General features: G+C 44.8%; 7 protein-coding genes, 2 long non-coding RNA genes, 1 other non-coding gene and 1 pseudogene across 41 annotated transcripts; 4 read left to right on the forward strand and 7 right to left on the reverse strand.

The window, feature by feature from the left end:
* Positions 1-525: 525 nt before the first annotated feature.
* LOC129046210 (uncharacterized) lies at positions 526-8,096 on the reverse strand. Its single transcript, XR_008507096.2, has 3 exons — positions 7,962-8,096; positions 2,876-3,019; positions 526-870 (listed from the first exon to the last, which is right to left on the reverse strand). It is a non-coding gene; the product is annotated as an uncharacterized LOC129046210 (long non-coding RNA).
* A 67-nt stretch (positions 8,097-8,163) lies between these two features.
* KDM2B (lysine demethylase 2B) lies at positions 8,164-126,299 on the forward strand. 10 transcript variants are annotated; one of them, XM_064578318.1, is made up of 23 exons: positions 8,164-8,267; positions 10,274-10,418; positions 13,361-13,439; positions 14,705-14,751; positions 37,231-37,409; positions 37,590-37,696; positions 48,698-48,791; positions 49,792-49,945; positions 57,848-57,963; positions 63,708-63,834; positions 65,942-66,420; positions 80,136-80,222; positions 107,680-107,904; positions 113,235-113,378; positions 114,582-114,668; positions 114,832-115,101; positions 115,307-115,420; positions 116,058-116,096; positions 116,242-116,921; positions 117,615-117,778; positions 117,860-118,021; positions 118,712-118,930; positions 124,996-126,299. In XM_064578318.1, exons 1-23 carry the CDS (start codon positions 8,253-8,255, stop codon positions 125,175-125,177), a joined length of 3,915 nt encoding a protein of 1,304 aa, XP_064434388.1. In that variant the 5' UTR covers positions 8,164-8,252; the 3' UTR covers positions 125,178-126,299. The 10 variants fall into 10 exon arrangements, with proteins under 10 accessions (XP_064434388.1, XP_064434392.1, XP_064434387.1 ...); XM_064578322.1 differs by lacking the exon at positions 8,164-8,267 and adding an exon at positions 8,699-9,025; XM_064578317.1 differs by lacking the exon at positions 8,164-8,267 and adding an exon at positions 8,848-9,207.
* Positions 126,300-129,119: 2,820 nt separating this feature from the next.
* Positions 129,120-150,915, reverse strand: RNF34 (ring finger protein 34). Of its 3 annotated transcripts, XR_010407398.1 has the most exons (7): positions 150,780-150,915; positions 138,036-138,254; positions 135,439-135,846; positions 133,640-133,741; positions 133,167-133,368; positions 129,806-129,961; positions 129,120-129,443 (listed from the first exon to the last, which is right to left on the reverse strand). XR_010407398.1 is itself a non-coding variant. In XM_064578327.1 (6 exons), exons 1-6 carry the CDS (start codon positions 150,783-150,785, stop codon positions 129,951-129,953), a joined length of 948 nt encoding a protein of 315 aa, XP_064434397.1. In that variant the 5' UTR covers positions 150,786-150,915; the 3' UTR covers positions 129,120-129,950. The 3 variants fall into 3 exon arrangements, 2 of the variants coding, with proteins under 2 accessions (XP_064434397.1, XP_045743661.1); XM_064578327.1 differs by having other exon boundaries at positions 129,120-129,961; XM_045887705.2 differs by lacking the exons at positions 129,120-129,443; positions 129,806-129,961 and adding an exon at positions 129,983-130,922.
* Positions 150,916-159,316: 8,401 nt separating this feature from the next.
* LOC129046171 (uncharacterized) lies at positions 159,317-171,144 on the reverse strand. The gene is made up of 3 exons (XR_008506975.1): positions 171,130-171,144; positions 161,758-161,900; positions 159,317-159,389 (listed from the first exon to the last, which is right to left on the reverse strand). It is a non-coding gene; the product is annotated as an uncharacterized LOC129046171 (long non-coding RNA).
* A 7,168-nt stretch (positions 171,145-178,312) lies between these two features.
* On the forward strand, positions 178,313-220,568 carry ANAPC5 (anaphase promoting complex subunit 5). 2 transcript variants are annotated; one of them, XM_045887703.3, is made up of 17 exons: positions 178,313-178,581; positions 182,532-182,611; positions 183,082-183,191; positions 184,021-184,213; positions 192,164-192,230; positions 195,343-195,444; positions 196,612-196,802; positions 200,251-200,332; positions 200,975-201,064; positions 203,451-203,632; positions 204,695-204,830; positions 208,686-208,760; positions 211,080-211,201; positions 211,645-211,752; positions 211,836-211,983; positions 219,671-219,833; positions 220,241-220,568. In XM_045887703.3, exons 1-17 carry the CDS (start codon positions 178,375-178,377, stop codon positions 220,450-220,452), a joined length of 2,268 nt encoding a protein of 755 aa, XP_045743659.1. In that variant the 5' UTR covers positions 178,313-178,374; the 3' UTR covers positions 220,453-220,568. The 2 variants fall into 2 exon arrangements, with proteins under 2 accessions (XP_045743659.1, XP_045743660.1); XM_045887704.3 differs by lacking the exon at positions 208,686-208,760.
* Positions 220,569-228,157: 7,589 nt separating this feature from the next.
* CAMKK2 (calcium/calmodulin dependent protein kinase kinase 2) lies at positions 228,158-295,740 on the forward strand. 8 transcript variants are annotated; one of them, XM_064578340.1, is made up of 18 exons: positions 228,158-228,301; positions 244,445-244,932; positions 248,850-248,897; positions 249,575-249,628; positions 250,362-250,413; positions 250,766-250,899; positions 254,235-254,271; positions 258,533-258,554; positions 258,688-258,776; positions 260,387-260,586; positions 261,005-261,058; positions 263,597-263,670; positions 263,767-263,854; positions 264,987-265,115; positions 269,676-269,776; positions 270,296-270,338; positions 281,538-295,037; positions 295,652-295,740. In XM_064578340.1, exons 2-17 carry the CDS (start codon positions 244,486-244,488, stop codon positions 281,592-281,594), a joined length of 1,629 nt encoding a protein of 542 aa, XP_064434410.1. In that variant the 5' UTR covers positions 228,158-228,301; positions 244,445-244,485; the 3' UTR covers positions 281,595-295,037; positions 295,652-295,740. The 8 variants fall into 8 exon arrangements, with proteins under 8 accessions (XP_064434410.1, XP_064434408.1, XP_054366506.1 ...); XM_064578338.1 differs by lacking the exons at positions 281,538-295,037; positions 295,652-295,740 and adding an exon at positions 273,162-276,260; XM_054510531.2 differs by lacking the exons at positions 281,538-295,037; positions 295,652-295,740 and adding an exon at positions 270,881-271,188.
* P2RX4 (purinergic receptor P2X 4) lies at positions 278,207-294,854 on the reverse strand. 4 transcript variants are annotated; one of them, XM_045887702.3, is made up of 12 exons: positions 294,721-294,854; positions 290,969-291,116; positions 288,282-288,353; positions 288,114-288,186; positions 287,576-287,672; positions 283,008-283,088; positions 282,764-282,905; positions 282,528-282,664; positions 280,307-280,400; positions 280,100-280,165; positions 279,665-279,760; positions 278,207-278,700 (listed from the first exon to the last, which is right to left on the reverse strand). In XM_045887702.3, exons 1-12 carry the CDS (start codon positions 294,852-294,854, stop codon positions 278,674-278,676), a joined length of 1,167 nt encoding a protein of 388 aa, XP_045743658.1. In that variant the 3' UTR covers positions 278,207-278,673. The 4 variants fall into 4 exon arrangements, with proteins under 4 accessions (XP_045743658.1, XP_064434415.1, XP_045743657.1 ...); XM_064578345.1 differs by lacking the exon at positions 279,665-279,760; XM_045887701.3 differs by having other exon boundaries at positions 280,100-280,400.
* IFT81 (intraflagellar transport 81) lies at positions 295,666-477,778 on the forward strand. 10 transcript variants are annotated; one of them, XM_064578332.1, is made up of 20 exons: positions 395,490-395,664; positions 398,250-398,406; positions 398,911-399,014; positions 399,768-399,948; positions 402,559-402,648; positions 406,439-406,504; positions 406,813-406,923; positions 408,071-408,155; positions 413,977-414,140; positions 415,462-415,557; positions 422,567-422,713; positions 442,304-442,453; positions 452,340-452,468; positions 453,941-454,030; positions 464,447-464,533; positions 465,571-465,642; positions 465,727-465,816; positions 470,538-470,579; positions 474,546-474,667; positions 477,036-477,174. In XM_064578332.1, coding segments are annotated over exons 2-20 (1,971 nt in total). In that variant the 5' UTR covers positions 395,490-395,664; positions 398,250-398,262; the 3' UTR covers positions 477,037-477,174. The 10 variants fall into 10 exon arrangements, 9 of the variants coding, with proteins under 9 accessions (XP_064434399.1, XP_064434402.1, XP_064434398.1 ...); XM_064578329.1 differs by lacking the exons at positions 395,490-395,664; positions 474,546-474,667 and adding an exon at positions 295,666-295,740 and having other exon boundaries at positions 477,036-477,777; XM_064578328.1 differs by lacking the exon at positions 474,546-474,667 and having other exon boundaries at positions 477,036-477,777.
* Positions 318,063-362,011, reverse strand: P2RX7 (purinergic receptor P2X 7). Its single transcript, XM_045887695.3, has 13 exons — positions 361,791-362,011; positions 346,726-346,894; positions 345,501-345,569; positions 344,468-344,540; positions 343,309-343,405; positions 339,881-339,961; positions 339,122-339,251; positions 334,734-334,870; positions 326,686-326,776; positions 325,326-325,391; positions 325,089-325,238; positions 323,277-323,378; positions 318,063-320,607 (listed from the first exon to the last, which is right to left on the reverse strand). The coding sequence occupies exons 1-13, from the start codon at positions 361,913-361,915 to the stop codon at positions 320,122-320,124; spliced, it is 1,776 nt and encodes a 591-aa protein (XP_045743651.1). The 5' UTR covers positions 361,916-362,011; the 3' UTR covers positions 318,063-320,121.
* Positions 463,040-463,145, reverse strand: LOC123853297 (U6 spliceosomal RNA). Its single transcript, XR_006793081.1, has one exon. It is a non-coding gene; the product is annotated as a U6 spliceosomal RNA (small nuclear RNA).
* Positions 477,779-495,449: 17,671 nt separating the features above from the next.
* Positions 495,450-495,549, reverse strand: LOC123853322 (U6 spliceosomal RNA; annotated as a pseudogene).
* Between the last annotated feature and the right edge of the window lie 23,274 nt (positions 495,550-518,823).

Here is a 518,823-nt window from a genome sequence, read left to right on the forward strand (position 1 = left end):
GGGGCGCCTGGGTCCCTTAAGCAGCTGCCTTCGGCTCAGGTCGTGATCCTGGGGTCTTGGGGTGGAGCCCCACATCTGGCTCCCTGCTCAGCGGAGAGCCTGCTTCTCCCTCTCCATCTGCCTGCCACTCTCTCTACTTGTGCTCTCTCTCTGTCAAATAAATAAATAAAATCTTTTATTTATTTATTTGAGACAGAGAGAATGAGAGGGAGGAGGGTCAGAGGGAGAAGCAGACTCCCCACCGAGCAGGGAGCCCGATGTGGGACTCGATCCCGGGACTCCAGGATCATGACCTGAGCCGAAGGCAGCCGCTTAACCAACTGAGCCACCCAGGCGCCCCTAAATAAATAAAATCTTTAAAAAAACAAAACAAAACAAACAAAAAAAATAGAGCCAGACAATAGACTGCTAACACTTGAGTATTTTGTTATAATTGCGAGAAGTGTTCTGAATGAGAAAGAGGTTTTTTTAAAAAAATATTTTATTTATTTATTTGACAGAGTGAGACACAGCGAGAGAGGGAACATAAGCAGGGGGAGTGGTAGTGGGAGAAGCAGGCTTCCCGCTGAGCAGGGAGCCTGATGGAGAGCTCTGGGCTTGATCCCAGGACCCTGGGATGATGACCTGAGCCGAAGGCAGACACTTAACGACTGAGCCACCCAGGCGCCCCCTGAATGAGAAAGTTTTGTGCTAGGGTAAACTGGGCAAACTCACCTGCTCTCAGTTTGCAAGGGGTGGTCTCAAGATTTCTCTCCTTGGGCTGGGGTGAGGGCCAACCGTCCATCCAGCTTCAGAACATCCTGGCCTCACCAGGGAGAAATGCCTGCTCTCTGCCATGAACAGATGTTGTGGGGTGAAGAGGAGGCTTTCCTACAAAGGATGGGCTGTGTATGAATCTAGGAGGTACTCAATAAGCAATTGGTGAATTAATGAAGGTCATTTCAAGGTTTAAAAAGCCACTGATTCCATCTGCAGAGGATGTTATAATGGCTAGCTAGGAAAAGAGAAAAATCTCAGTACTGTTACTCCTAGATCTCTGGAAGGGTGAGGAATTTGGGGATTAAGGGAGGCACAGTAGGGATGCAGGACTTTCATTAGACAGGTACTTTTTTTTTTTTTAAAGTAGGCTCCACACCCAATGTAGGGCTTGAACTCCCCACCCTGAGATCAAGCGTCACTCACTCTACCCACTGAGCCAGCCAGGTACCATTAGACATGTACTTTTAAACTGGGTGCTGGCCCTGTTCTATAGGTAGGAGATACATCCATGAAGCACACAGGGTCCCTACCCTCCCAGGGCTTCCAGTCAGCTGAGAGCATAGGCAACAATAAGATAATGTGATAAGCATTATGAGGGGGGGCAGGAAAGAAAAGACATCGAAGCTTGTTCCAAGAGGGTGAGAGCTATGGGAGGAGAGCTGAAAGGACAGACTCCTCCTGGTGGAAGGATCAGCATATGCAAAGGTCTGAGGAGAGAAAGCAGGTTTATTCAAAGAACTCAAAATAGTTGAGCTTGGTCAGACTTCCAAGGCTTGTTGGGGAGAGAACAGATGTCGGAGAGAAAAGCAGGGATATTCCACCCACGTTGGGCAGCCTTTCCCTTGGAGGAAAATATTTCCCTGATCCAGAACTAGTTAGGGTTATGAAGTCCAGAAGGTCGACTTCATTTTAACGAAGACACAGCATTTACTGACCACCTGGTTATAGAACACTGGCTCCTTCAATCCTCATAGAACTCTTAGATGTTTGACATGACTACCCCCATTTTACAGATGGGATAACGGAGGCTCAGTTTGGGCACCTTGTCCAAGCTCACCAGATCTGGGAATTTAGAATGTTCCTTCATGTAGATGCTTTTATTCTAGCAGTTCCTTTTTACCTGAGGTAATGCAGGTGAAAGCTTTTTTGTAATAAAGCCACGTCCCCATGAGGCATTCTTGTTAACTCTGGCAGGGCTACTGGCCCCATCCCGTTCAGCCTGTAGCACTCAGGGAGCCCAGGAAGGGTCAGTAATGAAAGCCAAAAGGCCCAATGGTCTCTCTTAAAATTCCCTCATGTCTATTCTGGTTCCCTCTCTGGGGGTACTTCCAGATATTATCTTCCGCTAAATAGAGAGTTTGATTCTCAGAAGTTGCAAGACGTGGGAGGTTAAAAAAAAAAAAAAAATCGACAGCATCAACAACGACAAAAAGGCCTGCAGCAGCCTGAACACAAAGAGTTTGAATTTTGAACAAAGGGCAGGGTGAGACCCGAAAGTAAATGCTGACACATCCTCTCTCCAGCTGTGAACTGGGGGTCTGAGGGCTGCGGCAAAGGTCATCGGTCTCTACATCTTTGGGGCAGGAAATGCAATTCAATCCTCTCAGTGACTGATTGCTCTGCAAGATTAATGGAATCGTCCACAACACTGGTCTCTGTTCTGACAGCACAAAAAGTGAATCAGACTTCTCCCCTCCCCTCTCCTCCTCAAGGTCAGCTGATTCCCCATTTTAAAAGTTCAAAACTTTGTCTCCAGGAAATGTGTTCCCCTGGGGGTGTTCCTTTGTGGGGCGAAACTCTACCTGCTGGAGTGAGATCCAAAGGTGATGCCTGAAGGGTCTGAGGACCTTTCTAGGCTTTCATCTGTTCCTACTTCATCTTTCAAAATAAAATTAATGTTAAGGGCAAAATTGTCCCCGAAAGGGTTAACTGCCAGCCCTGCTGTCCGGCCCTCAGGGATTGGCAGCCAATGACAACTTAGCATGATGAAGTAATGCCTGGGTTTTTGATTTCCATTGGTTAATACACTTGTCCATCAATCGAAAGATGCAAGTTTTGAAAGTATCTTTGAACTTTTATGACTCGCCTCCTGGAGTTAACCCCTTAATTAACTCACCTGTTATTTCCAACTTTCCTTCGGATCCTAGCACGGGAAGATGCAGAACTTTAGACACGAAGTCTTCCCCAAATGCCCAAAGCCAGACACTCAGGCTATATGTAAGCTGGTCTTTCTAACTTTGATACTTCCATCTACACAGGACTAGTGAAAAAATTAAAAAAAAAAAAAAAAAAAAGGAAAGAAAGAAAACAGAATACTTTAACAGAAAAAGTATGGTCTGTTGTTCCCCAAAATATTTTTCAAATTTTACAATACAAAATATGACAAAAATCTAGGATTTGGCAAAGCTCAGAGGTGAATATACAAGTCCTTGGTATATTTGGTATATTTACTTTCGATGCCTTTCTTTATGCTTGAAATATCTGATAAATTTAAAAGGGCAAATAATACATAAGATGGTCTCTATATAACCCCCTCAAAATTTTCTCCCTCCTCAGAAGTGATCTTCTTCTTCTCTTTTAACTTAAATGGGATCACAACATATATGTTATTCTGACTTTTTTTGTTTCTTAACCAATCTTGAACTTTTTCTGAATCATGACATTCAGATTTATCTCATCCTTACCTAATATTTTAGAATGATGCAGTTCTACAGATAGTATATGGAAAAATCTCCAAGATCATATTAAGTGAAAAAGGAAAGGAAAGGACAGTGGGTATATCTGTATGACATAATCTTAATAGAAAATATATAGATGTGTGTAAATGCATAAACTATTTCTGATAGATACCCAAGAGACATGCTAACAAGTTTTCTGGGGATGGGAGTGTGAAGGAGAGAAACTCGGTGGGTGGGCAGGGATGGGGGAGAAAGACTTAAAGCAATTTTTTTTTTTAAGATTTTATTTTTAAGTCATCTCTACACCAGTGTGGGGTTCCAATAACCCAGAGATCAAGAGTCACATGCCCGACGGAGCCAGCCAGGAGCCCCGAGACCTGAAGCAATTTTAAAACAATTTTTAAGTTGTGGAATATTTCATAAGTACAATAGAATTTGTAAAATTTTAAAGCACATTTTATTATTTTTTTTATTATTATTATTTTTAAAGATTTTATTTATTTATCTGAGAGAGAATGAGAGAGACAGAGAGCACATGAGAGGGGGGAGGGTCAGAGGGAGGAGCAGGCTCCCCACCGAGCAGGGAGCCCGACGTGGGACTCGATCCCGGGACTCCAGGATCATGACCTGAGCCGAAGGCAGTCGCCCAACCAACTGAGCCACCCAGGCGCCCTTAAAGTACATTTTAAAGAATTACACTCAGGTGCCCATCATCTAGATTAAGAGACAGAACATCACCAGCACCTTTCTCTGTTCACATTCCCTGCCCCTGAGTGGAGTCTCTTCTGCATTTGGTGTTAATCACTCTTTTGCTTTTATTTATGCCTTACTGCTTATGTATATATCTAAACAATATTTAGTTGGTTTAGATTTGCCTGATTTTGAACTTTATTGTCTTAAAAAGGATGAATCAAATGAAATTCCTGTTTGAGTAGGGTAATACAGGTACATAGTACAAAATTCAAAAGGTACTACGCCTTAGAAAATGAAATTAAGTCTGTAAGGTTCCAAGCCAGGCAACTCTAATGCATACGTGTGTTAAAAATGTCACCCTGTACCAAAGAATACATTTGCTTCTCTTTTCCCGGTTCTTTTCCCCATTTTTTGATTCTATATCTTTCCAAAGAAAATCTTGTGCATACAAAAGAATAAATGTAGGTATAAATTTGTCCCCTTTGGTTGATGTAAGTGGTCAGCACAATTTCGTATAAGTATTCTACACCTTGTTCTGTTTTGTGTTAATCTTTTTCTCTTTTTTTAGATTTTATTTATTTATTTGGGAGAGAGGGAGCAAGCAAGCATGAACAGGAGGAGGCACAGAAGGAGAAGCAGACTCCTGCTGAACAGGGAGCCCAATGCGGGGCTCAATCCCAGGACCCCGAGATCATGACTGGAACCAAAGGCAGACGTTTAACCCACTGAGCCACCCAGGTACCCCTGTTTTGTGTGAATTTAAGGATATCATGAAATCACCCTGCATCAGTATATACAGAACTACCTTATTCTTCTTGATGATTTGATAACATTTCAATGGACAGACAAATAGTCCAAGAATTATTTAATCAGTTCCCCAACTTTTGGATCATTTTCAGTCTGTTTCTGCTGCAAACAGGGCTACAGGGGATTGCATCTTTGTTTCTGTGTCTATCAGCAGGATATATATCAGGAAGTGGTTACCCATTTCTAAGGCTTCCTGCCCCATCACCAATTATCTGTCCTTGAGAAGTAGATTTGTCAAATCTGGGCAGGTGGGACGATCTTAAATCTAACTGGTATCCCCAGGTGCCCACAGTGCTACGCTTTTGGCAGGCACTCTGAGTGAGTGGTTTAAGGAATAACACTCCAAACATTCACATTGCACCAGATGGCCCCTTCGAGGAAACCTTTGCAGACATCCCTGTCCCCTCCCCCCACCCATCATTCCAATACTTCATTTTCTCAGGGTCCCTTCGTTCATTCCACAGATATTTCCAGAAGGCTGATTATAGAGACACAGTGCCAAATCAGACTCTGAGATATATCTAGTCTGGTAGGTGAGTTAAGACAAATTCTGGAAAACACTGTAAGGTTGCACTGTCCAATAACACAGACACCAGCTACATACAGCTATTTAAATTTTAATTAAAATTAAATAAAATTTAACATTCATTTCCTTAATCTCACTACCCACATTTCAAGTGCTCAGTAGCCACATGTGGCTAGGGGCTGCTTGCTGGACAGCGCAGCCACAGAATATTTCCATGACCATGTCCTAGGGGAGAGCCAGGCAGGGAGGCACAGTAAGCGGTAAAGCCTGTGAGCTCTGGATTCCTACAAGCCCTGGGTGCAGATCCTATCTCTGTTATTCTACAGCTGTAAAATCTGGGCAAGTAACTTGACCTCTCTTTGAGCCTCAGCCATAGAGGTGGGGAATTATAGACCCTCCCTCATTAGGGCTTTGGGGAAGATTCAAGGAAATAACAAACCTGAGTGGCTTTGCTCAAAGATCGGGTAAGCACTCAAAAATCAGGAGCTCTTATAATTATGTATGAGTATGAGAACGGCTTCAGTTTCTAACAGCTTTTAAAATCTTGGGGATTCCTAACTCCCTTGGGAGCTGTCTGTCCACTCCCTGTCCAGGCTGGAGTATGTCTACAATCAGAGCTGGTTCGTCTGTATCCCCTGCTGTCTTAAAGCACAGAGCTGCTCAACCTTTCATGAATGAAGAAATGAATGAATGGGGCCAACCCGGCCAGGATTTGACTGGGTCTTTTGTAAGAATGAGAAGGAGGGTCCTGGAAGTCATTATTACTAAGTTTCAAATACAACCGGCCTGTTTTTTTTTTTTTTCCCCAACAAGAAATAGTACCTCTCTTGGAGAAGCACCTTAATCCTCCCTCCCCTCTCTCACCTACTGCCCACGCCTCTGGGACAATTAGCCAGCACTGGGAGCTCAAGGGTCTTGGCCCTTCCCCCTTTGGCCCAAAATAACCTCCTCCCCCACTTTGAGCAAATGCCTGGAATTCTTTCAACAGGAGGACAAAGCCTTTCATCTGCCAATTACTGATAAAGGGAAAATGCAAATATCTCTGGGGAAGGTGATCCATCAAGGGCCCAACATTTACTGAGTGACCACTTAGGACCAGGCGGTAGGGTAGGCATTCTGGGGGAGTCCGAGGGAACAAGCCCCCCGGTTGGCCCATTCTTCTCTTTGGTCTGTAGTTTCCTCATGGTTTGTAAAGGGAAGGGATTAAATTAGGTGATGACTCAACCCCTTCCCACTCTGACAGGCCAGGAACTCCCCATTGGGGTGATATATGGACTTAACTGTTTTTGCACTGAGGTGCTTGCCATCGGATCTTTTCCTGACACCTGCCTTTGGGGACCCCTCTGAGGCCACATGGAGAGAGAAGGGTCCCTGGGAGGAAAGGAGAATTAGGATCAAGCAGTCTATTTTGGTTTTGCCTTATTGCACTTTACTTCCTTTTCATGACCCTCCAGCCCTGACGCCCTCCTTTGAACATGTTCATTTCATTATGTGGGAACAAGGAGGGTGGTCAGTATCCAAAAAGCCTGTGAGGGCAGAACCAGGCTCCAGTTTGAGCCCTGGTAACTACACTTAACAAGCTTGTGGCCTTGGGTGAGTGGCTTTGCCTTTCTGAGACTCAGTTTCTTCATTTGTAACATGAGGAATAACAAGACTATTATCCTTTGAGGGGTCTTCTGTGAGAGAGAAGCAAATAAGATGGTCCCTGGTTCTTGACAGAGACCCCTTCTCATTACCACTAAGCTAACCTGGGCTATTTCAGTTTGGAAATAAATTTTGGTATTTGCCATCTAGTGGACTGGGATTAAAACAAACTTCAAAGAACAGTTTTTAGGGGTGGGTGGAAAAGAATATAGAATAGACAGGACAGGAAACTTTAAGGTGAGTGAGGGGGAAGCTGTCTCTTAGGGTGACCAATACAGAGCTGATGGTTCAGTTCATATCCAATCTCTGATGGGGAAGCCACTTCCTCTCCACACATCTGAGTGTTGACTAGGGAGGATATTGGCTTGGCGCACAGGAATCACCCTGACTGATCATGTCTGTGAGCCTCAGTTTCTCTTTCTGCAAAATGACCTGCTCCAACTATCCTACAGGCTTAATGGCAGTAATAAAAATATATTGTTTTTTTGGCAAAGTCTGCTATGAGCATCCATGTTCTTTATTGGAGCTGCGCCCTGTTGTCAATTCCTCCTGATTGTTATCCCAAAGAGCAGGCCCAGTTGGACTGGAGGAATGTTTAGGGCCAGCTTTGCCCATAATCCAAGTCGACCTGACTTGTGCATAATGGAATTACAGGAAGGCACCTTTAGGATTCCACTTCTGGGGGCGGTCACAGCCAACCAGGTACACTGAGGGAAAGCAAGAGAGAGCCAGGACCTCTGCCAGGAATTCCTACAGGATTCATCAAGGGGCGCCCAAAGTTCCGGCACCCCATCCCAGAGCGCCTTGCACCTTTCCACCTAGTTTCCTCCTATAAACGGCCAATAAGGGCTTACCCTTCGCCTGCTTGCCCGCTGCGTTAGGAGGCGCCAGATCCGATTCTCTCCGTATTTCACTCCTGAGCATCTATTTCCTTCTCTTGGCGAGCGCAGAGACCTTTAAAAACTGTCCAACTTCTGTTCCAGGGCTCGTCGCCTAGTAAAGGACTCCACAGACGCGGGCAGGATGAATGAATGAAAGGCAACGTCTTCCGGTCAGCTCGGGTCTGAAAAGGCTCTGGTCTGGCTGTATTTCCTGTACCTGCGTGTGTGTGGGTCCATATCTTTGAGTCCGGGAGTTTAAAAGTTATGCAGTCCGTACAGGTATGGAGCTGCGCTAATTTCTTCCTGAGCCCCCAAATGCCTCCTCCATATGGCAGGTCCTCATATGGGGGTCTGGAGAGGATCGTCCCCCCACCCCAAGCAAGACATGCAGCAGGAAAGAAAAAAACAATTATATATACAAAGCGCTTTGAATTTGGGTCGGCCACGTAGGTAATGGGGTGGGGTGGATGAAGGAAGAGGAAGAGGGGTGGCCCGTGGGGGCCGTGGGCAATGGGGGCAGGGATTGAGGTGGGGGGTCTTTTTTGGGGGTGCCAGGCCTCGGGGGCTTTCTAGCCAGCAAGCTCGGCTTGCATTTCCGCGCCTCCCGCTGAGACCAGCCGTGCAAATCTGCACCTCCCTCCCCACCCCCTCCTCCTTCCCTCCCTCCCTGCCCCGCCATCTCCGGGATGCGCCCGCCGCCTGCAACTCAGCCCTCCAAAAGTCAGCTCTGCACACAACTCCCGGGCGGCGGCGGCGCCTGCGTGCAAGGCGCACTCGTGACCCAACAACAAAACAGCGATGCCAGGGCGCTAACGGCGCCCGGTGCCTCCCGGGCGCCCTCCCCGCCCCACACCTCTTCGGGCAGCCGCCCCCGCCCCCCCCATCCCGGGCCGAGTGCCCCCTCCACTAGCCCGGCCGCGGGCTCAGAGCGCGATCGGCAACAATGTTTACGTTCCGGGGATTATGACGTCGACGCCTCCCCCCCCACAACTGCTGAAAATGGTTTCCTAGGACTTTGCAAACGGATCTGCTTAAGTGTTGGTGCAAAACTTTGTAGATCTCGGCTGTGGCTTGCTTTATTTATTTATTTTTTGGTTTGTTTTCTTTGGTCTTCCCTCCTTCCCCCCTCCGCCAAAATGCAGGGGGCAGGAGTGTTGACAATTAATTGGTGAACTCTCCTAAAAAAATGGAGGCAGAGAAAGACTCTGGAAGAAGATTGGTGTGTAGCTTTTTTTTTTTTTTTTCCAAATCTGTATCTGGTAATGATAGATCTATTTTTTTTGTTGTTGTTGTTTCTTGCTGCCTTTTCTTTCCTTTTCTGTATTTTGCAAGAGGACCGGAAAAAATATAATAAATTGCATGCAAAAGGAAGCAAGCAGCTTACTCCTCCAGTCCCTTGTGAGGCGCAGAGTCTCAGACATTTAAGTGGGGAGGTGGAAGCGGGGAAAGGCGTGGAGAGAGGCTGAGCGGGCTCGGGGTTCGCCCGGAATCTGGGGGGCTGCAGGGCCCGGCGCTGGGCGGTTGAGGGAGGAGGCAGGGGATGCGGGGAGTGGTGGGGGAGTCTCCTTAGGAAGTGAGTGTGCGCGCGCGCTTGTGGGGAGATGAGGCAGCTGCTGGTGCGTTTTGGGGTCTCCGATGGGAGCTTTGTGGCGGGCCGTCTGCCTCCCCCCCTCCCAAGCCCCGACCTCCCCCTCCACCTCTTCTTCTAGCACTGGAGGGCGGTCGGCGGGGGCGGCTGGGGTCTCAGCCCTTCCATTTCAGCTTTCCAGCTTCCCGAGTAGCTCGGGGGCGGCTCCAGCCTTAGAAATGCCGCCGGCCCCCGGTTCCGGCTTCCCGGCTCTGCCGCGGCGGCCGCCCGGGCTGCTGTTAGCGCCGAGCCGGGCGCTGCGGTGGCTCCTCCCGGGGCCTACAAATGCCCCGCCAGCCCGTGCGCGGAGCCCCCTTCGCGGGTTACATAACCAGGCTCCTGGCCGAGTGGGCAAAACTCAACACCTATCGGGGGTGGGGGGCAAGGGAGAGCCCCAGATGTCCTTTCCACGGCCTCCAAAGATGCAGGAGGGGAGTGTCCTGTGTGGGGCACAGCCGGACCCCGGGGGTGCGGGCCCCTCTCGTTATCCTGGTTTTCAGCATCTTTGGCATTTGCGCAAAGTTGCTCGGGTCGCAGTGGTGGGGTGCGGGGGGGGGGGCGCGCAACTCCTGCACCTGCTTGAGCTGGGCCTAGGGTAAGAGGCGACCCCCCAGTTCCCCCAGTAATGCCTCGGGCTCTCTGGTTTGGGTCCCCGCAGCGTCCGATTGACCGCCAGAGATACGACGAGAACGAGGACTTGTCGGACGTGGAGGAGATCGTCAGCGTCCGCGGCTTCAGCCTGGAGGAGAAGCTGCGCAGTCAGCTGTACCAGGGGGACTTCGTGCACGCCATGGAGGGCAAAGGTGAGGCGCCCCCTCCTCGGGCCGCCCTCCGAGCCGCGGCCCGAGCGCACGTGGGGAGGGAGCTGCCGGTGGCTGGGTTCGTATTTCGCGCCCGCGTCCCCCATTCCAGGGGATCCGGTGACGAAACAAGGCCGAGCACTGGGGGGGAGGGGGGGGGGTGGCGAAGGAGGAGGGCAGGCGGGAACGGGGGCCGGGCGTGGGCCTAGACCCGGCCCGCGCCCACAGCCGGCCCCAAGGTGGGCAGAGCCAGGGGACCGGCGGTCCGAGGGACCTGGGGACTGACGGGTGGACGGAGGGAGGGCGGGTGCGCGGCATTCTACCCCTCCCAGAGCTAGCCCAGCTCCTTGTGCTGAATGAGGTGCGGCTGCCTGACTGGGAGAGGGGCTGGGGTGCCCCTGGGGCATTGGGATGAGGACCCCACTAGGCCTGAAGCTTCCCAAACCCTGTCCCATTTCGGGCCCTGCCAGTTAGGAGCTGGTGCTGGGGATGCTCGGGTCACCGAATGATGCTTCCTCAGCTCCCGGGGTCTGCGGAACCCTGCAACCTTCTGGTCTCTGCCAGATTTGAGCAGGGGCTGGATGAGTTCAGAGCTGTTGGTCGGAGCCCCCACTTACGCCTGAGGCCTCTGGCCCTTCAGTCTTGACAGTTTGAAGTTGGGACTGGGGGTAAGAGAGTTTTACTCCCTCAGGCTTCAGGCTGAGGTCCCTGACCCCTATAGTTTGAAGTGAGAATGTGGGGTACCCCTCTGGGGAACAAAGTTTCTTCTCAGCCTGAGACCTTGAGAGCTCTGTCCCTGGTAGGCCCTGCCAGTTTAGAGAAGTTGGGGAAGCCTCTGGGGTTTTGGGGTGTCTCCCCAGCCTGAGACCTTCAGGGCCTGAGTTTCTCCCTGACCCTAGTATTAGGAAGGTGTCTGGTGGGTCGTGCCAACGCTGGGGTGATGCTCTGGCTTGGGTATGAGACCTCCAGAGGCCCCGTGTGACCTGTGGTTCTGCCTGTGGAGTTGGGGTTTTGGAGATGCCCCTGCCTATCTAGGTATTTCCCTGGGCTCTCTGGGGTTTCTAAGTTGTTTTTTTCCCCTCTTAGATATTCAAGTTTCCGTTACAATACACCGTTTTCATTTTTTGACCCCCCCCCCCCACCGTCCCCCTTGGAAAACCTTCCATCCCTCAGTGAGCTGATGACAGGGGCAGTGCCTTCCCCTTCAGGTTCTGGTTGAGTGGCTGGGGCTGTAGGTTAGCCCCCAGAAGAGACAGCCCTGGCTTTGCATTTTTGAAGTTTCTCTTTTGTGCCCACTGCTTCCGGGGGTGCTGGGCTTCAGTGGTAGGGGGTAGTTGTTGGGGGGAGGGAAGAAGACATTTCTTTCAGCCTGCCAGGTCTTTGCACCCTGAGGGTAGACCGTCTGGGGGGCTAGTCTCAACTACAATTAAATTTCCTTAGCATAAATGGGATTTTAATTCCTTTCGTTTCTTTCCCATTTTACTGAGTTTGGTGGATCCTATGAGAAAACAACATGCAAACTCTTCCTAGTCATTTGTGAGGAATTCTCAGCCCAAGATCTGAGTGTTTTCTCAAGCTCATTTGAGGAAGTTGAAGCTGAGGAGAGAGGGGGTGGGGGGCGGGCTTTGGGTGTGGGTGTGTAGGGGGTAGATTCCAGCTAGGGAGAGCCCTTAAATCTTCTGTCCAGGCTCTTTTCAAAGGAGAGGGCCCTAGCGATTTGGTAGTTAATTCAGATCTGGCCCCAAAACTTCGAGGGAGGAGCTGAGAAACAGAAGGAGCCCTTAGCCTGGATTCAAAATAGAAGCTTCTTAAACTTCTCTGCCTTTAAATCCTTAGGAATCCCCATTCACTGTGAGCCCCTGGGGATCTGAGCTGCTAAGGTCAGGGCTTTCCCCAGCTCTGGTTTTGTTCTCTTCCTCTGCTCTGAGCAGAGTTGCCTTGGCCTCCTCCCCCACCAAGCTGCCCTGGTGAACTGTTTGCCTGGGGCAGGGGCTCCCGAGGCCTGTGGTCTCTCCTATCTCTCCTCCAACTGGCCAGGGAGGGCATGTGGCTTTGTGGCCTTGTGGATTGCTTTGGTTCACCTCAGGATTTGGGGATGTGATGGTTTATCTCAGCCTCCTTTGACTCCATATTTAGGGGTAAGGTTGGGTCAGATCCGCTGGTTTTGGAACTCGAGGAACGTAAAAACGAAGGCCTCCTTCATTCTCCAGGGCTTTTGATAAGGGATTTGGGGGTCTACATTAGACAAAGCCGAGACGCAGCACTACCTTGTGAATTGGCTTTGGGCCTCACTGTGCCCTCTTCAAACTGCCTTCACCTGGGGGGAGCGTCCTGGTGGAAACAAGGATGGCAGTAGCTGGAGCAGAATTACACTATTAAGACAACAAAGCTGTGCCCAGTTCTCTAGTAATTTTGGCACCAAATACACAGTTTCCAGGGAAACCAGCTTCCCCCCCCCTCCCCTTCACTATGCAGGATATTACAATAAGATCTTCCCCGATGCTCAGCTACAATGAGAACCCTCCTCCCAGCCTCCTCTCTGGGGCTTCAGATCCTCCCAGGTGGTATTCTTCAATTTTGCACTGCCTTTACTTTCTGAGCTCAGCTTGGGGTGCATTTCTGTGTCCCTCTTTCTCAGCGATGGCTGGGGCCTTTTCTGTGCGGGGCTCTTTCATGAGTCTCCCTCCCCACCCTCCCTGGCCTTGGGCTGTTCATTGACAAGTTCTGACCCATGGGGCATGCAGGGAATGACTGAGTAGGCAGAGGAGCTGATAGTTGGCATGGGCTTTGCCTGCTCCATTTCCTTGCCATTTGACAGGGATCTCTTGCCCTAGAACTGGAGCCTGCATCTGCTATAACCGTGTTCTTTCCTCTGACCGATTGATTGTGGCTCATCTGCTCCTTCATGACTTAACCAACCTGTTTTAATTCCAATATCCAAACAGATTTCAACTATGAATACGTGCAGAGAGAAGCTCTCAGGGTTCCCCTGATATTTCGAGAAAAGGATGGACTGGGGATTAAGTAAGTTGCCTAAACAAATTACTTCTTCCCATGTCTCTCTCCCTAATGTAGTTGGTGGTTTGGAATAGATTTCTTCTGCCCTTTTCCCACCTCTCATCACAGAGAAGGATCTTTCTTCGTTATCTGGGGAGACTATCTCTTTGTTCAAGGCCTGACAAAGGGGAAAAACTCTCCAAAGATTGGTCTTTTTCAGAGAATTTGGGCAGAGAGGACAGAGGGTACTTAAACAGTGTTGACTTCTTTCCCTGACCCACCCCAGTTATGTGCAGGGACTTCTTAAGGAGAATTGTGCCCCCCTCCCAAGTTAGGAAACTGAGGCAGGGCCTGAGCTCTGAAGGGATTGGCCAGTCTCTAAGCCCAGAGGCAGGGCACCTAGAGACGTATTTTTCTACTCAGACTCCCACTATGTGGGAAATTGGTTCTTTTCTGTGGAGGGCATGTTCCCTAGGATGCTAGGCTCCAAGTCTCCTCTTTCTCTGCCTGCCCCAGCACCTGCCTCCGCCACTGTGTCTTGTTTGGTTTACATTGTCTTAGAGATCTGTCAGAGCTCCAGGTGGGGTGGGGGAGAGATCCAGGAGGAAGGCTGGAAGAACAGGTTTCCGCCCCTTGGGCAGGGGTGGAGAGGAGGCTGCTGGTATCATCCCAGCTTGCCTCCTCTCCAGCCTCTACTACCAGGCTTGCTCAAGAGTCCCGGTCCTAGGGTAGAAATCAAACCTTTGACATCACTGTTAATTAATAGCGAAGGTCACCTCAGTCATTGGAGCCGGGGTTACCAAATCCCTGGAATTGGAATGATGTGTGTCTTTTTTTTCCCTTTGAACTTAAAGGATCCCTGCAACTCCTTTTATGGAGGGTATTTGCTAGAGGAAGAGACACAGAGAGAGCTGCCCACCTTAAAAGAGAGTGGGTGTTTGAATGCCCAGCTCTGGGACTTACCCTTGACACCACGGTTCAGTCTTCCCCTGAAAAGTGGGGTGGACGGTGGATGTCCCATCTTTTCTACGGCAGTGCTGAGTTCATATTGGGGAGAGTGAGGGAATTGGTTTGCCTACTGGGGTGAGGAAAGGGCTCAGTGGTTGGAGAGGGACCCTCCCTTGGGGCATTGACTGGTCTATCACTCTCCCTCTGGAGTATCTCATTTTGGGTTCCCAAACTGAGAGCAAGGGAACCCTCTTGGAAAAATTGCCTTTCCCCTGCCTCCAGAGTTGGGCTGAACTCTCTTGTTTCTGGCCTCTCAGCAAATGCCTATACTCCTCTTTTTCCAGGATGCCTGACCCTGATTTCACAGTCCGAGATGTCAAACTCCTCGTGGGTAAGTTGCTTGCTGTATGTGCAGCTCAGAGATGCCAAAAGTAGGGAGGACAGGGGGCAGGAGGTCTTCACGACCCGCCTATTTAGATTTCTAACTGCCTCAGGAAAGAAAGTCCCCGTGGGAAGAGGCAGGAGCAGGTGTGAGCTGCAACCGTCTCATTCTGGAGAACAGGTCAGATTGCAAAGTCATAAGAAGCCGTACATAAGAGTGTTTGCCAGTGCGCAGTTTTATGAGGCCGATTTGGACCCTAGCCTCCATCAGCAACACGGTCTTAGATCTCTCCTTTGCGTTTGTTTGTGGGTTGCTGGGTAAACACAGAGTGCTTTGTGACCCCTGAAAGACTTTCAGACTTTCGAGGGGAGGGATCATTCTTCCTGCTTCCTCAGGGTTCTAGACAGTCTAGGGTGGGGTTTGCCACCCTAGCCAGCAAATGCTTATTAACTCCCCGAGCACCTGCAGAGTGTAGCTGATCACTTAGTGCTCCGGACACCTGACCAGGTAGCAGGTGCCATTTCAGATGTTACAGAAGTCCTTCAATAAATCCATTCTTTCCAGAGGTGTTTCTCAGTTAGCTCCTACATGGTGGGCAAGTTCAGAGCTGTGAACATGACAGACAAGATCCCTCTCCTCATGCTTGGAATGACACGCAACAAGGAAGTAAACAGTTTATAATAATCTGTATCTTTTTGGAGGGTGATTAGGCCTATGAAGAAATAAAGCAGGATATTGGGATGGAGCGTGATGGGAGCTGTATTTATTTTATTTTTTAGCTTTTATTTGTTTATTTTTTTTAGAGAGAGAGAGAGAGGGAGTGCGTGTGTGCACGCACACACGATGGTGGGGGAGGAGCAGAGGGAGAGGGAGAGAGAGACTCTTAAGCAGGCTCCACGCCCAGCGCAGAGCCCTACTTGGGGCTCTATCTCATTACCCTGAGATCATAACCTGAGCCAAAATCAGGAGTCGTTGCATAATAGGATACCAGCGAAGGCACCCAGGCACCCCTGGGAGCTGTATTTTATTTTATTTTATTTTATTTAAAGATTTTTTTTATTTATTTGAGAGAGAGAATGAGATAGAGAGAGAGCATGAGAGGGGGAGGGTCAGAGGGAGAAGCAGACTCCCTGCCGAGCAGGGAGCCCGATGCGGGACTCGATCCCGGGACTCCAGGACCATGACCCGAGCCGAAGGCAGCCGCCTAACCAACTGAGCCACCCAGGCGCCCCTGGGAGCTGTATTTTAGATGGGGTGGTCAGAGAGGGCTTTGTGTGTGTGTGTGCGTGTGTGTGTGTGTGTGTACATTTGGACAGAGACTTGACGATGAGAAGCCAGCTGTGGGAAAGAACATGCCAGATTGAGGGACAGGCCAGGTCAAAGGCCAGGAGGTGGGGGAAGAGTAGAAGGAGAGGGGAGAGGTCACAGGGCCAGGGCCATGGGGGCCCTTATAGGCCCTGGCAGGGAATTTGGGTTTGACTCCTGGTGTGACTGGGAAGCCACTGGGGAGTTTAAAAGTAGGGCAAAGGGAGTAGTTATGCTATCTGGTCATTTTCTTTGGGAGAGGGTGAAAAACATTTTTTTAAACTGACATAAAATTCATACACCGTAAAACTCACTATTTAACCATTTTAGAGTGCACAATTCAGCGCTCTGAGTACATTCACAATGTTGTGCGGCCATCACCACGATGCCGTTTCGGCATGTGGATCCCCTACAAAGTCAGCCCCCAACAACCAGGGATGTGCTTCTTGCCTCTGTGGGTTTGTCTACCCTGGACGTTTTGTGTAAGTAGAATCGTACACTATGTGGCTTTTGTGACTGGCTGCTTTCACTCAGCATCCTGTTTTTGAGGTTCATCCACATTATAGCAGGTGCCCATGCTTCATTCTCATTTATGGATGAATAAGATTCCACTGGATATGCGTGCATAGACCACATCTTGATTCGTCAGGTGATGGACATTTTGGTTGTTTCTATTCCTCGTCTGTTATAAATAATGCTACTCTGAATACTTGCGTATGAGTTTTTGTGTGAACATACGTTTTCATTTCTTTTGGGTCTATTCCTAGGTAACTGGGTCATATGGTAACTATATTTAACCGAGGACCTGCCAGACTTTTTTCAAAGCACTTGGCCATTTTGTATTCCCATTAGCAATGTACGAGGACTCCAGTTTCTCCACATCCTCGCCAAAACTCGTTGGTTGCCTGTCTTTTTGATGGTCGCCGTCCTTGTGGGCCTGAAGTGGTGTGATACGATTTAAGTTTCATAAAAGCCGACTCTGGTGGCTGTGTGGGTTGGAAACAGCTAGGCAGTGGTTGTGTCAGATATTCCAGCTAGAATAATTGACCCCAAAGTGTGTTGACAGCTACTCGGAAGGGAGGACCTATCGTCTATAAGGAGATGGTGCTGATGATGGGTAGAAGAATCTCAGTTAATTGGCAAGGACTTGCTCAGGGGATACATTTTTTTAAGCTGGATTCTAGAAATGCTGAAGGAGGTGAACATCAGAGCAGAAGGGGCAGACTTTCCAACACTGTGCAGAAGATGGGACAATGGACCCCCAAAATTAAGTCTTGGCACTGACAACCCACTCTGGTGCCTCAGCCCTACCCAGGGTCTTTGCTGTTGGACAACCTTAGTTTGAAGTCCAGCTCTGCCAAGTTGACTGATTTGGGGCAAGCTGCTCAATCAAAGCCTCAGTTTTCACATCTGCAAAATGGAGCTAGTAGCAGAATCTGCCTCAAAAGAGGATCCTATAAGAGAATGAATGAAGGCTTAGCATTATGTTGTCTGACGGGTGTTTGGTGAATGGTCCCTGATGTTATTTATTATAATGGCAGGATGTGAATCTGATGAGATTTTCTTTATGAGTAAGGATGAAAGCCAGATTCTCAAGTCTGAGGTTCAGACAACATCAGAGTCTTCATAATGATGCTCTTGGCCCTTTTTAGGAACTTAAAAGCCCTTTGCAGTTTTCATTATACTCTAGTCATATGCCAGGTGCTCCTTCTTTCTTTGTGCCTCATTCTTTTGCTTGTCAAAGCAAGAGGACTCAATAAGATGGTTCCGACATCCTTGCCAGCTCTTGAAAAGTCTAGGATGGCAAAGAAAGTGAGGATAGTAATACCTGCACCTATCTCTCTTGGCATTTCTGTGAATATCAAATGGATTGTTGGGTATTGAAGTGGTTTGTGAAGGTATAGCGTGTTCCGACATCGGGAGGGGTGCAGTCAGCATGGTGCATTATTATGCCCATTTTATTTTATTTTTAAAAAATTATTTATTTGAGAGAGAGAGCATGCACGAGCATGAGCAGGGGGAGGGGCAGAAGGAGACAGAGAGGGAGAAGCAGACTCCCCGCTGAGCAGGGAGCCTGACGCGGGGACTCAATCCCAGGACCTTGGATCATGACCTGAGCTGAAGGCGGATGCTTAACCGATTGAGCCACCCAGGCGCCCCTATTATGCCCATTTTAGTCTCTGAGAGTGCACACAGGCTTCTGGTGAGCAGCGAAAGGGCACATACTTCATAGTGACATAAATGGCAGATGTAACTCAAGCTGGCCTAAGCAAAACACTGGCTTACATAGTAAGTTTAGGGTGTGACCTTCAGGCACCTCTTGATCTAGGTGTTCCAAGATCTCGAGAAGTTGACTCTTACTTTTCTATTCTGCTTCCCTCTTTTGCTTCCTCTTTCTGCTTCATTCTTTTTTTTTTTTTTTTTTATCTGAGAGAGAGAATGGGAGACAGAGAGCATGAGAGGCGGAGGATCAGAGGGAGAAGCAGACTCCCCGCCGAGCAGGGAGCCCGATGCGGGACTCGATCCCGGGACTCCAGGATCATGACCCGAGCTGAAGGCAGTCGCTTAACCAACTGAGCCACCCAGGCGCCCTTTCTGCTTCATTCTTGAGAAAGCTTCTCCCCATGGGGTGGCAAAGATGGGGAGCCAGCAGCTCCCCACTTCTGTCCGGCCAGCTCAGGTCCTTACTCGCCACCCACCAGTGATTCCATCAAGTGTCTCTGGATTGGCTCTGGTAGGTTTAGCACAACCCCAGTCCGCTGCAGCACAAGCAAGTGATCTGGGAGTGGGGAAGGGGTGACGCTGCATCCCCTGTGATGACATAAACATATGGATGACATAAACATGCCCCTAATGGAAATGGGGGTTCTACCTTGGAGGGCAGCGTATGGGGCAGTCATTGTGGGATCTCAGCTTCTGTCTTCCAGGCCTCCCTCCCCAGGCCTCGAATCTTGGGAGGCAGCTTTTTGAGAGGGGGCCAACTATTGAGGCCACAAGTTGGGGCTATAGATTCTTCTCTGATGCCCTGAAACCGGCCTTTCTCTATCAGCCCTGTTTATATGCCTTCTGGGAATTCAGGCACCTGGTCTCCGTTCTTAGCTCCTTGCCTTTAAAAACAAAAAAAGGCACTTTCCATTTTTAGGACACTGTACACTTAAAAGCTTTTTACTGAAGTATAATTTACATATAGAAAAGTACACATATGGTAACTATACAGCTTGATTAATTTTAACAAATTGAACATATTATGGTACCTGGTACCCCAGAATCCTTCCGGTGTTCCAATGCTGTCCCTGCCCTCCACTGTCGCCCTGACTTCTAACAGTGTGGATGAATTTTGCACGCATTCATACTTCATGGAATAGTGGAATCAGGCAGGTGTCCTCTTGTCGTTTCTGCTTATTTCACTCAACTTGGTGTTTATAAGACATCCAGATTGTTGTGTGTAGTTGTAGATGGTTTATTTTCATTGCTATGGTTTTCTGTTACGTGACTATTTCACAACGTGTTTATGCATTCTGTTATTAATGGGCTCATGGGGAGCTGCTGGTTTAAGGCTCTATGTCTCGTGCTGCTATAAACACTCTAGAACGTGACTTTTGGGGAACAGAGGGATGCATTTCTGTGGGGCACATACCAGAGAGTGAAATTGCTTGGGTCACAGGGGATGCGTATATGTTCAGTTTTAGTAGACACCGTCAAGTCATTGCCCACAGGGGTTGGTCTGGTTCTGACTGTGCCACATCCTCACCAAGAGTTTGTGTTTCCATCATTTTCATTTTAGTCCCGTTGCTGTGTTGGTTTATTACATGGTGGTTTTAGTTTGCCTTTCTTTCCTAATGAAATTGAGCTCCGTTGTTCATATGTTTGTTGCTAGTTGGATATAATCTTTTGTGAACTGTCTGATCAAGTCTTTTCTCCATTATTTTGAAGGGTTGTCTCCTGTTGAGTGTAAGATGCATTATTTGCTAGGGCCGCCACCACGAAGTACAACAGACTGGATGATTTAAACAACAGAAATTTATTGGCTCACAATTCTGGAGCTAGAAGTCCAAGATCGAGGTCTTGTAGGGTTGGTTTCTCCAAAGGCCTCTCTCTTTGGTTTGTAGATGGCTGTAGAAGGCTTCTCCTTATGTCTTCACGTGGTCTTCCCTCTCATGCTGTATAACCTAATCTCTTCTTATAAGGACGTCAGTCTTGTCAGATTAGGGCCTACCCTTATTTTAGACCTTATTTTAACTTAATTACCTCTTTAAAGACTGTTCTCGAATATAATTACATTTTGAGGTCCTGGGGGGTTAGGACCTCAACATAGAAATTTTAGGGGATACAATTCAGCCCATAACATAAAGTTTCTTGATATATTCAGGATATGATTATGCATTCCAAAAATCACCTCTTACTTTGTGGGTTGGTTGCCTTTTCACACTCTCAAAGGTATCTTTGAATGAACAGACATTCTTTATTTTAACACAGACCATTTAGGTCTTTTTTTTTGTACTTGTTTTGTATCTTGTTTAAGAAATGTTTGCACACTCCAGGGTTGGAAGATGTTCATATGTTTTTCTCAAAAAAGCTTTATTGTTCGAACTTTCACATTGAGATCTATAGTTTATTTGGAATAGACTTTTGTGTTTGGTATGAGATAGGGGTTGAAATTCCTTTTCTCCTATAGGGATATCCAGTTGATCCCAGTACCATTATTGAAAAAAAATACCTTCTCCCCACGGCACTGAAATATTGTCTTTGTCATAAATCAGGTGACTGCATTTGTGTGGGTCTGTTTCTGGATGCTCTAGTGTGTGTGTCCCCCCGGACAGCTCCCTGCATCCCACGACCAATACTCTCAATCCCAGATAGTTCATTTAAGAAGACTGGGATATTTTCACATTTGTGTGCCAGGAATTGGGGGGATAGGGAGACTGGGAAAGAACTCTAGCTGCCTCTGAAGATGCTTTAAACCTTCCGAGAAGACACATTCATAAAGTGCTGGGTCCCTACTCACTCTCCACCATTATGTCACTGAGGGATGCCTCACGGCCATGGGGTCCTGCATATTATCTCTTTACTGTATTTTTTTTTTAAAGATTTTATTTATTTATTTGAGAGAGAGCATGAGCTGTGGGGAGGGGCAGAGGGAGAGGGAGAAGCAAACTTCCTGCTAAGCAGGGAGCCCGATGTGGGGCTTGATCCCAGGACCCCGAGATCATGACCTGAGCTGAAGGCAGACGCTTCACCGACTGAGCCACCCAGGCGCCCCTCTTTATTGTGTTTCTCTCTAACGAGGATACCCAAGCTAACAGGTTTTCTTTGGCCCCTTTTCTTGAAAAAATCTTCACGACAAACCGCCTCATTCACTATTCATTTATTCATCCAATTATAGTAATCATCACCTATCTTTTACTGTATGTTTACCATGTGACCTCATTTTGTCCTCACCAATAATCATATAAATGAAGTGTTACTGTTCCCTTTCCTGATGAGGGATCCGAGGCTCAGAGGGAACAACCCACACGGCCTTTGGATGGGCAGTCAAGTTCGGATCTGAACCCAGCTCTGGGCGTTTCCTCACGCTTCTGCTTCTTGACTTTCTCCTCCTCCATGTCTGTGTTGTGTCTCGTGAAGGAGACTCACCAGACATGCACGCGTGCCCTTGATGGGCTGTTCTTAGTAAATTCTCAATCCTTACAAATCAACCATAGCTGACTTGCTTCCAGACCTTTTTTTAAAGTTGGCTTAAAATCATAGACATTTTACATGGTAAACCCTGGAAAAGTTCTTAGAATTCCCCTAGTCTTGCTTTCCCCTTTCACAGGTGGGAAAGACTGAGGCCTGGAGAGAAGTGACTTTTGAGTTGCCCAGACAGCAGATGGCACCTCAGATTCAAACGTGGGTTGGAATTTCAGCAGTTGGGAGAAGATGATGCTCATAATGCAAACCCAGAGGAAAAGTAGACTTGCGTGGGATGGGTGTGGTTGGCCTCTGTTCTGGCCACACTGAATGGAGCTGGGGAGAGACAGGCGGTCCGGGAGGCATCCGCCTCGCAGAACAGAGATGCACGCAGGGGGAGGTGCAGGAAGTCAGGAGAGCCATGGCTCCTGAGTCTCAAGGAAGGAGGGTTTCAGAGGGGTTCAGCTGTGTTTCCTTTTTTTTTCTCTTTAAGATGAACACGCAGCTCACTTGTTTTTTTGTCGCTATTTCCCTTTTCCTGCAAAGCCAGTGGTTTTTTTTTTTTAAGCAGAGAGAGAGACACAGTGAGAGAAGGAACACAAGCAGGGGCACTGGGAGAGGGAGAAGCAGGCTTCCCGCCCATCAGGGAGCCCGACTCGGGGCTCGATCCCAGAACCCCAGGATCATGACCTGAGCCAAAGGCAGATGCTTAATGACTGAGCCACCCAGGCGCCCCCAAAGCCTGTGTTCTGAAATCAAAATCTTGACTGTGTTTGGGCCTTGGGGAACTAAAGATGCTTCTGCCCCCTGTTTACCTAATAGGAATCACTCCGCTGTGGGGTAGCTCCTTGGACTGGAGCTACTACATTAGCTACTGCTTCCTGAGATCTTATTATAAGCCAGGGACCTCTCCTGTGTTACTTTGTCAGATCCATGTAAAACTGGATTTCCCACTATCCCCCATTCCATCGATGTCAAATTGAGGCTCAGAGTGACTTGTCCACAGTCTGAAAGCTAGTGTGTGGAATTGCTGAGATTTATGCCCATATCCGTTTGACCAAGGAGCTGTTCTCTTAACTTCTGCACAGAACCATGGCTGGCTCTCAGTGTCCTGTAATCCAAAGCTCTTTATTGTTTTTGGCTCAGGTGTCTTTTGGGTTTTCTTGGCTGATCGCTTTGTTAGTCTGGGTTTGTATCTTCTTCCGCTCCTCTGTCTGTGAGGGTCAGGCAGGGTCTAGAACCCAGGGCACAGAGGACGTCCCGGCACTGGATGTGTCCTGGACGTCCCGGCACTGGATGTGTCCTGGGGATAATTTTTGAAGGTTCAACAGTGAGGCACCAGAAGGTAACAGTGCTTAGGGAGAACCCGGAAACCTTTGCAGGCATCTTATTTCACTGCGAGGAAACTGAGGCCTAGACCTGGGAAAAGGTTTGTCCCAAGTGGTGTGGACACTCTCCGCCCCAGGCCCTCCCCTTTCCCTTGTACCTTCAGTTCGGCACAACGTCCTCGATAGGACTCCTGCTTTTAAGTTTACAAGGTACTTTCAGTCGTTGTGTGGGCAGGCCCTATTATGTCCACCTTACAGATGAGGAAACGGAGGCCCAGAGAACTTTAGGGCCATACATACCCAAGGCCTCACTGCTAGGAGGTAGCTAGGTGGGCTTTGAACTGTGGCCAGTGCTTTTTTTTTTTTTTTTAATGTTTTATTTATTTATTCATGAGAGTCAGAGAGAGCGAGAGAGAGCGAGAGAGAGAGAGGCGAGGCAGAAGGAGAAGCAGGCTCCCCTCCTAGCAGGGAGCCCAATGCGGGACTCGATCCCAGGACCCTAGGATCGTGACCTGAGCCGAAGGCAGACGCTTAACCATCTGAGCCACCCAGGCGCCCCTGTGGCCAGTGCTTTTGCGAATACACACTAACTACCTCTATGTGAAATGGATGAGGAGATATTTTCAAGGAGCGGAATAAAAAGCCAATCCAGAAACTTGAGGAAGATAGAGAGGGACAGTGGTGGGCACTCCCCGAAGAGCAGGCTCAGGAGTTTGGGGTCAGAGCCCGTGTATGCTTTATATTAGCGTTCAAGGTGACTTTCAGCAGCCTCTTCCCGGCTCCGAGCCCATGGTTCTTGGAGCTGACAGATGGGGCCTTCAAAGCAAGGGCCATGGGGCCATGGATTAATTTCTGCAGCTGGAATTTGTTGGATGTGTATGTAGCCTGTGAGCCCAGAGAACCAGTGAGATGGGGGGAGGAGAGAGAAAGGGAGAGGGGCTGAGCTGCTGGCCTACTTAGGAATGCCAGGCACTGCTCAATGTGGAAAATTTCTCCTGTAACCCATTGACTTCAGGAGCCCGAGAGTTCCAGGGCTCTGGGTCCCTTGCAGGATCCAAAGGGCAGCTTGTCCCTGTCGCCTGCTCCAGGGATGGCTGCTCCCCAGAGCGTGGAGGGCCACATTCCATTCTTAGCACTGATCTGTCCCTTCTGTCCCTTGAGGCACATGCCTCCTCCCAGAGCTTCCTGCTCAGATACCTGGCACTTATGCTCAGCTCCCCTTTGCCATCAGCTGCAGACCAGACTGGGAGCCTGCAAAGATGGATGCTAATTCTTAAACTCCCAGCTCAGACTGAAAAGGACTGGCAGGCCCCAGAGTCCCCAGTGACCCCTGGAGCAAGCCTCTGGGTCTCCTCCCCTGCCAACTTCTTCCCAGTTCACGTTTAAGGGATCTGATCTGAGTATATGAGAACTAGGCTAAACATCAGCATGTCAGTCCTGGAAGAGGACCTAAAAAAGACCTAACCCAGTGGTTTTCAAAGGGAAATCCCTGGAAACTGGATTTGGGTTCTGAGCATCATCATCCCCCACCCCCGCCACCGCTTCAACCTGAGCTGCCTGTTTTTATTTATGCCTTTGGCTCTTGTCAAAGCTTCTGTTTGGGGCGCCTGGGTGGCTCAGTTGGTTGAGCGACTGCCTTCAGCTCAGGTCATGGTCCCGGAGTCCCTGGATCGAGTCCCGCATCGGGCTCCCTGCTCGGCGGGGAGTCTGCTTCTCCCTCTCACCCTCCCCCCTCTCATGTGCTCTCTCTCATTCTCTCTCTCACAAATGGATAAGTAAGGTCTTTAAAAAAAAAAAAAAAAAAGCTTCTGTTTGAAGAAAGAGTTCTATGGTGGTGAAAACAGAAGTATAAAGGTTAGTTCTTCCTGGCTTTGCACATGAGACAACTGAGGCCTGGAGGGAGGTCAGTGAGGGTTACTGGGACTGGAACTCAGTCCAGGGCTCTTGGCACTGTCCCGGGTGCCCCTGAGGCACCCACTGCTCATTGCGTGGCCTCCCGTGGGCCGTCGCTGACCGAGGAACAAACAAGCCAGGCACCCGTGCCTCCAGAGTGGTTCTTCCAGAGAAAATAAAAGACCCTGTTGGGGGGCTGTGTCTTCAGGGTTAAACTCAAAGTGCCTGAGAAGTCCATGTACGGGGCAGGCGAAAGAGCTCCCTTTCCCTGTCTGGCTGGTCGGGACACCTCGTTTCCCAGACCAGCTCAGTGGCTGGTGGCCAAGTGTGTTGCAGGCCCTACCATGTGCCAGACATTGTGTTGGGCTCTCATGCACCAGCGGGCCCCTTTTGCAAATAAACACCCTCCAAGTCTAGAAAGGGTAAATGAGGCCCCTGAAGCCACGGAGCTAGTAACAGAGCTGGGATTTATAAAAGTACTTTTTGCTAGAGAGAATTTTAAGAAGTATTTAGTAGGGGCGCCTGGGTGGCTCAGTTGGTTAAGCGACTGCCTTCGGCTCAGGTCATGATCCTGGAGTCCCTGGATCGAGTCCCGCATCGGGCTCCCTGCTCGGCGGGGAGTCTGCTTCTCCCTCTGACCCTCCCCCCTCTCATGTGCTTGCTCTCTCTCATTCTCTCTCTCTCAAATAAATAAATAAAATCTTTAAAAAAAAAAAAAAAAGAAGTATCTAGTAGACAGAAAGTAATAATGAATTCCCATGGCCCCAACACCTGGCCCCAACAGCTGCCACTTCCATACCTCCATCCACTTCCTATCCTCCTGCAATGTTTTGGGCATATCTAGGCATCATACCGTTTCATCGGTAAAGTTTCCAGGATATAGTTCTAAACAAGAAGGGATTTTTAAAACCATAGGCCCAATAGTGTTATCATACCTAATCTTTTATTTATTTATTTTTTTAAAGATTTTATTTATAGAGAGAGAGACAGCGAGAGAGGGAATACAAGCAGTGGGAGTGGGAGAGGGAGAAGCAGGCTTCCCGCCGAGCAGGGAGCCCGATGCGGGGCTCAATCCCAGGACCCTGGGAACATGACCTGAGCCAAAGGCAGACGCTTAACGACTGAGCCACCCAGGCACCCCCATACCTAATCTTTTAAAAACAGTAATTCCTTGGGGTGCCTGGGTGGCTCAGTCGGTTAAGCGGCTGCCTTCGGCTCAGGTCATGATCCTCGGGACCTGGGATTGAGCCCCACATCCGGTTCCCTGCTCAGCGGAGAGCCTGCTTCTCCCTCTCCCTCTGCCGCCACTCTGCCTACTTGTGCTCTCTCTCTGTCAAATAAATAAATAAAATCTTTAAACAAAACAAAACAAACAAACAAACAAACAAAACCAGTAATTCCTTAAAATGAGTAAATATCAGGGGCACCTGGCTGGCTCAGTCAGTAGATCATGCAACTCTTGATCTTGGGGTTGTGAGTTCAAGCCCCATGTTGGGCATTTACTTAAAAAAGGAAAAAAAAAAAAAAAGAAAAGAATTTAAAAAATAAAGTGAGTAAATATCCATATTTATTGTGCAGATGTCCAGTTTCATATTAGCATACGTTACTTCTTTTTTCTTTTCTTTTGCGGGTTCTGTGAGTCAGAATGTAAATATGGTCCTTATTCTTTGATTGGTTATGATGTCTTTTAAGTCTCTTACAATCTCTGGGCCCTCCCACCATCTCCAGCCAATCTGAAGTTGGATTGTTTGACCTGTAGGGTTTTTCCATTGTCTGGATTTTGCCAATAGCATTCCCTTGGAGTGGTTTGTGTTCCTCTGTCCTCTGTACTTTCTGTAAGTTGGCAGTTGGATGTAGATGCTTGATCAGATTCAGAGTCTGTCTTTCTCTCCATATAAAAATGCACTCACTCATTCATTCATTCATTCATTCATTCATTCTTCCTAGCAGGACTACTTCATAGATGATGTTCTGATCTTCCATCAGGAGACACATAATGTCAGGTCATCTCTCTCTCTCTGTCTGTGTGTTGTTAGCAGGCATCAATGTTTGATGTGTAGCTTCATTATTGTGTTAGAGGCTGCAAAGTGGCGATGGTCTTAATTCAATCGTCCTTTGTCATTTGTTGGCTGGAATACACCTGGAGAGACACTCCCCCTCATCTGCTGTTTGTTTCAGGGCTGGCCCTTATCTCAGATTCCTAAGCCAGTGGTTGCTTCGACCATCATTCTGCCTCCCTAGGAAGTGCGTTATCAATTCTCCACCTCTCGCTGCCACCTGGGGGCTGGAACCCAGCAGAGTTTAATTTTACGGGTACTGGTACATTTGTGTTTTCCTGGGGGTTTATGTTTATGGAGTCCAGGCACCTTCCCGCTCCCTTTCTTCCCATTACCACCCCTCCCATAGATTGTGGCTTCCAGGACACCTGGAGAGCTAGATGGAGCTCCCTGCGCACCAAGAAAGCTATTCTTAGAACCAAGTGTCTCGACCTTCCGCTCCAGATATAGTCAGTCTCTCCCACCCTTGGGCCTCTTCCCTGCACACCCTTACTCCCCCGTCAGTCCCAGCTGCTCCTCACCGCTCTGACCACTCCAGGCCTTGACTTCCCTTTTCATCTGAGGACAGGGAGGCCGAGGTGGGGTCAGCTGGGGACATGCACCTGGCTAAGAGCAGAGGGAAGCGAGGGTGCATCGAGAGCCCTGGGGATTGTGATGGGGGTGCTGGAAGCCTGGTTTGTGTTCAAAAAAGAAAGAACAGGCCTCTCTCACCCACATCCTTCTGTGTTCAGCAACGGTTGTCCCACCGGTGGGGCTCCTGCCTGCTCAGGATTTCCAGATGCTTTCTTTCCAGGTTAGGGGGCTTTATCTTCTCTAGCGTGGAGAGGGTTACACATACCCACCTCCAGGCACCTCCAGGTCATTTCTCCAGTTCCACTGTCATTTATATGTGAGGTCATGTCACATGCTAGGAAGAACATATGATGGAAAAACACTCAATGTGATTTATTCATTCCACAAATATTTATTGAGCTCCTGCTATGTGCCAGGCTCTCTGTTCTAGATCCGTGGGTTAGAGTAGTGAGCAAGACAGACAAGACTCTTGCCCTCACGATGCTTATAGTGTCAGGGGGGAGAGACAAGAAACAAGCTGACAAAGATCTAGGATAAAGTGGCATGATGTCACCCATGGATGACATTTTCTCCTTGCGAAGCTTCTTGCCAACTGCACAGTTTAGTTATACAGCGTGTCTGTCCTGTTGACACCTTGAACTGGGCCCCGGGGGGAGGCCAGGGGTGGGTTAGCCCTTCTCTGCCTTCAGGGATATTTATGGAGCCCTGTGGGGTTACCCAGTCATTTTCTGGTCAGCCTTCCTTCTTGTTTGCTGGGGCTGCCATATCACCACAACCCACGTGGCTCAAAACCACAAAAATGTATTCTCTCACCGTCCTGGAGGCCAGAAGTCTGAAATCAAGGTGTTGACAGGGCTGGGCTCCGTCGGAAGGCTCTAGGTGAGAATTCTTCAGAGCCTCCTCCAGCTTCTGGTAGCTGCTGGCTTCTCTGATGTTTGTTGGCCTGTGGCTACATGGTTCCATTGTCTGCCACCATCTTCACGTGGCTGTGTTCCCTATGTGTGTCTCTGTCCAAGTTTCCGTTGTCTTATAAGGACACCGGAATTGGCTGAGGGTCCACCTTCATCCACTCTGACCCCATTTTAGCTTGATCACAACTGCGAAGACCCTATGGCCAGAGAGGGCCTGTTCATAGGTGTCTGGGGTTAGGACTTGAACATCTCTTTTGGGGGACACGGTTCAACCACAAGAGCCCTCGAGGTAAGCCTGTTAGTGGGATAGAGGGAAGTAAAGTTAGGCCCGGCTGGGGTGGGTGGGGGCCAACGCTGAGCTGTGCCGTCTGTGCCTCCAGCGTTTTATATGGGTCACCTCAGTTGACCCCATACTTTTGGGTTTTTTGTTTCTTTGCTTTTGTTTTTATCTTTTTTTTAAAGATTTATTTATTTTAGAGAAAGAGCGAGCATGAGCAGGAGGGGCAGAGGGAGAGGAAGAGAGAGACTCTCCAGCAGACTCCAGGCTGAGCAAGGGGCCTGAGGCAGGGCTCGATCTCATGACCCTGAGATCATGACCTGAGCCGAAATCAAGAGTCGGGTGCTTAACCCAACTGAGCCACCCAGATACCCCCATATTTTGTTTTTTTTTTAATTATTTAAAAAATATATTATTAAAATTTTTTCTAAGACTAGTTTTTTTTTTTTCCTAAATTTTTAAAAAAGTAATCTCTACACCCAATGTGGGGCTCAAACTTATAACCCCAATATCAAGAGTTGCACACTCTACCAATTGAGCCAGCCAGGCACCCCTCCCAAGACACTTTTTTTTTTTTAAAGATTTTATTTATTTATTTGACAGAGAGAGACACAGCCAGAGAGGGAACACAAGCAGGGGGAGTGGGAGAGGGAGAAGCAGGCTTCCCGTGGAGCAGGGAGCCCAATGCGGGGCTCGATCCCAGGACCCTGGGATCATGACCTGAGCCAAAGGCAGATGCTTAACGACTGAGCAACCCAAGCACCCTTATTGAACTAGATTTTTAAAAAAAAATTTTTTTTAAAGATTTTATTTATTTATCTGAGAGAGAGAGAGAGCACGAGTGGAGGGGGAGGGGCAGAGGGAGAAGCAGGCTCCCCACTGAGCAGGGAGCCCAACATGGGGCTCAATCCCAGGACCCTGGGATCATGCTTAACCGACTAAGCCACCCAGGTGCCCCAAATTTACCCAGTTTTAAGGGGATTTTTTTAGAACTAGATTGGGGTTGTTGGTTGTTTTTTTTTTTTTTTAATTTTTTTATTATAGTCTTCGATTTGAGTTGTATATAGGTTGGCATCATACATAAAACCAACTTTATGGAATAGTATTGATGTGATGACCTACCATTTTAGGGTTGTCAAAATTGTACATTTACTTATTTATTTATTTATTTTAAAAATATTTTGTTTATTATGTGAGAGTGAGAGTGAGAGTGAGAGAGATCACAGAGAGGGAGAAGCTGACTCACTGCTGAGCGGGGAGCCTGATGCAGGGCTCCATCCTAGCACCCTGGGACCATGACCTGAGCTGAAGGCAGACGCTTAACCAACCAACAACCCAGGTGCCCCTACAATCTTGTCATTTTAGATTGGTAGGGCCAGGGAGCTGTGGCTTGCATGCAAATTTTTAACTTCTGTGCAGTGAGATGCCACGGCATGTTTGGTTCCTTAAAAAGCCTCTCATTTGCCTCTAGCATCAGTTATCTGAATATTGAAATCAATTTTTAAATGAAAAGCAATAGTTTTTTTCACAACTGTTTTTTTGAGGGAGGTGGTTTTATCTCCGTGTTGCCGGTGAGGACGTTGGGGTACTTTGCCTAAAGATCTTGTGCGATGGGAGAAAGACTGGAACCTGAAACATCTGAGGACTTTGATCCATTTTTGTGTGTGGAATGTACTTATATGCTGAGAAGTTTAAAGAAAAATGGTAAGATGAGTGCCTCCCACCCAGGTTCCCATGTGACCCTCTGGCCCCAGAGGTGGCCATTGTCTTGTGTTGGGCCCTAACAAGGTACCACAAACTGAGTGGCTTAAAACTACAGAAACTTATTCTCTCAGTTTCAGAAGACAAAGTCCAAAATCGAGGTAGTGGCTGCATTGGTTCTTCCTTCTGGAGGCTCTGAAGGAAACTCCGGCCTTGCCTCTTCCAGCTTTTGGTGACTCCAGGCATTCCAGCTGCTTATAGGCACATTACTCTTTGCTTCTGGCTTTCACTTGACCTTGACCTTCTTCTAAGGACACTAGTGATTGGATTTAGGGCCTACCCTTCCTCCAGGATGATCTCCTCTTGAGATCCTTACATTAATTACCTCTCTAAAGACCCTTTTTCCAAATAAGGTCCTATTTAAAGGTTCTGGGTAAATCTTTTGGAGGGTCACCATCCCACTACCATCCTGATTTGTGTTTATCATTTCCTGGGCTCTCTTTAGTGTTTCCCACCTGTGCCTGCATCCCTAAGCCCTAACTAACTTGTGAAGAACTGAGCCCATGCACACACCAAGCACCCAACACCTCCCTATGGGGAGGGAAGGGTACTGTGAGCAGTTTGTGAAGGCTCTGTGGAGACAGGAGCTGGAACAGTCCACAGCCCAAGCTCCTGATCCACAAGGAAGGGAGAGACTCAAACAAGAAACAATTAGGTAAAAGGAGAGTGAGAGAGTTTGCAAGAAATGAAGTTCTTGTTCTGGTCAGATTGGAGGAAGTATATGAGATTTAAAGTACTGTCTTACATGGCTTTGAAAAATAATTTCTTTTTTATTTTTTTAAAGATTTATTTAGGGGCGCCTGGGTGGCTCAGTTGGTTAAGCCTTTGGCTGAGGTCATGATCCTGGAGTCCTGGGATCGAGTCCCACATCGGGCTCCCTACTCAGCAGGGAGTCTGCTTTTCCCTTTGACCCTCCCCCGTCTCGTGCTCGCTCTCTCATTCTCTCTCTGTCTTTCAAATAAATAATCTTAAAAAATATTTATTTGAGAGAGAGAGAGAGCATGCACAGGGCAGGGGGAGGGAGAGAAAGAATCTCCAGCGGACTCCCTGTTAAGCTTGGAGCCTGACGTGAGATCATGACCTGAGCCGAAATTAAGAGTTGGATGCTTGGGTGCCTGGGTGGCTCAGTCGGTTAAGCGACTGCCTTCAGCTCAGGTCATGATCCTGGAGTCCGGGGATCGAGTCCCACATCGGGCTCCCTGCTCAGCGGGGAGTCTGCTTCTCCCTCTGACTCTCCTCCCTCTCGTGCTCTCTGTCTCTCATTCTCTCTTGCAAATAAATAAATAAAATCTTTAAAAAAAAAAAAAAAGAGTTGGATGCTTAATTGACTGAGCCACCCAGGCACCCCAGAAAAATAATTTATTGAGGTGAAATTCACATAACATAAAACTAATCATTTTAAGGTATATGATTCAGTGGCATTTAGTGCCTTCATAGTGTTGGGCAACCATTACTTCTCTATTGGTTCTAAAACATTCTTACCTGAAACGAAACTCCTACCCCTTAGCACTCCTCTTTCCTGTCCCCCAGCCCCTGGCACCCACTAATCTACTTCCAGTCTCTATGGATTTACCTATTCCAGACATGGTATGTAAATGGCTTCATGCAACATGTGATCATTGGTGACTGGCTTCTTTCACTCAGCATCATGTTTTTGAGCTTCATCCGTGTTGTAGCATGGATTGGTACTACGTTCCTTTTTATGGCTGAATACTTTACGTTTATTTATTTATTTTGTAACATTTTATTTATTTGTCAGAGAGAGAGCACAAGCAGGGGGAGTGGCGGCAGAGGGAGAGGGAGAAGCGGGCTCCCCGCTGGGCAGAGAACCCGAAGCCGGGCTCGATCCCAGGACCTTGGGATCATGACCTGAGCTGAAGGCAGATGCTTTACGGACTGAGCCATCCAGGTGTCCCAATGTATATTTTTTTAAAGTTACTATTTTAATTCCAGTTAACATGCAGTGTTATATTAGCTTCAGGTGTACAATACAGTAATTCATTATAATTTACATTTCTTAATATTTGTTTTTTAAGTTGATGGGGAACTTTTTTTTTTTACATAATCTCTACACCCAAGGTGGGGCTCGGACTCTAGACCCCAAGATCAAGAGTTGCACTCTCTGCTGCCTGAGCCAGCCAGGCGCCCCCAGTTGAGACTTTTGAAAGAAGTTACTTTTAGAAAAACCAACTTTGTTGGTCATTTTGTTGGCCTGAGTTTTTGTGTTTAATAACATCTTTATTGAGACATAATTCCTATACCGTATAATTCAAGTATTTAAAATGTATGATTCAGTGGTTTTTCATCTGACCACAGAGTTGGGCAAACACTGCCACAGTCAATTTTAGGACATTTTTATCACCCTACCCATAAAACATCCATACCCATTTAGCCATCCTTATCATGTTTTAGGATCTTAAGTAGTCAGTCCATTGGACTGGCCGGCAGAGATTTAAGTGGCTCTGACTTTCTTTCTACTGCTTCACTTTCTCCACCTGTAATTATGGATGAAATCGGCCAATTCGGTAACACTAGCTGCCTGTAAGTGCTTCATGGAAGTGGTTCATGTGCATGATCTCATTTAAGGCTTAGATCAACCCCATGGGCTAGCTACTGTTTTTGTCCCCAGGTCACCGATGGGGAGACTGATACTCAGAGAAGCTAAGAGGCCTGAGGCCCAGCTGGGATTTGAACCATAAAGTCGTACCTTAACTTTGTTGTGTTGATAGGGGCGACCGAGCTCCAGTTTTCAATGCTGACTTGCATGAGCCTCTAGGGCTGTGATTCCCACATCTACCTGTCCAGCAGTCCTTCCACAGGGGGCTTCACAAATGTGACCTTGTGCAGGGTTAGGGAGGAGAGGCAGGGGAGGTGGGAGGCTGGTCAGAGAGGGACGAGGGTTTGGGTGCCTGTTCTCCTCTCACCTCCCCCACTCTAATAGCAGGTTCTCTGCCAATTGGGCTTCCCAGAAAAGCTGAGCAGAGCCCACCTATTCCAGGAGCCCTGGTTAGGAAGGAGCCAGTGCTGTCCAGAGCAGGCCAGAATTTCCAACAAAGTTCAGGGATGCCCCCTGGTGGATCTGCACTCCCGACGCAAAAACCAAAGCTGTTCTCCCTGTCTTCCCAAGATCTGTGTGGTCAGGAGCCAGTCAGTGAGCGCGGGGATCTTTTTTTCCACCGGAGCAGTGATCTAGAGTCAGTATTGCATTGGGCAGGGGTAGGAGTTGGGGGGATAGGAACCTGGGCTGTGGATTAGATTGAATTGGCTTCAAATTCTAGTTCTGTTACTCATTCACTGGGCATTTTGGGTCTAGTTAGTTGTCTAAGCCTCAGTTTCTCATCCATCAAATGGGTATAAGTGAAGTTCTACCTCACAGAACCAAAATTAGCTTAAGATAACCTGTGTAGAGAGCTTGCCTGTGCTCTGTAAACATTAGCCCTTCTAATTGGTAGAGTATGTTCTGGAGGACTTGAGCCAATCCCATCATCTCTAGGGCATTGTTTTCCCCATTTATTAAGACGGGGACAGTCCTACCTTGCTTCTGGGGTGGCTGTAAAAATTAGGTATTTAGTCCAAAAGATAGTAACAGCCAAGGTCTCATACGTGCATAAAGGGTTACTTTTATTATTCAATTCCTGTGACGTGAAAGGCACTGTGTATTTATTCAACAAATATTGACCCAGGGCCTATTACAGGGCAGGCTCTGTGCACAGAGCTGGGTATGGAGCACTGAACCAGATGGGAATATTATTCACATCAGCATGTAAGTTCCATGAGGATTTTGTCTAGTTCAAGGATTGGCAAACTTTCTCTGTAAAGATCTAGAGAATAAGTATTTCGGGCGTTGCCGGCCGTTCAGTCTCCTGTTGGCTACACGGCTCAGCTGGTGTAACGTGGAAGCAGCCAGAGACATGTAAACCAGCGTGTGGCTGGGTGCTAATAAAACTTTATATGTGGGCCCAGGGATTTGAGTTTTGTATCATTTTCATATCACAAAGTAGTCTTCTTTTGATTTTTTTCCCCCATCCTCCACCACTTAAAAATGTAAAAACTAGGGCGCCTGGGTGGCTCAGTCGGTGAAGCGTCTGCCTTCAGCTTAATGATGTCAGGGTCCTGGGATCGAGCCCCATGTTGGGCTGTCTGCTCAGCGGGGACCCTGCTTCTTCCTTTCCCTCTCCTGCTCCCCCTGCTTGTGCTCTCTTGCTCTCCCTGTCAAGTAAAAATAAAACAAAACAACACGTAAAAACCATCTGAAGCTCATGGGCAGGGGGTGGGCAGATTTGCCCACGGGGCCGTCATTTGCTGGCCCTGTTTGCCTAGTTTGCTCTTGGTTCTTGGAGTACCTTTGAACAAGGTTCTAGTTCTTCTCTTTCTTTCCTCTGGTTTACACATTTCTTCTACTTTTTTCTTTTTTTTTTTTTTAAGGATTTTATTTATTTATTTGACAGAGAGAGACACAGCCAGAGAGGGAACACAAGCAGGGGGAGTGGGAGAGGGAGAAGCAGGCTTCCCGTGGAGCAAGGAGCCCGATGTGGGGCTCGATCCCAGGACCCTGGGATGATGACCTGAGCCGAAGGCAGACGCTTAAGGACTGAGCCACGAAGGCGCCCCTTTTCTTTTTTTTCTTTTTTTTTTTTTTAAAGATTTTATTTATTTATTTGACAGAGAAAGACACAGCGAGAGAGGGAACACAAACGGGGAGTGGGAGAGGGAGAAGCAGACTCTCTGCCGAGCAGGGAGCCCGATGCGGGACTCGATCCCGGGACTCCAGGATCATGATCTGAGCCGAAGGCAGTCGCTTAACCAACTGAGCCACCTAGGCGCCCTCTTTTTTTTTTTAAGTAGGCTTCATGCCCAGCATGGAGGCCCACGCGGGACTTGAACTCATGACCCTGAGACCAAGACCTGAGCTGAGATCAAGAGTCGGATGCTTACCCGACTGAGCCACCCAGGCACCCCTGGTTTACACATTTCTAAGTTTCCATGGACCATATATTTGTCATTGAGCTAATGGGAATTGAGGTCTTTCCTTACCAGATGGCAGGCTTCTCATCCCAGTCATGATGCTTATTTTGTGTCCTGACAGACAGGAGGTGGCAGCTTTCATCATAAATCACCATGAATTTGGCAGTCTGCTCTGCGCCTGTCTTCTCCCCTTTCACAGCCCTTCCGCTGAACTTTGGTTGTTCCTTCTACATTGGCTGAAGTTCTAGAGCTATTATTCCCATCTTATAGATGGGGAAGAAGAGTCCCGGGAAGGGTTATGATTTCCTTGAAGCCTGGGTTTTTTTTTTTTTTTTTTTAAAGATTTTTTATTTATTTGACAGAGAGAGACACAGCGAGAGAGGGAACACAAGCAGGGGGAGTGGGGGAGGGAGAAGCAGGCTTCCCGCGGAGCAGGAAGCCCGATGCGGGGCTCGATCCCAGGACCCTGGGACCATGACCTGAGCCGAAGGCAGATGCTTAACGACTCAGCCACCCAGGCGCCCCTTGTTTTGTTTTGTTTTTGTTTTTGAGAGAGAGAAAGAGAGTGAGGTGTGGGGGAAGGGGCAGAGGGAGAGGGAGAGAGAGAATCTTAAGCAGGCTCCATGCCCAGCATAGAGCCTGAAGTGGGGCTCGATCTCATGACCCTGAGATCATGACCGAGCCGAAAACAAGAGTCTGACGCCCAACCAACTGAGCCACCCAGGCGCTCCACCTTGAAGCTTCGTTAGTTGCTGGTGGTCCCAGGACTAGCACTGAACATTCCTGTCTCCCAGTCCCGAGGTGGTTTCCTTCTCTCTGGGAAGCAGTGGGGGCACGCAGAGCTCTCCTTTTAGTTCAGTGGTCATTCATGTGAGAAGTCCTATGTCACATACTGTGCAGGACAGCCAACATTCATCATTTATTTGTTCTGTAAATAGGTACTGAGCTCCCACTCTGTGGCAGGCTCTGTGTAGATACTTGGGGCGAAACAGCGAGCAAGACAGACAGGACTTCTGCCCTGGTGACAGTTACAGAATAGTAGGGAAGAAAGATAACAAAACAGACAAACATATTTAGGAATTGTGATTAATGCCAAGGAATAATGGGGGGACCCATGCATTTATGCACCAGACACTGGGCCATGGAGTTCTGTGAGCATCATCTGATTTAATCTGTGAGCATCATCTGATTTAATCCTCACAACTAGCCTCTGAAAAGAGGTGGGTGGATGAAGACACAGGTTCAGAGAAGCCCAAGCAATTTTCCTGGCCTCGCAGACTAGGGAGGGAGACGACCAAACAGCTAATTTTCTGTGGAAATAAGGACTATCTTAGTGCTGTGAATAAACAGAAAGGCCTTGAGGGCCATGCTAAGAGACTCTTTGGTAGGCAGTGGGGGGCACTGAAGGTTTGAAGCAGGGAGAGGAGTGTCCGTGGTCAGGTCTCTGTTTTAGAAAGCTCACACAGGCAGCTCCGTGGAGGATGGATAGGAGGGGGGAGCCTGGGGACCCTGTAGGAAGTTCTGAAGGTTGTCTTGGAGAGTAGTAAGGGGGGACTGGACCAGCGTGGAGGCCACAGTGGTGGAGGGAAACAGATAGATTGGAGAGAGAGTCAGTAAGGAAAACCGACAGGACCAGGTAATAGAGCAGACGTGGCATACGGGTGGGGCGGGTTTTGTTGATGGGGATCCCAAGTGGCGTCTGGCTCCTGAGCCACCAGGAGCCACCAGCGTGTGGATTCTGCCCCTAGGTAGCCGGCGGCTGGTGGATGTGATGGATGTGAACACCCAGAAGGGCACGGAGATGAGCATGTCCCAGTTTGTGCGGTACTACGAGACGCCCGAGGCCCAGCGGGACAAGCTGTACAACGTCATCAGCCTTGAGTTCAGCCACACCAAGCTGGAGCACCTGGTCAAGCGTCCGACTGTGGTAGGGCCCCCCCGGCCGCGGTCCCCTCCCCGACACCTGCCCTCTCCCCTCCTCGCCTGGCTTCTGCTGCCCAGGCTCGAGGCCAGCCCGTGCCAGCCCCAGGGAAGGGCAGGTGGTGAGGGGGGCCTGGCAGAAGGGCACCCCCCAGACAGGAAGTGCTGACGGTGGTCTGGCTTTCAGGTAGATCTGGTGGATTGGGTGGACAACATGTGGCCCCAGCATCTGAAGGAGAAGCAGACGGAAGCCACGAATGCCATTGCCGAGATGAAATACCCGAAAGTGAAGAAGTAAGACTGGCTGTTAGTGGTGAGAGCTGGGCGGGCAGGGGCGCGGGGCGGGGGGTGTCTCACAGCCCTGTGGGCACTGCTGGCATGTGAGGGATATGGGGGTCCTTGGCATGGGCAGCCTGGCATCTTGTTGCCTTCGAACGCCAGGGCTCTGCCTTCCCCATCCAGATGGGCCTTCGGCCTCCCTGCTGGCTCTACCCAGGGGATGTGATCGGAGGGGGGAGGAAGAATAATGGGGCCATCTCTGTGTGCGTGTGCATGCTTGTCATACCTTTATCTCCTCCCGCCAAGGGATAGCACGTCCTGGGAGCGGGCATCTTCAGAAAGACCAGCTCACCGTGAACACTTTGCTTTTGCCGGGGGCTGGGGAGGGGGGTCTGGAGTTCTTTTGTTCCTTGCTGTGGAGACCCAGAGCTTTTCCCAAACAAAGTGCAAGGGCTACTTACTCATCAAACACTCCTTAGATGGTGTCTCCGCACGGCTGGTGGGCTCTGGGCTGGGAAGGTGGCCGCGTCTAATCGCAGGGACATCACTACATGTGGACCAGTAAGTCCTGAGACCCGTTGTTTAACTTGGGCAGAGGCACCAAGGATCCCCTCCACTTTCTAGAATTTCAGTAACGGACCCTTGGGACCCTTGGGGCTACCTTAGGGCTCTCACATCGCAGGCCATCTGTGTTTCCATCTCCGAAACGGGAAGGAGATGCTGGTTGTCCCAGGCAGGACTGCTGCTTTGGGCTTCCTAGAAGAGTTGGCCCTGCCGGCTCCGAATCCATTAGCATCTCTCTGCTCAGCCCTGCTGCCAGGAGTGCCCCCAGGAGCTTGAGGGCTGTGAGCTTTTCATTCGCTCCACCCTTCATTCAGGGTGGAGTGAATGCAGACTCGGTGCCAGGCTGTGTAAGGGAGGCCAGCGTGCTGGCCCTGAGCTTCTCAAGGCTTTGCTTTCAAGCTCTCTCTTTCTTTAATTATTTCTCAGGCATTTTTTCCTCCCCTTGAAGCTGAAGCTCCTTACATCCGCTGGATCTGGGCTACATCAAACACAAAGAGTGGGCTTAAGGTGGGGAGGGTGGGAGGGTTTTCAGTTCTGTTCCTTTCCCATTAGATCACAGCAAAATTTCTGGAGCCCTTGGGATGGGGAAGTAAAAGATGAACAAGACTAGGAGCCCTTACTTTCTAGAGAATGTGTCCTAAAACACATGGGATGAGGTGCAACTCTCATCCCAGGTAGAGGGAGACAGGCTCCTGGGAGGGGAACAGGGAGAGGAGGAATCCTTTCTGGCTGGTGGCATTGGGAAGTCCTCTTGGAGGGGACATTGGACGTGGGCTTTAAAGGATAGAGGAGATAGGAGGGATGTGCGGAGGGATGGGGTTAGTGAAGTGCCAAGGGCCTTGAAGGACTCATGAGGGGAGAGTTGAAGGAAAGAGTGTGGGACTCAGAGATTAGTTAGGGGCAGATCATAGCTCTCATTGGTTGATTGGGCGATTGATTCATTCATTCAGCATGAGTATTAAACATCTGATTGGTGCTGGGCACCGGACATACGGTGAGGAGAAATCCAGATCAGAGCTTACAGTCTCTCAGGAGACAGACATTCATCCAACAACCAGAGAAACAAATGGAAATTTGCAGCCGTGTTAAGGCCACAAGGCAGAGATCCACGGTGCTAGAGAAGCATGTACCAGGGTACTCGTGGTCACGGAAGGCAGGGCAGGTGTCCCCAAGATGGGGTCTGAAGAGAGAGGAGTTACTTAGGAGAAGAGGCCTGGGAAGAGCTTTCCTGGCTGCGTGCGGAGAGCCTGGTGGGATGGTTAGGCAGGGTGGGGAGAGGGGCGACAGGTAGACCTGCCGAAGGAAGGTTAGTGAGGCTGGAATAGAGCAAGGGAAGGGGGCAGTGGGTGCAGGATGGTGGGCGGGCCAGGCTGATCAGGGCCCGATGTGCCATAGTGAAGGGTCTGTGTTTCTTCTAAGAGCAATCAGAAACCTCTGTGAGTTTTTTTTTTTTAAGATTTTATTTATTTGACAGAGAAAGCAAGGGATGGAGAGAGCACAAGTAGGGGGAGTAGGAGAGGGACAGGGAGAAGCCGGATCCTCGCTGAGCAGGGAGCCCGATGTGGGACTCAATCCCAGGACCCCGGGATCATGACCTGAGCTGAGCAGATGCTCAACTGAATGAGCCACCCAGGCGCCCTGAGATTTTTTTTTTTAAGATTTATTTATTTATTTGAGAGAGAGAATGAGAACGCTTGAGTGGGGGGAGGAGGGGCAGAGGGAGAGGGAGAGAGACAGTCTCAAGTAGACTTCCTGCTGAGCACTGAGCCTAATGCCGGGCTTGATCGCATGGCCCTGAAATCACCACCGGAGCGAAATCAAAAGTTGGTCGCTCAACGGACTGAGCCACCCAGGAGCCTGTCTCTATGAGATTTTAAGCAGAAAGGGATGTGTTCAGATTTGCTTTCTGCAAGTTCTGCTGCTGTGTGGATTGTAAAAGCTGGGAGTGGAGTGGTGCATCATCTCTATGAGGGCAAATGATGAGGCAGGAGGGAACAGGGGACAAATGGGACATGTATCTAGGAAGGTAAAATAGCGCTGGAGGACATCTATTTCAATTACTTTGCCTCCTTCAGATGTTTGGTATATTCTTTGCTTTATTGGAAAATTCCTCTAAATAGTTTAATTCTATTAATACATTGAGAATCTTATCTAACTAGGAAATAAAGGTTCACATACAATTTTCTAGAACCACATGCTTCAACACATTGGTTGGATTGTGTGGCAAATACATTTACAACCCCGTCAGTGCCGTGGGAACTTGTTATAGGATTTGAACCTTGTTAGGAAGGAAGTTGTCACCTTGGAAATAGTCCGTTGGTTTGGCTGAAAAGAATGCTGATTTCAGTTAATCAGCAAGGTAAAAATCCCACAATGATGAAGTCCTCTGGGACCGTAGAGTGGTTCTGTGGAATTTAATTAAAATGACACCGTTTCTAGAAGTCAGAGCTTCCATGCTGATGGGCCACCTGAATTGAGGTTCCAGGAGGGAAGAGAGGAGTGTTACAGACCCATTATTGCCTTCTCTCTGGCTCCAGGATTTGTGCAGTTTGATCATGGCGAGGGGTTCAGAATTTTAATGGGTTTTGGTTGAGATACTTAAGGCTAGGGGTGCTAACATTTGTCAAGGGGGTAGCTGTAACTTCGTGGGAGACAAAAGATGTAAAGGTTACATTAGTTATCTGTTGCTGCCTTTACTAAGTGCCCATAAATGCAAGACCCTATTCTGAGTAGTTGGTAGGCTACAGTGACTAAAGCAAAGTCCCCATGCTCAGGGGGCTTATGTTCACGTGGGGAAAAGAGATGGGCAAGCAAACAAGTGAATCATAATTAAGGAGGTGATAAGTGTTGGGAGGAAACATGAAGCAAGATAGAGGGGGGCGGCGCCTGGCTGACTCAGTTGGGGAAACATGCAACTCTTGATCTTGGGGTTGTGAGTTTGAGCCCCGTGTTGGGTGTAGAGATTACTTAAAAAAAAAAAAAAGATAAAGGAAAAAGAGGCTGACTCAAGATAAAGGGAAAAGAGAATGAATATCAGCTGCCCTGGGCACTTCTGCTGTTGCCTTCTCTCCATCTCTATCCTGCAGGAATGTTTTGGCTGTCCAGAATTATTTGTCTTGGAAAATTCCTTATAATCGGATAAACAGTGACAACTATTTGGGAGTACTCCTGTATTAGTTGTTTATTGATGCATAACATTACCCTAAAACTTTATAGCTTAAAAGAAAAACAAAAAACGAAACCTTGGCAGCTTACAGCAACAAAATTGCCTCCCAGTTTCTGTAGGTCAGGAATCTGGGAGTGGCTTACCTGGCTACTTCTGGCTCAGAGTCGCTCAGAAGCTTGTCTCAAGACTTAGGCCTGGGCTGCAGTTACATGAAAGTTTGACTGGGGCTGGAGGGCCCACTTCCAAGATGGTGTGCTCTCTGTTCTTCACCACGTAGGCCTCTGCATAGGGTTGCTTGAATGTCCTTGTGGCATGGCAGCTGGTTCTCCCCGCTCCCCCACCCCGCAAATGGTTAGAGAGAGAGCAAGGGAGAAGCCACAGTGCCTATGATGACCCAGTTTTGAAAGTCACATGCTGTTTCCTTTGCCATATTCTTTTAATTAAAAGTGAGGCACTTGGTTCAGTGCACACTCAAGAGGAGGGGAGTTTGGCTTTATCTCTGAAAGGAGGGGAGTCTCAAAGGCTTCCATGGACATGTTTTAAAGCCTCCATAATCTCCTAGGTCTATGACATGGGCATACCTTTCTCACTTAGCACGCTGGGTATTATAATGCATTCCAGAAGGAAATTAGCAAGTCTTTTCTGTCCTCACGTGTTGCTTGCAGAAATGAGGCTTGCGGCTTAATGGAGACAAGCTGTGAACTGACAGGCAGGGAAAGGAAGGCATAAAGCCTATGTTTGGCCCCCAGATAATTGGGAGTCAACTGCATTTTTCTCCCTGTACTTTCTGGGGGTGGCAGGAAGAACTGGGAAAAAATTGGGGGGTGCAAAGCTGAAACCCAGACAGGATGAAAATGGGTGCTGGGATGAGCAAGTTTCAAGGCTGCCCCGGGTGGTCTCTGGTGGCCATGGGAAGTCTTTCATCTCCTCTTAGGGACTCAGTTTCCCCTTCTACAGAGTGGGGATCCTGTCATCCCTCCCCCACCTCCCAACCATGCTGTAGGGAAATGGAGTCTTATAGTGGATGTGAGATGTGGGTGGGATGCTTGTCTGTGTGGCCTCATGTAGACACAAGGTCTCCAAGTGCCATTGGCTTTTCAGTCTATTCTTCCTCACATTTGCATTGGGCTTTTTTTTTTTTTTTTTTTTTTGAGAGAGGGAGAACACAAGTGGTGGGGAGGAAAGGGGAAGAGGGAGAGGGAGAAGCAGGCTCCCCGCCAAGCTCGGAGCCCTATGAGGGGCTCAATCCCAGGACCCTGGGATCATGACCTGAGCCAAAGGCAGACGCTTAACCGACTGAGCCATCCAGGCGCCCCTGCATTGGGCTTTTATCTTGACAACACTTACTTACTTTCAGCTCTCCCCAACCATGTTTGCTGGTGCTAGAAATGATCATGCCTGTGTGATATATCACATTGGGACACAGACCTAGAGAAGCTGCTGACGTCACACAGGGACGATGCTGTGGGCCAGGCAGCACACCCCAGGCCTCTGGATTCCTGGCTTTTCCTCTCTACCTCTCTACCTTTACAAGAGGAACAAAGAAACCCAGTCTTTTCTGTGCTGCCGTGTATAGACAGACACTGGGCTAGACACCTAACACACACATCTCAGCAGTCTTGGAAGTAGGTGTTACTATCCTCATTTTACAGACAAGGAAACTGCAGTCAATGCGGGTAACAGGTGTAGCAGTTGAGCGTAAGACAGCAAGGGCTGTTGTGGCTGTGGATAATTTAAAAAATTCTTCTTTTAAAAAAAGAAAAAAAAGAAAAAAAACAACCCAGTGCTGGCCGAACCAAGCACATCTAGGGCCTGGTTTGACCCCCGAGGGCCACCAGTTAGAGGCCCCTGACTAGCTCACCAAATGGGGATGCTGAGTTCCAGGAGGGGGAATGTCATCCAATGTCACACAGTTGATCCGAATAATTATAGGGCTGTATGGCTGGGTGCTATACTTTACACAGCTGAATCTGATCCCTGCTGGGGCTGGAGCTGAGGCATTTGTGACCAAAAAAGTAATAATTTTCCCATGTGGACAGCCCGGTCCAGCTGTCAGGGCCTTCTCTTAGCTCATTTAACTCCATCTATATTTTGTGTGTCAGGAACCTTGCTCAAGGGGCACCTGGGTGGCTCAGTCAGTTAAGCATCCGACTATTGATTTCAGCTCAGGTCATGATCTCAGGGTCGTGAGATCGAGCCTTGCATTGGCTCAGTGCTGGGCATGGAGCCTGCTTGGGATTCCCTCTCTCCCTCTGCCCCTCCCACTCTCCAAAAAAAAAATGCTTAAAAAACTTTGCTCAGGAACACCCACCAAATGACTGGTGCTCAAATCCAAGATGGGAGATGTTTCTGTAATTATAATTTTTTCTTGTAAATAGGCAGAACTTATATACAGTGAAAAAAATCAGCCAGTTCCAAAAAGTTCACAGTGTAATCTCATAGCAGGTCGTTAGAGAGGTATTAATGGGGCCGTCCTATAAATGACACGGGGAAGCAGCACTCTGACCCAGGGCACTGACCACTTTGAAATGGCTTCAATGTTCACTTCCCTAAAATGGGGATTATAGTGTTGTTTTAAAGGTGAAATGATATCATGCATAGAAACAGCTATTATTATTAGCACTTGATAATTAGAACCTATTAGTTAATATTGGTGGATAGCCCCAGTGGATGGGGTTTGGCAAAGAATGGAGAAGCCTGATCTCTGCCCCTACAGAGGCTATACCACTGCCTCCTGCCCCCTTGCGGTTTAGGGGAAGGGTGTGGGGACAGAATGGGAGGAGGGCTGTGGCCCTGGTGAGCATGCCCTGGAGGGTGGGACTTCTGATTTGAGCTGGACCATCTCCTGCCCCCGGAAGTCGGAGGTTGAGTTTGGCTGCAACCTGCAGACATTGCTTCTCTGAGAGTCTTGGGATTTGCCAGGTAGACCTGGAAGAACGGCTGAGAAACTCTAAGCCAGGCTGCTTGGGTAAGCACCATCACTGACTAAAGTAGTGAACTGGGTGAGTCACGACCTCCGAGCCTCTGCTTTCTCATCTGTAAAAGGGGGACAATCCTGGGAAGTGACCTCAGGGGGTTGTGAAAATTGGATTAAACACAGTCTCATAGTTCCAGGTACTGTGTTAACATGTATGTATCTCAGTGAACTCCCACAGTAATTCTATGATGTAGGGTTGCACAGCTAGTAAGGGGGCAGGTAGGGGAAGGGGCAGCGAAGGAGCATCTGAGAATGCAGAGTTGAACTTCAGGTCACCTCCCTGCCATCAGGATGAGAAAACCGGCTCAGGGAGGGGAAGTAAGTTGCCCAAGGTCACACAGATAGTCTGTATTAGGGCCAGAGCAGCATCCCTTGTCTCCGAGCTGCCATACCTGGGATCTGACACTCCCTCCAAACCCTAGCCGTGCCCCGATGGACACATTAAAGGACGGTGGCTTTGCTGGGCCGTCACCTCCAGTAGCAGGACGGCGCCCACACTCCCCGAAAACGGGGGCGCGGGTGTTCCTGAGCGTCCGCCTGTAGAGCTGCCCTCGTGCCCCCACCCAGCCGGGGCGAGGGGGCGGCCGTGGGCGGCGGCGGCGTCCCCTGGCGCTGGCCGGCAAGCTTCCCTGTCGCCGCCGCGGCCTCCCTCCTCCTTCCTGGCGGCCGCCGCGCCGCGCGGGTGTTCAGTTTCAGCGCGGGGATGAGCGCAGGCTGCGCCTGGCTCCCCGAGGAAGGAAGGAAGAGAGAGAGGGCTGCAGGGTCCTCGGCCGGGGCCTGGCAGCGCCGTGGAGGGGGCTCGGCTCCGGTCGCCGGGGCTGGGCGCGCGTCGATCCTGCGCTGCCGAAGGGGACGCCCGGGAGCCGCGCCGCGGCCGCCGCCGCCGCCGAGGGTAACCGCGGGCGCGCCGGGCGGGGCCGGGCGGTTGTCCCTGCGCTGCGCCCCGCGGGCCCGGGGCTGCCCGGCAGCCCCCGCTCCTACGGGGCGCGCCCGGGCGGGGTGTGGGTCGCCTCCCGCCCTCGGGCTGCGCAGCCGGCGTCGCGGAGCAGCTCTTTGTGTCTCCCGGGGCTGCGTGTAAGTGTGTATAGTGTGTGTGCGCGCGCGCTCGGTGCCTTCAGCCCCGTCACCGGGTGCCAGCTCTCCCCAGGTTACCCTCCCGCCAAGACCTTTGCCCCAGGGGATGCTGCCTGAGCTGCCGGGGGGAGTTTCCCTAAGTTGGAGGGAAAAGGGAGGGGTGGGGTCGCCCCGCTTCCCCAGATCCCAGGCAGCGCCCCAAAGTTGGTGCTGCAGGTGCAGCGCCCCCTCCTACCACGCTCCTCCCCAGCCAGCCCGGGCCTTGGGAGGCGGGAACCCCCCAAAGGCTTAGTTCGGGGGCTCCTGATTCTCATCCCCCAACTTGGAGGGTGCACTCCTGCACGGAAGTCACCGGGCGGTGGGTGGGGGGTGTCGAGGGGCGCGGCTTTCCGGGCAAGGGGCAGCCGAGGCGGAAGCCAGGCTGGCTGGCCGGTGGGGAGAGCTTAGCGGCCGTGGCACCGAGCCGGGGTGCCCATGTGACTGCGGTGTGCTTTGGAAGAGGAAGCTGTAGAGGTCAGTGCAAAGGCGTCACGCCAGAGCGAGCGGGAGCAGGAGTGAGGGGGGAGACCCGGAATGAGCGCGGGGCGGGCGGGAGGGCGGGGGTGGCGGCTGCAGGGGCCCGGACAAAGCCGCCCTGTCACAGCCATCCTGGCCGCCCCGACGCATGCAATTGCCCGGCGGGAGGGGCGGCCGGGCCTGGCGGCCAGGAAATGAGGGACATGGGAGGAGGGGCCTCTCTAGCAGAGGCGGGGCTGGAAGTGGCGCCCCCAAGCTCCGAAGGGCCTCAGAGGATGCTGGAGGGTGACTGGGAGGGCAGATCAGACGCAAGCACAACTTGGAGAACTTTCCTTGCACATAGCTGCCGCAGCTCCTAGGATCACGTCCACCCGTCCTGGGGAGGTTGGGGCTGGGGGCAGGAGGTTGGGGGGTGGTGACCAGTGTGGCCAGGCCAGCCTGGGGCCTGGTGCCCAAGAACCAAGCTCCTCTCCTCTCCGCTGCGGGCACCTGGGTGGTTACCCAGCTGCAGACTGAAGGAAGCACATCTCCTCGCTCCACCCCACAGACACTTAAACTGTTTTCTCTAGGCTGTTTTCTGCTGAGGCCTGAAGGGGGTGGAAACCAAGGTTAGATTAAAAAAAGAAAAGAAAAAAAAAATCCAGACGAAGAGGTGGATTTAGGAAAAATGAGGACTAATATTTTGAAGTGGTGCTTCCACAGGAGGCCGGTGTGGTCCGTGGGGGTGGGGTGGGTCAGGGCTTCACCCCCACTCCTCACCCCTGTTCCTTCTAGAGAAGAGGGTCACTCGGGTCTTCAGAGTAGGGACCTGGCTGGGCGTGCGGGGCGGAGGCGGGAGGGTGCAGAGCCCGAGCCCGAGCTGGGACTTTAACAACCCCAGCGTCAGCCCCGCAGCCCGCGCCTGTCTTCGTGACAGGGCTGCGTCCTGTGCTGTCAACTACACCCCTCCGATGGGGTTGCTAGGCAGCGGGGCTCTGATGTGGGGGAAGGCCTTCTGATTTGTCAGCCTCCTGCAGACACATGGTTAAGGCTCCTTCCAGCCTATCCGGAGGAGGGACGCGGGGCACGCTGCCTGCATACTGCCGAGCCCCGGGTCCACCTGAATGTGAGGTGCAAAAGGCAGCTAGAGGGAGGGGGCACCTGGAGCCCACCAGCCTCCTAACCAGCTCAGCCCCACGCCCCCCATTATCTCCACTGGGGCTTGCTGCTGGCTCCTCCCTGTCTGTCCCTGCCCCATTCCTCCCCTCTTCCCCAAACCATGGAAAAGCAAAGTGCAGCGGGGAAAAGAGGTCAGTGGGGTAAGCATGTGTGCGTGGGCCTCTGGAGGTGCCAAGGTGCATGAGCATGAGCCGTGGGGAGGCTGCCCCATCCGTGCTGCCGGTGGCTCTTGTGGGAAGAGGTGGGAGGGAAAGAGGGGGCCCTGGCATCGCTGTCTGCCAGGCCTGGACTTGGAAGCCTGCTCTATCGGGCCCCCCCCCCCCGCCCCCCTTAAGCTCTGCCCACCCGTAGGACGGCAGCATGTCAAGGGAGGAGGGAGGAGACTGGTGAGTTCCTGTAGGGAAGGGTGGGTTATCTGACTGCTGCGAGAGCTCAGAAGGGGGGCTGCTGGTGGCTTCCTTCTCCTGAATGCACCTCCTCCCCCCAAGCCTTTGAGGCCCAGGTTCTCCCCTCTGCCTGTTCACCACCCCACCCCCAGCATTCCCTCTTAATCCCTTTACTTTTTTTTTTAGCAGTTATATGGAGATGGAATTCGCATACCATTCATTCATTTAAAGTGTACAATTCAGTGGTTCTGTATGTTTACAGAGTTGTGCATTCACAGTCAAATTCAGAACATTTTTATCACCCCAAAATGAAACCCTGTCCCCATTAGCAGTCACTCCACATCCCTGCCCCCCACCCCCACCCTCAGGCCGCCCCTCATCTATCTCTGTCTGTGTAGGTTTGCCTACTCGGGCCATTCCATATCCGTGGAATCCTACACGGTGATCTTTTGTGGCTGGTACCCCTGTACTTGGAGCTGCATTGCTCACTTCTCAGTTAGTGGCAGTTTGTCTTGCTGTTTCACTTTTCCTGTGCACTGCTCCGTTAAGAACGTCCCATCCTGAAGGGCAGGGGGCTGATGCATTCTGACACATTTCTCTAAGTGCCTGCCTAGCTCCGGGCTGGACCGTCGGTTGGCTCTCCGTAAACGCTTGTTGAGCGAATGAAGAGATGAATGGGGAGTGGTAATTGGCAAGCTTTGCAGGTGGCTTACAGTGGAATTCCAGGGGCCCAGCTGCTGCAGAGGGGACTGGCATCTTGGGAGAACTGCAGGGACAGGCGCTGGGAGGGAGCAGAAAGGAAGCCTGTCCTCCCTGGGGTGGGAGTGGGGGTGGGGCAAGAGCAGAAGCCGTCTGTGAGGAAGGAACCAAGTGGACTGTGGGTTGCCAGCTCTCTCCTGGGGACCTGAAAACCCAGATGCCTCCCCCAGCCTTGGGAGCAGGTGGCCAATGCTTGAGATTCGTCATCTGATCACAGGGGCTTCCCCCAGGGGGAACTCCGATTAGAATTGGGTTTGAAAAGAAAAGAAAAGAAAAGAAAATTCCCCAGTGTTAGCATTTCTAAAAGGGCAGCAGGTCAGGCACCTCTGAGGCTGTTGGCCCACCTCCTGTGATTCAGGCACTGAACGATATTTTTTTTTTGTTCTTTTTCCTTCTCCCCTGCTTCTATGCCACAGGTATTGTCTGATGAGCGTGAAAGGCTGTTTCACTGACTTCCACATCGACTTCGGAGGCACTTCCGTTTGGTACCATGTTTTCCGGGGTGGGAAGGTGAGTTGAGCCGAGTCCTGGCTGTTTCTTAACAACTGAGCCACCCAGGTGCCCCTTGTCCTGGCTGTTTCTTAATGGAGGGACTCGCTCGCCCTCCCGCCTGTCCTCCCTGCCCCGCGCCCAGCCAGCTCCCGCCCTGTGAGCACTTTCAGGGCCACCTCCCCACTCTCTGTCATCTGGAGGGAAGGATCCAGGTCAGCTCTTCCGCATCACATCTGGTTATCTGTTCGCACCTGCTCACCCAGTCCAGTGTTCTCTGCACCTCAGGCCAGATCAGAGCTCCAGCCTTGGTTGCCAAGAACTCCCGGCATTCACTTTGCCCGCTGTCCCAGCACTGAGACCGTTTAACGTAAAAGTCTAGTTGCCGGCACCACTTGCCTCCAAGAACATTTTATCTGAGGGACAGACGTCACCCAGAGAGAGGAGGTGGTGCGTGCGTTCGGGATGCTGCTGCCGCGTTTGCTTCCGCGTGCGCCCCACACGGATGTGGGTGCTCCTCGAGCGGTCGCGCATCGCCCTGCTCGTCTGCGTCTGTGTGTGCGTTTGTTTGAACCAAACGTGTTGGAAGGAATTCTGGGTAGGAAGTCATCCTGCTTGGTTCCAGATGTTTTTCCTCCCTCTCCAGAGTGAGCGCAGGCTGGGTTTATTTATTGGACCGTTTTATCGTACAACTTAGGAAATCCCCTTCCTCTCCTTCCCTTACCTCCCCAGCAAGCCTGTGGCCCAGGAGAAAGAATGTTCCACCCAGTCCAGGAACTCTATCCACCCTGGTGTTTCAGTGGGAATGGAGATTCCCTAAAGGCAGGCAAGGGGTGTCCCAGAAGGGCGGCAGAGCCTCCCTGCCACCCCAGAGACCCTTTGGGCCTGGGGTCTGGAGGCGGTCCCCTGTCCTCCCCGCTCCCGGGCAGGTGGGGCTGTCTCCTTGGGTTGTGGCACAGCCTGGAAGGAATCCAGGACTTTGGCCCGGATCTTCAGCTGATTGCCTCCTTTTCCTCCCAAGATCTTTTGGCTGATTCCTCCAACCCTGCACAACTTGGCACTGTACGAGGAGTGGGTGCTGTCAGGCAAACAAAGTGACATCTTTCTGGGAGACCGCGTGGAGCGATGCCAAAGAATTGAGCTGAAACAGGGCTACACGTTTTTCATCCCTTCCGGTAGGTTCCGGCAAGGCTGGCGCCGGGCTCTCCCTTGGCCCCACCTCTCCCAGCCCTGGGAGAAGACTCTAGCCTCAGCCAGGGTTTTGGGCCCAGTGACGGGGTTCTGTGGGCCGCATGGCCATTGGCAGTCCCTGAGAGAGGCAGGCCTCGGGCTGCAGGAAGAAGCAGCCCCCTGTCCCTCTCGCATCTAACCTGTGTCTCCCTGCCGGTGGGCTAGAATTCACTCTTGGGGAAAAAGCCTAGCACCCTCCCTCAGGGGAAGTGCAAATGGCTTCCCTCAGGACGTCCTGTGGAGATTTCTGTGTGAGGGGATGACAGTGGTACTGTGGGGAGGCGGCTGGGTTCGCCCCCTTGAAGGAGGAATTGGGTTGTTTTACCCAAGGAAGCAGCGTATGGTAATGGCAGTCCCACGCAGGTTCTGGGCAAGGGCGGACCCCAGGGTGGGGGGTCTTACAGGGGTGTCTGAAAGCCTAGGGAATGGGCAGAGGGGAATGTAGCTTTGGTGAAGGACCCCATGTGGCTGCCTCCTTCCTGCAGAACAAAGTGAAATATAGTCAAGGTCAATGTCAGCTCTTGCACTTGGACTCCACCCCCCCCCCCCGCCAAAAAAAAAGAAGAAGAAGAAGAAAAGAGAAAAAGAAATTAAGGCTGCAAGTAGAGTAGAGGGCAGTAATTAAGAGCGCCGGCCCCGGAGTCAGCACGGCCTTAGTTTGAATTTCACCTCTGGTGCTTATGATTTCACAGGAGTGAGTTAAGCTCTCTGTGCCTCGGTGTTCGTGTCTGTAAAATGGGAGTGAGACTTCCCAGGCCACCCTGGGAACTGAGGACTGAGTGAGCTGAGACCTACATGCCTACAGCTCTTTGGTGATGGACTGAGGGCTTTTGGGCGGTTACAGGCTGAGGCGCCAGTGAGTTTGACAGATGCTCTAGGGGTCAGGGAGTGCAGTCTTTGGCTGCATTAATGGTAACATTTTATCCAGGATGAGGGAGGTGACAGTCCCACTGTATAAAGTAAGGGGGTCAGGTCACATATAGGAAGTTGTGCTCCTTTTGGTCACTATACTTTGGAGAGTAAGTAAGTCGTCCTGGAGATAAGAGTCTGGATGTCACATCAGGTGAGATGAATTTGGAGGAGGAATTGGGTGGTTTTACCCAGGGAAGTAAAGGTGTATCGGATCAGCAGTCAGTCAGCTTAGTTGAAAGATTGTCTCCTGGGGCTCCTGGGTGGCTCAGTTGGTTAAGCGACTGCCTTCGGCTCAGGTCATGATCCTGGAGTCCCGGGATCGAGTCCCGCATCGGGCTCCCTGCTTGGCAGGGAGTCTGCTTCTCCCTCTGACCCTCCTCCCTCTCATGCTCTCTGTCTGTCATTCTCTCTCTCTCAAATAAATAAAATCTTTAAAAAAAAAAAAAAAGAAAAGAAAGATTGTCTCCTGGAAGAAGAGGTACAGCCAAGTGGTGTTGGAATGACTTGCTCTGCTAGATAGTGAGCTCCCTGTCACTGGGTGTATATAAGTAGAGGCTATGTATATGGCTGTGCTAAGGAGCTTGCAGGGAATTTGCCACTGAGTGGGCAGTATCCTTTGAAGAAACTAAGGAGTATCCTTTGAACCTTAGGAGTATCCTTTGAAGAAACTAAGGAGTATCCTTTGAACCTTAGGAGTATCCTTTGAAGAAACTAAGATCCATTGGATGGAGAAGTTGGTCACACTTAGGTTTCTGGGAGTTGGGTTGGAAGCTGGCCTTGGGTCTGGACATGGAGCAGTAGTGTCAGATGAAGAGGGGGCTGTGATGGTGGCATCTCCCACCGAGGGGATGGGGCCTGCACACTTGGGCTCTTCTAGAAAGTTGGGTGGAAAGTAGAGATTTTCACTATTAGGGAAATTGGGGATTTGGAAGTGGCAGGGTTTAGTGGGGGTGACTTTGTTACCATGGCCCCAGGTCCATCCTCAGACTTGGGGAGGGGAGGGACCCCTCTTGGGACAGGAATGGGTTACAGTCAGTGGACAGAGTTTATGGTACATACCTTGGCAGATGTGGCACAGAGACCTCTCAAGGGTGTTCAAGCCACTCTTTAAGTGTTGGAGGATTGGCCATGGTGGATACAAGGGAACTCTATAATGCTCTTGACCTTGCTGCTGACTCTCGTTGTGACCTTGGGCTGGTCTCTTCCCTTCTCTGTACCTCAGCTATCCCATCTCCAATGGGAGTGGGGTGGGGCTGAACTGTGGAACCCTCCAGGTCCCTCCCAGCCTGGTCCCACTGAGTGCTGGCCTCCTAACCTCCCTGGGAGGACAGATCTTCTTTTCTCAGGGCCTTTTGCAGAGCTGGGAGGTGGCTCATTGCTTCCCCTCAGTCTGGGATGGGAGGGGTGTTCATTTTGGTGATTTAGCAAGTTGTAAAAAGCCTTGAGAAGCGGCATCTGAGCCCCAGCAGGGGTGTGACTGTCTGTGGAAGGCAAGAGGAGGATTTGAACTGCAGCTAGCAGTTAGACCCCAGTAAAGACTCCTGGCCCTGAGGGTTGTGAGTGAGACACCAGGATGTTCGAAAGTGAAAAAAGGACAGTTAGAATTTGTCACCTTCTCAGAGGCAGGGGGTATATGTGGTTCCCAAGCCTTGATTTCTGCAGGGACCAATGAAATTTAAAAAGTTCGGAGCTTGTAGTTACAAATTTGTAGTTTTGCTAAAGATAGGCGTTAATTAAAACAACAACAACAACAACAACCTGGCATCTACTATTGCTGATTTTCACAAATGGAAGATGATCCTGACACTAAAAAAGTTGGAAATCTGTAATTTCGGAATAAAGGACAGTTCCTTTTTTTTTTTTAAAGATTTTATTTATTTATTTACTTGAGAGAGAGAAACAGCATGAGAGGGGATAGGGTCAGAGGGAGAAGCAGGCTCCCCGCCGAGCCGGGAGCCCGATGTGGGACTCGATCCCAGGACTCCGGGATCATGACCTGAGCCGAAGGCAGACGCTTAACCATCTGAGCCACCCAGGCGCCCAAGGACAGTTCTTTAAATTTGATAGTTTTGAGTTTATGACAGTCTGTGTCGTCGTCATTTTTCTCATTTTGTTGCTAACCAGTGAAAACTGAAGGACCAGAATTTTGCAGTTACAGAAGTAGTTGGGCACCTGGGGATTCTTTCCGTCGTCCACACCGCTAAGCTGTGGGCAAACACACAGCTGAGGGTCGGGGGAGTTGGAGTGTGGCTTTGGGTGGAGAATGGAGAGCCAGCCTTGGGCAACAAGGCCTCTCTGCATGTGGGTTTTTCCTGTATAGGAGTAGAGCATCTAATTTTGGCATTTCTCACTTCTGACATGGATTTTTGTCCCCACCGTGCGACCTTAGACACGTATCCTCCTGTCTCATGCTGGCCTCACGTCTCCCTGGGGGTCATTCAGCAGGTCTTCAACTCTGAGGGCTACCCGGGAGGCTGCCAGGTTGGGAGGGTTTTAAATGTTCCCGTGTCTTTGCAAGATGTGGTTTAACTCTTTCTTCTTGTTTCTGGGATGAAGGGGCTGGGTCATGGTGTGCTTTAGGGGTGGTGGTTCTCAGGCCTCATTCTTGGGTGGTCTGGGAAAGCTGCCTGGAAGAGGAAGACTTGAAGGTGGCCGAGGCAGTGGGAATACAATGGCCTCACCAGGGCACACAGTCAGGTTCCGGAGTGCCTGGCAGGTTACCCAGATTCAGCCTGATCGTGAGGTGGATGGAAAGCTGGAGGTGGAAATCATCCCCAAGGAATCGGAAGTCAGATGGACCCAGTGACATCTTTTTCCTTCATATGATGCCTGTGGCCAATGCCCTGACCATGTGGATGGGCTCAGCCTCCTCCTCTGGCTGCACCAGCTGAGGGGAACTATGGTTAATGGTAATAATAACTCGCATTACTGAGCAACAAACATTTTACATACATTACTTACCTTCTTCATAAGCATATGGGGAGAAACTTATTTCTCCCCTGCCTTTTCTTTAAATAAAGAAGGTTTGTGGGGGCGTCTGGCTGGCTCAGTTGGTAGAGCACATGACTCTTGATCTTGGGGTCGTGAGTTCAAGCCCCATAGTGGGTGTAGAGATTACTTTAAAAAATTAAAAAAAAAAAAATCTCAAATAAAGAAGGTCCCTGAGGCCCAGAGAGGTGAACAAACTAGTCCAAGGTCACACAGTTAATAAGCAACAGAGCAGGGCAAGAGCCCAGGTGTGTCTAGTTTCAGAGTTGACCTGGTTCCCCATTAGCCTGGGAGTCAGCAGACTGATGATCCGGTCTTACTTCTCAGCCATATGACTTTGGGAGAATTATTTGCTCATTTAACAAACTTCCTTAAGGGCCCATTTGGCAGTGTGGAAGGTCATAGGGAGGCTATACGATAGATTCTCTCTGTCCTGAATGTGTGTCCAGCCAGGTAGCAGCCAGGATGGGGAGCCCAGTATAGGAACCTAGGAAAGACCCTGAGGTCAGTGGCTTGAACTGGCCTGAAAGTATTTCCCATCCTTGCTTTGTAGTAAGAATCACCCATGACCCAAGGGCGCCTGGGTGGCTCAGAATCCGACTCTTGATTTTGGCTCAGGTCATGATATTTGGGCCATGGGATTGAGCCCCACATTGAGTGCCACATCGGGCTCTGGGCTCAGTGGCTTCTCTTCCTCTCCTTTTCACTCTGCTCCCCTTGCTCCCCCTGTTCTCTCTCTGCCTCTAAAATAAATAAATAAATCTTAAAAAAAAAAAAATCACTCATGACCCCAAATTCACGGGTAGCCCTAGGTGTTTCTTAGACTGGGGCCAGTCTGAGAAAAAGTAACCTGAAGCTACTTAATAGTGTAATGTGGCTTGGGCCTCAGATGACCCACCTGTAAAATGGGTACAGACCAGGGAGAGGGTGGCAGTGAAGCTGGCTGGATGGGAGGCAGAGGGTGGGTGGGCTCCAGGAAACCGGACAGTTGCTACGCGTCTCAAGTCAGTTAAAGCTGGAGGAGAATGGCCTGGTGGGCCCATCTTCCTGCTTTTCTAGAGGAGGAAGCAATTCAGATTGTCTTGTCAAATTTCCCCATCGTGAGTCTGCCGCAGCCTGTGGCCTGCCAGTTTGGGTCCCTGGTAGCAGCTAGGAGGTCCTAGAGAGGAGAGGCTACACGTTGGCAGCTGGCCTGCCCAGCCCAGGGCCTGACCCAGCTCAGGGAGTTCATGAAGGAAGCAGGTCGTGGCCCTTTGTGAGGTGCCCCCGAGTTCTGTGGGGTTTACCCATAGACTTTTGGGTTTACCCCTTCAGCAGCCACAAAGACAGACAAATGTGGATGGCAGGGTGGGGGGGAAGGGGGACTTTCGTTTCTGAATCCTGAGTGTCTGGGTTGAGGGCAAGAGAGACTCCCTGGGCTCCACTGCCCCTCAGGTCCCAGAGAACACCTGTTGGTAGGTTTTGTGGGTTGCCTGCTTTCCCTCCATGATTGCATCTGTCCCTTGTCGCTTGGCCTGAATCGCCCGTTACTGCCTTGATGTTGTTGGCGACTCTGGCCCAGAAGCAAGAGGCAGATGCCATGCTCCCCAGCCCAGTCACCAGCCTGGGACACCTGCTCTCTCATGCTTCCTGGGGTGCAGCCAAGGAGACACCATCAGGAGGGTGGGGATGGATGGAGCCTATGAGCACTGTTGTTTCCCCTCCCTGGTTCTTCCTGAGGGAGTGTTTAAGTCATGGAGCAGATCTGAGGAAGGGTAGGGGGAGGAACTTGGCAGTGACTAATCCATTTGAGGCTGCCTGACCCACCTGTGAGGCCCTGGCTTGGGGACTAGAGGAGAGTGGGTAGAAGCTTCTAGAACCCCTTGAAATGCCTGGGGATATAGATTCCCTGCCACTCCACTTGAAACAGAACCTCTCTTCCGTTTCCCTCTTTGCTCACCCAGTAGGGTAATAGGTGTAAGTCAGGTGTGTCTGTGTTTCCACCTGAGAGGACAGAAGGGAGAGTCCTTAAATGCAGATTTACGTGGGCACCACTCTTTGCAAAGCCTTCAAGATGGACGAGACAACCATGAATATCAGTGGCAGTTGCTTACGTGGACTGAGTTCTTGCTCACCAGGTTCCCCACAAGGGAGACAGTGATCTCCCTCGTTTCACATGGGCAGATGGAGGCCAGGAGAAGGGGTGGTCAAGTGCCCCATATCACATGGTGAGTCGGCCATGGGACAGTTTCCAACCCAGGTCCGAGGGGCTAGGGCTTTCTGTAGGGCCCTGGCTGGGCATGTGAGGAGCATAGGAACAAGACCCAGGAATCTTTGCCCCATTCAGGCTTCACCCCACCATGTGCATCTGCTTGACCCTGGCAGTCCTGGGTCCCAGTTTAGGAAATGTTGCTTAAGTCACGTTGATGGTGGTAATAAGAACAGTAATAGACAGCTTAGCTCTGCCCAGCAAAAATATAAAAACGTGCCGCCGAGAAAATCAGCCGGCACACAGCTGAGATGGAGAGGCTGAAGCAGGTGGGGAAGCCAAGGCGGCAGCCATGCTTGTCCTGCACGAGGTGCCCAGGTAACACGACAAGAGCCCACCTGCACAGCATAGCCGGTGTGGGGAGCTAACGGCAGAACCAGCTTGCATAGAGCCTTCGTTCATGTGCTCTGCGCTGGTGCTTTTCCCCCCGCCCTCCCCCAGGACCGCTGTGCCCCAGGACCGCCAGCTCAGCCCACTCCCCTCCCCGCAGGGCAGGACCAGCGCCCCGAGTGTCCCATAGAGGGCAGCAGTGGCCTCGAACCTCTGCTCCTGGCAGCCGCGGCCAGCTGTGGCTGCCTGGGACCCAGGGCGGGCATGTTTTGGGTCGGGGTGGGGGCTCTGTAGTCATCCTCCACGCAAACACGTTTATGCACACAGCTCGGAGAAGAGGGGTCAGAGGAGACGTGGACACCTGGGCTTGGGGTCTCGGGGTCTCGAGGTTTGGTTTGCCCTGTCTGTCCCCTTTCTCCTCTGCCGATCCTGTCTTTCCCTGTGAGTCTCTCTGCCTCTGTCTGTCTTTGTCCTACCTCTGTCTCTCTTGTTTCTCTCTGCATGTCTCTTTTTGCCTCCCTGGCTGGTTCCTGGGACCTGCAGGCCTGGTGTGCTGAGCCTGTGATAGAGGGGCCATGAAGCGTAGGGGTTCAGAACGGAGACGCTGTGACTTCATTCAGCAAGTGACTTACCTTCTCTTAGCCTTGGTTTCAGCATCCGTAAATGGGAGTGGATTATAATATTGCCTGTCCCCTAGCTCAGCGCTGTTACTGTAGGCGGGAGCACATGTGGGTCTGTTGAGCCCTGGAAACATGTGTTAGTTACTTGGCGAAGGAATTGGGTGGCTTGATTTGTCTAGCCTTCATGGACCAAGTGAGGCCGACGCCCTGGGTTCCAGTCCTTATAGATGACTTCGCTGTTCTGTGCCTCAGGCAGGAACGTGTCTGGGTCCTGCAGTTTTGGCAGGCATCACTCGTTAGCTGTGGCCCCAAGCAATCCTTTGTGACGCCTCCTGAGATGGGTGTTCTCAGGGATGCCGGGGAAGAGGCTCAGGGATGGATGAGCAGCCTGAATGAGAGGTGTCCAGCTCCCTGGCCAGCATGGGACGGGGACAGGGCCTGCCTCTGCTGGCAGCTGCAGCCTGGCCTGCAGCAACATGAGGCAGCCTTTGTCGAGGCCCTTCCGCTGCCCACCACCGTCTCGAGCCAGCCAGGGGTCAGTACCTGCAGTAGTCCATCGGGGCTGTGTGTCTGAGTCCTGTCAGGCAGCCCGGAATCTTGCCTTTTGCGTCAGGCAGCCCGGGCATCCTCAATTCTGGCCCCGGGTCCTCCCCTAGGCCTCTTGTGCCCTTCTGCGTGCTTCTGTCAGTGACCCTCCCCAGTGGTCCAGGGGCCAGTGGCTGACCCTCTCTGTGCCCTCCCCACCCCAGGTTGGATCCATGCAGTCTACACCCCTGTAGACTCTCTGGTATTTGGCGGAAACATCCTGCACAGCTTTAACGTGCCCATGCAGCTGCGGATCTACGAGATCGAGGACAGAACACGGGTAAGGTGGCTTCCTTCTCTCCTTGTGGGATTGCCTGGCCCCTGAGCTCTGCCTGGTGCTCGGGGTGTGTGGGACGAGTCATTCCAAAGTCCTCTGTGGTCCCCCCTCCCTCCTGTCCCCTGCCTCAAGCCAGGCCTTGGTCCCTCCGGGGGGCTGTCTCCAAGAGCCCCACCCAGAGTCCCTGGAGTTTCTGTTCATCTCCAGGCCAGTGGCAGCCAAAACCCCCTCATCAAAGAGGAAGTATCTATTGAGAAAGCACTGCAAGATGTCAGGAACCCTCCCTCTTTCTTCTTCTCATGTGTAGAGAGGGATGCACGGGAGTTGGGGGGGATTTTGTGGTGGTTATTGCTGTGGTTCGGAGGGGGGCCTTGGAAAGGTCAGCTCTTGGCCATGTGTCTCCTCCACCCAGGGACCCCGAATGTGATATAGCGCCTTGAGAAAGCCAGTATCTGGGAGGCCCTCGGTATTGTCTCTGAGCTGTGTGTCAGTGTCTGCTTGCAGGTGTGGGTGGGATGGGGGGGGGGCTTTTCCTCTTGACTGTGACAGTAACCGTTTCTCAGACATAGGGTCTCCCCCACCCCCACCCCCCAGGACCGGGGCCGAGGCTTGGACACCTGATGTGTGCCCTGTGTGCCCTCGGCATCACTCCACTGCACGAGCTTCCTCAGGGGAACGCTGGCTGCTTGCATCTGCACCCTCTTTCCCATTGTGGGGCTTGGCCAAGTGTCCCAAGGCAATTGAGAGAGAGGTCTGAGGGTGGGAAACTGGGGCCAAGAGGGCCCCTTCTTTCTTCTTTTTTCTTACAGTTGTTCAAATACTTACCTCTTTTTTCTATTGAGCTATAATCCGCGTACCATACGAGTGACCAGTTACGGGGCATGACTCAGTGGCATGTAGGGTATTCACAGTGTTGTGCAGTCACCAGCTCTAATTCAAGGACATTTTCATCACCCCAGAAAGAAATCCCCTACTCATTAGCAGTCACCTTCCATAAACCCACTCCCCACCTTCCAAGCCTGTGACAACCAACAATCTGCTTTCTGACTGTACGGATTTGCCTGTTACCGGACATTTCATAGAAATGGAATCTTATATCGTGTCCTTTTGTGAACAACTTCTGTCACGTCTCATGATGTCTTCAGGGTTCATCCACGGTGTAGCAGGTATCATTGCTTCCTTCCTTTTTATGGCTGAGTCATATTCCATTGTATGGTTGGACCACACCACATCTTCTTGGGTTTTGCCTCAGAGGTGACTTTTTTGCCCCAGAGAGGTATTGTCATGCTGGGACTCTACAGAAGCATCCCATCGAGGCAGATGCCCTGGGCCCAGGGTCCCCGTCTTTCCTGGTCTTGTTTCTAGGCCCTGAGCTGTGCAGAATCACATATATGAACCAAAAATCTTAGCTACTGTGTGTGTATCGGACTTCTTGAATAGTCCCGACGTTGAGGGATTGTGTCCGGGGGTTTCCTGGGAACAACTTTGAGCTACATTCAGCAGTCAGGTGTGTTTCCAAGAGCACCTGTGTATCTTCAGATTGATGGGTTTGCTGCTGGGATGCCCGGATCTGCAGAGCCTGGGTCTTTATTTTGTGGATTTTCGCGCCTCTTTTCTCTGTTGCCTGACCACCACCCCTTTCCCGGTCTGGGGGAGGCCGGCCCCAGCCCTGGTCTGGGGGAGGCCACCCCGTGGCATCCTGGAGAAAGGCACCATGTGGGTGTGAGTGGTCATCTCATAGTCTGGGTCAAGTGCTGTCCGGGGTTCCGGCCAACTGTTCCTTGGCCAGCCCTGAAGAATGGGCCAGTTTGCGTGCGAACAGACTAGGGAGGTGCGGGATAAAAAAGGAGAAATCTAGAAGTGAGGCCTATGACTTCCCAGCCAATTCTTGAAAGCCAGAATCAGGCTGGGATTTCTAAAGGCTTTGGCAACTTGCTTGGCAGCTGTCCCCCCTCCCCCAGGGAATCCGGATTGTACGTCTCAGCGCATTTGGGCCCCATCCTTCCATCAGGAGTCCAGCTCCCCTCCCCTGTGGGAGGCGGGTGGGAGGGTAACAGTGTAGAACCCTCGGCGTCACAGTGAGCACCCAGAGACTATCAGGCCCACGTTGAGATGAGCGTGGCAGGGTCCCCTCCCCCAAGGCCCACTGTCCCTGTCGTCTGAATGGGTGCCCCATCTGGTTTCCCTGAAGCAGGTTGATGGGCGGGGGGCTGGCGGGCGGGCTGGGCCGGAAGCAGAGGCAGGCTGTTTAATCTGCTTTGATTTCTGGTCTTTGGAGAGGGCTTGGCTACAAGGCCCAATTGTTTATGTCTTAGGAGCCAAGGCAGACAAAAGATGCTGGGGAGAGAGCACTAGAAGCCAGATAAAATACCAGGGCTCCTTGTCAGCTCGCTACGGCTTAATTCCTTACATCCCTACGAGCTTTCTTAAGAAGGTTATGGCCATTTAAAAATAGTTTTTCAAGAGTCCCTAAAACAGGGCTGTGCTTGGAAACCAGAGGCAGGGGGTGGGACAGGAAACTGTCAGTCTTTAAGCCCCATGGTGTGGATTTGTCTTAGAAAAAGAATTTGCCTTTGTGGCCCAAGGTGGGGAACCCCCCTCCCATCCAGACCAGGGGAACCCCAATGGTCTCCTATGTTTAGTAAGCCGCGTCTCACTTTGATATTGGGGGGTTGGGTAATAGGGGTGTTTACCCTGCTGCCGCTGAGGCCCTGCCCTGCCAGGGCCTGGTGGTTTCCAATGTGTAGAAACCCACACGTGTCCCCCCTCCCTGTGCAGAGTAAATCCTCTCATTGTAAAGATGCAAGGTGGGGAGGAACTATACCAAGGACCGGATGTGTTGCATGTTTATTATGTGAAGATAACGTCTCAACAAACATCACTACATATTTTTAACTCCAGTTAGCTTGATAAGGGACAGGATGGTCCAGTTGATCATTCATTAAACTGCCGTCTCTCTTATGTTTATCTTTTTTTTTTTTTTTTCCTCCTTAATGGCTCTAGTGAAGGCAGCTTTCTCAGGAAAGGTAACGCCGCACGCTCCATTCCCTCTCAGCCAGTGAATCTATTTGGAAATTGCAAATAATTTTCCCTTCCTCTCCTCTTTTCCTCTGCCATTGGATTTTTTTTTTTCCCATTGACTTTTTTTTTTTTCCAGGAGAAAAACAAATTTTAAGATACTTCCACCCACCCTCATATTTTAGTTTTTCAAGTTCCTTGAGACCTGGGAGTAATAGATGCACCAAAACACCTTTGGTTCTGATCTCCTGAGGTCACTCAGCTGTAAGAGGAAGGGCTAAGGCCAATGCTACTCTTATGGGCCTTTGGGAACTCAAAGCTACCCCTTGAGATCCGCTGACAGACTGATTACCCCCCAGGCTGGGAGCGCTGCATGCTTTCTGACTGCCTTGCCTTTCGGTGAACAACTCAATTTGGTGAGGCTCCGAATTTGTCAACAAATAATGTTGAGCAATCGTGTGTTTAATGTTCCCAGGCATGTGGCTGAAACCTTTTGAAGGCGAAGGGTGGAAGGCGACAACCCGTTTGTAAGTCAATTCTTTGCAAATTTTGTTTCCTGCCGTGCTCTCTTGGAAAAAAAAAAATAAAAATAAAATGAAAAAATTTGAATTCCTTCATCAGCATTTGTTTTCACCCAGCTGGTTTCCCTTGGGTTCAGCAACAATGAGGGGAGACTTCTCTTCCTCTCCTGACATACAGCCAAAATATATATTTTTTTCCTGATCTAGAAAGATTCTGAGGCGCCATGGTGCCCTTGAGTGCAGAGCGGCTTGCACGGTTTCCCAAAATTTGAAAGGTCAAAAGCAACTTCAGAGTCTTACCAATTGAATCTGAAGTCAGGAGATGTGAGTGAGGGTCCGAGAAGAGGCGGGCCTGCCTGTCCTCAGCCTGCTCTGTAGGCATCAGCAATTGGTTTCAAAGTCGCTTGGTCCTTGCTCTGGAGCGGGGGTAGGGCTGAGGCTCCCGGACCCCTCTTTACAGGAGGTCAGGGTCTGTCTCAGTCTGAAGTGCCCCTCTCCTTTTTAAACTCCGAAGGGCACTGATCCAGTGACAGTGAAAAAGTATTACTACTATCCCAGCATTAAAACCAGGGTTCTCAGGAGAGTAGCTGGAGCCAAGGAAACCGCTAGATGTTCCCAACTCCATGCATCCCCCTGGAGGAGCTCAAAAGCATGCGGCGGCCAGGATCTCATTCCAACACATAACATCCACCAGAGGTGGGGAGGTCAAGTGGACCCAATAAGCAGATGGGAGAAGTGAGACCCCCCACGTGGGAAAAGGGCCTCACGGTTGAACACTGAGTCAGCGGGGCCTGGGGTGGCCAGGGGACTGAGCTGGGACTCTCAGAGAGGGCAGAGTGGGGAGCCTTTTCCAGGTGGGCACTGTGAGAGAGGCAGGAAAGTGGTATTTTAGGGCAAATGGAGGACCGAGGTCTGCTTGTCTTTGCCTTCATCCCACACGTAGAGTGTTGCCTGTAGAGTGTCGCAGAGAAAGGTGGGACAGTGTCCTTGCTTAACATTCAACTCCCTGGGTTTCTGGAAGATAGGAGAGGTGAAGAGGGGTCTCTGGCACCCGCAGAGGTCCCTGGAAGCAGACACCCCCTTGGCGAGAGGGCAAGAGAGCAGGTCCGGGGTGAGTGTGGACCTGCAAGATCTACGCATAGCCTTGGAAAAGAGGGCTCAGTCCCTGGGGGAGACAGGGACCACCCACTCACCGCCCTCATTCCTCACTTACCCGCTCAGGATGAAGTTTCCGGAAGGTTCATCTGTGCAAGGCCGTCAGTGGAATTGCTTCCTTGCCATCTTTCTCTGCCATCTCGTCCATATAGACCCCGCGCTCCCACCCATGAGAATCCTCCTGAAGCCCAGGCCTTTTCACAGTTCTGCTACACAAAGCTATCTGCACCTACACTTCCTCCCCTCTAAGAAACGGCCCAAAGGGGAGCCCCATCTGGATTCCTGCTCTGGACCTGGGCGTGTGTCTCCTGGTGTTAGAGCCGCCCCAGGTCACCCTGGGGACTTGTGTCCGAGAGAATCCTCTGGGAATGCACGCTGGGCAGTGCCAGGTGGTTGTGGGGAGGAGCAGGAGGTGCAGGAGGTGCAAGAGGTGGGACTCTCTGAGGCCCCACCCCTGGAGGTAGGCGAGGCCACACCCCCTCCCTCCTCATTGGTCCACCCGGTGTTGTCTCCCTCCCAGAGTGCAGGAGATGCTTGATAGCCCGTCTGCGAGTGGGGAAGGTTTGGGGGTCGTTTTCTGTCTTTCAAGGGGCAGGGAGGGATAGCAGAGTGTGTGCAAGAATTTTTTGAGAACGAGGAGGAGCCCGTGTTTGTTGTAGCTGGAATCAGGCTCACATCCGCAGGTACCCGCACCCTCCGTCAGCAGGTCAGGGGACAACTCTGTTTCTCTGCATCTAACAGAAGCACAAAGCGGACCCCATCGGCCTTCTCCTGGCAGCCTGCCGCTCAGGGAGCTTTGAAATGATGCTCTCACATAGGCCTCTTTCTCCCTTCTTCCTCCTCATATGTGCATGCTACTGGTATCTTGCCCCTTCCAGCGCCTCTCTCCTGCCTTCCAGCCCGCCTCCCCCATTTTTCCCTCACACCATTTGTGCTCTTGTTAAGATGGTGAAAATAACTCCCACCCGCAGAAACTCCCTCCCCCCAGTTTTCTCCCTTGGTTCTCCTTTGCCCTCCAGAAACTGACTTCCACCCCTGGGTCTTTGCTTTCAGGTGCAGCCCAAATTTCGTTACCCCTTCTACTATGAGATGTGCTGGTATGTCTTGGAAAGATACGTGTACTGTGTGACCCAGAGGTCCTACCTCACTCAGGAATACCAGAGAGAATCAATGCTTATTGGTGAGTGAAATGTGGGCCCAGCCACCTCCACTGCTCAGCTGGGCAGGAAGAATGTTTTCAGTGTGGCCCTAGGGAGTCCCTGGGTTTCTGGAGTCCTTTTAAACCAAAGTGTCGGGCAGACTCCTAGAGACCCCTTAGGAGGGGAAGCCATCCTTGTCAACTTCCCATCTGGAATACAGAGTCCAAGAAAATGAAATTGTGACCCCAACAGAGTCACCTTGGTGGCCTCCAGGTCTCGCTGAGGAACGAGTCCCAGGGGTGGTTGCTGAAACAGGATCCCTACGGAGGGAAGAATCCTGGTGGTTTTAGTCCTCCGGGGCCACCAGCTGATCCCCCATCCTTAGCCCTCCCCTGCACCTTGGGGTTGGGTTTTTGTCTATATCTGAGCAGGCCCACGAGGTGCAGCCGGTCTCCAAGTTCTGAGGCCAGCTTTGAGCCAGCGGGAGGGGTGACCAGGGCTGAAGACACAAGCTTGGCAGAGCAGTGGGTGGTTCTGACAGATGCAGGAGAGAGCGTTTAGAGCCACAGCTGCGGAGTCCTGCCTTCCTGCCTTTACTTAAAGGGACATCGCCCCCAAATGACTCATTCCTGCCTTTACTTAAAGGGACATCACCCCCCAAATGGCTCAATCCTTGAATCTTGACTCCTAGACGCCCGCCTGAGGTTGCCTCTAGCTGTGACAGTGAGCCCTGAGGAGCAATCTGGAAGAACACGGCTCTTCCCCCCTGCCTCTGAGCTCTTACTGCTGAGGGGTTTCCTGGAGGCAGAGTGTGCTGAGACTCATTCACTGCTTCTTTCTCATCACGGGTTAGAAAAACGTGATCGGTCTGTCTCCTTTAGGGTCTGCACGGTTTCTCCTGCAATCCCCAGGATTTTTAGATTCTTTATTTTTTTTTCACTGTAAAAAGCCTCCTTCCCTCCTTCCCTTGACTCTCATCCTTAGTGACTTTTAGGGGTTTCAGACTGGGCAGATGATGGAGAACAAATGTTTCTGCAGAAGTCTTTATTGGGAAGTGCTTATTTACCTCCCAGAAATTCAGTTTTGCCTGGGGAGTCTCTTGTGAGTCTCCTACGTGTCAGATGATGCAATATTCGGGTGTTGAGAAGTCCTGAAATCCCACAACCTGCTCTCCGGAAGCTCCCAGCCTGGTAGGAAATGGGAAATTAGTCTGAAATAATGGGGTAACCCCTGTGGTTGTAGGAGCTTATAAGTTCCTGTGGGGACCAGAGTCTTGATTTTGTGGCAGTCTTCAGGACCAGGAAACGGAGAGTCACTTCTCTCATTCGGATATTTAGGGCTGTAGAAGAACGTTCCCAATTCCGTTTGCAGGCACAAGAAGAAAGCTTGAGACAGCATTTGGGTCACTGAAATTTCTTGCTTCTGTTTCCCCCCTGCCTCACTGCTCCTCCCGCCAAAGTAAAGAGGAGACATCAGGGATGCCTCATGTACCAAATGCTGGTTGTCTGCCAGGACCCATGCTCAGTGATGCCTTGGGGGATCCTCACCGCAAGTGTTCAGAGGAAGCATTTTTTTGCCTTATATTTTTAAAAACACATTAATGGGATATCGTCCCCATATCATACAATTTAATATGTATAACTCAGTGGTTTCTCGCATATTCCCAGAGCTGTGCAACCATCACCAGTCGATTTGGGGTTGTTTTCTTTACCCCAGAAAGAAACCTGTACCCTGTGTTATCTCCTTATCTCCCTCCCACCCAGCCTAGGCACCCCACTAATCTACTTTCTGTCTCTATAGATTTCCCCCTGTTCTGGACATTTCATATGAATGGAATAGTTATATAACATATGCGTTTTGGGCCTTATTTTTATATGTTGAGAAATAAAATGCCAGGTGTATTCAGAGGGGTGAAGCAACCTGTCTGGGTACACACAGCTGGGAAGAAACAGAGCTGGGATTTGATCCTATGTCTGACTGACCCCAGCCTTTCTAGAGGTGGAGGGAGGCATAGACCATTAGAATTGTCAAAAGAAGCTGGATGTCCAGAGTAAAGGGGAGGTGTAGTGAGTGGAGTTCCAGGGACATCTAGCAGGGAGTTTGAGGCCTTCATCTCAGTCTTTCTTGTGACCCTCTTGCTCCCTGTAGATGCCCCTAGAAAGCCCAGCGTAGACGGCTTCTCATCTGATTCCTGGCTGGAGATGGAGGAGGAGTCCTGTGACCAGCAGCCTCAAGAGGAGAAGGAAGAGGAAGAGGAGGAGGAGGAGGAGGGTGCAGATAAGGTGCCCAAGCCACCCGCCGATGGCCCTCCGTCGCCCACCAGCACCCCGTCAGAGGACCAGGAGGCCCCCGGGAAGAAGCCCAAAGCACCTGCCATGCGGTTCCTCCAAAGGACTTTGTCTAACGAGTCGGAGGAAAGTGTGAAGTCCACGACAGTGCCCACAGACTACCCCAAGACGCCCACTGGCTCCCCTGCCACGGGGGTCTCCGCCAAGTGGACCCACCTCACTGAGTTTGAGCTGAAGGGCCTGAAAGCGCTGGTGGAGAAACTGGAATCCCTCCCAGAGAACAAGAAGTGTGTCCCTGAGGGCATCGAGGACCCCCAGGCACTCCTGGAGGGCGTGAAGGTGGGCAGGGCATCGCATCTGGGCCTGGGCAGCTGAGAAGGGCCGGACAGGTTCCCAGGGGCAGCTCAGCTCAGGGCAGCTCAGTGCAAACTGTCCCAGGGATGTGTCTATGCATAGAGAGGGGCTTCTGGTCCAAGCAAGCCTGCCTAAGACTTCTGAGCCGAGGCCACCATTGACAGCTAAAGGGGAAGCTGTGTGGTTGACAAGGAGTTCTTTCTCTGTGCTTGTTGAAAATCCGAGGCTTTGCTGGCAGTCGGCATTATGGGTGTGCCCATAGTGCTGTTGTTAGATCTGGGGACAGACCCCTCCATCCTGGTCAGGAAGACTTGCTCTTCTGGGCTGGCTTCCCCTGGAGCATGCACCTGCTTCATAGGACCAGGTTGTACCTCTGGGTGGTCCTCTAGGTGGCCAGCTAAGGTGGGCCACATATCCACCTGGGGTTCAGAGGTCTCTAAGTAGAGCCTAATTATTGAGCAAATGTTCATTGAGCACCATCTGGGATGGCCATTGGGGGAACAGAAAGTAGGAAGGCATAGTTACTGCCCTCAGGCAGCTCACCGGTTAGCGGGGTGAAGGATTCTCCTCAGCCATACCAGGTGCCAGGGCTCTGGGACAGTTATGCAGTGGGCATTTGGTTTGGGCTTTAGAGGCTGCGTAGGAGTTCTCTGGATGGGGAAGGCTGTTATAGGCAGAGTGGCCTTCCCCTCTAGTAATCATCATCATAACACTTGTTGAAAATTCACTACCAGTCAAGTACCAGCACTAGGCGAAGTACCCGAGTTATCTGCACTTAACAGATGTGAAAGTAGATTCAGAGAGGGTAAAGGATATGCCTGAAGTGACAGAGCAGGTAGATGCGGGGAGCTGGGATGAGGACCTGGGGCCCCTGTCAGGCAGCCTGACAGGTGCCACAAACGGAGCTGGCGTACAAAATCATCAGTCCAGAGATATTTCACTTCATATAGAAGGTGTGCCCCTCCAGGTGCTGGGAAATGCAAATCTTGTAACTGGGGAAGATTGCCAGGTAAAAGAACTCTGTGATGACCATCCCTGTAAAGCGAAGCATTCCTTGCTTTGGGTCCTTTTCACTGACTCTTGACTTTTTTGGAGGTTGCTGACCTCTCTTGAGGGTTTTATGAAACGTGCTTATACCCACCAAATTTAGCATGCTCTGTCAAGAGGTCTTGACTCCCGAGCCTGTTGCTGGACTCCAGGTTAAGAGTCCCTAATCTCGTGGCATGGAGTTTTGTATGTTAGGTTTCCTAAAGCAAACCTTAGAATTCTCTCATGAGGCTCCTTTTTTCTTCTGAGGTCCTTTAAAGTAAAAACAAGGAATTTTAATCAATAATAAAACCATTAATAGTACTGGGGCCCCAGAATGTTGTAAATGAGTTAAAAACACATTCATCTTAGGAGGAAAGGTTGTTCTGTGCTGTGGAAAGCTCTTTTTTCCTTTAAAATATCTTTGTGTCTCTGATCTGTTTGTGTGTAGTGTTCTTGGTTCCTCGTTGGTCAGATTTCTTTTTTTTCTTTTTTGGTCAGATCTCTTTCTGGGGATAGGACTCGGCCCCTCCTGTCTCTCACCTGTACCCACCTGATGGGCCTCTGAGATTGGATTCAGGCTGGGCCTGTTGATGGTGTGGAGGAGGGCTGGGGTCAAGGAGCCCAGCCTCCTCCCTCCTGTCTTCACCATGGGTTTCAACAGCAGTTTGTGATAATGCATCTCAATTGCTATGTGCTCTTACAGGTGTTTACTATATATAAACTCATTTAAACCTCCCAACAACCCTTGGTAGTACTTTTATTATCCTCATTTTGTAGATGAGAAGATTGAGGTACAGATAGGTTAAGTGATTTGCCCAAGGCCACTCCTGCTGCCCAGTGGGGGTGTCCTTGTGCTCACCCCCTAACTCCGTACTGCCTTGTTTGGCTGTTGTAGAGACATTTTCTCCCTTTTCAGAGGCCATCCTACATTTAGGGAGAAGGTAGTAAGGGGGTTGCTTTGGTTTTCTTTATAGAACAGGCAATGGATCTGGCCCTGGAACATAGATTATAAATTGGCAGTCCCTGGCCAAATCCAGCCTCTAGGCATTATGTTTGGCCTGCACAGTATTAAACATATTTTTGTAATTACTTGCCAACATTAAAATATCAGAAGAGTCATAAAAGAAAATATCCTAGCTATCCTGGCCCGTGTTCCTGACTGGCTACAAGCAGCAGGAAATGAGTAGTGGCTGACCTTATACACCCCAGGCCCCACCACTCCCTACTGCCTCCCTGAGTGTGTATTTATTAGACTCACACATCTCTTTTTCATACCAGCTAGCCACTTAAGCTCACTTATTGATCTTACCTTTTTTTTTTTTCTAAGACACCAGAATAGATGATTTATTGATACTCAGCCACAAAAGAAAACAGAATTAGTCCCGAAAGTCACAGGTCCAGGGCAAAGGGCCAGAAGGGGCTATTTTTTGGTATGAGCAAGGTGGGTCTTTCAGCGGTGGTCGTTGGGATCAGATGGCGGTTGGATGTTCTAGATCCATTGAATCAAGTTCTAGAAAGTAGGCATGCAGTCCAATAGTTTGTACCACATCCCTGGCCTCTGGCTTTCTTTGTTTCTGCTCCTCTGGCTTCTGTGGGTGCACAAGCTGGTGCTTTACTTGGACCTCTCTGTCTCATTTTTTTCGCGGCAGCCTGCGCATTCCCTTCTTCCTCCACTTAGCTGTCATGGTGCGGAGGTTTCCAGAAGATGGAGCTAAGGCCACGAGAGCTCCAATTTGCCTATTTTTGGAGATATTTATGTTCTTGAGCCTTGTCCGGGGAGGTCTTTTGTGGCTTAAAGAGCTTGTAAATTGGGTAGACAGGTCTCCTTAGAGCCCCAGGAGAACTGGAGTGTCTGCTCGTGTCTCTAAAGGCTGTGTGGCCAGGAGTCTGTATGGGGGAAGTGGCCAAACGTCTCTTCTGGAACAGGAGGGTTCTTGGCTCTCCAGCCTGGCCATCAGCCCCTCATAGTCCCTGAAGACCCAGAAAAGAGTTTGAACCCAAGACTGACCTTCAGAAGGAGAGTGTTTTCACAGAGGATGAGCAGCTTCTTCCTGGCTGCACCTCGGTGCCTTGGCTCTCTCTCCTCAGATACTGGGGTTTTGTTTGCACTGTCTGAGAAATAAAACACAGCTCAGGAATGTGGGTCCAGAGCGGAGATCTTAGCCAGTGCCTCGTGCTATCACTACCATTGTGTGATTCCTATTTCTGGCCAGTGGTGGGTCCCCCTTGGTGACTGACCAGTTATGATCTTTGGTCTGCTGTTTATGAGGTAGCTCATGGTAACCAAAGCCCCTGCTACTGGAGATGGTCACCAAAACAGTCTCCAGATGACTAGATTTGGCTTTTATCAAAACCCATTTTTTCTCTCATTTGTAGTGTATTTTTTTAAATGTGGTAAAATGCACATAACACCATTTTGCCTTAAAATTTTTTTTTTACTTACTAGATCACCACTTTAGAATCTTTAAGAGTCTTCAAGAATTTACCATTTTAGGGGCGCCTGGGTGGCTCAGTCGTTAAGCGTCTGCCTTCGGCTCAGGTCATGATCCCAGGGTCCTGGGATCGAGCCCCACATCGGGCTCCCTGCTCGGCGGGAAGCCTGCTTCTCCCTCTCCCACTCCCCCTGCTTGTGTTCCTGCTCTCACTGTCTCTCTCTGTCAAATAAATAAAATCTAAAAAAAAAATAAATAAAAATAAAATCTTAAAAAAAAGAAAAGAAAGAATGCCATTTCCTTTCCCTGTCTTTGTGAAACTCTTGGGATTTGGGACTGAGATACCTTAAGTGACTTCCTTCTTTCAAGACACTTCTTGTGCTGGCGGTGCAGGATACTGGCCTGTACCTATGGAAAGAATAAGAAAGCAGGACATGAGACCCTTGAATTCAGTTTCTGGTTTCCATTCTTTGCTGCTTGCTGTGTGGTCAAGTCACTGTACTTTTCTGTTTACCTGCAGGTGAAACAGGGGTATTGGACTAGCTGTGCTTTATCTTTCTGGGGACCAGATTCTATAGTCCCTTGGCCGTTCTGAAGTGCTTAACCCATCGAAACCTGAGTGTCTTCCTGGTAAAATGGGGATAATAACAGGGATCTGCGTCATTGGATTATTTTGAGGGACAGTGAGGTAATGAACACCTAGCACTCCTAGTAAACCCTTGGAGAAAAATTAGATATTCTTAGGTAGACAGTCAAAGGAGAGCCAGGCTGGCTTTGCCCGGCTTCCCACCCTTCCCAAGCTCTGTCCCCACCTCTCAGCTCCCCCCAGCCCTCCTCCAGGTTAATGATCACCATCTGTGTAAGTTTCTTAGGGCTGCCATAACAAAGAGCCACAGACTGGCTTAAAACAACAGAAACTTATTTTCTCACTGTTCTAGAGGCCAGAGGTCTGAAATCAAGGCCATGCTTGCTCTGAAGGCTCTAGGGGAGGAAGGATCCTTCCTTGTCTTTTCCAGCTTCTTGCAGTTGCCAGCAGTCTTTGGCATTCCTTGGCTTGTAGCTCCATCACTTCAATCTCTGCCTCCACGTTCACATGGTTGTTCGCCTTCTGTGTGTGTTATCTTCTCATAAGGACAGCCGTCACTGGAGTAGGGCCCACCCTAATGCACTATGACCGGGTCCTAACATGGTCACATCTGCAAAGACCTCATTTCCCAATAAGGTCACATTCTGAGGTTTCACCCATGAATTTTTAGGGGCACACTATTCCACCCAGTGCATCATCATCTTTTTTCCTTCTTGGATTGGCAACAGTAAGATGGGAGTAGCCCTGCATGCTGTTCCTTCTAGAAGAATCTGTGCCTTCTATTAGAACTCAAGGAGAGAGTTGTGGCTCCTGATGGGAGGAAAGGAGGCGGGTGGCTCCGGGGGGGCAGGCCTACTCCTCATATCGACGGTAGACGACTTGAAAATGCCTGGCAAGGTTGTGAAGGGTTTGGGTCTAAGTGGGTCGTGACCACTGAGGTTGTCGGTAGGAGAGTCTTTGTCGGATACCCTACAAGGTGATTCTGCAGTGGTCATTGTTAATTAAAATAATGCCAGGCTCTCTTTCCCACGAGGCCATGCCCTCCTGGTTGCCAGAGTGTCAGCTTGGGATGAGCATGCCGGCTCACAGCAGACAGCCACTTTTCTTATTGCACAGAACTGTGGGACTCTCTGGAATTAGGGGCTGGAAGAGGCAGCGAGGGGCGATTGTTTTCAGGTGTTTTATATGTATATTTGACATTAGAATTTTTTTTAAGAGTTTATTTATTTATTTATTTATTTGACACAGAGAGAGACAGCTAGAGAGGGAACACAAGCAGGGGGAGTGGGAGAGGGAGAAGCAGGCTTCCCACGGAGCAGGGAGCCTGACTCGGGGCTCGATCCCGGGATCCTGGGATCATGACCTGAGCTGAAGGCAGACGCTTAAACGACTGAGCCACCCGGGCGCCCCTATATTTGACACTAAAGAAAGAAATCAGTTGTATTGTTCTTTCATGAAAACCCAAATATAAGAGCAAAGAAAATAATCCTAAATGAAGAGTACATTATCCAAACAGGTATTATCTTTTAAGACCAAAGTTTCTGGAGTCAGGCTGACTCCCAGGAGCCATCCATTAAGCAGCCGAATGCTCTTGGGGAAAGTGATAAAATGGAGAAAGAACACGTGCCTCATCAAATTCAGTGAGGCAACATGCATAAAGCCTTACTTAGCATGGGGCCTTGAAGTGCTCGTAACCTAGAACTGATTTATTATTATTATTATTATTATCATTATTATTATTATTTCAGACACCAAGCAATGAACACAGGCCCATTTAAGGTCAAGTGTGAAAGTCGGTGAAACCCAACACCGTGGAAGGTGTCTGTACAGCTTTACTCTCTTGGGATCATCAGTCCCGACCCCAGAACACACCGGCTTGTTTAATAAGCACTGGCGCCTTGCTGGTTTTGCAAAATAGTCAGGTGTAGGGCCCAGGCCTCTGGCACTGATGACTCTAATTCACTCCTCCCCTCTCCCCTCCCCACCTGCTTCAGAGGAGCCAAGAAGCAGGAAGCTTGGCTTGCTCCCACCTGAAAGATGACCCAGGGCCCAGAGAATGGCATAATCAGATTCAGCTGGGCTTGGGGGCTGGCCTTCAGTAGTTGCTCAGGCTCTCTTGCTAGGGGCTGGGTGTCATACTGAGCCCTGTGTCTGGTATTTTGGTTGGGCAGTGAGGGGATAGAGAGTTGATAAGAAGGATGGATGAGACAGGCCTCTCACCTAACGAGCTCCCGGCGTGATAATAAAACAAGCCACGGGTGCTCCCAGTTCTCTGCCTCTACCACCTCAGGGATCGAAGGAGAACAGCAAAGGGCCAGATACCCGCGTTCCAGACATCTGGGCAAACCCTGGACCTGAAAAATGGGTACGTCGATCCGTGTCCCTTGGGACTTTTTTTGGCCTAAAATTAAGTTGTGGGCTCCTGAATCACCTTATTTTCCCTTCTCGTTATGTAGCTAAGTCAGCGTTTAGACCGCCCTTCCAACTAAATAAACTTTTCAATTTCCCTAAGCTTAGAACTTCTGAAGTGGTTGAGTTCTGCAAACAGAGGACAGGGGCAAGGTATTCCAGCAGGAAATATGACAGAAGCCAATTAAGAGATTGGCCAACAGTCGTTGAGCATTTACCACAGACCAAGTACCTTCCGTGTGTTATGATTCTCGCCACAAGCTGGCGTGGTGGGGGACTCTTATCATCCCATTTCCTAGATGGAGAAACTGAGACTTAGAGAGGCGTGGTGACTTGTAGCTAATAGGCTTCTAACCACGGTGCGCTTTGGCTTGTGTAGGCTGTTGGTTGCCACAGACCATGACAAATGACTACAAACTCTGTGGCCTGAAACAACAGAAACTTACTCTCTCCCAGTCCGGTGTGCCCTCTGGGAAGGCTCCAGCGGGGGTTCTTCCTTATCCTTCCAGCTTCTAGTGATTCCTGGTGTTTCTTGGCTTGTGGCTGCATCACTACACTCTCTGCCTCTGCCCTCTCAGGGCCTTCTTCCTGATGTCTCTGTTCAAATCCCCCTCTTCTTTCTCTTAGAAAGACACCAGTCATGGGGCATCTGAGTGGTGCAGTCAGTTAAGCATCTGACTCTTGGTTTCGGCTCAGGTCATGATCTCAGGGTTGTGAGACTGAGTCCCGCCTTGGGTTCCGAGCTGAGTTCGGAATCTGCTTGGGACTCTCTCCCTCTCCCTCCTCCTCGGTGTTCCCCCTCCTCCCCTCTAGCTCCGTGCAAGCGCGCGTGTGCTCTCTCTGTCCAATAAATAAATCAATCTTAAAAAAAAAAAAAAAAGACACCAGTCACTGGATTTGGGGTGCACCCTAAATCCAGGATAATTTCATCTGGATATCCTTAACGAATTACATCTGCAAAGAACCTTTTCCCAAGTAAGGTCACATTCATAGGTACCAGGGATTTGGATTTGAACATACCTACTTGAGAGATACAGTTCAATCCAGTGCAGATGGGTTTTTACAGGTGGGCACAAGATGGTTGGGCTGGGGCAGAGGCAGGGATCTTGGGAGGCCCAAGGGGCATTGATGCCCAGTTGCCTGTGGCAAGGGGAGGACCCCTCAGTCTGCTGGGTTCCCCAGAGCAGTGGTCTGGGCTGTTCTGACCCTTGTTACCCTCCTTTACCTTTGGTTTGGTTGATGGTTAGGGATTCTTGATGCCTGCCTCTGCTTTATTATCATCAATTAACACCCCACCCTACGGAGCAGTGAGGCCTGAATCCATTGTTGGCTGGTTAAGCCCACTAAGAGAGTTGGCCTAACAGAGGCCCAGCACATTCGTTGTCTGTGGTGATCTTGTCGGGTCAGAAGCAAGGCAGGTCCCAGCAGAAAGGGCCTGGTGGCCCCAATCTTTCCCTTTTAGAAAGCTTGCCCTGGGCTCTCCTACTCAGAAGGTTTATAGGGTGTAACCTATGATGGGCTGAGGGGCTGGTCCTGACACCCAGGCTTCCTAGTCTCTGCTTCCAAGAGCCCCAGGAAGGGTATAAATTCTGGCAGAGCCTAGGGATGCCAGTGACGTGGTGCTCTTCAGCACAGTTTATTTCTCAGAGACAATCCCCAATTAGAATAATCTCTTCCTGTAACCTGTCACAAACAAATGAAAATACTTCCCTGAGGGTCAGAACCCCGAGCACCTCCTGGTGGCCACCGAGGGCCGTGGAGGGGAACTGTTTCCCGCCGGGAGTGTGGGAGACGTGCACTCCAGGGTCCTTGGGGAGGTCTCTCTTGATTTTCATTTTTATTTAGTTATTTTTAAATGACTTTTTTTTTTTTAAGATTTTATTTATTTATTCATGAGAGAGAGAGAGAGAGGCAGAGGGAGAAGCAGGCTCCCAAGGAGCACGGAGCCCGATGCGGGACTCGATCCCAGGACCCTGGGGTCATGACCTGAGCCAAAGGCAGACGCTTAACCATCTGAGCCACCCAGGCGCCCTAAATGACTTTTTTTTTAAGTAGGCTCCACGCCCAGCTTGGAGCGAGGCTTGAACTCATGACCCTGAGATCATGACCTGAACTGAGATCAAGAGTTGGACTCTTATCCGACGGAGCCACCCAGGCGCCCCCTCTATTAATTTTTAATTATTATTTATCATTACTAATGTGTTTATTATTGATAATACTACACCTTCAGTAATAGCTTTTTGTAACCAGACATTCCTCCACAGCACCTCACCTTGCTTGTGAGTTACGGACTCCAGCTTTGATATTGAAATGACAGGAAATTTTGAGACAGTTCAGAAACTCCAGGAAAACCAAGGCGAGTGGACATTATTTTCAATCTTACGCAGAGTAGTGTTTATATACTGGCGGCCCGTGGCCCAGACTGACCTCTGTACTGGTTGGCTCACCAGTCGTTTTTTCGGTTTTGTTTTTTTTAATTTTTCAATCAGTTGCCAGCATTTAAGCAATTTCAAATAAAACTCTGGATCTTTGATTTCTTCTGAAAAAATCAGAGATCAGGTGGGGCTTTTATTTCCACAAGAGGTTAGTGGTTTGGTACTGAGTAACATTTGCCCTCTCTAAACCGGCCCGTGGCGTCCAGTGTGCCTTAGGCCACACCAGGGCTAAGGGCTCTCTAGGGCTCTACTCTGTCAATATCTTGCATTTTATCTGCTCGGTTCCTAGCAGCATTTGAGTTTGTCACCCCAACCTGGAGTTTGAGATTGGGTAAGAGGGCAGGAAGTCCCATGGAAGTGATGGGCTCCCCTGCTCCCATCATATGGTAAGATAGATCTATCTATATTCATATAAGATATCTAGATACAGATATATGTGAATTGAAAGGTTTTGCCTAAACACAGAGCATCTTCCTCGAAAAAAAATATATATATTTTATATATAAAATATACATATTTATATATATTTTATATATAAAAATATATATAAAATATATATATGTATTTTTAATGCTGTTTTTGGGGGTAGGGAAACATTATTTAAAAAAAACAACAACAGAAAACCCTGCTGTACTGTAGAAGAGGGTGTGAAATTCATATGGATTGTTAAGAACCATGAAACATCAACAAAATTTTGTGCTTGTGCAGGCCCACATTGGGCACATGTGTGTCTTCCTTCCGTGACTGGGGCAAAGTTTGAAAAATGCTTTGTAGAGAAGTTAGTGGCTGAATGAGTTCTCTGTCTTGCAAGGAAGAGGTGAGCATGACTCATTTCTGTATTTGTTAATCAGATGGTGAATGTGAGCCCAGATTGTCTCCTAGGTGTTATATTTTTTTAATAATGGGGTGTAGGTCAGCTCCAGAGGTTGCTGGAATGGTTTCCTGAGGCTTTATCACCCAGTGTTACTCCCTGGGCTTGTAGTTAGAGGGACCTGGTCAGTGTCAGGTTCGGTCATCTCCCTGCTGTGTGACCTTGGGCAAGTCACTTAGCCCCTCTGAACTTTAGTTTCTGCTTCTGGGGAGAAAGGAGGAGAATCAGCCCTATTCCTCAGAGAGGATTAGTCTAGAGCAAGCATTCAACAAATGCTCCTAAGAATGGTAGTAAAATCACATCTCACTTCATGGAAAGTCAAGGGTAGATATACTGTTCTAAGCTGTGGCTTCCTCAAGGTCATACAGTCTGCAAGTTGTAGAACTTGAACCCAGGTCTTCTGACTCTAGAACCAGTGTTGTCACAGGCATAACAGTAATAGCTTAACTAGTGAGGTCTCCTGTGTGTACCTTCTAGAACCTCTGATTCCAGTCCTTAGGGAGGGACTGCTTTGCCCCACTCTCTCCTCCCTTTTTAAAAAATTGTGGAGGGGAGGGGGGTGGGAGGATGGGTTAGCCTGGTGGTGGGTATTGAGGAGGGCACATTCTGCATGGAGCACTGGGTGTTATGCACAAACAATGAATCATGGAACACTTCATCTAAAACTAATGATGTAATGTATGGGGATTAACATAAGAATTAAAAAAAAAAAAAAATTGTGGTGGGGCAGGGCACCTGGCCAGCTCAGTCGGAAGAGCACACGACTCTTGATCTCAGGTTCATGAGTTCGAGCCCCATGTTGGGTGTAGAGACTACTTAAATAAAAATAAAACACTAAAAAAAAAAAATTAAAAATTGTGGTAGATCATACATCACATAAAATTTATCATTTTAACCTTTTTTTTTAAGTATCCCGTTCAGTGGCCTTAGGTGTGTTCACACGGTGTGCGGCCATCAGCACCGTGCATTAAACAGCTCCCTGCTTCTCCCTCCCTGGCAGCCAGCACTCTGTTTTATGCTTGTATGAATCTGACTACTTTAGGCATCTCATGTTTCATCCATATTACAGCAGTGTCACGATTTCCTTCCTTTTCCGGGCTGAATAATATTCTCTTGTGTGGCTAGACCACATATTATTTATCCATCCACCCACTGATGGACACTTGGGTTGTTTCCAAGTATCCTTTGGCTGCTGTGAGTCATGCTGCTAGGAATGTGGCCCCCTGTCTTCTTGAAGGATAGGTTGAATATTACCGTGGTTAGAGCACAGGTTGTGGAGTGGAAGGGTCTCTACCCCTTCCTGGCTGAGTGGTCTTGGACAGTTCCCTTACCCCCTAAGCTCTGGTATTCTCATCTGGAAATGATGGTGGTCCTTCTCACAGTGTGGTCAAGAGTGTTGGATGAGAGAGTGGATATGGCGTATTTATTACGATGCCCAGCCCAGAGCAAACACTCAATACATCCTACTCTTGTACATTCATTCAACAAAATATGTGGTGCCTGTCTCCTGATGGTTCCATTTCACCTCTCACCTATCCAGTCCTATCCACCCTGGGTGGTGGACCAAGTGGGAATGACCCACTAATGGGTGTAATGTCTGGGGTCCATTTAATTCAAAACCAAAACTGATAAAAAAAAAAATTGGTCTACTTTTTATCATCATTGGGAACTGGCAGTTCTAAACAATGTCAGTGATGAAACACTCCTCCCCCAGGCACGGATCATTGCCACTGCCCCCAACCTTCGATAGCCTCTTTCATGCCCCATGTGAAGTCCACACCGGAGCTGAATCATGCTTGTATTCTTGGTCCCCTTCTGTTATATTTCTTGTTAAATATGCTGCATATGTGTTAGAAAAATTGGCAGCCTAATAATCCCGTTTTCCTTTATGGTAGCTGTTACTGCTGTCTGATTGGCATTTTAGGGGACGCCTGGGTGGCTCAGTCGGTTGAGCATCTGACTCTTGATCTCAGCTCAGTTCTTGATCTTGGGATTGTGAGTTCAAGCCCCACATTGAGCTTCACGCTGGGCGTGGAGCCTACTTAAGAAAAATTGCTTTTTATGATAGGACTTTATGTTTCAGAATGGTGTTAGATTGACAGAAAAATTCAGCAGATACTACAGTTTCCACGTACACACGCCCCCCTTTCCCCTAGGATTAACATGGTATATTAGTGGAGTACATTGGTTACAATTAAACCAACATTGATACGTTATTACTAACTAAAGTCTAGAGTTTATTCACATTTCCTTAGTTTTTTCCAAGTGTCTTAGATGTATTTCAGGATCCCACCCAGGATAGCACTATTTATGTATTTGTCATGTCTCCTTGGGCTCCTCTTGGCTGTGACAGTTTCTCAGACTTTTTTTTTTTTTTTTTTTTGGTTTTGTTGACCTTGACAGATTTGAGGAGTACTAGTCAGGGATTTTGTAGAAAGTCCCTCTTTGGGGATTTGTGGCTTTATTTATTTTTTTAAAGTTATTTACTGGAGGCTTACTGTAGGTTAGTCATTGTGCGAGGGATATAGCAGTGAACCAAGATATTTATAAACAGCAGTTATAAATCAGTGACATTGATGCTGGACTTGGACAGAGCTGTATGGGCTGAGAATTGAAGCCAGACAGCCCCGAGTTTGACCCTTGATCACTGTCCTGTTTGCCACCTCCCATGGGCAGAATAGAGTTCCACAGGTGGATTTGGCGTAATAGGCACATCTTGAAAAATCTGGCAATCACAGGATGATGAGAAAACTGAGACAATAGAACAAATTAGAAGTGAGTTGGATTCATTTCTGGTGAATAGATTAGGGAAAGGGAGTTAAAATAATCTTTACCTATATTTCTGTTTTGAGCTCTTTTGCTCTTCCTGTTAAGTTCTACTGTGTAGCTTTCTCTGTTTTTAAATGTCCCTGCAGGAATGTTTTTGTACAATCCAAAAATTAACGGTCAGGGTCAGAATAGGCCAGTGACAGATCTGTCCCTAAATGCTTTTTCATGGCATGCTGTGGATGCAACCAAAAAACCCACGTGTGAAGTGGTCATGGGGTGGGAAGTCTGGTGCTGAAGAGTGGGGTTCGGGGGCTCTGCCCTCCTGGTCTGGGGCAGTACCCAAGTCCTCTTGAGTCTTTCTGAGCCTTGATTGCCTCACCTCTAATTCAGGGATAATTCAGTGGAGTAGCATCTTACACCTGGTTGAGGTTCTAAAATGAGCCTCCACATAAGGCCAAAATCTGGTAGAGTCAGAATTACCCTTGAAAAGCCTTCAGACCACCCACAGAGATGTGAACACAGTGCGCCATGCGGGAGACCCTTGCCCAGCCCGGGAGTACGTCTATCACAGCCCACTTTTCTGCTAGCATTTGGTCAGATGATTCCATCCTTGGTCAAACCAGATTAAGAATCTACTTGTGTTTATGGCCCATGTTGTAATAAACAATGACATGTCTTTACACACCAAGATTAGAATACACATAGCTTGCTGGCTGATGGAAGAAAAGAGGTCTCACAGGTGTCAAGACCTCGTGGTTGATTTGTTTTTGTTTCTCTGCATACGTAGTTGAGTTTATGTACGTTAGAGCATCTTAGTACACTGGCCAGCCCACTCCCGGGGTACTTGGTAAGGACTGAATGAGATTGTGTGCATGAGAGTCCATAGCACTCTAGACCAATGTTTGGATTCATAAATATGATCAGTGAGCGATACATTCATGGAAGTCATAGGGAGGTGTGTGATTTGCTTTTTAAAAATATTTTTGGAAAGGGGAATATTGCATGTCTTGTGGCCTCTAAGGAACCCTGGTGACTTGGTTTCTACTGAGTGTGTGGGTGGTGGTCGACTTAGTAGAGGGCTGACTTTTATTGGGTTAGATCCAGTCTTAGCCCCCTTCAGGGGCCTCCCCTCTACTCTGGGCTAATATGGCTCCTTTGTTTGGCCACAGAATGTCCTGAAGGAGCATGCGGATGATGACCCCAGTCTGGCCATCACTGGGGTCCCTGTAGTCACTTGGCCAAAGAAGACTCCAAAGGTAAGACGTGGATCGCCCGCAGCTGGGAGACCATTCCCACTGCCTTTCACATCTCCTGTAAGATGAATGTTGGCAGCTTTTCAGTGGGGACTCCTGGCAGAGGGCACCCCAGTTAAGAGGAATGATTTTGGTGATTTGTCTATTGCAAATTTTTGGGTTTTTTTGAAAGGGATCATTTTCCCTAGCTGTGGAAACTGCAGGCAGTGCCCCCTGGTGGTCACTCAGAAAACTGTGGGGGGAGTGATGCCTCACCTTTCCCTATCCTTAGGTGACTTCATTCCCTTCTTCCTTCTCTCCTTTCTTTTCTTCTTTCCTTCTCTTTTTCCTCCAGATGCTTCAAGGGCTGTTTTCTCTCTCTTTTTTCTCTTTTTTTTAAAGATTTTATTCATTTATTAGAGAGCATGTGATAGAGAGCATGAGCAGGGGAGAGGGGCAGAGGGAGAGGGAGAAGCAGACTCCCCGCCAAGCAGGGAGCCCGATGTGGGGCTCGATCCCAGGACCCTGGGACCACGACCTGAGCTGAAGGCAGACACCCAACGACTGAGCCACCCAGGCATCCTGGTTTTCTCTCTTTTGAAAGTAACTTTTCGGGGCGCCTGGGTGGCTCAGTCGTTAAGCGTCTGCCTTCGGCTCAGGTCATGATCCCAGGGTCCTGGGATCGAGCCCCGCGTCGGGCTCCCTGCTCCGTGGGAAGCCTGCTTCTCCCTCTCCCACTCCCCCTGCTTGTGTTCCCTCTCTCACTGTGTCTCTCTCTGTCAAATAAATAAAATCTTTAAAAAAAAAAAAGTAACTTTTCTCTCTCTCTTTTTTTTAACTGATTGATGCTCACCTTGGAAAAGTCTAATCAAATAGGAAATAGGAAAGGACAAAGACCCTAGGGAGAATGATAGTAACGTCCGCTGAGGACTTACCAGGAGCATGTTGCTTTGCCTCGTTGTCCACATCCCTTATCTTCTTTAGACTCCAACAACCCTGTGGGGCAGATACTCGGGACTCTCATTTTACAGATGAGGAAACTGAGGCTTACAAAGGTCAAAACACTTGTGAGGGCACTTGGCAGAGCCGAGGGTGGGATGATCAGTCTGTGTGGCAGCAGAGACCAAACTGTTAACCAGTGTCCACCTCAAAGTCCAGAGAAAACCAGTGATGTTTTGGTGAGTCTTCTTCCAAAGTCCATGCTAGGGTGGGACATGTATGTGTCAACCTGTCTGTCCACACTCAGCCTCACCACTTTCTTGAGCAAGTTCTAGAAACTCTATGAACCTTGCTTTCCTCGTCTGTATAAAGGGGCTATACCAGCACCTACTTCGATTGGATGTTGGGACTACTAGATGAGATAATGCATTGTTGAATTTGTTTCTGGTTAACTAAAAAGAAAAAAAAAATAGAGCAATGCATGCAAAGTTCTTAGGACAAGGACTGACCAGTAGTTAGTGCTCTTTAAACATTAGTTGTGACTTAAGCAGCCTCTTCATTGATGGGTATTTTTTTCTGTTTTTTTTTTTTTGTTGTTGTTGTTGTTGTTATAAGAGACATTTATTTATTTTTATTTTTTTAAAGATTTTGTTTATTTATTTGACAGAGAAAGACACAGTGAGAGAGGGAACACAAGCAGGGGGAGTGGGAGAAGGAGAAGCAGGCTTCCCGCTGAGCAGGGAGCCTGATGTGGGGCTCGATCCCAGGACCACGGGATCATGACCTGAGCTGAAGGCAGATGCTTAATGGCTGAGCCACGCAGGCGCCCCTATAAGAGACATTTAGAGGAACATTCTAGCTCTGTGCTGTCCAGAATGGTAGCTGCTAGCTCTATGGCTATTGAGCACTTGAAATACGGCGAGCCCAAATTGAGCTGTGCTAGAAGTATAAAATACACAACAGATTTCAAAGACAGTGCAAAGAGGAACACTGTAAAATTACTCATTAATTTATTTTTTATATTGATTGCATGTTGAAATTAGGGTTGCCAGATTTAAAAAGGATGTCCATTTAAATGTGAATTTTCAGGTAAACAACAAGTAGAACTTTAAGTATAGCCCACATATCACATGGGATATACTTACGCTGGAAAAGATAATTCATTGTTCATCTAAATTTAACTGAGTGTCCTGTATTTTTATTTGCCACATCTGACAACTCTAGTGGAAATGATAATATTTTGGATCTACTGGTTAGACAGATGGATTATTAGTATTAACTTCACCTTTTTCTTTTTGCCTCTTTAAATGTGGCTACAAAAAAAATGTAAAAAGTACATGCGTGGCCGACTTTATATTTCTGTTGGGCAGTGATGTTCTTTGTTTGATTGAATCCACCTTTGTTTGATTATCTTCTTAGGGTATATTCCTAAATGTGGAACTGCTAGGGAAGAGGGTCCCTGTTACTTGTGGGTAAATTCTAATTCTCTTTGAAGCTTAGGAGGAATTTAGGTGATGGGAGAAATGAAGAAGGATTCGCTTTCATAGCTCCTGCCTTTAGTTTCCCGATCCGTGGAAGCGGGTAGCGTTTTAACGTTCACTTTCCCCTCCATGGGCAGTAAATGTAACTGCCATTTCTGAGACCACAAACTACTCGCAGAGGTAGTACCTCGCAGCAGCCCAGCCAGGCCCCACGGCTGCTCTGAACCCAAAGAGGAAACCGTGGCTTTGCCTCATTGCCCGCCTCCCTCCCAGCTGAGGAATTGCTCTGGGGGAGGGATTAGGGTTTGCAGAACATGGGCTTTTCAGAAAACAAACTTGCCACTACCCAGTGTAATCCCAGAATTGATGGAGGGGTCCAAACGAGCTTCTCTGGGGGAAATCACTTCAGGACTACGAATATGTCCTGTCCTCTGTGCCCGGGACCCTCCAGTTTACTCCTGAGAGGCTTATGGGCATTAAAAAAACAAAAAACATCATGCCTCTGCCCCTTTCCTCCAAAGGGCTGGAAATGGGAAGCAGGCTCCTTCCTGGGGGGAGTAGCCCTTACCTCAGATTTTTGTGGAGGATTGGTGTATGAGGGCTGGTCTATACACAAGGTCATGTGGCTGATATCATCAAATCTGGAAGGTGGGGGAGAGACTGGAGCCCTTAGGCTGGTGAAGGGTGAAGAGGAACATTTGCTATTTGACAGTACTTTGGGGGTACCAGTGTGGGTTTTTTAAACACTTTATAATAAAACAAATATAATGTGCTTACCGTACAGTTCTCCCGCTTAAAGTGTACAACTCACACACAAAAAAATGTACAACTCACTTGTTAGTTAGTATATTCAACATATTCAAAGAGTTATGCAACTATCCCACAATCTAATTTTAGAACATTTTCATACCCTCTGAAAGAAATCCCATCAGCTGTCAATCCCCCCCACCCCCAATCCCTAAATCTTCCCTTCCCCCAGCCCCTGGCAACCACTAATCTCTCTCTCTCTCTATGGATTTGCTTGCTCTGGACATTTCATGTAAATGGAATTATCCAATACTTGAGCTTTTGTGACTGGCTTCTTTCACTTGGTATAGTATTTTTAAGCTTCATCCACATTGTCGCAGCTGTCAGGACTTCATTCCTTTTCATGGCTGCATAATATTCCACTGTGTGTCTATACGGCACTTTGTTTAGCCATTCGCCAGTTGAGGGGCATTTGGGCTGTTTCCTACCTCTTGGCTGTCGTGAATAAAGATGTTGTGAACATGCGTGCACACGTTTTTACATGGACACATGTTTTCATGTCTCCTGGGCAGGCGCCGAGGAGTGGAATTGACTGGTCCCACGGTAACACTGTGTGTAACTTTTTGAGGAACCGTCAGACCGTTTTCCAGAGCGGCTGCAGCCTTTTTCGTTCCCGCCAGCAATGTGTGCGACTTTCAATTTACCCACAGCTTCGCCAACGCATATTATCCGTCTTTTTGATTAGAGCCATACTAGCCCCGTCTTTTTCCTTTTCATTTACTTTATGTTTTCTCGAACTCATTTGAAGTTTCTCGTAGGAGTTTGCAAGAGCTGCCGTAAGAAAGTACCACATACTGTGTGCGTGGCTCAAAGGACAGAAGTTCATTTTCTCACAGTTCTGGAGGCCGGAAGGCTGAGAACAAGATGTCCGTTGGCAGGATATATGTCTCCTGGGCTTGTCGATAGCCGTTTGTCTCTCTGTATCATCACATGGTCTGACCTCTTGTGTGTTTGTGCCCTAATCTCTTAGAAGACACCGGTCATACTGCATTAGGACCCACCCTAAGTTTAACTTCGTTACTTCTTTTTCTTTTTTTTTTTTTAGTTTTCTTTTATATTTATTTATTTTTATTCTTATGTTAATCCCCATACATTACATCATTAGTTCTAGATGAAGTGTTCCATGATTCATTGTTTGTGCATAACACCCTGTGCTCCATGCAGAATGTGCCCTCCTCAATACCCACCACCAGGCCAACCCATCCTCCCACCCCCCTCCCTTCTAGAACCCTCAGTTTGTTTTTCAGAGTCCATCGTCTCTCATGGTTCGTCTACCCCTCCGATTTCCCCCGCTTCATTCTTCCCCTCCCGCTACCTTCTTCTTCTTCTTCTTCTTTTTTTCTTAACATATATTGCATTATTTGTTTTAGAGTAACTTCGTTACTTCTTGAAAGACTATCTCCAGGTACTCACATTCTGAGGTCTTGGGGGTTAGGGCTTCCACATAAGAATTTGGTAGTGGTCCGGTGGGTCGGGGGGGTGGGGGGGGTCTCTGGGGAACACCATTCAACGCACAGCATTTATCCTACATTATTTCAGAGCCACGAAAAGATGTCAATAATATAATAATGAATACCCTGGCCACCCACGCAGCCCTGGAAATAAATTATCGCCAGATGTATGCCCCCATCTTTAGATGTCTTTTTTATATCATATTTGATCCTCACAGTGAGGCTGGGAGGTGTGGAGAGTGTTACCTCCGTGGGTGCAGCTGAGACTGGGGACTCAGAGAGGGACGCCTTGGGTCACACAGCTTGTGAATCAGGAGGTATTAGTCCCCAGATCTGAGGAACTCAGTGAAATGTGGCAGAGGGAAGGGGGAGGGAGGGTGCGCCACTCTATGTCTGCATTTCCTGGCTGGTGGGGTTAAAAAGTTAACAGGAAAAGGAGAAGTAAGTGAAGGACTGACTGCCTGGGCCGCCGGGGGTCTCTCTGTTCCCAGGTTTGCAGTCGGCTTGCTCCCAATTTGATGCAGGTTGGGTTGAAAGATCAAGGGTGCTCGTTGAGGCTGTCGAGGCTGTCAGGATGCGAGGTAGGGAGCGGTATTGGGTCTGGGTCAGGTTACTTAACAAGTAATTAATGTTAAATGATGATTAGCAAGAAATGCTTTGATCTCCCACCTTGCCTCCCAGAGAACAAAGTCCTTTTCTGGAACTGATTAGGTGCCGGGAGGTCATTTCTGATGCCGCGTCTCTCAAATCAAAGATGCTACTGAACCACCATCCGTCATCATTCACCCGACTGGCTGTTTCCACCAGCGGTGATGGATTTGTTTTGATCCGTCTACACTTCTTTTATGACCAGGTGGCAGGATTTGGGGGGCCTGTCTGTGACCTTAGAACCAAGCCAAGGGAACTGAGCTTATTTGAGGCCCGACCTCTGACCTCAGCCTTATTAGCAAGTTGACCTTCTGCTCACCAGCCAGACAATTCTACCCAGCTAGCTTGCTGGGTCATTCTCAGAGAGGGAAACTGAGGAAGGAGGGGAGACAGAGCCACAGGGGCCTCTGGAGAGGGCGCTTGTTGATGCATCCTGCTTCTTAATCAGTTATCTCGAGTGGCCAGACTGGGCTGCCACTTGAATTTCAATTATTGGCAAGTTTTCTGGAGTGTAGGAGCAGAGACTGGAGTAGGTATGAACAAGTACCCTGATAGGGGAAATGGGAGAGCCCTTTTCAGTTAAGGGATCGGCTTCCTTACGGGGATATTATGGGGCCACACAGGAACCACGGCAGGAAGTGAGAGAGAGAGAGAGACACACACACACACACCTGATGTCTGTGTTACCCTTGGTTCTACTTTGTTTCTTTTCCCCTTTCTCTGTAGTTGGTCACTTAGATGTGGGAGGCCTGAGAAGTATGGGGTCCCTCTGGAGTGACACGCAGACTTTACCTGAAGGAGGGGCACATAATTCAGTTTTAAAAAGGGGCCCTGTGTACTTCCTGTTCTTTCTCTGCCCTGCTCTCAATTCCTGTCACCCCTGGAGTAATTAAGTTGAGGAGGAGGAGGAAGAGGAGGAGGATGACGATAATGAAGGCCTTTTATTGTTGCCTCCTCAGGGTCAGGTAGTTTCCCAGAAAGGCATTGTGGTCTAGTGAGAGCCAGTCCTCAGGCTAGTGGCATCAGCTTTACTGGGGGAACTTGTTAAAAACAAAAAACAAACAAAAAAATACAGTTTCCTGGGCCTGGGCTGGGACACTGAGATTTAGTAGGTTTGGGTTGGGGCCTGGGAATCTACACTTTCTTGACACTCTGCAGGTAATTCTCATGCATGACTAGGGTGGGTTCTGGGGTCAGATGCATCTGGGGATTAAACCCTGGCTTTGCCACAAACTAGCTGTGTGGTTGTGGACAAGTCTGAGCCTCAGTTTACTTGTCTGTAAAAATGGCTAGTGGTGCCTTTCGCAGAATTGCTGTGAGATGCTGTCTGTAGGTCATCAGGTGGTGATAGCTATTGTCATTTTTGTAATTATGACTTAGAAGTAAACGACGACCCTACATCTGCCCTCCCAGAAGACTGGCGATGCTCTCTGTAGAAACAGGGGACACGGGAGGAAGGGCCTGGAGCAGGGAAGGGGGTGAGTAGTTTAGAGACATTTCCCATCCTTCAGTGACTATTGGCTGTTGGAGAAACTTCATCTCAAGCAAAGACCCTTGTGGTTTCATCTCCCCGTAGGAGTGATGGCTGGTTTGAAAAAGTACATCTCCTTCTGTGTCCCTTCCTCACTGCCCTGCAGGGAGAAGTCCTAGGCGCTGTGGGTGACCATTGCCTTAGACTATGCCCCCAAGGGTTTGAAGCTGCTGAGGCCCCAGGCTCAGGGTAGGAGGAGGGGGTGCCCAGTCCTTCCAGCTTCCTGAGAGCAGGAAAGGTCCAGGGGAGAGCAGCCTCCGAGAGTGGGCATGTGTGATGCTCACGGGCAGGAGGGGGCCGGCAGTGGGAGCCCTGGGGCCAGCAGAACAAAAGGAAGGCAAGAGAAGCAAGTGGATGGCAGGGAGGATACAGTGAGGGGAACCAAGTGAAAAACAATCTGGGGCCCTCATCTGGAATCCCCAGGGTTTTCCGCAGTGACAGCTGAGTCATCGGTGGAGTCCAGCACATTCCCAGGAGGGCAGCAAAAACCTGTGATCGAAGAATACCCACGAACATGGCCTGCTCATTCTGAAGAGTGTTGTATACAACATGAAAACAAGCAGAAAAATCCAACTGGAAGAAAGCCATGGTGGTGAAGGGGGAAGCTGGGACCCAGGTCTCTGGAGTGGTTTTTGTGAGCTCCAGTTCGATTGGTTAGTGGCTGAGCCCATGTGATGTGGTCCCTGCCGGTGAGCCGGATGACAAGGATCCCATCAGAGTCCTCCCTTTTTGGTGGAGTGAACCCAAGCCAGACGGTAGAAGTTTCTAGAGTCATGCCGCACATGAGGTGTAGGCAGGACAGAACTGTGGCTCTACCTGCTGGCTTTTTGTAGAGTTCTGTCTTTTTGTAGAGTTCTGTCTTCTCCCTGTGTCTTCACGTTGTTTCTCCACCATATACGTGTCTGTGTCCAAATTTCCTCTTTCTGTAAGGACACCAGTCATACTGAATTAGGGCCCTAATAGCCCGATTTTAACGAAATCACTTCTGTAAAGACCCTGTGTCACATTCTGAGGTCCTGTGGGTGGGACCTTACCATGTGGATTTTAGGGTGGGTACGATTCAGCCTATAAACTTGGTAAGCCTTCAGTGAGTCTCCATCTTTAAATCATGTCCCAAGTCCTTCACCTGGCCTGGAGTGCCCAAGTCCTCAGTTGTGGTTCTGCCGTAGAATCTTGAGATTTTCTCTTGTCTGCTCAACTTTGCCGGGGAACTGAATTACTCCATATTTTCCATTTACTTGGTCTTTGCTCATGCTATTCCCCTTCTGGAAATGCCCTTCTTATTTCCCCACGTACAATATTTTCACCTGTAAGCCCAACCGAACCCCTTCTTCACCAGGAAGCTTCCTGGGCTGGATGTTTTCTGGTTGTATCTCCAGAGCCCGCCTCCCCAGCCTTCTTTTGCCTTCTCCAGCCTGCATCAAAGGGCTTTCTTGCCTCTCTGGCTTCTGGTTGGGCTCAGCCAATGGGAGGTACCAGCAGGAGATGGGAATATGGGAGGAGAAAGAGGTTGAGGTATTTATTCTCCCAGCTTCCTCCCCATGGGATCACGGCAGGTTGGCTTTTTCCTTCTTCTGAAGGCCACAATTCCTATTTTGTGGACTCCTCCAGCTTTTCTTTCTGTGTTTCCAGTAACTCGTCCCCCCTGTAGTCCATCAGCCAAAGGGAGGTAATGGCTCGTGGCTGTCGCATTTTGTGGCCTCCACTAGCTTCTTGAGACTGGAGCTCATCTTATTAATCCCGGCGAGTAGGGAGCCCGATGCGGCGCTCGATCCCAGGACCCTGAGATGACCTGACCTGAAGGCAGACGCTTAACGACTGAGCCATCCAGGTGCCCCTTCCTTTGTATCCCGTCATGCATGCTTGCTCCCAGATAGCAAGGGCCCAGGAACTGTTTGTTGAATGAATGAACTCGATTGCAAGGTTTTCCCAGAACTTCTAAAAGATGAAATTGGACTCCATCCGTTTCAGGCTCTTGGCTGTCTTTCTTCCACTTGTGTCTCTTTGGTGAGAATGTGGATCTCTCCTTACTGTTACTTTTATGTCCCAGTCCCAGCCAACTGTTGAAAGAATGCTAAGTGGAATGGTCAGTGCTCCTTGGTACTCTTGGACCCTTTCCTCCCTCAGATTTAAGCATCCTCCTTTATCCCACCGGACTTAGAAATCACCTGGAATTTCTCAGCCAACATCTGTGTCATTTTAGAACCGCTCTATTGGAACTTTAAGTCAGTGTTCAGCTGAAATAACCTGTAATTAAAGTCTGCAGCCAAGGATTTCTTTCTTAGTCTGATAACCTGCTCAGCTGCCTGTGTTAATAATGCCAAAGAGAAATTCTTGGAAAGCAATTGAAATATTGCGGGCTCCTGCCTTTGGTGGGGTAATTAGAAAGCCAGGCAAGCACTGTAAATGATTGGCTGCCATTATCATGGTTTTATTTCTGGAACAATGGCCTATCCTTCAGACTTTTCTTTTTGTTGAATGTCATCGTATATTTCCCGTTTTTAAAGGAGGATATTGGATCATTGACATGGGGAATACGTTGTCATGTCCTTTAATTCCCCCCCCCCCGCCAATGCCCCCCAGTCTATAATTTGGCTTTGTTAGAAGGATGGATGGGTGTGCTACCACATGATGATGTTATCAGCTAATGTGTTCTCCAAATTCAGGTGATCCAGAGAAAACCAGGGCACGATTAGGTGAATACAGGTGAAATATTTGCATTGTTTAACTTGGCTTCTTGTTCTAAAGGTGACAAGGGCAAGTGCCTGTGTTGGGATGAGGGGAACTTTAATTATATATGAGGAAGGTAGGTGAGAAGTGAAAGCTATAGTAAAACCTCTCTAAACCACTGACCTTCTCCACCAATGCACGTAAATAACGAAACAGCAAAACACTTTGAAGGGAGTTGAGATCATTTAGATTCATTTCTGTCTTGGTTAATGTTTACAGGACGGGATGGTACCACCGAGCGGCTTGTGGGTTTGAGTGTTCCCTATTGATTGATCTGTTCTTCTGGGGGAGGGTGTTCTTTATTTCTTTTTCTTTGATTTTTATCATTTTTTTTAAAGATTTATTTATTTATTTGAGAGAGCGAGAATGAGAGAGAGAGAGAGTACATGAGAGGGGGGAGGGTTAGAGGGAGAAGCAGGCTCCTCGCCGAGCAGGGAGCCCGATGCGGGACTTGATCCAGGGACTCCAGGATCATGACCTGAGCCGAAGGCAGTCGCTTAACCAACTGAGCCACCCAGGCGCCCCTATCATATATTTTTTTAAGATTTATTTATTTATTTATTTATTTGAGACAGAGAGAATGAGAGAGACAGAGAGCACACGAGACAGGGGAGGGTCAGAGGGAGAAGCAGGCTCCCCGCCGAGCAGGGAGCCCGATGCGGGACTCGATCCCGGGACTCCAGGATCATGACCTGAGCTGAAGGCAGTCGTTTAACCAACTGAGCCACCCAGGCACCCTATCATATTTTTTTTAATTGTAGGAAAAATATATAACATAAAATTGACCGTTTGAACCTTTTCTTGGGTGTACAGCTCAGTGGCATTAAGTACATTCGTGTGGTTGTGCAACCATCATTCTCGTCCATTGATGGAGCTTATTTTTGGTCATCTGCAAGTAAAGCTCTAGACCCCTTGAACACTAAGGCCCCGTTCCTCCTCCCTCAGCCCCTGGCAACTCCCTTTCTACTTACTGTTTCTATGAATTCTAGGTACCTCGTGTTAGTGGAATGATACATATTAGCCCTTTTGTGACTGGCTCATTTCACTCAGCGTAATGTCCTTGAGGTTCATCCAGGTCGTAGCAGGTGTCAGAGTTCCCCTTTCAAGCCGAACAGTATTCCAATGTCTGGATAGACCACATTGTGTTTATTTATTCACCCACCCGTGGACACTTGGGTTGTTCCCACCTTCGGCTACTGTGAATAATGCTGCTGTGAACATGGGTGTATACACATCCTTTTGAGTCCTTACTTTCAATTCTTTGAGATGTACACCCAGAACTGGAATTGCTGGATCATACGGTAATTGTACGTTTCATTTTTTGAGGAACTGCCGTGCCATTTTCCATAGTGGTTGCATCATTTTATATGCTCACCAAGAGTACACAAGGTCTCCCGTGTCTCCACATCCTTGAGGACACTTGTGACTTTCTGGTTTTGATAATAGCCATCCTAATGGGTGTGAAGTGGTGGGTGTTACTTCTTTTGAACTCACTTTATATTTTTATGGTGAAATATTCTTTAGAAAGTTATGGGCATCATGACATTCTGCCCCTACGTACTTAATACTTAGTTTGCATCTCTGCAAAAGACTAATATTTTTCTACACAGCTAAAATCGTGTGATTACGTGTACCAAAATTTACAATTCCTTAATGCCACCTAATGCCCGGTCATATTGAGATTTCCCAAATTATCCTTTGCAGATGCTTTATCCAGACCAGGCTCCCATCCAGGACCGTACATTGAATCTGTTTGCAATTCTCTTTCGATCCAGACCTTTCTCAGGACACTAATTTGTAGAGAAGACAGAACCATGTGTCCTGCAGAATATCCCACTATATGCATTTGTCTGATTGCTTCCTTTTGTCATGTGACTTCCCCCCTATCTCTTGTAATTTCTGTAAACTGGAAAGTAGATCTGAAGGCTTGGTTAAAGTTCAGTATCATAGGTTGTGGATTAAGGTGATAGTGATCTGATACCCCATTATTCAGTTAGATTTGTCCTTTCCTCCAGAGAATAATCTGGAAGGGGAAACATTGGCCCCCTGCTTCTCTCCATCATTCACCAATGGTTTCAGTACCAGATGATCATTCTTTCCTGTATCGATAATTTTATCAGGAGATGAAAATAAAACTTCAAAGTCTATCATCCCTCCCTTGTGAATTAGCTAGCATTCCCCTCCCCCCACCCCGGTATGATTGAGAAATAATTGGCTTACATCACTGAGTTGGATTTTGGGGGGGGGGGGGCAGGGTTTTCCCTCATCAGTTGCAGCTACCCTTAAACACAGTTCCTCCTGAAAAGACAGTATGCATGCTCAATTCTTTCCCTTTTAAAGACTAATTTTCAAAGTAAGAAGTTGGTGTCGTGGCCACCTCAAATGGTGACAGATGAGTTTGTCAGGCTTTTTCTACAGTGAATGCCATGATAAACTCATGGCTTTTCATAGATCCAGGGGGCTTTTCCAGGCAAATTGGCCTGCTGGAGATGAGCCATTTTTCAAGGAAAGCAAGAATGGTAAAGGAAGAGAGGCCTGTGGCTCTAAGTCAGTGTGTGTGTGAGAGAGAGAGAGAGAGAGAGAGAGAGTTCCCCCATCCCTACTCTCAGCCCCACCAGCCACTGTGCATTTGCATTTCTCAGGCTTCCCTAAATGACAGGCATCAGAGCCCATCAGACCACCACCCTGCCTGTTAGCAGCTCATTTAAGAGGTGATTCAACTCTCTGGTTTGGTGAGTTTCAACACACCGCAGGGTTTAGGACCTACATTTCCTAACCAGGTTACCTTTCAGGAATAGGAACTTAAGATCACTCTTAAGTGGTGGCGGATGAAAAACATATGTATGTGTGCCATTGTATGGATTGTATGGATCTGCTGCATTTTGTTCACCCATTCATTGATGGATGGAATTTGGGTTGTTTCCACAGTTTGGCTGTCAGGAACAGAGCTGCTAGTCAATGATGAACACAGTTTTACTCCTGTTCTGCCTCTTGTCTGTCTACTTTATCATCCTGTCTTGAGTGATCTTTGGATTCAGTCTTTTCCTTTGAAAACTTTGAAAACACAGAACTTTTTATCCAGATTCTCTGAGGTGCTTCTCTGGAGGATGGTGAGACAGATAATGGGATGGGTGTCTGGTTGGGAAGGAAATCAAGGTGGGGGGGTGGGGGGTGGAGATTTGGTCTTGTTAAAAAAAAGTACTTTTAAGTTATAGAAGTCTTGGTTGTAGGCCAGAATTATGCTGGCATTTTATGTATTTTTAGCCCCTCTTATTCCCCCCCGGAGCCCCAGGGGAGAGGGGTTTATAAAGTGAACTCATTTATTTCGTCCAAATTGAGTGCTCAGCCTTAGCCTGGATTTTTGTAGGGCAATGAGTAGAGAAGGGAAGTAACTTCCTAAGGTCAGCGAATGAACTGGAAATGGGGTGGATGGCGGGAAAACATTTCTCAGATCAATGCCGGTCACCTGTTAAATTAGTTAATCTTTAAAAAAAAAAAAAAAATCCTGTGCCCCGTCACAAATCTTCCAGTGAATGTAAATATTTGTTGGTTGATTTTGGTAACGTAAAGAGACATTATTAGGAGAGGAACCCCATTTAACAGAAAGCTCAGTCTGTTTAAAGGACCCATATGACAAATATGTGTGGTTTTTAAATGCTTGTGGAATGACTCTCCAGGGGGAAAATAGAAAGCAATTAAATAACATTAGTAATTTCCTCAACAGAAATCACTGCAGCCCTTGGTCTGTCATACATACACTCTTTGAACCATAATCTAGACAACCCTGGAATCAGTCCTAAGTTGCTATGTGACACAATATAAAAATTCCTCTTATTTACATTTTATTAGAAAAATAACTCTCCAAGAGACCTCCTTTCGCCATTAAGGGGGAAAAACTATTGAAAGAGAGACAAATGGCAAAATATAGTAAAATAACTGAAGCATGCATTCTCTGTTGCTTGTTAAGTATAAATTATTACTTGCACTAGGAAGCTCCCCTTTGCGCGCCTGTTCTGTCATTTCTGCTCCCTCCTTAGGGGCATGTTTACAAATGGGGTCCATTGGCTTAGGGGAATGCCAGCCAGTTACTGGTGTGGACACAGAGAATCCATTCTCTTTCCCTGCCCTGATCCTCTGGGGAATAATGTTCCCAAGCTTTAGTTAGCCATGCCCTCTTCAACATGGGCCCAAGGAAAGGGGCCACATGCAGGAGAGACCCTTGTCCTAGGGAAGTCCAGAGTCCGGGGGGCAGCTTGTCCCTTGTCCCCGGAAATGGGGATGGAGAGGATGGCTTCCCTCCTTTAACGTAAGCTCACCACCTGTGTCTGCACTGGAGACAGCGTGGCTATTTCTGGGCACAATCTCTCGGCAAACTGGGGTTGTTCCTGGTGTCTCATGATCTGATAGGCAGACCAGAAAATTAAATGACACTTGGAGAGAAAATGGGGAAGTGGGTGCCCACTGTGACCAGGGCTGATTCGGCTCCCATCTGTTTTTGTTTATTTCCTGACCACTTGTGAAAGTTCTGGATCCTCCTGGCTCAGGGCAAGCACCAACTGCCCGGGTGGCATCAGCTTTGGGAAGCTCTTTCTAAGAAGATAAGCCTTGGCTAAGTGGAGCCGGGAGAGTGTTCAGTTCTTAGGGTCACTCAAAGATGAGGTCAAGAGGGAGAAAGGACAAGCCTAAAGCACAATGTAAACACTAAATTTTCAGATGGCAATCCTACTGGGCCAGGGCTAGCATAATGTATTTTATATAAAGTCCAGCATACTATTAATACAAAACAAATGTTGGGTAATTGTGTGTGCCAGTTAACTAAAGGAAACTTGATCGAGGGAAGCAGAGGAGTAAGAAGTTCTTTGCAAGTGTCAGAAGAGGAGTTTGTAAGAGGTGTTAGGATAGTGGTTGGCAGGAGCCTTCTTAATGTTTGGAGAGAACCCACTGCATTATCATGTCTTAATCCTGGTTTCCTACTTCCAGAGTTGGCCCCTGACAGATGATCAGACAGCAGTTTGGTTACCAAAGGTTACCAAAACCATACCTATCTGCCTTGAAATTGAATTTGAACTAAGAATACAGAATTTGCAAAATTTAATAAGGGACAGTTAATTTAATTTTACATTAAGTCTGAGTTTTTCACTTGGATTCTTAACATCAGTCTCATTTGGCATCCTCTTCTTTTGTCTCTGGCACAAGGCATTGGAGTGGTATGATTAACAGCCCCGGCTCCAGGCTGCAGGCTCCAGCTGCCTGCGGGTTCAGATCCATGTCCTTTCATTTCCGAGCAGCAATATGCCTCAGTTTCCTCTTCTATAAAATGGGTGAACAGTGGTACATACCTGATGGGACTGCTTAAAGGGATAAATGAGATAATGTCTACAAAACACTCAGCACTGACTCTAGCCCTTCAACCATGGTTAGTAAATATTAGCTGCTATTACTGCCCGGACCCCTGGAAGGTGGGGGGGGGGGGTGTCGTTTCTGGGTGGTGTTATTATATAAGGGACCCTGGGCTTGAGAGCTACTTCCTAATTTTCACTGCACCACCATTTCCTCACTTGTGAAGTGAGGGGGTCTGGTTGAGGCCCCTTCTAGTTCAGAAATGACATGGTAGAAGGAAGTTTGTGTTAGTTACAGCTTCTGTTTATCAGCATTTTCCCTTTCTCTTTCTTTGCACCATGATAAATGAGAACCGTGCCTTTTTACTTCCTTAAATACAGAAAAGAGCTTTGGAACATTCAAAAGAAATCGGCCCAAAGACAAGTCTAAGTAATCTCGCACTCCTGATAAGCAATGGCATGGACCTTCAAGAAAAAGTCCCACTTCCTTACCTCTCTCTCGATGTATCATGGTATTTGGGTATCTTTTTACCTTTGCAGTTCTGACCACAGTGAATGACAATGAAGTGAAAGCATGATTAGCATTTTATCAGCCCCTCCTCTTTATTTTAAGGGGCTTCCTACAGGGTAGAATGGCTCCTAAGAGGTCATCAGATACAGACTGGTCCATCGCGATAGCTTTTTTAAAAGCTGAGATCTTTGGGGATGGAGTGAGGTGGAGGAGGGGGATATTCTTTTGCTTTGTGTTTTTGTTAACCTGGAGTGGATTGTGAAAACCGTAAGAGAGGAAGGAAACTCAGAATAGATATGTTTCAGTAAAGAGCGAGTCTCCTGGGATTTCTTCCCATAGTGTCAGTGGGTGTATAAATTTCATACAGACTTCAGAATCCACTCAGTAAAACTGACATCCCTGTTTCCTCACTCCTGCCGACTCCCTACTAGAAGCCTCCTGAATTTTACTTACAAGGTCTCTGCCACACACATTCTGCCTTCCTTGAAAGCCCAGGCCATGACCTGCCTGTGGGTCCCTTCTGTTCTCACAGTGGATTTCATGGCCAGTGGCCTGGGCATGAATAACGGTTGGACAGCTCTGCAGAGTTGATCACCAGATTTCACAGCTAATGAGCTTTTTCTTGGGAAAGCCTTTGATCTCTTTGCAGAAGGATGCTCATCTTTCGGTTGGGCAAACCTTCCCATTTTATCTTCATCTGTAAAATGATGAAGAAACTGAGCAGGTACAGGTATGCATGTTTAGTGTCATATTGAACATTCCTAGTTAGATGATACGTGTGCCCGCTACCCAGCTAAGTAATCCCACTCCTTGTCTTGAGTTTAGCTGGGGTTTTGATGGTCGTATTGATCACTCTAGCTAATGGTCAGATCTCCTCCTTCAGAATAAGGGCTGTGGCATAAGTCCCCATAGACTTTTTTTTTTTTTTTTAAATAATGAATCTCAATCTGGATTTCCAGTAACAGTTTTCTGCAGGAGTGGGCTGCTTTTGGATTAAGGATTAAGAGGAACCTTTACAGTTTAAAGAATTTAGAAACCCACACCTTCTGGGCCAGCCTCGGGGCGCTGCCAATCTCCTAGGAGAACTGGGTTCAGGCCTGTAGCTCTCTACCCCTTCTGAGATCGCCTCCAGCGCACATCGCCTCCACCGCACCACCGGAAGGAGGGTTCCTGTCCAAGAGGGTGGGGCACCCACCCCGGGGCAGAGTGCATTCTCTCAGGTAACCTCCAAGTCAGGCAGCTCTATGGGAACTCCCACCAGCACCACCGCACGTTTCATGCTGACTCCCTCTCGATCTGCTAAGACAAACCTGAGGGCAGAGAGGGCAGCGTCAGGGGACCTGCCCAGCCCAACTGCCCGCTTCCGGGGGAACTGGGCCCCCCGACCTTAGCCAGGCGGCGGGCCTGCAAGCTCCGGGTACAGGACTCCCGGGTTCGCAGGCATCAGGTCCTGGTGCCAGAGCATGTGCAAACCCGGGAGCCCGTGTGCCCGCTGCCGGGTGCACAGGGACTCTTGCCTGGCGTCGCGTGCAGGCCGCCCCCCGTGGCCTGTGCGCCCCGGGGCTCCCATGAGACGCCCCGCAGGACCACACAAAAGACCCCACCCCAGGTCGGGCGTGCATTTCCTGTTAGAGCGGCGGCGGCGTGCAGCCACCCCATGTGCATCCCGCGGCGCGCGGGCCGGGCGGGCCGGGCGGGCCGTGGAGCACGCCCCCACGCAGTCCCGGTCCCCGCGCCCCGGCTGCGAGGGGCCGCCCTCAGCGGGCCCGCCCCCATGTCACCGCAGGCCGGGCTCCCTTTGTGTGCGGCCCGAGCGCCGCGGCCGCGCCATTGGCCCGCCGGCCCGGGGGGCCAGCCCCTTCCTGGCTCGCTTCATGCATATGCATGAGCGCCCCGGCCCTCCCCCCGCCGGCCCCTCCCCGCCCCCTCCCGCGCGGGCGTGCGAGGCGCGCGGCGCGGCTCCCTCCTCGCGGCAGCAGGCGCCCGAGCCCGAGCCCGAGCCCGAGCCCGAGCCAGGGCGAGCCGAGCCTGCTCCGGGCGGGCGGCGGCGGCGGCGCCGCTCCAGCCATGTCAGCGCGCGCGAGCCTGGGCCCACCATGAGCCATGGCCATGTCCGTGAGCGCCGAGGACGACGACTATGAATCGGAGCCGGACCAGGTCGGCGGCCCGGGGTGGGGCTGAGGGAGGGACCCGCCGCCCACCCGCCCGCCGACCTCCCGACCGGCCGACCGACGCTCCCGGGGCGGCCGCGACGCCGCCGCCGCCGCCGCGATGAGGAGAAAGTTTTGCAGCCGCCGCCGGCGGGGCCGCCAGGGCCGGGCCCGAGTGGGGCGTGGAGGAGCGCGGCAGGCCCCGCAGCCGGCCCGGGCAGGGGGCGTGTGCGAGCGGCGGTGCGCGAGGGTGGCCGGCGGTGCCGCGGGGACAATGTGGGCCTCGCCGTCGGGCGGGCCCTGCCGGGCGCGGGCCATGGCCCGCGGGCAAGTTGCGGGCGCCACCGCTGGCGGCCAGGGCGCGCCGCGCCCTCCCCTCGCGCCCTCGCCCGCGGCCCACGCGCGTGCCGGCCGCCCCGGGCGCACCCGGACCTGCGGCCGCCGGCGCCTCCCTCCTTTCTGTTTGCAAAGTTGCAGCGGGACCCTCGGCCTCTAGGCTGGAGGACGCCGCGGCCCGGGGCCCGTGGGCCCGACGGCCCGAGCTTTTGTCTGGGCGCCGCGCGCCCGCCGCCTGCCGTGGGCAGACGGAGACAGGAAGGGGTGCGAGCCTCGGGCCGGCGCGGGGAATCCGGAACCCGGCGAGTGCGCTCCGCCGCGGCGGGGCGGGAGGAAGCCGTGACCCCAGATGGCAGTATTTGGCCTCAGTTGGATTTAGAAGGGAAAGCAACCTCTCTTGGGACCTGGGGGGAGAAATCTGTGTATAAAACAAAGCCCGGGGTGTGTTTACGGCGTGAATTTACTCCGGGAAGATTCGTGTTTAGGAAGCGGGGGAAGAAAGTTGAGGATTTACGGAGTATAATGTGCACAATATTTGCAACAGGACACGGGCTAGGTTGACTTGTCCGAGGAATTAAGCATGGGGTGGGTTGAGTTATCATGTGGGCATGGGACCAGGTGAATACGATGCTTATTTATAATCCTGGGTGCATTTTCTCAGTGGAATAAAGATGTTTGGGAATGTTCGGGCCGAGATGTAGGAACGTTTGTCCCTTCCATTAGGGGTGATCGAGGAAGCGCTGTATATGCTGCACTTAAGTTGTATCACCCATACCATTAGGTGGTTTTATCGAACGAGTTAAATTTTATTGTTTAGTTACATTTTATTTTCTGAGTTTTGCTGGATATTTTTCGGGCACATGCACCTTACGGTGTTCCTGAATCTCGCTGGTTTTACCGATTGGATTAACCCAGAGACAGACAACCCAGGTGGTTTTGTCTTGGAACTTTTATCAAGTCGGTAGCACAGTGTGGGAATGGTTCTCAGTTCTTGCTTCTTGGCTCATGCCAAATCTTGGTTTGAAAAATTTTCAGTTGAGTTTGGATCTACCTAATCCCTACCAACAGTTTAGCCTTTCTGCATCTGCTCATTCATAAGATGACACTTGTATTCAGCATTGACTCTGCTTTGGTGTTTCAGGATAGAGGTTCCTGTTACCTGCTTTGTTTTGGTTTTTTAATTTGGCCACACCCTGTGGCCTATGGTAGATACAATCTTTGACAGTGTATGAGACAAGACTTCATATGTCTCTGGGCTAAAAAACACTTTTCAGGTCTGCCACTCCTGAGAGAGACTTCCATCAAGAGAGGACCTGTACTCCCAGTAGCCAGATTACTTTCCTCCTCCACACATCAGTCAGCCCTGTGTGGCTCTTCTGGAGCTGTCAGCAGAGTTCTCAAGGTTCACTTTAAGATGATTTGTTCCACTCAGGTGTATTGAGGTGACCCCTAAGCCAGGTCAATGGGCAGCAGGTTTTCCCCATATTCCCAGCAGAGAGCATGGTTGTCAGCGAAGGACCCTGCAGTTGCGGAAGCTCCAGGCTGTGGCTCAGGGCTCCTCGCCTCGCCTTCCTCACTAGTTTTCCCAGCCTCGGGATTTCTTGGGCCTGAGAACAGTGGCTTCCTCTAAGGATCTCAAAAGCTTTTGTGTCTTCTACAGGAGAGTGAGTCTCTGGGCTCTAGACCCCACTCTTCTGTAAAATGTCCTTCAGGGAAGGGTGGAAGTCCTGGAGTATGGGCACGCTGGCATACTCACCACCTGCCGTGTGAAGAGACCAGTGGAGGCCCTGTTGGGAAGTTACTATTGCCCAGTTACCCCCAGCAGCTGTGCCTAGCCCCTCACTACCACCCCTCATCATCAGAATTTTGCCTGTTCCATCTTGAAATTCTGTGCATGTCTCTTGTCCCCACCTGGGTGGCATCAGGCTTCCTTAGGCCTGTCTGCCCCACTCGTTCCCATAGCAGCCTACGTTTCCCCTGCTCCCAGTGTGGGACAGGAGCGAGGGGGTGATGGTGGGTGGGAGGACACCGCTTGCATGCCCTTTGCCAGTGGTCACTCTTGGCTGGGCCTTCTCCCACGGACTGCATTTGCTTCTCCAGTGCAGAATGTGTCAGAAAATTCTTTAGCTGTTTTCAGTTTGAGGAGATGCCCCTTAAAGAAAGGCTGTTAATGAGAATTCTTGTTCCATCTTGTTGTTTTGTTTTGTTTTGTTTTTGACCCTTGAAGTGAAAAAAGCTTTGTTCCTTATTTTAAACTAAAAGTGATTGTTGGAACACCTGGGTGGCTTAGTTGGTTAAGCATCTGACTCTCGATAATCAGCTCAGCCCTGTGTTGGGCTCCATGCTGGGTGTGGAGCCTTCTTAAAAAAAATAAATAAATAAAAGTGATTGTTATCTTTAAAAAAAAAATAACAGAAAATTATGAAGAGGAAAATCTCTCAGAAGTTTATGCAGCCATAAATAATGTGTTACTCATTATAGCTTCTTAGTGAAATTTTAAGAACGGGATCTCTGAACCTCCCTGAAATTTTATGCAGAGGTTTGTGACTTTGTGTGCATTTTTCTAGGAAAAAATCCTTAGCTTTCCTCAAATTCTCCAGAGGTCCTCTCATCCCCTGGGTTTCTGGTAGCTCTTGTGTTTTTATTCTCTTGCTCCTTACCCTTAGTATATAAAGAAACCGGAGTCCTCCGTGGAGTCTACAGGTGTGTGTTAAGGGACCCCCACAATGCTGCTAAAATCGAGCTTTTCCTGGAATGTCCATTATAGACGAAGATTTGGGAACAGACGAAGATTTGGGAACAGACGTATGTTGAGATGAATCTGTTATGCAGAAGAATACAACATTAGCGTGACAAACGAATTCCGTACTGTTTGGGGGGCTGTCGCTACACCTGGTGGGGCTAAGTGTCAGTATGCTGCTGTTGGGAAGAGCTTGCTGGGAAGCACAGAACTGTCCTAACTGTAAAAACACACAGCCACGTTTCACTTTTTCTCCCTGACTCCTCTTGACAGTCATCCCTTCTTGGAACTTTTCCCTGGTTCAGTGATGACACAGCCGCCTTTCTGGCTGTTCCTCCACAGGTTGGTCTTTCACACTGGCCCTTGCATGTTTGTAGTCTTGAATGCAGTGTCCAGGACCCTCTTTTCACTCTGTCTTTTCTCCCTGGACAACCTGTGGACTTAACTAGTTTAACAATATGTGATGCTGACTCCAGTTGTGTATCGACTCTGATCCCCCCTGCCTGCTGGCCACCTTCCTCGAGTGTCCCGTTGGCCCCTCAGAGTCTGCGTGTCCATGATGGAGTCCCTCATCTCTCCTCCCTTCCTAAGCCCCTTGTTCTCCTGTTGCTCAAGCCAGAAACCTCAGAGCTTTTCAGGACTCTTCCTGCCTGCTTACTCCATGTTTAGGCAGCCTCATGGGTCTGCTTCTAAAACATCTCCTGAATCGTCCCCTCTTTGTCAACCCGTGTGTGGCTTCTGTTCATGCCTTCCTCATCTTCAGCCTGGGCTACTGTAGTATCCTAATCTCTTCTCCCTGCCTTTCATCTTGCTTACCACCCAAAAAAATATTCATGCACTTGCCACGATGTGATGGTGTTGCTCCTGAATGTAAAGTCCTTTAGCGGCTCTTATAGGGGACACCATTTCTCTGTGGCCTATGAGGCCCTGCAGGATTAGGCTCCTGCCATCTCAAGGCTGTTTTCCAGTAGCCATATCAGGCTACTGAATGTGCCGTGTAGTTTCACATCTCTATCTTATTACTTTTCCTTCTCTGCCTAGAATATCTACTCTCTCCCCCACCTCTATCCCAATGCAGAGGCCTGTTCTCCCTGAGTCACCACCTCCTGTGTCTGTGACCCTCTTCCCAACCTCCCTTCCTAGTGAGATGAGGCATTTCTTCTGGGTCAGCACTTCAGGATCCAGACTTTAGAGCTCCTGCCCGGACTCCTCCTAGCGCGGCTTCTCGTTCATTGGCCATATGACGTTAGGCAGATGACTTAACTCTGCTGTGCCTCAGTTTCCTCACTTCTGAATGGAGATGATAATTTCTATCTCATAGATTACTGATGGCAAATATTGAAAAGAGTGATTAGTTACTTTTAATATTATCATCATCACTGTCACATTGCGTTGTATTTACATGGTTGTCTTTCTTTCTCCCTGCCCTGGACTGTAATGCCTTTGAGAGTGTGGAACACAACTTACTCATCTCTAGTCCCAGCACCTAGCACTGAATCTGGTAATAGTTCTCAGCCAAAAAACACTTGGGTAGGCAGGTGGGTGAATGTGTGACTCATTAATGAATGAGTCTCCAGTGCAGATTACGTGCTCTGTTGGCTAGTGATGTTGAACATGTTTTCATGTGCTTATTCCCCATTTGTATATATGGGTTTTTTAGGTTTTCTTTTGTTTTCGAGAGAGAGCATGGTGGGGGGAGGGCAGAGGAAGAGAGGGAATCTTAAGCAGGCTCCATGCCCAGCCTGAAGCCTGCCCCAAGGCTCAGTCTCACAACCCTGAGATCAAGACCTGAGCTGAAATCAAGAGTCGGAAGCTTAACCGACTAAGCCACCCAGGCTTCCCTATATATGTGTTTTTGAAGAAATTCCTATTTAAATTCTTGGCCCATTTTCAAATTGGGATGTTTGTCTTTTTATTGTTGACCTGTTAGAATACTTTATGTGTTCTAGGTACTAGTCCCTTACTAGAGGTATTGTTTGCAATATGTTCTCCCATTCTCTGGGCTTTTTCACCTGATTGTGGCTCAATAAGCACAAAAGTTTTTAGTTTTGAAGTCGTTTATCTGTTTTGTTGTTGTTGTTGCTGCCTGTGCTTTTGGTGTCATATCCAAGACATCATTGCCTAATTCAAGGTCATGAAGATTTACCCTTCAGTTTTCTTCTAAGAGTTTTACAGCTTTAGCTCTTACATATAGGGCTTTGATCCATGTTTGAGGTAATTTTTGCAGATAGTGTGAGGTAGGGGTCCAACTTCATTCTTTTTGCATGTCCCTCCACCATTTGTTGAAAAGACTATTCTTCCCCCCACTAAACTGTCCTGACACACTTGTTGAAAATCACTTGGTCATTGAAAATTGTTCGGTCATAAGTATTATAAGGTTTTATTTCTGGACTCTCAGTTCCATTGATCCGTATGTCTTTATGCCAGCACCACGTGGTCTTGTTTACTGTAGCTTTGTAGTTAAGCTTTGAAATCAGGAAGTATTAATCCTCCAACTTTATTCTTCATTTTCAAGATCATTGTGGCCTTTCCAGGTCCCTGGCATTTCCACATGAATTTTAGGATCAACCGGCTGGGGCTTGGATAAGGATTGCTTTGAATCTGTTGATCACTTTGGGGAGTATTGCCATCCTGACAATATTGTCTTTGAATCCATGAACATGGGATGTCTTTTCATTAATTTAGGTTACTCCAAGTAATTTTAATCCCAGAGTTTTAGTGATGAGGGATTGAAGAGGTTCTGCCCATGAATATTCAGGAAGACAGGATCTGATGGATAGGAGGGGCTCCGTAAATATTTGTGGAACAAATGAAAGAACTGCTGTACTGATGTTCCCTTTAAGGAAGATGCTTAGGAGTAGCTGGTGGAGAAGAGGTGTTGGAATGCTATGATTTGTGTGTGGGGGCATGGGGGCTGCAGATTTCCTTAGGAGCTGGGCTGATAAAATCAACAAGAGGCCTTGGGATTGAGAAGACTGGTTTGTAAGGGAAAGTCAGTGGATGCCATCATTGCCTTTTGCTGAGAAGACCAGTTCGTGCTGAAATTAACAAAGATGCATTCTGGGTTACTTGAACAAATAGAGGCAAAGGTAGGATAGAGTGGAATTTAGAATTGGGCGATGAACCTTTAGATATCACACAGAAGAGATTAGGACAGAAGCTTCACGCCAGAATGACAGGGCTTTGGCTTGTTTACCTTCCTTCATGGAGACCCTCCAATGTCTTTCTCACCTGTTGATTTTCTGGGTGGTCTGTCTTAGGCTCCAGCATTTCAAGTGTTGCTCGACTGACTCCTGACAAGCCAGCTGGCGCCCACTTCCCACAGAAGCTGGTCATGAGGCTGTAGGCAGCAGCAGCTTTGCTGGCTTGACTTGGCAGCCGGCTGAGACCGCCTAAGTCGAGGTCTTCGGAAAACAGGGCCTCCTCACACCTCTTCCAGGACATTGTCTGTCATTTGCTCTGTCATTTTCCAGGATGTCTCAGCTGCCATCAGGATCCAGGAGGATTTGTTTTTTCCATGGGTTGGAAAAGTGCTTCTCTGGATGGGAATGTGCTTTGGAAAGCACTGGAAGGTAGGCTTGTTTCACAGTCACATTTGAGCTCTGTGACACTGGCTGGATCGGCCCAGCGTGTCACTTCAGAGAGACGCTGTCCTCGCGGCCAGTAACGCCAGAGGCGCCCAGTGGCTGTTTATACCTGACGTTCCTGAGTGGGAGGAGAGAGCCATGTTTGGACTCTGGGAATTTTTTTTCAGTCCTTCACCAAAGCAGCTAGTCCTTAGACTCTCCTGCTCTGGGGGTCAGAGTTTGAGCCCTTCACCCCATTTGTCCTTGGATGTTGGACTGCACTGTCCTCTCTGTGCCCGACTTGAGGCTCAGAATCCTCCACCTTGTTGACTGTGTTTCGGGGCTTAGAGGAGTGAGCTGCTTCCAGGACATGCATTCTTTATAGGGGTGGGACCTCTGATTCTTGCGTGCTGTGAAGAGAGGGAAAAGCCTTCTTGGTGTCGGTTTCTCTGGAAGTGGATGTGCTTCTCCGTACGTCTTTTCGGCACCTGCCCTACTGTGGGTGTGAAGGCACTAGCCGTGGGCCCATTCCAGGGGTGTGTGCTCCCCTCCAGTGGACTCACCCTGCTCGTCGGCTCTGGTTTATGGTGTTCAGTTTGGGTGTGTACTCATCCTCTGCTGCCTCCGTCACCATGGGCAAGTTACTTTGCCTCTCCCTCCAGTCTCCTCGTCTGAGAAGTGGCATCTGTCATGGGCTTCTTGTTGGGAAAATAAGGTCTTATCATACGTAAAATGATCACAGTAGCAGGCATTCAGCAAATATCCGCTGTCACTGCTGTCACCATCCTTATGGCTGCTTCCGCCTGGCACACTTGCTGCTCTTTGGTCAGCTGCTTAGTGTTCAGGTCCGTGGCCCCTGTGTATCATTCTCTAACTCCAAAGGCTCTGAAACCTCTTTTTTTTTTTTTTTTAAACTACTCCTCTGGCAGCAGTACCTGACTTGAATGGACGCGTGTGATGTGTAGGCCGATTTGTCCCTCTTCCGGTGTTAGGGCTGCTGAGCTCCTCCCGTGTGTGACAAGGGGGGCCGCAGGACCTTCACTGCTGGAAGACAGAGCAGCGTGCATGGGAGCTGCCCCTTCCCCGACGCAGCTGGTGGCGTATAGGCCCAGTGGTGACAGGGCCGCTGGCCGGGCTAGCTGAGGGGGGCCTGACTGAGTGTGGAGTGGCTCTGTGGGAGCAGGCTGGGGTCGGTGAGGACGGATGGGCCACTGGAGCCATGTCTCGTGTCTCCCTTTCCTCTGGAGTTCAGTACAAGTTGAGTGGGATAAAGATCCAGAGTAGCAGGGCTCCCTTGAATGTTGCAGGCTGCTAGGAAAATAAATTGGAGGGAAGGATCCAAGGTGTCAGTACCAAAGGGGGTTAAGGGGGGAGTGTGAGATTTTCAGCTCTCTTCAGGGACCACTGCTCTGCGGAAGAAATGGATGATGGTGAGGCTTTATTCACAGAGAAAGGTGGACTGAGTTTCTTCCTGATGTGGTTATAGGTTTCTAGATAGCCCCTGTGGTGTTGTGGGGAGGGGTCTCTGGAAGGAGGACCCTTTGCACTGTTGTGATACATAGTAACCACACTTCTGGGCCCGGGAGCTGACAAGAGGAGGGGCTTTTGTTAGGGATCCAGGTGTGGCAAGCAAGTAAAATTAAAAGGCTAGGACTGGACTTGAGATTAATTGGTCGCGAAGGGGCTCTTGTAAGCATTAGATGCCAATTCGATCAGATAGTTTTGGGGTAAGGAGTTGTCTCCCTGACTGATGAACCATTTTTCAGCAGACTCCTGCTATTTGGAAAGGTGCTTCAGACAGCGCACACTACCGTCCCAGCCCCTCCCACTTCCGGTGCCAGGTGTGCAGGGGACCCTCAGCAGACGGTGTCCTCTGGCAGCTGGCCTGGGAGCTCCCCGACGGATCCTGGTTGGCAAGGGGCTCTGAGGCTGCCCTCCCGGACAGCAGGACTCTGAGCAGGCCCTGTGGCTGGCTGGTTCACTGTTCAGCATTTCTGTACCGCTCTTCTGTTCATCTCTGTTTCTCTCTTTTCTTTTGTTTCACTAGCTTTTGGAGATGTATCTTGAAAGAAGTTGCTGTGGGCTGTTTCTCTGTTTTCTTCTGAGTCGCAGGGAGCCCGTTTAGAGAAGAACTCAGAAGTCAAGCCTCCTTAGGGTTACTGTCTCATTCTACCAGGCTTTGTTCGGTTTACTGAGCACATCCTTGTGTGCTAGGCCATCTTGTCAAAGGACAGTGGTGACAAGACACTCGTGATAACTGCCTTCCTGAGCTCTGTGTCTCAAAGGGAAGGTCCCTGAGAACACAGGCCGTAGAAGGCGCCCCGAACACAGGACAGGGAGGGCTGTCAGAAGAAAGCAGTGTGTAGACTGGGACCTGCAGAATGAGTAGGTCTTAGCCAACTGGAGTAGGGAGGGGATTTGTGTTTCTGGCCGAGGGGACAGAGGCCTTCCCTGTGGCCGTGTGCGGCCTCTCGGGGGAAGCAGAACCTGGCCGGAGGCAGGCAGGGGCCTGTGCTTGAGATGCAGTGGCCACGGAAGGGTCTTGAACCAGGACGTGCTCTCAGAAGCAGGGTGGCCTCTGTTCACTTTCTGTAGCTGCCATAACGAAGTACCCAAAACGGGAGCGCTTAAAACAACATAAACTTATTCTCTCTCAGTTCGGAAGCCAGAAGTCTGAAATCAAGGTGCTGACAGGACCATGCTCGCTCTGAAGACTCTAGGGGAGGATCCTGCCTTGTCTCTTCTAGCCTCTGGGGGCTGCCGGCTTCCTTGGCTTATAGACACTTCCAGTCACATGGCCATCTCCTTCCTGTGTCTCCACACGCACTCCCTCTGTGCCTGTGTCCAAACCGCCCCTTTCCTAAGGACGCCAGCCCTATTGGATTAGGGCCCACCCTAATGACCTTATTTTAATTGGATCACCTCTGTAAAGGCCCGGTTTCTTTTTTTTTTTTTTTTTAAGATTTTTTATTTATTTGGCAGAGAGAAGCCCAAGTAGGCAGAGAGGCAGGGAGAGGGAGAAGCAGGCTCCCCGCTGAGCGGGGAGCCCGATATGGGACTCGATCCCAGGACCCCAGGATCATGACCTGAGCCGGAGGCAGCCGCTTAACTGACTGAGCCACCCAGGCGCCCCAAGGCCCTGTTTCTAAATAAGGTCCGCCATCCGAGGTCCTGAGGTTGGGACCGGAACACATCAGCCCCAGACACCCGGCCCTGTGGCCCATCTCACCGGTCCTGTGTGCTCTCCTGCAGAACCGGGCGGTAGGTCGGCCCAAGGGGAAGCTGGGCCCGGCCGCGGCCGTGAAGTTGGCCGCCAACCGGACGACGGCGGGAGCTCGCCGGCGCCGGACGCGATGCCGCAAGTGCGAGGCCTGCCTGCGGACCGAGTGTGGAGAGTGCCACTTCTGCAAGGACATGAAGAAGTTCGGGGGCCCCGGGCGGATGAAGCAGAGCTGCATCATGAGGCAGTGCATCGCGGTGAGTGCGGCGCAGTCTCTCCAGGGATGCCCCTGGGGGCGGAGCCGCGGGCGCAGCCCCGCCTCCCCCCGGGAGCACCCTGGCCCTCCTCTGCATCCAGACCCCACCTCCCTGGCCTGTTCTGCTCCTTGGTGTGGTCTCTCCCTTAAAGAGAATGTTCCAGTTGCGGAAACCCCTAAAAGGTGCTCCCTGTGGGAAGAAAGGGGGCTCAGACCACTGCTGTTTCAGATTCCACATTGCAGGACTGGGGGGCGGACTTAACCGTGCTAGGCTCCTTTTTCTTCATAGGCTGCTGGTCTTAGAACTTCCTTCCCTAGATGACGGAGTACTTTGAAGTCTCTGCCATTAAAGATGTCAGCCTGTCCTGTCTGTGACCCCATTGCCAACATTTATGGTCCGGTTCATGACGGTTCTAGGCCCTCCCTTCCTTCCTGTCCTGCCTTCAAAGTCAGAGGTCTAGGCGAAAGGTCAGTGCCCCTCCTGAGGGGGCTGCCCCAGATAAAGAGGACTGATTTATGGTGCCTAGGAGCTGGGCTGCTGCAGAGCTTGGCCCCTCCAGCAGACTGTCCCACTGCCCCCAGCCTTGCTCCAGGACAGGGCAGTGGACACAGACTCTGGCAACTTGGCATGGTCCCGGGGTCTGTCCGTGCATCCAGGACCTCCAGCACATACACACGCTCTGCCTTCCGCAGGGTGCTGCTCCCCGGGCCTCCATGATCTCTCTGCTCCTGTGGGAAAGCAGGCTCAGCAGGAGGGACAGGATTCCTGGGTGAGCTCCGAAGGCCCAGCCTGGCATCGGGTACGCCTTTCTCTCTGGCTGTGGCTGTCCCTCCGAGCCCAGGGGCACCTTCCCCTTCTCCCTCCACACGTACTGTGCGTGTTTTTTAGTTTTATGGTTTTTTTGTTTTCTTTTTTACTATGGTCAAAAACACAGAACAGAATTTACCATTTTAACCATTTTTAAGTATCCAGTGCAGTCATATTACCTATATTCTCAATTGTTGTGCAAGCTGATCTCTGGAACCTTTTCATCTTGCCAAATGGAAACCCTATATCCATCGAACAACTCCGTTTCCCCTCCCCCAGTCCCTGGCAGCCACCTTCCTACTTTCTGAGTGTGACTGCTTTAGATACCTCATATAAGTGGTGTTTCTCCTTCTGCGACCGGCTTACTTCACTGAGCATAATGTTCTCAAGGTTCATCTGTATTGTAGCATGGATCAGGATTTCCTTTTTTTTTTTTTTTTTTTTAAATACGTGAACTCTGTGCCCAACATGGGGCTTGAACTCACGATCCCAAGATCAAGATTGCATCCTCTACCAACTGTACCAGTCAGGATTTCCTTCTTTTTAAAGACTGAATAATACTCCACCGTTTGTATATGCTGCATTTTCTTTACTTGTTCCTCTGTTGATGGACGTTTAAGTAGCTTCCACCTCTTGGCTCTTGTGAATAATGCTGCTGTGAACAGTATCTCATTGAGATCCTGTTTTGAATTCTTTCGGATATATACCCAGAAGTAGGGTTGTTCAAACATACGGCAGCTTTTTTTTTTTTTTTAAGATTTTATTTATTTATTTGAGCGAGACAGAATGCACGTGCATATGCGCGCATGAGTGGGGGGACGGGCAGAGGGGAAGGGAGAGAGAGAGAATCTCAAGCATGCTCCATGATAAGCATGGAGCCCATCCTGGGGCTTGATCTCATGATTCTGAGATCATGACCCGAGCCAAAATCAAGAGTCAGATGCTTAACCCAACTGAACCTCCCCCCCCCGGCGCCCTAGTAGCTCTATTTTTAATTGTTTTGGGGACCACTATATTGTTCTCCATAGAGGCTGCTCCACCTTACATTCCCCCCCAGCAGCGCTCAAGGGTTCCGTTTTCTCTACATCCTCACCAACACTTGGGATTTACTGTTGTTCTGGTCATGGTTACCCGAATGGTTTTGACCTGCATTTCCCTGATGATTGGGGATGTTGAGCATCTTTTCATGTGTGTGTTGGCCGTGGCTTCTTTGGAGAAATGTCTGTTTAAGTCCTTTGTCCATTTTTAAATTGGATTGTTTGTGTTTTTGTTGTTGAGTTGGGGTTCTTCATGTATTCTGCATATTAACCCCTCATCACATACAGGGTTTCTGAATATTGGCTCCCATTCCATAGGTTGCCTTTTCACTCTGTGGATCGTTTCCTTTGCCGTAGAGTTTTTGTTTCATTTCTTGTGTTTTTGTTACCTGTACCCAGGTCATTTCAGTGGATTTCAGGAAATTTGGGAGTCCCCTTGAAATTAAATACAGCTTTTTGTCTCTGTGCATGCCTATATATACATTTTTCTGGAGTGAGGGTCCATGTGACCTGTTGCATTCTGTCAGGATTTAAGAGAGGTTATCTGTAGGGACTATTGGTTTTGAGAACAGTGTCGCCTAAAACTCGGCATGTGGGCCGTGACCCAGCACTGTCTCTTCAGCCTTGCCCCGCCCGTGTTCGAGGCCCAGTTACGGGACCTGTCTCCGCTCTGGTGCCTAGCCCAGTGCCTGGCACAGTGAGTGTTGAAGGAAACCTTACTTTTGTGTCTTTCTCCAACCTGACGGGTCTTCTGGAACTAATAGTAAATGTAGTCTTGGCCTGACTCTTGGCATCCTTCTTACTCTTCTTCCAACCTTTCCACTTTGTTGGGGCTCTTCCTGCCGTGCTTTACCCACCTCTGACACTTGCAAGCCACCTCTCTTCCCTTTCCAGGCCCTTCTCTCTTGATGTGCCAGAGTCTCTCCCCATGACCAGCCTTCCCTTTGCTCCTCCTTGCGAGGTTTCATCCCTTCACACTGTCCAGCTCCATCTCCCTGCTGGCTTGGGCCTGGGGTCCCCTCCCAAGTCTCTGTGGTGGCTTTGCCTGTGTTCTACCTGCTGATTCCAGAATCAGTCCCCTAGCCTTGCCCACCCCATCACACACCATCTTCTGGCCACCAGGTGTTCCCCACCCAGTACCTCCAGCTTTGGGCTCGCTGCATCCCCCGCCCCGGCTGGCCAGGCCTGCCCCCCTGTTGCCGAATGCTCTTGCTCTTTCTTCTCTGTCCCCTTTCATGTGGGTTGGAGGTCTCTTTTGCTTTTCCTGCTCCCCACTTCTCTACCTGTAGGAGCCCAAATTCCCCGTCCTGGGAGTCCTGAAATCAGCCGCTTGCTGCTTCCCATGGCATTTTCCCATGTTTTCCTAGGATTTCAGCGTGTTCTGTCTCCCAGACAGCTCGAGGAAGCAGCTGCCTTCCTCGTTACTGTTCCCCTTTTGGTTGCTCGCTTCAGGCTTTAGCAGATGTTTATTAAGTATTTGTTGAACAAATGATGGCTCTTTTGCCTTCAATGTTCTATTTATTTGAACTCAAATGTTTGTGCCATCTTATAGACTTTTCATTTAGTGGAGCATATATCCCGGCTTATTTGAAGCTCTTCTAATTCAGTGTAATAAAAATTGACTGTGTGTTTCCTCTAGATCCCAGGTACTGGGACGTGGGTGTGTATAAGGGGAGAGTCTATGTGCTGACCCTCCCGCAGTACCTCAATGTTTGTAGCCCAGTACCTCAACGTTGTGGTCTTGGGAACTCTTGAAAATTATGAGGACCCCGAAGAGCTTTGTTGATGTGGGTTATTATTATTACTGTATTCAGGATTAAAACGGAGAAGTTTAAAAAAAACTTTGAATTTATTTGAAAAGAACAGACTTAACTACATGTTAACATAAATAACATTTTTTACAAAAATGATTAGGAAGAATGGCATTGTTTTATGTTTTTGTATATCTCTTCTTTTATGTTTGGTTCATTAGACAAGACCTGCATTTTCACATATGTGTCTGTGTTCATTCTGTCGTAATACATTGTTTTGGAGGAACTATGTGAGGAAAATGTGGCCTCACACAGATCTGTAGTTGCAAAGGGGAGGCGGGTATTTTCATAGTCTTTTCAGGTGGTGGTGGGTAGTGGTGGATATCTCTGATACTCTGCTGGAACTCAACAGGTGGTAGTTTCTTAAAGGTTAGTTGCAATGTGGAATCTGAAACTGTATCAGTGAAGTTTTCATACTGTTACATTAAAATTCATTAGTCTTTCTTGCCCCCGGAACAGCTCATTTGCTCATGCATGATGTTACAACATCGTCCATTGGTTATTTGGGAAACACTGGCTCACTGAGTTATACAGATTTTCCAAATATGGGCACACAGTGTTATACAATGTAAAAGAAAAAAAAAAGTAATCACATTTGTTAACACCACCACCAGTCTCCTTAGAACTAAGTCTGTCCAGTTCATGGTGGCTGATGTAAGTTTTCCAAAATTCTAATTTTTGTTTTAAAATGTGAATTTTATCCTTTGTAACAAATGCTATGAATTTGTTTTTCTGGAAGTGACCAGCTCATTTCATCTTTGAGAAATCGGCCAGTACTCTTTTTTTTTTTTTCATCAGTCATTCTGTCAAGTAGAATGATGTTCTGTGGAGAAAATGGCCAAGTGCAGTCACAGCGTGGTCACGAGTGCCTTTCCTAGAGATAAGCGCCGGCCCCCAGCGCACCGCATTAGTGCTCTGTGCGTGTCCCGCCTGTTCTGTCGTGCACAGCCCTACAAAGATACGTACTCCAATAACAGTAAATACTTTCCTAGAAGAGGTTACGTACTCAGGGGTCGAGGAGCTTTCTCTGCCCCGTCAGAGCCCTTCTTCCGTGAAACCTGGCCATCTTTGTAGTAAGTGTGTGGCGGTGACTAACTCCATGCGTCCTGGCGAGAGCCAGAGTTTCCCTCACCAGAGCAAATGTCAACATAGTTGGAAAGGGCAGATAACATCTTAGTGTTCCTCTGACGATGGTTTTGACCCCGCGGACCTCCCTGGAAAGGTGGCGGGGACGGTGCGGTGATCGCGCCGGTGACGTGTGGCCTCGGCCCCCCCTCGGGCCTGGGCGCAGGTCACGCCCCGCCCCGTCCTCCAGGTGACGCTGGCCCTGGCCTCCGTGTTTCCAGGGAGCCCCCCTGCCCCCCTCACCCCTGGGCCGCCTCGCTGTATTTTTCTCCATGTCCCTTGTCACAACACATGCTGCTGTTCTCCGTTTGTCTGCCTCCCTCCGCTGACATGTAGGCTCAGGGTGGCAGAGATTTCCGTTTGTCTTGTTCGGGGCTGTGCCGGGCACTGAGTACCTGGCCCGCAGAGACGGGAGCGGCCGAATACGGGAATGAGCGCGTGGATGAGCGGCGGGCAGGGCTTGGGCCGGGTCTCTGCTGCCCGCGGGCCTGGACTGCTCCCCGCCGTCCCGGCCCCTGCTGACGCGGCTGTGCTCTCTCCGGCCCTTCAGCCAGTGCTGCCCCACACCGCCGTGTGCCTGGTGTGTGGCGAGGCAGGGAAGGAAGACACGGTGGAAGAGGAAGAGGGAAAGTTTAACCTCATGCTCATGGAGTGCTCCATCTGCAATGAAATCATCCACCCTGGATGCCTTAAGGTGAGCAGTCCCGGGGGCTCCGGCCGGGCGCCTCCGCACGCCCACGGAGGGCCTCCGGTGGTGCTGATGCTGGGGGGCCCGGTGAGCTTCCTTCCCCGGACGACCTCCACGTCTGCGGGGCTGTGTGTGTCAGATGATGAGCTGAGGCCAAGAAGAGTCTGGAGGAGTTCAGACCTCCCCCCGTGTCTTCGAGGGAATGAACACACACCCCCCACCTCCCGATACCTCAGAACCACAGACAGTTCCCAGAGTCTTGCACCCAGACCAGAGGGAGAGACTGGGTGGTTGTGCGGCTTGCTGGAATCCTGGCTCCGGGCTTCTGGGAGAACAAGGCCTGGGCCAGGGGAGGGCGGGGCCTGTGACAACAGGTGGTTTCGTCAAGAGTTGCTGTGTGCCAAGCACCTGCTCCCTTGCTGCGCCCGGGCAGGGCTGCCTTCTCGCGGGGACCGCCGTGCTGTGCCCGCCTGTCTTAGGCAACAGGTTCCACCGCTGAAGGGAAGAGACTGCTCTGGGCTGTCCCCAGAGAATGTCATCATGCCTGGCACCTCCCCATCGTCCCAGGTGTCAGCCTGTGTGTATCTGTGTGTTCAGCAAGCTTGAGGTCGGCCTGCCCCAGATGTTAACTCCGCTCTGGAATGTCTCCGTTCCTCCGTGGTGGTAGTGGGGGTTTGTCTGGAGGCTCGTCCTCCTGCACACACCTCCCACTCTGAAGGGGCACTGTGATTTCTCCCTGCCTTTGGAAGTCAGACCTTCATGGTTTATTTGCCTGGTGACTTCAGTCTCCCAGATCAGATACAGCGCCTCGGAGCTGCTCACACTTAGCACCCAGGACAGTGTTGCTCCATGACTGAACAGTTGGTGGGGTCCTTTCTGGGTGCCAGGCCTTGAGCCAGTCGCTTTACCTAGGTTATCTCCCTGACCTGTTGCAGAACGGTGGTGAGACAGGTACATTCCGTTTCATGATCGAGGGCACCGGCCCACGGCAATGGAGCGATTTGCCCACCACGGTCACTGAACTAGTAAGAGGCGAAGTTAGGATTTGACCCCTGGCCAGAATCAAGAGCCACCCGTCTGAGCCACCTTTGTTTTCTTTCGGTCAGGGATGGGCTGGAAATGACATTTGGGAGGGGGCTGTTGATGTTCTCGCAGGTGTGGCATCTTCTGCCCCCTCCCTGCTTGCTGACTGGCGTGTGTCCTTTGCAGATTAAGGAGTCAGAGGGCGTGGTCAACGATGAGCTTCCAAACTGCTGGGAGTGTCCAAAGTGTAACCACGCCGGCAAGACCGGGAAAGTGAGTGCCGGCCTCCAAGTCCCAGGGGTCAGCCTGGGAGGGGCGGACCTTGGCCTTGCCAGATGCAGCCTGTCCCTGCGCTGTTGGCCAGTGGGGTGCTGCGGGTTCCGGGAGGGGGGCAAGTCCAAAGATATACAGTTGGTTTGTTCCTTCTCTCTTTTTGGCCTACAAGCAAAAGCGTGGCCCTGGCTTTAAGTATGCCTCCAACCTGCCCGGCTCCCTGCTCAAGGAGCAGAAGATGAACCGGGACAACAAGGAAGGGCAGGAGCCTGCCAAGCGAAGGAGTGAGTGTGAGGAGGCGCCTCGGCGCAGGTCAGACGAACACCCCAAGAAGGTGCCCCCGGACGGCATCCTGCGCCGAAAGACGGACGACGTGCACCTGAGGAGGAAGCGGAAATACGAGAAGCCCCAAGAGCTGAGTGGACGCAAGCGAGTACGGACTGGGAGGAGCTGGGCAGCGAGGGGTGGCCTGGCTGGTCCTGTGTGCGGGGCGCACGGGCGGGGGCGGGGATGGGCAGCGGGGAGAACTCGGGGTCGTGGCCTCTGGCTGCCCTGAGCAGGTCACATAAGTCCTGAGAGCCCGGCCCAAAAGAAAGGAGGGGAAAACCAGCAAGTCACTCCTCTTCCCACCCCTTTAGGCCTCGACGCTGCAAACGTCCCCCGGTTCCTCCTCTCACCTCTCGCCGAGGCCCCCTCTAGGCAGCAGCCTCAGCCCCTGGTGGAGATCCAGTCTCACTTACTTCCAGCAGCAGGTGCTCCCACGTCGCCCCGCCCTCCCGAGGCCCTGGGGACTCGCGAGTTCCCGGGCCGCCCCCGCGCCCCCCTTCCCCCCGGGTCCTCCAGCCCATTGCCGCAGCCGCCGCAGCTTCCCAGGCCCCAGTCCCGGATCGCTGGCTCGTGGTTCTGGCGAGGAGCCTGGGAAGCTGAAGCTGCTGCGGGGAAGCCCTGTGGATCTGGGAACCTCGGAGGATCCTGGCGGCCCCGCTCCGCCCACCGGCCTTTCCCGCGTCGGCCACGAGGGGGCGCCTGGTTGTCTTCCCAGCTCCAGCCATTAAGGCTCTGCTGGGAACCCCGCAGGCCCTGCCTCCAGGACTGGCTCCCAGGGCCAGGTCTGACCTCAGTGGGCCAGTGCACATCTCAGGGTTTGTCCAAGGGTGGGAGGTCGGTTGGGTGGGAACAGTTCGACCACATTTCTCCCTTCCAACTTCTCTTAAAAGCAGCAGGGAGGGCCCACTGTCTATCAGTCACAGTAGAGATGGGATTTGGGGGAAAGGTGATCCTCCAGCCCCTACTCCAGAGACTGTGGTTTCGTGGTGGGGTGGGGGGTAGAGGGGACCAAATCCCATGAACCCTGGGAGCAAGCTCTGCATGCTTTTATTCCTGTGACAGCTAAAACCTGGCAAAGAAGATAAGCTTTTCAGGAAAAAGGTACCGTCTTCCATTCTCCTGTCTTCCCCTCCCCCCCACACCTGCCCCTGGGTCAGTGGGTCCCACATGGGAGGGTGGAGAGGCCTGGGTGGGTGCAGCCCTGAGCCTAGGGGCTTAGCTGCCCTCGCTCCCCCTCCTCCCTCAGCGGCGGTCTTGGAAGAACGCCGAGGACCGGATGGCTCTTGCCAACAAGCCTCTCCGGCGCTTCAAGCAGGAGCCGGAGGATGACCTGCCCGAGGCGCCCCCCAAGGCCCGGGAAAGCGACCACTCCCGCTCCAGTTCCCCTACCGCTGGGCCCAGCACGGAGGGGGCAGAGGGCCCCGAGGAGAAGAAAAAGGTAAAGATACGCAGGAAAAGGCGGCTTCCCACCAAGGAGCTGAGCAAGGAGCTGAGCAAGGAGCTGAACCAAGAGATCCAGAAGACGGAGAACAGCCTGGCCAACGAGAACCACCAGCCCATCAAGTCAGAGCCTGAGAGTGAGAGCGAGGAGCCCAAGCGGCCTCTGGGCCTCTGCGAGCGCCCCCACCGCTTCAGCAAGGGGCTCACCGGCACCCCTCGGGAGCTGCGGCACCAGCTGGGGCCCGGCCTGCGCAGCCCACCCCGTGTCATCTCCCGGCCCCCTCCCTCCGTGTCCCCGCCCAAGTGCATCCAGATGGAGCGACACGTGATTCGGCCACCCCCCATCAGCCCCCCGCCTGACTCGCTGCCCCTGGATGATGGGGCGGCCCATGTGATGCACAGGGAGGTGTGGATGGCCGTCTTCAGCTACCTCAGCCACCAAGACTTGTGTGTCTGCATGCGGGTCTGCAGGACCTGGAACCGCTGGTGAGGGGCGCTGGCTGAGCTTGGATGGGGAGGCAGCGAGGGACTGGCCCGGTGTCGGGCTCCAGGCTCAGGCTTAGACTAGCCCGGGAATGGCACATGCGGGGTATGTGTCCCCACCTTAGTCATCGTGGTGATCTTTCTTTCCTTCTAAGCTCAGTCCAGCTTAATTCTCAAAGAGTTCCGGGTGGCTACAGCAATTTGGTCACGCTGGTCTTGTCAGAAGAGGTGAACCCTAGTTGATTGCCTGATTCAGCCCTTGGAAGCTGAGCTAAGGACCAGGTGGAGTCCTTGTCCTTAAAGAGGTAGCCCAGGTTCAAAGCAAGGGTTCCAGTTACTGATCTTAACTTCAGCTTTGGTATTTCCTAGCTTTCTGGCCTTTGCCAGGTTACTTACCTTCACCTGTAAAAGAGTATAATACGATGTCTGCCTAGAGCACTGTTGTGAGAAGTGGCCTGTAGGGGGTGTAGTAAAGCCCCCAGTAAATACTTAATGCAGAGCAGGTACTTGCTTCTCCCATGGGGGCCCGTGGCAGTCAGAGCAAAGGTGCCCAGGTGTGGGCAGGACAGGCGTTAAACGAAGGATCCAGAGGGTGGAGTTAGGGAGTCCCCCACCCCCGAACTTGGTAGTGGGGAAGTTGCCACAGCCAGAGCCCCCAAGTTTGATGATGCCCCCTCTGCTGGGCCTGGCCCCCAGGTGCTGCGATAAGCGGTTATGGACCCGCATCGATCTGAACCACTGCAAGTCCATCACACCCCTGATGCTGAGTGGCATCATCCGGCGGCAGCCTGTCTCCCTGGACCTCAGCTGGACCAATATCTCCAAGAAACAGCTGAGCTGGCTCATCAACCGGTTGCCTGGTGAGCACTGGGCCAGGGACCCCAGAGGTGCAGTGGTGGGGGCTAGGGTGCATCTCCTGACCTGCCACCTCTGTCCCCCAGGGCTCCGAGATTTGGTGCTGTCAGGCTGCTCATGGATCGCGGTCTCAGCTCTCTGTAGCTCTAGCTGTCCGTTGCTCCGGACCCTGGATGTCCAGTGGGTAGAAGGACTAAAGGATGCCCAGATGCGGGATCTCCTGTCCCCACCCACAGATAACAGGCCAGGTGAGTGGCCAGGCCCAGGGCGTGCCCAAGGGGGTCAGCTTAGAGGCGGTGTGACCAGGCTGTGCCATTGGATCTGGTTTTCATCACAGGCCCCACCTGGTGCATGTGTTCTCAAGCCTCCTCTGGTCTCAGCCCTTTCCCAGAAGGTGCAGAGATTGTCCCGGCTGACATGTTCTCGGGCACTTGCAGGAGTAGAAGCGATGCGTGAGAGCAAAGGCTTCTTTGCACGCCAAGACTCCACTGGGGGGTCTTCGCGTGCATCTGACTGCTTCTCTGTTCATCTATCTTTCGTTGGCTTTAAGCCCCCATAAGCACGGGGGTCAGTGTAGTTAGAGATGGGGTCCCAAGAGGGAGCCTTCCTGGGCCGGGTTGCGAGTCATTGCTCCCCACCTGTCACTTACACAAGAGAAGCGTGGTGATCCAGAGATGCCGTGCTGTCCTGCCCCAACTGGCTGAGTACTGCTGGGTAGAGTGAGGGCTGTGTTTCGGATTTTTCAAGACTCCAGAAGTGTGAGATTTGATGTGGAATCTTTAGATTTTTAAATGTAGGAACTAATGTGGGGAAATACTCAATGGCCAAGTGAAACCCCAGTGTGACACGTGGCTGGTCGGCCTTCTAGTGTTAGGTTAGTGGGGCCACATCTCCCCAGTCAGGTCGACATGCTGCCTCCCTCCTTCCTGCCCCCTCAGGTCAGATGGACAATCGGAGCAAGCTCCGGAACATTGTGGAGCTGCGTCTAGCAGGCCTGGACATCACGGACGCCTCCCTGCGGCTCATCATACGCCACATGCCCCTGCTCTCCAAGCTCCACCTTAGTTACTGTAACCATGTTACTGACCAGTCCATCAACCTGCTCACTGCTGTGGGCACCACCACCCGAGACTCCTTAACCGAAATCAACCTATCAGGTCAGTCGGGGGCACCCAGCAGGGTCTTTCTGGGACCCTGGGGGACAGGCTGGGACCTTCACATTCGTGGGGAAATAGTTTGTGTGCCTGCTCTCAGAGGGTCCTGGTGTTAGGGTGACGACAGATCTGTAACAACACAGACAGACGGCCTAGGCCGGAGGAGAAACATGAAACGCAGCAGTTACTGCTGGATTGCTAATACTCGCTGCCAAGAAACGGTGCTGGTAGCAGCCAGAGCACAGAGCCGTGGTTCCTGACCCAAAATACCGACTTGAGGAGCTTCTCCCGGGTGGTGCAGACCGACTGGCTCGCGCTGCACAGAGGGGAGCAGGGCAGCGGCAGGCGGTGAGGCCGGGCAGGCTGGACCGATGAAGTAGCTTGGTTTCTGTTGCTATTGTCCGCACTTATGTGCAGCCCCTGACCCCGCTATCAGGGGCCTGTCGGAGGGGAGAAAACTCTGCAGCTGGCACCGGGGTTCTGCGTCTGCAGGATCCTCACTCTACTTGCTGATGGGCTGGAGTCGGTTTGCGAGGCCTGGGCCGTGACTGATGGCAAGCTGGACAGAGAGCGCGGCCCCCCTCCGCCCAGCTCAGCCAGATCTGGTCTCATTGCTTAGGATGTCAGATTGTGTAAGTAAGATGTACACAAGACCTATAAAAACACTTTTTTCCTCCAGAAATTAGCAACTAATAAAAGACACCTTCACTTCATACTTGGTAGATACACACGTTCCTGTCAACTGTGCCACACTTGAGGAGGAATGGGGAGGTTTGGCGGTACGAGACCGTTCTCTACCTAGGAAGCCATTCCTCCTCCTCCTTGGGGAGTTTTGGTGGCAAGGGTTGTCCCTCCCTGTGGAGGCGGAGAAGAGAGCTCTCCTGGCTCCCCGCGTGGTCTTGCACGGATGCTCCCCCCTGGGGAGAAGGGCCTGGGCGGGGTTGGGCATTGCGGTGACTCTACTAGGAGTCCCCCGGCCGTGGGGCAGAGATCCCAGGATCAGTCCTCCTCCCCTGCAGTGCCGACCATGCCGTGCCTGCGCGTGTGGAAACCCGCTTCTGCATTTGTTTTTCCACGAAGGCCCTCCCTTCGTCTCCGTACAGGGAGCTCTGCGTCCCGGTGAAGGGCTCTGCCGTCCATGGCGGCAGACCTCTATACCCAGTCTCTTTGAGAGTCGTCTCTTTTTACAAAGTTTTCCCTTGCCATCATTATAACTAATGATAAAAGTTAAGTCTGTGGCACAAAATAGAGGACAGTGGACATGCTTCAGGATCCATGAACTTGCGGATCTGCTGTAGTAACAGAGTGAAGTCACAGTTGTCCAGCTTTTGTTATTCAGGCTGAATTTCACCGCAGAATATTTATTTGGGTGCACAAGGCAGGCCCTTCCCTTCTCTTCCCCTGATCCCCCCCACCCCATACACACATAACTGCCTTAAAGTCTTTCTTCCAGTGTCTGTACTCCACACAGCAAGCCTATGTTGCTATTTCTTGATTTTCTTTTTCCACTCGGGCATGCTGTATTTACCAGCTTGCTGTGTAGAACACAAGGATTACTATTCTTACATCTTCTCCCTGCCTTATCTTTCTAATTCACAGTTAAGTCTCTATCTTTTTATGGCCACGTAAGTACTGTCCACTGTTGAGCTAAATAGTGTACTGTAAGTACATTTCCCTTCTCGCACAAATTTTTTTTTCCTGGAGTTAATAATAATTGCCTTTTATTATATTAATCACCATACATTACATCATTAGTTTTAGATGTAGTGATCCATGATTCATTGTTTGCGCATAACACCCAGTGCTCCATGCAGAACGTGCCCTCCTTAATACCCATCACCAGGCTAACCCATCCTCCTACCCCCCGATAATTGCCTCTTTTTTGCTTAGTCTCTAAGCGGACTCTGCACCAGACTCGAGCACTGTTCTGCCCCCACACAAATCCCTCTGGCCCCGACCAGTTTCTGCAGGAGCCCTCCTTTCTGGACTTTCTCCCAGACTCCTGCCTTCTGTTCAGCCTGGGACTGTCTCCCACTACCATCCTAGAAATTTTCTTGGTCTGTGTGTTGTGTAGGGTCCCCACTTTCCTTGATCCCACATTTTTGTCCAAAATGTTATTCCCTCACATTTAATTGATAGCTTAGCTGGATCTAGGAACCATGTTGTTTCAGAAAGTGGAAGGCAGGGGCGCCTGGGTGGCTCAGATGGTTAAGCGTCTGCCTTCCGCTCAGGTCATGATCCCAGGGCTCTGGGATCGAGCCCCACATCAGGCTCCTGGCTCAGCAGGGAGCCTGCTTCTCCCTCTGCCTCTCTCCCTGCTCATGCTCTCTCTCTATCTCTGTGTCTCAAATGAATAAATAAAAACGTAAAAAAAAAAAAATTCACGGCTTAAAAAAAAAAAAGTGGAAGGCATTGCTCCTTTTTCTTTGCCTTCCAGAGTCTAATCCAGAACCACTTGATACTTCATCCTTCGGTGAATATTTTCTCTACTCGGAAGTTTGTTAGGATATTTTCGTTGTTTCTATTTTTCTGTAATTTTTTTTAAAAGGTTTTGTTTATTTTGAGAGCGAAGGAGCAGGGGTAGGGGCAGAGGGAGAGGGAGAAAAACAGACTCCTCACTGAGTAGGTAGCCCAATGTGGGGCTCCATCCAGGGACTCTGGGATCATGACCTAGGGCAGAGGCTTAACCCACTGAGTCACCTAGGTGCCCCTAGTTTTCTGTAATTTTTGATGATGAGCCTTGGTTTGAATCTTTTCATGCAGCACACTCGGGAGCCCTTTTCGATCTAGAAACAAATGTCCTTCAGTTCTGGGAAATTTCCTTGAATTATTTCTTAATTTCCTTTTCTTCTGTTTTCTCTGTATTAACTAGTGCTCTGATACCCTTTTTTTTTCCTCCTGTTTTCCACCATCGTGTCTTTTTTCTTGCTTTTTTGGGAATTTTCTTCTACTTTATCACACAATTCATACAGTGTTTTGTTTTTTTAAGATTTTTTTTATTTAAGAGAGCAAGTGGGGGGAGGAGCAGAGGGAGAGGGACAAGCAGACTCCCCACTGAGTGTGAGCCCAATGCAGGGCTCGATCCCACGACCCTGAGATCATGACCTGAGCCAAAACCAAGAGTCGGACACCTAATCGACTGAGCCACCCAGGTGCCCCGGTTTTTATTGCTGTTGTTTATGTAGGTCAAAAACAGTCAAAACATGGGCAGTTTCATGTGGTTCAACCTATATTTTTAATTTTCCAGCTTTATTTTATTCACTGAACTCACACCCTCCCCCTACATCCCCCCATCCTCTCCCCTCACCTGTTCTTTGTACTTTTGTAAAGAGGCCTATTCTTGTTTCTTAGATCCATCCTGAGGATATTGATAGTTTTATTTTCTTCTCCCTGCATATACTTTTTCCTTCAGACGTAGTCAGTGGCCCTCATGGGAGATCCTCCTCGGATTTAGTGTCAGTGTGTGGTTGTCCGCTTTGGGGTGACCGGAGGCTGTGGACATCAGTCAGTGTGTGGTCAGCATGGGTTGTTTCTTTGGGGAAACTCAGATGTGAGATCTTTCAGATTTCTCTTGAGCTGGTGAGGGCTGCCAAAAGGATTCTCTTTGACCTCCCAACTGGAGGGGGCAAGCTAGGCTGCCCGCCTGGTGTCCTAGGGCCTGGCAAGGGAAGGAGGCTGGGGGATCTCAACAATCAGCAGGGAAGTTTCCCCATAGACCCTGATTTTGGCTGGGTGCCCCAGCCTGCTGTGCCAGATGGTGCCCAGACCAGAGACTTTCTCTCTTACCATCAGAGACTGAAACTCCACTCTTCTGCAGAGAGAAGAGCACATGCACAAGCCAGGGGTGGGCAGAAACAGAGAGAGTATCCGAAGCAGGCTCCATGCTCAGTACAGAGCCCAATGCAGGGCTCCATCTCACAACCATGAGATCATGACCTGAACTGAAATCAAGAGTCGGAACTGAGCCACCCCAGTGCCCCAAGTTGTAGTTCTTTATATATATACTCTGGATATTAATCTCTTATCAGATACATGATTTGCAAATACTTCTGCGCATTTTTTGTGTTGTCTTTTCACTCACTTGTAGTGCCGTTTGCATAAATGTTTTTAACTTTGGTTTAGTTCAGTCTCTTTTTGTGTTTTTGGTGTGGTGTTAAGAAACCATTGAGAAATTCAGGGGCGCCCGGGTGGCTCAGTCAGTTAAGTGTTTGCCTTCAGCTCCAGTCATGATTCCAGGGTCCTGAGATTAAGCCCTGGCTTAGTGGGGAGACTGCTTCTCCCTCTGCCCCTCCCGCCACTCCCCTGCTCATGCTCTGTCTCTCAAAATCTTTAAAAAAAGGAAAACGAAAGAAACCGTTGACTAATTCAAAGTCATACAGTTTTTAGCTCCTGTGTTTAGGTCTAAATAATTTTGAGTTAATTTTGTGTATGGTATGAGGTAGAAGGTCCAGCTTCATTCATTTGTATATGGATATCCAATTTTCCCAGCACCATTTGTTGAAAACTTTGTCTTTTACCCACTAAGTGGTTGTGGCACCTTGCCAAAAATCTTCGAAGATGCAAGGGTTTAATTTCTGGGCTGTCAGTTCTGGTCTCTTCGTCTGTATGACCTTAATGCCGGTAATACATGCTGTGGCTTTGTAGTGAGTTTGGAAGTCAGGGAAATTGGAAACAATTTTGTTTTCTAGACTGCTTTGGCAATTCAGGATCCCTTACATTTCTACATGAATCTTAGGATGGATTTTGTATTTCTGCAAAAAAAATGCTGTTGGTGTTTTATAGCAACTTCACTGAATCTGTAGATTGCTTTGAGTAGTGTTGGCATTTTGACATTTTAACACTATTAAGTCTTCCCATGAATATGGGGTAGCTCTCCATTTGTATCTTTAAATTCTTGCAGCACTTTTTCAGTTTTCAGTGTAAAAAGTCATTCACTTCATTGGTTAAACTTATTCCTAAGTATTTTATTCTTTTTGATGCTACTGTAAGTGGAATTGTTCATTTTCGGATTGTTCATTGCTAGTGTATAAAAATGCAACTGATTTTTGCGTGTTCATTTTGTATCCTGCAACTTGGCTGAACTTGTTTACTTCTTTATGCCACCTCCAACCCTGGGACGTGGATAATCATGAGGCCTACACTAGGGCTGTATTATTTTGATAGTTTGCCTGCACTGTTTTCATTCCTACTCCCCTGAATGGAAAAAGGAAAGTGCAGATGCTAGTGATGAGAAAGTGAGGCCTCCATCTGAACACCAGAGATGAAGGAATTTATCTGGCCCAGAGGGGGAGCTCTGAGCCCCAGTTGGATGCTAACTGGCATTGAAGCCAGTTGACTATGGATTCAGTTCTAAAACCAAAGAGGGTGGTAAAAGCAAAATATAAATTAATAGAGTATGGGTAGAAGAGCGTGTCTCTAAGTGAGGGCATGACGAAGGATTCCAAATTCTGGGTTTACTCGCCGTCAACAGAATCTCGCCAGCCCCTTTTAGCACCCAGGTCTTCTGCATGGGTTTCCAGTAAACATTTAGTAAGGGGGCTCACAAGCACGCTGTGCCTCGCTTGAAAGCCCTGGTGCCCATATCAGGAAAAAGGATCCCAAGATGACCATACAGATGTTCTCACTCTCACCCTTTGCTCCCTACCTTCCCCCAGAACTGATCTGAAGGGAATAAGCCGATAAGTGCACAATAGCGTCACAGGGAGGACTTACCGACAATAAATTAGATAGGAAAAGCAAGCTATTTAATATATCGTGTGATCCTGTCTTTGTTAAACAGCATAGACAGGAGACCTATTTATGTGAGAATATATACATATAAAGAGGCAATGATTTAAGCTTGGAAGTCTGAATACTTTTCAAGCATACATGAACCTTTATAATTGGTAGTTGGAACAATTCCCCATTTAATGAGAGTTTTCCCTAGGGCACTAGGGACTGGACTATGCTCAAGGGCTCTGTCCTGTTTCTTCATTGCTCGGTGCTGGGGTTTGGGGTGGGGGGGCGGTAGGGGCCTGTGGCCTCTGTCTGCAGTCCCTCCACCTCATGTTGTCTCCTCTTCCCTGCAGACTGCAATAAGGTTACTGACCAGTGCCTGTCCTTCTTCAAACGCTGTGGAAATATCTGTCATATTGACCTAAGGTACTGCAAGCAGGTGACCAAGGAAGGCTGTGAGCAGTTCATAGCGGAGATGTCTGTGAGTGTCCAGTTTGGGCAAGTGGAAGAAAAACTCCTGCAGAAACTGAGTTAGTCCAAGGACAAGTATGTAAATAAGGGGTGGGTGGGGGGAGGGGACACAGCCGGGGAGGGGAAAAAACTTTACAGAAACTAGGGCTTTTATTTTCAATTCGGAACTTGAAACAACAGACCACACGATTCCATTTGGCAAGTCTTGCTGAGGGAGAAGCCGTTCCACCACCTGTTTGGGGGATGAGTGAACCGGACACTTCGCTTTGGGCTCTCTGAATTATAACTGCACTGCTTTCTGGACCATTTCTAAAGGCAGCCTTTATCAAGAAGACATTCCCACGGGAGAGGAGGATGGATGTTGAAGAAATTTACTGAAGCATGAGCTTAGGAGTTTGGATGGTGGTGGTGGTTTGGTTTTGGACGCCTCAGTCCTTGCAACTCCGGGGGGCGCTGTCAACATCAAGTGGACCACACACCACATCTGCTGCCGTTGTGACACTTTTTGTTTGTTTGGTTTTGTTACATCTTACATTATGCAGAACTATTTTTGTACAAATTGTTTAAAAGTTATTTATGCAAGGTTTGAATGCATACCTGTGTTTTTATTGTTTTGAGATTGCCAACTTTCCTGGTTTCCTTAAGGTAGGAGAGAACTTAACCTGTACTTCATCGATACAAATAATCGTCTCCACACGTGCCCAGATCTGGCAAAGCAGGTGAAGACCTTCCAATTAAAAGCATGTTTAACTGGAAGTTGAGAGCCTGCTTTGCACGTCAAGAATTACATAAGCATGTGGATATATGTTAATTATAGTCGAAGTAAGACACTTTGCCAACTTTCCTCTGTATAGAATTCACCCATTTCTCAAAATTTTAAAATTCCGACTTCAGCCTTTGCACTCAGGAGGGTTTTGCGCCGGCATGAGCTCTTGTACTCTACACAGATCTAATTTATACAGTGGGTCAAGAAGTAGAATAAATGATCCAACATAGCCTTTCTCTTCCTTTTTTTCTCTCCCTTGAAGTGAGTTGAGTTCTCGTTCAAAGTTGAGAACGTGGCTGTTTCCGCGCCGTCAAGTTACGCCTTCATCGGTGCCATTGTTGTAAGGTGGTGTTTTCCTAGACCTTCCCCGATGCGGTTTTACCTTTGTTGAATTTGTATAAACAATTGTACAAAAAAGCACTCTTGGCCTTGGAGAGTTTCTGTTCGAGTGGCCTCGGAATTGGATTGAGAAGTCCAGAGGCAGCGGGCTCAACACCGGTATGAACACTCTAGCTCCGTCCGCAGAGAAGCGCGGCCTGTGTGCGCCGGCCCGACGGCAGGTGGCTTACCTGCAGGGCTGCCGGAAAGAACTGCCACGGCCCCAGGGGCGCGGGGGGGAGGGGGGCTGTCCTCTCCTCAGCCTCTCCCTGGAGGCCACTGACGCACTGGGGCCAGCGGGCGAGGGAGAAGCCGACTCTTGGGCCAGGGCGGCAGGAGGCACGGGGTTGTGAGGGGCCGTCTCCAACTGGAGACACACAAACCAGGGAGAAGGCCTTTCACATCACAGAATTTTTTTAGGAGGGTCTTACAACCTTCTCCCCTTTGGAAAGGACTGCTCTAGTGAATCTGAAAATGGAGAAGATAACCCACCTTCCTTCCTCCGTAATTTGTTGCCCCCCCCGCCTTTTTTTTGCCACAAAATGGTTTTAGATCCCACCCAGTCTCATGCCGCCTGTCAGTTTAAACCCAGAGATCCTTTGATGCAAACTGGAGACCTCTGCAGCTGTTACACCCCAAAACTGAACTCGGGAGATGCACTTTAAAGAGGTAAGATTCGTTGAACACTATGTTTTGTTTGTTTTTTAAGATTTTATTTATTAGAGCACCAGCCAGGCGTGGGGGTAGGAGAAGCAGACTCCCCACTGAGCAGGGAGCCCAACGTGGGACTAGCCATCCAGGACCCTGGGATCATGACCTGAGCCGAAGGCAGACACTTCACCAACTGAGCCAACCAGGGGCCCAACACTATGGTTTATTTATAAAAGTGTGGCTTACTTTTGCAAGCCTGTTCATTCATCATGGAGCAACCCTCCCGCCCAGAGGCCAGCCTGAGTTCTCTGAACTTCCAAATAAGTGTTACCCTGATGTCCAGTAAGCGCCTCCTCTTCTCTGGGAATTGCTTTAAGGATAACCGTGTTCTCCAGGTGAACAGTCACTGGGGCTGGAGAGCCCTGTTTGTCCTGTAATGTTTCCAGGAGTCCACAGGTCTGCCAAGAAGAGGCAGAGAGGGCTGCCAGGGCTGGGGAGCCAAATCTACCAGAGGGACATGCCTCAGAACCAAGACACTGGTCTCTCCAGGCTTGAGGCAGGCCACCATCCTGTAGTGGTCGCATATGAGCTCCCCTGGGTGTCCTGAACAAACCAGTCAAAGATACCCCATTACAGTTTCGGTACAGACCTGTTATTTTTAAAAATGAGCTTTAGGGGTACCTGGGTGGCTCAGTCAGTCATGATCCCAGGGTCCCGGGATGGAGCCTCAGGTCAGGCTCTCTGTTCAGCCGGGAGCCTGCTTCTCCCTCTCCTTGCCGCTCCCTCTGCTTGGCTCTCTCTCCCACTCTCTCTCTGTCAAATAAAATCTTTAAAGAAAATAAAAATACAAATAACAGTAAAGGGAACCCGGGTGGCTCAGTCGGTTAAGCGTCTGCCTTCGGCTTAGGTCACGATCCCAGGGTCCTGGGATCAAGCCCCACCTTGGGCTCCCTCCACGGGGACCCTGCTTCTGCCTCTGCCTCTTTGTCTCTCACAAATAAAATCTTTAAAAAAAAAAACAACACAAAAAAACAATGAGCTTTAGATGAGGCCAGCCTGAGCTAAATGCTTGCAAATAGTTGCTCTGAGTGCATAGACCATAACTGATGAAGCCAAAAAAGGACCATAAGCCAGAGGCAGTGCTTCATGGATTAGATCGCAGCCTCCTAATCCAGAAAAGAGGCTCCGCTCCGTCCCTCCTTCCTCTAGGGAACCTGAGGTTTACAAAGGATGAAATACCATGGCACGTCCAAAGCATCAAATGCTATCCTATACTGTGAGGATGGGAGCAAGGGAACAGCACTGTATTCCACTGTAGACCTTCAGACTTTTATCCATATATTACCTGTTCAAAAAATTAAAGAGACAGCTTGCCAGCTAGAAAACGTACATTGCAGGGAGACATGTTTGCCCTCTGCCAAACAAGTCAGTCAGTATTGTGAGTTGTCAAGCCTGTTAGGCTAAAAGTTTCTGTTGGCTACTCACTAAACCAAGATTAATTCAAAACACTACCTTAAAAAAATCCACCATTAAGGGGCGCCTGGATGGCTCAGTCGGTTGGGTGTCTGCCTTCCGCTCAGTACGTGATCCCGGGGTCCCAAGATCGAGTCCTGCATCGGGCTCCCTGCTCAGTGGGGAGTCCGCTCCTCCGTCTCCCTGCCGCTCCCCCTGCTTGTGTGCTCTCTCTGACAAATAAAATTTTAAAAGACACCATTAAGAGTTTTTTGTTCCCTTGCTAACAACAAGTACCTGAGACAACTTCTATAAATCCAAGAGGAAACACCAAACAGGCTGTTTGAAGCTGAGGCCATGTACAAATGAATCTCAATTTTCTAATTTAAGACAATCCAGCACCTGCTGCTCAGCTTCTACTCTAGTGTGTTTATCACCTGCTGGCCAGGCTTTGAAGACGACTTTCCACCAAATCAGCGATTTGTGGGCAAGGTTGAATTTCTGGCGTTCCCACTCTCACGAGAGGTATAGATTGGGTAAGTGCTCCTAAAGCTTCGGCAGGGGGTGAGTTTTATTGCTTCCGTGGTGAGGTAATGATCTGCTCAGGCTGCTTACCATGAACTGTGGCCAACACCCACCCTGGGCTCTGTAGGCAAACAGGAGAGAAGGTTCTTTGAAATATCCACGAGGCCTGGGTTTGCACGCTTTGACCCTCAAAACCAGGAGACATGGGAAGGCATGCTTTTTTTCACAACTAGGCAAACTTTCCCCCCTACACCCAGGGGCAGACTATCTGCCTCCCTTGCTATAATCTTCAGATTTGTTGACTGACTTGTGGATCCTGAGCACTTAAAGGCATGTGCGCTATTCACTGCAGAGTCAAAAAATAAAACCCAATAGGCCTCAGCTGAGATGTTAGGCATTTCTTAAAAACATACCTGCCCACTACCAGTGGGAATGAGTCCGCAGTTGGTTTCAACCAAACACCACCCTGGCTGGAGTAAAATGTGAAAGTAAAGCAATTTCAGATCATTCATGTCCTAGGAACCGTTCTCCATAAGCCCATGTCCGGTTTCTCATTTGCTGGGTGGTAGTGGAAGAGTTAAGAAAACATTAGCATCAGAGCCAGGTTCACATCCTGACATTAGCCACTTCCTTTTTAAAGTATCAAATATTTTATTACCACTTTTTTTGGTAACAGCGCTATTAAGAGACAGTCACATACCAAATAATTCACCCACTTTTTAAGTAATCTCTATTCCCAACTCAGGACTCGAACTCATGACCTGAGATCAAGAGTCGTATGCTCTTTGACTGAGCCAGCCAAGTGTCCCAGCGACTTTCTAAGATTTTAGACAAGTTCTTTCTCAGAAGTTCCCCATCTGCAAAGCAAGGCAACCGATTTCAGAATGCTGGAGAGAACTAGAAAGCACCCAGCACAATACCTGGTCACAGGAAACAGCAAGTCCGTAGTTAAGCTTACTGGTACGTCAGCAGCAAAGACTGCACATCTTTGAAGGTGCTCCCGCCTCTTGCGAAGAAGGGTGCCAGACCGGACGCAGACCCCCATTCGTGCTGTACCCAAGTGAATTAGGAACTGACTAGGACAATGTAAGCAAAAACATTTCTTAAAATCTAATTTTATTCCTAAAGTTCAAATTAGCTAGCGGTAGCACTGAAAATACACTTTGACTATACAAAACGGTGTAAACTGATTACACATTAAAAAAAAAAGAATTTCACACACACACTTCTCTAACGAAAGAAGCTAGATGCAGCCCTTGCTCTAAAAAGCTGTACCTGAACAGAAATGGACATGTTGAGTCTAAGGCCCTGGCAAGTTGACTACAGAATGTCGGTTGTTCCCAATTACGTTTAAACGCAGAAATAGCAACAATGTGGAAACTTACATTCATCAAATAGTAGCATTTAAAATCTACATGACTCATAAAGTGACCATTCAGAGGGGCCGCTGCTCAGTGTGTACCCTGTCGGCCACTTGTGGACGTGATCTCATCCAAAGAGAACGGAAGTTTCAAACATCTGAGTAGTTTAAGTTAAAAAGAGGATGAAGGAGAAATAAGAGAACAGGATAAACGTTCTCCAAAGAGAGCAGGAGCTGATGCTGTAAGCAGTCTGACTTCGTCAGCGATTAGTGATCATGGACATGGGATGGAGCCCCGCGCAACCTGGGAATCGGCCTGGCCACAGGCTGGCGGGCGTATGGTGCAGACCAACGTCACCACCACGTAGCAGGAATCTTTCTGTCCCCAGTTAGTAGTGAAAATCATTTTTTAAAATCGTTTCAGCCTTTGAACACTCAGCTTCCAGTCGCTTCTGTACATTGAAATGCCTGGGATGGAGCCTGGCTTCAGGACTTGAACACGTGCACAGCGCGCACCACGTACTGCCGACAGATGGGACACTCGCTCATGCGCTTGCCACACTTGGTGCAGGTGACCATGTGCCCGCACTCGAGCAGGACACAGTCGATGACTGCGTCCATGCAGATACGGCACAGGCGGTCGTCTTCCTCATCCTGCAGCTGCAGCCGCTCGCCATCTGAAAGGCAACAGAGAGCGGGGGCTGCAGGCACAGCGCTGCCTGACGGGGGCCGAGCCCCGGGTGAGCCGTGTTGTAAGAGAAACAATCCAGCTTCTCTGCACTTCGGTTCCCTCCAGTAGAAATGGCAGTAATAATGCCCATACTTCATAGAGTTTTGCGAAGAAGAAATGAGAAATGCTTAGCTTAGGGCCAGGTAGGAAGGGCCCAACAAATGTTAGCTACTTATTTCTATTTTATAGCTGTAATTCAAAGTTTATGTGATAAGGATAGATTACTTCTGTAAGTGAAAATGAAGAAACCCAAGGCTGTCCTATACACGGGCCTCAGAGCACATGACTGGAAATTTCCAACCCAACTATGTGGCCTCGGGAAAAGTCAGTCTCCAGAGCTTCATCTCGGTAGGAAGAGCTTTATTTCCACACTGATAGGAAAGTTATGAAGAGTCATATGTACATCAAGTAGTCTGTACTTGGGGGAAAGTTTAGAAGTATCTCAAAAACCAGTTGGAGTCTAACTGTAAACAGGCCATTCTGGTTCTGTGGCCCAGATTTAGGTTCTGAGAGGATCCAAGCTCTGAATAAGAAAGGTGCTGGATGAGTTTAAAAAGTTCACCTCAGCCTGAGATTTGGTCCTAGAGCTATAGACACCGAGGCTTCCCTTTTTACAGGTCGTAGAGGGGACTGATGGGAATATATCATGAAATACAACAGTCAGAAAGAACAGGAATTCAACCCTAAAGGGCCAATAGTCTCTGGATTTAAGAGAAATAACAATGCCATGTCAAGAGATTCTTGTAAACCAGGGACTGGGGAGAAAGGATTCATGGGATAAAACAACGGATGAGCCAGCGGAGAAGACACTAGAGGGCTCCTGAGTAAACCAGAGTCTAGGCTGTGGTCCCCTCTCCTGCATGGAAGTTTCCTTCCAACTCTTTTAAGTTCTGAGCATAAAGCAGAGGAGCCAGGGTCTGTCAAGGCTATTAGGTAAGGCCACTGGGGTGAATCTCAACGTAAGTGACTGAAGCCAGTCAAACTAGGGAAGATTCCAGCTGTGCTCAAAACAAAACGAGTTTTCCACAGGCCTAGAGATTGGACCAGGGATAGAGTAAGCAGTGAGTTAACTGAAAAAGGCACTTTGGCAAACGTGCATGTCTTGGCCTCCTCCACCATAAACCCCTGGAGGCGGGGGATGGCCATGCACGACCAGGGTGCGCTCTGCACAGTTGTACACACGTTCCACTAAGCAAACGGACCCCTCCCCTCACTGCCAGAATACCACTTCCCAGCCACAGCCTGGGACCTCTGAAGGCTCTGAGGATCGATTCCTGTGTTTACCCTTGTGGCATCATCTTAGAAATAGGTATGTCAAAATACTTCCTGCATATTCTGGACACAAAGCTGTTTATCAGTAATTGCTGTATTATAAGCAGATTTAAAGAAAAAAAAAATCCAAGGTGATAAAAGTGAATAATGGGAGGACCATTTAGATAGGAACATAATAGGGCACCTGGGTGGCTAAGTCGGTTGAGTGTCTGCCTTTGGCTCAGGTCGTGATCCTGGGGTTCTGGGATCAACCTGCATGGGGCTTCCTGTTCAGTGGGGAGTCTACTTTTCCCTCTCCCTTTACCCCTCCCCCTGCTCGCTCGCTCTCTCAAAACAAAAAAAAAATAGATAGGAACATAATATTTGTCAGTCTAAACACCACTGACATCTTTTTTCTTGCCCATAAATGCTCTATGGCTTGGCCCTGCTACTAAGGATTTCTGCTCCATGCCTCATCAATAAATAGATCAGGAATTCTTAACCTCAGCTTTTCCCAACTTACACAGAAACCTAATCCTGATGCTAAGAACTACTTAACTTCTTGGCTCTAGGGAATTTTTTTTCCAGTGAGGATTTAAAAGCTACAACTGAGATAACCAAAGTACTGGCCTGCCAGAAGGGTTAGTGAGAAAGCATGCATTTCTATAGAGACAAAGAATTTAATTAGCGTTCTAACAAATTATGGCAAAGAAAACCAGACTGAACAGACGATGACCTAACTCACCTGGCAATGGCAGTCTCAGAGCCAACATCACATAATAAACCTACTTCTTAATAGATCGACAGATTCATACATCTAATTTGTTCAATAAAAGGATAATTTTCTCAAAAAATCTAACTTCATTGTGATAGAAACAGCCCAATTTTTAAAAGCCTAAAGAAGGACAGTATAGGGGGAAGAAAGAAAAAGGAAACCTACATGACTTTTGGTTTTCTTCATTCTCTTTGTATAACCGGTTTACTTTCTCTACCAGCTCCCATTTTTCACAACAGCCAGAATAGTTGACAAAATTCCGAGCCAGGATTTCCTTCAGCTGTCGCACGCTCATTCCTTCCACATCTTCAACGCTTGACAGGTCAGACAGCGAAGCTCGTACTCGCTTCTTAGAGAGGCCAGGCGTCTGCGATCACAGAGGGCTCCCATTAGCTCTGCTCCTGCAAAGGCAGACCTCCCACAGCAAGGACAACTGCACGCTCCCCTCACCCTCCAGTCACCACTGGCCCTGGCTACTCTTCCCAGGCTTCTCATCAGTTCTTGAAGTGTTGTCTATATTATGCTACATTCAAACCAGAAGAAACATCCCGTGCTAATCTAGCAAAAGTCCACATAGGCACTTTCCCTGCCTGCCAGGTTGGCATGTCAAGGAAAGCAAATTTTATAGGAGCACTCACCCGCTCCTCTAAGTTTTCTTCATCGTCATCATCCTCATCATCTTCGTCATCATCTTCCTCATCCTCCTCTTCTGTGTTTGCTGAAGCTATTTCACTTTGTACCTACACATATCAATCTGATTAGGTCAGGAATCCTATTTTCCTAAGTATCAACCCTGTTTGTCAATATCTGACACTGGAGAAAACCCTTCCATAGATCCTTCCCAAGAGTGACCCCAGCACCTGGCATACTCCACAATGACCTTGGATCTGCAGTGGTGCTGCCTCTCCCAAAGAGCTGGGCCCTACATGATTTCATAAATAACTTACCTTCCATTAAGTTATCTCAAAAGCCGAATTCCTATGTGCGTGTGAAATCGTACAACCTAACCAGAGAAACCCAACTCCCTGAGAAAGGTGCCACCACGAGATGCCAGAGCCGTCAGCATATGCAACTGCACTGCTGCGTCATCAAAGGACCCGCATGAGGCTGGTCTAGCTGGAGCCTCAAAGATGACGGATAGAAGCTAAAGCGCTAAGTTCAGGCCGATCGATTTGGAAGACGCCAGTCCTCCATCATACCTAGACATTCTTTTTTTTTTTAAGATTTATTTATTTATTTATTTAACAGATAGAGAGCACAAGTAGGCAGAGCGGCAGACAGAGGGAGAAGGAGAAGCAGGCTCTCCGCCGAGCAGGGAGCCTAACGCGGGGCTCGATCCCAGGACCCTGTGATCATGACCCGAGCTGAAGACAGCCGCTTAACCGACTGAGCCACTCAGGTGCCCCATACCTAGACATTCTGACTCCAGAGAATGCTTTCTAGACTTCTTCACTGATGACTGATGCTAGTTCTAGTTTTTAGAAATTCCTCCACAATCAGAACAGAAAGATCTCTGACTTGGGTTACGTACCTTCTTCCATATCTTTCTCTTCAGATTTTGACCACAGTGCTACAGTAGTCCAGGTCAGTTCCCAATTTCAAATATTCCACCCCACTGGCTCACAAGCACCATGTTGCAGCATACAAAGACCCACACCTTCCAAGAATGGTCATATACCCAAAAGTGGCACACAAGTCAGATGTGTCTTGTGTTTGCATCATTGTTATGCCAGCTCTCATTTGGGAAAATAATTAAAACTCCTAGGTTGGACTTCTCTAATTTGTGCCTATTTAGAAGGCAACTAGACCAGATTTCCCTCTGCTCTTAACTGCTTTCTTCAGGGAAGAGAATTTAATGTGGAGAGAATTGTTCAAAACAATCCATTCAGCATTTCAGAATCATTCATACATATAAACTCAATTATTAATTACAAGCCCTTGCATGTGATTCAATCAGGATGCCCAAGGACCTCACTGGGACAATATTCTGCCCTGGCATTTCTCTGAAATTAGTAGATAATCACATTGTTTGATTAATTCACATGGCTTTTTCCCACTATCTAAATTAGAATTAGAACAATTTTACTGTAGCAAGGCAACTGGGCATTAGGTTAACTTACACTGCTGTGTCCACGGTCACTGACAAATAATCCTGCAAACATTTATGCACTACTTTTCACAGTCATTACTTCAATAGTTAGCATTTAACTTATAAGGAAACTGAAGTAACTAGAGTCAAGAGACTGATGAGCTTCAGACAGTTGACTTTCGGGCTACCCGGCACCTAGGCTCAGAGACTCACAGCAGGAGAGCCTGCACGTACAGAGTTCAGCAGCGTGTGGAACCTCTGCCCCCACGGGAGTCGTGAAGCCCTAAAGGCGCCACCCTATACGGCCAACTAGCGGGGCCAGGCCTTTGGTGTAGTTGTACCTCGTACCTGTGCCAGTGCCCCAGATCCGAAGGTCCGGTCTCCAGCCATAAGGTCTCCCTGAAATGAAGACATGGTAGCAGAAGGGGCTGTATAGTTTGAAAAAAATGAATTTGTAAAAAAGCCAGAAGTCTGGGACCGCGAGGAATTGAGGCTGCTCGTGTCCAGGTCATCCTCAGAGCCCAGCCCATGGTGGCAGAGTACCAAATCTACCAAGTCTTCTTTCTCTCGACAGGTATCAGTTGGGATATTTCGAAGAATGAGATATTGCCGGAGATCCTTGACTTTTAGTCGCATTAACTGAGGGCGCTGAAAGGCCGTCTCTTGTAGTAGGTGACACGTGGAACATCTGCGGAGATTTTCTTGTAAGACTGAACAAACGGAGCAAAAATCCTTCTTGCAGTCACAACATACATGCTAAAGAAACAAAGAAAAGAAGCAGCTAATGATAGCCAGATATAGGCCACTGTGAAAGCACTCCTATTCTTTTTGCCTTCTATTAAAATTCAATTTTAGTTCTTATGAAGTCTTCCGCGGCACCTGGCTACTCTCACAGCCACCTTCAGGTTCCAAAAGCCATGAAAATCAAAACTCTCACTGCTGAGGCAGTTTGGAGTCACCGAAGTTCAAATACAGCCCTTTAAGAAAAACATACACTCTTGTGCTAATGAATTAAAACCTTTCCACCCCTTGGTGCAAACATGTAATTAGCAGAACAGAGATGACTTGAACCACGTGGAGCAGAAAGCACAAACTCTTCCTACTCTTTTCCTATGTGAACAATTTCCCCACTTCAAGAGAAGCTGAAGCTGGCGGGGGGGGGGGGGGGGGAGGAGGGAGAACACAGAGAGGGAAAGAGAAAGCAAATTATCTTTCAAGGTCATTCAAAGCAAATAGAGGATCTCACTATTATAGTAATCTGTATCCTACTGAGCCTTAATCACACGGAAAGCCATTGCACTAGCAAAGCTTAAAGGAGACACTAAGATGCGTCCTTTCTGCTTGCTGCATTGTTCAAAAGCTAACACCTTGTTCCTGACATATTTTGGAGGACTGAACTGATGATCAAAGACTGACATGGCCTCACAATATGAATGGTTCTCAGAAAAAATGACTTTCTGTCTTAGAGAAAGTAACTGTCTTTTTTTTTTTTTTTAAAGATTTTATTTATTTATTTGAGAGAGAGAATGAGAGAGAGAGAGCACATGAGAGGGGGGAGGGTCAGAGGGAGAAGCAGACTCCCCGCTGAGCAGGGAGCCCGATGCGGGACTTGATCCCGGGACTCCAGGATCATGACCTGAGCCGAAGGCAGTCGCTTAACCAACTGAGCCACCCAGGCGCCCGAGAAAGTAACTGTCTTAGCCCAAGTGTTTTATGCTGAATCTCTACACATTGGTTATCTTATCATAATTTCTTCACGCGTTAAGAATGTGGGTAGGGGGTGGGGCGCCTGGGTGGCTCAGTTGGTTAAGTGACTGCCTTCGGCTCAGGTCATGATCCTGGAGTCCTGGGATCAAGTCCCGCATGGGGCTCCCCGCTCAGCGGGGAGTCTGCTTCTCCCTCTGACCCTCCCCCCTCTCGTGTGCTCTCTCTCTCAAATAAATAAATAAAATCTTAAAAAAAAAAAAAAAAGAATGTGGGTAGGGGGCACCTGGGTGGCTCAGTTGGTTAAGCGTCTGCCTTCAGCTCAAGTCATGATCCCAGAGTCCTGGGATCTAGTCCCACATCCGGCTCCTCACTCAGCAGGGAGCCTGCTTCTCCCTCTGCCTGCCACTCCCCCTGCTTGTGCTCTGTCAAATAAATAAGTAAAATCTTAAAAAAAAAAAAAAAAGAATGTGGGTAGAGATACATTTTTTGAAACGAAGTAAGTTATAGTAAATCATCTCTGAACAAAACTGCAAACTAATTAAATCTCTTGCTCCAGAACATAAGCATAATCAGGAAGAATCGAAGTAGAAAGAGCTCAAAGGCAAGATGCCTGAGCAACATGAGAACAACACCTTGTCAGAAAACTTGAGCAGTAATACAGTCCCTTCAATGGAGTACTTTTTAAAAAAGGTTTTATTTATTTATTTGAGAGAGAAAAAGAACATGAGTGGGGGGGAAGGGCAGAGGAAGAGAGAGAAGCAGACTCCCCACTGAGCAGGAAGCCCAATGTGGGGCTCGATCTTAGGACCCCGGAGATCACGACCCAAGCTGAAGGCAGACACCTAACCAACTGAGCCACCCATGCACCCCCAACTGAGTACTTTTCTGAATAGGAAATGGTTAATAAGGATTTTTGGTAATTTTCTTTTCTTTTTTTTTTTTTTAAGTTTTTTTTTTTTTTTTTTTAAGTTTTATTTATTTATTTGGCAGAGAGTGCAAGTAGGCAGAGCAGTAGAGGGAGAGGGAGAAGCAGACTCCCCACTGAACAGGGAGCCGGATGCGGGGCTCGATCCCAGGACCCTGGGATCATGACCTGAGCCAAAGGCAGAGGCTTAACCAACTGAGCCACCCAGGCGCCCCAGGATTTTTGGTAATTTTAATAAAAAGAAATGATTCATTAGCATTCAACATATAATCAAGAAATGTATCTTTTGTATAGAACATTTCATCCAACTCACCTTCTTTCTAAAGACTGAAAATGAAAGTCCACAGGCTTTGCAAACTATGTTAGGCCCTTCTGTAGGTGCTGGTGGATAAGTGGAAAAATCAGAGTTTGGTGCAAATCTGAATGGACCGGTACCTCCTGCAAATCCTGACTGCTGGCCCCGGACAGCTCCAGTTCCCATGACTTCATTCAGCAGCCCACAGCATGAAGCCCACATAGACGTGGCACCCGCCTAGAAAGGAAAACAAATAAAGACCACAGTTTAAAGCTGAGTGGAACCTGGGCTCTCTGCAAACTTCAGGGAATGCCATTCTGGAGAGGTACATTTGCCCTAAATAACTCTGAGATTATTCTTCTGAGGAATAAAACTGATATATAATGAATTTTAGGTGTACATTACAATTCGATTTTGTATACGCTACAAAGTGATCACAAATCTAGTTCCCATCCATCACCATACAATTGAGCCCCTTCACCCATTTCACCCCTCCTCTTATCCCTTTCCCCTCCAGTAACCAGGAATCTGTTCTATGAGTTTGTTCATTTGTTTTTTTAAATTCCACATATAAGTAAAATCATATAGTATTTGTCTCTCTTTGCCGAACTTACTGCACTTAGCATAATTCCCTCAAGGTCCATCTGTGTTGTTACAAATGGCAAGATTTCCTTCTTTTTGATGGCTGGGTAGTATTCCATTGTATGTACCTACCACCTCTTCTTTATCCATTCACCCACCAAGGGACACTTAGGTTTTCATATCTTGATTATTGTGAATAATGCTGCAGTGAACATAGGGGATGCACAGATCTTTTTGAATTAGTGTTTTCATATTTTTCAAATAAATACCCGAAGTGGAATAGCTGGATTATGGTAGTTCCATTTTTAATTTTTCAAGGACCCTCCATACTGTTTTCCACAGTGGCTATACTAACTTACGTTCCCACCAACAGCGTACAAGGGTTCCCTTTCTGCCACATCCTCACCAACACATTATTTCTTGTCTTTTTTATAATAGCCATTCTAGTAAGTGTGAGAGGATATCTCACTGTGGTTTTGAGAGATTATTCTTGGAAGCATCAAAAGTTTAAGCTCTTTGGAAAGAGATAATTTTCTGGTATTTTCAAAGAATATTTGGCGATGGGGAAACTTGCGACATCATTAAACAAAAGGAAAAGATACAATATGAACCCAATTTTTGTAAAAAAAGAAAAAAATCCACATACACTGAAACAGAGATACATGTGTGTGCACGCAAAGAAAAATGACTGGATGGACGTACACGTTGTACAACATGTGACATATGCTTACACCAAAATAGCTGTTGGTTGTTTACCTGAAATTCAAACTTGACTGAGCACCCTCTATTCTATCTGGCACCTTCACCTGGTGACTGTACTAGACAGCGCAGTTCTACAGGTTAAGGAAGATTTTTCCCAGCTATCATTTAGCAAACCAAATATAAACTCAAATTACTTAATTTCATTAAACTTCTGTTCTCTCATGTGTAGCCGTGCATAATAAACTACGGCATATATAAATTTTATTTTGAAAAAATGATTGGGAAAACATCAAAATGCCAACTGAAGCTCTAGGGTTTTAATATAACTTGTATAAATCTATTTTCTTTCTACTTTCCAAGCTCTTTATAAATATACTACTTTGACATTAAAAATATATTTTTAAAAAGCAGTGATCCTATTTTTTCAAAATGAGAACACTAAACACAATTTCTGATGACTGGATAACCATAATGACCTTCCAGGGCAGAAGGGCTATTTGTCACTCCACTAAATGGCCTGAAATTAATGTATTGCCTTTAGTTTTTTTCTCCTGTCTCTTCCCTGTGAGGCACCACTGTTCACATTATACTCACTTCCAGCAACCTGTCTCCTTTTTTACTGCAGACTCAGAAACCTGATAACCAAGCTGGTCTGAGTATATATGAAAATATATTTTCAATGAGCACTCAAGGTACTTTCCCAGGCAAAAGTATAAAAGCTATAGTGTTTGGAACCAATGAGCTTCTACCCCTTGTCCTAATTCTTAAGCACATTCTAGACTCTAGATAATGTGATAGATAATGGGAGTCCAGGTAGGTGAGATGTGATTAGTTAAAATGGCAACACAGTTCCATATTTTATTATCTAACTCTATCAAATATTTACTATTTGTCCAACAAACTCTTTAAAAAAATTTTTAAAACAACCTTAAAAGGCTATTTAGAATGCTATAGAAGAATCATGCTATTGTTGCTATTTCCCACACGTAATATGCTATATTAAATATAGGGAAAGGAGAAGGTAAAGCAATAAGAAACCACAATACAGTGTTCAAACAGTCTCAAGTTTCAGGGTCACTGACTTGAGTATTATATAGCTTCATACCCTATAATTCTAGAGAAACAGTGATGCCTTTAAAAGTCAGGTTGAACTATAATTAATAGTTCATACCTTTAAATAAATATATACCTCAGACTCTAGAGCCATGATATGTTTAAACATAAAAGCATGAAAATCCAGATTAAGTTCATTTAAAGTGTGTGTTCTTTTTTGTGGTGAGCACAGCATAACTTATAGAGGTGTCAGTCATTATCTTATACACCTGAAGCTAAGGTAACATCGTATGTCAACTATACTTCAATAAAAATTTTTAAAATTAATTTTTTAAAAAGTATTCTTTTAGCGAAAGATTCATCCTCAGTGCTTTAAACAATGAGCTCTTGGACGGCCTGGCTCACTCAGTGGAGCATGTGACTCTGGATCTCAGAGTCATAAGTTTGATACCCGCGTTGGGCATTGAGATTACTTAAAAAAAAAAAAGTGAGCTCTTAAAACTGAAAATGTTTTTGTTTTTGTTTAAGATTTTATTTATTCATTTGAGAGAGAGAGAATGAGGGAGAGAGAACACATGAGAGGGGACAGGGTCAGAGGACGAAGCAGACTCCCTGCCGAGCAGGGAGCCCGATGTGGGACTCGATCCAGGGACTCCAGGATCATGACCTGAGCTGAAGGCAGTCGCTTAACCAACTGAGCCACCCAGGCGCCCCTGAAAATGTTTTTAAAAATTCAATTTGTGGGGTGCCTGGGTGGCTCAGTAGGTTAAGCATCTGCCTTTGGCTCAGGTCATGATCCCGGAGTCCTGCGATGGAGCCCTGCCCCCATCAGATTCCCTGCTCAGCCAGGAGCCTGCTTCTCCCTCTCCCTCTGCCCCTTCCCCTCCTCGCACTTACACTCTCTCATTCACTCTCTCAAATAAAATCTTTAAAGAATAAAATAAAATAAAAATTCAATTTGCATTATACCTGAAACTAATATAACACTCTGTTACTTACACTGGAATTAAAAATAAATGTTTTTCAAGTTTGCGGTTGGGGGAAAAAAATTCAACTTGTACATATTATTTTCAGGGGCAAAATACCTCAATTGCAGAAAGTACCACTGGGATAAACTCTTCTTCATCCCAAGAGTTTAAAGTAGTAGTTTTTGGTGAGCTTCAGCTTCCTGCTGGCCTGGGTACTAAACAGTTAAACAGCCCTGTCAGCTTTTATCCCCTTTCTGATTCCCAGTGACGCTGCCTTCCCAACTCAACTGAAAGTTCCTTGTGAACACAACTCCCTTTTTCTACAGCATCTAGCTCCACCACCATTACTGATAAGAAAAGAACTGTGTAACAGGTTTCTTTATATTACCCCTTTCCACGCACCGTAACATCAAATTTTGCGTGCTGCCTAGAAAGATCCACTTGTAACTAGTTGAGAAAGCATTAAAGGTAAAAAGGATTCTGACCTAGCAGGCATGAATTCTCAAATGATACTCCCTCTTACAAGCACCACTGTCACAGTTCGTTCTCCCAGAAAGCAGTTTTACAATGAGAGTTAAGGAAGAATATACATTTCAAACTCTATTAATGAGTATAATCATTAAAATTCTAAGCTGAAAATATTCACAGCTCTAGTGAAGGGAAAAGAATTTACTTTGGGAAAACAGGTAGAATCTCTATGCAGGCATCAATATAGGAGAGTAACAATTTCATCCCATTCCTCGTTTCTATAAAGGGGAGGGAATTTCCTCTTTATTCCCCAGAAGGGAAAACAATGAAAAGAACACTCCTATCTTCTTTTGGCCATCTCATTACAAAATAAAAAACAAAGCTCAAGCCAACCACCGAAGTGTTGTCCCAGGCAAAAATATGTTGCTGCAACCTAATATTTGGCATAACTCAGCCAAAGACCGTAGCAAAGTGAAAGAGGAAACACAGAAAAGATCTAGGTCTCAGCTTCATTAGGTCTGTAAACTTAAGACAAAACCTCCCAATAAGAGAATACTCTGATCACACTCGAGAGTAAACCTACCTACATATACTGTTACCCTCTAATGATAGCATTTGCAACACTCCAGCCTTCTTCAAAGTTCAGAAATTTGAAATCGTGGAAGCCCCAGTCACTAGTTTTATTTGAAGTACCTTTCTTTTGCATCCAGCATATTTTTAAAAAATTAATTTCCATTTCCCCCTTAAGCCCCATGTTTTCTGGCACACCAGTGCTGAAATGAAGGTGATTTCTTTAGTGCTTCGACATCTATGACTTCTTGGGAGCAGGTGTTTTCAGTCTTGTATCACAAAGGCTACTGCCAAGGTCTCTTGATAGGAAATTGCACAGGCATGTTAAGTGGCCCAGAAAGTCGTGGCTGGACTCAACAAGGGGGCCTTAAAAAATCCTGAGGCCTGGGTCCCACCCCAGAAATTCTGACTTAACTGGTCTGGGGTATAACCTGAGGCATCAGAATTTTTTTTTTTTTTTTTTAAGTAATCTCCACCCCCAACGTGGGGCTTGAACTCATGACCCAGGGACCAAGAGTCACATGCTCCAGCAACTGAGGCAGCCAGGTGCCCCTGGAATTTTTTTTAAAGTTCCCCACGTGGGGCTCGTGGGTGGCTCAGTTGTTAAGCGTCTGCCTTGGGCTCAGATCATGATTCCAGGGTCCTGGGATCGAGCCCCGCATTGGGCTCCCTGCTCAGCGGGAAGCCTGCTTCTCCCTCTCCCACTCCCTCTGCTTGTGTTCCCTCTCTCGCTGTGTATGTCTCTGTCAAATAAATAAAATCTTGAAATAAATAAAGGTTCCCCACGTGGTTTGAATTACAATGGAGGCTAACGGGTTAACAGCGGCTTGGTTTAGGTGCTCTCTTCTTCCTGCCTACAAGGTTTTAGCTGGAAAACCACTCAGCAGAGTGCTGATAAGGGGCTATGGTTACTTCTGAAGCCTGTACCTCTCTCCAAGACCAAGACATTAGCCAAACACTCCTCACAACCTGTGGACAATTTTTCCCCATAGGAGTGGGTCATGTCTCTAGGGTTTCTTCTCCCTCTATGGTCTCCCCTAATCCCTTCAGGAAGGCTTGGCTGAGTTTTTAACAATCTCATCTGATTCTTAAATTAGTTCCTTTCTATATATTGGCCCAGAATTTTTGCTGAAATTGGTGCCTTCCTTCATTTTTAATTTATTCCCTCATTTTATTTACTCTTTGCTTTCTGGCCCTAACTTTTTATTTCCCAACTTATTCCTCTACATGTTTTGTGTGAAATCTCCAGTACTAGGAGAAAGGCAGTGATTTTGGGGACAAAAACCACCATTGTTCAAACTATTTTTGTCCTTCACCTCCAAGTTGAAGAATCCACTCAGAAGATGAATCTCCCCAGCCCTGGTTGGGCTCCATCTCCTTGCCTCCCCTTTAGTAGGTTTCATCTTCCAGCACTTTCCCGTAAAGTCCCAACTTCCTAATTTTTTTTTTTTTAAGATTTTATTTACTTGACAGAGAGAGACACAGCGAGAGAGGGAACACAAGCAGGGGGAGTGGGAGAGGGAGAAGCAGGCTTCCCGCGGAGCAGGGAGCCCAATGCCAGGCTCGATCCCAGGACCCTGGGACCATGACCTGAGCCCAAGGCAGACACTTAACGACTGAACCAGCCAGGCGCCCCACCCTCAGGGCACAGGCATCCCTACCTCACAACCATCACCTTGACATTCAGTTAATAATGCTTGAAGCGTCCTATACCAATCTTTCCCCTCTCAACTCTGTCCAAATTGTTACTACTTGACATGACAGTCCCAATTTTCAAGTAACAGAAGCTATAAAAGCAATTATGGAACTATTTCAGAGAGCACTGTCCCAACAGTTTACTGAATGTGGGCTCTTGAAGGGGGTGTGGAAAGGGAACATGTTAGCTGATCTTCTGAGCTCTTGACCCTGCCTTTATTTCCTTGGAGCCCAGTTACCCTATCTTGTAAGGTAAGAGCCAAAAAGCTTCCCCCCTTTGCATCTTTCCTTTAAGAGCTTTAGAGACCAGGTTCATGTTCTTTCCCTCTGTCTTCCCTATCCTTTAAGATCTTCCACCAGTTTAAGCAGCCTGCATTCCCTTGTCTTTTACTCACTCTCTGTTCACCTTCTGGTGGTAAGATTGAAACATATTTTCCAAACTATTCCATTTCCTCCTAGATTTTCTGAGCAAACCTAATTCCTAGACAGTACACAAGGCACAGCCCTTCGGCTCCTAAATTTGCAATAAACTGAGTTGTTGCTCTGCCCTGGTTCCAAGCACAAGATGAATAGTGACCCTTGCATGCTTATAAAAATTTAAAAAAGAAGAAAAAAAAAAGCTACCCTCCCATGAGTAAGGCCAAAGTCTGGATCTCTGAAAACTATAGCTATGATCTGGGCTTATGTGACTAACAATTCCAAATCCTACTTGGGACCATGGCTGAGAGGACTCTACAGGCTAAACCCCATGAATCTAAGAGGTTGGAAGGAACACTCTGTAAAGATGGCTACATTTCCTCACTTGACCATAAATGTAGTTCAAAAATGGAGAATAACCGAATAAGGCACCTATCTACCCATGCCTGGCACAAAGCTAACTCAGGGAAAGCAAACTTAGCTGTGTTTGCAGTTTATTTTCTACCCACCAATGACTAGTGAAAATAAATGATTTTCATAATAATCTAATCCCTTTCCTACATACCGCCTTAGGCCAAAATTGCTCCTCAATAATCATGGGACATGGCCTGCCTGGCTTGTATTAGCTAAGAACAAGGTATCACATTAAACACATACATGGCCCATGGTAAAAAACCAATTCTAAAGCCTCCTGTCCAGACTGGCCCAGACACCTAGATCTCCTCATGTTATTCTGGTATCCAAAGCCAGTGCACCAAGATTTTAGGGGGGCAGTAACTACTTTTTCCATTCCCAATTTGAAATTAAGAAATAATACAAACAGTAAATATTTGCTTTTTTTACTTATACCAATTTGAAAGCATGCCTTTAGCTCTGTAGCCCATCGGTCTTGATAATAGACCAGTGACCAGCAAAGCTGACCAATAGCAGCTTACCACCTAGTTGACCATAATGCTATCACCCCACAGGAAGACAGATCTGAGAAGGTCCCAGAAAATGCTGTTTGGCTCCTCTGCTAAAACTCACCAACATAAACGTTCCTCTTCTTTCTCTGGTAGCATAAAGTGTTTGTCCTGTACTGTTTCTTCCTAGAGGATGAATTAGAAAGTCTCTCCCCTCTGTAGGAATACAAAGGAGGCAAGGGGAGTGCACCCACAAACCTAAACAATTTGCATGCGAGTGGGACTGAGTTTCCACTGCTATGACATTTATTTCCATGATACACCACCAATATTACAAGACTCTCTCAGATTCCTCAGTAAGATTCACACAACATAAGTCCATTCTGAATCACCATTCCCGTCAACAAAAGCAAGAGGAAATGTGTTGTTTCTTTGCAAGAGCAATAACCCAGCATCATTCTGGCACAGTGCCAGTTTTCAAATGGCCTCAAGTTTCAACCATCTTTGAGAGTGCGTGTGTGTGTGTGTTTCAGAATCCCCGTGGGTGGGGGGATAATTCCAAAATGCTCAATTAAAAAATTTTGCTACAAATTTTGAATCCTATTCTAAACCACATCCGGATGTGATCCTTTCTAATGATTCCACCAAGTATTATAGTCACCAGGCAAACTAGAATGAATAACAAGAAAAGCCATGCCAGGGCGCCGGGTGGCTCAGTCGTTAACCGTCTGCCTTCGGCTCAGGTCATGATCCCAGGATCCTGGGATCCAGCCCCGTGTTGGGCTCTCTGCTCAGGGGGAGCCTGCCTCTGCCTCTGCCCCTGCCTGCCACTCCCTCTGCTTGTGTGCTTGCATGCGCACGCATACTCTCTCTCTCAAAAATGGATAAACAAATCTTAAAAAAAAAAAAAGCCATGCTGGTTTCCATGAAGATTAAATAACAATCAATGAGAAAGCTGATGGATTTGAAAACAGCAGAAAACTAATGATCATATTCTAAATCATTTGCCTTTTTTTTAAGTAAGCTCTACACCCAACATGGGGTTTGAACTCACAACTCTAAGAGTCACATGCTCTACCAACTGAGCCAGCCAGGTGCCCCTCTATCATTTCCGTTGATTAAAATAGGTACAGAGCAGGCGCCTGGGTGGCTCAGATGGTTGGGTGACTGCCTTCGGCTCAGGTCATGATCCCGGAGTCCTGGGATCGAGTCCCACATCAGGCTCCCGGCTCAGTGGGGAGCCTGCTTCTCCCTCTGACCCTCTCCCCTCTCATGCTGTTTCTCTCTCGCGCGCGCTCTCTAATAAATAAATAAATAAAATCTTAAAAAAAAAGAAAATAGGTAAAGAGCAATAATAATGCCACCTCCTAAGAGTTGCTTGCCATAACTCTAAATTAAATATAATACTGTATACAGTTACATTAAAGAAAAACCTCCAAATTTCAAAGTCAAGAATATTAATTTTCTTGGATGTTGTATGAAGCTAACTAGGACCAGGCAGGAATTCAGTTCTTCCACTAATGAAAGCTTCCTTGGAGAATTCACTCACCATAGGTGTTATTTTCAACTCCAAACAACTTTGTTTGCTAAAACTCAATGTCCTTGTGTTAAACAACATGAAAAGATGTTTCAAACCTTAGAATCAGTGATGTAAAAGAATAAGTTTTACAGTTTAAATTTCAATTAGGTTAAACTTTCCTGAGGCGCCTGGGTGGCTCGGTCATTGGGCATCTGCCTTCGGCTCGGGTCATGGTCCCGGGGTCCTGGGATCAAGTCCCACATCGGACTCCCTGCTCGGCAGGAAGCCTGCTTCTCCCTCTCCCACTCCCCCTGCTTGTGTTCCTACTCTCTCTCTCTCTCTCTGTCAAATAAATAAATAAAATCTTAAAAAAAAAAACCAAAACTTTCCTACAGAACTTAGAACTAGCAGAAGTAACTAAGCAAAGCAGAAGAAACAGCTGAGAAGTTGAGATAATTATCAAAAATCTTTAACTTGGGCGCCTGGGTGGCTCAATCGTTAAGCGTCTGCCTTCGGCTCAGGTCATGACCCCAGGGTCCTGGGATCGGGTCCCGCATCGGGCTCCCTGCTCCGCGGGAAGCCTGCTTCTCCCTCTCCTGCTCCCCCTGCTTGTGTTCCTGCTCTTGCTGTGTCTCTCTCTGTCAAATAAATAAATAAAATCTTTAAAAAAAAAAAAAAAATCTTTAACTTATTCAGAGCCACTTGAGCATATGCTCCTTAAAATGTGAAATATGCTTCAACTGAAATAAAATTTGCAAGAAACTACCTTTTAAATTACCAAATAATCAGACCATATACAACAAAGGAGGAAATTCTACATCCTAAATTCTTTCTCTCATACAATTTGGACATTAAGCAGGCTGCAAAAACAGATGCTGGTCTTAAAAATGCGTATTTTTAGGTAAGAAATTTGGCCAAACTGCTGGATGGATTTTTACAGTAAGGTTTTCTGGAGATCATAAGTGTTACCTTCCTCATATTTGGGTTTTGTTTTCTTTCTTTCTTTTTTAATATTATACTTGATCCTTAGCACCATTCCTCCACCTTTCAGAGAAGAAAAACAAAAAGGAAATTATATCCAACAGATTACTTTCTCCTTAATTTCTCATTTTGAGCTTGAAAGAATGAACATGATTAGTACAATCAGGGGTGAGATCAATATAAATACGGAAAAACAGGAAGGAGGATTAAATCAATATAGGACACCAATTTGGATTTTTAAACCCCTTAGGGGAAATTAATTAAATGCTACTCTAAGGTTAAACAGTTACTTGAGTCTTTGAGAGGTAAAACTTACTTCAAAACATCAGTTTCTAAACAAACAAGTTAAAGGAAGAAAGTAAATACCCATTCCACACATATTAAAATCAGCTACTCCTGGGTTTGAGTGAAGATGTACTTTTCTGATTGTTTAACTCTCAAAAGTAATTTTAATTCCCCTGAAAGAAGTACTTGCTTCAATGAACATTCACGTGTTAGGATTCCATGGCATCAGGAATCACTGGCCCTGCCCAGAAATCTACAGATGAGCATTGTTCACAATTTCAATTTTAAACAAAGTTAAATAATAAACAATAGCCCAAATCCTGTATTTCAGGAATCCACTTCCCATAAAAACATAAATGAAAAGCACCTATCTTCATAACAGTCCTTTTGCACAGACTGATGTCCATTTAGGTCTGCCTTTTTGCTTCATGAATCATGTATCTTTTCTACTTTTTCAACTACCACCAAACTTTGTTTCTAAAATGTCAAGTCAGAAAGCAGTGTCTTCCACTTAAATTGATTTTAAAGAACTTGATTAAAAATTTCAACACTGGGGATGCTTGGGCAGTTCCGTTAAGTGTCTGCCTTCAGCTCAGGTCATGATCCTAGGGTTCCTTGGGAACCTCATAGGGGCTCCTTGCTCAGCAGGGAGTCTGCTTCTCCCTCTGCCTGCCACTCCCCCGCTTGCGCTCTGACAAATAAATAAAATCCTTAAAAAAAATTTTATTAAAAAAAAAAATCCAGGGCGCCTGGGTGGCTCAGTTGGTTAAGCGACTGCCTTCGGCTCAGGTCATGATCCTGGAGTCCCAGGATCGAGTCCCGCATCGGGCTCCCTGCTCGACAGGGAGTCTGCTTCTCCCTCTGACCCTCCTCCCTCTCATGCTGTCTCTCATTCTCTCTGTCTCAAATAAATAAATAAAATCTTAAAAAAAAAAAAAAAAATCCAGCACCAGACCTGTCCCCACTTCTCTCCTTCTAAATCTAGTTCATTGACGGGTGACAAATTTAATACTAATCACGATTTTGACATTCTTTAAGGCTATATACATATATATGTATATTTGTATTTGTGCTTGTGTATATATATATGTATATAAAGATCCCTGTTTTGTTTCTGAATCTTAACACACCAAGATGATGGTTTGCAGCAAAGAAAGCTAGTTTTAGATATTTTTATATCTAATATCTTCATACTTTAACACACAGTTCAAAAAGTTTCCTATTTCCGGGCGCCTGGGTGGCTCAGTTGGTTAAGCGACTGCCTTCGGCTCAGGTCATGATCCTGGAGTCCCTGGATTGAGTCCCGCCTCTGACCCTCCCCCCTCTCATGTGCTCTCTCTGTCTCAAATAAATAAATAAAATCTTTAAAAAAAAAAAAAAGTTTCCTATTTCCAAAAATCATCCTTGTTTCCTAAGGCCAGAAATATCCTTTCTTGCTCCTGAGCGTTTTGTTTTTGATACCTTACATCATATTCTGCTTTTTAATGTGGTTACCTGAGAATGTCTTTTCTCTTGATTGGCAAACTCCTAAAAGGTGGGATTGCATTTTCAATTACTCCAACTCAGCAAGTCTCCCTCTTCCTAACACATAGGAAACGTTCATGAAAATATTTGCTGAATTTCTCTAGCCACTTGACACTCCCTATCAATCTTCCACAGCAAATTTCTGAGGCTTTCTTCGTGAGGGTACAGTTTTAAGCTAGCAATTCACTCTGTTATTTCCCTTACCCACAACAAGCACGCCTCTTCAGAGGGATTAATGAAACCGTCTAGGTCTGAAAGAGTATCACCTTATGACTCATCCCACTTGGTCTGAGTTCAACAAATGAATCAATACCGAACTGATTGTCCTACACAGAGCTCTTTAGAACTCTGAGATCAAGTCGAGAAAATCAGCTCCCAAAAGTAGGCCAGAATCTTCCCCCTTTTCTTAAACTTCTCACTCACTGATGCTCCCACGCTCTCACACCCACCTTGAAGAACTCAAGCTGTCAAATTACTTGCTGCGTACCTAGTGGCGATGGGGACACATCTAGTTTGCTAGCGCTCTAGGTCGCGGCCCCAGTAATAAGCCTACGAGGAAATCCTTCAGAAGGGTGGGATCCCCGCCTGAGGCATTTTTAACCTGCTAGCCTAGCCCCAGCCTCACGACTCTCCGCACTACTCTTCTTCCCTTCGTCCTGCAGTCTCCGTCCTGCGACAGTCCCGTAGTGTTCCCGACATTTGGGTTAGTTCAAGGACTCGGGGCGGGAGAGGGCACGCTGTGGGCGAAGGCATGGAGGGCTGAGGCGGGAACTAGGGGGTCTGCCTCAGGCCCCCGAGGAAGCGGACAGGGCCAGGAGCAAAGACCGGCCCACCAGGCTTGAGCGCGGGGGGCGCCCGGCCTCTCCCCCCTCTCTCAGGCTCGCTGAAGGGAGGCGCTGTGGGAGCTGGAGAGGTCCCGGAGCCCAGGATCTCCGCTGTGGGCCGGTCAGGGCCCGGACGCCGGCCCGGGACGTCCCCCAGCGGAGCTCTCCGAGGTGCCGGCGGCGTGAACCGCTGAGGCTAAAGGAAGCCACTTCAGGCGCCCCGGCCAGTTAGGAGAGGCGGGAGGAACTGCCCGGCCCCACCGGCCCCTCACCTTCATGGCCGCGACCGCCGCGTCTCGGTCGGCTCTGCCGGAGAACTAAGAACCATAGCAGCTCCTCGCACAGCCGCCCTCCTGCCTTCTGGGCGGCGACTACGGCGCCTCTCGCGGCGACCGAGCGTCCCGACGTAGGGGCGTAGTCACGCCCGCCTCTCGCCCCCGGGAAGAGCGCCGAGCGGCGGCCGCGTCGGCCAATCCGAAGCCGACGCTCTGGGGGCTGGTCACCAGAGCCAATGAAGTGGCGGGAGCGGGGCGGGGCCTCTGGCCTGCCGGATAGGCGGAGGAAGACTCCATTCCGTCCAGAGCTGAGACGGGCGGGTCTGGGCGTGGCGGGAGGCGCCCGTTGGGACTGATTTCTTGGTTGGGTCGCTGAAATAGGAGTCAGCGTTCCCTGAGGAACCTGTGTGGTAGAGATTTAGCTTTGGGGCTAGGTGGTCAAGTTTCCAGGGCAGTGAAGGCAGGAAGGGGCGTGGTAAATTTGAAAAGGCCGGTTGGTTTGAAGGGCTTTTTTTTTTTTTTTTTTTTTTTAAATAGCCGTCGGAACAGGGCCTCGGGTTTCCTCCCGAGATGTTCAAGCCGCTCACACTGGGTAATGACCTTAGGTCTCCCCTCTGGAGGGTCGGGTGAGCAGCGGCAAGCTGCGCACTCTAAGACACGGCCCTAATAGCAAGGTTTTATTGAAAACGCTTAACCAAACGGTTCTCAAATCCCAGCTGCTCTTTCAGAGCGACATTCAAAATAACCAAATACTCTAGTACAATGAGGGGATTCGGATGAGCCCTTGGAATTGACTTGATGTGAACAGAGAAAATTGAAGGTTGTAAATACCGATTTCTTCAACCCGACTGGATGACACTCCGTTGGTTTTCCTATACTTCCTCTCCCCTCTTAAATCCACCAGTATTTAAAGAAAGAGACATGAAGAGGGCAATTCACTCACCTCTCATAGGACCTAACACTGTTCTTTTAAATATATTTGTTTATATGCACTATGTCAGATGAAATAAAACAAAGGCACTCCGCTTCCTTAGGCTGCAAGAATACTTATTTTTTAGGTTATATTTTAGCGTACTTAATGTTTAACTTCTTACCCAGTGTAGTCCTGAATTTTCTTTGGGGAAAAAAATGCAAAGAAAGCCTTTCATTCACCATGTCAGAGCAGTAGCTGAGCTTCATTGGAAAAGAGAGTATCAATTTATTCTTCTAATAATCTAGGCACAAAGACACTCAATAAAAACTTGCTGGTGGTACAAAGCCATAATTTTCCCTCCTAAGAAAGGAAGCTGGCAGGCCTACCTCAAAGTTAACGAATAAGCACATGAAAAGATACTCAACTTCATTAGCCATTAGGGAAATGCAAATCAAAACCACAAAGAGATACCACTTCACACCCACTGGGATGGCTAAAATCAAAGAGATAATAGTGTTGTGAGGATGTGGAGAAATTGGAACCTTAGTATATTGCTGGTGGGACTGCAAAATGGTGCAGCTTCTTTGGAAAACAATCTGGCAGTTCCTCAAAATGTTAAACATAGAATTACTATATGACCCAGCAATTCCAGTCCCATGTATAAACTCAGAAGAGATAAAAACATGTCCACAAAAACAACAACAACAACAAAAACCTCTTACACATGAATGTTCACAGCGGCATAATCATAATAGTCAAAAAGTGAAAACTCTTCTCCCGGGCGCCTGGGTGGCTCAGTCGTTAAGGGGCGTGGTAAATTTGAAAAGGCCAGTTGGTTTGAAGGGCTTTTTTTTTTTTTTTAAATAGCCATCGGAACAGGGCCTCGGATTTCCTCCTGAGATGTTCAAGCCACTCACACTGGGTAATGACCTTAGGTCTCCCCTCTGGAGGGTCGGGTGAGCAGCAGCTCAGGTCATGATCCCAGGGTCCTGGGATCAAGCCTTCGGCTCAGGTCATGATCCCAGAGTCCTGGGATCAAGCCCTGCATCAGGCTCCCTGCTCAGTGGGAGGCCTGCTTCTCCCTCTCCCACTCCCCCTGCTTGTGTTCCCTCCCTCACTGTCTCTCTCTCTCTCTCTCTCTCTCTCACTCTGTCAAATAAATAAATAAAATCTTTAGAAAATTTTTTTTAGGGCGCCTGGGTGGCTCAGTTGGTTAAGCGACTGCCTTCGGCTCAGGTCATGATCCTGGAGTCCCAAGATCGAGTCCCACATCGGGCTCCCTGCTCAGTGGGGAGTCTGCTTCTCCCTCTGACCCTCTCTCCTCTCATGCTCTCTCTCACTCTCTCTCTTAAATAAATAAAAATCTTTTTTTTTTTAAAGATTTTATTTATTTATTTGACAGAGACACAGCGAGAGAGGGAACACAAGCAGGGGGAGTGGGAGAGGGAGAAGCAGGCTCCCCGCAGAGCAGGGAGCCCGATGCGGGACTCCATCCCAGGACCCTGGGATCATGACCTGAGCTGAAGGCAGTCACTTAACCAACTGAGCCACCCAGGCGCCCAAATAAATAAAAATCTTAAAAAAAAATTTTTTTAAAGAATATTCCAATCCCAACATGGGGTTTGAACTCACAACGCTGAGATCAAGAGTTGCATGCTCTACCGACTCAGCCAGCCAGGCATACCTAAATTGTATTATTTAAATGAGTAAATCATATGGTACATGAATTAAACCTCAATAAAGCTTTAATAATAATAATAAAGATGTTGAGGAAAAAAACACACCCAAAAAAGAGTTAATGCAACTGGAGAGTAGCCAGAGGAAGGCAATTAAAACAACTAAGGGTACACCTGAAACAAATATAACACTATGTTAACTATACTGGAATAAAAATAAAAATAAATGAAACACCAGCAACAACCAAGGGTAGAGAGAGATTTAAGTATTAGAGACCATTTTAAAACTTCAATTCTTCTTTTTTTTTTTAAGATTTTATTTTTTTGACAGAGAGAGAGACACAGCGAGAGAGGGAACACAAGCAGGGGGAGTGAGAGAGGGAGAAGTGAGCCCGATGCGGGGCTCAATCCCAGGACCCTGGGACCATGACCTGAGCCGAAGGCAGTCACTTAACAACTGAGCTACCCAGGCGCCCCTTAAAACTTGAATTCTTGAGGAATTCTTGAGGAAGACTTATTCTGGGCTCCACACCCAGAACAGAGTCTGCTTGGGATTCTCTCTCCCCTTTCCTCTGCCCCTCCCCCAACTCATGCTCGCCTTTCTCTCTCTCTCTCTCAAAATAAATAAAATCTGGAAAAAAAAATCTTAGGGGAGTAAATAAGTGATTGTGAACTTGAGTTCACAATCTTTAAGTTGGGACCTCCTGAATCTTGAGAGACATTTTGTGCTTAAACATCATACTTTTTCAATAAAAGAGATACATTATATGATCAAAATTTTTTTCTCTGTTTCAAACTTTATATGACACCTTTCTTTCAATTGTGTACTAATCATACCAACGATGATTCAGGAAAATGTGGTCTGTTTGCTAACATAATCATAACAGCCTAATACTTTGTATTTCGGGGTCAAAAAGTATTACCAAGATACATGGGATAATTTATTGCAGCTCAACTACTTGCTTAGGATGTAATTGGACTGTTATCCAAGTTGGGTGTTTTAATCCCTCAAAAAATATTTTATTGAATCACAATATGCTGTAAGTCAATTAAATAATTTCAAAACCTCTTTCAAATTCAAGAAGCAGCAAAGATTTTATTATCTACATTTTTTGAAGCTCCTGAATAATCGATTTCTTTCAACATCATGTGTATTCATAAGACAAAGCGTAGAAAGCTAGCTATTTTTATTCTAGCGATGGATTTACTCAAAGATAAAAAGTCACAGGGTGCCTGCATGGCGCAGTCAATTAAGCATCCGACTCTTGATTTTGGCTTAGGTCATAATCTCAGGGTCACGGGAACGGGCTCTGCGCTCAGCACTGAGTCTACTTAAGTTTCTCCCTCTCCCTCTGCCCGTCTCCCCACTCTTGATCTCTCTCTATCAAATAAGTAAATAAATCTTTTTTAAAAAGATTTAAAAGATAAAAAGTCGGGCGCCTGGGTGGCTCAGATGGTTAAGCGTCTGCCTTGGGCTCAGGTCATGATCCCGGGGTCCTGGGATCGAGTCCCGCATCGGGCTCCCTGCTAGGTGGGGAGCCTGCTTCTCTCTCTGCCTCTGCCTCTCTCTCTCTCTGACTCTCATGAATAAATAAATAAAACATTAAAAAAAAAAGATAAAAAGTCATGGAAGACCATGTGAGTCTTTTTGCAAAGTTGGTTAGCAACTTGCTACACCAAGCTATTTCTTATTTTGGAAAATTTCAAACATATATGAAGTAAATAGAAGAGTGTGATGAACTCCCATGTATCTATTACCCAGTTTTCACAGTTCTCTACCTTCCGCCATTGTCTCATATCCAGCACTTGCATCTCTCCACCCATGCCCCACCCCCCCCATCAGAGTTAAGTCACCTCATTAGATTAGTGCATGACTCTGGTTGCCTAGATCTGAGCCAAATAAAAGTATCAGAGACTTGGATCTGGTTTGCTTGTTGTGTTTATTCTCGTCATCTTCACAAACATAACTATTTTATCCAGTCAATGTAATCCATCTTCTTTGTGGCCACTGCTTAAATTTCATGACTTATAAGACCAAAGGGATTCTCTAATTATCCTCAATTAACTTGCATTTGCAAATACGGAGGATGTAGATAGGGCATAAAATCTACTAGCCGGTAGACCGAAAAAAGCATCTCGTTGTTGAAATGCTTAAGCCAGGTCTTATCTGAATCCCAGCTGTCTGATTGACTTCTGCTACAGTAAAAATAGTTTCAACAATACTTACTGCGTTTTAGGGAACTGTCTGTGCAGCCGGAGAGCAGATGGCTCCACAGAATCATTTTGTTTTGGACTCAGTCTCTTTTTGGAATTCTGCTGGTGAATTACTTTGCCAACTTGAACATATAACCCTCTTCTACCTTAAGTATCTCCATCTGTAAAATGGAGATGATGGTTATTAACAAGTTGCTTATGTCTTACACTTTGCTTAATGGTAGGAGAATCCTGATACCATAAGTGAAACAGAAACAGAACTTTAACTGTTTTCTAGAGAGGGAAACAAATCATGTGGGGCCATTGTATATCTCTCTAAAGTAAGTTGGAGCCCTTTGCAGGCTTTCCTTCTCCCCCTTGGTCCCCCTGAGTAGGCAGAAAGGGGACAGGGTTTTCTTTTCAAGCCTTGGGAAACTGAGACATGGAAGTGAGCCCTGTTGCCTGAGGCTTAGTGAGGCAGTGATGAAAATGGGAATAGCTGCCAGATCTTCTATCTCCAGCCCACTCTTACACTCACCTGTATTACTACTCTTCTAACAAAGACACAGACCTTGTAAAACTAGTTAATACTTGTGCATTAGATCTGCATTCACATATAGCCTCTGTGGATATTGTAAATGTTATACAGTATTGGGGAAATAATTCATCTACCACTGCAATGTGGAGTTGGTACAATTTCCCCTGGTATTGATATCTCATAACATTTGATGATATTAAGCACCCACTATGAGGTGCCGAGCACCAAAAAGAAGGACACACCTCTCCTCATGGAACTTAAATGGTCATAATAGAATGAAAGGTCAGAAGTGGTGTATTGGTGGGGCACCCGGGTGGCTCAGGCAGTTAAGCGTCCGACTCTAGATTTCGGCTCAGATCATGATCTCAGGATTGTGAGATCAAGCCCTGTGTAGAGCCCCACTTCCGACTCCATGCTGGACATGGAGCCTGCTTAAGAATCTTTCCCTCTGCTCCCCTTACCCCATGTGCATGCACACACACTCTCGCTCTCTTTCAAAAAGAAAAAAAATTAAATATTTACATAATTAAAAGAAGAAGAAGGAGGAGGAGGAGGAGAAGTGACATACTGGTTTCTGGGTTACCATGTCAAACAACCACAAACTTGGTGGCTTTAAATAACAGAATTTATTTTCTCACAGCTTTGGAGACCAGAAGTCCTAAACCAAGGTGTTGGCAGGATTATGCTTCCACCAAGGCCTCTAAGGGAGGATCCTTCCCTGCCTCTTCCAGCCTCTGGTGGCTGCAGGCCTTCCTTGGCTGTGGCCGCGTCCCTCTGGTCTCTGCCTCTGTCTTCACGTGGCCGTTTGTGTACATTCTTTTCTTTCATCCTCCCCCTCCTCCAATGTCATTGAGATATAATTGACATATAATGTTGTGTTTATGTGTACAACATTTTTCTTCTTATAAGGACACTGGTCATTGGGGTGGGGGATGGGTGAAATGGGTGAGGGTGGCCAAAAGGTACAAACTTCCAATTATAAAATAAAGTCATGGAGATATAATATACAGCATGGCAACTATGGTTAAAAATACTGTATTGTACATGTGAAAGTTGCTAAGAGAATAAACCTTGAAAATTTCCCATCACTGAGGTGCCTGGCTGGCTCAGTTGGTGGAGCATGTAATAAGTTCAAGTCCTACACTGGGTGTAGAGATTACTTAAAAATAAAATCTTAAGGGGTGCCTGGGTGGCTCAGTCAGTTAAGCGTCTGACTCTTGGTTTGGGCTTGGGTTGTGATCTTGGGGTTGTGGGATCAAGCCCCATGTCAGGCTCTGTGCTCAGCTTGGACTCTGCTGGAGATTCTTTCCCTCTGCCTCTCCTCTGTTCACTCATGTGTACTCTCCCTCTTTCTGTCTCTCTCTCAAATAAATAATAAATAAATAAATAACATCTTGAAAACAAAAAGTTTCTCCATCTCTGTTCTCCAGAAACATCCTCTCTTTTTCATCACTGTGACCTAGAAAGAGGAACTCACTATTACAGTTAGAGACTTCAACACCCCTCTCTCAGAAATGGACAGATCCAGCAGGCAGAAAAATCAGTAAGGACGTAGTTGAACTCAACAACATCATTAGTCAACGGGATATAATTGACATCTATAAATGACTGTATCCAACAATAGCAGAATATACATTTTTCTCAAGCTCACACAGAACACTCACCAAGACAGATCACATTCTAGGCCATAAAACACACTTTAACAAATTTAAAGAATAGCAATCATACAGTGTCGGTGTAACTAAACTAGAAGTCAGTTAAAAAAAAAAAAAAAAAAGACCGACCTTGGGCTTTCTGGTGACCAGCTCCATCACTAGGTCATTCATTAGCCTAAACTCAGATGTGCTCAAAAGGGGCCCCATGAGAAAAAGAATGAAAAGACATTCCTATCAGGAAATTCCACCAGTTTTAGCTCTGTGCCAGGAACCAGGGATGAAGACCAAATATATTTCTTATTATGCCATACAGACATTTACCAGTAGACATCCCTGATAGGCCTTGGCTATCACATTCAGCATATGTTCCGTGGCTAACAATATATGAAAAATAGATCAAGTCAACTTTCCCCATCCTCTTAAGAAGTGATGGCAGGTACTAAGCCTCTCTCCTAAGGTCATAATAAACACATTTATTAAATCTCTAATTGTGTGTGGTGCTATGCCATGCTAAATGATTCACAGAGAGAATTAGCTAACCTTGCCTCGTCTCTAACAGTTTAGAATCCAAGGCAGACAGGCTGATACGCATTCACATTGGGCACATTGGGCAGACAGAATGGAATGCAAACATTAAGTCAACTCATAAATGAACAAGATAAATGTTTCTCTCTTCTCCATCACCACATTCATTTATTACATAAGAATATACATGCTTCGTCATTGTTCCCTAAAATGTCAATATTTTGTCCATTCTCATTCTAAACCCTTACGCCTTCTAGAGTCACAGTGCTTGCAGTAATTTTATTCCTAAACACCCATCTGACTGCATTTCCTACAATAAAATAGGCTTTTCTTTTGAGCATTGTTGGAAAGATTTCCAAAACAGAGCTCTTTTGACCTCGCACTGAAGATTTTTGTTTCAACTGACTCAATTCTACTTGATTTTTATCTATTCTAACTCAAGGTAACTCTTGATTCAGAATGGCCTCTTTTATTTGAATAGTTAATATTTCATTTGACATTTGAAAAAACACTTTCTGTGAAATAGGACGAATCCTAGGTTAAGTTTAGACAGGATGGAAGGATAGATTAAGAGAGGAATGTTGGGGTGCCTGGGATCGAGCCCCACATCGGGCTCCCTGCTCTGTGGGAAGGCTGCTTCTCCCTCTCCCACTCCCCCTGCTTGTGTTCCCTCTCTCTGTCAAATAAATAAAATCTTAAAAAAAAAAAAAAGAGAGAGAGAGAAGAATGTTAGTCTTAAAGATACAGCATCTTGTTCAATGAGCCATAACTGAAGAAATATGTGCATGACCAATGTGCCAAACAATCGTGTTCGATTTTATTTTATTTTATTTTATTATTATTTTTTAAAGATTTTATTATTTATTTATTTATTTGAGAGAGAGAGAATGAGAGAGAGCACATGGGGGGGGCGGTCAGAGGGAGAAGCAGACTTCCTGCCGAGCAGAGAGCCCGATGCGGGACTCGATTCCGGGACTCCAGGATCATGACCTGAGCCAAAGGCAGTCGCTTAACCAACTGAGCCACCCAGGCGCCCTCGTGTTCGATTTTAAATAACAGTACTTCCTCCACTTACGATGGGGTTAAACCCATCATAAATTGAAAACACTGGGGGGGGAAAAAGAAAAAGAAAACATTGTAAGTCGAAAACGCACTTAAATGCATCTAATTTAGTGAACATCATAGCTTAGCCTAGCCTACCTTAAACATGCTCAGAACACTTACAGTAGCCTACGGTTGGGCAAAATCAACTAACACAAAGCCTATTCTATAACAAAGTGTTGACTATCTCAGTAATTTACTGAATGTTGCACTGAAAGTGACAAACAATGGTTGTATGGGTGCAGACTGGCTGTCAGTGTATCAGTTGTTGACCCTTCATGGTGTGGCTGACTCTGAACTGCAGCGGCCCAACATCAAGAGAGGATCCCAGGGACTGTGGATAGATCACTAGCCAGGGATAAGATCCAATCCAACATTCAAAGTACGTTTCGACTAAATACGTTATCTCTTTGCTTCATCCTAAAGTTGAAAAATCCTAAGTCAAACCATTGTAAATCAGGACCATCTGTACTTACAATCTCATGTATTTTTGATTAATTATCATTAAGATCTTGGGGCACCTGACTGGCTCAGTAGGTAGAGCATGGGACTCTTCATCTTGGGAATGTGAGTTCCAGCCCCATGTTGCATCTAGATATTACTTAAAAAAAAAATAAAAACTTTAAAAAAATTATTGTTAAGATCTTGCCTCTTTTGGCTTTTTTATTTTTTCCTCCTGTATCAAGACCCTTTAGTTGCAAGGACAGAGCAGAAGCGGACAGAGCAGACAGCAGCCTCAAGCTCTGAAGCCACATCTTTTAACTTCCCTGGTTAGTGGGAAACAGTTGAAACAAATATCCAGGACTGAGTCTGATTGGTCTAACCTGGGTCTTGTGCCCATCGCTGAACCAATCACTGTGGCCAGAGAATAGGGGCAGGCCATTGGCTGAAAGTGGGACTGACTCCGCCTAACCACATGGCAGGGAATTTCCCACCACATCTGAAGACTGTTAAATACACAGATCCTGGGGGGCGCCTGGGTGGCTCAGTTGGTTAAGCGACTGCCTTTGGCTCAGGTCATGATCCTGGAGTCCCTGGATCGAGTCCCGCATCGGGCTCCCTGCTCAGCGGGGAGTTTGCTTCTCCCTCTCCCACTCCCCGTTTGTGTTCCCTCTCTCGCTGTGTCTTTCTCTGTCAAATAAATAAATAAAAAATCTTAAAAAAAAAAAAAAATACACAGATCTTGGGGTGCCTCAGTCGTTAAGCGTCTGCCTTCAGCCCAGGTCATGATCCCAGGGTCTTGGAATCGAGCCCCACATCGGGCTCCCTGCTTGGTGGGAAGCCTGCTCCTCCCTCTTCCACTCCCCCTATCTCTCTCTCTCTGTCAAATAAATAAATAAAATCTTAAAAAAAAAAAAAATACATGGATCCTTCCCTGACGCCTTCCTTAGTTTCCTTTTCAACTACATGTATTGTAGTGACACCTAAAGAACAGAGTTCTTGGAATTTGCTCTTGACCCTTTAATCTGTGGGTGTGAATTTAAAGTCCCAAAGCCAGAAACTCCAAACCTTAGATTTGAGAAAACAAAACAACAACAACAAAACACGTTTCAAGGCATCCGAAAAAATTATCTTTCAGATGGCTTACGTGCCTGGCTGAGTGAGAAACGTGTAGTTTCTAAGTTAGGCAAACCAGTGCTATCAAAAATGTTAGCAGGTAGGTAGGGGCTGGCTGGCTCCGTTGGTGGAAAATGCTACTCCTGATCTCTGGGTTGTAAAATCGAGCCCCAGGTTGGGTATAGAGATCACTTAAAAATAAAATCTTTAGAAAAAAATGTTAGCAGGTAAATGATATAATCCAAGTTTTTTCATTTGTTTATGTAAATGATGACCCATCATTGAGTTTTTCAGTTTGTAGTACTTAATAAGAAAAAAGAGTCCAGATATGTTGTAAATCCTGGCTTTTCAAAATTCTTGCCCAACCTCTAAAGCACTGCTCTCTAAATCTTATTTCATATCTGAGAATAGAAATATCCTGGAGAGGGGCGCCTGGGTGGCTCAGTCGTTAAGCATCTGCCTTTGGTTCAGGTCATGATCCCAGGTGAGCATCTGCCTTCGGCTCGGGTCATGATCCCAGGGTCCTGGGACCGAGCCCCGAGCCCCGCATCAGGCTTCCTGCTCAGCGGGAAGCCTGCTTCTCCCTCTCCACTCCCCCTGCTTGTGTTCCCTCTCTCGCTGTGTCTCTCTCTGTCAGATAAATAAATAAAATCTAAAAAAAAAAAAAAAAGAAAGAAATATCCTGGAGAAAAAGAAAAAAAAAAAAAGAAATATCCTGGAGAGTTGACCTGATAGGAAGCATGTTTTAGTTGTCTGATCTGATAGCACTGTTTACCTCTACTCTTCTCAGAAGAGAAGGTAGCAAAGATTAGGATACCTTTGGAAAATATCAAAATCCATCTTCACTGTAGAACCACTTTGGCGGGGAAATAGGATTATCTTAAGCAGAATGATCTTGCTTGGAGAGAGTCAATGCTTTTTTCTTTTAATATTTTCTTTCTTTTTCTTTCCTCTTTCCTGCTTACAAAACAAAAACACATTAATTGTGGAAAATATAGAGAAACATACAAAGGGAAATTACGATCACTCACAATTCCACTATTGGGGAATAACTACTAGCATTTTATGCATATCTTTTGACGACTACAATAGCAATAATTAACATTTACTGAATCCTTCAAATATGCTAGCCACGATGCTATGCATTGGAACATGGATGTTCTCACTGAGTTTCATCCTTGAGCACCAGGGTGGCTCAGTGGGTTAAGCATCTGCCTTCTGCTCAGGTCATGATACTGCGGTCCTGGGATGGAGCCCTGCATCACTCCCCCTGCTCAGCTGGTCGCTGCTTCTTCCTCTCCCTCTGTGCGCTCTCTCTCTCTCTCTCAAATAAATAAATCTTAAAAAAAAAAAGAATTTCATCTTTATAGCCATTCCATGAGGGGCATACTATTATTATCCCTTTTACAGAGGAAGGAACCTGACTTTTTAATGCTGTAGATCTTTTTCTTTTTTAATTTGGTATTGTAGTGTGCATATTATTTTTTTATTTAAAAATATATCATGGACATTATTCCAAGTCATTAAATATTTTCTACCCAAAAAACAATTTGGCTGCACCTGTATTCTTCCTAGGCATGAAGCATAACTGATGTCTAATTTCCTATTGATGGACTTTAGATAGCTCTCAATTTTTGGTTATAATAACACTAAAAATGAATCACATATTTATAAATCATCATGAATATTCATGGATATCCTCTAAGGTCAAATACTCAGAAAGAGAATAATGGAGTCAAAGAATATAAACATTTTTTTAAGGAATTATATGTATTGCTCAATTTGTCCAGGGAAAACTTGTATCAGTTTGCATTCTTAGCAGTCTTGTAAAGAAAAGCCCTGATTCCCTGGATCTTGATTAGCACTTACTTATCAATTTATTTAAATCTTGGTCAATATCGTATCTAAATGATGGCATCTTTCATGTTTTGATTGCATATCTTTTAGTTTTGGTAGAGTTGAATATTTTTTTCATCAAGCCAAATATTTTAGTGACTATATATTTGAAGGGCAAATGAATCTTGTAATGGATAAATAGGCCTTTGATCTTGAATGATTTGGAACTTTTTAAAAATTTTCATTTATTATTATTATTTTAGTAATTTCTACACCCAACATGGGCCTTGAACTCACAACCCCGAGATCAAGAATCTGATGCTCTTCCAACTGAGCCAGCCAGGTGCCCCAGGACTGACTCTTGAATATGAAAATTAGCTCCTATAACTGTCAAATCTTAAATAACTGTATTTTCGAATATCTTCTAAAATATATGGACATCTCTTAAGAGTTTTTTCCTTTTTATTGTCTGTTGAATATATCAGACTCTCGTTCTTAATAAATAGAATTCTTCTACCCTGCTAATGGCATTTGCTTCTCCAAGAAGCAAGTAGCTCAGGGACAGGTTATGCTGGATTCTATGAGCAGTGGGAAAAGTTAAAGAATTAACAATTCTACTTCTAGGGATATACCCAAAAGAATTTAAAACAACTACTCAAACAAAAGCTTTTTCATGAGTGTTAATAGCAGCACTATTCACAGCAGCCAAAAAATGTATATAACCCAAAAGTTCATCAATTGATGGATGGATACATAAATTGTGATATACATATACAATGGAATATTGTTCAGGCATAAAAAGGAAGTACTGATACATGTTACAATGTGGCTGAATCTCAAAAACATTATGTTAACTGAAAGAAGCCAGACACAAAAGGTTACCTATTGGGTTGTGTTTTTTTTAAGATTTATTTATTTATTTGAGAGAAAGAGAGCGAGCAGGTGTGCACATGTGTGGAGTGGAGGGGCAGAAGGAGAGGGAGAGGAAGTCCCAAGCAGATTCTGCGCTATGCACAGAGCTTGATGCAGGCTCGATCTCACAACTCTGAGATCATGAAAAGGTCACCTATCGTATGAGTCCATTTATATGAAATGTCTAGAACAGATATATCTGTAGAGACAGAAAGCAGATTAGTGGTTTTCAGCATCTGAGGGGAGCTAGGAATGGGGAGAAATTGCTTAACATTTATGAGGTCTCCTTTTGAGGTGATGAGGATGTTTTGGAACTAGGTAGATAGAGGTGGTGATGACACAACATTGTGAATGTACTAAGGGCCACTGAATTGGTCACTTTAAAATGTTTCATTTCATCTCAATTTTTTTTTTTAAGTAGGCACCATGCCCAACATGGGGCTTGAACTAATAGCTCCAAGAGCAGGAGTCACATGCTGTACCGACTGAGCCATCAAGCAGCCCCTTCATCTTAACTCTAAAAAATAAAATAAGTAGGGACCCTTGTGTGGTCAGTCGATTAAGCATCTGCCTTCGGCTCAGGTCATAATCCCAGGGTCCTGGGGTCGAGTCCCGCATTGGGCTCCTTGCTCAGCGGGGAGCCTGCTTCTCCCTCTGCCTGCCGCTCCCCTTGCTTGGGCTCTCTCTCTCTGACAATAAATAAATAAAATCGTTAAAAAAAAATAAAATAAAATAAGTAAATAAAAAGTCTTTCTTTTCATTCTGGCCCTGTCAAAAGTTTGGTAAGCCCTTCGATATACTAGTGTTATTACCGTACTATAGTATAGTATACATCCAAACTATCTTCTTTTCCCTATCATATTTCTACTCTCAATACTTATTTACATGTAGAAAATTATTGGCATGATGTTTTCCAACTTAGTTTTCTCCTTAATTCTTTCTCTGGAAAAAAATAAGTAAATTGTAATCTATGTTCTTAGGATAATTTGTACTTGGAAAGGAAGAATCAAATCCAGAAGTTTACCATTTTTTTCCCTATTACCCTAGAATGGCTGTAGTGAAGATTAGTTGAAAATTTACATTCCGGGCGCCTGGGTGGCTCAGTTGGTTAAGTGACTGCCTTCGGCTCAGGTCATGATCCTGGAGTCCCGGGATCGAGTTCCGTATCAGGCTCCCTGCTCGGCAGGGAGTCTGCTTCTCCTTCTGACCCTCCCCCCTCTCATGCTCTCTCTCTATCTCATTCTCTCTCTCAAATAAATAAATAAATAATCTTAAAAAAAAAAAAGAAAATTTACATTCCAAAATGGATGCATTATCAACAGGGGAAACAAATGAACTGTTCAATCATCTCTCCAAGACCTGTGCTTGGCACCAGTTTGCCAAAAGTATTTTTGGAGGAGGCAGGAAAGGCAAGGATGTTTATCGTTTGTGCAAAAGATATTAATGATCAGGTCTATAATTTTGAAGGTAACCCTAAATCCATGTGGGAAAGGCCCCTAGGTTTGATATTAGTCTCCCCTCCTTCCTCCTCTGCATATCCTACCCACTCCCTGCCCATTCCTCAAATCTGGTCTACTTCCTTCCCACCCTGAATGATCCTGAACAAAGAGCATTCAGGAAATATACTGGAGAATGAATAAGTGAGGGCAGATGTACCAAATAAGTGTTGAAGACTGTTGTTCCATCAATTCTGGGGAGGAAGAAATCATTCCAGCTGGGGTGATCGGGCAAGGCTTCAACTCCAGTATATCTAGGCTTCTGATCTTGACATAACCTGACCCATCTGCTTGTTCTTATAGTTGTCCTCATGACTTCTCCTGCAGATTCTGAGATGGAATCACACTTCAGGTAAAACCAGAGAAAGTCACCGCTTTATCTTTCAAACTGACACCCTTCCTAACTAGTATATCACAGCTGATGAAAGTGCTCCCAGACCCCTAGGCTTAAGTTTTTAAGTTTGGGGAATAATTTAACATTCTTCTTGATCATCACTAACCCATTGTAATATCTTCCTTCAAAATATCTTCAAATCCCCCTTTCTTTCCATTTGTCTTTTTTTTTTTTTTAAGAGAGAGAGAGAGCATGCACACAAGTGGTGGGCAGGGGCAGAGAGAGAGGAGAGAGAGAATCCCAAGCAGCCTCCACACTTAGCGCAGAGCCTGACTCAGGCCGACTTTATGACCCTGCCTGAGATCAGGCAGGACCTGAGCTGAAATCCTAGTCAGATGCCTAACTGACCAAGCCACCAGGTGCCCCTCCATTTCTATCTTTTTTTTTTTTAATATTTATTTATTTGACAGAGAGAGATAGCGAGAGAAGGAACACAAGCAGGGGGAGAGGGAGAGGGAGAAGCAGGCTTCCCACGGAGCAGGGAGCCCGATGCGGGGCTGGATCCCAGGACGCCGGGATATGACCTGAGCCGAAGGCAGACGCTTAACGACTGAGCCACCCAGGCGCCCCTCCATTTCTATCTCTTAAAGACAAATGATATAAATACTGACTGCTGTTTATAGAAACTTGGAAAAATATATATGTGTGTGTGTGTGTGCTATGGACTGAATGTGTCCCCCCCCGATTCATATGTTGAATTCCTAAACCCTCAATGTGACTGTATTTGGGATAGGGCTTTTAGGGAGTAATTAAGGTTAAGTGAAGTCATAAGGCTGAGGCCCTAATCTGATATGATTGATGGGAGAAGAAGGAGAAGAAGAAGAAGAAGAAGGAGAAGGAGAAGGAGAAGAGAAAGAAGAAGAAGACAGATAACCCTATTCCCATCCCTGGCCATGTGATGACAGCAAGAAGGCAGTCATCTGCCAGCCAGGAAGAGTGCTTTCACCAGAGACTGAATTGGCTGGCACCCTGATCTTGGACTTGCCAGTGTCCAGAACTGTGAGAAAATAAATTTCTATTGTTTAAGCCCCTGAGTTTATGGTATCTTGTTATGGCAGCCCAAGCTAGTACAACATGTAAGAAGAAGATTGGTATTATTCCAGAATCTTTTAACCCAAAAGATAATTGGTAACACCATTTTTTCCCAGATTTTCTTTTTCTTTCTCATCCAACAACTATCTTTGAGTCTTGGACACTTGCCTTCTCATGCTTTCCCCTTCTTCCCAAATTACAGCTCTCTTATTGGGCTTAAAGTGTTCCCCTTAATCAAATTCACCCAGCTCTGCCTATACTCAAGGCCTTTCTTGTCTGGATTCCTTTAGTATGAGGCCAGAAATCTTCTTGTTCAAATCCCTGCAAGAGCATAAATCAACACTAGTATTTATTGCTTTAAAATAAAGTTGCAGGGACACCTGGGTGGTTCAGTCAGTTAAGCATCTGCCTTTGGCTTAGGTCATGATCCCAGTGTCCTGGGATCAAGTCCTGCATCGGGCTCCCTGCTCAGCAGGGAGCCTGCTTTTCCCTCTGCCTGCCGCTCCCCCTGCTTGTGCTCGATCTCTCTTTCTCTGTCAGATAAATAAATAAATAAATCTTTAAAAAAGCAAAAACAACAACAAAATAAAATTGCAACAATTTGTGTTGATTAGGAAAATGCCTGTCTGAATTAGTGAAAAGTCTGAATTATGACATTTGTTTTAATTAATTAATTAATTAATTTTTAGAGGGAGAGCATGAGTGAGGTGGCACAGAGGGGCAGAGGGAGAGGGACAATCTCAAGCAGTTTCCCCGCTGAGCATGGAATCTGTTGTAGGGCCTGATCCCACAACCCTGACTGAGATCATGACCTTGAGACCATGACCTGAGCTGAAATCAAGAGTCGGATGCTTAACCGACTGAGCCACCAGGTGCCCCCTGAATTATGATAATTTGAAAGAGATGTGATTTTTAGCACATTCGAATCTGTGCAATACCTGAATAAGCCAAACAAAATTCAGGGAAATTGAAATTCTTGAAATCTTGCTTTTATGAATAGATAAATATGATTTCCCTTGCATTCGATAACAAGTTTATGTTTGTATAGTGCTTTATTGTTTCCAAAGTGCTTTGCCTTTGTTATTTATTTTGATCCTCAGTCTCAGAAGTAGGGGAGGCAGGTATTATATTTTCCACTGTACAGGAAATAAAGCTAGTGATTCACTTGGAAAGTCAAAAGTCACCCATCTTATCAGTTTTTTAAATCCAATAACAGGAGGGCACCTGGGTGGCTCAGTCGTCAAGCGGCTGCCTTCGGCTCAGGTCGTGATCCCAGGGTCCTGGGATCAAGCCCCGCATCAGGCTCCCTGCTCCATGGGAAGCCTGCTTCTCCCTCTCCCACTCCCCCTGCTTGTGTTCCCTCTCTCGTGTCTCTCTCTGTCAAATAAATACATAAAATCTTTTTTAAAAATTCAGTAACAGCTAAAAATTTATTATGGTTTACTAAGTCCTAGGCACTATTCTAAGCACTGTACATGTTTCTTCTTATTTAATGCTTATAATAACCCCTGAGGTTTATACTGTTTTTATTCCCATTTTATGGACAAGAAAACTGAGGCACAGAGGATTCAGTAACTTGCCCAAAGTCTCATGACAGTAAGTGGTGGGGGGCTGGGTTCAAACCCAGGTCATCTGTTTATAGGGCCCATACTTCTACACAGGTTCTGAAAAGTGGTAGGCTCATAACAGATATTTCAGAAGGGCAGAGATGTTGTATTTCAAATAGGTCAGGAGGAACCTACTATGGCCTGGTTTGCATGGTTCATTTACCTAGAATTCCTTCCCATGCAGTGAGAGAAGAATACTCAGAATTGATTGTCCAAATAAATGCAGGATCCGTGGACCCTTTGTTCATGATGTTTAACTGTACTCTATGTGTAATACTCTGCATTTCTCATAAGTCACTTGCACTCATGTGACAATTTTGTTTCCCTAGTTAGATTGCAAGCATCGAGGTACAGATCTTAATGTCTGGTTTCTTGCCATCCAATATAGTGCTGTGTTTAAAATTGTTTTTTATCCCATTGAGAGCAAACAAGGTAGGAAATAGGAAATAAAAAATCTGGGCTGTATTCTGCCACCAAATAGCCGAGTGATCTCCAGGCCTCGTTTTCCTCAATGTCTAGGCCTTGAGTTAATTTTGAGAAGATCACCAGAATGTAGCTTTTGTTAGAAGATGCAGAGTCCATATACATTTTTTATTGTGGTAAAATTCACATGACATAAAATTCACTATTTTTACCATTTTAAAGTATACAATTCAGCAGCACTTAGTATATTCACTATGTTGGGCGACTCTCAGCACTGTCTGGTTCCAGAACATTTTCATCTGGATATGGAATTATACGGAACAGCTAAATCCATAGAAATAGAAAGTAGATTAGTGGTTGTCAGGGGCTGGGGGAGGGGGGAATGAGGAATGACTGCTTAATGGGCACAGGGTTTCCTTTGGGGGTGATGAAAATGTCACTGAACTATTCACTTAAAATGGTTAATTTCAGGGTGGTTCAGTCAGTTGGGTGTCTGACTCTTGATTTAGGCTTGGTTAGTGATCTCAGAGTTGTGGGATCAAGCCCGGGGGCTCACTCCATGCTCAGCAGGGAGTCTGCTTGTCCTGCTCCCTCTGCTACTCCCCTGCTGGTGCTCTCTCTCTCTCTCTCAGTCTCAAATAAATAAATAAAATCTTCCAAAAAATGGTTAATTTCATGTGATGTGAATTTCACCTCAATTTTTTAAAAAAGAGAGAGAAATTAAATGTAGCCTTGTCCAGGCAGTGGTAAAGCACTTCAAATGAAGACAGAGATGATTTAGATCAGTTAATGGGATAGACTCCACATGAGACCCAGCCTGATGCCCCAGTTGCATCTACCATGCTGGACTCCTAGATTTTTTTTTTAAGAGGGAAGTTTACTTTTTTTTTTTTAAGATTTTATTTATTTGAGAGAGTGAGCAAGCCAGAGAGCAGGAGAAAAAGAGATCACAAGCAGAGGGAGAGGGAGAAGCAGACTCCCCACTGAGCAGGGAGCCCGATGCGGGGCTCGATCCCAGGACCCTGGTTTCATGACCCAAGCTGAAGGCAGACGCTTAACTGACTGAGCCACCCAGGTGCCCTTAAGTGTACAATTCAATTAATATTTTTAAATTGAGTTCAAATACACATAACAAAATTCACCATTTTAAAATGTACAATTCAATGGCATTTAGCACATTTACCACGTTGTGCAACCACCGTCTCTGTCCAGTTCCAAAATATTTTCAACCCCCCCCCAAAGGAGTGACTAAGCAGTCACTCCCCTTTCTCCCTACCCCCAACCTCTGGAAGCAACCACTCTGCTTTCATCTCTGTGGATTTGCCTGTTTTGGACATTTCATAAAAATGGAATCATTTGTGTTTGCTTCTGTGACGTAGCATCATGTTTTCAGGGCTCATCCATGTCAAAACATGTATGTATCAGTGCTTTGTTCCTTTTTATGGATGACTAATAGTCCATCACATGGACAGACCACATCGTGCTCATCCATTCACCAGGTGTTGGACATTTGGACCGTAAGTGTCTTTTGGCTATTGTGAATGGTACTGCTGTGAACATTCTATTCATGTACAAGTTTTGCAGGAAACGTGTGTTTCTCTTGGGTGTGTACCTAGGAGTGAAATTGCTATGCCATATGGTAACTCTATGTTTAGCTTTTTGAGGAACTGCCAGACTTTTCCATTCCCACCAGTCACGCACGAGTGTTCCAATTTCTCCCCACCCTTGCCAACATTTGTTATTGTCTGTCTTTTTGGTTATAGCCCTCCTAGTGGGTGTGAAGTGGAGTCTCATTGTGGTTTTCCCTATTTATGGCTCATCTGAACTACGCTGTGACTTCCGTGAGGGCCTGAGCTGAATTTGTCTCACTCGTCACTCTTTTACCAGTGTCTGGCTGAGTGCCAGTATGTGCTAGACGAGAGCAGACTATGTGGTGAATAAAAGAATCAATAGCCATTGTTATTTACGTTGTAGTCTTTCTAGATATCTCCTCTGGCATTCATAAGTTTTGCCAGGGGCCGGTCAGAAACATTGGTAAACATAAAGCAGTTAATAAAAGGAATGATGTTAAAAGTGTTAAAGTTCCCAAAGCTAGTTTTCATTTCATACATTCCTTATACTGATATTAATATTGCTTTTGGGAGAATTCTAAATTTTCTTTTGCTGATTGAAGACTTATCAATAATACTCTTGTCTATGTGATATTGATTGGGTTGAACAACAGCTTTCCCGAATGCCTGTCCCAAGGGCTACACCTCTCCAGGGCTGGAGGGTGAGTATCCAGGCTGTAAACACATCGCATAGATTAGTCTACCTTTAGTACACTCTCTGAACAGATTAATCACATCATTTCTCTGGGATAATGGCTTTCTTCTCTGAAACCTTTCTCCTTAAAGATGTTCATTCTTTTACTCATTCATTGACAAAATGAAAATGCTGAAGAAGTGTTTCCTTCCCTTCTCTCCTTTCACACACAGTGAATAAAATACCTGTTCCATGGGCGCCTGGGTGGCTCAGTTGGTTAAGCGACTGCCTTCAGCTCAGGTCATGATCCTGGAGTCCCTGGATCGAGTCCTGCATCGGGCTCCCTGCTTGGCAGGGAGTCTGCTTCTCCCTCTCCCTGTCTCCGTTTGTGTTCCCTCTCTCGCTGTGTCTTTCTCTGTCAAATAAATAAATAAAATCTTAAAAAAAAAAAAAATACCTGTTCCAAGAACTTAAGACGAACAGGATATTAGAAACTTTCTCTCGCAACTTAATTGCTTTTGTGGTTCAAGGCCATTAGGAGCCTAAAAGTAAAGAATGGAAAAATCATGCAGTTTTTAAGATTGAATGAGTAATGCTCAGAAGTTCTGGAAGCTCATGGGAAAGATGACCTCCAGTGCTTTGGCTGGGAAGCATGAAACTACTCTGAATTTTCCGATAAACCCAGCTTGACAAGGATCAGTTAATCATTCCCTCAAGCTTTAGATCAAGTAGACACTATATCCTGAACTCTCGTCGAGATAGGTGTGTTCTTAAACACTAAATAAGACATAGTATGGATATGTTTCCAATTCGTTCTGATCAATCTCTGAGACTCCAAAGTTAAGTTCTGACTTTGACTTCTATTATTAGAAGTTTTATTCACAGCTGGTCACAATATGAAGTGAGATGTATTTGGAGGAAAGAATTAAAAAGGAATGAAGATGCTAAATCTAAAATTATTAAATTTAGGTCATGCTATGGACTACATTTTGTGCCCCCCAAAGTCACCTGTTGATGCTCTAACTCCCCATGTGAAAGTATTTGGAAGTAATTAAGGTTAGATGAGGTCATGAGGGTGGGGCCCTCATGATAGGATAAGATCCTTATACGAGGAGACACCGGAGAGTTCTATTTCCTGTCTTGAGCTAGCCTTATGCTTCAGCTAATAGAATGTGGCAGGAGTACTGATGTGGGCCCCACGGAGCTGAGAACTCTAGGGTGCACTTGTCTCTACTTTCTGGCACACATGAGAACGTTCTCTGGGGTAGCCTGCTAGAGGAGGAGAGACACATAGAGCCACACCAGGTGTCCCAGTCACAGCCGTTCCAGAACATCCAGTGATCGAGCTCCAGCAAGATTAGCAGAGCTCCTAGCCTACCACCTCAGATGTGCTTCTTATTCTACATTGGAGGTTTTATAGTTGTTATCTTGGTGCAGTTGGGAACTATACACTACCACTCTTTGGCACTGGATGTTCATCAAACATCAGAGATCCAGAAACTCTTGCAAACTAAAATGCATGCAATTCTTACATCAAGGAATTAACATCCTGCGAAGAAGGAAAAGCAATGAACAATAGTTTCTGTTTCTATTACTGAAAGCAGCCACTTCTACTGGAAACTGCCATTTAGTCAAGTATTGAGAGTGAGTCAGGGTATCCTCAAAGAAATGAAAATGATGAGTGCAAAATGTACTCATATACTTATGAAAATTACATAATATATCTTCCGCATTAGCACTAAGAGATACGTGAAGTGGGTTCAAGCAAACAAATGATGACAGTTGACAGGAGAACTGTAAACTCACCCCCAGCTAATTCATTTGTTTATTGATCCTTCCAGTTGCAGATGGTGATGTTTCCTTTGGATGAAGTAAGAGGTCCAGAGACAGCAATGCGAGTTTCTTTCCCCAGAGAGTGAGGTCAATTCAGGTCATGAGCTTTGAGAAACTGGAATGTTACCTTGGGTCTGGAAATACTTAGTGATGCTTGTCAGGCTAGCGATCAAGTTTCCCCAGCAGCTCAGTTAATGACGCAGAACTTTCTGTATTAATTGAGCCCTGAGACTTGACATGACTCTCTCAAAGTCGGGGCTCATTTTATTCATTAGGAGAAATTTTCTTCCCTCGCAGCTGGATTTTCTTGGATTATCAAAAAAGAGATTGTTCATGCATGTACACAGGAGACCTGGTTCACACATTACATTTTCCTTGCTCAGGGCAATCAGAGCAATGATCTATTTCCTCTAACAAGATGTCTTCAATGGGCACCTGGGTCGCTCAGTTGGTTAAGCGACTGCCTTCAGCTCTGGTCATGATCCTGGAGGCCCAGAATCGAGTCCCACATCGGGCTCCCCGCTCAGTGGGGAGTCTGCTTCTCCCTCTGACCCTCTCCCCTCTCATGTTCTCTCTCACTCTCTCTCTCTCTCTCAAATAAATAAATAAAATCTTAAAAAAAAAGATGTCTTCGAAATGTACAACCACCACAGTTAGAGTTTGTCATTTTCAGAAGTTTTGGAACTGATCAGCAGGTAAAGCCTGTGTTCTGTGGCTTTCTCATCTGTCGTGGGAGCTGCAGATGATATGCCGGCACTTAGCTGCTGGAGAGCTACAGTCTAATGAGCAATGGGGAATGTTGGTTCTACTTGGCACACGTCTACTTGGGGTGTGCAGTGTTCAGAGATATAGAAAATCATGAGTACAGTCATCCATTTACTCAAAATAACTTAAAACATCTTCGATAATGACTCAGTTCTTTCATAGTCATGACACTGCTAATCATGACTCCTGATTAAAAACAAGCTGAGTTCCTGATGCTCATTAAGGTGCAGAGGCCACCCTCGTTCATTGCTGGTGGGAGTGTGAAATAGTGCAGCCACTGTGGAAAAGAGTCTGGAAGTTCCTAAAAAAGTTAAACACAGAGTTACCATATGATCCAGAAATTCCACACTCCTAAGTATATACCCCAAAGAATTGAAAACATCTGTTCATGCAAAAATGCGTACATGAGTGCTCACGGCAGCATGATTCACAATAGCCAAGTGGTGGAAACAACCCAAATGTCCATTGACAGATGAACAGATTAATACAATGTAGTCTACCTTTACAATGGATTATTATTCAGCTGTGAAAAGGAATGAAATACTGTCATATGCTACGACCTGGATGAACCTCAGAAACCTTAGGCTAAACGAAAGCAGCCAACACAAATGGCCACAGATTGTATGGTTTCATTTATATGAAGTGTCCAGAATACACAAATCTATAGACACAGAAAGAGGATTAGTGCTTGCCAGGTGTTGGGGAGAGGGGGACCAGGGAGTGACTGCTAATGGCTCTGGGGTTTCATTTTGGGGTCATTAAAATATTCTGGAATTAGATGTTCTGGAATTAGATGCTTGCAGATTCTTTTCCCATCCAATCCAAACCTTTCACGGTTAATATGACTAGCTCAAATTCTAGGGAAGACAGGTTGCCTGAATCACAGAGATATTTAGTTTTCAAGGCCTAGACTAGATCCTGGGGGCTCTGATTCCTAGGCCAACTTTATTCTTGTTTCATCAATCATGACCACATTTGAATCACATTTTCTCTGATGGGCAGGAGAGTATTTGGTGACTGGGAAGTAAGGGGGACAGTCACTAAATAACACATAAGATGAGATAAAGGCTCATATAGGAACAAATCAAGAAGTCTGAAGGTTTTTTTGAGGCCTAAACAGGTTTGGCACGATAAGTTGCTTTTAGTATTTTTAATTATTATATATTAATAAAGATGATTTTGGTTGCAAGAGCCAAAAACCTTTCTCAATCAAGTTAAAGTAAAAAGCAAACAAAAGCCCTAAACCAAACTGACAAATATTTGTTAATTTTTTTTTAAAGATTTTATTTATTTATTTGACAGAGAGAGAGAGTGAGCACAAGCAGGGGGAGCAGCAAGCAGAGGGAGAGAGAGAAAAGCCTCCCCGCCAAGCAAGGAGCCCGATGCAGGACTCCATCCCAGGACCCTGGGATCATGACCTGAGCCGAAGGCAGACACTTAACCTGACTGAGCCACCCAGGTGCCCCAAACATTTGCTAATTTTTGTAGTTGGGTGATTATCTGCTAGGGAAGCTGATACCATTGAAGAATGAGCTGAAGAACTATGATCTTAAGGTAGAAACAGGAGTCAATGGACCATAGCTGTTTCTTTCTTCTTCTTGTTTTTTTTGTAGTTTTTAATTTTATTATGTTATGTTAGTCACCATACAATACATCATTAGTTTTTGATGTAGTGATCCATGATCCATTGTTTTCGTATAACACCCAGTGCTCCATGCAGTACGTGCCCTCCTTAATACCCATCACCGGGCTAACCAATCCCCCCTCCCCTCTAAAACCCTGTTTGTGGGCGCCTGGGTGGCTCAGATGGTTAAGCGTCTGCCTTCGGCTCAGGTCATGGTCCCAGGGTCCTGGGATCGAGTCCCGCATTGGGCTCCCTGCTCCTTGGGAGCCTGCTTCTCCCTCTGCCTCTCTCTCTCTGTCTCTCATGAATAAATAAATAAAATCTTTAAAAAAAAAAAAATAAAACCCTGTTTGTTTCTCAGAGTCCATAGTCTCTCATGGTTCATCTCTCCCTCCAATTCCCCCCGCCCATTTATTTCTTTCTCCTCTCCCACCCACCTCAATTCTGCTCGGTTCTGTTTCTCTTTGCAAATTGGTGTTCTCTCTTCCTACAGGTAGCGTTCCCCCCCTCCCCACCCCGGTGGCAGGGAATATGGCATCAACAGCCCTGCCTGGCAACCCCAAGAGAAAGGGGATCTTTTTTCTCCGCAGTCCATACAGCAAAACCAGAGAAGGATCTGATTTGCTCTGCTAGGGCCACATGCCCATCCCCATATTCAGAAGGGCATGTTCTGTAATTTTGTTCAAATCAAAGACAACACAGTTTGGGGGATGATAGTAGAGAATGCTCAACAGACAAAATAAATAAACCAAAGTCCACAAGTTACAAATCCTTGCTTCTTTTATTGACTTGGAGGCTGCTTTGAAATGTCAAAGGTGAAGAAGACAGCATTCAATTTTCATAAAGTAAGGGAGGTCAACCACACTTCTATAATAGCACAACCTTCCTAGTCTCCCGGAGACAGAGACTGACTCATCAGGGATTTTTGACTCGTGACCTATGCTACCTTTTTTTCCCTCTATGAGGTCACGTAACTATTCTGTATATTCGCTGCTGTATCCCTAGGACTTAGCACAATGTCTGGCACATAACAGGCACTCAGAAATATTTGTGGGGTGAATTTTAAGGATTATGAAGCACAGCCAACTCAAAGGAATCTTAGCAATAATGAGCACATACCAGATGCCAGGTGTGTATGTCAAAAATCGAGACTGCAGAGACTGAAAGAACAGAACGCGGTACCTGCCTTTGAGGCACTCACAGCCCATCAGAGGGCGCTGCTTATGTGAATCATCGGGGGAAAACAAAACAAAACAAAAGCAACCATACGTGTAATAAATGAGGCTTGAACAAAGTGCTATGAAAATGGTTATATAGCCTCAGAGGAGATGATGGTATAGTAAATCCCTGAGTTAAAGTGCTAGGGGCGCCTGGGTGGCTCAGTCGTTAGGCATCTGCCTTCGGCTCAGGTCATGATCCCAGGGTCCTGGGATCGAGCCCCCCATGGAGCCGGCATTGAGCCCGCATGCCGCTCCCTGCTCTGCGAAAGCCTTCTGCCTCTCCCACTCCCCCCGCTTATGTTCCCTCTCTGTCTCTCTCTGTCAAATAAATAAATAAAATCTTAAAAAATAAAATAAAATAGGGCGCCTGGGTGGCTCAGTCGCCACATGACTCCAGGTCATGATCCTGGAGTCCCGGGATCGAGTCCCGCATCGGGCTCCCTGCTCAGTGGAGAGTCTGCTTCTCCCTCTGACCCTCCTCCCTCTCATGCTCTGTCTCTCATTCTCTCTCTCGCAAATAAATAAAATCTTAAAAATAAATAAATAAATAAATAAATAAATAAAATAAAATAAAATAAAGTGCTTTCAGCGGTGCCTGGGTAGCTCAGGTGGTTAAGCACCTGCCTTCGGCTCAGGTCATGGTCCCAGGGTCCTGGGATCGAGCCCCGCATTGGGCTCCCTGCTCAGCGGGAAGCCTGCTTCTCCCTCTCCTTCTGCCCCTGTTTGTGCTCTCTCTCTCTCAAATAAATAAATAAAATCTTAAAAAAAAGAAGTTATTTATGCATTAAATTTCCTGCAAAAGATCGGTTTCCCCTTTTGCAGATAAGAGACAGTTACATAGATATTGTATGTGGTAAAATGTACAGAGTTGTATGTCCAAGATACATGTAATTGTATGTCTAAATTGTACAGAGCTCTCAGGATACGGAATTAAGGTTTTCTATTCCGCTACCAAGAACTTCTTTTCGGCCACAGAAATTTAGTCTATATATATATCTACCTCCTTTTCTGTTTTTGTGAACTAAGACCACATACTCATTCATTATTCAAATAGTGATTGAGGCACAAAAAAACAAGGCACTAGGCACTCTGTGTGTGTGTGTGGCCAAAGTTGAATAGTACATGGTTTTTCTTTCAAGGGTCATTGAGACGACTACGGAAGGCAAGTCATTATTAACAGTAATTCAGGCTATAGAGAAGCTTCTTGGGAGAGATACAGGTGAATGGAAGGGGAATTATAAAAAAAATAACGCGTTTTAAAATATTGATTTTGCGGGGGCTACGAATGCCAGACTAGGAATCCTGTAGCTTATTGAGTAGGAAACGAAAGTGGTATCACCTTCTATCTCATGGAAGGATGCAAGGCCACTTGCAACCTGACTTGGCTTGTCTCCAAATGACATTTGTGAAATACTGAGAAAAAATGTTTCATCACGTCTTAAAAGAGCTAAATGAAACTCCCAAACTCTGAGTTTAGAAATTAACATAAGGAAACAAATACGAATTTTAAAGGTGCAAATTTAATTTCGTTGCTTTTAAACAGAATTGTTTCAAAATTCAATTTTTAACTGTTTTCGAATTAAACAAATTGGCAGCTCCCCCAACCACCCCAACCAGGGACGTTCAGCGGCGGCCCCCAAGCATCGCATTCTTTTCACGGTCCCACCCCAAGTCACCCGGGAACCTACTTCTTCCGCTCGAGTTTCTTTAGGGACTCAGTCTTGAGGTGCACCGTTTTTGCCCCGCCCCACACAGCACCCCTGGACATTCTTATTGGCTTTAGCCCGCCCATGTGCTCTGGTCTGGCTTCTCTGATTGGCCGACGGCTTGCCGCAAGCAAGGATGCCCGTTTCCTGGGCTACAGCGCGGGCCGGCGGAGGCCTAAGGCGGGTTGTTGACTCCTGCAAGCAGGAACCCGGGCGCGGCGGGCGCGGCGGGCGCGGCGGGCGCGGCGGGCGCGGCGGGCGCGGCGGGCGCGGCGGGCGCGGCGGGCGCGGCGGGCGCGGCGGGCGCGGCGGGCGGGCTCCTGGACTTAGTCCCCGGGCGCCATGGCCAGCGTCCACGAGAGCCTCTACTTCAACCCCATGATGACCAATGGGGTGGTGCACGCCAACGTGTTCGGCATCAAGGACTGGGTGACGCCGTATAAGATCGCGGTGCTGGTGCTGCTGAACGAGATGGGCCGCACCGGCGAGGGCGCCGTCAGCCTCATGGAGCGGCGGAGGCTCAACCAGCTGCTCCTGCCGCTGCTGCAGGTGAGCGGCCCCCACCGGCTCCCGCTCATTCAAACCTTTACTGAGCACCTGCTCTGTACCGGACACCGCACTGGGCCTGGGGGGGGGGGGCCGAGTGTTCATCCGATACTCTCTCTTTAAGCCCCGGAGGACCTAAAAAAAAAAAAAAAAAAAAAAGGAGTTAATACCACCTACTAATAACGAGTACTTACCATCCATCGGCAGGCGCTTTACGTGCATTTTTTTGCAGGTTCATATTTGGCTCCAGCATTTCTTAGCTGAGTGACAGGGGGAAGAATTCTTTTCTCAGATCGTCCGTCTCCTCTGGAAAGGGGCTACACGTAGTCCTGAGCGTTGGAGACAGGTCAATCTACAGGCTTCCGGAGGACCGCAATAAGTAGTAGTAATGACCTAAAACTAACAGTGGACCTTGAATACTTAACTGTTAAGCACTTTACATGTTTAAAAAAATTTTTTTTAAATAAATTTATTTATTTGAGAGAGAGAGAGCATGAGCAGGGTGAGGGGCAGAGGGAGAAGCAGACCTCCCACTGAACAGGGAGCCCGACGTGGGGCTCGATCCCAGAACTCCAGGATCGTGACCCGATCGGAAGGCAGACGCCCCACCGACTGAACCACCCAGGCGCCCCAGTACTTCACGTGTTTTCTTTCATTTCACAGACTCAGGTTATAGCGTCACCACTTACTAGCGGTGCGACTGGGGCAAGTTCCATAACCTACTTGGGTCTCTGGTTTCTCTCTGTAAAATGGGGACAATAATTAGAAACTATGTTTTTCGAGGTTTGAATTAAATTAGAAGATCCGCGGACACTACTGCACAGTTTGTGGCATACAGTGAAATGCTGAGTGTTAGCTGTTTTCATTTTAATGTATTTTCATAGGACATGTACCTTCTTCTATATCAGTTACGGTTTTTCTCATTTGTGTGGTTTTATGATTAATGAGTCTCCTCTAACTAGACTACTGTAAGGGCCGTGTTTTGTCCTACTTTTGTTCACTCTTGTATTTGCAAAGCTTAGTAGAGCGCCTAAATAAAAGTATGGAATAAGTGAAATGGGATATACCCCCTTGTGGCAGATGGGTGTACTCAGGGGAATGGGGAGGACTCAGGAAGTGGAATGTTAGTAAGCTGGAACTTGATGAGCAGTTGTCTGTTGAGCAGTGGTGGCAGAAACAAAGATCTGGGGTCTTGGGCCCCCACATCAGCAATATACCTGATAAAGGGTTTTTTGTTTTTTTAAGATCTATTTATTTGAGATAGAACATGTGCACGCGCAGGGGGAGGGGCAGAAGTAGAGGGAGAGGGAAAGAATTTCAAGCAGACTCCCGGCTGAAGGCAGAGCCCAGTGCAGGGCTCCATCTTAGGACCGTGAGATCATGATCTGAGCTTAAACCAAGAGTTTGCCACTTAACTGACTGAGCCACTCAGGCGCCCCTAAAGGGCTTTTTAAAAATATATCACACAGGCTGCCTGGGTGGCTCAGTCGGTTAAGCGTCTGCCTTTGGCTCAGGTCATGAACTCCAGGTCCTGGGATCAAGCTCCAGATCAGGCTCCCTGCTTCTCCCTCTGCTTTTACCTCTCCCTCTACTTGTGCTCTCTCCATCTGTCTCTCAAATGAATAAATAAAATCTTTTTTTTTTTTTTTAAGATTTTATTTATTTATTTGAGAGAGAGAATGGGAGACAGAGAGCATGAGAGGGAGGAGGGTCAGAGGGAGAAGCAGACTCCCCGCGGAGCAGGGAGCCCGATGCGGGACTCGATCCCGGGATTCCAGGATCATGACCTGAGCCGAAGGCAGTCGCTTAACCAACTGAGCCACCCAGGCGCCCGAATAAATAAAATCTTTTAAAAAATTATACACATACACACACATCGCCTGTATTAGTTGGGGGAGAGAAGGGGTACTGAGGACACAGAGATTAAGTGGCTTACCCAGTTGGTTGAATACAAGGAATGGGGCCTCCATTACTTGTAGCTCCCAGTCCTAGCCACATTACTATTATTACAAGTATATTTTCCCCATTCTTGAAATAGAAGTCATAATACTGAAAGATTTAGTAATAGAGAAAAGAAACAAAACAGTACTTGTGTTTTAACTCACATCTTTCTGCCTTTGCTCATGCTGTTTTTTCTGTCTTAAATTATCCTTTGTGGTTCTTTGGCTAAATACCACGTGATCTAGTAGTGTTCCAACCAGACTCCCAATTCCTTTGCTTAACGTTTGGCTTTAAACATTAGTTAATTTTTAAAAATTAGTTTTTAATTACTCAACTAATACACAAAAATTTATTGTAACAAATTAATGGAGTGAAAGGTTATGATTCTTCATGTCATCCAATCCTTTTCCCTTTCAGAGATTATCACTGTTAATGTTCATTCATTCAACTATTTATGGAGTCACAGGTCAGAATAGATCTTTCTATGCTGCTGAATATTGATGCTGACAGTATTTTTCTCCTGTGAGTGACCCAAGCATATTATAAATAGTTGGTAGAGGGAATGGAGCCTGTGGGTTGAGGAAAATATTGCACCAGCTGTGCCCAGAACTGAGTATGACAGCTTTATGATTATGGGAAAACAAATTCTTAAAACTTTTTTTCTATTCCAAAGATGCTTTCTGTGGGGTGGCCATTAAGTCTAGAAATATAGATAATACAATTTTGTCATTCTTTGTAATGTACAATAAACCATTTATTAAAGATTTGCCTGGTTTCCAGAAAAAAAAAAAAAGAATAGATCTTTCTAGAACTTTTGCTAAATCCATGTGTATATAAATAGGTAGAAGCATATGACTGTAAGGATAGATATGTATCCTTTTGATTTAATTTTGCTTGAATTAAAAAAAAATTTTTTTTAAGATTTTATTTATTTGACAGAGAGAGACAGTGAGAGAGGGAACACAAGCAAGATGGGTGGGAGAGGGAGAAGCAGGCTTCCCGCTGAGCGGGGAGCCCGATGCAGGGCTCGATCCCAGGACCCTGGGATCATGACCTGAGCCAAAGGCAGACGCCTAACGACTAAACCACCCAGGTGCCCCTGAAAAATTTTTTTACATAAATAAAATTCTATTCTACAGCTTGCTCCTTTCACTTAACCAGTCTTGGAGATCTTTCCATGTCAGCACATTTGAATAGAGCCACCTCATTCTTTTTAGCAGCTGCATTGTATTCCCCAATAAGAAAAGATATATAACTCCTAATTTTAATATTAAAATAAGCTTATAACTTATTATAAGTTATAGATTAACTATTGATAGACTTACAGATTCTTTTCAGTTTTTCTTGATTTCAAACAATGCATGCTGAACATACCTTCCCCAGAAGTGGAATTGCTTTCCACTTCTAAAATCGGCATATAATGTCAACTCACTCTCCAAAAAAGATTCAGTGTTTAGTTTTAAACCTCAGTTAGATCTTAATCTTCTTGACAGCCAAGGTTGCATACTCTTTGTCTCTACTGGTACCTTTTATGGACTTGGGCACATAATATGCCTACTTTACAAGGTTTTGGAAAGGATCAAATGAGATTATGTATGTGAAAAATAGGACACCTGTGTTTCAATAATGTTTTCCAGTTTACAGAGCACTTAGCCTTTTCTTACTCTTTCTTTGTCACAAATGAGGGAGATGGTTATGATTATCTACATTTTACTGATGAAGAAAGCTAGCTTTGCCATGATTACAAAATAAAAAGGAAGGGCAGGTCCTTGGACTTCAGAGTCTATGCTTTGTTTCCATTTTAAACCTTTCCTCCAACTAACCAAGAATGCTTTGCAAATGTGAAGTATTCCTTTAGCGTTTTAGATTGGTTGTTTTCTCTTTGTGACTTGAGATTTCACATTTGGAATAATTGTTAAAGCAGAGGGGTTGATAAACAAATTCATGTTTACTGTTTATCATTCTCCAGCTCCTCAAAATTTTTCTGTAACCTCCCTGTCTTCTTTATCCAGGGCCCAGATATTACACTGTCTAAACTGTACAAGTTAATTGAAGAATCTTGTCCCCAGCTGGCAAATTCAGTACAGATCAGGTAAGATGGGTGGGATTTTTCTGTATATGTGAAAATATGTTTATGTAGATGAAAATTAGGAAAATGCACGTGGTAATGAATTCTCTAAAAATATATCTTTGTTATTCTTGGTTTTCCTAAGTTCTTTACTTCTTTTTTTGAAAAATGGTTAACATTACACATACTGTTTCAAAATTTATTTTTCTATATGGATCTACCTTATTCTTTTTAGTTGTTGCAGAGAATTCCATTTTTGCTGGTTGATGTGTTACTTTGACACATTTTATGATCAAGAAAACATGAGCAGTGATGCTTTTTAGAATAATGAGAGTGACATTTTGGATTGTCAAGCTTGTTTTATGTGCCACCATTTTATATGAATCTCTGAATTGCTTTTAAAATAGATTTATTGGAGATAATTGTGGAATGTGAAACATGAGAAGATGTTCAAAGGGACTTCCTAAAATACGCACCTCAATTTTCTCATTCAGAATCAAACTGATGGCTGAAGGCGAATTGAAGGATATGGAACAATTCTTTGATGACCTTTCAGATTCCTTTTCTGGAACTGAACCAGAGGTTCACAAAACGAGTGTAGTAGGTATGATGCTCTTCTAAGGAGAGCAGAGAATGTTTTCATTGAAGTGAGCAGCTTTCTAAGTCACGTCTATCATGACTCTGCCATTTCTGAACAAACACAGTGGGGTGTTGGACGTGTTTTAGTTTGTGTTTATTGCCTTGCCATTTTGTCCTATGTTTAAGTAACTGTCTTATGGAAGAGCATCTTCTGTTTTGTCTGTAATAGTCCCAACTATTAGCCTGGTCCTGGGGGCTTTTAGGGTTTCTCACAGTTCTTTGGATTCCTTGTCTGCATTGTATGACTCTAAGTCAGGGTCACCAACTAAACTTTTATAAAAAGAGGCAAGTAAGAGTATATCATTGCTATAGTTTATAAGGTGGGGGCATACATGAAATTTCTTGAGGCTTTTCTGTTAGGTTTATATCCCCGCTCCATTGTTTGGCTTTTTTGCATGGTAGTTTTTATGTTACTCGACATCAGCTATTATATTATCTCTTGTGTGCCAGGCTTTAGACTTACAAGATAGACAGGGACCTTCCTCTATGGAGATCATATACCGGTAGGGTGGGGCCAGATGGTGAAAAGTAAACAAATAAATAAAATAATTTCAGATACTTCCAATAGCCACAAAAAAACATCAGATGGATAAAGATGATGGAGTGTGGGGGTAGGGGGTTGGGGTTTTACCAGTTTTGTAAAAGATGGGGGAAGAACATTCTAGGTGGAGGGGATAGCAACAGCAAGTACCTCTTTTTGATTCTTTTGAAGGAAGAATTGGAAGAAATAGTATCAACTTTGTGTAGCCTGGATTTCAGCTAATGCCTTCACTTGTGTATGTCTTATTTTGTAGGTTTATTTCTGCGCCATATGATCTTGGCCTACAGTAAGCTTTCTTTCAGTCAAGTGTTTAAACTATACACTGCCCTTCAACAGTACTTCCAAAATGGCGAGAAAAAGACAGTGGAGGATGCTGATATGGAACTGACCAACAGAGAGGAGGGTGAAAGAAAAATGGAAAAAGAAGAACTTGATGTATCTATAAGGTAATTTGGGTTTTTTGGGTAGGCATCCCTTTCCTGTGAAATAGTATAATTACAGGCATAGTAAGTCCTCATTCATTCAGATTCATGTGCTGCGTGCTATCCTTTTGCCCCTCCAGATCCAAGAAATTGACCCATGTGGGCTGTATCAGTGGGCTCCTTGCCTTCTTCTTTTTTTTTTTTAAGATTTTATTATTTATTTATTTATTTGAGACAGAGAGAATGAGAGACAGAGAGCACGAGAGGGAGGAGGGTTAGAGGGAGAAGCAGACTCCCCGCCGAGCAGGGAGCCCGATGTGGGACTCGATCCCGGGACTCCAGGATCATGACCTGAGCCGGAGGCAGTCGCTCAACCAACTGAGCCACCCAGGCGCCCCGCTCCTTGCCTTCTGATTTCTTTCTTTTTTTTTTTTTTTTAAGATTTTATTTATTTGACAGAGAGATACAGCGAGAGAGGGAACACAAGCAGGGGGAGTGGGAGAGGGAGAAGCAGGCTTCCCACTGAGCAGGGAGCCCGATGCGGGGCTCGATCCCAGGACCCTGGGATCATGACCTGAGCCGAAGGCAGCCGCTTAACGACTGAGCCACCCAGGCGCCCCCTTGCCTTCTGATTTCTGATTGGGAGGCAGTAGTGGGCCAAGGAGATTGGGGTCAGGTTGTTGATCCACTGGCTCCCTTCCTTCAGGGCCATGGTAGACTGGCTGTGGGGTCACAGCTTCTATTAGGTGGTCCTCTCTGCATTTTTCTGGGGTCTGGGAACTAGGAAGATTTCCCAGGCCTGGGGTGTAAGGTGCCCCACTGTTACCAGTCCTGGGGACTGTATTGTCCCTTACGGCTTCTCTGTCTCCTGCCCCGAGTTTCATAAGTGGTCCTTTATAACTCTTCTCACATCACCCCATTTGAATGTGCCATTTGTTTCCTGCTGGGACCCTCCCTGACTGAGTGTTCCTTATGTCAGAGTGAGTTAACAGTTGGTGAATTCAGTGAAAATGGATGGCGTGCCTATTAAAGTTTAAGCACGGGGCACGGGGTGCCGCTGCTCACCTAGTTGTTGAAGCTCAAAACCTAGGAGTGCCCCTGGTTCCTCCCTCTCTGTCACCCCGACAACCAGACCCTCAGCCCAGTCGGGTGTTCCTCCACGACAGTTTGGACTTAGTTCACTTGTCTCCGTCACCACTGCTGCCCCTGCAACCCCAGCCCTGCGTCTCCGCTAAGGCTGGACTTCTCTGGCCTCCTTGCCTCCGCTCTTGTCTCCCTGCAATCTGTTTTTCATGCAGCATCCAAGGGAAGCCCTGTGAATGTCAGTCACACCATGGCACCCTTCTGCCCCAAACCTTCATGACTGTTCTTGGAATTTAGACCAGAATCCAAGCTTATCACGGCCTCAGTGCCTGTGTGATCTGGCCCCGTCATCCTCCATGCCTCTGGTTCCTTACTGTCCCCTTCACTCTCAGCAGTTCAACTGCATGGGCTTGTTTCAGCTTCCTGTATACTCCACGCTGACTTCGGCTTCAGCTCCAGCATCATCACACGGGCCTTCCCTGACCACGTATCTGAAGTAATCTCCATCCCGAATACTTCTGGCTTCTTTAGTTCCTTCATGGCTCTCCCCATGGAGTGCCTTTTCACATTATTTGCTCACTTCTTTGTATCTGTGTCTTCTACCTTGGCACCCCTTCAGATCTAAGACCCTTGTCTTTCTTGCTTCTTGAGTTACCAGTGCTTCAGTGTAGTGCCTGCCTCGTAGACTGTGTCTGTGAACATGTGCTGGGTGAACGAATGCAGAAAATCAACATACGCAGCCTATCACCCGCACCGGCGAGTGGTCCTGTGAAGCACTGTTTATTGACTTCTTCACTTTCCTGCCTCACTTCCTCTCATCCCAACTGTTACCTGGGATCACCTCCCAAGTAAACTACTGCTGCTGGGAGAGAAACACACACACGTATGTGTATACGCGTATAGTATATGCCATGTCCCCTGATCTCAAGGAGCCCACAGTGTGGGGAGGAAGACTGACATCACAGGTCATTACCCTGCAGGTTGCTCAGAGCTCTGATTTAAGAAATTTCTCCTGCCCTAAGTAGGCTGGCTGACCGCCGTCGGGGATGGGTGCTTCCTGACAGTGGCCTTTGGTTACGTGATTTGTTTAGCACATACGGGGCACAAGAGATTACAGTACCATTAAACTTCCAAAACCTGGCTTACTCAGAGTTGCTCACAAATGCCTCTCATCTAATGGAGAGACAGGACAGTGTGGGCTTGCGTCTGGCTCTGGTCGCAGACTGCTGGCTTTGGTTTCCGGCTCCTCCACTTATTCCCTGTGTGACTCTGGGCCAGTTACTCACCCTCTCTGTGCTTCAGCGTCCTCATCTGCAAAATGGTGCATCCCACCCCCTCTTCAGAGAGGTGTTGTGAGCATTAAACCTCAGATCCATGTAAGTGTTTGGAACTGTGCCTGGCGTGTAGTGAACATCCAGTGAATACTGGCTGTTCTTGTTCTCTTTTAACTCAGCCGCCTCAGGGATGCGTCTGGGCTGTGGTGTAGTCCTTGTTCTGGCTACTTTATCTTCTTCAAGTAGCAGAATGTCACTTCTTGTGAAATGTTAAAATTCAGACTTATTTTGTTTTGGCTGTCTCCTAAATTAATCTGACGTAATTAGGTCTAACTGCATCGTTGTGTTTTTATCATGTTCTAAGAACTTATCTGTGTGTGACCCAGTGTATTTACTGTGAAGGTGTATTGTTTCATGTCAGATCACGATGTTGTATACCTGAAGCTAATGTCACATTGTGCGCACTATACTAAAAAAAAAAGAGAGAAGAAAAAGAAAAACGTCTACAGTGAATTACAATGTATAAAAACTTTTTTTGAAAAGTAGGGGTGAGGGGTGCCTGGGTGGCTCAGTTGGTTAAGCGTCTGCCTTTGGCTCAGGTCATGATCTCAGGGTCCTGGGATCAAGCCCTGAGTGGGGCTCCCTGCTCAGCGGGGAGTCTGCTTCTCCCTCTGCCCCTCCCCCTGCTCTTTCTTTCTCACTCTCTCTCTCAAATACATAAAAATCTTAAAAAAAAAAGTAGGGGTGAAGAAGTTGAAACCGTACGAACTGAGAATCAAATTGCATATATATTACAATTTTATATCTTCAAAGATAAAATAGGAACTTTTTTCACTTAAAATATACAACATGCAGAAGGCTTTGTAACGGTTAAAAAATGTAGACCAATGTAAATTTTCATAATTTTCCAGTAAGTGACATTTCTGGATCCAAAAAAAAAAAAAAGCTGTACGTATAGTTCCAGAAAATAGTGTACATATAGTAACTGAATTTTATCACCAAAATTAAAGCGATATACTATTTAAATATTTTTCTAATTAAGTATTACAATGTTTTCTCCACAAAGAAATGGTTTTACTCGTAGTAAGATTTCTTTTTATTTTATAGAATATATTTACATTAGGGGCACCTGGGTGGCTCAGTTGTTAAAGCGTCTGCCTTCGGCTCGGGTCATGATTCCAGGGTCCTGGGATCAAGCCCCATGTCTGGCTCCTGGCTCAGCTGGGAGCCTGCTTCTCCCTCTCCTTCTGCCTCTCCCCTGCTCATGCTCTCTCTCTCTCTCTGTATCTCTCTGTCTCGAATGAATAAATAAAATCTTAAAAAAAAAAAAAAAAAGAATATATTTACATTAAAAAAAAGAAAGAATATATTTACATTCATTTCTTGGTTCTCTTAAAGAGGAAAATTTTATTTTTTGTGATCTTTTCTAATGTTTTATTGCATTATGAAAAACTTCTTAATTTAGTTCTTTTATTCTTCCTTCCTTTTTTTTTTTTTTTTCAATTATTGGAATGTTTCCAGGTCTCTTTTCTTCAGGAAAGTTATTTTTCTTGCCCTAGAAATTTGTATTAAAATTAGAAAGGAGTGGGGCGCCTGGGTGGCTCAGTCCGTTAAACATCCAACTCTTGATCTCAGCTCAGGTTTTGATCTCAGGGTCATGAGTTCAAGCCCACATTGGGCTCCACGCCCACCCATTGTGGAGCCCACATAAACAAACAAACAAACAAATAAAATTAGAAAGGGGAAAGAAATACTGCATAGCTTTCAAATCTCCCATCCCACAGTGAAATTATTCCCATCTGAAATGAGAAACCCTACTGTTAATTAATTAATTGATTTCTTCCCCCCACTGTTAATTCAGAAGGGAGGGAATAAATATTGAGTCAACAAATGTTTATCATTAAAAAAAAATCCCATCACAGAAGAGAGGGCACACTGAAATTGAGCCTGTGTTTCATTTGCTGGCAGTTGCCAAGTGCCTGCAGTCAGGAGCGGACAGGATTAGCCCACGTGAGTCGGCTGTGGAGGCTCCTAGTCTTCAAGCTGCTGTAATTCCAGCTTCTCTGTGCTCCTAAAAGGACCTAATAGAAGTAGGGATTCTCTGGTAATTCTTCACTTGCCAGTGATTTAATATAAATCTCCCAAATTCATTAATTTATTCAACAAATACTTCCTGAGTGCATCCTGTGTACCAGACACCATGTTAAGGTGCTGTGTTACCCAAGAGGAGAAGGCCATGTGGGGAGGGTCAGATAATAGAGAGGCAGCTGGTAAGTAATGTAGTTTCAGAGCAAGGCAGTGCCATCGAGAGAAAATGGGACCCTCGGGTAAAAGGTAGCAGTAACTGGGGGTTCATCTGGGGAGGGGCCCCTCGGACGGGGAGCCAGGTGATGAAGGAGCCAGGAGAAATTGCCAGAGCACACGGCACACGCACAGCTTCCAAGACAGGACAAGCCAGCATATTGGAGGCACAGAAGGAGGACAGTGTGGCTCAGGGAGAGGGGTTGCATCACGCCCTCTGGTCACACACCTCAGAAGAGTGAGGTCGTTGCTTCCTCCTTGGATGTTTAGTAACTGTTCCTGTCCCAGTCCCTCGTCTCCCCTGCTTCTGTCAATATCCTGCTCAGAAACCTCCAAGGATTCCAGTCTCCCCACCTGGTATTCGAGGCCTTCCACAGTTGACCTTTCTGACCTTACTTTCAGTTTCTCAGCTTGGATCCTTTGTCCTGGCCTGCCAGGATCTTGTCTTTTGTTTCCCTTTCCTGGAATGCCTTCTTCCTTCCTCATCATTTTCTCTGCTCCTTCCCAACTTGCAAGTGATTTCCCCCGTTTCTCAGTACAGAGTTCATATTCACATTTGGCATTTATCACTTACCCCCGTCTTCTCACCTGGGCTTGTCTTAGCCTTCCCCGGGACTGTAACCCTGTTAACACATTGTGTGTCCTCCAGGACCTAGACTGAAGGCTTGTGCATTGCCAAGGTATTCAAAAACAAAAAGTAAAATCTTTGTTGATTGATTAATCTCATATTTTTAAAATTTCGATGACAGTGGTAGATTTAAGACCTTTAGAGAAATTTCCAGACTCCTGAGAATTTCACAAATGCCATGTAGTAGGTTCATTTTAGAAATGCACGTCTTTGCCAACTTTTGAGTGCAGTTTTACAAGGTTCGTGAACTTTAAGCCCATCCATGGACCCAGCTTAAGTGCCCTTGATTTATAGCACTAGTAAGTCTAAAATTCTGTCTCAGCTAATAACTGGATTATAAGCAAGGTGTACTTGAGCCCTTTTCCCAGATGGGTAGCCCTTTTCCTAAATTGAATACCTCTGTGGCTTCTCACAAGTTATTTCCTTCTGCGTGTATTTATGGGGCCCTGAGGAAACAGAAGGAGTCAGTAAAGGATGGTTTGGGCCATGGTGTTTTTACTTGCTCTTCGCAAGCTGGTTCATGTCAGCCACAATTGCCACCATGCAGGCCAGAACCAAATTCGATCTTCATTTATGGGGACTGTACTTACCTTCTTTATAGAATCAGTTTGCATGATGCTGATTTTCTCTATGCTCTACTGACTGAGCCGGCCAGGTGCCCTGACCACTGTGGACTTTAGATGCGGATGGGACCAGTATTGTGTGTCCAGTTTCATTCAGATTCATTCATTCATTCATTCATTCTTACCAATCTCTAGTCTTTTTGTGTACAGCCATGTTTCTTCCAAGCCTTGGGTTTACCTTGGTTACGAGACATGTTAAGAGAAAGGGGTCCTTACTGACTGTTTTCCATTTGAGAACTTGGCCTGTGAATTCATTTTCTATTTCCCTCCAGGTCACTGTTGTGTCACTGATCTTTGTTAGACCTGGGTTGGGGCTGGTTCTTGGCAGCTCCAATGACTGCAGAATCTGATACACTGTCTTAGGGATTATTAGGTAATATTTATCAGAAATGAAGCCGAGAGAATATTACAGCAGCACCTCCCAAAGTGTTTTCTGTGGAACACTAGTTCTTCTTGAAAGATTGAGGAAAGGATTCTTTGTTCAATGAGTTTGGTAAATGGTACATTAAATACAAGTAAATAAAGTTTCTTTCTGTTGGATTTCTCTCATGTGCGTCATGAATCTCCAAGCAAGATAGAGTGTGTAACTTTGCCCAAATTATGTAACCTCAGAAGAATTTTCTTTTCTTTTAGAATATCCATTCACATATCATTTACATTAAAGTTGGAGAACTGCTGTATTAGATGCAGAGTACTTATAAAAGCATTATTTATGAGTAAATATTGATTTTTATACTTACGATAATCCTATAGAGAAGTCCATTTCTTCAGAGTCTTGTGGCAGAAGGGTATTACTAATACTTTGCTCTCAAAATAAGACTTTTCTGTTGTGCATGTGTAGATTTCTCAAGCCTAGGTTTATATCCCTATATTCCTTGTCTGTTAATTCTGCATAATGTAAATTTCTAGGCAAATGGTTATTTCTTAAGAGAAGCCACTTTTTCCTGCTCTTGAGTACACCACATCTTTTATCTGTAGCAAGGAGTTAGAAACTCTTCATTCGGGCGCCTGGGTGGCTCAGTTGGTTAAGCGACTGCCTTCGGCTCAGGTCATGATCCTGGAGTCCCGGGATCGAGTCCCACATCAGGCTCCCTGCTCGGCAGGGAGTCTGCTTCTCCCTCTGACCCTCCTCCCTCTCATGCTCTCTGTCTCTCATTCTCTCTCTTGCAAATAAATAAAATCTTAAAAAAAAGAAAAAAAAAACTCTTCATTCATTCATTTCCCAAACTCTGAGGGCCTGTTTTGTTCCTAGGCATGGTGCTGGGTATTGGCATCCAGTTGCAAGTAAGAGCAGGCAGGTGTGGCAATGCATAGACACTGTGCTCAGCCTCTCTAGGAGACAGTGGGAGTTCCAGTGAAGACGTCAGCAGAGATTCGTGGAGGACATGGCACTTCAGTCAGTCTTGAATGATGGATGGTGTACTGCAGTCCAACAGTGGGTGGGACAATGGGCCCTGCAGGCCAAGGAAGCAGGATAGGAGATCTGTGAGGAGGTGTGGGTGAGAAAGAAAAGGCAAAGGAGAGAGGTAGTGGCTAGGACCACTCATGGAACATTGCGCCTGCCCTTCTAAGCAGTGTGGCCTTTATTCTGGAAGCTGAGGGGGTACCACCGAAGGGCTTTAAATCAGGGGTACCACGAGAGATTTGCATGGTGGGAAGATCACACCATGTAGAACTTAGGTCTGTAACTGTCCATAATTATATTGAACTTTGGCAGGTCATTCAGTATCACTTTTTAAGTATGTTTTTTTATTCCTGAGAAGAGAGAATTAATTGTAAAGGTTTTTGAACTCTTCTGATGAAGCTATTTGACTTTGTTAGCCTTACCATTCTTGCTGTTATGTAATTCTTTTTTGTTTGCTTGTTTGACTTTTTAAGTTTTTAATTCCAGTTCATTATATACAGTGTCATATTAGTTTCAGGTGAAACTAAAACTAATACAGTGATTCAGCACTTCATATGACACCCAGTGCTCCTCACAACAGGTGCACTCTTTGGTCCCCATCACCTAGTTCACTCATCCCTGTGCTGTAATTCCTTAGTAGTTTTGTCTTATTTTTTCCAGAGAAGAGGAGGTATCTTGCAGTGGGCCTCTCTCCCAAAAACAAGCAGAATTTTTTCTTTCTCAACAGGTATGTTAATTCTGTTATTTATCACCAACTTTTTTTTTTTTTAATTTTTAAAAAAGATTTTATTTATTAGAAAGAGAGAGGGCACAAGCAGGGGGAGCGGCAGGCAGAGGAAGAAGCAGGTTCCTCACTGAGCAGGGAGCCCGATGTGGGACTCGATCCCAGGACTCCAGGATCATGACCCAAGCCAAAGGCAGATGCTTAACCGACTGAGCCACCCAGGCGTCCCTATGACAAACTTTTAAAAACAAATCCTGTGGAGGGGCTCCTGGGTGGCTCAGTCGATTAAGCATGCAACTCTTGATTTCGACTTTTGTCATGATCTTGCGGTCATGGGATCAAGCCCCGTATCAGGCTCCACACTCAGCAGGGAATCTACTGGAGAGTCTCTCCCTCTTCCCTTACCCCTCCCCCTGCTCTCTCTTTCTCTCAAATAAATAAATAAGTAAATAAAACCTTTAATAAGTAAAAACACATCCTGTGGCATTATATGTCATCACACATGCCTGTCTTGTTAGTACGTTTATTAGTGAATCTGCATTATTCCTTATTCTCGGTCTTCTTTTCTTCACTAACAATACAGTGATGGTTATGTGTTCTTTATGATTTTGTGTGTGATTTTCTTTTTCTGTTTTTTTTTTAAAGATTTTATTTTTAAGTAATCTCTACACCCAACATGAGGCTTGAACTTAAAACCCCAAGATCAAGAGTCACATGCTCTACTGACTGAGCCAGCCAAGCACCGCATGCTTTTATGTATCTTAGAGTTATAATGCATGTTCATTTTATAATAGTGTGTGACTAACACAGCCCAGAAACCTGATTTAGGGGGTGCCTGGGTGGCTCAGTCAGTTAAGCGGCTGCCTTCGGCTCAGGTCATGATCCCAGGGTCCTGGGATCGAGTCCCACATCGGGCTCCCTGCTCGGCGGGAAGCCTGCTTCTCCCTCTCCCACTCCCCCGCTTGTGCTTCTGCTCTCGCTCTGTCAAATAAAATCTTTAAAAAAATAAATATTTCTAGGGGCGCCTGGGTGGCTCAGTCGTTAAGCGTCTGCCTTCGGCTCAGGTCATGGTCCCAGGGTACTGGGATTGAGCCCCGCATCGGGCTCCCTGCTCGGCGGGAAGCCTGCTTCTCCCTCTCCCTCTGTCTGCCGCTCTGCATACTTGTGCTCTCTCTCTATCTCTGTAAAAAAAAAAAACACAAAACCTGATTTGGAAGACTTATTTCTCTTCCCCCAACATTTTATTAGACATTTTCAAACAGAAAGAAAAGTTGAAAAGCATTGCACAGTGAATACCCATATACCTGTCACCTTGATGCCACAATTACTATTTTGCCCTGTCCTTATATACTTACACATCCCTTATCCAGCCACCATTTCATCTTTTCATCTTTTGATGCATTTCAAGTTGCAGACATCAGTACATTTCAGCCCAGACATTTCTTGCTGGTGTGTTTGAGCCATACTTTTTCATTTGCTTGGTAACAGAAACAATATTTTTCTCCCATGTTATTTTCAAGTATAGGATTTTGATTTTTTGCTCTACGTTTCTAATTTTCCTTAATTTTGTTATTAATTTTCTTTATGTTTAGGTCTAGATGAAAAGTGATAGGATCACCCCGCAAATGAATTTCAAACAGATTAGAAAAACCCATCTAGACAATTGGTTAAGTATGGAAGAGAAGATATAGCCAGCTCTTTACCTCCTCCTCACACTTCAGTACATTACAGATGGATTAAAGGGTAAATGTGAATATGTAAAGCTGTAATTAGACCAGGAGGAACTACATATTAACTTTTAACTGATCTCTAGGTGGGGAAAGACTTTCTAAACATAAAAGCTGTGGAAGAAAACACATAGAAGAAGATCATTTGATTTTTCAGCATAAAAATTAAAAATGTCTGCATGTCAGAACACATTCTAACAAAACTAAAAGGCAAACAATAAAATGGGAAAAAAGTACTTGCAGTAAATATGATGGTCACAGGGTTAATATTTTTGCTTTAAAAATCATATTTTCAAAGACTGATGATGAGACAGACTTTATATTATTAATGAAAAGAGCAGGAAGTAAATTGATATACCATGTTCTAATTTTGTTAAAAATGTGATATAGTTGTATAAATGTATGTATCACATGTATATCCCACACACATAGAAAAAAGACTGGAATAAGACACATTTTAATAGTGTTATTTCTGGGTGGAGGGGTTACAGATGATTTTTGTTTCCTCTATATGTCTTTCCATGTCTTTGGAATCTTCTATAATGATATAATGAATTCAAATGGAATTAGAAATTATTGCTTATAAATAAAAATTTGTCTAGGTAATGGGGCGCCTGGGTGGCTCAGTCGTTAAGCATCTGCCTTCAGCTCAGGTCATGATCCCAGGGTCCTGGGATCGAGCCCCACATCGGGTTCCCTGCTCAGCCCCACAATGAGTCTGCTTCTCCCTCTCCCACTCCCCCTGCTTGTATTCCTGCTCTCGCTATCTCTCTCTCTGTCAAATAAATAAATAAAATCTTTAAAAAAATTTTTTTTGTCTGGGTAAAATTGAAGTGTCTGTAACAAAGATAAGTACTAATGTTTAATTTAGAATTAGTTTTCTACATATTTTGTATAATCATTGCTGGTACCATCTAATGGGACAGATAACCGGGAGTAGGGCACCTGAGTGCTGTTGAGGCCTCTTGCAGTGCTGGATGGAGGTATACACTAGCAGTCCTGAGGGTGGTCACAGTCCGGGGTGGGTCACTTTGGTACTTTTCATGTAGTTTGATAAGTACTGCAGGAAGGGTTAGTGCAGGGGGCTTATGGGCACACATAGGGGCTTAGAGGACCTTACCTAGTTTAGAAAGTGATACAAGCAAGTGGCTGAAGTCTAAACTGGGGCCTGAAGGAGGAACAGGAGTTTGCAAGGCATGTGAGGAGCGTGTGACTGGGTAGAGGTAGTTGGGCGGCTTTGTGTTTCAGGAAGAGGAAACAGTGTTTTGTGTGGTCAAGAGGAGAGAGTAGCTGTGGAAAAGAACATAGTCAGGGGATGCTGGTTAGTATATATTTCCATATGTTTATTGGCCATTTCTTTCCACTGAGTTGTCATTTTTAAATTTCAGGCTTCTTTGTTAAAGAACGATGAGACAAAAGCTCTCACTCCAGCATCTTTGCAGAAAGAACTGAACAACTTGTTGAAATTTAATCCTGATTTTGCTGAAGCGGTGAGTCTTTTGAGTTGGAAAGCCACAACAAGGCTGCTCTTTATACTGAGAAGCCGTGCAAATGAGGACTGGCCCATTGGCCCCGTTTCTTGGAAGGAAATGTTGGCAAGTCAACAAGCCTAGGTGGCAAAGCTTTTCCTCTCACCCCTCACCCCCCGGGGCCATTAGGAGTTTCTTTAGTCTGTTGCTGTTCTCGTTCATATATCATCTCTCTAAAGCTCCGAATTATGAACAGTAGACTGATTTTTTTTTTTTAAGTTTTGGGGCTAAAAATTCTTTTCCTTCTTCCTCTTTTGTTAGTTTTTTTTTTTTTCCTCCCAAATTCAAGTAATTCCATTCCTTACTGGATTTTTACCCTGAAAACTTTTTCTTTTCTTTTTTTTAAAGATTTTATTTATTTTTTTGACAGAGAGACAGCTCGAGAGAGAACATAAGCAGGGGGAGTGGGAGAGGGAGAAGCGGGCTCCCGGCTGAGCAGGGAACCCGATGGGGGGTTTGATCCCAGGACCCTGGGACCATGACCTGAGCCAAGGGCAGTCGCCTGGCGACTGAGCCACCCAGGCGCCCCTCTTTTTTTGTTTTAAACTTTCTTAGTAGTACCTGGATTTGACATCTTTATTCACATGCAGACATATATCTGCTTTGCTCCATAGTAACTGGGATCTGCCTGTTGGAGGGAAGTTTAATTAAGTGAATCAAACAAAATGAAAATAGAGTCAAAATGCAAGATAATTAACTTAGTAAAGTAGTTAAAGACTCACTGTGTTATGACTTGGACATTTACGGAAATTAATTTTATAATTTTTATATGAATTCAGGAATTAAAATCTTTATTTTTGAGCTCACAGTATTCCTTAATACTTGAGCTAGTTGAGTCCCCCCCACCCCATCACCCATGGGCCCTAATATAACCAGTGGCATAGTGGACCTATATTTAGGCTAAAACTCTGACACAAATCCTAATGGGCGCCCATTTTTCATTTGGGGACTCCCTAAGGAGGAAATAAACTGTATCTTGAACTTGTTTTATCCTGCCTGTGGGGGAAAGGTTACGCTAAGCCGTCTTGCTGGGAGGGTTGGGGGTCTGCAGCCAGTGGGACGCTCTGAATTCGTTTCACGCGGGAGGAAGCCGAACATTTAAAATGCGTGGATTGTTTCTTGTTTCAGCACTATCTCAGCTACTTAAACAACCTCCGGGTCCAAGATGTTTTCAGTTCAACACACAGCCTCCTTCATTATTTCGATCGCCTGATTCTCACTGGGGCCGAAAGCAAAAGTAACGGGGAGGAGGGTTATGGCCGGAGCCTGAGATACGCCGCGCTGAACCTGGCCGCCCTGCACTGCCGCTTCGGTCACTAGTGAGTCCGTAGGTTTCTGTCCCCGCAGAGACTGAAGAGATCAACTCTCAAGCGTTTATCTTCCGAAGAGGGAAGCGCTTTTCCTGGACAGAAGTTAACAAAAATCTTCTGCTTAAGCAGTCTGCCCCCTAGTGTCACTGTTGAGCATTACTGTCTTAGTGCATGGCCTTTTTCCTTCTAAGAAAAACAGCCATTGAGTTAAAAGGAAATTAGGTCATTAGGCCAGAGATTCCCAAAAGGATTTTTCGGAGGTAATAATGATACAAAAGCTATTTTCAGTCTTTCAAAAAGCCAAAAGGAAGTCGTACTTTTACTGGATAAAACACTGTACGGCTTACTAAAAGCCACATGTTTGTGCTTTTGGATAGAATTCACTGGCTTATGCCATTGCTGAGATGTGCTTATGATTTTAATGAATAAAAATAGGAAAATTGCCCAATTATTAATTAGTAAATAGAGTTATGTGGATAAAAACTTAAAACATGGAGGCTATTTTGGAAGCAGTGAAATAATGTGAATAAGGGTGAAAAGGGAGGGAATTATTGATTGAAAGGGCCCCCCCACCCCCGCAATCCCCGTGGCTTTTTCCCCTTTGAGAGAAATGTGGTCTCTGCTACAGGCATTTTTGAATAGAGACTGTAGGGTGTGTTAATGGAAATACAGTGTCCAAAGTTCAAGAATTGAGACTTCTACCCCTTGCTGTTTGGGTCAGAAATTCTGTTTTTGATTGTTACATTTTAAAAGGGACATAGACAGGCTGGAGCTTGTGTGGGGGACAGTCTTCTTGTAGGCGTTCAAAGCCATGTTGTATAAACAGTGTGGGAAGGATATGAGAATGGTGAGCTTAGAGAGAAAATGATTTAGCCAAGTACGTGTTTGGCATCTTCATGTCATAAAAGCCATGTGAAGAAAGCTTAGATGACCGAGGGTGTAATTCCTGGAGAAGAACAAGAGCGGGGAAGTGCAAAGGAAGGGCCGTGCTTTGCCCATGATAAGGAAGGTGGTCCCACATGGAACCTCTTCAGAAGTGTCAGCGAGGTGCTCAAGCCTAGACCAGGTGTCAGTAAGGGAACTGAAGCATCACATTGATAGTTGGACTCAGAAAGGTTCAAGTCTACTCCAAACTCCATGATTTTATGAGATCCATGTTGTCTTTTGATCCTTGACTTCTTCTTTGCCTGCCCAACTGTAACGTCTTCTTTTTTTTTTTTTAAGATTTTATTTATTTATTTGAGAGAGAGAGAATGAGATAGAGCATGAGAGGGAGGAGGGTCAGAGGGAGAAGCAGACTCCCTGCCGAGCAGGGAGCCCGATGCGGGACTCGATCCAGGGACTCCAGGATCATGACCTGAGCCGAAGGCAGTTGCTTAACCAACTGAGCCACCCAGGCGCCCCTGTAACGTCTTCTTAATCGGAACCTTTCGTTTTGTATGTTATCATAATAAATAGCAATATCATTTGTAGTACTTACCATTAACTGATTTCTGTGTTCAAAACAGCTTCTGCTAGGGTTTGGAAATTTGTATCCAGCCTTCTAGATACAAATAATCGGTTGATGTATAGAATTTATATATTTTCAATAGGAGAGGCAGCTAACTGCATCAAATTAATTGCTAATTAATTTACTCAGGTCCATGCTTCTTTGATTCTAGCCCTGGAGCTGTGGCCTTTATAAATCTTTGTCACTTAGCTTATAGGATTGTGAAGATTTCTTGAAAGTCAGTATAGTTGTTTACTGAGCTTCTGCTGTGTACTAGGCACTGTGGTAGGTGCTGAAGGTACAGCAGTAAAAGAAGAGGGAAAAGCCTCTGTTCTCATGGAGCTTACAGTAGGGGAGATAGACAATAAACAACACTGAACATAATACATAAAGGTGATAGATGAGAATAGAGGGTTGGGAATGCTGTTCTTTTCATAAGGGACACTCCTCCAGATATATGCACAGATCACTCCTTCAATTTGTAAGTGTCTGTTTAAATAATAAGGTAGCAGGTCAGCCTTCCCTCACCTCTACTAACTTAATATTTGAATAGAGATTTAAAGCAGTCTTAATCTATCTGCGAATCTACCATTTGGTAGATCTAACTTTTCCTCCTCCCTGGGGAAAAGTAATCTCTCTTTAGTTTTAGCATACTATCTATACAGTTCTCCCAAAAGCCCCCCCCCTTTTTTTTAACTTAACATTATTTATTTATTCTTCAGGTATTCAATAAAGTTAAATCAACTGATATTTATTGAGGGCCTGTATGTGATGATATGCTTCCTGCCCCTGAGTAGCTTATCCTATTGCATCTCAGCATTGAAAGGAGTTTAAAATAAATGTAAAATAGGTAAAAATGTATCTTACCTCTTTAGTCAAATAAGTGGGTATTGAAGAACAATCCAGCTCTCCCCAGTTAAAATGGATTGTGTGAGGCTAATGCTAATTTTAAAGAAAATTCCTTATGTAAATTTTTACTTAATAAGTGATACCCATAGGATTTCTGATTTGATTTTGAGGTCTTCTGTAACCCTGCATTTATAGAACTTCTTTTCTGTGACTTGCCACTGGGAAACCAAAATTTAAGAGCTTGCCCTCTGCAGGCTTATAAACTACTTGAAGAAATAAAATTAACACATTAAATAAGTAGAAGGTGATACATAATAGTATTTAAGTACTGCAAGGTGGGTTACAGATAGCATTTCTGTGGGTGTTTTGAGGTGAGAGCTCAGTGGGGCCAAGGATAGTTGGCTGAATTTCCGCAGACTCTGAGATTAAGGGAGACATCCCAGATGAAGGGGAGCCACGTCAGCAGAAAAAAAATCTCAGAAGTGAGTATTCTCAAAATACATTTTAAAACTAGTTTTGAAAAAATACAAAAGTATCAAATGCCATTGTAAAAAAAAATTCACATAATGGGGAAGGGAATGCAGTGAAAAGTGAAATGTTATATCCTATGCTTGCCCCTCCTCCCAGGGGTAGACAACTAAAATAAAAATCTTAGGAGCAGAGATCAAGAAAAGCCATTCCTTCTTGCCCTTTGCAGTAGAAATCCACCTTAGAAAGGACCTGTTCTGTGTCTCTACTGTTAATGTTTCTTGCTGCTGGGAGAGGGAAGCACCTCTGACGGAATAAGCTCATTGTTACAACTTCCAACCCAGAGGCCTCTACTTAGATGAATTACTGTACAGATGCCTTCCTATTACGTTGCTTGGACATGTTTGTTAATGAGGTTTTTTTTTTAAAGGTTTTATTTACTTATTTGACAGAGAGAGACACAGCGAGAGAAGGAACACAAGCAGGGGGAGTGGGAGAGGGAGAAGCAGGCTTCCCGCTGAGCAGGGAGCCCGATGCGGGGCCTGATCCCAGGATCCTGGGATCATGACCCAAGCCGAAGGGCAGACGCTTAACAACTGAGCCATCCAGGTGCCCCTGTTAATGAGTTATTAATGTTTGGTCTGTCTCTAGTCAGCAGGCAGAGCTCGCCCTGCAGGAGGCGATTAGGATTGCCCAGGAGTCCAACGATCATGTGTGTCTCCAGCATTGCTTGGTGAGCTGCCCCCTCCTGTCTCGGGAGTTCTGCCCCTGGGTTGAGTTGGCCTTCAAAAGGCCCCATTCGGATTGGGTTGTTTTGCAGTTAGAAGGCCCTGAGAGGTGAAGGGAAACCAGTTAGGTGGTTGTGGGAATTCAGAAAAGGCAACCCATAGTTATTATCTTTCTTAATTCATGATCTCTGTTTTGCTTTGGTGGGGGGGGCATTTCTTGTCTACAAATTTTAATCCAAAGCTACCACTTTAAACGTTGGCATTAACCAAAAGGTGTATGCAACACCTAGTAACTGGATCAGACATCGTCCCGTAAAAGCATAAACACCAAGCACAAGGAGAACGCAGAATTCATTTAACATTCCCTGAGAATCTCGATTTCTCAATTAAAGGCCCTATGGGAGCTTCATGTCTTTTTTATGGAATACTTGCCACTCACTACTGTCAGAGGTGAAGATCAGTGGCTGTTTAGCTCAGTCTGACAGTTTTAATGTGTTCAGTGGTTTTCATTTAGGTTCATACTTCGTGAATATTTTAGAAGATTTATCTTGTCTCTTGTTAAATCTTTCTTACAACCATGCTGATATTTCGATAGAACATTAACCGTTGTCATTGTTAGGATATATTTTGATGATTTCTCTTACCAGAGCTGGCTTTACGTGCTGGGGCAGAAGAGATCTGATAGCTATGTTTTGCTAGAGCACTCTGTGAAGAAGGCAGTACATTTTGGGTTACCGGTAAGGCTCGTCTTCCTGTGAGATTATTTAAATAAATGGTGTGGTTTTATTCTTGGTAGTTTCAGATGACCTTAACTGTTAATCAAACCACCAAATTCTATTTGGTAGGTTTCTCTCTGCTCCTTTTATCTTAATAATGTCTATAAAAGTTCTGTTGACCAATTTGAGGGGAGATACTTGTTTAGTTTATTGATCAACATTGACTTCCACATATTTACTTAGAAAAATTTCAGAAAAGGCTTATTTTTTTTTTCAAAGATTTTATCTATTTATTTGACAGAGGGAGAGAGTCAGTGAGAGAGGGAACATAAGCAGGGGGAGTGGGAGAGGGAGAAGCAGGCTCCCTGCTGAGGAGGGAGCCCGATGCAGGGCTCGATCCCAGGACCCCGGGATCATGACCTGAGCCGAAGGCAGACGCTTAATGACTGAGTCACCCAGGCACCCCAGTTAGCATCTGACTCTTGATCTCAGCTCAGATCTTGATCTCAGGGTCGTGAGTTCAAGCCCCATGTTGGGCTCCATGCTGGGTGGGGAGCCTACTTAAAATTGAGGTACAGTTGACACATTGTATATGCTTTTTAAATCTGTAAATTGTCCATTTGATTCATTTTTGGGAAAGGAAACTTACATGTACAGAATTGATTATAATGACAAAAGTAAGTTGTCCCTTAAAATAAATGATAGACTTCGTAAGTACAATTTTTGTTTTGGAGTTAAGCTTTTTTTTTTTTTAAGATTTATTTATTTTAGTGGGGGGAGGGGCAGGGGAGAGGGAGAGAAAGAATCTTCCAGCCAACTCCCTGCTGAGTGTGGAGCCTGACAAAGGGCTCGGATCTCATGACCCTGAGATCAGGACCTGAGCTGAAACCAAGAATCAGACACTTAACGGACTGAGTCACCCAGGTGCTCCTAAGCTCTTTTTTTTTTTTTTTTTAAAGATTTTATCTATTTGAGAGCGAGAGAGAGCGAGAGCAAGCACACAAGCAGAGGGAGGGGCAGTGGGAGAGGGAGAAGCAGGCTCTCCACTGAGCAGGGAGCCTGACTTGGAGCTCTATCCTAGGGATCCTGGGATCATGACCTGAGCTACCCAGGTGCCCCCTAAGCGGACTCTTTTAAGTTGTGCTTTCACCTTTGAAAATTATATCAGAAGTTAATGAAAAGATAATTATGCTCATAATAGGCATCCTTTAAAAAATTTCCTACTTCAGGGGCGCTTGGCTGGCTCATTTGGTAGAACATGTGACTCTTGATCTTGAGGTTGTAAGTTTGAGCCCCACGTTGGGTGTAGAGATTACTTAAAAATAAAATCTTGGGGCGCCTGGGTGGCTCAGTCATTAAGCGTCTGCCTTCGGCTCAGGTCATGATCCCAGGGTCCTGGGATTGAGCCCCACATCGGGCTCCCTGCTCCGCGGGAAGCCTGCTTCTCCCTCTCCCATTCCCTCTGCTTGTGTTCCCTCTCTTGCTGTGTCTCTCTCTGTCAAATAAATAAATAAAATCTTTAAAAAAAAAAAGGGGTTTACCTTTGAAGAAAAAAAATCTTAAAAAAAAATTAAAAAGGGAAGTAAAAAAATCTCCTACTCCGGGGGTGCCTGGGTGGCTCAGTCCATTAAGCATCTGCCTTTGGTTCAGGTCATGATCCCAGAGACCTGGGATCAAGTCCCACATTGGGCTCCTTGCTCAGTGGGGAGCCTGCTTCTCCCTCTCCCTCTGCCTGCCACTCCCCCTGCTTGTGCTCTCTCTCTCTAACAAATAAATAAATAAAATCTTAAAAAAAAAAAATCCTACTCGGTAATGTGTCCAGCACTGTTTGACACATACTGTTTTGTATTTATTTAAGATTTTATTTATTTGAGAGAGAGCTCGCATGAACAGGGGGAGGGGCAGAAGGCGAGGGAGAAGTAGGCTGCCCGCCAAGCACGGAGCCCAACACAGGGCTCCATCCAAGGACTCCGAGATCATAACCCAAGCCGAAGGCAGACGCTTAACTGACTGACTGAGCTACCCAGGTGCCCCACATACCGTTTTATTTTAATTTTTACAATAATTCTTAAGAGTTTATGCCCATTTTACAGATGAGGAAGCTGAGGCTTGGTTAGGAAGCTAACTGGCCTCGACTCACAGAATAAGTGATAGAGACAGTGTTTAAGTCCAGGCCCATTTTATGTCAAAGCCCTGGTTCTTCTCAGCATACCATCTGCCTCTCTTCCAGGCCCAGTTTTTCAGAAACACATTTCATATGCGTTAGGGTCAGGCTGTAGGTACTTTCCTTTTATATAATGCCATCGGTTTGCATGTGCTGAAATGTGAAAGATGCCAAATTTCTGAAGAGTGAACAATTCTGTCATGTAATCTGTACCTTGAGTCATGGGTATGTCTGTCCCCTTAGTACCTCGCCTCTCTGGGAATACAGTCCCTAGTTCAGCAGAGGGCTTTTGCTGGGAAGACAGCAAACAAACTGATGGACGCCCTAAAGGACTCTGACCTCCTACACTGGAAACACAGCCTGTCAGAGCTCATCGATATCAGCATTGCACAGAAAACGGCCATCTGGAGACTCTATGGCCGCAGGTGGGTCTTCAAGCCGACTTTCAAGGTCATAAGGGCATGAATCCTTCCAGAGATGAGCAGAAGCTTGCAAACTGGTTCTATGAAAGGCCAAACAGACAAGTCATTTTCCCCTTTGATGAAAGTTGTTCATGCAGGGGATTAAAGAAGATGCTTATAGTTTTAAAACACTTTGTACTTTCCATAGACTTTGTAAAGTTCTTTCCTGTGCTCATTCTTATTTGCTCCTCCCAACTGCCCTGTGAGGTAACTGGTAGGTGAGCTCCATTCTAGGATGTGAAAACCAAGGTTCACACATCTGATCTGCCCAAGATCACAAATGTCATTAACAGTGACAGAGCCAAGACTCACACCCAGGTCCTGTGACTCCAAGCACTATGCCCCTGTGATCCGAGACCGGAATCTCTCTTCCTGTCCCTGGCAGGCAGGGGCCACAGTTGCTTGGGTTGCGCTTCCCTGTTAGCCGAGCTGTGTTCTCTAGAGTATCTCCGGCCTCGAGTTTAATTTTCCATTTGGCCTTCTTTAGCTTGGAAGTACCCTTCTGAACCAGGTTTTTAATCCTGGAGCCCTGTCACTACCCCACCTTCTACCTAGACAATCTGCTATTCCTAGGAATTCAATAAGGAAAGGAGGCGCCTCCTCTGCCAGTCTTGTTTTTGTATACTTGAGATCATTTTTTGGCACGATGTGCTGAGACAGCTGCAGACGCTGGCCGCCGCTTACATTGCCAGAGCAGCTGGTGCCAGGATGGCATCAGGTCTGAATTCATCCGTGAAAACTAATTAACACACTGTGACCACAGGGAAATTAGAGGCAGTCAAGGGGTCTGGAGCTTGGAGCTCCCGGTTGCGCCATAACCACCACATGTTTCCTTTGGGGCTGCACACCCAGGGTGCGTTTCTGCTTTCCTTGTGCTGAGGGTGGGAGGTGGCCGCTCCCCCTAAGCCAGAGCCTGCAGGGGGACTTCATTTCCTTCCATTTCCACTCAAGAGAGTTGTGGGATGTGGCCGAGGGGCAACCTGGGTCTCCTGACTGAAGGGGATTCCTGTCCGTCTCCCCACCCAGCACCATGGCACTGCAGCAGGCCCAGATGTTGCTGAGCATGAACAGCCTGGAGTCCGTGAATGCGGGCGTGCAGCAGAACAACACGGAGTCATTTGCTGTCGCCCTCTGCCATCTCGCAGAGCTGCACGCGGAGCAGGTAGGCAGGTAGCTGGGCCTGCGTGCCTCGGGAGCAAGGGAGGCTCCACCATGTCTTCTTCCCTCTGCTGCTTCAGAAGCACTGGATGTGTCTGGGTCAGGCCTGGTTGGATGCAGGGGGCGCTGAAAGAGTGAAATCCCATTGGTGGAGAGGGACGGGGTGTGGAGCCTTTAAAGTTTGTTGAACTTGGGATCTTTTTGCATTGACAAAGGGAATAAGAGGTCAGCTATTTCCATGTAGCAAGTGGAATAAAAAGGAGTCTTTGAAATTTAAGGTAGTAGAGCTATGTATGTTTATAGGAGACGGGAAAGCCACACCAGTTAATGTTAAGTCTCCAACACAAGTCTGATTGACTCCGAAAAGGGACAGTGGGAACTGGATGTAACCTTGACTTACAGCCCAAGTCATTTTACGTGATTCTCTTTGTAGGGGATTGATGAAAGGGTCTCTCATGCTGCTCTAGGCTTTCTCTCTCCTTTGCTCCAAAATGTCTTCTTTCATGGAAAAGAAGTCAGGGAAACCTCTTACCCAAGCCCTCTAGCTCACTAAACACTGCCTTGGCTATACGTGCATTTCCTTGATCATACAGCTTTCTCCACTTGTCTGTGGTGTCCATTACTGTTAGATTATTGTTAGGTTGTATCATAGCACTCAGTATTCCCTAATCTGCAGCCTAAAGATCTTTGGATGGTGTCCACCCCTTTCAGAAGTCTATAAATACTTCCCCCCACTAAATGTATTTTAGCATTTGGCAGTCCTTTAGGTATCTGTGGAGACAAAGGGGATAGATGGGCTCTGGCTGCGTCCCACGTGCACCTTCATCAGCTGCCCTCTTCCTGCACCTGGGAAGCATCACATTGGCTTCCGTGATGTCAGAACAGCGTCCAGCTGCACGTGCTGTTTGCTTTCCCGCAGGAAGCTGCACGTTCATCACTTTCTTGGTTTTTCTCCCCCTCTTGATGGAACCTCTAAACATATCCTCTTTTCCTTTCCTGGTACCGTGGTTAAGTGGGGCATTTGGTAATGGATGAGTCAATGAACCTTCAGTTAGGTATTTGGTGTGAACCTCGTGCGACTTTTCTCCTCCAACAACTTTTTTGAGATAAAATTCACATGCTATACAATTCACCCACTTTAAGTTTCCCCATATGGCTTTTTGAAGTCAGATTCTCCCCCACTGACCCCAGCCTTAGACTGGACAATTTCCTTTCAGCTCTCTTTGAGTTATGTAGGGTAGAAATGATTTTTTTTTTCCTGCTGGACTGAAAAACTACTTTACAAAAATCTTGGTCTTGGCTCGATACTCAAGCTTTGAAACTTTCTCCAAGGCCAGTTATTAGAGTTCTTTGATTTTTCCTGGGAGATTTTTCCTGCTCTTTGGATCTGTATTGGTATTTCCATCTTCATGTCCCTTATATCCCCGCGCTTATGTGAAGAAGCTGCTGACGCCATCATTGCCTGGCTCCAGTGGCCAGGATGTGTTGTGAAGCCTTAGAATTGCACTGCTAGGAGATAAGCAGTGGCCTCTTTGTTTCATTTCAGTCCCTTCCCCCCCTTCCTCAACCTGCCTTCTTAAGACCTTGCTAGTGCTAGAACATCAACCAGGTAGCTATACCCACAGGGCTGATGATTGTCACATTTTTAATTGTATAGGTTAGATAGGCCCCTGGGAAATTAAGCTTGGCCAACGGTGGAGAAGGCAGCTTTATCATGCATCTCCATTTGCTCCTTTATTTCCTTTATGTGTGCTTCGGATTGTGTTCTGAAATTGATCACCAAATAAACTGGATACTGCACTTTGGTGTGGCAGTGACTGGGGCGTGGGTGAACCTACAAAGAAGTTAGAAGGTCTGAATTGCTGTTTCTGACCTTCCTCCTGAAACCCAGAGGGAACACTAAGACAGCCAGCCCCCTTGCTACTTTTGTGTAATTCTAAGACCATCTGGTATCATAACTCTCCCAACCTCAGGAGGAGCAGGTCACAGTGGGAATGTTTGGGGGGATACTGCAGTGTGTGTCTCTCTACTTGGCCTACAGGTTTGACAACCCATCTCAACCTACATGCCAAACTCACTGTGGCAGTCATGAAAATAGTTGTCAAGATTGGTCATTTAAAAATCATAGGAATAGGGGCGCCTGAGTGGCTCAGTCGGTTAAGCGTCTGCCTTCAGCTCAGGTCATGATCCCAGGGTCCTGGGATCGAGCCCCACATCGGGCTCCTGGCTCAGCGGGGAGCCTGCTTCTCCCTCTCCCTCTGCCTCTCTCCCTGCTCATGCTCTCTCTGTATCTGTATCTCTGTGTCTCAAATGAATAAATAAAATCTTTAAAAAAAAAAAAAAATAAATAAAAATCATAGGAATAAAAAGATTATTGACCTTTTATTATAATTCAATGTAATTTCCACTTAATTCACTTCAAATAAAAGTTCACTTGCAGTCTGATTGAACTTCTATATAGACAGAAGATATTTCACCTAATCAAAGGATTGGGACAAATTGAAAAGCTTTTGGAGTCAATAAGAAACATTCCAATGAGGGACGCCTGGGTGGCTCAGTCGGTTAAGCGTCTGCCTTCAGCTCAGGTCATGATCCCAGAGTCCTGGGATCGAGTCCCACATCGGGCTCCCTGCTCCGCGGGGAGCCTGCTTCTCCCTCTGCCTCTGCCTCTCTATCTCTCATGAATTAAAAAAAAAAAAGTTAAAAAAAAGAAACATTCCAATGACATAAGGGTACAAAAAAAACCCATGAAAGTGTATTCACATTAAAAAAAAAAAATGACCGAAAAACATGAAAAAGTTTTCAATCTAGTCATTAAAGAAATTCAGATTAATACAGTGAAATACTAGTTTCACCAAATAGGCAATCCTTAACTGTTGTGGTGGGAGAAAGGCATAGAGTGCTGGTATGAAAGTTCTTGGCACATTTCTGGAGGTGGTTTAGTAATTTATATCAGAGGGCTTCGGAATGCCTATCATTTGACCAGCCAGTTTTATTTCAAAGGTCTTATCTTAAGGAAATGACTGGACAAGTGGACATGTAAAGGTATATGCACCAAGATATTCACTGTAGCATTCTTTTTTTTTTTTTTTTTTTTTAAGATTTTATTTATTTATTTGAGAGAGAGAGAGAATGAGAGACAGAGAGCATGAGAGGGAGGAGGGTCAGAGGGAGAAGCAGACTCCCCGCCGAGCAGGGAGCCCGATGCGGGACTCGATCCCGGGACTCCAGGATCATGACCTGGAGGCAGTCGCCCAACCAACTGAGCCACCCAGGCGCCCCTGTAGCATTCTTAAAATGGACGAAATTATCCCACACTAGGGGGTTATTTTGATGTGTCGTAGTTTATTTACCTAATAACATAGTATGATGATACAGCTTTGTATTTGTGAACACTGGAAAGATTGATTCGTTCAAAAAATATTTATTGAGTGTCTACCATGTAGTACACAGTGTTATAGGCAATTTACAGAAATAGCATATATACCTGTTTTTAGAAAACGTGTATGTGTTTATTTATGTGCATAAAAGAAATTTAGAAGGATATGTGCCAAAACATTCTTGTGATTATCTTTGGTGAGATTGAAATTGGTCTTTTTCTTATTGTTTACATTTATTTTTAAGTTTTTTTCCTAGAATGAACATGCATTACATGTGTAATTAAAAAAATTTTTTTAATGAACAAATAAAATATGCTAGAACCTTAAAAAAAAAGACCCCTTGATGTATGGCAGTCTCTGGCTCGTGCCTTCCAGGGTACAGCACCACAAACAGGTGAATCATAGTGACATCCTGTGAGTGGGGTAGCAGGTGTGGTTTCAGCACAGGTGTGCTCATCGAACCGTGTGTTTCTACTTAGGGCTGTTTTGCTGCAGCTTCGGAAGTGTTAAAGCACTTGAAGGAACGATTCCCGCCTAATAGTCAGCATGCCCAGGTAATCTGCCTTTTGCATGGCATTGGATTTATTTCCAAAGAGATGCTTTTTACTGTACTGTTGTCAAAGCAGAATATTTTAGGGTCTCCCCTCAGTTTCTTGTGTCTTGGTTCCGTTCTGTGTCATCTGTGCATTGAGGTGAATATAGGTACATACCAGACTCTGTAAGCTCTGTTAGAGAGGGCAGAGAAATAAACTCTGATAAAAGATTTAAAGATTTATTTAGGGAACTTTTTTCTTCCTGTCTTTATGGTTTTAAGGTAGTATTCCTTATATCTCTAACTGTATGGATCATCTCTGTCTATGGATAGATGAAGAATTACATCTCAGTTTGGTGTTGTGTCCCTTACTTGGCAACTCTAGTCTTTTCCTCCCAGAATTAAATGACCTTTTGGGAAGATGTTGTCCCCAGAGGGAATTTAATTTTATAAAGCACTCCCAGGCCCCCTGTTCCTTATTGCACTGATGTCTGTCTCTAGTGGGGCTGAGAAAGCTGTTACACTGGTCCCTTCTTCTTTCCCTTACCAAGTTTAGTCAGCAATGGATTTGAGAATTTGAAACCCTAAGAGATCATGGCCTGGGAATCTACTGCTGGTCCCTGAGCTGCCACTCCCAGGGATTGTTGGCTCCACCGCACTGGATATCCTGTGGGTACCCATCTGCATGTGAAATGTGCTGGGGTCTCAGCCGGCTGTGATCCGAACTCAAAGGACCCAGCTGCAAAGGTGGTACGCAAACAGAGGAGAAGACAGGGGAAAGCACCTACGGGTCACGTGGGAAGGGAGAGTTAAGTGTGGTTCTGTGGCAGTGCTGATGTGATGGAATAGTTTTGGTTATAGTTCTAGTTGTTAAAAAAAAAAAGAATTTAATTCACAGTTCACCGAAAAAACATCTACGGCCAATAGATATATAACAAGATGCTCAGCCTGACTGACAATCAGGGAAATACAAGTGAAAACAATAATGAGATATTTCATACCCATCAGATTGGCCAACGGTAAAATACCTGACAGCACCAAGTGTTGGTGAGGACGAGGAGTGACAAGTAGTGTCCTATGCTCGGGGCGGGGGGGGGGGGGGAGGGTGCGAATCCGTAGAACCTGTTGGAAGAACGAATGGGCACTACATTAAAATGAAGGTGTGGATGTCCTACGACTGCCTTCCCACCGCTTGCTGTAGACCTGAGATAAACTCTTGCACCAGGAGAGATGTATGAGAATGTTGATTGCAGCCTTGTTCAGAAGAGTGAAAAATTGGTCCTACCTAAATACTCATCAACATGAGAATGGATAAGTTGTCGCATATTCATGTAATTGAAAACTATTCATCAGTGAAAAGGATAAACTAGAGCTACTTGTATGAACATGTGTAAGTCCCAGAAAAATAATGTTGAGCTTAAAAGCAAGTTGTCAAAGGATACATAGAGTATGATAGTATTTACTATATACAAAATTTAAAAACGTACAAGATTGCTCTCTGGGCTAAATGCACCAAGAAGGTTGGAATCATTGGTACATATCGGACCCCGTTATGGTGCCTCCCTCAGGAAAATGGTGAGCAAGACTGAAATAAGCCAGCACGCCAAGGAAACTTGCTCCTTCTGTGGCAAAACCAAGATGAAAAGAGGAGCTGTGGGGATCTGACACCTGTGGTTCCTGCATGTAAACCGCAGCTGGGGGTGGGGAGGTGGCCCTGACTTACAGCACCGCTTCTGCCCTCACAGGAACATCTGAAGGAATCGAAAGTGAAAGACGGGGTAGAAGCTCTATCATTTGAAACACTGCTAGCCTATAATAAATGGGTTAATTTATGTAACAAAATTACTTAAGCTTGTTGTAAATTTATTAATTTTCTGTTGGTTGCATTGACTTCTCTTTCTCAGAAAGCTTGGAAATCAAAAATCCTTCGAATTTTTATTAGAAAAAAAATATGGGATCATACTATACATTGTTTAAGGGTAAGAATATATGCTGTAGAAGTATAAAAACATGAATGAGAGTGATAAACATTAAATCCGGTGCTTACTTTGGGCAAAGAAAGGGAATGGAATTTGCAAAGAACTTCAATAGTGTGTGATAGTATCTGAAGCAAATAAAGTAAAATTGTGATTTGACAAAGTTGGTGATTGGCACACATGTGTTTTTTTTATTCTTAGTGCTTTTTCACATCCTTGAAATATTTATTAAAAAAATTTTAAATCTCAAAAAAATGTGTATGAATTGTAAGAATACTTGCTAAGCAAGCCAAAATATTTTTATATTTCTGTTGAATAACGAGGTGAACCCTTGCCATTTTGTTCTTTTTTTTTTTCCTTATTAGTTATGGATGCTATGTGATCAAAAAATACAGTTTGACAGAGCAATGAATGATGGTAAATACCATTTGGCTGATTCACTTGTTACAGGAATCACAGCTCTTAATAGCATAGAGGGTGTATACAGGTAAGAGACTGAAAACTCCAACCCCAGGATGAAGTGATTCTCAAATGCCTTTATTCTTACTTGTTTAATTAAAGTAAATGTATTAATTTTAACTTAGGAAAAAACTTCTTTTCCTATTTATTACCTATTTATTCTGGGAAATTAGAAAATACAGATGAGTAAAATGGACAAAATAAGTATCACCCAGAGATAATCACTAACGTTCTGATACCGATAATTCCAGACTTTTTTGTTCTTGCATGTGTGTGTGTGGGTAGGTGTATACACATGTGCTTATACACACACACACTTTTTTTCCTCTTTTAACAAAAATTATATCAGGCAAAGTTCTTCCCTGTGGGAGGTTCACAGTCTAATTAAGGAAATAGAGACTCTAACCCTCAAAGCAACTTGACTTACAAAACATCAGCATAACCATTTTGTTTATATTGTTTCTGTGTCAGGAAAGCAATTGTACTACAAGCTCAGAACCAAATGTCAGAGGCGCACAAGCTTTTACAAAAATTGTTGATTCATTGTCAGAAAATCAGGAACACAGAAATGGTGATCAGGTAAGGGAGGTCTCTCAAGCGTCTGCTGTAGGTGGACCTTTGTGCCGGATATTCTCATTCCATGTCTTTCTCTTTGTGGGCAGTGTCCTGTTATCTGTCGCAGAGCTGTACTGGCGATCGTCCTCCCCCACCATCGCATTGCCCGTGCTCCTGCAGGCTCTGGCCCTCTCCAAGGAGTACCGGTTACAGTACTTGGCCTCCGAAACAGTGCTGAACTTGGCTTTTGCTCAGGTAAGCTGATCTCTGTTTTGTTTTTTTGGTTTTTTTTTTAAAGATTTTATCTATTTATTTGCGAGAGAGAGAATGAGAGACAGAGAGCATGAGAGGGAGGAGGGTCAGAGGGAGAAGCAGACTCCCCCCCCTGAGCAGGGAGCCCAACGCAGGACTCGATCCCAGGACTCCAGGATCATGACCTGAGCCGAAGGCAGTCGCTTAACCGACTAAGCCACCCAGGCGCCCCAATCTCTGTTTTTATAGCACATATTTGTGCTCAAGAACTGGTGAGTCTGTTACTACTTTTTGGTTTTGAAAAGGATAATAATGAGCTTTGACTTCTTTTTTTTTTTTTTTTTTTAAGATTTTATTTATTTATTTGCGAGAGAGAGAATGAGAGACAGAAAGCATGAGAGGGAGGGGGGTCAGAGGGAGAAGCAGACTCCCCGCCGAGCAGGGAGCCCAATGCGGGACTCGATCCAGGGACTCCAGGATCATGACCTGAGCCGAAGGCAGTCGCTTAACCAACTGAGCCACCCAGGCGCCCGAGCTTTGACTTCTTAATATTGAAGTCTGGGAATGTAGTCTCGTCGTCAAGCCCCCCATGGAAGTCTGAAGCTGTGAACTGCATGGCAAGCTGACCACTCCCAGTGGCACTGGCATCTTTAAGAAAGGGGATGCACCTTTTCATTGAGGACACTAGCATCATATTAATGATTTAGCTGGCCCAGAGCTATGCTTGATTAATAAGGGGATAAATAAAGAAATGAGGAATTTGTGTGTTCATTGAAAGCTTTTGGAAATTAAATTGTATTTTATGTTTGCTTTCTGTCTCCCCCTGAGGAATATAAAGGCTTTTGAGAAAGGGACTTTGTTTTCTCCCTGCTGTGATCTCTGGTACAGAGTAAGATGTACACATAGTAGGCTTTTAATAAATATTTAGTGAATGAATGCATTTTGAACTCACTTGCACTAGAGGAATTTACTAACTTAAAGCAGAGATTCCCCAAACCATGCATTAGAGTTAATTGGGAAGATTTTAAAAATATCTATATATCTGGCCTTGCCTTGAATGCATGGAGTCAGAATCTCTATGGAAGGAGCACAGGAATCTAATGTTTTCCTTTCCAACTTCTCTAGTGATTTTTTCTTTTCTTTTCTTTTCTTTTCTTTTTTTAAGATTTTATTTATTTATTTGACAGCACAAACAGGGGAAGTGGGAGAGGGAGAAGTGGGGAGCCTACTGAGCAGGGAGTCCGATGTGGGGCTCGATCCCAGGACCTGAGCTGAAGGCAGATGCTTGACCAACTGAACCACCCAGGTGCCCCTCTAGTGATTTTTTCTTAATTAAGATAAAATTCACATAAAAAATTTACCGTTTTAATCATTTTAAAGGGCACAATTCAGTGGTTTTAAGAATATTTACAGTGTTTTGCAACCATCGACACCATTTAATTCCAGAATATTTTCATCACTCCGAAGAGGAACCTTGTGCCCATTAAGTAGTCACCCCCATTTCCCTCTCACCTTGAGCCCCTGGCAACCTACTTTCAATCTACTTTCTGCCTCTGTGGGTTTGCCTATTCTGGATATTTCATATAAATGGAATCATACAATATCTGGCCTTATGTAGTCTGGCTTCTTCACTTAGCGTAATGTTTTCAGGATTCATTCATGTTGTAGCAGGTGTCAATGCCTTTTAATGGCGGAATAATACTTCATTAGATGGATAGACTACATTTCATTTATCCATTCATCAGCTGATGGACATTTGGGTAAGCTATTATGAATAGCTGCTTTTAACTTCATATATAAGTTTTTGTGTGGATATATGTTTTTATTTCTCTTGGATACACTTAGGAGTAGAATTGCTGGGTCATATGATAGAATTATCATGTTTAACTTTTTGTGGAACCACCAAACTTGTTTTCCACAGTGACTGCACCATCTTATAGTCTCACCAGCAATGTATGAAGATTCTGGTTTCTCTATGTCCTTGCCAGCACTTGTTATTTCCCATTTTTTTATTATGCCCAACCTAGTGTAAAGTTCTATCTCATTGTGGTTTTGATTTGCATTTCTCTAATAACTGATGATATTGAGCATCTTTTCATGTGCTTATTGGCCATTTGTATATGTTCTTTGGAGACATCTAAGTCCTTTACCCATTTTTCAGTTGGGTTATTGTCTTTTTGATGTTCAGTTATAAGATTGTTTTGTATATTCTGAGTACTAGACCCTTATCAGATAGATGATTTGCAAGTATGTTCTGTTCTCTGGGTTGTCTTTTCACTTTCTTGATCATGACCTTTGATGCACTAAAGTTTTTAATTTCAATGAAATCCAATACATCCTTTTTTTGCTTTTGTTGCTTATGCTTTTGGTATTCTACTTAAGAAACTGTTGCTTACGGGCACCTGGGTGGCTCAGTTGGTTAAGCAACTGCCTTCAGATCATGATCCTGGAGTCCTGGGATTGAGTCCCACAGGGAGTCTGCTTCTCCTTCTGACCCTCTCCCCTCTCAAGCTCTCTCTCCCTCTCTCTCTCTCTCTCAAATAAGTAAGTGGGAGCTTTAAAAGAAAAAGAAAGAGAAAGAAAGAAAAAGAAAGAAAGAAAGAAGAAAGAAAAAGAAACTTGCATAATCCAAGTTCATTCCTTGTAAGGGTTTTTTGTGCAAAAAAGTGATTTTATTAAAGCTCGGGGACAGGACCCGTAGGCAGAAAGAGCCGCTGCTGCGTGGGTTGTGAGGAGTGGCTGATTATATACTCTGGGGTTGTGGGAGGTAAGGAAAAGGGAGGTTTCAAGAGAACTTTCATATGCTAAGGAGGACCTTCAAGATACTGGAGGCCTTGCCATTGTCAAGTTAAGGTTGTTTTTCCCCTCTAGCAAGGCATTAACAGTAAGATAGTTGGGAGATTCCTGGAAGAATGTCACACATGTCCCACCCAGCAGTGGGGGGTGGGCGGAGGTTGCAGGGTGTCAGCTTATGCTTTGTCTTCAGCCAGCCTTTTGCTCCCTCATCATTTCCCCCATGAACAATTTTGACCTTAAATCTTTAAGGTTGTTGAAGGTGGAAGGTCTCATCTTCTGTAACTTCTTCCTGCTGAATAGGGTTTTAATAGTCTTAGGTCTTACATTTATATCTTTGATCCATTTTGAGTTAATTTTTGTGTATGGTGTGAGGTAGGAATCCAGCTTTATTTTTCACATATGGATATCCCGGTGTCCTAGCACTACTTGTTGAAGAGACTGTTCTTTTCCCATTGAATGGCCTTGGCACCCTTGTCAAAAATATTGATCATGGATATATGGGTTTATTTCTGCACTCTATTCTTGATCTATATATCTGTCTTTATGCCAGTACCATACTGTTTTGATTACTGTATCTTTGTATTAAATTTATTTTTTTTTAAAGATTTATTTATTTATTTGAGAGAGCGAGAATGAGAGAGAGAGAGTGTACATGAGAGGGGGGAAGGTTAGAGGGAGAAGCAGACTCCCCGCCGAGCAGGGAGCCCGATGCGGGACTCGATCCAGGGACTCCAGGATCATGACCTGAGCTGAAGGCAGTCGCCCAACCAACTGAGCCACCCAGGTACCCTCTTTGTATTAAATTTAAAATCAGGAAGTAAGAGGGGCTCCTGGGTGGTACAGTTGGTTGAGCATCTGACTCTTGGTTTCGGCTCAGGTAATGATCTCGGGGTCCTGGGATTGGGCCCTCCTGCATTGGGCTCCGTGCTCAGCACGGAGTCTGCTTGTCCCTCTCCCTCTGCTCCTCCCCTGCCTCGAATAAATAAATAAAATACTTCTTAAAACTTATAAAAAATTTAATTTCAGTTTTGGATTGTTTATTGCTAGTGTATATTGATCTTACATCCTACAACTTTGCTGAAGTTGTTTAATACCTGTTACAGGTTTTTGAGAATTCTTTAGAGTTTTCTATATATAAGATCATGTCATCTGCAAATACAGAGAGTGTTTCTTACATTCCAATTTGAATGTCTTTCATTTCTTTTTCTTGCCTAATTGGCCTGTGTAGAACTTCCAGAACAGTGCTGAATAGAAGTGGCAAGAGTGTACATCCTTGTTTTTGCCCCTGATCTTAGGAGGATGATTTCAGTCTTTCATTGTTAAGCATGAGGTTAGCTGTGGGTTTTTCATTGATGCATCAGTATTAGGTTGAGGAAGTTCCCTTCTACTCCTCAATGTTTTTATCATGAAAAGTGTTGGGTTTTTGTGAAATGTCTTTTCTGTTTCTTTTTTTTTTTTTTTTTTAAGATTTTATTTATTTGTCAGAGAGAAAGAGAGAGAGCACGAGTGCACAAGCAGGGGGAGTGGCAGGCAGAGGGAGAAGCAGGCTCCCCGTTGAGCAAGGAGCCTGATGTGGGACTCGATTCTAGGACTCTGGGATCATGACTTGAGTCGAAGGCAAACGCTTAACCTACTGAGTCACCCAGGCGTCCTTGTTTTTTCTGTTTCAATTGAGTAGATCGTGTGTTTTTTTTCCCTTTTTTCTAGTAATATAGTGTTTTACATTGATTTTTGCATATTGAACTACTGTTGCATTCTTGGGATAAATCATACTTGGTTATGGTGTATGATCCTTTTAATATGCTGTTGGACTTGGTTTGCTAGTATTTTGCATCTGTTTTCATAAGGGATATTGGTCTGTAGTTTTCTTTTCTTTTGATATCTTTATCTTGTTTTGATATTAGGGTAATAGTGGCCTCATAACGTGAGTTAGGAAATGTTCCCTGCTCTTCTGTTTTTTTGGAAGAATGAGAAGGATTGGTGATAATTCTTCTTTAAACGTTTCTTGAATTTGCCATTGAAGCCACGTGGTCCTGGGCTCTTCTTTTTTGGAAGTTTTTTTGGTTACTGATTCTTCGGTGTCTTTACTTGTTAAGGGTCCATGCAGATTTTTTTTTAAGTAGGTTCCACACCCAGGGTGGAGCCCAACGCAGCGCTTGAACTCAGGACCCTGAGATCAAGACTTGTGCTGAGACCAAGAGTCAGATGCTCAACTGACTGAGCCACGTAGGCGCCCCCCCATTCAGATTTTCTGTTTCTCCTTGAGTCAGTTTTGGTCATTTGTATCTTTCTAGAAATTTGTTCATTATATCTAATTTATCTAATTTGTTCGCATACAATTGTTCATAGTATCCTCATATAATCCTCTTTATTTCTGTAAGGTTATTAGTTAACTCCCCGCTTTCATTCCTGATTTTTGTCATTTGAGTCTTCTCTCTTTTTTTTTCTTGGTCAGTCTAGCTAACAGTTTGTTAATTTTCTTGATCTTTTCCAAGAACCAGCTCTTAGTTTCATTGATCCTATTGTTTTTCTTTTCTCTGTTTTGTTCTTTTTTTTTTTTAATGTGTCAACATTTTTTCTTTTTTTTAATTTCTTTTTTAAATTTAAATTAAATTAATTAACATCTAATGTATTATTAGTTTCACAGGTAGAGGTCAGTGATTCATCAGTCTTATATAATACCCAGTGCTCATTATCATGTGCCCTCCGTAATGTCCATCACCCAGTTACCCTATCCTCCCACCCCCTGTTTTGTTCATTTTCACTCTGATCTTTATTATTTCCTTGCCTCTGTCAGCTTTGGATGTAGTTTGCTCTTTTTTTAGTTTCTGGGTTGTGGGTTTTTTTTTTTTTTTTAAGATTTTATTTATTTATTTGAGAGAGAGAGGAGTGCACATGAGGGGGCGGGGAAGGGAGGGGGAGAGGGAGAGGCAGACTCTGCTGAGCAGGGAGCCCATTGTGGAGCTCGATCCCAGGACCCTGGGATCATGACCTGAGGGAGCACACTCTACCCAACAACAGCAGAACGCATATTCTTCTCAAGTGCACATGGAACACCTTCCAGATAGATTATGTTATGTCACAAAAGAACACTCTAAATTTTACAAGACTGAAATCATACAAAGTATCTTCTTTGATCACATGAAATAAAATTAGAAATCAATAATAGAAGGGAATCTAGAAGATTCATAAATATATAGAACTCAAATAACACATCTTTAAGCGTTTGAAGGCAAACACTTAACTGACTGAGCCACCCAGGTATCCCTTTTTTTTTTAAGTTTCTTAAGGTGGAAGTTCAACTTACTGATTTGAGATCTTTTTTCTTTTTTTAATTTATGCCTTTACAGCTATAAATTTTCTTCTGAGTACTGCATCCTGTAAGTTTCGGTATGTTGTGTATTTTCAAAGTATTTTCCAATTTCCCTTGTGATTTCTTCTTTTACCTATTGGTTATTTAAAGATGTGTTATTTGAGTTCTATATATTTATGAATCTTCTAGATTCCCTTCTATTATTGATTTCTAATTTTATTTCATGTGATCAAAGAAGATACTTTGTATGATTTCAGTCTTTTAAAATTTAGAGTGTTCTTTTGTGACATAACACATGATCTATCTGGAAGGTGTTCCATGTGCACTTGAGAAGAATATGCGTTCTGCTGTTGTTGGGTAGAGTGTGCTCCCTAACAAGTGACTGTTATGGCTAGTTGGTTCATAGCCTTGTTTGGGTCTTCGGTTTCCTTGCTGATCTTCTGTCTAGTTGTTCTCTCCCTTAGTGAAAGTGGAGTATTGGAACTCTTCAACTATTACTGTTACAGTGTCTATTTCTCCCATCAGTTCTATCAGTTTTTGCTTCACATATATTGGGGTTCCATTGTTTGGTGTATATGTATTTATAATTGTATCTTCTGATGAATTGACCCTGTATCAGTGTGTAATGTCTTTTAGCTTTGTAACTTTTTTTTTTTTAAGATTTTATTTATTTTAGAGAGGGAGTGCACAAGAGCGCAAGCAGGGAGGGGCAGAGGGGGAGGGAGAAAGAATCTGAAGCAGACTTTGCGCTGAGCATGGAGTCCGATATGGGGTTTGATCCCATAACTGTGAGATCATGACCTGAGCTGAAACCAAGAGTCGAATGCTTAACTGAATCAGCCACCCAGGTGCCCCTTTTGTAACAGTTTTTGATTTAAAGTCTATTTTTCTGATATAAGAATAGTCACTGCAGGTCTCTTTTGGTTACTGTTTGCATGGAATATCTCTTTTCTGTCCTTTTACTTTCAGCCTATTTGTGTCTTTTAACCTAAAGTGAGTATCTGTAGATAACATATAGTTGGATCATGTTTTTTTCAAATCTATTGTGCTAATCTCTGCCCTTTAATTGAAGAGTTCAATTCATTTATATTTAATGTAATTATGGATTTGAAAGGACTTCTATTTTGTTATTTTTTTCTATATGTCTTATATCTTTTTTGCTCGTCAGTTCCTCCATTATTGTTTCTTTTGTGTTAAATGGATGTTTCTTGTTTTATTTTACTATATACTTTTGAATTATTTTCTTAGTGGTTTCCCTTCTCCCAATGATTCTTACACAGCAAGAATGACCTTTTGACCCTTTGGAATCACCAGTCTAAAGGATATTGATTCTGAATCTTCTTGTAAAGGCAAAAACCTTTCTATAGGTGTGAATAACTACTACCTACTGTATCCATCAAAATTTGAAATCAGATTGTCACACATTGTTTTCTAGGAGTGTGGTGCATATTCAGTGTAGTACACATCAGGGAGAGCATAAGCCAGACATGGCCCTTTGGGAGAGAAGAGCCAGAAATGAAGCCTTTTCTGTCACGGGCAGTGGATGTGGATGTGTACAGTACCACAGTGTTTCTTTTTCAGCTCATTCTTGGAATCCCAGAGCAGGCCTTAAGTCTCCTCCACATGGCCATTGAACCCATCTTGGCTGATGGGGCGGTGCTGGACAAAGGCCGCGCCATGTTCTTGGTGGCCAAGTGCCAGGTGGCTTCAGCAGCTTCTTACGATCCACCGAAGAAGGCAGAAGGTAGGGAGCCACTCAAAGATTGCTAGGCAATACTACTGTGGAAAAAAAAACTAAATTTAGGACCCAGAAGAAGGAAGACATTAAATTTGGGACAGTATTTAAGTTCTCAAATATATGTTAAAATGTCATGTTGTATTTAAAGTACTTTGACAAGTATGCTTGGTATGAAGTTTGAGGGCAAGTGAATCATTATTTTAACTCTACAGAACCAGGTCCCAGGCTGGAAATCAGGACCAAAGACCTTTTTAAAAACCTCACCATAGTGTTTGTTGTTTTTTTTTTTCTCGAAGAGTAGAATACAAAACTATCTGGTACATGTTATATCAATAAAAGTAGATGTTAAGTTTTGAAAATTATGTGTGGAATGTTGAGTTAAACATGCGTGGTATTTTCCCACTTTCCATCAGCTCTGGAGGCAGCCATCGAGAATCTCAATGAAGCCAAGAACTATTTTGCAAAGGTCGACTGCAAAGAGCAAATCAGAGATGTTGTTTACTTCCAGGCCAGACTCTACCACACACTGGGGAAGACCCAGGAGAGGAACCGGTGTGCGATGCTCTTTCGGCAGCTGCATCAGGAACTGCCCTCTCATGGGGTGCCCTTGATAAATCATCTCTAGTGAGAGTATCCCTGCTGATCCACTATACAGACTAGAAGATTTGGGACTTGTTTACATCCCCTCCATCCATGTAAATGATGTATTTGATGTCTGATCAATAAACTGCATTCTGATTAGTTTGTCTTATTTTGTTGCTAGAATATACATATTTGTTTCCCCCCCCCCCTTTTTTTTTTAGATTTTATTTAGGGGTGCCTGGGTGGCTCAGTTGGTTAAGCATCTGCCTTTGGGTCAGGTCATGATCCCCAGGTCCTTGGATCGAGCACTGCATCAGGCTCCCTGCTCAGTGGGAGGCCTGCTTCTCCCTCCCCCTCTGCCTGCTGCTCCCCCTGCTTGTGCTCGCTCGCTCTCTTTCTCGCTTGCTCTCTTCAAATAAATAAAATCTTAAAAAAAAATAAAAAAAGATTTTATTTATTTATTTGAGAGAGGAAGAACACAAGCGGGGAGGGGCAGAGGGAGAGGGAGAAACAGATTCCCCACTGAGCAAGGAGCCCAACATGGGGCTCGATCCCAGGACTCTAAGATCATGACCTGAGCTGAAGCCAGTCATTTAACCAACTGAACCACGCAGGCGCCCCTCCCTTTTCTTTTTGATAGCAAAAGATACCAATGCTTTTTGATAAACCGCTGTGCAAGTGTTAAAGATTATGTTCTCTCTGAGCAAAGCTGCCAATATCTTATTAGAATCTGTGCATACTCGCCATCATCACATGAATTCATTTAGCATCTATGCTCAGACATCAGCTCTTTTGGGTATTGCTGGATCTCTAGGGGGTCGGTACAGGTTTTTCTGAGGCTTGGATTTTCTTTCTGAAGCTTCCTTGCTTTGATGGACTGAGCTGGGGTTTGTGGTGTGCCTGTGTGTGCTTGCAAGCACATGTTGGTCCTTGAGGTTAAGAAGGAAAAGTTTTTTTTTTTAAGATTTTATTTATTTATTTGACAGAGAGAGAGCACGAGCAGGGAGAGAGGAAGAGGGAGAAGCAGGCTCCCCGATGAGCAGGGAGCCTGATGCAGGGCTCGGTCCCAGAACCTGGGATCATGGCCTGAGCCCAAAGCTGACTCTTTTTTTTTTTTTTAAAGATTTTTATTTATTTCTTCATGAGAGACAGAGAGAGAGAGACAGAGGGAGAAGCAGGCTCCCAAGGAGCAGGGAGCCTGATGTGGGATCATGACCTGAGCCAAAGGCAGACGCTTAACCATCTGAGCCACCCAGGCGCCCCAAAGCTGACTTTTTTTTTAAAGATTTTATTTATTTATTTGACAGAGAGAGACACAGCGAGAGAGGGAACACAAGCAGGGGGAGTGGGAGAGGGAGAAGCAGGCTCCCCACAGAGCAGGGAGCCCGATGCGGGACTCAATCCCAGGACCCTGGGATCATGACCCGAGCTGAAGGCAGTCGCTTAACCAACTGAGCCACCCAGGCGCCCCAAAGCTGACTCTTAACTGACTGAGCCACCCAGGTGCCCTAGAAGGAAAAGATCTTTTTATGGTTTTTGGGCCAACGACGAGAAGCGTATTTCAATCACTTTCTGGGTATGTGCTTATATCTTCTGCATGAGTATATTTCTTCTCTAACTGTATAAACGAGGTTTGATGATAGTAAGTCTAGGAATTCGTTATGAATAAGGTGATTATAAATTAAGAAAGGGTCTGAAGCTCAGAGGTGTATGGGTGCTATCACTCAAATATATAGTGTATCTAATTTACATCTCTCAACCCAGCAATTAAGCAGAACCAGTTATTGCTTTGTCCGTGAATTTATCTTATCCCTCGGTGTTTGTTCACAGGAAAATCACCGTGTTTCGAATCCAAAACAGCAACAAGGAACCAACCAAATTTTGCAGTTTCTATCACTGGCTCTTTCTCTGTTAAATTTAAACCTTCTGATGGGAAATAATTTATCTCTAGAGCTCTTTGAAACAGTGTAAAACAACTCCCACTCATGGGGTACGTTTGTTGGCTAAAGACAGCTGCTCTGGAAATGAGGCTCGGGGTAGAGACAGAGACAGTAATTGTTGTGTTGATGTTGAAAAATCTTAAGGTTTTGAGAGGTTATATATGTAGATGGCAAAAATTAAATATTCTTAAAGGCTGTAGAGTACAAAGTGATTCTTCCTCCCAGGAAGTAACCACAATCATCAGTTTGTTTTTATTCTTCCAAATATATTCCCTCATCTGGTACATTTTTGTCCTTGTATTTAAACTATGGTCTTTCCAGTCTAAGAAGTGATCTTAATCCCTCTGCCTCAGCAGAGGAAGGTCCAAGAGATGGGGCAAGGTTGCTCAGCTGACCCCTCATGTATCAACATTAAAAACCAGAAATCAGACCTGATCAGACCAGAGGAAGGTCCAAGAGATGGGGCAAGGTTGCTCAGCTGACCCCTCATGTATCAATATTAAAAACCAGAAATCAGACCAGCTGATCAGGACCAGCTACATAATTTGTAAAAATTTGTGCAAAGTAAAAATACAAAGCCTGTATTAAATAGAGCATTAAACCAAGTAAGGGGCACAGTTTACACGCCCGTGAATCCAGCCTGCCTGACCCTGCTCCCAGTCTGCATGTTCACCCTTGCAGAACTGAATCCAAAGCTAATGTAGTCTGTGGCCTGCTGCCACCTGTGACTTAGATTTGTTGGCTGAGGCTCTCTCCTCCAGGAAGGAATAGTGGGTTAAATGGAAAGTTGGAAACATCAGAGTGACCCCCCCCCCTCCGAACACACACATACAGGACCGTCTGGGTTACGGCTAATTGGCTTTTTTCCTGGTGGAGCATCTGGGAAGGGAAAGGTCAGAATTGTGTAATTATGGGTGGTTTAACATGGAAGTGTAACTAAATGATTTGGTTAAATGGGGAAAGGGTTTGGTGAGGAGGGAGTTGAGCTGTATAGCCAGTGGGCATTCAGGTCTCTACCAGAGACCTTACAGAGAAGAAAGGGTGGTGACCCAAGCCAGTGGCTCTGCATGGTGGGAGCTCTACCAGCAGATTTGGTGTTGAGTATTTCTAGCCCTGGGGCAGGTGGGTACAAATATCTTAACACTTACAGAGTGCCCTGTTGTAATTTTTTTTTGTGAAAGATTTTATTTATTTATTTGACAGAGAGAGACACAGCGAGAGAGAGAACACAAGCAGGGGGAGTGGGAGAGGGAGAAGCAGGCTTCCCACCGAGCAGGGAGCCCAATGCGGGGCTCCATCCCAGGACCCCGGGATCATGACCTGAGCTGAAGGCAGATGCTTAACGACTGAGCCACCCAGGCGCCCCTGCCCTGTTGTAATTTAAGTATATTAACACATTTAATCTTTACAACAATCCTAAGACATAGGCAATAGCATTTTTGTAAAAGATTTGATTGAGAGAGCACATGAGCAGGGGTTGGGGGAGAGGGGCAGAGGGAGAGGGAGAAGCAGGGTCTCCACTGAACAGGGAGCCTGATGCGGGGCTCGATCCCAGGACCCTGTGATCATGGCCTGAGCTGAAGGCAGACGCTTAGCGACTGAGCCACCCAGGTGCCCCAGTAGGCAATAGCATTCATCCCATTTAACAGATGTAGAAACTGAGACATAAGGAGGTTAGTTCACTCACGCAAGGTCACACAGCTGGTAGGTTGCAGAGAATCCAACCCAGTTCCTGCATTACCCTAGAGCTCCCTGTTTCTGGAGTTTTGAAAAGTACTGTAATGTTTGGATTGGTGGGGATTCCATCCAGGGGTGACAGGCTTCTCAATCTCATCACTGGAGCACCTTCATGTTGACCTACATGCCTTGAATACTCTGCTTGCTCAGAGTGTTTTCTATTTTGCCCTAATGTTTTTGGATGGTTACACCAATTTTTTTCTTTCTCATAGTACATCTAAGACAAATGAAGAGCTTCTTTATCTATGTCCCCGCTGACTTCTCCTTTTATGCTGTTGTTTATGTTTGGGACTAACATTTTAATCTCATTGCTCATTGAAGGGAAACTTCCCAGGCTCGCTCTTTCTTTTTCTTTACTTTTTTTTTTGCCAGTGTTTTTCTACTTTCCTGTTGAATGGGAAGGAATTCAATTAATAAAGTATATCAGTGTGATTAATCCTGCTGTCTCTACCTGGATGTTCAAGGTTTGGGAGGTGGAATATTCTAGTCAACACCATGAGTAGAACATATAACAGTTCCTATAGGAAAAGACAAAGCCTTGGCAGGAGCTTATGATGCTGTCCTAGGGGGTAAGATAATTTTTAAGTCTTACTTTTTCTGCCCCTTCCTTGTACTGTCTAAGTTTTCTTAAAAATAAGATTCAGATGCTTTGTTTACTTATTTTCTTGGCAATCTGGGTTGTCAAGACAACAAGATCGGTTTGCCTAGAATAGGTTTTTCTAGTGTTCTTAGAGGAGAAAACCCAAAAAGCAAAGCTAATTCTTATTTTCATATCTCTAAGAAGAAAATGGTTTTCTTCAGTGGAATGATTCCTATCATAAGGAAGGCCAAATGTCAACGAAAGGCAATTACGATGTCCTCTGCTTTGTTCTAATTCACTTTAATAAGAAAGGCACATATGGGGCACCTGGGCGGCTCAGTCATTAAGCGTCTGCCTTCGGCTCAGGTCATGATCCCAGGGTCCTGGGATCGAGCCCTGCATCGGGCTCCCTGCTTCTCCCTCTCCCACTCCCCCTGCTTGTGTTCCCTCTCTCGCTGTGTCTCTCTCTGTCAAATAAATAAATAAAATCTAAAAAAAAAAAAAAAAAATAAGAAAGGCACATAATCAATGGAGTTTTTAGCACTGTACTAAGTATATTAATAGCGCCTCTGAGCACTTATGTGCCACGTACTGAGCTATTAACTTTACATACATTATTGTATTTAAACCTCACTGAACCTGTGAGCTAGGTTGGTTGTCTTCATTTGACAGCTGATGAAACCAGAGTCCCTGTCCAAGGCCAAGGCCAAGGCCACAGACCCAGTAACTAGCGAAGCTGGGATTTGCACTAGGTCTATCTTGACTCCAAAGTCACTGCTTTCAACCACAACACTGAAGGTAAACGGATGTTTCAGATGTGGTACTTATCTATCCTCCAGGAATTTATAGCTCTTCTGGCAATTCAGAACCCATTAGTGAAAAGGAAAGAATAGAGACAGCTGGTGGCTGAGCATCAAATACGTGGTACAGTCCTTGCTATAGGAGGTCAGAGAGAGGAGAGGTCAAGGAGGGCCTGGTCGTAACATTTCAGGAAATTCTTCCAGAAAGAAGTGGATCTTGGGCTAGAGTTTGGATTTGAATGGGCACTTTCTTGCCTTTCTCACATAATTGGCTTCTACCTTTACACAGCTGTAGGTGTGTATACCTAAGTTTCTGTCTGCTAGCTATAGCGTTCTAATAAAACATAGACCATTTAGTAACATATAGAATGGTATATTTTAACAAGTAACAGGAAGAGACATCAACCAATATCTATTTTGGTTTCTTTAGTAAAGCAGGGGTTGCCAAACTATTGCTCACATGGGTTGAATCTGGCATGCCACCTGTTTTTATATGTCCTGCTAAGAATGGTTTATGCATCTTTAAATAGTTGAAGAGAAATCAAAACAATAATGTTTTGTGACATGTGAAAATTATATGAACTTGAACTTTCAGTGTCTGCAAATAAGAGTTTTCCTGGCACACAGCCACACCCATTCATTTGTCTGTGGCTGCTAGAATGGCAGAGCTGAGAAGTTACAACCACATGGCTTCAGAGTCTAAAATATTTACTCTCCTGCCCTTTCCAGGAAACGTTTGCTGACCCCTGACATAGAGTCAAAATATTCAAAATGTACAAAATGTTCCCCATCAGCCCCAATATATATTTTTGGGGGAAAAAACAGCAAAATATAGAAAAATACAGAACTATGCATCCACCATTCAGAATTAACATTTCACCATTTGCTTGGAATTCATTTATAAGTAAAAGGCATAAAACTGTCCAACATTCCTTATGCTCCCTGTCCTTATTCTCTGCCCCTACTTCCATCTTTGTGGCAGATTGTCATGAATTTAATTTACACTCAATCCCCTTTGACCTTTTTAAAAAACACTATGTAAGCATGTGTCCATGAACAAGATAGACTATGTGGGGGTTTTAAAATACAAATTGTAGGGGTACCTGGGTGGCTCAGATGGTTAAAAGTCTGCCTTTGGCTCAGGTCATGATCTCAGGGTCCTGGGATTGAGCCCCACATCAGGCTCCCTGCTTGGCGGGGAGCCTGCTTCTCCCTCTCCCTCTACTGTTCCCCCTGCTTGTGCTCTCTCGCTCTCTCTGTCGAATAAATAAATAAAATCTTAAAAAAAAAAATACAAATTGTACATCATATTGTATTTTGCAACTTGCTCTTTTACTCAGCATTCTGGTTTGGGGATCTTCCCGTGTGTGTGTACAAATAGAGCTAAGGTACTCCTTCGAACTATTCCATAGTATTCCATCAAATGGCCATTATACATTTCGTTTATCCATTCCCCCCATGAACATTGAGGAAGGTTGTTTCCGGGCTTTCACTATTACCAAAAAAAAAGCATGAGCGGTGAGTCACACCAGAAATGGTGGTCATCCGGTTGGAAGCTCTGAATTGTCTGTGAGCACCCCTGCAGCACGGAAATACTAAACTGAGGGGGACTGGAAATCCACCCAGCACAAGAGGACTTTGAACCTTTAATTACTTTGGCCCCTGACTCCCCTCTGGACTCTTGATTCCCTTTTGTTTCCTTGGCAGGGTCAGCGAGACATCCCCTGGGTATCTTTTGGGTCAGGACTGCGTTTCAAAACCACCTAAGGTCGGCGGGTCAGGCAGCCTTTGAGGTCTCCTCTCTCCCTCCCCCTGCAGTGCAGTTACCCAGCTAGGGGACTAAACACACTCTTAAGGCTCCAGCAAAGGAGGACGCCCCAAAGGGGTAGAATGTTTGTGAAGAAGATGAAGATTTCCACAAAAAGCATCTAAGTAGTCTTTTTTTTTTTTTTTTGCATCTAAGTGGTCTTGGGGAAAAGCCAGAACTTCACTGGGTTTCGTGCAGTTTGGTACATCCGGGTGGAGTGGGGGGTGGGAAAGGAACACCTTTGCCCAGCCTTTAGGGCGGGCCCTGAGCAGTGGTCAGTGGGGAAGCGGGTGAGGAAAGGGGTTTCCTCGAATGGGTGGTGACCCGAAATCCAGGCCGCATCCACCGCCCCGCGCCTGGTGCAGAGGGCGCAGCCCCGGGACGGAAGCCGGGCCGCTAGGCGGGACCCCGGCTGTCCCGCGGGCTTGGGGAACTTTCCGCGACTCAGCCGCCGCCCTGCAGTCCTCGCGTTTGGCCAAACAAAGCGAGCGCTGCCGGCGCGTCCGGCCTGCCGGAGGGTGCCGCAGCCGCCGCGGGGAGAACCGGGGCAGGTGCGCGCCGCGGGCGGGGGCAAAGTTGCGGCGCAGCAACCCGCGCTCCGGCGCCCGTCGAGCGTCTCCCCTCCGAGCGGGTCGGCGGCCTCCTCCGACCGCTCCCGGCCCCGCCTCACTTCCCCTCGCCTCCGCCTCCTCCCCTTTCTTCTCCTTTTCCCCGCCTCGCGGCTACTTTCGCCTCCGCCGGCTCCCGCCTCCCTTCCCTCCCCGCCGCGGGGCCGAGCCGGCGGGGGCGCGCCGAGGGCGCGCCGAGGGCGGCTCCGCGCCGGGGTTTCCAGCGGCCGCGGCCAATCGTCGCGCAGCCCGCGGCGGCGTCGCGCCCCAGCCGAGACCGGGCGGCTCCTCCCGCCCCCCCCCGCCCAACCCCGCGCGCCCGCCGGGGCCGCGGAGAGGAGCGCGCGGCCGCGCTGAGCAGAGCGGAGCCGAGCCGGGGGCGCAGAGCGCGGGAGGCGGCGGCGGTGGCGCGGAGCCCAGGTGAGCTGACGGGAGCGGGGCCGCGGGCCGGGGAAGCAGCGCCGCAGCCCCGGGTGCCGTCGCCTTCTCGGGGCGCGGGACCGCTGCCGGGATTGAAGACAAAGCCCTGAGGCCGGCCCCCGGTTCCCTCCACCGAGGGGACCCCACGTGCGCCGCCCCACGCCCCGCCACGTGGGGGGACCCGGCCCCCCGGCGCCCCTTCCCCCGCGTCCTCGGAGCGCCTGGGGCCTTGGGGTGGCCTCCTTGGCTGGGCCGCGCCCGGCCGGGGGTGGGAGGGGCGGTCCCGGAGTTTGGAACCGATGTCACCCGGGGCCGGGGCAGTCAAGGATCTTGGAGGCGGCCTAGGCCCACCTTCTCGCGTTTGGACAGGTGGGGAAAGCTACAGAGTGCAGGGAAGGAGAGGGCCACCGGACTCTGAGCACCCCACCCCCGCACCCCGCTTGTCTTGGGGGCAAACCCAGGCCCTGGTGGGTTGGACCAACACCAGGGGGCAGGACCCTGGATCAGCAGTTGCGGGGCCTGGGGACCTTTGCCTCCCTTAGTTGGCCCTCTGCCTCTGCCCTCCAGAACCTCGCTGGCTGGTCCTTTTGACCTAATTTACCTCCGGTCCACAGCACTCAGTGAGTGCAGAGAGGTGCCCTCACTGGCACCCTCTGCTTGACTCTTGGGGACGCGGGGAGTCTGGGCCCAGCCCCGCTAAGCGTTGGGTCTCGGTGCCTGGAATGCCACCCTATCCAGCCTCGAGCTCTTCCTGGCTCTCCCTCCCGCCCCCCCCCCCCCCCGCATTGCCCAGTTTGGGAAGCGGGATGTTTTCACAGCTCTGCCAGCCTCCCTGCTGCTCTCACTTGGCTGTGGGGAGGTTGCACTTTAGCCTCTCCTGTCTCCCTCAGAAGGTTGGGGCGGAGGGATGCCGTTTGGGGAGGGGGCGGGGGACTCAGTGCCCTCAGTAAGAGAGGGGCTCGCTGGCCTGGGGTGGGACATGTAGTGTCCACTTCCTTAAAGGTAACTTTAACCTTCCTCAATCTGGAAGTCCCTACAGTCCCAGAGATAGAAACTTCATGTACCCTAGAGTGGTACTGTCATTTACCACACCCCCTTGCCTAGCTCTGCCCCCAGGGGAGAGAGAAGAGGATAGCTCTCTGTCCCCATAGGCTCCCATGTTCTCAGGGGGAGGTAGGGGCAGCAACAAGGGGAGGGCTTTGGGGGAGTGATCCCCTGCCTCTCAAACCACCCCACAAAAACATGCAATTTAAGAATAAACAGTGTTCATGCTATGCAAATGCAGCTTTGTGGTGAGCCCTGGCACCTCCTTCCAGATTGCTCATCATCAGCCCTTCCTATATAGAAAGCAGCTATTATAGTGAGAGCACAGGGTATTTTTGTAATAAAAAGTAATAGCCATCATTTGATGAGCCTCCAAACACTGTGCTATGTGTTGCATTTACTGTCTCATTTAATGCCTACCAAAATCCTAAGAGGCAGAGATTTTTATTCCCATTGTAGAGATGAGGAGGTCAAGGGTGGAAACAATGCTGCAGTGTTGCTAGGAGTTAGCCTCATTCTACAGAGGGATCAGAGAGGTTAAGCAGCTTGTCCAGGGTCACACAGCCAACCCAGGCATGTCAGGCTCTTGAGCCTATGCACTTGACCACCTCTCCTAGAGCAGGGTCCCTTGCAAGGCTGCCCTCAGCTTTTTGAGGGGCCCAAAATTGTTTACTAAGCCAGCTTAGGGGGACACAGATCTAAGCAGGCATGCTGCTGATGCTTGATGACTTGTCTTTGCTCCCAGGTTGTTAGTGGGCTAGTAGCCAAATTATTCACCAATAACTCTGCACTAGCTCTCATCAAGGGCAGTCCCACCTTCCTGGCAAGCATTTGGAAAAGTGCCTGGTGACTTTTGGTTGTCAAAGTGATGCTGAGCACTTCTGGCTTTGGTGGGTTGGAGCCAAGGATGCCAAATGTCCGGCAAGCAGGCCAGATCCATGCCAGGCAAAAAGAATTGTCCTGGCACCTGTTGAAAAACACCAGGAGGAATCAGTGTGCTAGGAATGAAGGAAGCAGAGGGCTGTGGAGTTTCTGGAGAAATCTCTTCTGGCCAGTATGAATCTAGGAGGCTCCCAGAAAGAGGTGGTGTTTGTGCTCAGCCTTGAGTAATGGGCTAAAAATAAATAAATAAATAAAAAATAAAAGGAGATTGCATGGGAGTAGAAGAAAAAGGGTCTGACCTAGTAGAGGGAACTTTCCGCACTAACTCAGAGTTCCCTCCTTGAGAGCCTCAACCTGGATCCAAGATGGGCTGCTGGGTGGGGAGAGACCTCTCTCGAGAGGAACTGGGTGGGGCAGGCCAAGCCTATTTTCAAGGCATTTTGGCTCAGATTTTAATGTGGGTTGCAGAGTCATCCTCATCCCATCATGAACTCATTTAATGGAAGGGCTCAGAGAGGCAAAGTACTATAACTTGTTTAGGGTCACTCGCAACCTTCCTCTCTGCATGCCACCTTCTGGTAGCTGTGGGAATCCTCGAGTTCTCCTTTCCTTTTCCAGTCCTGGAGATTTGGGGCAAATGCTATTTCAGATTGTCCTTTGAGTCAGAGGGCCTTGTGTTGCTATTTTTCCCCGGATATTGTGCTCTCCCAGTTAGCTCCTCCCCTTTGGGTTACAGGCCGGCGGGGGGGGGGGGGCATGGGGTTCAGGCATGCCTGGCTCCAGGTTGCTGCCTTGGCCTTCTCCCTCATCTCTGCGCCTTCTTTCTTGGAAGTGAAGGAAATTGCATTCCTCTCTTGGAATGGCCTTTTCTTCTTTCAGAATGTGTTTGTTCCCTTGTTGACCTGTTAATATGTGACCTTTCACATCTGGCTTCTCTTTCTTGGAGCATAAATGTTTCCCGAGGTTCATCCATGCTGTAGAACATCTCTGTGTTTCTCTACTATGGCTGAGTAGTATTCCCTTGTATGGATAGACCCCATTTTGTTTATCCATTCATCAGCTGGTGGACACTGGGTTGTTTACACCATGCACTTTGTGCATTCCTCTGCCTCTTCAGCGCCCAATTAATAAACCTCTGGGCATGAGACATTATTTTGTCACTCTGTTTGCAGAGAGAGGGTGATGGAAGGAAGGGTCTCTGAAAACAGTTGGGGAACGGTTCCCATGAACAGGGTTTTCAGGATTCCTTCCATCTTGCCCACTCTAGCTCCGCCACAAGAATCCTGCTTCCTTCCAAAGCCCAGTGCCTCCAGGGTCCATGCACGGGGGGACAAGTGTGATTTTTCAGGGAGAGTGTGGATTTCCTTCCGTTCCATTTCTTCCGTCACGATGATTTGTTAGATGTAGGGCCTCATGTCATCTCTTGGCATGTATTTTGTGAGACTTTTTCCAGGTGAGTAAATCCACAAAGTAGAGAGAGCCTCACCAGACAGATGGAGCCCTAACCCGGTGGCCAGGCGTGGAGTCAGTGCAGTCTCCCAACGGCTTAGCCAGAAATGCCTACCGCGGAGGAAATCAGAAGTCTAGCAAACACTGACCTGGGAGGAAGCCCAGAAAAGAGCACCCCTTAGCCCCTTCCGTTTGACAGCTGAGTAGGTGGAACGCAGAGAGGAGGGGAGAACAGGGTCTTTGGGAGCATTGACTGTGAGCCAACTTTCATATAGAGGATGGACTCCAAAGCCATCCTCTGGCTAGGCCGCAGTGGCTCCATTTTACAGATAAGAAAATCAAGGCCCTGGCCCCTGGGATCTGTCTAGTTTCCTGGCCTACCTTCTAATCCTGAGCGCTCTAGTCTCCCTTGGCCTCCATATGCTGGCAGATGATACCCATTTTCTCATGGAATAGAAACCCTTTTCTCCAGGAGGGTATGGTTTTGCTCTCTGAAAAATAAGATTTTAAGTGATTATTTTTTTCTTTCTTCCCTGATTGGATCCCTTCCTCAACACAACCAAAAGTTGGTTATATTTCAAAGGAGGTGGGTGCTGTTGTTCATCAGGAAGACCACTGGCTCTGGCATTCCCTGCAGGGGGAAGTTAATGACCAAAATTGGGAAGGAGTGATTTCAGCTGTCCTTGTTTTCGGTTTCTGTCGTGTTGGTAGTGGTGCTGCTGAACTTTTTCTTCAATTATGAAACATTTTAAGCATAGAGAAAAGCCAAGTTTTGTTTTGTTTTTTTGACTGGCTCATGTGTTTTGGAAGGCCGGATGGAAACAGGGCAGAGCAAGGTGCCGTGTTTCACTTAGCGCTGGCTCTGGAACCCTGATGATATGTCACTGAACTGAACCCACACTTTTTGGGGGGCTGGTGACAAGCCCTGTCCTGGGAGCTGAGGGACGCTGGTACGGGGTCCCTGTCCCCGGAGAGCTCCCAGGTGGGTGGTTTCTGAACTCTTGGGGAGTGCTCTGGAAGAGATAAACTATTCTAGCATTTTCCCCTTTGAAAAGGAGAGAAAGAAAATTCCAAGAGTCTGTTTTACCCCCACCCCCACCCCATCCTGAAAGCTGCTGAGCAACTATTTTTATGTTGTCTCTTTTTATCCCGTTGGCTCTGTAAATAGTTGAGAGATGGCAGTTGCAGAGATAAAAATGCTTAACCCAACCTGGAGTGGAGAGGATGGTCCCGCAAGGAGATGCCCCCTCACCCCTCCCCGGCCAAGGTCTGGCCCCTCTGCCCACAGGGGCGTGAGGTAGGAGGTGAGTGGATGGGGGAAGGGGCATCGTGGGTGGTGTCTGAGATAAGCCTCTGCTGGAGAAGTTTAAATGGGGAATCAGTGGTTTGGGTGGGGGCAGGGTGTGGAAGAAAGAATACCTCCCTTATGGGTTTTTACAAGTGCGTAAGGATTTTGCTTTTGAGGCTTCTGATGGAAAGAGATTTTATTTAAGTTCATCTCAGACAGTTCTCCCAGCTTCTGTGTCCAGGTGTGGGGGACAGGGTTGGTCCCCCTGGCTGGGGTTGCTTTGTGCTGGAGGTTGCGGAGGGAGGGAACTGGATTTAGCATCACCTCCAAACCGCAGGGAAGAGGGAAGGAGAAGGGCCGTGGGTGGGCAAGGCAGGGGTGCCTGTGGATTCCAGGCTGTCCCCCTCTATCTCCTACTTGCCGGGCTGCAGAATGTTGGAATCCCAGTTTTTTCTTTCATTTGTTTCAAATTGTTACTTCTTTTCATTACAAACTGAAATTCCAGTTGTTTCCCTGCCTCGTCCTTTGGTTCAGTGAAAGATTCAGAGGGAGAGGGGGAAAGAAGTAAGATGGTTCCCACCTCCTTTCCAGATACCCCACACACCTGCTCCGCACCCACCCACCCACTGACACTTCCTCCTCTTCAAGATGGGGGGCCACTGGGGTGCACCTGGCTTTAGATGCTTGGCTGTGTGAACTGGGCCCCCCTCTCCATACTTCCTTATTGACCAAACAATAGCCTCAGAGGAAGACACTTGAGCTTCTTGCTCAGTAACTGTTGTGGCCCCCAGGGGACATGGGGCTGCAGGGGTCAGGACCCCTGGTTCTCACCCTGGCCTAGCCCTGGACCTGCTAGGCTCCCTTGCGGAGGTCACCTCACCTCCCTGGGTGACTCCATCTGCAGCCCTGTGCCAAAGATGAAAGCCTCGGGAGCGTGCACAAATTCTTTTGACACATGTAAGCAAGGACATGAAATTCTATGCACACTTCGATTTAAATCTTGTGAAAAGTGATGCATGTGGACAAGAGTTAGAGAGGAAGATGAAAAGCGTAAAGTTAGCATGGTGGGATTAGAGATAAAAATTTTTGTTTTAATATAAATTCAAGCCAGTTGAGGGACTTGAACTTGTTAGCCATGGAAGTGCTTTCTTGGCAACAGCCTCCATTCGGGGAGCCTTTGCTGTATGCAGAAGGGACGTTCACTTGATCACCATGTCCCGCCTCTCCAGGAGCCTTTGGTTTAGTGTGATTGTGGGCAAGTCACTCGAACTCTCTGCCTCAGTGTCCTCACCAGTGAAATAAGCATGATAAGCGTACCTGACTCCAACATTCTGCAGCCCAGCAAGTAGGAGATAGAGGAGGCCAGCCTGGAATCCACAGGCACCCCTGCCTTGCCCACCCATGGCCCTTCTCCTTCCCTCTTCCCTGCTGTTCTGACAGTTAAATGAGATGATACATGCAGAGTACTCAGAATAGTGCCTGGCACTTGGCAAGAACTCCAGAGGGCTGGCTGCCATCTAACACCATCATAGCCCCCGCTATACTGACGCATTTCTTGTATCAAAGGTGCTGGTCACTTTCTTTTCTTCACTCTGTCCTGTTCATTAGCCCTTCCTTTCCCTATCCTTGATTTTTTTCCTTTAAGATTAAAGAGAGAAAAAAAAAAGACTTTGGAAGTTCTGGTTTCTGCCTGACTGTCACGGTGAAGGCTGTCTGGGTCACCAGGGGACCTGCAGCTGCCTGGCAGTTTAGCCTGGTTGGGAGCCTTACAGTGTAGGGAACTGTTGATCTGGCAGGAAGCTTAGTGGAGAAGTTTTCTGTTAATCAGTTCTGTGTCTTCTGTTAGTCAGGACTCTTGGTTATAAGTGACAGAAAACCAATCACAAACTAACTTAAGCAAAAATGGGCTCATAATAGTTAGAAGCTTCTGGTGTATGTGGGCTTCAGGCATGGCTGGATCCAGGTACTCAAACAGTGTCTCTGGCCTCAGTTCTTCTCTTTCTGTTGCCTCTCTTCTCTCTCTGTCGACTTCATTCTAAGGGAGGGTTCTTCCCCAGCCCGTGATAACTCTAGAAATACATCCTTTTTGCTCCAAGTTCCACAGAAAGAGACCTTTTCAATACTTCTGCCAAATCCTAGAATAAAACTTGGTGGTCTGACTTGAGTCACACATCTACTCTTGAATCAAATCTCTTGACCAGAGCAATTCATGCCTCATTGACCAGGCTTAAGTCATATGGGAATCTCTGAAGTTGATGGTACAGACAGCACCATGGAGTCACCTTTCACAAGAAAGAATGGTTTCCCAGATGTAAAGCAAGCTGCTGTTACTAGACTAAAGGAACATAGATTCTAAGCCAGCTGAAGAAAACTTCTGAGCAGCCTTGGGATGAGTGATAAAAACAACGGCCTCAAGCCAATATTTACTGAGTGCCAGCAGCGTTCTGGAAAGTTCTAGGTCCTGGAGTTGATCAGTAAACAAGAAGGGCAAAGCCACGGCTCTCACAAGTTAAGTCAGGGTGATGTCTCCACTCCCAAATCCTATGCATTTCTTTTCTGACCACCCTAGGACCCCATGTCTTCATACTTCCCTCTCAAGCAAATTGAGGTCTTAGGAAGTCAGAGGAATGGGCTGTGTGCTCCCCTTTGCTAGAGATTTTGCCCAGCCTGGACTTTATTTAGGATGTAATATGTGGTCCTTGCAAGGCTGTACTTGTAATTTTTAGCCCCTTCTCGAAAAACTCAGACCAATTTTAGCTTTTCCTGTGGAACCACTGCTTAGCTTGGGGCAAATCAGTAGATCTTCCTAAACGTTCATTTTCTCATTGGTGACTTGAAATGGTTGGATCAGGTGACCCTCGATGTGTGCCCTTATTTAGCACTGACATCCGACGCATCTCCAAGCAGGGCCTGGAGGGGTGAGACAGGGCAGGGGCTGTGGAGAAAGGGGGCGGGCGTGTGACGGGCACTCGGCCCGCCCTCGGTGTTGGGGAGGCAAGGGGGGGCAGCGAGGACTGTAGCACGCGGGCAACTGTATCTCCTGTCTGAAGCTGCAGTGAGCTGTTGCCAGGAGAGAATACAGGCCCAGTGCTGTTGGAATGTCCAGTACCTCCAGAGACTCTGGAAATTTTGCCTTTTATCTGAAATGTCCCGGCTTTGACTTCTCATTCAAATGGTTTTATTTATTTTTTTATTTTATTTTATTTTTAGATTTTATTTATTTATTTGAGACAGAGAGAATGAGAGAGACAGAGAGCATTTTTTTTTTAAAGATTTTATTTATTTATTTGAGAGAGAGAGAACCAGAGAGCACATGAGAGGGGGGAGGGTCAGAGGGAGAAGCAGACTCCCTGCCGAGCAGGGAGCCCGATGCGGGACTCGATCCAGGGACTCCAGGATCATGACCTGAGCTGAAGGCAGTCGCTTAACCGACTGAGCCACCCAGGCGCCCCTCATTCAAATGGTTTTAGACACAGGGTAGGCCAAGCAAAATATGTTGGTGGCCAGTTGTCACCCGAGAGTCACCATTTGCCACCCTTTTGCTCTCGGGACTGTGATGGGGACGGGGTCTGTGCATGCTAAGCTAAAACGGGCATTATCCCTCCTGCCGTCTGCCAAGGGGGGGGCCTTTGTCTCTGGGGAGACGGTCCGTTTCCATGCCTCCAAACAAAGAGTGCTCAAGGAGAGACATTTGTAAGGGTTGGTCTCACTGAACTGGTAAGACTGTTTGGCTGGGCCAGGGCTGGAATCTGGAGTGTTCCTGCTGGCATCAAACCTTAGCCCTGTGTTGGCCAGTCCTGCCGAGCCCCCCAGGTCTCCGCTTCTGTTGGGAAACACCTCTGAATCGTGGCCTGGGAGGCAGCCGGCTGCTCTGGGTGGGCGGGAGCTGTGTTAGTTTGCTAGGGCTAACTGCTGTGACCACAGGTGAAGCACAGACTGGGGGGCTTCACCAGCAGAACTGTATTGTTTCACAGTTGCGGAGGCCAGAAGCCCTCGATCCAGCTCCCTCCCGGCTTCTGCTGGCTTGCTGGCCATCTTTCGCATTCCTTGGCTCGACGGGGTAGCACCAGATCTCTGCTTCCACGTTCCCATGTGTTCTTCCCTGTGTGGGTTTGTCTCTGGGTCCAGATTTTCCCCGTTTTATAAGGACACCAGTCATATTTGATTAGGACCCACCCTAGTGACCTCACTGTAACTTGATGACCTCTGTAAAGACCATCTGTTCCAAATCAAGTTACATTCTGAGGTCCCAGGGTTATGACTCCAGCATATCTTTTTTTTGGGGGGGGGGGCACAATTCAATCTATAACAGGTGCCTAGTGGGGTCCCTGGAACTCTACCCTGGGTTGCCCTTTGTGTTCTCCATCAACTTCCTACAAAGCTCTTGTGCTCCAGCCCCTCCAGCTTCCTTTCCGCACCCCCTCCGTGCACTCACGCTCACACTCACATGCCTTCAGTCTGGGGAGGAGGGGGTGGTGCTTCTTTCTGTTCTCTCCACTCTCCCACATCTTTCCTGCCTCGGGGCCTTCTCAGAAGCTCACTTCTCCTAGAACAAGTTCCTGCCCCCTCAACACCTACGCACCCTGTAGGTCTCAGCCTAAATATAATTTCCTCAAGGGAGGCCTTCCTTGACCCGTCTCCCATTCCGATCTAAAGTGGGACCCTCTGTTCTGTCTCTCTCTCTTTTTTAAAATTAATTAATGTATTTTTTGAGAGAGAGAGTGTGAGCAAGGAGAGGGGCACTAGGGGGGGAGAGAGAGAACCCTCAAGCAGACTCCCCTGAGCGTGGAGCCCAATGTGGGGCTCAGTCCCAGGACCCTGAGATCATGACTTGAGCCAAAATCAAGACTGGGCTGCTGAAGCAGCTGAGCTGTCCAGGCATCTCCCCTGTCTTCCCCTTTATCTTGTCCTGGTTCCTCCTCACTTCTACAGTCATTTGTGTACCTCCTTTTTTTTTAAAAGATTTTATTTTTATTTATTTTACAGAGAGGGAGGGAAAGAGAGAGAGAGAGGGATCTCGAGTGAAAGAGCGTGAGTGCAAGCAGGGGGAGGGGCAGAAGGAGAGGGAGAGAATCTCAAGCAGACTCCCCACTGAGCACAGATCCAATGAGGGGCTTGATCTCACTACCCTGAGACCATGACCTGAATGGAAACCGAGAGTCAGACACTGAACTGACAGAGCCACCCAGGCGCCCCATGTACCTACTTTTAAGAAATCACATCTGGGGGCACCTGGGCGGCTCAATTGTTGAGCGTCTGCCTTCGGCTCAGGTCATGATCCCAGGGTCCTGGGATCGAGCCCTGCATCGGGCTCCCTGCTCCGCAGGAAGCCAGCTTCTCCCTCTCCCACTCCCACTGCTTGTGTTCCCTCTCTCGCTGTATCTCTGTCAAATAAATAAAATCTTAAAAAAAAAAAAAAAAAGAAATCACATCTGTTTTGTTTACCCGACACATAGTAGGTCCTCAGTAATTACCTAAAGGAACAAATGTGTGAGTGAATTTCCTTTAGGACCTCCCTGGGCCTCAGTTTACCCACGTAAAAGAGGATGTGTCTAGCCAAACCTGTTATCCCAGGGAGGACATCGTCCCTGGCATTGGCAGCATCCTTGCAGCTACCTGGGGCCCCTTTGTTATCCCGTGGTGCCTGGGAGCTCGGGGAACCCCTTGCATGGTGTGTCTTGGGTTGGGATATGTCCCTGGCACACTTGCTGGCTGCTTGCTGGCTGGGCTCGTATGGTGCCTCTGCATTTGGGGAGCAGGCGCAGGTTGGAAATAGCCCCTAGGAAATGGGAACGCGCTTCCTAGAGGTTGGTACCCCTTGGCTTCCTGGCAGAGGAAGGAGCACTTCCCTTCATCCTGGCTCGGAGCCTGGTCCATCTGCTTCAGGAAGGGTCTGGTTGTTCTGTTGAGCCACCCTGTGAGAGGTGGGGGAGCTTGGGGCTGCCAGCCCTGGGGGGATGGGGGAGCCTTCAGGGGAAGGGAGAGGACACAGGAGAGGCTCTGGGGAGAGGGCTCTTGGTGTTTTTGTCAAACCCAAGCAGTTTTGCAGAAAGGGGCCCCCCAATCCCCCAATGGCATGCTCAGCTGTCCCTCCCTTGCAGAGGGCCTGTGGGGATCAAATGACCCAGATGGAATGGTTAGCCATGCTTGGTGCATGGTAAGTGCTCAGTTGGTTTTTAGCTATTGCTGTTGTTATGCAAACCATTGTCTTTGTATGACTTTTTTTTTTTTTGTCCTCCTGGGCAGAGTGTTGATAGGTTTCATCAAATCCTTATGGAGCCTGTGACCTTGTAGGGTCTATGGCCCCAGAACCATCAGAACCCTGGCTTGGACCCTGTAGGGGTTAGTGGTGGAAGATTGCCCTCCCCTCAGGCAGAATGGCCGTCTTGCCTGTCAAGCCTCACCGGAGACCAGGGGGCTCCAGGTGGTCTCGAGGCATTGAGGTCTGGGCCTTCTTTCCTGAGACCTGGACACACTTGCCCCTCCAGCACAGAGGCCTTCATTTCCGTCCTGCCTCCTCCAGACCTCAAGGGCCAAGGCCCTGGCCAGACGCCAGCTTGTCAAGGAGACTGATTAAAAGCAGCTTTGCTGGGGGTGGATGGCTTGGTGTCCTTGGCCTGGAGTGAAGATCGATAAGCAATTGTTTTTTTCTTGGCAAGAAAAAAATTCTCCATTAACTTTCTCAGGTGCTGCCAGACTAGTTTTCTTTTCAGGAACTCTGCAGCCCTGTCAGAGGCGGCTCTGGGAGGGAGGACAGGCCACTGGAGCTGCCCCCCTGCCCTGGGGGCGGCAGCCCCTATGGCTAGAGCGATGGAACCCACACGAGAGCAGGTTGGCTGGCTTGGACATCAGTACCTCATAGGAACATTCTGGAACCCAGCCTGGCAGGTAGTAGGCATTCGATAGGTAATTGTTGAAAGAATAGCTTTTTGAGCATGTAACCATGTACCAGACATGATACTGCGTGCTTAGCTCATGTAATCCTCATGACTGTTGGGTGAATGCCCATTTTATAGATAAGAAAACTGAGGCTGAGGGAGGCTAAGTCATTTGTATGTGGCTAGTCCAAGCAATGGAGCTTCAAGGGCCCTGCTTTTCCTTTCCTGGGGGATGTGTAACATAACAAGCTGGGCCGCAGAGAACCTTGAACTTGGGTTGGATTCTTTCAGTGATCGGGACACACAGCCAGGAACACACTTCATGATTTCTTTCTCAGACACAGTAAGGGTGGGAGAGGAATAGGAGTGGGACCAGCTGTCTCCTCCTCCTCCTCTTGCCTCAGCCTTCTAGGTTTATTATCCTAACTCCTACCATGGTTACAGTTACCTTCTTTCTTTTAAGAATTCACTTCTGGGGGCGCCTGGCTGGCTCAGTCGGTAGAGCGAGCGACTCTTGATCTCAGGGTTGTGAGTTTGAGCCCCACGTTGAGTGTAGAGATTACTTAAAAATAAAATCTTTTTTTTTTTTTTAATTTTATCTATTTATTTGAGAGAGAGAGGGGGCACGTATATGCGTGCACGCACGCGCACACACACACGCACGCAGGAGCAGGTGGAGGGGCAGACTCCCCACTGAGCAGGGAGCCTGACAGGGGGCTTGATCCCAGGACCCTAGGATCATGACCTGAGCTGAAGGCAGATGCTTAACTGACTGAGCCACCCAGGTGCCCCCAAAATAAAATGTTAAAAAAAAAAGAATTCATTTCTGAAGAGTTACTATTTGCACATGGTACCCAGTGGAAAGTTAGTCCTTCCCACCCTGTTCCCCTACTTCTGCAAACCACTTATTTTCTCTGGAGGCTACTGTTAACCATTTTCTTTCTTTCTTTTTTTTTAAAGATTTTATTTATTTATTTGACAGAGAGAGACACAGCGAGAGAAGGAACACAAGCAGGGGGAATGGGAGAGGGAGAAGCAGGCTTCCCGCCGAGCAGGGAGCCCGATGCGGGGCTCGATCCCAGGACCCTGGGATCATGACCTGAGCCGAAGGCAGACGCTTAACGGCTGAGCCACCCAGGCGCCCCTAACCGTTTTCTTGTATATTTTTACGGAAATATGCTGTTGCATATACAGTTACTTCACATGTATGGCCTTTTTCCCTCTATGCCAAAACAGCAACATACTAATGCTTTGGTTTTGTCCATGTAACAGTGTGCCTTAGAGCTAATTCATATCAGGCTGTGTAGAGTCACCTCTTTTAAAATAAAGGCATGGTTTTCTCCTGGGATACATGTACCTAATCTTATTTACTCAGTCCCCTGTGGATGGTCATTTCAAACCACACTATCAAAATACATCATTTTTTATATGTGTGAGGTTGTCTTCTGTGGGATAAATACTCAGGTGTGGAATTGCTAAGTCAAAGGTATGTGCATTTGGAATTTTGTCAGATATTGGTGAGTTTCCTTTCATGAGGATGGTACCAATTCATGCTACCCATAGCCTCACCAAAATAGTGCTATGATGATACTTTTCGTCGTCGTCAATCTGATAGTTGAAAAAGTAGTAATTCCTTATAGTTTTATTATTATTATTATTTTCTTAATTTTGATAAGATATACATAACACAAAATTTACCACTTTCACCATTTTTAGGTGTACGGCTCAGTGGCATTAATGACATTCACAGTCTTGTTCAACCATCACCATTGTCTATTTTCCAGGACTTTTTCGTCACTCCACACTGAACTCTGTACCCCCCCTTTTTTTTTAAGATTTTATTTATTTGATAGAGAGAGAGGGAACACAAGCAGGGGGGAGTGGGAGAGGTAGAGGGAGAGGCAGGCTCCCCGCTGAGCAGGGAGCCCAATGCGGGGCTCGACCCCAGGATCCCGGGATCATGACTTGAGCTGAAGGCAGACGCTTAACCAACTGAGCCACCCAGGCGCCCTGAACTCTGTACCCCTTAAACAGTGACTCCCTGTTCCTCTCTCCCTGAGGAGAGAGGTACCCTCTCTCTTCTGTCTGTATGATGTTGTCTATTCTAGGTCCCTCATATCATTGCAGTCATATGGTATTTGTCCTTTAATATTTGGCTTGTTTCACTTAGCATGTTTTCACAGTTCATCCATGGGTGTAGCATGTGTTGGAACTTCATTCCTTTTTATGGCTGAATAATACTCCATCATATGGATAGAACACATTCTTTTATCCATTCACAGTTGATGGACACTTGGGTTGTTTCCACCTTTTGACTGTGCATAGTGCTGTCAGGAGCAAGGGTGTATTTGTAGCTATTTGGATCCCTTACTTAATTCTCCTGGATACATACCTGGGAAAGGAATTGCTGGATCCTGTGGTCATTCTGCAATTAACTTTTTGAGGACCCACCAGACCATTTCACTGTAGTTTAAATTTGCCCTTCTCTAACCTAGCTGAGGCTGAGCATCTTGTCCCATGATGGCTTTCTTTGTCACTCTTTTACCGTGAACTCCTTGTTCATAAACTATACCTAGGATGCTGCAATGATTTTGTTAATGCTTTTCCCATTGATCTTTCCCTCCTCCACAAGAGCACAGACCCCATCCACCTAGGTTACTGTCCAGATTGCCGGACACAGAAGCAAGCTGTTCCATAAATACTTCTTTTTTTTAAAAGATTTTATTTATTTATTTGAGAGAGAGAATGAGATAGAGAGAGAGAGCATGAGAGGGGGGAGGGTCAGAGAGAGAGGCAGACTCCCTGATGAGCAGGGAGCCCGACGTGGGACTCGATCCCGGGACTCCAGGATCATGACCTGAGCCGAAGGCAGTCGCTTAACCAACTGAGCCACCCAGGCGCCCCATAAATACTTCTTACAGGACTATCCCAAGAAGGCAAGTGGCATTTGTCTGTCCCTCACCCAACTCCTCCAGGAAGCACACTGGCTTTCTGCTCCCATCTGCACCTTCCTCCCTATCCCCTCACTGCCACACAGCGTCATAAAGAGATACCCTCTTATTCATTCATAAAATCTCTCTACTCAGTGCCACTGTTTGCCTGGCACCTTTGTGATGTGGGTGATCAGTCTGGAGCTGCCACCATTAGGATGTACTCCCTGAATCCTAGTGGCACCTGTGACATTTGTCCAGCAGAATTTGTCAAACACATGGACCAAAGGTTAATGATCTGTCCCAGAGACGGAAGGAATTGACAGTCGAAGGAAGTGCCAACTTTTTTTTTTCTTAATTCACATAACACGAACTTCGCCGCTTAAAAATGAACCCTTCAGCAGCACTTAGTACATTGACAGTTTTGTGCCGTCACCTCGTCTGTTTAATTCCAGAACGTGTTCATCACCCCAGGAGACCCGTACCCATTAGTAGTCACTCCCATTCTCCCCAACACCTCCTCAGTCCTAGGCAACGACTAATCTACTTTCTGTTTCTATGGATTTGCCTATTCTAGAAATTTCAGTTAAAGAGAATTATACATACATGATCTTTGGGGTCTGGCTTCCTTCACTTAGCATGATGTTTTTGAGGTTCGTTCGGACTGTAAAAGGTGTCAGTACTTTATTCCTTTAATGGCTGAATAATACTCCATTGTGTGGTTAGACCACATTCTGCTTATCCATTCAGCTGTTGATGGACATGGAGGTTGTTTTCCCTTTTGGCTATGGTGAATAGTGCTATTCATGTGTGTACCTAGAAACACTTGCTGGGTCATGTGGTCATTCTCCGTCTAGGCTTTTTGAGGAACGCCTTGAAAAACTATTTGACGTCAACCTTTTTTTTCTTTTCACTCCTATTGTGGGGCTTGAACTCACGACCCTGAGATCAAGAGTTGCATGCTCTACCAGCTGAGCCAGCCAGGTGCTCCGATGTCAACCTTCCACTTCATGTTTGCCTTTTGCCTGGCAGGCACCAGCTAGTGTGCTGAACTAGGAAAACATGAAATAATAAATAGGTAGAAAAAAAAAGTGGTGGTGGTGGGGTGGGGGGAACAGGCAATTCTAGGCCCAAATCCCAGTTTAGCAACAAGCGGCTTGAGCTGGAAGTAGCTGCCGCCTCTGTAGGGGGCAGGCTTACTCTATTTTGGGGTTTTCTCATACTTGGTTCCTACAGAGATGGAGTTTGGATTTCGTCTGTGTGTGAGGAGGGGCTTTTCAAATAAGGAAATGTGGAGTAGGCTCTTCTGTATAGACTTAAGATCATTATCACGTCATGTTTTGCAAGATTTTTTTTTTTTAAAGATTTTATTTATTTATTTGAGAGAGAGAGAATGAGAGACAGAGATACCAGAGGGAAGAGGGTCAGAGGGAGAAGCAGACCCCCTGCGGAGCAGGGAGCCGGAGTTGGGACTCGATCCCAGGACTCCAGGATCGTGACCTGAGCCGAAGGCAGTCGCTTAACCAACTGAGCCACCCAGGCGCCCCCATGTTTTGCAAGATTTTTTAAGGCTGTCCACAGGAGGCGGGAAGGAGGTCCCCGCGGTGCCCGGGGGCAGCCCGCTTCCCTTGTCCTGCCCGCAGTGGGCGGCTGACCCTTCCTCTCTCCGCAGGTGGCCCTGCTGCCGGATGGGAGTGCCCGGGCGCGCGCACCATGTCATCATGCGTCTCTAGCCAGCCCAGCAGCGACCCGGCCGCCCTCCAGGATGAGCTGGGGGGCGGCGGCGGCAGCGAAGGCCAGAAGCCCTGTGAGGCCCTGCAGGGCCTCTCGTCCCTGAGCATCCGGCTGGGCATGGAGTCCTTCATCGTGGTCACCGAGTGTGAGCCGGGCTGCGCAGTGGACCGCGGCCCGGCCCGGGACCGGCCCCAGGAGGCCGATGGCCGAGAGGGACCCCCCGACGCCTCCGCCTCCGGGCCCCAGGCCCGGCCCCAGCTGTGCAGTCGCAAGCTCTCCCTGCAGGAGCGGTCCCAGCTGGATGCGAACGGACGCTGCGTCTACGCGGCCCTGCCCCACTCGCCGGTGGGCTCCCCGCAGTCCTCGCCGCGGCTGCCCCGGCGGCCCACCGTGGAGTCCCACCATGTCTCCATCACTGGCATGCAGGTGTGTGAGCTGGCCGAGCCCGCGCGGTCCTCTGTTAGGTGGCGTCCATTTGGGACGTGACCCTAGGAACCCCAGGTGGGGGTGGGAAGTGAGGGGGGAAGAGGAGGAGGTCTACAAGGGTGCCCGAGGGAACTGGTTGCCGCCATGCGCAACTGGGGCTCCATCTCTGGGGAACCCTGTTTGACAGTGTAGAAAGTCCTGTACCTCAGAGTTATCCGGCCGGAGGGCCAAGGGAGCTGGGCCTCTCATACCAACTCCTGGCAGTTGCTGGTGGGGGCTTCTGGGGGCAGGTGACCTGCCCTGAGAGTGGGCACAGCAGCTCTGGGGCCACAGAGAGCATCCAGCCGAGATGCAGGCACTGGTGGATGGAGTTGTGTGGGGCTGGCGGTCAGTGAGAAGCGTCCCGGCCCAGCAGCAGGGCACCAGGCACGGCTCTCAGCCTTCGGTGTGTATTTCTCTTTTGATCCTTACTGAAAACTTCTGGGAGGTAGGTTAGAACTCAGAGCAGCACTAGGGCACACTGGGCCTGAGTGATCTGCCCCCGCCCCCTCTCCCGCCCCATCTCCTGCCTTTCTGCTGCCGGCTCACAGGGCTCCATCCACATTGCCTTCTTTGTATTCCTCAGATATTCACGCTCATTCCCTCCATTAGGCCTTTACCCCTGCTGTCCTCTGTGCTTGGACCCCCCCTTCTGGCCCCCCTGTCTTTGCAGGTCTGTCTCCCAACTCAAATGTCTCCTCCTCTGAAGGGCCTCTCAGACTACCCTCTGTAAGCGGCCTCAGCCCTCAGCCCCTCTCCCCTGTCACCCTGTTGATGCGACACCCATCACCATCTGATTATCTGTGTGTCTGTTGAGTTGTTTTTGGCCTGTCTCCCCAGCTAGAATGTAAGCTCAGAAGGAACAGTCCTGTCACCATCATGTTCCCGGCACCCAGTGCACATAGTAGGAACACAAAAATATTTGTTGAAGGAATGAATGAATTTAATTGGGAGAAGCATGGATATCAAGAATGGCTTTCTAAAGGGGCCGGTATTTAACTATATTTTGAGGGCTAGGTAGGATTTTCATAATTGGAGATGGGTACACACAGAGAGTTCACTGCAGGGGAATGCACAGCGTGAGCAAAGGCCCAGGGGTAGAAGTCAGGGTGTGGGGGGAAGGGGAGTCAGGGGTTCAGCTAGCTGAAAAATAGGGCCCATGTGGGGAGCACTGCGGCAACAGGGCTAGAGGGAGAGTTTGGGTTTATTTCAGTTAGAGTTGAGTCAGCCTAGAGAAATAGAGACACACCACCCTTCACCACAGAAGTGGCTTTAACACAATAGGGCTTATTTATCATGTAAAATAAATCTGGAGGTAGGCTTTTGGGACCTGTGTGGTGGTCCTGTTGTTGTTGTTGTCCTTAAAACCTCATGGTCTCAAGATGGCTGCTGTGACTGTAGCCCTCACAGCTTCATTCCAGACAGGAAGAAGGAATAGGGAAGAAGAGCAAAAGTCATCTGCTGTCTAAGTCAGTCCTTTTTCCTGGAAACTCTACCCAACAACTTCTGCCTACTCCCGCTACCCAGAACATAGACAATGTGGCCACCCCTAGCTGTAAGAGAGGCTGGGAAATGCAGTTTTCCAGCCTGGTACATTGCCACCCAGCTATCCATTTATAAGGAAGAAAGGGGAGCCTGGTATTTGGTTGGCAATTAGGTGACTCTGCCAAGGTCAGAGGAGTGGAGTCAGGACTTGACCCTGGAAGCATCAGGGCCTGATGGGATCAGAGTGGAATCTGGAAGATGAATTCAGCAGCGTTTGGGGCTTAGATTAGGGGCAGTGAGACCCCTTAGGACAACTCTGCAGGGTCCCACTTCAGCCTGTCCCATCCCTCTAGGACTCATGGGAATACAGTCAACACTGGAAAGAAACAGAGGAAGCAACCTAGTGGTGAAGGGAGGGCTCTGTGAGCCGAGGAGTGCTATACAGCAGGTCAAAAGACGCAGGTCGGTGTGTACACTCAGACATGTAACTGTCTCCAGTGACGTTGAGAGAGAAATGATCTAGTGTGACATCATTTTTGCCTCCCAAACCCCATCCCAAAACGATGCTCTGTATTTTCAACAGGTGCATGTATGCTTGCATTTACATAGAGAAAGGCCTGGAAGTTTATGCACCAAACCGATGTCAAGGTTCGGGGAAAGGGTTAGAATTGGGATGGGGGGTTCAAGGGAAGTGTTGGGCTTATCTGTAACACTGGAAGTGTTATTTTCTATCATGTTTCTTTTCCCAGTTTTACTTCTTCTATCACCTAACATTTCCTCCCTAATATGTTGAGGTATAATTGAAGTAAAACAAAGTGCACATATTTCAAGTGTACAATATGATCAGTGCTGATATATGCATACGTCTGTGAAACCATGGCCCCAGTCAGGATCACAAACCTTCCCCACACACCCAACGGCACATCCTCCCCCTTCTTCCCCTTTCCCAGGTAACCGCTGACCTGCTTTTTAGCATTGTAGATTAGTTTGCAAGTTCAAGAACCTTATGTAAGTGGAATCATCTAGTATGTACTCTTTTTTGGGCTTAGCTTCTTTGACGGCATGATGATTTCGAGATTTGTCCGTGTTGTTGCATGCTTCCTTTTTACGGCTAACTAGCACTCTGTTGTCTGCAATGGACCACTGTTTGTTGACCACTGTTTATCTGTCAGTGGGCGTTTGAGTTGTTTCCAGTGTTTTGACTATTACACATGAAGCTCTTTCGAACATTTGTCTGCAAGTCTTTGCACGGACACGAGTTTTCACACCTCTTAGATGAACAGCTAGGAGCAGAATGGCTATGTCCTGGAGGAGGTGTTTGTTAAGAAACTGCCCAACTGTTTTCCGAAGAGGCTGCACCATTTTAAATTCCTACCAGCAGTGTGCAAAGCTTCTCCATGCCCTACATTATTCTGACAACACTTGGTATGGTCAGTCTTGGATTTTAGCCAAGCTAATGGGTGTGGTTTTAATTTACATTTCCCCCATGATTCATGATGTTGAGCCTCCTTTTTTATTTTGAGCCTCTTTTCATGTGCTTGCTGATCATTTGTATATCTTCATTTTTAAGATGAGGGTGTTGTTATTAATGAGTTATAAGAGTTCTTTATCTGTCTGGATGCCAGTCTGATGTGTTGAAATAGTTTCTCTCAGGCTGTGGCTTACCTTTTGTTTCCTTAATAGTGAGTGTCTCGAAGAGCAAAAGTTTTTTGTTTTTTTTTTTTTTTTTTCCAAAGAGCAAAGGTTTTAATTTTGATGAAATCCAGTTTATCACTTGTTGCCTTTTATATCTTGTACTTTTGTACAAAAAGAACCTTTGAGAAACCATTAAGAAACCATTATCAGCCTCACGGTCAGATATTCTCTCCTTTATGTCACTTTATGTTTTTATAGGGCAGCATAGTCCTTAGATAGGATTACTTGTTTAATTTAAAATCAACATTTTGGGAACACCTCTTAAAAATGGGTATTAAGGGGGCGCCTGGGTGGCTCAGATGGTTAAGCGTCTGCCTTCGGCTCAGGTCATGATCCCAGGGTCCTGGGATTGAGCCCCACATCGGGCTCCTTGTTGAGTGGAGAGCCTGCTTCTCCCTCTCCCTCTCCCTCTGCCTGCTGCTTCCCCTGCTTGTACACTCTCTCTCTCTGTCAAAAATAAATACAATCTTAAAAAAATGGGTATTAAAAGAGTACATACTGTATGATCACCTTTTTGCAATGTACAAAAACTCTGCTGTTAGAAGTCAGGGTAGTGGTCACCCTGGTAGATGCTTCTAGGGGGCTGGGAAAATTCTCTTTCCTGATTTGGGTCCTGGTTCATGTGTTTGTTTTGTGAAAAACATATTGAGGTGCAAACTTACAATTCATATACTGTGTGTTTCTACTTAACTTTCCAGGATTGTGTACAGCTGAATCAGTACACGCTGAAGGATGAAATTGGAAAGGTAAATATCCCAGGAGCCAGGCTGGTTTTCTACATCTACCAAGAAATGTCTCAGATACAGTGGAGGGAACCTGCTAGAGCTGGGAGTGGGAAGAAGTCCTTGGAGGCGAGATTGTGGGGGAGGGTTTTGTCATCAGTGGTCCATCTGGTTTATTGTCTACATCATAATAGTAACGTGTTTCCACAAAAGCTCAGACAGCTTTGAGGGAATTCCATATCACCAACATTAGTGTTTTTTTTTTTTCCCCTCTAAGGTACTCTCACATCTATTTTTGCTTTTATTTCAGCCAATGGGCAATATCTTTGCAGGGGTCAAAAATTCAAATGCCAGTAGAAAGCAAGTGAGTAATATAAATGAGCAAAGCATGCTAGGTCTAAGGCAGTAGGGAGTGGTGAGGACTGTGGCAAACTGTTAACATGTAGAAATGATTATGGGTCCATAATGGACAGATCTGATTTTTTTCAAAAGAAGCTGAGATTTTAGATTTTATATCTGATCTTTCTGTTTTTAAATGTTGGCAGCTAATTCAAACTTTCTAAAAACTGCAGATGCAATAAAATGTAATTGCAGAGCAGATTTGGCCATTTGGCCGCTGATTTGCAGCCCCTGTATTAGGGTCCTCATTTTGCAGATTGTAACTTCTGGATAGTATGTCATGGGCATCTCCCTTTATCCAGGGCTCCTATGGTGTGGTCAAGTTGGCCTACAATGAAAATGACAATACCTATTACGTGAGTATCCATGTCCCCTTCCCTGCCCTCACCATTGTCCAAAGCAAAAGCCTCCTTTCCAGAACTTGGTTTCCTGGAAGATTTTCTTCGCTGTTGTCTCATTTTATTCTTAAGTCATTTCATTTCGTGCATTAGGAAGGAAGTGGTGTTCCCATTATATGGATGTGGAAATGGGGAGGCAAAGTGATTGGCTCAGAAAGAAAATGTGTAAATTCAGTAAATGTCTCATAACCTTACTCTGGGCTACCATTTCTACATCCTTCATAGCACCAAGAACCAGGTGGTAGTGAGACAAATTGCCCTTGTAGCTGAGGCTTTGGGGTCAGTCCGGTGTGGGTTCAAATTCTGGCTCTCCCATCTGCCAACTGTGTGTCCTTGGCCAAGTGACATAACACCTGAGCCTCAGTTTCCCCATGTGTAGAACAGCCTGTCCCTCGTCCATCACTCCAGCTCACTAGTGTCTTGATTCACTTGTATCGAGTCCCAAGGCTTGTGGTCCCAGCTAGGAAAGAGGACCAGGAACCTCAGAAGCACCCTCAGGGCTGGGGGGACCCTGGCAGTCCAGCCCCCAGGCCACCCGCAGCTGCTTGACCCACTCTGATGACGAAGCACTCACTACATTGTCCTGAGGCTGCCAGGAAGCCAAGAGCTTTGGCTGGCCTAGGAGTGGAGGGAACTCTCCCTCCTCCTTCCTCTCCATTTTAACCAAGATGTGGGGTCTTTTCTCCCATAGGCGATGAAGGTGCTGTCCAAAAAGAAGCTGATCCGACAGGCGGGCTTTCCACGTGAGTTTGGTGGGCCTTTGCTCTTAGGTGCAGGGCTGGGGCACGACAAAGAAGATCCCACTGAATGGTGTCCCCTGCAGAGTGCCCGGGTAGAGGCCTCGAAGACTCCTATCACTATGGCCTGGGGTATGGCATGGGAAGGAGGGGACAGAAAGCTGAGCAAGGGGGCTGGGTCTCCAGCCTCACTGATTTTCAGCAGCAGAAGAGACAGATGAGAGGAGCAAGCTACTTATGGCCCCTGGTGGCATCAGCCACTCCAGCTCTGCCGAGACCCCCCTCACTTCCATTGCCCCCCCATTTGCAGAGGAAAAGCTTTTTGCCCTGACCTTGGGATGGTCTGTGTCTCCTCCAGGTCGCCCCCCGCCCCGAGGCACTCGGCCAGCCCCTGGAGGCTGCATCCAGCCTAGGGGCCCCATTGAGCAGGTGTACCAGGAAATCGCCATCCTCAAGAAGCTAGACCACCCCAATGTTGTGAAGCTGGTGGAGGTGAGCTAGGGGGACAGGGAGGAGGGAGGCAAGAATGGTGATTGTCCAGGCCCAGCTCTGTTATTACCCAAACGCTGCACCACTAGTTTCTAGGGAGAGCCATACCATGTTAAACAGCTGTTGCAGAGCTAAGTAGTATTTATTGCTCTAGGTTTCTTCACCCCTGTTCTTTCATGTTATCCTCACCCTTCCCTAAGACTATTTATTATTCCCATTTTACAGATAAAAAAATTGAAGGTCAGAGGGATACCGAGACTTGCCCTTTATCCATTTTTGTCTTTGAAGCTGGTTCTCTCTCTCTCTCTCTCTCTTTCTCTATGTGGTTTTAGCACAAAAGCAGCCATATGCATGTAAACAAATGGGCATGGCTGTGTTCTAATAAAACTTTATTTGCAAAAAACGGGCAGAGGGCCAGATTTGGCTTGCATGCTATATTTGCCATCCCCTGTTCTAGATGCGCAGTTCTCACAGTTTTTGGTCTCAGGATTCCTTTATGTCCTTCAAAATTATTGAAGGCCCCAAAAAAGTTTTGCATATGTGGGTTGTATTTATTATTATTTGCCATATTAAGATTTAAAACTGAGAAGCTTAAAAATTATTTATTAATTCATTTAAAAACAACAATCCCATTATATAACAATATATTTTTATGAAAAATAAGTATATTTTCTGAAAAAATTTTAAGAAGAGTGGCGTTTTACATTTTATTTTTTAAAAATTTATTTATTTTAGAGAGAGGTAGAGAGAGAGCACGGTGGGGAGGAGCAGAGGGAGAGGGAGAGACAGTCCCAAGCATACTCTGCGATGAGTGTGGAGTCCGACACAGGGCTCGATTCCAGGATCCTGAGATCATGACCTGAGCCGAAACCAGGAGTTGGGTGCTTAACAGACTGCGCCACCCAGGCGCCCTGGCATTTCACATTTTTGCAAATTTTTGTTGTTGTTGACGTCTGGCTTAATAGAAGATGGCTGGATTCTCATATCTGCTCTTGCATTCAGCTGTGGTGATTTTGCATGCCATGTGGTTTCTCGTTTCTCTACTAGCAGAGAATGCGAGTAGAAAGGGCAAATATTATCTTAGTTTTATTTATTTTATTTTATTACTTTTTAAAATAAGATTTTACTTTATTTTTTATTTATTTGTTTTATTTTTTTAGATTTTATTTATTTATTTCAGACAGAGAAAGAGAGAGAGAGCACGAGCTGGGCAGGGGAGGGGCAGAGAGAGAAGCAGGCTCCCGGCTGAAGAGGGAGCCTGATGCGGGGCTTGATTCCAGGACTCTGGGATCACAACCTGAGCCAAAGGCAGACGCTTAACCAACTGAGCCACCCAGGTGCCCCAATAAGATTTTATTTTTATTTATTTGAGAGAGAGAGAGAGAGAGATACCGAGAGAGCATGAGCAAGGAGGAGAGGGAGAAGCAGGCGCCCGCTGAGCAGGGAGCCGGACGCCGGGCTCGATCCCAGGATCAAGGGACCATAACCTGAGCCAAAGGCAAGACGCTTAAACGAGTGAGCTACCCAGTGCTCCTTAGCTTAGTTTTAGTGTGAAAATTGTTTTGACCTCATGATCTCCCCGAAAGCATCTTGAGGGTCCCTAGAAGTCCGCGAACTACATTTGCAGCACCTCTGGCCTAGATGACAGGACTTGTAAATGGCATGTGATAAAGTACGTAATTGGACGGGTGTTCGTCGTGCTGCAGGAGCATGGAGTGCGAGCAGCCAGCCAGCCCAAACAGCTGAGGAAGGCTTTTCAGGGAAAGGATGTTTGTGATGACCCCGGTTGTTCCCTGATGGAGATAACAGGGAAAGGACAGAGAAGGGCATCGCAGAGGAAGGAACAGCATGTGCAAAGGGCCGGTGCCCTCTGTTTGGGGGTATACTCCTGACTTTGGTGGGTGTGAGGGTTAGTAGCCATGCCCTCCTGGGGCTTTTCAGGTATGGGCTCTAGGTGGGCCATGCCCTGGGTCAGACTCCCCCGACAGGGCAGGGCTTAGGGCTCCAGGTGGGAGCCTAGGGTGCATCTCTTTCTCAGGGCTCTCGTCCTGTGGATCTTGGTTGACTGGGGAAGGTGAGGATGATGTGGGAAGAGGCAGGAGGACCAGTCTAGCCAAGGAGAGAAGGAGAGGGACGGTGGCTGCAGGCTGTCTTCACCTGTCACGCTGAGTTTCACAGTCTCAGTTCACTGATGGCTGGAGTCAGCCGTCTTAGAGGAAGCTCAAGGACACTTGGTTTAGTGAGTGGCTCTGGGTCCTGGCATGATCTCCCTGGCCCCCACTGCCCTGTGGCATCTGACCTGTCCACCCAACAAGACTGGTTGCCAGCTTGCCTGTTGGACAGACCTCAGACATTCATCAGATGGCCATGGACATTCATCAGGCATTTCCTGAGCACCGACTATGAGCCTTGTCCTGTATAGGGCACCACGGGGGCAACTCAGGCGGATACAGCTGTTTGCAGAGACGGACAAGATAGACATAGGTGATGAGCTGAAAGCAGGATGGCCGTGAGAGGAGAGCGAGGACATGCCATGGCGGTTCCGGGCAGGGGGACGTCTTTTCTTACAGGGGCAGGAGGTCAGGGGGCACTTCATGGAGGAGTCGGAAGCGCCCAGACAGGATTTGCATTTTCACCCTGAGGATCAGTCCTCTGTCTCCTAGGAGACGGGTGGGATTCTTACTGAAACTGAGACACTTCCCAGGGGAGGAATTTAAAAAAAAGAAATTTTTGGGGGGCGCCTGGGTGGCTCAGTTGGTTAAGTGACTGCCTTCAGCTCGGGTCATGATCCCATGGTCCTGGGATCGAGTTCCGCATCGGGCTTCCTGCTCTGCGGGGAGCCTGCTTCTCCCTCTCCCACTCCCCCTGCTTGTGTTCCCTCTCTCGCTGTGTCTCTCTCTGTCAAATAAATAAATAAAATCTTTAAAAAAAAAAAAGAAAAAAATTTTTTTTTTTTAAGTAATCTCTACTCTCAATGTGGGGCTCAAACTCACGACCTTGAGATCAAGAGTTGCTTGCTCGACTAACTGAGCCAGCCGGGCGCCCCCATTTCCCAGGGGAGGCATTTGCCCCTCCCTTTTGTAACCTCTTTTCTAGGTGTTTTGGACCCTTGAGGATTGGGCTAGAATGTGGCTATTTTCCAGATGGCCATTTGGATCACACACTCTGGGTTTTTTCCTGTGCCCTTCATCTTAACCAGGAAAACCAGTGGAAAGCACAGCCCTCCTGTTGGCAAATGCAGTCATGTGGATGCTGCCTCCTCCCTGCTCATATCATTTCTCTCTCTTCCTCTCCCATGCTCCTCATCTCCGGCCTGTTCCGTGTGGCTTTGCCAATAGGTCCTGGATGACCCCAATGAGGACCATCTGTACATGGGTAAGAGAGCCCTTGCCATCCGCCACCTTTGCTCAGGCAGCTGCACCTGCCAAAGCCCAGGGGTCCTCTGGAGCATTCCCTGTCCTTGGCATCCCCCGCCAAAGCCGGGCACCACAGTGAGTCACATGTGAGGCTGCAGCCCTGGTTTGAAGCAGGAGGTGGAAGGGAGTGCTTGCTGGGACTTCTCTGGAGGTCCTGTTCATTCACTTGCAAGTATTTATTGAGCACCTGCCAATGCTGAGCAGGTTCTAGGCACTAAGGATGCAGTGGTGAGTGAGAAAGATGAGGCTCCCGCTCTTCCGAGGCTGACATTTTAGTCAAGGAAGACAGATAGTCAACAACTAAATAAATCAGTTAAGTTCAGTAGATCCTCTGAAGAAGGTTAAATAGGATGACGTGAGAGAGAGGGATTGAGGGGCCACTTCACATATGAGGTGATGATTTGGCACCTGAATGTCAAAGACACAGTCCTGTTACATGTGGGGAAGAGCATTCCAGGCAAAGGGAACAGCTGGTGCAAAGGCCCTGAGGCTGGTGAGAGCTTAGCGTGTTTGAGAAAAATGTGGCTGGGACAGAGTAAACCAGGGAGAGGGGATGGGGATGGGGATGAGGATGGAGAGCCTGAGGCCACGTGGGGCATTTGGAGCCTTGGAGGGCACTGCACAAAGAAATGAGGACTCAGGCATGTCCTCAGAGATTTGATTTTTAAAAACTGGTGAGGACATGGGACAGCCCTCTGTCAGCTCTCAGCATAGGTACTGATGAAGGAAGGAAGGGCAGGACTAATTCAAAACTAGATAGCAGACTGTTGGGCCCAGGAATGCATGATTGACAGGTCACATGTCCTTGCAATATGGCTTGGGTGGGCATTCAAATGAGCAGATGACAGATGACAGCCGGGAGGGGTATCAAGGAGGTGAGGAGAGTGGGCACGAGCCCAGCCTGGAATCTAGAAGTCTCCTGGATGAGCACGGGGATGATCCTTTGTTGCACAAGGAGTGATTGTATGGGGTCTGGTTTGAAAACAGCTCAGAGCTCACTTTCTCCTCACAGAGTTGCTATGGTTCAGTTCCGAGGAAGCGTTGCAGCTTAGGCCATTTTATTTTTCATTTCCCCCTCCTCTTCCCCGCCCCAGGTTTTCATTATGACAAATGTTAAGCCTACAGAAAAGTTGAAAGAATAGTACAATGAATACCTGTATACCTACCACCCAGATTCAACAGTTAATAATTTTTTTGTCAGATTTGCTTTATCAGCCTAGCCACCCACCCATCCATTTCTGTATTTTTTTTGCTGAACTATCCAAAATGTAAAGTGGCAGACATCTTGACACTTCAGCCTCTGAATACTTCAGCGTGCATCTCACATAGGGACATTCTCCTGTGTGGTCACAATACCATTATGACATCTGAAAAAGTTAATGCCAGTTCCCTAAGAGCATCTAATGTGCACTCCATGTTCAAATTTTAGAACTCTTTTTTGCCAGTTTATTTGTAAATTTTAGAACTTATAAAATCTTCCTATAGAAACAATTTTGAGGCTACACAGTAAATAACATCAGATATGTTAACTTTATTTTATTTAATTTTATTTTTTTTAAAGATTTTATTTATTTATTTGACAGAGAGATAGCGAGAGCAGGAACACAAGCAGGGGGAATGGGAGAGGTAGAAGCAGGCTTCTTGCCGAGCAGGGAGCCTGATGTGGGACTCGATCCCAGGACCCTGGGATCATGACCTGAGCCGAAGGCAGACGCTTAACGACTGAGCCACCCAGGCGCCCAACTTTATTATTTTTTTTTAAGATTTTATTTTTTGAGAGAGAGAGAGAGAGAGCACGAGCAGGGGGAGGGACAGAGAGAGGGAGAAGCAGACTCCCTGCTGAGCAGAGAGCTCGAAGGAAGTGGGGCTCGATCCCAGGACCCCAGGATCATGACCTGAGCCAAAGGCAGACACTTAACTGAGCCACCCAGGTGCCCCTAGATAGGTTAACTTTAAAAAATTACGTGAGAGGGGCGCCTGGGTGGCTGTGTTTTCAGTCACTAATAACTAGCTCCCTCCATGCCAACCAAGTTATGGTGCTTAGGAGGAAGCACAGAAATTCCTGAAGCAGCTCTTGGAAGTTAAGTCTTCCAGAACAAAGGTGGGATAGGCCAGAGCTGAAGGGACCCTCGCTCCTGTCTGTGGAAACCTTCCCTTCAAGTGCTGTTGCTTTTTGCTTCCAACCATAGCCTGAAGCCACGGCAGATCTGCCCTAGCTTGGGTTTGCCCAACACTGGTTGATGAACCTGAAGATGGGGAGGGGCCTGAGGGAGCTAAGTTCCTTTCCTGGTCTTCTTTTTATCTGAGGAGCCGGCTCTTGTCTCTCAGCCACCTGAGCCCTTGGAGATCTTTGAAACCATCCTTTTGGTTTCTTCTGTAAGAAACTCCAATGTGGGTAGATGATTCTAGAACAACAGAGAGCGCCAAAGTTATTCGCCACTTGATGTTGAAATTCACTGCGTTTTTCACTTCCTATAGGATAGTTTCATGTTCCCAGTTATGTTTGTCCAAGCAGGACAAAATTAAAATAATTATTCAACATTGCCCAGTAATTCTACTCTTAGGTATATACCCACCAAAACTGAAAACAGATATCCACACAAGTACTTGTACAGAAATGCTTGTACACGAATGTTCACAGCAGCACTATTCACAATAGCCAAAACGTGGAAACAACCTGAATGTTCATTAGCTAATGACTGGATACACAAAATGTGGCATATCCACACAGTGGAATGGTATTCAGCCATAAAAAGGGATGAAGTACTGGGTGCCTGGGTGGCTCAGTTGGTTAAGCGACTGCCTTCGGTTCAGGTCGTGATCCCGGAGTCCTGGGATCGAGTCCCACGTCGGGCTCCCTGCTCGGCAGGGAGTCTGCTTCTCCCTCTGACCCTACCCCCTCTTGGGCTCTCTCTCTCACTCTCTCTCTCTCAAATAAATAAATAAAATCTTAAAAAAAAAGGGATGAAGTACTGATTGATGCTACAACATGAATGAACCTTGAAAATACGATGCTAAGTGAAAAAGCCTGTCACAAAAGGTCACATAGTATATGATTCCATATATGTGAAATGTCCAGAATAGGCAAATCCGTAGAAAGAGAAATCAGATTAGTGGGTGCCAGGGGCCTGGAGGGAGGGGACTGACTACTCATGGGCATGGGGTTTCTTTATGAGGGGCTGAAAACTTTCTGGAACTAAGTGGAGGCATAGTCACACAGCATCGGGAATGCTAAATGCCACTGAATTGTAAATCTTAAAATAGTTAATTTTATGTTAGGAAAATTTCACCTCAATTTTTAAAAATGCAAAGAACAAAACAAAAAAGCCCCAACAACAACAAAGCCCTGTGCATTCCCTGGACACAGCTTATCTAATACTTGGTGGTTTGGAGCAGGGATTCCCCGCAAGTACAGGACTGGGAAGGAGCTGGCTTGGTGGGAGGCATTTGCAGGTCATGCACGAATGTGAGTCAAGAAAGGCCCTGTTCAGGAGTCGTGGGATGCATTGGCCTTTGAGGTGGTGAGGAAATCTCCACCCCCACCTCTCGCTCAAGTCTTGTTTTGGATTGAGAGTCACGGGAAAGAGTCTGAGGTCCAGCTGACCACAGAGCATAGAAGAGCTGGAAGAATCTATAAGCATTCTTGGTCTGTGGCCTGACACAGCCCAGCAGTGTGGAGGATGTGGGAGGGATTGTTGAAACATGTTCCTGTTGTTTCTTGGATCAAAACTTTCCTAGGGTTCTGAAGACCCCTAGGGCTCTTTCTTTGTGCCTAAGTAAACAGATGTTGGGTTGTGTCCCCATAGTCTTGTTCTTTGGCATCAGGTGACTCAGGACCTGGGTGTGACTAAGAGGACGTAGTTTAGTATCAGTCATATCCCTGGAATCTCCAAGGTATGAATGGAGAGAAGAAAGGAGCCCATGAGCCATCTCTGCCTGTCTCCTGTCTCCTTGCTTTGTTTTCCCTGGCCAGGGGGTCCTTGGCTGTTTTGAGGACTAGAAGAAGTATAGTCAGACCAGGGTCAGAGATCACTGACCCCTAGCCTCCCGAGCAGGACCTTGACCAGCTTTGGCTCAGTGGATTGTTCCTTTCCCCAGCCCGAATACTAGTTTCTGTGCTTCTTGGTGTTTCCGTGAGCGATTGGGAAGGAGGAGGAGGAGGAGGAAGATGGATTTCCAATTTCCCAATGTAACAGTTCACCCCCTTCTCTTTCCTGCAGTGTTTGAACTGGTCAACCAAGGGTGAGTGTCCCGTTTTCCTTGCGGGTGTGATGCCTGAAGCTTCTCAAGCCGCAGAGCTTCTCAAGGGAGGTGGTGCCTGGTTCTGAAGGCCAGTGTATCTGGTTTGCTTTTCATGTGTGCATCGACCTTCTAGGCCTGTGATGGAAGTGCCCACCCTCAAACCACTCTCGGAAGACCAGGCCCGTTTCTACTTCCAGGACCTGATCAAAGGCATAGAGTACCGTAAGCGGGGGCCTGTGGGAGGATTCTCACCCAGGGTTGGTTAACATCCCAACTAGCGGATGGCAGGTGGGAAAGTGGACTTTCCCTCCTGGAGTGCAAGCAGGAGGGTGAGAGACAGAATTGTCTGACATGCAGTCTTGGACAGCTACAGAAAGCCATGCTCATGATGGAAAAAGAAACCCTTCTTCTGCCACAAAAATTAAGAGCCGTATTGATAATGACTGTTTCCCCCAGCACTTTCTGTGTGTACCAGGCACCATTAGGGGCTGTATTTATATTGTCCCTTATTCCCAGCAACCCTGGGATGGGGATCCTGTTCACCTCCTGTTACCTTAGTTTTCTCATCTGTTAAACGGGAATAAAGTGTCTCTCACCAGGGTGGAAATCAGCCAGTTCATATCAGTAGTTCTGACAGGTGTCCTTTCTGCTTCTGGTTGTTAAACATTTTGTCTCTTCCCCTTGCCCATCACATAGGATTGTTGGGAGATTTATTTTTTTTTTTAAGATTTTATTTATTCATTTGAGACAGAGAGATAGAGAGCATGAGCAGGGGAGAGGGAGAGGGAGAGGGAGAGGGAGAAGCAGACTCCCTGCCGAGCAGGGAGCCCGACACGGAACTCGATCCCAGGACCACAGGATCATGACCTGAGCCAAAGGCAGATGCTTAACCGATTGAGCCACCCAGGCGCCCCCTTCCGTTTTTTTTTTTTAAGATTTTAGAGTTTTTTTTTTTTTTTTTTTTTTTTTATTCATGAGAGACAGAGCGAGAGAGAGAAAGGCAGAGGGAGAAGCAGGCTCCCAAGGAGCAGGGAGCCCGATGCGGGACTCGATCCCAGGACCCTGAGATCATGACCTGAGCCGAAGGCAGACGCTTAACCATCTGAGCCACCCAGGCGCCCTTTTTTTAAGATTTTAATTGTTGGGAGATTTAATTGTTGGGAGATTTAAATGGAGAAAATGGGAAGCACTTAACACAGGGCTGGGCCCCAGATGGGGTACTCAACAAATGGAGCTGCTGCCCCTATTACTGGTTTCATCACTGTCAACACCACCACCAGCAAAGAAACGCAGTTGGGTCTTCCAGACCATAGGAAGAGAGACCATGTCCTCTCCTATGGGTTGACATCCAGGCAGGAGCAAGTTAAGGAGGTCCCCAGTCCTACTTTGTGGTCCACACTTCCATTCGACCTGCTCCATTCATTGCTGGTGTGGTGAACAGGTTGAGTGTTGGCATTAGTAAATGAAAATATGTTGGACTGTCACAAGTTGTGAGGCTTCTAGCTGGAAGCCAGCCAGGCTCAACAAAAACTCTCCTGGGACCGCCCACCCACGACTTAGACTAGAGCAGGTGGTTACTATTATTGTCAATCGGTGTTGCACTCCTCATTTTTGAAGATGGGGTAATTTCCTTAAGCACACTCTGTCCCGCCTTACCTTTTCAAAGCTGGGAGTATCCAAGAGGTTTGGAAGGGTAAGGCTGGGAAGGGCCTGGGGGCCGTGAGAGAGCACTGGGGTCCTTGTCTATATTTCTGGCCTCTGGAGGTTAGGCAGAGCTCCTCACATGGTTTTCCTGCCCCCTCTCTCCCATCTGGTGTCCACCCCACCCCCAGTACACTACCAGAAGATCATCCACCGGGACATCAAACCTTCTAACCTCCTGGTGGGAGAAGATGGGCACATCAAGATTGCCGACTTCGGTGTGAGCAACGAGTTCAAGGGCAGCGACGCGCTCCTCTCTAACACCGTGGGCACACCCGCCTTCATGGCACCAGAGTCGCTCTCGGAGACCCGGAAGATCTTCTCTGGGAAGGTTGGTGTGGACCTGCCTGAGATGCTGAGTTCTGTCTGTGTTAGGGTCCTTTCAGTCTTAAGTGGCAGAAATCCGACCCAAACTGGCTTAAACAATGAATCCATTGGATCATGTAGATGAAGAGCGGCTTCTGGTTTGGCTAGATACAGGGATTCAAACAGGAATCCATCTTTCCATCTTTTAGCTGTTTTCTTGAGTTGGTTTCCTGCCCAGGTGGGTGGGTACCCCCAGCTGTTCCAGGCTCCTTCCCATCAGTTTACCCTCAGTCGGTGGATCCAGACTCAGGAAGGGGTGGTTCCTCAGAGGAAAGCTGGAGGATTTGATTTTTGGCCGGCCAGAAGCAATAGACAGCTCCCCCCCCCCCCCCCCCCCCCCACTGCCCCTTGTCTCCTTACACGAAGCTCTCTTTTTCTTGTAGGCTTTGGATGTTTGGGCCATGGGTGTGACGCTGTACTGCTTTGTGTTTGGCCAGGTAACGGGGTGGGGTGTCCTGTCTGCTGGGTGTTGCTGGGCAGCCCCCCTGGGTTAATAGTTACCCTTGCAGAGAGACAGTACTTTATTCATTGAGTTTACCGTTTTATTTCCACAGTTAGACCCGACTGTGAAAAAAAGGTGCCTTTCCAAATGTACATACCTGTACAGAATAGTCCAATCTGTGGAAAGCGATCTGTTAACACAGAAGGACTGGCAGAGGCTCTAGAGGTTGTAATAGGTGATGGATTTAGGGCAAGGACAACAAATGTGCCACCTCTCTCCCCACTCTGACACCCCAGACAGACATCACAAATCAATAGCCACTGGCACCCTTTCTTCCTGAGCCCAGTGCTGCTTTGATGTTCTTCTCAGCAGAGTGTGTCCCCAGAAGCTGTTGTTGGAGGGACAGAATTGGAATGGATGTGAAAAATCCATTTGACATTATTGATTTAGGGAATGCTGTCTGGTCTCTTCATCGTTGTTGGTTTTTTTTAGGATTTTATTTATTTATTTGACACAGAGAGAGAGAGTACAAGCAGGGGGAACAGCAGAGGGAGAGGGAGAAGCAGGCTCCCTGCTGAGCAAGGAGCCCAATGCGGGATTCGATCCCAGGACCCTGGGATCATGACCTGAGCAGAAGGCAGCCCCTTAACCAACTGAGCCACCCAGGCGCTGCCTCCCCCGTTGTTGTTCTTTTGTTGTTGTTGTTGTTGTTTATTATCAGTATTTAGGAACTTCAGTTTTTAACTCTGAAGTTCAGATTAATTATGTGAGCAATAAAAGCATGGATTTTTCCTTTTCATGAATTTGTGCTTTTATGGAGGAAAGCTTAAGAAACCGGTCGTGTGGTTTATAATGTCTTCCCCACCAATATTTGATAAGAAGATTTTCAATCATATAGCAAAGTTGAAATAACTACGGGAAACACCCACGCAGCCACCAGCTGTTTTCTGCCATAAACATTTCACTGTATTTACTTTATCATAAGTCTGTCCATCTTCACCTTGTTTTACTTTCTTTTACACATTCCAGATTAAGTTGCTAATATCTCTGCACTTCCTTCCAGATGCTTCAGAATGTAGTCATTAGCTAGAGCTCACTATTTGTGGTTCTTTTTTTTTTTTTTTCTTTTTGGGGTAAAACTGACATCTAATGAAATGTACAGATCTGAAGTGTACTGGTTAATGAGTTCTATCAAATGGATATACCTGTGCAATCCAAACTCTTATCTCAAGTTACTGCTTTTTTTTTTTTTTTAAGATTTTATTTATTTATTAGAGAGAGAATGAGAGACAGAGAGCATGAGAGGGAGGAGGGTCAGAGGGAGAAGCAGACTCCCTGCTCAGCAGGGAGCCCGATGCGGGACTCGATCCCAGGACTCCAGGATCATGACCTGAGCCGAAGGCAGTCAGTCGCCCAACCAACTGAGCCACCCAGGCGCCCTCAAGTTACTGCTCTTAATGAAAGAATTTTCCTCGGACAGGAGAGGACCAGGTCACATTCTGTGACCTTTTCCCACCTTCTGAGCACCCACACAGAGGTTCCTTTTTTCCAGCACAGCACCTGAGCTCCTCCCGGGTCATCGGTTCCTCCCCCGAGTGAGAGCACTGATTTGTCACTTGGGAAGTGGTGTGTGAACAGTCTTCAGAGTCAATCCAGTCTGGGTAAATCCCAGCTTTATACTCCCCAGGGCATGTCACCTCTCTGAGCTTCTGTTTTTCTCTTTTGTAAAATGAGAAGAATATTTATGATTTCTTAAGGCTCTGAGAGGATCACCAGAAATAATTCAAGCATTCATTAATTCAACAGGTATTTATCAAACCCCTGCTTTGTACCCGGGATATTCCTGGGCACTGGAGAAACGGCAGGGAGCAAGACAGGCAACAGTCCCTGCCCTCTTAGAGCTGATGTTCCCCCGCAGGAGCTAAACAGTACACGCATGCAAATGTAACATAATGTCAGGGATGGGCGCTCTGATGAGAAATCACATGACAGTGGGGGGGTGGGATCTGCTTTAGACAGGAGCTCAGGAAGGCCTCCCTGAGAAGGTGAGCTTTGATCAGATACCTGAGGGATGGGAGAAAATGAGCCATGCAGATGTTGGTGGGAAGAACACTCCAGACAGGGAACAGCCGGTGAAGATTGGTGCTGAGAAACCCCAGGCCAGGGCCTGGCCCAGCCTAAGCCCTCACGAATCACTACTGTTGCTTCTATATCTTAGGTATTGTTCTTAGTATTATTATTGTTCACCCAGCAGGTGGGTGGGGAGAGTCTTTGATTTTGTTTACGTAGGTAAATTAAAGCACAGCTGCAGAGGAAAGCCACAGTGTGGTTGGGAGGGGCTCTAGCCCTGTAGAAGGATATTCCGGGTGCTCCTGGACTTGTGGGCATGGGAGCTGCTCCCTCGCTGCAGTGGGCTCCCGGGCGTCTGTTCTTCCGTTGTAACCCACGTGGAGTGATGCCAGCCCCGGGTAGCCCTTGCAGGACTGATGGGGCAGCCGCTGACGGCCACCCTGTCCCCGCCGTCTCTTCGCAGTGCCCGTTCATGGACGAGCGGATCATGTGTTTGCACAGCAAGATCAAGAGTCAGGCCCTGGAATTTCCAGATCAGTGAGTATTGCCCGTCTGTCCCAAGTCACCTTCCTCTCCAAGCCCTTGGTGGTCCTCTGTGTGTTTCTCACCCTTGATGTATCTTCCACCCGCAAGGCCTGACATAGCTGAGGACTTGAAGGACCTGATCACCCGCATGTTGGACAAGAACCCGGAATCAAGGATCGTGGTGCCGGAAATCAAGGTACCTGGGGGCCACCGCTCTCTATGGGGTGTGCACCAGGGGCCAGGCCTGTGTCCTCTGCTTGGGATTGTTTGGCTCAACCCTGCCTCGGCCAGGCCTCACTCCCCTCCGTCCACAGCACTGCGTCCTCCTTGGCATCGTTACCCTCCCGTGCCCTGGGCCTCTTGCTGCTGAGGGCTGGCGGTGGTGGGGGTTGGAGAGGAGGACTTGGACTTGTGTTAACTGTGGTTGTGGCAGTGGGATCTGCTGCCAGTTGCCGATCGGCTTGGGTTGGTGGCATCCACCCTGCCGGGACCAGACCAGAATGGGGTCTCTGTGTGCTCCATACCCCGGCTGCCCAAGTCCTGGATCCTTTCCTTGCCCCTGCCCATCCCTTGGAGAAATCTCAGTGGGGGTGGGAGGAAATTAGTGAGCAGGTTGATACCCTCTCCCCAGCCTGCTGAATTCCATGCTTTTGCAGAAAGCACTGTTAGGAGAGATCCCTGTGCACCCCCTACACCCTGACCAGTGCCACACGCACACATCTGACTCTAAGAAATCTAGAGGTTTGCTTCAGGAACTCCTAGGCATCTAGCTAACTAGCATTTGAGAAGAGGGAGGCCAAGTGGTTACAGATAAGGACTTGGACCCCAGGGGTGGAAGCGGGGTGGGGCAGATCCCTGCCCGGGTCCTCTCCTGACTGTGTCCTTCTAACTGGTCTCACTCTGCCTCCCCTTCCCCTTCTGTGAAATGGGGAGGGTCTGCTTTCTCTGAGCAGAGCCTTCCGGGGGGCATCAGGGAAAGTTGCTGCGGGGTGATGGGTGCTTCTTGGGCAACCATACAAGGCAGATGCCAAATTCTGGTCACTTCTGCCAAGACCTGGGCCAGGTGGCAAATGCGGTCCGGTGCACATCCCGGCCTGGTGGCTCCCTCCCATTGTCTGTCCCTCCGTCTTTTCCACGTTTCCTTGCATCTCGCTCACCCCCCACCCTCTGCCTGGCTTGCCAGCTCTCTTGCATGCCTGATCTCAGGCCACCACCTCTGCCCTCCCGCATTCCCTCCCTGGCTCCGCTCGCTGGCAGGGCCTCGGTGTCGCTCTCCGGCCTCTGGGAGCCAGTCGCCTGCCCCTCACCCCTCCTATCATTCATTGAAGCTGCACCCCTGGGTCACGAGGCATGGGGCGGAGCCGTTGCCATCGGAGGACGAGAACTGCACGCTGGTCGAGGTGACCGAAGAGGAGGTCGAGAATTCGGTCAAACACATTCCCAGCCTGGCAACCGTGGTAAGGCGGGCCGAACCACTGACCGAGAACAGGGACAGCCTGAGGCGGGCCGGCGAGGACGGGCCGGGACACAGGCGGGCAGCTAAGAAGCAGACATTGGGCCTGAGAGTCAGGGGATGACCGGGTCTGTCTCTGACTCACAGCCACCAGGCTCTGGGCCCTGGTCACATATCAGGCCAGGAGGCCCCTGCATCTTGTAGCTTTAGTTCTGTCTATAGCCAGATTCTGTGTGACTGTAGGGAGGGGTAGCTCCTCTCTAAAGATCCTACTGCTTTTTCTGGAATTCCTGCTTTCAGAGCATGGCAGGGGGAGGAGAAGGACCAGGACAGGTGCCAGGGGTGGGAGCTGGAGCCGAGGTCTCTAAGATCGAATTCCCTCCTGGCTGGATCTTCGGTCTCCAGAGTGGGTGGCTTAGTTTGTCTCACATCTGCTGTGTGGGCAGCTCCCAGGGCTAGGGGCAGGGTCTCCCAATTCCGGTGCTTTTATGGCCTTATGTTTGGGTCCTGACCCAGAATGTGGAGTCCTCAGGCTTAACCTTGGAGACTCTGGGAATCACTCACTTGCCAGTCCCTGCCCAGGAGGGCATCTGGCTCCAGGAGGGAGACTAGGATTCTCGAGGGCCTGGGGTCCAGGCAGCAGTCCCGGGGGCAGAATCCAGCTGGCCACCCTACTAAGGCCACAGTGAAAGCCCTGGGGTGTGTTTGGTGAGGACTGGCTCCAGCAGGCAGGCAGGGCCCTGGGCTCTGGAAGGAACTGGTGAGACTTTCCATAAAGACACAGTGTCTGGCCTCAAGTGACTGCCCCTTTAGGAGCCCAGATGCTGGCTCCTTCTCTCCCAGCTTTGCACTTCTCCCTCCTGCTTCCCTACACACTTTCTCCTTCCAAAATCTGAGCCCTTGCGCCGGGACATCCATTGACATCCTCCTCCTCCCTCACCTAGGGCCTCTGCATGACCTTCACTGTTAAAACTCACCCACACTCACTCACTCTTTCCCATCCACCCCTTGCACGCATGTCCTGCGCCACAGTGCAGGGGGCAGCTGGTGTCAGACCCAGGTGCCCACCGCAGGTTATTCTGTTCCAGGCTCAGGATGTTCTTAGGAGAAGGTCTCTGATCCTAGCGATCTGGGAGCAGGGGTTACAGTGATGAGTAAAACCAACATGGTGGGCCTGCCATCTTGGAGAGGTGGATGCTGGGCAAACAACCAACAAAACAGAGGGGCTGCAAGGTGTACCCCTAAGGGGGGCCGTGGAGCCCTAAGAGCGGATGTGGCCAAGGTGATGGGTTGGAGAAGGCCTCCGGGAAGAAGTGGATATATACTGAGTGGATGGCGGAGTATTTACTGGGCCAAGGTGGTATTGGGCAGAGGGTGTTTCTGGCAGAGGGAAGAGCAAACGTGGTGATCCTCTGGTGGGAGGAAGCTGGGCCCACAAGAAGCTTCAAGAAAGCCAGGGCCACTGAGGCAGGGCAAGGAAGGTGACATGAGTCTGGGCAGGAGGAGGGGCCAGACCACCCAAGACCTGAGGCCACGGCAGAGATTTAATTCTTGGTCCCAAGAAGTGTGGGCAGCACCTGCAGGGTTTGAATCAGGGGAGTAGCACCATCAGAGTTGGCCTTGGAAAGACCCCATGTGGAAAATGGAATGTGGGCGCTGGGGAGGAAGTGGGGGCTACTGCAGCCATCCGAGGGCAGGGGCTGGAGTGGGGAGGTCCAGGTCCACATACCCATTGTGTGCCAGGCACAGGGTTTCAGAGATGAGCAGGGTATAGCACGAGCCCTCGTGGGGCTCCTGGCCTCATAAGAAAGATGGAGCAGAAAAAATCACCCTCCTGTCCATTACACGGTGACAAGCCCGCACAGAGGAACAAGAATGGAGGCTTCACAGAGGAGGAGCCTCTTTTGCTGGGTCCTGAGGGCTAGGAAAGTTGACAAGGCCACAGGGAGGGACAGGGCAGGGATGGGGGGGGGGGGTGGATAGGAAGGGACACCTGCAGAGACACAGTGGAGGAAAGGGCTGGTGTGTTCCAGGAACCACAGAACACCAGCCTTGGCCAGGGAGGGACGGTGAGAGCCTTCCCAGGGGATCTAAGTCAGTGCTTTTCTTCTTTTCTTTTTTAATGACATAAAATTCGTGTATCATAAAACTAACCATTTTAAAGTGAACAATACAGTGGCATTTATTACATTTATAATATTGTGCAACCGTCACCTCTGTGGTTCTGAAACATTTTCATCCCCTCCCCCCCAAGAAACCCTGTACCTGTTAACAGTCACTCTGCTCTTCCCTCCCCCCAGCCCCTGGCGACCCCTGGTGGGTTTTCTGTCTCTGGATTTGCCTCTCCTAGGCATTTCGTATCAATGGAATCGTACAGTATGTGGTCTTCTGTGTCTGACTTTTACTCAGCATGGTGTTTTTGAGGTGCATCCATGTTGTAGCATGCCATTCCCTCATGGCTGAGTAATACGCCAGTGTATGGATAGGCCACATTTTGTTTATCCGTTTTTTAGATGCTGGATGTTTCCACCTTTTGGAACATCAGTGGTTTTGTTTTTTGTTTTTTCTGTTTTTTTTAAAGATCTTATTTATTTGAGAGAGAGAGAGAGCACAAGCAGGGGGGGAGGGGCAGAGGGAGAGGGAGAAGCTGACTCTTCGCTGGGCTTGATCCCAGGACCCCGAGATCATGACCTGAGTCAAAGGTAACACTTAACCGACTGAGCCACCCAGGCGCTGCCATCGTGTTTTTTAAAAATACTTAGATTCTTAGCACACACACAAAACAATTCAGAAGCTCACTCTACACATAAAACAGCTTGAAGAGGCACCATGCTCTGCTTGAGGGGGTGGGGGCCGGTGCCTTTCAGACTGAGGTCTTTTCCTTGAAAATTCCCTCAGAGGATACAGCAGCCAAAAGCATCACCAAAAATAACTCATTCACTCCCTTGCTCCAGAATCGTCCTTGGCCCTCTGGCCAGCAGCAGGATAAGTTCCAAAGTCCTATGGGTGAAAGATTTTAAGTCAGGGAGTGAGGGAATCAGATCTGGGCTTTGGAGAGGATAGGTCAGATCAGTAGGGTTGAGGCAGAAGCCTGGGAGGCAGAGGAGGGTAGCTGAGCAGGGGCCGTGGGATGGGATGAGGGAATAGTACCTTTTCCCAAGGGATCCACTCGTCAGGCAGGTGTCTGCCAACCAAGCTGGGGACCCCGTCTGTGTTAGAGTGGGTGAGGGGGCCCACGAGCAAGTTCCCACGACTGGCAGTGGACCAGCCTGCCCCCAGCGCCTCTCAGACTTGGATGGACCTTTAGGACCTCTCAGTCCCCTCTCCCTCACACCACAGCAGCCTGTGGGCTGGCTAGCCTCAGTGTCCTGGGATGTTTCCTCAGCTCCTTATACCCATTCAGGTGTTGCCCATCCTCTGCTAAAATGCAGCCCTCTGAGAAATTGGGACCCTCGTGTGGTGTAACCACTGTAGCAAACAGTCTGGCGGTTCCTCAGAATGGTCAACGTCACCACGTGATCCAAGGATTCCACTCCGGGGTACAGACCCAAGAGAAATGAGAACATTTTGTGGGGAAAACAGGTCCACACGCAAAAACATGCGCACAGATGTTCATAGCAGCATTATTCACAACAGCCAAAAAGTTGGAAACAGCCCACATGTCCACCAGTGGAGGTGTATCCATACAAAGGAATATTATTTGGCCACGAAGAGGAAGGGAGTACTGATACCTGTTGCAACCGTAGGAGCCTTGAGAACCTGGTGCTCAGTGCAGGAAGCGACACGGAAGGCTACATACCGTGTGATTCCGTTTATATGAAATGTCCAGAATAGACGAATCCGTAGAACAGAACAGAGATCAGTGGTTGCCAGGGCCTGGGGGGAGGGGCAATGGGGTGTGAGTACTGGGTTTCTTTTTGGGGTGATGGAAATGTTCTGAAGTTAGATAGTGGTGATGTGAATATACTAGAAACCACTGAACTGTACACTTTAAAATGGTGAGTGTTCGACTGTGGGGCTTACATTTCAACTAAAAAAGAAGTGCAGCCCCTGAATTTGGCCCAGAAAAGAATAATTGCTTCCTTGTTGGGGTGGCCAGATAGTTTTCACCGAAAATAAAGGCCCAGTTTTGAAGATGAGACAGGTTGATGGGCCAAGAGGGCAGGGGTAGCGATGGCTTGGGTGAGATGAGTGGTGCCAAGTTACTGGAGGGACAGTGCTGGCCAGCTCTCGTGGAGCACGGGGTCCCCCCCCTGGGGCTCAGGTAGACCAAGATTAAGAAAGGAGGATGTCAGACAAGGGGTGTGGACCTTATCTTCTTGGCAGTCAGGGAGACATGAATGGTTTCGGACACGGGACTAGTCACAAAAGCTTTGGCTTTTGTGTCCTCGGTGGGAGGGATGCTGCCCAGGCTCTCCCCAAGGCCTGTCGCCAGCCACGAGCCGTGGAAGCGGCCGGGGGCGGGGGAGAGAGGAAGAGGGGGGTGGCCCTTGCAGAGTGGCGCAGGGGAGGACGTTGCCTGGCGTCGCCCCCAGGAGGCTCAGCTTCCTCTTCCGTCCTTCAGATCCTGGTGAAGACCATGATACGGAAACGCTCCTTCGGGAACCCGTTTGAGGGCAGCCGGCGGGAGGAGCGCTCCCTGTCAGCGCCTGGAAACCTGCTCACGTGAGTGTCCACCCGCCCTCCTCTGGGGTGGGGAGCTAGAGGCTGAACACAGGCCAGCCCTGCCCAGCGCACCCTGCCTGGGCCCATCCCTGGAGCGAAGGAAGCGCCTGGAATGACTCAGACCGGGTCTCCTAGGCTCATGAGGGAGAGTTTCGCCCCCGCGCCGGGCTCAGCCCACCTCCTCTTGCGGACAGCTAACCCATGCTGCAGTTTTACCTCTCTCAGGGAGCCTTGCACTTTACCTGGGGGACCGCTTGACAATCAGAAAGCATTTTTGTGGCCCGGAAGCATGCATGCTTGATGGTGGGATTGTGGGCCCTGTGATGGAGGAGCAAGGCCTGCCTCACCCACGTGACCCTGTGTGTCAACCGCAGAGGCGCCGTGCTCAAAATCCCCCTGGCAGCAGCTCTGTGAAGCTGGTGTTGGGGGTCTGAGTGTCTCTGGGGTGGGGGACAGGCATCTCAGAGATCCCCAGTGTCCCTTCTTACTTCCCTTTTCCCTCCCCTCTGGCCATTCCAGCAAAAAACCAACCAGGGAGTGTGAGCCCCTGTCTGAGCCCAAGGTAATGCCTGCCTGCCTGCGCTGTAGCCTCTGCCGGAGCCTGGGGGCGGGGGCAGCTGCAGAGCACGGGGCATCCCCACCCGGGCGGAGGGTCCTTCCACTTCGGGCCGCTGTGCCTAGGCTCGCCGCGGGCCTCTGGACCTAGGATAAAAACCAGGGCCAGCCAGGGGCTTGGACCCGACGGCGGGTCGTGCATGTGGGCTGGGGCTGCGGGTGCATGGCGCTCCACCCGGAATGCCTGCGAATTCACCCAGGTCTCATGACCCAGTCTGGTACCCACATATGCTCAGGGCACGGCAATGGCATTGAAGCTGTGTCACAACAGGGTCCCGTGGCTGCCCCTGCCCTGGGTCCATGTGGTCAGAGCATAGATCAGGCATGCAGTGTTCTGGGGCTCTCCGGCATCCACCCCTTCTTCTCTGATGGGTGAAGACCTAGAAAATAAGTTCCCTTCCAGCCTGCTGCAAATTAGTGTAAGAGTCCTTTGTCCCCACGGTGGATCTGAACCTTTTCCCTTTGGCCATCCCTCTTCTCAACACATAGCCTTGTCAGCATTGCCAGCAGCTCCCAGGACAGATGGGAATTTTTGTCCCTGTGGACTAAGATGATTAACACTTAGCACCCCTGCTGCCTCTCCTCCCCCGAGTGCCTATGGCAAGATAGAAGTTCTGGGATTCCTTCCTTTGAGCTCAACTCACTACCTCATCCTCAGCTGGGAGCTCCAGGCAGTCATTTCTATGTATTTTTTCTTAATTTTTTTTAACATTTAAAATTTTATCGTTGGAAAGCCATTTCTATGTTTTAAGAGCAGCTTTGTTGAAATATAATTCACATATTGTATGTTTCACCCATTTGGAGGGTATGATTCAGTGGTTTTTAATATATTCACAGACTTGTACAACTAAGACCACAGTCAATTTTAGAACATTTTTATTAGCCCCAGAAGAAACCCTGTACCCTCTGCTGTCACCACCAACTCCCCTTTCCCAGCCGCCACTAATCTCCTCTCGGTGTCTATGGAGTTGCCCTGTTCTAGACACCCCCTGTCAACGGAGCCGTACAACGTGTGAGCTTTTGCGTCTGGCTTCTCTCACTCAGCATCATGTTCCAAGGTTCATCCACGATGTAGCAGGCGTCAGCGCTTCTTCCTGTTTCTGGCCAGACCGTATGTCATTGTACGGGTAGACCACATTTTATTCCTCATTCATTCGGTGATGGACATTGTCTCCACTTGGGCTGTCACGAATGCCTGCCGCTGCGAACATCCACATACGAGCAAGCGGCCATTTCTGTGCGTTGGGAGCTGACTCACGAGATGAAGTTTACTGGCCCCCGCAGCGCAGGAGTCAGGGGCCTGTAGTCAGCTAGCGAACAGTTTAGGATCAGGGAAAGCGGCAGTTAGCCATCGGCCAGTTGTCGGCAGCCCGAGAAGGCTGCCTCATCCCTGCCAGGTGGTTCCCCAGTTCTCTGCCGCCTGCTCTTTGAGCCTCCCAGGGTGGCAGTGAGTGGAAGCCTAATGGGCTGCCCTTTTTCGTCTCAAATCTCAAGTTTTAGGGTTTGCCCCGTCTGTGTGCAAGTCTGTCATCTGTTTCTTATTTTCAGTGAGCTTAAAATCGCAAGATACCCAGAGATTGGCCCAAAGGGCTTTACTGCCCCTTTAATTCCCTCACCAGTAGTCCCAGCAAAACCTGGGGATTACCTGCTCTTGCCCTCAGGCTGCTGGTGGGATGCTCTGATTGTCCGAATGACCCAGCAGTCTGGAGTTCCGAGGGCTCATTCAGTTGTCGGAGGCCTCGGGCGCACGCGCCCCCCCCCCCCTCTGCAGCCACACCCAGCTGGTACAGGCAGGCGCCTCCAGGGCAGAAATTGAGGCCTGGATTTGACATCTAGTTAGAGCTCTCCTCCCTGGGAGTTTTGACCCCCTCTGCTTTGGCAGAAACAAAAACCAATGAGCCTGCTCTTGAAACAGAGAGGGTCACAGATATCTGGCTTTCTCTTCCTTGTGCCGGGACAGAGTTTTGCTTCTGGCCAGGGACACACCGCAGACATTAGTCTGGTGTGGCAAGCCCAGTGGCTTCCCTTAGAAGGGGCCATTATTGTTGGCTGGTGGCAAGCGATTTGGGCTTCTCCTCAGGGATTTTCCTTCCTAGCTCCTTAGTTCAACCTGTGTCTGTTCCCCCCACCCCCCACCACCCTCAGGCAGGTCTAGTTGGGCGCACTTCAGGATATGACCTCTCAGGGACACGAGGACACCTTTCCTCCCACCTCCTTGGTCTCTCCTGCTCTGATCACTCACATCGCCAAGAGTTGGGCCCTTCTCTCCATCCAAGGTGTCCCATGGGCCTGTGTGCTGGGGACAGTCCTCTTGACCACCATTTCCAAAAGGCCGGCTCTGTGCCAGGCCAAACCCAGGTGGTCCTGCTTGCTGCCCCCAGGAAGCTCACCTTCAGGTGACTGAAGAATCTTCAACCTTAGCCTGAAGAAGGAAGCTTGGGGTCGGGGGACGCGTCAAGATACCTAAAAACCTCTGTGAACAGGCCCCATCGCTGGCTGCACACTACTCACATGGGATGAGTTTAGGTGTTACACAGATAGGTTCGCATCTATTTTTATAGTTCCTTTCTATTTTTGGCAAATGATGCTGCTTTTCCATTTACTGAGGGGAATACAAAGTCTCCTTTGAAACTTCATATAGGCAAGAAAAGGGGAGAGACTAAAGGGAAGAGCGAAGTCAGTGACGTTCCAGGTGGTGCGGGAACGCGGGAGATGCCGGCTCAGGCCGTGGCAGCCTTGCCTTAACGTGGGTTTTCTGTTCGGTGAGCAGGAAGCAAGGCAGCGAAGACAGCCTCCGGGGCCCCGACCCGCCCCCCGTGGGGGAGGAGGAAGTGCTCTTGTGAAAGGCGGTCCCCGCGCCGAGAGTTGGGGGGCCCCGGCCCCCGGCCCCCGCGCTCGCATGCATCCTCTGCGGCCCGACGAGGTGATGGAGTAGCTGCCTGGACGCGTGACCTCGCATGCAGGCTGCACCCTGCGTTTCCATAGCAGCATGTCCTACGGAAACCCAGCACGTGTGTAGAGCCTTGACCGTCATCTCTGGTGTTTTTGTTTTGTTTTGTTTTTCTTCCTTTGTTGTTTTCAAGGGGACAAAAAAAAAAAAGACTTGACTCCATGACATCGACCTTGGCCGCTGGCTGGCTGAACGGGCGGGTGTGAGGAGTTGCAGACCCAAAGCCACATGCATTTTGGGACAATTGCTTTTTAAAACGTTTTTATGCCAAAAATCCTTCATTGTGAACTCAGAACCATGTCAGATATACCAGGTGAATGTGTGTGGGGTTTGTAAATCATGCAAAACCGGCAGAAAACTCTGGCGGTGTGGGCTGAGACCACAGAGTTAGTTGCTGCGTTTGAAAGGGAGAGGAAGAGGGGGTGTCACTCCTCCTGCAAACCCCGAAGGCCCCAAACTCCAGGCCCGTGGCACCTTCCAGGACTGTGGACTCACGGGGTCTGGGCAGGGCTAGCCCTCAGTAAGCTGCAGGGAGCTTCGATGCACCTTATTTGTAAGAAGGACTTCACATTTTTTTATGGGTAGAGTTGTAGTCAGGAAAAGGGAAAGGGCTTGAAGCTTAATTGCTTCGCAAAGGAGATTTTCCCCCCCTCGAAGGGCGTTCCGTGGTTGTTGTGGGGCGGGGGGTGGGGGGGGCAGGTTTCACCTAAAGGACTGATAGCCACTCACAGCGAGTTTCTGAAATATTAAGGGAGCTCTGGTCAATCTCTTGTTAAATGACAAAAACTTCAGGGTGAAATCCTACACTTCCATGTACATTACATGGCTTACGAGTAAATAAAATATTTTCGATTCTCTAACTAGACTGAACTCTAGAGTAGTTCAGAGATCATTTAGAGCTTCCAGGATACTTTCCACGGCTTCAGGCATGTGATCAGAGTTAGAGCCAATGAAATCTGTGCCTGTATATTAGCAGCTTGGTCTGTTTGTAACCTGTGTGTTCTAGAGACTGCCGAGGTTTTATTTTCTCAAATACTAGCTGATTGTTGCAGTCAGTGAAGCACTTAGTTTCTGGAGGGCCAGTGAGGAAATACTCGGCTTCAGCGGAAACACAAAGATCATCCTTACCGGTAAAGCTCTGTTAGGATCTACACAAGAACTTTGGGGCGCCCTTTTAGAGAGGATTGTTGAAACCCAGAGTGGTCCTCAGGGTCCAAGAGAGCCAGGGCTTGGCACAGGGAGTTCTGCTTTGTAAGCCAACAGTCCCAGACAGAAAAGGTTTATCTTTTTGGGTTTCCGCTCGTACTGGGGATTCTCACTGCAGTTCAAGTGTGACTTCTTTCTCAGAGCCACACATGGAGGAGGGTGAAGTTCACGGGGGAGGAAAACAGGAAGGCCTTTGCTCGGGGAGATTCCCAGTGTTTTGTGGACTCTGGTTGGGGGAAATAGTGTCGAACTGGGCTGAGAGGACATGCTCTCCTGTAGTTTCTGTCTGATCATCGCTGGTAGGAGGACTTTTTGCAGAGAGATGGGAGCAAGGCCTCGTGCCCCCGCTACCCAGCGCATCCACAGAGCCTGGGTGTTGTTGGCTTCCACAGACCTTCGTAAGCTCTTGCCTGTCATTTAGCCAGACTTTTCTTGCTGTCTTATAAGCAGTACAGAATTAAGGAATGCTGGTTTCCAAGAGCAAAGGACAACCGTCAGATGAAGGGTTGTCTGGCCTGCTTGCTTTCTTTTTGTAACCTGGTACTTCCTCTGGCGTTCCTGCGCTTGTTTGTACTTATAGGCACCACCCCTTCTGGGAGCAGATGGGGTCTGGTTAGTTTGCAATAAGCACCTTGCAGTAGTTCAGGTGAACCTGTCCTTAGTCCCGGCCTGTCTGTGTGACTGTGGCCTGGCCGAGCGGCTCGCCCGGGGCGGGCAGGTAGCACGCTCTCTGCAGAACTCCTGTTTACACAGCTGCATCGGGCAAGACCGTTTCTTCCGCCACAGAACTCCCCACGTAAGATTTCATACGCGGAATGCCGGCTGTTTAGGCAGGTGGGTTCATAACTTTTTTTCCCCAAAGAAACACCGAAGAAAGCTGTGCGAAGGAACTGCACCCCTCAAACAGTATAAGCAGAGGGCCTTACTGTCAAGCGTAGGGTTACCGTTCTCTTGGAGTACAAACACTGGTTTTTCGGAAGCTGGCTCTGTCAGGAAAGGGGAGAAGCCATCATGGGCAGCTTCTCCGGGTGAGCAAAAAGGATGCCCTATCAGTTTCTTCCATTGCTGGCTCATCTGTGGGACCAATTTGGTGTAAGCAACCTGGGGCCTGCGCAAGTTCTTGCCCCATCTTCCTCTGCCCTGCTCCACTTTCCTCGTCTCTTCCACAGGCTTACCGGAGGCTCCCAGAAAGCCTTAGCTAGCCCCTTGTTGGCTCTGGGGGCTGGAGAGGCCGTCTCCCCAGGGATTTGGCCTTTCCCGTGAGTTAGGGCTCCCATCCTTAAAGCCTTTCTGGAACGAAGAGGCGAATACCTGAGCATTTAGATGCATGGGCTCAACCTATTGCTCTCACTCATCTTCCAAAGGGGAGCTTTGCATTGCTGGGGGGAAGAACCATGACCTCCACTTGCTTCCAAGGTGCTAGAGAAGGTTTCAAGGTCGTCGGTTCCCATCCCCTTTGCAGCTTTATGGGCCGAGTTTCGTGGGACTGCTGACTTTTTTATTCTGTGTCTGATTTAATGCCCGATGCTTCTGTTTTATTCCTGATCCTTTCTACTATGCATTTTCCTTTTATCAGGTGTACAAAGTTAAATACTGTGTATTTATCACTTAAAAGTACATGAATTTAAGAGAAAAATAAGCCTTTGGTGTTTTTCCACAGATGTTTAAGCTTCTCTGTAAACTTGAAATAAACAGACAGCAAAATGGTGCAAAGCCTGGGCCTTTTGGAGGTATTTTTGTTGGTCAGTTTACAGATGTCTGTAGGACATCCGTCCTTACGTCTGTTTTTCTTCCTTAGGCTGACTGTGAGATCAAATGCCCAAGTCAGGGCTAATGTATTCAGCATTACATTATTCATGTCTGTGTAACCATGTCCTAGTATCCCGCTACTAAAAGTGTGGTCCCTGGACCGGGAGCGTCAGCATCTCCTGGGAGTGGGTTGGAAGTGCAAATTCCCAGGCCCCATTTAAACAAGATCCCCAGGTGACTCATGTGCCCACGGAAGTCTGAGAGGCACTGCTTTAGCAGGCAGGTAATTGCTAGATTCTTCTGTTGGAGACCAACTAGGTGAGCAGCTCTGGGAGCGGTATTAATTACACGTGGAACACATCCTGTGAGGAGGCATGTTGTAGGACACATCACCCCATAAGGTGGGTATTTATCCCATTTTATGGATCATCCCGTGTAAACTGAGGCTCAGAAAAGTTAGTTGTCCAAGGGCTCCACCTTTGTCAGCAAATGCAGGGTTCTACAGAGCTTGGATAGTTTTCATGGTGTTTGGAGACTGTTTTAGAACTGATGCTTCCTCCAGGCTAGGGTCTGGGGGTTCCCTGCCCTCCAAATGTGAATCCAGCCCATGGCATTGCCTTACTGGCTTTGAACCTTGGCTTTCTGTTATGAAGGGACAGCAGATGAAGTGTGAACACTCCTTGTTCTGTTGTTGCAGAAATATAACTTTGGAATACTGGCATTTAAGAGTCAAGAGCAGGTGTACCTATTCAAAGACCCCACTGAGAATCTAATGAAAGCCAAAAGAAATGAACACAGGTGCATCGCTTTGCAGTTTTAGGAGTTCCAGAGACTCCCGGAAGGCCCTCCATGGGTGCAAAGGTGAAGGACCCCTACTTAAGCAGCAGCGCCACGGAGGGCCAGCAAGTGGGAATATAGCTGAAGGCCTGGTGAGTAAAGTAAGCAATGCCTCCCCCATCCTTCACCCCAGCTGGCCTTAGCATTCTGAGATAAAGGGAGGCCAAAAGAAGTCTCTCCCCACTCCAGTAACTATCGCGTCTTAGGCTGCAAGATGAAAAGCCGTCCCTAAAAAATTCCAGCTCCACTCGATCCATGTGTTCAGGCAGGCTTTTTTTTTTTTTTTTTCAAAAAGGCAGCACGAACCAGAGCTTTTTCAAAGGGGTTCAGTAAATGTTTCCTGCCCCCCAAAGCAACAAAAGCCCAGGTTTTATCCAGCAGAAGCAGGCACTTCTAAAATAAACGTTCCCTTTGGTACTTGGAAATGAATTCATGATGGGGGGGGGGCAGGCAAGCAGCTTTCTTTAAGGAGATCCTGAAGACTTGTTGCAGAATTAAGTCGGTGTGAAGGCGCAGCTAGAAATAACCTCATTAACATTTCAAACAAAGTAGGTGTAGGTGGTGCTGCTTGTGGCTTGGAGACTTCTGGAAAGCAAAGGGGAGGGGAGAAGGATAAGCCATGTTATTATCTAAAATTGTGTCCTCCATGGTGTAGTACCACAATTTTGGGTAAAAAAAAAAACAAAACACCACCAGATGCACGGGTAAGACAAGTAGTCACTACAGGACAAAATCTTGTAAATTCTGTAGGAACACAACCTAACAAAAATCAAAACTCTCAGGCCTTCAGGAGAAGGTCGAAGCAGGGGGAAAACACCTAAGCTCCAACCGCAGACTGCTTCAGAAGTTTTTTTCTGAGCACAGTGAGCTGGGACAACAAATGGGACAACAAATGGGACAACAAATCTAGCAATTACCTGCCTGCTAAAGCAGTGCCTCTCAGACTTCCGTGGGCACATGAGTCACCTGGGGATCTTGTTTAAATGGGGCCTGGGAATTTGCACTTCTTTTACTGGTTGAAGTAAAAGGGAAGGGAGGAAAGTTCTAGTTCGTGCTATGAAACCACACAAAGATTGAGAAAATCTTTTTAATGTTTGGTCCATGACCACCTCAGCGTGCCTCTTCTCAAAGGACACACACCGTCCCGTGACAGCATGTGCTAGAGGTCCAGCGACCACACCCGGCTGTCCTTCCTTCCCTCATAAAGTGCTTGAACCGAGTGCCGGGCCTCAGTTGGGCCTGTCTCACAGGGAGCTGGAGCTGGGAGCCCCCCAGGGAAGGCTGGTTCTGGGTGAGGCCCCCAGGTCTGCAGTGGCAGGAGCACCACCGCCCTTGGGCCAGAAGTCGCCCCAACACCCGCAAGTGTCAGGGTGGTTTACTATTCACATCCTACACACAAAACAGCTGGGCGACCATGAAGTTCTTGTGCAGTGGAGATGGATTCAGAATCTGGAACCTTCTCTGAGGTGACACGGCAGCCTCTTCTCCCTCTTGGCTGTGCTCTGATGAGGGCCGGGGGGAGCCCAGTGTGGAGGAAGCATCACTGGTCCATCTCACCGCCAAGACCCTGCAAAGAATGATATGTTTATCGTTGATTGATACGCTTATGGATAGACGTACACCCACCAGGTGCTGCCCACAGCTAAGTCTGGACCATTTGGGGCGGGTGAGAGCCAGGACTTCTGGGCAGCCCTTCACAACGGAACATACTCAGGTTAGTCCTCATGCAGGGGGGGTCTCAAAGCATGGTACCCAACCCCTCTTGCTATGCAAGGCAAGTTTAGTGTGGGGTTTTGTGATAATATTCACTATTGTAACTAACTTGAGATGTCACTAATTAAAATGAGGCTACATTTTATTATTTTTTTAAATAATTTTTTATTTTATTTTGTTTTGTTTTTTCAAGATTTTATTTATTTATTTGAGAGAGAGAGAGAGAGCCCATGAGAGGGGGGAGGGTCAGAGGGAGAAGCAGACTCCCTGCCGAGCAGGGAGCCCGATGCAGGACTCGATCCAGGGACTCCAGGATCATGACCTGAGCCGAAAGCAGTCGCCCAACCAACTGAGCCACCCAGGCGCCCTATTTTATTATTTTTTAAAGATTTTATTTATTTGAGAGAGAGTGAATGCGCGCGCGTGAGAGAGAGCGAGCATGAGAGAGTGCGCACTTGCACAAGCAGGGGGAGAGGCAGAGGGAGAGGGAAAGCAGGCTCCCCGCCGAGCAGGGAGCCCGATGCGGGGCTCGATCCCAGGACCCTGGGTTCATGACCTGAGCCGAAGGCAGACGCTTAACGACTGAGCCACCCAGGCACCCCGCGAGGCTAGATTTTAAAGAGGGATGTTCTAGAAGTGGAGCAGAGAAGGAGCGCTGTGCGGCTGCCTGGGTTGACCACATGCCCAATAGCACCACTGTGCTAGGGCCTCCCCCAGACGGCCCAGTACTCCAGGTGCTCACCACTGGGACAAGAAAGAGGTGCAGGAGGCAAGGTGCTTGGACCTTCCTGCCTTCTGGAGTTCAGGAGGGGGCCTACCTGCTCATAATCCTCCACATACTTGTATTTCTTCTCCCGGTAGTAGTATCTTTTCTTCATGCAGTAGAAGACTATGACGTCACATAGCACCGTCGCCTGAATGTGGCACAGGGTGAGAGAGGAGGAGCCGGGATGCTTTCGCCCCTGCTATCCTGCGCTTGCCCCTTCCCACAAAGCCTAGAACCTTTCAAGGAAAGTAAAGGCAAGGCTCTCCCTCTCTGGAAAAGGTGAGGCCCCAAGGGCTGCGGTCTTGAAGAAGCAAAGGTGAGGGGGTGCTGGAGGCAAGGGCAACAAGCCTAGAGGGTCGACTCTAGAAACGAGTTTAGGGTCAAGGGGAAGAACCAAGATGCCAGTGGAGGGTCTCACCTCGCTGGGCTAACTACTGCTGAGGAGGGCCCCAGGCCCGGGGGTGAAGGAGCAGTCTAAGTCACTCACCACCCCTAAGAGCGCCAAACCGGAGCCGACGTTGATCATGGTGGGGATGATGTCAAATTTCCCAGCCTCCAAATGACAGGAGAAAAAGAAAAAGTCATGATAGAGGGCATGAACAGATAAGAGGTGGGGAGAGGGCCCCTTGTCTCTGGCCAACCCAGAAGCCTGGGTCTGAACCAGATCCCCGAGAGGAGGGGGTAGCCAGGCTACCTTTCCAAACACTATGATGTCGAAGCGGATGCCATAGGCCTTGATGAGCGTGCGGTGCTCAGCACCAGTCAGGTGACTGTAGTACTTGGCAAACCTAGGGGAGGAGGACAGGTGAGAGGCAGAAGGCACAGGGCAGGGACAGACAGGTGGCTGGATCCACCTGAGCATCTCGAGGCCTCTCCTGGCCATTGTGGGTCATGCAGCATGAGGGCTGGGCTGTTGGCAGGAGGGTGCCAGGGCCCACGGGGCACCAGAAGAACTCGTCCAGCATCACTGTCACCTCCTATGGCTGAGCTGGAACCTCTCACTCTGAATATCCTCCATATCACAGCTGAGCCACCTGCACGTCTCAAGGAGATCCTGGCCACTAACAGAATATGGTCAGTGAGCAGCAAACCCCGGGCCTGCCTTGTGGGTAGGGGCATGGAGCTGGCCACGAAACTCCACAAAACTCACAGAATCAGCACTGGACATCTTTTTAAAGAACCACTGACCCATCGATGACTACATGAATAAATAAATAAAGTAAAATAAATAAAATTCCACACAAGGGAATACTATTTGGCCATAAAGAGAAAGTAATGACAAATGCTACAACATGGATGAACCTCAAAAAAAACACGATACTGAGTGAGAGAAGCCAGTCACAGAAGGCCACACGGTGTGTGCTTCCTTTTCTATGCAAGTCCAGGGAGACAGGAAGTAGATGGTGGTTGGCGGGGACTGAGGTAGAAGGGAGGACAGAGGTGATGGCTGAAGGATATGGGCTTTCTCGCTGAGGTGATGAAAATGTTCTAAAATTGTGATAGTCCTACAACGTCATGACTAGACTAAACGCGATCCAATCCCACACTTTAAATGGATGCACGATGTGGTAGGTGAAAGATATCTCAAGCCATTAAAAAAACCCACAAGGGGGAATGGTGGTGGTGGGGGGCACTGTTGAGCCATGATGCCATTTGCTGCCCGTGTTATATAGGACATTGGTTCCGAGAAGCCTGAACTCTTGGCCCCCGATCGGTCTGGCCCACGGCATCCATGTCCTGGTCGGGCCTGGGATTCAGGTGGGGCCTGATACTAGCAGAGGTCAGGGCGAGGGGTGTCCTTCTGGTGAGGGCTTCCATGAGCTTCTCTCTGTCCCGAGGTTCTGACCCAAGCTTGAGGTTTTCCACAATGGTTTCTAGAACTGTCTAACAGAGATAGAGCAACACAAACCTGATTTCTTTCCTAGGAAAAAGAAAATGCAAATATCTGCCCTAGTATCAGTGAGCCACATGGTTCAAGATGATAGCCGACTGCCGTTCCGGATGGTTCTATGATCCCATGTGTCTTTGATTGTTCACGTCACCACTAGAGGGAGACAAGTGCAACACGAACGCACCTCAGACCTACTCGGCTGGCCCCTGGGAGGGCTGCTTTGTTTAAGAGTGGCAAAATCCGTGACAGAGGCCACAGAGCGCCCACGAAAATGTACACGGCTAAGGTCTTTGCTACCTCAAGGAAGTGGCAAACCTGACCCTGGCCCCTCGGTCCTTCCGTCAAATGACCAGCTCTCCTGGGTTGAACACTGTCACCCAAGATTTGTAGCCATCTGGAACCTGTGAATGCGAAATGCAAGTAGGGAAACAGGGTTTTTGCAGGTGGAATGAGTTAAGCTGAGCTCGTACTGAATTAGCGTGGACTCTGATTCCATATGACTGGTGTCCTATAAGGAGGGGACACACAGAGATGTGCCCAGAGGGAAGAAGGCCATGTGACAAGGGTGGCAGAGACGGGAGTGATGGGTCTATGAGCCAAGGAACACCGAGCATCGCAGGGAGCCACCAGAACCTGGAAGAGGCAAAGAAGGTGGCTGGCCTTGCTGACACCCTGATTTGGGGCCTCTAGCATCCAGATCTGTGAGAGAGTAACTTCCTGTTGTTTCAAGCCACCCACTTTGTTAATTAGTTAAGGTAGCCCCAGGACACTGAGAAACTAATTCCTGGGTCAGGCCCCAGCAGTCTTTGGTCCAGAGGATCACAAGCTCACCTGCTCCTCAAAATCAGTACAGGGACAAGGCTCTGCTTGAACACTCTCTCTGGCACCTAGCCTTCCCACTGCCCTTGGGGGGCTGAGTGAGTGCTGGTCTTTGATGGGCATGGATGCCCCCACTGGGGAGTGATCCAGCCACTATCGCCCCCGGCCCCCACACAAGAGAACCAGGGCCCAAGCTCACACCTACCTGAAATTGTAGCCGGGGGACACATTGTGGTCCACATCCCGGGTATCCAGGCGGCGGAAGGAGTAGCTGGGCAAGCAGAGGGAGGAGGTTCTGTCCAGGTTGCAGTCCCAGTTGATCTGGATGCCCATGATGCCTCCCTGTGGGTTGTGAGCAGAGACAGAGCCAGCTTTCCTCGCGGCGCATTCTAGAATGAGGTGTGTTGAAAACTGTCAGAGAAGCCAGGGGCCCGTGCCTACCTCGATGGCCATGTCCTGGAAGCTGTGCCCTGCGCTCTCCACTATTTTGCCAAGACGGAATATGGGGCAGAAGGGATCTGTTACAGCATCATAAGTGCATGATTTGAGGTAGGTAGTGGTGATGTTGGGAAGAATATTCCTCCTGAAATCAAAAGGAAGCAGAAATGAAGCGAGGAAAACCTCAAAGAAGAGCCAGAAGTTGCTCTAAAACACCGGGGAACTCACTCAGCCGGCCAGCACTTACTTGCTGAAATTAAATTTGGGGTACCAGATGTTGTTCTTAACCAAAAGAGTGAAGTTTTCCGCAGCCTTTAAAAAAGCAGGTCTGAAAAAAATCGTAACGTATCGTTAATAAAAGTACACATATACGTATACTCACATCCTTAGGCAATATTTTAACAAAGCACGTGCACATGCGCCTTACAACGTCATTTTGTCAAGAAAAAAAGTGAGGGCGCCTGGGTGGCTCAGTCGGCTAAGCGGCTGCCTTCGGCTCAGGTCATGATCCTGGGGTCCTGGGATTGAGTCCCACGTCCGGCTCCCTGCTCAGTGGGGAGCCTGCTTCTCCCTCTCCCTCTGCCTGCCACTCTGCCTACTTGTGCTGTCTCTCTATCTCTCTGTCAAGTAAATAAAATCTTAAAAAAAAAAAAAAAAAGTGAAACATCTCAAGCATTTCCTACTCTCCTCTGTATAAACACTAGGTCAGCAAGGGGAGACTAAACCAAGCCTTTCCATTTCTTCCTCTCGTGCCTCTTGCTGAAGGCAGCGGGAATTTAAGAGCTGGAGGAATAGTGAAGGAGGGGTGAGGCCTAGTGGCTTCCCGGGGAAATTATTCAGCCTGCAGCTGTGGGGTTCCAGAGCTCGCCTCCCTCAGGCGCTCTCAGGGGAATGCTCCACAGATCTGGTTTTACAAGTCAAAGCAAAGGTAAATTCACCCACAGGGTGGATCCTGACCTCATCTCAAAAGTACATAAAAATCACATGTCTGTTGGCGCAGGGCCTTGACTCTGAGGTGCCACGTCAGCTCCGTGCTGACAGTACAACCTGAATCTGGGGCTCCGAGGGGGCCCCACTCCTTTGGTGGGTTTCTATGGAGAATCCAGAGCTGTAGGCAGACTCCTCTGTGTGTGGGCGGGGGGGGGGGGCTCCCCTGATCGAGGTGGAATCTTTGAGTTTAGAAACAGTTTCAACAGTCTTCTCAACCCTGAGACAGAAGCAAGGCCACAGAGCAAAGAGAGCCGAGCCTGTTGCTGCTGATGACGAGAAAGGCCTTGACCAAGGTGCTTTTCCGGGGCTTTAAATCCCCTCATCCCTGTATCCAGAGGGATGCATTATATCAGGATTTTTCGAACTACTGTCATTCCCTATACTTTTTTTAAGATTTTATTTATTTGTCAGAGAGAGAGAGTGCACAAGCAAGGGGAGCAGCAGAGGGAGAGGGAGAAGCAGACTCCCCACTGAGCAGGGAGCCCCATGTGGGACTCGATCCCAGGACCCTGGGACCATGACCTGAGCTGAAGGCAGATGCTTAACCAACTGAGCCACCCAGGCGCCCCTGTCGTTCCCTATACTGTAACTTTCCCCCCACATCTGTCTACCTCATATGCAATACTTTTTTTTTTTTTCAAGATTTTTATTTATTTGACAGAGAGACAGCGAGAGCAGGAACACAAGCAGGGGGAGTGGGAGAGCGAGAAGCAGGCTTCCTGCCGAGCAGGGAGCCCGATGTGGGACTCGATCCCAGGACACTGGGATCATGACCTGAGCCGAAGGCAGACGCTTAACGACTGAGCCACCCAGGCGCCCCATATGCAATACTTAAAAAAAAAAAAAAAAAGATTTTATTTTTAAGTAATCTCTACACCCAGTGTGGGGGCTCAAACTCAAAATCCCGAGATCAAGAGTCACACGCTCTATCCACTGAGCCAGACAGGAGCCCCTTATATGCAATACTTTTAAGATTGACTCACCGGTTTTAAAAAATTAAGGTGAAATTCACATAATGTAAAATTAACCATTTTAAAGTGTTTAATTCAGCGGCATTAAACACATTCAGGATGTGCAAACCATCTCCAACATCTGGTTCTAGAACATTTCCATCACCCCCAAAGGAAACTTTGTACCCATTTAACAGTAGCTATCTATTTTCCCTTCCGCCCAGCCTTTGGGAACTACTCATCTACTTTTTGTTTCTCTAGATTTGTCTACTCTGGATCTTTCAGATGAATGGAATCATACAGTATGTGTCCTTTTGTGTCTGGTTTCTTTCACTTAGCACCCCGTCTTCCAGGTTCATCCATGTTGTAGCATGTAACACTTCATTCTTTTTTTATGCCTGAGTCATATTCCCTTGCATGGATGGACTATAACCTGTTTATCTCTTTCTCTGTTGTTGGACATTTGGGTTGTTTCCGCTTTTACGATCAACTCACTTTTTGAATTGGCATTCATTTTGAAATGAAATTTTCCATCATGACCATAAGAGGTATCACTGGCCCCAAGTCAGAGGTCACTGTTCAAATAAATATAATCAAATCAAAACAATATTACTAAATGTTGTAGTTAATATTACTGTTTGCCCAAGGTGCTGAATCTGGGGATTATTCTTTGTGAGAAATGGAAATTAGCAAATGACAACAGACACCCCAAACCAGGATTTCCTCCTTGATATAAGTACAGAAGCTGAATTTGAACGGACATGGGAATGTCTATCCATGTGACTCATGTTATTTTATGTATCACTGTACACTTAAAAATCACCTTCCACTGGGGGCACCTGGGTGGTGCAGTCGGTTGAGCATCCGACTCATGATTTCAGCTCAGGTCATGATCTCAGGGTTGTGAGATTGAGCCCCGTGTCTGGCTCCGCGCTTAGCGCAGAGTCCGCTTGGGACTCTCTCTCCCTCTCCCTCTGCTCCTTCCCCCTGTGCTCTCTCTCTCTAAAGTAAATAAATAAATCTTTAAAAAAAATCACCTTCCACAAGATTAAATCTATAACCTTGCTGTCCAATGAAAATATAATGAGACACAAATACAAACCACCTCGTAATTCCAATTCCTCACATTAAAAAGTAAAAAGAAGGGGCGCCTGGGTGGCTCATTCATTAGGCGTCTGCCTTCGGCTCAGGTCATGATCCCAGGGTCCTGGGATCCAGCCCTGAGTTGGGCTCCCTGCTCAGCGGGGGGCCTGCTTCTCCCTCTCACTCTGCCCCCCCCCCCGCTCCATGCTGCACACATGTGTGTGCTCTCTCTCTCACTCAGATAAATAAAATCTTAAAAAAAAAAAAGCAAAAAGAAACAAGTGAAATTAACTTTTGTATAATAACCCAATATATCTAAAGTATTACTTCACCAGGTAAACACATATTAATTTTATACATACATACACACACACACACATATATGTATATATATATTTTTCCCCCCATAATGTCTTTGGACTCTGGAGTGCATTTTACACAGAGCAGTTTATTTGGCTCCAGACACATTGCGAGCGCTCGGTAAACACCCACGGCCAGTGGCACTGATGTTAGGGAGGGAGCACGGCTCTGTAAGACCCTTTCCACCTCAGAAATGTTAGATTCCTTTTCTTTTACTGTTTCCTTCCCTGGCCTGAGCTGCTGCCCTCAGCAATCTTGAGAGAGCTTGTTTGGAGGTTCTAGCAGGGGAGCGCAGCTACTCGTATACCCTTGACCGAAGAACGGTCCTCCTCTATCGGGGAAGGTCGTCCTCTTCGACCGAGCGCGCAGCTTCGGGAGGGACGCACATGGAGCGGTGAGGGAGGAAGGGGACACCCGCCTAGCCAACCAGATCAGCCGAATCAACCCTGGCGATCAATGGGGTGACAGATGTCGCAGCCAGATCGCCCTCACATCCTGCCCTCAGCAATCTTGAAATCAGAGGTTCTTCTGTTGCAGCATACCTGGGATGGGGTTCATGGGACTCCCTGCGCCTCTGGCCTCATCCAGGCCTCAGTCTGAACTCTGGGTCAGGAATGCTGGAGTTGCAAGCCATTCTGGGAGCATTACCTCTAACCCTACCCAGTCCAAGCAGAGCAAATTACTATTGGGAAAAATGTTATTCTGGGGCAACCCTGGACCTGTTCTACTTTATACAACACACTTCAGTGGACATTATTTATTTTCCGGCCCAGCCTCTGTTCCCTTCTTTTCTGGTAACAGAACCCCCAGTTTCCTTTGGAAGCCACACCTCCCTACTCTCAGGCTGTGTTCCTCGGGCGGGACTGACTCCACCATAGCTCCGAGATCGGCAGGTGACCCAGGCCTGAGCTGATAAGCAAAATCCATGCCCCAGCTACAGTGTGGGCTGAGGGATGTGGCTGAAGATGTGATGATGGACAGATCTAGAACCTCTATGGACAACTGGGCTGGAAGACTTGGGGGAATGTAAGCCCGGAGCCACCTCCTGGGACTACACCATGGGTCCTGCAAACGAAGCCAGTATGGGGGGAAGCAGAGTCAAAATGTAGAGACTCTGAAGCTGTCCTTTGAGCCCCAGGTCTAGTCGTGCTGGGCTCTTCGTAGTTTGTTGAACAATAAACTGCCCCTGCTATGTGTGTGTCCTGGGTAAGGCACTGAGAACTGTTTCCTGGAGTTACTCGCAACTGACAAGAGTCCAGACATGGAAATAAATCAGCTGCAGTCCCATGACAAGTGACAAACACTGTGGCCCACCTTGCCTCTGATGGTTGCCTGTGGTCCCCGCCCTGCGGAAGCCTGACTCCACACAGACACCAAGAGCACAACACACAAGCCTTAACTCCCCTGCCGCCTTCCCTCGGGCAGGACTCACTTGGGCACGTGGCTATCATCCTCCACTGGGCACCAGGCTGCCACCTCGCATGTCTTCACAGTCCCATTGAACAGCACACATCTTCCTGTTGCAATTCCTGCAGGGGCAAGGGAACCCAGGTCTGCAGGGGTCTCCTATTTTCTACTTTGCAAGGTAGAGAGTGGGAGCACCGCCACAGCATCCTGTGCAATCAATCGTGATCTATTCCAATTCTGGGATTTATACAGTTTCCAGAAACGAGAGGAAAAGAGTTGCCTGAGTCCAAAGGCAGCGCTAGGACGATGCCAAGCTCCAGCACAGGGCAAGATCTGGGATGGCTTCTGGGGCACGGGTGACAGGTGAATGTTGAGAAGATCCTGGGACCCTAACCTAAACAGCAAGCTCACTCAGGGTCATGTGGAGGAATTGGGGAATGTGCGGGATTTCTCCATCCTGAAGATTTCTCTATGAGACAGGCCCCACAGAGGAGGCAATCTAGTCAGGGGCTGCCCTCCCCAGGCTAAGTGTCTACTGTGGGGTCACAGCCACATGCTCATACCATTGCTGTGGGTGCCTGAAGAGCCAGCAACACAGTTGGCATCTGATTTACACACAGTGGTCTTATCTGGAAGCTGGAAAATGAAGAAAGAGGGAAATGCCATGTGGTCAGTCAGGTGCCGACGAGAGGGGCCTGAGGCCCGAGGCTCTTCCCAGAGAAGCTGCCTACCTCAGGACAGAAGCCCTGGGTCTGGTTCACGGTGATGATCATGTTGGTCATGATGAAGAGGGAGTTTTCCTCCTGCAGAAGGGAGACAGCATCACTCTGTTACCTTCAAAGGAATCAAGCCGAGCCACGAAGAACGCCAGTCACTCATTTAATAGGACAGTACCTTTCACTTTGCCCACATGCCATGCAAAAAACAATTTAAAAAATGATCTTTTGATCTCTTGTTCTCTGAGAGTTTATAATCTAACTGAAGACAGGATTCAAATAAATACTGTACCATAGTCCCCCTTATCTCCAGGGGATGCCTAAAACTGCATATAGTATATGCAGAGGGTGGGATGAGGAGCGATTGCTTAATGGGTGTGGGGTTTCCTCTTAGGGTAGCGAAATGTTCTGGAACTAGAAGGAGGTGATAGTTGCATAATATTGTGAATGTACTAAATGCCACAGAATTTTTAAATCTGAAATAGTTAATATTATGACATATGAATTTCACCTCAGTGGAAAAGGAAATGCCTATCACCTGAGGTGGTTCCTTAATTAAAGCTTGGCTTGTTGAGGGAAAAGATCCAACAGGTGCGCAAAACATCATCTGCCAACCAGGCTACCTCAGAGGTACAAAAACACAAGGCCACCAAAGTCCCAAGTTTGGCTGGTTTTCTTTCCTAACTGAAATTAAATAAATAAAACATTCTAGAGAAGACCCAGTCAGGGTCCGTAACTGACGCTCCTCCCTTCGAGAAGGTTCTGTTTTCTCCTCCTAGGAAGGTGCCAAATGGTTGATTTAAAGTTTCTGGAGTGCAGTTCACTGGGGATGAGACTAAAGAGTCGGTTGCTAAGGACCTTCCAACATTAGGAGTAAAAGACAAAGATGCGCAAGAATTCTAGTTGGACCTCCCCCTCACTGAGCACTGGCATTCTAAAATGAAATACCGGAAGCTTTCTCTCGGCATTTCAGACTCCCAGGAAAAGTGGAGTCAGCACTGGGAGCCACGTGGGGGATCAGGGTAACTCAAGGATCAAAGTGTCTGTAGACATCTCCACCCCCAGGTCTGACGAGGTGGTGGAAGCTCTGGGAATGGCTGGCATCTTCCAAAGAAAGGCCTAGAACAAGCCATGTTGGGAGACAGGGAATGACCCCAAGAGGAGGCCTGAGGTGGTGGCACGATGCCCGCGCCTCTCCCCTGGCACCCCTGTCAGCGTCCTCGGTGTTCCCACAGAGACATGCTGTTCACGTGGTCTATAGAAGCTGCTCCAGCGGCTCCTGAGATAGATGTGAACAATTCAATAGGGTTTACTGTTTGTTTCCTATTTCTTCTCTATTTTAAGCTTAGGGAAACTTCAGTCCAGAGATGAGCCGAGTAGAAGTGGTGCAAACTGACGTTTGTGTTCCATCTGTGGAGAAGCAGGAGGCCATTGTGAAAGCTCATGAAGGGAGCTCTGTGGAGCTCACGAAGCCCCGGGGCCAGAGCTAAGCTGGAAGGCAGAGCTGCTGCCTCTTCCTTCCCACCGAGGGTCAGAAGCAGTGGGCCCACACTCTTCCTTGGTCCCAGTGAACACACTGAGTGTGGCGGCCCCAGAGCTTGCCAGGACGAGGCCATGGCTTCACAGAAAGGAGTGGTCGCTCTGTTGACACAGGTGCATGCCCATAGGACCACCCACCTCCAGCAAACTACGAATCCCCTGTTCCATTTGGCCTGCATTGCTTATCCGCTCAGTCTTCCCTCTGGGCACCCCGCAAAACCCTTCTCTTGAGAAGGCAGGGAGAAAACAAACACACTTGAAGAAAAAGAGAGTTTCTGAAGTTCTTGCTTTCCCTTGCCAAGCTCTGAGACGAGAGATTTAGCCACCCCAGACGTCCTAGCACGGAAGCCATTTGGAGGGATATGTTAGGGTCTGGCTGCGGAGCATAGACATTATGATGGCTAAAGAGAGTCAGTATTTAACTTGGAGCTTTGTGGATTAACAGACTGGATACTAGGATGCTGTATCAAACACCTTCTTCCCTTCTCCTCTGTTCCTGATGAAATCCTATGTCTGTTTCCTTCCAGTCTGGCTTTGGTCTCCAATTACCGATCAACTTTCTACACTGAAAAGATTTACCTTGTGGGTTTACAACAATAAAGCACATACAAAATGTGGGAAGGCAATATTTCCACCCGAATTTTTCCCAGGATTTAAAATATTTGCTTTTCTACCTTTCGGGGCTTGAGACAGACTGAGTTGTCTGTGTTTAAGCCAGCCATGATTTAAAGCTGAAGAAACATAGCTGGTTGAATATTGTTTATTAGACCTTAAGGCAGAAAGAGATCCTTCTGCACTGCTTTCTTGGACTAAGACAATTAGTCTGGGCCTCTGTGATGTTAGAACTCTGCCAATCATTAACCAAGAGTGCAAAGTCAGGGGGCGCCTGGGTGGCTCAGTCATTGGGAGTCTGCCTTCGGCTCAGGTCATGATCCCAGGGTCCTGGGATCAATTCCCACATTGGGCTCCCTGCTCGGCAGGGGGCCTGCTTCTCCCTCTCCTACTCCCCCTGCTTGTGTTCCGTCTCTCACTGTGTCTCTCTCTCTGTCAAATAAGTAAATAAAAAATCTTAAAAAAAAAAAAAAAAGAATGCAAAGTCAGTAAAGGGAAAGGAGCTAATCAGAAGCTTTGGTGTCAGACAGAAGCCACGGTGGGAGGCATACCTGGGCTGGAATCACATAATCCGCCACATCCCAGACCCGGAATCCAAGTGTAGAAGTGTTGGTTACAGTCACGCCTTTGGCTTTGGTAGTAACTGAGCTGACCACAGAATCTGTTTCTTGGTAGCCTTTTTCCCACACAAACACCCACCTACAAAATAAAACAGGCCCTTTAAATTGCCATAAGGATTCTGTGAATTTGAACTGCTGCTAGGGAGCCTCTGATAGCCAAAGGCTGACAGTATAATGTTCACTAATTACATGACTTTGCAAAACTGCTTGACTTTGGGGGGCTCCATTACCACTTCTGCAAAATGGGTGTATAACCTAAACCACAGGGTGGTTTGTGGGAGATAAATGAGATGACGCAGGTAAAGCACTTAGCATAGTGATCAGCACAAAGAAAGTACTCAATGAATGCTGTCTTTATTAGGTATTTGAGCACTTCCAAAGCACTACGACCTGCGGAATTACCAAGAGATGACAAAAATTATGATAATAGTTACCATTTGAGTGTTTTCAGGTGCCAGGTACTGATCTAAGCTCTATATATGTATTAACTAATTTAATCCTGACGACTTTATAAGGCAGATATCATTATTATTCTCTAGTTTTACAGAGGAGGAAACTGAGACACAGAGAGGTTACGTCACTTGCCCAAGGTCCACACAGCTAGCGAATGACAAAGTCAGGATTTGAACTCAAGTCTTTTGCTTCTGAAGCCTCTTTTCTTGCCCTGTATGCTATATTCCTTCTAGAAAAGAGAATCTCACTGTTCAAGTAACTTTTTATACTAGTTTCTTACATTTTTTCTCCAAGAATTCAGGTCACATGTATGCTTCTCTTCTCTGGGAAGAACTGGGGGCCTTACAACCAGTCTGAATAACTAAAAATCTAAAGACATTAGCGCGTAGTGGTTAGGACACTGGAACACAAACTGAAGCCAGCGATCATGGTTCATTTCTCAGCTGCACCGTTCATCAGGCATAACTTTGGCCAAGTTGCTTAACTTCTCTATGCCTCAGTTTTTCCCATCAATAAGATGGGAATGATAATAGGATTTCACAGGACAGTTGTGAGGTTAAATGAGTTTTGCCTAGTAGATGTTTAGAACAATGTTTGTGTTGCCATTGTAGGCTGAAATTGGCCTTGATGGGAGTATTTCCACCATGGAAATTGGCCAATGCTACAAATCAGAACTCCTTCCTGCCAGAGCTGTTATTAAACACCTACCGGCGACTATTATTGTTGTTATTATTTCTAGAAACAAGAAATGCTAGCATCTGTCTCCTCTTATAAGCCCTAGCTGCTGAAACTTCGAAAAATCACTGGTTTTGGTTACTTATACGTTAGTCTGGTCTGAGCAGTCTCCATATTCATTGTCCATCCTAGAGACAGGCTTTTCCCCAAATAAGGCCTTTTCTTCAGGGGTTCTAGGAATTTAGCTGCAATATAAAGCTTTCATTTAATTCTATTCAGGCACACAGAAACTTAGGGCAGGAAGGTTACCATTATTTTACCATAGTGTTCAGTGAGTTGCTGAAGAGAGACACATGGTTTTACAGGGATCACTATGTAATTGACTACCTCCTCATCATATGACAGATAACAGAATTAGATAATTGAGAAATGCATGTTTAGTCTAAGATGAATTGGATCAGGAAGCTAAGAGATGAGTTAAAAAGAAAGAAAGAAAAAAGCCCTTAGTTCAGATCCTGAGTCAGTTTTGATCATAGGAAGATGGATAAAGCTTTTACTGCTTTATAGATCCTCATGATCAAGGTAGCAAACATTCCAGGAACCTTAGAAAGCTGTGCTGTCCAGCAGAAAGGTAACACAAGCCACATATGTAATGTACTTTCTAGTAGCCATGTTAAAAAGAAAAATAGGTAAAATTAATTTTAATGATAGATTTTATGTTACCGAATATATCCAAAATATTTTAACATGTTATCAATCTAAGGTGTATTAATGTACTATTTTACTTTTTTGGTTGTTTTGCACTATGTTTTCGAAACCTCGTGTGTATGTTATGTTGACAGAGCATCTTGATTTGGAGTAGGTCCATTTCAAGTGCTCAAAAGCCACAGGTGACTAGTGGGTACTACATCATCCGGTGCATACCTCCTGTAGTCTAGAACTTTACAGATACCCTAAGATAGGGTTAAACTAATCCTCCCCCTAGTATCAAAAGCCAAGAGGGAAAAGCTGAGAGCCCTTCATTCTAAACGCTTCCGATCCAATCCAGCAATGTGAGTTTAGTTAGCCAGTTAGTAGCAGGTCTCAAAATTTAAGGGTGCATCACAATCACTGGGGGGCAAGGAGTTGGTGGCGGTACTTAATGAGACTAAATCCAAACCTGGGAGTGGGCCAGGTGGTTCTGATGTACAGCCCGTATGTGGGAAGCCATTTCACTGAATCCTGTCAGAACTTACTGCTGCTGGGCTGATAGCTGTTAGAAGCCAATACCTGCCTGATCAGGTGAATTCCCGTGGACCATGTTAACATTCCAAGCCTCACCCCAGGGTGGGGGATCTGTTACTTTTCTACGGTTCCTCAGGTGAGTCTTCCGTGATTTGGTAGGTTTAGGAAACATTAGGACATTGGTTCTCAAACTGCTCCCCATCAGAATCACTTGGGGAGTCAGTCATACTCCATAGCAATTAAATCAGAAGGTCTGGGGATGGGAGTCAGCAATCAGTATTTTTAAGATTCCCCAAGGTTCTAATGTGCGGCTGGGGACCACAGCATTAGGCCTTCTAAGAAAAGGAATGCCAGAACGGATAACATCTGTCAGCTCAGCAGCTGTAGACACCATTAACACCCTAGGTGGACCTTGAAAGTGGGCCCAGTTAATTTCTACCTTCTCTCGAGTTTCATTAATTGTAATGGGTGCGGGGCGCCTGGGTGGCTTAGTTGTTGGGCGTCTGCCTTCGGCTCAGGTCATGATCCCAGAATTCTGGGATCGAGCCCCACATCGGGCTCCCTGCGCAGCGGGAAGCCTGCTTCTCCCTCTCCCACTCCCCCTGCTTGTGTTCCCTCTCTGTCAAATAAATAAAATCTTAAAAAAAACAAATTGTAATGGGTGCACTCAATTAAAATTAAGCACTTGGTGAGGGGACAGAAGGTAGCAGGACATATAGAAGTGTAAGAGGGCAGCATGGGGAATGATGAAGCGAAGGAAGGTACCTATACAAAACCCCCCCAACAACTCCACAAAACGAAGTGAACTTTAAATGCTTTCTCGAGTGTGACCTCTTCATCATCTTGGGTTACCCCATGATACTTAAAGGAAAGGACCGGAAGCCACTGGCCCAAAAGGAACCACAGGGAAAGTCCAAGCCTTGGTTTCTCTCAGCAGATCATCAGAATGGGAAGTGAAGTGCAAAGATTGAAACGTTAAGGGCAAAGCCAAAGGACAGCATGGAGCAACTCGGAACAAGAAGCAGGAAGGGTGAGGATGAAGGTCTAGCCAGGCTTTGCCCTGAAAAAAAACCACAGTATCAAAGCAGTCTCCTGCCCCGGAGCCCGGCCCACCGCCCGGCCCTCTGGGGGCCAGGGTCCGGGGAGGCGTATGTCATCCGCCTCTGGTCGCCGTCCCCCGGACCGCGCCTGGAGGCCGCCTGCGGGGCTCGCCCGGTGACCCAGGCCAAGAGCAGCAGGTGCACGGCCAGGACCCAGAAGCGGAGTTCCCGGCCGTCGCAACACTCCGGACCCCCGAGCCCCTCGGGGACAGCGCCCGCGGCCGCGCTCACCCGATGACGTAGGCCAGGATGAGCAGCTGCACGGCCCGGTTCATGAGCCCCACTTTACGGCTGCGGATGAGCACGATGCGCGGCGTGTCGTACTCGAACAGGAAGGCGGCCAGCACCGCGCAGCAGCCCGCCATGGCCGGCTGCCGCCGCGCCGCCCGGCTCCACGCTCTGCGCCCGGCCACCCGACCCGCCGCCGGGTCCGCGCCCGGGAGCCCCGCCCAGGCGGCCCGCGGCGCCGCTACTCGCGTGGGAGGACCCGGAAGGAGGCGGCGCTGCGCCTCGGGGCGGGGGCCGGGCGTAGGCGACGTCCTTCTCGGGTACGAGCGCCTCGCTCGGGGGGAGTGGGACCCGTGGGGAGGGGGTGAGTCCTCCCTTGAGGACGAGTGACCTCGGCAGTAGGGCCGGGAAGAACGAGCGACCCCCGCAAAGTGGCATTGGCTCTACCCGGAGGGGGTGATCTCCTCTCTGGGAACGAATGACCCTGTGGAGGGCCGGGGGGAACGAGTGACCGCCTTAGGGGAGACAGAGCCGTCGTGGAGAGTGACCTCTCCGTTGGGCATGAGTTACCCCTCGCGGGGGGGAGGCGCTGAGGTGGGAGGGGGTGGCTACTGAGCTGCTCCTTTAGGTGGTCCAGGAGGTACGAGTGACCTGCGGGGGACGGGGCAGCTTAGGAGAAAGAGCAGCCCCTCGGGAGGTCCCAGCTTATTCCTTCTCAACCTCTGGAAGAAAAACCTAAATGTCAGGCGCCCCGAGAGCCCTGGGCTGGAGTCACACACCCTGTACGGTGGCCTTGTTGGAATTGAAGCGAGGCCACACCCCTGCTCCAATTCTGATGCTTCCTTAGTTAAAGGAGGAGGGGGGAAGCATCCTGAGCCAGGGGAGGGTTTCTGTGGCCGTCCTTTCAACTGAGAAAGTTTTATCACAACTTTAGGGAGAATTGGAAAATAAAGGGAAGTGGAGGAAACGCCCACGGTTCTACTCCTCGAACATAAATTTCCACGTTTATTCATTCCCTTTCAGGTATGTTTTCAAAGATCTATTTTATATTGAGTTTCATTAATGCATTCAACAAGTATTAATAAGCACCTTCAATATGCCAGGCCCTGTTCAGTGAACAGAACAAGCCCAAACAGCCTGCCTTTGTGGAGTATAAATTCTCACAGGCAGATGTGTATAAAATTTTAGTTTGTAAATCACAGGCAATGATGATTTTTTTTTTTTCCTGGTTCATACTCCTCGTGTTTTCTGTGTTATTGCAGACTTGTCATAATGATCGTTTTTAATAAATGGGCTGTTTCTTCCAGAGAGTACACCATGATTTTCCTAACCGTTCTCACCTGATTGCTTCTAGTTTGTGGATCCTATGTATAATCTTTGATAAAATATTTTAGTTCATTTCCTGGATGTGAGGTTCCTAAGCCGCTCCAGATGAAAAAAGTGAATAATAAAATTTGAAGGAAATAGCATCTATCTCTAGAGATGGAATTGTTGAGTTAGAAGGAAGAATAGAGCTGCCACCTGCCTCAGTCCAAAATGGTCCTAAGAAAAGGTGGTGATTAAGTGGGATTTTATCCATTCATTTGACAGATATTACTGAGTGCCTGTTGTGTGTTTGGCAGTATTCTTGATGCTAGGGATATGAGGGTGAACAGGCAAGTGAAGTCTTTGCCAAAATTGAGCTTGGTGCAATTGGGAGGGCTTAAATTCTATGTAGAAAAGGAATATATAGCTGCTAAATTCTCATTGGAAGGGGACTTAAAAATTCTTTCCTTAAGAGCCAAACTCAGTTCCAGCTCTTGTTAATATTTATCCCACAGTAATGAGATGGTCCCAGCCTTACAAATCTTGAATTTAAATGGTTTGCATGTGTTTTGGGGGCGCTTGGCTGGCTCAGTTGGTAAGCATGTGGCTCTGAATCTTGGGGTTGTGAGTTCAAGCCCCATGTTGGGTGTAGAGATTACTTAAAATCTTAAAAAATAAGTGGTTTGCTTGTGTTTTGGAACAAGGCAGGTAGGAGAAATGTATAAATAAGTTTTTCTAAACTACTAGTTGGTATTATATCCTCAGGACCAACGAGAGAAGCTGATCTTGAAATATGATTAGGAAAAGAAAGTTATTTCATTTATATTCTTGCCCTTTATCTGTTTTTAAAAACAGCTTATTGCGGTATAATTGACATATAAAAAACTGCACATATTTAAAGTGTACAATTTTGTAAGTTTGACATATACACACACACACACCCATGGAACCATCACCACAGTCAAGATAGTGAATATACCCAGTGTACTAGCCAGAGAAATCTTAGTTTGTATAAAGTGAAAGTAAATGCTGATTACAGCTGGGACTTTTCACATACCTACATCTTTTTTTTTTTTGAAGTTAAACAGTTCTTTTGTTTTTTTTAATAAATCTTTTTTTTAAAGATTTACTTATTTATTTGACAGAGAGACAGCGAGAGAGGGAACACAAGCAAGGGGAGTGTGAGAGGGAGAAGCAGGCTTCCTGCGGAGCAGGGAGGCCGATGTGGGGCTCGATCCCAGGACCTGGGATCATGACCTGAGCTGAAGGCAGACGCTTAACGACTGAGCCACCCAGGCACCCCTAAACAATTGTTTATAAAGATTGAAAGACCATCTCAATTAGGAAAGTAAAACATGTTCTTTGTAACAAATTCGAACAATACAGAACTGGATAAAGCAAAAAGTGGGAGTCCCAACTCTCCCTACAGAGGTAGTTTCCCTACTTTAAGTCCTGTTAGGAAAGAAAAATTGCTGCCAATTCTTTTTTGTTATTTCTGATTTTTGTTATACTTATTGAAAGATTTCCTTTGGGGGCATCTGGGTGGTTCAGGTGGTTACGTGTCTGCTTTCAGCTCAGGTCATGATCTTGGGGTCCTGGGATGGAGCCCCACGCCTGGCTCCCTGCTCAGTGGGGAGCCTGCTTCTCCCTCTCCCCCTCCCTCTGCCATTCCTCCTGCTCATGCTTGTGTGTTCTCTTTCAAATAAATAAATAAAATCTTTATTTTATTATTTTTTTATCTTACAAAGCTGCTGCATGGATTTTTTTTTTATTACGTTCAATTAGCCGACGTACAGTACATCATTAGTTTTTGATGTGGTGTTCAACAATTTGTTAGTTGCATATAACACCCAGTGCCCATCACCACACATGCCCTCTTTAATACCCATCACCCTGTTACCTCACAAACCTACATCTTAATCACATTCAGTTGTATATTTGTCATATGTTTGACTGAGTGTAGTTACTGAACAACCATGGGAGTTTAGTTTTTAAAAAATGAGATTTTCGGGGCGCCTGGGTGGCTCAGTTGGTTAAGCGACTGCCTTCGGCTCAGGTCATGATCCTGGAGTCCCGGGATCGAGTCCCGCATCGGGCTCCCTGCTCAGCAAGGAGTCTGCTTCTCCCTCTGACCCTCCCCACTCTTGTGCTCTCTCTCTCTCTTTCTCTCTCTCAAATAAATAAATAAATAAAATCTTAAAAAAAAAATGAGATTTTCAGTAAAGGTGCCAAGACAATTCAATGAGGAAAGAATAGTCTTTTCAATTAATGGTGTTGGAACAACTGGATAGCCACATGCATATGATGAAGTTGGACCCCTGTCTCTCTTACCATATGTAAAAATTAATTCAAAATGGATCAAACACTGAAGTGTAAGAGCAAGACTGCAAGACTCAGATGAAAACATAAGTGTAAATCTTTGTGACTTTGGATTAGTCAGTGGTTTTTTTAGACATGACACCAAAAGCACAGGTGGGTGACAAAACGAAAAATAGAAAAAATTTAAAACTTCTGTGCTTCAGAGGACACCATCAAGAAAATGAAAAGGCAACCCACAGTATGTGAAAAATACAAAACATGTATCTGATAAGGGTCTAGTATCTTAAATATCCTAAGTAAGAGTCTTTAACTCTTCTTCTTCTTCTTTTTTTTTTTTTTTTAAGTAGGCTCCACACCCAATGTGGGGCTTGAACTCATGACCCTGAGATTGAGAGTCGCATGCTCTACCAACTGAGCCAGCCAGGTGCACAAAGAGTTCTTTAACTCTTCTTTTTTTTTTTTTTTTTTTTAAGATTTTATTTATTTGAGAGAGAGAATGAGAGACAGAGAGCATGAGAGAAAGGAGGGTCAGAGGGAGAAGCAGACTCCTTACTGAGCAGGGAGCCCTATGTGGGACTCGATCCTGGGACTCCAGGATCATGACCTGAGCCGAAGGCAGTCGCTTAACCAACTGAGCCACCCAGGCGCCCCTTCTTTAACTCTTCTAACTAATCAGTAAAATGACAACCCAATTTAAAATGGGCAAAAGATTTGAATAGCATTTCTACGAAGAAGATACACAAATGGCCAATAAGAACATAAAAAGATGTTCAATATCACTCACTAGGGACATGTGCATCAAGATCACAATGAGATACCACTTCATCTGCTAGCATGGCTATAATTAAAACAAGGGACAGTCAGAAAGATGGCAAGGCTGTGGAGAAATTGGAAGACTCATACACTGCTGCTGGGAAAAATAAATGGTGCAGCCCCTTTGGAAAACAGTTTGGCAGTTCCTCAAAATGTTACACAATCACCATGTGATCTAGCAGTTCCATTCCTGGGTGTACTATATGCCCAAGAGAATTGATAAGATATGTTCTTGCAAAAACTTGTGCATGAGTGTTCACAACATCATTCATAACAGTCAACACGTGGAGATCCCCTAAATGTCTATCAGCTGATGAATGGAAAAACAAATGTGGTATGTCCAGACAATGCAATATTACTCAGCCATAAATAGATGCTGCAATGTGCACGAATCTTGAGGACATGATGCTAAGTGAAAGAAGCCAGGTACAAAAGGCCACATATTCTATGATTCTGTTTATATGAAATGTCCAGAATAGGAAAATCCATAGAGACAGAAAGTCAGTTAGTGGTTGCCTAGGGCTGGGGCAAAGTACAATGGGGATTGATTACTAATGAGTATGAGGGTTCTGTTGGGCGTGAGGAAATGTTCTGGAAATTACATAATGGTGATAGTTGCAGAATCCTTGTGAATATCCTAAAAGTCACTGCACTGTACATTTCAAAAGGGTGGCTTTTATGGTGTATGAATCGTATCAAATTAAAAAAATAAAAAGGGGCGCCTGGGTGGCTCAGTCTTTAAGCGTCTGCCTTCGGCTCAGATCATGATCCCAGGGTCCTGGGATGGAGCCCCGAATTGGGCTCCCTGCTCGGCGGGAAGCCTGCTTCTCCCTCTCCCGCTCCCCCTGCTTGTGTTCCTGCTCTCACTATCTCTCTCTCTGTCAAATAAATAAAATCTTAAAAAAGAAAAAAAAAAGAAAAACAGGGAGTAGATAGTCAAGGCCTCAGGAAAAAACAATGTGTGTACACAATAATGGGGCCAAACCTCAGGTTCTTTCTTCAGAGGGGAGCACCTCAGACCCTTACACAGAGCTGAGCTTTGTTTTTTTTGTTTTTTTTTAATTTTAGAGAGAGCTAGAGGACACGAGTGGGAGGGGCAGAGGGAGAGGGAGAGAGAATCTCAAGCAAACTCCGCACTGAGCGAGGAGCTGACGCAGGGCTTGATCTCATGACCCTGAGATCACATCCAGAGCTGAAACCAAGAGTAGGATGCTCACCAACTGTACCACCCAGGTACCTGCACAGAGCTTATTTTTAATTTAGATTAAGTTCTAACGCTGGATCATCTGGTTCCTCCGTTGCACACTAAGCCAGTTGACCACAACACTCTTCCTCCGAAAACTGCCCCTCCCTCACAGATGTGGCCCCAGCAGCCATTTTTATACTATGTGACTTTATCAAATGAACCACATAGGGAACCTAACCCAAAAGGGCCAGGCGGATTCTCTCCTCTGGTACTGTGGCACTCTGCAAATGACTAGAACTGAGTTGATATAACCTTCCGGTTGTGGCAGAGTCATGTCCAGGGAGAAGCTCAGCAGGGGAGTCTGCAGAAACAAAAGAATGAAAAGATGGGCAAAGGGACACAGAGGTGAGAGTGACTAAGAAAATGGCCTCTTCGGTTTCTGCCGAGTTTCTGTTTCCTGTTTCTGCCCCCTTGTTTCGCTTTTGCCCCCATACCCTGATAATAAATGTTCATTTTTCTCCCTTAAGCTAGTAGGCTTTGAAACTTAGAATTGAAAAGACTTTGGCTATGGTACTAGGTTCCCAGAGGTGAAAAATGTACTGTCACTGGTAATGTGGGCATTAAATATTTGTGTGAATGCAGTGAATTAAAGGTGGGAGGCCCTGCCCGAAGCCACCAACACGAAGAGCAGTAATAAATTAATAGCCCATAAAAACAAGTCCCTGTGAAAAGCAGAGCCAGGAACTCCAAAAAGCTCATCAGTCTGGGACCATTTATTTGAGAGGCTTGTGGTGGCTGACCTCAGTGCACCTGAGGGCACCATTTGGTTATAGCACGGTAAGAATGATGTTACAGTGGTCATGAGCCACGAAAGGCTCATCAGATGAAGCTGTGTTCTTTATTCAGGAGTATCTTTAATGGAAAAAAAAAGTTTAAATGAAATGTTCAGACATTTAAAGATGTAAGATTCACTTACTTGGCACATAGACATTGTGAAATACATCATTGTATAACATAATGACAGGTACATCTAGTCCAAATGTATAATTATATATACCTCCAGAAACAGCATATCCCAGGGCGCCTGGGTGGCTCAGTCGTTAAGTGTCTGCCCTTGGCTCAGGTCATGATCCCAGGCTCCTGGGATCGAGCCCCGCATTGGGCTCCCTGCTCCGCGGGAAGCCTGCTTCTCCCACTCCCACTCCCCCTGCTTGTGTTCCCTCTCTCGCTGTGTCTCTCTGTCAAATAAATAAATAAAATCTTTAAAAAAAAAAAAAAAGAAACAGCATATCCCCTAAATAAATAAGTTGGTAGCAAAAGTGAGGAATAAATTATTTTATAATTTTGCTGTTTCTTTCCCTGGGGAATCCTTGACTGAAGCTGTTATGAAATATAGAAGAAAAAAAAATCCTCACTCTTCTCTAATAGACCATGTACTGATCACAGATAATCCTCCATGCTAGATCAGTGGATTTCAACCCTATCCGACCCAGTGTCCCTTTAGCAGGAAATGTTTTCTAAAATCTCATTAGGAGCCCTGAAAGAAATTAATATGCACTGTAATCTCTCCACACTCAAATATGTATATACATGTAGATGTCTGTATATATATTTAGTTTGCATTTTCATAATTAATGATACTGAGTTTTTCATGTGCTTATTGGCCAATCTGTGCATCTTTGGAGAAATGCCTCTTCAGATCCTTTGCCCATTTTTCAATTGAGTGATTTGCCTCTTTAGAATTTAAGAGTTCTTTATGTATTCAGATATAATTCCTTATCAGATGTATGCTCTGCAAAAGTCTTCTCCCGTTCAGTGTGTGGGGGGGGATTACAGTATTGAAATGGAGAAAATGGGAAATATGATATTCTTGCAGGTGAACTGGATCTATTTCTATAACTGTGTTTTGAAATCCCAGCACATTTGATATTTCAGATGTAAAAAAGACCTCGGAGACCACACCCTTTGGAAGACAGCAGAGAGTAGGGGATGGATAAGGGAAAGAGCTGTGAACTCAAGAGGTGATGGGGCAGTTGTGAGATCGATCGACCTGTAGGGACTGGGTCTGCTGTCGCTGAAAACAAGGTATTCAGGAATGGATCCTGTGTGCCAGACACTGGGATATGATTATTTACTTGTTGTGCATCCTTAGAGCTGGTAACTTCTTGGCAGTGTGTTTCTTTATATGTCAAATGGGGATCAGTGTTATTGTGTCAAGTATGCTATTGTCTTTATGACAATAGCCAAGACACTGTTAAATGCTTTCTAGGCTTCATTTCATTCAGTCTCCCACAAAGCATGAGGTAGGCACTGAGGAGTACAACAGACTTTGAGAGCCTATACAAGCAGTAGAGTCAGGATTTGAATCCACGTTTGTCTGATTCCAGAATCTTTGCTCTTAACTATTTCATTACATAGCCTTCAAATGCTGTGAAGTCATTTTGTTTGCTCTAAATCATTGTCTAATGTTATGTGGGATTGTTTTTATGGTTCTATTACCTGCTGTGTACCAAGAGTAAGGGATAATGAGGATTATGAGGGTCAACTTGAAATGGGAGAAATCTTGCTTGTAGAGATGATAGTTAGTGGAACGCCATATGTTTTGCCTGTTCCCTGACATTAGCATACAATGTAACCAATTATCTTTTCAAATTTACTTACAAACTATTAGATTCTAAATATTTGGAAGGATTATACAACAGACTCAGGAAAATAAGACCCAGAGATATGGTCCCATTAGTGTCAAATCTGGTAACTTTCTAAGATTGTGTCTTAATGACTGTGGGAGGCAGAATAATGCCCCCCATTCCAGATACCCATCCTAATCCCAGAAACCTGGGACTTTGTTACCTTCTGTGGCAAAAGGGACTTTGCCAATGTGATTAAGGGTTTTGAGATGGGGAGATTGTCCTGGATTATCCAGGTGAGCGTATTCACAAGGGTCCTTTAAAAAATGGACAGGAGGGGCTGAAGCATCAGTCAGAAAAGGCCTGTGACAACAGCCGCACAGGTCAGAGTGATGAGATTGCTAGCTAGAGGCTATGAGCCAAGGAATGAGGCTGGAAAAGGCAACAGGTGGGTTTTCCTCCCGGAATTCCAGAATTCCCTCTAGAGCCTCCAGAAGGAATGCAGCCCTGCCAAGGCCTCGATTTTAGCCTACAAGACCCATTTTGGATTTCAGACCTCCAGAACTATACAATAATATATCTGTGTTATTTTAAGCCACCAAATTTGTGGCAGTTTGTTACAGCATCAATAGGAAACTAATACAGTTACTAACTCCATAGAAATATTATGAACATAAGATTCTTAATTCAGATTAAGCTAGAAAGAATTTTATTTACTATCAATGACTTTAGTCGGTAATCTCGGGACAGTTTGGTTTGTTTCCTTCTGGGAGGATTTTGGTGTATGTTTTTCTGTGTACACTCAAATACGTGGCAAGGGACCAGGGCTTGAGGGAGAAGTGCAAAGCTAACTCAATTAGATAAATGATTATCCCCCAACAAAACAAGTTTTATAAGCACAGGAAAAAAAAAATTCTCACCCAAACAAAATGAGAGCTTTAAAAAAAATTCAAGACCATTTGTGTGAATTTGAATTTTTTTCTCTTAAAAAATAAGTGGAAAGGGGCGCCTGGGTGGCTCAGTTGGTTAAGCCACTGCCTTCGGCTCAGGTCATGATCCTGGAGTCCCGGGATCGAGTCCCGCATCGGGCTCTCTGCTCGGCAGGGAGTCTGCTTCTCCCTCTCATGCTCTCTGTCTCTCATTCTCTCTCTCAAATAAATAAATAAAAAAATCTTTAAAAAAAAAAAAAAAAAAAAAAAAAAAAAAAAAAAAAATAAGTGGAAAAATAAAGATTTTTAAGAGTAGAAACGTTTGCCTCATTTAAGGGTTTTGTGGTAACTAGGTGGGAATCCTATTCAGTGGTAGGAAAAGATACTGTGGTAGGTGATGTAAAGAGACAAAGGCTGCAAAGCACGTATGTTTAACTTGAAAAGTTTACAATGATTTGAATCCCACTCAGGATGTGTATGGTACAACTTAAAGCAAGGGAGGTAAATCCTTAGGTGATAACCATCTCGGTTTGCCTGGGATGGGATTTTCAGTGCTAAAACTGGGGAAGTCCCCTGGCAAACAGGATGAGTTGGTGACCCTCAGAGGACTAAGTCAGCTAGCTTCAGGAAGGCTCACGATAGCATGGATTCTGAGCCAGGCCCCCACGGGCCACTGACACGGCTTACCACACGCCGTCCCCCTCCCCCCGCCAGTCCACCCCAAGCTTCACTCTTAAGAGACTTGTACTGGCTAAACTTGAATTAGATCTGTTAAAAAACAGAAGGGGCTACTGCAAGAAGCAGGGACGCTTTCTAAGAAATGTAGCCTCTAAGCCTGACTTTTCCTGATTTTACATCAAACAACTTCAAGTTTACCTGGAAGTCTGAATAAAAATGAAAAAGAACAATAGCAACAACAAAAAGCATCAAGGGTGTACTTTTTATGTGACTTGTCTCATAATGAAAACCCAACTTTGTGCTCTAGTGAGGACAGTTTTCTGAAATATACAGACTATGTGTTAATCTTTCCCAATAATACAATGATTATTGTATTTTTTTAGCCAGTGAACAGTCTCTAGCAGATCTAAATCCAACACAATGGAATCCAGGTTTCTTTGGCAAAAGAAATAGCACTTTCTATTCCAAAAACCACCTACATGTGAGTGAGTGATACTTAGAACCCTATTTTACAGTTGAGTAAAAGCTCAGTCTCATTAGTGTTTGATAAAATACTCTGAAAATGTTGCCTTTTTCTCGTTATTATGCCCCCGTCTGTCATAAGAGATTTGGTAATAATTGGTGGTTAAGGGAGAACGAAAGCGCAGAGGAAAGGACTCGTCAGACTCCAAAAACATCGACCTGATAATAACATTCTGAATTTCTGTTGTCTGGATGCAGATAACAATAATCTCTAAATTCATGTAAGCAAACCGCAAAGCCTTCTCTTGGGATTTTCCCAGGTCTTTTCTATCCTTAAGTGTGGTCCCTGACAACTGTACATCTGAGTAGTTTGACAACTCTCAAGTGTTAGGTATATGTGATGTGAGCCGTGTAGAGATACATGAGGTGTGTGGTATGCCCTATGGGTTAGCTCAACCAAGAGGAAGTGTTTGTGGAGGATGGCATCTTTTCAGTTGCTTCCCCTTTTCTAGTTTTATCATTTTTCTGTTAGAACATTAAATGGGAAGTGGGGTGATAAACTGCAGACATCTTCTTTGGGTCAGTTGATGGTAAATGTTGCCTTTCCTGCCTGGAGAATTATCCAGAAGGCTCATCTCCTGCTCCTTGCAATTAGCCTCTTTATTAGGGGTGGGACCCAGTGGCCTCAGCCTTCTCTTTGGCCCAAATCTGCCATTTGGCTTTGGTTTTGGTCTCAGCCTCTGGAAACCCAAGTAGTCATATGACTACTTCAACATCGTTTCTGGCCTCTCTGAACTTGTATGCTATCATGAATGTGGGATTACATAAGTAACCATGGTCTCCAGTCACAGCATAGATGTCGGCGGTGTGAATGAGGCTTGTTATTGCAATGTTGTCAATACGTTAATACTCACTTTTGAATGTAGGTGAGCGTTCTAGTTGTAACTGGAATGAAAAAAAGTCTCCTTAGGTTCTTTATATGTTGAAATTTTATCAGTAGTTTAAATACACATTTAGGGGTGCCTGGGTGGCTCAGTCGGTTAAGTGACTGCCTTTGGCTCAGGTCATGATCCAGGAGTCCTGGGATTGAGTCCCGCATCGGGCTCCCTGCTCAGCAGGGAGTCTGCTTCTCCCTCTGACCCTCCCCCCTCTCATGTGCTCTCTCTCTCTCTCTCATTCTCTCTCTCTCAAATAAATAAATAAAATCTTAAAAAAATAAAATAAGTACACATTTAGATTTATAACTAAAGTGAAATGATTGAAACGATTTTATTTTCCAAAATAATAACTAAGAACTCTCAAAAAGTTTAATAAAAAAATTGATGGACAGACTATTAGGAGAGATTTTTGGTGACTAGGTAATAATTTGAATAAGAATAAAAGGCCTAGGAGCTCCTGGATGGTTCAGTAGGTTGAGCTTGATTTCAGCTCAAGTCGTGATCTGAGGGTCGTGGAATCAAGGCCCTCGTCAGGATCCATGCTCAGTGGGGAGCCTGCTTGAGATTTTCTCCCTCTTCCTCTGCCCCTCTACCACCTCTCTTTCTCTCTCTAAAATAAGTATAATTTTTTTTAGAAGAATAAAGGCCTAAAGATTTTAGAAATTTAAAATATGAGTGAAGAAAATCTGTAACTTACTCTTGAAAATATTCAGAAAGTATCTTCAAGCAGTATGCAGAGCTTTAGTTTATGGGATCATTTCTGTGAAATTACATCATCATCATCATCATCAACTCAGTTTTCAAGTACAGAATTTGAGGAGGACATGTCTTTACTATGTTGATATAGTATCTAGAAGAAAGGAAAATTTGATAATTTGATGGCAACATCACTATCAACAGTGCCCAGTCTGGCAAAGCAGCCAAAAGTATCTTAGCTCTCTCTACCTTTGAACCGTTTAAAGTGAACATCTAATTAATATCCAGATGTTCAGTGCAGCAATTACAGGGACAATCCTAAGGAATCAATGTTCATATATTATAAAAATCAAACTTTAAAATCTGATTAGTAAACTACAGTAATAAAATTGAAATAACAAACCACTGGAAAAGCTTCAGATTTTTTCTTGGCAGTGGCAGTAGATTTTTTCTATGGCAGTGATATTGGGCTGTGGTTATTGATTTTAGCACTCAGCCATTTGGCCAAATGTTCATTTGGTGTGTATTGTGTATGGTATGTATGTGTATTCACGTAACATAAAATTAACTTTTTTTTTTAAGATTTATTTATTTTCAGCAGAAAGATCATGAGCATGAGGGACTGAGGGAGAGGGAGGGAGAGTCTTAGTCGACTTCATGCTGAGCACGGAGCCCAGCATGGGGCTTGATCTCACAACCTAAGCCGAAACCAAAAGTTGGATGCTTAACTGACTGCCACCCAGGCACCCCTAAAATTAACTATTTTAAAGTGAACAACTCAGTGGCATTTAATACACACATAATGTGCATCCACTACCTTTATCTAGGTCCAGATCGCTTGTTATCCCCCCCAAAGGAAACCCCACACCCATTAAGCAGCAGTTCCCCATTTCCCCCTCCCTCCCAGCTCCTGGCAATTGCCAATCTGCTCCCTGTCTCTGTGGATTCATCTAGTCTGCATATTTCATGTAAATGGAATCCTACAACATACGACATTTTATGTCTGGCTTCTTTCATTTAGCATTATGTTTTTGAGGTTCATCCACATGATAGTATGCATCAATATTTCACTCTTTTTTATGGCCCAGTAATATTCTGTTGTATGGATATATCACATTTGTTTATCCACTCATCAGCTGATGGACATTGGGGTTGCTTTTACCCGTTGGCTAGTGTGAATAGTGCTACAATGAACACAGATAGTCTGAGTCTCTGTTTTCAATTCTTGCAGTATATACCTAAGAGGAGAATTGCTGGGTAATATGGTTATTCTATGTTTAACTTCTTGTGGGACCACCAAACTGACTTCCCTCCTGTTATTCTTCATACCCAGGATGTGTGCGCAGCTGTGGCCTGCTGAGCCAGAAATTCATAGTTTCTTTGATTGGCTCCCAAAATAACCAAGGTGTGGTAACACCGTGTCACTGGCATCATCAGATTCCAGAGACCTTTGCCAGGATGCCTTTGCAGTTGTCCTTGTACGTGGGCACATCTGCTGAAGACAAACCAAAACATCTGTGTTGGGAAGAACTTAACCTGACCTCGATTGTGCTGGCTTACTGGGGACATTCATCTGTGCATTCATCAAATAGTTATTCAGCATGTAGCGTTTATCTGGAACCAAATAGGCAAAAATCTCTGCCTCAAGAAGCTTACATTCCAGGGCGCCTGGGTGGCTCAGTTGGTTAAGCGACTGCCTTTGGCTCAGGTCATGATCCTGGAGTCCCGGGATCAAGTCCCGCATTGGGCTCCTTGCTCCGCAGGGAGCCTGCTTCTCCCTCTGACCCTCCCCACTCTCATGTGCTCTCTGTCTCTCTCATTCTCTCTGTCTCAGATAAATAAATAAAATCTTAAAAAAAAAAAAAAAAAGAAGAAGCTTACATTCCAGTGTCAGGAGACAGGCAACAGACAATAAAAATAATAAGTAGGGGCAGTCAGAGAAAGCCACACAAATTTATTAGCCCGTGGTTGTTTATAATTCTCTTTATATTTAAAAAAATTTCTGTTGTGACTGTCATTATGTTCTGTAGTTTATTTGCTTTCTTTTTCTTAGACACACATCTCTGACAAGATTTGTCTTTTTACTTTTTTTCACAGAACCAGCTTTTAGTTTTTTTAGTTGTCTCAGTTATTTGTTATTTCGTTGATTTCTGCTCTGATAGTTATTATTTCCTTCTTGTTTCTTTTAGTTGATTCTGCTGCTCCTTTTCCAGTGTTTCAGGTTGAATGCTTGGCTCCTACCTTTTTTAACCTTCCTTGTTTCCTGACAAATGTATATAAAGCTATATGTTTCCCTTTAAATTAGTGCTTTTTGCTGTGTCCCACCGGTTTTGACATGTGCTGTTTTCATTATCACTCAGTTTTACACATTCCAAAAGTCATTTAGCAATGTGTTATTTGGTTTCCAAATAGTTTTAAAATCCATCTTTAAAAACTGCATTTTTCATTTCATTGAAATGCAGTTGGAGAGGGCGCCTGGGTGGCTCAGTTGGTTGGGCGACTGCCTTCGGCTCAGGTCATGATCCTGGAGTCCCGGGATCGAGTCCCGCATCAGGCTCCCTGCTCGGCGGGGAGTCTGCTTCTCCCTCTGACCCTCCTCCCTCTCATGCTGTCTCTCATTCTCTCTGCCTCGAATAAATAAATAAAATCTTTAAAAAAAAAAAAAAAAAAAAAAAGAAATGCAGTTGGAGGACCTAGTCTGTATCATATTGATCATTGAAGCAATTCATGTCTGCTTTTGTACATGTTCCATGTGCATCTTAAAAGAATGTGCATTCAGGGCTGGGTGTTGAATTCTCTCTATGTCTGTTAGCTCAAGGTAGGCCCTCTCTAAGGAAGTACATTTGAGCTGAGATCTGAATTCCAAGAAGGAGCCAACTCTCTGAAAATGTAGGAAGAAAGGATCCCAGGCAGAAGAGATAGCAAGTGTAAAGGCCCTGAGGTATGAATAAACTTGGTATGTCCCAGGAGCAGAAAGAGGGCAGTATGAATGGAGTGTAGTGGGCAAAGAAGAGAGTAAAGTGAGCTAAGATCCTGAAAGGAAGTCAGGGGCCAGATCAAGCAGGGCCTCAGAGGCCATGGTATGGACTTTTTATTTTATTTTTATTTTTTAAAAGATTTATTTATTTGAGTGAGAGAGCACGCATGGGGGGCGGTGAGGGGAAGGGGCAGAGGGAGAGAGAGTCCCAGGCAGACTCCCCACTGAGCGTGGAGCCCAGTGTGGGGCTTGATCTCTTGACCCTGTGATCAGGACCTGAGCTGAAACCAAGAATCGGATGCTTAACCAACTGAGCCACCCAGGTGCCCCATGGACTTTTGATTTTAACTAACACAGTACATTCATTGACCACTTACCAGGTGCTGTGCTAAGCACTTTATATAAGCTGAATGTCAAGTACAAATTGATCTCATTTTATTTTTTTAAAGATTTTATTTATTTATTTATTTGTCAGAGAGAGAGAGAGCATAAGCAGGGGGAGCTGCAGGCAGAGGGAGAAGCAGGCTCCCCGCTGAGCAAGGAGCCCAATGCGGGGCTCGGTCTCAGGGCCCCAGGATCATGACGTGAGCCGAAGGCAGACGCTTACCCAGTGAGCCGCCCAGGCGTCCCTGATCTCATTTTATACAATGGAGGAATCATTTTGATATTAAAAGTACCTTAGTGATCATATTTAGCCCTGTCCTTTCCTTTTGTAAATAAGAAAACTGAGATGAAGTCTCGACGGTTCTCACAGCTAGTTGTTTGCAGCCCGGGCTCTGGACATCCTGTCTCTTTGATAGATAAGCTCCTAAAAAGGAGGACTCCGTTTTTATATAATTTCATTGAAATTTTATTGAAAGGAATCTTATCTTGTTAGGAACACCTCTGTAAAACAAAAATCACTTTCACCCATACTGTGTGCTGATTTTGTACATCTAGATTTTTATTGATTGGATTTATTTCCAGTAAGTGCCCCACAGGGACTCCTTCCTCTCCTGAAACATTCTGCTCACTCTAATTTTACCCCTCTGCTTCAGGTTGACATTTGGATGTGTTTCTGTGAGGCAGCAGCTTCACCGCCCTTTATTCTCCGGGGGGCCACCTTCATTTCCAGAACGACCCATCCCGGCCCTTTTTTGATGAGGCCTCTGTGGCACATTCAAAAGCCTCCACATCACAGAGATACTCGGTAATTACCCGCTGGCACTGCCTGGCTGCATGCGGGGTTTCCCACCTCACCGTCCTTGAGGCCAAGCCACTTTGCTCTCCTGGCACCCCGGGAGCAAATGTGGATGTACCCTGAGCAAGCAAAGCCTAATCTAGGTGCTGTGCCAGGCAGTCCTCACATCGAATGGCCACAGTGCACGTTTGATGCCTGCCGGCCTAGGAGCCTGACTCAACAGAGGGTGCCATTGTGAACCTTGTCCTGGAGTGCTTTATCTTAAGTTGAAGGTAGAGTTATTCCCATCAGAAAAAGAGATGTTTTTTTCCCTGATGGTGGATGGCAAAGTCAACGCCTCAGGCAAGGTCAGTGCCTGAGTTCCACGGTAAGAAAGCCAAAGATAAGATTTATATCCACCAAACACGGGCTTATCCCTTCTTCCTTGCAAATCCTTGCCGTTACAGTTCTGGCTTGCTGGCCCTGCTGGGGATCTCCACTGGAATATTTTCTTACAAGACACATATTAGGGGTGCCTGGGTGGCTCAGTCGTTAAGTGTCTGCCTTCCGCTCGGATCATGATCCCAGTTTCCTGGGATCGAGCCCCAAGTCGGGCTTCCTGCTCGGCGGGAAGCCTGCTTCTCCCTCTCCCACTCCCCTTGCTTGTGTTCCCTCTCTCGCTGCCTCTCTCTCTCTGTCAAATAAATTAAAAAAAAAAAAAATCTTAAAAAAAAAAAGACACATTATTATGCTTTTGGAGGGTATGAGGAAATCTGAACAGCAATCTGGCCTCAGCCTTCATTTGAGACTCAGATGAAAAGAATGTCTAAATGCTGCAAAGAAAGTATATATTTTTAATGCTATAAAGAAATATCTACATGGGGCACCTGGGTGGCTCAGTTGTTAAGTGTCTGCCTTTGGCTCGGGTCATGATCCCAGGGTCCTGGGATCGAGCCCCACATTGGGCTCCCTGCTCCGCGGGAAGCCTGCTTCTCCCTCTCCCACTCCCCCTGCTTGTGTTCCCTCTCTCGCCGTGTCTCTGTCAAATAAATAAATAAATAATCTTAAAAAAAAAAGATTTTATTTATTTATTTGAGAGAGAGCATAAGCAGTGGGGAAGGTCAAAGGCAGAGGGAGAAGCAGACACCCCGCTGAGCAGAGAGCCAGATGCAGGGCTTGATCCCAGGACCCCAGGAACATGGCCTGGCCGAAGGCAGACACTTAACCAACTAAGCTACCCAGGCACCCCTCCCTTCTTTATTTTTAATTGTGACAAATATATTTTGAATATAAGATGTAATGCATGGGCTTGATGGTTCTCCAAATACTTAAATTTGAAATTTCCATAGCATCCAGACTAAAGTCTCACATTCTCCTTAAGGAAAAATGTTATGCAGATGTGTTCTGTCTTGAACATCTCTCAGTATCATTTGCTATCCTTCTTTGGCATCATTTTAAGTTACTGCATGCAGCTCTGTTATATGAGTGTGCCATAATTTATTGGACCAACCCTCTTTTGTTGGACCTAAAGGAATTTAACAAAATTCTTTCTTGGATTCTTTCTTTTCTTCCTGTCACCACCACCAAATTAGTAGTCCAGGTTGCTTACTGAATCAGTCCTTTATGATCCCGACGGGTTTCCCTCCTGTCAACATCCTCATGGCTTCCTGAAGGATGTTCTTTTTTTTTTAAGATTTAAGATTTTTTAAGATTTTATTTATTTTTGAGAGAGAGAGAGAGAGAAAGAGTGAGCATGCACACAAGCAGGGGGAGCTGCAGGCAGACGGAGAAGCAGGCTCCCCGCTGAGCAAGGAGCCCAATGTGGGACTTGATCCCAGGACTCTGAGATCATGACCTGAGCCTAAGGCAGACGCTTAACCAACTGAGCCACCCAGGCGCCCCTGCCTGAAGGATGTTCTTAAGTCACCACTTTCCTTGTGTCCCCTGTCAGCCCAAGAATGGCTCCATCTTGACTTTGCAATTGGTCCAAACACTTCCGCCTTTTTTTCCCCCCAGGATTTTCTGCACATCAGTCTCTTTTCATCTTCATCTACTTTCTTCCCATTCTAGGGAGTCAGCCAGGTCTACCAGTAATTTGAGCACATACCGTACTCATTTCTTTCTGGGCCTGGCTTGTGCTGCTGTTCCTTCAAGAGGGCGTCTTCTCCTCCTGCCAGACGATGTGTCCGGCCTCTTCATCTGGGGGACCCGCTCGTGTCTCGAGAGCTTCACAAAACCCCCTGTGGTTACTCTTGCCTATACGGATTTTGCCTTTCTTTGCACTTTTGGTTATGAGATGGGCCCACACAGTTCACGAAGCAGTAAGAAAACAAGGCTTTGTCCTTCCTTGGATAGACTTAGAAGACAAGGGCCGTGTTGTAAATGTCCCCATCACACTGGCCGTCTGCCAGTTCTTGGAACACGCTCACTTGTTTTCCCACTTCAGTGTTTGCACTTCCTGTCCCTCTGTTCCCCCAGCTCATCACAGCCAGCTCCTTCCTGACGTTCGGATCTAGCTTAAATGCCACCTCGTCGGAGAGGCCATCCCTGACCCCTATCAGAAGTAACCCCATTGTTTCTGTCATGGCATGCTGCTTGTTTTTCTTATACCCTTTACCCCAAGCTGTTCTCATCTCATTTCTTTATACATTGCTTGCCCATTTTCCCCACTGCACCTAACCTCTTGGAGAGCCTGGCTTGTTCACTTATTTATCCCTAGGACCTGCACAGTGCCAGGATGCTCAGTAAATGTTTGCTGAGTGAATTAATGAAATTAGATGGAATGGGGGCAGAGAAGGGGGACAGGGACGTGGAGACTGTCACTTGGATTTCTGGTTTGGGAGATTGAGCTGATGGGAATACTACTAACTGAGCTTGGGATTTCTGGAGGAGCACCTGTGGGTGAGGTAGAGCAGAGGGAGTGATTTCTCCTTTGTGCTCATTTGATTTGCCTCTAAACTATTTAAATGGACTATTTAGAGGTGGTTAAATATATGGGCCTGGAGTCTAGGAGTGATACTGAGGCACCATCCAAATAACAGTAATAGCTAGCATAGTTAGACATATGGTTAAAACTTTAAAGAATAACAATAGCTAACATTTTTAAAAAGATTTATTTATTTTAGAGCACAAGTGGGACAGAGGGAGAGGGAGAGAATCTTTTTTTTAATTTTAAAAAGATTTTATTTATTTGAGGGAGAGAGAGCACAGACACAAGCGGGGGGAGGGGCAGAGAGAGAAGCAGACTCCCTGCTAAACAGGGAGTCTGATGGGGGGCTCGATCCCAGGACCCTGAGATCCACGCCTGAGCCAAAGGCAGGCGCTTAACCAACTAAGCCACCCAGGCGCCCCAAGAGAGAATCTTAAGCAGACTCCGAGCTGAGCCTGGAGCCCGACCTGTGGCTCAATCTCATGCCCCTGAGATCATGACCTGAGCTGAAATCAAGAGTTGGACACTTAACCAACTGTGCCACCCAGGCACCCCCAATTAGCTAACATTTATTGAGTGCTTACTCTGTAACAGGCAGTGAGCCAAGTACTCTACATGCATTTACACTTACAGCAATTAAGACTTAAAACAACGCTTAGACACACAGATGCAACTGAGGATTCTAAGCATTAGATAAGCTGCCTGAGGCCACTTAGCTAATTAGTGACTCAGGATTTGACTCTAGGTGGTCAATTTCCAGAGTCTCTTTCTCACTGCACCACCATGCTGGAATAGGCACGTAATGGACCCCAAACCAAGATGAGTCCTTTGCCTTTGAGGAGCTTATTTTTTGCTTGGGGAAATAAAATATAACTCATAACTTACTATACTCAACAGGCTTACATTAAGCACTCATCCAAGCCTCAAGTGTGGCAATTATTTCGTTAAAATGGCCAGTCAGTATTGGGTACCTCCTCCGCTGATTCCAGAAGATTCAGTCTCATGCGACCTTGACAATTAAGAGGAACTAAGGATGTTAGGAATGCAAAATCCTCTCCATGGATCATCATTTATTTTGGAAACATAATTTATAACCCCTTATAACCCGACTAGAAAAGAGGAAACTGAAAGATCACAGTAAAAGCCAAAGAAAATAGTGATGTCTAGATCTCTTCAAAAGACAGCAAAGGAGTGAGTCAGGGGACATTTGGGATTCCCAGAATGATGACTGCATGGGATTAGAATATGTGTTAAGAAGTATATAAGCAGCAGGAAGTGAAACCACATCCAGTGCACCCATTGACTAATTTGAATAAAAGGGGGTGGTGATCCCAGTTTCTCATGGGTTCTGTCTAGGAGGCAGGGCTTTGTGTAGACAATGACTGTGCAGAAGCCAAGCCAAACCTCTTAATTTTTCAGGGTGGCTGGTTGGCCTGGAATTAGGAGTGCTTTAATCACCTCCTCTTCACCCCATTGTGAGGGAAGGATTTCCACCCTAAAGTCATGGAGATGGCCAAATGCATGACACCCAACACTAGACAAGTGAAATTGGCAGCAGTTTATTAGTCACATAATCATAGTTCCGGGGCAGAGTGAACAACCAGAGGTGGTAGGATTTCGGCTCAGGTGGGAGGCAGGCGTGCTTTGCGGTATCAAGAAGGTGAGGCGCCCTGTGGTTCCCACAGGAGGACATCATTGTCTTTTGGATAATTCCATGGGTGGCAGAGAACTTAAACCCATTACTCAGGGGTCAGCAGTAAGTGCCTCTGCTCCATTCGCTAAAGAAGGTACTTGTCCAGGTGACCTTTTCCATGGGAGTAGGTTGGGGAGAGAAACTTGCAGTTAAGCTGTTCTAGACCCTCCTGATTTCAACAGATGTCAACCAGCCTGTGATATTAGACCTGAGTTTTAGGCCGTACACTATAGGGTGAGATACATCAGCAGCTTTGCTGACTGCCCTTTGTCTCTAGATTTGGCACGTTCCTACCCCTGACCTGGTGAGACCATTAAGTGGTCTCATCTCCACCAACTTGGGACAGGAAATAACTCTAAAAATCAAGGCACCCTAAAGCTTTTCCTTTCTCCTGCGGCTGATCTTTCTGTGACTTCCCAAGATGAAGAGGAGGAGAGAAAAGAGAATCAGTTCATTTCACTGCATATTTGGGACAAATGTTTCATGGAGTAGGGAAAGACTGAAATAAAATTAAAACTGTTTACCACCACTCCTCATTCATTCTCCATGCAGTGATCAGAACGATCTTTTAAAAACCAAATATAATCTTACCAGGCTGCTACTTAAAACACTTCCATGGCTGTCCATTGGTCTTAGGATAAGGACAAACTCCTTGCCATGGCCCGCAAGGCTCCATAAAGTCCAGCCCCTGCCTGCCTGTCCAGTCTTATCTCATGCTTTACTTCCCCCTTACTATCTATGCAGTAGGCATCCAGGTCTCCTTTAAGTTCCGTAAACCTGCTATGCATTTTCTGCCCCGGGGCCTTCGCACATGCTCATCTTTCTGCCTAGAATGCTCTTCCCTACCCTATTCACCTAGTTAGCTAGGACTTAACCTTCAGGTTTTAGCTAAAGGGCTGCATCCTCAAGGAGGACCTCTCTGATCTCCCCAAAATGGTCAAATTCCCCTATTTTAGGTTCTCAGAGAATCCTTTTTCTTCTTCATCATGATCCTCTTCACAAAATGCAAATTTACATTTGAATTATTTGATTAATGTCCATCTCCTCACATCTCCATGACAGCAGCAACCTTATCTATCATTGGTCTCTAGTGAATGCCTAAGAGAAAACTCGCGTTCCTATTCTCTACTGTAATACTTCTGGGACCAAATGTTTGTGGAGTTTTCCCACACCAACCAGTTTTCCAACTCTCCAGACACCAACTGAGTGTCCTACAATTCAATTGCATCATTAACTCCTGGTGTTAGCCTAGACCCCATAGGTTGAGGCCTCAACCCCACAAGATTGTCCTCCACTTCAGGTGCCAGTTGCAAGTCCCAGGGTGTCGCCTGTACTTCAGACCAACTGGCTAAGAAATGGGGGTTCCCATAGCCCCCTTCTCAGGCTCAGTCATTTGCCCAAATGGTTCATACAACTCAGGGAAACCTTTGTTTGTATTTACTGGTTTATTATGAAGGATATAATGATACAGACGAAGAACCAGATGAAGAGGTACATAGGGCAAGGTCCAAAAGGGTCCTGAGCACAGATGCTTGTCCCTGTGGAGTTGGGGTACAGCACTCTCCTAGCATGTAGATGTGTTCATCAATTCAGAAGCTCTCCACATCTCATAATTGAGACATTTTTAGGGGGACTTCATCACTTGGGCACAATCAGTTGTTAACTCAGTTTCCAACCCTTCTCCATTCTGGAGGATGAGAGAGTGGGGCTCAAAGTTCTAAGCTTCTGATCATGGCTTGGTCTTTCTGGCAACCAGCCCCCATCCTGAAGTTAGGAGCCCACCAAGAGTTGCCTCGTTAGAACACAACACACTCTTATCACCCAGCAAATTCTAAGGGATTTAGGAGCTCTGTGTCAGGAATTGGGAGTAGAGACCGAATATATGTCTTATTATGTCATAGTTCCTCAATGAATATATGTTGAATGAAAGTGTCAATGAATGAATTGTGATTTGGGGATCTCCTGAGAAAAGGAAGTAAAAGGAACACTTCAGTAATCAAATTATACATTATTTTTTATAATAAAAACATTGATATTTTCTTATCAAAACATATTACCTAGTTAAGACATGTACATTGCCAAACTAGAATTAGGAAGTGTTTAAAAACTGGTGCCCTCTGAAGAGAGAAATGCAAGTTCTTTACCAATTCTACATGAAACCAGCTAATGTTACTAGAAAGACATGAAGTAGTGAATACTGGGCAATTACCATATAGAATAATGGATTTAAGTATAAGAAAATAGGTCCTACAAAGTGTGATTCTCCTTGGGATGCCTTTGCTGAGGACATTATTATTATTTTTTTTATTCTTATGTTAATCCCCATACATTACATCATTGGTTTTAGATGTAGTGTTCCATGATTCATTGTTTGTGCATAACACCCAGTGCTCCATGCAGTATGTGCCCTCCTCAATACCCACCACCAGGCTAACCCATCCTCCCACCCCCCTCCCCTCTAGAACCCTCAGTTTGTTTTTCAGAGTCCATCGTCTCTCATGGTTCGTCTACCCCTCCGATTTCCCCCCCTTCATTCTTCCCCTCCTGCTACCTTCTTCTTCTTCTTCTTCTTTTTTTTTTTCTTAACATATATTGCATTATTTGTTTCAGAGGTACAGATCTGAGATTCAACAGTCTTGCACAAGCTGAGGACATTTTATGCAGTAGACTAAAAACAAGATACAAATACGATGCATGTTACTGTACGAAGTGTCAGACATTTTACACACCATTGACATAACACATCACCCTCTCACCTAAAGCATCTGTGGGGAAGGTGAAGGAGGATAGTAGGTGGATCCAGTGACTAATTGTCATTCCAAATTCTGACTCCATTTGGGGCCTCTAGAGGTGATAGAAACACACTAGGGATAGGCACCCCAAAATAAAATAAAATAAAGGTATAAAGTTTCAGAGGTTTATCAGAATGGAAATCTGTAGCTTGTACATAGAATTCTAAGAGTAAAAATTTAAATTCTGAAGAAGTCATATATAATGCACTCTTAAATATATATATCATACATATAAGAAGTCATATATAATCTACTATCTCTGAAAGATAGTAAAAAAAAAAAAATGAAAGTTCAGTCTGGCCTAGTTTATTCCTGAGTTTAAAGCCAGATAAAATCCTGGGTCAAAAAAAGAAGTGTTTTGCTCATATTTACTTTACATGAATACAGTAGAAAGCATCTGGTTTTTAAAAAGTATCAAAATGGCACATTAGAATATGTATTAAGGAAACTCATACATCCTTCATCAGTTATTGTGTTGAATAGTGGTCTCTATTTATTCTTTAAAAGAGTTGTTTAGAAATAATCAATTCTAATACCAAAACCATGAAAAGGAAATCCTGAAGGAGGATCCTAAAACCTGACTATCCATTTTCATATTCTTAGTGGTCGATGTACAGAAGTGGTAAAAGTTTGGGTGTGAGTTGCTTTTTAAGTAGCATCCAGACTGCGTCCATTCTAATTGGCTGCAAAGTACAGGATGTTAAAGGCATAAAGGTGGCCTTTTTCCATTTTAACAGCAGTAGCTACTTCCAGTCATAGTAATAGGCTGTGTGTTAAAATGTATCGGGTAGTTCAGCAGTTAGATTGGATGGATTCCAGGGCTGGTCTGGTGGGTTACCTCATTTGGTCCGCAGCCCTGACAGGACTGCCGAACAGAGACCTAAGCCCTGGTGGGGCTTCAGGGGTGGTCCAGGCTCCCTAAGAACCCTAGAACCGCAGAAGGTATGGCTGAGTCTGTGTTCCAGTGAGTCACGCTTGCTCTCTGTCCCGGTCATCTGTTGCTGCATAACGAACAACCTGAAACTTAGTGGCTTAAACCAACAGTTTTGTTCTGTGGGTAACCTGGGAGGCGTCTCACACAGTGGCAGTCCGATGGTAGCAGGGCGTGGAATCATCTGAAGGCTTCTTTTCCATGTCCAGTGACTACGTTTGGATGGCTTGGAAGCTGGGAACTGGTCAGGCATCTCTGTTCTCCATGTGGCTTCTGGAGCTTCCTCACAGTAGGGTGGTCTGAGGAGAGTCAGACTTTGGTATGGGGCAAGCTTCCTTCACAGCAGACGTGGGCAGGACCGGAAGCGGAAGCTGCCAGCCTCAAGACCAAGACCCCGAAGCCGGCACAGCGTCACTTCCACTGTTGGATAAAGCGATCAGAGCTGCCCACATGCAAGAGGAGGAGACATAACCCTTAGGTCCTGAGGGTCAGGTGCCCAGGAATTTGTGGCCACCATTAATCCTCCACAGCCTCCAGCCAGCACCCAAAGGGTTTGTTCATAGTTGTACCTTATCCCAGTCTGGCCTCATAAGGAGCTGCTTTGCATTCATGTAGCTCTTTGTGCATTAACAAGGAAGTTCGTGTACGCTCACTCAGTTTGTCCTCCCGACATCTCTGTGGGATCACAGTTGGGGTAGGAAGGCAACTGAGGCACAGAGTTAAAAGCCTAGGATCACACAACTTCCTAGGGACAGAACTGAGACACAGATCTGAATCTCTCGACTCTCAGTCCATGCTGAGGGATTCTGGTTTATTTGTTTGTTTGTTCAGTCTGCTCTCTGACATATCTAGAGCTGCAGGAGCAGAAAACACATTTCCCTTTGGTTGAACATTTGGCCGCAGATCTTTGCAGGTCAAGCTCAGGGTGCAAACAAAGGAAACGTTAACACGCCTGCTCAGCCCTGTGCCATCAGTAAGGACTCTGGAAGCCGGTGTACCGGCCTTCACTCTTGGGAAACTCTCTCCGGATCCTCCAGCGGCAGCAGCTGGGCAGGATGGCAAAGTCGGCGAGGTCCTGGGAGCCGAAGCGCCAGGTGGCGTAGCACCTGTAGGCACAGTGCCGCAGCCGGCTGTTAGAGTTTTCATCCAGCTCCAGCAAGGGCTCCTGGTAGAGCAGGAGGAACTGCAGGAGCTGTCGGGACAAGACGAGCTTCCTGAAGGGCTCTGAGGTGGTGATGCAGGCACCCGCCTTTTTCCGACAGCACAGTTCTTCCAGGCATCTGTGGCTCTCGGGGAGCTGGGACGGGAGGCAGTGTCCACACTGGCACCAGTCTGGGCTGTTGCTGGATCTGGGAGCCGCTTCGTCACTTAACAGCTGGATCTCCTCTGCTTGTCCAGGAATAGGGGATGGGTCACGGAGAGATGGGGGCAGCCTGGACAAGTCCATTGAGGGTCTCTGAAAAAGTCAAGTTACCAAACCCATCAGCAGTGACAACCCCTAGGGTTCTAGGTCCTTTATTTCTGTCATTAACTTATAAAATTACACTTACTATCACATTAATACCAGTAGCTATCATTTATTAAATGTATATATCAAGACTATCCCAGTGTTTTATAAACTTGCCCCGTTTAGCCTTTGAAGAACCTCATGAGGTATGTGTCCTTCTCTCCACTTCATAGATTTAGGAAGTGAAATTCAGATAAACCAGGCCTCAAGGCAGGTATCTCCTGTTCATGGAGACCTTCTTGCCCTGATCCTTCCCCCCACCCCATCTAGGTAGTTCCACCCCCACCCAGGTCACTCTCTTAGTGCATCATGAGATGCCGTGTTCTTCAGAGTACTATCACTATCTGAAGTGATCCTATTCATTAATATGTCCTCTGGATGGTTCTTCTTCCACATGAAAGTGCGGGGGGGCCCTGTCTGCTTTGTTACTGCTGTATCCCCAATGCCTAGGATAGTACCCAGCACATAGTAGACAGTAAATCTTTGTTGATTTTGCTCTACTCTCTCCTTTTCCACCAGCCTCCCTCTTCCAGTAAATTCATTTGTTATCCTCCAAGAGGAGTTGCCATAATTGACATCATTTATATCTGTTCTTTGTAACATATACCTTCATTCACCAGACAAAGTTTGAGTGAGTACATTAAAATTAAATACTTCCTATACATGAGCACTTACAGCAGCACTATTAACAATAGCCAAAGGGTAAAAACAACCCAAATATCCATCAACGGATGAATGGATAAAAATGTTATGTCCAGGGGCGCCTGGGTGGCTCAGTCGTTAAGTGTCTGCCTTCGGCTCAGGTCATGATCCCAGGGTCTTGGGATCGAGCTCCGCATCGGGCTCCCTGTTCCGTGGGAAGCCTGCTTCTCCCTCTCCCTCTGCTGCTCTCCCTGCTCATTCTCTCACTCTCTCTCAAAAAAAAAAAAAAAAAAAATGGTTTCCAGGGACTAGGGGGAAGTGGGTGTGAGGAGTGGCTGCTGAATGGATGCAGGGTTTCCTTTTGGGTTGATGAAAAAGTTCTGGAACTAGATAGTGTGATGGTGGCACAGCATTGTGGATGAGATTTTGAATTTTAAATGTCACTGAATTGTACACTTTACAGTGGTTAAAATGGTAAATTTTATGTGTATTCCCCTCCCCATCCCTCAGCTCATGTTATACCCAAACCCGATAAGGACATTACAAGAATGGAAAAACTTTGGCCAGTGTCTCTCAATAAGAGACATAAAAATCTTAAATATTAGTGAATCGAATCCAGCGATAAATACAAAGAGTAATTTATTACCTTCAAATTGATTTTATTGTAGGAATGCAAGTTTGGCTTATCATTTGAAAATCAATTTCTGTAATTCACCACATAACAGAAAAAAGAAAATTCATTGAACATTTTTTAAAAAGCAGAAAAAAGCATTATTTTAAAAATTCAGTATTAATTTATGATAAAAATTCTTAGCAAACTAAGAACGGAGGAGACTTTTCTTAATCCAGTAAAGCATTCTTTAAAGCCCTACAGCAAATACTATAGTGAAATATGAAAAGCTTTCTTCCTGAGATAGGGAATGAGACAAAAAGATGTTTGCTATTAACCACTTCTAATCAGTGTTGTACCAGGGGTCCTAGCAGGTGTAATGAACACCAGGAGCTGGAAGAGGCAAAGAAGGATCCTCCCTTAGGGCCTTCAGAAGCCCTACCAACACCTTGATTTCAGACTGCCAGCCTCCAGAATTGTGAGAGAATGAATTTTTGTTGTTTTCGGCTACTTAGTTTGTGGTGATTTATTATGGCAGCTGTAGAAGTCAGTTAGTGAAGATGTCCAGTGGTTAGAGCTGCTGAGGAGAGCAGGAATTAGAACACCCCCTTTAGAGAATGGTTTGATAGTATCATATGCCAGCCTTCTGACCCAGCAGGTCCACTTGTAGGCACCACATGTTTACCATGGCAGCATTTCTGCATGAGCTCCAAAGTGGAAACTACCCAAATGTCCACCAACAATAGAAGGGATAAATAAATTGGTTGTTTGTAAAATGGAAATTATACAACGAGAATGAACTATTGCTCTATGCCATGTCATGGATGACTCGCAAAAACATACTGAGTGAAAGAAGTCTGACACTCCACAGAGTATATACTGAGTACATACAGGATTCAAATTTTATAAAATCCTGGAAGAGATAAAACTAACCTTTGGGTACAGAATAACGATGACGTTTAAGGGAAGGTAGTGATTGGGTGGAGGCGTGAAAAGGGCTTCTGCTAATATTCTGAGTTACATGTACTTACTGTGTTAAAATTCATCAATTGCGATTTCCACAAATTTATAGCTATATTTTTATTTATTTATTGTAAAGATTTTATTTATTCATCTGAGAGAGAGAGAGAGAGAGAGCGCATGAGCGGGCTAAGGAGCAGGGGGAGAGGGAGAAGCAGGCTCCCCGCTGAGCAGGGAGCCCCATGTGGGGGCTCTATATTGGGCTTGATCTCAGGACCCTGGGATCATGACCTGAGCCAAAGGCAGATGCTTAACTGACTGAGCCACCCAGGTGCCCTGCTATATTTTTATTTAATAGTAACTTTTCTTTAAAAAAAAAAAAAAAAGACTAAATGTTTTAACTTACTGGGAGTTTTTCACCTTCGACATTTTGCAGACTTTTTCCGAGTAGCTGCTGGTCCACCATCCTAATATGGGATTCATCCACAAAGGACACGTATTTTAATGTCTAGGAAAAGAGGGTTAAAAATTTTACCCATTTTTGTACAGAATTATCAACAATCACATCCTGAACATATCTAAAGGCAAGTGTTATTCCTATTTACCAAATGACAAACTGTTAGAAGCTGACCAAAAACTCTTGCTAGCCAAGAATGAATGATTTCTGAGTCCAAAGGTAAATCAGCAGTGAGACCCTGTGCACCTTAATATGTGGACTTCAGAGTCTCCACAGCTTACTGCCTGATGACTTTAGGTCTCCCACGTGCTCTGTAAAAGTCCTTTTGTGTTCCCTCAATTTCAGTTACTCTAGATTGAATATCCCTAAAATTTTACTGTTGCAACTTAAATTATTTATATTTTTGCTGACTTTCATCCTATCTTGAGCTATGAAATGGTAATTATTTTTAGTTGCAAAAATGAACTTTCATTTCAAATTGTATAATACATGTACAGCGGCCCGTGAATCGTGTCTTCAGCTGCTGGGAAAGGACAGTAATGTTCTTATGAGGGAAAGACAAAGACCCTCTTTGTTGTTTGAAGTACTGGAGGTTTCTCCTTGATTGGGAGAAATCATGGAATCAAGTGTAGGGGACCTGCTTAGTAGAAGCCTAATTAAACAAATCAAAACAATACAGATGAGCTCAAATTCCGTTTGACTCGTCCCCCATCCTAGGTTCCTTTGTAGAAGGAATCACTGTTGTCACTTTTGTGTGTACCTTTTTGTATACATATATTATCCTCCCTATACACCTTCATGCATGTGTATAATAAATGTAGAAACTATATAGAGCATATATAAAATATATAGAATGTATGCATGTTATTTGTATGATTATATATAAGCACATGTATAATATACATGTAGAAAATACATGGGATGAGTTCATATCATATGTGTAGTTGTCTTTTATCATATCATGGTATATATCATACCGTATATATTGTCCTATAGTTTTTTTTTTTTCCTTTCAACAACATGTTTTGGATATTTGCTCATGCCAGTACCTATAACATAGTGGTTATGAAGATGAATTCTGAAACCAGCCTGCCTGAGTTGGAATTCCAGCTCCCCCGCTACTAGCTGTATGACTTTTGGCAAATTATTTAACCCTCCTGCACCTCAATTTCCTCATCTTTAGAAAGATGACAGTAGCACCTATTTATAGGGTTGTGTGAAGATTCTATGAATTAATATATATAAAGCACTTTGAAGTTCTATAGAAATGTTTGCTCTTATTATTATCCACGTATTCTTTTAAACTGGTGCCTGGTGCTCTTTGCTATGGACTGGTCATAGTTTCTTTCACCATCCACCTGTTGGACATTTGGGTAGATGCTCTTTCTTGAGGGTAGGTATGGAGAAGTGGAAATGCCAGGCTGTGAAGTATGTCCCATCTAAATGTTATTAGATACTGCCAAATTGTTCTCCAAAGTCACTATACTATTTTTTTTGGCTGTACCAATTTAATAAATCTAACAAAACTGCCAAGTCCTAGAACATAAACATTTGTTCTCCCTCTATCTTGCCTCTTCGTTTTTGTTTCTGTTCTTCCCTAAGACCAAAGGATTCATCTGAGAGATGGTGGATCAGGGTAGAGTCCAGAGACTTGTCCACTATGGGATTACACCTGTGATTTGCGCCTTATTTTTGCATGTTTCTCAGTGACCTGACCGACTCTCTGGGTATTTTGGCACCTACTGATGCGGTGAGCCTTACCGGCTTTGGCTCCACAATGGGCTTATACTTCTTCCTGTAGTAGTATTCATTGACTGCACAGTATCCACACCACTTGCAACAGGGATAAATGCGGGATCGACAGCATTTACTTGAGTAAGTGTTGATGAGGCAGTCGATGAACAGAGTGGCCTGGGGAAAACCCAGATCGGTGCCATGTTAGTGAGATTTCTTTTTGCCAAATCACTTTCCTAAAGTATGGAAAAGAGAATCCCTTACCAAACTAAAGTAGGAGATGACTGAGCCAACGTACACGGCCAACTGGATAATGTTAAATTTTCCTCCCTGAAAACAAATGGGAAGGTGACTTGGTTGACATTCAGAGCAATGCTCTTTTGCTCTACCATGTAATTGTCAGCTCCAGCAGAGGAGGGAGTCTATGTTCATGGCAACAGAGACTGCAGACTGAAAATAGGATTCCTGTTCATCCTGTTCTTGCCTTCTGGGATGCGCTCGAAAACATGACTGTTTTAAACAAAGAAGCACTGGAACCCACACACTGAGTTTGTTGTTTTTCCATACAAGGTGAGAGCTTCAGACAAGTTTTCCCTAAAAGTGGTTTGAGATTACCTTGGAAGCAGAGGGAAGGAATGTCTGCACACTCTTCCCTTAGGTGTCCTCGTGGTTTTTCTTCTCAATGATCTTTCCATTCTCTCAGCTTCTATCCCATTGACTCTTGTGTTGCTTACCACCATATGACATAACATATAACATAAATAATACAGTTTTGGACAAGGCGTTGTGGGCATCTATGGAGTTTTGCATGCCCAGTATCCCCTCCCTCCTTCTTATGGAGACAACACCCCAGTTTTCCTTTGGAGAACCATCTCTGTCCATACTTGGTCCATATAGTTTGAGAGGAAGGGGCTGGTTCAGGGCAGGTCCAAGACCAGCCACTGAGAGTATGGTGTGACCTAAACATAATGATCAGTTCAGCACAGGGCACGTGGCCCATATTGGGCCAGTCAGAGCCAAAGGCATCTGCCTGAATCCTTTGCTGAACCTTTTAGCAAAGAGATATTCTCTTTTTATTGAGACTGCTGGACCGGTAAGATATAAGGAGCTGCCAGAAACCACCATGTAGACATGGCCAACTGAGGATGATGCCAAAACAGAAGAGAACAGATACAAGAAATGGAGGGAGGCAGATTCCTAAGGATGTTGTTTGAACATCTGGATCCAGCCATGCCTGAAGCCTGAAAACTGCCCCTGGATTTTTCAGCTATGTGAGATTTAAAAAAAAAAATTTTTTTTTCCCTAAGCCAATTTGAGTTGGCTTCTGTTACTTACAGAGTATTTTGCAAAAAGGATTTCTTTCTTTCCCTCTCTCTTTTTAAGCATCAGAATATTTTTAAAGTTGAATATTCAGTTTTCTTCCCAATCCTACTCTTGTAGTGATCAGATGACTTCATCGTGGACAGGACCCCAAGGACATTCCTTCCCCCTCTTATCCCACATGCAAGATGCACAGTGCCAGCTATTGACTATGACCGAAACATTCACCCCTTGAGGCACTACAGCAATAATTAGGACACAGTCACAGGAATGGAGGTGCCAATGGCTGGGAGCAGAGACTTACGGTGCCAAAAACCAGAATGTCAAAACGGATCCCAAAGACTTTTATCAGAGTCCGTTTTTCAACGTTGTTTTCCTTATAGTACTTGGCGTATCTGTAGGAGGAGAAGGATCCATGTTTATAAAGATCTGTATGAACGTGCTGGTAGTTCATGAAAGGAAAACCCAAAACAGGAGCTGAGCTAGTCTTCCTTGTTCATCTTCTAGCTCTGCTGCAGTTGGCAGAGGGAAGAACATAATCCAAACCCACAAATTACTCTCTTGGAACCAAAGCACCACTTCCCACATTGCCTCCTCTTCTTCTACCATCACAGAGTGATACAAAATCTGCTTTCCATTTAAGATTAAAGTGAACAATTTTTTTTTAAGATTTTTTTTTCTTTTTATTTATTTATTTGAGAGAGAGAATGAGATAGAGCATGAGAGGGGGGAGGGTCAGAGGGAGAAGCAGACCCCCTGCCGAGCAGGGAGCCCGATGCGGGACTCGATCCCGGGACTCCAGGATCATGACCTGAGCCGAAGGCAGTCGCTTAACCAACTGAGCCACCCAGGCGTCCCTAAAGTGAACACTTTTTAACTAATACAGTATTAACAACAAAAACTATTAACAAAAATAGTTTCAAGCAAATCTGATTATTTCTTAAGGGAGTTTGGCTTCTAGAACAAAGTGGGGTGGGGATCCTAGATACTAATGGCTGGATTGGGGCTAGGTGCCCCTCAAGCAATCTGTTCTAATTGCATTTTCTTAGATTCTGTATTTGTCTATTTGCATCTGTTATCACAGGGCCAAACCAACAGCCACCATTGTTTACATCTTCCCTGTGATCCAGCTTTTGCGAGTGCCTGAAAATCATGTTACAGACCCTCTGACCAATCTTGAATCCATATCCCCAACCACCCCCTCTCACTCACCCTAACACACGAGCCAATATTCCCCCTGCGCCAGGTCACCCAGGGCCAAAGTCACCCAGGTCCAGATACCCACAGCTAGAGAATGCACCTGTAACCCAGAGCTTGCCCACATTACTCAAGCAGGCCAATCCTAGGCTGTTGCCCTGCCCTGCCTTGCCTGTCCCATGGAAAATACGATGAAGGTTCTGGGCCATGCTTTCCCCTTGATCCTTCCATCTCCTGACCAAACCCAGTGCTTCCCCTGTGGCCCTGTGTGGCATGGTGTGCCCTTCCTCTTGGGAAATGTAAGTAATAAAGTCCTTTCAGTATCAGTGACCTCTCCATGTCAGTACTCACCCACCTTTATAAATTAAGACTCGGGCACAAATCATAATTGCCCCAAATATGCAGCTCTCACCAGTGTTACAGTCAGGAAAAGCAGAATGTTTTGTTTTCATGGATAATTAGGAAGGCTTAAACCACACACCTCGCAAAATTTTTCAATCTGTCCCTCCCCGTGAACCACCTTTTGGAGGTTGTTTTTAGGTAAGATATTTTCTTTCTGAGTTACTAATTCACAATCTATTTACAGGTGTGGAGAGAGAAGAAAACAGAAGATAGATGCTCTGCCAGAATCCAGTGTGGAGTATTTGAAACTCCTATTTTTTTTAACTCTCAAAATGCGATGTTGAGATTAGTTAGATATTCTTAGGTACTTCAACACCTATTTCTGGCCAGAGGGGTTTTGATTTCTTTGCTTCTGATTGTTCTCATTCCATGACAGTTCTTTCTTGTGCTGCTCTACTGAGTGATTTATTTTTTAATACACAAAGCAAAGGGTCTTGGGACAGTGGTTCTTGAACTAAGGATAAGAATCACTTGGGAAGTGTGTTCAAAGGTAGATTCCTGGGCCTCACCCCCCAGAAGGTGGTTTCAGAAGGTCTGAGATGTTTCTGGAAAGGTGCCACGTGGATCTGGTGTGCGTGGCTAGTGGTCTACACTCTGAGAAACACTAGGCCCTGAGCAGAATGGTTTTTTTGCACACTGTAACGGTTTGAATAATGCCCCTCCCCACCCCCCAAGAAGGTAGGTCCAAGTGCCTAACCCCTGTGCCTGTGAATGTGACCTTATTTGGAATAGGGTCTTTGCAGATGAGATGAAGGATCTCAAGATGAGATCATCCTGGATTTAGGGTGGATCCAGTGACTTGTGTCTTTATGAGAGAAAGGAGAAGAGAGTTGAAACAGAAACACAGAAGAGAAGCCCACATAAAGATGGAGGCAGACATTGAAGTGATGCAGCTTCAAGTCAAGGAACACAGGGAGCCACGGGAAGCTGGGAGAGGCAAGGAAGGATCCTCCCCTAGAGACTTCAGAGAGTGTGTCCCTGCCGACTCCTTGATTTTAGACTTCTGGCCTCTAGAATTGTGAGAGAATACACTTCTGTTGGTTTTTTTTTTTTTTTTTTAAGATTTTATTTATTTATTTGAGAGAGAGAATGAGAGACAGAGAGCAAGAGAGGGAAGAGGGTCAGAGGGAGAAGCAGACCCCCCGCTGAGCAGGGAGCCCAATGTGGGACTCGATCCCGGGACTCCAGGATCATGACCTGAGCCGAAGGCAGTCGCTTAACCAACTGAGCCACCCAGGCGCCCACCAAGTTCATGGTCATTTGTTACAGCAGGCACAGGAAACTGACACAGGCATAGGCCCACTCTGAACCAGAGAAGTGCATCAGGCATGCAGTGTGGGCCTGCCCTGCTTTATACGTGCTGTAAATAAACGGAATCCCATGTTTACCGAATACGGACCTTTTGTCGTGGATCTTTGGTAAAGGACAAAACTCTGTAACATGATCAGCTTCTTCAACTTCCTATGTTTTAGGAAGTTCTATTTTTTCATAAAACTCATATAACCTGTAATTCCCTTCTTTGTGTGTGTGTGTGTGGCTGTTTGAAAATAACCTGTTCAGTTATCCATCAGAACTTGACAATTTATTTCTGGCCAAAGATTTCTTCTGGTGCTCATCCCAGACAACAAATGCTCTAACATGTTGTTCTAAAAGAATATTAATATCATAACCACCTCAGTTCTTCAGAAAGCTCAGATCTCTCCAGGAGCCAGTGTTCTTAGGCTTACTTCAGCGACTCAAAGGACATTTGCTAACATCTGTTTGGGACATTGCCCTGCATACTTCTGCAGACCGCTTAAAAACAAAAAACAAAAAACAAAAAACCAGGCTGCAAAGGCAGTTAGGGGACCACTGATCCAATTGTCTCTTCTTGCTAATGGCCATAAGTCTGTTCAATAGAGCATCAGGGGATATCAAAATGTTACCTCAACTAGGAGCTGCTTTCAGGGCCCTGGATGAAACCCCACTGACCCAGAGGAGGTGAAAAGCATCTTACGTCTTGATCTCAGCTGGCCTTTAGTCAAGGGTCTCAAACTCAAATGCCAACATGGGCCAGGCAGGTGACAGAAATGAGTGATGCAGGCCAGGTATAAGGCAATAGGGAGTGGTGGGGACTGTAGCAAACAAACAAACCCACATACCTTTCATAAAGGGAACCACTGACACCTCCAGCAGAGTGGTGCTGTGTGGGATATGAACCCTGAGTTGTCAAATGGTTTAGTTGGTTTTTTTTTTCCCCAAATAGTTAAATTTTTCGAGAAAAGTAAGAAGTCCAGATTTTTATGTAGAATGTCTCAACTTTCAAAACATTGTATAGGCAAAAGACAAGTAAACAAAAATAAAGACACAGTCGAAGGCGGCCTGCCAGTTTATGATGCTGCTTTGGGTAAAATGTAAAGAGACCCATTTGCTTGAGCAGATCGCCTCCAGAAGTCAGTAGGAATGCGAGCAGAAGTGTTAGGAAGCAGTGAATGTGTATGTGTGCACGCACATGTGCACTTTTGCCTACACTTGCATGTACAGATTAAGTAGACGCCTTGTTTTATTCACTCCTCCAGGAAACCGGCAACCTGGTTGTAGAGACAACATGTAGTCAGCTGAAGGCTGACTAAGAAAGTATGTTTGGGGTGCTAGATGATCTAGTCTAAACTACTCAAACTTCAATGTGCACATGAATCTTCTGGGAATCTTGTTACAGTGCAGATTTTGATTCAGTTCATCGAGTGGGGCCTGAGATTCTGCATTATAACAAGCTCCCAGGTGAGACCAGGCTGCTGGTTCCAGGACTACACTTTGAGTATGGAAGTTCTAGATTGGTGGTTCTCACACCTGAGAGGCTCTCACCTAGAGGGCTTATGAAGACAATCCCCAGGGTGTCTGATTCAGTAGGTCCAGGGCAGAGCCTGCGAATGTGCATTTCTAACACGTTCCCAACACGTGATGCTGATGCTGGGCGTTGCACTTTGAGAAACACTGGTCTACACTGTTAATGCTAAAGGTATTCAGAGAGGCTACAGAGTTCTGCAAGGCTATCCCCCTAACATGAGCTCCTGGAAAGCACACAATATCTGCAGGGGTCCTACCCTGTGCTTGGAGAGGCCTTCTCTGGTCGCTTCCCCCACTTCTACCCCTTTGCTCTGCCCCAACCCTGCAGTACAGTATCTTGTTTGATTTTCTTCCCAGCATTTATCATCATCTGAAATGGTCTTATTGGAGTTGTTTGCTCTATTGAGGTATAGTTTACATATAATAAGGCACACAAGTCCTAAGAGTTGAGTTCAATGAGTTTTGACAAATGAATACACTGTATAACTTTAACCCTGTCAAGATCTAGAACATTCCATTGCCTCAGAAAACTCTCTTAGTCTCCTTTCCAATCAGTTCCTATTTGGCCTCCCCCACCCCCACTCTCCAGAGCAGCACCCACTGTTGCCTTTTATCATCATAGAAAAGTTGTTTTGCCTGTTCTTGTACTTCATATAAACGGCATCATACAGCATGGCTCATTTCGATCTAGCTCCTTTCACTCAACATAATGTTGGTGGGACTCCTCTGTGTTGTTGCTTGTGCAAGTAGTTTGTTCCTTCTTCATTTATATTAACTAGTGCTTTATTGTATAAATATACCCCAATTTATTTCTCCAATCACCTGTTGGACATTTAGGTTGTTTCTGGGTTTTGGTAATGATAACGAAGGCTGTTATGAACATTCATGTACAAATCTTTGTGTGGACCTGTGTTTCCTTTCTTTACCTAAGAGTGGGGTTTCTGGATTAGAGGATAGATGTATGTTTAACTTTTTTATTTTTTATTTTTTATTTTTTTAAAGATTTTATTTATTTATTTGAGGCAGAGAGAATGAGAGACAGCATGAGAGGGAGGAGGGTCAGAGGGAGAAGCAGACTCCCTGCTGAGCAGGGAGCCCGATGCGGGACTCGATCCCGGGACTCCAGGATCATGACCTGAGCCGAAGGCAGTCGCTTAACCAACTGAGCCACCCAGGCGCCCTATGTTTAACTTTATAAGAAACTTCCCAACAGTTCTCTAATGTGGTTGTGCCATCTTACACTCCCACCAGGGAACTAGGAGAGTTCCCGTTGCTTTTCCACCTTGTCAGCACTTGGAACAGCCAGCCTTTTAAAAATTTTTACCTCTTCTGGGGGGTATATGTAGGTGTTTCTCATTGTGGTTTAAATTTACATTTCCCTGAAGACTAACGATGTTGCCTTATTGGAGTTCTTAATTTACTTATATTCTTGTCTTATATGTTATAATGACTTATATTCATGTGCTACTAAAATATAAGCTAAGTAGTAACTTTGTCCATTTTGTTTACCAATATATACCCATTGGCACAACAATATTTTTTTTCATTGCTATATATTTGATGGACGAATAAATAAGGAGCGCCAATATCAATTTCCTAATGGCTTCATAGGCAAAATGATTATATAGCCATTATTCTAGGGATGTAGTTGGCAACTTTTTTTGAAAAGGGAACAGCATAAGCCTACTTTGTGTCTGGACCAAATGGCACAAAAGGATCAGCCACAGTAACAATCACCGAAACCTATCTGGTACCTACAAGCAATGAGAGGTCATGGAACCTCAAACTTAAGGGCCAAGTTAGTGCTGGGGCAGAGTTGTAGCAACAGGCTGAAGAAATGATCCAGACATAGGAGGTAACATGGAAATGAAGTTAGGATGGCACAGGATCACTACCGGGGAAAAGTCAGAAGCAGAGGCGTGAACTGTGCAGAGGCTCAAAACAAGAGTAGAGTAGGTCAGCCCCAAATCAGCACCAGCCAGTTTCAATGGTGAAAATGAACCAGGAGTCTAGTCAGCTCTTACAGGGTTGAAGTCCAGAAGTAAGAAGCATACAAGGTGCACTACAAAGAACCTTACAAGTCAGACGAGACTGCAGGTGGAGCAGCAGTGTGGCATCAGGAGTCTTAAAGATGTTCTTACCAAAAAGACTTCCAATCAAGGTGGCAGCCTGAGGGCCAGCACAGGATGCCCACCACCTCCCACCGCATACAAAGAAGTGCAAGATAAAATATATATATATATTTTAAAATATTTTATTTATTTATTTGACAGAGAGAGAGTTAGCAAGAGCAGGAACACAAGCAGGGGGAGCGGGAGAGGGAGAAGCAGGCCTCCCGCTGAGCAGGGAGCTCAATGCGGGGCTCGATCCCAGGACCCTGGGATCACGACCTGAGCCGAAGGCAGACGCTCAACGGCTGAGCCACCCAGGCGCCCCGATAAAATATATTTTTTAAAGTCCTACCAATGTATTACTGAGCTCAAAACAAGGAAAGACATTTTCTAGGTGCTAGAGATGAGTGGGGAGTGGGAGTCATGTCTGGAGTCTGGAGTCTGTCCCCTAGGAGTACCCCAACCAGATCTGTTATCTGAGGAGCTCGAGTCTTACCCTAGAAGTGTAAGGGAGCTGAGGCTACAGGAGCCCTACCCAGGGAGGGAGCAGGGATAGGATACTTTCAGCAGAGTGAAGACATTCAGTCCCCAGAAATTAAACCAAAAATTGATTGATAATTAATAGACGCCCATACAGTCCTGCAGACTAGAAAATTACATAATCACCCCAGAGGAATGCCTCCGCATCCCACGGCACACACAGAACTTTGCACAAGACCTTTCCTGCTGAAACTCACCAACAAATACTTCAAAGCCTCAGAAGAAGAAATCCCACCCGAGTTACTACAAATAATGGGTCAGGGTGAAAGGGGTTATATAGTGGAACAGACAGAAGGAATAGGATCCGTAAGGTCAGAATGGACCTCACTGAAACAGTAATAGATGGCTTTGAGAAAGAACTGAACATAAACCTGAGAAATGAAAAATATAGGCATAGGAAAAAACTTAAATGATAAATGTTAATGATAACATGATAAAATGTTAATCACCTTTGATCCAATAATTCTACTTCTAGAAATTTATCCCAAGGAAACAATCTGGAATTCAAAGATTTATGTACAAAATGTGCAGTGTAGAATTATTTGTAATAGAAAAACTAGAGACACCCCAAATGTCCAGTAATGGAGGAACGGGAGGAATGGAGAAAACCACTCGATGGAAGGAAAAGTGTGTGGATTTGGGGGTCAGAGTGACCTAGGTTAGTTAGGGTTATGGAGCTACTGTTAGCTGTGGGTCCTGGGTAAATCATTTCACCTTTCTCAGCTCTACCTGAGAACACGAATATCCACCTTCCAGGGTTGATGTGAGGTGGAGAGGTGATGACTTCGAGGGCCTGGTTTATAAAAGACCCACCCTCAGTGGTGCCTCTTGTTATCATTATGCTTGCACGGTGGAATCATTAACGTGATGGTCACAAGGAATTCCGAGTGACCCAGGGAATGGCAAAACAAACACATAAACACAGAATACCAGGTTATAAGTGTGATCTGCTCTCATAGAAGCCTCATGAAAGAATTGGTTAAAGGAAGGAAAATTCACCAGTTATCTTTGATTATCTCAGGGTTGAGGAATTATGGGTGATTTATATCCTCCTCTCTATGCTCTTCTCTGTTTCCCCAATTTTGTTTCTGTTTTACAAAGAGTGTGTATCACTTTAATAATTAAAAAGGAAAAAATTCATACAAAAATCCAGTCACCCCTAGTTCTTAGAGGAAGCTTTTTGCATTCATCTTGTTGCCTTGGGAACCAAAATTAATTCTCACTGACTGCTGGGGATGCAATTTAGCGGGGTCTGGAGGTTTCTGGGCACTGTTACCTGAAGTTGTAGCCAGGGTACGAGGACTCATTGGTGGTCTTGTCGTCAAGGCGACGGAAACTGTATTTTGGACGACAGTGATGGAACCAGCTGTCCAAGTTGCAGTCCCAGTAGATCTCAATGCCCATGATTCCTCCCTGGGGAAGACACAGTCTCTAAGTCCTGCTGCACATGGGACACAGCTTCCAGACCTCTCCCTGCACAGGGAGGTTTTCTTTTTAGAGGGAAACACAGATTGACGTTTCAGAGCCACGAGCGCAGCCCCATCTAACACACACAAGTGGCTGCAAACGCATCTCCCTGCTCCTCCTCCCATCTGGATGCACCCTTAGATTTATTTTCCTAAGATAAAACTTTCAGTAAATCTCGTCCATAATCTAACACCTTGAATGGCCCCCCCATTAAAGATTAAGTTGAAGCTTGTTACACTGGAATTCAGGGAACCCCATCACATATCTTTTCTGCTTTACCTCCCAACACTCCTCTGGAGAAAGCTCTTATTTCACACTGTCTACACTTTCCCCTAAACAGAATTGGCATTTTTATTTCTTTTTTTTTTTAAACACCTTTATTAAGATATAGTTCACATACAATTGGTACAAGTGTATAAAAGTGTGTAATTCAACAGGTTTTAGTATATTCACATGTATGTGTGACTGTCACCATAATAAATTTTATAGCAGTTAAATTGCCTCAAAAAAAACCCCTAAACTTTTAGTCAGTGCCCCTTTCCACCCCTCCTCTCAGCCCTAAGCAACCACCAATTTACTTTCTGTGTCTATAGAGTTCCTTATTCTGAACTTTCTTTCATATGAATGAAATAATATAATATGTGATCTTCTGTGATGGATTTCTTTTACTTAGCATAATATTTTTATTTTTAGTTATTTATTTTTTTAAGTAGGCTCCATGCCCAGTGTGGAGCCCAATGTGGGTCTGAACTCACAACCCTGAGATCAAGACCTGAGCCGAGATCAATAGTAGGACACCCAACTGACTGAGCCACCCAGGTGCTCCCACTTAGCATAATATATATATTTTTAAACAAAGTGAGGGAAGGAACACAGGCAGGGGGAGTGGGAGAGGGAGAAGCAGGCTTCCTGCCAAGCACGGAGCCCGATGAGGGGCTCCATCCTAGGACCCTGGGATCATGACCTGAGCCGAAGGCAGACACTTAACGACTGAGCCACCCAGGCGCCCCCATAATATATATATTTTTAAAGATTTTCTTTATTTGAGAGAGAGAGAGCCAGAGGAGGAGCAGAGGGAGAGGGACAAGAAGACTCTGTGCTAAGCACAGAGCCTGATGAGGGGCTCAATCCCAGGACTCTGAGATCATGACCTGAGCCAAAATCAAGAGTCGGACGCTTAACTGAATGAGCCACCCAGGCACCCCTTACCATAATATTTTTAAAGTTCACCCATATTGTAGCCCATATCAGTACTTCATTCCGTTTTATGGTGGAAGAATATTCCATTGTGTGGATAGACTACATTTGGTTTATCTATTTATCCTTTGATAGACATTTGGATTGTCTCCACCTTTTGGCTGTTATGAATAATGCTGCTGTGAACACTTACAATGTGTGAGTTTTTGTGTGGACATGTGGTTCATTTCTCTTGAGTATATACTTAGGAGTGGAATTGCTGGGTACACTTGAACTTTTAGGTCTCAGCCCTTGTCTTTTCTCCCATTGAAATATTTCTCCTACCATCTCTCTAGCTAAATCCTCATCATCCTCCAAGACTCAACTTACAACCTTCCTTATCCATTCAGTCACCCCTCCTCCTCAATTCAAGGTGATCTTTCTCTTCTCTGAACTTCTAAGGAATCTTCTTAATCTCTTACCTCTACTTGGTACTTCTTTCTTCCTACAAACATGTTTTGAGCACCGACTATCTTATTTCACTGATTCTTAGACACCATTGCTTATCAGACAAGTAATTTTCTTTTTCTCAGAAGGAAATGCTGTCAATTAAACTGTGAAATTCCCTCATCGAAAGCACTTTTTGATTTCAGAAAGATTAAAATGTGAAAAAAGTATGTCTTTGAATCAACAAAAGATGGTATTTCAAGACAGTGTGCTAGATGCTAGGGATAAAAAGATGACTAGCAAGCAGACTCTGACTTGGAGAAAGGGGAATTACAGACTAATCACAATTGTCATTTATTGGCATGAAGCCAAGCACTCTGCATATTTTTGTGAATATCTGATGTTTCTGTCATTTAGCATCCAGTTCTCCTGGTAAAAATGCCTGGAATTTTCTTTGGCAAACGTGTATCCCAGCTGAATGGTTTGAATGGGACTGTCCTCTCTCCCAGCTCCCAGAATGGCAAGATGGTCTAGGCCTGGCCAGTAAGGACCTGATGACTGGTTCAGGAATAGGTATGTGGCCCAAGATAGACCAATCAGAGTCTTCTCTGAGACATTCTGTCAGAACCATAAAAAAAGAGGTCCTCTATTGGTTGGGACTACTAGCCAGAGATTGTGACAGTCCACAGCGGCATTGTCCAACAGAATCTTCTGCAGTGATGGAAATATTGTATATTCATGCTGTGCAATCAAGTAGTCACTGGCCACATGTGGCTATTAAGTGCTTGAGATGTGGCTAGTATGACAAAGGAAATAAATATTTCATTTCATTTCAATTAATTTAAGTTTAAATAGCTTCATGTGACTAGTGGCCACCATGTCAGACAGCACAGTCCTAGGACTTTGGCGGCTTTACCTTGACATGTGGACAATCTGCCTATGAATGACATCATCATTAAGGAAACAGCAAAGAGATGAAAGGAGTCAGATTCCTAAAGACATCATTTGAGTTCCTGGATGCAGCCATGCCTACTGCTATCATATGCTTCATTCAGTCAATAAATATTTATTGAGTGCCCATTATGCTGAGCATTATACAAAAATTAACAAAAGATTCCAAAGACGCCTGCCCTCGTGAAACTTCTAGTCAGGGAAGACAGACAACAAACAAATGGATATATAAAATATATACTATGTCAGATAGTGCTAGGTGCCAGGGATAAAAATAAACCTGGCAAGGGCCATAGAGCATGCTGGGATAGGGGTAGAGATTGAAATTGTCATTTAAAAATTTTTTTCAGAGAGTGGGGAGGGAGAGAGAAACTTAAGCAGGCTCCATGCCCAGTGTAGAGCCTGAGGCGGGGCTTGATTTCACAACCCTGAGATCATGACCTGAGCCGAAATCAAGAGTCTGACGCTTAACCAACTGAGCCACCCATGTGCCCTGAAATTGTCATTTTAAAGGTAGTAGTAAGGGAAAGCTTCACTGAGCTTATATTTGAGCAAATATTGGAAGAAGGTGAGGGAGACAGCTAATGCTACGTCTAGGGCAAGACTGTTCCAGGCAGAGGGGACAAGCAGAAGAAAACGCCCAAGGTGGGGTGCTCCCTCTTTAAAACAAATAAATAAAATCTTTTTAAAAAGAAAGGAAAAGAAAACTCCCGAGGTATGAAAGTGCCTTGGGTGTACTAGAAAGTCCATTTCCCCTGGTGTCTTTACATGAGTTAATAATACATGGTTCTTTTTTTCGCTTAAGCCAATTGAGTTTGGTTTCCTTTTGCCCCCAAAATGCTTTTTAATTTATTCTTTGCTTACATTATTTGAGTTGTCTGTCTATAAGGTGCAAATGGAAGAATCCTGACAAATCCAAGTGTGGTGGTCTGAATAATGACTCCCAAAGGTATTCCGAATCCCGGGTCCCAACCCTCGGAATCTTCAGATATATTATCTTATATGGCAAAAGAGACTGCAGATGTGATGAACTTAATGGGGAGATTATCTTGGATTATCCAAATGGGCCCTACATGTTTCCTTTTATAAATGCTCTCTCTGAAAAAGACCAGTATCTTTATAAGAGGGAGGCAGAGGGAGACTTGGCACAGAATAAGTCAGTGTGACCACTGACGCAAGATGCTGTGCAGCTGGCTTCGAATCTGGGAGAAGGGGCTACAAGCTTCTAGCTCTAGAAGGTGGAAAAGGCCAGGAAATGGATTCTCCTGTGGGGCCTCTGGAGGGTTCATGGCCCCAGTGATATCTTGATTTTGGTCCAGTGAAACTGATTTTGGACTTCTGACTCAAGGACTCCAGACCTCTGGCATGTTGTTTTAAGCCACTGAGATCGTGGTGGGTTGTTACAGCAGTCTCAGGAACTACTGCTCCAGGGATGTGACTCACAGGGTTGTTGTTGGATTAGATGGGGTAAAAATGCAGGGAAAGGCCTTGGCACCAACCAGGGATTTACTGAATGCTCAATAAAGGGAGCCCTACAACTAAGATCCAGGGGCCTGGCCTCTTGGCTATTTGACATCTTCCACCCCCCGAATCACACCCTCGCCATCCAAAGACACCACCAACCTGAATTGCCACATCTGAAAAATTATCTCCTGTTTCTTGGAAGATATCTCCTAGTCGGAAAATAGGACACTGTGGATTCTGAGTCTTGTGAAAGGTACAGGTGATGTTTACACCTGGCAAGATGTTTCTCCTGCACGCAACAAGAAACAAACAAACAAACGTATTTTTGAAAACTGAGACCCGTCTCTTTCATGGCAATGAGCCAGTTGGTAGCTGGGTTCCATGAAGGGCCCCGGGGATCCTCAGCCCCTGGGATTCACACCCTTGTGTAGTCCCCTCCCATCCTGTGCTGGGTTGGTCTGTGACCACTAGCATGTGGCAGAAGTGATGGTGTGTCACTTCCAAGCTTAAGTCATAAAAGCCTGTGACTTCCATCTTGTTTATTGTATTGTTGGCTTGCTGTCTGTCCCTCTCGGATCACTTGCCCTGGGGGAAGCCAGACACCATTCCTAAAGGACACTCAGGCAGTCCAAGGGGTGGTCCATATGGTGAGGAACTGAACCTCCTGCTGACAACTAGGTGAGTGAGCTTGGAAGAGGATTCTAGCCCCAGTCAAGCCAGAGATGACTGCAGTCCCCACTGACAGCCTGACTGCAACCTGAGAGACCCTGAATCAGAACCATCCAGCGAAGTCATTCCCACATTCCTTACCCACAGAAACTGTATGAGATAATAAACATGGGCTGTTAAGCTTCTAAATTTTGGCTAATGCATTACACAGCAGTAGATAGCTAACGGCTAGACATTCCGGGCACTTACGTGGTGTAGTTGTGGCCAGGGAAGTCAATGTTATTCTTGATGAGCACAGTGAAGTTTTCGGCACTGTTCAAGAGTGCGGGCCTGAGAGAGAGATTCGAAAAGGGGATCAGTGGGGCAGTGGGACCACAGGCTTCTGGTTTCTAGCTCGGGTCATTGCAATGAGGGAAGAGAAATGTAGTCTAGTGGCAAAACCTTCCTAAAAATCTAAAAAAGAGTAAGAATTTCTCTCTTCCTGAGACCCCATGGCATTTACTATAACCCTTCTCACACTCTGATGTAATTAATTGTATGTTTAGGTGTGTGTGGTGATGTGCTGGTAAATGTTTAACATTTCTTTCCCCCAGTGGGGAAGAAAAGCTCTGATATGTAGCATTTACTGATTACTGTGGTATATGTACTCCCACCATGGCTGATCTCAAGCCATTAGTGGGTATCACTGAACTTGGAGTTGGGAAGGGATGAGCATAATTGGCTCAGAGTCAGTATAAGCCAGCTCCAGCACACCTCTGTTTGTGTCTTTCCCAATAGACTTGGATTTTTCTTATCTTGGCATCCCGGCCTTTAGCACAGGGCCACACATATAGTCAGCTCTATTAGTTATAGGTTGATAAGCTCTGAGGAGCATAAATTCTCCATGAGTTAGAGGAGCCCAAATCCTAGACTTTAGGAAGGTCCACCGACAACCCATAGATTCATTCATTTGACAAATATTTATTCTGCCGGGCATGGGGCTAGGCATTGGGAATATAGTGATGAACAAGGCAGTCAAGGTTTTTGTCCTTATGTAGTTGACAGTCTGCTAAAGATGGAGAGAATTGGCTGTGGATAAAGAGATACAGCTGGTACCTTATTGTTGGCAGGCCTGAGTAGGTGGCAGATATATATAATGGGAGTACACCAGAAAAGGATGGAGGTATTTGGAAGGGGGCACCAAGATGATCTACTTTTTATTCCAAAATTGCCAGAGCCCAGCTTTGCCTCTATTTAGGATATAACTGTAGAGAACACTATAGTTTTTGCCTGCCCAGCATCCATTCCCCCTCTGTTAGAACCACCTCAGTTTTCTCCCTTTGGGATAGCCAGGTCTCTTCCACTCTCAGCCCAGAGGGTTGGGTGGGGAGGAGTCCATCTCCTGCCCATCCTTACAGCTCCCAGGATGGGCAAGTGACCCAGAGCTGGCTAAACAGAATAACCCAATCCTCTTGGCTATAGTGATTGGTTCATAGATTGTTATATGACTTAGGCCAATGAAAACATTCTAGGGTTTTTGTAGGAAATACTGGAAAAAGAAAAACTAATTTTTCTTTAGGATTGCTAGTAGTAAAGACAGTGTAAACCCGGAGTTCCCTGGACCACAGTGTGAGGAAAACCAAAATGGAAGAAAGAATAACTGGGCTGGGGGTGGGGGGTGGGTTGAAAAAGACAGAAAGAAAAAGAATCTTAATGACATCATTTTTATTTGAAGGCTGGATCAAACCTTTCCTGAAACTAGTACTTCTGGACTCCTCATTTACAGGAATTAAAAAAAATAATAACATTGTCTTTTTTCCTGAAGCCAGTTTAAGTTGTATTTCTGACATTTGCATAAAATATCTTATTTATAACAAATGCCTATGACATGCCAGACTGTTTACCTTTAGAACATCCTAAATGCTTCCTGGGCAACATTCTAAGAATAAGAGGACTTGAAACTTGAAGGATCAAAGTCCTTTATTCCTCTCTTATGACACGCTTAACTTTCTGCCTTGAATTATAGTTCTCTGTGCACATGTCTTACCTCTGATTAGCCTGCAAGAGGCTTGGGACCTGCTCGCTATCTGGGTCTGCTTGTATTTTTAGCACAGCCTCTTGTGCATAGTTACATGTAAAATTAATATCTAATACTTCCTATGTGGTATCGGATGTGTTGACTGAATGATTAAATGAATCATTTTAGTAATCCCTTTGGATAAAATATGAGGAAACTGAAGTTCAGGGGGTTGCTTGCCCAAGGTCATGTAGAATTGCAGTCCAAGGACCTACACATTGGAGATGCCCAGTATTTATCTGATGAATAAGTTAGCAACTGAAAACTACAGGTAATCAAGAGGACTCTTTCCTTCAACCAGGGACTACTTGAGTGTTAGCCGATAGCTCACTCAAGCCTGGGCAATTCTTTCCATGAAAAAGAAACTTCTCTGACCTAGGAATAAACCTGGGTGGTACCATTAATGATTGAGGGCTGACCCTGCCGAGTGCTTCCCACCCTGTCATGGGAAACCTTTGCCTGGACCTTCTAAAAAGTCAGCTTGGGGCAATCTTCTCTTTGCCCCAAAGATGCTGATGGTGTGGTTTTGAGTCACATTCATCTAGAGCTGTGTTCTCCCGTATAGTATCCCCTAGGCATGTGTGGCTATTAAAGTTGAATTTAAATTAAAAATTCAGTTGCTCAGTTGTAGTAGCCACATTTTAAAGTGCCCAATGGCCAATGTACCTAGTGGCTACCATATTGGACAGTGCAGGTACAGAACATTTTCATCATTGCAGAAAGTTCCATTGGACAGTGCTGGTCTAGAACCATCACACTTCTAGGGGGAGATCATTTTTGGGTGTGTGTCTATGCGCACGTGTGTGTGTGCACGCATGTGCGCATGTGTGCATTATTCAGCACTTACTATAAACTAGGCATGGGGCTCACTTTGCTTGTGAGGTACACGTATCATCTCATTTAATTCTCACAACAGCCCGCGAGGTGGGGCCAACTATTATCCTCATTTTACAAATAAGGAAAATGAAGCTCAGAGAGGTTAAGCCGCTTGCTCAAGGTCACACAGTGAGGAAGTGTTAGAGTCAGAATTTGAATCCAGGTCTCTCTATTCTTCTGCTGAAATGTACCAATCCCTGTGATTTCTGAGATTTAACATCAAGTTCTGCTTTCTGGGCCTGACATTGTGTATTAAAGAGAAGAATCAATATAGGGGATCAACAAATCTGTATGTCACTGTGACCACTAATTTAAGAAAACTTCTCTTCTCTCCCTCCCTCGCTCCCTCTTTTCCCCTCCTTCCTCTCCCCTTCCTTTCCCTTCCCCTTTCTTCCTTTTTCCTTTCCTCACTCCCTTCCTGCCACCTTCCCATCCTTAATCGCTCAGTATGGACACCAACCAGTCAGAATGGGACCTGCTGTAGTGCTAGAGGAGGGCTCCAGAGACGCTCTGTAAGGTGCTGGGACAGCCAGGGGCCCAGGGGCACCCAAGGGTGTTCAGGGTAGTAGTTATATACCAGCCCGTATAGAATTATTGCAATATTTTAACAATTAGCATGGCCTTCTCAGAGACCACTGGTGTGCCGGGGACGGAGGGGGAGAGAGGGAGGACTTTTCAGGACTTTTCATCTGCTCACTGGTCAGGGCCATCCCATCTCCGTGCCCCCCCCCCCCCCGCAGCTCACCGGGGGGCCTCTTCCACCTCCTCGATGGGACACCAGGCGGAGACTTCACAGGTCTTCAGCCTCTCTTTATACACTACACACCTTCCGGTTTGGATCCCTGGTGGGAGGGTGCGGGTGGGGTCAAGGGGCCAGAGAAGCACAGGTGTGAAAACGGTGGTTGCGTCATGAACTCAACCCAAGCAAGAGACTATTTATTTATGCTTTTCAACCCAAGCACTTTCAGCTTCCACAAAACCCCATTCGAACCACAAACTTACATAAGGCAACCCAAGCAAGGAACACATCGGATGGTAAGCTTTTTTAAAAAAAAGATTGAGAGAGAAGACAGAGAGACCATGGATGCTGTTGGTTTATTTTGGTTTCTTTGCAAGAAAAATGCTGAGAGAGGAGCTGAGCAGGGTGTGTTCTCTCGCCTGGCACACCTGGACTAGAACATGGCTTCTAAGTGGGAGGGCACTGAAGTCCCTTAGGGGTGTAGAGCATGGACCAGGAATGTGCAAAGCCACAGAATGAACATGACACATCTTCCTGGAGCGTTAGTGTCACTAACAGATTCCCGAGGGGGCAAGTTAAATAGTAAGTCATGTTTGAATGGTCTCTATACCAACTCAAACACACACGTCTTATGGTACAGAATGTAACATCCGTAGGCCTTTTTTGTGTATGTGTGTGTGTTATAACCACCGATGGTTTTATCTTTTTTGTGGTCATTTTTTTTTTTTAATTGTCACATGTGTCTTTAAGTTAAAACAAGAGATACAGAAATTCTGTAGGTTAATAGTGGTACCATCCCCAGGAGCCCTGGGGCTACAGTTCATACTCCTCAACCTTTGGGGAAATTCGAGGGGGAAAGCTCAGCATACACAGATGACACTGTGGGGCATTGATTTTCCTGTCAATGAGCGCCCTGAAGATGCTTATTCTGGGGGTTTTCAGGAGCTGTCCTCACTGGGGAATTAGATCACATTGCTAGTCAGTAGCTAATCCTCTGGGGACAGAGCAGAGGCATGGGACAGACAGGCTCTCCCACGGCCTGGTGAGGGTGGAAGAAGGCAGCTGAGAGCCAGAGGCTAAAGATTTGAACTTTAGGGCATTGTGAATGTCACCAAGATACCAGACCACCCACCCCCCAGGATCCCCGAAAAGAAACAGAACATACCTTTGCTCTGCGGGTCCATCCGTCCCTTTTTACAACCCCTGTCAGAGGAACAGATCGTCCTTCGGGTGGGAAACTGCAGGGAGAAGGACAGGATAGTGGGGAGTAAGCAATGTGTGTCTCTTAAGATACAGAAATGCAAATGCCTCTGTCCACATCAAAACTTGTACACAAATGTTCATAGCAGCACCATTCACAGTAGCCAAAAAGTAGAAACAACCCGAATATTCATCAGGACAAACAAAGCGTAGTGCATTCATACAATGGATATGATTTGGCCATAAAAAGGAAGGAAGCACCGACACCTGCTACAACACTGATGACCTTTCAAAACTTGATTCCGAGTGAAAGCAGCCAGCCCCAAAATGCCACATATCGTATGATCTCAGTGATACGAAATACCCAGAATAGGCAAATCCACAGAGACAGAAAGTAGATCAGTGCTTGCCAGAGGCTGAGGGAAGGGGGGAATGGGGAGTGACTGCTCATGGGTACAGGACTTCTTTTTGGGGCGATGAAAATGTCCTAGAATTAGGTAGTAGGGTAGTGGTACAACACTGTGAAAATACGAAAACCCACTCATTTCTCCACTTTAAAATGGAGGACTTTATGGCATATGAGTTATATGTCAATAAAAAATAAAAATAAAACTCTAAAAAGCAGACGCCAAGGCAGCCAGGTACCACTTTCAGGGAAGGGCCCCCGGGCTGGAGAGCAGAACTGGGCAAAGCCACAAGCACGAAGGCTCAGCAGGAAATGGGAAGGAAGGGGTGCCAGCCAGCACTTTTTCCTGGCTTCAGAAAATGAGGTCAGCTAGGCCTCCGGACTGAGGACAGAAGAAGGAAAAGAGAAATGCAATGACTAGTTTAGGCCCATTTGACTTTCTGTGTTCTAGGGAGCAGGTTTAATGGCCGGTCTTAGGGGAACCAGAGCCTGACCGTAGTGTGAAAATGGCTCTGCCCATCATCTTCCTTTGACCTGTACCCCCTCCAGCAACTCTTCTCACCCGCCCGACCACTCCAGGTCCCCTCCTTACGTCAGGACATAACCCCTGCTGTTGGCCTTCTGTCTTGAGAAAGTTTGTCATCACGAAGAAGGAGTTCCCCTGCAGAGAAAGAGGAGAGGAGGCAAATGCCAGGCCTTGGAGAGCAGAGCTACTTAATCATAATAATCCAGCCTGCTCAGTGCCTGGGGGCGAACCTTCCACCTTTCTAAACTACGCTCTAGAAATCAGGTCTGGGAGAAACTTGGACTGTGCTGAGGGCTTAATATCAAAGCTGGATGTGCCACCCTGCTGAGCTAAAGGAGAGCAAAGGGACATTCAAACTGATTGAGTATTCATTTTCCATTCCAGCCTCAAAAGCAGTCTTGTCATTTTTTGGACACCATAAAATCCCATTAAATTGAAACTTAAGAGACCTGGGGAGTGGGGGTGGGGCAGTGGGGTGTTGGCTTCATCAGAACGCTGTTCAGATTATCCAGGATTTTAATTAAAGGGCAAAAGGCAGCCCACAACCCAGGAAATAGCTGGAGATCTTACTGAACCAGCTCTCCCCCCCGCCCCAGAAACAAACAGATAGTGGCCTGGGTTTTATGGTTTTGCAAAGTACCCCAGCTCCCAGAGGCTGCAAAAGTGTCCCTTTGTCCCTCCAGCCTCCCTATCTGTTCTTTGGTGTTCTCATTCCTACTTTGAGTCTCCTTTTTGACTATTCTACTTTTATTTTCTCTTCTCGCAAATGTAAGCAGTCACATAGCCTCTCCCTGTGATCCACACCCTTCCTGTCTTTGTCATCTCTTTCCTTTCCCTTGTGTAAAAATGTATCTGAGTGAGTGTTTTTTTCTAGAGACATTTTTGTTGATAAAACTCCACACAAACAATTTAGAAGGGCCAGTCCTGTCCAGGCAGGAAGTTCTTTGTCCTTCTGGATCTAGGCAGACCTTGCTGACTTGATGGCCCTGCTTCTAAAAAGCTGTGTATATATCAAGTTGTGAGTGAATCAAACCGTGCTTTAAATGCACCAGATCACACTGCTATTTTGAGAAACCCCGTAGGACTCGATAAAGCAAAGAATCATCTTTGAGCTGCTGGATTTGACCCAATTTTGCAATTTTTAGGTTTTCTCAGTTGGGATTTTCACAGAGCTTTTTAAAATAGGGCCAGTGTTTTTGTGACATGAGGCTAAGGGTCCCAGGGGAGGGAGGCAGGGCCCTGGTGGCAGTGACCAGGGAGGAGTCCTTGGGAGTTGCTGACAAGAGCTCACCTGCAAGGGGAAGGTGTAATCTGCAGTGTCAAAGACCCCAGACACCATCTTCTTCATTCCATTCTCCAATATCTCCACTTTCACCTCTGCTATTCCTTTCACCTTGGTGTGCACGGAACTGATAAGAGGCTCTTTCTTTTGGTACCGCTTGTCACTGATCAAAGCAAAGCTAAATGGCAGACACAGAAAAGCATAAGTGGTTTTCTCAACAGAGGCACAGTGTAGTGGTGTTGGATGCAGGTTCCGAAGGCTCCCTCCATTCACATGCTGGCTTTTCTGGGTGACTTTGGGCAGCCTACCTACCTGCCTTCTCTGTGACTCATTTTCCTTATCTGTAAAGTGGGAAGAATCATCGTACCTACCTCAGAGGTGGTTGTGAGGATGAAATGAGGTATGTGTGCAAACTCCTCAGCATCATATCTGGTACGCTATGAGCTCTCACCACGTGATGGAAATGATTGCCCCCAATGTCAGTCTCCAAAATTGCCTAATATAGACCCTGATTTACAGGGCAACTTCTCAAATACCAGAGTCCAGCTCCAGATTGGTCCACCTGTTTTGTCCTGGGGCTGAGCAACACATCAACGCTTAAGGATGTGTCCAGCAGGTCAGCCACCTATTTTCCAGAAACATCCACCTGGTTTATAATTAATATTGGTCATAGCAGCTGCCCTTTATCGAGCACTTAGTACATGCCAAGTGCTCTTCATGCATCATCTGTTTAATCTTCACAGCAATAGGAGATGGTTACTGTTATCATCGCTTTTATAGATGAGAAAATGGGCTGAGAGGTAAAGGAAATTACCCAAGATAACACAGATCGTCAGTGGCAGAACTGAGATCCTCATTTGGTCTACCGTCTAGCCCAGAGCCAGACCTCTTAGCCCTATATGCCATAGTATGATGTAAAGTTTAAAGAAATCCAAAACAGCATTCTACATTCAAACAAATGCCTGTCCACGCGTGCTCATAGCAGCACTATTCATAATAGCCTAAAGACGGACACAGCCCACATATTCAGCAGTGGACAAATAGATAACAAAATGTGGTCTACCTGTGTGATGAAATATTATTCAGCTATAAAAAGGAATAAAGTACTGAGACATGCTATACTGTGTAGGAACCTCGAAAACATTATGCAAAGGAAAAGAAGACAAATACAAAAGGTCACATGTTGTATGATTCTATTTATGTGAAATAATCCAGAATAGGTAAATCCATAGCGACAGAGAGTTGACTGATGGGTGCCCGGGGCTGGGGAGCTAGAGTGACTATGAACGCGTGTGGTTTCCCTTTGGAGTGGTGAAAATGTTTTGGAACTAGATAGAGGTGGTGGATGTACAACAATGTATTATTAAATGCCACTGATTTGATCACTTTACAATGGTTATTTCATGTGATATGAATCTCACCCCAATAAAAAAAGGAAAAAATGTTTTTTAGCTATAGACGTATGTTGTAGAAATATAAAAACAAACACAGAATGACAAATACCAAATTCAGCATGGTGTTTATAAGAGGAGAGGAAAGAGAGTGGGATCCAGGCGGGGTCTGCAGGGAGCTAAAACTGGATTAATAATACTTTATTTCTTAAATTGGATAGTGGTACATGGGTGTTTACTATATTTTTGTCAATATATTTTAGTATTTATATACCATTCATTAAAAGGGAAAGTTCACCAGGGGTGCCTGGCCGGCTCAGTTGGTGGAGTGTGTGCAGTTCTGGATCTTGGGGTTGTGAGTTCGAGCCCCATGTTGGGTGTAGAGATTACCCAAAAATAAAATCCTAAGGAAAATAAAAGAAAAAAGAAATCTCATCAAGAAGGACTTTGGAGCTAGAGATCCAGATTTTAGGTCCAATCAGCATATACGAGAAGGAGCTATGACATACAGTTCCATAGATAAATATAATACTTGTTCGACAGCGTATTTCAGCCTAGCATAACAATGTGAACATGGTCTGTGCAGTGTTTCCATGTCAGACATGGCGACATTCTCCCAGAATAACACTGGGTTAGTTTGGCCCACCATTTGGGAAGCTCGATTTGAATCTGTCATATTCATTTCAGGCACACAACATATTATAGATCAGCTGTAACGGAATCCAACCATCTCATAAGTCAGAAAACTTGTCTTTGTATGATAATGAACCTATTATACAAGAGCTGCATCAAAGGAAAAAAAGAGGAAAAGAGTTGATGGTATCCTGCCCTAACGACTGTCCCTAAGACTCAGACAAGCCATGTCACCTCTGGCCATTGGTGTAGTCCCTGAACAAGGGGACGGCTGCCTGGCTCTCTGATCCCTGTGAACTTTCAGCTCGAAGAAGCTACAATTCTGTGCATGCTGAAGACCAAAAATCCACTGGTCCCTCTGGCGCATGGGCAGGAAGGAGCTGGGGGCTTACTGACGCCTTGTAGGATGGGGAGAAAGAGATGGTGGGATGGAAAGCTGCTGAGCCTGGGGAGGTCGGAAGAGGACTAATGTGAGGGGAAGTGGGCACTCACAGGCAGGTCTGGCCTCAGAGGGGGGCTGCAGAGGGATGGAGAGGAGCGAAGGACAGAGAATGAGCTCAGCTGTGGAGCTCTGAGGCTTGCACACAGCACCGACTCAACAGGTGTAGATGAAGGTGCCCACCATGAAGAGGACCTGCACACTCTGAATATGAAGGGCTTTCTCTTATTGGCACCTCAGGGGGCCCCGGGCCCATGCCAGCATGGTGAGAGAGCCCTCAAAGGGCCTCAGGCCAGGAAGCACAGCTCAGCAAAGCTTGACCCTCCCTCACAGCGCCTGGACTCACTGAGTAAAGGTAACTCTAAAGTGAAAGGATGGGATCTGAAAGTGAACCACCCTCAAATCTGGGTAACTGACACTTACCTCAAGGCCAACATTTTCTTGGCGCCTAAAGGAACTGTGGGCCCTGGACACTGTCCTCTGTACCTCATGGAGAAGTTGAGCCCACAGCCTCTGCTTTCTGTATTTATAACCCCAAGAGAAGAATCCAATTATTTCCATCCCTGCCCCACTCAGCAGTGGGGTGAGGTCCGCAAGGGGCCAAGGACAGCAAGAGATGCACTGAGAAGAAAGTGGAGGGGAGCCTGCACCCCCAAGGCAAGTTAAGTACCGATTGTATTAGTTTTCCATTGCTCCTGTAACAAATTACCACAAACTTAGTGTCTTCATGCAAATTTATTCTCTTAGTTCTGGGGGTCAGATACCTAAAATTGGTCTTATGGGGCTGAAATCAAGGTGACTCCCGGAGGGCTGGAGGCTCCACGAGAGAATCTGTTCCTCACCTTTTCCAGCTTCTAGAAGCTGTCTTGGCATTCTTGGGCTCCCAGCCACGTCACTCCAACCTCAGCTCCCGTTGTCATATCTTCTTTTTCTAACTTTGACCCTCTTGCTTCCCTCTTTTGAGGACTCTTGTGATTACATTGGGGACACTCAGATAATCAAGAATAATCTCCCCATCTCAAGACCTTGAACTCAATCACATCTGCAAAGTTCCTTTTGCCCATACAGATTCATAGGTCCTGGGGATTGGGAGTGGAAATCTTTTGTGGGCCATTATTCAGCCTACCCCAATATAGTTGGCCTATTGTAGCTTTATAAGAGCTCCCCCCGCCCCCGCCGCCCCACCCAGGCTTCACCCTACCCCACCTATTCCTGAGCTAGAGTGAAGGAGTTTCAGTTCCTTGTTACCCACGGCTTAACTAAGACATCATCTTCACTTCTAATTTCCTTTGGCTATTGCATTTCTTTTCCATCAGCCAACGCTTCTGGAACACCCTTCCTTATAATGCTTCCCAAATGCTCTCTCTCATTCAAAGAACTTGTATTCCAGAATACAATACTTTCTACACATTCAACTTCAACTACACATTCAATGGAGAACAGAGTGAATCTTAATCTATTAGTTAAAGTTTATCAACTAGAGGAAATATAATAGATACATGTAAAATCCTGACCTTGAACTAAAAAACTCAGTTATGCCAGTACAAACAAGAGCCCACCCAAGGTGGCAGAAGTTTTTGTTAGAGGCCCGAAATTTTTAGATAATCCTGAGCCCATATGAACCAACATTATGTTATATCATCCAGAAGAAAACAAAACGACAAAACAAACAACTAGTGTTATCTTAAGCTTCAGTGAAAGAAGTAGAATATTTCACTCTTGGGTGGTGGTAAGCCAGTGGCCTATGGCCACATTAGGCAGCCCTGTGTTTGGGTTTTATGGGCCACATTTTTCAAGAAAACCTCTTTAATTGTTGTAAAAGTGTAAATTTCATAGAACTGCACAAAGAATATGAAGAGCTTCTAACATTCTCCCTCCCAGAGGTTACTGCTGTTGAAACAGAGTATCTTCCAGGTATCTCTTTATGCCCATACCTTGACACCCAAACATGGCCACACTCTACATGCTTTATGTAACTTGCTATTTTTACTCAATAATATATTATTAAATCTTTCCACAACAGTAGTGATAAACATTATGATAAAAATAGATCTATGATATGGAATGACTTTTAATGGCTACAGAGCATTCTAGTGTTTAGATTGGAACATATGAAATTGCTCATTTTTTAGACCAAAGGAGTAGATATTGGCAATTCCATATAGTTCAACCTAAGAGGCGAGTTGTGATAATTTGCCCCCTGTCTCTTCCTGGTGGATATTTAACTAGAAGTTTTGCTCAGTTTTTCCAATTGTAAACATTTTTTTGGTAACCCTGATACAGCTCTTACTGTGTGCCAAGCACTCTTTTAAGCATATGTTAATAATATATATTAACTCTTTCATTTCTCACCTCTCCCAAAACAACCCTGTAAGGAAGGTCCTGGTATTATCCCCACCTTGTATCTGAGCAAACTGTGGTACAGACAAAGCGAGCCTAAGTTAACATAGTGCTATGGACTGAATGTTTGTGACTCCCTAAAATTCAAATGTTGAAACCTAACCCCTAGTGTGATGGCATTAGGAGGTGAGGCCTTTGGGAAGTAATTAGGTCATGAGGGCTGAAGGGATTAATGCCCTTATAAAAGAGTTTCCAGAAACTCCTTGCCACTTCTATGTGAGGGCACAGCAAAACAATGGCTGTCTATGAACCAGGAAGTGCATACTCACCGAACACCTTATCTGCCAGCACCTTGATCTTAGAATTCCCAGCCTCCAGAACTGTGAAAAGCACATTTCTGTTGTTTATAAGCCACTCCATCTGTGGTATTTTGTTATAGTGGCCCCAACAGACTAAGACACAGAGTAGCAACACTGGCCCCACAGCTTATGCTCTTTTGGATGCTATTATAAATGCAATTATTTTCTTAATTTCCTTTTTTAATTCCCTCTTGCTGGTGTACAGAAACACAACTGATTTTTATGTGTTGATCTTGTATCTCAAAACTTAATGAATTGGTTTATTAACTTTAATTGCTTTTTGTGACTTCTTTTGGATTCTCCATATATAGGATCATATTATCTGAGTGGTGTTTTACTTCTTCCTTTCCAATTTGGATGGCTTGTATTTCTTTTTCTTGCCTAATTGCTCTGGCTAGAACTTCCATTACAATGTTGAATAGCAGCAGTGAAAACAGGCATCCTTGTCTTGTTCTTGATTTTCGGGGGGTAAACATTCAGTCTTTCACCATGGAGGCTCAGCCTGTTTTCTTCAGCACTATGCTTCATTGCCTCTCCTCCCTCTCTCATGTCGCCAGGCATGTACTTGCAAAAGAATCTTTTCACACCAAAGATAAATTTCACACCCTAAGATAAATTTCTGGGTTAAAGGATGTATACATCTCATATTTCAATTCATTTTGCCAAACCACAAAAAGTTGAGCCATTTCATGCTTCCACCAGCAAAGCAAGAGTGCATGCACCACTTTTAAGAGAGCCTTGACAAAACAAGAGTGTGGTTGTGTGGGCTTGGCTGAGATAGTAAAGGAAAAATGCAGTAGCAGGTTACAACCATTTGAAGAGTGTCAACTACAAGAGAGATCACAGGGCAGAACTCTGACTAAAGGGTAGAATACAGGGAGACTGATTTGGGCTCAGTGTAAGGAAGAAATGTCTAATGGTTAGTCCCAGAAAAGAATAAGCTTTCTTTGTGGCTGCTAGTTGGTGACAGACGATGATGATGATGGTGGTGGTGGTGGTGATTTTCATTTATCTCATCATCTCCCTTTCTCTGATCTCCTTTTCATCTACATTCCGACATCATTTCCCACCTTAAAAATAAACCCTCTCCTGACCCCACATTCTTCTCCTACCACCACCACTCAGTGCCTCTCTTCTCCTTTGTAGCCAAGTCCCTTGAAAGAGTGAGTCACCACATCCCTTTCTGCATCTCCATTCACTCCTCCGCCCACTCCAGTCTGGCTCCCTCTCCACCACTTCTCTAAAGCCTCTCTTGCCAAGTAAACAGCAACGTCATCCTTGCTACATCTGATAGACATACTACAGATCTGATCTTCATAAAACTCTCAGCAGCATTTGACCCCGATGACCATGCAACCCCTTTCCCTTCTTCCCTTAGCTTCCTGGAATCCACATTCTCCTGACTTTCTTTGGATCTTCATGGCCACCCATCTGAGAATCCTTCAGGAACTTCTGTGCTCCCCATCACTTAAATGTTAGCATTCTTCAGGGGTCTGTTCTAAGCCCTCCTTGCCTTCTCATTTACATCTGTGCTTTCTGGTCAATTGTAGCTACTTCCATGGTTCTAGTTACCGTCTATACGCTGGTGATATAAAAAGCTCTATCTCTAGTTCCAGATTCACCTATCTATCTACTAAGCATCTAAATTTGTATGTCCCATATACATGACAAACTCAGTGCCTTCAGTTCTGAACTCATCTTCCACCCCAGATGGGCTCCTCCCCATTCCTATCCCAATAAGTTCTCCCACCACACATCAGTTGCCCAATCCAGAAACATTCCATAGCATCCCTTCCCTCATTACCCCTCAACCATTCAGTTGTCAAACCTTGTTTTATCTTCCTAATGCTATTCATCTACTTCTCTCCTCTACCACTGTCAGTCCAGGTCACCATCACCTCTCACCTGGACCACCCAGTAGCCTCCTGAATGGTCTCCCTGCCTCCATTTGTGCTCCTGTCTCCTCCATATTCTATGTGATTTAGTAGTAAAAGTCTGGGCTCTGGAGTGAGAAGCTTGGGTTCAGTCTTGGCTCTACCACTTACTAGCTACATGGCCGTGTGTTAAGTTACTTAATTTCTCTGGGTCATTGTTTCTTTTTCTGTAATAAGGAGATGTTAGTATTATACTGGGCAGGGTATCTGGTTCTAAACAGAATCCGCTCTGCTGAGTTTGAGAAGAAATATTGTCTAGAAAAGGCAAATCTATATGGTTGAAATTTTTCATAATGAAATGTTGGTGGCAGGGTGGGGAAGACTCTCCGTGCTTTCTCAGTGTCCTCAGGATGAAGTTCAAGGCTGTTCATAATATGATCCTTGCTGGGCTTCTCCAGTCCCACCTTTGCCTCCCCTTCTTGGCATCTTGCACGTCAGCCAGCTGATGCGTGCTGCTCTGTGAATAATCCATCGTTCCTCTTTTCAGCACTGTGTTAAAAACCCAGGAGGGCTGGGAGGTTCCTGCCCTGGGTGGGAGGCTGGGCTGGAGTGGTGGTGCCTAGAAGCCCGTGCGTGTGTGAGAACTGGTCCACAGAGAAACCTCGGTTTCCAAGGTGAAATGAGAAAACCAGGACAACCAGGCAAGCTCTCCATAAAGCTAAATTTATTCATTTGAAACGACCATTTCAGTAGACTGTGTGCCTCCAGCTTTCTTAATGTTTTAGTGTAGACATTAATGGAGGGATGCCGATAGATGGTAGTAGTTGTTTGCTTGCTTGACATGGCTGACAATGCTGTTGGTCGACAAGTTTGCTGCCCCTCAGTCTTCCTCCTGTCAGTAAAGGCATCCTCATCCACCTGGGAACCCCGAGTCATCTTCCCCCTCCTAGCAAATCTGTCAGTTCTGCCTCCAAAACTTATCCCTGTTTTGCCCACTTCTGCCCACCTGTGCTATCCTGTTATCATCCGGTTCACCGCCTCTCTCATCTGGGCGATGTTGGCGCCCCTCTCACTGCCCTCCTCACATCACTCTTGCCCCCTATCATCTGCTTCTGCACAAAGGCCCGAGAGCACTTTTAGAAACAGGAATCAAATGGTTGCAATCCCCTCTGTAAACCCTGTCAGCGGCTTCCCATGGCCCTGAGGAACAAATTCCAACTCTTCCCGTGGTCTGGCCCTTGCCTACCTCTCTGCCCTTAGCCCCTGCTCCTCCCTCCTCTCTCACCAGCTTCTGGAACATGCTGTCCTTCGGGCTGCTCCTCTTTTTTGCTTTCAGATATGTGCATTCGCTGTTCTTTCGGTCCCTTGAATCAGGTAGCTGGATTCTCCTCTTCCTAGAAGCAGTCTCCTCCTGAAGTGGGTTTTCTCTGGACCCCCATCTCTATCACATCACCCAGGAGTTCAGGGTAGGATGAGAATGTGGCAAATCTCTTCATGTTTCTGTTGCCCTCAAGTGGCAGGAGCCATAGGGGGGCCATGCCTGGGTTGGATTTGCCCCTCCCCGGCCTCTGGTGTCCCCTCCCATCTCTGTGGTGGACTCACTTCCACTCAGTTGGGGAAAAGGCCCAATCTCACAGGGAGGTGTGTGGCAACCCTCCCATGAAACAGGCAGCCAGCCAGGAATTACATTTAACAGCCACAAACCAGCACAAAGCACCATCTCCATGGTGCTTTCTGTTAGCCTGAGTAGAGGTTGACTGGGTAAGGGAGAAGAAGCAGTTTGAGTGGAGTTTGTTCTCCTGTTTTTCTCTCAATCTTCCCTACTCTTCTGTATGCACTGGAAAATCTTCTGAGAGGGCTGGTCTCCAAGGAGGAGGGAAATCTTCCCAAGAAAATGAAAATATCTTTTACTTCTCTGCTTAAAATCCTCCTACAGCTTCTCAACTCACTCAGAATAAAATCCAGAGAACTCAGAGTGGCCTCCAAGGCCCTGAATGATCTGCCCTTCCTCCCCCACCAGTGTTATCTCTCCAGTTCATGCCCTTTCTCTCATTCACTAACTTGTTTCCTCTGCTCCAGCCATACTGACCTTGCTTTTCCTTGAACGCCCTATCAAGTCTCTACCTCAGGGCCTTTGTACTTGCTGTTCCCTTCACCAGAAATACTCTTCTCCTAGATACTTCATGTCTTGTTCCCTCCCTTCATGCAGAGCTCAGCCCAAATATCTCTATCCCACACGCACTCACATTTGCCCATTATCATTCTCTGTTCTTTGCTTTATTACTCTTCATAGCATTTATCACCATCAGATATTTTATTATGTCTTTTTTTGCTTTTTTTGTATCATATCTCTCTCCTCCACTGGCATATAACCCCATGAGTTGTAGGAACTTTGTTTCACTCACTGTTATAATCTCTAGAGCCATGAACAGTGCCTGACTTATAGTATATAGTCTAAAATTTATTTGGGAGAATGAATGAACAATAGAAAAGGGTAAGCTTATGGGATCCTCATTTCAGCCTCCCTCCCTGTCCTGCACTTGCCCAGGCCAACCCAGAAAGACAAAGTTTGTGGTGAAGAAGGAAGAAGCATTGATTGGCCAGGGATTGAGGAGGCCTAGTACTCAGGCTTTCACAGTCTGCCCGGTTACCCTTCAGTAGTGTGCTTTCTGGGTTAAGAGCATTGGATTGGTTTTGGATTTGAATCCTTTTTGAAAAACACTTTCTACCTGGATGATTTTTTAGAAATTAACTCCATCTTTCATAGCTTTTCTTTCCTTATCTGTGCAATAATGAAAAGAACACTTACATCCCAGCTTACCAATTGAGATGATATAAGTAAAGCCAACTGTATAAGGAAGTTATTTTTATTGTCATTCAGGTTTTTTCAGTTAGTTTTCCTGGGAGTATAATCATCATTATCCCATTCTTCCCACCTCATTGAGACCAGAGGACAAAACATAATCATGGATTGGAAAACCCTGTGGAATTCTAGGAGCTGATTCTTGGAGGAAATCTCTGTTGAGAATACCAAGGGCCCTGCCCTGGCAATAACCTGGAGCAGAGTCTCCACAGCCCAGGTGCAGGGCTGAAACAAGCCAAGGACAGAGCAGTAGACTTCAGAAGTCTCTGGAATTTCTGGCTTTTGGAAAGACCCTGTAATGGATGTTTTTCCTTTGCCCCACCCCCCCTTTCTTTTCCCATTTCTTCCAGCAACAGTATTCTTCTTTCCTAAGGTAAAGTCACTGGATGTGGTTCAGATTGGGCTCCTTGAGCCCTGCACCCTGTCCCTACTTCCTGCCACAGGAGTGAGCACATGACTCAGGATTGGCCAATCAGGGGACACCATGCCCCCAGCCACGAGGATTGGTTCAGAAGTGGGTATGTAATTCAAGCTCTACCAACCAGAGACTTTACTGGGACTTTCATGCCACAGCTATCAGAAAAGGCTTGCCTGTTCCTCTGGAGTTACTGATGATATGAGTGTGGCATCTTGCTACATAGAGAGCCTATTCAAGAACAAAGCCAAGTAGAGCCATGATGTGGGGGAGAGAGACCCAACCCAATGACATAGTTTGAGCTTTTATAACCATCCATGTCTGAGGGCAGCTCCATCTCTTCCACTGTGTGGCTTGGTGCCTAACTTGAGTTAGGTCTCTGTCACTTACTATCCAAACAATTCTGACCAGCACAGGCCTATTCAGCATCCTGTAACCCTGGAAGCTGGAACCACTCTACCCTGCATATAGCTGCAGCCCCTGCCTTTGAGTCCTATCTGAACTTTGAGGGACTATGAGAAGCTAACCAGCCTCTTGTCTTATTTCTTTTAGTGACAGCCCCTTCCTTGTACCCCAGTCTCAATAACTGAAGCCCTGTCTTACTTCATTGTCCTGGCTCTTTGCCTTTGCAACCCTAGTATGGACAGGCTCTGAACCGAGGACTCCATGGCTAGAACCCTCCACCTGCTGCTACATATCTTGAATATTACCTGAGCCTGTCTGGACTTCCAACCTGTGGTCCATACCAGTCCTATTTGGTGCAAACTACCACACCTAATCCCTGTGCACCATGGGTCTACCCTTTTTACAAATGGCCAAGTTGCAGTTTTATCAACTTGAGGCCTCACAGTACAACTTAAGGCAGCATTTCCCAAGCTGTGGTCTATGGGACTCCATTCAGTGGGATGTAAATAGATATTCCATTAACACAGAGGGAAAAAACAAACCTGGCAATAGTTTTTCGTTAACTTTATCTTTTAAAATATAAAAAAAATGGAGTAGCATTTTACATAGGGGTCACCTTCTAAAGTCAGTGCTTCAGGTAAAAATCATGTCTTGTCAATGCCGCCTTTGGTAAAACCTTCAGTTGTCCACAAGGCACAGCAAACAGACCTTCTACCTTCCAACAAGTCCATCAGAGCCTATTTTTTTCCTCCAGTTCTGGAACAAGTTGCTGTTTTTCCAGTTTTGCTCCAGGTGAAGATGAAAGAGGTGGTTTATTTTAGGGGGCATGTAGGGTGGAGAGTATGTATCTAGATTCACAGGTAGGGTGGTAAGATGGTCACTCCATCGAAAGCATTGGGAACAGACTGACAAGGACCCCCAACTTAGATACCCCATCTCATGCCTGGTCTGGGGCACACATTTGCTCGGTCATTGCCCTGTTGAAACTGTGCTCTCTCCAGGCTCCCATGGAACATGCATTACTGGATTTGAGGGAGTTAAATGCATGGAAGATAAGATTCCACCATATGAGAGAAAAATATTTATCATTACAAGGTGCTCTCATAATAATCTGTTCTTATATATAAGAATCTGCTTTTAAGAAATTGTGTGCCAAGAATATCAGGAAATCACGTCACCTGTTACATTGGAATTGTGACGCATGATCTATATACTGGTACATAAAGGCGCATTTACTAACTATGCTCTTCATCATCAGTTCTATGATATCTGGCTCAAGTAACGTGTCTTATTTTAGAATTTAATATATGTGTTTATTATTTAGTGTTTGTCGTAAACATATGAATCAAATTGTGATAATCCTAATAATATTATTAAGAAGAAGAATTAACACTTGGTGAGGGCTTGCCATACACCAGGTATTTTTCAAGCAACTTTGTGTTTAATAACTCATTTAATCCTTACAACAACCTTTGTCCCCATTTTACAGACGAGGAAACCAAGGCTCAAAGTGGTGAAGGATTATTGAATTCACATTTCCAGATCTCAAATCCCAGGCATGGACATGGTTACTTTGACAGTCAAAGGAGAGAATGTATATGAAAGTGTCTGTTATATTAAAAAAGATTATTTTTTTATTCTTTTTTTTAATTCAAGTATCATTAACATAGTGTTATATTAGTTTCAGGTGTAGGATATGATTCAACAATTCTATACATTTCTCAGTGCTCATCAAGATAAGTGTACTCTTAATCTCTTTTATCTATTTCACCCATCCCCCCCACCCACCTCCCCTTTGGCAGCCACCAGTTTGTTCTCTGTATTTAAGAGTCTGGTTTTTTTGTTTGCATCCATTTTTTTCTTCATTCATTTGTTTTGTTTCTTAAATTCCACATATGAGTGAAATCATATGGTATTTGTCTTTCTCTGACTGACTTATTTCACTTAGCATTATACCCTCTAGGTTCATCCATGGTGTCGCAAATGACAAGATTTCAGTCTTTTTTTATGACTGAGCAATATTCCATTGTATATATACTATATCTTCTTTATCCATCTCTCTATCAGTGGGCACTTGGGTTGCTTCCATATCTTGGCTGTTGTAAATAATGCTGCAATAAACATAGGGATGCATGTATCTTTTCCAAGTAGTATTTTCATTTTCTTTGGGTAAATACCCAAAGAATAATCTTTTTGACTTAAAAGTCAAAAAGATTATTCTTTAAGATAGCTGCTATTTGTGGAGCTCTTACCCTATGCCAGACATCAAGAAGTGTTTGCCATGCCTTTTCCTGTTTAATTATGACAACTCTACGAACAGATGCAGAAAGGTTAAGTGACCTGGCCAAGGAAACTTAGCCAGGATTATCAAATAGGTTGCTCTAAACTTAGCCAGTAAACTACCCTGTCTGACCTTAGAGATGCAAGTTTTCACCATCATCATCATCATCACAAAGAGCAATGGGGCATTAGCCATTAAGGAACTATTTGTGAATCAAAACCACAATGAGAACTACTCACTAGGATGCCCATAATCCAAAAAAACAGACAAGAGAAAGTGTTTGGTAAGCTTGTGGAGAAATTGGAACATACATTGCTGGTGGGAATATGAAATGGTGTAGCCATTCCGAAAATGGGTCATTCCTTAAAATGTCAAAAATAAAGTTACTGATGGGCGCCTGGGTGGCTCAGTTGGTTAAGCGACTGCCTTCGGCTCAGGTCATGATCCTGGAGTCCCTGGATCGAGTCCCGCATCGGGCTCCCTGCTCGGCAGGGAGTCTGCTTCTCCCTCTGACTCTCCCCCCTCTCATGTACTCTCTCTCATTCTCTCTCTCTCAAATAAATAAATAAAATCTTTAAAAAAAAAATAAAGTGGGCGCCTGGGTGGCTCAGTCGTTAAGCGTCTGCCTTCGGCTCAGGTCATGATCCCAGGGTCCTGGGATCGAGTCCCACATCGGGTTCCCTCCTCGGTGGGAAGCCTGCTCTCCCTCTCCCACTCCCGCTGCTTGTGTTCCTGCTCTCGCTATCTCTGTCTCTGTCAAATAAATAAATAAAATCTTTAAAAAAAAAAAAGTAAAAAAAAATAAAGTTACTGAATGATCTTTCAGTTTCACTTGTAGGTACAATACCCAAGGAAACTGCAAACATGTTCATGCAAACATGCATACACCCATATTCATAACAGCATTATCCATTATCCATAATAGCCCCAAACTGGAAACAACCCAAATGTCCACCCCCTCCCAAAAAAAAGTCTATCCAGACAATGGAATATTACTTGGCCATACAGAGGAATGAAGTAGAGATACATGTTTCAACATGGATGCACCTTGCAAACATGATGCAGAGTGGAAGAAACCAGACCCAAAGGACTACATAGTGCATGATTCCATTTCTATGACATGTCCAGAATAGGCAAATCCCAGAGACAGAGAGTAGACCCACTGGTCATCAGAGCTATGGGGGATCAGAAGGATTGGGAGTGATGGCTCAGGGCTGTGGAGTTTCTTTCTGAGGTGATGAAAATGTTCTAGAATTGATTGTGGTGATGGTTGCACAACTTTGAATACTAAAACCCACTAAATTGTACATTTGATTTTTTTTTAAAGATTTATTTATTTATTTATTTGAGAAAGAGTGCACTCGCGAGCAGGGCGAGGGGCAAAGGGAGAGGGAGAATCTCAAGCAGATTCCACGCTGAGCGCGGAGCTGACATGGAGCTTAATCCCCCAACCCTGAGATCATGACCTGAGCCAAAATCAAGAGTTGGATGCTTAACCGACTGAGCCATCCAGGTGCCCCTAAATTGTACACTTCAAATGAGTGAGTTGTATAGTGTGTGAATTATATCTCAATAAGCTGTTAAGAAACAAAAATGAAAAAGAGCAAGAGGGGGCCTTCCTGACACTAGAGAGGACCTAAAGTTACCTTGACGAGTCTGATCCTATTCCTCCCCTAAGCGGTGATGATTCAGACAGATTCCAGGGTTATTACCAGGTGTGCTCTGAATCCTTGCCTCCTCCCACGGAATCCAGGGTGTTGCCCTGTTTCTACTTTCCGCAGGCATGCCCCACTCAGCTCACCCTGGCAGGCCTGGGGTAGAACCCAAAGTGTCGCTTTGCCTCTTGTGGCTTCTTTCTGCAGCAGACTGGCACTGTTTCCCCCCGCCTGCAGCTGCATCCCCCCAACACCCCTCCCGCCCGCCCCGGCACCTCCAGCCCCAGCTTGCTACGAGGAAAAAAGTCTCAGATTTAAAACCACATGGAATTCAGGATAAGCACCAGAAGCTGTAACTTGGGGACTTTTGTGCTGTCAACTACTGCAGACATTTGGGGTTCTCCCCACACCCCACTTACCCGATGTAGGAAAAGACCAGCACATGGAAGACCCACTTAATGGTGCCGTAATTCATGCTCTGGATCTGGAGGACTTTGTTTGTCTCATACTGGAAAACATCTTTCCAGCTGCAACAGGCTGACATGGTGAGAGGCTCACTCTCCGTTAGGGTCTCGACCAGGGCTCAACCCTCCCAGAACAATCACAACACAGGAAAATGAAACTGATTCTTAGCAGGAGCCTTTATGTTTGAGTTCCTCCAGTGAGGGCACAGTGGGGGCGGGCCCTGGCAGCTAACCCAGATGTGGCTGGGGATAAACAAGAGAAGGGAAGTCCTACAGGCCTGGCTGGCAGATGACCCTGCTCCAGCCTGCCTCCCCCAGACGCCTGCACAAAGATGGTGTTCAAAGGAAGGGCATTTTTAGCATTCTCCCTTATCCCCTTTTTCCTTTCACTTTTTTGGACTCCTTTCAGTTGGGGGAAAGGGGCAGCCCTTCAAATGTCAGGAGACCCAGTGCTTCCATTGTGCCTTAATAAAGGGCCTAGATCTTTCTATTGCCTCAAGGCCCACTCAGAGACTGACTGATTCATTTCTACAACACTTTGTTCAGCCCCAGATGTCTGTGAACGCCGGGTGAATGAAGGTCTCCCTCTGCTCCCTCTCCACACTTCCTCCACAGCACTCTGGTCTGTAGATGGTGGGGGGAATCAGAATTGCTGGGAGGGGAGGAAGACTTTACTTCTATGCTGGATATTTCCTGCATGACCCTTGAGATCCGTTGAGATCTGCTCTCTGCCCTGCCCCTAGAGTTACAACCCTGACCTAGCCCAGTCAGCCTGACTGTCAGAAACAAACTTGCCATTCAGCAAAATGAGGTTTACTGACTCATTCAGTGAGAAAGAGCTCATGCCAGAGAAGCTACCACCATCATCAAAGGGACAGAGTTATCATAGGATTATGGGTGATGGTGAGTCTAGATTAAATTTAAATGAAAGCAGATTTTGATAGGCTCAAAACAAAGCAGGTTTGTATAAAATGGTCAATCTCAGATCTGGATTGCAAAGTGGACCCAGGGCTCTGCTTCCTTGAAAGTAATAAAGCTAAGACAGGTGTTGAATGTTGTGCCTAGAAACCTTTTATCTGAAGCTCTGCACCAAAGGTGCAAATTGAGGCCGCTTCTCTGTGGCAAGGTGACTTAGATCCTCCAGGCAAAAGTGGAATATTTCATTCTTACTGATGCATTTTCCAATAGCAAATTTTCTGATAACCTATGATTTTAGAGTACCTTACCTCCTGGCTCTTGGTTCAGGACACTGGAGAGCAGAAGGAAGGTGAGATTGAATGTAAATTTTCTTGGCCCTTCTCATAAGCGCACATGGCAGGGCTCCTGATCTTTCTGCTGAACGCATACACTGATCCCTCATGCCCTTCCCTCTGCTTCCTCAGCCCTCTGTCTACTATTTCTCTTACCACCACTTTATGGATACTGTTCTTAATAAGCTTACCACTGAGTTCTCAGTTGCCATATTTAGTGATATGTTTTATTCCTTATTCTATTTAAACTTTTGGACCAACACCATGTACCACTCCCTACCTCTTGAGCAATTTCTTCCATTGATTTCCATGACTCCCCTGAGCCCCTTCTTCTAGTTTCTCATCCTTTTTTTTTTTTTTTAAGATTTTATTTATTTGAGAGAGAGAGAGAGGGCGTGCATGCGACAGAGAGCATGAGTCGGGGGGGAGGGCAGAGAGAGAAGCAGGTTCCCCACTGAGCAGGGAGCCCGATGGTGGGGGGGGGTGCTGGATCCCAGGACCCCAGGATCATGACCTGAGCTGAAGGTAGACACTTAACCGACTGAGCCACCCAGGCGCCCCTAGTTTCTCATCTTTACCTCTATGACTCTTTGTCCTATCTTTCTGTGACTCTTCTCCTTTTATGTGTCAGTTCCTGCAAATTCTGTCTCAGTATTTTTTATATTTCTCAGTCCTGATAAGACAGGTTATGTTGCAATAACAAACAGCTCCCAAATCTCATGGCTTAAAAACAATGTCCTTTTATTTCTCATCCACAATAAATATTCACCATGGATCGATCACCCAGGAGGCTCTGCTCATCGTAGTCACTCAGAAAACAAAACTAATGGAACAGCCACTATCTTGAACTCTTGAATGAGAAATCTGGCAGGTCTTACAGTGGCATTTAAATCCTCTGACCTTGTGCTCGCTTCAGCAGCACATATATTAAATCCTCTGACCTTGGGGCACCTAGCTCAGTTGGTTAAGCTTTCAACTCTTGGTTTCAGTTCAGGTCATGATCTCAAGGTCCTGGGATAGAGCCCCGGGTGGGGCTCTGTGCTCAGCCAGAGTCTGATGGAGATTTTATCCCTCTCTCTCTTCCTCTGTCTCTCCCCCCACCCCTCACGTGCACACGCACACACTTGTGTGCTCTCTCTCTTTAAAATAAATAAATAGGGGTGCCTGGGTGCCTCAGTCGTTAAGCGCCTGCCTTCAGCTCAGGTCATGATCCCAGGGTCCTGGGATCGAGCCCCGCATCGGGCTCCCTGCTAGGCTGGAAGCCTGCTTCTCCTGCTCCCCCTGCTTGTGTTCCTGCTCTTGCTATCTCTCTCTGTGTGCCAAATAAATAAATAAAATCTTAAAAAATAAATAAATCTTTAAAAAAAAACCACTCTGACCTAGAAATGATGCACTCCCTTTAGCCCCTAACTCATTTGTCAACACTAGTCACTTGACCCCATCTAACTACCAGGGAACCAGGAAATGGCAGTCTCACCATATATCCCCTTCTGTGCCCAGAAACAGAAGAAGCAGACATATTTGGTAAATAGCAGTAATAACTTCTGCATCTTCTCTCTGGGAAATTTCACCCACACACATTCTTTTAAGAATCACCAAATGCTAAAAGAAAAGGGGATGGAAAGAGGGGTACATGTGTATATCATGTGTTTAACTATGCATGGAATATAGCTGGAAATAGGCCTACTACATAATTTGGGGGCCCAGTGCAAAATGAAAATGTGGGGTCCCTTATTCAAGATTAAGAATTTCAAGATGGCGGGCGCCTGGGTGGCTCAGTTGGTTAAGCGACTGCCTTCAGCTCAGGTCATGATCCCAGGGTCCTGGGATCGAGTCCCACATCGGGCTCCCTGCTCTGCGGGAAGCCTGCTTCTCCCTCTCCCACTCCCCCTGCTTGTGTTCCCTCTCTCGCTGTGTCTCTCTCTGTCAAATAAATAAATAAAAATCTTTAAAAAAAAAAAAAAAGAATTTCAAGATGGCAATAGCAGAGCGTTAAATCAAGCTCAGGTCCCTTCTATGTGTGGGTCCTTATGTAACTGCACAGGTCCCATGTCCGTGAAGCTGTCTGTGTCTGAAGGATATATAAGATGGTCTCTGGGGAGGGAACTGGGGGATTTGTCAATGTTTGTCAGGCGACTTATTTACCACCTTTCTGTGAAGTTTTTCTACCGTACTCATGCATTACTTTTTTAAAATCACGGCTAGATTTTAAAAATCTATTATCTCCAGACCAAATCTGCCTTCTGAGCTCCACACCTGTACAGTCTATGAACCTCCAGACCTAAAAATCCCATAGACACTTAAAATCACATCTTCAGAATGGCACACTTCCGCGCAAAATAATAGTGCATGTAGGCACTGATTCGAGGGAGAGAGTAGAGACACGGATGTGGACTACTTTTCCTTTAAACTCAGCTTGAGGGTAAGGGTGGTTTTTAACAGGAAGTGTAGTCAAGGGAAGATTGGGGGAAGGGGTAGTTAAGATGGAAATATTCCAGCCATTCAAAGATGTTCAAAGTGGAATGTCAAGAATGGTGGTTTTTGTTTCTTTGTAAAGTATGAAGTCAAGTCATGAATGGAATGGGGCTTGGGGGCTTGGGTGAATTTATCTTCTCAAGGGTGTGTGTGTGTTTCTGGTTACAGGTCAGAAAAATCAAGTGACTTTCTTTAGCAGAAAAGGTAGTTTTTTGAGGAAACACTGTTGTCTTACAGAACTCAAGTGCAGGAAACGTAGTGAGAACTTATTATTATTATATTTTTAAGATTTTATTTATTTATTTGACAGAGAGAGACACAGGGAGAGAGGGAACACAAGCAGGGGGAGTGGGAGAGGGAGAAGCAGGCTCCCCGCTGAGCAGGGAGCCTGATGCGGGGCTCCATGCGGGGCTCGATCCCAGGGCCCTGGATTCCCGACCCGAGCCAAAGGCAGACGCCCAATGACTGAGCCACCCAGGCGCCCCCGTGGTAAGAACTTATTAATAGGGAAACTATAATGTCCTGCGCTTAGGTTGCACTTTCGGTTTGTCTGAAGCTGTGTGGTCCCGCCTCTGCCTGTCTCTCTCTGCACCCACTGTGCATCTCCCTAAACACCGGACTTCTCTGCTCCTCTGGGGGCATGTCACCAAGCAAGGCCATCATGGCATCCACATTAGGTGGCCACAGTTCACACGAGACCACAGACCAACTACTTAATTCAGGAGTCCCAGAAGAGTGAATCTGATTGGTCTAGCTATCTGTCTCTGGTCCAATCACCTAAGGCTGTGGGCGGGGTCACAGAAGAAACATGGCTTCGGGGGCCTGTTGGGGAGGAGGGTTGTAAAAGAGGGTGGAGGGGGGTAGAGGAGGAGGGGTAAGGGGTGGAGGGAAGGGGAAGGAAGGAAAGAAAGTAAGGAGAGGGAGGAAGAAGTGAAGAAGTGCAACTCTCAGAGAATAGAGGCTGCTAGGCTGGGAGACTCAGGTTAAATCCTCTGCTCTCAGGTGGGACAGCGCTGAGGCAGTCCAGGCAGTTTCCCAGAGGTCCCTAGTGGGGAGTCCCAGATGCCTACAGCAGTGATCTGTTCTTCAACGCTTCCTGTATTGGCTGCCTTCCCTCCCTGTCTCACTTCCCCACTGCCCTTCCTGGCCTCACCTCCCAAATTAACTACTTGCACCTGAATCCTTGTCTCAGGGTCCACTTTGGGGAAACTCAAGTCTATTTCAACCTCCTGTGGCTGCTTGCTGTTAAGGAGTCAGGAATTTATCCTGAGAGCAATAGGTAGATCTGTAAGCAGAGTCATGGCATGACCTCATTTACACTTTAGTAAAATCACTCTGGCTGCACGGTGGAAAGTGGATAGAAGGGGCAAGAGTGGAGGCAGGGAGGGGATCTGTCCAGGGAGAGGGTATAGTGACATGGAGGGGGCCTGAGGGTGGATCTCTGAAGGATCCAACACCAAGGGGACTAAGAGGCATCAGGGAAGGAGAGGAAAATGAGGAAGGAGTGCGTACCCAGGAGCCAACGGAAGGCGGTTCCTGAATAAGCCAGTGAAGACAGGAAATAGTAACAGAGATATAAAGCTGTATAATTCAAGGGCCCTAGTGAGGAAACTAACAGATAAGTTAATGGAACACGATGGAGTCAAGTATTGAACACAAAGAGAGGTGAGTACTTAGCAAATGACAAAAGCATTTAAAATCAAAGGAGAAAGATTACTCAAAATATTGTCTCAGAGCATTTGGCTTGCCATTTAAAGGAGGTTGGTGGAGGCAGGAGGATGTGGTATTCTAACTTTCTATATTTCAAAAGATGTGTAACTGAAATGTGATGGAATGATCAAAAGTGAGCAAAATCAGCTACACAAAGGGACATGCAAGTCACCATTCTGTTTGTGTTTGTGTTGTGCACAGTTTGCATTTTGGTAGAGAATCCAAACAAAGATAACTGGATGCCCCCCTGTCTTTTTTAAAGATGTTATTTATTTGTCAGAGAGAAGACAGAGGCAGGCAGAGGGAGAAGCAGGCTCCCTGCTGAGCAAGGAGCCCAATGCGGGACTCGATCCCAGGACCCTGGGATCATGACCTGAGCCGAAGGCAGATGCTTAACCGACTGAGCCACCTACGCGTCCCCCCCCCGTCTTTTTAAAAAAAGATTTATTTATTTATTTTGGTGGAGGGGAGAGAGAGAGAGAGAGTGCATGCATGTGGGAGGGGCAGAGGAAGAGAATCTCAAGCAGACTCCCAGCTGAGTGAGGAGCCCACTGCATCCAGGCTCAATCTCATGACCCTGTCAAGTGCTTTTTTCGCCCTCTATATTTCTCCATGGCAATTTCTTGTGAACCTGCCTTTCTGACCCTCTCTTCCTTGCCTCTCGTCATCTAATTCAGAATTCTTATAATAAGTTGGTCAAGAGTCAACTGCTTAGGGATTTCACAGAGTTAGGAGAGATTCTAGTGCCCTGGTATTCAAAACAGTCTTTCTTTGAATTACACTAAACCAGCGCTGCCTAATAGGGTAGACACTAACCACGTGTGGCCATTTAAATTTAAATTAATTAAAATTGAATGAAATTTAAAATTCAGTTCTTCATTCGTACTCACCATATTTCAAGTGTTCAGTAGCCACATGTGGCTCATACTGTGTTGGACAGTGAAGATACAGAACATTTAGAAAGAACAAGTAGAAAGTTCTACTGAACAGCCCTGCTGATTAAATCTGTGGGATAGAGGAAAAGATGAGTACAGTTGCAGGTAAGTGAGGAAGGGAGGGCTGGCCCAGTCAGATGGCATCCATTTTCTGTGTGAAATAAGAGGCAGATGTGCCTGAGGAGAGAGAAAGACAAGGCAGAGGGGTGGGAGGTTCGATGAGAGTGAAGAAGAATCAAAACAGTTGCTATGGTGAACAGGAGAAAAGCCAACAGGGAAAACAGGAATTCCAGTGTGGCATTGAGAATTAAAAACCATGAATTGGTTATTGCAACGTCTACGTGACTGAGATTATAATAGGGGCCTGGGCCTTCCCACCTACAGGATCTACCTCCCACTTCCACATCCGGGGACCCATCAGGTCTTGCCAAGTGGTTCAAATAGTTTTAGAATTTGTAATCATTGGTATCTACCATGCCCAATTTGGTCTTTTACATTTGTTCCTGAAGCAGTGTGAACGAAGCTACATCTCTGCCCCTTCTTCCCCCTAAGTCACCCTTCCCTGGGAATCCTCTCCCTTGCCAGCCCCACAACACAGAGCAGAAAGCTTTTCTTTCCATCCCAACTTAACCCAGGCACTGGGAATGACTGGTTCACTCAATTTATTCTGGGTAAACTTGCTTTATACTTCTCATGAATGCTGGACTTCTTTTAATCCCAGGATCTCCCCTTCCCTCCACTCCATCCAAGCCCAATACACATACCCTCCTTGGAACTTTAAAAATCTATTTTCTGATCAAGACAGCTGGCCACTTCAGGTAATAACTGGGTCTTTTGCAACCCTAAACACAGAGGCTGGGGATGGGTGGGGAAAACTGGGAATTTCCTTCTAATGGTGGATGGTAGAGAGGTGTCTGAGGTTTCTAGAGGGCCAAGGACCCATTGCTCTATCAGTCTTAGCAAGACAAATATGAAAGTAGAATAGAAGGAAATTTTCATTGATCCAGGGCTGAGCTTTTGCTGGAAGTTGAGAGTTATGTTATTAAGGGTGCTTTTGTCTGAAGGTAACAGAATACCAGACTCAAACTGGCTTAAATGTAAAAGAAATTATTGTCTCATATATAGGGAGGACAAAATTTAGGAGTTGATTTAATGGCTTGAAAACATAACCAAGGATCCAGGTTCTTTTCTATCTGTCTGCACTGTCTTGTTGGTTCATCCTCAGAAAGAAAGGTAGTCAATTCTTCTCTTTGATGGGAAAATCTTTCCCTGAGTCCCTTTCTCCTCACCTCACTCTATTCTCTAGTGCTAGAAGTGAGTCACACACCTGATCCTCCCCTGGAAAGAGAGTGGAAATGACCATGACCAGCTTGGATCCATCATCTTGGTTGGAGTGGATGTTGGGCAGTCACCTACAGTATCTACTACTCAAGCACTGGCAAAAAAGTAGCTAAAATGAGGACCAAGGGGGCGCCTGAGTGGCTCAGTTGGTTGAGCATCTGACTCTTGATTTTAGCTCAGGTCATGATCTCATCATTGTGGGACTGAGCCCCGAGTTGGGCTCCTCACTCAGTGGGGAGTCTGCTGGAGATTCTCTCTCTCCCTCTCCCTGTGCCTCTCTCCCCCACCCCACTCACAAGTGCTCTTTTCTCTCTCTCTCTAATAAATAAATAAATAAATCAAAAAATAAAATAAAACGGGCACCTGGGTGGCTCAGTTGGTTAAGCGACTGCCTTCAGCTCAGGTCATGATCCTGGCGTCCCGGGATCGAGTCCCACATCGGGCTCCCTGCTCAGCGGGGAGCCTGCTTCGCCCTCTGACCCTCCCCCCTCTCATGCTCTCTCTCTCTATCTCATTCTCTCTCTCAAATAAATAAATAAAATCTTTAAAAAATAAAATAAAATAAAACGAGGACCAGGGAATCTCTGCTGGATAAGGAAGGAAGTGAAGGAAGGAGGGTCATGAGAAGGAGAAAGTAGAAGAATCAAGGGATCCTGGAGTTCAAAGAACTGCTAAGCCTGAAATAACCGAAGAACAGAAGATACAGCCTGTGGCCAGAGAAATTGAAGACTTTAGAGGAAGATTCATTCCAGGAGAAACTGACATCCAGGACATGGTCAAAGGATGTGGTGGCTAGAGTAGAGTGAAGGCGAAGATCATTGAAATGAGAAGGGACAAGAGCCAAGGGGCTAGGAGGTTGACCTAGGGTAATCTTACAATCATTAAAGTCATCAACATGGTGGTAGGAACTGGGGTGGGGAGGAAGGATGAGCTAGATGCCAAAGTCTCCTAAAAATAATTGACTGATTGATTGATTAGTAAACATCAGCAATGAAAAGGCATAGAAAGTGGTTCAGCCAGATGCTGTGAGCCTCAGAATTTACTCAAGATGGACGATCACTGATCTGGAACTAGAGGTGGGGAGCATAGAGGACACCAGGAGAGTGGAGAAAGGACTAGCATCCTCTGGGGAGGGCTTCAACGACTCTCAGAGGGGAGCCAGGTTATACCTGGGGCAGGAAGTAGTAGGGACTCTGTGTGCTGAGGTCATGACATAAAAAAGAAAAGAGCATGCCCCACTCTCCTCTTTCCCCTTCTTACAGGCTGGAATGAAACCTGGAGGTGAGCCATCTTTGACCCAGAGTATCAGAAATCATACTTCTGACCCACTGGTCAATACAGAAGCAAGTCCAAAATAACTCTTTCCAAGTGTCAATTAATCCCCTGAGCTTATCAGTATCTGAGGATTTAGCACTCAACTGTCCACTAAAAATCTATTCTCTTGGGGCGCCTGGGTGGCTTAGTCGTTGAGCGTCTGCCTTCGGCTCAGGTCATGATCCCGGGATCCTGGGATTGAGTCCTGCATCGAGCTCCCTGCTCAGCAGGAAGCCTGCTTCTCCCTCTCCCACTCCCCATTTGTGTTCCCTCTCTCACTGTCTCTCTGTCAAAATAAATAAATAAAATCTTAAAAAAAAAAAATCTAGTCTCTCTTTCTTTGTTAACAGTGTCCCCAATTTTGTTCAGGTTTCAAACCCTCAGGAAAAATAACCCTATCCCCATCTCAGGGGTATCATGTTAATCCCATTCTACCTGTAGGAGTGGGCACAAAAGCCTATTATAGCCACTGAAACGTGAAGTGAAGTTTTTTAGGGATCTTCTGAAGAAGGAGGTCATTCCTAAGAAAGAGACATGAGAAGAAAGGGTCTTTCTAATGTGACATGCTCAAGATGGCAGGGCAAAACAATGGAAGGAACTTGGTTAGAGCCACTGGGTTAACTACTTCTGGAGCCACCCTACCTGGGATTTCTTTTTTAATATATGTTGTTTAAGTCATTTTACCTGTGCTTTTTTTAACTCATACCCAAAGGATTCTGATTTAAGAAGCATTGCTGGGGAACCCTTATGAAGTTCACTGGGAGGCTTGCAGACAGCATCACTAAAACCCCCAAACAGGCAGAGATACAATTTACTGGTATGACAGTGGACAGCATCCCTGAAGACCAGAGACAAGCAAGGACCTAAATGCCAAGAGGCAGACATTCCTGGGTGCTGGGAGATGTCTTAGGTCCATCACCCTGGCAGGCCACCTCCTCTGTCATCTTTTCCTTGGTGTCCTTGCCCTGGAATCTCGTGGTAATAGATGATGGAATATGCTATTGGATGTGGCTCAGGTACCTGCTACCTTGTATACCCAAAGCCTCCATTTCCTTCCCTTTTCTCATTCCCTGTGAGTTCTGCCAGCTTCTCTTTTAGTCCAGCCAACACAAGAGATGCTCTTACTCAAATGATGGATGGGTTGACTCTCTCTAACTTTCCAAAACCCAAAAACTTTTTTCAAGATTGTGGTAAAATAAACATAACCTAAATTTTTACCATTTTAACCATTTTTAAGTGTACAGTTGAGTGGCATTCAGTACATTCACACTATTTGTGCAACTGTCACCACCATCTATCTCCTACCCTTTCATCACCTCAAACTGAAACTTTCCCCATTAAACCCTGACTCCTCATTCTCTCCTCCCAGCTCCTGGAAACCACTTTCTTTCTCTATGTACGTGACTGCTCTAGGTCCCTCATATGATTGGGAGTCATACAATACTTGTCCTTTTTGGCCTGGCTTATTTCACGTGGCATGGTGTCTTCCAGGTTCATTCATGTTGTAGCATGTGTCAGGATTTCCTTCCTTTTTAAGGCTGAATAATATTTTATTGTGTGGCTAGAGCACATTGTGTTTACCCATTTGTTCATCGATGGACGCTTAGGTTGTTTCCACCTCTTTGGCTATTATGAATAATGCAGCTACAAACACAGTTGCACAAATTTCTGTTCATATCCCTGTCTTCAGTTCTTTGGGGGCATATAGCCAGAAGTGGAATTGACGGATCATATCGTAATTCTATTTAATATTTTGAGGAACCAAGTTTATTTATTTGCTTACTTACTTATTTATTTAAATTTTTTTTTTTTTTTTACCTACCAAGATAGCCACATGGGATTGACAGCTTCTCTTTTTTAACTCAAAAGCTGAATACAGGGGCGCCTGGCTGGCTCAGTTGGTGGAGTTTGCAACTCTTGATCTCTGGGTTGGGAATTCGAGCCCCACATTGGGTGTAGAGATTACTAAAAAAATAAAATATTTTTTAAAAAGCTGAATACATCACCCTTGGAAGGGGAAATGCCTTCCTTGTATTAGCGAGTCACTACCTCTGTCATTAAAGCAGACATAAAAACCATTTGTTTAATTGCAGCAAGGCATTCAGATACAGAGAATAGAGGAGGAAAGGAGAATAAAGTTGTGCTGAGAAGGTGGAAATTTAGGACATGAAACAAAAAGGAGCAGAGAAACAGGGAAGGCAGAGAGGAGCTGAGAGCAGGCCTGTGGCATGAAGACCCACCAGCACCACGGGTCCCTAGAATGATCCAGAATAGAGAATTCCTCCCTGGTTCTGGACTCCCAAGAGGCCTCACCCAATTACAACTTCTCTTCTTTGTTTTTTTTTTTTCTTTCATGAAATCCCATCTTCCATACTTCTGTCTGAGTATGTGCGTAGTAAGCCCTTGTGTGAATAAAAGGAAAAACCTCTGTCTGTCTCTGTATTCACGCCACTTCTGACACCAAATGTGTGGGTTTTCCACGCTAACCAGTTCTCCAACTATGTGTGTACACCAACTGGGTGTCCTACAATTCAATTCTGATACTAACTAACTGGAGTTAGTGTACACCCTACAGGTGAAGTGCTCCGTCCCTTAAGGCTGCCCCCACTTCAGATGGCAATCACAAGCAGTGGATCCCCAGATGACAGACTTGGCTACGAATTGGGGGTTCCTACAACCCCTTCCTCGGGTTTGGTAATTTGCTATAGTGGCTCACAGAACTCAGGAGAACACATTTACTCGTTTATTGTAAAGGATATAACAAAGGATACAGATGAACATCCAGATGAAGAGGTACATCTGACTGGAAGAGTTCTGAGTACAGAGCTTCTGTCTCTATGGAGTTGGGGTGCACCACTGTCTCAGCATGTGGAGGTGTTCACCAACCTGGAAGCTCTCCAAACTCCATAGTTTAGGGATTTTTATGGAGGCTTCATTATGTATGCATGATCAGTTATTAACTTAATCTCTAGCTCCTCCTCTCCCCAGAGGATGGGGGGCAGGGCTGAAAGTTCTAAGCTCCTAGTCATGGCTTGGTCTTTCTGGTGACTGTCCCCCATCCTGAAGCTCACCAGGAGCCCACCAAGAGTCACCTCACTAGGACAAAAGACCCTTTTATCAACAAGGAAATTTCAAGGGATTTAGGAGCTCTGTGTCAGGAACCAGGGTCAAAGACCAAATATTAAAACAAAAGATTCTCTTAGCACCCCTCTCACTCAGGAAATTACAAGGGTTTTAGCAGCCCTAAATCAGAAGCAGAGACCAAATATATATTACTTATTATGCCACAGTGACATAGTTTGTGTATTTATTCCTCACAATCAAACTTGGCCCTGTGAAATTGACAGTACCTCATGTCAAAGATGTTGACTTGCTTTGACCCTTTTGTTGAGCCAGTTATGTGGCACTCATCAGGGTAGTCTCAATCCAGCTCAAGAGCATCAAGTTACATGGAGAAGTCAATGGAATGGAGAGGACCGGGGGCCAGGGCACCAGACTGAGCCCAGAAGCGTGGAGATGGTGATATGAGACAGGACAGGCACAGCAAACAGAAAATGAGGGCTAGAGCCAAGGGGCAGGCCAGAGGCTGAGCTCAGAGTCTCTGAAGGCCCCAGGAAGAAGGGATAGGGAGCACACCCTAGTTCTGCTCACTGCCAGAAGAGGGAAGGGATGGTGGTGGAGTCCATGATTTGAAGATATCTGAACTTCTCCCTACCCATTCCGTTGCTTTTATCAAAATTCTCACTGTCCATTTTATCCAGTCAAACCTATTTCCCTTGGCTCTCGCTCTTGCTTTTTTTTTTTTTTTTTTTCATACCCACCCCCATTTCCCTTATGCCTGGAACAATCTCCCACTTAGCATCTGCCTGCCCGGTGCCTTGCCTTCCTTTACAATGCCACCTACCACTTAGTTTCTCTGATTAAGTGGCAGTTGAATAATCATACTTCTATCTTCAAAGTACATCATTTAAATCCCAAATGTCTTTGGGGTTGCCATACATGATGAAAGGTCTGACTGACTGATTTTCTTTCTTTTTTTTTTTTTTAAAGATTTATTTATTTATTTGAGAGAGCGAGAATGAGAGAGAGAGAGTACATGAGGGGGGGAGGGCTAGAGGGAGAAGCAGGCTCCTCGCCGAGCAGGGAGCCCGATGCGGGACTCGATCCAGGGACTCCAGGATCATGACCTGAGCCGAAGGCAGTCGCCTAACCAACTGAGCCACCCAGGTGCCCCCTGACTGATTTTCTTTAAGGGAATGATTACTCATTCACAGCACCATGCCTGGTACATAATAATGTTCAGTAAATTGCAGCTATTAATTGATAATGATATGTTATTGGGGCACCTGGGTGGCTCAGTTGGTTAAGCATCTGACCCTTGATTTTGGCTCAGGTCATGATCTCAGGGTCATGGGATTGAGCCTTGTGTCAGTCTCCACGCTCAGTGCATAGTCTGCTAGAGGTTCTCTCCCTCTCCCTCTGCCCTAACCCCCGCTGTGTGCATGTGTGCTCTCTCTCTCTCTAAAACAAACAAATAAATAAAATATTTAAAAAATGATACGTTATTCATAATAGTAACAATACTAAGAAGACGATATAGGCTCTGAGAAGATAAGGACAATTGGCCAGTGGTCTGGCTTGCCTGGGCAGATGCCCATCCTCATCCAATCAGCCATGGTTAGGCCTATGAAAGTCTGCTGATTTCAGGTTGAGTTAGAAGAAGGAGTTAGGCATGGCAGAAAAATCTATTGATCTCTGCTATAATTAAATATTTGAATACTGGGTTATTGAACCTGGGCATAGAGTACCCATTGTCTTTGTCTTGACCAGTACACCATCTATGTGTGCCCTCATACCATGGCTTGTCACTCTGTATCCGGTGTTGAAGTTATTTCTGAGCACATCTCATGTCTTCTGGTCAACTGTGAGTTCTTGAAACTAGAGTCTCCTAGGTTCCAGGAACAACCCAGATGTCTGGGGAATGGATGACTAATGAAAGAAGGAGGATAATACACATCACTCCTAAACATCAAGCCCTGAAATAGCAGCCTATGCTTCTCCAGGCCTGTCTCCCAATCCTTTCCCCATTCTTTCATTCAACTAGTGTTTACTGAGCACCTACTATGTGTGAGGGTCTGGGAATCCTGCTAAACATCCCATAATACCTAGATCAACCCCCCATGACGAAGAGTTTTCTGGTCCAAAATGTCCGTAGTGCTGAGCTGAGAAACCCTGGTCTATACAGTGTTGGCTTCTAAGCCGTAAATTCAACTGTAAACTGTGAAATCAAGGACCAGAGGATAAGGCGCATAGTAGGTGCTCAGCGAATGCTTGTTAACCACATGAGTGAATGAATGCTATCTCTCATTTGTTATTTGGCCAAGTGCCTGGTACAGGGCTGTGTCCGAGTGGCTGTTCCGTAAATGGTTATTGACTTGTTCCTAAACGCCCCGCCCCCGCCCCCAAGAGCCACTTTGCACAGCTGGGGATGATGTCCTCCTGGCTAGCGACAGGAAGGCCTCATAGCTGCGGTCTGGGGTTCCTGCAAACTGCTGTGGGAAGCCACAGAGCAGAGAAGCAGACAGGGTTTCTCTACATTGTGATGGATTTATTGTCTCCTCTCCTGTCCTTCTTCTTTTAAACTCTCAGCAGAGAAGGTTTAAAAGGCTCAGCCAAGTGAGAGCCTGTGAATTCAGCTCCTCAGGAAAGGGAGGAAAAAATGAGCCCAGACTGGGGGTTATTGTTAACATATTTGAGAATCAAGAGCCCATTAGAATCAGAGATAGGGTGGAGCTCGAGGGGCAGGACTCTTCACCATGTCTTTCTTTCTTTCTTTCTTTCTTTCTTTCTTTCTTTCTTTCTTTCTTTCTTTCTTTCTTTCTTTCTTTCTTTCTTTCTTTCTTTCTTTCTTTCTTCCTTCCTTCCTTCCTTCCTTCCTTCCTTCCTTCCTTCCTTCCTTCCTTCCTTCCTTCCTTCCTTTCTTTCTTTCTTTCTTTTTTTCTCTCTCTCTCTCTCTCTCTCCCTCCCTCCCTCCCTTCCTTTTCTTTCCTTTTTTTCTTTCCTCCCTCCCTCCCTTTCTTTCTTTCAAAGATTTATTTATTTATTTGAGAGAGAGAGAGAGAGCAAGCAGGGTGATGGGCAGAGGGAGAGGGAGAGTCTCAAGCAGACTCTGCACTGAGTGCAGAGCCTGACGTGGGGCTCCATCTCATGACTCTGAGATCATGAGCTGAGCTGAAACCAAGAGTCTGACTCTTAACCAACTGTGCCACGTCCTTCCTAATTCATTTATATAACAAATATTTATTGAGTGTCAGTGACTCTTTAATGATATGTGAGTTAATAAAAGAGACCCAAATACCCATCCTCTTGGAACTTACATTCTGAAGAAACAGGATGGACAATTGATCAGTAAGTCAGATATATACTGTGTGAGAAGGCCATGTGCCTGACAGAAAAACCAAGCAGGGAACGAAAATAAGGTTGTTTGGGGTTGAACTTGTTGGTTACATTGAGGTGAAATTCACATAACATAAAACTAACCATTTCAAAGTGAACAATTCAGTGGCATTTAGTACATTCACAATGCTGTGCAAACACCACCTCTATCTAGTTCTCAAACATTTTCATCCCCAGAAAGAAGGCCCCACACCCATTAGGAGTCACTCCCCATTCCCTTCTCTTGCCCCTGCAGCCCCAGGCAGCCACAAGTCTGCTTTCTGTCTCTAGGGATTTACCAGCCCCTGGTAACCACTAATTTTCTTTCTGTCTGTCGATTTTCCTATTCTGGGCCTTTCACATAAATGGAATCATATACCGGGTGGTCTGTTGTGACTGGCTCCTTTCACTTAGTGTCATGTTTTCAAGGGTCACGCACATCTTGGCATGTATCAGTTCATTCCTTTTTATGGCTGAGTAATATTCTGTTTTATGCATAGATCACATTTGATATATCCATTCATCAGCTGATGCACATTTGGGTAGTTTCCACCTTTGGCTATGGTGAATAGTGTCACCATGAACTTTCTAGTACAAGTGTTTACATTCCTGTTTTCAATTCTTTTGGGTAAAAACCTAAGAGTAGAATCACCAAACTGTTTTCCACAGGGGATGGGCCATTTTCTGTTCCCACCTGCAGTATATGGGGGCTCCAATTTCTCCACATTCTCGCCAGCCCTTGTTATTTTCCATTTAGTAATAACAGCCATCGGAGTGGTAAGTACTGGTATCTGGTGAGGTTTTGATTTGCATTTCCCTAATGCAAGTCATTAGGTGTTGAGAATTTCTTCATGTGTTCATTGGCCATTTGTATATCTTCTTAAAGAGATGTCTATTTAAGTCCTTTGCCCACATTTGCATTGGGTTGTCTTTTTGTCATTGAGACTTAAGAGTGGGGGTTGAACTTTTCAATAAGGTGGTCGGAAAAGGCCTTCCTGAGAAGATGACTTTTAAGTGAAGACCTAAAGAAGCTGAGGGAGTGAACCTCCAGAATGTCTGAGAAAAGCATTGCAGGCAGAGGGAATGGCAAGTGCAAAGGCCCTGAGGCAAATCATTTTCACTTGTCTTTATCTGTTTTCCGGTCTGCAGATGGGCAAGGATAAGACTGTGAAGACAGTATCATGTAGAATATTTTTTTTTTTAAGATTTTATTTATTTATTTGAGACAGACAGAATGAGAGACAGAAAGCATGAGAGGGAGGAGGGTCAGAGGGAGAAGCAGACTCCCTGCCGAGCAGGGAGCCCGATGCGGGACTCGATCCCGGGACTCCAGGATCATGACCTGAGCCGAAGGCAGTCGCTTAACCGACTGAGCCACCCAGGCGCCCAGTATCATGTAGAATATTAACAAATTATCAACACCCGGACTCACCCACACACTTGAGCAAGATACATAACTTCTCACAGCTTCAATATGATCATCTGTAAAATAGGGATAGTAATCATTATCTACCTCAGTGTGTTTTTACAAAGAATTGAATGAAATAATATACTCAGCCCTGGCCTGGCACATAGTAGTGCTCAGAAATGTGGGTTTTGAACCCAGATCAGGAGGACTTCAAATCCTGAGGCCACCCGGAAGGAAATGGTTTATAGGAGAGTCTGAGGGGTTTCATGGCCGGGAGGCCTACAGGCCACCCTGACCCAGGCTACCATGCACTTTCTTCTGTTCATGTTTGTTTGTTTAAAGATTTTATTTATTTATTTATTTGAGAGAGAGCACGAGTGGGGAGAGGGGCAGAGGGAGAAGGAGAGAATCTCAAGCAGACTCTGTGCTGAGCCCAACATGGGGCTCAATCTCATGACCCTGAGATCACCACCTGAGCTGAAATCAAGATTCAGACACTTAGACTGTGCCACCCAGGCACCCCTCTGTTTGTGTTAAGCAGGGGAATTAGAGTCTGAATGCCAGCTTTCACCAAGTGACATTAAGTAAATTTCTTAACTGCTTTGAACATAGTTTCTTCATTTGTGCCTCAATATGGTGGACAGGATCCAAGATCATATATGTGTCAATAGGAAATTTAACAGATGTTGTATGTGAATGTCACCAACATATAGTAGATGCTGAAAAAATTTCCCTCTCTTATTGTTTCATTATGTGTCTTCTCAGCAAATACCATTTCGGGCATTCAAAAAACACAAAATTACAGGCGCCTGGTGGCTCAGTCGTTAAGCATCTGCCTTCGGCTCAGGTCATGATCCCAGAGTCCTGGGATTGAGCCCCACATTGGGCTCCCTACTCTGCAGGAAGGAAGCCTGCTTCTCCCTCTCCCATTCCCCTTGCATGTGCTCTCTCTCTGTCAGATAAATAAATAAAATCTTAAAAAACAAAACAAAACACAAAATTACCTTTAATCACGTCTTTACAAGTTACCATGTTGTTTTGCCTTGTTTTGTTCGGCAAGTAGAATGTGGGCTTTGGGGTCTCAGGTGAGAGTTCAGATCCCAGCTCCTGTGCCCTGGCTGTTGGACCTTGGGCCTGTGTCTTAACCTCTCTGAGCTTTAGTTTCCTGGCCCACCTTCCAAAGCAGTTGTAAGGATCCAGATCATTTCTGTAAAGTGCCCAGGGGCCTTTAGGACTCTTGACCTCAGGGCCAGTGGTGGCCACCTTGAAAAGGTAAAGGAAGTCCAAGCAGTTTGGGTGGTAAAGAAGAACAAGAGAAAAAAGTCCCCATCAGATTATGTAGAAAAGCTTAGAGTGTAGAAAGAGTGGAACCACAGTGGATGAATTTCCAGTCCGCATTTTCTCCGTCTAGAAGGAGCTAAGAGTCAAGAGTCCCAGGCGCTCTATCTCAAGCTAGCTCCGTGCCCTCCAGCAAGTCCCTTCACCTGTGTGCCCCTCGGTCTCCCAGGATCCCTCTTCTCTTTGTGACTGTGTCACCGCTGCTGAGCAGCAGAGGGCAGCACTGCCCCAACATTCCCTATGGAGGATGTGCCTCCAAGTCTAGTTTTGTTTGCTCTGCTGCTATTGTCTGACTCAGGCAAGAGAACTGGTGGAATAATAATAGTGGTATGTTTCTCTTTTTTCAAACAGCCTTAATTTATCCTCGGTGCACAGTCAGAATGAGGTCTTGACACAGCATACAGATGAGGAAACAGAGCTCAGAAGCATAACAGATTTAACAAGTCCGCATCGAAACAACTAATGATTTTGGTCCCACCACATCCTAAATCTAGACTGTTCCAATCCTGGGAACGCGTTGCAGTATGTCTAGTCTGCTTAGTATAGATAATCAATTAACTGCTTTATGGGTCATGAAGTATTTTCTGATCCCTAATATCAGAGGATTCTCATCTTGTTCTCCCCAGCTTCCAGATGAGCGAACAGAGGCTTCTAGAAGTTATGCCATTTGGCTTAGCATTTCCTTAATCAGCTCCGTTTTAGAGGTTGTTGGGTAGACTCCCAGAAATATTAGCTTAAAAAGTACAGAACTTGGTGTTTTGCAGCAATTTTTATGTGATGGGACATAGTGGGTTCTTGTCCAAATGTTGTTTTTTGTTTTGCAAAAGGAATTCAGACCCCCTCTCTGTCTCAGCACGAGTGATTAGCAATCCTGTGGGGAACTGGAATAGCTATAGATTTTATTCAGTTTTATAGTTTTACTCAGAAGGGACTATCAAATGATACCTCTGTCCCCAACTCCAGATTCTGATATCCCCCCCTGAGCACTGAGAGAATCCTGGTTTTTGATGGCGGTTTTATTTGTATGTTTTGCAATGTCTTTAACAGACCCTTGGGTTGGTTAAGATGCTGAGATGCTGTCACAGAAAGGCACAACTCAAACTAGCTTAAACACTTAAAACAGTAAGGACAATTTTTACTTCATATAACAGGTAATCTCCAAGGTGTCTCATGAAGCAACTCAGCAAATCAGTGGAATTATCCTGCCCCCAAAATGTCAATAGTGCTGAGGTTAAGAAACCCTGAATTAGACCAGGCAGGTTTCAGCCTCTAGAGCAGGGGTTGGGGCTGGAGTCTGCTTCCATGAAGCACACAGCAGTGAGGAGGGGGTGGGAGGACCCCACACACAGTTGGGGTTGGAGAGTCTGCAAGAGGAAATGAGGATTGGCTTTTGGAAAGGAAATCAACAGTCTGTTATAAATCCTGATGCTGTTCATTTAGCTCTCAAGGAGCTCGAACTGACTCTTACACTGAGTGAATCCCCAGGCTGGGAGCTAGGGGAGATGTAAGAGAATCAATACTTGGCCCTCACCGGCATCTCGCTTATAGTCCAGCTGTTGAAACCAGACTTGTATTACTTGCTTTTTACTATTATCATTTGTTGGCTTTTTAAAATCGTAGAAAATACTGAAAGGAATCAAGAAAAGCCAGAATCGCCCATAACCCATCAAGATAGCTACGGCTAACATTTTTGTTTATTTTCTTCTAATCTAGGCCTGTTTTCTAATTGTTGCATTTTGTGCAAATTATCTCCTCATTCATACATTCAACAGCCATGGAGCTGAGTGCTGGTGTGCGTGGTTCAGAGTTTCAGTGTACAGAGGAACAATTCCATCGTAGCCCACAGTGGTTGAATAGGGGAAGCTTCACCTGGGTCTTGAAGTCCATTTGAATTAGGGAAGAGTGTATAAGAATTGCCTTCCAATGAGAGGAGGGGAATGTCCCCGGAACAAAGACAGGGCAGGGAGAGGTGGGGGAGAAGACTGGTGCATATTGGGACGCCAGAGGGAAGGAGTCCGTGGTAGGGAAGATTCTAGGTGTAGTGGATATGCCGGTCCAGCATTCATCCCCACTTCTGATAATAACACCCAATTTTACTTTTGGGGAGTCACTCCTCCACTGACAACCCTCAGCTCCTCTTTGGGTGTAGCTAACCCCGTCTCCTTTGTTTGGAAGTGGTCACATGATTGAGTCTGGCCAATCAGAACACCATATCCCTCCGGCAGGTGATTGGCTCAGGGGTGGGCACATAATTAGATCACGCTAATCAGGACCGCTGAGACTCAATTCCGTTTGTTGGGACCATCTGGATCTGAAGCTAATAGGATAAGGCTTAGTACTGCTGGTAGATGTCTTGCTATCGTGAGTGGAGAGGCTACATGAAAATAAAGCCAACGGGGTAAGGAGTAGAACCAAGAGAGAAGATTAACGGAGTCCTGAGGATAATATCTGAGCTCCTAGATCTGGTGGTACTTGAAGCCTATGGCTCCTTTGGATTGTCCAGTTATATGAGCTAATAAATTGCCTTTTTTTGCTTAGGCCAGTTTCAGTTAACTTTCTGTCTTTTGCAACTGAAAGTTCTAATACACTTTGCAGCCTAGAGTAATGGAAAAAGTATCAGACTTAAGATCAGTAGGGCTCTGCTCTGTCTCTAACCAGCTGTGTCCTTGGGCAAAAACCATGTCATCTGTCCAGGGCTCAACTCCTCTCTAAAATGAAGGAAATAATATGTGCCTCTTGGGTGAATGACAGTGCTTTTTGAACTAAAGGGAAATAAAAATGTAGAGGATTCTTATGAAATTGCAGGGATAATTTTAGGAAGGAAATTCCAGAATGGCTTAAAAGGCCCCTAGTCTAAAGGTAAACTTGGATGCTGCAAGTAAGTGCCAGGTGGCGATCTAAGTGAAGTGGGACCAAGTACAAGAAAGACCATAGATCTCCTGGTCTACCTTTTCCCCTTTGATAAATACATGAGACAAAGGAATATTATTCTAAGAAAAATGGCAGCACAAACATGATGCTAATGGGCAACTGACACTAGCCTCAGGATCACAGATGATGGGAGTGTGGGGACTGGAAACCTGGTCTGTGCAAGTCTCATCTGGAACAGGCAGCCTCTTCTTGACTTTAGCCAATCTGCCACACAGCATATCTAGCTTTCCCACATTTTCAAGGGAACCCAGAAATCCACACAGCCTGAACAAATGGAATTGAGACGCATTGGTTTTGATTGGCTGCCTCATCTTGAAATATCTTAATTTTCAAACGTTGGTTCATGCTATTGGTTTGTTTGTTTAGCACTCTGTGAGCCACACACAGCTCGTCTATCTGTGAAACGGAGCCCTGGGAATGCTAGTTTGTTATCCCTTGTGGAGGTGCCAAGATGAATCTCAGTTGGAAGGATGAGAGAGGGTGGTTAGCAGGGAGAAATCCGTGCAAAGCCAAGGGATAGGCAGAAAGTTCATGCAGGACGACCTCCATCTTCTCCTGAAAAGCAACTCCATAAATATTCATTCAATCCTCACATCAACCCTACAGGATAAGGCAGGTTGATTCCATTATGTAGATGAGGAAACTGAGTCTCAGGGAGTGCCCACATCCACAAGCTACAAAGTAGCTCCTCAAGGCAGCACTCCTTACCTCCTTGCTGGTGGTACCCAAGTCGGAGCTGACTTTGAAGTTCACTAAGAAGCTCCAAGACATCCCAAGGAAAATGGACCCTTTTGCTTAAAGGATGCCAACCTCGCTTTGTAACCCACTGTATCTCCAGTTGCCTTTTAGATCTCTTTGCCTTAAAGTGAAAGTAAGCACAGGGCAGCACTTCTCTGATGATGTGGCAGCCAAGGGCGTGCACCGTTCAGAACTCCTTCAGGAGAGTCTGCTTCGAAGAACATGTTTGACTGACAGTCCTGGGTCCTGCCCCTCTGGCTCCACCAGTTTCCCCCAGCCAACGACTGACTCAGTGGGAGTGCTAGTGCAGGCCCGCTACTGGCCGGCCTGGGACTCCTCTTAGAGCCTCCTTTGGCTTGGGAACTCCCCATCAGCATGGCCTGAACTTTCTTCAAGCTACACTGCTGCCTGAGGCTCTTCCTGCCCAGTCATCCTTCGCCCTCACCTTTCACAGCTGTTAGGCTGGCACTGCAGGCTGACGACTCTCCTGCCTACTCCAGCTCCCTTCCCTTGTATCTTTCACCGGCATAAATAAGTAAATAAGTAAATCCTCAGTAAATCTTGTGCAGGTTCAGACGTGTCCTGGCATCTGCTTCTCGGAGCATCTGAACTAACACAGATGACTTCCATTTTGTGGAAGGAGCTAAATAAGTCTATGACCATCCAAACTTACAGTTTATCTGCTATCAAGGAAATAGGGGGTTTCACACTGTAACGGTGATGCCCAGGGGCCCTGGAGTCAGAATGATCAGGGTGCGAGTCCTGCTGGCTGGTGATCTGACTGTTAGGAAGTTTCTTAACCCACCCTGAGTCTCTACTTCCTCATCTGTTGAATCCGTGGTTCTCAACCAGGAGCGATTTTGTCCCCCACCCCCACACCCCCAGGGATATTTGGCAGTGTCTGGAGACGTGTTTTGGTTCTCATAACTGGAGGAACTAGGGGAGAGGGGGTTATTGCTACTGACACCATGTGGCTAGAGGCCAGGGACATTGCTGAATATCCTGTAATGCACAGAGCAGCACCCCCCAACCCCCGCGCGTGTGTGTGCGTGCACACCGCCCCCCCAAAGAATGATCCAGCCCCAAATGTTCATCCATAGTGCTGGGGTTGAAAAACCCTGGGGTAAATGGAAATGATAATGGTAGCTAATTCAAAATGCTGTCATGAGGCACCTCTGGAATCGTGTGTTCAGTATCTGCCATTTCTACTTTCCCCCACACCCCTGCAAATGCCACAGGGCAGGGACCAGATGATTCTAGAGCAATGTTCTGTATCACCAATGACTCCAACATGGAAGTGCTGAGTAAATTATTATGAATTGAAATGTTTATAAGATGAGTGCAAATCAACAAATGGTTACTGTCATTGTCGTCACCATCATCATCATCATCAACGCTATCTTCCCAGCACCTGGCTCAATGCCTGGGGCATAATTGGTCCTCTATATTTGTTGAATGAATGAATGAATAAATGAGAAATGAGGACATATTTACTCATTAACCACTAATTTATGTACTTTGGAGAGATATTGGAAAGTCTTGGGAAAGAGGCCCAGGCTTTTTATTTGCAAAGAGACGTTTTGTTCATCAAAGAAATGACTTTAAAGGATGAGACCTCTGTCAAGCCGGAGTCAGGGGGCCTGAGTCAAAGTCAAGTAGAGTTTAGGACACACATCTTGCTCGGCTTAGGCAAAAAAGGAAAACGGGCCAGGCTTTGTGCGAACTCGCTGTGAAACAAGAGCTGTTTTCAGGGCCCAGGAACACGCTCTGTCCCATGTTTAATTTCTTCCATCTGTATGGTATCTGACCTCTGCTGCACTCGAAGGCATTGCCACACATTGTCTGCGCACGTTCCCATATAAGGTGATCTCTCTCTTTCTCTTCCTCTCTTCCCCTCTCCCTCTCTTTCCAGGGGTTGGCCGGCTTCCTCCACCCCTGCTCTCCCTCTCTTGGCCTTCCCTGGCAGGCTCTGCTGTGAGGATGGATAGCCGGAGAGCGGGAAGGGGCAGGGGGCTGCCAAGGAATGTGGCAGGTTTATTTTCGTTCCGGCTGCATTCTTTGCCAGGCCTGCAGGCCCCAGCCACTTGGGGATGTCACATGCTGATAAGACTGTGGGGGTGACTGAGAGCTGTTGTTCAAATCTGCAACACCCCAGGTGTGAGCCATCTGCACGAAGTGGGGGGGCAGAGACTGCGAGGTCATGGAACTCACCTTTTCCCACTGCCTGTGCCTGATTTCCAGAAAGAAGAGTTTGATCCTTCAGAGAAGCAATTGCAGGAGTTGAGATTTGTAACCACTGAGACCCAGCTCTGGGCAAAACCCAACGTTTGCAGTGGAGTGGAGTCGAGCCAGGTCAGGCTGAAATTATTAGCTGTGTGACCTTGGGCAGGTTGCCTGACCTCTCTGACTCTCAGTTTCCTTATCTGTCAAAAGAGTATCAACAAATCTACTCGATACTATTCTAGTGTTATAATGAAATGTAAACTCAGTAAGGGCAGGGATTATTGTCAATTATGTTCACTGTTGTTTCGCCAGCACCTAGAATAGTGCCTGGCACAAAGTCAGTGTTCAAATATGCATTGAATGAATTAAATGAGAAAAGGCTTTTACGTGCTCAGCACCCAATATCTGATAGCTGTTTCTACCTATTTAACAGCAACAGGTGTTTATCAGGCACCTATTAAGTGCTGGGCCCTGTGAGGTGCTGGGGACACAGCTGTGAACAAGGCTGACAAGGTCCTTGCCCTCAGAGACCTTATATTCTAATGGGAGAGACATACAATCAAGTAAATTAAGTTCAGAGAGTACTAAGTGCTATGGAAGAAATTTATAAAGGGATATGGAAGCAGTGTGTTTTTTGAACCTTTTGACTGTGACTCACAGCAAGAAATACGTTTATTGTGTGACCCAAAGAACACACATGCATTTTTATTAAATTGAAATAAAACCTTTGCAAAACAATCGTGGTAGAGTGTCCGCAAAGATGTCTGCCAACAATTTAGCAAACATCATTTCTGGTATGCATATGCCACTCCCTGATCCAAAGGTAGAGTCCGTTTCTTCTTTCCTTGAATCAGGGAAGGTCTTACGACTTGCTTTGACCAACGGAATGCAAAGGAAATGACACTGCGTGTTCTGGGTCTCCGCTTTAGGAGGCCTGGTGGCTCTCACTTTCATGCTCTTGGTACCCCTGCTGCCGTGTAAGGAAGCTCTGGTCAGACCACTGCCTGACAAGAGACCACAAGGAGAAAGAGCGTCCACGTGAAGGAGGAAGCAGCAGGGAACTGAGGCCCTGGAAAGGAGGGGAGCTCTCTTGGATGTTCTAGCCCCATATGAGCCCCCAGCTGAATTGGGCTGCAAGCCGACCCTAGCATATACCGCGTGGATCAGAAGAACTGGCCAGCTGAGCCCGGCTAACCCATAGCCTTGTGGGGAAGAAAAACCGTGTTGTTTTTAAGCTCATAAATTTGGAATGGTTTGTGACACAGCAAAAATATTTCTGACACAGTAATGTTTACCTTATTCTGTGTGATATTTTCTATTCCACTTAGTTTCCTCCTTCTGAGTGAGGAGGCAGAGCCAGGCCAGGGCAAGATCAGGGTGAAGAACAGCCAGGCAGAAGAAACAACAGTGCCAAAGTCCTGAAGCTGTGACGAGTTTGGTGTGTGTGAGCCACAGAAGGGAGGCTGGTGGTTGGGGAGTAGAGAGAGGAGGAAAGCCGGGAATGAAATTAGGCCTCATGCCCTGAGCTAAAAGGAACAAAGCCTGGAAGACTTAGCATGGATGGTTGACCTCCCAAGGTCTGCCCATCCTTTATTTCTAATTGAGGTGAGATTCACACTGTATGAAATTAACCTTCTTAGAGGGAACAATTCGGCGACACCAAGTACATTCACAATTCTATGCAACTACCACCTCTATCTCCAGAAGATTTCCATCCCCCCGGAAGGAAATCCTGTATCCATTAAGCAGGTGCTCCACATTGTCCCCTCCCCTCAGCCCCTGGCAATCACCAGTCTGTATTCTGTCTTTAGGGGTTTGCCTCTTCTAGATATTTCCTATAAATTGAATCACAGGATATGTGGACTTCTGTGTCTAGCTTCTTTCACGTGACAAAATGTTTTCAAGGTTCATCAATGTTGTAGCATGGGCCTATACTTCTTTCTTTTTATGGCTGAATAATATTGTGCTGTATCTTTATACCACAATTTGTTTAGCCATTCATCTGTTTGCCCATCGTTTTAGCTCTGTGATTCCATCTATCTATAGCACACTTATAGACTTTGATTTGACGTCATCAGCCCAGAAGGGAGAAAAGTTCTTGGCAACATGAAGGAGAAGGCCAGTTTGTGCCCTGCTGATCTTGGCCTTTACTTGTCTCCTCCCATCAACCTTTTCCTGCGTGATTCGGAGCTTCCCGATGGCCCAAAATGTATCTTTACTGCTGGTTACCCTTAAATACTCCCCCTGAATTCTAAAAATACACCAACACTCAGCTGGGAAAAAAAGAACTTGAAAGGCATTTGAAATGAAAATATACTTTTTTTCCCATCATGGGCCAAGTGTTTTCTCTGTCCTCCCCCTCTGTGATTCCAGGGTAAGCACTTGGATTTTAAATCATTAGCCCTACCTGGATCAGAGAAGACTTTCCTTGGCAAAGCCCTTGTAGGCAGAGAAAGCCAGACAGCACGTTAACACTGGCCCTCCCACACAGAAAATCCCTTTGCCTCCTGCTTCAGTGGTCTGATTTATGGTCCTTCTTTCAGACTCTGCTGAGCCAGTTTCGAGCCAGTTTAGTAGGTTGGTGAAAATGGCTTTGGGATCAGGCCGACACTGTCTGAATCTTGGCTCAGCCAGCTACTAGGTATGTGACCTTGGGCCCTCTAGTAACTCTCCAGGCCTCAATTTCCTTAATTATAAAATAGAAAAAACAATACTGTCCTCGCAGACTTGTTGTGAAGATTAAATGAGACGATATGGGTGTGGACAGAGCGCTGAAATGAAATTAGGCCCAACTCCATGGGATGCCTGGAACTTCAGCTAGAGAGCCAGGGGAACTTGAAGACATGGGAGTAGTTTGGTTGACATCACCAGGCCTTCCTGCCCATCACTTGGATTGTGTAATTCAATATATAATTCAATTTATAATTTATTCAGTCTGCCCCTCCAGATCCCCACTCCGCCATTTTCTTCCTGGCTCTGTGTCCTGGGAGCCCAGTCTGCACCGATGACCTCAAGGGGTCTGCCTTCCCCCTTTGGCACCCTATTGGGTTTAGCCAATGAGAGGCCAGGCGGGAGATCAGAGGGTCGAAGGAGAGTGAGGTCAAGACTGGCTGCATCTAATGGGTCCTGTTAGGCAACCTTCTCCATACAACCACTCACTCTGTCCGGCTTCTGGTACCTGTTCCCTTCTTTTGCTGCATCAGCCTTCAGGCAGCAAGGCCTGCTTTTGTTGCTGGTTCTTTTGTTAGTTTTCCTCAACCCTGCCCGTATCTTTATAAATGCTCTTGATATTTATCAAAATAAAAGAGTATATAAGAGCTTTATTAAGCTCTCCTCAATTGCACAGACTGTGCCATCTTTATCCTGCTAGGAAGCTGACAGATACAGAGATGAGCCATTTTAGTCCACCTCTCAGATTTGAACTGAAACTGAATCAACTGAAATCCAAGTCCGAGATCCCAACCTGTCATTATTGGGCATTTCCTTCTCGCACACATCCTGGGGGTTGCCAAGTCCCTGGGCTCTTATGCGGGGGCAAAGCTTCGGGGAGTCACTTGCAGTCTTCTGTCACTGGCCCATCCTGGTGACTCCTTTATCACCCACCCATCATCCCAGACTGCCTGGTCCTTTCAGGTTCAATATTGTCGATGCTTCCATGTCAGGCCTGGGACAAAGAGTTTTGGCCACACCAGAAGCTACTGGATTCATGATGTGGCTTCCTCATCTTCTTCCCTTCTTAGGAGCTGCCCCAGAATGATCAACCTATGATCCTTTCTCATTCTTCTTAGCATCTCTCTTTTCTCTCCTTACTTTGGAAGGAACTCCTCTCTCCGCTTCCCACCTCGAGGACAACCAGTATAATCTCCCCCAAAGACTTCAGACCTTTACAAAAGGCAGGAAGTACGACTTCTGATTTCAGCCTGCAAATCTCAAGGCAATGCAAATTGTTTCCAGAGGAGGAGAAACAGAAGGAGTACACACATAAATTAATATTTTAATAAATTCTGATACATATGTGAAGTATTTAACTGAGGTCCTGACATACAGTAAGCACCCAGTAAGTGATGACGTGATTATTATTTGAGCCCTGTAGAAATGTTAGGTGTATCCTGTATTTCAATCCATACTTGTACCCAAGGACTTCATATGAATTGCATACTATTTTGACCCCTCTACATTGCCCATTAATCTCACGAAGTCCATTAAAAACTGTTTTACAAAAATGTAGTACCACGCACGCATTTAACAAGACCTCTGGAATCTCATCCATCCAGTTGAATGTTTCACATATTATTTATATTTTCACCTTTTAGGAAAGCACATTCTGCTACTAAACCTACCCACAAGATTAAATTGCCAGAGCCAAGGCAATTTAGGGTATATGTGAAACCCAATTCAGGTTTCTGTTGAAATTCAATTTCTTTCCTTGCCTAGTAACCTAGATGGCAATGGCATTAAGTGACAATTAATGAATAGCAGAATAACCCACTTCCGAATTTGTTCCTGTGTCTGGGTCATTTTTCCCAGTTTTAAAAGAATGAGATAAAGTGGGCAGTGTGCAGAGTAGCCCCAGATGGGATAGCATCTTGAAAACTGGCATTCTCTGAATACTCATGCAGAATCCAGAAATATCTCATGGTCAGGATGAAAGGTCTAAATTTAATACCAAAAACAGAAAATTGGCTTGTCTTCCCCGTACTCTGCACAGGAAAGTTCTTGTTTGGAAGTTCTGAAATGAGAAGGGGCTGGAGGCATTATGTTCACAGCATCCTCAGATTTTTGTGGAGACCTGGGGAGTCTGCTGATATCTCAAGACCTCACTTGGCCCATGATGGAAGCCTGCAGTGAAGAAAGATGATTTGTTGGGAGGAAATTAGGGAGAAGGTTTGCACTGATACGGTACTCCCCAGAATAAGTACAGGCTCATTTCTTCCTCTTCTGGTTTTGCCTACCCAGCTTTTAAGATTTAACCACCTTCCCTGACTACTGTAGGAGACATCTGTTGTTCTTGTTTGCACTGCATCTCTACCTCTGGTAACAGAATCCAGTTCTTCCTTTTTGGGAGTAGCCCCCCCAGACTTATCTATCAGAGTCATAGCAATTGATTCAAGAATGGCCTGACACACTTGAGACCAGTGAGGGAATTTGCTGGAACTATTGGAGAAAAGATTCTAGTTTCAGCGAGGCTGCTAGGCTGGAAGAGTGTAAACCTCTTGCTACTAGCAGCCCATTCAGAGGAAAGTGGAGATAAGAGACAGAGAAATGGAGGGAGAAAGAATATCAAGATGACCTAGATCAAGCCATACCTGAAGGTAGAATATCCTTGGACTTCACAATTGCATGAAATAATGACCCTCTCGTTATTTTAATTTTGTACTTAACTGGTCTTGAAAAATACACTTGACCAGGAGTGATTTTTTTTTTTCTCCTCTGAATAACCAGAGCAGAAGTTCACAACCCTGGATGGCCTTGCAGTATCTACAAGGTTAAGTAAGGGAGTTGTAAGGGGCAGCTTTTAGTTTCTCTCCCCTCCTCCACACCTGTCCCCACCCTCTTCTCCACTAGAGGCTGGTGAACTTTTAAAGCACATTTCCATGTAACAGCATCTTCTTATCAGAGGGCTTCAGGTGAGAAGCAGATTGGGTATTTTAGTGTTTTGGTAGCAAGGGATAAGTAGGTTTTCAACAACAGTTTGTTGTTACAACCAAAAACTGCTAAGGAATCCACAGCTTCGGTTCTGTGGTCTACAACCATGAGCACCCAAGATGCTAAAATTAACAAGAATTCAGCGGAAAAGACAAACCCAACAATGAATGGCCAGCCACCTCCCACTTACCCATGCCCCTGCTCATCTGACGTAGCCAATGGAAGTGCTTTATCCAGGGATGCCTGGGTGGCTCAGTCGGTTAAGTGTCTGCCTTCAGCTCAGGTCATGATACCAGGGGTCCTGGGATCAAGTCCCACATCGGGCTCCTTGCTCAGCAGGGAGCCTGCATCTCTCTCTCAGCCTGCCTCTCTCTCTGACAAATAAATAAATAAAATCTTTAAAAAAAAAAAGGAAGTGCTTTATCCATAAGACAGTGGAGTTATGTACACGGATGTTCATAGCACATTGTTCAGTATAGCCAAAAAGTGGAAACAATCCAAATGTCCATCAACTGAGGAATGGATGAACAATGGAATATTACTCTGCCACAAAATGGAATGAGGTTCTGATACATGCTATAACATGGATGAACTTTGAAAACATTATACTAAATGAAAGAAGCCAGACACAAAGAGCCACATACTTATGATTCCTTTTATATGAAATGTCCAGAAAAGATATAGTCATAGAGAAGGAAAGCAGATTAGTGGTTTCCAGGGGCTGTGTGGTGGCAGGTTTTTTTAAAAATTGGGAACTAGGAGATGATGGCTAAAGGGTATGGGCTTTCTTTTTGGGGTGATGAAGATATTCTATGATTAGATAGTGGTGATGGTTGTACAACTTCGTGGATATGCTAAAAGCCATTGAATTGTGTACTTTACTTTTAATAATTTCTTTTTTTTTTAAGATTTTATTTATTTATTTGACAGAGAGAGACACAGCGAGAGAGGGAACACAAGCAGGGGGAGTGGGAGAGGGAGAAGCAGGCATCCCGCCGAGCAGGGAGCCCGATGCGGGGCTCGATCCCAGGACCCTGGGATCATGACCTGAGCTGAAGGCAGACACTTAACGACTGAGCCACTCAGGCGCCCCTATTTTTTAATAATAATTTCTTAAAACTTGAGTATTGTTGACACACATTGTTACATTGTTTTCAGGTATACAACATGGTGCTTCAAAATCTCTATATGTTATGTTATGCTCACCGCAAGCATAGCTACCATCTGTCACCATACATCACTATTACAATATCATTGACTGTACTCTCTGTGCTATGCCTTTTATTCCCCTGACTTATTCATTACTTAACTGGAAGCCTATTTCTCCCACTCCCTTTCAACTATTTTGTCTAACCACCCCCAACCCCCCTTTCCCTCTGGCAACCACCACTTTGTTCCCTGTATTTATAGGTGTGATTTGGCTTTTTGTTTGTTCATTTGTTTGGTTTTTTAGATTCCACATATGAGTGAAATCATATGGTATTTGTCTTTCTGAGTCTGACGTATTTCACTTAGCACCCTACCCTTTAGGTTCATCCTTGTTATCCCAAATGGCAAGATCCCATCCTTTTTCATAGCTATGTGATATTCCAGTGTGTGTGTGTATCTTCTTTATCCATTCATTTATTGATGAACACTTGGGTTGCTTCCATACCTTGGCTATTGTAAATAATGCTGCAATAAACATAGGGATGCATGTATCTTTTTGAATTAGCATAAATTATATACCTTAAATGGGTGAATTGTATGTATGTGAATTATACCTTGATGAAACTTTTTTTTTTTTAAAGATTTTATTTATTTGACAGAGACAGCAAGAGCAGGAACACAAGCAGGGGGAGTGGGAGAGGGAGAAGCAGGCTCCCCACCGAGCGGGGAACCCGATGTGGGACTCGATCCCAGGACTCTGGGATCATGACCTGAGCCGAAGGCAGCCGCTTAACAATTGAGCCACCCAGGCGCCCGAAACTTTTTTTTTAAAATAGAGTCAGGGTAGGGGTGGGAATCTTTCAGAAAGACTATCTCATATAACTGGACTTCCCTTCAGCTATTAAAAATGTCAAATACAGTTCAGCCAAGAGACATCTTTGGGGGTTTACAAGGAAGACTCAATATAGCATCTAAGAGGAAAAAAAGTCTTCATGTGGGTGGCTTGACTTGGAATGTAATCAGCCTTCAGTGTTGTGGAATTGTTGCCGAGAAGTTCTTCTTGGACTCTTCATGAGTCCACTCAAGGTTTTATCTTAAATGAATGAGGGGGTGGTAAGTCTTCCTTTGACCTGTATCTGGGTCCTATAGATAGGCTAACATGAGCAGGCTTCTCTATGTCTCTCTTTTTCGGTTCAAGTTGGAATATAAGCTTCTCAGTATACAGATCCCAAGAAGCATGCTGACTGGCCTCAGATTCTTCCTTGTGTTCCAGAGCAACCACATTAAGCATAAAATCCATTCAAGTTTGCGTGCAAAGAGGGGATTCCATTGCTTACTCCAATTTACCCAGGATTGCATTCTCAGAACTGAAAATTATCGTGTTTCTATAATAGTTGCAACAGGCAGAGGAGGAACCAAAAACTACCCGATAAACCACTCTTATCTCTTTCTATAGCCTACATCTGTAGACTCTGTAGAAGGAGCAAATCTAACCATCTTGTTTTTTAAAAAGCAGGGGGGAAAAGGTAAAATGTCCTTAGCTCTTCCAGGGTCAGGCACTGTTCTAATTACTTTACCTGTATTGACCTCTTAATCCTCACATCAGCCTTTGAGGAAAGTATTATTAGAGCCACACTTTATAGGCAAGATCGGGAAAGCCCAGAGAGGTGAGGCTGCAAACTGGCAGACCCAGGTTTCAAATCCTGGTGGCCCAGAGAATCTCCTAATACACCCACCATCAGTTAATTATGCAATCCCTTATATGAATCTTTTATTGTTTCTCCCAAAGTTATTTAAATTATTTAGCTTTTCAAGGTTTTAAGTGTTGCCTCCTCCAACTCCTCAGGAGTATCTGTGAGCTGGAAGGGGTCTTCGTTTTCCTCCAAGTGCTCCATAGGATGCCTCTGCTTGATAGTTCAATAGTCAGAAGGCAGCCAGCAATGGATTCATTTTGCAATGTTCTGTTCCCTCTGCCCGAAAAAATATCCACGTGGCTAATTTTCACTGATCCTTAAACATCACTTTGTCTGATGGAAACTTTCCTGACCATAGGGTCCCTTCAGACCCAAATAAACTCGGGATACTTCATCTGGGCTCCCCCATTATTGGGCCCTTTTATGATAGTATTGGAGTTGCCTTTCAATCGTCTCTTTATCCACATTAGACTCTGCTCCTTGAGAATAGGAGCCCTGTAGTAATTCCTGGCTTCCTTTGCATCCCCAGCAGCCAGCACAGGGCAAGGCAAATAGGAGATGCCTCATAAGGAATTTGAACATTATGAGGAAACATAAGGAATTGTTTCCCTTTTTGTTTGTTTTATTTTGCTGTAAGACTGATGCTAGGGGCGCCTGGGTGGCTCAGCTGGTTGAGCGCCTGCCTTCGGCTCAGGTCATGATCCCGGAGTCCTGGAATCGAGTCCCACATCGGGCTCCCAGCTCAGCGGGGAGTCTGCTTCTCCCTCTGACCCTCTCCTCTCTCATGCTGTTTCTCTCTCTCACTCTCTAATAAATAAATAAAATAAATAAAATCTTTAAAAAGACTGATGCTAAATCTGTAGTTGGTTTCTTCCAAGATGTTTGAACAAGCAACTAAGTTTTCAGGGCGTGAGGAATTTCATTTTTTTCCTTCTCATAGTTTCCTTGCCAGCTGACATCACGAAGTACAGCGGTCTCCAGTCCTCACCGCGGCTCAGGGCCCGTAAACGCACTTTGCAAGTGGGCGGGGCACCTCACTTTGCCCAGCCAGGTACTTTGGCCCCAGCGCGCGCCCGCAAGGGCCCCACGGAAACGCCCCACGGAAACGCCCCGGCCCACCCGCCGGAAGTGACGTAATGCCACGGCCTAGCAACCGTTGCCAAGGAGCTCGTCTCTAGGAACCCTGTAGAGCCTGGATGCCTCCTGCGGGGGGGAAAAGTGGTTTCTTGAGGAGAATTTGAGGTAATCTCGCCAACACGCGCTCGAAAACTTCCCCGAGCCCCCCCAAAAGGAAACAACTCCCTCCTCCTCCCCTTCCCAGGGCAGCACCTTCGCCAGTGGAGGGTCGCCGCAGTTAAGACCCCAGCGCTGGGGTCGGTGCCTGCCGGGCCTCGCGGGGTTCCGGGCCGCTCCGCCGAGGGTTGAGCGGTCGGGGAGCCCAGCTCACCCCCCCGCGAGGTGTCTGGGTCGGATGTGGGGTCCCCTGCCCCGAACCCCAGGGGCGGGGGGAACACTATTTTTGGGAATCCCAAGAGGCTGCTGGTCCAGCGCTCATGCCGGCCTGGGACCAGGGCAGCGTCGTTTCTGTCCCGAGTTGTGCCAGATAAACGTACGTCCTGGTTTTAATTCTTCCCCCACCCCCGTGGGCTCTTATGTGGGTAAGTGCTCGTGAATTAGTGTGGCGACTTTCCGCTGGCAGAGGGAGAGTAATTGCTTTTGCTAATTTTAGAGCGCAGAGCCCACTGGGCATAGACAGCCTACCTGTTGAGTACATCTTTGTCCTTCGCGGGTAACCATCTGAAAGCTGGTGGGCACCTGGGGGGGAAGCCCAACTAGTTTCTTTTCCTCTCCTGGTACGTTTTACTCGTTTATCCAAGTTGTTGTTTTTTTGTTGTTGTTTTTAAAGGGGAAAAAAGTATATGTGTGTGTGTATGTTATATATTATATACATATAACTTCTAAATCATTAAACTTATATATGTAAGTGAAGGTTATGACGTGGATTTTTACTTAAAATATTTTTAACAGTGAAAAACTTGCATCTCCAATGTGGATTTTTATTTAATTTATGAAAAAGTTTTCCTTTTGTAGATTAAAGGAAACCGCAAAATTTTAAAGCACATTGCTTATCCTTTCTACTATCTTTTGACTTATTTTTTTAACAATAATAATCATTTGTTCATAATTTTACATGTAATGTTTTCCAAATATCCAGCTCCACCCACCCAATTAAAAAAAATCTATTTCAGAGCAAAATGCATGCAGCCCCAACTAATGTTTTTGATAAAATAGCATCTATTCATTTCTTAGTTAAAAATTATTAAGGAGCACTGAAGTAATTTTTTCTTTATTTCTTTTTTTAGCAGTTCATTTTTTAATTCCTTTTTTAAATGGCTAGTTTAAAAAATTGCCTGCCTGCAAAATTTCTACCACTTCTTCCCATACTAAACAATTGATACCTTCATGCAGGAAACACTAGGAACCTTGGTAAAGCTGCTTCAGCTTTTTTCAGATATTTAATTTTTCCAAAAAGTTATGATCACCACCAACCGATTAGGCTTATCTTTCTTTTTCTGGCCTTGGGCCTGTGAACACATTTATCCAGTCTATAGAAGAAGTCACTGTTTTGATGCGGTGGGTATTCACAGATAGAATTAGGCACAGATAGGTCCTCACAGAATTTACATTCTAGTAGAGAAGAGAAAATGTACATAAGTACTAGTACAAAACAGAAAAGTAACTCTAGGAAAGCAGTGCAGATAAAGTGTGGTTAACTTGGAGGGCAGGTGCTGCTGCCGTTATTCTGATGGAGAATGTGGGAGATAGCTTGAGAATGACTTCCTGGAGGAACGCGCATTTGGAGGGCAGATCTTGAGAGATCGTTAGGATTTGCACCTGTGGAGATCAGGCGAGGAAGAGTCTTTCTAGGCAACAAAACAGCATTAACTGAAGACAGAGGTAGAGAAACTAGGGAGCAGTAACTTTCAGTCGGGTGAAATTTAGAACAGTGAAAGGTAACAATTTGGAAATAAAGGTGGGAAAGCTAAATTGAGTTAGATCTGAAAAATAAAAATTCAAGAAGTTTGGATTTTATTTTGTGAGCAATGAGAATCATACAAGTGATTTGGAATAGGAGAGGCTGGGGCCAGAAAACTGGAGGCTGTTACCTTATTGAAGGCACAGGGAAATGGGCCTGAATTACTCGACGGTGGCAGAGTCGATGCCTACAGTCCATAACATCAATGGGTGAAGAGTGCTTGGTGGAGGAAACCAGAACAAAACCAAAGAATGCACATCCAGGCTAAAGCTTGCGGCCTCCGCTCAGCTTTGTTTGGGTGTGACTGTGTACAAATGTGTGCCCAGGGTTGCCAGATCTGATTTTGAAGAGAAACTGGATGTCTGGATTTAATGTAAAAAAAATCTCCCACTTTTTTAAACATGGGCTGCTAATTAAAAAAAAAAAAAATTAGAAGCATGTCTGTAGCCTAACAAATTTTTACCCCTGGGTAGTTGTAGAGCTGAATGGGAGAGATGTTAATGTAGGTGGGATTTATTATTTGTCCATGTGAATTCAGTGTTAATTCAGATGATGGCTATCTTACCAGGTGTATATACAAAACATTTGGTATTCAATATTAGCAGTATACTGTAACATTCATAATAAAGTCTTCACATTCTGATTTCTTTCAACAAAATACCCCTTTTCACAGCATTTTGTATGCCATGAGGAATTATACTCTTCATTCCTACTTCCTATAAACTTAATACTGATTTTTTTTCCCATAATGTCTGTTATCAGTATTGAGGAATTTTATCTCTATTTTTAGTTATGACCTAAATATGAGTGATCAAATCAAATTCATTGTGGACAATCTCAATAAGGAGCCTTTTAGGAAGAACTATAATTTAATCACATTTGATTCCCTGGAGCCAATGCAACTATTGCAAGTTCTCAATGATGTTCTGGCTGAGATTGACCCAAAGGTAAGAGTTTTCTCTTTCTTGTGATGAAAAGGATAGAAGGAAAGCCATTTTTTGCCTCTAAATATCTGTGAGTCTTGGGCCTTATTTTCCATTCCTATAAAGTAATAATAAATGATCTTTAAGATTTTTCTACTAGCTTAAAAATTAAATTATCTGCTTGTACCTTATTTAGAAGTTATTTCTCTACTCCAAACATAAATTTATTTGGTCCTGGAATGAAAATGCTTTTACAGAGGTTTTATTGTATTGCAAGTTAGGTCATGTCTCTTATATACTGGTCTTTTCCACTGGATACTTTTTAACCTTGACATTCTTAATACAAATCCTGATCTGACTTGTATGTACCCTCACTTGGAATCTGGGGGCCTCCATACTTAATCTGTTTTATGAAGAAACCATTGTGCCTGTTATGCTCTAAGAGAACAATTTTGTCAGTGAGTTTAAATATGGTTCTTTGTTAGATATACAACAATAACATATTTTTTCAATTTCTTTATCTGTTAGCAAGTTGTTGATATCAGAGAGGAGATGCCAGAGCAAACAACCAAAAGGATGTTGAGCCTTCTTGGTATCCTTAAATATAAACCTCCAGGAAATGCCACAGACATGTAAGAATTTGATCACGTGTTGCTTTCTTAAAGCTATGCTTGAATATCTAAACTTTCATGGGCTACAGTCAGTCTTTCTAGGCAATACCTGGTCTCTCTGTCAATGGCTTTAGAACGTCACTGAGTTTCAAAATAATCTTGAACTTTTAATGTTATATTGTCATGTAGAAGTCTTAAGTGGGTCAGTTTTTCCCTCTAATCAAAAAAGTTAGGCAAATCTCACTACTCCATTTTATCATTTATCATTTATCTGCCATCCTAGATAAAAACAATCACTTAAACTTGCCTGGTCAATGAAGTATTAAGGTAGACTGTACCAATTAATGGTTACAGTACAACCTCCCCATATAGTCCAGTGATATATTCGGGCCTAATTTTATGTTTATTGTTGATATACAGAATGACTTTAGAATAGCCTTGGTTTTTTTTCTTTTTTTTTTTTTAATAGTCATGGAAGGGATGCCTGGGTGGCACAGTCAGTTAAGCGTCTGTCTTCAGCTCAGGTCATGATCCCCGGGTCCTGGGATCGTGTCCCGCATCGGGCTCCCTGCTCTGCAGGGAGCCTGCTGCTCCCCCTGCTTGTGCTCTCTCTCTGGCAAATAAATAAATAAAATCTTAAAAAAAAATAGTCATGGAAAGCCATCAAGAAATTGTAAATTAGGGTTTGAGATTTTATTTCTTTTCAAGGTTTATTTGTTAATAAGCGGGGGGAGGGGGGTTGATCACCTGCACGTGTTTATTTTCTTTTTATAGGAGTACCTTTCGTCAGGGTCTGGTGATTGGAAGTAAACCTGTAATTTACCCAGTGCTCCACTGGCTTCTTCAGAGAACTAATGAACTGAAGAAAAGAGCATATTTAGCTCGTTTTTTAATAAAACTTGAGGTACCAAGTGAGTTTCTTCAGGATGAAACTGTGGCTGATACCAATAAACAGGTATACAATACACAAATGGTATTTTTAAACTATCTGTAATGGATGTCAAGGTGCACATGTTCAAATACCTGTTAATCTCTCTTTAGCTTATTTGCTTCTCTGTATTTCCAGGTGGCATCTAAAGGTAAAATGGTTATTAATAATGTTCAACTGTAATCAGGTATGAAAATATTGACTTTTTTTAAAGATTTTATTTATTTATTTGACAGAGAGAGACACAGCAAGAGAGGGAACACAAGCAGGGGGAGTGGGAGAGGGAGAAGCAGGCTTCCCACGGAGCAGGGAGCCCAATGTGGGGCTCGATCCCAGGACCCTGGGATCATGACCTGAGCTGAAGGCAGACGCTTAACGACTGAGCCACCCAGGCGCTCTGAAAATATTGGCTTTTGCACACAAATACTATTTCAGTGATAGGGGTATATAGATAGAAAAAATCCTGAGATTAGGATTTTAGAATAATTTATTAAGAATTGTGCGTAGATAGGATTTTGGGTTTGGGACTGCAGAACACTTTGCTGATCAGTTAGATGATTATACAATTTGTCATCCAAATCAGAGAGAAATAGACTATCATAATAATTACATGAAGGCAAAGGTATAAATTCACACTATCCTGGACAAATCAGGACCTGTGAGCCCCTGAGAGGATTTTGTATAGGCAAAGAAGCTAGGCTTGAGATCTCAAAGGACTTCCCAATCAGGCAGAAGGTAGAGAAAGCGCCAGGAGTTTGAAATCTCAGTGTACTTTCTCCTAGAGTTTTAGGATGATATTGGGTTCTGGCCTTACAGTCTTAAAGCTCTTGACTACTTTTGGGGCACCTTGGTGGCTCAGTCGGTTAAGCGTCCAACTCTTTGTTTGGCTCAGGTCATTATCTCAGTGTCTTGAGGTCAGTCTCAGGCTCAGCCCCGAGTCTGCTTGGGATTCTCTCCCTTTCCCACTCCCTCCTCCTCTGCTCCCTCCCCTCCCCACTCACAAGTGTGTATGCTCTCTCTCTTTTCCTTAAATAAATAAATAAAATCTTAAAAAAAAAAAAAGCTTAAAAAAAAAAAGTTCTTGACTGCTGAGGATTCTGGCTGGTCTGAATCTTGGTCCTGGGATTTCAAAGCACATTCCTGATCAAAGACTATGGAAAGAAGGGATTCAGGTTTAAGGTTTCAAAGGACTTTGATTTAAAAAAGTGCCCCTGTTTAGCCCTTTGTGCTTTTATTCTATGCTATATACATAGACTGATTTGTGCAGTTTGTTGTGAATAGTTTGTCGGTCTATCCCAATAGATTATGAGGTGCGTGAAGACAGGTATCACGTCTTATCCATCATTGTTTTCCTTCAGAGTTTTGTAGAGTTGCTTCTATACAGTATGTCCTCAAAATTGGGATTGAATCAGAACAATCAAAACTAAATGTTTTTTCACCCATATATTTTGTTGTTTTGGATAGCCATGGCAGTCACTCAAAATAGAGTCAATATTGATCTCTTAAGACATTTTGGGTGTTGAAAGATTTATGTAAATAATCATGTCAAATGTTATTAGTAGATTTCATGGGAGAAGTACAGCAGAATGAGACTACCCCAATTCCTACATTTGAAGGCTTTACATAATGTAAGAAATAGAGAAGTGTAAATGTAAAATATTTTCTCCTTCCTACACTCCCTCATCAATAAACCTGATAAAAACTAATTCCTCTGGAAGAAGTTTATTAATAGCTTTTACTAAATATGCACAGATAATTAATGGAAGAATTAATAATAAAGACATGTTTATTCTTGAAACATATCTGAGGTATAAATCTAAAATGACTTGTACATTTAGCCAGTCAGTTAGCACAGAACCTAATAAAATATGTATGTTGTCTTTCTAAATGAGGAGTTTTAGAATAAATGATTTACAGATTTGTAGGATATGATCAGTCAAGAAACATATTAATTTCCTGTCATTGCTCACAAAAAAATACTAATTTTAAAGAATTTTGGGTAAGAGTTGTAATTTTTTTCATTCATCCAGCTACTTTTTATTGAACATCTATATCAGTTATGCATCATGCTAGGCCCCAGAGATACTAAATTATACAGGATAATAGTATTTTTGTCCTCTTGACTCTCGCTGTCTAATGGAGGGGGACAGAGACAGACAAGTAACTAGGCAATTAAAATTTTACATGATTTTTATTCTGATATCATGACACTCTGATCTAGAATAGGTACAGGGCTAGAGAAGTCTTCTCTGAGGATGGTGGTATCCATGCTGAGACCTGACAGATGAACTGAAATTATCCAGGTAAGGGGTGAGGAAGCCATAAAGTATTTTCAGAAGGAATGGGGTGTGTAGACTGGAGGTGAGAGCATAGAATATTCCAAGGATTGAAAGATCACCATAGCTGGAGTATAGAATGTGAATTAGGGGAACTAACCAGAGAGGAAGCTGGAGAAGTACTTAGTGACCAGATTATACACACCTACTTTTTTTTGTGTCTTATATAAATGTTTAAGGATGTATTTTTAATGCTATTATATAATGATTTAAGTAATCACTGTAAGTTAATCAATAACCTGATGAAGAAAAGTCTATTGGATCTAGTCATTAGTTTATAATTTTTTAATTTGTCTTTTAGTATGAAGAGCTAATGGAAGCCTTTAAAACTTTGCATAAAGAATGTGAGCAACTCAAGACATCTGGATTTTCTACAGCAGAAATAAGAAGGGTAAAGAAAAGAAAATATAGTAATATATTTTTTTTAGATTTGAATATTAGTTTTCCCATTTTTGTTTTTAGTTAATTCAGTATGAGTCTTAAAACTATATGGGAGCTGGGGCGCTTGGGTGGCTCAGTTGGTTGGGTGTCTACCTTTGGCTCGGGTCATGGTCCCAGGATCCTGGAATTGAGCCCCGCATTGGGCTCCTTGCTTGGCGGGGAGCCTGCTTCTCCCTCTCTCCCCTGCTCGTGCTCTATCTTTGTTCTCTCTCTCTCTCAAATGGATAAATAAGATCTTACAAAAAAACCAAAACTATATGGGAGCTAGTGATAGCAAGTGACAGATTTTCTTTTGTCCAACCTTTGCTAGTTCTTTACTGAAGAAATTAATGATACCAAGGTAAATTCATAATGAGTTCTTATGTACTATATAGACTACTACCATGGATTAAAAAAGATTACATTTTGGGTCTTTCTCTCTCTCTCTCTCTATATATATATACAGTAAATATCTATTATATAAAGTATAAAATATATATAATAGAAAATAGAGACGAGAATAAAGAAGAAAAAACCATTCAGTTGCTATCCTTTCAGACTTTGTGTGTATGTTTGTGTTGGTGAGTATTTGGGATCATGCTGTACATAGTTATTTGTATCTTGCTTTTTTAATCATTGCATATATTCACATTGTTATCTTTCTAAATATGATTTTTTTTTTTTTTTTATATTGGGACTTGGGGCAGAGGGAGAGGGAGACAGAGAATCTTAAGTAGGCTCCACACCCACAGCCTGGAGCGCAACATGGGGCTTGTTCTCACGACCCTGAGATCATGACCTGAGCCAAAATCAAGAATTGAATGCTTTACCAACTGAGCCACCTGGGCACCCCCTAAATATGATTTTCTTTTAATTTGGGGGGTGGTGAGGCAGAGGAAGAAGAAGAGAGAGAATCTCAAGCAGACTCTCCACTGAGCTCAGAACCTGATGTGGGGTTTGATCTCATGACCCTGAGATCATGGCCTGAGCTGAAATCAAGAGGCAGCCACTTAACCAGCTGAGCCACCCAGGCACCTCTAAATATGATTTTTAATGACTAAATAATTTTGCATAGTATGGATAAGTTAACCATTTTTGGTTTCTTATTTTATTTTTTTGCTATTATAGGTAATGCTGTGCTTATCGTATACATAAATTTATTTTGGGGTATCTGTAATTGTTTCCTTAGGATAAATTTATAGAAATATTAAAACATATGAAAATTTGGGGGACTTTTGACACATGTTACTTCATGGTCTCTAAAAACAATTTAACCTTTTCACCAGGCATGTAACTTCTTTCCCTAAACACGTGCTAATTCCACTTTCGTGAATTTTGTATTTTTAGAATTCCTGAGTTATCCATGCCATCTTTATCTTCTGAATTAGGAAACAGTAGAAGTTGCTTGCTCAGGGAGGCCTTCCCTGATTCCCTAGATGGATTAGTTACCCCAATTCTTTTTGTTTTATAATACTCATCACACTTATAGTTACTTTAATGTCTGTTTTCCCAATTATCTTTATTCCCTTTGAGGGCAAGGGCCATGTCTGTCTATCTTGTTCATCACTGTATCCCCAGTATCTATCACAATGCCCCGCACATGTAGGTTCTCAATGAGAGTTTGTTGAGTGTATTAGGAATGAAAGATGAGCTTACATTTAGTGGGGGCGAAAGACCCATAAATAGGATACTTACAGTATGAAGGAACAGTGATGGACATTCATCCACTATTCCTCCGTTATGTCATGTGAATAAACTGAAATGATAAAATGACTGAGAGTCTGTCATTTTATTTTCATTATTCTTGAACATACTCTTTTTAGAAAATATGACAAGCAAGAATAGGAAATAATTCACTCATAATCCCACACTGTAGAGATAAGTACTATTGACATTTTAGTGAATATATTTAAATCTTTTTCTTTGTATTGTACTATAATATAAGTGTTGTAATCTGCTTCTTCCAGGTAATGTCATATCATGAGTTTTTCTGTCATTAAACGTTCTTCTGCATAATTTTTCATGACTTTCATTGTATTGTGCCATAGTTTATTTAATAATTCTCAGGCATTTGGTAATTTACAAATTTTAGATATGACTAGCATCTGCGAGACTCCTCATAGAGAAGTCTTTGATCTCCCATGCATATTTTTTTTTTTTAAGATTTTATTTATTTATTTGAGACAGAGAGAATGAGAGAGAGAGAGAGAGAACATGAGAGGGGGGAGGGTCAGAGGGAGAAGCAGGCTCCCCGCCAAGCAGAGAGCCCGATGCGGGACTCGATCCAGGGACTCCAGGATCATGACCTGAGCCGAAGGCAGTCGCTTAACCAACTGAGCCACCCAGGCGCCCCACCATGCATATTTTATTAGGACAAATTCCCAGACGTGGAGTTACCAGGCTAGATGGTATATATATATATATTTTTTTTTTTTAAAGATTTTATTTATTCATGAGAGATAGAGAGAGAGAGAGAGAGAGAGAGGCAGAGGCAGAGGGAGAAGCAGGCTCCCTGCGGAGCAGGGAGCCCGATGCGGGACTCGATCCCAGGACCCTGGGATCATGACCTGAGCTGAAGGCAGACGCTTAACTGACTGAGCCACCCAGGTATCCCTAGATGGTATATATGTTTAAGACTTTTGATATTATTCCTTAGTCCAATGCCCCCAGTAGGGAGTAAGAATGCCTAGTTCCTCAGATCCTATCAATGCTAACTACTATGTATATTTTTCTCTTTAGTATTACTGTGATAGGCTATTAGTTTTTTAAGTTTAGGAAGGATTTTTTGTTTTCACTAGAAAATATTATGGAGCTGGTTAAAAGGAAGGTGGTTTATTTTTGAAGTCTATATTTTTAGGAAGGGAATTGGTTAATTGACAAAGCCAGACAGAAATTTATGTCTTAAAAACATCATAGCCTCGGGCGCCTGGGTGGTTCAGTTGGTTGGGCGACTGTCTTCGGCTCAGGTCATGATCCTGGAGTCCCGGGATGGAGTCCCACATCGGGCTCCCTTGCTCAGCAGGGAGTCTGCTCCTCCCTCTGACCCTACCCCCTCTTGTGCTCTCTCTCTCACTCTCTCTCAAATAAATAAAAAATAAAATCTTTAAAAAAACATCATAGCCTTAAAAATAATTTTGATGGAAAATTGGCAGAATGTATAGTTGGGTATTTAACAGAGCAGATGGGATGTCAGCAGCTGTCGTTCATGGTTTTAGGCCTGTACACTTTCCATTATAGAAGACTTGAAAAATCGTGTGCCCATATTTGGAATCAGCACACAAATGTGCTGGTTGGCAGCTTTACCTTGCTATACTATAACCTGTTTTGGTTGCTTTTCTGAATGAACACTAAGCTGCCAAATAAATTATCCTGTATAAAGAACCCTAAGGGGAAATAAAAATACCCTTTATCCAAAAGAGGATCTTTGTTCCTTAATGATCTGGTTATAAGTAGTGAAGACAGTCGGGGCGCCTGGGTGGCTCAGTTGTTAAGCATCTGCCTTCAGCTCAGGTCATGATCCCAGGGTCCTGGGATCGAGCCCCGCATCGGGCTCCCTGCTCCACGGGAAGCCTGCTTCTCCCTCTCCCACTCCCCCTGCTTGTGTTCCCTCTCTCGCTGTGTCTCTCTCTGTCAAATAAATAAATAAAATCTTAAAAAAAAAAAAAAGTAGTGAAGACGGTCGATGCACAATCATACGAAAACTTTATTTGAAATCTACAAAGAATGCTTTTTCTTATAATGTCTCCGTGACTCCTTTTTAGGATATCAGTGCAATGGAGGAAGAAAAGGATCAGCTCATTAAGAGAGTTGAACGTTTGAAGAAAAGGGTAAGGCAAGAATTAGCACTGTAAGCCTTTGGCCCCAAGTCCCAAGGACTTGCAAAGATTTAGGAATAGAAATAAGGATTAAACAAGGCATTGGTGTACATCTGAGGATGGACTCAAATGACATTGACAGAAAGGGAATCTCCCTAGGCAGTAGCCCAGAACTTTTAAGGACCTGGAGTATGGAACTTTACTGTCATCTCTAGGGAGTACTGTTTGCCAAAAAGAAATAAGTGGATGTCTGAGTCACGTGACATGCTAATTTCTTTTAACTTGACAGTAACATGTACTACTTAATTCCCTTACTGTAGGTGGAGACAGTTCAGAATCATCAACGGATGCTTAAAATAGCAAGGCAACTTCGAGTTGAAAAAGAGAGAGAAGAATTTCTTGCACAACAGAAGCAGGAACAAAAGAATCAGGTATCCTCATAAAAGTTTATATTCTCATGATGAAAGAAATAGTAAATTTGATCATTCAAATATAAAGAAAAAAGAATTCTACAATTGTAGTTCATGTTTCCTTTTGTTAACATGATGGAATACTCTTAAGAGGATTTTGTGGCACCAATAGCAATAATACTACTTTTTGGGTTCTGTACCCAGTATGTATCTATATACTACCTTTTGGCCTATGCTTAACTCATGTTGACCCAACATGAGTTGGGGCATTCATTGTAATGTTAAGCATTAAGATTAACTGCTGATAAAACTGGTAGAATCTCTAAAGGGTGTCCTGAGATTCTGGTGCTATGAGAATATCCATTTATACTACTGATCACGGTATCCACTAGAATTTATTACCGTGGCAAATAAGCAAATCATGAAAAGGCTCAAAATCACCCATACTCCACATTTTTAGACTTTGCCTTAAAGAAAAAACAATTTGGCTCGAAAGGATTACTTTTATTAAAAATCTGTCTTAAAACTAAGGAGACTTATACATTAAAAATATACTTCAAATCAGCTCCATTTCCTACTCAATGAGATGTTTGACTCTTTTGGAACTTGATTTGGCATCATGGTAGTTCCCCTGAACCAGTAAGCTGCATTGCTTGGGCCCTGAGTGGTTACTTAGCATCAGTGTCTGATTCTAAGACATCATCTGTGAGAATGCTAATATTTCTTAGAATTAAGAAAACCATATTAGGGGCACCTGGCTGGCTCAGTTGGTGGAGCATGCAGCTTTTGATCTTGGGGTGGTGGATTCAAGCTGCACATTGAGTATAGAGATTACTTAAAAATAAAAAAAGGAAAAAAAAAGAAAACCATGTTATAACAAGAAAAGCCTGGTGTGTATATTTCTTTACCAAGTATTTTTCCTTGATTACTAAGTACAACCAATAACTAAAAATAAACTTTCTGAAAGCTTTTTTTAAAAAGGCTTTACATGAAAAGGTATTGAGAAAACCAGTTACATTTTGGGCCCAACAGTAATTTTCTTAGTTCTTATTATTTGTTCTTTTTATATTGCAAGAATTATGTGGAACTTGTATTTTTCTTTGCTTGTCTATGTGAGTGGTAGGTTTCAATAGACTAAGCAAATAATGGATCTATTTGTATTTTAAAGCTATTTCATGCAGTGCAGAGACTGCAAAGAGTACAAAATCAGCTGAAAAGTATGCGCCATGCAGCAGCAGATGCAAAGCCTGAAAGTAAGTGGAAACTATTGTATGATACAGATGATCAGAGAATATTAGTTAAAGCAATCAACTCATGGGAATTAATTATCATCTAGTGATAGCTAAGCATTTTAAAGTATCATTTCCTAGTTAATGGATGAGAGCCCTGTTAAAGACATCCTTGAGTTTTTACCTGGGGTTTTATAATTCCCATTCACTGTTTGGTCAGAGAGTGCAGGGAGTGAAAACCACCGTGGAGGGAGGCTCTCTGGTGTATGAGCATATAAAATACTTAGGATGGATGTTACGAAAAAGATAGGTGGAGAAGATGTGAATAATTGTTATCAAGCCTGGGCTATAAAGAAAAGGAATAAATGTTGGACCCTTGGGTTGTGCTAATGACATGGGTATCCTGGCTCTTTTGTCACATGAGCTTTACTTAGAAGATAAATTGTGATATTTCCAGATTACACCACCAAATCCATCCCAGGCATTTTTAAAGTTTTATTGCTCATCAGAAGGGAGACCATGTACACTGGAAGCGCAGTGGAAAGCTCTCATCGGTACTGGAGAAATATTCCAGTGTAAAAATCTAGCTGCTCAAGGGATAATTCATCTTTCTGTAGTATTATATGAAATATTATACTCTAAGCTATAAGTCATAGAATAAAAAAGACAGACAATAACATGTGTTAGTGAAAATGGAAATCTCATATGTTGCTGGTGGGAATATAAAATGGTGTGACTGCTTTGAAAAATATATCTGGCAGTTCCTCAAAAGGTTAAACATAGAGTTACCATGACCCTAGTTTCATTCCTAGGTATCTACCCAAGGGAATTGAAAACCTATGCCCGCACAAAAATTTGTACACAAATGTTTACAGCAGCCTTATTCATAATAGCTAAAAAGTGAAAACAGCCCAAATGTCCCTAAGCTGATGAGTGAATAAACAAAATGTGGTATATCCACACAATGGAATGCAAAGGAATGAAGTATTGATATCTACTGCAACATGTATGAGCCTCAAAAACATGTTAAGTGAAAAAAACCAATCACAAAAGACCACATATTATACGATTCCATCTGTATGAAATGTCCAGAATAAGAAAATCTAGAGAGATAAAATCAAACTAGTGATTGCCTAGAGCTGAGGGGTTGTGGGAGATGACAGCTTGTGTGTATGTGGTATGGGGAGGAAGGGACTGCTAATTAGTATAGAGCTTCTTTCAGAGCCAATAAAAATGTTCTAAAATTAATTGTGGTGATGGTTGTGCAACTCTGTGAATTTACTAAAAACCATTGAATTACACACTTTAAATGTGTGAATTTTAGGGCATGTAAATTATATCTCAATAAAGCTCTTAAAAGAGATAATACAGTATTTCCTTAATTCTAGACCCATATTCTTTCCCATTTTAATTGTTTTTGCCATTGGGATATATCTTACATTTTATATGTACATTTACCATGATATTTGTTATTTAATCAATGGCATCTCAGAATCAAGGAAATATAATATATTTAATTAATATTTGAAAAACCAGTATAGTGTTACCTACAAAACATATGGTTAATACATGTTAATTAGTGGCTTTCCATAGATTCTCTTATGCCTCTTAGTCTTATAAATTCAGATTCAAGCAATACTTGGAAGTTGCCAGGCATTAGTTGTTGGGGTCATTTCATTCTTCATTCACTAAGTTTTCACTTTTTAGGAGAATGTTAATTTTCAGGACAAAGAAAAAACTTTTTTATGATTTTTTTTTCTCCTTTCTATAATCTATATCTTTTTAGTGTATATTCTTTGGATTTGATGTAGGTTCCTTCACAGTTTAGTGCAAAAAAGTAAGATAAATCTTCAAAAGAAACCCATTAAATATAGCCATTTAAGAATTAATATCAATAAGTAATTTGTATAGGCCTACTCTTACTAAGTACTAGAACTTACTATTAATAGTGAATTTTTTGAAATGAAGGTAGTGTGTATAAGAATTGAAAGATTTGGGGGCGCCTGCGTGGCTCAGTCGTTAAGCGTCTGCCTTCGGCTCAGGTCACGATCCCAGAGTCCTGGGATCGAGCCCCGCATGGGGCTCCCTGCTTGGCGGGAAGCCTGCTTCTCCCTCTCCCACTCCCCCTGCTTGTGTTCCCTCTTTTGCCGTGTCTCTCTCTGTCAAATAAATAAATAAAATCTTAAAAAAAAAAAAAGAACTGAAAGATTTGGTATGCAGAAAAACAAGTAGTTGATCAGTGCAGTTTAATACAATTTATAATGTTCACCTGAAAATGTATTTCTGTAATATCTGTTGTCCTCAATCTTACTAGGTTAAATATTTCTTGCTATTATGTTTTAATTTTGACAACTACACAGAATATCCAGAGGTATTTATAGCATTAGCAATATTTCATTTTTTATTTGAATTGATAGTCTTTATTTTGCATTGGCTTTCTAGCCTAAAGAGAAGTTGTTTGGGCCAGGAAATACATAATTATTCACTTAGTAATAAAATTCACAAATAAAATTGTGTTTTATGCATCTCTTGAGATGTTGGTGTAAAATATTAATATAAGTAATATGTTAGTAGATGCTGCTAAATAATAAAATCAATTGCATTGTTAAGTAGTAATAGAAATAATTATCTCAAACCTACAGTGCATTAATTCAGTATTTGTTGAACATCTACTACATGTCAGGAACTGTGCTGGGTGCTAGGAATAGAAAAAAGATGTTTAGGTTCTCACAGTCTAATACAGGAAAGACAGGCAATGAATAGTGATCATGTAGCTTTACCAATTTGCTGATGAAGCTCAGCACAGGGTTCTATGAGAACAAAGAGGCAAAGCACCAAACCCTATCACAGAGTCAAATGGCTTCCTGGACTAGGTAGCACCTGAGTTAAGTTCAAGTCGGAAAGGTGAAGGAGTAGAATACATTCCATGCCAAGGCACAGTGACCTGAAACAACATAAATATAGTAGATGAAGGAGAGATAAAAGGGTAGGCTTCTTCTGACTGCTTGTCTTTGAAAAGGAGGTGAGAGCGGGAGGGAGTGTACAAATGAATGAGGAAGACAGTACTGTGCCTAGACTGAGAGAGGGTAGTAGTGTAGGGTGATTGTGTGCTGAAGAGAGTCAGTCAGACAAATGGAGATTGAAGATCCATGAGGAGAAGGTGAGAAGTGATAGCGGCCTTTCCTGTGTGCTGTGCACTGAATGTGCAGTAATTACCACAATATGTTAATTGTTGGCATTATCTGAATCTGACTCAACTCAACTCCAGACTAGTCACCAAGTCATAATTGGTCTTTCTATTTCCAGGCCCTAGCATGCTAAATTACACACAACAGGCCTTCAGTAAATAGTCTGTTAAGTAGTTAGGAGGTAGGAGTAGAGACCAAATCCCTGTATAGGAAGAAAATGATCATTTCCTTAGATAGGAGGGGAGTTAAGTAAGAAAAAAAGGGCTGAAAACATAAAAATAAGGTATTATGTGTGCAATATATGTTCTTTGGGGGTGGGGAGCAGCAAGTTAAGGAGTTCTTGCTTTGTTGACATCTTTCTGGAAGACAGTCTTACGGGTTGTATTCAGCAGCCTGGGAAAAGGGTAGATGAAATATGTTTAATTGATCCAGGTATTTCCTTTAACAAGGTCTATCTAAACTTTTTAAGTAACAAAAAAATGACTTATGGAAAGTTTCCATTTACATAAATAACATAAGTATTTTTAGTGTAGGAATGTGCTTTGTATTTTTTCAGAGTAACAGCCTTATTATAAAACACTCATGGAAGTTAATTCATCTTTATACTCTACACTTTCATGAGATTTATTATATAAAAGAAGCTACTCATTAAACTATAGTAGGGCCAGTAAGACATTTCTAGAGGGTTTTTAATCAAAAAGTTTACTGAGATCTTAGTGACCTTCTATTTAATTTCACCAGGATTTTGAAAGATAATTTTTTAAAAGCTGCATAGAACATATGACTACTTTCAAGGTCTTAAGTTAGAACTTTTAAGAGAAGAATTTAAAATGTGACAGAAACCCTGTTTTTACATTTTTTTAACAGTTGTATTGAGGTAAAATGGACATATAATAAACAGCACATATTTGAGGTATACACTTGATAAGTTTTGACATAATGTACAGACTGGTGAAACCATCAACCTTAATCAAGATAACAAATAATATCCATCACCCCCAAACATTTTCTTGTGTCCTTTGTAATAGCTCCTTTTTGCCCCTTTCTGTCCCTCTACCTATTCCCAGGCAACCACTGATCTGCTTTCTATCACTGTACATGAATTTGTATTTTCTAAAATTTGAATCTCTCTTTTATTTTTTTAAAGATTTATTTATTTATTAGAGCGCTGGAGAGCATGAGGGGTGGGGGAGGGAGAAGAAGGAGAGAAGCAGACTCCCCTCTGAGGGCAGATCCTGACCACAGGCTTGATCTCACCACCCTGATCATGACCTGAGCCGAAATCAAGAGTCAAATGCTCAACTGACTGAGTCACCCAGATGCCCCAAATCTTTCTTTTAAATAAGGAAAATAATATTTAAGACTTTTAAATCTTTAAAAACATTTTAGATTTGATTCTTTACATCTCTGATTACATGTAGTTTAAGAACTTGAAGATGGAAAAACTCGTCACCTAATAGCCAAAGATGCCAGGATGTAGATTTAATCAGAAACCATGTAGGAATGACTGCCTAATTATAGTCTGATTCATTAAACACTTTCTCTTCTCTCCCTTTCCCCAGTCCCTAAAAACAGGGGGAAATTGTAGGGATGGATGGAAAACTTGTGATTTTGCCATTAATAAATTTTTACATGTTAATATATGGTTAGCACAACAGAACTAAAAATAATGTTAAGACTTTGGGCCAAATTATTATGCAATCTACCTACGTAGATTACTTAAACCGGAAATCCAGTGTTTTAAAGAGTCAAGCCAGAATTTGTAAATGTGTAATGGAAAGATCTGAAATAAACTTTTTAAAGCTCTCTAGCCTGGGAATTTATAACAAAACCATTATTCACTGAAAATCTCTGTGTGTGTATATTTGTGTGCTCTACCAAAATAAGAAAACTTACTAAGTATTTAAAGTATAATTTAAGTTACCACTTACTGTAAGCTAATACTTTACAGTATCAAAACTACCAAATATGGAAAAGCCAGAAGTGTTTATGAATGTAGATAATTTCTTTTTTTTTGCATGTTAACTTGTACTTTTAGTAATGTTTTCATTGGTTTGAAGCTGACAAAGTATAATGCATTAACATTTATGAGGTATTAAATAGAAATATAAATTGCACCAGAAGTATTGTGAAAGAAGAAGGGTAAATGGCCCTTACAGAAGGAAGAATCTGGGTGAGATTTCATTTATGTTGCCATTTGTGTTGTGGACTGCTGTCAATACTTAACGGCAAAAAAGACCTGAAAGATACTGGCTCTGCGGATGTTATTTTTGTATGTTGTGAAGTATAAAGAAGAATTAGGCAGCAATTTGGAAAGATCATAATACTACGTTTTCTAAAATTATATTAATGTTCTTCTGTGTAAACTGTCCTTTGTTATCATTCTAATTAACATCAGAAGATTTCAATGGTCGGGGCTCCTGGCTGGCTTAGTCAGAGGATTGTGTGACTCTTGATCTTGGGGTTGTGAGTTTGAGCTCCATGTTGGGTGTAGAGATTACTTTTTAAAAATTGGGGAAAAAATTTCAGTGGTCAATTTTTTATTATAGAGATTGCTTTCAGTAGATATGCCTATTATTCAGGTCTTCTATTTTAAAGTGCACAAAGTATCACTATACCTACTCTCTTGGGCTGAATATTTTATTTTATTTTTAAAGGTTTAATGAAGAGGCTAGAGGAGGAGATAAAATTTAATTCTTATATGGTAACTGAAAAATTTCCTAAAGAATTAGAGAGCAAGAAAAAAGAACTGCATTTTTTACAACAAGTGGTTTCAGAGCCTGCCATGGGCCATTCTGATCTTCTTGAGCTTGAATCTAAAGTAAGTGACAATCATCTTCTTTTTATAGCTCCCAATTTTATCTCATCCCCAGTCCTGTGAAAATTATGTGAACTGCTTTCTATAGTGTCCTGCCCTTGACTCTTAAGTTAACCTTTGCTGAGTTGACAGCTTTTATGAGGGGTTCTTTGTGAGAAATTGTAGCAGGTAATGCTGTTACTTAATCCACATGATGTTATAAAGACTTAGTCAACTGATTAGGAAACTAAGTAGCTTGAATATGTAAATTAATGCATATGATTGACTCATAGGTTTATGTATTCATAATATAATCATTTAGATGGTAAATTTTAAAATATTTTATGTATCATTAATTTTTATTTCCAAAAATAATATTATAGCAATTTTATATTTAAAACTAAAATATTTGTATTAGCCTTTTATGCCTGCTTTGGAATTACTAAACTTTCTTGTAATGCTTATTGAAACCTGGTTTTATGTTATAAAATTTTTATACCATAGAAATAAAGCACGAATCAGATGTGTATTCTTAAAAAATAACAATTAAATATTATGACGATTGAGATTTTGATTTGCTAATCCTTTAATGTGCTTAATATGTGCTTAATAGCCACTATAATTAAATACATAATTCTGACCACTTTATTCTTTTAATTTACTTATAGAAATTACATGTCCAAGTGAGATTTGGCTCAAATTTAATGTCATACAATTAACAGGAGAACTCTAGTCTTTTCAAAGGATAGATATACTGAAAGCCATGTAATTTTTTTTTATTACTTGAGGGACTATATGCTTCTATTGGCTTTATTCACTTTTATTTTATTATATTTGGTAAAGGATTAATGGTAGGATAAATGGCAGCTATCATCAAATCACAGATCATTAGAACAGGAAGGGTTTTTAGATGTCATCCATGTCAGCTCTCAGTTGGGTTCATGAATTCCTTGAACTAAATCCCTGGGGAATGTTAGTCTGGATTTGCTTTATCACTTGCAGTGACTTGAAAGTCACAAGCTAGGTGAGGGGTAACTTCAGATTTGTAGAAATTGTCTTTCTGATAATAATGTACAAATATTTCACAGAGAATACTTTAGTACAATTTAAACATAGATGGTTATATAAGTCATCAAAATATGTAAATATATATCATGAACTATGAAATGTAAATTGTTTCTAAAAATAACCGTAACAGCCCACTTATAACATTAATGAACCTGTTCCTCCCATGAAATCACTGATGATAAGAACAGTAAATTCAAAGCTTGGTTTGGCCAGATGTCACTTAGTTTGTATAATCATAGGAAGAGTTTTAACCTTCTTTACTTTCATACTGTTTTAGATAAATGAAATAAACACACAGATCAATCAGCTGATTGAAAAGAAAATGATGAGAAATGAGCCAATTGAAGGCAAACTCTCACTATATAGGCAACAGGTGAGACCACTCTTTTGGCCTTCATATTTAGATCTTTCATCTTATTGGTGAACATCCTTGTAAAAACCCCAGGCTGTGTTGTGGATAGTCTTAAAGTAAGAAGGAGGTAAAGAATATTCTTCTGTTATTGCTAATCTCCGGATTATAACAAAGAATTTGTGGAAAAGGCACAAAAGATGCATGTTCAAGTTTGAAATTCAATACACCTGATCATGCTTAGTTTCCTTACCGACTGCCAACTGTGGTAATGGAGCTGTTTGTGTTTCTGTTGAGTGTGAAACTTGATTTTTTAAATGAAAGCTTACCTTAAGTGGTATAAAATCAAAATATTTATAATCTTTAATCAATTAAAGGCAATATACCTTTTCAGGTTTAAAGTTAGTTTGCAAGTATAGAATAAGTTAAATTTTAGTGCTAAGGCATTTATCATTTTATCCACAACTATTAGATTATGAGGGTATAAATGTTGTTCTGTATTTCTAAACAAAAGGTTCAAATGAAAGCCATGGATTATCTGAAAAGAACCCAGTCAGGAGGAGTTTAGTGCGATGAGCATTTTGTAACCTCAGAAAATATTGAGCTACGTAACAAAGCATTTTTCATAGATGCTGAAATTTTTTTTAGTTGCTAAAATTTTTAAAAACCTTTTTATACTGGAGAATTAACATATACAAAGGTAGAGAAAATAGCCCAATAAACGCTCATGTGTCCCAGGCTATAACAATCATGGCCATTCTTGTTTCACTAAACCCCCAGACCTAACTGGATTATTTTAAAGCAAATCTTAGACTTTATATCATTTCATCAATAAATATTTCAGAATGTATGTCTAAAAAATAAAGGCTTAAAAAAACTTAACAGCATACCGTATCTGAAAAATGTCATAATTCCTTGATATTGGCAAATATCCAGTGTTCACATTTCCTGGATTTTCTTTTTCTTTCTTTCTTTTTTTTTTTTAGTTGCTTTGTTTTAATTGGGATCCTTACAGAATTCATACACTGCATTTGATTGATATGTTTAAGTCTCTTTTAATCTGTAGATTCTCTTTGCCACTTATCTATCTATTTAATAATTTTCTTGCAGTTAATTTATTGAAAAAACTTGTTTATCTATAACAGTGTCCTATTGATACTGTTGATTCCTTCTTCATTTATTAGCTGGATTGCCTCTATAAAAGAAACCTCCTCTCATCAACAATTTGATTAAACTGAGCTATAGTTCATGTAGGAAAGGCAGGCTACATGCTTGATTCTTCAGTTTTCAAAAAGAATTGGTTTCCTCCAACTCATTTTCATTCTCCATCAATTAAGGTACTTTTTCATTCTTTAGTTGCTTGTTTACTTAATGTCATTATGAATCATTGATGTAATTATATTTGGTAAGTTTAAAACATTTTCCTTAATGATGCTCAGTTGTCCCATTTTTGGCTAGTAGGAGGCTTTTCAAGTAACTTCTGATTCCTTTTTAAGATTCTGTTTGTCTTTGATAATGTCCTTGCTTTCTGGTATGACTAAGATATTTCTGTGCTCATCTTTTATATTTCCTACCCTAGGCTTGGAATTAGACTTTCTTCTATGAGTCTGATTAGCTTCAGTAGGAAATAATATTTAGAGACTGCAGTCTGGGTATTAGGACTTCTCATTGCTCCTGGGTGATCATTATTTTTAGGTCTTTTTAGTGGCCAAAGCTAAGAAATAGTTTTTTTCTTTCTCTCTTCCTAATATACACCATGAATTCATACTTACCCTTCCAGGTCAGATTCCAGGCTACTGGGCTTCTCACATCAATCTCACATCTTTCTCCTTATCCCACATGGAAAACTATGGTTCTCGGTTAACACTAACATAATTTAATTCATTGTTTGCTTTAATCCACACTTTACACACAACCGTTTCAAAATAAAAGTAATAATGCTACCACCAAAAATATGATTGCTGCTGAAAATTATTTTTCAGTTTGTTTTGTCCTTAAGATATACCCCACTAGGAATAGACAAATTACTGTTTTAAAGTCACTTAGAATAGTTCTTCTATATGGTTATGCCACAAATTAAGCTGGATACGTATATATGTTTATTTTTATTTTTAGGGATTACTATTTATTTATTTATTTGAGAGCGAGAGAGAGCATACACTTGAGTAGCGGAAGGGGCAGAGGGAGAGGGAGAGAAAGAATCCTCAAGCAGGTTCCTTACTGAGTGCAGAGCCCAACGCAGGGCTCTATCCCAGACCCCCAAGATTATGACCTGAGCTGAAATCCAGAGTTGGCCAATTAACCAACTGAGCCACCCAGGCACCCCTAGGGATTACTTTTTAGGGAATAATTTGTTTTATAATTACTTAAAATATTTACATGATTCCAAGTCAAATCTAAAAAACAAGAAATATTCAAAGAAGTTTCTAGCATCTACTCTGGTGCTATCCACCCCAATCGTTCCTTCCCTCATAGGTAAATTTTAAAAATTGTATACTTTATTATTCCATTAAAAATAATAGTATATATACATAGATTCATATATCTTCCTTCTTAGAGAAGGAAGAGCATATAATACACACCTTTATTTTCCATGCTTTTTAAGATTCTTTTTTTTTTTTTTTAAGATTTTTAAATTTATTTGACAGAGAGAGAGAGCGATAGCAGGAACACAAGCAGGGGGAGAGGGAGACGCAGGCTTCCTGCCGAGCAGGGAGCCCGATGTGGGGCTCGATCCCAGGGTCCTGGGGTCATGACCTGAGCCGAAGGCAGACACTTAACAACTGAGCCACCCAGGCGCCCCTCTTTTTTTTTTTTTTTTTTAAGATTTTATTTATTTGACACAGGGAGAGGGAGAGAGCAAGCACAAGCAGGGGGGAGCGGCAGGCAGGGGAGAAGCAAGGCTCCCTGCTGAGCAAGGAACCTGATGTGAGGCTCGACCCCAGGACCCTGGGATTATGACCTGAGCTGAAGGCAGACGCTTAACTGACTGAGCCACCCAGGCACCCTGCTTTTTTAAATTCTTAATGATATATGCTGGTGAATAGTAAAATAATCTTTAACCCCTTTTTTTTTATAACTTTATTGAGATACAATTCATATACCATACAATTCACCTATATAAAATGCACAATTCAGTGATTTTCAGTATGTTTAGAGTTGTGCAACCATCACTACTATCAATTTTAGAACATTTTTATCATCTCAAAAAGAAACCCTTAACCCATTAGCAGTCACTTCCCATTTCCTTCCCAACCCTTAGCTCTAGGCAGCGAAACTGTCTATAGAATTGCCTATCATGGACACTTCATACAAATGGAATCATACAATATGTGGTCCTTTGTGGCTAGCTTCTTTCACTTAGCATAGCTTTTAAAGTTCATTCATGTTGTAGCATGAGTCAGTACTTTATTCTTTTTGTTATTGAATAATATTCCATTGTATGGCTAGATCATATTTTGTTTATCCATTCATCAGTTGATGGGCATTTGGGTTATTTCTAACTTTTGACTGTTACGAATAATGCTGCTATGAACTTTCTTATACGAGTGTTTGTATGAAAATACGTTTTCATTTCTCTTGAGTATATTCCTAGGAGTGGAATTGCTATTTCGTTTGATAATTCTGTGTTTAACATTTTGAGGGAATGCCACTGTTTCCAAACCAGTCCTACCAACAGTGTATGAAGGTTTTGATTTCTCCACATCCTCACCAACACTTGTTATTATCTGTTTTTTTTTTATTATAGCCATCTTAGTTGGTATGCTTATTCCTGTTCACAGTCACATAGTACCCCGTTGAGTGGTTATACCACAGTTCATGCAGCCCATCACCAGGTGGACATTTGGGTTGTTGCCTTTCTTTTGCTATTACAAATCATGCTTCAGTAGATAACTTTTTGTTTATGTCTTTGCATATTTTTGCTAGTATTACCTTAAGGATATAGTCCCAGAGGTGAGATTGCTACATCAAAGGGTAAATGCATATGTAAGTTTGCTAGATATTGCCAAATTCCTCTCCATAGAGGTTGCAGCATTTCATGTTCCCACCTGCAGTGTAGGAGAGTGCCTGTTTCCTTGCTGCCTCCCAATGGAGTGTGTTATTGAACTTTTAGAGTTTTACCATCCTTGTAGATGAGAAATCATATCCTGTGATAGTTTTAATTTTTACTTATCTTATTATAAACAAGGTTGAGCATCTTCTCACATGAGTAACAGTCATCTTAATTTCTTTTTCTGTGAATAGTCCCTTCATGTCTATATCCCCATTTTTCTCTAGAGTTGTTAGCCTTTTTTTCTTTATATATTAGAAAAATTTACTCTTGGGACACCTGGGTGGTTCAGTCAGATAAGCATCCGACTCTTGGTCTCAGCTCACACCTTGATCTCAGGGTCATGAGTTCAAGCCCTGTGTTGGGCTCTGTGCTGGGTGTGGAGCCCACTTTAAAAAAAAAGAAAAAGCAGAAGAAGAGAAGAAATATTTACTCTTTGTCTTGCTTATAATTGTAACATTTCGCCCCAGTTTGGTATTTGCCTTTTTACTTTGTTTATAGTGTTATGTCACCATGGAAAAGTTCTTTATTTTTATGAAATCAAATTTAATAGTTTTTTCTCTTATTATTTCAGGTTTTGAGGCATATTTAGGAACATTTTTCCATCTTACAAGTTATAGAGAAATTTACTCAAGTTTTCTTTTTGGACTTCTCTGTTTAATTTTTTATATTTAAATTCTCTGATCTATTTAGAATTGTTTTCTGGTATATGTTATTTATTGTGTATAGCTATCCAATTATCTAATTGTTCCAATACCAGGTACTAAAAAGTCCATTTTTACCCCTATGGATTTGAGATTCTGTTTGTTCTAATTTAAAAATGCTATTGGATTTATTTCTGTATTTTCTATTTTTCCATTGGCCTCTCTGTTCAGGTACTCAACTTATTTACAGAAGCTTTGTTAATCAAGTTCAAATAACTGATAAAAGTAGCCACCTTCACCCCCAGTTGCTGTACTTTTTCAGGGTTTTCCTTACAATTCTTGTTTATATGTTCTTTAAGCTTTATTATTCACTTATCCAGCTCTTGAAAAAAACATAATTTTTTAAATTATTGGGTTTGCTTTTTATTTATCACCTACCTCCGAACTTACATCTTTATGGTATTTGAGTCTTCCCATCTAAGAACATGTTATGTGTCTCCATTTGTTCAAGTTTATTTTTTGGTCTTTCAGGAGTGTTTGTTTTCCTCAACATTTTGGAATTTCTCTTGCTCACATATTTTATTTTATTTTTTGCTCTTATAATTGAGGGCTTTTCTTTCCTTATGTCTTCTTCCTGATTTGTCTGTAAGTGCTGTTGATTTGTTTACTGTAGTGTTCCCATAGATTCTCTTGGGTTTTTTAGGTGTATAAGCATATACTATGAAAAGTCCAATTTCTCCTGTCAAATTCTTTTTTTTTTTTTTTAGGAAATTTTTTTTTTTTTTAAGATTTTATTTATTTATTTGACAGAGAGAGACACAGCAAGAGAGGGAACACAAGCAGGGGGAGTGGGAGAGGGAGAAGCAGGCCCCCCGCCGAGCAGGGAGCCCGACGTGGGACTCGATCCCAGGACCCTGGGATCATGACCCTAGCCGAAGGCAGTCGCTTAACCAACTGAGCCACCCAGGCGCCCTCTCCTGTCAAATTCTTACGCTTTAGATTGCTTTCTTTTGTCTAATGGTATGAGCAAATACCTTCAACACAATATTAAATTATAGTGGAGATAGTGGGCATTTTTACCTTGTTCCAGATTTAGTAGGAGATACTCTCATGTTTCTCTACTAAATATAAGATCCTGGTTTGGGCTGAGTTTTATTTTTATTTTATCATTTTAAGGAAGTATAACATCGATTCCCGTATGGTTATGGTACTCTTATCATTCTTCTATCTCTCTCTCTCTCTCTCTCTTTTTTTTTTTTTTGGCTAGAATAATTCCATAGAGAGAAACATTCCTTCATCATCTGTCTTTCATTTTTTAAACAGAGAGAATAGACTTGTTTAAAGGGTTTGCATTAGAGATTTCCCCTCCCCTGTCAAATTTGTGTGAAGAAAATATTTGTACTATTTCACTTAAGAGGACAGTTTGGCTAATGTTTTTCTTTTTTTTTTTTTTTTTTTTTTTTTTTTTTAAATTATTGTCTTCTTTTTTTTTTTTTTTTAAGATTTTATTTATTTATTTGAGACAGAGAGAATGAGAGAGAGAGAGCACATGAGAGGGGGGAGGGTCAGAGGGAGAAGCAGGCTCCCCGCCGAACAGGGAGCCCGATGCGGGACTCGATCCCAGGACTCCGGGATCATGACCTGAGCCGAAGGCAGTTGCTCAACCAACTGAGCCACCCAGGCGCCCTGGCTAATGTTTTTCTTAAACTAGTACCGCCATGGTTCATTTAAGGAAATCCCCCAAGAGTTGCTAAGTAATATAAAGTGCTGCATTCATGGCTAAGAGCAGCCGTTTGGATTGTGTTAACATTGGCCTAATTCTGGTGAGTCACATGTTTGATTTTAAACCTGCACTTTATTTATTAGAATGCCCCAAATAGATGTTTTAACATTTCATTTTCAAAGTATGGATATTGAATTTAAGTAAGATAATCTGTGTTGTAGTTTTGAGAGTAAGACATAATAGTTTTCTTTCAGTGGAAGGAAACCTACCATGCAGAAAAATAAAAGACTTAAGGAGAGCTTCTATTTACTTACCTAGAAAGCATCTTCATTAATGTTCGAGTGTTACTGTATTTTGTTTCTCTGCTGATATAGCCTGTATTTTCAGGGCTTTTGTCTTCCAGATGTTTTGGGGTTGATATTTAGTATACATTGCATACTCATATTAAACAGATAACTGGTGATGATAGGTAGTAGGGCAAAGGGTATTGGTTAGGAGAAGCCAACCTGATATTGAAAATTTCTCTTGGTAAAATCTAAACAATTGGTAATTTCACAAGATAATAGAAAGTTGATTGTGTGTCTAATTTTACATTCATATTTAATGCTCAATTAGGCATCCATCATTTCTCGTAAAAAAGAAGCCAAAGCTGAGGAACTTCAGGAAGCAAAGGAGAAGTTAGCCAACCTAGAGAGAGAGGTGTCAGTGAAGACAAATCAGACCCGTGAATTTGATGGCACCGAAGTTTTGAAGGGAGATGAAGTAAGTTAAGGTGTCTAATGGGACAAGGATATGAATATTGTTTTTGTTTGAAAACATTCATGTTTTTTACTTTTTTGGTTTGAATATCAGTAATGGAAAGTTAATTTTTATTTTATAAAACCTATTTATTTAAAACTGAAAAGTCTTTGCAATAATATTAAGATATTCTTGCTTTTAATGACATAGATCTTAGTAATTTTATGAGATAATGTTCCAAATTTTTACTTTTTAATTAAGTAAATCTATATTGGTTTTATTAATTATAAATATTAAGTTATAAAAGTAAGGCAAAATGAGTAGGAACTAACAGATAAGACAAAAATTCATATTCATTGATAAATGTCATCCCAGAAAGGGATGAGAAAATAGTATCACTAAGTTACTCTGTCAGTAATGTGTATTTAGCCACTGGAACTGGCACCATTTAAATGATTTCATTGTAGATGCTTGTAAATTTTAAAAATACAACTCTATCTTGTGTTGCTGTATACTTAAATTTTTGAACAATGTTTTAACAGCTGTTATTTCATTTATCCTTCTGTCAGACTTGTGAGATTAGTAGGACAAGTAATATTGTCATTTGTATATATGGCTAAACTTAAGCACCAAAAATATAACACCCCATCTCATTTTCATAAAATTAGCTAAAGAAAGAATGAATAAATGAAGCAAAATATCTTGTTTTTAGTACAGCTCTTTTTTTTTTTAAGGCAAATCAAGTGATAGGTGTTATTTTAATTCCCAATCATTGCCTGTACTTTGCCACTTCTTATAGCTCATTATTTTATATTAGCTACTTAGCTACTAGGCCTCAGCAAAAACTACTTCGAAAAGCTGCTCACATCCAAACTTCATTTTTGACTTTGTATTCAAATTCATATTTGTTACCAAATTCATACTGTTACAAATTGGCAGTGAACCTTCACTGTGCCAAACACAAATGAGTTGTTCCCACGGTACCACTTTTCTCTGTGGTGTTTCCGATTGTAGCCTCCCAGTATGCTGTAAGCCTTTTGGAAAGTAGTAGATTTCAGCAGTCAGCATGTGACTGAAAAATTCCTTTGGCTTTTAACATCCACTTCCAGATTGCTTTAAGAGATGGGAGTATTTTAAATGTTACTTGGAAGCTAACAGGGTGTGCTTTGTGACATCCTTGCAATCCAGTGGGGGGGCGGGGGCGTTAATTATGCAGTAATTTTGTTTTATAAGAGACCATGCTACCTCCTACCATTTTTGTCTTAAGAAAATGCTGCCCAATTGACGAGAAATGCTAATTGCCGTGGTCACATTTGGCATGAATAGTGCAATGAATTTATAAATTCAGCATTAGATATTCCTTCTATGCAGATGTAAGGGGGAAAGAACATGGTGCCAACCTATTAAGTTTTATTTTTGATAAATTATAGTGAATAGGAGAAGTGTCTGATGACAGAAAAAGCATACTTTTTTTAAGGGGAAAAAAGATAACTTTGGAAATGATAAGGTCAACTTCATTTTTAAACAATATCTGGTCAGAAACTAGAACAAATCAAGTAAATCATTTGGCAGTTACTTAAAAGAACAGAAGGTATTGGGGAACATTAAGCATAATTTTGTAAAGGACAAATCTTGGTAGACCAGTTTTATTTTCTACTTTGATAAAGTGATAGACCATATGGACAAAAGGGAGGAAGTTTGTTATACTTAAAATTATATAATATAGCTGGACTTCAATGAGGTTTCATTTGGTATCACGTGGTAATCACCAAAAAATCATTTTTTTTTGCCAACCATCTGTTAACACAGTTGGTGAGAGGGTATCGAGTAGTAGCATGGCATTTAGAAAGAATAACTATACCAGGAGTCACAAATAGGAGAATGAGGAAGGGGGGCCTAACATTAAGTGACCACTTTTTATACAAGGCTCTGTGCTAGATGCCTTGCAAACACACACTTCTTTACTTCTTATATTCTTGTTATTGTTATTTCCATTTTACAGTTGAGTGAAGCTCAGGGGGATATAGATGCACTTATATGTAATAAGTGACCAATCTGGGATCCAGGTCTTTCTCACATATTCCTATTGACCTTGAGCAAATCACTTCTCCATCTATAAAATGGGAGTGATTGCTCTTCACTGTCATTATGAAGAACACACGAACTAATGGATGTCAAAGCTTCCAAGAAACTGGAAGGGCTCAGTCAACATATAACATCTGGCATCTGGAAGTCATCATTCCTATGGGCCTCATGTTACTACATGTGTGAAAGACAGTATAGTGGAGTGGTTAAGGGCATGGGCTCTAGAATTTGGTTGTTTGAGTGCATCTCCTGGCTTCTTCATCTTACCAAATGGGTAACCTTGGGCAGCTTCCGTAACCTCTTTGTGCTCAGCTGTAAAATGTGACTGTTATCACTGTATACTTCCTAGAATTATAATTGTACAGATTGAGTTAATACCTGAAAAGTGCTTAGAATAGCACGAGCACATGCTGAGTGCTCAGTGTTAAGCTCTTGATATTTTTATATTTTTGTCAGTCATTTGAATGAAGAATTTGAAAGCTAAGAATATAGTTTACAGCTTAAAACTTGAAATTAGTATTTCCTAAACTGGGTGCAATTCAGTAGAAATAAATATGAAATAGTTTTTGTTTATGGATACATAATTTACACAGACTCAGAATGGGATAACACTAATGATAATCATTTTGGCTGCTATTCGCTGAGCAGTTACTGTGTGCTCAATCTTTAAAAACATATCCTTGATGATGGTTGCACAATGATGTGAATATACTTAATGCCACAGAGCTGTACACTTAAAAATGGTTAAAAGGACAAATTTTATACTATGTGTGTTTAACCACAATAAAACATGCATGCAGTATATCCTAATTCATCCTCTCAAAAAAACCTGTGAGGTAAATATTATCTCCATTTTGTGATTGGGGAAATAGGCTTAGAGAAATTTAAGTAACTTGCCTAAAGTCACAGTTAGTGAGTTGCAGAGTAAGGATTTGAACTCAGGTCTGACAGTCACTAACTGTTAGCTTGCTAGAATATGTGCTGCCGAAGCGAGCACACTGTTAGCTTGCTAGAAACTACGACAGCCATTTGGATGTAAACCTTCGTTCCTTGATTATCCCTATGTGGTTGGTTGATAAATCTTTTCTTGGAAAAATTTAGGAATGTGACTGTGTTAATACTACACATTTAGTAATTTATATTCCTTTGTCATTTTCTTTTTAGAGGTCAGCTAGCAGTTTTTAAAGTTCGGTATTGAAGTATGCATTTTGATGCTTCCTACTGCTGTTAAAGTTAATATTCCAGATGTTACATTTCGTCTGAGAATTTAGCTCTTCTGTTTGCAGATGACAAGTGCTACAGGCATTTGTTCTTCATTAGACTTTTTCATTAGTATTCCCTGGATGTTTCTTATTAATAAAAGATGAAGTGTCTAAAAATGCTCCTCTTTTTCATTGTACTTTGGTTATCACTTGAACATTTTATTTTCATTGTATTGCCTTGCTTAATTATGGCAGTAGGCACAGGAATGTGTTTATCTCTTATTGTGCCAGACTTCTGACATGGGTAGGAATTTCTTGAACTGTTGAAATTATCTTCTCAGTGGTAGAGATTTTCTTATCAGTCTAGTCTATCTTGATTTCTTTCTCTTCACACCAGTATTTGGTAGGTGATAAGAAGGTTAAATTTAGACACTATAGTCTCTTAACATAACTAAAAATTGATGATAATGAATGTCTGTTTTTTTATATCTTGAGGTTTTTTATATTGGATTTTAGTATGTAATAACTAAGTATAGGGACGCCTGGGTGGCTCAGTCAGTTAAGCTACTGCCTTCGGCTCAGGTCATGATCTCAGGGTCCTGGGACTGAGCCCAGGATTGAGCCCCACATTGGGCTCCCTGCTCAGGGGGGAGCCTGCTTCTCCCTTTCCCTCTGCTGCTCCCCCTGCTTGTGCTCGCTCTCTCTCTGTGTCAAATTAATTAATTAATTAAAAAAAAACCCAAGTATAAATCTAGTTGAATTGATATTCTCAAAGAATTGTGAATGCTGTCATCTCTGAAAGCAGTTACCCAAAAATGCCATGGAGCTTTGTCCTTGATACCAACCTGTTTATTATTCTTATCAATAATTTAGATTAATTAGTAGTTAATGTTTATTATGCAGTTACAATGTGCCAGACATCATCCTAGGCTTATTATATACATTATCTCATTTATTTCATTGAACAACTCTAAGAGATAGCTATGATCATTATTCCTAGTTTTTACAGATATGGGAACTAAGGCACACAGAGGATATGTGGTAACTTACCCAAGATCACATGGCTAGTAAGTAGTAGTACCATGATTTGAATTGAGGTGGTCTCCCTCCAGAACCCTTAGTAATTTTCACATGACAGGAAGCTAGAAGGAATAGTCATTCTGAGAGAGATGATAGAATTAGGGTTCAAAGTCATTTTGGGAGGCAGGAGCTTTGTGCTAAAACAAACAAAATGCCATTAATAGGATTATGAATACAGTGTTGTAGAATTTGAGTTTTGTCTACCATCTCAACATACCACCCATGAGTAATGCAGCATTAGAAAACAAATTATTATACTCTATTAAGAAAAATGTAATATCCTATTTATGGTGAAATTATGCCTAGAATACTGTTTTACATTTTTGGCATATGTTTTAAGAAGGACATAGTCAAGGCAGAGTCCAGATGAAGGTAACCAAAATGGATAAAAAGTCTGGCAATTTTCATAGAAAGAATTGATTAGGTATTAACTGAGAACAAAAAAAAGGCATAATAGAATTACACTTAAATTTCAAAAGGATTATAGAAAGGATGGTGTGCATAAAAAGAGTTAACATACCAGGCCTGAAACTGCTATTCTTAGAAAATCTTATTTGCAAGATTGGCCCTTGGCTGGCATCTAGGAACTTGGAATTTAGAAAGATTCCCTCCACTCCCTGATAAGAATTGCTCACTGTGCCTAAACTGTATATACAAAGAATGTGGTTTATTTTGAACACCTGCTTTCCTTCTCAGAGCCTGAACTTTTGGTAAGGGCTAGACAGAGAGTATGCCTCCGTGACCAGACCAAATGCCTGCGTGCTGAGTCTCTAATGAACTTACCTTGTTGGCAGCATTTCACACATATTGTTATAACTCATTGCTGGAGGAATTAAGGGAGAAGACTCTTGGAAGCTTGCCCCTGGTTTCCTCTGGATTTCACCCCATGTTCCTTTTCCCTTTGCTAGTTTTGCTTTTATGTTTTCATTGTAATAAAGCATTGCCAAGAGTATGACTATATGCTGAGTTCTGTGTGTGAGTCCTCCTAGCAAATCATTGAACCTGGGGATGGTCTTGGGGACCCCTGACACAGATGGATTAGTATTCTTCTTATTTGTTTGAGAGAAGGCAGAATTAGGACCAATGGTGAGAAAGAAATACTTGATTGGCTATAAGGGAAAATTTCTACAACTTAAGCTTTCTTCAGTAGTTAGGCAGGCTGCTTTGGTGAAGTAGAGTGCTCCACCATTTAAAATATTATGACAGGGTGCCTGGGTGGCTCAGTCGTTAAGCGGCTGCCTTCGGCTCAGGTCATGATCCCAGGGTCCTGGGATCAAGTCCCACCTCGGGCTCCCTGCTCAGCGGGAAGCCTGCTTCTCCCCCTCCCACTTTCCCTGCTTGTGTTCCTGCTCTCACTGTCTCTGTCTCTGTCAAAGAAATAAATAAAAATCTTTAAAAATAAATAAATAAATAAATAAATAAATAAAATATTATGACAAGCTGGATGAGGGACATTTTATTTTTTTATTTTTTTATTTTTTTTTAAAGATTTTATTTATTTATTCATGAGAGAGAGAGAGAGAGAGGCAAAGGGAGAAGCAGACTTCCCGCAGAGCAGGGAGCCCAATGCGGGACTTGATCCCAGGACTCCGGGATCATGACCTGAGCCGAAGGCAGACGCTTAACCATCTGAGCCACCCAGGCGCCCCGAGGGACATTTTAGAAGTAATGTGTGCATTTAGTAGAAAAAAAGATTGGATTGGATCAATGTTTTGGATTTTTTTTAATCTTAAAAAATATGATTATACAAGTAATACCTGAATATGTTCTTGTGGTGTGAAAATCAAACAACACACATAAAGTCAAAGTCTTCCTTGACTACCTCCCACCCCCAATCCGAGTCCCTCAGTCCCTTTACCAAAGAGAAACCCCTGCTTCCAGTTTTGTGTATCCTTTCAGCCCTTTCTTTAAAGATAGTCATAGATAATACTGTTTTATGGGTTTTTAAAAATATAAATGGTTTTATACTGTGTGTATTGTACAACTTGCTTTTAATAAAATGTTTTGGAGATTTTTCCATGTCAGTAAATGAGGAGGTTAAGAGAATTCTATGGAAGTTAAAAGAATCAGCTCTGGAGCCAGAACACCTGTGTGCAGATCTGTGCTCTGCCACTTATCAGCCGAACTCCTCTGTGCCTCAGTTTCCTTGTCTATAAAGTGGTGTACTTGCTGTGGAAAACAGTATGACAATTCTTCAAAAGCCAAACACAGAATTAGCATATGACCCAAAAATTCCCCTCCTAAGTTAGAATCCTCATGTGGTTTTCTCTTAGGACTTTCTAAATGCAAATTATTGCAGTTATTCTAAGTTATGATAACTTGAATTATTTGGACAGGATTTTAAGTATTAAAATAAGTGACCTTAGTTTTCCTTAATTTGGAGTGCTTTTAAAATGTTTGCATAGGGGCGCCTGGGTGGCTCAGTTGGTTAAGCGACTGCCTTTGGCTCAGGTCATGATCCTGGAGTCCCGGGATCGAGTCCCGCGTCGGGCTCCCTGCTCAGCGGGGAGTCTGCTTCTCTCTCTCCCACTCCCCGTTTGTGTTCCCTCTCTCGCTGTGTCTTTCTCTGTCAAATAAATAAATAAAATCTTAAAAAAATAATAAATAAAATAAAAAATAAAATGTTTGCATAGAATTATCTAACTTTATGCAGGATTCAGTATAAGAAGGGACATAAAAACAGTATTATAGCAAAGTGTAAGTTAATGGTCATACATTTGACTCTGAGTTGTTATAAAAGATTGCTGTAGTCAGTATGATGTTTTTAAGGTAATGTAATAAACTTAATTAAGGAGCATGTCTTCCAGAATAATACCCCTGTTATTTTTCCCCAGCTCATACTCCATGACCCTGAAATGTACTCCCATAGTACTCTGTTCCTGTGTGTTGTACCATACAACACCTTAAGAACACTTGTTCAGGGCGCTTGGGTGGCTCAGTTGGTTAAGCGACTGCCTTCGGCTCAGGTCATGATCCTGGAGTCCCTGGATCGAGTCCCGCATCGGGCTCCCTGCTCGGCAGGGAGCCTGCTTCTCCCTCTGACCCTCCCCCCTCTCATGTGCTCTCTCTCTCTCTCTCATTCTGTCTCAAATAAATAAATAAAATCTTAAAAAATAATAAAAAAATAAAATAAAAAAAGAACACTTGTTCAGTTTCTGCTTCCCCTAAGAAAGCAGTAAGCTCCACGGTGGCAGGGGCTTATCTCTTGTTCACCATCATTTACTTAATACCTGGCATGTAACAGGCACTTAGTAAATGTGTGGAAATCTGAAAGTATATAATGTAATCTAGATATGTGTATGTTTTTCATCAGAAAAGTGATAATATTAAAAATGTCTTGGCACTTCTTTGTAGGCTTCAGTTGATAGGAAAAATTACTTATATTAACTCTTTGTCTTAACCGTAGTTGTGTATTTCATTGTACAAAGTTTTTTTTATTTTTTTATTTTTTTAAAGCTTTTATTTATTTGTTAGAGAGAGGGAGAGAGAGAGAGTGTGTGTGTGGCAGGCAGTGGGAAAAGCCGGCTCCCCACTGAGCAAGGAGCCCGATTTGGGACTCAATCCCAGGACCCTGGGATCATGACCTGAGCTGAAGGCAGACGCGTAACAGACTGAGCCACCCAGGCATCCCAGATAAAGTTATTTTTAGATACCTAACCACAAACCTAAATTTGCCATTTAAACTGTTAGCCTCCGTTAATTCTTTGGTAAGTACAAATTTTGCTATTTCATAGGTGGCAATCTGAGTGTGATGACTCTCCTCTTAATGGAAGAGCAAAGAAGAGAGTCTGTGCCTCTTGTAGTAAGTCCCACATAGCTACTGATCTTTCCCATCTTAGTCATTTTGATATCTCTGAATCTCTCCTTTAACTATTTGAAAAAGCAAACAAAAAAAGCAGCCCTGATTATGCAATGCTGGTACCCTTCCTAGAGCTGTCATTCAAATGAATGCATGCCTTTTGGTTCTGAACTTTTTTTTTTTTAAGATTTATTTATTTATTTATTTTAGAGGGCCCAGGGGAGGGGCAGAGGGAGAAAATCTCAAGCAGACTCCCTGCCGAGGGTGGAGCCGGATGCGGGGCTCGATCCCATCACCCATGAGATCACGACCTGATCTGAAACCAAAATCAGTCACTCAACTGACTGAGCCACCCAGGCGCCCCAGGGTCTGAACTTTTTTATAGTAACAAATGAACCTCTGGTTAAGGTTCTGTTGGCACTTCATGCATTGAAAGGTCACTCCTGGTTAATGCTGTATGAGTATAGAGTCCATTATGTTTTGTTCCCTAACCATTACAAGAAGCTCACCTGTTTTGCAGTTATGACTGCTTTAAAAATGTGCTTCGTCAAATAATGTTTATAAGAAGTTTTAGAAAGATCCCACCAATTCATTCTACAGCTACCGATAGAAATCCTAGAGCTAAATTGCAAAGATTATGAAATCTTCTTTAAATACTTCAAAGAGAAGCACAGTAAAGATAAGGGAATCCTGGCAAGGTTTGCTGCAGCTGTCAGGTCCCGAAAAATTAGGAATCAAATTTTGACACTTGTAATTGAATCATCCACCCTTCTAAGTGAGCCCAGGCAAACCTGTGATATTTTTAGAACCTTTCAAGTCACATTACACCCTTTAGAGTTCATAGCAGGACCCGAGGCCCCTAAAATTTCCCAAGAGATAGAACAAAACAAAATCAAATAAGTCTGGCTCAATTCACTGTAATGGAAGTAGTATATTATGCATGCAATCTAGCTAGCCACAGTTGCAGCCCAAAATTTGAAAACTTTTCATAGCAAAATGTTTTGAGAGTTAACTGCTTGGACAGCAGTTGAAAAATCCATTATGTCTAATGTAGTAACAGCTGTGTGGTGGTGATTTGATTTATAATAGAAGCTTAGAGACCTTGATGGCATGATTAACTGTGTTTCACAGATGGATGTTCCTGTGCCACAAGTTTCATTTAAGTCTCATTTAAGACCTATGATAAGCATATAATACGCAAGTTTCATTTAAGACATATAATAAAACATATAATAAGCAGTATATATGCTGGTATATATCCTCTCTCAAAAGAATTAGCAATTAACTATCCACTACCATTTATGGGTAATTACATTGCTTATGCTTTCTAATTTATTTTTTAATTTTTTTTAAAGATCTATTTATTTATTTGAGAGAGATTGCAAGTGAGCACAGGGGGGAGGGCAGAGGGAGAGAGAATCTCAAGCAGACTCCACGCTGAGTGTGGAGCCCGGTGGTGGGGGGGGGTGACCCCAGGACCCTGAGATCATGACCTGAGCCGAAATCAAGAGTCGGACACTTAACCGACTGAACCACCCAGGCGCCCCCAAATTTTCTAATTTAAAGCTAAAAACCTAATACTAACAGGTTGCAAAAGTTTAGAATTGTATTTGTATGTGTGTCTGTGTTGGCACTAGTTATGATGGGTGATTTGAAGACTATCATTTTAACAGAAAACAAAGATTGCTTTGAAACTTTTTCTTGCCTTAAAACAAATATCTGAGACCAGACTTCAGGGAGTCCAAATGATTTATTCAGCATAACATGAAAAGACAGTCTCTTCGGGTTTTCTACAAGTCTGAATTCAGACAAAATAGAAGACACTGACAAATGGGTGAAAAATTCATGATCATTGGTCATATTCATGCTACTCTTGAACAGTTGGTGTTACCTCATGTGACACCTAACTCTCTTGGGTCTTTTTCTGTAGTTTTCCATGCTTAAAAATCATTTGATGAAGTAACTGACAAAGATGTGATTTAATTAAGAAATGGAAAATAGCATGCATATTGGACTAACAGGATTTGAGGACAAAAGTACTCATTCTAGTCCAGTTTTTCCAACTTGCTGAAATTTGGTGAGTTGTATTAATTTCTCTATAGGTTTCCTTTTCTGTAAAAGGGAAATAGTGCTTTTTCAAAAAAATAGATTTTTGTGGTTCTTGACAATATGAAGTATTTATTATATGGTTGTCTTGTAAGGTCCTCGCAGCTAATTACTGTGAAAATAGTTTTCATGCCAGATACTGAGGTAGAAAATTTGCAGCAGGAGCAGAGAGATGCTTGTTTCTGCATAAATATCCAGATTGATACCTGGAATCTAATAATGCTTTTGAGTTCCAGATAAGCTTGAAAAGCATTTGTAAATGGTTATATACTTAAGGAAATAAGCTGCTTTGTCCATTTAAAAAGCTAGCCCAGATTTTGATCATTACTATTAAAGGTTCTAAGACATATTAAATGGTAAAAAGAGAAATAACATCTGGCAAATTCCATTTTGATCACAAAGGAATCTGTAAAATTAGTCCTGAAGCTAGAAGCTAGCTAGCTCTATAAAGCTTTAATCTTATTGATCTCAGCATTTAAAATGATGGCTGTTCTTCATAAATGACAAATTTAGGTAACAAATGTATATTGGTCCAAATGATTAGTAATAGCTGCTATAATGGACCTTCCTGCACAGTGGCAAGCTTTCTAGTTCACTTTAATGACAAATTTGCTTTATTAACCTGCTATAGTGAACTATAGAAAGCTTTTCCTTAATGTTCCAAGAATCTGTTGCTTATCTCCTATGCCAGAGTTCCTTTAAAGATTATTTTAAAAATATTTTTAAATTAAGTATTTAAAAAATAAATCCCAAAAAATTCACTCATAACTCTATCCGCCCAATACAACAGCTATTTTTATTTCTTAATTCTCTCCCAATCTTGGCTTATAAATATATATATATATATTCAAAATCTTTACATAGTTGTACTGAGAGTATATAGATTTGTCATTGCTTGCAGTAGTAATTATTCTGTTTTTTTAAGATTTTTTTAAAATTTATTTATATGAGAGAGAGAGAGAAACAGCATGAGAGGGGAGAGGATCAGAGGAAGAAGCAGGCTCCCCGCTGAGCCGGGAGCCCGATGTGGGACTCGATTCCAGGACTCCAGGATCACGACCTGAGCTGAAGGCAGTCGCTTAACCAACTGAGTCACCCCGGTGCACTAATTATTCTATTTTAGTTCTAAAGAGCATCCATCACACCTAGATTTTTACTTTTCTGCTTAATTACTTGACGTTTCTTTATTTCTTTACTATTTAGAAGAAACAGTTATCATCTCTTATTTTCTAGGTACTCCTTAACTACATTCAAACAGAGTGATAGACATTATTAATCATTATCCATTATTCAATTTTTATAGAATTTTGGTATATTTTATAGATTTTATTTAAAAACTACCTAGTTTTATTTTAGACAAATAATCATTCATTTTATAATGGTAACATTGTATGTTTTGATTCTCAGAGGTTCTAAAAAACCCTTTACACGGTAATAAAGTATTTTCAAGAATTGGCTACCATATGGTGACAATTATGGTTATTAATAATTGCAAATGTTTAGGTCAAGAATTTGCTTTATTAAACCATTGTGGCATAATTAATTATAACAATGATAGCTCCTATTTATTGAATGCTACACTAGGCATTGTGCTAATTGCCTTACATACATTTTCATATCACTCTGAGATAAGTATTATTACCTCCTTTTTTTTTAATTTCAATTGAATTGATATATAAAGACAAAACAGTAATTGCCTAAGGTCACTTTAAGTGGTGGAGCCAGGATTTGAAATTACATTTCTCTGACTCTAAAGCCTATGATCTTAACACTTCTCTGAACTGCTTCTGTGACCTTGTTGTACTGCTCCTAGGACCTTAATGATTAAGTCCTAAATGAAATTATTTGTGACTTTTTGCTCATATAAATTGTTACAACATGGAATTATGAGTGAATTTAATTTTTAATACTCAAAGTCTATTCAAAATAAAATCTGTCAGCTGTTAGGTTTTTGTTGGTGATGGGCTTTCTTTGAGGTGGGTTGTACTTTTAATTTAATTATACTTTTTTTAGATTGATACAAATATGTAGTTTAAAATAGTACTACAAAGCTTATAATGAAAATAATGATCCCCTTTCACATTCCCAAGTCATGCTTCCTTGAGGCAATCTCTCTTAATGCCTTTGGTTGTTTCTTGTAGTATTTACTTCTACATTTCTAAATAGCATGTTTGTGCTGAAACTTAAAATTTTTTTTCCATTTTGGATATACTACCATAGGAGATGAGGATTTAGCCTACACTTCTCATTCCCTGTCTACCCCCATACCCCATCCTTCCATTCATTAGAGCCTCCCTATGATAATTTTTTTTTAAAGATTTTATTTATTTATTTGACAGAGAGAGACACAGCGAGAGAGGGAACACAAGCAGGGGGAGTGGGAGAGGGAGAAGCAGGCTTCCTGAGGAGCAGGGAGCCTGATGCGGGGCTCGATCCCAGGACCCTGGGATCTTGACCTGAGCTGAAGGCAGACACTTAACGACTGAGCCACCCAGGCACCCTCATTATGGTAATTGTAGAAACACAGTTTACAGCTGGCCACGTAGTATACTATGATTACATATCCTTGTAGTCTTGTACACTTGTACACTTAAAAAAAATTAATACTGACCTATTTTTTTTTGTTTTTGTTTGGTTAGTTTTTTCATGTACCTATCACCCACTCAGCTCCAGACCTTCTGATAGAACTGTACAATTTATCTTAATATGGCATATGTCCATACACAGTAATCTATTAATTATATTTTGTAAACCTTAGGTGTATTCTTTTTGGAGTCCCTCTCATTCTTCTGTTCCAGTCGGAAGATTTATATCTAGACTTGCTGTGAACCATAGGCTTGCTGTAAACTGTAATCTGGGGCTTCATAGTCATCATCCTGAAAATTCTTTAACCATTTTCCTGTTTTGGATCCCCTGCTTTCCACATCCCAAGTCTTCTCTTTCTTGGTTTATTTCCTTGTTGTAATAGAGAATGTTCCTGAAAAAGAGGGACTTGGAAGGTACATTTTTGAGAATCTTGCTTGTCTGAAACTGTCTTTATTCCATCTGTGTTTATTCCATCTTGTCTTTACTCCATTCCATACATGATTGATAGTTTGATGGAATGGTGAATTCTGGTTGAAAATCTTTTTCCCTGAAAATTTTGAAGACATTATTCTGTTGTCTTCTAGTGTTCAGTGTTGCTGTCTGAGGCAGTTTTAATTCCCATTCCTTTGATATGATCTTTTATTGTTACTATTCTTGTTATTTTACCTCTTCTTGAAACTTTTGGGATTTTCTCTTTACCTCTGATTTTCTAAATTTTTAAGGTTATGGGCTTAAATAATCTTTTCTTCTTTCATTGAGCTGGGAATTCTATTGGTCCTTTCAATTTAGAATCTTATATCCTTCAGTTCTGGGAGATTTTCTTGTATTATTTCTTTCTTTCTTTTTTTTTTAAAGATTTTATTTATTTATTTGACGGAGAGAGACACAGTGAGAGCAGGAACACAAGCGGGGGGAGTGGGAGAGGGAGAAGCAGGCTTCCCGCGGAGCAGGGAGCCCAATGCGGGGCTCGATCCCAGGACCCTGGGATCATGACCTGAGCCGAAGGCAGACGCTTAACGACTGAGCCACCCAGGCGCCCTTCTTGTTATTATTTCTACTCTTTATAAAAAATTCTGGGAGTGCCTGGGTGGCTCAGTCGGTTAGGCATCTGCCTTCGGTTCAGGTCATGATCCCAGGGTCCTGGGATCGAGCTCTGCGTCTTGCTCTCTGCTCAGTGGGGAGCCTACTTCTCCCTCTCCCTCTGCCTGCTGCTCCCCCTGCTTTTGCACTCTGTCTTTTTCTCTCTGTCAAATAAATAAATAAAATCTTTTTTTTTTTTAATTCTCTTCTTCTGGAACTCATTGGTTAGATTTGGGACCTTCTATATTGATTCTTTAATGTTTATTTACTTTTCAAAATGGTTCATTTTTAAAAATGTGTTAAGTAAAGGTAGGTGACAATGTGTTTATGTGTGTGTGTGTGTGTGTATCATATGTGAAGAGTAAAGAACAATGAGATCATGAACATATACTTAGCACTCAGCTTAAAAAAAGAAACTTTGAGGTTCTCTGTGTGCCTCTCCTTCATCCTATTTGATTTCCACCCCTCTAAGAGGTAAAACCACCATCTCAAGTTAGGTATTTGTCATTTTCTGACTCTTATTTGCTGTTTGACCACACATTTGTGTCCCTGAACTATATTGTTTAGTTTTCCTAAGCAATACTAATGGAAGCATACTCTGTATATTCTGTAACTTGCTTGTTTTGCTGTACATTATTTCTTGAACTTAAAATTGTTTACTTTCACTGTATATATGTAGTTGAATATACAACAATTTGTTGTGGCTTGTTTTCCAGTTTTTTGCTATTGCAGTGTTTCTGTCAACATTCTTATGTATGTGATTATGAACAGAATTTCTCCAGAGCAGTGTTTAACTTTTTTCACAATATGACACTTAAAAAAAATTGATCATTGTTTAGCATACTGAGGTAAAAGGACAAGGCTGCATACAGCTGAGGGTGACTGGCTTGGGAGTTCTTTATAGTATCTTGCCCAACTGCTGCAGAGTCTCAGTGGATTACTATCTTGGCATACACTTAATATTTGTGCCACGTGAGTGCACTGGAGCATACTGCATTTACGAAGCTCTACTCTGGAGCAGTTCTATTCAAAGAGTTGTCTGAAGTCCTCTTTTAGCCCATAAACTGTTAGTTACTAATCCATGACCATATAAGTTGAACAGAAGCATTTAGAAACATTTATAGTAACGTGATGTTTCCTAAATATTTTTATTGTTTTATTTAAGTATCTACAAATGATTAGAAATTTTTAAAACTGCTCCATCACCATAGGTAAGTTTGAGAAGCCCTGCTAATTATTGGAGTGGAGTTGGTGGGGCATAGGCTGAACACAGTGTCAACTGAAGTAGATATGAAGTGTTTTCCAAACTGTTGTTCTAAATTATAAATCCTCCATTTCCTGTGGTATACAGGTATTCCACTTCTTCCATATCTTCACCAACACTTAGTGTTGAAGGACTTCTTTTTGCTAATTGGGTGGATGTTAAAATAGTATCTTACTGTGGTTTTAGTTTGTATTACTGGTTACTAATGAGGTTGAGCATCCTTTAATATGTTTATTGGTCATCTTGGATTTCTCTTCTGCAAAGTGACTATTCAAGTATTTTATCCATTTTTCTGTTGGATTATTTGTCTTTCATTTATTAATTTATAGGTTTAATTTATATATGTTGGATACAAATCCTTTGTTGGTTTAATGTGTTACAAATATGCTCTCCCAATTTGTGATTTATATTCCTAATCTCTTAATATATACTTTGATGAACAAAAGTTCTTGATTTTAGACAAGTTAAGTTTATTGATCATCTATTTTCAGTTTGTGCTTTTTGCGTCTTGTTTAATAAATCCTTTCCTATCTCAAAGGTATGATGATATTTTCTTATATCCTAAAAGATGTTTATCTTTCACATTTAAGTCTGTAATCCAGTTGGAACTGATTTTTATATGTTATGAAGTAAGGGGTCCATTAATTGAAATTGTGTTCTTTTCCCTCAAGTTTGCCACAGCAGCAGTCTACATAAACAAAATCCCTTTGAGAGCTTTAATAATTTTAAAACTACATAAAGCTTTCCTGAGACCAAAAAGTTTGAGAATCACTGTTACAGATCCACAGGAAAAATTAAAAGCTCCAATAAAAAAATGGGCCAAAGACAGGCAAATCATTTAAAAAAATTCCCCCAGATGAATAATGAACATGACCAAAAAAGTGAATTTCCTTAATAAAAAAATGCAAATAAAAAGTAAAATACTATTTTAATTATCAAGTTGACAATTATTAAAGGCACTATAAATAGCCTTTGAAGGGCAGTTTGACAAAATATATCAAAACCTTATTTCCTTCTGACCATTTCTGGAAGTATGTCCTATAGAAATTGTTAAGAATGTTTCTGAAGTTTTAGCTTCAATATATTCATCATGGTTTTTTGTAACAACTTGAAAATTCAGAAATAACCTAAAATCCAAATGATAGTGAGAAGAAACTTCCAATGGAGGAAAAACATTGATAATGTGTTTTCTGTCCTCTAATTTCATCCAGCGTAGTGGATCCCTTAGACTGCTTTGATGGCCACCTGTTGCTTAATCGTACGTAACTATCATTAATCTGGCCCTGACTACCCTTCCCTTAGGTAGTTTGTCCTGTGAATGTCAAATAATAACCAATTAGCATAGAGCATATTGAGTAATTGGTGGGTTTGTTCTTCTACCAAAAATATTGATCGCTTTTAGCTTTTAAAAATAATTCTGGAGCACAGCATGATAAAGAAGGGAAAAATTGGCCTAGATAATACAGAAGATAGCAGATGAACAGGGTTGATTTCATTTTGGGCACTTTGCCCAGGACACTTTTAATAGAACATATAGTTACTCTAGGGATTCTGAGTCTGTGGTTATGTCAGGCTTACACATTTATTCTTTAAAAGGAAAAATTGCAAGTTATTGGACTCTGGATACATTGGTATGACTTAAATTTTTAAACCATTCCTATAATCCAGCCATTGATAATTTGCTGTGTGTGGGCTGGATTCCTTACTATTAAAACTAACTTAATCATGGAGAGAAAAATATTTTGAACTTCCTTCTTCTAAAACACAGTGGGTTCTTCATTTCTTTCAAAGTTTAAGTCAAGTTTTAAAAGATGTCTAATCTAGGAATTAGATGGTTATTTTTATGTGAAGAATTTTTTTTTTAAAGATTTTATTTATTTATTTGAGAGAGAGAGAGAATGAGAGACAGAGAGCATGAGAGGGAGGAGGGTCAGAGGGAGAAGCAGACTCCCCGCCGAGCAGGGAGCCCGCTGTGGGACTCGATCCCGGGACTCCAGGATCATGACCTGAGCCGAAGGCAGTCGCTTAACCGACTGAGCCACCCAGGCGCCCCTATGTGAAGAATTTTTAATCTCACTATTGTTGCGTACTGAAAAATCAATCCATTTGAAAATTGATTGGATTTCCAAATAAGGAAAAAAATCACCTAAATTTTAGAAATGCTGTGCTTCCTATTTAACTACCTTACAATTTAGAATTATTGCCCTTATGTTTAGCCTTAAAAATTAGGAGGAAAAATAGCAACATGGTAGTAGAACTTGCATTGGAATAGTGGCTTCAAGTGAGTTTTTCCTTTTTCTGTTTCCCAAAATTTCAGTAATACGTTAATTACTAGTATTATTTAGAGGGGGGAGGGGTAGTGAGAGAGAGAATATTAAGCAGGCTCGGGCGCCTGGGTGGCTCAGTTGGTTAAGCGACTGCCTTCAGCTCAGGTCATGATCCTGGAGTCCCGGGATCGAGTCCCGCATCGGGCTCCCTGCTCTGCGGGAGGCCTGCTTCTCCCTCTGCCTCTCTCTCTCTGTCTCTGTCTCTGTCTGTCATGAATAAATAAATAAAATCTTAAAAAAAAAAAAAAAAAGCAGGCTCCACTCCTGGCACAGAGCCTGTCATGGCGCACGATCCCAAGATCATGAGGTAAGTCGAAATCAGGAGTTGGGATGCTTAACCTGTGGAGCCACCCAGATTCTCCTACAAGGTAATTCTTTGAGAATCTTAGCCTTTTTAATACCCAGTCCTTTTAAAGGCTAACTTGAGAAGAGTTATAAATAATTTTATAAATAATAAAAGTAATGGGGCGCCTGGGTGGCTTAGTTGGTTAAGCATCCGACTCTTGATTTTGGCTCAGGTCATGATTTTGGGGTCAGGAGATCAAGCCCCACGTTGGGCTCCATGCTCAGCACAGAGTCTGCTTGAGGTTCTCTCTCTCTCCCCCTCCTTCTTTTATCCTCCCCCTGCTCACACTTCTGTCACTAAAATAAATTTTAAAAATCTTTAAAAAAGTAAAAATTTCAAAAAAGAAGAATTACCTTGTATTAGGTGAAATGGAAACTTGTTTTGAAGTGATGCGCTTAAATATAACAGGCCAAATTCTTACTTGGAAATTTTCTTTATAATGTAGTTAATAAAAGGATGGGGTAGGAAGAAAAATTATTTTATATAGTAAAAAAAATCTGAAAATTATTAGTATAATGGTACATACGAGGAAGGATTTTTTTTTTTTTTTAAAGTATTCTGTTCTGTTTCAGAAATACCAGAAATTTCTCACATTTGCTTCTGGCATTTGCTTCTTATATCAAGCAATACTTTTAATGAGCCAGCATCTTTACACCTTCTGTTTCCTCTACCTGGAATGTTCTTCTTTGCCTCTTCCTCCTTCCTCCAACACACTCTTACTTCTTCAGTCTTGGCTTAAATGTAATTATTTTGAGAAGCTTGCCATAATCCACCTCCCCTAAATCCCAAGACCCACTTTTTTTTGCCTTCATCCCAACCCAGGCTAAACTCTTTTATTATTTACTCTCAGGACTGCTTCACTTCTTCATAATGTTCACCATGGTTGTAAACCTCAGTTCAATGTTTGTTTTTGCCACTATTTCCTTAAGCTTGGTAAGGGCAGGACTTCTGAGTATCTGGTTTAGAGTGTTATTCTCCATGTCTGGCATAGTGCCTAGTACATAATAGTAAGTACTGTTTATCAAATGAATTACTTTAATTCCTATTCATTTCATTTGCTTTTCCAAACTATAGTTGGTATTACTTAATAGTGGGGTCTTTCCATTAGAGTAGTTATAACTTTATATCATTAGTAGGTAAATAGCTGAATTAAACAACTGTAAGCTCCCACTAAGTTGGAATATTCTTAGCTTTTTAAGGTTTGGGATGAGTTTCATCCCAATGTCTCAGATGCTTCTTAGTGTATATGGTCAGAGTACATTTCTTAAATGATAAATAGTAGCTACAAGTGTTAACTATTCTGGTTGGCTATATTAATCTCAGTAGATGCAGTGCTACCATAATAGGACAATATGCAAGAGATATCATGATAAGATCACAGCCAGAGTGGGTTTCCTACTTTTTCTTCTTCTTCTTCTCCTCCTCCTTCCTTTTTAACCTTTTTACTTTTATAGGGTTGAGTTTCTGGTTTTTTAAATCCTTATTGGTAAGGCCCAAAACAAATAGCTTTTATGTAAGGATTTACAATATTTAGATGGGTCCAAAAACTAAAATCTACACAAAATATTTTAATTAAGCAGTTAGTCTTTCCAAGTTTTCAAATGAAACTAAGTAATTATTATATACTTGTGATACCCATGTTGGACAGGAGACAATAAAATTTTTCTAGTACAATGAGGTTATATATGTTTAGCAATGACTTTTCTACTCATGAGGTTATATGCTGTATTCTTTTACAGTTCAAACGATATGTCAGTAAACTTCGAAGCAAGAGTACAGTTTTCAAAAAGAAGCATCAAATAATAGCTGAATTTAAAGCTGAATTCGGTCTCTTGCAGAGGACAGAAGAACTTCTTAAGCAACGTCATGAAAATATTCAACATCAACTGGTAATACAATATTATCTTGCTGTGCTAGAAATATAAATGCCAGGAGGTTTATGGGTTATAGCTGTATACTGAGGTCATTGTTTTTACTGAAAACACCATAAAGTTATTAATGTTTTCTGATTAATTACAGAGATATCATATAAACTTATTTATTTTTTACTTATTTTAAAGATTTTATTTATTTTATTTTAGAGAGAGTGCACATATGTGTGAGCAGGGGTGGGACAGAGGGAGAGGGAGAGACTCTCAAGCAGACTCTGTGCTGAGCACAGATCCTTATGTGGGGCTTGATCTCATGACCCTGAGATCTTGACCTGAGCCAAAACCAAGAGTCAGATGCTTAACAAACTGAGCCACCCAGGTGCACCCTCATTTATTTTTTAATGTAGCAGTAAACACTAACTTTTTCATGTGTGCTGACTTTGGGGTTGAATTCCAAGTAGGTTTTTCTTTGATTAGCTAGTTAATATGAGAAAAATTATCATACCAAGAGAATGACTATAAAATATTTATTTATCATGGCCTGCTGGGCAGAAATTTCTAAGCAACTCCTTCCGGAGCTCTGGAAAGAAATATCTAGGAAAGATACCATATGGAAATTTGCCTGCAAGCTTATACCTTATGTATTTGTGCCTTAGTTGTCAGAAAAGAGTTAAGCCCAGAGTAGTCCCTCTAACAGCAAAATCTCTCATCGTGGACACCAGTTCCTCAGAGTTTTCTTGATTTGGATTTTTGTTCCTTTCACCCATGGGGAAATTATTTCATCAGGATGTTGGTTTACCAGCTAGCATTAATATGGTGGATGTGAATGAAGTTTCAACCAGTCATGGTTAGCTGGCAATATGAACTTTGTGTCTCATGCTGTTGAATATTGTTTGCATCTAGGGAACTTCAGATAGAAAATTTACTGTACATAATGGCACTACTTTCAAAATTGATAAATAGTAATTATGTTATTGTTCACTTCAAAAATATTTTCCAATTTCCATTATGATTTCTTTGATCTATGGATTATTGCTTAAAACCAAATGTTGCTTAAAACCAAACATTTTCTAGTTACCTTTCTGTTATTGACTTCTACCTTATTTCCACTGTGACCAGAGAACATTCTGTGTAATTTTAGTCCTTTGAAATTTGTTGAGTATTGCATTATGGTCCAGCAAATGGTCTCTTTTGGTAATTGTCCCAGCACAGTTGAGAAGAATGTGTATTCTGCAGTTGTTGGGGATGGTGTTCTCTATATGTCAGTTCAGTCAACTGTGTTATCTTCAAATGATTTCAAATCTTCCATATTCCTATTGAGATTTTTGTTTGCTTATTCCATAGTTATTGAGAGAGGTGTGTTAAAATCTCTATGATTATTGCTTTGTCTGCTTCTTTTTTTAGTTCCATCAGTTTTTTCTTTACATTTTTTCTTAAGTTGGGTTCCTTGGAGCAGAGCCTGAGAGGGAATACTTTGTACAAGTGATTTATTGAGGGAGGGAGTGCCTTCAGAAGAAGGGGAGTGAGGGAAGCAGATAGGGCAGCAGCAAAGAGCCAAGCAAGGATGTAGTCCTGATTAGACAGCTTCATTTTGATTCTGTGAGGAACTTTGGAGGTCAGATTGCAGTGTGAAGTTGATTCCATCTTGAGGCAAAGGGGCTGGCCTTTTTACTCCCATCTCGGTCAGTCAGTGGCTGGTGGCAGGATGTAACCTCCTAGCCCAGTGGGAGGGCATTCTCTGGAGAAGGGGGCAACTGTGAACCTTTAGCAATCAACAACTCTCATGGCAGGTTGCAGATGAGGTCTGAGTGAGGCACCAACAACATCCATTACAATCCATCCCTTGTAATGCTGGGATCTACCTGTTTCTCATGTTAAATTGACTCCATTTAGGTATAGCTTCTACAGGATTCTAGTTGGTCACAATTTCTAGGAAAATTTGTAGGAGGAGGGTTAATAGGACAAATGAAAACTCTCAGTGCTGCATTTGGTCCCAAGGGCATAGTAATACTCAACATCTTCTTCCTTTACCATTCTAGATTTCCCTCATGTTTGGCTAGCACCTTCACTGGTCTAAGTGACTTTCTTGGTGGAATGACCCAGCCCCTCATCTTTAAGAGGTGTGAGACTCTAGGAACCATGACCTTAGCAGACTGTGGTTGCTGTACTTACTCATTTATTGTTAAAACCGGGCATGGGAGTACCAAGATATGCCCTAATGGGTCACCTGAGTGCCAAATATATTCCTATCTGCCCTTATTATATAGCAGCATTTGTATAGCATAATGATGTCCTGTCAATATAATAACTCTTTTCTTTGCCTGATGGTCTACAGGCATGAGGAACCCAAGTGACAAGATGGTAGCCAGAGCATTAAGTTTAAAGGCCTTGTAATGTGCTTTCTGGTGAAAGCATGCCCACTCTGGAAACCAGAACATCTACACCTACAGAGCCTAAAGGTGTCCGGAAGGGAAACATAATTCCCTAAGTGGAGAAGTGGGCATCCTCGTGAGTGGTGACACTCATACTTTCATTCCGTAGTTCCAAGACCCATGGATTCTTTGTGTGTGCAACACAGCACCAAATGGTGGGCATTGGTTTAAAATGTATACTCCATCCATCCTGAAGAATAGAACTCATCCTCACAGGCCATCAACTCTAAGCTGTACCTTAGTTGTACCTTCACAAGGCCCTTCTACCAGTCTATCAGGGTAATAGCTTCCTGGATGGATGGTGACTGAATCCGATGGTCATGTGTCCACCACCATATCCTTTGCCATAAAGTAATCCCATGGTCTGAGTGATATTATACGGAATTCCATATCAGTAGACCAGATACTCTGAGCCTTTGGATAGGGATGCTGGCTGAAGCACTGTGGGCAAGAAAAGCAAATACTTACCCAGAATCTGGGTCAGTCCAGGTCAGGATGAAATGTTGCCCTTTTCAAGGCAGAAAGATGATTGGTTTCCTCAAGGTATGATTCCATATCTAGAGCTCAGGGTTGGTCTCCCTGTTGTTGCCAGGTCAGACATTTGGCAGTGGGAATAGCTAGATGGCCATGGGCAAGAGAGAGCGCATGCTATTTGGCCCTTGCTTAGCCTCCATCTTTGCCAGCGTAACCATTCTGTTCATAAGCCCATTATCCAAGCACTGGGTGGCCAATGACAGAGGGTGCCTGACATCTCCTGTCCAAATCATCCTTTCCACTTGGTTGTTTAGTGCTCTCTTCTGCTTTGGACACTCCTAGCGGCCATTAGCATATGATGAAAAGAGAAAAGATCTTCACACTTAGTATGTTACTCCCGTAAGTCTATCTGCATGCCTCTTCCCCAGACCTCCATGTCCCTAGTCTTCCAGTCCTGGTGCCTAATTCTCCCAGGCTCCTGACCAACAAGCTAAGCCATCTGCCACTGACCAGAGTATATAAGATAATCTGGGGGGGTTCAAGGTTCTCAAGTGAGTCTATGCAGGTATTCCATCCCGGACTCAGTAGTAACCTTTCTTAGAGCCCTGACTTTGTCATAGAATATATACAGCCTTCTCTGAAGTTTTATCCTGCTAACAATTAAGTTGTGTGCCTGGTTTTCAGCTTCCTTTGCCCTTCAGCCATAGGAAATGAGGGTTTCTTTGAAGGTTCTCTGACTTTATCACTTTGCTTTATATTAATGATTAATATATTTGAGCCTGTCCTTTTATCTCTTCAACTATAAATGGAGCATAGCAACAGCCACCCCAATTCCATTGTCCCTTTAGTTATTATTTCTGCATACTTCCCAAATACCAGCAACATTGTACCAGCTATTGCATCCCTGTGACAGTTCAAGAAGCAGACACCAAGATGGGATTCGATGTACAAGAGATTGCTGGAGGAAATATAGTGAAAGATAAAGGGAAGGGAGCAAGAGGAGGCAGAGAAAACCATTAGGCCCTCATGCAGGTCTGGCACCATGAAGGGAGAGAAAAGGAAGGAGGATTGTGTAGGAAGAGCCTCAGACTGCAGCCCAGTTTTAGGAAAGTTTTGGTCCGGATGAGGGGGACTTCCTGAGCCAGTCACCCACCAGAGGAGTTCGCTGTCAGGCGGGAGCAGGCCAGCACTAGTACTGTTGCCATGCTCAGTCATGCGAGGAGCAGCCCGGGGGAAGCGCGGGCTGGGTAGGAACATGACGGTGGATCCAGAGGGGAGCAGTTCTGGCTGTCAGTGAAGTCCGTTTCAGCAGGCTCTCCCGAAGGAGATCTGAGCAGTCCATTCTCATGACCACTACAATCACCTTCCACTTATACTCTGCCTCAGTTCACCACAAGTCTTAGCAATTGCACTGCTATAACATGCTAACAGTATTCACCCTGCCACCAGTGATGGACCCTTCAGTTCCATTCATTCAGTGAGTGATCCCACTCTAGAAGCCCATTTTTATAGTTTTGTCAGGTTCTCTAGAAGCAGAACCTGAAACAAGAATTCTTCTTCTTCACGTGATTAAGTCAGAGAGTGCTCTTAGGAGAAAGGAAGGGAAGGAACCAGAATTAAGTAGTGATGAAAAGTGGATTCATTTGGAGTCCAGTTTCAGTCTGATCCCACGGGGAGCTCTAGAACACAAATTGCATCACAAAGTTAGTCTCATCTTTAGGTAAGAAAATTACCTTTTTGTACCCCACTGTCAGTCACTCGTGTGCTGTGGACCCTTACCCACAGCCAGGAGGTGGTGTGATACAGTTCTTATTCAGCCAAGGGCACACTTTGAAGAAGGGGTAGCTGTAAGCCATTAACAGCCAATTCTCACAACAGCTAAGGGATAGGTACACTGGCCCACTAAGCAGATCAGGACAGAGCACCCACTGCAAATATCCTGAGATTATGTTATTAGTCCATACAAATCTAGTATCATTACCTTCCTGTTAAATTGGCCCTTTGATAATTAGGAAATATACTTTTATTTATTTATTTAATCTTTTTTTGGAAATATACTTTTTTTTAAATCTCATAATATCTTTTGCCTTAAAATATACTTATCTGTTATTAATACAGCCACACAAACTTTCTTCTAGTTAATGTTTAAAAGACATATCTTTTGCATCCTTTCAACCTTTCTCCATCTTTATAATTATTGTATATATTTTATAAGAAATATATAGTTAGCTTTATAGGGGTACCTGGGTGGCTCAGTCCATTGGGTGTCTGCCTTCATCTTGGGTCATGGTCCCAGGGTCCTGGGATCAAGCCCCGCTTCGGGCTCCTAGCTCAGTGGGGAACCTGCTTCTTCCTCTCCCCGCTGCTTGTGTTCTCGCTCTCTCTCAAATAAATAATATCTTTTTAAAAAAATGAAATATATAGGGGGCGCCTGGGTGGCTCAGTCGTTAAGCGTCTGCCTTCGGCTCAGGTCATGATCCCAGGGTCCTGGGGTCGAGCCCTACATCGGGCTCCCTGCTCTGCGGGAAGCCTGCTTCTCCCTCTCCCACTCCTCCTGCTTGTGTTGCCTCTCTCGCTGTGTCTCTCTCTGTCAAATAAATAAATAAAATCTTTAAAAAAAAATGAAATATATAGTTAGCTTTATATTTTTATACAGTGTGGCAATCTTTGTCTTTTTTTTTTCTTCCAAGATTTTATTTAAATTGTTAGTTAAATATAGTATAGTATTAGTTTCAGGGGTAGAATTTAGTGATTCATCACTTACATATAACACCCAGTGCTCATTACAAGTGCCCCCCTTTAATGCCCATCACCCATTTACCCCATTCCCTCACCTACCTCCCCTCTAGCAACCCTCAGTTTGATCCCTATTGTTAAGAGTCTCTTACGGTTTGCCTCTCTCTCTGTTTTTATCTTATTTTATTTTTCCTTCCCTTCCCCTGTGTTCATCTGTTTTGTTTCTTATATTCCACATGTAAGTGAAATCATACGGTATTTGTCTTTCTCTGACTGATTTATTTTGCTTAGCATTATGCACTCTAGTTCTATCCAGCAATCTTTGTCTTTTCACTGAAGAATTTAATCTCTTTGCATTTAATGTAATTACTGATTTTTCAAAGTTTTCTATTTGTTCCATCAGTTCTTCATTCCTTTTTCTCCTCTGCTTATGCCAGAAACTATAACATGCATCTTTGACTGATTACAGTCTTTCCTATTTTATTATATCCTGGGTGATGAAAGAAACTTATAACACTTTAGCTCCATTTACCTCTTTCTCATATTTTGTGCTATTGTGGATATATATTTTTAAGTTCTATATATCACTTGAATCCCACATGATATTATTGTATTTAATATTATTCTTGATTTATCTATCTGTTTCATGGCTTTTTCCTTCTTGCATCATTATTCTACTGGAATTTCATTTTCAGTATTTCATTTAATGTAGGTCTGCTGGTGATAAATCCTCTCAATTTTTGTTTTTCTTAAAACATCTTTTTTTTTTTTTTTTTGAGGACAGCTGTCCACTTTATGAGCCAGCAGCTGGCCTGCAGGGCTCCCTAGGGCCCACTCTTAAAACATCTTTATTGCACCTTCATTTTGAAGCACATTTTCACTGAATATAGAATTCTTGGGTGGCAGTTATTTTCTTTCAGCACTTACTTTAAAGATTTAATTCCTTGGCTTCTGGCTTCAATTATTACTTGTTGTTTTTTAGGGTAGTATGTTATTCTCTGGCTGCTAGGATTTTTTTTTCTGTCCTTGGTTTTTCAGCAATTTTGCTATGATTTTCCTAAGTTTTTCTTTATTTATCTGGCTTGGGGTCTGTGAAGCTTCTTAAATCTGTGGCCTTAATGTATTTTGTCAGTTTCTGAAAAGTTCTCAGCCAGTATTTCTTTAAATATTATAATCTCATCCTTGTCTCTCCTTTCCTTGTGTTACAGTTAAAGTTATATGTATATTAGGCTTTTTCACTATTTACCATGTTTATTATGGGTTTTGCTTTTTTTTTTTAATTTAGTTATTTATTTTTAGAGATAGAGCATGAGCAGGGGGAGAGGCAGAGGGAGAGAGAGAATCTTAAGCAGGCTTCATGCTGAGCCCATGGTGGGGCTCAATCCCAGAACCCTGAGATCATGATCTGAGCCGAAATCAAGAGTCGGCTGCTCCATGGACTGAGATACCCAGGCACCCCATTTTGCCTTCCCCCCCATTTTCCATTATTTTTGCTCTCTGTGACTTAATCTGAATTTTTTCCTGCTGTGCCATCTTCTAATTCATTAATCTTTTGTGTCGAATCTGCTATGTAAACCATGTATTGAATTCTGAATATCACTTATTACCATTCTCAGTTCTAGAATTGCCATTTGATTTTATTTTACAGATTCCAGTTATCTGTAACATTCTCCAACTTTTCATTTATTGTCTTGAATATAATAATCACAGCTATTTTAAATGTCCTATCTGATGAATTCATCTGGGTGTCTTTCTATTATCTGTAATTTTTTTCTCTTGATTTTCAGACATTTGTTCCTGTTACTTTGCTTATCTGGTACTTTTTTATTGAATGTCAGGCTCTGGAAACATTTCCTTCCTTAAAAGAACATTTGATTTTTTTTCCTCATAGATCATCTTGATCCAGTTTTGCTAAAGCTGATATTTTTCTCTTACTCCTAATATGCAGTCCTTATACCTGTGGCAGAAACTCTACTGCCAGGAATACTTCTTGAGCCTGGCTCTTACTCTTAGGTTATGACTCCTTAGGAGTAGCCTTTCTAGGGTTTCAGCTGATAGTCTGGAGCAACACACTTTGAGTAGTCTTGAATTCCTACCTCTCTCTCTGTAGCACTATGAGATACTGAAGTCTTTGCCCAGTTTTTTAGTCACCCATCTAATTATTTCCACTTGGCTACTAGGAGTCTTACCTTCCCTGTGCACAGCTGAGGATTTGGTAATGCCCAAAGAGGAAATTGCATACAGAATTTTGGGCTAATACTCTATAGTTCCCTCTACTCCTTTCTCAGGAGTGTCAGTTTTATTGGCAGCCCCAAATTCCAACTCTTCTTCCATTCCCTCTCTCCTTTTCTTTCTTTCCTTTTGGTTCTTCCATCCTGTTTTGAACCCTCTCCAATCAGGTCATTGCACCAAAATTTCTCTTATCAAGATCACCAGTACCTCACACTGCTAAACCCAGTGAGCATTTCTTAGCCCTTTTCCTACTTGGCCTATTAGCAGTGCTTGACATAGTCGATCACTCCGTCTTCCTTTACTTATCTTCTAGTAAACTACTCTCCTTGTTTTTCTCCCGTACTAGCACTCCTATTCCTACTCTGTGGCTGATTTCTTCTCATTTCTCCAAGATCTAAAAATTGGAGTTCCTCAGGCTTAGCCCTTGGATCTCTTCTCTTCTTTCACTCCCTTGGTGATCTTATCCTGTCTCATGGCTTTAAAGACCTTCTCTATGCAGACAACTCCCAACTCTGTATCTCTAGCCTAGCTTTCTCCTCAAGTTCCAGTCTTATACGTATAACATCTTGACCTCTTACTGGATATCTACTAGACATTTTGAATCTTTTAAATGCGCAAAACTATATTTCTGAACTTCATTACTCCCTCAAACCTGGTCTTACCGAGTCTTTCTCATTTCAACAAATGGCAGCTCCATCCCCTCAGTTCTGCAGGCCAGAAACTTTAGTCATTCTTTACCCTTCATTTTCCTTCACACCCTACATCTAATCTGTCATAATATTTTGTTGGATCTACCTTTAAAATAGATATACAACCACTTCTCATTACCTCTACCACCACCATCTGATTCATGCTACCATTATCTCTAACCTGAATTATTGGAGTAACCTTCTAACTGGCTTCCTTTGTCCCTCTTCAGTTTGATCTCAGCACAGATGTTAAAGTGGCTATTTAAAAATTCCTTTACTCTGAACCACCCAACAAGCCTCCCATCTCATTTAAAATAAGCCGAAGCTCTTTCATTGGCCTAAAAATAAAGTTACCATGTAATTTATCATCTGAAGTAGGACACATTTGAAAATGCAAAGGAGGGCGCCTGGGTGGCTCAGATGGTTAAGCGTCTGCCTTCAGCTCAGGTCATGATCCCGGGGTCCTGGGATCGAGTCCCGCATCGGGCTCCCTGCTCCTTGGGAGCCTGCTTCTCCCTCTGCCTCTCTCTCTCTCTGTCTCCCATGAATAAATAAATAAAATCTTTAAAAAAAAAAAAAAAGAAAAAGAAAATGCAAAGGACAATAGACTTTAACTGAGACTGTTCTAGCAAACCATATGAGTCCTGTATGATCCCTCCCCCCGAACCTCATTCTCATTCCGTTTTCAGCTCCACCAGTCTCTTAGCTATTTCTTGGGAAAGACATGTCTTTTTCACTTGCTGATCCTCTGGATATCTGTATGACTTGCTCCCTCACTTCATTCGGGCTTTGCTCAGATGTCGTCATCTCAGAAAGACCTTCTCTAACCACCCTGTTGTTTAAGATTCCAACCCCATTTTCACCTCACACTCTATGTATTTTATTTGTCTACATATTGCTTGTTTACTCTCACTAGAAGTAAGCTCTGTGAGGGAAGTTTTTTTTTTCCTGTTTTGTTCACTGCTGTATATCTGGTGCTTAGAACTATACTCAGCACATTTAGGTATATAATAAATACTGGATGGGTGAGTGAATGCAAATATATTGTACACTTGAGAATTCATTCAGTCACCAAATATTTATTGAGTGCTAAAATTAAAAATACTGTGCACCCAAGGATACCAAAGTAAAATTTAGTGCAAGTTTATAACCTATAAAGATATGTAATTATCATTAAATTATAATTTATTATTAAATTATTTATGATTCTAAGCTAATTTATTTTATTTATAACTTTATTGTTATATATCAAATATGTATACTTCTTATGGAATCATCGAGGTTTTAACACCCATTTTGTGGACCCCATTTTTGACACCTATTTTTATTCTTTACTTTTAGCAAACTATTGAAGAGAAAAAGGGTATATCTGGATATAGTTACACCCAGGAAGAGCTAGAAAGGGTATCTGCACTGAAGACTGAGGTTGATGAGATGAAAGGCCGAACACTTGACGACATGTCTGAAATGGTGATTACACTTGATTTTTTTTCTTTCTTTTCTTTTTTTCCTAAGATTGATTGATTGATTGATTGATTTGTCAGAGAGAGAGAGAGAGAGAGCACAAGCAGGGGGAGCGGCAGGCAGAGCAGGCAGAAGGAGAAGTAGACTCCCTGCTGAGCAAGGAGCCCTGGGATCATGACCTGAGCCGAAGGCAGACGCTTAACTGACTGAGCCACCCAGGCGTCCCACTTGATTTTTTTTTCTTAAAGACTTTATTTATTTATTTGAAAGAGAGAGTAAGAGCGGGGTGGAGAGAAGCAGAGGGAGAGAGAGAAGCAGGCTCCCCACTGATTAGGGAACCTTTTGCAGGGCTCGATCCCAGGACCCTGAGATCATGACCTGAACCAAAGGCAGATGCTTAATGACTGAGCCACCCAGGCGCCCTGATTTCACTTTTTTTTTTATAGTTTTTTTTTTAATTGTATAGCTAGAGGCAGATGTTTTTGTATTTTGTTTTCAGTGAAACACTCAAATTTTCATTTCTGCACATTGTTCACTTTATATTCTTTCATCGTCTTTAGCAATCTCTTTTGAATGTTTCCATTCTAGTAAGTTGTTCAACTTGTCATAATTTATGCATTTTGTAGGGCTTTTTTTCCAAGGAAACATGATGGGTTTAATAAATACCCTATAGCATTATGTATTGAAATGCCTGCCTTATCTTTGTGGTTTTTGAAGTGTGTAAAAGTTACAGAACATTAAAGAAATATTTAAGATAAAAAATAAGTTCTCCCAAATCATACCACACTAACTAATAAAATTACTTCATTTTTGTGTGTGTACTTAGTATCTTTCCATATTTGGAGCTGCTGTTCAGCCTGAATGCACTGATGGCAGCTTCATCAGACATTCAAATGCTGAAATCTTTCCTTATTGGTAATTAGCTGCTGCCTCAGACTCTCAGAGTACCCACTTCCACCTATTTTTTTCCACATTGGCTACTTGCCCAGAACCCTCTGGATCTCACTACAATCTGACTCCTAAAAATCAGAAGACTCTGAGATCCCATTAGTCTCTATGGCTAGTGTCCATTTTGATTGGTCATTACTTATATCCTTGGGTTATTATGTATTTTGAATATCACTTCATCATGTTATGTATATACTATATAATCTACATAATTACATATTTTTTAATAACACAGCATGATTGTAGTTGTATACAGGCAACTTTCTAATTTGTTTTCATCATTCAATGTTAGATTACAAATATTTTCCCATGTTTTGCAGTCTTAATAATTGACCTTTTGAATAGTTAAATGCTATTCCATCTTACTGAAACAACATTTACTAAATCATTTCCCCATTGTTTGGTTTTGAAGTAATTTACAGTTTTACTCTTTTATATAACACTTTAATAAATACATTTAAGCGTGTAGTATTTTTGTTCTTTTGAATTCTTTTTTTTTTTAGATCTCATGTATTTTGTTTAAATGACAGGTAAAAAAGCTGAATTCACTGGTGTCTGAAAAGAAGTCAGCTCTAGCCCCAGTTATAAAAGAACTACGACAGTTGCGTCAGAAATGTCAAGTAAGTGAATTTGATTTGTGATACTTTTAGCATCCTATCTTGTTCAGATGTACTAGTTAGAATCCTGAATTTTACTTGGGTAATTTATAGAAAGCAAATTATTATTATTATTATTTTGATATGATTCCACAAAATAGAGTAATAATGTGACCTATTAAGTTTTTTGTTTAATTTGTGCTGTTTGTTTTGTCAAATTATCGGGGGAAAGAGAGAAAGAGAAGGAGTTTAAGCTGAAATCACAAGTGCAGCTAGATTAGATTTTTGCTTTAAATCTGATATATGTCAGAGCTATAAATATGAAGTCACATTCTTCTGTGGCCAGGTAAAAGCTCAGAGTCTGCCAGTGAGTGGTGACAAGTTAACTTTAGATTAATGGACTTGCTTTGCTGGGGAGCAGGGCCAGGGGCAAACTACGAAAGCTTGTGATAAGTGATGAAATACCGTTGCTTGAATGCTAATTCTAACCACTGCTTTGAAGCTAAACTGTTAGAAGGTAAATGCCCTCCACAAATGCAGATCCGATGGCCTCTGCCGTCTGACATTAGCTTTTGTTATTTTATCACTCTCCATGTAGTAATTTTAGGTTTGAATGTGGGTTGTACTGCATGTGCCTGAGTATGGAACTATAAAATTCTTCACGAATGCCATCCATCAGTCAAGGGAGCACAGTGAAAAATCACATCATTTCCTTTTTATAGAAAATGCCGTGGGGCCTGAGCCAGGTTTAGTGACTTATCCAAATAGACAAGTAGGCCGTGAGAGAGTTGCAGCTTGACTCCAGCATCTATATTATCTTATTTCACATTTCCTGCTCATTCCAGTACACACCACTGTCATCACAAAAGAAATGGAAGAGACAAGTCCCTGTTCTCTGGAGTCCATACACTCATAGGTGAGATGAGGCAAATTTCAAGAAAGACAAAAGATAACCCAACTTAAGAACAATATAGATGGGGCGCCCAGGTGGCTCAGTCAGTTAAGCGGTTAATTGTCTGCCTTAAGTTCGGGTTGTGATCTCCTGCTCAGTGGGGAGCCTGCTTCTCCCTCTCCCTCTGCCCGTTACCCCCCCCACCCCCGCTCGTGCTCTCTATCTCTCTCTCAAATAAAAATATATAACATCTTTAAAAAAAAAAAAAAAAAGAACAGTATAGAAAAGGGGCACCTGGCTGGCTTACTTGGTGGAGCGTGTGACTCTTGATCTTGGTGTCTTGAGTTTGAGCCCCATGTTGGGCATAGAGCTTACAAAGAAGGAAGAAGGAAGGGAGGGAGGGTGGAAGGAAGGAAAGAAAGAAAAAAGTATAATCAGAATCATATACTTAACTGATAAGGAAAGAGGAAGCAAGTGATGTGATTGTTAGGAAGGAAAAGTTTCAGAAAGGGAATTTTTGAACAAGGTTTTGAGATTAAGGACATCAAGAATTGTTTTCATGGTTACATTCTAATCCATTGATTTACTTAATGCTTTTCTTGAGTAAGTAACTTGGAAACAAAAGGGACTGGTTATATGTATTTCTAGTGATGATAAAATTTCTTCCTAATAGTAAGCTAAGAAATCTATTTGTAAATATTTCTTTTATTAAATTCATTTATGTTTTAAATGAGTTTTATTGAAAGGATATTTAAGACAGTAAAGGAAATGTACTGCATGGAATTCCAAGGATCAGAACCATAATCTGTCTGGAACAGGTAGAGGTACTGTAACCAAAGAGCATTTTGGGTCAGGGAAATTTCAGGAATGCTAGCAGTGGGAGCATGTGGATAATGATGATGAATGTAATAGTAAAAACATTTATTAAGTGCTTTCTATGTTCCAAGCATTGTTCATATTGCACCCTATGACCTTTCTCTCTATATATTTTGTGTTGAAGTTTTCACTACTAGCTGCCCCATTTTCTTTGCATTTTCTAATTCAAATTCCTGGTGCAGCTCTTCTGTTTTGGGGGCAGTTTTTCATGCCCAATTGTCTTATAGACAATGGGCTATCCTCAGGTCAGGTCAGGGGTCCATCCTTAGCCTAACCAGCTATGCTCATGGGTAAGGACAGGATGAGAAGAAAGGAGGGTGATATGGTACCAAGTATGACTGCCTAGAGAATTTTCCCTCTGGAGAGGCTATAGGTATGTCAGGGACTTTAACTGACATCTTTAGTACACCACCCGTTATTATCCTATTAGTAACAGCTGAACAGTGTTCATATTTGCATTTTAGCCTTGTCCTCTCATATATACTTTTTTAAATGGTTGGAATTTTAGTACATATTGCTAGTTACTTTAAGGTTCTATTCAGACAATGTAGATAGAATGATTAAGAACATGAACTATAGGGGCGCCTGGGTGGCTCAGTCGTTAAGCGTCTGCCTTCGGCTCAGGTCATGATCCCAGGGTCCTGGGATCGAGTCCCACATCGGGCTCCCTCCTCGGGGGGAAGCCTGCTTCTCCCTCTCCCACTCCCGCTGCTTGTGTTCCCGCTCTCGCTATCTCTGTCTCTGTCAAATAAATAAATAAAATCTTTAAAAAAAAAAAAAAAAAGAACATGAACTATAGAATCATTATAATTATTAAAGATAGTTTTAAAAGAAGGGATATTATTGCTTTTCAACCAAATTGTTTTCTAAGTAAACCATATACCAAATCTTAAATTCTGTAAAGTCATTTATTATAATATAATAATTTAACCAAACCTGAAACTCATTTTCATGTAATTTAACCAGATTTCTCTGTATATGAAGCACTGCCTACATCTCTCATTATAAAGAGATGTAGCTATCTTACCACCATTCCCAAATAATACAACTCTCCAGTTCTTATCATCAAGTCGAAGAGGGTACCTAAGCCATGTCAACATTTTCATCTCTTGTCTTCTGCCATGTTGAAAACTCACACTGCTAAAGAGAAACACCATATGATTCCACTTACAGGAATGTGACTAGAGTAGTCACATTCACAGACACAAAGTGGAATGGTGGTTGTAGGGGGCAGAGGGAATGGGAAGTTAAGTGTTTAATGGGGCAGAGTTTTGGTTTGGGAAGATGAAAAGAGATCTGGAGATGGATGGATGGTGGTGACAGCTGCACAACAGTGTGAATGTGCTTAATGCCGCTGAACTGGACACTTAAAAAATGGTTTAAGTGGTAATTTTCATTTTATGTATTATTTTAGCACAATAAAAAAACTTTTTTTTGAAGATTATTTATTTATTTATTTAGAGAGAGTGAGAGAGAGCACGAGTGGGGTGAGGGGCAGAGGGAGAGGAAGAGAGAGAATCTCAAGCAGACTCCCCGACAAGCGTGGAGCCCAATGTGGGGCTCGATCTCACGACCCCAAGATCACAACATGAACTGAAACCAAGAGTTGAATGCTCAACCGACTGAGCCACCTGGGCTCCCCTAAAAAAAATCTTTCAAAAAGCGTACAGAGGGGCACCCGGGTGGCTAAATCAGTTGGGCATCTGCCTTCGGCTCAGGTCATGATCCCGGGGTCCTGGGATTGAGTCCCACATTGGGCTCCCTGCTCAGCGGGGAGCCTGCTTCTCCCTCTGCTGCTCCCCCTGCTTGTGCTCTCTCTCACTCTCTCAAATAAATAAATAAAATCTTTTTTAAAAAAGAGTACAGGACTTGTCTATATTTGTATTAACTGTTGTTTTTTTTTAAATGTTTGAATTCAGTGTGTTTGGTGAGTGCCTGATGCTCGTTTTGCTTATCTCCATATGTCCATCTCCTGCATCCATGTATAGTTCTACTCTTATCCAGAAACCTTTTGTGATAAAAAGTATACTAAAAAAAAGGCTGGGCATGTCATTGATTATAAGCTCTTTGCAAATATTAACTGAAATTCTTAATTGTTCTCTACTTGAACCATTATTTTTAACTTGTTTGAGTGTACTTACCACTCAAAACTACATAGATATATTGGTAAAGTGCAGAACTACTTAAAAATACATTATACTAGGGGTGCCTGGGTGGCTCAGTCATTAAGCGTCTGCCTTCGGCTCAGGTCATGATCCCAGGGTCCTGGGATCGAGCCCCTGGTAGGGCTCCCTGCTCAGCAGGAAGCCTGCTTCTCCCTCTCCCACTCTCCCAGCTTGTGTTCCTCTCTCACTGCGTCTCTCTCTGTCAAATAAATAAATAAAATCTTTTTTAAAAAATGCACTGTACTAAAAAATATATACTTCTTGCTTTAATGGGCAACTCAAATATTTAGGAAATTTTATAGTGAAGTGTTAATACATTTCCTTTCTGTTGTACTTGCATGTTCTAAATTTGAATATTAACAACTGTTTGAAAATCAGAGTATCGTAACTCCAGATATATAATTTACATTTATCTAAATCTTTTATAGTCACCTAGAGGTAGAATAGGATTTTGAAAAGTTTCATGTTTGTTTTCTTAGGAGTAGTTCTATAAATTATGTGTAATTCAATGTCATAATACATATAATTGCTAATATATGGAAAAAGCTAAAATACTCATTTTAGAGTATACGATACAATTATTGATTTTACTGAAATATTTCTTATTGATCACTTTTTCTTATAAAAGTAAATACATGCTCTGGGTAAGAATTCAAACTGTGATTGATTGTTTAAGGGAAAGAATAGAAATTATTTCTTTCTCTACACTCCCCAAAAGTAAAACAGGTCCTTACGTGTTTTCCAGAAATTTTCCGAGAATTAATGAATGGATAATTATTTATTGGCTGCCTAAAGTTTGTTCTCTATACCTTTATTCTACTCTCTAAAAGGACAAAGGCCTTTTTGGTAGTGGGAGACAAAATTCATTTCCGATATTAAGAACAAAATTTCTGCTTCATTTTATTTGCATTTGCCTACTGTACTTTTGCCCATCTTTTGCTTTTAGTTTTTTTTTTTAAAGATTTTATTTATTTATTCATGAGAGACAGAGAGAGAGAGAGAGAAGCAAAGGGAGAAGCAGGCTCCCAAGGAGCAGGGAGCCCGATGCGGGACTCGATCCCAGGACCCTGGGATCATGACCTGAGCCGAAGGCAGACGCTTAACCATCTGAGCCACCGAGGTGCCCTGCTTTTAGCTTTTTGAAAGTTATCTTGTTTTAGCTGTGTCTCTGAATAGGGTTGAATTGGGTTTGGGTATGTGATATAATCTGAAGGGTTTGTTTTAATTAGTAAGTTTAGCCATTTATATCTATTTGATATGCAGACATATTTGATCTTAGTACATTTTAAGGGTAGCTCTCGATTTTAAGACCTGTTTGTCCTCTCATTCTCTCTCTCCCTCTCCCTCCCTGTATTTGTTTCTGGCTTGTGGTTTTGTTCTGGTGGTTTTATTTGTAACTCCCCATTAATCATCCATTTCTGTAGGTATTATCTATTAATCCCCACTGTGAGCAAGGATGAAATTAGTATATTTCCTCTTCCTTCTCCCTCCCTTCTCTCTCCTTTAGCACCTGATTTTAGTCAATTTTATAGTCTCTCTTACTGTTTGCCTTTATACTTTTAATATCCTCATAACTTGATTCATCAGCTTTAAATTATATCCTTTGATATTTCCCCACCCATCCCCAGCAATTAAGAATTGAGGAAACCAGCTTATTTATTCTACCTTCCACCTTCTTTTACCTTTCCCTTCCCTGCAGGTTTTGTTGTATCATTTCTACATTGCTAAGGCATGTAACATTTACATTCAGTTCTATTTCCCTGGTTCCCACTTTTGTTTTCAGTGTTTGACCTGTAATTATTAGATTCAGTACTCATTACCAATCTTTTCACTGCCCTTTTTCCTAATTTTTATTTTCTGTGATTTGTCCTTTAGGAGAATCCTCAAAAAAAAAAAACCTCAAAAGAACAATATTCCCTGATGAGTTCTTGCGTGTTCTAGAGTTTCTTGCCTTAAATATTTAAAAAATTGACTTGACTTGAAATAAAATCTTTACATCGTGCTTTCTTTTTTTGAGAATTTTCAAAGTATAGCTCCACCGTCTTCTAGGTTAAGTGTGGCTATGAAGAGATAGGAGGCCAACCTAATTTTTTTAATGCCTTGATCTTAAAATGTGTATGTCTTTTCCAGTTGTTGAGTACTGGGTTCTCTATGTGTTCATCAGATCAGTCTTCTCAAATGTATCATTTAAAACTTCCTGGTGAATGGGTAGTTGTTTAATGTGTATAGGAGTTTTCAGTTTTGCAAGATGAAAAGTTCTGGAGATTGGTTGCACAACAATGTGAGTGTACTCAGTACTTAACTGTACATTTAGAAATGGTTAAGATGGTACATTTTATGTTATTTTACAACAATTAAGAAAAAGATTCCTAGTTTTAAAAGAAAAACCTTCCCTGTAAATTATTCATTTTATCATTATTTTTTACTCTGTTTATTCCTGCTAATGCTTTTGGTCTAAGATTTTTATTTTGTCTGCTATTAGCATAAGTACGCCAACTTTTTTATGATTAAGATTGCTTGGCATATCTTTTTATTTCTATTTTCTTTCAGCTTTCTATGCCCTTACTTTTGTCACTTGTCTCATAAATGGCATGTGGCTGGATCTTGTGTGGGTGGTTTCTTCATTCAGTTTGAGACTCTGTCTTTTGAATTGGTGAATTTAATCCCATTTACATTTACTTTTATTATTGATACATTGGGATTTATTTCTATTTTGTGCATCCTGTTTACGGTGCTGCTTCTTTCCTGCCCTTCATCGCACCACTCTGTTTCTTTTTATCTTCTTTATTCCCTTTATTTCCTTTTCTATCTTGTATTCTGATATTGTTTACTCTTAGATTTTTAACGTCTGTTTTTCTGACTTGACAGTCTAAATGTAATCAGCATCTCCCAACAATACAGGGACCTTAGAATACTTTAACACCCTCTCCTGCCTTACGTCTGTGTTGTTATCCTCCAGTAGTTTATTTCCATTTTATTTCTTGGTCTCTAAAAGCAGTCGTCATGATGGTCATTACTTAAAATCACTACTTTATACAGTCATTTCCTGTTTAGATTTACCCACATATTTAACAGTTCTCACCATCGCTGCTTGTATGTTGATCCTTCCTTCTGGATTCTGTTTTCTTCTTCCTGATCAAATTTCCTTGTTTTGTTTTCTTGTAGTAGTTCTCTCCGTAAAGAATCATTACTATAAGTAAGCCATCTTTTTTTTTTTCCTTAAATAGTGGCTTGCTCATTGCTTTCTGGTTTCTCTTATGTTGAAAGGTCTGCTATCAGTTTAATTATCATTAAAGATATTGGTAATATCTTCCCTATAATTGGTTGTAATATTTCTTTCTTTGTCTTTGGTGTTGTCCAGTGTCACTACCACGATCTAAATACAGATTTAGTTTTATTTGCTCTGCTGGAATTTGTGCTTTTTGTCTTCCATTAATTCCAGGAAAATTCCACATGATATCTTCAAATGTTTTCTCCCCTGTTCTTTTTAGTCTGTTCTCCAGCGACTACTATTAGATGCATGTTAGGCATACTTATCACGTCCCTATGGGGATAACAGGGGGTGTCTGTCTTCTGTTGCATGACTTCGCCTTCATATTTTTATCTTTTTGTGTCTCTGCAATGAATTTTAAATAATTTCTTCATCTCTCTTTTTATCTTCTGAGCTGTGTCTATTCTTATGTTTATGCCATTCAATTTTTAATTTCAGTGACTTTTTTCATCTTTGTCTATTTTTATTCACTGTACATTTTTTAATCTTTTGTTTTCAGTTCCTCCTTTATAACTTTATTTCAAGCATATTCATTTAATAGGTTTATTTCTACTATCCAAAGTTCCTGGAAGTGCCGTCCTGCTGGGTTGTTTTTTTTTTTTAGTCTTCTCATCTTCACTCATAAGGATTGATTGTTTCCATGTGTGTTTATACTTTTGGATTGTGAGCTTATCTTTAGTAGGGTTTGTCTTTTGTTTTTTTGTTTGTTTGTTTTTTAAGATTTTATTTATTTGCGAGAGAGAGAATGAGAGACAGAGAGCATGAGAGGGAGGAGGGTCAGAGGGAGAAGCAGACTCCCTGCCGAGCAGGGAGCCCGATGTGGGACTCGATCCCGGGACTCCAGGATCATGACCTGAGCCGAAGGCAGTCACTTAACCAACTGAGCCACCCAGGCGCCCCGGGTTTTGTCTTTTGAATCCCAGCAGCTAGGACGGTGGGTGTGTCCCTCCAGAGTGGCTTTGCAGTTGGCTCTGCCAGGTGTTTTAGGACTATCACAAGCTTAGAGCTAATTTTGAATTCATATCTCAGCTTAGCATTTCATGTAGGTAAGGGTGAATTCAAACCCAAACCTGCCTGGGAACAGGCCCCTTTCCTCCAGCTGCCGCTGCCACAGCGCAGCTGCATTTACTGACTAGTGTAGCCATCAGGCTCACAGACCAAAACAAAGGGCTGTCATCTACTAGAGTGTCCGCATCTCCTTGAGAGGCCCAGCAGTCACAGCCTCTATTGCCCCTTCTCCCATTCAGGGTGTGTATGACTGTCACCCATGAGAGCCCTAGGTATCTGTAGGTCCCTTTCATACAGAAAAGTCACAGTTCCTTTCTACCACCGGTTTCCTTTTTCCAATTAAAATTAGAAGGATTTTCATCCCCAAGCCTCTTTTGAGAAAGCAAAATTAATGCAATGAAAATCAGAACATCTAATTAACAAATTTAACAGCAAACCAAAGTAATTTTGATGCATAAGTTAACCCATTTATCATAGACCAGCAGTGTTTCAGATGGTAGAGCTTCCACTGGTCTTCCAATTCCTTCAGACGTTCCTGTGAGGGCAGAAGTGGTGCTGTAGGTCCGGGCCCCACTGGCTACAGTTTTCATGCAGGAACCACAGTGCCAGATCCCTACCGCTTTTCTTGTCAACTTTGTTTTGCCACAGAAAGAGCAAGTACTTGGAGTGCTGGCTTATTTCCGTCTTCACCAATTTCCTGAAGGAGGCACTATAACGGGTCCCATATTTACCGATGATTCTGACCTCCTTGGTGCGTTTAGCCATGTCACCACCAACTAGGTCTGAGCCCAGGAGAGAGCTCCCACCAGTTTTGTTTTGTTTTTAAATATGGACGCTTCACGAATTTGCATGTCATCCTTGCACGGGAGCCATGCTAATCTTCTCTGTATCATTCCAGTTTTAGTATATGTTCTCCGCAGCGGGCACCCCACCCGTTTTTCCTACTGTGCCAGTCACCCCAAACCAGATGCAGTCCCACACAACAAAGGAAGCACACACAACATTAACCCATTTATGTTAATTCTCCTGTTCCCACGGAAACTGCTGTGTGAAACCAAGGTCATTCTGAGGCTGGCTGGCTTCAGTCCAGGCCTGGTGTTAACCCTTTACACCCAGGCTGAAAAACAGCTTGGATTCTGTGGGGTTCTCAGTTCTAACTTTCCACTCTGTCTTCTGCCCTGCCTGAATATTAGAATCCCTCCGTTACCAAGATTGACTGCTCCCAGCTTCCTTCACCAAGGGCAGGCTCCAGGGTGTCATCCTTTGTTTCTGGCCCTGGTAATTCCTCTTACTTCCTTGAGAAGTTCATTTCAGCTCTGGCTTTGAAAAGGTGTTTGCTCGACCTTATCAAGCATTTGCAGATATTTTTAACATTTCTTAGTATTTATAGAAGATTTTCAAGTTATCTAATCCACAATATTACATTAGAACAAAGTTTGAAACTACTCAAACAGCCTGAATTCAAATTCTGACACCCCTTTTCAGCAGTATAATCTTTGGCAAGATACTTGGCCTCCATGAACTTTCTCCCAGCGTGGTGTCAGGATATTAATACCTACTAAAAGGGTTGTGGTGAGATTGAATTATTGACAAGTGTAAAGCTCAGAGGCCCTACCATGGTTTCCATATTTCTGACTAAGCCCCTGCCAAAGACTTCAGTGTTTTCTCCCACTTCCCAGACATACTCCAGTATAATAAACTACTTGTTCATCCTATTGTTCTTCTCTCTGCCTCCCAAGCCTTCATACATAGTGTTCTTTTTTCCTGAGCATTCTCCTCTCTTGTTCACCTTCCCCCCTAACTATTGTACTAATCTTTCATCCCTCAACTTAGATATCAGTTTCTCTATCCCTGCCGATCTCCAAGCCTGGGTTAGGTCCTATGAGAGCCCTACTACGTTCTCCTATAACACTTATATTTGCCCATCATAGCTGTTTACTTGTCTGAACACACTTTAGGGAAAGGATTTTGGCTGTTTTGCTCACTGTTGTATCCCCAGCTCCTAATAAAGAGCCTAGCATACAGCTCAATACATGGTAGCTATTATTTTTATCAGTACCTTCATCTGTCATAATTCTCAAATGTCTGATTGTTGTATAAATAACTCTGAAGTATGCCAAGAAGCTTAGAGTTAAGTTACAAGACTGACAAGGGCATGCATTGTTTCACAGGGCCACATTTTAGGCCTTTGTTTTTCACTTATTCAGTCATTTATCCTTTCATACTAGGAACTAACCCAGGAGTGTGATGAAAAGAAATCCCAGTATGATAGCTGTGCAGCAGGCCTCGAAAGCAATCGATCCAAATTAGAACAGGTAAGAAGATAGTTTATTTTAGCAATTTAGCAAAAACTGCCTGTGCATGCATGTTTTCATTACACCAACAATAAAAGATTCCCAAATCTTTACCCTCATCCCCTGAGCCGGTCTCCTAAGCTCCAGAGATCTCTATTTCTTCAGACTTGATGCGTACACACTGAATTCTCCATCTGTACCACAACCACCAAAGTCCACGCCCTCATCGTGCATCTGCTCGACTCCCACAGTAACTCAGACCTGGTCTCCCACCTCTACCCTCACCTTCCTGAGGTTTTTTTCTCCATAGAGAGCCAAAGAAACCTGTAGAAAACTTAGGCCACCCTCCACTGTCTTCCCATTGCACTTAAAATCTAACTTCCAGACTATGGTCTGCAAGGCTCACCTGCCTCCTGAACTTCATTCATGTCCAGGTGCTCTGCTCCTCATCCACAAGGCCGCAGCCACACTGGCTGCCTTCTTGCACATCAAGCAGGCCAAGCTTGTTTTCACCTCATAGCTTTTGCTTGTGCTCTTCTCTCTCTGGGACACTCTGCCTCCAGCTCTTTGCCTTGATCTCCCCTTTTCATCATCAGCTCTCAGCCTAAATGTTACCTCCTCCTAGAGGTCTTCTCTGATCACCCTATCTAATGTTGCCCATCTGGTTACCCTATCACATTCTACTGCTGACTCTTCTTCATAGTACTTATTCCTATCTGAAACTACCTTCATTACCTGTCTCCTTGCTTATGTCTGTTTCCTCTACTTGAATGAGAGCAGGAATCTGTAGTCTTGTTCACTGCTATGTCCTCAGCACCTAGCACAGAGTTGGGCACACAATAGGTACTTAATAAGTGAATAACTAAACCTGTAGGTTTTAGAGTGATATGAGTAGTCTCTAGAAAAGATTGCTACCTAGTCTATTATGGTAAACAAAATTGTAATTACAAAAGAAGAAATTACGCTGATGGTATTTTGTTGTACATTTAAAGTCATCCTCTCTGTATTTGATTATTATTCTTTCAGTAATGTTGCCCATTTAAAATTATATATTGTAGGAAGTCAGGGGACTACGTGAAGAATGTCTTCAAGAAGAAAGTAGATACCATTACACAAATTGTATGATCAAGGTAAAACAAAGAAAATGGATCAAAAACCTTTCTGAGATTTTTCCGTATCAAGGACTTAACCTAAAACTTGGTCTTTCCACTTAGAACCTAGAAATACAACTTCGTCGAGCTACCGATGAGATGAAGGCATATGTCTCTTCTGATCAACAAGAAAAAAGAAAGGCAATTAGGCAAGTAATTTTGTTGTTTCTATATTGAGTTACTTAATGTTTTCACCTATAGAAGTTTTCTTTTTTTTACTAAATTTTTTATTTAAATTCCAGAATAGTTAACATACAGTGTTCTGTTAGTTTCAGGTATACTATATAGTGATTCAACAATCTTACACATTACTCAGTGCTCATCATGATAGATATATTTTTAATCCCCATTACCTATTTCACCCATCCCCCCACCTACTTTCCCTCTGGTAACCATCAATGTGTTCTCTATAGTTAAGAGTCTGTTTCCTGGTTTGTCTCTCTTTCCACCCCCCCTTTGTTCATTTATTTTGTTTCTTAAATTCCACATATGAGTGAAATCATAAGGTATTTGTCTCCATCTCCATCTATGTTGCAAATGGCAAGATTTCATTCTATTTTATGGCTGTCACTTATAGAAGTTTTATAAACAAGATGGAGTTACTAAATTACTAAGATTGGGAGTACTTAAATAAGCAGATACTAAGATATTATTTAGGATTAAGTCTTGTTAAACATCTTCCAGATAATCGAGCCCTACTAACTAACCAAGTAGGAAAACACACAATTTTCTTGCTGGCTTGCTTACTTTTTTTTTTATCATGGCAAAAAAACCATATAACATAAAATTTGCCATTTTTACCAGTTTTAAGGGTATAATTCAGTTGCATTGATTACATTTACAATATTGTGCGATGATCACTAGTATATAATACCAACCCTTTTTCATCACTCCAAACAGAATTCTTGTAATCATTAAACAGTAACTTCCCATTCTCCCCTCCCCAGGAATACATATAATTTCATGGTTCCGTTTTTATAAGCACTGAGATTGGTTTATGTTTAAAGTCCCACATGGCCTGGACTCTAGTCATCTGCCTGCTCATTGTGTAGTGCGTGAGTGTATTTCAGCTAGATGCTGTGTGTTTGCATTGTGCCAGCCTTCAAGGAAGGGTGTGTAAATACCACTAGTCCTTATATGATTTTTTTGGTAATCCAAGCTTGCAGCATACTGTAATAAATCAAAGGCTGCCTGAAAAAAATGCACTTACGGCTGAATTGCTAGCTGTGACAAAATGCAGTGATTGAACAAGATAAGCTTTCTTTGCCCCTTACCACAATTCAGATGTTTGACTTTTACCATCCAGTAAGAACTCAAAATAAGGATTCACATTTATTCTAGATTGCACTTGAGATTTTTAGTGGCATTTACATTAATGTTACAAAAAGGAAATCTAATAAATGGAATGTTGCAGAATCTAATTTTTTAAATATGTAATGCAATGGAATGCAACCAGACTGAACATGTCCTATAAATAGAACAATATTTCTTCTAATACTCTGACAAATTACACATATTAAATGTACTTACTCACATTCTTTCATTGAATATAACCTTTGCTCAAATAAATCTATATGGTCAGTGGTAATATTTTACAAATGTGAGAAGTTACTTTTATGCTTGAAAAACAAAAGTTTTCAAAATTAAGTTCCATTTCTTCCAAAGTTACAATATAAATAGTAAAGAAGGAAATATTGCCTCTGAACTATTGGTTTTCAGGCCAGATATTCTTCTTCATCATTTTGAAAATCATCATAAACCTTTACCATTCCTTTATTTTCCTATAGAAAAAATACTTTTCCCTGACTAGAGTAGGACATAAGAATATTATAAATAAAATGGAGTTAACTGTACTCTAAATTCATTGATACATGTTTAAAATATTATTATTATTATAGACACAATATTTTTATTGTTATTCCATTTTCTACTTTTATGATACTTCCGAGTAAAACCAAAGGTCTGAGGAATTAGCATGGTTTTGAAAGATTGTCTGCAAATTTTAATTTTATTTAAAGAGGCAGATGTTTTATTTTGAAGTACTAAAGAGGGACTCATAAAATTTCTTTCTAACCTGGTTTTTCTAGTTCTGAGTTTTATAACCTTGGGCAAATCATTTCCTCATCTACAAATAAGGAGGAAAATTTATACCACCAAAGATCAAGTTAAATATAATGCATGTAGCAGTGTTTTGGAAATTATATAGTATTAGCTCCTGGAGAAAAAGGATTCTGTCTTATTTTCTTCCTGAAACCCCAGGGCATGCTTGGTACATAACAGGTGCTCCATAATTATTTCTTGAATAAATTCATCAAATAAATTTAAAAATTACATATTAGTGTTGTATGGTAAAAGAGCATGAGCCTTTGATTTCTTGATTAAATATAAATGGAAATTCTAAAATAGTTTGGACGTTTCTCAGTCCTAGGGTAATAAATGAATTATTTAAAGCTAGCCAAACTTGGGGCTCATGGGTGGCTCAGTCATTTAAGCTGCCGACCCTTAATTTTGGCTCAGGTCATGATTCCAGGGTTGTGAGATTGAGCCCTGCATCAGGTTCCACATGGAGCCTGCTTAAGATTCTTTCTCTCCCTCTCCCTCTCACCCTCTAAGTAAGTAAATAAAGCTATCTGAACTATATCAATAAGTTCTTTTTAAGGAATATATCATTTATATTCTCCTAGCTATTTTTCACTGCAGAGCTGGAGGTAAACAGTTTGACTTAGTGTCTCATAAATTTTAAGGTCAAAATAAAGGTTCATCAAGATCGTGTTTATTCCCTTCTACCCTCATTTCTATGTCCAAATTCTGCCTTCAATCCAGCTCTGTAAGGACTTTGAGTACTTTTTTTTTTTAAGATTTATTTATTTGAGAGAGAGAGAAAGAGGGATCAATGGAGGGGCAGATGGAGAGGGAGAGAAAGCCTTTAGCAGACTCCCTGCTGAGTGCCCAGCCCCTTGTGGGTGCTTAACTGACAACCACTCAGGCGCCCCAAGGACCATGAGTACTTTTGATTCCCATTCTCTCCAGTCTAGTTGCGTTTACCTCCGCTTTTTGCATGATCTTCCTTCATTTAAGCTGCTAGAAATTCTTTGTGGTTTATGATTTCTTAGATTTCCAGTTTTATGTTGTTTAACTTCTTACTACAATGTAGCGTTACACAGAAACACCGTCTTTTTCTGTCTAAAGGTGAGGTCTGAAGCCTCTTTTATCTTCTTTGTCATTGATTCCTTTTTCCTCATCCTTCGATCTTTGTCCTTAACACTTTAAATATCATTTTTTGTCTTATGAAGTATTACAATATAATTATACTTTTGGGGCATCTGGCTGGCTCAGTTGGTAGAGTGTGCAAGCCTTGATCTTGGGGTTGTAGGTTCAAGCCCCACGTTTATTACTTAAAATAATTGAAAAATCTTAATATATATATGTATAATTATACTTTGTTTAAAAACACAATACAATGGGGAGGGGGGTGGGAGGATGGGTTAGCCTAGTGGTGGGTATTGAGGAGGGCACATTTTGCATGGAGCGCTGGGTGTTATGCACAAACAATGAATCATGGAACACTACATCTAAAACTAATGATGTAATGTATGGGGATTAACATAAGAATAAAAAAAAAAGACTGTAAAAAAAACACAATAGAATGTTATTTGTATTATTTTTACTTGAAAATTACAGGTTTTTTTAGTTTACAAAGGAAATGTTTATAAAAACAATAGTAACCATTATGAAGTATAATAACCAAAAACTGAATGTTGCCCACATTGCCATGCCTCAGAAATGCCTATTGTTAATATTTTGGTGTAGGGGCACCTGGGTGGCTCAGTCGGTTGAGCGTCCGACTCTTGATTTTGGCTCAGGTCATGATCTCAGGGTTGTGAGATTGAGCCCCACGTCAGGCTCCAGGCTCAGCACAGAGTCTGCTTGTCCCTCTCCCTCTGCTCCTACCCCTGCTTGCACTCTCTCTCTCTCTCTCTCAAATAAATAAATAAATAAAATATTTTTAAAAAATAAAAATATTTTGGTGTATAATTACTCCATATTCTTTTCCCATGCATTTGCTAGTGTGTGTGTGCAAATGCATGGGAAGATTTTATGTGTGTATGTATAAAAAAATCAGGTTTAACTACATATAAAGTTTTTCTCTTAATTATACATATCTAAAATTCTATTTCAGTATTTATAGATTCACCCCCTCTTTTTTACAACTCTATATTATTCCTTTGAATATATGTACCATAATTTATTTAAATATTTCCCCATCTATTGACATCTAGTTTGTTTGCAGATTTTCACTGTTATAAGCAAGGGTGAAGTAAATAGTCTTTACATTTATCTTAAGTTATGAGTGTTTTTCTGCAGGACAACTTTCTAGAAGTAAAATTGCAGGGTTAGATGTTACTTAATGTTTATTTAAAATGTGTGTGCTTCCTTCTTTCTACAAAACTCTTCAAAAATGAAGTGTGACTAGGGTGCCTGGCTGGCTTACTCGGAAAAGCATGTGACTCTTGATCTCTGGGTTGTGGTTTGAGCCCCACATTGGGTGTAGAGATTAATTAAATAAATTAAAACTTAAAAAAAAACAAAATAATAAAGTGTAGCTTAAGCAAAAATGCGTTACCATTGTTTTAAGTGTAAATTAACCAGAAATACTATTTAACATTTTAATTCTCTTAATTTCTTACGCAGTATTTACTAGAAGAACTGCCTAATGATGGGGAAAGAGAGTGTAATGGTTTTCATTCTGATTCCAATACTCTATCTATATTGCCTAATATATTTAGATTGACAAGTTAATTTATAATTTAGTTGTATGATGAAATCAATTGAAGTAAATTGAAACTAAATCGTTATGTTGATCCCCTAGGGAGCAGTATACAAAAAACATTGCTGAACAGGAAAACCTTGGAAAGGTAAGAATGTATTATTTATTTTCTTAAGTGTATCTAATTCAGGCTTTCAGTACATGGTTTTGACATTGTCATTCTTTTTAAAGGTTATAGTACAGTTTTCAAAGGGAATTTGGATCTTTCTTAAACTCTTGCAACGATGAAGACTCTTTAGGAATTTATGTGTGTGTGTATACAAAAGTGAAGGCATGTGGATTTTTAGAGAAAAATCTAGTTTTATTTAACAAAGAGTTTATGAGAAGGTTCTGGATAAGAAACAGAACTGCCACATGTAATGAATCAAGTTTCAGATAATTCTCAGGTATCTCTTTATGAGATAAGTATAAATTTATTTATTTAATAAACACAAAGCTCATTACTGTGATCCAGACACTGTTCCATGCCGTTTACAAACACTGATTCATTTAACACAAATAATCCAAAAACCTTCCTTGTCATATTCAGCTCCTTCCCTGCCAGTCTTATGAAAGCCGGAATATGTGATTAAGTCTTATTTTCTCAGTTCTCTGAGCCACTCCTAGTAGAAGAGGTGGTAGGTAGTAAAGACCTTGACCATCAGGGCTTAAGTTACCCAATTCATTGATTATTTTAATTGGCTTCATAAAGCAACACTTTTTGACAGTCATTTTAAAGACACCAGCTCTATCTTTATCTTTTTTTTTATAATTTTTTTTTAAGATTTTATTTATTCATTTATTTGAGAGAGAGAGCGAGAAACAGCATGAGAGAGGATAGGGTCAGAGGGAGAAGCAGGCTCCCCGCTGAGCCGGGAGCCCGATGTGGGACTCGATCCCAGGACTCCGGGATCATGACCTGAGCCGAAGGCAGTCGCTTAACCAACTGAGCCACCCAGGCGCCCTATCTTTTTTTTTTAAATCTGTATTTATCAACAACTCAGGACCAGTGTCCTTATTTCCATTTTCTTTTAATTTTTTTTTTAAAGATTTTATTTATTTATTTGAAGAGAGAGACACAGCGAGAGAGGGAACACAAGCAGGGGGAGTGGCAGAGGGAGAAGCAGGCTTCCCGCGGAGCAGGGAGCCCGATGCGGGGCTCGATCCCAGGACCCTGGGATCATGACCTGAGCCGAAGGCAGACGCTTAACGACTGAGCCACCCAGGTGCCCCTTAATTTTTTTTTAGAGAGAGAAAGAGTGCAAGTGGGGAAGGAGGGGCAGAGGGAGAGAGAGAATCTTAAGCAGGCTCCACATTCAGCACGGAGCCCAATGTGGGGCTTAATCTCATGACCCTGAGATCATGACCTGAGCCGAAATCAAGAGTTGGACACCCAACCAACTAAGCCACTCAGGCACTCCTCCTTTTTTTTTTAAAGATTTATTTATTTATTTTTGTGGGGGAGGGGCAGAGGGAGAGGGAGAAAGAGTCTTAAAACAGACTCCACACTGAATACAGAGCCCGATGTGGGGCTCAGTCTCACGACCCTGAGATCACAGCCTGAGCCAAGACCAAGAGTCAGTTGCTCAACCAAATGTGCCATCCAGGCGCCCCTTTATTTACATTTTCTAGTTTGAATTATTATTAAAAACATACATGTATCTATACTTTTACATAAGTGCTGGATTAGCTCCCATAAACCTGTAAGTAATATTCTAAAGTTAAACTTCAGGGAAAAAATGGTGTGGAAAACAGTGGCATGATTTTTTTTTTTCAAAGATTTTATTTATTTATTTGAGAGAGCGAGCGAGAGAGCATGAGCAGGGGGGAGAGTCAGAAGGAGAGGGAGAAGCAGACTCCCTGCTGAGGGACTCGATCCCAGGACCCTGGGATCATGACCTGAGCCAAAGGCAGACGCTTAACCGACTGGGCCACCCAGGTGCCCAACAATGGCATAATTATTAAATAGACTTTTGTAAAGTCTTTTGAAAAAGACTTAAAAACTAAAAAACATATAAAGACATTTATTATGGAAAATTTCAAGCCTATATAAAAAGTAGAGGAAATAATGTAATGAATTCATGTGTAACCATCACCCTACCTCAATAATTAAACTCATGACCAGTCAGTTAAGCGTCTGCCTTCAGCTCAGGTCATGCCCCAGGGTCCTGGGATCGAGTCCCTCATCAGGCTCCCTGCTCAGCATGGAGTCTGCTTCTCCCCCTCCCTCCGCCTCTCCCCTGGCTTGTGCTCTCTCTCCCTCACTCTCTCTCAAATAAATAAATAAATAAATGAAAGAAATCTTAAAAAAAAAAAATGAAAGGAAACCTTAAAGCTGATTCCTCCATTCTATCAGAGAAATTGTGAGTTCTGTGCATCTTCTTCCATTTATGGAATGACATGCCATACTCAAAAGGAAAAAAAAATAATTTCGTGTTTGAAAGCATATATTTGAATCAAGTTGTAAACATTCACTAGAGATTTTGAGGTTTTAGGATTTAGTATGATTGTCAATAACTAGCTTTCATCCAAACATTTCATATGTTAGGTAAAAATTTTTTCATATGAAAAACATTCCTCTATTTTGTTTTGAAAAGTATGTGGATGGATGCTTTGTATAGAGAAATATTTATCAAACCTGAATCCTTTCAAAGACCCAAATGTAATTGCTAAATCTGAATAAAGATTATTCTTTCCCCTTCCAGTGTGGTGTTTTATTGCAGGATCTTTGCAAAAAGTGGTAGCAGCAGTCTGACAAGTATATTTCAGCAAGAGGAGCCGTTGATGAGCTCATCCCCCAATTGTCAGTCTCTATCATTTAAGAAACAAAGTTCCTCAATCCTCTCATTGCTAGAGTAGATCTAAATTTTTTTTTTCTTTCCAGATGCTCTTTTTTTTTCATTTTTTTAAATTATTGGTTTCAGAGTGGACGTCAGTGATTCATTCATCAGTCTTATATAACACCCAGTGCTCATTACATCACGTACCCTCCTTAATGTCTATCACCCAGTTACCCCATCCCCCTACCCCCCTCCCCTCCAGCAACCCTCAGTTTGTTTCCTATGATTAAGAGTCTCTCATGCTTTGTCTCCATCTCTGGTTTCCTCCTATTTTTTCCTCTCTTCCCCTGTGATCCTCTGTTTTGTTTCTTAAATTCCACATATCAGTGAGATAGAGTAGATCTAAATTTTTAAGGAAAACACCAAACCTTTAAAAGTGATGATAGCCTAAGCCTTCCAAACAGGCATAGACTGGACATCCACAGCCCTCCTCAGGCCAAGCGGACTTCTGGAATTAAACCAACCTGTAGTGCTACAACTCATACTACCATATACTAGAATTGGCCTTACCAAGTGCTGTGGAGTACTGTACTGGGAGTTCTAACTCCCCTCACCCCCACTATATCACCTCCCATTTAAAGAACAATGAAATCTGTGGCAAGTATTCCTGTACAACTATCAACAAGATAAATCTATATCAAGTGACAGTAACATTAAAAATAAATTATATACTAAGGCAGTTGTATTCATAAAGTTAAAGGCTTCAAACACACATGGTTATGAAGCACATTAAATTTAATATTTCTGACACAGTGCCCATATATTGTCTTCGGTTTCTTTTTTTTTTTTTTTTTTAAAGATTTTATTTTTTTTTTATTTGAGACAGAGAGAATGAGAGACAGAGAGCACGAGAGGGAGGAGGGTCAGAGGGAGAAGCAGACTCCCCGCCGAGCAGGGAGCCCGATACGGGACTCGATCCCGGGACTCCAGGATCATGACCTGAGCCGAAGGCAGTCGCTCAACCAACTGAGCCACCCAGGCGCCCGTCTTCGGTTTCTTTAAATAACTTAAAGGTTGTTAGGATTTTTGACAAGGAAATTATTCCAGTAATATAAGAAAATGTATAGTTAAGTAATACCTTAATCTTAAAATCAGTCTAAGAACTCTTAAAATTCTTGATCTGACTTACTACTTTTGTTTTAATTCATGAGGATAAAAATATTTGTTGTGAGATAATTTAGTTGTTTTAAGTTTTCACTTAAATTCCAGTTAGTTAACATACAGTGTAATATTAGTTTCAGATGGACAATATAGTGATTCAACACTGCCATACAACACCCGGTGCTCATCACAAGTGCCCTCCTTCATCCCCATCACGTCGACTATTCAGCCCATCCTCCCACCCACCTCCCTTCTGGTAACCATCAGTTTGTTCTCTACAGTTCAGAGTCTGTTTCTTGGTTTGCCTCTCTCTCTGTCTCTGTCTCTCTTTTTTTTTTTGTAACATAGACTTAAATAGATGTATTTGCTTTCCAGGTATTGTATCAAAAATTTGCTAGTTATATTTAAATTCTGTTTTCTTTTTGTTTAAGATTTTATTTTTTTGAGAGAGAGCGCAAGCACAAGCAGGGTGGAGGGACAGAAGCAGACTCCTCACTGAGCAGGGAACCCTACACAGGGGCTCGATCCTAGGACCCCAGGATCACTAGGACCCTGGGATCATGACCTGGGCTGAAGGCAAACACTTAACTGACTGAGCCACCCAGGCACCCCTAAATTCTATTTTCTTTTTTAAAGATTTTATTTATTTATTTGAGAGAGAGAGTCTGAGAGAGAGAGAGAGCATGAAAGGGGGGAGGGGCAGAGGGAGAAGCAGACTCCCCGCCGAGCAGGGAGCCCGATGCGGGACTCGATCCAGGGACTCCAGGATCATGACCTGAGCCGAAGGCAGTCGCTTAACCAACTGAGCCACCCAGGCGCCCCCCTAAATTCTATTTTCTTAATTCTGCTTTGTTTCCTGTTGCTATTTGCTGTTAATTTTGCTTTCATTAGCCATAGCTGGGGAGGGCCGTCTTCAGTAAAGTGTTTTGAATCCAGTCCTCAGCTTAGTTTAGCCTCTTATTTGGGCAAGTACCGGTGACGAGCCTTCTCATTTGTGTCCTTAGATCAACTATTAGATCAGCTGTATACAATAGAGGAAAGGATGGGGACGTTTCTGTGTTACCTGTTTCCATGTCTTTGCTTATTTTTCTGTCCTTGGTGATTTCTCACACTCACAGTGTCACTGGGTACATTTCTGTCACACTGTGTTTCCTGATGTGTGCACTGTCATCATCTCTGTTTTCCTCTGCCTACCTGCCTTCCTTCCTTTCCCTCTTCCTTCCTTCCTTCCTCTCATTATCTCTGACTTTCTGCTATGCCTCCTTTCAGTCACCCTTTCTGAATGTGCCCTAAACAGAACCAAAGTATACTTTTACAATTTATTGAGACACTTTCTTATTCCTGTTTATAATTTTAGAGTCTATGAGTAGAACAGTTTTGACAGATGGAATCATATAGGCTATTAGTAACAAAAACAATTCTGGGGGCACCTGACTGACTTAGTTGGTAGAGCATGAGACTCTGAATCTCAGGGTTGTGAGTTCAAGCCCCACACTGGGTATGGAGCCTACTTAAAAATAAATAAAAATAAACAAAAATAAAAACAATTCTGATAAGGATATGGCTTATTTAATAGTGTACTTTTAAAAATATCACAAAACCTTCTTCCTGAGGAATATATGCATACAATTTGATTTATTTGGGCACACATCGAGCACACACAGATTCAGGAAAGAATATAATATTTAATAATAATAATATATAACATATCATAGTTTATCAAGTATTTCCAGACCTATTATGTCATGTGAAAAAATAATCTTATGGGATGCCTGGGTAGGTTAGTCGATTAAGCAACTGCCGTCAGCTCAGGTCATGATCCCAGGGTACTGGGATCAAGCCCTGAGTCGGGCTCCTTGCTCAGCAGTGAATCTGCTTCTCTCTCTGCCCTACACCCCTGCTCATGCTCTCACTCTCTCATTCACGTTCTCTCTCTCAAATAAATAAATAAAATCTTTAAAAATAATCATCATCATCTTTTTTTTTTTAATATTTTATTTATTTTTCAACAGAGAGAGAGAGACAGTGAGAGAGGGAACACAAGCAGGGGGAGGGGGAGAGGGAGAAGCAGGCTTCCCGCGGAGCAGGCAGCCCGATGTGGGGCTCGATCCCAGGACCCTGGGATCATGACCTGAGCCTAAGGCAGACGCTTAACGACTGAGCCACCCAGGCGCCCATCATCATCATCTTATAAGGCAGATAATTTTATAATTATCCCCTTTTATTAGCCTTAATTGACAATTGAGAGAAGTGAGGTCCAGAGAAATTGTCTTACTTATAGCTAGTGACAAAGCCAAGTTTGAAACCAAAGTCTTCTGACTTCCAAAATCCACATTCTTTTTTCCACACCATGATACTGTTCCATTTTCCTGATTCCCTTTATTTTTTCCCCTCCCTTTCTTTTATGTTTTTCTGTTCTTTTTAACTTCAAGCTTCCTACATCTATCATCAATTTAATTAACTTTTATCATCTTAGTTTTCATATATCTCAGAAGAACCTGGTTTAGTTAACTGTTACTCATCAGATGTACAAAAAGCAGACCATGTTCCTCTGATGATAGCAATAGAAGTAAATCCCTGCAACTGAGATTTAATCATTCTTGATTTTTTTTTTTTTATGGTAGAAACTCCGAGAAAAACAAAAAGCTGTACGAGAAAGTCATGGTCCAAATATGAAACAAGCGAAAATGTGGCGTGATTTCGAACAGTTGATGGAATGTAAGAAACAGTGCTTTCTGAAACAACAAAGCCAAACTCCCATGGGTCAGGTAATTCAGGAGGGCGGGGAGGACAGGCTGGTACTTTGAATCCATGTGCCATCGTTTGGGGTTTTAGTTGATACTACTAGATGTAAGCATAATCCCATAACGTATTTTTTCTGGAAAGTGATTTGTACAACATTTTGCTTTCAGGCTAACCATTCCTATTAAGTTTCCTTGGAAGATAATGTTAAGGTAGATTTAGGTTTTAAAGTTTTTTCATATGAAAAACGGCTTTTATTGTTTTGCTTAGTTTAGAGATCAGTGGTGTCTTAGGAGTTTTAGGAGACAGGCGGCTAAGTTTACTCTCTGTAAATGTAAACATGTCCATTAAGAAGCATGTAGTTTTTTAAAAATGTAATAACCCAATGGCTTAATGTTCTTCTTAATCTTTTTTTAACTTTTGAGGAATCTTTTAGGAACTAATATCTCTTGTTTTGAAGAAACATTTATCTGAAGTTCAGCAATTCCTACAGTTTCACTTCAGTTTCTCTTTCTTATGTAAAATTCAAGAAAATTTCCTATTTTGAATAACATATTTGTTCTGTCTGTATTATTTAAAGGCAAATAAAACTTGGTGCACATATGATGACTATTTATTTTTTAATTATGTAGCTGTGTCAAATTTTATTTTTTAACTATTCATTGTATGGTATTGTATTAAATTTAAGGATTATTACTTATTTTCACCCAAAATCTATTATAGTATTTAGGTCTTGGGGACTTTTATTTTAAATATAAAAAAGTAGTCCTAGAATATAGAAATTATCATATGCTAAAAAGCTACAGTAGGATTCCACGTGAAATTCAAGGGTCCGAAGTGCTTCTAATTTCTGCTTCATTTGGGCAGGGTACTTGAAGATTTCTTTGATTTTTCCTTAAAGAAAGATACTAAATTCATATGCTACCCTTTACTTCATTTCAGTTTCATTATACTTTTTTAAATGTCTTCCTTTAGACGTGCCTAGGTGGCGCAGTCGGTTAAGTGTCTGACTCTTGGTTTGGGCTCAGGTCATGATCTCAGGGTCCTGAGATCGAGCCCCGCATCACGCTCCATGCTCAGCGCAGAGTCTTCTTGAGACTTCCTCTCCCTCTCCCTCTGCCCCTCTGCTGTGCTCTTGCTTTCTCTCTCTCTCTCTCTAAAATAAATAAATAAATCTTTAAAAAAAAAATGTCTTCCCTTTAGATTTGAAAACTCAGATTTCAAATTATTAGCATGTCCATCTTGGGTTAGTTCTCTGTAGCTATCCTGGGGATGGCAGTGAGAGGCAAAGAACATTTCAATGAAGAAAGTTATTTCTGCCCTGTGCAAAACATGCAAACTTGATTATGGCTTTGGATCTCTTTGTTTCCAAGTGTGTTCTACTCTTACTTTTTGTTTGAAAGCTTTTTCCTTGGTAATCAGATAAACTTACCAACCTTGGTAACTCTAGGAGCTATTGCAAGAAAAGATGGGATCCATCAGAGCAAGGAAGAACTTACCAAGAAAGTATGGAAAGAAACTTCTTTTAATAAATTTCAAGGAAAAAAAGAAGCATTTTAATATTATTATGTGGTTTCAATCTGGTCCTTAGCTTACTTTAGCCTCTTATTTGGGAAAGTATCAGCTACCAGAATTCTCATTTGTGCCTTTAGATCAACAGCTAGATCCACCAGATACCAAACGAGTAAAGGCTGTGTTTCAGTGTGGAAACAAACCTTTCTTAATTCAATAAATCAGTTTTTGAACATTGAGGTAGATGTATTTGTTCAGTGTTGGCCACTGGCTTGTTATTTTTAAGCCAGTGGCAAATGATGTCCCTTTAGCCAGAGTATGAATTTCTTTGCAAATATTTGAGAAAGACTAGATGTCCATCACAGAAACAAACAGCATTTTATTCCCCTAAGGAAAGTCAGTTTGTAAGATTATTAAGCTTGGTGATTAATTTTTTTAGCCTTCACTAACTATCCTTGGTGCTCTTCTCTTAATTTTAAAAATTGTTAATGACAGATACTCCAAGGAATGCTTATAATTCTGATTTGATTATTGCTTGCCATCTTTATTCCACACAGAAGGAATATGTGGATTAAACACTAGGCAGCTCCAGAATTACTTTATTAACTGAAGCAGAACATCATTATTACTTCAGGAAAAGCAAATTGAAAAAAAAACCCTAAAAGTACAAAGTTATTTATAGTTTTTATGTAACATTGGACATTTAGTAATGCATCTTAATGGGTTTTATGCAGTGACTTTCCACTCATTTTGTGATTTGATTGGAACATTAAAAAGCTTTGACTAACTCTGACAGTTTTGACAGCTGACACTTACAGGAGAGCTTATTACATTTTTCCTTCAGGATTGATACTCTAGCTGGCTAATTGATGAGAGTACTTAATCATTTTGGAAAATAATCTGTCTTCCACATGATGGCCCAAATAAAGAAGAAAAATGTAGCCTGTGAAATCTGCTTTTGCGTTCATGGATTTGCTCCTCCTAGGACTCGGTGTTGCCAACTGTTGCATGGGACTGACTGTATAAACTGTAAATTTCAAAAGGCTACTGCTTATCTTGCTTTCTATATTAGTTCAGGAAATAATCCAACTCTAAAGGTTGTCCTTTAAGAACAATCTTATAATAGGATAATGTCCTTTCTGTTATAAGTCTATTAACATCTAAATCCAAGATCATGTATTTTTCTGGTCCAGAGAGTGTACCAGAAGGGTCTTAGAACATTGTTCAAAGGCTTGTGGAAATCAAACTAGATTTCAGGAAATTACAGAACACTTAACTTTCTTCTTTAGATTAATACTTTCTATCATTTTGCTTTAGTTCAATAGGCAGCAATAGTAAAAGAAACCATTTCATTAAACTATCAAATCCAAATGTATCTTTCTGCCTTATTAGTTTATATAACATATATAAATTTTCTGGAAAATGTTAAGCTCTGTGCATTTTCCAAGTATGATTATTTCTTAACTTTTTGGGCTAACATGATACAGAGCACTTTTTGGTAATTGGAGTAAAAAGAAGAGACTGAATATGTTGCTCAACTAAAAATGTATAAATTTGCTGAGATCTTCTGAATTGAATTTGAAAATATGCACAAATGGATAACTTGCCAAAGCTGCCTTTACAACGGCAAAATCCAGTTTGTATTGAAAAATGACTTCCTATGGAGATGAGTGTCTTATAGAAACCTCCTTGTCATACACAGGCATTTACCCTACATTAGTGACTAATGAGCATGAATCAAAGGCTTGTTTCTCCAAATGGTTCTAGGCGCTTACATCATTCTTCTTGTTTGGCATGAAGGAGTGCTTAGCCCTAGGGAGTGGGTAAGTAAGCAGCCTGATGATTAACTTCCATTAAACCTGGTTATTTCAATATATTCAACCATTGTTGTAGTGAAAGTAAGATCTAGATTGTGTATGCAACGAATCCTTTTTTAAACAATCTGTGGCAGCCAGAAGATTCTTTTTTTAAAGTTGCACTTTTATTAAATATGTAATTGTTTCTCTACCCAGAAGGAGCTACTGGCTTAGCTCCTCCTCCCTTTCCTTTTAATGAAAACAGTTTAATTAGAGCCGTTTAGCGTATGGCAGCCAGGCATGAGGTGAGCATTTTGTCCAGGAAAGATAGAGATCATTCAGTTATCTGTATATTTTCAATCTTTGACTCTCCCGTCTTAAGACAACATAAAAAAGAAAAAATTGGCATAACTGTCATTCAGTCCCATCCCATCCTTGCAAAAGAAATCAAAAACTAAAACACAGAATCCAAACAAGTATTTTTTAAGACTTGGACGAACATATGCTTTCTGCTCCCAGGCTCCCTCTTTTGGCAAACTGGAAGTACTTTCTCGGCAGATAGTTGACAATTTCCTCCCGAATTGCCGAGAGCCTTGAGTCACCAAACTCGGTTTACTGCTATGGAAATTCACTATTCAGAGAGAACACAGGAGGAAATTAAAGATTTCTGTTTCTCAGTGGAAGTATTCATTTCCACCTCCGTCGAGAGTGTCCCAGCAGGGTCCTGGCAGGACTGCTGCTTTGCCCTGCACGCGGTAACCGGGTAAATAGCCATCGCATTTTGGAGCTGGAAAGGAACCTCAGGATGATTCGGGTGATCAGTTATTAAATTGGACCTTTGAGAGCTCTCTTTCAGCCTCTCAACAGTGCAGAAATCAGCGCTTGGAGCAAATCACTTCCCAGCCTCCGTGGAGTAACCGCAATGCGGCTCACTCCTCACGAGGGAGCTTGTTTCATTGTTAAAGAGCACTGCTGATTAGTTTCTGGGTTCTAGAAATGAAGCAAACTTACAGAGGGAGGGCATTTTTTTAGAAACAGCAGTTAGGCAAAGCAAGACTGAACCAGTTTTACTCCCTGAAGCTTTGTAATCATAATCATTATTGAGCACTTAGTATGGACCAGATACTGTCCTAAGTACTTCATGTGTCTGAACTAATGTACCTCTCACAATAACCCCAGGAGGTAAATACTATTATCCCCACTTAATAGATGAGGAAAGAGGCACAGATAGGCTTCCACGGTATTACACAGCGTGCAGAGCCAGTGCCCAAAGCCAGGGCTCTTCACTCCTGTGCTGTATAAACTACAGTGTGACCCATGTATATACTGGTTGTATATATGCAGACAGGCTGATATCCATTTAATGAACTATAATATGTGTGAAATCATAGTTCTTTTTTTTTAAATGTGTTCACTTACTATACCTAAGGGGGAAAGAGACTTTAGTAAATGAGTAAAAACGAACTCTACCATCTAGACATGGGAATTATGCTAAAAATGAATGTCAAGTAAATACATAAAAGAAAGAAGTAATAGTTTTAGACACAGAACAGATGCAAGCTTTATAGGTTATAATTTAAATCTTTCTCTGTAAAAGTGTTAAAATCATATATGTCTTTTGTTGCTGGACATATAGATAGATTCCAGTTTTTTATTTTACATGCTGCAATGGAACTTAAAAATTGAAATACCATACAATACTTAAAATTTGAAATACAGTACAATATTAAGCAAAACCACTAAGTTTATTTAATTTGGTCAAATCCAGAATCCATTGAATTGTTTTATAGACATTTCTTGCCTTCCTCTATAAAAATGCCAAGGCCAAACCAAAGAAGTTAGCAAGATATTCCTTGATTAATTGGAGAATGAAATGGTAAATTCATCATCTATTTATTTGCAAATATTTATTGAATATCTTCTGTGTGCCTGACATTGTGCTAACTGCTAAAATATAAAGTGAGTGTGACCTGGGTTTTGTTTTCAAAGAGCTCACAGACTAGAAGACTCTAATATTATGTAGCAAAAAATAAAGTCCTTTTATGTATAAAAAGAACTAGGAGCTCAGAGGAAGAAGCAATTAATTCTGACGTGGGGGACTGAAAAGACTAATGGAAGAGGTAGGACTTGAGCTGGGTTTGTAAGAAGGAATTAAGATTTTGATAGCCATGGGAAAGGAGGAAGACATAAAGGCGTTTAAGAACACGACATGCTCAGGAAATGACAAGAAGTCTAGAATGGCTCAGAAAGTTACCCAGATACATGAGGGAGAGGAAGGAGCTCTATCATGTGCCAAGTCCTTTGTGCTCTGTAATTTGATGTGCTAGGCACTCAGCTAAACTCTGTGAAAAGGTACAGTTAGTGTATAAGACATGGCCCCATCATTAACAGGACTAACAATAAATTGAACAGTAGCAAACCTATCAAAACCTAATAATCAAGTGCTAAATTTTGTGGTGCTATCAAAATTCAATCACAGCAGAGATCTAGAGAAGACTAAAGGGTCAAAGTGGAGTCCAGGAAGTCTTGTCCAAGAGGGAGGAATGATTGGGGGCCTGGAAAGATGAAGATTTGGACAGGTAAATGGGAGAGTGTGAGAGGGCCTCAGGGATGAAACCAGCAGGTGCTCATTGGCCCTTTCCTACATCTAGCTCTGTATCAAACGCATCAAGCAGGAAAAGGCATGGCCTCCCCTTTCAGGGAATTGAAGTCTGAGTTACCAAGATGAGAAATGTAACCAATAATTGAAGCAGTTTTCAGCACTGGATTATCCAGCAGGCAAATGGATACAGTCAGAATTTTCTGAAAGTGTTTGATATTTCAGAGATCAAAGAAGTTTTCATTAGAAAAATTAGAATTAGGGCGCCTGGGTGGCTCAGTCATTAAGCGTCTGCCTTCGGCTCAGGTCATGATCCCAGGGTCCTGGGATCGAGCCCCACATCGGGCTCCCTGCTCCGCGGGAAGCCTGCTTCTCCCTCTCCCACTCCCCCTGCTTGTGTTCCCTCTCTCGCTCTGTCTCTCTGTCAAATAAAAAAATTTTAAAAAAATTAGAATTAGGGGTGCCTGGGTGGCTCAGTCGGTTAAGCATCTACCTTCGGCTCAGGGATTGAGCTCTACATCAGGCTCCCTGCTCAGTGGGGAGCCTACTTCTTCCTCGCCATCTGCCACTCCCCCGCTTGTGCTCTCTTGCTCTTTCAAATAAATAAATAAAACCTTTAAAAAATAAAAAGGAAAGAAAAGAAAAATCAGAACTATTAGATTTCCTTGCACTCTTCTCAGGGTTTAGGGTCTCTAAAAGTTTCAATGCAGCTTTTTGGAATGGGATCAAGAGTTAACAGATCTAGGGGCCCCTGGGTGGCTCAGTTGTTAAGCGTCTGCCTTCGGCTCAGGTCATGATCCCGGGGTCCTGGGATCAAGCCCCGCATCGGGCTCCCTGCTCGGCGGGGGGCCTGCTTCTCCCTCTCCCACTCCCCCTGCTTGTGTTCCTGCTCTTGCTATCTCTGTCTGTGTCAAATAAATAAATAAAATATTTTAAAAGAAAGTTAACATCTAAGGGCAAAATAAAAAACACTTTGGGCTGGAACAATTTGGGCAGGCTGGAGATGCAGGTACAAGTTAAAACCCTTCTGCACACAAGGGCCAGAATGTGGCTTAGGGAGGAAGCAAGAACTCCGTGGGGAAGAGGGAGCCCTGAGAAAGGAATGCCCTCAAGTACTAGCCAGGCAAGACTGGAGGGAATCAGGAATAATTTGGAGATAGAAACCAAATTGCTGAAGGTTTTGAGGTGGTGCAATTGCAAGTCATGTCCATTTGGTGTATGATAATTGGGAGGAGTTGTTAATATCCCTGCTGCTCCTTGGACACTTGATGAAATGAGAGACTCACTACATTGTAGAGAATGAAAGACGATCACTGCCACAGGAGACTACTAACATGGACTAAGTTTGTTTTTTTCATGACAGAGGAGAGGCAATAAGCCAGTTTTTTTATTTCTTTGCTTATAGGGGGAGAATTTTTTACACTAACTCAAAGATTCAGCATTTTATCCTTTGATTCAGGTTACAACTCTGTGTCATCTCTATCACCACTTTTTCGTTCCATGTAACATTTTCAGATGTGTGAAGAAGATTTGATAATTCAAAGGAATTGAGCTTAGAAACAGTATATTTAAGAGTTATACTTCTGTTGAGAGACATTTTTATAAGTTTATATTATTTTCTATATATTAAAAAATGTGAGAGAAAATTCAGAGCTGGTGTTTAACTGTGCTTGATTTCTTTTTCTTGAGAGTAGGAAAAAGAACTCCTTTTTGTTGTGGTTAATTGCCAAGTCGCCAAGGAGAGCCTCCATGCTTGAGGAGTCCCACTTGCTAGTGACTTGGCATTGTCAAACAAATGTTCAACTTTTATTCTGACACTTCTTGAAGAATTTGATTGAAACTATATATGTCCAGATAACACTCAGCAAAGTGCCCTTCTTGCATTTGTTTCAAGATATATTTGGAAACAAGAGAGATGACCTTGGATGCAGCTGCTTTTCCAATTTAGGACTTCTCTCTGGGTCTACTGAATAATATTTCCCAACATTGAAAATTCAAAGGATGGAAAAACATTTTAGTTACTATATCCCATAAGTCCTGTGATGGAGGATTTTTTCCCCGCAGCAATATGTTCTGCCTCTAAAAGAATGATATATTTAGACCACAAACTCTATGTTAGCTTTCTAACCATCTATTTCAAAATACATTTAGGAACACATTTGCTTTTCATCAGAGCGCCTTTTTGTAATCTAAATTGAGCTGTCCTTGCTTTTTAAAATATTTTAACATCTGAGAAATAAAAAATAATGAGCGGTTAACCCTTCGCCTTTGCTTTCTGGCATTCAAAATTTGTTCTGAAGCCAGGGTTCATTGTAGCTTGATGTAAGATCTAAAAGAAGACTGGGGAGGCTCTGACATCCCCGGCTAAGGTTATTGCCACCTGTCCAGATGACAATACAAGTCCTGCTAGTCTAACCTCAAGCCTGAAAGCCAAGGTTAGCTTCCAGTTGTATCTACATTTAGCCCACGGAGATGGATGGTTTTAACTGTCATTAAAGTGACGTTCTTTCAGTTACCATTATGCATATTTTGGAGGTTTAAGCAGTTCCATTTTTAATTTGTTGTCACAGTCACAGGACAAGACTTAGGTAACCTGTTTGATAAAGCAATTTTACTTTTAAGCAAATAAGTAACTAAGAATTAAGAGTCTGGTCATTGTTCTGCACGGCATATCACCAGAGACAGTAACATTTTCTATTTTCCTATGGTCTCCTAAGCTGTTGTAGTCAATCAGAGCATTTATAGAGATGATTACATTGTTAGCAACAGTCTCCAGCGTATGCAGTACATTAATTCCCAGTAAAATGTGTCAGACACGTGCACACACACACATGCACGTGCAGACACAGAAAAACACCATATTATAATACTTCAAAGGATAGCTTATTCTCAAGGATTCCTTGTTACTTGATTTGGAATCAAATCAATGACATCAACTGTTAGCTACAAGGCGAGTGATTTTGAATAGTCAACAGATTTTTAAAACTATCACCACTTAAGATACTTTTAAAGATTTTATTTATTTATTTGAGACAGAGAGAATGAGATACAGAGAGCATGAGAGGGAGGAGGGTCAGAGGGAGAAGCAGACTCCCCGCCGAGCAGGGAGCCCGATGCGGGACTCGATCCTGGGACTCCAGGATCATGACCTGAGCCGAAGGCAGTCGCTTAACCAACTGAGCCACCCAGGCGCCCACCACTTAAGATACTTTTAAAGATGATCCATCCCATCAGATAACAGTCTGATCTTAAATTTTTAATTGTTATAAATTATTGCCCCAGCCTTTCTTTGCAGTTTCCTGATTCAAAAACTGGTGACTTTTATTTTTAATCTGACATTTACTCCTTTATAAGAACAGACTTTCCATGGGTGTACCCACCTTGTATACATTTCCATTATTTTACTGATGTTGAGCTAGAGGAATTGCTGTAGTCACTGCACAGCCCTAATTAAGTAAATAAGAGTTAACAGTACCCAAACTAATAGATTTTATAGGCCAAGTGTAAAGTTTGCTCCTACCGGTGCCGGAGACTCCTCCAACTGCACAACTTTTGAACTGTGCTTTTTAAAGATACGAAAAAGGAAAATAAGATGATACCTACAAAATGTTCCCAAGATCTGTAGTGCTCAAAGAAGATTTGAATGAGGGAGAAGTCTCAAAGAAAAGGTAGTTTTATTTTAAGTAATACAGGGATTAAATGTGAGTTTTGTGGAATGTTTTTATAAAACATTATCTTTCAAATGTATGTTTTTTCATCCTTCTTCTAAAAACATATATAAAGCTTTGAGCCAAAAAGAATATTCCTGCATGGTTTGTGCTGATTAAGTTTGTCAGGATGTTTCAGGAGCCCTTTTCTCTCTATCCAGCTCTGCTTATATTCTCAGATACTCTTAACCAAATCAGAGCATTATTGATGTTCAGTTAAGTATTTATTGCTTGGGAATTAGTATCTCGCTGTCAGCCTTCCTAACACAGGAGAGATTTCTAGCAACTACAAAGTGAATGTATTTTTCTAAACCCTTTTTATCTGTGTCTTCCATAGATGGAATTCATATCCAGCTGTCTGCAGATTTATATAGAATCTGGTTTATCCAAATATTTGCAGTACCATCAAATCAAGAGTTTCTTTATTTCCTTATCATGCCCAAATATCTTTCTTACCTTGATCTTTTTGTTACAAAATCCAGATATGTTTATTTCATGAAGGCGGATCTAATACATTCCTGGTTCAAACTCATTTTAGCATCTGTCTTTTTTTCTGTCCCTGACACTCTCCAACTTTTTTTGTTCTCATATTTTTTTTCTTCTTGTTTATGTATATCATTCCATTACTATTTAAACTTTCTCTGATTGTATCTCACATATTCTCTTGCCACTATTAAGTTCACTCTTGGAGCATCTTCCAATTTCTTTTTTTTTTTGAGGCAAATTTGGTATATAACATATGAGTTTCAGGTGAACGACATAATTAATCATCTGTGTACACTGATGATTATACAACTCTGATGATGGTACAGCTCTGTGAATATATTAAGAAACATTGAATGTGTGAATACACTAAAAACCACTTTAAATTGGTGAATTGTGTGGTATGTGAACTATGCCCCCAATAAAACTGCTAAAAATAAAAATAAAGCTCAATGTAACAAGTCAAATAATGTCAAACAGTATTAGTTTAAAAAAATAAAAAGCCCTCAGCAACCTCAGTCTTCTCACTTCTCTGAGGCATTTCCAAAGTTAACTTTTGGAATATTCTTCCAGACATTTTCATTGCACACAAAGGGGGTTATATTCACTGTTCTGCAACTTGCTTTTTGCACTGAATAGTCTTTGCACTCTTATGCAAGTATATCTGTCAGGAAGAGAAAAAAAAAAAAAAAACCTGAGAAGTAGCATTATTGTATTCAGAGGTATGTGCATTTATTTCTTTCATAGATAGATATTGCCAAATTACTCTCCAAAAAGCTGGTGATAATTTGTAATCCCTTAGGTTGTGTATGACAGAGTGTAGTTTGCTGTTCCCTTGCCTAAGCTAGGTGACTATACTAGTCAGTATGATAGGTCTAAAGAATTATTTTAATTTGTATTTTTTAAATTGTGAGTGAAAAAATTATGAGGGGGGTTAGTTTTTTATGGCTTACTTTTAATTGATTATGTGATATTTTCTTTAACTGAGAAGTCCATAATGTTAACTGTAGAATTTTGAATAATTAAAATCATATATAATCCCACCACCCAGAGATTATCACCACTTAAAATTTTACTTCTAGTCTTCTTTCTATGAAATTTATCTTGTGGTTTTTATTTTATTTTTTTTTTTAGCAAATAATGAGGGTTGGTAGGGGAACTTATTTTTATATTTAAAATACGCAGTTTACAAAGGAGGCTATAATTCAGCTATTTAGAATATTGCTTTGAGCTCTTTTAATCAAGGTGCTATATAAATATTCAGTAGACTGAGCTCCCCTGTGCCAAGCTTTTGGGATCAGCTAGTGGAAAAATCATTAGCATTCTTTCCTTGACACTGTACTACTGCTACCAGGGCTCAAACTGGATGAGATTTCCTGGGAGCCAGCAGACCTTTTAGTAAAGGAGATGGAGCTCTACCGATCCTTTAATGGCTTGGGAGATGGAGGAATCCTGTACCTTAAAAAACAAACACATTTTGTAATGTATGTTTGTGTATGTGTCCACATGTACGATCATTATTCTCACTCACACACACAAAGCGAGATGAGATGAGATTAGTGAGCCAAGACAGGAACATGTAGAGAGAGTGCTGGACACCTGGGGAACAGTAAAATGATTAGCATACAAGGGCAGCCATTCAGAGACACGAGTCCTGTATGGTAATCATATGTTTCCTTACCTGATTCTTCTTCAGACTGGAAGAGCATGGAATGCAGGATGGGTTTCTGTTCACAGTTATATTCCCTGTGCCTAGTTAGGCACACAGGCAACTTTGATCAGTGACGAATGAATGAATAGAAGTGAAAGACTGTGACTGACCTTGAATAAATCACTTAATTGCTTTGGACCTCAGTTTCTTTCTCTGACAGCTTCAAAGAATTATCAAAAGGATAAAATAAGGTGATGTATGAAGGTGGTGGGTCACACTAGCAGTCCCCTCCAAGCTGACTGTCTCCTCTTTATTTTTATAGAGCCAAATACAGTTGCCATTCAGACCCTCCTCAAGGAGGCCCTACTGTAGCAAGTGCCCAAGTACCATCCTCTTGGTTAACCAGAGAACAAAGTAAATACAATGTGCCGCTTTATCATTAGAAATAATTGCCAGTAGGACCTGGAGACTTTGCCATCTTAACCACTGCCTACCACCTGGTGTCTTACCACCATCAGGGTATCTGATGTAAATCTAACGCTAGAACTCCCATTAGGCTTTGGATAAAGTTATAGAATATTTAACATGCTTAGAATTGCATCCGTATGATGATTGTTTAAAAGCAGAGATGATAACTCAGGAAGGCATATGGTACAGGTTTAGAATAGTTAGTAGCTATTCTTAGACTTGACCTATTGTACATGATTGTAAATGAACGCCTGTCCTTTATGGCTTGTCTTGTATCAAATTGTCAGAGGCCGTTCCAAGCAATGATTACATTTCAGAGTTAATGTAAAGAAATTTTTAAAATTCTATGAAAGATTTTGTGATTTACTCAAGATAGATTCTATGACCTTTTAAGTTTGTTGAAAGAGGAAGCTACTGTGTTGTAAAACCAGTTAAAATAAGAATAAACTTGAGGGACGCCTGGGTGGCTCAGTCGGTTAAGCAGCTGCCTTCGGCCCGGGTCATGATCCCAGGGTCCTGGGATCGAGTCCCACATCGGGCTCCTTGCTCAGCAGGGAGCCTGCTTCTCTCTCTCTCTCCCTCTGCTTGTGCTCTCTCTGTCAAATAAATAAAATCTTTTAAAAAATAAATTAATTAATTAAATAAAATAAGAATAAACTTGGAAATATAAAATAGCATCAGCTCATAGCCCTTGGGGAAGATAACTAATGGCCCAGGCCCTAAAATTCCAATTTATTTAGAAATAAGTTTTTATAAAAACTTGATATAAATAGAAATATTTTTCAGTCCAGTCCTCTTTAATGAAATGCCATAAAAATAAAAGACTAGCACATAAACTTTCCTTTTTTTCTATTTGTAACCAAAAGCATTGCATAATCAGGCAGGAACCAGGAAGTAAAAATAATCACAAAATTAAACCAAGTGATCTATTTTCATTACTCCAGCAGGAGTAAAAAGTGAAGATAAACACAGCCAGCAAGTTCCTTTATCAAATTCGAAAATTCTTTCCTTGTCAGTCATTCCAGAATAGCAGAATAAAAATGAAATTTTTATTAAGGCTTTTAACTCGACACTGTCTTAAAAAAATTTTTTTTAATTGTGGTAAAAAACACATAACCTAAAATTTACCATATTAACCATCTTGAAATGTTATAAGTATATTCACATTGGTGTACAGTAGACCTCCATAATGTGTTCATGTTGCAAAACTGAAACTCTGTATCCATTAAACAACTCTCCATTCCCCTTCCCCATGGCAACCACCATTCCACGTTATGTCTTGAGTTCAAGCACTCCAGGTTCCCCACATAAGTGGAATCATAGAGTATTTATCTTTTTGTGACTGGTTTATTTCACCGATCACGATGTCCTCAAGGTTCACCCACACTATGGCATATGACAGGATTTCCTTCAAGACTGAACACTGTCCTTTTTAGTATCATTTTTATTCTACCCTTAAACATCTTTGCAGGTATTGTCTGTTTTAATGTTCCAGAACATGACTAAATACAGAATGGTGAGAAGCAAGGCGAAATGCACATTTGACCTTCCGAATTCTCCTGTCAAGAAATCAGAGGAGGTTATATGCTGTAGGACTTCCTCAGAATGAGAAAAACTATTTGATGCTAAATTAACAACCAAGACTCTAAAGACCTTTTTGCAAACCCTTTGTATTGAAGGTTTTTAGTTGTTTTTTTCTAGAAATGCATTTGACCTATTACAACTTTTTTTTAAAGTTCCTGCTAATCTATCTCTGCTGCTGGGTTATTTTTTTCCTTCAAGCCTGCAGACATTCTCTCCAACTTCTTCAGACTGAGTTAGCTGTGTTCCTGTTTGTGAATAACCCTCTCCGATTCTGTTGTAGCGACGGCCTCATGTTCCACAGTTTGTTAAGAGAATGCAAATGCCAACTGTAGATTTTGTTAGGTCACAGAAACTAACAGGAGTGAGTTTTGAAAAGAAGCAGAGCTCATTCATTTTCAGTCTTCCTACCTTAATTTTTGAACAGCTTTGTTGAGCTATAATTCACATACATACACATTCACAAATTTAAAAATTCAGTGGTTTTTAGTATATTCCCCAAGTTGCACAACCATCCCTACATTCACTTTGAGAACATTTCACCACTCCCAAAGGAAAGGCTGTACCCATTAGCAGTCACTCCCCATTCCTCCCAGATCCCCCAGCCCCCAGCGACCACTAATCTACTCTCTACAGATTTGCCTATTCTGAAATTTCATATAAATGGAACCATACAGTATGTGGTCTGGTTTCTTAGCATAATGTTTTCAAGGTCATCCATGTAATAGAATGTATCATTACTTTATCCCCCCTTTTTTTTAATTGTGGAAAAATATACATAACATAAAATATACCATCTTAATCATTTTTAAGTGTACATTTCAGTATTTTCAGTACATTCTCATTGTTGTGCAACCAATCTCCAGAACTCTCTTCATCTTGTAAAACTAAACTCTATTCCCATTAAACAACAGTTTCCCGTTCTCCCTTTTTCTCGGCCTCTGGCAACCACAATTCTACTTTGTCTCTTGGAATTTGACTACTCCAGGTACCTCATGTAAGTGGAATTATACAGTATTTGTCCTTTTGTGACTGGTTTGTTTCATTTAGCATGATAACCTCAAGAACCTTATCATTCATGTGTCGGAACTTCCTTCCTGCTTCATTCTTTTTTAATGACTGAATAATATTCCATTGTATAAATACACTATATTTTGCTTATCCATTCATCAGTTGATGGGCATTTGGGTTATTTCCACTTTTTGGTTGTTACGGATAATGCTATTGTAAACATTCATATACAAGTTTTTGTATAGACATGTTTTCAGCTCTCGGGCATATACCTTGGAGTAGAATGGCTGAGTCACATGGCAAACTCTATGTTTAACATTTTGTGGAACCGGCAACTTTTTCATATCAGCTGCATCATTTTACACCAGCAAAGTATGGAGGTGCCAGTTTCTCCACATCCTCACCAAGGATGCTGGAGAAAAGGATGTTGTTATTGCCCACCTTCTTATGAGAGTCAACCTACTATGTGTGAAGTAGTATCTCATTGTGGTTTTGTTGGCATTTCCCTGGGGGCTAATTTTCATGTGTTTATTGGCCATATCTTCTTTGGATTAATGTCTATTCAGATCCTTTGTCCATTTTTAAATTGGGTTGTCTGGTTATTGTTGAGTTGTAAGAGTTATTTATGTATTCTGACTACAAGTCCCTTGTCAGACATGTGGCTTACAAATATTTTCTCTTCTTCTGTGGGTTGCCTTTTTCACTTTCTTCATGGTGTCCTTTGAAGGTTTGTAATTTCAATGAAGTCCAATTATCTATTTCTTCTTTTGACACTTGTATTTTTGGTATTGTATCTAAGAAGGTTTTTGCCTAACCCAAAGGCACAAAGATTGGAGCTCCTGGCTGGCTCAGTTGGAAGAGCATGTGACTCTTGATCTCGGGGTCGTGAGTTCAAGCCCCACATTGGGCGTAGAGATTACTAAAAAAAAAACATAAATAAACTTAGGGGGAAAAAGGCACAGAGATTTACTCTTGTATTCTTCTAAAAGTCTTCAGTAGTTTCAGTTCTTATATTTAGGTCTATGATTCATTTTTGGTTAATTTTTATATATGATGTAAGGAAGAGATCCAACCTCAGCATTCTGCATGTGTGTACCCATTTGTCCCAGCACCAAAGACCATTCATTCCCCACCCCCGTCATTGAATTGTCTTAGCACCCTTGTTGAAAATCAATTGACCATAATTGTGACAGTTTATTTCTGGATTTTCAATTCTATTCCATTGATCTGTCTGTTCTATATATATCGTTATGCCAGTACCACACTGTCTTGATTACTGTGATTTATGGAGTAAGTTTTGAAATCAAGAACTTCGAGTCTTTTGGGGCGCCTGGGTGGCTCAGTGATTAAGTGCCTTTGGCTCAGGTCATGATCCCAGGGTCCTGACATCGAGCCCCGCATCGGGCTCCCTGCTCAGTGGGAAGCCTGCTTCTCCCTCTCCCGCTCCCCCTGCTTCTGTTCCCTCTCTCGCTGTCTCTCTCTCTGTCAAAAAAATAAAAATCTTTATTAAAAAAAAAAAACTTCGAGTCTTCTAACTTTGGTTTTCCTTTTCAAGATTGTTTCAGCCATTCTGAAAGGATGACTTTCATATTTTTGTCATGTACTGAGTTAGGAAAGATCAATTTAGGTAAGGTGGGTCAAATGAAGAGTTCAGTTCAGCTTTGTCTGTGTGAAGTGTGAGGTGCCTGTTGGACACATAGGAGGAACTGTCCATTAGGAGCTACATGTAGGAGTCTGGTGTTCCAAGGAGAGGTTAGAGCTGTAGATAAAGATAAATAAAGATGTGAGAATCAAGAGCATATAGGTGTCATCACCCTTCCCATCTGTTCCTCCATCCCTCTCTGCTCTCTTGAGTTCCCCCCAACAGTTTTTCTCAACTTATTTTCTTACAGCCTCCTAGGTGCTCCAGACCAGAGAGATTTCCCCATGTTGTCATTCTCTGGAAGCCTTTCCATTTATGGAACTGCCTACAGCAAGGCTGAAAACCTTTAACACTCAACCTTTCAATTCTTCCTTTTCACTTAGATATTAAATATGCAATCATCCAGGGACACCAGAAGGGATGAGTCAGTTTGGGGGAAGGGAACTTTGGAAACAGACGTTTGTGAAGCTGGTTCGGATTTGGATGGGCCCAGAAATCATTGCTAGGTGGTAGGGATGGTGGAGCCTGAAAAAAAAGTGGAATGGAATGGAATGCTTGTGCTCTCTCACGCTCTCTCTGTCAAGTAAATAAAAATAAAATCTTTTTTGGTAAGAATTTATTTATTTATTTGACAGAGAGAGACACAACAAGAGAAGGAACACAAGCAGGGGGAGTGGGAGAGGGAGAAGCAGGCTTCCCGCTAAGCAGGGAGCCCGATGTGGGGCTCGATCCCAGGACCCTGGGATCATGACCTGAGCCGAAGGCAGACGCTTAATGACTGAGCCACCCAGGCGCCCCAATAAAAATAAAATCTTAAAAATTTTTTTTTGCAGATCTAGGACAGTGGTGATGGTTGCACAACAGTGCAAATGAACTTACACTTAAAAATGTTAAAATGGTAGCTTTCATGTTACCACTATTAAAATGTTTTGCAGATCGAGAAACCAGATCCCAGGGCCTGGAATGTTTCCATCTAGCAGCTCCTAAGATACCTCTTTTCCTGTTATCGAAAGATCTGAGACACCCCGTTGGTAATCAGAAGCTCTTACGGGGAGCCTGGAAAGTGGCTGCAGAGGCCTGAGATGTTTTTACTTCTGATTATGCAGGCACAGCTCTGCGGCAGCTGGGAAACTGACCAGGAGACCATGTCCCTGTCCTCCCCTGCCTAATGCCATATAAATATCACCAAATTCCTGTTGTGGAGGGGTCTTCTTTTGTCAATACCCTGGCAGCCATCCCTCTGTTTGTTGGTACACATGAAGGAGCCTAAGTAGAGGGTAGCTGCTAAGTGCAGCTTCCTTGGGTTGTCCATGGTGGCGAGACCCCAGGTGCCAAGTACAAGGAGACCAGAAGGCTGGGTAGAGGTCAGGCCCTGACTGAAGTTCACAGTCACCCCAGCTACACATCTATCATGACCTGTCTGCCTTTAAGTGGCAGACCTTACTATTGTTGGATTCTCACTAGTTTTCTTCTCAGAAATTAACCTTATGAAGAGCTTCTGGGGGCCTCTCCTACCTGATCCTTTGCCCTGGGCCCCTGTCTTCCCTCCCCACTTCTCCTCACCAGTAAAACCCATTTCTCCATCCTGCCGTGCTGGGTGAGCACATCTCCAGCACAAGGGAAGGGGACCTGGGGGCCTTGGTTATTTTTCGTTTAGGACTAGCATAAGGTTGAGGCATGGCCAACCAAACCCAAACCTGAGCCCACGGATAGCTCAGATTTTAAAAAGTGCTCACCAGGTCTTTCCAAGTGCCACGTTTCACCAGCCCTTCCTTTCACTTGTCTTGATATTTTTGGACCCCCATGGTGTGATTTTATCACCTGCCTCCATCCCGATTTTTTTTTTTCAAACATGGAACGCCTCGTGAATTTGCGTGTCATCCCCATGCAGGGCCCACACTGACCTTCTCTGCATCATTTGTAGTAAACGCACTGCCGAAGCGAGCACCCTCCATTCAGATGTTGAGGGTCACTTGACTTTGCCTTTGGCAGCTGCCGTTTTCTGCCTCCTGCCTGATGTGACACAGGGTCCACGTGTGGCTCTGCCCACTCTGGACCCCTAGGGAGGGGCCGAGCAAAATCAGCTTCATTTCTCCATCCACTTTGCCAGGACAACCTCATTAGGAGTCCGTTACACTTTGGAAATGCTAAAACCAAATCACTCCATTCTCCTTTTTTTTTTTTTTTTTTTTTGGTCTTAAAGAAAGGAGAGCGGGCCCCCTTTGAGAATCACAAAAAGTGGGTGGCAAGAAAGGAGGACCGCCACGCAGAGACCCCGGGTGTGAAAGGAGAGAGTAGAAGTGGTAGAGTGTGCCGCGCTTGGCGGCATTCAGGCAGAGCTGTGGGCTTCCACCATTCCGGCCCCGAAGCCACAGCACCTGTTTGGTGCAAGCCAGCTCAGTCCCCTTGCAGTGAGCTTGGGGAATCTATTAGCTTTGCCCCTAAAGTTAGATTCCATGCTGTCTCAGAAGAACGGTAGAGGGAGAGAGAAGGGGTGGGATAAATGAGAAAGAAGCTAGGAAAAGATGTGTACTGATGCCAGAAAAAAAACGAAAGCTCTTTGTGGGTTTACTTATGCAAAGTAGAGTGCAAATACCTTGACCTGGCAGTTCCCCAGCCCTGACTACCTTCCAAACTCTCTCACACACACACACACACACACACATACACACACACATCAGACACACAAAGCAATTCAAAGCTCTGGTCTGGAAAACCTTTCCACTGGTGTGTCATTGGTTGCCTTGTGATGACAAGTTTAATGAGTTTTATATCTCTGCATTCCACTGAGACCACCTACCCAGAGGCCACACCCTACTGATCTGGTTAGCCAGGGACCGAGTCTGGGCATGGGAACACAAGGGCAGTGCGGACCGAGGGTCAGGAGACCTGTGCTCTGGTTTGGGTGAATCGCTCCGACCTGCTGTGTGACTACATCCATATTGCTTGCCCTCTCTGTAATTCAGGGTCCCAAATTACAAAATGGGACTGATGGTTCTTGTCTCATAGAAATGTCACAAGACAGAGTAAACTATGGTCTTCCAAGTGCTTATGCTTCTAGGAGTCAAGAAATCAGGGAAATCTTATGTTTCTCTCTCTCTCTTTTTTCTTTGTTGTTGTTGTTGTTGTTGTTGTTGAGGTAAGGTGTCCTGGGCTCTCTTATGCCCGCCCTTAGAAGACATTTAATTGGAGCATAAGACTGAAAAAGAAAAAAAGCAAACCTGCTCACAAAAGAAGAGCCTTGAAGTCTCGTAGGTGTTTCCTTCCAGACAGAAGTCCAGGAGATTCTTGGGTAGTTTCTAGCCAACAACCTCAAGTGGAGGATAGAGGCGCTTTTTTTTTTTTTCTTTCTTCCAGTTTCCCTTTCTGGTCTGATGTCAAAGTGACGCTGGTGGGGCTGCAGGTTATGGTAGAAAATAATGTCCCAGATGCTCAAGCCTTTCTATGGGGTAAAATATTGATCAGCCTGCCTTGTCAGTGGGTAAAAAAAGGAACAGCCTTTTTATTGATGTGTGTTTATTTGATTATTCGTTTAATCAGCCCAGCTGATTCTGTGCCCTCTAATGGTCTGTTCATCCGTGGTAAAGTGCGTCTGGAGGAAAACACCATGGTCTACGGCTCTAGATAGAATACGGTGCCCAAGAACTAACCTCAGGCTTCTCATTCTTGTGGAAGAGCCTCGGGTTCTCAGCTGCTGTCTCAGCCTCCTATTGTTGCTGCAAAAATTACCACAAACTTAAAACAACACAAATGTATTTTCTTAATTTGGGGAGGTCAGAAGTCAGGAAGGCTGTGTTCCTTCTGGAGGCTCCAGGGGAGAATCCAACTCGGTGCCTTCTCCAGCTTCTGGAGGTCGCCGTGCTCTTGGCTTGCGGCCTCTTCTCTGTCTGTCTTCTGGGCGGGCCACGCCAGCCTCTGTCACACTTTTCTCTAGCAGATCCTCCTGCCTTCCGGGGCCAAGGACCCTGGTGATTAAGTCGGACCCCACCCTCTCCTTTCCTGGGTTTCTCGGGACCTCAAGGCCCAGAGCCATTGAGGAAGTGCGTTGATTAGAGCCTGTGGAACTTTCCTTAGGACAGAGGGCAGCCCGACATTACAGGCCTGTTGAGCCCCCTCCCCGTCAAAGGTGTGGATGACCATGGAAAGAACTAAGAGTATGGGAATAAAAAGAAGAGGGACCCAAGATGTCTGCTTATAAGAAGCTCGTTTAGGAAGGGTGGAAGCAGGCGAAGGGGTTGACGCCACGTAAGCGCGGCCTCGTTGATGGCATTCTCCTTCACCTGGACTTTGGAATCACTTCACCAGAGCACCACCACGTTTTCCATCCTTTACGGCCTTTATTTTTAGTTTGGGGTATTTTCTATTGTTTGAAGGTTGCCCAGAGGGTTTACACAGTATAGAGTTTCTTTGCTGGGCAGCAACAGTAGCCAAGAGAGATGGAATATAAACTTTTAAGCCTGTTTTCTCCGAGTTCGTACATCAGCGATGGCTTTCAACAGAAGAGCTCACGCCCCCTGGCTTGCCTGGCCCTGGGGGAGGGGGAAAGGTGGCTTGTGGAGAACATTTTGTGTTCTCTTATCTTTTATACTAGTGGAAGGGGATAAGCACCAGAATAGGAAAACAAAATATCTGGCTATTAATACACCCTAAGTCCTCTAGCACATGGATCGGATTTGTTTATTTGTGAAAGAGAAGGATGCTTCTCTCTGACGGCGGGCCCCCCTGCCAGCTGGAAGGCAGGCACGGTGCCCTCCATAGGCTGAAGGGGCTGTGGAGCCAGGGCCTAACGTCCCACTTAGAAGAGAAAACCCTCAGACTCTTCTCAAGAAAAGTTGCTTTTCTGGCTCAGCTCGCCTCAAGCCCCAGCACTTCCCGTCACTCAGGGAAATTAGGGAAGAAAGAAAAAGAATAACAAAGCAGGAGGATTCACCACGGAAGGGCCAGAGAGTGCCCGCACCTCTCCCACCAGACGCGCGTGCGGTACCCTCCCCGTGTCCAGCCTGGGGAACCAGAGGACTGGGGAACCTTGCCGGAAGAGAAGACATGCAGGTTCCTCAGGCCAGCCACTTAGTTGGCAGTGAGCAGGGCCGACACAGGAGGGTTTCCCCCCTCAGAGAATGAGCCCTTAGCGAGGAAGGCGACCCTGCTGAGCTCAGATTCGGGGCTACTGTCCTCTAATATGTTCCCTTGGGCCTCTTAGTGGTTTGAAGAAAGCAGTGTCCCAGAGTAGACAGAGTTTTCTGGACGGGCAGATGGCTAATTAATTATAAACCTTCTGGCTGGGAAAAAGCCAGAAGGGAAGAAATTTCTTCTGGGGGCAGGAGTATGCACACGCCTCCGAGCCCCATCCCTGCCGTGTCTTGAACAAGTTTCAGAGTGCCCTTTGACTGCCTCAAGAGGTCTCTGCTTGCCACCCACCAGGGCCAGGCCTTCTCAGGTTCCCGGGAACATTCTGATTAGCCCGGAGTCCCGGGCACACACGGAGAAGAGGAGGACTGGATTGGCAGGGCCTGCCCTCTCCAAGAGCAAACAGGGACAAAGGTCGGTGTACTTAAGGCTGCCTCTCCCAGCCAGGCCAGATGCCCCAGGTTGTCCCCTGCGTTGCTACATGATGCAGGAATCTGTCATTTCTGTGCCTGCTGGGTCACCCATTACCCCAGATCCAATTCCCAGGCAGGGAAGGTTAGGACACCTGAGCAGAAGCAAAGGCTTTGGCATTCAACAGCTCGGAGACAGAAATGCTGTCATGTCTTTACCTGCTCGGTGGAGAGCCAAATGTGTTACACGTTATGATGCCATCGTGGAAATATGCGTGAAAGGAAGAACTTGTAAACTAGATCTCCTGCCTGTCTTGGGAAAAGGGGGCTCTCTGAGTGTCCACAGCTCTTCAGTCACTCAGAATCGGGACAAATGTTCTTTGTGATGATCTCTCATACTGTATTTCTCTGCCGCCCCGGAGCATTTGAATTTTGTCTCTGCTCCAGCCGGGTCTAGGCATCCGTTGGGCTTCTCTGTGAGAATCTAAACACGTTGGAGGTCACTGAGGTTGCCAAGCATAAACCAGTCTGGCACAGATTAGGCGTGAGAGCAAGGAAAGAAGCTTGGTGCTTTATGAAATCATCACGGCTCCGGCCCACAGCCCTTCTTGTTTGGGATTAGAATTAGAAGTGGTGTTTGCTTGTTTTCCTTCTCTGTACCTGGGAATGGTCTTCAGCCAATGGAATGACGACACGGCGGCTAAAGTTCATCGAGGTGCTGCGCTAAGCACTCCACCTGAATTATCTCATTTCACTTCCACCTCACACCTGCGAGGGAGACATGACCGGTCCCCAGCCTGTAGGTGATACTTGCAGTGACCTGCTACAGTCATGGGCGAATCTGACTTGCTAGCACCCTGTTCTGAGCCCAGAGGAGGAAGAAACAGGAGGACAAGTATTTCTGAGGGCTGCGGTTGTGGACAGCTTTCTTGGAAGCTAGGGCCCTGGTGATTTATATTCCACGGGGCCATCTGAGGAAGTTGTTTAGTTTCTGAGGTGATAGATGAGGGCAGAGCGTGGGCTGAAGGGTAAGTCCGGACAATGTTTCTTGTCTGGTCCCCATCAGGGAGTCCACAGGCCGACTTCTGGGCTGTGTTTATATCATTATTTTTAAGGCACCAACACCAGCTCAGCAGCTCTAAGCTTTCTCTTCCTTTAGCCATCCTCCAAGAGGAAAGAAGCCAAGAGGGAGAGTTTCCCCAACCATTTCCCTCGGCGCAGCTGATCCCAACTTGAAACCTAAGACTTGTCACCCTGCGGCCCAACTGAAGCCTGGCTAAGCCTCGGGTCTTTAGACCCAGCAGGAAGCCATTCCCTGCCCCTGTATCAAGAACCATCTCCGGGGCCCAGGGGGGCTCTGCTTCCACGGTTTGACCTCAGGGGGGTCAGGTGGCTGCTGAAGCCCGTCAGTAGCAATCCTATAGACTGGGACTGTCAGCAGCAGTTTACTGGAAGAGGGGGAGGGAAGATGTCGAATTTGGGACCTCTCCTTGAAAAGTAGTAGTCTCTTTGGAAAAGGAAGGTGGTAGAGAAGTTCCTGTAGCATTGAAAGAGCCCACTGAGGGGAGCGGTGATCCAGTGCCGTGCCCTGCCACCCCACACCTAGGACTCCCACTCCTGCCTTCAGAGCCATCCATCATCCTTTGTCCTGGCTGACAGAACTCTTCTATGGATGGGCGCTGCGGGTGGTGAACCCCCGGGGCCTCCTGGCCATCCGCAGGTCACAGGACCCTCCAACCTGATGCTCCAGCAAGACTTTGGTTCCATCCTGCCCAGCTACCTCTGTCACACAGATGACACACATCCCAGCTTTGCTCCACTCTGCGATTCTGAATTACCCTCTCTGGCAACCGGCCCCGGCAGTCCCCTCCCAGTGTCCTGATATCCCCTGGTTAATAAGCAGCTCACATAAAGACACCAAGGACTGTTGCAAGAGGGGGAGAAAGGCTGAGGTTGTCTGAATATAGGCCAGGAAGCCCTGGACTTGGCCCAGGAACTTGGTGGCTGTTTCTGTTCTCTGCCCTCTGGTAGCCTTCCTCACGGGTTACAGAAGGAAGAGAAGCCTGCATGCCTTATCTAAAGCTGGGGTGGACCATGAGGCCACGAGGTATTTATTAATCAATGAGAGACTCTTGCTGAAGCCTGAGGTCCCTTCCTGGAGGATTCTTGTCCTCTCTAGAAGAGAATAAATGTCTGCCCTTTGTTCTTACAAACCTATTTCTAGAAAGGTCCTAGGTCCCTGTCAGTTAAAACACTAATCATCCACTTCCCTCTCCCCTGTCTTTCTGAGCTGCCCAGATGGCACTCTTCCCACCAACCACCCCCCACCTCCCGTACTGTTTTATCCCCTGGAGTTTGGAGATGTCCTTGAGATGTCCCTGTGGAAGGAACTAGTGGGGAATGTGTGCCAGACACCCCCCTCATTGTCACTCTGGCCTGAATGCAACCCACAAGGGGAGCTGGAGCCCTCTCCCTGGGACTGCCCATTGTCAAGGTCCTGGTCACCTTTAAAGCCTCCTGCAGGGATCCCCATTGCCAACAGAGCCTTTTGCTGAGGCCCAGTGCTGTGACATTTTAGACTTGGAAATCCCTAGACAAATACGTCTCACTTAATCCTCACCAAGCTGGCCCCCAGCGGAGAGACTCGTTTGGCCAAACTTATCAAGTACTACTAGTTCTTGCAGCAAACGTCCCCTTTGTTCCAGGCATTGTGTTTGGGTCTGGGGATACAGGACAAACAAGGTAAGGTCCCTGTCCTTGAAGAGCAACCAGACTATCGGAAGAGACACACGCTATGGGCCTCTCTCATTTGGAATGCCTCTGACCCAGCACTCCTCTACCTTCCCAGGCTCGGGACGACCCTGCTGTCTGCCATGTATCAGCCCCATGACTTCAGCTTAATTGCTTACCCTAAGCCTAAGGTTGCTCATTGTAAAGTGGGGTCGTTAATGGCCATTAATAGAGACATTGTGAGGATTAAATAGATTAATTAGAACCACTTCTATTTAAGGCACCTAGGACTAAATACATACTGTCATTATTTTCCTCCTGAAGGTACCATGTGCCAGGGAGGAGTGGCAGAAGCAGGCCAAGCTGGGTTTGATCCCCAGCTTGCAGGCAAAAATGACTCGCCTGAGCTTCATCTTCATGGGTGATAATGGTTTACTTAATCCGAGTAAATTGGCTGACACATGCGAAAGTACCTAATACATAGCAGGAGTTCGCCACGTGTTAGCCTCTTGGAACTTCTTAAGGATCTGAAGACCCTAAAGCTCCAGGAAGCCAGAAGAGACTCGGCGGGAAGCCAGCGCGTTCCGTAGGAAATGTTCCAGTTCTCCCAGTTAATCCTCAAGGCTTGACCCTCCCTGATTCTGTTCTCATCCCCCAGAGAGGCGTGCTCCGTGATCAAGGCTTCCCTCCCTCTGTCCTCTGTGCTTCTGTACTAAGTACCTGGAGGCCCTCGTCCTGTCCACACTCAGGCACCACTCGGCCCGAGATAGCCATTCAGCTGCTCTAATCTCTCCCTACAGCTCCATCTCCCCCTCTCCGCAGCCCCCACTCCATCCCTTGTTCCCCTAGCCCCTTAATCAAATTAAGGGAAAGAAGAGCGTTTAGATAGGGTTACTAAATATATTTCTGTGCAGGGGAGGAAGTAAAAGGGAAGAGTTGGGGGGGAAGGAGGCAGAGTGTGAAATTCCTTAGCGGAATGTGCTCTGAGAGCCTCCTTTCTCTCGAATAAGCCCCGGAATCACCTATCTGGGTGGAGTTTTCTCTCTGGCAAAGTGCTCTCACAAATATTATCTCATTACGATACAGGCCTGGTGGCAGAGTGCCCACTCCCCGGAAAGGGCTGCGAAGGCCACCGCACCTCACGAGCCGGTCTGACCCTGGTCTATATTATCTCACGGGACACCCTGGCCCCACAGGGGTGACTCGGCCTCCTGTGGGGCATGACACCAACGGAGGGGCCGCTCACGGCTGGAGGTCGCAGTTTTCCCTTCTGTGTTCCACACACACACCCCCTCCCCAGATCCAGGATCTTCTGAACATTCGTACATTTTGAAAACTGTAAAGCGCCAATGGTAGAAACCTTTGGAAACATGCTAACGTACCAAGGGAGAACGACAGTCACCCATGGTCCACAGCTTCATTCCTGGCGATACCTTGAGGTAGCGCTTTGAAGCGTTTTTGAATCGCACCCATGTATTTGTGTGTGTGTGTTTTTTAAGATTTTATTTATTCATTTGAGAGAGAGAGCGAGAGCGAGCACAAGCAGGGGGAACGGCAGGGAGAGGGGGAAGCAGGTTCCCCGCGGAGCAGGGAGCCCGATGCGGGGCTCGATCCAAGGACCCCGGGATCATGACCTGAGCCGAAGGCGGACGCTTGACGACTGAGCCACCCAGGCGCCCCCACACCTATTGTTTGTATTCAGCTCTTATATTGAATGTGTTTTTTGTGTTGCACTTCATCAGAAATTTTTCTGACATATTACTTTAAAATAGCATGAATTCGGATTTTTTTTTCCTCATTGAGAAAGAAGACATGTCCATTTCGAAATGACCGTTGTTCACATTGATTGAGTCTTAGAAGGCTGGGGACCCTGCTCAGCACTTTACACTCACCATCCTGTTGAATTCTCACAGCAACTCTCTGTGGCAGGTGCTGACAAACTCATTTCACAGAGAAGGGAGAGAGGCCTCAGGTGAAGGAGCTCCTCCTAGCCAGCAAAGGGATCTCACACCCACTGTTTCATCCAACCGCCTACACCGGTGACCTTATTTAATGACTACATGACGTTCTTTAATACGTACTTGCGGTGACTAACCCTGCCCTTTCGTTGGGCATTTAAGGATTTGGCTTTGTAGTTTTTTAGCAATGACTGTCTTCGCATGAATTCATCTTTGTTCACCTCTCCTGTTATTTCTTTAGAATCATTTCCTCGAAGTGACATTACTGAGTCATCCTTTTTCAAGTCTCGTTACTGATCACCGAGCGCCTTTCCGGGAAGCCAGCCGGCACTAAGAGATGGTCCTCTTCGAGAGGTGCGCACTTGGCCCCTGGAAGGTGTATCTCTTTGACTGGGTTTACATCTCCGTGATCACTAGTGAGGCTGGACTTATCTCTCACACATTGATTAGTGGTAGACCGGGGAGGAACTGTCACCGAGAGCGGCTTGTCACTCCTGCGGGCCCTCTCATCCTTGCTTTCACTCCCGGTCGCTGCTGATTTGGCGATTCAGTCTGGACCCAGTTAATTTAGGGGTGCATCAGCGAGGAAAATTGTCTCCCATTCAACATATGCAGCCAAACTTTGTTCCTCACGAGGACCTGTTTCCACCCCTCACCTCAGACCCTGCCACGTGGTGCGGCTCCCTCATAAGAAAGGCCAGGGTTAAGATTGCCCTTCACTGAAACTCTGTCTGCAAGTTCAGGCCGTTCTGGAAACGGTACCGTTTTTTTCAGGAAGTAACTGAGCCACAGCCAGAGGGCCCATGCACCTTGCTTTCTCTTCCCCGAGAAGTTTCCGTTCTTTTTGTTCTCAGGGGAGGTGAGGAAGGGAGGAGGCCAGAAGAAGAAACTCGCCTTCTCATGAGCCCCTGGCCCAGGCTGCTGCGTGAGTTTCCCCCCACCCCCAGCTTTCCGACAGGGACCGGGGTCTTTGAAGAGCCTGCAGTCCTCCGAGTTAGACAGGAATGCATCCTCACCTCCCATAGGTTGTGTAATCCCCTTCCTCCGCTCGGAGGATCAGCAGGACAGAAGGTGCAGCCAGGCACTGAGGACAGGCTGGTGCTAGCTGGTTAGTCACGTGCACCCTCGGAGTCCAGAGGGATTTGCACGAGTTCCTCACAGACTCCAGCCTGAGATGCCTGTGACGGAGTGTGTTCACCTGCTTGCTGCTCCAGGATCACCTAAGGCTTCCTCCAGAGTTCACTCGGGGCTGCCCTCCGACTGTCATTGAGGAACTCAGGAATCTCCCTTCTGGGCTCGCCCTCCTCTGCCAGGCGCTAGCTTTTAGCTCTCGTTTCCCTCCTCCTCACCTCCACTTAGGATCCTTGGCTCAGGTTGTTGGATGTTCAGTTCCTTCAGGATTTCCCTGCATGGAGCCAGAGGTTTTGAATCCCTGCAGGTAGGGGAAGCGGAAAAAAAAAGGTGGGAATCTGGCCTGAGGACTGGACAGTAAGACCTTTCCTCAGACTCTTGACATAAAATGACTCCTATGGGTGTTCACATCAAAATCTTGTCTTTGGCTCTATTCCCTATTTTGAGTCATGTTTCCAAAGCCCCTCTTCTGTTATGCCAGCATATCCGAGTCCCAGAATGCGGGTGGGGGTGCTCCACACCATGAAAATGTTGGCACTTGCGAAGCGACAGGAATTATGAAATGCGTCAGAAACCTAAAGATGGCCCTCTGCTTATGTTGGTAGGGCTTCAGTAGCGTCATCAACAAGCGTCTGAGTATATCGCTTGGGTGGAGCTGCAGCTAGGATTAGGGAAACAAAGACATAGAAGTCATGCTTCCGACCCTTACAGGGTCATCACAAGACTGAGTTGGCCTGCAGGCCGGATGAGTGGTCCCCCACAGTGCTGGAGGAATTCACAGGAGGGAGCACTGACCAGGAAGTCTTCACAGAGGCAGCTCTCCAGGCTGGACCTTGAAGGCAAGATATAAGACTTCACAAGTGGCCCCCTAGAGGAGGACATCCCAAGCCGGGGCGTAGGCAACAAGCTAAGACTCACAGGTGGAAATGCAACTGGCACATTTGGAAATTGCGAGATCATTCAGGAGGCTCCAGGAGCCACATGAGGGGTTCTGCCTCAGTCAGGGCTCCCAGAGAAGCAGAACCAGAAGGAGACATATAGTAAGAACTGGCTTATGTTATTGTAGGGACTGGCCAGGAAAATGGGAAAGCCATAGGGCAGGCCACCAGGAACGGCAGGCTGGAAGGAAACTCGCCAGCAGGAACAGAAGCGGCTGTCCACGGGCCGGATTTCTGCTTCCCCGAGGAAGCCTTAGCTCTCTCTGAAGGTCCTTCAACTGCTGGGATCAAATTATCCGGAACAAATTTATTTAAAGTCAACGGATTTTTTTTTCAGCTTTATTGAGGTATAACTGACAAGTAAAATTTTAAGATATTTAAATTGTACATCATGATGATTTGATTTGTGTGTACATTGTGAAAGGGTTTCTCCCATCTAGTTAATTAACACAACCATCACCTCTCACCTCATATTATACATTTAACTTACACTCTTGGCAAATGTCAATGATACAGTATAGTGTTATCAACTATAATCACCATGTTATACATTATATCCTCAGATTGGCATTATTCATCTTTTTTATTTTTTTTTATTTTTATTTTATTTTTTTTTAATTAATTTATTTGAGAGAGAGAATGAGATAGAGAGAGAGAGAGAGAGCATGAGACAGGGGAGGGTCAGAGGGAGAAGCAGACTCCCTGCTGAGCAGGGAGCCCGATGCGGGACTCGATCCTGGGACTCCAGGATCATGACCTGAGCCGAAGGCAGCCACTTAACCAACTGAGCCACCCAGGCGCCCCTATTCATCTTTTTTAAAAAAGATTTTATTTATTTATTAGAGAGAGAGAGAGAGAGAGATCACAAGCAGGGGGGAGGGGTAGGGGGAGAAGCAGGCTCCCCGCTGAGCAGGGAGCCCCATGAGGGGCTCCCTCCCAGGACCCTGGGTCATGACCTGAGCCGAAGGCAGACGCTTAACCTACTGAGGCACCCAGGCACCCCTGGCATTAGTCATCCTATAGTTGAAAGCTTATGCCCTTTTACCAACCTCTCCCTATTTGTCCCTCAGCCTCTTATTCTCTCAGGTATCTTTGAGTTTGACATTTTTTTAGATTCCACATACAAGTGAGATCATGCAGTATTTGTCTTTCTCTATCTGGCTTATTTCACTTAGCATAATGCCCTCAAGTCCCATCCATATTGTTGCAAATGACAGGTTTCCTTCTTTCTCATGGCCGAATAATATTCCATTATCATATCCAGTGGTATTGGATAATAATATTATCCAATAAAACCATCCAATAACATTCCATTACCATTCCATTTTCATTCCAAATGTGTCACATTCACCTATTGATGGACACTTAGGCTTCTTCCACCCCTTGGCTGTTATGAATAATGTTGCAATGAACATGGGAGTGCAGATATCTCAATATCCTATTTTCATTTCCTTTGAATATATGCTCAAAACAGGATTGCTGGATCATATGGTAGGTAGTTCTATTTTTTATTTTTTCAGAAACCTCCACACTGTTTTCCACAGTGGCTGTACAAATTTACATTCCCACCAGCAGTGCACAAGGGTTCCCTTTCCTCCACATCCTTGCCAACACTTACCTTGTCTTTTTTTATGACAGCCATTCTAACAGATTCATGTGAGGTGATATTTCATTATGGTTTTGATTTGCATTTCCCTGATAATTAGTGATTTTTAGCACATTTTCATGTATCTGTTGGCCATTGTATGTCTTCTTTTAAAAAAGGTCTACTCAGTTCCTCAGCCCATTTTTTAATTGGATTGTTTGTGTTTTTGCTATTGAGTTGTAGAGCTCTTTATATATGTGGATGTTAACCCTTTATCAGATATATGGTTTGCAAATAGTTTCTCCCACTCCATAGGTTGCTTTTCATTTTGTTGATGGTTTCCTTCGCTATGCAGAAGCTCTTTAGTTTGCTGTAGTTCTGCTTCTTTATTTTTGCTTTTGTTGCCTTTGTCAAGACTGATGTCAAGGAGCTTACCCCTTTTGTTTTCTTCTAGGAGTTTTATGGCATCAGGTCTTTTTTTGTTATTTTTAAGATTTTATTTATTTATTTGACAGAGAGAGACACAGCAAGAGAGGGGACACAAAGAGGGGGAGTGGGAGAGGGAGAAGCAGACTCCCCACTGAGCAGGGAGCCCGATGCAGGGCTGGATCCCAGGACCCCAGAGTCATGATCTGAGCCGAAGGCAGACGCTTAATGACTGAGCCATCCAGACGCCCCGGCATCAGGTCTTAAATTTAAGTCTTTAATCCATTTTGAGTTGATTTTCGTATATGGTATGACATAGGGGTCCAGTTTCATTCTTTTGCATGTGAATGTCCAGTTTTCCCAACATCATTCATTGAAGAGACTTTCCTTTCCCGGTTGTATATTCTTGGCCTCTTTGTTGTAAATTAATGGACCATTTATGCATGGATTTATTTCTGGGCTCTCTATTCTATTCCATTGATCTATGTGTCTGTTTTTACGCCAATACAATACTGTGTTGATTACTTTACCTTTGTAATACAGTTTGAAATCAGGAACTATGATGCCTACATCAAGTCACCTGATTATGAGTGTCAGTCACATCTACAAAATACCTTCACGGCAACAGCTAGATTTGATCGAATAACTGGGGACTATAGTCTAGCCAAGCTAACACGTAAAACTGACCATCACAGGTAGCAATCAGAAATGAGAATGGAAAAAGAGAATGAGGTCAACATGGTTTTTCAAAACCTGAGACTCATACGTGAGTAAATTTATAATTTCCTCCCCGTGAAGTCAGATTTCCATTATCTTTCCCTCGTCCCAAATTCTCCAACTGGGTAACTCTTTAGTGGAACCTTAGTATCTAGAGAGGGAAATTAGGTTCATCATGATCCCTTTTTAGAGCTAAAGCATCATTTTTCCAAGGCTAAATCAGATAGGCCAGTTAATATGTACAGGTTCCAGCCTACCCATGTTCCCAACAGACATAGCACCAGTAAGACTTGGACTGAGAATTTATGGGTTAAGGAAGAGGACTGTTTTGAAGTTTTTTCTCTCCTCTCTCTTCCACTCTATCCATCACTGCAACTGAGATTCCAGAGGCAAGAATAATGTTTGAAGGTATTGTGTCTCTTTTTATACCTGCTACCCTTCTCCAAAAGCCTAGGGTGGACCTCTGAACACCAACAGGTCAGATCTACAGCTGAAGCCAACTGAATCAGGCACAGGTGGGAAGCTGACCCTGGTTAGATGATTCAAGATTCCCCAGCTCAGGACTAGGAATGAGGCGGCTTGCCCATTAGTGGGGTGGTCATCCAGAAAAAGAAATAGACTATCACTTTCTGGTCTGATATGGAGCTGATGTGGAAGATCTGAGGGAGGACTCCATCCTTCTGTGACTTGAATTGAATCATGCGTGACTCTGGGCCTTGCCCTTTAAGAGCTCAGTGCTAACCAACCCTCAGAGCCACAGGTGACCCTGAGGAAGAACTGGGAGGAAGCTTCTACTGAAAGTTTAGATTTGTGTACCTGGGCTTCTGAGAGCTCATTCCATCCACTGCAGTAGCCTCGAGAGCAGAAAAATGACAGAATGAGGCCAACAAACTCCTTCTGACAGTTACATCTCCCTTCCTGGAAGAAAGAGGAGGAAAATAAGAAACAAGTGGCAATGCTTCCCAGATTTAGAAAGCAAAAAATAGCCGATATGGAATCTGAGATGGTTTGGTCACTGGGATCTTGGGTCCTTTGCCTGAGCCCTGCTCCATCTAGAATCACTCTAGGAGACCTAATCTAGGGGGCAGAATGGGGTGGGGCTGCCTGAGCCCGGAGCCCCTAGTGTAGCTACAGTTGAATTAGCAGGATAGAGAGCATGTGTGAAAGGTGGACTCACCAAACTGGTGGGGAAAGCAGGTCAGTATAGCAAGGATTAGAATGAAGTGGGGCACCATTGCTGGTAGGAATGTAAGATGGAGCAGCTGCTATGAAAAACAATATGGAGACTCCTCAAAAAAATTAAAAATAGAACTACCATATGATCCAGCAATTCCACTTTGGGTATATATCCAAAAGAACTGAAAACAGAGCTTGAAGAGATATTTGCGCACCGTGTTCACTGCCGCATGTTCACAATAGCCAAGAGATGGAAGCCACCTACATGTTCACCAACAGATGAATGGAGAAAAAAGATGTGGTGTATACATGCAATGGAATATCATTCAGCCTTAAAAAAAAATAAGGAAATCCTGTCATATGCTACAATGTGGATGAACCTTGAGGACATTATGCTAAGTGAAACAAGCTAATCATAAAAAGACAAAGACCACATGATTCTACTTATATGAGGCCTCTAAAATAGTCAAACTCTTAGAAAGTAGAACGGTAGTTGCCAGGGACTGGGAGGCTGGGGAGAGAAGTGGGGGTTGCTGTTCAATTGGCATAGAATTTTGGTTTTACAAGATGAAAAAGTTCTAGAGATCTGTTGCACAACAATGTGTATGTAGTTACTACTACAATTAAAAACAGTTAAGATGGCGGCACGCTTGGTTGGTTCAGTTGGTGGGAGTGCCACTCCATCTCAGCTCCGGTCTTCATCCCAGGGTGGTGAGTTCGAGCCCTGTGTTGGGTTCCATGCTGGGCGTGGAGGCTACTTAAAAAAAAAAAATAGTTAAGATGGCAAATTTTATATTTTCGATGGCAATTAAAAAAAAAAAGGAGATGAAGTACCATAAAATCCAATTATGCATGTGCTAAGGTTAGTTCCATAATGAATCTTGAGGTGGAAGCCTGTCTGCTGTGTGGGGGCACCCCCCTGCCAAACCTCACCAAGCCACCTGGCCCACCCAGAACACATTATCTGGAAGACCCAGAGCATCAGCTTCATATACATGGGCCATTTTCTACGATACCCTGAGCTGATTTTGTTCTTCCGGTATTTTTACAAATCAGTGAAATACTTCTCCTCTCTGATAATAATAGTAATAACTAACATTTACAGAAAACTTACCACAAAGGAATTATATTATATATGATGAGTAAGGTGAAAATGAACTATAGTCAAACCAATCCCTGAGAGCCCCTTAAATTGCCAACAAAGTACAACATATATATATGATTTAGTGTAAACAACCCTCCCATACGGTAGTTCTCAGGCCAACGAAAGTGTTTGAATTATTGAGGTAGCTCAGAGGAAAGAATAAAAGAAAAGTTTATATGCAGATGTCTGGGCTTTCATAACTATGGGGAAGGGGGGCTGGTGAATAAAAAATTCATGCTGACCTGCAAGCTTTACTTGATTCTCTTTTCATATTCAGGCTCTATCAAAAGTCTCACAGTTGAGAAATTGTCATTGGCCAGTATCCCCCCAGTGCCAGAACCCCATGGCAATGCTGGTTTCGGCTCTCTTCAAGGTAGGAACAGCCTTCACAGTCTGAAAGAGGAGGTGGGACCTATCACATGAAGATGAGTTCTCTACAGTGCAAACCAGTCTATTTACAGGCACCAGCAGTGCAAAATTTGGCAGCCCTAAATGAAGTCTCATCAATTTTGGAAGCAGGGGAAAAAAACAGAGCTAAGTGTTTTAGGGAGGAGAGAGAAAGTGAAATTCTCATCTTTGATTTTGTCTGAGAAACCAACATTGTACACTAATAATATGGACTAACAGAGGAAGGGGAACGATGAGGATTTCAGCCTTTTCTGTGTTGTTTTACTTGTTTATTTTCAAAAGATTTTATTTATTTATTTGACAGAGCGAGAGAGAGACAGCGAGAGAGGGAACACAAGCAGGGGGAGTGGGAGAGGGAGAAGCAGGCTTCCCGCTAAGCAGGGAGTCCAATGCGGGCTTGATCCCAGGACCCTGGGATCATGACCTGAGCCAAAGGTAGATGCTTAATGACTGAGCCACCCAGGCGCCCCTGCCCTTTAGAAAGTACCCGCGGATTATGCACAAACAATGAATCATGGAACACTACATCTAAAACTAATGATGCAACGTATGGGGATAATATAAGAATAAAAAAATTAAAAAAAAAAAAAGTACCCGCGGAGAGCATCATTAGCCCTAAGTGTGCGTCTAATGCACTCAGCCCTTCCCTTCCCTCCTAACCTGGGGCCATCTCTTTAACTGACATTTAGTTGCCTGTGGTCAGATCTCTTTCAATCCCAGTGCCTACAGGATCCTGATCTTGGGGGACTGGGAGGGCTAGACCTAGCTTTTCTCAGCCCCACTGACCTCTCAAGTCATTATTCCTGGCTCCATGGGCGCATCTTGCTTTATTTCCCCTGGTGTGTGTGTGTGTGTGTGTGTGCTTACTGCTTTAATTGGGCAATCAATATGCCACTCCCCCATTAACAATGGTGGGGAAGTGAGTAATCAAACTCAATTGTACACTTTGGTAACATAAGGCCAGCAAGATGTGTGGTACGGAGATGGCACCCCTCACCCGAAAGGGAAAATGACTCTCCGTGGCTCTCCATTGTTTTGGGGCTTGTTTGCGTTGCTGTGCAGTTGTAATGGAAAACGAATAAAAATAAAAATCCCGGGGCCCGTTTTGGCCCGCGCTTGGGAAGTTAATCCCACTGTCCTGGCAGAAATCCAGCCCAGGTCACTGCATTCTGCTGGCGGAAGCCGCCTCATGCGGTTTTCAGGGGTTGTCACTTTCTTCTTTGCGTCTTTCTCAGCTCCGCGTGCAGCGAATTAAACAGCTGGCCCTCCCCCACCCGCGGGGACTGTCGTTCTGCAGAACTCAGAATGACCCCGCCTCTTCCCACAATGGGCTCCGGGGCCAGGAAACTAACCTGCTCCCAGAACCAGCCGCTGAGATATTTGCTACAGTCAAGATCTGTATGCGTGTGTCTTTCTCTGAGTGCGTTCACGCAGTCACAGAATCAGACTCCTCGCGATAAAAGATTTTTCAGGAATCATGTAGTTTCTTTCCAACTCCCTATGCATATAGACCCTCCGTTTGTTTTGTAACGTTTTGTTATGCAAATTAAAAATGTTTCCTTACCTAAGGTACTTAGAAATGTATCTCCCTTCCACCCATATATGCTTTTATTGATGCTTTTAATTGTTTTTATGGATTTTTTTTCTAGTGTTTAATTCTTTCCTCTAAGAAATGTATTGCATTTCATGGTGTGAGGAATGATTCTAACTAGTTCTTCCCCCATACAAATAATCTTGTATTCTTTTTTTTTTTTTTTTAAGGTTTTATTTATTTGACAGAGAGAAAGACAGCCAGAGAGGGAACACAAGCAGGGGGAGCAGGAGAGGGAGAAGCAGGCTTCCCGATGCGGGGCTCGATCCCAAGACCCTGGGATCATGAGCTGAGCTGAAGGCAGACGCTTAATGACTGTGCCACCCAGGCGCCCCAGTAATCTTGTATTCTTAACAATGTTTACTGAATAGCGATTTCTAATTGTGTGACTTCAGCAAATGACTTAAACCTGTCTGAGAGTCAGCTTTCAGTATCTGGAAAAATAGGAATGATAATGATACCTACCAGACAGGCTTGTCCCAAGGATGGGGTAAGACAACGTGGGAGAAGCTCCTAGCACGTTGCATGCATGGCTGATATGTGTGTAATAAATGTTATCTTCCTTTTTGTCTCCTTTCCTTCCTTTTTATCTGCATCCGCCGATTTTTTTTCTAGAGCCCTTTTATGTACCCCTGAAATCAAGCCTCTCTAGAATGACCCAAAGGTTGTCTATCCCAGGTTTTATATTAGGAAGCTACTAGATAGAAAGTTTGGGGGATGTGGAGGAGGTAGGGGGCAATGAAGGCACTTTTCTTCAAGGGACCCCACCTAACCACACACACACTTTCTTTGCTTGCAAATGATGGGGTGTTTCTGCAGCCCCCATTATCCCCAGGTCAGAGAATCCTCTTAGAGGCTGTTCTTCTGAGGCCTTAAAATGCTCCCCTCCCCAAGTTGCCATGTCAGATCTTTGGGGGAAATCTGATTTTTTTTTTTTTAAAGATTTTATTTATTTATTCATGAGAGACAGAGAGAGAGAGGCAGAGGGAGAAGCAGGCTCCCAAGGAGCAGGAAGCCGGATGCAGGACTCGATCCCAGGACCCTGAGATCATGACCTGAGCCGAAGGCAGATGCTTAACCATCTGAGCCACCCAGGCGCCCGGAAATCTGATTTTTAAGGACAAGGCTTCTTGTGTGGGTTTTTTCATTTGGGGGGTAGGGTGGGGGTAGGAGTTGGCCATGGGTTTGCTGCATTCCAGGAAGAGGGAGGACTCTGCTCTCCTCCGATGAGTCATGGAAGAGAAACGTCTAATGTTTGCAAACATCCCCAGCCAAGGCTTTGCTTTCTTGTACTCCACCCATCCCCCCATCTGTGCAGATTGAACCCACCTGAGAAGATTCAAATGTTAAACTTGAAGGCTAAAGCAGAGGCTGTGGGTTCTACCACCATTCGAGATGGAAAGCTGCTAAGAGAAAGGGAGGCAGTACCCTTTATCTGGACTCCAACATGTGAGAGACAGGACAGGACCTTACATTGGGTGTATCTGTCTCCAAATCAGGACATGATCTGGGTGGTGCAGGAGGACTGAGTGAATGAACAGGGCTGTCCCAAGGGGCGGGCTTGAGCACACTTCTAGTCAACCGCACCTCTGCAGAGGGCTGGGAGGTTGAGAGAAGCCTCTCGTGGGAGAAAGGAGCAAAGGGGATTGCAGAAAAGAAGGCAAGGGCTAGGAAGAGAGGGGAAGCCTTGCAACTGGGCGAGACCTGGAGCTGCAGCTCTCAGGGGAGGATGAAGGCTGAGCGGGCTGGAGAGGGACTGGAGTAGGCGGGGGTGTGCGGGAGAGGACCATCGCCTCAGCCTCAGCAGACTGCTGGAGCCAGATGGGGCTCATGATGCATCCTCCCAGATGGAGCAGATCAGCCTTGTCAGACATGCTTCCCTCAGGATACACAGTGTCCCCCTCCCTCCCCCTCTCTGAAATCAGGAGAGAATCACAAGGTGACTTGGGAGGGCAGCCAGCCTCCTGGGATCTTCTGTGAACTATCAGGTAACGACAGCGGGATCACAATAGGAGACCTAAACATGCCTCCAGCACCACCACCCCCCTTTTTTTTTTTCTATTGTGGGACATCAAGGGAGCGAGCTCATGAGCTTGGGAACAAAGATCCTATTCTAGGAATTTGTGCACTGCAACCCTATCCGGCACATTTGCAAGCCTTGGATTTCGGCCTGACGGAAACTCTACCTGCTCACTGTGCCCCCCCCCCCCCCATTGCCAGAGCAGCACCCTCGCACCGGGCAGGGAAGGAGCCTCTGAGGAGCTCATCATTTAAAATTAAAAATCGCATTTAATCACTATTCATTTCTCTACCAGGCTCGGGAGGCCTTGTCATCTCTTCATTTTAAACATTTCACTGTTTAAGGTCTGAGCACCTTGGGGGGTGAGAAAGGAGGGCAGTGGAAGAGAACTTTTGAAATCTTTCCACAAAAATCAAAGAACAAACCAACTGGAGGGAAAAATAGCAGCTATATTTAAACTACATTATCCCATCAGGGAGCTATGGTTTTGAAAACCATTCCACAGTACTTTGTTTGGCACCGATGCATGGATTTCTTTTCTTTAACTTTTTTTTCTAATGGCAACATTTTTTTTTTTTTCCAGAGCAGTAATTGCAAAGGAAGTGAAGGGCTTCATGAATTAGGTTGGTAGATACGTACTGAGCACCTGCTGCATGACCCACCCTGTCTGTGTTAGGCATAGGGGGCACAAAGTAAAGAAGGGAGCACTTGAAGACATCAAAACAAATAATTATCATGCATTCATTAATTATTGTGCACCTTCTGAGTACATATGATCCCCGTTCTCCTGGACCTGATAATTTGGTGGAAGAACACAGACAATAAGCAAGTGACTTAGTGGCTAAGCAGGACAAAAGAAAGATATGTACATTTGCCAGTTTGCTGGTCCTTCTGTTCCAAATGCTGTTCTTCTCAGCTCTGACTGTGCACATGGCTATATATTATTCATGGCTCACTGCTCAGAGGGAGGTGACCATCCCACTGCCCCACCCCCCCACACACCTGTCACTCTCCCGTGTGAGTCCATGTCCCAGACAAGTGGCGAGATCAGGTAGACAGCTGGGTACAGGAGTCTGGATATACAAATGTGTATGTCATCAATATTTAGGTGGAATTTATGGGGCGCCTGGGTGGCTCTGCCGTTAAGCATCTGCCTTCGGCTCAGGTCATGATCCCAGGGTCCTGGGATCGAGCCCCGCATCGGGCTCCCTGTTCGCCCCTAAACTTGGTGGATTTTAAACCAGAGACGCTGGGGGCCATGTCTGCTGTCACCTGGAGAGAGCCTACATCAAAGCCAAAGGCAAAGGAAAGCAGCAGATCCAAGGGATAGAAAGAGATTCTCAGTGACTTTATTTGAGCACCTGGATCAAGCTGTTCTGAATTTGGAGTCTACTCCCAATAAGTCCCTTTATTATAAACATAAGCTAGTCAGTTGGATTTTGGACACTAAGCCATCAAAAGAATACTTACCAATGGAGGCAGGGAGGCAAATTCTGGAAAAGGCATTCTGTTAAGTTTGGCAAATTCTCAGATGTTAAAGTTATAGTTTGTGAACATGTAGAAAAAATGGTGGTCACTAGGTACGGACATATGTTCAAAAACACAAGCCAGCGACAAAACAAAACAAAACACAAGCCATGCCAAACTGGACACATTTCTGTGAAAATTCACTAGAATGTGACTTGGAGACTGTTGTAGACAATGTATCTAGAGCTTAGCAACACAAACGACTCGTGCTCTCAGTAAGTTCTTATGGGCAAGTCAAGAAATGTGGGCTAGATAATAATGCAGCGGACTAACATCCCGTGGTTACCTGAAGAGACTAATTTACATAGCAAAGCATTTTAATATTGCAACAATTCTGCCCATTCTTTCATTCAACACGCATATGTTCCAGAGTCAGTAAGAGATGCCAGGTGTGACTGAGTTGGACAGCCTTAGTGCCCACCTCTCTCTCAGTGTGAACACCTTACTGCTCTGAGTCTAGCATGTAAATGTGTACTTTCACATAGCATGATCCTTAAGTCAAGTTGACTACGTCAGGTGCTCAACCAAAAGAATGGTGTGTTCCAATGCTGTATAACAGAGTACTATGGGAGACAGAGAGGCAGGAGAGAGCACTGTTAAGAATTCCACTTTCCTGACTTTGGAACCTGTAGCCAAGTTGATTTGATAGCTGTTGAACAACTAAACCCAGTTGATTGGTTATTTTCTAATCTGGAATGAATGCCTAGACATTCTATTGGATAAAGGCGTAGAAGTCGTAAGTTATGCTTTCCAAATTTATGCCTAACCCAAGCTGGGATGTAGAGATAAAATATGTCTTGAAGATGAAAACTTAGGGGCGCCTGGGTGGCTCAGTCGTTAAGCATCTGCCTTTGGCTCAGGTCATGATCCCGGGGTCCTGGGATCGAGCCCCTCATGGGGCTCCCTGCTCAGACGGAAGCCTGCTTCTTCCTCTCCCACTTCTTCTGCTTGTGTTCCCTCTCTCGCTGTCATTCTCTGTCAAATAAATAAATAAATAAATCTTAAAAAAAAAAAAAAAGAAGATGAAAACTCAAAAAAAAAAAAAAAACCACAGCAGACTGCAAGGACCAAAATGAACATGAGAACATTCCGTTATAGTCAGAGTTCAGTGCCTGGGTTAAAAAGAATCAACAGTGCAAGTACACAATGGGAAGATTTAATAAGACTGCAGTTTATGTATACAAGGACTCAGTTTTGAGCTGATTGTTAAGACAAATCAACAATGTGCAGGGGAAAGCATCAGAACAAGGGAGGACAGTGGTAGCTCCATAGGGCCTTGCACCAAGACTATGCCTAGACTTTTGTGTTCCCTGTTGGGTGTCTCCAAGCCTGGACAATGAGGGGTTGCAGACTCCTGCTATAGGAGGGACCGAGCTGTTTCTTTTAGCCGAGAAAAGAGACTTTACAAAGCACCATAGATATTTTGAAATACTCAAAGGGATCTCACACAGAGGAGGGATTAAATTTATTCAGACTTGTTCCAGAAGGCTAAACAAGAACCAATATATGGGGGAAGTTAGTTAGGGGATGTGGATTCAGCCTAGAATGAGCCTGCTTTAATGATTAAAGCTGTCCAAATACAGAACAGCCCGCCTTTTGCAATCTGCATTGCTCTACAGGAGGGCTGTAGGGGGTTAGGAAGTTGGCTGGGGCCTCCTTTCCAGGTCACTCTTTTTTACTGGGCCTTTTCTGTCTGCCCAGCGTTTGAAACTAGCCTGCCTCTGCCTATCACTAGCTAATGTTCTCCTTTATTAATTCCTTTGAGGCTCTTTGATCAAATCAGCCATCATTCTGAATCACTATTTCTCTTTTCCTCTCCCCGTCCCCAATTGCTTGAAAATAGCTGCAATCTTTGGTAGACAATAGAGTACTTCCAACACCCATTCTTACTTTTGTTTTTAACCTTGTTCACGAGAAGCATGTGTAGTTCAATGCACAAAATAAATTGAACATAAGTTTATTTCTTTTTTTTTTTTAAGATTTTATTTATTTATTTGACAGAGAGAGACAGCGAGAGAGGGAACACAAGCAGGGGGAGTGGGAGAGGGAGAAGCAGGCTCCCCGCAGAGCAGGGAGCCCGATGCGGGACTCGATCCCAGGACCCTGGGATCATGACCTGAGCCGAAGGCAGTCGCTTAACCAACTGAGCCACCCAGGCGCCCTGAACATAAGTTTATTTCTACATAAGAGAAACTTGACCTTTCTGCCCTTGGGAGTCTGGGTTTATGCTAAATTTTGGCAACCTATGAACGAAAAGTTTCAGAGACACCCACAGGTTGAGGAACCAAGCACATAAATGGTATGACATAAAAGGGGCCAACTCCAGGCTAAA

Source organism: Mirounga angustirostris, unplaced genomic scaffold (assembly GCF_029215605.1).
Source record: "Mirounga angustirostris isolate CCGP_5_RB_7025 unplaced genomic scaffold, mMirAng1.0.hap1 SCAF_14, whole genome shotgun sequence".
In the NCBI taxonomy this organism is placed as follows: Eukaryota; Metazoa; Chordata; class Mammalia; order Carnivora; family Phocidae; genus Mirounga; species Mirounga angustirostris.

What these genes read in the sequence shown, in the direction of transcription:
- KDM2B (XM_064578317.1), top strand. Translation starts at nt 9,175, where the DNA reads ATGGAGGCAGAGAAAGACTCTGGAAGAAGATTG. An exon ending in CACGTTTTTCATCCCTTCCG is followed by an intron (nt 49,946 to 57,847) that starts GTAGGTTCCGGC and finishes TCCCCACCCCAG; the next exon opens with GTTGGATCCATGCAGTCTAC. An exon ending in CACTCCTGGAGGGCGTGAAG is followed by an intron (nt 66,421 to 80,135) that starts GTGGGCAGGGCA and finishes GTTTGGCCACAG; the next exon opens with AATGTCCTGAAGGAGCATGC.
- RNF34 (XM_045887705.2), bottom strand. An exon ending in GATCTGGGGCACTGGCACAG is followed by an intron (nt 133,742 to 135,438) that starts GTACGAGGTACA and finishes TGATATGTGTAG; the next exon opens with GTACAAAGTGAAATAGCTTC. An exon ending in TGAAGAAAACCAAAAGTCAT is followed by an intron (nt 130,923 to 133,166) that starts GTAGGTTTCCTT and finishes GTTGCCTTTCAG; the next exon opens with ATGGCGAGCGGCTGCAGCTG.
- ANAPC5 (XM_045887703.3), top strand. Translation starts at nt 178,375, where the DNA reads ATGGCCAGCGTCCACGAGAGCCTCTACTTCAACCCCATGATGACCAAT. An exon ending in ATCCTGATTTTGCTGAAGCG is followed by an intron (nt 195,445 to 196,611) that starts GTGAGTCTTTTG and finishes TTCTTGTTTCAG; the next exon opens with CACTATCTCAGCTACTTAAA. An exon ending in CACTGCCGCTTCGGTCACTA is followed by an intron (nt 196,803 to 200,250) that starts GTGAGTCCGTAG and finishes GTCTGTCTCTAG; the next exon opens with TCAGCAGGCAGAGCTCGCCC.
- CAMKK2 (XM_064578338.1), top strand. Translation starts at nt 244,486, where the DNA reads ATGTCATCATGCGTCTCTAGCCAGCCCAGCAGCGACCCGGCCGCCCTC. An exon ending in GATCAAAGGCATAGAGTACC is followed by an intron (nt 258,777 to 260,386) that starts GTAAGCGGGGGC and finishes CCCCACCCCCAG; the next exon opens with TACACTACCAGAAGATCATC. An exon ending in TCGTGGTGCCGGAAATCAAG is followed by an intron (nt 263,855 to 264,986) that starts GTACCTGGGGGC and finishes CATTCATTGAAG; the next exon opens with CTGCACCCCTGGGTCACGAG.
- P2RX4 (XM_045887701.3), bottom strand. Translation starts at nt 294,854, where the DNA reads ATGGCGGGCTGCTGCGCGGTGCTGGCCGCCTTCCTGTTCGAGTACGAC. An exon ending in TCCCCCGGCTACAATTTCAG is followed by an intron (nt 280,401 to 282,527) that starts GTAGGTGTGAGC and finishes CTCCTCCCCTAG; the next exon opens with GTTTGCCAAGTACTACAGTC. An exon ending in ATGTGGAGGATTATGAGCAG is followed by an intron (nt 278,701 to 279,664) that starts GTAGGCCCCCTC and finishes CATTCTTTGCAG; the next exon opens with GGTCTTGGCGGTGAGATGGA.
- P2RX7 (XM_045887695.3), bottom strand. Translation starts at nt 361,915, where the DNA reads ATGTCAGCCTGTTGCAGCTGGAAAGATGTTTTCCAGTATGAGACAAAC. An exon ending in CTGGTCTTTTCCTACATCGG is followed by an intron (nt 346,895 to 361,790) that starts GTAAGTGGGGTG and finishes TCTGCCATTTAG; the next exon opens with CTTTGCTTTGATCAGTGACA. An exon ending in CCATTGTGGAGCCAAAGCCG is followed by an intron (nt 323,379 to 325,088) that starts GTAAGGCTCACC and finishes CTCTTTTCCTAG; the next exon opens with ACATTAAAATACGTGTCCTT.
- IFT81 (XM_064578329.1), top strand. Translation starts at nt 398,263, where the DNA reads ATGAGTGATCAAATCAAATTCATTGTGGACAATCTCAATAAGGAGCCT. An exon ending in TTGAACGTTTGAAGAAAAGG is followed by an intron (nt 406,505 to 406,812) that starts GTAAGGCAAGAA and finishes CCCTTACTGTAG; the next exon opens with GTGGAGACAGTTCAGAATCA. An exon ending in ATCGATCCAAATTAGAACAG is followed by an intron (nt 464,534 to 465,570) that starts GTAAGAAGATAG and finishes TATATATTGTAG; the next exon opens with GAAGTCAGGGGACTACGTGA.